Source organism: Dromiciops gliroides, chromosome 1, assembly GCF_019393635.1.
Source record: "Dromiciops gliroides isolate mDroGli1 chromosome 1, mDroGli1.pri, whole genome shotgun sequence".
Classification (NCBI taxonomy): Eukaryota; Metazoa; Chordata; class Mammalia; order Microbiotheria; family Microbiotheriidae; genus Dromiciops; species Dromiciops gliroides.
In genome coordinates this window covers 579,823,282-580,384,150 of record NC_057861.1, presented here as the reverse complement: position 1 = coordinate 580,384,150, position 560,869 = coordinate 579,823,282, and the positions used below count along the sequence as shown (strand labels likewise).

General features: G+C 39.0%; 3 protein-coding genes and 1 long non-coding RNA gene across 4 annotated transcripts; 1 reads left to right on the top strand and 3 right to left on the bottom strand.

Annotated features, from left to right (window-relative positions):
• Positions 1-149,369: 149,369 nt before the first annotated feature.
• Positions 149,370-159,871, bottom strand: KCNV2 (potassium voltage-gated channel modifier subfamily V member 2). Its single transcript, XM_043978535.1, has 2 exons — positions 158,471-159,871; positions 149,370-149,651 (listed from the first exon to the last, which is right to left on the bottom strand). The coding sequence occupies exons 1-2, from the start codon at positions 159,869-159,871 to the stop codon at positions 149,370-149,372; spliced, it is 1,683 nt and encodes a 560-aa protein (XP_043834470.1).
• Positions 159,872-234,120: 74,249 nt separating this feature from the next.
• LOC122751986 (60S ribosomal protein L21-like) lies at positions 234,121-245,203 on the bottom strand. The gene is made up of 2 exons (XM_043999256.1): positions 245,083-245,203; positions 234,121-234,611 (listed from the first exon to the last, which is right to left on the bottom strand). Exons 1-2 carry the CDS (start codon positions 245,201-245,203, stop codon positions 234,121-234,123), a joined length of 612 nt encoding a protein of 203 aa, XP_043855191.1.
• An 817-nt stretch (positions 245,204-246,020) lies between these two features.
• VLDLR (very low density lipoprotein receptor) lies at positions 246,021-292,967 on the bottom strand. The gene is given in 21 exon segments (XM_043975297.1): positions 246,021-252,160; positions 252,804-252,973; positions 253,575-253,655; positions 255,765-255,911; positions 256,253-256,394; positions 256,888-257,027; positions 257,615-257,733; positions 259,011-259,235; positions 260,204-260,375; positions 261,126-261,251; positions 261,353-261,472; positions 262,689-262,811; positions 262,904-263,026; positions 263,156-263,527; positions 266,873-266,995; positions 269,301-269,423; positions 273,529-273,648; positions 291,949-292,090; positions 292,285-292,527; positions 292,529-292,810; positions 292,812-292,967. Coding segments are annotated over 21 exon segments (3,219 nt in total). The 5' UTR covers positions 292,902-292,967; the 3' UTR covers positions 246,021-252,124.
• On the top strand, positions 292,954-506,477 carry LOC122734460. The gene is made up of 3 exons (XR_006354065.1): positions 292,954-293,075; positions 392,437-392,579; positions 506,145-506,477. It is a non-coding gene; the product is annotated as an uncharacterized LOC122734460 (long non-coding RNA).
• The last annotated feature ends 54,392 nt before the right edge of the window (positions 506,478-560,869 follow it).

The following is a 560,869-nucleotide window of genomic DNA, read 5'->3' as shown; positions in this document are numbered from 1 at the left end:
TGCTTGCCACACATTAGGCACCTAATATACATTTACCAAGGCTCTAATGCTACCGATGGTCTCTTAACTGTCAAACCTAATGGCTTTTTCTTTTTCTTTTTTTTTTGGCGGGGCAATGGGGGTTAAGTGAATTGCCCAGAGTCACACAGCTAGTAAGTGTCAAGTGTCTGAGGCCAGATTTGAACTCAGGTACTCCTGAATTCAGGGCCTGTGCTCCATCCACTGAGCCACCTAGCCGCCCCGCCTAATGGCTTTTTCTTAATCCACCTCCATCTTGACCCTTCTGCAACTGTTGACACTATTCATTAACATCCTATAGTGTATGCTCTCTAGGTTTTCATGACATTGTTATGCAAGGATGTTAAATTTTTTTTTTTTTTGGTGGGGCAATGAGGGTTAAGTGACTTGCCCAGGATCACATAGCTAGTAAGTGTCTGAGGCCGGGTAACTCAGGTCTTCCAGGGCCAGTGCTTTATCTACCGCGCCACCTAGGTTCCCCCTAAAAACTCTTTTTTATACTTTTAAAATTTTATTTTATTTTTGGTGAGGCAATTGGGGCTAAGTGACTTGCCCAGGGTCACACAGCTAGTAAGTGTTAAGTGTCTGAGGCCAAATTTGAACTCAGGTCCTCCTGACTCCAGGGCCGGTGCTCTATCCACTGCGCCACCTAGCTGCCCCAGAATATGATAAATTAATTAAAAATATTTCTGGGATACTTGTGCCTAAAACTCAGAGTTTTATCAGTACTGCTACTTTTTTTTTCTTCAACACTATTCTATTCTGGTTCTCTTAGCAGTCTGAAACTTCTTATTCTCCTTTGCTAGATTTGTATTTACGTCACACTTATTAACTGGGTGTTCCCTAAAGTTTTCTCCTGGGCCCTCTTCTCTCCTCTATACTATCTCACTTGGTAATCACATCAGTTCCCATGGGTTCAATTATAATCTCCATGCAGGTGAAGCATATATACACATACATACACACATACATACATATATATATGTACACCTCACTCCTGCCCTACCCCCAATCTTCTGAGCTAGTTTCACATGAACTACCTTTTTGAATATATCGAACCAGATATTCCAGGATCATCCGAAGTTCAACATGTCCATACCTTCCGGGGCTCTCTCCCAAATTGTCCTACTACTTTGAAGGGCATGACTATCCTATTCACTGAGGCTCGCAACCCTGATATCATTTTCACTTCCACTAATGCTTACCCCACAAATCAAATTTATTTTCAGATTTTGTTGATGATATCTTCACCACATCTCCCACTCTCCTCTCCACTCAGGGATGGAACCATCCTCAACATTTCACACCTGGACTACAATAATAGCCTGCTCTGGGGCAGCTAGGTGGCGCAGTGGATAGAGCACCGGCCCTGGAGTCAGGAGTACCTGAGTTCAAATCCGGCCACAGACACTTAACACCTTACTAGCTGTGTGACCCTGGGCAAGTCACTTAACCCCAATTGCCTCACTTATAAATAAATAAATAAATAATAGCCTGCTCTTTGGTTTCCTTGCCTCAAGTCTCTCCCCACTCCAAGACATCCTTCACACAGCTGCCAAAATATTTTCCTAAAGGACAAGTCTTACCATGTCCCCCCTCCCCCCCACAACTCTAATGATTCCTTAATTACTCCAGGATCAAATATAAAATACTGCCTGCCTTTAAAACTCTTCCCAAGGTGGTCCCTCCCTACCTTTCCAGTCTTCTTACACTTCATTCCCCTCCATATACTTCACGAACCAACTAAACTTACTTACTTTTCCTCATCGTATGAAGATCCATTCCTAGACTATGTGCCTTTTCTTTTTTTTTTTTTTTAGGGCAATGAGGGTTAAGTGACTTGCCCAGGGTCACACAGCTAGTAAGTGTTAAGTGTCCGAGGTCGGATTTGAACTCAGGTACTCCTGAATCCAGGGTCAGTTCTTTATCCATTGTGCCACCTAGGTGCCCCGACTTTGTGCCTTTTCAATGGATATTCCCTATATCTGGCCTTTTCTCCCTCCTTACTTCTGCCTCCTGGCTTCCTCTAAGACTCAGCTGAGATCCCACCTTCTTGAGAAGGTCTTTCCTATTCCCCTCCCTATCATCTCTTTTAGTGTCTTAACTCTGGAGATGATCTTCTATTTTCACCATATATATCCTGTTTATAAATAGTTGCTTGTATGTTGTTTTCCCCATTATGTGAACTCCACAGTAAGAATTATTTTTTCTGCCTTTCTTTGTATTTTGTTTTAGCATAATGCCTGGGATTTGGTAGTGCTAAATGTTTTTTGACTGACTGATCTTTAGGAGCCAGGTTCTCCTAGGGCTTAACTGCATCCCAGAAGCTGAAGAGCTCCTTAGAGGAAGAGGGTACTCTGCAGTCTCTTTAGACCAACTGCATATTTTGTTGCATATACAAAAGGAACACAAAGGAGTTTTGGAAGGAGGAGCACTAGTGACTAGGGAGGAAATCAATAAATGTTTCATGTAGAAGGTGACACTCGAGCACCAGAGATTCCAAGAGAAGGAAGGTGAGAAGGAAGTATGTTCAAGGCCTGGAAGACTGCCGACATAAAAGATATGGAGATGGGAAATGGCTGGAAAATAAAATACATGGAGGCTAGTAATATGTAATTAGACTAGAAAAGTAGGAAGGAACTAGTTTATGAAAAACCAAATGCAAAACAGAGAATTTATATTTGATTCTAAAGGCAATAGGGAACCCCCTTCCCCCTATGCTCCCCATACCCACACACGCTACAGTCCTCAGCAGAAGTGGCTTTTCTGTACTATTTTTAGGGCCTCCTTTTTTTTCCTTCTTAAAAAATTAAGTAATTTTTTTTTAGTGAAAATCCACCTTTTCGTGGATAGAGCACCAGCCCTGGATTCAGGAGGACCTGAGTTCAAATCTGGAATCAGACACTTGACACTTACTAGCTGTGTGACCCTGGGCAAGTCACTTAACCCCAATTGCCTCACACAAAAAAACAAAAACCAAAACAAAACAAAAAAAGAAAATTCACCTTTTCTCCCTCCCTTCTCCTCCCCACAAAGAAAAATAACCCTTGTACCAAATATGCATAGAAAAGCAAAACAAATTCCTGCACTGGCCATGTTCGATGAAATGTACCCTGTGTACATCACCTCTCTGTCAAAAGGTGGGAAGCATGTTTCATCATGAGTACTCTGAAATTGGGATTGGTCATAGAATAATCAGAGTTCCCAAGTCTTTAAAAATAATTTGTCCTGGCAATATTGTTATTATATACATTCTCTTGGTTCTGCTCACTTCAACTCTTCATCAATTCATAAGGTCTTCCCAGGTTTCTCTTAAACTGCTTCTTTCTTAATTTCTTATAGAAAGATGCATTTTATCACATTCATATAACATAATTTGTTCAGCCAGTCCTCAATTGATGAGCACCCCATTTCTTTGCTACCACAGAAAAAAAAAGCTGCTACAAATATTTGTTTATAAGGGTTCTTTTCCTTTTTTTTTGTCTCTTGGGATATAGACCTTCCAGTGGTATTGCTGCGTCAACCTCCAATGATGTCTTGTATCACCTGGTTTGGGCTATAAGTAAATATCTCTCCTGATGGGGACAGCTAAAGTTCTCTGTCAGAACTTCCACTCAATAGCTATGAAGTTCTTCCCTTTACCTAAGCTGCTCACAGAAAGCAGCAAATGCCCAGGCTAAGATTACATTGGCATTCTGGATGCTTTTGTCTTTTGCTGTTTCCTCTCAGTTCATCTCTCATTTCAGTTCTGATCAGACCCCACAGATGAAGCAAATATTCCCAGGATTTTACTTCCCCAGATATAAAAGGAGTTAGGTGTAACTGTGGTAAGGAAACTTGCTTTCACCATTCTGGTTCTTTTTCCCACTATAATTCTCTGAAATTCTATGCAAATCACAAGGACTGAGTTGGCTAAAGATTAATGAAAGGTTCATGCCTTCACCTTAGTTTCCCTAGCAATAAATTACAGCCTGTCTTTGTGTTTTTTTTTTTTTTAACATCAATCCTTTTTTTTCACAAAAACGTTTTAAAAAATAAGGTCAGCAACTCAAGAACTTTTTGAACCATTACTTTGATCCATTTTATTAAGTGATCTTTCTTTGACTAGTCATAAATTAAACCAATAATTAAACCAGTAGTTACGCTCTTAAAGAATGGAGCAGGCTTGGTCCAGGCAAAAAATGTGAAATGGGCAAAATGTATCTTTGGCATCACTTCTCACTGTCTTTTTTTTTTTGGGTCACTTTCAGCTTTATTGATGTTTTATTTTTATATTACATACATTTACAGATTTCTCCCCCTTCATGGGAGATCACTTCTAACAAAGTAAAATGGGTAGGGAAAGCTAATAATATGGTGACCTCATCTGAAAGTGCATCAATATTTTATATCTGTAGCACTCTCCAACCTATATTTTTTTCTCTCTCCAACCTGTTTTTTAATTTAATTTTATTTGTTTTTGCAGGGCAACGGGGGCTAGGTGACTTGCCCAGGGTCACACAGCTAGTGTCAAGTGTCTGAGGCCAAATTTGAACTCAGGTACTCCTGAATCCAGGGCCAGTGCTTTATCAACTGCGCCACCTAGCCGCCCCCAACCTATTTTTAAAAAATGAACATAAATCTATTTTCTCTGCTTCCTAATCCATATCCCATTGGGAAAAATCAAAGAAAAACCCTAATTTCTTGTAACAAATACACAGAGTTAACAAAGCTAATTTCTCAATGGCTGAAGGCAAAAAAAGTTATTCTGCATTTTCTCTGTAATGGATAGCATCATATCATGGATCCTCAGGAATCTTAAAAGTACCATTGCATTGATTATAATTTTTATGGCTTTCAAAATTGTTGGGATTTTTTAAAATAGTGTTGCTGGCTTTGTTTAAATTTTTCTCCTGGCTCTGCTCATTTCATTTTTTCATTTATAAAAAATTCCCCAAATTGTTCATTTTTATATTGATGTTATAGTATGAATTGATTTTTTTGGTTTCCACTCACTTAATTTTGTATCAGTTGATATGTCTTTCCATGTCTTTTTGAAATCATCTATTTCCTCATTTCTTACAGTACAATAGTACTCCATTACATTTACGTACCGCAATTTATTCAGGCATTCCTCAACTTTTGGCCTCATTTCCAGTTTCTTAGCACCACAAAAAGAGCTGCTATATTTTTTTGTTTATTTGTTTGTTTATAAATATTTTTGTACATAAAGGACCTTTTCTTCATTTGATCTTTTTTCTGGAGGTCCATCAATTACAGCCTGCTTGGTCTTTTTTTGTTTTTTGGTGGTTTTTTTTGGTGAGGCAATTGGGGTTAAGTGACTTGCCCAGGGTCACACAGCTAGTAAGTTTTATGTGTCTGAGGCCGTATTTTAACCCAGGTCCTCCTGAATCCAGGGCCAGTGCTTTATCCACTGCGCCACCTAGCTGCCCCTGCTTGGTCTTTTTAAACAAAGAAAATCAGTTCTTCAAAATAAACCATTCCAACAACTGCATCTGATAATGTATACAACTTACACCTGTAGCCTACCTTCCTTTTGTTGAAAGAAAATGGATTTTATTATAAGTCTTCTGGAACGACGATCAATCATTGAATTTTATGAGAATTCCAATTTTTTTTTCATTTACATTGTGGCCATTATGAAAATTGTCATTGTTCTGTTTTCTTCTAATGTGTCTCTGAATTCTTCAAAGGGATTTTTCATAAAACAACATCAGCTCATTACATTTACTTACCAAAATTTGTTCAACCAAGTCCCTATTGATAGGTACCCATTTTGTTTCTGAGGGTTTTTCCCCACTACTATTAAAAAAAAAACCCGCTATGAATATTTTGATATACATGGGACCTTCCTGTCTTTGAACTTCTCAGGATATATGCCTAAAGATTAAGGAGTATGAAGAATTCAATAACTGTTCTTTCATGTTCTAAATTATCTTTTACAGAACAGTTGAAACAATTCACAGCTCCAGCAAAAGCATTAATGGACCTATCTTCCCATAGCTTCTCCAATATTATTATTTTGTTTTTGTTTTGTTTTTTTGATGGGGCAATAAGGATTAAGTGACTTGCCCAAGGTCACACAGCTAGTTAAGTGTCAAGTGTCTGAGGCTGGATTTGAACTCAGGTCCTCTTGAATCCAAGGCCGGTGCTTTATCCACTGCACCACCTAGCTGCCCCCCCCAATATTATTTTTTATCTTTGCTAATTTAGTGTATATGAGATAAAACCTCAGGTTTGTTTTAAGTTAATGCTCCTAATGATCCTGAGCATTTTTTCATGTGGTTGTAGGTCATTTCCTCAAAAGTCCTAAGATATACCTTTGGTTCCTCCTTTTTTCTAACCCAAAGCTGGAAAATCAGGCGGGGCTAGAATTCAGAAGGTTGTTATTTGGTCAATTCAATCATGTCTGACTCTTCATGACCCCATTTGGGGTTTTCTTGTCAAAGATACTGGAATGGTTTATCATTTCCTTCTCCAGCTCATTTCATAGATGAGGAAACTGAGGCAACCAAGGTTAAGTGATTTGTTCAGAATTACACAGCTAGTGTGTAAGGCCAGATCTGAACTCAGGCCTGACTCCAGGCTCAGTGCTCTAGCCACTGAGCCACCTAGCTGCCCTAATTCAGAAGGAGGTTAAGTGAAATCATTACATGGTTGAATGAGGGGAGTGTGACTCTGTTGGGCCATCCTACCTTCAACTGCTGCCTTCTCTCTTAGGAGTTCTTATTTATCGGATTACCACTGCTGGGGGTTCAGAGTACGATCAGGGTGTTGGTCCCATACCAACACTTAGCTCCCTACCCAAGCCCTGACTAACCTTGGGCTCAAGATGCAGCCAGTGCTTCAACCTCCTGATATCTGGTTTCTTGCCCACATGGTCCTGTCTGCTCCTCTAGAGCTATATATGTACAGGTGGTACTGTTCTGTGTAAAATGCCCTTGGGGATTTAGGTAAAAATTAGAGCTTGGGGGAAGAAAGAGAAAGGCAAGAAATAGGGTGTTTAGGAAGAAGAGAGGAGGTGTTGGAAATGGGCAGGGTTGGGGATTAAAACTGGACAAGGCTGAGCACAGGAAAAGGGTTAGGATCTTAGAGCTGGCTGGGTCCTTGAAGTCATCTAGTTCAACTCTCATCTGATAGATGAAGAAGCTGAGATTCAAGGAGATGAAGTTGTCAAGGTCAGAAGGCAGCAAATGGCAGAGGCTGTATTCAAACTCTGGTCTTTTGAGGATAGAAGAAAAAGATGGAAGGGAAAAGAGGTGATGGAGAATAAGAGGAGAGAGAAAAAGTAGTCAAGTGATTGATAAGTATTCCTCTTTTTCTACCTTTATAGACTAGAGATTGTGTGTATATCTGATTCTGGCCCACAGTCTACTCTCATCACATCTTTCATTATGAGCCAGGGACCCAGAATTTCTTCAATGCAAACAATACTGCTGGGGGCCACTAGGTGGCAGCAACCCCAAAGATGCACCAACCACTATTGGGATTATAGAAGGCACAAGTGACAGCACAAGTTAGGTGTTCTCTAGGTCTCTTGACATTACATGGGAAACAATGCAGGATAAAGGAGATCTATTGGCTACCTCTAGCTCTTGCTACTATGATAAATCATGATCAACTCCTTTCTAATAACGTATCTCTTAAATGATATCTTTTATGCTGTCTCGGGTGTAATCCTCCAATGGTAATATGCTAGTTTGTTTATGCTCACTGTGTCTCTTTTGGGCCAAATTTGGTTTTGATTGATTTTTATTGTTTTGTAACTGTGGCATTCTGATTTCTAGTCAGAAATCTTTAACAGAAGGATATTAATATTAATAAAATGGGTATCTGAGGAAGAATCTTGAGGTTGGACTTAGTGGACTCTAAGGTCCCTTTCAGCTCTTTTATCTATGATCCTATGAAAAGCACTTCCTATTATCTAAAATTCAATACAGTCTGTTTTCTTTCATTCAATTCTAGGTCCAGTTCACGATTTGTCATATCAATATGTAAAATATATTTATATGGGGGATAAAGGTCTTGCTATGACAGTGGGGATCTTGGTAGAGAAAATCATGTTGTTGCCTTTTTTTTCTTTACCTAAAGCCCCCAAATTAGTACTTTCCTGACTCTTTGCTAATGCTCAGGAAAATTTACATACCCATACACTAGTTCACAGTGAAGGAATGACTGAAATGGAAAGGAGCAAACCAAGAGGGGTAAATGGGTTTGCTTCTAGCCTCAGAAGAAAGCAGCAGGAAGGAGATTAAGAAATTGAAAGGGATTGTTCTTCCTGTAATCTGGGTTAGAGAAGAGAAGCCAAAATGCACTTGTTTGAGCCCAGCTGGATTCTATCACTGGAGACCTCTACCCCACCCCACCTTGAGGGAGATGAACAAAACAGGAAAGAAAAAAAAAAAGGCAAATAGGATGATGCAGAAGAGAGTTTAGGCACTGTCTGAGCAGGTACTTTTGGTACCATTCAATGAAACATGTACAAAGAACATCTTAACTACAGCTACATGGCACACAACCTAGGCAGAATCTGAGAGAATTCTAAAAGTGCATTCACAGTAGTCCTCCAAACATGCACCTAGGGCTCAAAGTTTTGTTGTTGTGTACTTACCCAAAGCAGACACAAGGAAAGCACCCTTACATGGCAACAGAGATGACTAAAATGGCAGCAGGGATGGCTAAAGAGACAGATTCAGTGAGTGACGGCAGAAAGGTGGTTGGATGATGAGCACTGTGGAGGTGCAACTATTTGTGACTGACTGGTAGAAGAAAAGTAACTGATAGCTGGAAAATGGAACCAGCTGTGACTAAGTGGGTGGGGCTTGCCTTCACCAAGTCACAACTGAAGAGGATAGTAGTTATCAAATTCAGGTAGTCCTACTTCTAGTTGGCACAGAAAAGCGATTTAAAAGGCAAGGCACTTCCTAGAGTTGTTCAGACAGCAACCTAGCAAGCCTTTCCTCTCCTGTCTCCTATCTTCTGCCACAGGGTACCCCAACCCTGATCTTCACCCCCAATCCTAAAAAGGTTGTTTTCTTTTTCCACACCAGTACAGAAATAAGTGTGTGTTTGGACAACAGGGGAAAGGAGTTAGTTTTGTTACCACTGGCTCATGAGGGGTAAGAAAATGTTTACAGCATAAGTTTTCCATACTTTTGTTAGTTCAACTAAATGATTATTTGATTCCTAGTGCTCGCTGAGTAGAGAATGCAGTAGATGGAAATTCAAGGCAAATGTTATTTCACTTTCTCCACGTGGACCTCAGTGGAGAGGAACAACCCTCCACCTCATTACATTTCTGTGGAGGCTTATGTGAGGTCAGGGCCAAGTTCGAATAAGAGCACAGACAGGCAGACCAGAATGAAGTAGGTCCCAATAATATCTCTCCTGAATATTCCTCCTGGGGCTCACTTGGGTTTGTGTTGGATCAAGCTACATCAATCTACAATGGCACTTCAGAGGCCAGCTGTGGGAGGAAGAGGGAGAAGAGAATGTTTTTCTCCCCTTAAAATATAGGTAAGGGGCAGCTAGGTGGTGCAGTAGAGCAGTGGTCCTGGATTCACAAGTTCAAATCCGGCCTCAGACACTTGACACTTGTTAGCTGTGTGACCTTGGGCAAGTAATTTAATCCTCATTGCCCTAGCACACCCCCCCCCCCCAAATCTAGGCTATGCTTTGACAGCAAGTTTTTAGTTATCTTTTTCTTTTCTTTCTTTTTGGTGGGGCAATGAGGGTTAAATGACTTGCCCAGGGTCCTCTTGAATCCAGGTCCCATGCTTTATCCACTGCACCACCTAGCTGTACTCAAGTTGTTTTTTTCTACACTGTAAGTCTTATTAGGGTTAGTTAGGTGGTACAGTATGTAGTGCACTGGACCTGGAGTTAGGAGGACCTGAGTTCAAATCCAGCTTTAGACACTAGCTGTGTGACCCTGGCAAGTCACTTGACCCAGATTACCTCAAACGTCTGGAGCCATCTCCAGTAATCCTGATATGTATCTTGCCACTGGACAAAGATGGCTTTGGAGGAGAGAGGCTGGTGATTTTTGCCCAGCCCTCCCTCACTTAAATCGCCTCTCGATGTCATACTGATCAGATCTATGGGTTGCCCATCCAACTGCACATCATGGCTTAAACAAAAGACATTGTTCATCTATTTGGGTTTTCCTATGTGGACTGTTAGGCCAAAAACTTTATTATGGACCTTATTTAGGAATTTCTACAATGTTCTAGGCATGACAAAATGGGCAGTGTCATCGGCAAACAGGAGCATCTATAGGATTACATCTATTGGAATCCTTCCATTTGGGCTCTGAATTTGGATACTTTCTATGATGATGGCAAACATTTTTAGTGAGCATATCTGATTCATGCCTCACTTCATATGAATAATCAGAAGATGATACGTTATTTTTTAATCTTTCAAGGAACCTAATTTTTTTTTTAACATGGATGAAAGATACCTAGTTGAAGAACCTTTCAAGTGACATTTGCTCTACTAAATCAACTACTTTTTAAAAACAGTCAACCCAGGCATAGAGAGATCTTGTATTCTCTGTACCTTTCAGTTAATGGTATGGCAATAAAAATGTGACTTTCTTTAGAATGCCACTTTTGAGGTACCATCTCATACCTATTAGATTGACTCGTTTTTCTTTCTTTCTTTTTTTTTTTTTGGTGGGGCAATGAGGGTTAAGTGACTTGCCCAAGATCACATATTAAGTGTGAAGTATTTGAGGCTGGATTTGAACTTGGGTCCTCCTGAACCCAGGGCCAGTGCTTTATCCACTGTGCCACCTAGAATGCCACTTTTGGAAGCCTTGCCTGCTCCCTTTTCACAAATTCATCAAGGATGCCTTTAATACAAACATAGATTTTTTTTCTAATAAAGATGGGAAAGTAGGCATATGGGTTAGTAGTTACTAGTTTTTCTTTTTTGTAGTAATGTCTATCATTTTCTTCCCAAGTGTTTGCTAGTCCCTCTTTCATACATCTTGAAGAATGATGTGACTTTCCACCTAGGGTCAACATACTACACTTGGATACAAGCTAATTTCAAGATTGTGAGAGGGTACTAAAAGAAATAGGAAAGGACTTGTGCAGGTAATAGCATTTTGTCTGTGCTTTGAAGGAAGCTATGGATTCTAGGAAGTGGAGATGAAAAACACATGTGTGAAGGGGAATAACATGAAATATGACTGGAAAACGCAGGAATCATGCCTTAAAATGACAAGTTGGGAAATGTTTGCCTTGCCTCCTGGTTCTTCTACATGACAATCTTCAAATGTTTTAAATAAGCATCACACCTCTCCTCTCTGGGCTTCCTAATATTAATTATATTCGTGTTGGACTTGAAAAGATGAGGTCTACCGCAAAGAAAAGGTTAGAGGGCATTTCAGGAAGAGTTCATAAGTATAGCAAAGATTATTATGTTTTGAGGGATAAGGTGCATACAGGGTGAGTAGTCTAGTTTTGATGAAGTGTAAGAATGTGCTGGAATCAGCTCAAACTTGTTCAGAACTGATGGCTAAATTTCTTAGCAGGAGCACCAACACCCCAGAAGCTAGCAAATACTACAAATTGGCTTGATTTGTTATTCTGTTGATTGTCTAGACTTAAGAACACGATGGAGAAGTTAATAATGCAGATTAATCGAAAAACAAAAATGTCCCCTCCCACCCCAAACCCCTAGTTGCACATTTATCAACACACTCCCAGGAAAGCCCATGGTGGGGAATGTTGCAGATGTGAGGTGTCTGGGTTAAACTCCTGAATGCCAGAAAAAAGTGTGTGCATTTAATCTGCCGGGCATTTGGGAGCCATTAAAGGTGTTTGAACACTGAAGTGACACGATCAGGTTAAAGAAAAAAAAAGCCCCATAAACATCTATTTAGAAGTAATAATTCAACACCTAACTATACCATCATCCATCTCACATGTCTTCATTTTATCCAGTAAGTGAACAGTAAAGTTTTGGCTTCCCACCAACCTTTCCATGTCCCTCGTCAGTTTAAAACTCTTTCAGGCTTCCGTACCTATCAGGGACCGCCAACCCCATTTTTAGTCTGTGTTCTCAGGGTACACTCTATAAGGAATCCCCTCCTCTATGATCCGGCTTCAAACTGAGATTTTGGAGTTGGGAGTAGCGATCTCATCTACCCCCTGATTTTTTCTGTGACTCGCTGAAGCGAATTATTTCTGACACCTAGAGGAACAATTCTCGAAATTTTTAACAGTGTCACGGCAAGGCGGAAGGACTCTCTACCCTGGCGGAGCTATCTCTATGATCTCCATACCTCTGATCTCTATGGTTCCTATTGCGCGAAGGGTGCGCGTCCTCTCTATGCTCTGTTTACCTTCTGTACGTCGGCGGACCTCTTCTCTATAGTTTCCCCAAATTAAATGGTGGTGAAGGGCGCAGTTTTTAAAAATTTACATTTTTAAGCAGTTTTTCTGTTCTTAATTATACTCAACGATAAGGATGAGCGGTTGTTCTCGGCTCTGGACTATTCTCTGCGATCGGCCTGAGCATGTCTATTTTCGTTGTGGGGGTTGGGAACATACATACGTCACACACGGGGGAACGGGGCGGGGGTGGAAGCCGGCCAACTTCGCTTCCTGGCCCCTCTATCCTCCGGCGGATTATATCTCTATGCTCGGGGAGGGGAGGGGGACGGAAGTGGGAGGTCTTTCCTCCGTCTTATTGTCTGGCGGACCTATTCTTTGTGTTCTGTTTGTGAATCGGAAGCAGTTTGTGGGGCTTCTCGGCCGATGCCAAGATTCATCCCGTGATGAGGGGTGATCTCTGCCCGCCCTTCCACCTTCTCCCCATCCGAGACTTTAAAAGTGCCCAAGGCCACGGAGATAGTAAGTGGCTCCGAGTCCAGTGCTGCGGCTCTCCGAGTACTTTACCTTCCCGTTGCTGCTCCCTCAAAACCCACCCCCCTTAGTATTCTCTAAGTCCTATCCCTCCCCATACTTGGAACTTCCGAAAGCCACATGACGACTCCGCCCCACTACTCTTCGCTCTCTTCGTGACGGCTCTCGAGATGGGCCATGCGCAGTAAATGCTGTTGAATAAGGCGCGTGCGCTAACAGCCTTACGCCACAGACTGGGTTTAGAGAGCATGCTCATGCGGTGCTAACTGCGCATGTTTATCCAACGCAAGACGTTAAGTGAGCGCCTTCATATTACAGATGCAGGCATTTTTTTTTTTTAACCGAACCACGGTTTTTATTGTATCAGTTCTCCCTTCAGTAAGGTAAACACCGCCTGTTTGAAGATTTTGTTGATGGGACTCTGCACCTAGAAAATAAATAGATGAGGGGGAGGAGGGGAAATCATCTTTCACTGACTAACCCCATCCCCACACCTCCAAACCCTACCTCCCCGCCCCTTTTCTCTACGCATTAAAACCGCAGACAGACTTCTCAGCCTGGCATGTAAAGTCTCCTTACAATTTATATTTCCAGTCATTTCACATCACTCCTCTTCAGCCACTATACTTTCCAGACACACGAGATCACTAGGTTGTTGTGAGGATCAGGTGAGATAATATTTGTAAAGCGTTTAGTCCAGTCCCTGGCATTCATTAGGCGTTTGATAAATGCTTGTTCCCTTACCCCCCATGAACTCATTTTTTACATTTCCTGGCATGGATTATTTGAACATCATACCCCCACGCCCAACCCCATAAACTTTACTCTTTCCTGATCTCTGATCAGAATCCTTATATTATTTCAACCATGACGTCCTTGTGGAATTCCCACTAGTTACCAGTCCTTGGTGTTTTTATCTATGCACATAATTATTAGTAGTAATACCCCATAGCATGTAAGTTAAATGAGAGCAGGCACTGTTTCTTTTTGTCTTTGTCTCCAGCCCCTAGCACAATGTGGTAAACGCCTAAATATTTGTTGAATTGAATTTAGCAACCCTGTGACCTTAGGACATAAATGTAAATATTATTCCCGTTTCACAGAGGAGCCCCAAGAATAATAGTAACAATAATACATGTTACTTTTAAGGTTTGATTCTCACAACAACCTTGGTGTGTTGTCCACATTAATAACTGAAGAAAAAGTCCTATTTCAATTAGAGGTTAGTGGCGATAAAGATTTGTTTTTTGCATTTTATTTTCCCTCTACTACATGTAAAAACAATTTTTAACATCTATATTTTTTGTGTGTAACATTTTTTATTTTTTTCATAACAGTATTTTATTATTTTCTAGTTACAATAGAGATAGTTTTCAACATTAGTTTTTATAAGATTTCTAGTTTCAAATTAATTTTTCTCCATCCCCCTCCCTCCTCCCCAAGACAGCAAGCAATCTGATATAGGTTATATATGTACAATCACATTAAATGTATTTCTGCATTAGTAATGCTGTGTAAGAAGAATCAGAGCAAAAAGGAAAAACCTCAAAAAAAGAAAAACAAAAACCAGAAATAGTATGGTTCAATCTGCATCTAGATTCCATACTTCTTTTTTTCTGGATTTGGAGAGCATTTTCCATAATGAGTCCTTTGGAACTATTTTGGACTACATCTATACTGCTGAGAAAAATCAAGTCTATCACAATTGATCAACATGCAATGTTGTTAATACTGTGTACAATGTTCTCCTGGTTTTGCTCGTCTCTCTCAGCATCAGTTTAACATCCATTTTTAAATCTTTGTGTTCTAAATTCTCTCCCTCCCACCCCACTTTGAGAAGCAAGCATTTCAATATGTTATACATGTGTAGTGATGCAAAACACTTGTGAAAGAAGACAAACCAAAAAAAAAAAACCTCAAGAAAAATAAAGTAAAAAAAAAAGTATGCTTCAATTTGTATTCAAACACCATCAGTTCTTTCTCTGGAGATGGATAGTATTTTTCATAACTCCTTCAGAGGATCATTGAAGAGCTACGTCATTCACAACTGTCTTACAATACTACTATTACTTTGTATACAGTACATTTCACTTTGTATCAGCTCATATACATGATCTCTTGCTCTAGAATAACATCCTCATTTTAGAGACAGGGAAACTGATGTCCAAGTGAATGGTCACTTGTTCAAGGTCAAAGAGATAATAAGTAGCAAAATGGAGATTTAAACTCAAATCCCCTGACAAATCCTGTGGTTTTCCCCACCATCCTATATTCTCTCCTCGATCCTTTGGCTGGAATCAAAGTCAGGAATGTGGGAGAAACATTTGGCCACTTTGTCTACTGGAGTTGATGAAAGGATGGATAGCAGTGGTTCTCATGAGTGTTCTATGTATGGTATTATCTCTGTATCATAGTTGTGCCGTGGTATTCTGTACCATCAGAATATGTTTTTTTGGGTGATCTATGTCCATCTCCTTGTAGTCTCCATTTCCTTTCTACTTCATCTGATCCTTAAAGTTTTGCTTGGTCAGGATAGGTGGGAATATATGTACGTCAGAAGGTGGTCCCAACTCCCCTGTTTTTGACCACTTTCACTAGAACCTTTGATCACTTTGTTTTATTTTTAGTGGTAGATAATAGGAAGACAGATTTAGGGATGAAATCATTGAAGGCCAGTGTTGAATAAAAAATTTGACCTCCAAATACAAGACTCGAGAGAAACATAAATAGGTAAAAAAGAAACAAGGAAGAAAAACTGTAAGAAATTTAACAAGGTTAAACTGTTTCTAGTTCTATATAATATGATAATATTTGTAAGTCTTAATCACTTTATTATAAGAGCAATTATTAGAGCAATTAGGAGTAAATTAGGATATCGTCATAAAGTAATGTTGAAAGCATGATAATATTTGTAAGTCTTAATAATTTCACTATAAGAATAATTAGAAGGAGTATATGTAGACAGAAGGTGTGGTCATAAGATGACATTGATGGAACAACACCCCAGAAAACAAAATAAAGGTGTAAAAAGAAATTGTGTGGAAGAAGAAGGAGGGGAGAAATTGAATGGGATGGATTGTTCCCTTGCCCCATACATACATACACACACAAGCATAAAAGAACTATCATATTGGAGGGGAAGACAGGGGGCATGGGAAAAGATTAAACCTTACTCTCATCAAAGTTGGCTCAAAGAGGGAATAACAAACACATTGAGTTGAATATAGAAATCTGTTTTACCCTATAAGGAAGTTTAAAAAGGGATAATGATAATAGAAGGGAGGAGATATTGGGGAAGGTGGTGATCACAAGTAAAACACTTGTGAGAAGGGAGAGGGTGGGGGGTCAGAGTGGGGAGAATAAACAGATGAAAAATAGGATGGAGAGAAATAAGCAGTCATCTATAAATGTGAATGGGATGAACTCATCCATTAAACAGAAGTGAATAGCAGAATGGATTAAAAACCCAAATCTTCCAATATGTTGTTTGGCTTTTCAAGCTGTTGACTTTTTTCTCATGTCTTTCCTGTATCTCCCTCATTTCTCTTTCCACCTTTTCCTCTACCTCTCTGACTTCATCATCAAAGTCCTCTTTGAGCATCTCTATGGCCTGATACCAATTCGTATTTTTCTTGGAAGCTTTAGATATAGTGGCCCTCATGTTGCCATCCTCTTCTGAGGGTGCACCTCAATCTTCCTCGTCACTAAAGTAGCTTTCTATGGTTTGCAACTTTCTCTGCCTGCTCATCCTGCTCATCCTGCCCATCTTTCACTTGACTTTTAACTCCTTCTTAGTGTGGGGTCTTCCAGGATATACTATCCCAAGCTTCAGGGGGCCCCAGGTGTTATGATTTAATAAGGGGCAGTTGCTTCATTATCCTGGCCCTTTCTCTGGTCTCTAGATAACCCCAGGCCAACTTGCCAATCAACCAGGCAGCAAGACTTTATGTGCTGTGGTTTCTAGCTTCAACAGCCGGCACCCCTACCTCACCTGGGTCGCCACGCTCAAGGTTTCTTCCTGGTTCCCTGCTGGGGTAGGACAGCCAAATCTCTCCTTAGCTCCTGTGTATAGCCCCATAGATTCCCCTACCCCCCCCCCCCGCCCCCCGCCCCGGCCAGCCTTGAAGCCCTCTCACTAGACCATGAGCTTAGTTCCAGAAGACTCCAGCACTACAGGGGATTTAGAAGCTTCATTTGTTTGGGGTTTTTTTGAATAAAAGTATTTTATTATTTTCCAATTACATGTAGAGATAGTTTTCAACATTTGTTTTTATAAGATTTCCAATTTCAAATTTTTCTCCCTCCCTCCCTTCCCTACCCCCTTCCACTAGACAGCAGGTAATCTGATATAGATTTTACACACACACACACACACACACATATATATATATATATATATATATATATATATATATATATATATATATATATGTTTGGTTTTTTAAGAAACACGTTTAAAACAGTGAGATACACACAGGGTACATGTAAGGGGCTAGAACAGAATCTATTATGCTTCAGCTGAAGCAAAGAAAGCAGGGGTAGCAATCATGATTTCTGACAAAGCAAAAGCAAGAATAGATCTAGTTAAAAGATATAAAGAAGGAAACTATATCTTGCTGAAAGGTACCATAGGCACCAAATGGTATAGAATCTAAATATTTAAAGAAGTTGGATGCCATAACTGCTTACATCAATAAAATAGAGAAAAAACAGATAAATGATTTGGGCATGCAACTAAAAAAAACTAGAAAATGAACAAATTAAAAATCCCTAACTAAACACCAAATTAGAAATCCTGAAAATCAAAGGAGAGATTAACAAAATTGAAAGTAAGAAAACCATTGAATTAATAAAACTAGAAGCTGGTTTTATGGGAAAAAAACCACAATAAAATAGATAAAACATTGGTTAATTTGATTTAAAAAAGGGAAGAAAACCAAATTGCTAGTATCAAAAACGAAAGGGGTAAACTCACCACCAATGAAGAGGAAATTAAGACAATTATTAGGAACTATTTTGCCCAATTACATGCCAATAAATTTGACAATCTAAATGAAATGGATGAATATCTACAAAAATATAAATTACCCAGATTAGCAGAAGAAGAAATAAAATATTTAAATAACCCAATTTTATTTATTTATTTTATTTTTTGGTGAGGCAATTAGGGTTAAGTGACTTGCCCAGGGTCACACAGCTAGTAAGTGTTAAGTGTCTGAGACCAGATTTGTTAACTCAATTTTAGAAAAAGAAATTGAACAAGCCATCAATGGACTTCCTAAGAAAAAATTCCCAGGACCAGATGGATTTACCAGTGAGTTTTACAAAACATTTAAAGAACAATTAATCCCAATACTATATAAAGTATTTGAAAAAATAAGTGAGGGGCAGCTAGGTGGCGCAGTGGATAGAGCACCGGCCCTGGATTCAGGAGGACCTGAGTTCAAATCTGGCCTCAGACATTTGACACCTACTAGCTGTGTAACCCTGGGCAAGTCACAACTCCAATTGCTTCACCAAAAACAACAACAACAAAAAAGAAAATGACATCCAGGGGTCAGCTAAGTGGCTCAGTGGATAAAGCACTGGCCCTGGACTCAGGAGTACCTGAGTTCAAATCTAACCTCAGACACTTGACACTTGACACTTACTAGCTGTGTGACTCTGGGCAAGTCACTTAACCCTCATTGACCTGCAAAAGAAAAATGACATCTGATTTGGAGAAAACAGCATATAAAGAGGAGCTAAAAAAAACCCCAAGAAGATGGGAAAGCAAGGAGGTGGTGGAAAAGTCTTGAGAGTGAAGAGTAGATCTGGGAATTAATTCAGTGTATTCTAGTGGTCTAGGCCAGAGATTCACCAATCAAAAGAGAGGGCTACTGAAATCCAGAGAGTGAGGAGGGGAGCCAGGAGTGGTCTTACAAAGCACCTAGTACAATCTTGTCATTTTACAAATGAGGAAACTGATGACCAAAGATGAAAAATAACTTGCCTGTGGTTACACGGATTGTAAGGACCAGAGCAAGATCTGAATCCAGGTCTTCATTTTTGCCATAGCAATAATAATTCCTGTAAAAACCTGCCTTACAGCATTGTTTTGGGGCTCAAACTAGGTGAAATATACATGGAGTCCCCAAGAGTCCAAATGTAGTTTAAAGCTTTGAAAGCTTTTGGGACACCCTGTCTTTGAAAGTGCTACTATAGGAAAATTCTTCAAAGACTATTTGTTATTTTACACATAATTCTAAGAGACTTCATTACCTGGTTTCCTAGCCCACAGAAATTGGTAGAGGGACCCAGAAGAAGGCAGACTGAGAGAAGCAAGCCAACAGATAGCGATCTAGTTGGAAAAAACTATAAAAACCTGACCTGAGAATTCTATAAGTACATAGTCTGAACCTACCTGATATGGGGGCAAAGAATCTTAAGACACCTTAACAGTTTTTATGGACACCATTAGATACATGATAAAATGATCCTGGTTCATCAAGGAAAGGCTAAATGGTTATTAGTCCATTCTCTTGAAAAAGGCAGGGAAGTATGTAATATATTTTGACACAATTTTCACACACATAAATGGTTATAAAGAAAAGGCATTCATTTGGCACAATGCAATCCCTGAAGATGTTAGATAAATTAGATATTACGCTAACAACATTTAACAAAGGACTATAGTTTAATGAAAAATGAAAAACTTTGTTCTTTCCATTTCTTTTCTTTTGTCAAACTTAAATTAACAGGTCAAAGGCAGGTACTAGGCTTATCTTACTAGTAGTAGTAGGAGCTATGGAATGATACAAAATAAGGCATCTAAGGGTACAAAATAAGTCTCTGTCCTTGAAGACATTCCTCTCTATAACTGGGGAGAGAAGATATATAGAAATGAAAAAAGTGAATAATTATTAAGCAACTATGAGTAATCTTCGATTTGCTAACACATGATAATGCAACAGTTTGTAAATAAATTGTTTAGAATTAAAAATACTTTTGCCCACAGAAATAATGTGGTAGTCACAGGCAAGTATATAAAAGTTTAGTTAATCTCTAATATACCTGATGTATCTAATACTAGTCCTGCTGCAAAACCTAATTGCCATTGACAAAAAGGTCTTTATGGAGAAATATTGAGTTGAGAATACAGGAAGATGGACTTCCAGGGTGAAGCCAAGATGGAGGAGGAAAGGCAGTGAGTTCTCTAACTCATGACATGATCACTCTAAAAAAACATCCAAATAATGTCATAGGACAATTCCTGGAGCAGCAAAACCCACAGAAGAATGTGCTGAAATCATCTTCCAAACAAGTACGGCTTGGAAGGTCAGAAGGAGGTTGCTGCTGTGCTGAGACAGGAGTGGAGCCCAACCCCACAGTCACCCTAACACAGATTCAGTCCCAGGAAGGCCTCACCAGAGAAGGAGACCCCCAGAGCTGAAGCGCCAGTGTTGTCTGGAACTAAGCTCACAGTCTGGTGTGAGGGCCAAATTTAATATATGGAGAGTTAATTGGGTGGCTTGCCGAAATACTGGGGTCCTGGAAATAATGAGGGACCTCTAGGTTTAAAGCTCCCTCCCCTCCGAACTGCCTTTTTAGATATTTCTCCCAGACCAATAAGAAAGGAGCCTAACAGCCTCTGTTCCACAAATGAATCAGGTTTTGTTAATGAGAATAAAGTAAATAGCAAAAGTGAAATTAATAAAATCAAAGACAAGGGAATAGGGGAAAAAAAAATACTGATAATCCTTCCAGCTCTAACGTAAGTCTATTCAAAAGAGCAGAGTTCATATTTTAACTCACTGCCTGGGGCTTGTAGCTTCAATGGAAAGAACAGCTTACAGCCAGGCCGGAAGGATTCGTCTGCCACTGCTGCTGCTGTTCACACCCCTGGGAGGAGAAGATAACTCCACAAGTGCTGCAAGCTCCCCTCAGTGAGCGTTTAATCTTCCTCTCCCAAAAGGGGAGGTCCTTCAAAAACTGCCTATGGAGAGTGGTTTCTCCTTCTGACCTCAGCAGCATATGTCACTTCAGGGCAGGCCAGGTGTAGCCTCTCCCAATGAGTCAGCCAAATTCCAATAATCTTAGCACACTGGTGAGAGGGCTGAGTCCTGGGCAGGGGGGGGGGGAGACTACAGGGGTCTATGCTGGTGCTGAGGCAGAACTTGAGTTTTTCACCCCTGCTGGGAACCAGGAGATAGGCTTGAGCAGCAGTGGCCCAGGTCGGGGAGGAGCTGACAACCACAACACACAAAGCTGGTTGATTAGCTAGTTGGTCTGGGGTCATCTACAGACCAGGAAACAGGCCAGGTGAGTGAAGAACCTGATACTCCTTAAATCATACCACCTGGGACTTCTTGAAGCTTGGGATACTGCAGCCTGGAAACACTGCCCCACTTTAAGGAGGTAAAAGTCAAGTAAAAGAAAGGCAAGATGAGCAGACAGAGAAAGGTGGGGACCACAGAAAGTTTCTTCACTAACAAGGAAGATTGAGGTACACCCTCAGAGGAAGATGTCAACATCAGGGCCCCTGTATCTAAAGCTTACAAGAAAAATATGAATTGGTCTCAGGCCATAGAGGCACTCAAAAAAGACTTTGAAGATAAAGTTAGAGAGGTAGAGGAAAAAATGGAAAGAGAAATGAGGGAGATACAGGAAAGACATGAGACAAAAGTCAACAGCATGAAAGGCCAAATGGAAAAGCTCTCTGATAAAAATAATTGCCTAAGAATTCGGATTGAACAAATGGAAGCCAGTGACTTTATGAGAAACCAAGATACAATAAAGCAAATCCAAATGAATAAAAAAATAGAGGGCAATGTGAAATATCTTCTGGGAAAAACTGCTGACCTGGATAATAGGTTCAGGAGAGATAATTTGAAAATTATTGGTCTACCTGAAAACCATGATCAAGGAAAGAACTTAGACATCATCATGACCTAACTTCCTATCTACCCCATAGAAAGAACTGATAAAAAGAGCACTTGTGGATTGTACATATATAACCTGGTTGCTGTCTTGTGGAGGGGGGAGGAAAGGGAGAGAGGGAGGGAGAAAAATTTGGAACTCTAAATCTTATGAAAATGAATGTTGAAAACTACCCTTACATGTAACTGGAAAAAATAAAATAAATGTAAGGTTGCTAAAATTTTTTAAAAATAGTGATTTAGAGTTCCAATTCCATATCTGATCCTATCATCATCTCTGTTATACATATGAGGATATGGAGGTGCAGAGAGGTTAAATGATTTACTAATTATCACACAAATAATAAATATCAGAAGTAGAATTTTGAATCCAGATTTTCTTGACTTCAATACTCTATCCAGAATGCTATCTATGCTCCTTCTCTCTGTATTATAATCTTTTAGCTTTTATAAGTTTGTGAGCTATAATTTAGTGATTTTGGGACCTAAATTTCACCCATTAAGAGGCTTTTTTGTTGGTAATCCTAATACTAATAATACATCCTAATACTCAGCTATTTTCTGTTGAGTCATGGTTGTGCTCCAGAGCTCTGGGCAAGTGAGGTGTTATTACTATTCCTTAATAGTCAGTAGTATCAGTATTCAACTTAATTTAAAGTATACAACACTCAAATTTTAAGATAAAGATTATAAATAGTAATTTAATGACACCAAATTATGAGACTGGGATGAATATTATGAAATGAATTTAAAGTTGGAAATTTTGACCAGCTTTTTCTTTACATATTAATATATCTGGTTCTTGTGGTACAGATGATAAATTGGAAGTGGGAGTGGAAGTAGAAGATAGATTAAAGGAACAGAGCTGAAAAAATTATTTTCTAAATGATGCAGAAAGCATTTTTGTACGTGTTATTTTTTGGAAAAATGTTATATATTTATTTCAATTACATGTAAAAATAATTTTTAACATTTATTTTTTTTTTTGAGTTTCAAATTCTCTCCCACTGGCTCTCCTTTTTCCTCTCCTTGAGAAGGCAAGCAATTTGATTAGATTGTTTGTGTATAGTCATGCAAAAAATATTTCCATATTAGTCATGTTGTGAAAGAAAACATAGACCAAAAAAAAATATAGAAAGTTAAAAAATGTATGAGTCTATCTGCATTCAGACTCCATCACTTCTTTCTCTGGATAGCATTTTTCGTCATAAGTCCTTCAGAATTATCTTGGATCACTGTATTGCTTAGAAGAGTAAGTCATTCATGGTTGATCATTGTACAATATTGCAGTTACTGTGTATGATGTTTCCCTGGTTCTGTTCACTTTACTTTTCATCAGTTTACATAAGTCTTCCCAAGTTTTTCTGAAACCATCCTACTCATCATTTCTTATTAGCACAATAGTATTCCATCACAATCACAACTTGTTCAGCCATTTCCCAATTGATGGGCATCCCTAAATATCCAATTCCTTGTCAACACAAAAAAGCTGCTATAAATGTTTTTGTACACATAGGCTCTTTTCCTTTTTTAAAAAAAAATCTATTTGGGATACACTAGTAGTGGTATTGCTGGGTCAGAGGGTATGCACAGTTTTATAGCCCTTTGGCCATAGTTCCAAATTGTTCTCCAGAATGGTTGGATCAGTTCACAATTCCACCAACAGTGCTTTAATGTCCCAATTTTTTCACATCCATTCCAACATCTGTCATTTTAATTTTGTCATATCAGCCAATCTGATAGGCATGGAATGGTACCTCAAAGTTGTTTTAATTTGCATTTCTCTAATCAAAAGTAATTTAGAGTATTTTCCATGTGACTACATATTCTATCTATCTATCATCTATCATCTTTGACTTCTTCAGAAAACTTCCTGTTTATACCCTTTGACCATTTATCAATTTAGGAATGACTTATATTCTTATAAATTTGGCTCAGTTCTCTATATATTTGAGAAAGGAAGCCTTTATCAGAGAAACTTGTGATAAAATTTCCCCCCATTTTCCTGCTTTCTATTTAATCTTGGTTGCATTGGTTTTCTTTGTTTAAAACTTTTAATTTGATGTCATCAAAATTACCTATTTTATATTCCATAATGCTCTTTATCTCTTGTTTCCTCATAAATTCTCTTCTCATTTTTAAAAATGAAGACAGACTAGTTAAAATGTAATGATTTTGATGTTCAGGAAGTACAGTTTTACTTAACAGTTTGAAAAAATATTAAAAATTTTCTATGTTGATTTTGCCATCTTGTTTTACTTTTCAAATTCATGCTATGACTGAAATATCAAGTCTAGTGCTAGTGGATAAGGAATAATATAATTTTTCCTTTCAGCTCGACAGTGTATTCTGACTAGTGACAACTCTGTTGCTATTCTATCATAAACCTATCTCTTTATTTTTTTTTTTTTTGGTGGAGGGGCAATGAAGGTTAAGTGACTTGCCCAGGGTCACACAGCTAGTAACTGTCAAGTGTCTGAGGCTGGATTTGAACTCAGGTACTCCTGAATCCAATGCCAGTGCTTTATCCACTGCGCAACCTAGCTGTCCAACCTATTTATTTTTTGGGAAAATCCCATTTAGGCATATAGTAATTTGGAATTACTTTGTAGTACTTCATATATACTTTGAATTTATTTCTTTGTATGCATGTTATATCCCACCAGTAGTTTGTAAGCTTCTTGAAGACAATTATTAATAGCATTTTGAAAGTAAGTGTTGTTTCATATTGGTCTTTGTATGCCTAGCATCTAACAGTACCTGGCACACAGCAAATGCTTAATAAATGTTTGTTGAACTGATTTGGATTGAAATATTTTACCTTCTGTGAGTGAAAATACATGTGTTATAAATATTTGAATGCAATTTTTATAGTCATCAAAGATAGCAGTCTAGAAACTCAAAGGGAATGACTTCAAAAGGAAAAAGAAAGGAAAAGTGAACAGAGAATTCAGTGATAAAAGCAATTGTGGCATCATTGTTAAGTCAAAATAGATTTGAGGAAGCTTAAGAAGTTAACCCTGTTGTTGTAAGTCCCTTTGAAATGAGGGGAAGTGGTATACTGAGTAAACATCAGAATGTCCTAAAGTCAATAATAGCAGCTGTATAATTTAAGGAGTGCTCACAGCATCCCAGCTGAGGTGTTATTACAGACATTCAGAGAATGATTGCCCTAGTATCCAATCATTAATGATCATTGAAATGTATGAGAGTTCAAAAAGATTTAGCATACTCCTGAAATCCATATTTAAGGGTTTTATATCCTAGGGTTGGTTTATTTTTCTCCATGTTTCTGAAGTTCTGGCTGTTAAGATTTTGATTGATACATAAAATTATATCTGGTGAGATGTGTGGTTGCCTTTGAGAAATTACTTTTCTTCTTTGGAAAGGTAATTTCAAGTGTCTTTAGTCAAGGGTTTATTTCCTTTAAAGAATAAATATGCTGAACTAGGTAAACATACCTGATGTGATCTCCAGTTTATGTATGTTTGTGTGCAGAGCACACTTCCTTATTCAGATTGTGATTTCTTTCTATTTTTGTAATAAAGAAAAAAAACTATGACAAAGAAAAATAATAAAGATAAATGAATTATAGAGGTTGATTCAGGGGAAAAATTAAAAATTTAATTTCTTAAAATTGAAGTTGACACTGTCCCTATGAGGAATAAACAGTAAAGAAGGAAAAAAAATTTAAATTGTTTATGTGTCTTATCTAAACATTTCAGATTCATAACCTTTCAATAAATAGAATTTAATAGAAAGGAACACTAAGGATAGCTTTTGAAAATGCTGCCCAGTCCTTATGTACTGTGGAAAGACTATTAAATTGTTGGTTGTCATTTAAATAACTTAAAATAAGTATTTCAATAAGAAATGGAAACTTAGAAAACACCCATTAATTGGGGAATGGCTTAACAAAATGTGGTTATATGAATGCAATGGAAAAGTTGAACAGCTTTGCTAGTTACATATTGAATATTTTATATATTTTAAAAGAAAAGCAAGCTGTAGTTTTATGTATAATCTTCCTTTTTTTCTTTTGCTTCGCATATGGGGATGCCCATTTTAATTGGTGTTTGTTAAGTTCATAATAAAAATAGACAAGTTTCTTACACAGAACCCCTTTAAGTGGCATATCACTCTATGTTGGTTATCATTCTCAAAATATCCCTTATGTTAGTGTTCCATTGTGAATCACTGCCTTTGGAGATCTATTGGGTAGGATAGTTTTCCTTCTATTTCTTTCTCTACAGTAGCTATTCAAAACTTTATCTTCTTTCTTCAAGTCCTCACGTCACCCTCTTTTCCCTTCCTCTTTGAAGAGTACCTCACCTCATACTTTTCTGAGAAAACAGAGGCCATTCACTATGTGCTGCTCCTTCTCAACTATTCTATGTTTCACAAGCTCATGACATTAATTCTCATTCTTTCCTCTTCTACTGCAGTCTCTGATGAAGAGGTGGTTCATAACCTCTACTTACATTCTTGATCCTATTGTTTCTGTCTCGTCCTGTAGCTTGCTTCCAACAATCATCAATTCTCTTCCAATCTTCAGTCTCTTTTTTGGCTCCTTCCCTGCTGCCTGTAAACATGTCCACTCTAAATATATTCTCCCTTGTTCCTGCCATCTTATATCTCTCTTCTTCATAGCCAAAGTCCATGAAAAATTTGTCGAAACTTGTTACCTTTATTTCTTGTCCTGTCAGTATCTTGCAATATGGCTTCTAACCTCATCAGTCAACTGAAACTGCTTTCATTAATGTTAAAAAGGATCTTTGAATTGCCAAATCCAACTGGCTTTAAAAAATACTCATTTTTGGCCTCTTTAGTATTTGATGCTGTTGACCACTGTCTGCTCCTTAACATTCTCTCTCATCTGGGTTTTTGTGACACTGCTTTGTTATGATCTTCTCTTAACTGTCTAGCCACTTATTCTCAACTTCCTTTGCTGGAACAACATCTATGTTAATTATCATCTCTGTGCAGATGACTCCTAGATTTCTATAGCTAGAGTTTGTCTTCTGAGATCCACTCCCAAGGTCACTAACAATTGAATATTTACAGTTGGATGTTCTGTAAGTTCTTAAACACAGTATGTCCCCAATTGAACTTGTTAACTTTTCCCTAAAACCTCCTCCTTATAACTTCCCTGTATTTGTTGGCATTGGGCAGTTAGGTGGTGCAGTGCATAGAGTGCTAGAGTCAGGAAGACATGAGTTCAAATCGTTTCCAGTAATGATGAAGAGTTTTGCACGCCTGAAAAGTGACTCAACAACAATTTGTTGGCATTACCTTCCTAGTCACCTGTTTGACATCATTTTAGACTCTCCACCTTCACTTATTTCCCTATATCCAAATATTTGCCAAGCTTTGTCAATTCTACTTTCACATAATTTCTTGCAATCCTTCTCTGTGCCCACCTAGCCATCACCCTAATTCAGACCCTCAGCAACTCTTACCTTGAACTATTGATATAGACTAAAAATTGGTCTGTCTCCATGCTTTCAGTCTCTCCTTACCCCAATCCATATTTACATAGTTGCCAAGATGATATTCCTAAAGCATAGGTCTCACCAGGTCACTTCTCCATTCAAAAATCTCTTTTGGGTAGCTCATCTCAAATATAAATTTCTCTAACACTTAAAGCCCTTTACAATCTTCCTTCAGCCTACTTTCCTAAGATTATTACACATTACTCGTCCATCCCTTCTTTTCATAGGATAATAGAGATATATCAGGAAGGAGGCTTAAAGGTCATCTCACACAACCCCTTCACCCATTTTTACATATGAGGAAACAGATTTGATGAAGCAAAGTGACTTCCCCAAAATTACAAGAATGGGTGGGATTTGAACTTGGGTCCTGTGACTCCAAGTTCAGTCCTCTTTCCATTGTTCCACATTAGCTTTCCCATCAACTGCTCTACATTCTAGACAAAATGACCTGTTTCCTGTCTATCATATCTAACATTTCATGTTCTATCTCCATCATCTCTCAGCATTCCTGGAAAGTATCATCTGCTAACCTCTGCGTTTTAGAATTCCTAGCTCCCTTCAAAGCACAGGTTAAATGGCACCTACACAAAATCTTTCCTGACATCCCCAGTTGCTAGTGTCCCCTGAAATTACTTTGCATGTATTTTGCACTTACCTAATAGAATCATTTCCCCTAAAAGAGTCTTTGAATGAAGGAAACAAACATTGTTTTTTTGGTGACTTGCCCAGGGTCACACTGCTGGTAAGTGTCAAGCGTCTGAGGCTGGACTTGAACTCAGGTCCTCCTGTATCCAGGGCCGATGCATTATCCACTGTGCCACCTAGCTGCCCCTTTGTTTTATTTAAGATGAATCTCTTATATATATTTCATGTATATCCTAAGTTATGCAGTGCAGCACGCATTTTTACCATCAAATTGTCTTTGGTGAAATTAATACGAGATTTATGATTTATGGAAACTTACCATTTCAGAGACTAATTGCTCTTACAATGAGCTTAATGGAGATGGTTCAACTCCACATTTCAGGCCCTGGAGAGAATATATGTACAACAGGAAGAGAGACAGGTACATGTAAGATACCCTGATAGAGGCTGAGAGAACAGCCAAATACATTCAGGAAGTCCATAGTTTGCTTATGAGAGCAGCTATGTAGAGCACAATTGCTGGACATAGTTCAGTTTCTTCCTCTCTCACTTCAAAAATGTTCTGGTGTCATGTTAGCCCTAATGCATGCACCTGGTTTAACTTAACTTGGCTTCTTCACTCAATCTGGTGGCATGGTCAGAATCGATCCACCTGAGGCCTAGCACAATTATTAGACGTCTATGTACCACGAGATGTGGTATGGTAACCTTTCCATAACATTTTCAGGTGTCATCATGGACACATAACTAAATTTGGCCTTGATCCACACATATAGTGGTAAAAAGTGCTAGTAATGTCATAACTGTCTCAATTTTGTATTGCATATGGATATGAGTATCCTCCAAAGGGGGGACTCCAATATGCTGTATATATGTCAAGTTTAAACTTGTTTTGTATATTTTGAAGAACTTTCATTGTTTAATTTGAACATTTTTGGACAATGCTATGCTAAAGATTAATGAAAATCCAGCAGTTCCAGAGACAACCAGAATCCAGAGACAGCCAGAATCCAGACCAGAGTCCAGTTCCCCCGATGACATCTCAACCCTCCTTCGAAGACAAGATTTTAAGGACTTTAAATGGAATTTTTGTTTTTCCTTCTGTTACTATATACATCATCTGTAATATATATTTTCCCTTTCCTATATTGTTATTAGTATATTGTTTGTTAGCATTGGTTATAATATTCTGTTTTTTTTTTTTTATTTATTTATTGTTTATTGTTCCATCAAGGAAACACCCCGTGTTTCTTGACAAAACAAAGGGGGGAATGTAAAGAGTAAATTGTTATTTGAGGTTTTTATGCCTCAGTGCACACTGGCCTGGGGCTCTGCAGGCCGCATGGTGCTCCACCCACTGGTTGTAGCCATTGCCAGGGCTCTGGCACCTCACATCATCACCACTTGCCAACACCTACATGGGCCTAGCAAAATTATAATGATTGGAAGCCTAGTGAGGGCAGTCATGTGACTGTCAGAGTAGCCATCCCATTGACTGGGATTGTGTGGGGTTTTTCGAGGTTTGGGGGAGGAGAATTGGGCATTCTAGGTAGAAGCTGGAAAGCGACAGGCGTTCTGCTGCGTATTTTCAGCTGATTCCTGGGTGGTGGTATTTTTCAGGTATTATAATTTCCCTTTCCCCATTTTTATTTCCTTTCCCTTGATCCTACTAATCCTGTTTGTGTTTTTTTTTAAGTTCGTTCTTGTTAAAATAAATCTTGTTCTGTTTTTTTTTTGGGGGGGGCAATTGGGGTTAAGTGACTTGTCCAGGGTCACACAGCTAGTAAGTGTTAAGTGTCTGAGGCCAGATTTGAACTCAGGTACTTCTGAATCCAGGGCCGGTGCTCTATCCACTGCGCCACCTAGCTGCCCCAATCTTGTTCTGTTTTGAGGGAGGCTGCTGGTTTCCTTCCTTGCCCCAATATTACAGTGAGCTTCTTAGCTAGCACTCCCCAATTAAAAATTGGTCCCCACACCCTTAATATGCTTTCATCATTATCTTTCCTCTTCCCCACCTTTTCCCCTTTCCTCATGTTTCCCTGTTCAGAGAAATGTATCTGTGTGTACATCTCTGAGTATTCTCTCCTTTGATTAGTTCAGATGAGAGTAAGGGTCACTTCTCTCCTTCCTCTTTATTTGTATAGACTTCTACTTGTGCACCCCAATTATGTGAGATGTTTTTCTCCATCCTTCCTCTGCCCTTCCCACCCCAGTATATTAATCTTCTCCTTTTTCGAGTCTTCTTTTAAGATTATCAAAATATACTAGAAACTTCTGTCTAATTGGACTCTTTGAACCCTCATGAAATATATATATCCTCTCCCCATACTAGAATATAAAGAGTTTATTTATGGTTGCTTGCCCGTGGTAAATGCTAGTTATTCTTATTTTTATGTTTCTTTATGTTTCTCTTGACTCCTATGTTTTTATCTTGTGTCATTTGAAAATATTGGGGGGAAGCCTATCTCTGTTCTAAGTTATTGGGGAAGTTATCTGGGGTTTCTAATATATTACTACTTATAAATTAGAGACTATTGCACCATTTTTGACAGCCGACATTCATTATTAATTTGACTGCATGTAAAGCCAGCATGGAATCAATCCCAGGAAGAAGGGGCTGGGATGAGCCAGACCTGGGGTAAGGTTGGTCAGTCTCAGGGAGAGGCATGGCAAGAAGAGGAGAGAGAGCAACCCCCTTCTCCCCAAGGATTTTTATCCTTTCTCAGGTAGAGGCTGGTCACTGCACATTGATCCAAGTTAACTGACCAGTAACATTCAATTCCCTTGATTGACATGATTTGAGGGGTTGCCACAGTGAGTTTACTTCCTTTAGGAAGGCAGGAAGGTCCCTTTGTTGAGCTGCAGGCTTTTCCCAAGCTGGTGGAGGTGGGAGAGAGCAGCTTCTGGATTTCTCCTGGAAATCCATTATTAATAATTATTTTCTCAAAGTTTCTACTTAACTCAGGTCTTTTCATCAGGAATGCTTGGAAGTCCTCTATGTTATTAAACATCTACATTTTCCCCTAGAGAATTATATTCAGTTTTGCTGGGTAAATTATTTTTGATTGTAAGTCTATATCTTTTGCCTTTCTGGAATACCATATATATACATATATACATATACATATATATACATGTACATATGAATATATATCAGAAGCCATTTAGTCCTTTCTCTTTCCTTTATAGATGAGGAAACTGGGGCTAAGGTCTCTCTAAAGAGAACTGTCAGAATCTCCCCAAAGGAGCATGTTTGACTTTTGTAATTGCAATTAAAATGTACTTTCACATTCTGGTTTTTGTAGTAAAAATAAGGCAAGAATAAGATAAGACTTTGGACACTATGCATGCAATGATATTGAATCACTGAATAGTTTCAAATTGTGTGTAGTTGCTCACTTTTGATACCATTTAGAAAGCTTTATGTTGTATAATGTATAGGTAGTGTTTATAGTTCATTAACAATATTATTTGATGTCATTGCAATAAACAGTTAAGCATAGGCTTTTTTTTTTTTTTTTGCGGGGCATTGAGGGTTAAGTGACTTGCCCAGGGTCACACAGCCAGTAAGTTTCAAGTATCTAAGGCTGGATTTGAACTCAGGAACTCCTGAATCCAGGGCCGGTGCTCTATCCACTGCACCACCTAGCCGCCCCTGAGCATAGGCTCTTGATCAAGAACCTAAACTTCTTAGAATATAAATTCCTCGAAGGTATGATCATTTTTCATTTTTCATCTTTGTATGACTAGCTCCTAGACTAGTGTCTTTCACAACATTGACTTTTAATGAATATGCATTGAATTGAATTATAACACGCGTGAGCAGTTGAAATTTATATTTGACTTTCTTCATTTGTACTTACTAAATCTCTAGGGAATCTAACCTTTTGTAAGTGTGAGGGCAAAAGTGTGTTATATTTAATTGCTCACTTTGTATTCCCTCTTTAAGGAGGGAATTGCATATAGTCTTTTTGCTGTAATTAGGCATCATCATGTCATTCATGTGTCTCTGAGCACTGTTTGGTAAAGATGTGACTCAGTACCGAAATGGAAAATCATGAGGTTCATTAAAAAAGTCTTGGCATCTTGCAAAGTGGTTAGCTCCAACAACTTTAAAATTGAAATATAGTTAGTAGCAATGCAAATTGCTGGTTCTATACAGAACTATAAAAACCAAAAGATCATCCCTTCCCTAGGAATTACTCTCTCAACTTGATTTTATCCTTACAGACCGGGCTTACATTCTTAGCAAAGTGTTTATAATGTTGCAGAAGCCAATATACAGAAAATTAACAGTCAACAAGTATTTACTAAGCACTTACTATGTGCTAATCATTGTGCTAATTCACTGGATATATAAAGAAAGACAAATGAAAGTTCCTTCCCTGGGGGTAGCCAGGTGGAGCAGTGGATAAAGCACCAGCCCTGGATTCTGGAGGACCTGGCTTCAAATCTGGCCTCAGACACTTGACACTAGCTATGAGACCCTGGTCAAGTCACTGAACCCTCATTGCCTGGGGGAGGAAGCGGGGAGGTGGGGGGGGGGCGGGGAAAAAGTTCCTGCTGTCGAGGAGGGTATTTTTTTTTTTTGCTATTGCCTTATAAAAATGTTTACTGTGAACATTCACTTTTACATTTCTTTTAATTCAGATAAAAATGTTTTATGTATTCTTGCCACTGTTTATTTCACCTTTATCACTTGAATTATTCTCTTACAAGGAGCATATAAGGACAGGCTACAGTTCGGGTTTTCTACAAACTCCATGTTGGGGTAGGGATGGAGGATGGAAGGTGGCCTATATTTGAACCAATATGGTATTTTCTGACTGTCCAGCAGGTCCAGCTATTCAATTCTATTGAACAAATTCTTTATTAAGTCCCTGCTACTCTAAAAGCACCATACTAGGTAGTGGGAAGGTCACAATTTTTTTAAGCTTTTTTTTTTAAGACTTCTGCTTTTTAAATCAGAATCGGTCATATCCCAATATCACACACACACACACACACACACACACACACACACATACTCACTCTCCTTTTAACAAAGAAATTAAGTAAATATAGCATTTGTCTACATATGCAATACTATTCCCATAATCTCCCAACTCTCTACTCAAAGACAAATAAAGTATATTTCACATTCCATACTCTGGGACCAAAATTAGTCATTGCAATTAAAGTGATGCAAATTTAGGTAATACCAGCCCTGCCCTCCTAGAGTTTACAATCTCATAGGTTCCAAAGGTTTCAAACACATCCCAAGGAGGGTATATTTTTAATAAGGGAGAAAACAAGTAGATAAGTAGGAACATAGAAGATATATACATCCAAACATTGGAGAGATAGAAATGGACAAAGACAGAGAGACAGAAACTGGGAGAGAAGAAGAGTGTAATCTCAAAGGGGAAGACAAAAAGGGACAATATGAATTAATTTGGAAGTTATGGCAACAAAACTTTTTTTTCCCCTTATGGAGTGGGTGTTCACATGATTCAATTCATGTTAGCCATTGTTAAATTTCATGTGTTCATGGTGAACAAAAAATGATATTTGAAGAATTCAAAGATATTTGTTAATGTGATATATTCAAGTTGACTATTTCTTGTGATCATCTGACAAAACCAAATTTCTTTCTTCTACATTCTTGTCCTAAAGAATATTCTACAAAATTCTACATAGGTAATGAGAGTGTAACCTTTACAGTATGCTTTCTAATATATCATATTTTCTTTTGTTTTACTGGACAGGAGGAATAAATGAGGTTATAATTTTTTGTTGAATCCCTAAGTCTATGACCTGATTATTGTATTTTCTTTTTTTTTAAATAAGAAATTAAATTTAAAAACCAGTAAGTTATAATTTATTCTTCCTAATTTAAAGTTAAGTATTTTGGAAAAGGAGTCATTTTATTGGTTTTCTAAAATAGCAAATTTGCATTATGTACAAATTGTCACTAAAATAATATCATCAAGCAACTGTTGGTGGTATTCCATTTGAAGGGAGTATAATAATAATAGAAAGTATTTTTATTGCACCTTAAGATTTACATTTATCATCTCATTTGTTTTGTTTTGCAGGGCAATGAGGGTTAAGTGACTTGCCCAAGATCACACAGCTAGTAAGTGTCAAGTTCCTGAGGTTGGATTTGAACTCAGGTCCTCCACCAGGGCCAGTGCTTTATCCACTGGGCCACCTAGCTGCCCCGGGAGTATAATAATAACAGCATGTGTTTATTTATACAGTACTTTAAAGCTAGCAAAGCATTTACATATATTGCCTAACTTGAGCCTCATAGTAATTCTGTGAGATAGATACTTACAGGTATTGTATATTCATCAAAATATGGTATAGTAATTATGTATTAATACATGAGGTATTATAACATTATATATTAATGAATAACTATATACTAATATATAAATATGATATATCAACCCTATTTTCCATATGAAGAAATAAACAGAGAGGACATGATGTATTCATAGTAAAAAACTATTGAGTATCAGAGATAGGATTTGAAGCCAGCTCTTACTGACTCCAAATCCAGAAGGCTAATTACTATGTGATATTACCTTTCATAATCAAAAGAGTACATGAAAATAAATCCTAGAATTAATGAAACATTCTGGTGCTCCCTCTATATTTCTGGAGGGTGTTATAATATGTGCCACAAAAGCTAAAATAGAGAATTGGAGTGATTCCTTTGTGAAGTATTTAGACCATTGTTGATTTCTCCAACCTCTCCTTCAAATTCAGAAATATTTGCATTTAGGGAATATGCAAGGAATAGATATCCACCAGGTCTTTTATCAGTTCTCATCTTTCTTGACCTCTGTTGCTTTTAACCTTGTTGATCTTTTCCTTCTCCTAGCTACTCTATTTTCTCTTTTGTCTTTTGTTGATACTGTTTTCTCCTAGTTTTCCTCTTTGAATTCTAGTTTTCCTTTTCAATTACTTTTGTCAGGGTGTCATTTTTGGACTTGTTGCCTATCCATAGATGACTCTAAAACTCTGCCCCAGGGTCTCTTTTCTCTCTATATCCTGAGTTTAGTCCTAAGGGTTCCTGACCACATAGAAAAAAACATTCATTTTGATACATTCTTTGTTTTGCATTAACCACCCAGCAGAAATAGTAAACTGTGTCTATATGGTCATTGGAGCACTAGATTGGTTAGACAACTGAGCCAGCACCTTGGGACTCCTAGTTGCCATTTGCACTTTGTGTTAACTTTCTTCAGTGTAGGTAGGTATCTGTAGAGCCACGCTAAGATGGATGCATCCAGGCTTGGGAACAACATTTTGAATTGAAGAGGTTGGTGGAGATCCTGGGACCTTCTGTTGGAGCTAAGTGGTGGGAGGGAAATTTTTGCTCTTGCAGAAGATGATCACCAAACAGAGGATAAGCTTGATTTCTGCCTGGTTTGCCATCAGGAGTGCAGTACAAATCAAGATTAAATATGGGGGCAGCTAGATGGCTCAGTGGATAGAGCACTGGCCCTGGATTCAGGAGGACCTGAGTTCAAATCCGGCCTCAGACACTTACTAGCTGTGTGACCCTGGGCAAGTCACTTAACTGCAATTGCCTCACCCCCCCAAAAAAGATTAAATATGAAAATTCTTATTTAGCAGTCTTATTAGATTTGGTTCAGCCTTTTAGCCTGTTGAAATCTTTTGGGATCCTGACATTGTGATCTAACATGTTAAGATTTTCTTCCAAAATAAGTATATAATCTATGACTTTATCTATTATTGCTATTATTTAGTCATTTTCAGTTGTGTCCGATTCTTCATGAACCCGTTTTGAGTTTTCTTGGCAAAGTACTGGAAAAGTTTGCCATTTCCTTCTCCAGCTCATTTTACAGATGAGGAAACTGAGGCAAACAGGGTCAAGTGATTTGCCTAGAGTCACATAGCTAGTAAGTGTCTGAGGCCAGATTTGAACTCAAGAAGATGAGTTTTCCTGACACCAGGCCTGGCACTCCATCCATTATGCCACCCAGTTGCCAAGAGTCATTGAAATCTAAGTTGATTATTATCTAAGTACTGATAAAAATGTCAACACAAGACCAAACACACATCCTTGGCACATATCACAAGACACCTCTCCAAATGACGCTGAACCATTAATGACTGTTTTTTGGCCCAATAATTCAAGCACTTTCAAATCCACTTAACTGCGTGATTGCTAATTTGAATCTCTCCGTCTCTTACCAGTAGTTCGATTTTTTAAAATCAATCAATCAGTGAGTGAGATGAGCAGAACCAGAACATTGTACACAGTATCATCAACATTGTATGTTGATCTACTGTGATGGACTAGATTCTTTTCACCAATGCAATGGTATAGAAGAGTTCCAGGGGACTCATGATGGAAGAGGATCTCCAAATCCAGGAAAAAAAAAAACTGTGGAGTATAGATGCTGATTGAACCATGCTATTTCTTTTGTTTTTGGTGCTATTGTTTTTCTATTTTGAGGTTTTTCCTCATTGCTCTGATTTTTCTCTTATAACATGACTAATGCAGAAATATGTTTAATGTTATTTTATATATATATAAAACCTATATCAGATTGCCTGCTGTCTAGGGGAGGGGGGAGGGAGGGGAGGGAGGGAGAAAAATCTGAAATTGGAAAACTTGTATAAACAAAAGTTGAGAACTATCTTTACATGTAACTGGAAAAAATTAAAATGCTTTTATCAATCAATCAGTAAACATTCATTAAGTGTTTTCTATGTGCCAAGTACTGTGCTAGAAACCCATCATTAGACAGTGGAATTAGGACACTTGGGCCCTAGATTTATTTTTTTTCTTTAGCTATTATCTTACATTCCATAGCCTCCCAAAGTGAAATTGTCCCCAGAATTGCTGTATTTAAATGTACTATGTGAATTTACCAAGTTGTTTTGATGAGAGAAACTGAGCTCTAGAACTGCTATTCTTTCTATTTTTCTACTTTTAAAAAAATTTCCCTTAGTGTGCTAGATATTTTTGTTCCACCAAGTAAATTTTCTTATTATTTTGTCTATCTCCGTAAAGGATCACTTTGCTAGATTGATTGGTATAGTCCTAAGTCTGTAGATTAATTTTAGTAGAATTATTTTTATTATATCATCATGGTCTAGCCATGAATGCTGAATATCCCTCCAGTAATTTGTTATTTTTTAATTTCTTTAATAAGTATTTAGCAATTGTACCTCTGTAGGTATTGAGTATGCTTTAAAAGATTGACTCCCAGATATTTTATGTATTTTTGTAGTTATTTTTGCAGGGTTCTGCAATGACTTTATTGCCTACTAATTTTTGTTGTTATTTTATAGAAGCATTATTGATTTTTTTTTTTTAGTGAGGCAATTGGGGTTAAGTGACTTGCCCAGGGTCACACAGCTAGTAAGAGTTAAGTGTCTGAGGCCAGATTTGAACTCAGGTACTCTTGACTCCAGGGCCCGTGCTCTATCCACTGCGCCACCTAGCTGCCCCCCATTATTGATTTCAGTGAGTTTTATTTTGTAACTTGCAACTTTTCTGAAACTATCAATTGTCTCAAGTAGGGTTGGGTTTTTTTTCTGAATTCTTAGGAATTTCTAGATCCATGCCATCTGCAGATAGGGATAGTGCAATAGGTGATACAATGGTTAGAGTGCTTGATCTCAAGTCTAGAAGACCTGAGTTCAAATCCAGCCTCAAAGACATACTGTGTAACCCTCCTATATAATGGATCCTCATAGATAATAATAATAGAACCTACCTCTGAGGTAGGAATAATTTGTGAGGAACAAATGAGGAAATAGTTGTAAAGTGCCTAGCATAATATCTAGTACATAAAAAGTGCTATAAAAATGTGAGCTATGCTATTGTTACTATTATCTTCTTTGTCCATATTTTATGCCTTCAATTTCTTTCTCTAGCCTTATTGTTAGAATTTCTAGTTCAAACTCTATGATTATAAAATTGTGCTGTGATTTCATATTCATCCTCCATTATTTTCCCTGGATTCCATCTTTTATACATATTTTTTTTGGTGAGGTTAAGTGACTTTCCTAGGGTCATACAGCTAGTAAGTGTTAAGTGTCTGAGGTTGGATTTGAACTCAGGTCCTCCTGACTCCAGGGCTGGTGCTCTATCTACTGAGCCACCTAACTGCTCCCTATACATTTGTTAAAAAAAAACCCCAAACCAAAAACAGCAAACAACCTAGGTTGGTTTAGGAGTTCTGTGTGCGTCCATATTTGTATTGTTAGACAACTCCTCTTTTTCTTCATTGTCAGAATTGTTCCAATTTGTGTCTTCTGAGTTTCAATTTTGAGTGCTTTCTATCATTCTTTCCCAGGCTGACTTCCTCAACAGAATTTTAGTCTGTGGGACCCTAACCACCACTTTGAAATACAAAATTATAAATCTAGGATGTAAGTTAGACTATTCCTATATTTCCTATCATTCTCTAGCATATATTTCAAGATGGATTTATCACTCTTCTTTAATGTTTCTATCATTTCTATTCCCAGCAATAGTTCCTTCTTGTTGATGAGAATCAGGTCTAGAATATAATTTCTTCCAACTTTTGAAAAACAAATTATCAAGGGGAAAAGGACCTATTTGTACAAAAATATTTAGAGCAGCTCTTTTTGTGGTACCAAGGAATTGGAAATTGATGGGATGCCCATCAATTGGGGCATGGCTGAATAAGTGACCTATGATTATAATGGAATACTATTGTGCTATAAAGAAGGATGAATAGAATGAACGATTTCAGAAAAAGCTGGAAAGACTTATATGAACTGAAGCTGATAGTAAGAGCAACATTGTATAGTGATCAGCTATGAATGACTTAGTTATTCTCAGCAATGCAATGATCCAAGTCAATTCCAAAGGACTCATGATGGAAAAAAATTATCTACCTCCAGAGAAGGAACTGAGTCTGAATGCAAATTGAAGCATACTATTTTTCACTTTATATTTTGTTTGTGTTTTTTTCTTAGCCTGTATATTTTCACTATATGATTAATATGGAAATATGTTTAGTATGATTGCACATGTATAACTAATATCAGATTGCTTACCATTTCAGGGAGGGAGGAGGGGAGGGAGAGAATTTAGAACTTAAAACTTAAAAAAAATGACATTGTTTTTATATGTATTTGGGAGTAAAAATTAAAATATTATTTATAATAAAAAAGAAAAAGAAAATGACCATTAAAGAAATCGAATAAATTATTAACTGTTTTGTCTTTGGCAAACACATAGAGCCCTCAAATGCCTCGATAATTGAAATCTCCCATAACTATTATATTATGACTCCACTTGTGATGAGTTTGGTGAACTCATCTGCTTTCCTTTCCAACCAATAGGTCTAGAGCATATTCTGATGACAATATGACACAAACCATGTTCTCAAGGAGTTTATACTCAAAACGTGGGCATGTTTGGACATGTATGGAAATAACTGACAGAGTAAATGAAGAAATATAAAGAACAAGGTTTAACAGAAATGGGAAATAATGAAAAATCTGCAATCTTTTTTTTTTGTTTTGTTTTTGTTTTTTGCGGGGCAATGGGGGTTAAGTGACTTGCCCAGGGTCACACAGCTAGTAAGTGTCAAGTGTCTGAGGCTGGATTTGAACTCAGGTACTCCTGAATCCAAGGCCGATGCTTTATCCACTGCGCCACCTAGCTGCCCCAAAAATCTGCAATCTTAAATTGACAGATTATTAACATATAGCTTCAAGGATTCCAAGATAAGATAAGGGTGTTGCAAACACAGAAAGGCAAATAAGCTATTGGAAACAAAGCACAATTGGATTTGGTCATATTCTGAAGATTGTTAGTAACTTCTGATATATTGAAGCATATGCTAGCATTGGTATAGAGGTCATTCATTTTATAATTAACATCAATTGGTTTAAGTTAGTAACCTAGTAGTTCTTCTGACCAAGATAGCTTCCTGAAAGGAGGAAGACAGTTTACCTCCCACATACTTTCTCTAGCAAATTGCTGAAAATTACATTATGAAATCTAATAAGAAACACTAGTGATTTCTTTCACTAGAACCACACAAAACATCAGTCAGAAGTCCACAGTTAATAGGAAAAAGGATGACCAGCTGTGCTAATGCCAGCACAGGCAAACAAGCCGTCAGGCTCTCTGCTCAAGCAAAAGCAGTCCAGATACAAGTATTGCCAGCAAGTCTATGTCTGGAAGCAGCTAGAGTGAAGAGACTCCAGGAGAAAGCCCAAAAGGAGATCTTGAAAACCAACAGGAGCAGAAGTGATCAGTAGAGCTCAGACCCACAGAGAGGGGGTAGCTCAGAGCTCTGAGATCCCTAGTCTCTGTTCTGAGATGCCAAAGAGGGCTCTGAAGATCCAGAATTCTCAACCTCAAATATCTGGGGAACCTAATCCCAGAAGATGGATAACCTGGGCTGAGGAGGAGACAAAGCAACGCCAAACACCCTACCCCAAAGCACAGCAGGGTAAGAGCATAAAGCTCAAATTCAGGAACTAAAGAATGAATCCTTACACTTGACTCCCTCTGCCCCAGGAATGCAAGCCTCAGGTGCACCATGCGCCAGACACACAAGCCTCAGTCATGCCCCAGTATGCACAGTGGACCTGAGCGCTGACTTGCTCCGCCAAGCAAGGGTGCGCGTGGAGTCCCTGTGCCCTAGCCAGCCTTTGGCACCACCCCTGGGGGTGCCAACGAATTAGCTTGAGGGGCATGGGTGGTCAGCCCCAGGTTTCCTGGGAGAGAAGGGTTTTTTAAGGATGAAATGTAAAGCAGCTGGGGTGGGGTGGGGTTGGTAGTCAGAAGAAAGAGGAGATGACAGGATGGTAGAGAAGAGGGTGCGAGTGAGTGAAAGGGACGTAGAGGAGACTGAGAAAGAAGACTGCTGAAAAAACAGAGATGCTACAGAGAAAGGAGATAGGAGATGGGATGGTAGATGAGATGGGGAGCGACTGGTAGAGAGGAAGCATAAGCGGTGGCATTGCCAGCCACACCCACAGGCGAGAGGAAGCACAGGGGGGATAGGAAGCATCCTAGTTCATTGGCCGAGTTCACAGGTCATATATCTTTGTCCTTTTTTCTAAGTTTATTCTTATCAATAAACCCTGTTTTTTGCTTTAATTGAAAGGAGGCTTTTTAATATTGTTTCTTGTTGGTCTGGGAGAAGCAGTTGGGGATGGGGAAGGCCCTTACAGATTGGCCCACATGGGGCTTAACGAAACTGGGGGATTTTTTAAACCTCCCTCACAGATTGTAAGCTCCAGCCAGCCAGGAATTTATAGACTGGTGAGGCAGATAAAAGCTCACACTGACAAAGAATTTTCTTCACAATAGTCCAGCAAAGTAAGTACTATCATCCTAATCCTCATTTTACATTGTTCTTGCCTCTGCTTCAAATTTTTTCCCCAGTTACTATTGCTAACTGTTTTTGCCTCCATCCTATTTGCTCCCCATGATATTTGCTCTATTTTCTATCTTCTTTTACCCTATCCCTCCTCAAAAGTGTTTTGCTTCTGACTGCCCCTCTGCCAATCTTCCCTCCCTTCCTTCACCCCTCCCCCTTAATCCCCTTTCCCTCCCACTTCCCCTCAGGGCAAGATATATTACTATACCTACTTGAGTGTGTATGTTATTCCTTCTTTGAGCCAATTCTGATGAGAGTAAGGCTCACTCACTCCCTGCTCCCCTCTATCTTCCCTTCCACTCCATTAGCTTTTTCTTGCTTCTTTTATGTGAGATACTTTACTCCATTCAACCTCTCCCTTTCCCTTTCTCCCAGTGTGATTCTCTCACCCCTTAATTTTATTTTAAAGATGTCATCATGGGGCAGCTAGGTGACATAGTGGACAAAGCACCAGCCCTGGACCCAAGAGGATCTGAGCCCAAATCTGGCCTTAGACACAAGCCAGTCACCAGCTACTTGACCCTAGACATGCCACTCCACCCTGACTGCCCCATGATAAAGCTAACATTCTAGCTAGTCTGTCTAAAATATCTAATGAGTGGTCACCAATAAATTATAAGCTTTAGCAAGAGTTAGGCTTTTAAGCATTTATTAAGGAGAATAAGAATTTGGTAAAGAGAGAGAGAGAAAGGCCTACATTCATCTATCTATTAAGGGGAGAGCTCATTTCTAGCTCCCTTCTCTACCGGAGTTCTCAGGAAAAAGCCCCAGTCAGAGCGCCAGGCTCCTCCTTCTTCCTCCCACAAGCAAACGTCACTTCCTGACGCCATAGAAAAGACGCATGGTCTTGCCCTCAGAGACGTTCACCTCATTTCTATAGTAAGTCTCCAGCAGGTGGTGTCATTCCAATCGTTACACCCACAAAAAAAAATAAACAAAAAATAAATGCTTTACATATATAATCCCTTCATAATCAATTGCCATCTGTGCCCTCTGTCTAAATTTATCCCTTTCAGCTTCCCTAATACTGAGAAAGTTCTTATGAGTTAGAAATATCATCTTCCTATGTAGGATTGTAAACAGTTTAACCTTTTAACCTCCCTCGTGATTTCTTTTTCCTGTTTACCTTTTTAGGCTTCTCTATGGTCTTGTATTTGAAAGTCAAATTTTCTATTCAGTTCAGGTCTTTTCATCATGAATGCCTGAAAGTCCTCTTTTTCATTGAAGTCCCATTGTTTCCCCCTGAAAGATTATACTCAGTTTTTCTGGGTTGGTGATTTTTGGTTATAATCCCAATTTTTTTGCCCTCTGGAATATCATATTCCATGCCCTCCAATCCCTTAATGTAGAAGCTGACAGATCTTGTGTTATCCTGACTGTGGCTCCACAGTACTTGAATTGTTTTTTTTCTGGCTGCTTGCAATATTTTCTCCTTGACCTGGGAGTTCTGCAATTTGGCTATAATGTTCCTGGAGGTTTTCATTTTGGGATCTCTTTCAGGAGGTGATTGGTGGATTCTTTCAATTTCTATTTTACCTTCTGCTTCTAGAATATCAGGGCAATTTTCCCTGACAATCTCTTGGAAGATGATGTCTTTTTTTTGATCATGGTTTGCCGGTAGTCCAATGATTTTCAAGTTATCCCTCTTGGATCTATTTTCCAGGTCAGCTGTTTTTCCAAGGAGATATTTCACATTGCCCTCTATTTTTTTTATTCATTTAGATTTGCTTTATTGTGTCTTGATTTCTCATTAAGTCATTACTTCCATTTGTTCAATCCTAATTCTTAAGTAATTATTTTCTTCAGAGAGCTTTTCCATTTGACTTTTCAAGCTGTTGACCTTTTTTTCTTGACTTTCCTGCATCATTCTCATTTCTCTTTCCATTTTTTCCTCTACCTCTCTTACTTTTTCCTCTATCTTTCTTACTTTAACTTCAAAGTCCTTTTTGAGTACTTTTATGGCCTGAGACCAATTCATATTTTTCTTGGAAGCTTTGGATGTAGGAGCTTTGACTTTGTTATCTACTTCTGAGGGTGTATTTTGATCTTCCTTGTCACTGAAGAAACTTTCTATGGTCTGCATCCTTTTCTGTCTGTTCATTGTGCTAGCCTATATCTTGACTTTTAACTCCTTTCTAAAGTGGGGCACTGCTTTCAGGGCACATTATCCCAAGCTTCAGGTGGTCCCAGGTGGTACGATTTAATAAGAGGCACATTCTGCACTCATCTGGCCTGTGCTGTGGTCTGTAAATAACCCCAGGCCTACTTGCTCTTTAACTTGGAAATAAAAAATCTGTTTTGCTGTGTTTGCTAGCTCTGGTGAGCCTGCACCCCTCTCCCACCTGGGCTGCCACTCGAGATTGCTTCCTGATTCCCAGTATGGGCAAAACAACTGAGTTCCACCTCAGAGCCAGCAGAGACCCCTGTAATCTCCCTGAGCCATCCACTCAGCCCTCTCACCAGACTGTGAGTTTAGTTCCAGAAGAGGCTCTGAGCATCTGTTTCTCTGGTGTGGCTTGCCTGGGGCTGCATCTGTGTCAGGCAGCTACAGGCTTGGACTCCACTCTCACCCTGGTACAACAGACCATTCCTGCTGACCTTCTAAGCTGTCTTTGGCAGTAAAATGATCTCACACTGTCCTTTTGTGGGTTCTGCTGCTCTAGGAATTGCCTTATGGCATTATTTGGAGGTTTTTTTCATGATTGTGTGGGTAGCTCTGAGAAGTTACTGCCTTTCTTTCACCATCTTGGCTCTGCCCCCCAGGATCAGCATAAAGTCTTTTTTGTTGTTGTTGCTGTTTTGTTTTTTGTTTTTTTGGGGCAAAGAGGGTTAAGTGACTTGCCCAAGGTCACACAGCTAGTAAGTGTCAAGTATCAAAGACCGGATTTGAACTCAGATCCTCCTGAATCCAGGGCCAGTGCTTTATCCACTGTGCACCTAGCTGCCCCTAGCATAAAGTCTTACAAACAGAAATAACTTACACATCCAGCTGAATATAATCCTTTGGTGGTGGAGTGGGGTGGTGTATAGACCTTTTTTTTTTTGTTTTGTTTTTTTGCGGGGCAGTGGGGGTTAAGTGACTTGTCTAGGGTCACATAGCTAGTAAGTGTCAAGTGTCTGAGGCCGAATTTGAACTCAGGTCCTTCTGAATCCAGGTCCATTTCTCTATCCACTGTGTCACCTAGCTGCCCCCCATGGGGTATAGACCTTTAAAGGAAAAGAGGATTTTCAAGTATTTCTTATGAAATGACCAGATTTCAGTAAGAACTTCGAAATACAAACAAACAAAGGTAAAGGGAAGGCCAGAAAGGTAATTAAAAAAAAAAAAATTGAGCAGGACCGTATGATGATGCAGTGTTAACATTCTGATAAGGGAAAAATAAACAAGTACCCCTTCAGAACCATAATTAAAAGGGCATTGAGTTATTTAAATAAAAAAGCAAAAGACTTGGGCTGGGTGGATTAGTTCTGTGTTGAGAGCTTGAAGAGAGGAAAGAACAGCTAAGGCTAGCATTTTTCTGATGCACCTTCCTTCATCTCTAGCTTGCTTGATAGTCTCAGCTTCTTTCCTCCATTCCTCTCCCCACCCCCAATCCCATGTATCTTGATAGACCCTAACTCTTCTGATGCAGCTTCGTGCTTCAGCCATATGTAGTCATTGACTCTCAGACCTAATAGGTACCTGAGACCAAGCTGGTCACCATACCCTGATGACTGACTAGAAGGCTTTCAAGACAGATATGAGGGGCACACCCAAAGAAATTAAGAACCACTGTGTCCTTGTTGCATATTCTTCTATGTTAGGGCAAAGTAAACCTCTTCCTTTGTTAAATATTTAGTGATATCTGAGTGCCTCATTTCATCCTAATATGCATCAAATATGAACTAAGAGGGGCAGCTAGGTGGTGCAGTGTATAGAGCACCAGCCATGGTGTTTGACTATGTTTATTTGTTAGGAGAGGTTTGTTTTTTCCTCTCTGTTGTTTGTTGTTGTTGTTGTTGTTTTGGTGAAGCAATTGGGGTTAAGTGACTTGCCCAGGGTCACACAGCTAGTAAGTGTTAAGTGTCTGAGGTCGGATTTGAACTCGGGTCCTCCTGAATCCAGAGCTGGTGCTCTATCCACTGTGCCACCTAGCTGCCCCCTCCCTTCTGTTGTTAATTGGGTAGGGGTGGGAAAGTAACATGGAAGGGGGAGGTGATATTATATAATATAGATACCAAAAAGAGGGAGGCAGTGAATAATTTTTTTTTTAAATGCACAGAAGAGAACAGAAAGAAGTTCAGAAGGAAGCTCAGGTAAGTGGGATGATTTTGAAGGCAAAATATGGAATTTGTTCTGTTTTTTGAAAAATGGAGATTCAAGATTTCAAGTGCAATCCTCTTTTTGTATTTTGCTACATATATAGATTGGCTCTTTTGTGTGTGTGTAGATGTTTAAATTTTTTTAGAAATCAAAAAGAAAATTTTAAAAGTAAATGAGAGGGGGCGGCTAGGTGGCGCAGTGGATAGAGCACCGGTCCTGGAGTCAGGAGTACCTGAGTTCAAATCCGGCCTCAAACACTTAACACTTACTAGCTGTGTGACCCCAGGGTCACTTAACCCCAATTGCCTCACTAAAAAAAAAAAAGTAAATGAGAAATAATACTCTATTAAAAAACTTAGTAACCTTTTCAAACTCTACTGCAGAGAAAGCAACTCCAGTGGCCTGTCCATGTTGTTTGAAAGCCAAACATACATTTGCCTAAAAGATTATTTTACTGAAAACTCACATTTTGGACAACAACTAGCATTAAGGGCTCTTAATTTTAGTTTTTCTATAGGTAAATCCTATGAGAATTTTGAGGAGGGAAAGTTAATTTTCATCTGATGGAAGGGTCATAGAAAGCTTTGTGGAAGGAGCAGTAGCAAAGAGAGATGAGCAGAGACATTTTTGTCTTGTCTATTTACCAGACTATTTAGTATTGCTGTTTAAATACTTTTAAATCCTTTTTAAATTAAACCAATTTAGTTATTCCTCGTTGGAGTTCAATATGTATTGCATCAATTCTGTTGTTTGTACAGTTGGTCAGAGGTAAGACTCTCAGAATTATGTCTACTTAACTAACATCAAAAGCAGCTGTGTCTAAAGTGATTTTGAAACTGCACTGCCACAGGGGAGTTTCTTTGACCTGATGACATTCATCTCAGTTTTAGTCAGAATACAAAAAAATCCAGCCTTGGGTTCAATGCATGTACCGACACTGAGAAAAGCCAGGGAAGACTAGGCAAAGTAAAAAAAAAATGAGGATCAGTGACAAACCTTGGAATATAGGAAAACATTAGTTTGAAGAGACCTAGTTGCTTATTCACCAGGGTTGCTTCTTTAAGAGTCAGTTCCTGAGTTGAATTTCATACTTCAGCTTTAATTTTTTTTCTTTATTGTTTCACTCTTAAGACCAACTAAGAAGGCCTTCTCCTATTTTCCCCATTAAAACTTCAAAGATAAGCACTCGGGGCAGCTAGGTGGTACAGTGGATAAAGCCTGGCCCTGGATTCAGGAGGACCTGAGTTCAAATCTAGCCTCAGAAACTTGACACTTAGTAGCTGTGTGACCTTGGGCAAGTCACTTACCCCTCATTGCCTTGCAAAAAAAAAAAAAGATAAACACTCATCTGGGGTCAGGTGGCCCATAGCACTTAGCATCATAGGTAAGACCCTCCACATCCTTCTTTTTAGCTAAGCTTTAGTAAAATAGGGAATATTCCAGTCCCATATTCTCATCCCTCTCAGCAGGTTACTGTGCCAGATAACACCTTTCTCCCCACCAGTCACCATCCTGTGCTTACTAAAAAGGACCAAGAACCTCTAACACTCTTCAGAGATGGAACTTTTTTTTTTTTTAGTGAGGCAATTGGGGTTAAGTGACTTGCCCAGGGTCACACAGCTAGTTAAGTATTAAGTGTCTGAGGTCGGATTTGAACTCAGGTACTCCTGACTCCAGGGCCAGTGCTCTATCTACTGCACCATCTAGCTGCCCTTAGAGATGGAACTTTTGCTGAACTAAAAGGAAAAGCAGGAAAGGCATTCTTTTGACCTGCCGTATCATACTATTCTGGGGAACTGACACATTTTTCCCCCAATCTAGAAATAGATTTGGTATCCCACACCTGTCTTCAGGTAGTTGTAAAGAATATCCCTTAACAAATCTAGTTGGGACATTTAAATCTTGTTCATTTGTTTCTTCCTCTTTCTCATTAGTATGGACCATGGATTATCACATAATTACTCATTTGGAGAGGCATTTGTTGATATGAAGGAATTCAAACAGGTAGGATGAACTGATCAAGTCTCTTCTTCATTTTTAAATTCCTTGAATTCAGAAAGTACTCATTTCAAAGGTGTGTTTTCACCATCTTGATGTACTAAAATGTTTTTGTGGGTGCTTGTGCTCATGATGAAATCAGTTCTTTATTCTTTCATTCTCATCTCCAAAGTGAACTCGTGAGCCACACTTAGATTTAGCCATAACTTCTTTATGTCTCCTGGTTTCATTTACAGGGAGAATATTAGACCAGTTTCTGACTATCTACAAAAGGAAATGAATAAAAGTAAAGATGTTGACTGATTATTACTTGTGCTTAGAGATGTTTAGGCATGGTAAAACAGCACAGTAAGGAGGCCAAAGGAATCCAATAATTGTCTCATTCTCACACAAAAAGCCACAACAAAACATTTAACCTCCTTGCCAGATGTACAGGCAAGAAAAGCACTGTTTTAGAGTACAAACATAATTGAAAAACATTGGGAGGAAGATGGCGGAAAATAAGCAATATTGCCTCAAAAAATTCAGAAGACAGTTGAAGAGAAAACAGATATACATGAAGCTTGGCTTGAGACTCAGTTAAGCCAGATCATCCTATTTACAGATTAAACTGGCAGGACAAATTCTACGTGAAAAGGAACACACTCCCTTGCATTTCTATTGCAATATATTTTCATCAGTAATCACAATGAAACCACCACATCTTGACTCTTTTCTTTCTTTCTTTTTTTTTGTTTGTTTTTTGGGATCAATGAGGGTTAAGTGACTTGCCCAGAGTCACACAGCTAGTAAGTTGACTCTTCCTTTTCAATAAATTTTGCTATATGAGGAAGATGAAATGTTACTTGAGAAAATGAAGTCAGGGAGTATACTTGAACTTTAATTCGTCTTGGGGGCAAGACAGTTGCATTGGTACTTGAGAATTGATTTGCAAAATTGCTCAGAGGGGAAGATTCCAAAAGAATGGAAAAGATCATGGATAGTTTTATTATCAAAAGCAAAGAAAAGGGTGATTGAGAAGTCATTGGTGGCTACCAATTGGTTAGCCTATTTTCTCATTTCTATAAATATTCATGAGAATAGTCAATGCAAATATTGAATGTCCTCAATGAAAACATTACAAGGTAGATTTTCACAATTTTATTCCAAAAGCAATATCATGCCACTCATGCAATTGATCAATAGGTATAGAGAATATAATATGTAGAGGTATAGGTATAGAGAAATAATATGTATCTACTATCTGTTTTTTTAAAGCATATCTTGACTTGGTAGAGAAAAAGAAAGGATTAAGGTTTCTCCCATGCATGTATTAAGATAATGGAATAAGGGGCAACGAAGTGGCGCAGTGGATAGAGCACTGGCCTTGGATTCAGGAGGACCTGAATTCAAATCTGGCCTCAGACACTTGACACTTACTAGCTATGTGACCCTGGGCAAGTCACTTAACCCTCATTGCCCTGACCCCCTCCCAAAAAAAGATAATAGAATATTCCTTGACAGTTGCAACCACAGAGATAACTTTGTTTAATGATGTTCTAATTATCAATATCAAGTTAAACACAAAACAGACATATGCACCCAAAGGTCACAGACGATGTTTTGTACCTACTTTGCTGGGCTTTTATGTAGAAAAATCTCTGTCAAGCTTAAGGTACTATATATAGGTTATGATGAACAAGATACTACCAGAAAAACCTGGAAAGACCTACATGAACTGAAGCAGAGTGAAATGTACTGTCTACAAAATAACAGCAATAGTGGGGGATGATCTGCTGGGAAGCATGTGGTTATTTTCAGCAAGGCAATGATCTGATATAACCCTGAAGGACTTATGAAGATTGCAGCCCATCTGCAGAGAAAGAACTGATAGTATCTAAAAACAGATGGAATCACATTAAAATTTTTTTTTTCTTTTCCTCTTTGACAGTTTCTTAATCTGAAGTTTTGGGGTTTTTTGGACTATTTTCTCTCACAACTAGCTAATATGGGAATTTTTCCATGACTACTCATGTATAACTTATTTTGAATTGCTTGATTTCTTGTGGGTGGGGGGGGTGGGAATGGAGGGAGGAAGAGAAGTTGGAACACAAAGTTTTAAAAAATTGATGTTAAAATTTGTTGACATATATTTTGGAAAATAAAATTCTATTCAAAGCCAAAAAAACAAAACAAAAAAAAAAACAAAGTTCAAGCAGGAGTTCCTAGGATGGAAACATTAAACAAACCTGCATTGGTCACATATAACACTCTGGAGTGGGACCCAAACGAGTTTAAAATGTAATTGGGAGGGGGCAGCTAGGTGGTGCAGTGCACCGGCCCTGGATTCAGTATTAAAAAAAGTTGAGAACTATCTTTACATGTAACTGGAAAAAAATACTTTATTAAAAAAAACAATTGTAAAAATTCACTCCATCTCTTGGCTCTGGGCACTCTCTCTGGCTGACCCTCATGCCTGAACTGCTCTTCTTTCTCCACTCCGACTACTGACCTCCCTGCCTTCCTTTAATTCCCATCTAAAAGACCAACTTCTATAGGAAGCCTTCCCCAACCCTTCTTTTTATTTATTTATTTATTTATTTATCTATCTATCTATCTATCTATTTATTTATTTATTTATTTATTTTTTTAGTGAGGCAATTGGGGTTAAGTGACTTGCCCAGGGTCACACAGCTAGTAAGTGTCAAGTGTCTGAGACCGGATTTGAACTCAGGTACTCCTGACTCCAGGGCCGGTGCTTTATCCACTGCGCCACCTAGCTGCCCCTTCCCCAACCCTTCTTAATTCCACTGCCTTCCCTCTGTTAATTATTTCCTATTTATCTTGTATATATGCTTTGTATATATTTGTGTAAAAAGATTAACTAATCTGTGGTCTAGCTGCACAAGTTGGTGAAGTCAAGAGTATGGCAGAAGAATCAGAAACACAAGGATGTTCCCTGAATTCAAAGACTCAGTGGGGCTTGCCAACACAAGGGAAAGTATATTGCTCAGCTGGGTGTTTCTCCCAGATGTGAGAAAAAGGACTAGAACTGATTTACCATAATTCTCTATGGAGGATTCAAGATAGTGGCTCATTTGAACAGTACAAGAAAGAGTTCACAGATCTTCCTGCATCATCCCTATAAATCATGTTAACCTTTTGGGGCTTCAGCAATCATATAGGGGAAAAAGGCATTAGACTAATAGAGATTTATTTTTATCTATAAAACTCTCTTTGGGGGCAGCTAGGTGGCACAGTGGATAAAGCACTGGCCCTGGATTCAAGAAGACCTGAGTTCAAATCCGGCCTCAGACACTTAACACTTACTAGCTGTGTGACCCTGGGCAAGTCACTTAACCCTCATTGCCCCATTAAAAAAACAACAACCAAGGGGCAGCTAAGTGGCATAGTGGATAAAGAACTGACCCTGGATTCAGGAGTACCTGAGTTCAAACCCAGCCTCAAACACTTGACACTTACTAGCTGTGTGACCTTGGGTAAGTCACTTAACCCTCATTGCCCTGCAAAAAAAACAAAAATAAAAACAAAAAAGCCAACCAAACAAAAAACAACAAAAAAAACCAAACCCAAACAAACAAAACTCCTCTCTTAGGAATTGGTTCAATTTGGGCCAGATTAGTGAGCTGTTCTTTAGGGAAAGAGGGTGAATGATTATTTTTGGTTGGAGAAAAGCAGAACTTCTTTGAAAAATGAGTAGAATTGATCAGCAAGTAAGGATAATCCCAGTCTTCTAGAGGAGAGCCAAACCATGAAGAGTGGCAAGCAGAGCAGGTGGATAAAGGTGAGCAACTACAGGAGGTTTGTTGGACTATGGTGAAGGGGGAGGAAATCTAAGCAAGGAGGTGTGGAAGAATCACCGTGGTGGTGTTTTACTATAGGGAGCAATGAAGTGGATCTGGACAATAGGATGCCAAGAGGAGGACATCCACAGTGCTAAGAGCACCAACACTATCCAATAGGAGCACATAAGAGTTAGAGTAGATACCCCAGAGTGGAACCCTAATGGGGAGCAATGACTGGAGGAAGGCTACAAGACATGGGACATGGCAGAGTAGCTGTGCAAAGGATGTTCTATTTTGTGAAACCAATTGTAACTTCTTTAAAGTGAAACCCCACACAAGGCAGTATTGAAAGTCTTAGAGACTATATAAGTTTCTGGGAGAGGATTGCTACTGGATAGATTGACTCCCTAAGGGCTCAGCTGTCAATACTATCTTTTTCTTTAACTTATAGACAAAATTGTTCATGCTTTGGGTCTTATGCTTGTAAAAAAAAAAAAAAAGCTGGTAGTCACTTTCAGGCAAGTGTAAGAGATTGACATTCTCAAGATATCTACATGTTCACAATGAACAACAGAATAGTCTTACTCATGCCAAAGTATACTCACATCATTTATATGAGGGGGGAGCCTTTAGCACAAGGGTTATATGCATGTGGGGGAGGACTAAGGTAAAGGAGAAACTAATTAAACAGTGTGCTACCATGACCTGTTAGTTGGGGAGTGCAGGAATGATTTGATTGCTATTTATTATTTCTCTTATGAATCTTTTAGAGCCATATTAACTATGAATTTGGATCATGGGAGTAATAGCTGGATCTCTGAGTAAGGAGGTTGAAACCTAATGGGGAGAAAGAATGATGAGAATGCACAGAAAACTCATCAACCAATATAGAATTTTAAAAGATGTGGACAAAAGATGGAAGCAAGGGTGAATAGAGGGTAGATGTGTGACAGGATGTTTTAATACCAAGCATGCTAAAACTGATGTGAGGCTGGCAATAAAGCTAAAGCCAACACAAAGGGTTTTTTGAATTATAGTTAAGGAAAAGAAAGAACTAAAAAAGGATAGGATTGCTGCTTGGGGCAGATGGGATGATAACAGACAGAAGGCAGGGCTCTTGATTATTTGACTTCGGTTTTCTCAGTTGAGGAGAATTATCTTTGGAAAATATAGAACAAAACTTATTAACTGAGAATTGAAACTCAAGATAAGTAGGGAGACACTAAGAGAACACTAAGCTGTCCTTGATGAGTTTAGCCAGATAAGTACAACCCAGGATACTAAAATAACTGTTAGTTGTGATTGTTGTTCCACTTTTAGTGATTGGAGAATGGGAAAGGTAGAGAAAGGAGAAGGGCAAAGAGAGAAAGGAAAAGAAGTGCTTGACTTTGATTCCTGGCAATATGTGTTATTAAAGGGATGGCTAGTGAATATCCAGAAAACTAAGCGAAATGTTACTTATTATGTATATGTGCATTATGAAAAATAATAAGTCTATATTATCTATAATTATTATGTGTAATATGTAATAGAGTTCCATCCTGGGCTCTCTTCTCCCTCTATACTCTGTCACTTGGGGATCTCATCAGTTCCTATGGACTTAATTACCATCTCTATGCTAATGAATCTTTTTTTTTTTTTTTTTGGTGGGGCAATGAGGGTTAAGTGACTTGCCCAGGGTCACACAGCTAGTAAGTGTCAAATGTCTGAGACCGGATTTGAACTCAGGTCCTCCTGACTCCAGGGCCTGTGCTCTATCCACTGTGTCACCTAGCTGCCCCCTATGATTCTTAAATTTATTCTTCCCTAACCTCTTTAATGACCTCCAATCTCACCTGTCCAACTACCTTTCAGATATCTTGAACTGGATGTCCAATGATCAACTTAAACTCAACATGTCCAAAACTGAACTCACTAGCTTTCCCCTTGAACCTTTTCCAACCTTCTGTCTCCCCTGCCTATTATTGTAGAGGGCAAACCTAGGGTAATCCTTGACTTCTCCCTAACTCTCACCCCCCTTCCCTACATCCAATCTGTTGTAACATCTCTCAAATACACCTCCTTCTCTCCTCTGACACTGTCACCACTCCACTGCAGGCCCTCATTACCTCCCTCCTGGATTATTGCAATAGCCTGCTGGTGGGTCTGCCTGTCTCAAGGCTCTCCCTCTTCTAATCTATCCTTTGTTTAGTAACTGTAGACATTTTCCTAAATTTAAGGTTCATCCATGTTATCCTTCCTGGCATTCAATAGATTCCAGTAGTTCTCTATCATCTCTAGGATCAAATACAAAATCCTTTGGCAGTCAAAGCCTTTTACCACCTATCTCGCTAAGACCCTTCCACTCTTAAAACTTATTCCCTCCACAATAACACTGGCCTCTTTGCTATTCCACAAATAAAACACTCCATTTCTGAGCTCCGGGCATCTTTTTTTTTTTTTTTTGGCAGGGCAATGAGGGTTAAGTGACTTGCCCAGGGTCACACAGCTAGTAAGTGTCAAGTGTCTGAGGCCAGATTTGAACTCAGGTACTCCTGACTCCAGGGTCGGTGCTTTATGCACTGCGCCACCTAGCTGCCCCGCCTCCAGGCATCTTTTCTATCTGTCCCCTATGCCTGGAATCTTCTCTTCTTATTTCTTCTTCCTGGCTTCCATTAAGTTCCAAGTACACTTTCATTCTCTTCAGGAAGCCTTTCCCAATCTTCCTTAATCCTTGTGCCTTTCTGCTTCTAACTATTTCATATTTATCCTATAAATAGTTTTGTACATAGCTGTTTGCTTGTTTTCTCCTACGTTGGATTGTGAGTTTCTTGGGGGCAGGGGGAAGGGGACAGGGACTGTCCTTTGCTTATTTTCGTATTCATAGTTCTTAACACATTGTCTGGCAGGTTGTTGTTGTTGTTCAGTCATGAACCCTGTGGACATGACAATGTTGTCCGTGGGGTTTTCTTGGTGAAGATACTAGAGTAGTTTGCTATTTCCTTCTCTGGTGGATTAAGGAAAACAGTGTTAAGTGACTTGCCCAGGGTCACACAGCTAGTAGTATGAGGCCACATTTGAACTCAGGTCTTCCTGACTCCAGGCCCAATGCTCTATCCACTGAGCTGTCCAAGTTGCCTGGCAGGTAGTAAACACTTAATAACTGCTTCTTGACTAATTGACTAAGCATTCATCACAAAGGGTTAGCATAACTTCATTTTTTAATTTTAATTTTTTTAGAGTCATGGGGACAGGCAGAAACTACCAGGGGCTTAGGAGTTGGCATTGGGTCCCTTCTTCTTGACAAAAGTGGGCACTATGTAGACAAAGCATCGGTTGCACTGCATCCTCCTCTTGGCCCTCCCAATCTTCTTCTTCTTTTTCTTCTTTTCTTCTTCTTGTTCTTGTTCTTTTCCTCCGTCTTCTTCTCCTTCTCCTCCTCCTCCTCCTCCTCCTGCTTGGCCACCTTGGGAGTCTGACCCCTCACTTTCCCAGCTCAGGCCAGAGAACCATGGACTTTACCTCCTAGCATTTGACCAGCCACTTCCAGAATGGACAGCAGCTCCAACCCACACTGCCCCAGGATGGTTTCATCCTCCATCGGGAGCCACCTAGAAGCAGGACCTGATTCTCAGGAGTGATAGCATAACTTTATAAGAGCAATAGTTAGCATTTGTGAAATGTTTTAAGGTTTGTAAACTACTCTGCATGTTATCTCATTTATTCCTCATAAAAATTGTGAGGATGCTAATATCCCCATTTTACGGAGAAAAAAAAGAAGTTGAGGAATTTTGTTCTGGCATCTCTTGCAGTTTCCTCAACATCTTTGTCTTCTGTTCTTTGCCTTTGGGAGAAAATACGATCTTTTGAGATATGGGCAAGGATTAAGATCTTCCTTAAGGTATCCTTTGTCCACACAGGAAACCAAACCAAGAATATAAAAGTTAGAAGATATTAACTTGCTGTTCTTAGGAAAATTTCTGAAAAGCAATTCTATTTCAAAGGTGACTCTCCATAAAAGTAAGAAGTCATCAAAACAATAAATATCAGTAAACATTTCTCTTAAAAATAATTTGTTAAAAAAAGATAGTCCTTTGTTTCAGGAAGAAATTTAGGGTCATTAAAAGAATTTCATGATTTCTCCAAGGCAACCTGGGGGAAAAAGTAAGAAATATTTGCCACCCATTCTTTGTCATAACTTTACACTGACCCTTAAAGGACAAAAAACCATCACCAATAGTCAAGGGTAACTAGTATGAAGCAAATAGAATGTCGACGTCTTTTTTTTTTCTCTGGGAAATAATTGAAGCACTTGGAGGTGCTATACCTGACACATACACAAGATGGAGGTAGAGAAGCCATGTGTCTCTCAAGCCCAACTCACCAAAGGTTCTGTTACTGGAGAGTAGGCTGTTAGCATGTTGCATTGATCTGTAATCTCGATGTTGATTCTTAATGAGGTTTTCAGACCCTTTTGATTGTTGCCCTAATGTGTATAGACAATACTATCTTTCCAAAGTTCCCTCCCCAACCCCAGAATTCACACACACACACACACACACACACACACACACACACACACACACACACACACACACACACATATATACTGACCTTTACATATAGCCTCTGTGTTAATACAAGATTTTTGTTTTCATTGAAATGTTTTATGGGGCCTGCTGAAATGTACCAATCTTGATGGTTGTAAGCAGAGAGAAGCAATGTGGTATAGTGGAAAGCGGTATGTGTGGTCAGGAGAGAATTAGCTTTAAATCCTACTTCTAGAACTTACTGGTATTTTTTTTTAATTATAAAAATATTTTATTATTTTCCAGTTACATGTAGAGATAGTTTTCAACATTTGTTTTTATAAGATTTCTAGTTTCAAATTTTTCTCCCTTCCTCCTTCCCAAGACAGCAAGTAATCTGATATAGGTTTTTATGTACAATCACATTAAACATATTTCTGCATTAGTCTTGCTGTGAAAGAAGAATCAGAGCAAAAATGAAATACCTCAAAAAAGAAAAACAACAGCACCAAAACCAAAAGAAATAGTATGGTTCAATCTGCATCCATATTCCACAGTTCTTTTTTTTTTTTTTCTGGATTTGCAGAGCATTTTCCATCATGAGTCTTTTGGAACTATCTTGTATCATTGTATTGCTGAGAAGAATCAAATCTATCACAGTTGATCAACACATAATGTTGATGATACTGTGTACAATGTTCTCCTGGTTCTGCTCATCTCACTCATCATCAGTTCATGCAAGTCCTTCTAGGTTTCTCTGAAATCCGCCTTCTAGCACTTACTGGGAAGACTATGGGTACATCATTGAACTTCTCTGAGTCCCAGTTTCATCATTTGTAGAATGGGTGTAACGCCTATAATGCTTCCCTATGTTGTGAAAAATCAAATGAGTAAATATATATAAAGTGCTCTTTAGTGGGTAACATATTATATGAATGTCAGCCTTGGTTTTTAATTTATTTTGTTTAATGAACAACAATTTTTTTTTCTTCCCACTTCTCCCTCAATTGAAAACAAAAGAAAAACAAAACCCTTGTAATAAATATTTAGCTACTGATAATAAAAAGGAATCATTAACTGCCATGCCACCTCTCCCAATAAATATTCTTGGGTACTCAAGTTCTTTAAGAACCATCTTTATTTAATACTTCATAGTATTACGAATGTATTGGGAGGGGAGAATGAGGAAAAAGAATTTGGTAGTAAGGATCCTAATTATAATATAGCATAAGGGGAAAGGAATTATGACTTTGTAATAGATCCATGTAATATTTTCCTTCCAGAAAATTATATAAGAATAGTCATTATCTTGCCTTGATTCAAAGAGCACTGCTTTAAAAAGACAATTGCAGGGCAGCTAGGTGGTGCAGTGTATAAAGCACCAACCCTGGATTCAGGAGGACCTGAGTTCAAATCCAGCCTCAGACACTTGACACTTACTAGCTGTGTGACCCTGGGCAAGTCACTTAACCTTCATTGCCCCTCAAAAACAAACAAACAAATAAACGAATAAATAGACAATTGAGTTTTGTCCACTGATTTGTTTCCCACTATAAATTCATAATTAATGCATTAATTGATTGATTCATTCAAAGAAGCATTTTGATAGAGGAAAAATGGTTGGATTTGAACTTGGGGTAATCTGGGTTTAATTGCACCTTTGACACTAGCTTCATAACAATGGATAAGTCCCTTAGCCTCCTTTGAGCCTCAATTTCCTTTTCAGTAAAAATAGGGATAATATTATCTGCTGTGTCATTACAAGATTGTTGAGAGGATCAAAAGTAAGAATGTATATAATACTTTTTAAACTGCAAAACACTATGTAAAATCAGCAAGTATTTTTTCAAGCAATATATTTAGTGCCAACCATATGCTTGGCATAGAGGGAGATACACAAATGAATAATCAATAGCCCTTCTCATCATGAGAGGCAGAGGAGAATAATGTGTAGACAGCCAGCCTCAAGCCACAAAGACCAGGAATGAAGTCATGCCTCTAGCACATTCTGGTTGTGTGATTTGAACAAAGTTTGTGACTTGACCTGTCAAAGTTCTAGATAATGCAGTAAAATTTGAAGGCTCCAACCTGCATTGCTAGTGGGAGTTTCCTCACCGGGAAGTTCTCTGTACCCAAGACCATAGATTCAGGCTCTGTCTCAATTCCTTGTAATCATGTAGAGGAGAGGAGATAAGATTCATATATAAATGATTATAATACAAGGCAAAATGTGATTAACTGCCTTTAATATGCTCGATATTACAGATAATTGGACTTTGTTTATACTATACTTTGATATTTTGGTGTTAGTACTGTGTCTAGTGATACAAATTACAATCCATCCATGCTTGTGTTATTCTTCTCCATGTACTCCTATAAAGGAGGTCCACCCAACATGTCAGGAGCCTTCCTCTAAATGAGGAATTCTTTTTTGTTTGTTTGTTTTTTGTTTGTTTGTGTTTTTTTGCCGGGCAATTGGGGTTAAGTGACTTGTCCAAGGTCACACAGCTAGTAAGTGTCAAGTGTCTGAGGCCGGATTTGAACTCAGGAACTCCTGAGTCCAGGGCCCGTGCTTTATCCACTGTGCCACCTAGCCAAATGAGGAATTCTTAACCCTTTTTATGTCACAGACTGCTTTGGCCACCTGGTGAAGCCTATGGATCCCTTCTCAGAAGGTTTTTTTTTATTACTACAATTATTTTTTTTAATTATTTTATTTTTAATTTATTGAATAAAACAAACATTTCCATAACATAATATAATAAAAAAGATGATTGCACACAAAACTGCAAGTCTATTATGTACAACTTGCTATTCCTTTTAAATACATGATAAAGTTATCATGTAAATTTTTCTTTTCTTTTTTTTCCTCCTCCGCTTCCTATGGTTCCTACTCCCTACCCCCCTGCCCTAGATGATATGATATTTTTGGAAAATCCCAAAGATTCAAACTAAAAAGTTAGTTGAAACAATAATTTTAGCAAAGTATTAGAATGCCTTTAGGTAACTGAAGGAAATGCTAAATTTCAGTTTGAGATCAGTGAAAATAAACAAGTTCATATGTCCCCTGAAATCTATGTACAGATTCCTTGAGGGTCCTTGGCCTTGAAGTCCATGGACCTCCAACTAATTAATAATTTCCGTTAGTTAATAACTAAGAGGTAGGTGATAGAGAACACAAAACAAATTTTCCTAGTCTTCATGTTTTCATTCAACTAACAAATTATATAGGCAGGACTAAACTTTTGCCTATCCCTAATCCTCATAAGAGGTCCTTTGGGCTACATCTAGAAGCCCTACTCTCTGTAACCTTCAAGTTAGATATGACTAGCTGCCTAAGATTTACACACACACATACACACACAGTAGAGGAAAATGACGCTCCTATTTCATAACTTTGGTACTAAAAATAACCCAAGGATGGGGGTGGAAGGTTGGGTATAGAAGAGGAAGATGAGATGTAGGGGCAAAAGGGAGTTGAAAATGGGGCCTTCTAGCTCCAAGTTTGTGATCCCAAGGAATAGTACCAGGCCTTACTGAAAGTTGACATCCTTTCTCATCAATAAAGACTCATGGATAAGGCTTACTTGGTGACCCAAGAAATTGCCCTGGTAACTGTGGAAGCAAGCTTGGTAGTTTGCTCCTTTAATCTAGGCTTGGCCTATATTCCTCCTGTGATACTATAGAGGTATTTTTTTTTTAGCCTTTGGATCTTGGAAGCTTGTTTGGGCTAGTCTCAGAGAAAGTAGGTGAACAGCTTGAATATATATAGTTAGTCCTGGACCCTCTGTCCATTTTCTTTCTTTTCTTTTTTTTTTTTTTTTTGCAGGGCAGTGAGGGTTAAGTGATTTTCCCAGGTTCACACAGCTAGTAAGTGTCAAGTATCTGAGGTCGGATTTGAACTCAGGTCCTCCTGACTCCAGGGCCAGTGCTCTATCTACTGTGCTACCTAACACATACAAATTTTAGTAAAACTCTGGAAGAAGGGTTGAATTGCAGAGATAATTCCCAAAATGGCTAGGATAATAGGGATACTCTCCTGTTCTTGAGAATTTTAGCTTTATAATTCTGGATTTCAACATATACATACATATATTATACAATACGTACTTATATATTTATGTATGTACATATATATAACGTGTGTCTATGTATGTATATGATCAATATAGAGGTAAGATTTCTACTCATTAAGAATATTCTACTCAAATGAAAAAATTAATATGCATATCTTTTTTTTTTAAACAACAAACATTTATTTTATTTTTTCTAGTTACATGTAACAGTAGTTTTCAACATTTATTTTCATAAGATTTAGAGTTCCAAATTTTTCTCCCTCCCTCCCTCCCTTTCCTCCCCTCTCCACAAGATCACAACCAGGTTATATATGTACAATCCAAAAGTGTTCTTTTTATCAGTTCTTTCTATGGAGGTGCATAGTAAGCTTCCTCATTAGTTCCTTGGGATTGTCTTGGATCATTGCATTGCTAAGAGTAGTTAAGTCGTTCACAATTGCTCATTGAACAATACTGCTGTCACTATGCACAATGTCCTCCCAACTCAGCTCACTTCACTATACATCGATGTTCATTAGTCTTTCCAGGTTTTTCTGGAATCATCCTGTTTGTCATTTCCTGTAGCACAAGACCATTCCACTACAATCATATAGCACAGCTTTTTCCATCATTCCTCAATTGATGGACATAGACTTGATTCTCAATTCTTAGCCTCCACCAAGAGTTGCTATAAATATTTTTTGTACAATTTTCCCCCTTTTCTCTTTTTCATGATTACTATTGTTAACTGTTTCCCTTCCATTATTCCCTTCCCCATGATATTTATTCTATTATCCATCTTCTTTCATCCTATCACTCTTCAAAAGGAATTTGTGGGGGCAGCTAGGTGGCACAGTGGATAAAGCACTGGCCCTGGAGTCAGGAGGACCTGAGTTCAAATTCTGACTCAGACACTTGACACTTACTAGCTGTTTGGCCCTGGGCAAGTCACTTAACCCTCATTGCCCCGCAAACAAACAAACAAAAAAGGGATTTGCTTCTGTCTATCCCCTCCCCAACTCTGCCCTTCCTTCTTTTGCCCCTCTCTCTTTATCCCCTTCCCCTCCTATTTTCCTGCAGGGTTAGAGAGATTACCCCACCCAAATGAGTGTGTACATCATTCCCTCCTTGAGCCAATTCTAATGAGGTTGAGGTCTTTGAGCCAGTTCTGATGAGTGTTAGGGTCATTTACTGCCCAGATTAAATAGATTACTCCACCCAGTTGGGTGTGTGTGTTAGTTCCTCCTTGAGGCAGCTCTGATGACTTTAAGGTCTTTGAGCCTTTTCTGATGGGTGTAAAATTTATTTATTGCCCTGCTTCTCTCCCATCTCTTCCCCCACTCCATAAACCTTTTCCTGCTTCTTTCATGTAGGATTTCACCTCTGCCCTTCCCCCTCCCCCTGTGCATTCCCTTCACCCCTCAATTTAACCCTAAAGATGTCATCACCTAGCTAGGTGACACAGTGGACAAATCATCACCCCTGGACCCAGGGGGATCCCAGCCGAAACCCAGCCTCAGACACAAGACAGTTGCCCACTGCACAACCCCAGGTATGTCCCCCAGCTCCAATTTTTTTATGGTTCTCTAGGGTCTTATATTTGAAAGTCAAATTTGCCATTCAGTTCAGGTCGTTTCATCACAAATATCTGAAAGTCTTCTTTTTCATTAAAGTCCCATTTTTTCCGCTGAAAGATTATGCTGAGTTTTGCTGGGTAGGTGATTCTTGGTTGTAATCCCATTTCCTTTGCCCTCTTGAATATCATATTCCATGTCCTGCGGTCCTTTAATGTAGAAGCTGCTAGATCTTGTGCTATCCTGACTGGGACTCCACAGTACTTGAATTCTTTCTTTTTGGCAGCTTGCAATATTTTCTCCTTGACCTGAGAGCTCTGGAATTTGGCTATAATATTCCCAGGAGCTTTCCTTTTGGGAGCTCTTTCTGGAGGTGATCAGTGGATTCTTTCAATTTCTATTTTAGCTTCTTCTTCTAGAGTTTCAGGGCAATTTCCCCTGAGAATATCTTGGAAGATGATGTCTAAGCTCTTTCCTTGATCATGGTTTTCAGGTAGACCAATAATTTTCAAATGATCTCTCCTGGACCTATTTTCTAGGTCAGCAGTTTTTCCCAGAAGATATTTCACATTGCCCTCTATTTTTTTTATTCATTTGTATTTGCTTTATTGTGTCTTGGTTTCTCATAAAGTCACTGGCTTCCATTTGTTCAATACTAATTCTTAGGCAATTATTTTCATCAGAGAGCTTTTGTACCTCCTTTTCCATTTGGCCAATTTGACTTTTCAAGCTGTTGACTTTTTTCTCATGTCTTTCCTGCATCTCCCTCATTTCTCTTTCAATTTTCCCTCTACCTCTCTAACTTTATCTTCAAAGTCCTTTTTGAGCACCTCTATAGCCTGAGACCAATTCATGTTCTTCTTGTAAGCTTTAGATATAGGGGCCCTGATGTTGACATCTTCCTTTGAGGGTGCACCTCGATCTTCCTTGTTACTGAAGGAACTTTCTTTTCTTATATTTGGTGTTACTTGTATTTGAAAACCCAATGCCTAGAAAACTACACACATGGTAAGTGCTTAGCAAACACTCTATCTATATCTCTATCACTTTATCCACTATCATCCCTCAAATCAATTCCACATAGAGTATCTCTTAAAACTCTGTTGGGGGTGGGAGGAGACAAAAGATTCATCTAAGGTTTCTTTTCTATGTATGCACCTTTTCCCCAAAGTAAGTAGTAAATCTAGGCTCATTAAAGCATGTAGTAAATCTAGTCTCATATCAGTTCAGAATAAGTATGTGTCTCTGCATAAAGTTTAACAACTGAGACTCTCTGCAAGCACACATAGCAATCTGAAATTTGCAAACATGATGTTGCATACACTTGCTACTTTTTCAACATAAATCTTACTTTATTTTTACAACCTATTCGTCTTATTTAAAAAATCCTTAGTGAATTTACAAATCAAGTACATTTAAGAGGGTCATATTGGAATAATATATAGAAAACCAGCCTCCAAGACAAGAAGATCTGGGCTCTAGTCCCTTCCACACAGTAATCAGGGGTTCTTTTAGGAAATTAATGCGTGTGCTAACATAACAGAAAATGAAATAAAATATCTAGTTAAATTGTTTCAGTGGGGGTGAGGATTTACAATTTTAAGCCTTATTTAATAATGATCATAACTCAATGAAAACCAATAATTTTATTGAGGCAATAAGAATCAGTACTGTAGAAGATTATTATTATGGAGGATTAAAAAAAAACAAACAGAAAATAGAGATCTAGGGAATAATTCAAGGTACTATGATCTTATTTAAGGATTTAGTTATATAAAAATTAAAATGTATATCCGGATTGTTGACAAATGAACCATAGGAATGGCCAGAATATATATAAGGAAATTGATAGGAACAACTTTGTTAAATTGTAAAAATTATAGAATCCTAGAGTTGGAAAGGATCTTAGAGATTAGTTAGTCCAATCTCTTTATTATACAAATGATAAAATTAAAGCTCAGAGGATGGAAAACAACTTATCCAAGATCATATTGTGAGTTAGTGGTAGAACTAAGAGTAGAAACTACTTGTCTCGCATCTTGATTCCCATCTCTTGACTCCCATCCCCATTTTCTTTCCAATACTCTACTCTGAAGAACTACATCTTTTTGTAACCCAGTGAAATTTACTATTGTAGGATGTCATATGAGGTTTACATGGAATACAGACTGGTAAGGGATTTGTCATTATATTGGTATAGGGAACTCCCATGTGAAGAAACTCCTCCCAACACAGGTTGACACATCTTTCATGATTTGTTGTCTTAGAGAATTGTCTATATCACTGAGAGGTTAAATGACTTGCCCTGAGATACTTAGCCAGTATGTGACAGAGGCAGGATAGCCTATGGTGACAGAGAATGTTTCCAAACCATTACCCATTTTACTTTTATTTGATGAATATTTGTATTATGGAAGTAGAATGGGGAATCTAACCTTGGGCTCTGTTATATTTCTTCTGCTTCTTTCCATCCTACAATTCTGATTTGATTTCCATGATTCCAATTCCATGGTAGTAGGGGAGTGTGAAAAGCCTTGGTGGGGGGGTAAGGGAAGGAAGATAGAGATAGATAGATAGATGAAAGAAAGAAAGGAAGAAGAAAGGAAGGAAGGAAGGAAGGAAGAAAAAAGAACTTACTATGCGCCGGGTACTGTGCTAAGATTCAGGGATAGAAAGTAAGCAAGATAGTATCTACTTTCAAGGAGTTTACATTTTTAATGGTGGAAGACCATATATAAAATAGAAGGGTACACATGTCCATAATGGCATACAGACATGATATGGACATGACAAGGAAGTGGCATGGAGGGCTGGTTCCCAGCCAGAAAAGACAAAAGGTCACCTTTTAGAGCCAGGGATAGAGTCCAAGTTTTCTAGGTGAGGGAGGAGGAGGAGATAGTAGGTAGCAGTATGGTGTGGAGATGTCTGGGAGTGGTGTGGAAGCCTGGTTTCCTGTAAAATAAAGTGAAAGCTCACCTATCAGCCTAGAGACCCAGGGCTGGAATCCAAGGTTAAGGTGAGAGGAGGGCATAAGGTAAAGTTGATGCCTGTCATGGAGATAGTGTGGTGAGGAGATGAAAGGTGTCTTCCTTGAAGGACTGTTGTATGAAGGATTAGCCTTATTCTCCTTGTCTCTAGAGGGAAGAACTAGGAACAATGGGTAGAAGTTGAAGAGACTTGGATTTTGGCTGGAGGTGAGACTAATCTTAAAAACTAGTTATGGGGGCAGCTAGATGGCACAGTGGATAGAGCATGGGCCCTGGAGTCAGGAGTACCTGAGTTCAAATCCGGCCTCAGACACTTAACACTTACTAGCTCTGTGACCCTGGGCAAGTCACTTAACCCCCATTGCCTCACTAAAAAAACAAACAAACAAACAAACAAACAAAAAAAACCCCCTAGTTATTGGGGCAGCTAGGTGGTGCAGTGGATAAAGACAACTGTCTTTAAATATTTGAATGCCTGTTATGTGGAAGAGGATTTGGCCCCAGAATGAGGAGCCATGGTTAGGAGTTGCAAAGAAGCAGATATAGGCTTGGTGTGAGGAAAAAGTTTCCCAACAATTGGAGTTGTCCAAAGGTAGAATGGGCTGCCTAAAAAGGTGGTGGATTTGACTTCTTTGGAGGACTTCAAGGAGAGCCTGAATGACCATTTGTTGGGTATGTTAGAGTGGGATTTCTTTTTGTATGTGGGTTGGACTAGATGGTCACTGAGGTCCCTGGCAACTCTCAAATTTTAGGGACATTAGATTACGTGGAACTGTTGGCATGTATAGTAAATGGTCCCTGACTTCTATTTGCTTTGACTACTATGTGATTTTGGGTTTCTGTCTCCTCATTCTCTGCCAACTATCATTGTTCATTGATGTTAGTACTCCTGCCGGATTTGAACTCAGGTCCTCCTGAATCCAGGACTGGTGCTTTATCTACTGAGCCACCTAGCTGTGCTCCCTGCATAGCCTCTTTTTTTTTTTGTTTTGTTTTGCAGGGCAATGAGGGTTAAGTGACTTACCCAGGGTCACACAGTTAGTAAGTGTCAAGTGTCTGCGGCTGGATTTGAACTCAGGTACTCCTGAATTCAGGGCTGGTGCTTTATCCACTATGCCACTTAGCTGCCCTCTCATTTATTTTTACTGGTTAAATTAATAAACATCACTACAAATGTGAAGCAGATAGTCATTTTTTGTTATCGTTCAATCATGTCCAACTTTTTGTGACCTCATTTGGGGTTTTCTTGGCAAAGATATGGAATAGTTTGCCATTTCCTTCTCCAAATCATTTTACAGATGAGGAAACTCAGGCAAATAGGGTTAAATGACTTGCCCAGGGTCACACAGCTAGTAAGTATCTGAGGCCAGATTTGATTTTAGGTCTTCCTGACTCCTACATCACCTAGCTGCCCTCAGAAAGTATCTATCTATCTATCTATCTATCTATCTATCTATCTATCTATCTATCTATCTATCTATCTATCTTTCTTTCTTTCTTTCTTTCTTTCTTTCTTTCTTTCTATCTATCTATCTATCTATCTATCTATCTATCTATCTATCTATCTATCTATCTATCTATCTATCTATCTATCTATCTATCTGTATGTGTATATATGTGTGTGTGTGTGTGTGTGTGTGTGTGTGTGTGTGTGTGTGTGTGTGTATAATTGAGAATCCCTTGAAGGTAGCAGTATATTGTAATCTATAACTATATATCTATATCTATCTTTATACCTATACCCATACCTATACCCAAAGCCATACCCATACCCCTACCCATACCCATATCTAATATCTCTGTCTCTTTCTCTTTGTGTCTGTCTCTCTCTATCTCTATACCTGTACCTATATCTATATGTACATATACATGCATTCACATACACAGATTCTTTGAGCCCTAAAAGTACTTTTTAGACAAAGCTGCCTAAATGTCTTTTAATAATGTAATTCAGTCTAAGTAATTTTAAATAATTTCAGGGGCAGCTAAGTGGCATAGTGGATTAAGCACTGGCCCTGGATTCAGGAGGACTTGAGTTCAAATCTGGCCTCAGACACTTGACACTTACTAGCTGTGTGACCCTGGGCAAGTCACTTAACGCTCATTGCCCTGCCTCCCCCCCCCCAAAATAATAATTTCAGAAACTTTTAAAAACTTTAAAAAAATAATGCCCATTAAGGCACTCTTGGTGGGACTATGATTTGGTTCAACCATTCTGGACAGCAATTTGAAATTATGTAAAGAAAGTGACAAAAATGTTCAAAACTTTAATTCTAAGAGTCTACTGCTAGACATATAGCCTAATGATAAAAGGAAAGACACAATATATAACTATATATATATATAAAAAAATGGTATTTTTTGAAGTAGCAAGAAAACTGGAAAAAATGAATACCCATTATTAGAGAATGACTAAAGTGTGGAACATGAGAACATGAATGTACTGGAATATTACTGTATTATAAAAAGTGATGAATATAATGACTCAAAAGGAATATGAAATATATATGTATATTTATTTGTTTGTGTTTGTGTTTTTTTTTGGTGGGGCAACGAGGGTTAAGTGACTTGCCCAAGGCCACACAGCTAGTAAGTGTCAAGTTTTTGAGGTCAGATTTGAACTCAGGTCCTCCTGAATCCAGGGCCTGTGCTTTATTCACTGCATCACCTAACTGCCCCATATAAAAATATTTATATAAACTCATGCAAAATGAAGTGAGCAGGAACTTCTGGCTAAGGAGTATGGCAGCTAGATGGTGCTGTGGTTAGAACATTGGACCTGGATTAAGTAAGACCTGAGATCAAATCCAGTTTCAGACATTTACTAGTGATATGACCCTGGGCAAGTCACTTAACATCTATTTGTCTTGGTTTCCTCATCTATAAAATGGCAATTATAATAGTACCTACCTCCTAGGGATGTTATGAGGATAAAAAGAGATAATATTTATAAAGAGCTTTGTAATCCTTAAAACTTTATATAAATTCTAGTTACTAAAATGGCTGATTGCTAGAGAGCAGAACAGCTTAGCTCTCTCACTACCACTCCAGCAAGGATAAAACAAGAATACTGGACTGAGCAATGATCAAGAAATACAAGTAGAAACTACCATAAGTGCATTTTTCCAGTCCAGTTTCATATAAAGAAATATGCAGAAGACTATAGGATCAGGGAAAGTGATCTAGCCAGAAAATCCATCCCTGGAAGCATAACCCAAGAAAGCCTTGTATTGTGTGAACTTGCTCTGTGAAAGACACAGTACTCAAGTACTCTGAGGAAGTATTTGTAGGACCACAAATTACACAGATCAGGAGCAGACATGGATCCACCACTCCTTCCAGAAGTGCACAGATCCTGGCCCTGGCACAAAGTCCCAATTTAGGAAATTAGACTGGAAAAATAAGTAAACTGAAGAAGAAAACAATGATAAAGACATATTATGGGTCCAGAGTTATCCAAGACACAAACAAAGAAAAATAATACTCCACAACAACTACAAGAAAACACTCAAGCAAAAACACAGTCTTGCCCCAATGTCTATGAGAATTCCTGGAAGAAATGAATCAAGTAAAAAAAAATGAAATGAGAACTCACTAAGAAAGAATTACAAATGAAATGAGAGCTATAGAGGGAGGGATTAGAAAGAAAATAAGTAGCTTTAGTGGATGCAGTGTAAAACTTTACTCAAGTAAGAGACTATTTGAATATTAAAATGGACTAATCAGAAATTAATGACTATGAATAACAAGAAATGCAAGAAAAACTACAAAACAAAAGAAAATATAGTATATCACATCAAAAAACAATTAACTTGGAAAATAGGACAATGAAAGATAAGTATTATCAGACTACTTGAAAATTATGACGAAAAGAAACCTCAACATCATATTAAAAAATCAACAACAATGAAAACTCCCCTGACCTATTAGAACAAGAGGACAAAGTAAAAATAAAAAGAATTCAGCGGTAACTTTTTGAAGAAGCATCAAAATGAAAATTCCTAGAAATGCCATACCATGATCCAGAGCTTCCAGGTTAAAGAAAAAATACTTCAAGGGACCAAGGAGGTAGAGTCAGCCACCAAGCAACCATGGTCACCAACACACAAGACTTGATAGCTACTACTTCAAAAGAAAGGAGAGCTTTGAATAATATATTCCAAAAAGCAAAAAATAAGGGCTTATTAACAAAAATAATTTACTTGGCAAAGAACTGTAAACTGTGCCCATGGAGTGATGGCCTGGGAAAGAACAGAGCAATTAGAGGAAAGGTGTGGATTAGAAGTCAAGGTGAGGGAGGAAAAAAAGAAGTCAAGGTATGGTTAACTCAGGGTTAGGGCGTTCTAAGGCAGAGAAAAAGATGAAATGATAAAAGGTTATAATCAGATAAAGGAATTTCAGAGTTCACAAACATGGAAGTGGATATTAAGAGTGGGATATCTCTTTGTTTAGCTGAGGTGCTGAGGTAGGGTGAAGGAGTTGGGAGCAAATTGGGGAATATAGAGTTTATGTTATTTGAGAGAATTTCTATATATGTTGAAGTTCCATTGTATGAGGGAAGGAGCTAGAGAGAAGAAAAAAACTGTGAACCAGGCAGTGAACTCCTTGAGGAAAGAAGGAGTGTTCTGGGGGTTGGTAGATAATAGCTATTGGAATCTTCATTGGATGATAAATATGGATTGAGAACCTCAAAGGAAGATAGGTCATTGAATAATTATGGTAGTGGGAAAGTCTATTCAACAACAACCCTCCCCCATGGCTTCCAGTGAGTGGGGGTGGGGCAGGTAGGAATAAAAGTGCAACCAGTTCTAGAAAGGGGTGACCAGGGATACTGTGTCATCAGGGGGTAGCCAGGTCTTAGTGAGTACAAGAAGATGGAAGGAATGAAAAAAGAAAAGGTTTAAAGATGAAAGTCAATTTCCTAATTATGGAATAGGCATTTCAGAGAGCACAGTAAAAAGAGTGGGTAGTTCTAGAGTGGGACATGGGGAGCAAGTCAGGGAGAGGGGGATGAAAGTAAAGAGGGCTAAGGGATGGAGTTTGTCTCATGACAACAGAAGTTCAAAATCACTGGGATGGAGAAAGTATGATGGCATGGGAGTATGATAACCATTGAGGAATGAGCTCAGGTAGATTATCAGTGACTAGAAAGACATTTATTGAAGGAGGAAGGTGATTAGACTATTCAAGGTCCTCACTCCGTATCCAACCTTGTAGCAGGTTTTGATGATGAGTCATGTGAGTCCCAGGAAGCCATACTCACAGCATACCAAAGCAGACAAAGGTACAGCCCAGGAGAGTCCAGACAGGTGGTAGGAGTTGCAAATCAAGGTGAACCTGGTCTGGGAATGACCTCTGGAGCACTTTTAGATAGTCCTGAGGTGAAGACAGAGGACAGAGGCTTGAGGCCTGGATTTGGCACTGACGAAGGGCTGGTTGGGAAGAGTTGGAAGCAAGATGGCTATAAGCAAGCAGGTTGGATTGAACTAATGCAGGAGCCAAGCCAGAGGGTGCAGGGGACAAGATGAGCTCCTCATGAAGTCCCGGGGGTAGAGGCAGAGGCCATTGGCTAGTCAGGGCTGGATCCAAGGGGGGCCACACTCTCTGAGAATCCTAGAATGAAAAACTCAAGCAGTGGGGGAGGGAGAGTTGGGTCAAGGTAAAGTTTTGGGACGTCCCAGAAGCCAAAACAGAGGAAGTGCTGGCTGGATCCAGGTGAAGCACTACCGAGGCATAGAATTGTGGGAATGGAACATGGCATACAATGTCAGACTTTTTCAATACTTTCATTAGTTTTACTGAACTTCCTTTTTCTCCCTTTAAAAAATTTTATTATAGGGTCAGCTAGGTGGTGCAGTGGATAGAACACCGGCCCTGGAGTCAGGAGTACCTGAGTTCAAATCCAGCCTCAGACACTTAACATTTCCTAGCTATGTGACCCTGGGCAAGTCACTTAACCCCAATTGCCTCACTTAAAAAAAAATTATTATAAGGTATTTATGACTCAGCGATGGGGAGGAGAGAGGTACATGTTGAGAATTGTAAGTGATATAAAAACAAAATCTATCAATAAAAATATATTTGAAATAAATGAACTTCCTTTTGTTCCTAAACATGAGCAAATTACAATGGTCACAAAATACACATTTTTATGCTATATGGGAAGCATTTGAGAAACATATCAGAGCAGCACAGTATATTGCAGAGATTGTCACAACTAGGCCACTTACTACAAGTGTGACTTTAGGCAAGTCGCTAGGGCCTCAGTTTCCTTACTATTAAAAAAAGATTCCTTATTTTTCAAATGAGAAATTTGAACTAGATGACTCTTGAGGTGTTTTTTTTTTCCAGTTTTCAATCTATGATCCATTAGCTAAACCACTTTTAGTTCTACATGATTTTATTCAATTTATTTTGGGGGCAGCTACGTGGTGCAGTGGCTAGATCTCTGTGCCTCATCTTCCTGAGTTCAAATCTGGCCTTAGATACTTACTAGCTGTGTGACCCTGGGCAAGTCACTTAACCCTGTTTGCCTCAGTTTCTTTATCTGTCAAATGAGCCGGAGAAGGAAATGTCAAACCACTGTAGCATATCTGCCAAGAAAACTCCAAATAGAGTCACAAAGAGTTGGACACAACTGAAAAATGGATGAACATTATCTGTCTTGTTGATTATCTATGGCTCTTGTCACTCCTCCCTTCAGATGCCTACCTTTGGGCCGTCCCCATTCTCATCACATCCATTACAGATGTCAGGCAGGGGGAAAGAAATGTGGTGCTCAGCTTAATAAGTTTTCATACTTTTAAACAGCTTTTAATAAAAATTTTGTTGAAACAGGATGTTGAAAGTGATTGCAAAAATAAGGATTTTAGATTTTAAATCTCAGTGCTCCTATTCTATTGATAGTCAAGAGTTGATTGCAGTCCATTTAACTCTAAAAGTGCCTGCATGTAGATTCAACAGTCCCCTTGAAGGAACAAAAATGCTAACATAAGAAGGCTTTCCAAACCCTGCCACATTTTTAGATCCCCTTCATGGACATTTCCATTTTTCTGTCTCAGTATTTCTCCTTTCTCTTCCCTCCTTATTACTGCACTTAAAAAAAAATAATAGACTATCTGGGTCAGTGGTATTCCAGTTTTTCAGGGTTTTTTTGGTGAGGTAATTGGGGTTAAGTGACTTGCCCAGGGTCACACAGCTAGTAAGTGCCAAGTGTCTGAGGCCGGATTTGAACTCAGGTCGTCCTGAATCTAGGGCCATTACTTTATTCACTGTACCACCTAGCTGCCCCTGGGTCAGTGGTATTGAAAGAAAAAAAAACCCGAGGAAAATTGTATTTGAAAAATTGTCTTATGATACACAGCAGACTCTGTATACAAATCACCTGAAAGTAAGATGTAACCTTCTCATTCAACTAATAGTAATAGTTGACATTTACATAGTACTCTAAAGTTTGAAGAGTGCTTTATATAATCCTCTAATTTGTTCCCCATAACAGTCCTGGGTGTTAAATGTTGCAGGTAGTATTATTTTAGTTTCATAGGCAAGGAAGTCAAAGCTCAGAGAGTTCAAGAGACTTGCCCGGGGTCACTGAAGTGCCTGTCAGCCATTTGAGCCCAGGTCTTTCTTCTATGCTGCCCTGCCCTTCACTGGCACTTGGAAAACTCAGTAGGGAACACCACTCGTAAATCACTGGACAAGTTGCATGGATATGGATGATATAGAAAGGAAAACTGAAATTTGTCAGCTTGTGCTAGCTGACTTCACCTTGCAGGTATTGTTTCTCTTACTCCTTCTCTTTGTTAATAATAACTGGCATGTGGGCAGCTAGGTGGCGCTGGGGCAGCTAGGTGGCACAGTGGATAGAGCACCGGCTCTGGAGTCAGGAGTACCTGAGTTCAAATCCGGCCTCAGACACTTAACACTTACTAGCTGTGTGACCCTGGGCAAGTCACTTAACCCCAATTGCCTCACTTAAAAAAAAATAATAACTGGCATGGCATGCAAAAAATGTTGGCCTTGCTAAGCACATGGTTGGTCATAAAAAATTCTGGTTGCTGGTGGAGAAGGAAGGAAGATGAGCATTCTAATGGCTACAGTGAGGTACCTATCATTTGTTTCAGTATACATGAATTTGGATGCCCTTGCCTGTATCATTTTCCTAACCTTAGCCTCTTCCTGTTTTTGACTATGATGGCTTTTGTTGGGATAGAATGGTAGGAATAAAATTTTGTAATGCTTTTTACTGGCCTTCCCTTCTTCTGCACCAATTAAACAATTTTTAAAATTTGTTCTGTGAAATGTTGGCCAAAAAGCAACAAGGATTTTTTTTTTCCCCTTCAGCTCCTGGGGAATAAATGTGAGGCCATTGAAATGACTCATGAATAAAATTATTGTTTCATGAATATCAAGTTCAATTCAACAAACATTTCTCAAGTGACTACTATTCACAAAGCACTATGCTGAGCACTAAAGGAGATACAAAGATGAATAGGTCCCTGCTTATTCATTCACAGTGTCTGTTCTACAAGGACTTAGAGTCGTGTGTGTGTGGGAGAAGTGGTGGGGGCATAAAACATGTTCAAAAATAAATATAATACAAAGGAAATGTGAACACAAGTGAGTGTGGTAAGAAATGTCTGTTGGTTTGTTTTTTTTTTTTTTTTGGTGAGGCAATTGGGGTTAGGTGACTTGCCCAGGGTCACACAGCTAGCGTCAAGTATCTGAAGCTGGATTTGAACTCAGGTCCTCCTGACTCCAGGGCCGGTGCTCTATGCCCTGGGCCACCTAGCTGCCCCAAGAAATGTCAAAGAACATATAGGAATCCATTTTGTTAGTAGCAGAAGTGACATTTGAGATGGACCTTGAAGGATAGTTGGCCTGCCATGGGAGAGTTTAGAAAAAAACATTCTAGATATAGGATATAGCACAAGGAAGAACATAAAAGCAAAAAAAAATGACCAACTATTTAAATCTTTCCCTTCCTTTCTGTTCTCCCCCTTCCGTTCCTCTTTCCACCTTTCCCTTATACTTTCTATTTTTTTCCCTCTGCTCCTCCTTCCCCCTTCTCCTCTTGATGTCTCTTGGCATCTCAACCTGATCATTTCCAAAAGACATCTTTTTATCATAAAAGTATTTTATTATTTTCCAGTTACATGAAAAAATAGTTTTCAACATTTATTTTCTTTTTTTCTGTTTAGAATTTTATTTTCCCAATTACATGTAAAAACAAATTTTGACATCAATTTTTCAAAACTTTGTGTTTTGACTTTTCTTCCTCCCTCCCTTCCTACCCCCACCCCTAAGAACTCAAGCAATTCAATATAAGTTATACATGAGTAGTCATCGAAAACACCTCCACATTAGCTTAGTTGTGAGAGAAAACAGATAAAAACAAAACTTCAGATTAAGGAGCTGTCAAAAAAATTACACTTCAATCTGTTTTCAGATACCATCAGTTCTTTCTCTGTAGATGGATTGTAATTTTTGTAAGTCCTTCAGAGTTGTATTGGATCATTGCATTGCTGAAAATAACCATGTGCTTCCCAGCAGATCATCTGACACTATTGCTGTTATTTTGTATACAGTACATTTCACTCTGCTTCGGTTCATATAGGTCTTTCCAGGTTTTTCTGATAGCATCCTGTTCATCATAACTTTTATATAGTACCTTAAACTGGACAAAGAATTTTCTTCACAATAGCCCAGCCAAGTACATACCATACGTTTTGCCATTATAATTAATCATCATAACTGTTTCCCTCAATCCTATTCCCTTCCCATGGTATTTACTCTATTTTCTATCTTCTTTTATCCTATTCCTCTTCAAAAGTGTTTTGCTTCTGACTATGCCTTCCTCTGCTCTGTCCTCCCTTCTTATCCTCTTCCATTCCTACTTTCCTGTAGTGTTAGATAGATTACTCCTCCCAAATGGGTGTGTATGTTATTCCCTCCTTAAGCCACTTCTGATGAGATTAAGGTCTTTGAGCTAATTCTATGTTCTAAATTTTCTTCCTCCCTCCCTCCTCAACCTTCCCTATGAAATCAAGCAATTCCTTGTTTTTTGTGGGGCAGGCAGGGTGGTGTGCAGTTATGCAAAACATCTTCACCTTCCTCAAAAGTGTTTTGTTTTTTATTGCTCCCTCTCCCAATCTGCCCTTCCTTCCCCTCTTTTCTGCCCCCCCCCCTTATCTCCTTCCCCTCCCACTTTCCCTCAGGGCAAAAAATATTATTATACCCACTTGAGTATGTATGCTATTTCCCTCTTTGAGCCAATTCTAGTGATAGTAGGGTTCATTCACTTCCCCCTCTTCCCTCCCCTCCATAAGCTTTTTCATGTTTCTTTTATGTGAGCTACTTTTCCCCAGTTTACCTCTCCCTTTTGCTTTCTTCCAGTGCATTCTTCTTATCCCTTAACTTTATTTTAAAGATGTCATCATGGGTTAGCTAGGTGGCACAATGGACAAAGCACCAGCTCTGAACCTAGGAGGCCCTGAGTTCAAATCTGGCTCCAGACATAAGCCACCCCACCCTGCCTGCCCCACAAAAAACAAGGATAAACAAAAAAAATGCTTTACAGATATTATCCTTTCATATTCAGTTCAGACCTGTGTCCTCTGTCTAAGTGTATTCCTTTCAGCTGCCCTAATACCGAGAAAGTTCTTATGAGTTAGAAGTATTATCTTCCCATGTAGGAATGAAAACAGTTTAATATTTTAATATCCCTCATGATTTCTTTTTCCTGTTTACCTTTTAATGCTTCTCTAGGGTCTTGTATCTGAAAGTCAAATTTAGGTCTTTTCATCACAAATTCCTGAAAGTCCTCTTTTTTATTGAAGTCCCATTTTTTCCTCTGAAAGATTACACTGTTTTGCTGGGTAGGTGATTCTTGGCTGTAGTCCCAGTTCCTTTGCCCTTTGGAATATCATATTCAATGCCTTCTGGTTCTTTAATGTAGATGCTGCTAGATCTTGTTTTAGCCTTATTGTATCTCTACAGTATTTGAATTCCTTTTTTCTAGCTGCTTGCAATATTTTCTCCTTGACCTGGGAGCTATGGAATTTGGCTATAATATTCTGGGAAGTTTTCCTTTTCGGATCTCTTTCAGGAGGTGATTGGTGGATTCTTTCAATTTCTATTTTACCTTATGCTTCTAGAATATCAGGGCAATTTTCCCAGACAATTTCTTGGAAGATGCTGTCTAAACTCTTATTTTGGTCATGGTTTTCAGGTAGTCCAATGATTTTCAAATTATCTCTCCTGGGTCTGTTTTCTAGGTCAGCTGTTTTTCCAAGGAGACATTTCATATTGCCCTCTATTTTTTATTCATTTGGATGTGCTTTACTGTTTCTTGGTTTCTCAGAAAGTCACTAGCTTCCATTTGTTCAATCCTAATTCTTAGGTAATTATTTTCTTCTGAGAGCTTTTGTATCCCCTTTTCCATTTGGCTTTTCAAGCTTTGACTTTTTTCTCATGACTCTCCTGCATTGATCTCATTTCTCTTTCCATTCTTTCCTCTACCTCTCTAAATCTTCCTTCTATCTCTCCCACTTTCTCTTCAAAGTCCCTTTTGAGTGCTTCCATGGCCTGAGACCAATTCATATTTTTCTTAGGAAGCTTTGGATGTAGGGACCCTGAGGTTGTTATCCTCTTCTGAGGGTTCACCTCAATCTTCCTTGTTGCTAAAGAAACTTTCTATAGTTCTCAACTTTCTTTGCTTGCTCATCTTGCCATCTTTTACATGACTTTTAACTCCCTCTTACAGTGGGGTCCTACTGCCAAGCTACACTGTCCCCAGCTTCAGAGGGTCCCATGTGTTTTGGTTTGAATGAGGGCAGGTTTTTCTCTCACTTGGCCTGTTCTCTGGTCTGAAGATAACCTCCAGCCAACTTGCTAATTAACTAGCCAGCAGAACTTTATGTGCTGTGGTTCTTAGCTCTGATGAGCCTGTGCCCCTCCCCCACCAGGACCTCCTGCCTCTCAAGATTTCTTCCTGGTTCCCTGCTGGGGTGGGATAGCTGAATTCCTCCTTAGGTCCCACAGACACTCCTGCAGTCTTCCTGCCTCCTGTCCAGTCATTCAGCCCTCTCACCCAACTATAGGCTTAATTCCAGAAGATGCTGGTGCTGCAGCTGATTTGGAGGCTCAGGTGTAAGTTTATCTGGTGCAGTCTGCCTGGGGACTGTGTTGGCACAATCGAGGGGTTGGACTCTTCTTGCAGCTCAGCAGGGACCCCTCTGAGCTGTCTTTGGCTGGAAAATAATCTCAGCCCATCATTTTGTGGGTTTTGCTGTTCCAGGGGTTGTTTTATTGCTGTTTTGGGGGTAATTGTATCAGGAACTCTGTGTGTTTAATGTCTTTCTTCTGCCATCTTGGCTCTGCCCAACATTTATTTTCATAATATTTTTAGTTCCAAATTTTTCTCTTTCCATCCCTTCCCTCCCCCGCCACCAAGAAGAAAGCAATCTGATATAGTTTATATATGTACAATCACATTAAACATATTTCTGTATTAGTCATGTTGTGAAAGAAGAATCATAACACAAGGGAAAAACCTAAAAAAAACAAAAAACCACAGCCAAAAAAGTAGAAACAGTATGGTTCAATCTGCATTCAGAATCCACAGTTCTTTTTTCTGGGTGTGGAGAACATTTTTTATCATGAATTCTTTGGAATTGTCTTGGATCATTGCACTGCTGAGAAGAGACAAGTCTATCACAATTGATCATCACACAATGTTGCTGTTACTGTGTACAATGTTCTCCTCGTTCTGCTCACTTCACCCTGCATCACTCCATTTAAGTCTTTCCAGGTTTTTCTGAAATCTGCCTGCTCATCATTTCTTACAGCACAACAGTATTTCATTACATTCATATACCACAACTTGTTCAGCCATTCCCCAGTTGATGGGCATTCTCTCGATTTCCAATTCTTTGCCACCACAAAGAGAGATGATATAAATATTTTTGTACCTGTGGGTCCTTTTCTGTTTTCTATGATCTCTTTGAGATACAGACCTAGTAGTGGTATTACTGGGTCAAAAGGCATACACAGGCCCATAGCCTTTTGGGCATAGTTCCAAATTGCTCTCCAGAGTGGTTGGATCAGTTTGCAACTCTACCAACAATGTATCAATATTCCAATTTTCCCACAGCTTCTCCAACATTTATTATTTTCCTTTTTTGTCACATTAGTCAATCTGATAGGTGTGAGGTTGTTTTAGTTTGCATTTCTTTAATCAATAGTGATTTATTTATTTATTTATTTTTTGCTGGGCAATGAGGGTTAAGTGACTTGCCCAGAGTCACACAGCTAGTGTCAAGTTTTTGAGGTCAGATTTGAACTCTTGGTCCTCCTGAATCCAGGACTGGTGCTTTATCCACTGTGCCACCTAGCTGCCCCTAATCAATAGTGATTTAGAATATGTTTTTCTTTTAGCTCATTTAGGGCTTTTTTTTCTTCATCTGAAAACTGCAAAGGACATTTTTCCTCTTAAACCCACCCCATTCTTAACTTTCCTATTTTTGTCACGGTATCACCATTCTTTGAGTCATTCAGATTTACAACATAGAAATCATCTTCAACTTTTCTTTCTTCTCATTGTCCTCCCATATCCAATAAGTTGCACAATCTTGTTGATTCCACCCTTTCAACCAGTCTCACATCCATTTCCTCCTTTCTATCCACACTACAACAACCTAGTCCAAGTTCATATCACTTTTTTTTTTTTGGTGAGGCAATTGGGGTTAAGTGACTTGCCCAGGGTCACACAGCTAGTAAGTGTCAAGTGTCTAAGGCCGGATTTGAACTTGGGTCCTCCTGACTCCAGGGCTGATGCTCTATCCACTGTGCCACCTAGCTGCCCCTCTTATAACTTTTTTTTTTTTTTTTAGTGAGGCAATTGGGGTTAAGTGACTTGCCCAGGGTCACACAGCTAGTAAGTGTCAGGTGTCTGAGACCGAATTTGAACTCAGGTCCTCCTGAATCCAGGGCCAGTGCTTTAACCATTGTACCAACTAACTGCCCCCCCCCTGCATAGCCTCGTTTTTTTGTTGTTTTGTTTTGTTGTTGCTTTGTTTTTGGCGGGGCAATGAGGGTTAAGTGAGTTGTCCAGGGTCACACAGCTAGTAAGTGTCAAGTGTCTGAGGCCAGATCTGAACTCAGGTCCTCCTGAATCCAGGGCTGGTGCTTTTATCCACTGAGCCACCTAGCTACCCACCCTGCATAGCCTCTTAATCATTCTCCTTATATCCAATGTTTTTTCCCTCCATTACCATTTCTACAATTGCCAAATTGATATTCCTGAAGTACAAATCAGGCAGCTAGGTGGTGCAGTAGATAGAGTGCCAGGTCTGGGATCAGGAAGATCTGAATTCGCGTTCAGACATTCAGACACTAGCTGTTTGACCTTGGGCAAGTCATTTAACCCTGTTGGCCTCAGTTTCCTCATCTGTCAAATACTCCAGTATCTTTGCTGAGAAAATCCCAAATGGGGTCACAGAGTCAGACATTACTGAACAACAAGAAAGTACATATCAGACTATGTTTCCCACCCCCACACCTCCAGTCAAGAAATGTCAGTGGCTTCATGTTCCCTCAAGGATCAAATACCAACTCTTCTGTTTGGCATTGAAAGCCCTTCAAAATTTGGTTACAACCTATCTTTCCAGACTGCATATCACTCTCTATTACACAGTTGATATTGTCACCAAACTATCTTGTTTGGCGTGCTGCAGTGCACATACACTTAACATACACTGTTCCCTGTTCCTAGAATCTTCTTCCCTTCGAATCCCTAGTTCCTTTCACAATTCCATTCAAGTTTCACGCTTTTCAAAAGGAATTTCTTGATTCTACCAGTTTTTATGGCCCCTTCAGAGAATATGTTATTATTCCCTAAGTAGAATGTAATTTCCTTGAAAAGACTGCCTTGATTTTTTATTTCTAGCCCCACAGTCGAATGTGGTACTTTGCATGTAGTAGGCCATTGATTGAAGCCTATTTGAGTGTTTGTTGATCAGTTGAACAATTGATTGAAAGATAGTCTGTTTATTTGTTGATCGAAACAGGCTCTCCCTCTACAGTGGCTTACCTAGGTTGGTAATATCATGGAGGATTCCTGGATTTATTTAAGTATTTTATTGTATTCACATGGTTAAGGTAGGGAAAAAAAGCTTGCTGGGGATCTACAATTCAAGTTTTCTTTTCCTTTGTAATACTTTTATGTCCTCATGATGAGGCTCACAGGTGTTACTCTTTTCTTCCTCTTCCTCAAATGTTACTTAAACATAGATCCCAGATGTATCTTATATTGTTTTACTTCATTATACTTTCATTGATATAGTTCAGCACATATCTGGCCCAAATTTCCATGGAGAGGGTTTCCTTAGTTGCCCTGGTAACACTTGTACTATATCTCTGTGAGAACTCATTTCATTCTCTGATTATCTTGACTTAGTCTCTGCTATTTTTTCCTTCCTGAGGTCTACATGTGAATAGCTTTCTCTTGTTAATGTCATGCAAACATGCAGGTGTCAGCCCCTAATCCAAAGTCTCATCCTTCCTGCTTTCTATCCTGACTTCCTCACATAACATGCTGATATCATAATAAAATCAAACATCTAACAAAGTTCTTTTCCATCATTGGGCCTGGGCCATTGCTTGTCTTTAGGCAATTTTAACTATTTAGCCACCATAAGAATGATTCATTCAATTTGGGTGGAACACAGGGGAATGACTTGAGATAAGGCTGGGAAGATAGCTTAGATCCAGATTATAAAAGGGCTTTGAATATCACACCAAAGAGCCAGTATTTACTTCAGTAGTCAGTAGGGTTTTTTTTGTTTGTTTGGGTTTTTTTAGTGAGGCAATTGGGGTTAAGTGACTTGCCCAGGGTCACACAGCTAGTAAATGTTATGTGTCTGAGGCCAGATCTGAACTCAGGTACTCCTGACTCCAGGGCCGGTGCTCCATCCCCTGCGCCACCTAGCTGCCCCAGTAGTCAGTAGTTTTTAAAGGGTATTACTGACTGATTAGATCTCTCTCTTCTCCAATTTTCCTATAGCATTTTGACTAATTAGTTTATCCATTTATTCCCATTATACCTTACCTTGTATATTTTTTAGAATGATCACAATTTTATTATTATGCATACCAATCTTAAATGTTAAACATAAAATTAAAATGTTGTGACATACATGCATATCTATAACTTCTAAAAATAGTCATAATAATATTGTGTTGGGTGGACTTAATTTTTGGTGCAACCTTTCTCAAAATGCCTTACATTGTATTGTTATTATCTGCATATGTGTTATTTCCCTCTTTCTTCAATAGAATATACTATAAACTCTTTGAGGGCATGGGAAGATGCAATGTTAATGTAAATGATCATTGACTACATACTGTAATGATTGGAATGACGCCACCTGCTGGAGACTTACTGTAGGAAAGCTCCACCATGAGGAGAAGGTCTCTGAGGGCAAGACCATGCGTCTTTTCTTTGACATCAGGAAGTGATATTTGCTTGTAGGAGGAAGAAGGGGGAGGCTGGCGCTCTGACTCTCTTTCCTGAGGACTCCGGTGGAGAAGGGAGCTAGAAATGCACTCTCCCTTTAATAGACAGATAAATCTAGGCCTTTTTCTCTCTTTTTACCAAATTCTTATTCTCCTTAATAAATGCTTAAAATTCTAACTCTTGCTAAAGCTTATAATTTATTGATGACCACTCATTAGATATTTTAGACAGTATAGCTAGAATTTTAGCCCCTTACAATATTCATGTTTCAGAAATACTCTATGGTCCCTTTTCAGTGCCTAGCTCAGTCCCTTACACATAGTAGGCACTTAATAGACTTTGTCGAATTTGACTTTGTGATAAAGAAAGAACCTGGTGAAAGTACAGTAGTAGAAGCCAAGGAGGAGAGAAGGTCAGGTTTACCCAGGATATTGTGACAGTTGTGTCAAAAGATTGGTGGCTGTCAGCAAGAACATTTTTGAAATAACTCTCAAGTCCATTGCTGTGGAAGGGGCATTGGCATGTGTTCATTGGTTGATGCTACCATACAATACCATTGCAATATTTGTACTATGCAAACATTGTTGATTGAGTTCTACAATACAAATGTATATTTAATAAGAGGATCTCTTGGGAGAAAATGTATATGATATACTTTTCAGCTTATTCTAAATTATTATTTTCTCCATTACTTCCTTAAGTCTGTACAAATAGCAAAACACTAAATCAAGCCCTCAATTTGTAGCATTTGACAATTAGTTGTGGGTTTTTTTTGCAAGGAAATGAGGGTTAAGTGACTTTCCCAGGGTCACACAGCTAGTAAGTATCAAGTGTCTGAGTGTGAATTTGAACTCAGGTCCTCCAGAACCCAGGGCCTGTGCTTTATCTACTTTGCCACTTAGCTGCCCCCATTTGACAATTTCTGAGGTGTAAATCTTCATATTAAAATTTAACAATTGGCTCTGTTGAGCTAGTACAAGTAGACTTCAGCATATCCCTGGGTTTAAATTTGATTGGATGAAAAGTGAAGCCTAAAGAAAGCACAAGGGTTAGAAAATCATGTGATCATTAATGTCAAGAGATTGGGAGTCATATTGAGAGTGAAGCAGATGCAGGAGTAAGGGCAGAGTAGATGGAAGGATTAACAGTTGTAGTCAGAGGAAAATTTTGAGTTCTTGAAAAATAAGGCTCTTAATTTCCTTTTCTGAATTGTCCCAAATGTATTTGATATATTTCATTGGATTTAGAGTTGGAACAAACATTAGAGATTATCTAATGCCATTGCCTCATTTTAAAGATGAGGGATAACGAGATCCAGAGATAACAGAATAAATAGCAGAACTGGGATTTGAACCCAGCTTTCTCTGACTCCAAGTCTAGCATTCTTTCCACTATATCCCAATCAATGCATTAAGAATTTGGCTCCATTCTTTGGTAGATAAGATTTCTTACAAAGATTTATCATGTCACTGTTAGAGCTGTTTTATATTTTTGGACATTGATATGTTTATCAGTTTGAGTTGTACAATTGTTTACTCCACATTCCTGCTTATTTCTTGTACTCGGAGCAAACTTCTTCGAATCTGCTTTGCTGAATTCTGCCTACTTCAGGAGAAAAGCCCAATAAGTTCTTTGTATCTTTAAATGCAGCAGCTCATGATATAATTCTGGAATGTTAATTGCTCTTGTGTTTTCCCACCTAACTGCAAGACCTTTTACAGCAAAGAGTGTTTTTAAAAATAGCCAAGCTTAGTGTTGCTAAGTATTCTGTTCAAGGGAGCTCGAGTCCCTGAAATGTCAGATGCAAAACTCAGCATGGTCATCTCTCAGAGGTGGATACATTGACTGCCAACAAATTTACTTTCTAAAATAAACAAGTCTATAAACCTTACTCATGAGCTACTTTATCCCAAGGCACTGGCAGCCCCAGCTATAAATGTGGTAACATTTGACTCAGCAACAATGTCATTCAAAGCCTATGACAGTAAATAAATACACAAACACTAGCCATTTGCTATGAAGGGGGTATTGGTGTGCATGCTTTGATTGATGCTACCATACAAATATTGACGCCTTAGACACTTACTAGCTGGACTTACCCTGGACAAGTCACTTAACCCCATTGCCTCAGTTCCTCATCTGTAAAATGAGCTGGAGAAGGAAATGGCAAACCACTTCAGTATCTCTGCCAAGAAAACCCCAGAGTCATGAAGAGTCAGACATGACTCAAAAGACTCAACAATAATAACTGGTACATAATAGATGTTTACTAAATGCTTCTTTCCTTCCACTTCGATAAGGAAGCTCTGTTTTACTCACCTTCCACATTAGCTATTCAACAAATGTTTGCTGATTTTGACTTTACATTTGTCCCTCATATGCATATATATTTTGGGTGTGCTTTATACATGTATATTAATCCATGCCTTTTATTTTAAAGTTTTGTGGTTATCTTTTGTTTTTGCATCAGCTCTTGCAAACTGAAGAAGTTAATAAAATTTAATTATTTTAGCTTTTTTTGTTGTTTCTTTTATTAGTGTTTTGTTTTTTAAAGCCACCCCCATTATTCTACTTTTTTTTTTTGGTACACTATGTCTGTGAGGAATTTAGCATTGTCACGTCCCTTCATGTACTGCTAATAATTTGAAGATTATGCAAATGTGAGGTCTTAATTTTTTTTCTCTATTTCCCCTTAATTCAAAGTAAAGGAAACATTGATTCTTTGTGTTCCACCTTGACTTGTTCTGAGAGTTGTGACTCAGCTCTCCCTCTACCCCTTGGCTTCCTTTCAAGCTCCAATTTCTACAAAAAGCCTTAACCACTCCCCCTTCAAATTAGTGCCTTGCAACTGAGATTACCTCCAAGTTGTCCTTTATTTAACTTCATTGCATATTGTTTCTGCTCCCTCCCCCCTCACCCCCCATTAGAATGTGACCTCCTTGAGGGCCAGGATTTTCTTTTCTTTGTATTACCAGTATTTAGCACAGTGCCTGGCACAAAGTAAACATTTAATAAATGCTTCTTAACTTGAATTCAATTTATCATATAGTATACAACAAATTTGCTATACTCAATTTCTGATACTTGCACGCTCATTTTCTTCTCTTCAGTAATACATACATTTTCTGTTGATTTGAAGGAGGCCTTTTCCCAAAACAAATTTTAGTAATTTTATATTTTTATTTGAAATCTTTTTTTTTATTCACAGTGCAGAGTGGCTAATACCATTTTTTCAAACCTGAAGTAAAGGGAGTTTAGATATTAAAACATTAGTAGCAAACTGAAATTCTGTTCCATTTCATGGGTTTTGAGAATCATTATATACTCTTCCTATTCATTTGAGCACTATATCTTTCAGATTTTGTACATTTTGAAGTCATAATTTTTCTTCATCAAGGTGAAAAGCATTCTAGCCAGCAAGAAATATACATATATGTACACATATATACATACATATGTGTATACACATATATGTACTTATATGTTCTTATCAATCCTTAAGGGCGATGCCTATAAAGAAATGGTATTAAATAATCTAATTCTAGGTTAATGCTTTGAATATCTGTGTGGTCTCTTTTGAACACAATGCCCATTTTTTTCAGCTGACAAGCCAAAATGTCACACTGCATTGAAAAATTCACATCAGGCGTAAAGGACAGGAACCTCCTTCTGCACCTCCACACACCAAGAAAATGAAATGCTCATTTAGAAAGCTGTTTACACTTCTTTACTTTATCTCTTACTAGCTATTGCCATAAGAATTTTTCTCTCATGAAAACAAGGGATTTAGAGGGATTAAAATCCAGAAAGGTTATTTAGGAAGAACAGCATGGGCTTTTTTAGAATCTATGCAAGTTGACTCAAGCTTTCTCCCTTTTCTTCTAGCCAATTATAAAATGCCAGGGCTTGGATCCCCCTTTCCCATGAATTAGTTAAAACTCTATTGGAAAAATCCTCCAATACTCATTGTCAACTACAAAAGGCTCTTCAGGACCTAAAAGAAACCCATAATCGAGGCACTGAACACATACCCTGTCATTAGCTAAAACACTTATTGGACACCTGCTACTGATAGGATGTATATGAGACCCTTGTAGGGTGTTAGAAATGGTCCTTTCCCTAGAGAAGCTTATGATTTTATTTAATTGTTCCATCAAAGAATAGTATGGCTTGGTAAAACATTTAAACAGATGGCAAAGGATGAACAAGTGCGTCTGTGATGGTGACATCCACTCTCCTGGGTTTAACTTATCTTTGAGAAATTCATGTGGAGAGGATTAATTTGGACTTGACTTTTCTTCATGATTGGAGATATTATAACTGACATTCTCAGTGCAATTGAATCTATTTCTTTGAGGGTGGGCTGAATCTTTCTTGCCATTGAACTTTGAAAACATGAAGACAGAATACAAAGAACTTCAAACAATACCCTTAAGGTGATCCTAAGGCAGATAGATGCACGTTATTTTGAATATCCTTTCATAGAAAGAGAGTTTGTGCTAGGTTTTAAAAAAACCAACTTGTATAATAATGATGAAAGTGGCAGTGGTAGCTGATATTAACATAGCACTGTAAGTTTTGCAAAATGCTTTACACATACAATCTTATTATTTGATCCTTGAGGTAACCCTTAGGAAGGAGGGTGAGATAGGATTTATTATTCTCCTTATTTTATAGATGAGGAAACTGAAATTCAGTGATGTTAGGACACAGTGACTAGAACCACATTCTATATCATGATATTTTGGTGAGTAAGTTTAGCTCTGCATGCTTGTTTTGTGTTTTTAAATTAACCTTATTTTGTTAGCAGAAAGTTTGCTATTTTTTTATGGAGGGGGACAAATTAGAAGAGGCAAATTGGAGATTTTGAGGCTTTATTATAGGAAATAATGTAAAAAAACCCAAACAAATTTCAAACCCAAAAGGTATATATTCCAAAAGAAGACTAAATCATGTCAAAAAGTTAAGTTTTCTGTGGGAGTTCTTTTTCATCCTTGAAAACCTGACCATATTTTCGAGGGAGTTTAACTGAGCTTAAGAGGACAATGTAGAATGCTTATTGCCTTTGTCATTTATTATTTTTTAGAAATCTATTTATTTATTTATTGTCATTTATTCTTACTCAGCTAAAAAAGGAGGTGATTATTGTGGGGAGGTTGACAGTGTCATGGGGCAGCATTAGTCAATGCTCAGTGGAGTTTGACTAACTTTGTTCTCTTTCTCTCTCTCATTTTTCTTCCAATGGCAATAGATTTCATTTGCATGAACAAATATTCAACTTTGAGAGCTTTCATCCTCTTATTCTTTGCAACACAGAGTTCCTTTATATCCCTACATCTCTGGTGGCCAGATTATAGGAGGAATATTCTCTATTCCCAAGTGCTGCATTTAAACACAACTGCAAATTAACCATATCTGATCAGTGACCTCAGCATTCAGTGTTCCCAGTTATTGTGGCATAAGAAACTTTGGTCACAGTGAGTGAGCATGCTGCTTTTAATTTTAAAAGGTCTTGGTTTGGTCAGGAAATTGCAAGTGGATTGTTTAGGAATACTCTCAACATAGGGATTCGTTCTTGATTTTGAATGTACATTTATTTGCAAGACAATTTCAGATTTTATTAATGTATGGAGACGGGCGCCCAAGAGCACATTTATAGCTGGCATGATGAAGAAATAAAATGTTACTTATTCCTAGTTCTTTGTAAAGTGCTGCATCCTGTTCCTGCCTACCATATGCTTTTCGTTTACCCTTTGGGTGACCTTCAGTTTCAATTCTTTGGGCACTAGTGTTTACATGATACAATCAACAAAAGATTATTATTTTTTAGGTTCCAGGTCAAACTTAAGAACTCTAATCAACACAATAACCAACCACAGTTCCAAAAGGTTCAGGATGAAACATGCTACTTATCTGCTTATAGAAAGGTGATGGATTATTTTTGGACAAAGACAATATGGGAATTATTTTTGCTTGACTATGCATATTTGTTACCAAGGGTTTGTTTTGCTTTTTTGCTCTTTTCCCCCTAATGGGATAGGAATGGGAGGCAAAGAAAATAGAATAATTTAGAGCATAGAACAGTCCAGGGCTTAGCACAGTATCTCTCACTTAGTAGGTATTTAATAAGTACAAATTGACTGGCGAGTTGACTGCACAGTGGTCTCAAAATATTTTTCATTCATTTATTAAACATTTATTAAGTGTTCACTATGTGCTAGGCACTGTGCTAAGTTCTGGTGGGGGGTACAAAAAGAGGCAAAAGACAGTCCAGTTCCTCAAGGAACTTACTATATGTAATTTTACTTATTTGTTACATAGAGGTTCTACCATACTAATAAATAGAGACATGATAAAATCTCAAAAAATAGAAATGAAATAAGGTTGAGATAAAAGTAAAATATATTTTATCCTACAGTGAATAGAAATCCACTGGTACTTACTGAGTAGGGAGATGACATGGTCAAACCTGTGCTTAGGACAATCACTTTGGCAGCTGTGTGGAGGATGGATTGTACAGGGGGGATACTTGTATTAGGAGGTGTATTGCAATAGTTGAGGTGAAGGTGATGAGTCCCCAAGTTAGGGTGGTAGCTGTACAAGCATAGACAAAGGAGGTAGATGCAAGAGATGTGGTGGTGGTAGAAAGGACAAGGTCTGGCAACTAATTAGGGATGTGGAATTCAGAAAAGTGAGGGGTCAAGGATAATGCCAAGGTTGAGAATTTGGGTACTTAGAATGATGTTGCTATACTTGACAGAAATTTGGAAGTGTTCTATCTGGCTTCATGGCTTGGGTTAGAGCAAGGACCCAGGTTTGAATAGTAACAGAAAATCGGTACTCAGGAAGTTAATACAGACATGAGCTTTTTTTTTATGTGGTAGAGTATGCAGGCAAAAAGATAAAGAACCCCTACCCAGCACACTATTTGGTAAGACAGTCAGAAATTTGGTCATGAAGGGCCAGGGTCACTCACATGAGGGAGATGTATATGCTGGGAATGGAATTTGAACAAGGAAGTTTTATGCCTTCAAGATAGGCTTGTTTGACAACAGGTAATCAGTACCAGATATGGGAGGAACATTCCTCATTAGACTTAGATGAGGTGGGGAAATTCTCCCCCACCGCACCCCACCCCCTGATCATTTATGTATACTATACTCAGGAGTGAGAGTTTCCCAAGTGGGACCCAAAATTGAGCAAGGATCTGAATCCATCATTGGGGAATTCCAGAAATGGGTGTCAGCTTATAGCCATTGCAGCCAGTCAGAAACCTTCTCAGATCAGGAGCTGTAGTCCTTTACATGCTTGACATAGGGTCAGAAAGAGAAAAGACAGTGAAATAGTATAGCCTGTCTGTCATTGTTTATGTGTTTATGGTCATTCTGGGGCAGCTAGCTGGTTCAGTAGATAAAACACTGGCCCAGGGGTCAGGAAGACCTGAGTTCAAATCTCACCTCAGATGCTTACTAGCTATGTGACCCTGGGCAAGTCACAACCCCAGTTGCCTTAAAACATCTAGGGCCATCTCCAGTCATCCTGATGTATATCTTGCCACTGGACCCAGATGGCCCTGGAGGAGAGAGTGAGGCTGGTGACCTTGTACAGCCCTCCCCCACTTAAGTCCAATTCACTGCAAGTCATGACATCACCCCAGTGACACAGTCCTCTTCAAGAACAAAGGACAAACAACAACAATGGTCATTCAGACTGCTTAACCTAAGTGATTCCATATTGGAGTCCTACCACTTAAAACTACAACACCAAATAATATATTTTTAAGTACAAGCATACCTTGTTTTTGTGTGTTTCACTTCACATATATTGCTTTTTTTAATTTTTAACAAATTGAAGGGTGGTAGCAACTGTGAATTGAACAAGTCCCATCAGTGCCATTTTTCCAAGAGCAAGTGCTCAAATACTGTCTTTGTGTCACATTTTGGTAATTCTTGTAATATTTCAAACTTTTTCATTATTATTGTATTGGTTATGGTGATCTGTGATCAATGGTCTTTTTTTTAGGGGGGGCAATGAGGGTTAAGTGACTTGCCCAGGGTCACACAGCTGGTAAGTGTCAAGTGTCTGAGGCTGCATTTGAATCCAGGGCCAGTATTTGATCCAATGTCCCACCTAGCTGCCCAATCAATGGTATTTGATGTTACTATTGTAATTGTTGGGGGGTAGGGAATAGACAAACCTAGCCCATATAAGATGGTGAATGTAATTTATAAATATTCTGTGTGTTCTGATTGCTCCACCAACCTGCTGTTCCCCCATCTTTCTCCCTCTCCTCAGATTTCCCGATTCCCAAAGACACAACAATATTGAGATTAGGCCAATTAATAACCCTATAATGGCTTCTAAGTGTTCAAATGAAAGGAAGAGTCACTGGATGGGGCAAACTTCATAGTTGTTTTAAGAAATTGCTACAACCACCCCAACCTTCAGCAACTACCAGCCTGATCAGTCAGCAACCATCAACATTGAGACAAGACCCTCCACCAGCAAAAAGATTACAACCTGCTGAAGGTTCAGATGATGTTTAGCATTTTTTAATCAATAAGGCATTTTTTTGTAGGGCAATGAGGGTTAAGTGACTTGCCCAGGGTCACACAGCTAGTAAGTGTCAAGTGTCTGAGGCCAGATTTGAACTCAGATTCTCCTGAATCAAGGGCTGGTGCTTTATCCACTGTGCCACCTAGCTGCCCCTGCAATAAGGCATTTTTAAATTAAGGTACATACATTTTTTTTACATAATACTATTGTACACTTAATAGATTACAGTAAACACAATTTTTCTATGTAGTGGGAAACCAGAAAATTCACTTTATTTTTATTTTTTTGATCTGGAACCAAACCTGCAATATCTCTGAGGTATGCCTGTATCACAATTATCATAGGAAATTTGCAAGTGTGGACAGTGTGTGGAACCTTGGGTTAAGCAACTTGCCCAGGGTCACACAGCTAGTAAGTGTTAAGTGTCTGAGGCCGGATTTGAACTCAGGTACTCCTGACTCCAGGACCAGTGCTCTATCCACTGCGCCACCTAGCTGCCCCAGTTGAACTTATTTTTAGCAACTAGGACCCATCTTCATATGTGTGTCCCCAAAATGTTGCTCCAGGTTTAAGGCATATTTGGAATATATATATATGTATGTATATACAAGTACATACATATATACATACATACACACATATACATATATATACATACATATACATACATATATACACATATATAAACATAAAACGAGCCAACTAGAAGAATCATTAGTTCAAAGCTAACGACATTACACTAAACAAGATAGCAATATAAATAACAAGAGAAATTTCCCCTCTCCCTTCCATTCATCACCCAGGAGCAAACTTTCCAGAGCTTTAAGTCAAGAATTTGGCATAATATTGTCATCCCCAAATATAAAGGCAGTGAGAAAGTATTGGATGTGGAGACAGAGGACCTGGGTTCAAATCCTACATCCATTGCTTCCTTTGGGATGGTGTGTGACCTCAGGAATTCTCTTAAGCTTTCTGAGCCTCAGTTTGTTTCCTCTGTAAAATGAGTGAATCGAACCAAATAGCATCTCTTTCTTCTTTTTCTTTTCTTTTCTTTCTTTTTTTTTGCAGGGCAATGAGGGTTAAGTGACTTGCTCAGGGTCACACAGCTAGTAAGTGTCAAGTATCTGAGGCCGGATTTGAACTCAGGTCCTCTCTAATCCAGGGCCGGTGCTTTATCCACTGTGCCACCTAGCTGTCCCAAATAGCCTCTCAAGTCCTTTTCAGCTCTGAATCTAAGATTCCATGAAGGGTTCTATGGATAAATACCGTAAAATCTTTATTAAACATCATTACATATTTATGTCCTAAGGGTGATGTACAATGAGCTGTATGCCAAGTCCTAGATGAAAATAACTTTTTGAGTTGACATCTCATCAAAGCTTCCCATTGAAGAACATTCAATAAATCAGCTAGTTCTGAAATGGTTAACATTGTGAGATGAAAAGTCAAAAGAAAATGTAAGAAAAATGAGCTTGTGAAGTGTGACCTTTTCTTAGATATTATAAGAAATTCCAGCTATTTCTTGTAGCCCTGAACTTTAAACTGGTAATGTGAATTCCAATGAAAGTGTGTTGTATATTTGAAAGTATGTATTCAAAGAAGAGGGGAAATGAGAAACAGTAAAGTCTTTTATTATTTTTTTTCCTAGAATTCCCCAGTACTTTTTCAAGTCAACTTCTCTATCACACTTCAACCTCCAATCATATTAAAAATACATATAAATTGGAGCAGCTAGGTGGTGCCGTGGATAAAGCACCAGCCCTGAATTCAGGATGACCTGAGTTCAAATCTGACCTCAGACACTTGACACTAACTGTGTGACCCTGGGCAAGTCACTTAACCCTCATTGCCCTGCAAAACAAAACTACATATAAATCTTTTATGCTTTAAAATATTGATGCCATATTTTCCCCTCCCCCATGTCCTCATAGAACTCTCAATTGTCTAACACCATGGCTATCCAGAGACACTAGGCTGAGGTCATAAGGCCTGGTGACCTTCACCAGTTCCTGTTCTTTACTTTCACTCAACTTTGCCCTGGGATTATTGCTCTGGGCTTGTCTGTCTCTTCAACAAGTGAACTGGGGTTCCAATGTGTCAATTCCACTCTTGCCCTTAGATTCCTAAGGAACAGTTCTATTTTTGGCTCTAATGTAAGGCATCTTCCAACAGGGGGCAAGGTGAGGGAGAAGAATTAGAAGGCACCTTGAATCAAGTATGGAAGAGGCAAGTTTATTCACACATACAGAAAAGGGAATATATAATCAAAGAATGCTGATAATGTGTTGAGAGACCGATATTCAAGTCTCATTTCAACATTTGCAATAGGACTGCTCATTATCTATTTACATTTTCATTATCACGAGGCCATTCACTATGAACTCCCTTTTCTTCCCACTTCATCACAAATCATTCATATTCCTTCTGCTACTAGTTTTTCCTGCACCCTTGGCTTACATGAAGAGGTAGCTTTACTCCTTACCAAGGCTAATTCCTCTACCTGCTGCTTCTGTCATCCTTACTCTATCACTTATCTTGTCTCTTCCTGTCCACTGACTTCTTTCCTATTGGCTGTAGAAATGCCTATTTCTCCCCCAGTCCTCAAAAACATCAACTGTCCCTCCTAATTATTATCCTACATCTCTTCTGCCCTTTGTGGCTAAACTCCTTGAAAAGGCCATCTACATTAGGTGCTTCTACTTTCTCTCCTTTTACTCTCTTCTTAACCCCTTACAATCTGACTTCTTACCTTATCATTCCATGGAAACTGCTATCTCCAGAATTACCAATGATTTCTTAATTGCCAAATGCATTGGACTTTTTTCAGTTTTCATTTTCCTTGATGTCTCTGCAGTTTTTGATATGTTGATCACCATCTTTTTTTTCAGGGCATTGAGGGCATTGAAATTTGAACTCAGGTCCTCCTGAATCCAGGGCCGGTGCTTTATCTATACTGCACCATCTAGCTGCCCCTGATCACCATGTTTTTCTGGATACTCTTTTCTCTCTAGGTTCTTGGAATATAACTCTGGTTCTCCTCATATCTGTCAGATCACCCCTTTTCCTCCTTTGCTGGGTTCTCCTTTCCCAGGTCATAACCCCTATGCGGGTTATATTATCTTCCTTTTCCTTTGTGAACCAATTCAATTCTACAATGTCTTTTTCTCGAGTCCCTTGCCTCTTAATCTTATTGAAGATTTTGTCCTTCCAAACCTAGTCTTGGATTAATCCCATCTTCAGTCTACTCACATGCTACTGAATGAAGCTGGAGAAAATCAGGAAGCCATGCTGACTGGATTCACTACAATTTTTTTTTTACATAAAAACTCTACTTGGAGGCAGCTAAGTGGTGCAGTGGATAAAGCACCAGCCCTGGATTCAAGAGGACCTGAGTTCAAATCCGACCTCAGATACTTGACACTTACTAGCTGTGTGACCCTGGGCAAGTCACATTGCCCTGCAAAAAATAAAACAAAAACAAAAACATAAAAACTCAACTGGACTCTCACTGTGGCAATGCAATCTTTTTACATTTCCTTGACTGATTTACTATCTTGCCATAGTGACTTTTCCAAACATTCTCATCCTTCTTTAAGCCTCTCACAGCTCCCTCTCCCCTACCCTTTCAGCTGAGAACTTTGCCTCATATTTTATTGAAAAAAAAAATTGAGGCTATTTTGCAATGAGCTCTCTCAATGAGAGGGGTTAACTCAGCTTCATTAAGAGAGTCCCAGGGGGCAGCTAGGTGGCACAGTGGATAAAGCACTGGCCCTGGATTCAGGAGTACCTGAGTTCAAATCTGACCTCAGACACTTGACACTTACTAGCTGTGTGACCCTGGGCAAGTCACTTAACCCCCATTGCCCTGCAAAAAAAAAAAAAAAAGAGAGTCCCAGATCTCAAAGGGGAAATTCCCTAAAGTCAGTCATGTAGCAAGCTGGGGATGGGAATATGATAGAGACTGTTTCTATACATGCCAGCTTCTTCCCAGAGTCTTTTTCTTACTTCATGGACCTAAAGAGAGGTTGGAATCATACATACATTTCTCTTAACAATAGAAGCCAGGAGAGTCCAGATTACCGGGTCCCATAAAATTGGCCCTTTGATCTAAGGGTTGTATAATGGATTTTTGTCAATCTTCATTCTTTATTTATTAATTTTTTTTTTTAGGCAATTGGGGTTAAGCGACTTGCCCAGGGTCACACAGCTAGTAAGTGTCAAGTGTCTGAGGCAGGATTTGAACTCAGGTCCTCCTGAATCCAGGGCCGGTGCTCTATCCACTGTGCCACCTAGCTGCCCCCAATCCTCATTCTTACTGACCTCTCTCCAGCCTTTGATACTATCACCTTCATACTGTCTTCTCACTAGTTTGACCGTGCTCTCTCTTGGTTCTCCTCCTATCTTTCTGAACACTACTTTGCTGGACCTTCATCCACATCATGCCTGCTCTGTCCTGGGTCCTTTTCTCTTCTTCCTACACAGATTTTATGAGCCCCCATAATTTGAATTATTATCTTTAGATAGATGACTCCTAGATTTACTTGTCCAGATCTAATCTCTCTGCTGACTTCCAGCCTCATATCTCCAACTGCTTATTAGACAGCTCAACTAGATGTCCTGCAGACATCTTAAATTCAAAATGTCCAAAACCAAATTCATCTTTTCTGCCAACCACCCACCTCTTCCTAACTTCACTATCACTGTTTAGGCTATCACTGCCCTCCCTGCTGCCCAGGCTCTCAACCTAGATGTTATCCTCAACTCCCATCTTCTCTCACCTCCCTACCATTTCTCCTATGTGTTCCCTTCACTCTCCTAACCACTCTGGTACAGGCTCTTATCACCTTATGCCTAGACAGACTATTGTAATAGCCTGCTTAGTTAGGTCTCACTTTGTTCTTCTGAATCAGATAAATGGAGTTCCACTGAAGTTTGCAGTTGGTATTATGAATAGTATATGAAAAGACCAAGCTCTATTAACTCTCTTCTCACCTAAAAACTTATAAAGATGTTTTCCTCAACATAGTAGGCATTAATAAAAGTTTGTCAAATTTAATTAAATTGTATTTAAAGCAGAATTATTTTCTTTTCTTACTATTGTCCCTGTCCCCAGGATTCTTTCTCTATCCCTGGAGCAGTTTGAATTTCTGGTATTTGAAGGAAGCCCTCTAGAATGGAGATGAAAAATATAGAAATACAGGTGGAACATTAGAAGTTCAAACGTATAAAGTAATTTCAGTAAGGAGCTTACAACTAAATGTTCATTGTTTACTAGTTTGGCATACTGACTGTACTAGAGGCAGTGGCTGGGTAGGCATTCCTCAATAAAGACATAATACTTAATTTTAACTAAACAGAAATTGGTGCCGTCAAACATTCACTTTCTGAACAGCTCTCGGGACTAGGTTAAATCATTAAATAGTACAAAGAATTGCAAACATACCCTTGTATCAACGCTACTCTGTCTTTATTGCTTCTAAACATTGCTTGGAATTTGAACCACATAAAACAAAAGGATTAGCTGTATTGAGTGGTCATTATTTTGAGAGTGAGTAGGGATTTTCAGTGGAGAAACAAGCGGCAAAGTGCTTTTTTGTTTTAGTTGCACATTGTTAAGCCATCAGAACTTCAGACAGTATCAGAAGTTTTTGTTTGTTCATTTCTTTGGTTCTACTTTGTTAGAATGTACAGAGTAACATTTAGGGTTTTAGGTACGATTTCTTTCCTTGTTTTACATATTAATTGATTCATTTCTGTTGAGGTTTTGCTTATAATTTAAAAAACCATAGCTTCAAAGTTTAAATATATTTGTGTATGTGCACATACACGTGTGCATACACATATACATCAGTCACTGTTTCTGGCTGTTTACACACAACACAATTAGAGTATGTTGGTGTCAGGAATCTAAAGTTTTGGGCTGCTATAAATCAGGGTGCACTTGTTCATTGTTCAGTTGGGTCTTTAAAGCTGAACCGTTGCTATCCTAGACAGATTGCCTTTCATGCGAACAATATAAGAAGGAATGCTGGACTTCCCTCATCTTCATGTATGTCTTGTAATGTTTGTTTTTAATTATGTTGTTACTAAACCGAAACCCTCACAAGGACAGGCCAAATCTTTGTTCCTGGTACTCAGCCTCTAGTGGCTCCCTCAAGCATTAATGATCTTTACAAGTATGCTAGAAATTAGAAAACAAACAAGGCTTCTCTTCTCCCCTTCTTTGGCCCACTCACCCCTCCTCCACTCCTCCTTGTCCTTTTAAGGGATTTCAGTGAAGGCAATAGTGCATAGTAGACTGAGTACTGGACCCAAAGTTAAGAAGCCCTGAGTTCAAATTCTGCCTTTGACACTTAATAGCTGGATTCACTGTGGGCAAGGCAGTCTCACTGGACCTCAGTTAATTCATCCTAAAAAGAAGATAATAATATCTGTAGCAATTACCTCCATGCATTCTTTGTTTTGTTTTGTTTTGCTGGGCAATGAGGGTTAAATGACTTGCCCAGGGTCACAAAGTTAGTGTCAAGTGTCTGAGTGTCAGGTCCTCCTGAATTCAGGGCTGGTGCTCTCCATGCATTCTTATGAGTTTAGAATGAGATAATGTATGAAAAGGGCTTGGCAAACTTAAAAAGTACCAAATGTCAGTTATTTTTATAATTTGCAGTAGTGTTTTCCAATTGTATATGGATTTTAGCCATCTGTCAACTTTAGCACATACATGCAGCTATTCTTTTGACCCATTGTGACCAGTACACTTCATTTAGGTCCACTCTAATAAAAAATGAGTTAATTTTCATTTGCTTTTGAACAATTAGAATTTCTTAAAATTTATATGTTTTATATGCCTTCTTCAATCACTTGATTAAGAAGACGGTTTATCTTTATTTAAATGAGGCTAGATAATCAATTTGCCAGGATTATTAACCAGTATTCCTTTATTATAAATATACAGAGAGATGAATTAGAATATTTTAGATTATATATGCATATATATGTATACAAATACATATATGTATATACAATTTTAGGGGAATCTAAATAGCTAGTGGCTTTGTCAATTTTCCTGTCATTTGAAAAAACATAACTAAAACAGAAATTGGTTCAATAGCAAATACATGTGTAGCAAACACATTTCGCTAGGGTCTATCATTAAGAATTATAAGCATACCAAACTTCTATGAGGCAAATAAGGCTCTGATACACAAACCAGGGAAAGTGAATCAGAGAAAGAAGATGTAGACAAAATTTACGATTAAATATTGATGGTACAATGCTAAATAAAATATCAACAAAAAGAATATAGCAGAGTATATTAAAATTATTCACTATGACAAGGTTAGATTTCTACCAAAAATACAAAATTTTTTCCACTATTGTTGTTATTATTTATCCTTTGGTTTCCAAAAGGACCAGTAACATCACAGATGATGTCTTGACTTTTGCATGAATTGGATTTAAGTGAGGCAGAGTTGCATAAAGTTGTTAAGCCTTACTCTTCTTTCCTGAGTCATTGAAGTCCAGTGGCAGGACAAAAGTCAAGACTACCATTAATGAGCTTAGTGTCTTGGATGCCTGATCAAGCTCTAAGTGCTTCACAGTGCATGTTTTGGTTGGTTTCATGGCTCTTATTTCATGGTTTGGGGGGTAGACATCCCCCTAACTCATCATCAGGTTTGAGGCCTGTCAGTTACCCTCAACCAGGTTTAGGCCTTCCACCAAGATAGTTTACTGGGGTGTGACCACTGAGCATGCTACAGCTTCTTGGAGCCACAGGTGAGAGTAGGGTGAAGGTGGACACCAAAGGTGGATAAGCAGCCTTGAAAAGGACTTGATAAGCCATTACAACAGAGGTGCTAGTCCTCCCTGAACACCCCAACTGTAGAAAAATAATAAATATATAATAAATCATATTAATATGAAGTCACAAGATTATATTGAGATGTAGAAATCTAGTATTAATTTATGTTAATAACCCTAAAAATGTTGGAGTAAAAAAGGCCTTTTTTTATATAATCAGAAGTATCTATCTAAAAACAAAAATTAGCATGAGTTGTCATGGAGAAACATTAGAAACTTTCTCAGGAAGATCAGGAGTAAAGCAAGGAAGCTTATTGTCTCCTCCATTATTTGTTACATACTGGAAATAATAGCTATAGCAATAAGATAATAAAAATAAATTTTGGGAATTAGCAGAGGCTAAGAGGAACCAAAATTATCTCTATTTGTAGATGCTATAATGGCTTACTTAGGAAGTCCCAGAGGATGAAAAAAATAATCAATATAATTAATAATATCAGTAAAGTAAAGAGATATAAAATAAATCCACAAAAATAATTAGTATTAAAAATCTGGTAATTAGAACACATAGGACTTATAGAATTACAACCACAAAACAATATTTAATACAATGGTCAATATTAGCAATGTACTACTATAATTAAAATATACTGCTAATGGACAATCTGCTTCTTTTTTCTTCTTCAAGGAATGTACTTTGTAAAGGGTTTTGTTTGGATAGCTTTACGGGATACATCTGTTGGGTGAAAATAAAATGTGTTAATTTTTAAAAATACATAAAGGATATTTAAAAATTAAAGAGTATATTAGTGCTATTAAAAACTTTTCAACTATTCGAGTTAAGTAAAGGGAACAGAATCAAATAAGTGTTAAAAATGGATACTGCAAAAATATTTGGATTAGATGTAGAACGGTGCACACGACTTTTGGCACATTTGTTTTCCTATTAATAATTTGGTTAAATTAAAATGGATTTGTATTTCCCAAGGGGAGATCTGTGCTTGGAAAATACAAATTCATTTTAATTTAACCAAATTGTAAATAGGAAAACAAAGGGAGAAGTAGCTTAGAAATTTGCTTAGTGTTGGGGGAATAATATCCAGGGACTATTCTACAATGAAATTTAAGTCAAATATGGAGAGTAATAATAGAATTTAGAAATGTTGGTGATTTTTTCTCTCCTCAAGATAATAGAAACAATGCAAGTTACAAGTAAAGCTCTTTAGGTGTTTTTTTTCCCTTTTATGTTCTAGTGGTGCTTTAAATAAATTATTGCTGTCATGTCCCAATAACTAATCTTTTCTCAATAGAACCTTCCTAGTAACAAGGAAGTACAATCACAAAACAAGTTGACATACTGATCATTTCTTTTCTTTTTTTTTTTTAAGATTTATTTATTTATTTGGTGAGGCAATTGGGGTTAAGTGACTTGCCCAGGGTCACACAGCTAGTCAGTGTCAAGTGTCTAAGGCCAGATTTGAACTTAGCTCCTCTGGAATCCAAGGCCAGTGCTTTATCCACTTTACCACCTAGCTGCCCCCTGATCATTTCTAACAAACAAATGTTTCATCCTGGACCTATACAATATCTGCCAAGTGGATCAAGGTATTCTGAATCATTAGGCATCTAAATTTATTGTAGATTGCTGAATTTGGAGTTCTACTGTATTTTAGAATTTTCCTTAACACTGTTGTGTCTATTATGTGTGTTGTTTTCTCAATTCTGCTAATTTTGTACTTCATCAATTAATAAGTCTTTCTTAATTTCTCTGAATTCTTGATTTCTTATGGCACAAATTTTTACATTCCATTAGTTAATAAACCACAATTTGTTCCATCATTACCCTAGTCTCCTTTTCTCACATATCTCCCCTACCAGCATATTGCTTGTCATTCAGTCTCTAGGTATCATTTGTATGCAGTAAGCCATGCTAGGATGGTCTTAGCTTTGTGGCCACATTTTCCATGTTGACTTAAATACAATTGATCAAACATTTATTAAGCACTTTGTGCAACTGGGTATTGGGCATATTAAGACAATAGCAAAACAATCCCTGTCCTTATGGAATATCCTATTTGAGCCATTATGATTCAATTTTGATTTTTTTTTGGCTTTCCAGCTTATTTGTAACTATTTTCTACATCCTGAATTCCATGATTAACGACTTAACAGCTTTATCATGCCTTCTAGTTAATAATTCTCCCACCCTTCCTGAGGAATCTAAACATAGGCTACATTCCATAGCTATTACATATTCCAGAAATATGCAAGGTTATCCTGTTGTTGGTTTTTTTTTTTCCTTTCTGAAATGATTGGTCAATTGTTATTGGGAAGAACAGCTTTGTAAAATAATGGGTAATACTGACAGTTCATCTGGGCTACTTATTTTCGGGTTTTGGGGTGAGTTGTGTAGGGGATGGAAGGTGGAAATAGAACTGTGATTTCATCACTGGGAGTTCCCAGTGTTTTAGGGTCCCGCCATGTATGCAGATCATCTGGCCACTCTTCTGTAACTTAGAGCCTTAGAGAGTTAGGGCAATGTGAAATTGGCTAAGTGACTTGTCTAATACTGCTAGTGTGTGTCTGTGCTATGATTTAAACTCAAGTTTTCCTAATTCCAAATCTGGCCCTCTATTCCCTATGCCATCATCATGCTTTAGAATTCTTAAAAAATGCTTAAAATTCATGATGCTTAAAAATAGAGTGGATTTATGGAAAACATAAGCAGTTTGATATTGTTATAATTTCATATTATCATAAGTAGAGCAAGTTCAGGAAACTTATTTGCTATGTTATGTTGATCTGGCACCATTTAACCTCTGCCTGCAGGGAGATAGATCTATGATCACCAATTAATAGGATGCTTATGACTTCTGCTCTGTCTTTCAAATGCAGCCAACACACTTCAGAAAGCATAGATCATGGCTATTTTGTAGTAGTTATTGTTCAGTATTTATTATGCACATTATTTGTCTAATGTTTTGGCCCCCTTACTTGCTTTCATAAATATTTGTTGATTTCATTCATTCATTCATTTGGTTATTCTTTCATTTGTTTCATTTATTCATTCGTTCATTTGTTCTTTTATTCTTTCATTCATTGACCCCCTCAAAATATATAACTACTTTGTGCACAACACCAAACTGGGCACAATCTGGTATGAAACACATGGAAGATAGGGTACCTGCCTTTCAGTTGAAAATCTATGACAAAATCTGAAGTGACTAGCAAATTATTATAAAGAAATAAAGATTTAAAAAATGCTTTATTGATGGATTCTGGCCTTTTTATATCACAATCACTTCTCAATATTGACAATATTACAAAGCGCTCCATTATTTAAAAAAAAAATCCACCAACAACAGGTAAGCAAAATGGTCCAATACAGTAACTTCAGCTGAAAGTATATGTAAGATCCATATCTGTAGTCCACCACCTCCTGTCTACCAACAGAAAGATAGTAGTTTTGAAGCCTTGAGAACCAATATTGAGACAAAATATGTTTGGACAAATTATGTATCTAAGTGCTTATGGATAAAACCCATGGAAGCCAATTCCTTCTAATAATGCCTCTGCTTGAATACATTTACAAAAAAAATCTCAAAGATCGGTAGAGGATTTTAGAACTTTTGGGTGCTAATTCATTTGTATTTCATTTTTGTAACTTTAATGAATAAATTACTTCCTAAATAAGAAGTGGATTGTCAGAATATCTAGCTATCCTAAAAGTCAGATGGTTTTCTTCATTCTGTAAGAATGGGCAGTATTGTTGCTTGACCTAGGAAGGGTTATTTGACATTTAATTTGTTTGTACCTCTCTCCCTCTTTGGTTTACTTTGAAGTGCCGTCCACAAGTGGCAAATACAGCAAAAGCTGGACTGAAAAGTTTTTACTTCACATTGAAACAAAAAAATTAAACCTCAGCAAATAGAGAAGCATATAGATTTAGGGTAAAATAATAATGAATGATGAGATTGAATCACTTTTCTTTTTTTTTGTGGGGCAAAGAGGGATAAGTGACTTCCCCAGGGTCACACAGCTAGTAAGTGTCAAGTGTCTGAGGCTGGGTTTGAACTTAGGTCCTCCTGAATCCAAGGCCGGTGCTCTATCCACTGCAAAACCTACCTGCCCCGAATCACTTTTCTTATAGCTACACTACTCTTATTCCAATCTAAGGGTACAGGTAAAGGCAAAGAATGATACCACCCAGTTGGGATCTTGGAGGAAGATATGTATGTATATCTGTATTTGCACATATATGTATATATGTAAGGTTATCTATGTACATATATACATATGTGTTCTTTGTAAAAATTTCTATTTATGTTAGTTCTCTCTAAAATATAAATTATTTTCTTTCTGAATTCTAATAGTTTCCTGTACCACAATGAATTTTCTTAGCTCTAGGGAAACATTAGTATCAGTAGTTGTTTATTCAAGTCAACCTCATTTGGCTGTGATGGAGTGGAAAGGATATTGGAATTGGAGTAAAAGGGCTTGGTTTGAATGCTGTTTCTGTGATTTAGTATTTGTGTGACCTTGGGTAAGTCACAACTTTTCTGGTCCTTGGTTTTCTCATCTGTAGAATAAAGGAGTTGGACTAGATGTTCTCTAAGGTCCCTTCCAGCTCTTAATCTATGATCCCAAATATTTACTAACTGTACACTATGTACATAACATTTAGCTAGGTGGTCTGGATATATACTTGGGCAGCTAGGTAGTGCAGTGGATTGAGTGCTGAGCTTGGAATCAGGAAGACTCATCTTCATGAGTTCAAATCCAGCCTCAGATACTTACTAGCTGTGTGACCCTGGGCAAATCATTTGCCTCTGTTTGCCTTGGTTTCCTCATCTGTCAAATGAGCTGGGAAAGGAAATGGCAAACCACTACAGTATCTTTGCCAAGAAAATCCCAAATGGAGTTATGAAGAGTCAGACACAACTGAAATGACTGAACATTTTACTCAGTATATATGAAATACATAACCTTGGAAGTAACAGATTAGTTGGAAAGAATATCTACTTCTGGAGAAAATTCAGTAAACAGTATAACAGCAATGAGGCAGTATGATACAGTGGATAGAGAATTAGCCTCAAAGTCAGGAAGACCTGTGTAACGATTGGAATGACACCACCTGCTGGAGACTTACTGTAGAAGAGTTCCACCCATGAAGCGAAGGTCTTTGAGGGCAAGACCAGGAGTCTTTTCTTTGGCATCAGGAAGTGACGTTGGGTAGTGGGAGGAAGAAGGAAGAGACTGGCGCTCTGTCTCGGGCTCTCTTTCCTTTGGACTCTGGTGGAGAGCGGAGCTAGAAATGTGCTCTCCCTTTAATAGATAGGAATCTAGGCCTTTCTCTCTCTCTTTACCAAATTCTTGTTTTCCTTAATAAATGCTTAAAAGCCTAACTCTTGCTAAAGCTTATAATTTATTGGCGACCACTCATTAGATATTTTAGACAGACTAGCTAGAATTTTAGCCCTTAACACCTGGATTCCAGTCCCACCTCTAAGAAATATTGGTTGTATGACCCTGGGCAAGTAACTTAATTTCTCAGTGTTCTAGGCAATTCTCTAAGAATGTAAGTTGCAAAGAAGGCACTGACTTGCATTGGCAAAGGAAGTTTCTTCCCCTGGAAATTCTCAGTGGCAACGAAATCACAGAGTTGCAGTCTCTTTCCCTATAAGACAACAATTAACGGATCATAGGATTTTAGGCTGGAATGGACCTTAGAAAAGATCTCATTTTACAGATGGGAAGATTGAAACTCAGTGAGTGACTTGCCCAACATCTTACAAGTTATTAGTCACAAAGCCAAGATTGAAACCCATATCCTCAGACACTGAACCCAGTGTTTTTTTCCATCATATCACAAGATAGAGTATGTTCAAGGCTCAGCAAAATACATGTGAATATAATAAATGTTTAATAAATGTTTGTTGATGTGAATTTTTAATTGAATATTTAAGCATCAAAGGAGTGGAAAATAAAATGAAGTTTCTGAAGAGAGAGAACCCTAGGTTACAATAGTCAGACTTGAATCCTAGGATGAGGTAGGATTTTTAATGTGGGACAGTTAGGTGGTATATTGCGTAGAGCATTGGACCTAGAGTCAGGAAGGTTCCTCTTCCTGAGTTCAAATTGAGCTTCAGACACTTACTAGCTGTGTTATCCTGGGTAAGTAACCCTGTTTGCCTCAGTTTCTTCATCTGGAAAATGAGCTGGAGAAGGAAAAGGCAAAACACTCTAGTATCTGCCAAGAAAACCCCAAATAGGGTCACAAAGAGTCAGTCACAATTGAAATGATCGAACAATAGCAATAACAAGGATTTTAATAAGTGAAGAAGTAGAAGTCAGATGGGAGAAATCTAAGCAAGTTTGGAAGCTTCCAGGTAGTTGTATTGATTCAATTCACTCAAACTTTTACTAAATACTTACTACATAGTGGGGATTAAACCAGACAATAGGGATACAAAGAAAAAAAATGAAATGTTCCTGCCCTCAAGGAGTTTATATTCTAATAATGGTAATAATGGTAAAGCTCTTAGTACAGTGCCTAGCACATAGAAAGTGCTGTATAAAGGTTAGTTATTATTGTTATTACTGTGGAACAACATACACACAGATTAGTGTATATGTACATGATTACAATGAAGGTGAAAATGGTATTTATCTGAAGAAAACAATGTGGATAAACAGACACCTCACCATCCAACATAAATTTAATAAAAGAAATGTTACAAAAGATGAAAGCAAGGCTAAGAATAACAGCTGAATTCAAGAGCATGGCAAGTCCTGTAAAAGTTGTGTTAGGAATGCTAAAGCTTAGGATGACCTGAGACTGGTGAGCTCAAGACAACAGAAAGGGGGTTTTGTTTATTTTTTAGCCATATTAAGAGAAAAAGGAGGCTCAGTGAAGAGATAGGACCTTTTCTGGGAGTGGATGAGACAGTGATATCTGAAAATGGAAAGAAGGCAGAGCAGCTAAATTCCTTATTTTGATTTTTATTTCTCTGCCTGTGAGAACTACCTTTGTATTGTAAATAACAGAACAAAAGTGACTAATAGAGTTGATGTCCAAGATAAGAAAGGAGAGAATAAAAGAGCACCTAGCTGTCCTTGTTGAATTCGCCTGACCCAGGTGAACTACATCATAGGATACTGAAAGAGCCAACAGATGTGATTGATGAATTACTGTCAATGAGATTTGAAAGGTCATGGGAAATGAGAGGAGGACCACAAGAAAAGATAAGGGCATAAGTCCCAGTTTTCAAAAAAGAGAACAGTATATGTAAACTATACACCAGTCTCTGAGAGTTTGACTGCTTCCTGGGAAAATTCTAGAATAGGTGTAATAGATGCTTGGGAAATATTAGAGCCCTGGGCCTGGAGTCAGGAAGACCTGAGTTCAGACACTTATTAGCTGTGTATCTCCTGAGCAAGTCACTTAAGCTATTTGCTTCAGTTTCCTTATGTACAGTTTCGTCATTCCTAATCTGTAAAATGAGAATTGTTGAGAGGATGAAATGAGATAATAATTATAAAGCCCAGTGTCTGGCACATAGAATGTGCAATATAAATGTTAGGTACTATTATTAAATAGGGAAGCTAGGTGGAGCAGTGGATAGAGTCGGGGTCTGGAGTCAGGGAGATCTGAGTTCACATCTGGCCTCAGACACTTATTAGCCATGTGACTTTGAGCGAGTCACTTAACCCTATTTGCCTCAGTTTCCTCATCTGTAAAATGAGCTAAAAAAGGAAATGCAAACTACTCCATTATCTTTGCCAAGAAAACCCCAAATGAGGTCATGAAGAGTTGGACACAACTAATGGACAAAAGAGTCAGAGCAAATATCTACAAAGGATTTTGAGGATTACAAAGAACCCACGTGGCTTAATCAAGAAGAGGTCATGTCAGGCTAGTTCCTTTCCTTGTATGACAGAACTGCTAACTTAGTCAGTGCTCTATAGATATAATTTACCTCAATTTTAGCAAATGTTTTGTCAAAGTATCTTATATTATTATTGTTGTGGGGAAGGTGGAGAAATAGGAACTAAACCACAAAACAGATAGATGGATTCAGATCAGACTAGGGATTTGAACTCCGTGATCAGTCGTTAATGGTTCAATATCAGTGTAGCAGCAGATCTCCAACAAAGCACTTCAGGGAATTGTACTTTTCCTGTGACATTAAACATCTTAATCAATGACTTTGATAAGGGCTTCCATGGCATGCTAATCAAATTTGTGAACAACACAAAGCAAGGAAGAATAATCAGTACAGTGTATGACAAAGTTAGGATCTTAAAGGCTCTTCATAGGCTAAAGCAGTGAGCAGAATCTAATAAGATGAAAGTCAGTAGGGATAAATACAAAGTCTTACACTTGAGTGCAATAAAAGAAAAGGGAGGGGCAGCTAGGTGGCACAGTGGATAAAGCACTGGCCCTGGATTCAGGAGGACCTGAGTTCAAATCCGACCTCAGACACTTGACACTTATTAGCTGTGTGACCCTGGGCAAGTCACTTAACCCCCATTGCCCTAAATAAATAAATAAAAAGAAAAGAAAAGGGAACAAGCATTTATATAGTACCTATTATGTGTCAACAAGATAAGTGCTTTACAAATATATCACATTTGATCCTCACAATTCTGTTAGATAGGTGTTCTGGTTATGCCTAATTTATAGGTGAGGAAACTGAGTCATGCAACAGTTAAGTGACTCACCCAAGGATTACACTGCTAGTGTCTAAATCTGGATTTGAACTGAAGTCTTCTTTACTGTATAATGCCCCTTGGCTGACTCAAAAAATCAATTTTACGGAAAGAAGATGGGAAAGGCATAGTTATACAGCAGTTCTGGAAAAGATCTGAGGGTTTTAGTGGACTTCAATCTCAATATGAATATGATGTGGCAGCCAAAAAGGTCAATGTCATCCTGGACTGCATTCCTTAGGAATAGAGAGGTCATGTTAGGCTTCTTTTGGAGTACTGCATTCAGTTCTGGGCACTACAGTTTAAGAAGGATGTGGGAGGCAACATGGTACTATGGCAAGGGCATTGTCCCTAAAGTCAGGAGACCTGGGACAAAATCCTACCTCTGACACTGACTACTTGTATGACGATAGTTAAGTCACTTAACCTCTCAGCCTCAGTTTCCATATGTCAAAAGAGAGAGGTGGGGGCGGCTAGGTGGTGCAGTGGATAAGCACCGGCCCTGGATTCAGGAGTACCTGAGTTCAAATCCGGCCTCAGACACTTGACAATTACTAGCTGTGTGACCCTGGGCAAGTCACTTAACCCCCATTGCCCCGCCAAAAAACAAAAAAAACAAAAACAAAAACAAAAAGAGAGAGGTGGACTTAATGGCCTCTGAGGTTTGTTCTAGCTCTAAATCTATGGTCCTATAATAAGTTGGAAAGAGCGCAGAGGAGGGCAACTGTGATAGCGAAGGGTCTTGAGTCTATATCATAATGAGGATTAGTTGATAGAACTAGAGATGTTCAGTCTGAGGAAAGGAAGGCTTGGAGAGAATGATAGTTGTCTTTAAGTTTTTGAAGGGTTGCCAAATTAAAGAGGAGTCAAATTTCTTCTGTTTTTTTCCCAGAAAGAAGTTGAAAAGAGGCAAATTTAGGCTAGTTGTCAGGGGAAATTTCCTAATATTTGCTAATTAGAGCTGACTAAAAGTGGAGTGGGGGTATCTACATGGTGCAGTGGATAGAGCACTGAATATGGAATCAGGAGGACAGGAGTTCAAATCTAGCCTCAAACACTTATTAGCTGTGCAATCCTGGGCAAGTCACTTAACCCTGTTTCCCTCAGTTTCTTCATCTGTAAAATGAATTGTAGAAGGAAATGGCAAACCAGAAAACTCCAAAATGGGGTCATTGAGAGTCAGACATGACTGAACAGCAAAGAGTGGAATGAGCTGCCTCTTGAAGTGGTGGGTTTGCTCTCCTTGGAAGTCTTTGAGCAGAGACTGGACAAGCATTTGTTGAATAGATGATACTATAGGTTCCTTTAGTGTTTGATTCTGACTGATTGGCCCCCAGGGAGCTTTCCAACTCGCAAGTTCTTTTGATTCTGTAAAGTACAACTCTCCCCCCTCCCACTAAAAAAAAACAACAAAAAACCAAAGTATTTACTTAAATAAATAAATTATATACATATATATGCATATATATATGTATATATATGCATATATATGTGTGTGTGTATATATATATATATATGATATTTTGGGAGGCATGGAGTATCACAGCTGGAAGATGTGATTGTGGTTGAAAGTGACACTGTGACACTTGAACTGAGTCTTGAAGACAGTTTAGGATTTCAGGAGTTTTAGGTGATGAGAGAAAGCATTTTAAGTATGGGGGACAGACAGTCCTATGCAAAGGCATGAAGTGGGGAAAGAGATTATCATGTATGGGAAATGCAAGTAGACTAGTCTGGCTGGAGCGGAAAACACATGAGGGAGAGGCATATGAAATCAGGCTGGGAAGATCCAGTAGAGCCAGGATGTTAAACAATTATTGCAAGTCAATAAGCATTTATTAAATACTTACTATGTTGCAGGTGCTACACTAAGCACACTTAGAAGCAGGTAGGTAGTCCAATGGTTAGAAAGCTGGGACTGGAATCAGGAAGACCTGAATTAAAAACCTTACACACTTCATACTTGTGTGACCCTGAGGAAGTCACTTAACAGGCAATGGCCTGCCTTAATTTCTTTAACTGTAAAAATGGGGATAATAATAGCATCTACCTCACTTAACACTGTGTGACTCTGGGCAAGTCACTTAACCCCAACTGCTTCACTAAAAAAAAAATAATAATAATAGCATCTACCTCCCAGGGTTAATAATTGTAAAGTGCTTAACCTGACACTGGTAGGTACTTAAAAATGCCTGTTTCTTTTCTTTGTTACTAAGCACTAGGGTTACAAAGAAAGGCCAAAAAAAAAAAAAAAGGAAAAAAAAAAAGAAAAACCCAAACCAAAAAAAAGAAACAGTCCTTGCTCTCAAGAAATGTACATTCTAATGGGGGAGACAGTGTGTAAATATCTAGGTACACACAAGATGTATGCATGCATGTGTGTGCATGCACGCATGCACTACAGACACATATATGTACACGCACACGTGGGCAATGCATAAACACATATATGCATGCATACACATACAAACATGTGCGTGTACATATATGTATGTATATAGATGTATACATGCATATACTTATATGTACATATGTATGTGAATGAAAGCAGGGGAAGCACCAAAAAAGGCTTCCTGCCAAAGGTGAGATTTGAGCTGAATCTTGAAGGAAGTCAGGAAAACTCACAGATTGTTGTTTGTCCTTCATTCTCTCTTCTTCTTCTTCTTCTTCTTCTTCTTCTTCTTCTTCTTCTTCTTCTTCTTCTTCTTCTTCTTCTTCTTCTTCTTCTTCTTCTTCTTCTTCTTCTTCTTCTTCTTCTTCTTCTTCTTCTTCTTCTTCTTCTTCTTCCGGAGCAATGTGGGTTAAGCGACTTGCCCAGGGTCACACAGTTAATAAGGGTCAAGTGTCTGAGACCAAATTTGAACTAAGGTCCTCCTGAATCCAGGGCTGGTGCTTTATCCACTGTACCACCTAGCTGCCCCCTATCCTTCATTCTCGAAGAATGAAGTGATGTCTGGGCTAGCAAGTGAATTGGATTTAAGTGAGGCAGGGCTGTGCAAAGTCAACAGCCTCGCTCCATTTGGGTCCAGTGGCAAGACATGGATCAGGACGACTGGAGATGGAGGTAAGGAGGGAGAATATTCCAGGCATTGAAGAAATGGCCATGAGAGATGGAGGGCCATGTTTAAGAAACTGTAAGTCAGTCAATGTGGCTGTATTATAGAGTAAGGTGTGAGAATGCTGGAAAGGTCATAAGGGACTGTGTTATAAAGAGCTTTGAATGCTAAACAGAGGTGTTTACGTTTCCTCCTGGAAGTGAATGGTAGCCACTAAAGAAAGCTTCTTTGTCAGGGGTGGGGTGGGGGTGGGTTGTATGTGACATTAGATCTATTTAGAAAAATCACCTTGGCAGTTAAGTAAAGAATGGCTTGGAGTGGAGAGAAGAATTTGTATCTCTTGGAGGTGACAGGGAACTACTGGAGCTTTTTAAGTAAGAGAAGGATGTAATCAGAACTATGCTTTAGAAGTGTCTAGCAGTTGTATGGAGAATGGATTGGAGAGAAGAGAGACTTTCAGTGGGAGACCAATTAGGAGTCAATTATAATAGTTTAGGAGAGAGGTGATGAGGCTCTGTGTTAAAGTGGTGGCCAATTAAATGGAGAAAAAGAGTTGAGTCAGAAATGTTTCAGAGGTGACTAATAGCCTGGTTGGAAAGGAGGATTTACATCCCAAAGAAGAGTTGACTGTATTTGTAGATGTGCTCAATACTCATATATAAATGCTGGCTGTCATTCCAGTAGAACTACCTTAAAGTTCTTATTGTTAACACAGCCAAATCATACATTTGCATTTAGCACACATAGCACCCAGGGATGATTATAATAGGAATAACTCCCATCTCTATAGTTCTTTAAGATTCACAAAGCAATTTCCTTCCAACCGTCCTGTGAAGTTAGGAGGGGTGTGAAATCACCTAGAGAAATACGGATTGTCCTTTCATTTCTAGCCATCTGCAACCCAGGAAAGGGATCACAAAGGATATCACATCATCATATCACCCATCTGCCAGTCCACAAAACTGACTGTGAAAAGAATATAAAATGGAACTGCAAGAGATTCTGCAAAATTTTTGCTTGCACTTAAATAATGAAAACATTACCTCTTAAGGAGAATAAAATACCAATTAAATAAACCTTCAACAAGACAAGTTGGTGTTATTAGGGCAATGGGACTGAAAGCCTCCAAAAGTCTTGGCTGATCTCCACTGAGCAGCTAATGTGGAGCTAGTCCTCACAAGCTATTTCTGGACATTTAAATATAAAACAACTTCTTAGCTGCCATTTCAAGTTCCTTTCTCTCACTTAAATAAAATTGTAAATTTAAAACTGGATTTTTGAAAAGAGAGACATTTAACTTCCCTATGATAGACTTAAAAAAATGTATCCCAAACTCTACTTCTCTAGTCTTTTCCCCAGAAGTAATCATATGATTTGCACATGAACAGCCCTAATTGGAAGTAGACCAGTGAACACAATGCTGCAGCATGCTGTTAGGGCTATCTGAGTGACCTTTTTTATATCTGAATGGCTATGATTATCTGCATTCTAAAAGTGTGTAGACAGAGGATCTCCTGATCATGCACACATACAAGTATTTATGCCTGCAGAAAATTGCATTCTCAATCAATTAATTCGTTGCCTTGGAAAATTTTGCTTATTATGCCCCCACCCCCAACTCCCCGCTTCCCCTGTTGCTTTAGCTGAGTAGGTCTCAACATATTCTTTCATCAAAGTAATAACTTCTTATCTGATTATTTCTTGTCCCTGGATGGATGCCCTTTGCTGAATGCAAGTGAGGAACAAATCTGATAACGGCAACATGGGAATGACTTTTGGAAACTGAGCTCTAGGGGTTGGCTTCTGCTCATGAGCAGTGAATTCCTGAGCTCTTAGAGAGCTAATTACGTCTTGAAAAAATGTACAGCTACTTCGAGTGCCCAGGAATCTGGAAAGGTTATGAGAAATGAAAGACTTCACACTCATGATGACTACAAATTAAGCATAATGGGATATTCTAAATGATTTCCAGCTGTTTGAGTCTCTCTTCAGATGGAAATTGTCTTGGAGATTTAACTCTTGCTTCTGTTTGCAAGCTTTCCTACCTGCCTGGCATTTTTGATTCAATGCTACTTATGTCACCTAACATTATTAGAACCATTAGAACATCAGCTCGTTGAGGGCAGAGCAGTTTATTGTTTTGTCTTTGTATTCCCCCAGTAACTAGCACAGTGGCTGGTACATAATATTAATATGTAAATAATATTTAATTAAATGGAATGGTAGAGGAAACAAGGTGGTTCTTAAAAAATTTAGAAAATTATAACTTGCAGGTGGAGTAAAGGCAAGGGTTTGCCTGAGCTTTCCCAAATTCTCCTGTAAAAAAATTATAAGGAAAGCAAAAACCAGAATTTTTGTAACAAGTATCTCTGATTAAAGGCCATCTTTCTCAACTATATGGAGGACTGAGTCAAATTTAAGAAAATACTAGTCATTTCCCAACTGATAGTCAATGGATATGAACAGGCAGTTTTTTTGTTTTTGTTTTTGTTTTTGTTTTTTGCGGGGCAATGGGGGTTAAGTGACTTGCCCAGGGTCACACAGCTAGTAAGTGTCAAGTGTCTGAGGCTGGATTTGAACTCAGGTATTCCTGAATCCAGGGCCAGTGCTTTATCCACTGTGCCACCTAGCTGCCCCCCGAACAGGCAGTTGTTTTTTTTTGTTTTTTGCTGGGCAACTGGGGTTAAGTGACTTGCCCAGGGTCACACAGCTAGCAAGTGTTAAGTGCCTGAGGCCAGATCTGAACCCAGGTCCTCCTGAATCCAGGGCCAGCGCTCCATCCACTGTGCCACCTAGCTGCCCCCCGAACAGGCAGTTTTTAGACAAAGAAATCAAAGCTATCTGTAGTCATATGAATAAATGCTCTAAATCTAAATATATTGATATTTTATGCATTTTGTAGTTATTTTGAATAGTTCCTTTTAATTGTGCTCTCAAAATTTGTTATTATATAGAAATATGCTTGATTTGCATAGTTATATTTTGTAGCCTGCCACTTGGTTTAAGTTATTAATTATCTCAATTTTCTAAATTATCTGTCATTATATCATCAATAAAGGTACTGACCCATGGCAAACAGACAAACAAATCATTATTGATCAGAGAAATGCAAGTGAAAACAATTCTGAGGTTCCATCTCACACTTATCAGAATGGCTAATATGATTAAGAAGGAAAATGTTGGATGTTGGAGGAGATGTGAGAAAATTGGAATGCTAATCCACTTTTGGTAGAGTTGTGATCTGATCTAACCATTCTGGAGAGCAATTTGAAACTATGCCCAAAGGGCTATAGAACTACTATGCATACCCTTTGATCCAGCAATATCACTAAGGCTTATATCCCAAATACATCCAAAAAAGAAGAAAGGGCCTATTTTTACAAAAATATTTATAGCAACTCTTTTTGTGATTTATAGCAACTCTTTGTGTGTAAGAATTGGAAATCAAAGGAACGCCCATCAATTGGGGAATGGCTAAACAATCTGTGGTATATGATTGTGATGTATTATATCATTGTACTTTAGCAAATGACAAGCAGGATGATTTCAGAAAAACCTGGAAAGACTTATATGAACTGATGTATAGTGAACAGAACCAGGAGAATGTTGTACACAGTGACAGCAATATTGTTTGATGAAGAACTGTGAATGACTTAGCTATTCTCAGCAATACAATGATCCAAGACAATCCTAAAGGACTAATGATGAAGCATATTATCCGCCTCCAGAGAAAGAATGGATATTGGTTGAATACAGACTGAAGCATACTATATTTCATTTTCTTTCATTTTTCTCTTATTAGAGTTTTCTTATATAAAATGCCTAATATGGTAATGTTTTATGTAACTGCACATACATAACCTATATCTAATTACTGCCTCAGGAAGGGGGGAGGAGGTGAGGGAAGGAGGGATAGAATTTGGAACTCAAAACTTTAAATAAAAATATTTCTTATAAATTATTTTTTAAAAACTGTAAAATAATGCCTCAAAATGAATTCTGAAGTGGCAGAAACAACAAAAGGAAAAGATGAAACAATTTTCTAGCCCAAGACAACTTAGCTGGAAATATCTGTCTCACTGGGGTGAATGTGAAGTACAATACAGCAGAGGCCTCACCCTAGCAGGTCAGCAGTAGGCCTTGGGGTAACTGCAAAGGGGGTCAGACAATTGGTCAGAAGAAGATTACAGGGGACCTTTTTATGGCACTGGGTCTAGCACTCTGTTGCATTGTCCATGTGGGGTCCAGGATGAGGAAGGCACTATCAAACCAGACCATATGGCTACAAGGGAGCAGGGATCCTGGTGACAGTTCCAGGGAGGAAAAGAGTGCTTGAGATCACTCACAGACCAGACCACAGACCAGAAGAGCTGTGCAGATCATACCTCCTTGGAAGAACTAAAAACTTGCAGACCCCCAGAATTAGCTCTGAAAATAGAAGAATGAAAAACCTGAAGCCTGGGATGGTGTTCCCTCCATCCAAAGAACAGAGCCCAACTTTAACCAAAAGTTAAAAGAAAAAAAAATAGAATGAAACAATGAGCAAACAACAAAGAAAAAAGAACCTGACTATAGAAAGTTACTATGGTAACAGGGAAGATCAAAATACAAAGTCAAGGGGGCAGCTAGGTGGCACAGTGGCTAGACCACTGGCCCTGGATTCAGGAGGACCTGAGTTCAGATCTGGCCTCAGACACTTAACACTTACTAGCTGTGTGACTCTGGACAAGTCACTTAACCCCAATTGCCTCACCAAAAAAAAAAAAAAATACAAAGTCAAAACTGATACATCTAAAGCCTCAAAGAAAAATGTAAAATGGTAGACCTAAAAAGAATCCCCAGAATAACTCCAAAAGGGTTTTTAAAATAAAATAAATAGAGGGGGGACAGCTAGGTGGCACAGTAGATAAAGCATGGCCCTGGATTCAGGAGGACCTGAGTTCAAATCCAGCCTCAGATACTTGACATTTACTAGCTATATGACCCTGGGCAAGTCACTTAACCCTTATTGCCCCACAAGAGAGAGAGAGAGAGAGAGAGAGAGAGAGAGAGAGAGAGAGAGAAAAGAAGAAGAAGAAGAAGAAGAAGAAGAAGAAGAAGAAGAAGGAGGAGGAGGAGGAGGAGGAGGAGGAGGAGAAAAATTGGAAAAGAAAATTATAGTGATGCAAGAAAATGACAAAAAAAGAGGCAGCAGCTTGGTAAAGGAGGCACAAAAGCTGAAAGAAAAATAATACTTTTATTTTAATTTTTCCCCTGTGGGGATTTGAGGCAGCTGGTGGCTCAGTAGATAGAATACTGGGCATAGAGTCAGGAAGACCTGAGTTCAAATCTAGCCTTAGACATTCCTAACTGTGTGACCCTGAGGAAGTCACCTAACCTCTGATTGCCTGACAAAACTGGAGAAGGAAAAGGCAAACCACTTCAGTATCTTTAGGTCACAAAAACCCAAAATGGGGTCATGAGGGGTTCAGATATGACCTAAGAACAATGACAAAACTATCAGGATTTGTGGTTTTATGGAGAAATTACAATATGAAATTGCTTCAACTCTTGTGAATTGTTCCTATTTTGGAGAGGTTTGAGAGGTCATGAGAAAGTGTCTAGTCTTCCATCTTATTGGTCACATGATTCAGAAGTCCTCTGTAAGGATTTAGGCACAGAGTGAAAAGGTTGATAAAGATCCTATGCCAATGAAATAATGGATATACCAAAATATCCTTTGGATTAAACCAAGGTGGCTATAGATTACTTCTTTTGAAATGATAATATTGCCATGTATGTACCACTGTGTGTGCATTGCTGTACATTAAGCTGTTTCAGCCATTAACTTTTCTGTGTGAACTAGTCTATTAAAAAAATTGTCCTCAGCAACAGTGTGGCATTCTGGATAGTGTATTGTATTTTGAATCAGGAAGTTCTGTGTTCAAATTCTGCTTCAGATATTTACTAGCTGTGTGGTTCTTGGCATAGCACAACCTTTCTGGGACTCAGTTTCCCCATCTCTAAAACGGAAGGGCTGAATTTAATGACCCCCCCCCCTTTCAGCTTTGTGATCCTGTGATCAGAGAAGAGAGGAATAATTAGAGAGGGCATGTTTGTCCTTCTCAAGTCCTGCAGCAATGATAATAACTGACATTTACATGGCACTTAAGAGGTTGTAAAGCTTTATCTCATTGGAGATAAACCGGTCTGAGGAAGGCTCTACAGGAACCCCACTGTAAAGATGAGAAAACTGAGCCCCCCCAAAGGTAAAGTAACCGACTTCACTATGGTCACACACTATTTATTGGTCAAGGTCAACACTGTCCATCTGGTCATGCTGCAATCTAGAGAGAAACAAATAAAACTGGATAACTCTCCACTTCACCCCACCAAAAAAAAAAAAATTGACTTGACACTTGTATGGAGCTCAGGTCACTTGAGCTACTTATAACCAGCGCATGCAAAAGAATAGTGAATAAAATAAGGGAGGTTGCAATCCTGGCATGGTTTGTATGTGTGAAGGTAAGTAGACTTAAAATATTAGACTAGGAGATTCTCTAGTCCAGCTTCCTATTTATAAAAATATCAGTTCACATTTCTATGGTGCTTTAAAAAGTTCACACAGTACTTTATTCACAATAAATCTTTGAGGTATAGAGTACATTACTATCCCTATTAAACAGATAACGAAACCCAGGTGAGAGGAACTGACTTGCTCACAGTCACACAGGGTCAAAGCTAGTTCTTCTTCCTATGTGTCTAGAAATCTTTCCATTATACCGTGCTCACTTTTGCAGATCAGGAAACTGAGACTCAGGTTAAATAGCTTACTTGGGTCCCCCAAACTAGTTAGTAGCAGAATAAGGACCCAGGTCTCCCTACTCCCAGTCTGCTGCTCATCCACTGACAGCTCAGTCTTGTGAGGTCTACCTAAGCTGATGATTGACAGTGCCTGCTTAAAGGTTAATCCCCATTAGACTTAATTGTAAGCAACATAAAATGTCTGTACTTGTAAACACACATTCACTTCCAACTCCCTTACAGAAAGACTGTTGCAGCTCGTCAGTTTCTCTAACAAGGTTTTCCTTGGTGACAGTGAAACAGATCATTTTAATTAGCGTTAGATAATGAATTTAAACTGCATTGAAGTGTTTCCAAAATCTTGCTCAACTGCTCTAAATAACACCATACTGGAGCTGGTCTAGCGGGATTGATCTCTGAGTTTAGGCTGTTGAAGGACAAGGCTAAAGAAGGAGCCCCTTTCATAGGCTGATTTTTTCCCATTTGATTTTGTTTGGGATGAATACTTCTGCTGTTTGACCTCAGAAAGAGGGAACTAAGATAATGATGCTTTGTACTGGAATGACTCCCCCCTCTTCCCCCCCCCCCCTTTTTAGGAGCTGAAAGAACATTTACAAGTAGCATATCCACATAAGTATTTCTGTGAAAGAGTTCACATGAATTTTTATCCACTTTTCCCAGGATGGAATGGGAGGAGGGTGGAAAAGAAGGAGGCACAGAAAATTCTTCCCTTTCTCCATTCTCTCCAAATGAACTGGGTATAGAAATCCACGCAACTGCTTCTTGGTTTTGATTTTTCATTACCAACTTAGGCCACCAGAAAATGGAAATACTTGCATTGGAGGGCTGTGGAGATAAGCAGATGAAAAATGGAGACATATTTGTCCAATTTCAGATATAACTTGTATTTGGCAATGGAATGGAGAATCTTGGCTTGGGAAATTGAGAGATGTGGCTTCTTTTCCAAATTCTGATATAACTTTGCTTTGAACACCTCACTTTATTGCAAAGCCTCATTTTCTATATTGATTAAAAGTAGAGAGTTCCTGCTGCCCCACTGCAAAAATAGTGAACCAAGAAGCTTTGAATGAATCTACGGAACAAACAAATGATACTATTATCTTCAACATGGAATAGGTTGCAGGAGGAAGGTTAATATAGATCTTGAAGAATATTTAGTATTGAGATGCCAGTGACTTTACTGGTCTCTCCTTAATCCTGATTTCTTTGAGGACAAGAATCATGCCTCCTGTTTCCTTTGTCACTCCCCAGAGAGTGTGGACATATAGTAAGTATTTAAATGTCAGCAAATAACATTTTAATCAAATGTAGTAAGGATTCCTCAATTCAAAATTACCTAAATCTTGTAAATGCCTTGAAAGGAAAGAGCTTTATGTAGAAATACTAGAACAGTTATGATTCCTTGCCTTTATCATAGGTGTTAATGAAAGTGTTAATGTAACCTGGAATACTGCTATGAAATAACAGAATTTTTTTTTGTATTACAAATTTATTTTATTTTCAATTCACAGAACAAAGCAAGCATTTCCATAACACAGTACAATAAAAAGGATGATTGCACATGAAATGGCAAATCTACCATGTACAACTTGTTATTTCCTCCAAATATACAACAAAGTTATTATGTAAATTTCTTTTTTCCCTTTTTTCTTCCCCCTCAGAGATGGCTACCATTAGACATAAATATATGTATACACTCACACACACATATATGTGACATGGGGGTCCTGACATATCGAGGAATTAAGGGACTATTAAAGATTGGCCTGACCAACTAGATATCAGGAGCAACACACCTAAGAAGTTAGGGGAGATTAAATTCTATAGCAGGAAAGTCAGTTAGGCATGGCTGCTACCTGAGGTAGGAGACAGCGAACTCCAGAGGTCAAGACTATCATTCCAAAAGAAAATCCCCCTGACTCTCAGGAATCTTTCCCCACCCCACCCCTAAAAGGAACTTTTTATGGTCAGGTGGTCACCCTATCTCTCCTTTATAAAAGCTTTGGCCTTTCTTCCATTTGAGGGGAAAGATGTCTCTAAGCCATTTCCTCCCCTCCAGGCAAAGTCTTGGACTTCTCTCTAGATCACTTTCTCCAGCACCCAAATAAAACACCATTTTATTCTAATTGGACTGTGTGTGAGAGAGTTGTAATTCTTTAAAGAGGAATACCTAAGGACCCCCCACCACCTATTTTCCCATGACATATGTAAAATTGTTCTATACATCTATTTATCAGTTCTTTCTCTGGATGCAGATAAGTGCCTTTCTTAATATGTCCTTTATTTCTAATTTGTATATTTATAATAATCAAAATGACTTAGTTGCTCAATCATTTTTATTCTTATTTTTTTTTTGTAAGTCAATTGGGGTTAAGTGACTTGCCCAGGGTCACACAGCTAATAAGTATCAAGTATCTGAGGCCAGATTTGAACTCAGGTCCTCCTGAATTCAGGGCCAATGCTTTATCCACTCTGCCACCTAGCTGCCCCCTCAGTCATTCTTTTTTTTTTTTTTTTTGTGAGGCAATTAGGGTTAAGTGACTTGCCCACGGTCACACAGCTAGTAAGTGTTAAGTGTCTAAGGCCGGATTTGAACTCAGGTACTCCTGACTCCAGGGCCGGTGCTCTATCCACTGCACCACCTAGCTGCCCCCCTCAGTCATTCTTAAAACAATATTGTTGTTACTGTCACCACACACTGTTCTCTTAGATCTACTCACTTCACTCTTCATCATTTCGTGCAAGTCTTTCCGTGTCTAAGATTATTGAGCTTATCATTTCCTTTTATTTATTTATTTGGTGGGGCAATGAGAGTTAAGTAACTTGCCCAGGGTCACACAGCTAGTAAGTGTCAAGTGTCTGAGGCTGGGTTTGAACTCAGGTCCTCCTGAATTCAGGGCTGGTGCTTTATCCACTTCACCACCCTGAGCTCATCATTTCTTATAGCCCAGTAGTATTCCATCACAACCATACATCACAACTTATTCAACCATTCCCCAATTGATGCAGATCTTCACAATTTCCAGTTCTTTGCTACCACAAAGAGAGCTCCTATAAACATCTCATTCCCAAAGTTATAATTACTATTTGTGATTTTCTCTCCACCTTATTTTTACTCATTATTTTCTTTCTCAGCTTCTCTTTTTATCTTCTCCCCCACATTGTCCCACTTCCCCCACTTCGCCCACCCCTCCAAGAGTCCCCCCCCCCCCCCATACCCTCGCCCCACAGAATAGTAAAAGTTGAAAGGGAACTACCAGATCATAGAACCCATAGAAATTTCCTCAATAGGGGCAGCTAGTTGGTACAGTGGATAAAGCACTGGCCCTGGATTCAGGAGGACCTGAGTTCAAACCCAGCCTCAGACACTTGACACTTACTAGCTGTGTGACCCTGGGTAAGTCACTTAACCCTCATTGCCCCACAAAAATAAAAAATTCCTCCATAGTACCCAACAGCTATATATACGTGTGTGTCTAATGCTTTATAGTTTACAAAATTCCTAAACGAACTAATTCAATCCCTAGAACAACCATGAAAGGTAAGTAGTAGAACTATTGTAATCCCTATTTCACAAGTGAGGAAACTGAGACTGAGGGAAACTAAGTAATTAGCAGATAGTTAATACATATTGTAAGATATGATTCATCTGATCTCTTCTTGGGGGGGGGGACACTCTTTCGTCAGTACAAGTGATGGCACTCACTATTTTCAAAGAAAGCCCATTCTGTTGTTAGAATGTTCTTTCTAAAACTGAACAAAAAAGTGCCTCCCAATTACTTCCACACATTGGTCCTAATCCTTCCCTTTTGAGAAACAGAATAAATCCAAGACATCTCAAGGACATTGTTTCCAGATTCCTTCTTTGTAAGGGACATGCTGCCACTTGTCAGGAGCCCATTTTTTTGGTCCCTTAAGGCCCAGCTCAGAAACAAAAATCCTATTCTTCAACCCCATGGATACAGACAACTGCACATTTCCCTTAGTCTCTTCTTTCTATTCAGTTCTCAATCTTCAACTACATGTAGAGATAAAAAGATGACCTAAGCCTCCAATCCCTAAAGTTTTCTACCCTAGATTTTAAGTCATTTTACATATTCTCTAGGTTTTTTTTTCACATGGGGAATGTAAATGTAAAATACAAGACTTGAAACTTGTTGTAATTTTATACATAGCATTTATTCCCAAGAAGGACATATTCCTTACAGGATTAGCTTTAACTAAAGAAGTGAAAACAGGATTCTAACGAATTTGGTGAAAATGGTCATTTTCCTTCCAAACTTAGCTGAAATGTATGCGCATCTGTTTATCAACCAAGCCCAGATAAAAACAAACATTGGGGCTAGAAGCTTTATTTTTACTTTTAAACAAATAGAAATAAAAAGATATCCATTGATAAGAGTAACAGCCTGCAACCTTGATTTCGGTTTAAATTTAAACACATTCCAGCTGCTGACCTACCCAGCTTGGGAGAGGGAAAAATACTCCACCAAAATGCTGTAAAAAATGTTTGTTTGAATTCTGTATTTGAATATTGATAACTCACAACTGATAAAGTTAATTGCTACTCTTATCAATGGGTAGTTAAATGGGTTTGTTTGGAATACAGTGGCATGTCTACCTTTCTAGTTCTTAAAGTGGGGGAAAATTCTAGTCACTGGGGAAAAGATAGCCAGATTTGCTTTCTGTCTTCTATTAAACCTCACCCATTTTATTTTATTATTTTTTTTAAGTGAGGCAATTGGGGTTAAGTGACTTGCCCAGGGTCACACAGCTAGTAAGTGTTAAGTGTCTGAGGCCGGATTTGAACTCAGGTACTCCTGACTCCAGGGCCAGTGCTCTATCCACTGCGCCACCTAGCTGCCTCTAAACCTCACCCATTTTAAAACAAAAGAGAGGGAATGGGGCTCTGTGCAAATCAGTGAAATGTCTGAATTTTTAGCTTTATTATTTTTCAGTATTTAATAAATCAAAGATGAAGATATATGATTACTAGGTAAGAAAATGGGATCTTGATGAAAAAAAAATACAATTCAAGGGTGCAATTTAGCAGTACCAGCCTCAGTGACATAGTGGGTCTTCCAGACATCATGTTATCTCCTTACCTCCTAGATCACTCTCAGGTATGCAATTGAAAGGATGCAAAAGAAAGCTTTTATATGGCTTGACATTCAAAGGACTTGCTCTTCCCTCTGTCTGGAATACGCTAGACCCAACTTCACTCTCACATCTTCCCTGATGTGACCAACTTGAAATTGATCTCCCTTCTCTGATTTCCTATAGTGATGTTTTATACTGTATATGTTATATAGTGATATAGTGATTCAGTACCACTCATTTCACTCTTATAGCCTACTTTGTAGCATCTTTTGTCTTTTATTGTGATCTCATTCTTGTTAATTATTATTCCTCTACCAAATCCCTCCTTTGATGTTAGCTTTTATTAGCACCATAATGGCATGGAGATGAGCTCATTGTCAGTATTATTATCAATAATAATGGTGGAAATTAAAACAGCATGAAGCCTTTCCTGACCCATGCCTCAAACCCCTCCTCCCATAACCACCTTGTATTTGTTATGTATACATACATATACACATATATAATATAATTTTATGCATACATGTTATCTCTCCATTAGAGTATAAACTCTTTGAAATCAGGGACTGTTTCATTTCTATCTTTGTATTCCCAGTCCTTAGTACAATGTTTGGTACAGAATAAGTGCTTAATAAATGCTGATTGATTCATTTAAGGTTTGCTATGCCATTTTACATATATTATCTCATTTGAGGCTCATATGCTTATAATCACCATACACCTCTCCATTGCCCTTTGAGTGACCCACTTTTAAAATTATTTAGTGACTGTTGTTTTATGAATCATTGTCATACAACATCACTGGAAGAAAATTAATGTTAAATAGATAGGTTTTTGTTTCAGGGGGATTAGGGTCCTTTAAAGTACTGTGCCCCAAAGCAAAGCCAAACCAGTTCTTTTCTTTCTGTTTGAGTCTGGGCCCAGTTCATTATCTATCTATAGTGTCTCTCCAGTTTAGAGTATAAATATGTATGTATACTTTGTCTCTCTATATATGTATAAACATGTATATACACACATGCATAAATACATTCTGATGGACCAACTTTATGGATTATATATCTAACTGTCAATCTTAGATTGGGCAATAGGTATTCTTCATCCATTTGGTCTTTGCTGTGTGGATGGGCTAAACTGTTTTGAATGATTATGAATTTCTAAAAGGAAGTTATACAATTTGATTGAATAAACACAATGTTAGCCCCCCCCCACTTTGCTTTTCTTTGTATCTTTAGTTCTCAGAATAGTACCTGCAACATAATGTTTCTCATAAATGTTTGTTGATTGATGAAGAAAATGGGTGTTTAATTGATTTGCCCATTGTAAATGTTAGAAGCCATATTTGAACGCACACTTTGATTCTAAGACCAGTCCTCCATTCCAAGACAACTCCACATGCCATGCTGTATATTTCACAATCACAGTTTAAGGGGCTAAAATTCTAGCTATTCTGTCTAAAATATCTAATGAGTGGTCGCCAATAAATTATAAGCTTTAGCAAGAGTTAGACTTTTAAGCATTTATTAAAGAGAATAAGAATTTGGTGAAGAAAGAAAGACCTAGATTCATCTATCTATCAAAGGGAGAGCGCATTTTTAGCTCCACTCTCCACCAGAGTCCTCATGAAAGAGAGTGAGAGAGCCAGCCTCACCCCCTCTTCCTCCCACCAGGTCACTTCCTGATGCCAAAGAAAAGCCCAATGGCTTGCCCTCAGGCGCCTTCTCCTCAAGGCGGAGCTTTCCTACAGCAAGTCTCCAGCAGGTGGTGTCATTCCAATCATTACAACAGGGAGTTAAAATGTTAAAGTTTTTAATTGTAATTGTTAATAATGTTATATTTAAAAATTACTTCTAAGGCTAAAAAAGGTTCTTGAGAGTTCTATGAGAGAGAGGTAATGTAAGTATAAGGTAGCTAGGTGATGCAGTGGATAAAGTACCAAGCCTGGAGTCAGGAAGACCTGAGTTCAAATCTAGCTTCCTTGTTGTTGTTGTTCATCCTTCATTTCCGAAGAGGACCATGACAAATGTCATGACTTGCAATGAATTGGATTTAAGTGAGGGGGGCCTGCAAAAAGTCACCAGCCTCACTCTCTCTGGAGCCATCTGGATCCATTGGAAAGATATTTTATCAGGATAACTAGAGAAAACCCCAGATGCAGGAAAAGCAAAGTCAGCCTCAGACAGTTACTAGACCCTGGGCAAGTCACTTAGCCCTGTTTGTCTTTGTTTCCTCATCTGTAAAATGAGTTGGAGAAGGAAATGCCAAGAATACCTCAAATGAGGTCACAAAGAATTGGACATGACTAAAAAAAGACTGAACAGCAACAAATGTAAGTATTATTTATATTTTACAGATAATAAAACTGATGCTCAGGGATCACTTGCCCAAGATCACACAAATAAGAAATAGCAGAATTAGTTCTTATCCCATTTCTTCTGACTCCAAGTACTACGAACTTTTCATTATACTCGACTTCAACTTTTTACCTCTGAAATGGTTGATCCTCTGAGTCAAGGACTCTATACCATGTTCTTTCTGTCCCTTACCAGACTAAATATAGTAGATGCTCATCTTTTAATGGTCCATGATGCCTACTGATGAAGGGGATGTTCTCATGTAGCTGAAAAGACCTATCTTCCTTCTAAACCAACATTTCTCATCTTCTTATCTCATTTGCTTCTCCATGTCACTCAAAGCCTGTCTGGCCAAAAGAATCCTGTTTCCATCATTCTTCTGATTGATTTGTATTTGATAAATACCAGTGAACTAAACTAAGTCATCTCAACAGTATCTAAGGATCTAAATAGAAGAAGGACTACAAAGAGAAGAAAAATGGAAAAGATTTTCAATAAGAATTTCAACAAACTATTTTCTCCGTCAAACAAACAATGGGACTCCCCCCATACTGATCCCGGAATACCATTGATTTGGATGTAATTATAGAGGAAGTAGAAATGCCATTAAAGAAAACAAAGACTTGAAATGCAGTCAGGTTGGGTGAAGTATACAGAGGAGATCTCTGCTGGAAGTGATATAATTGTGATGCCAGTGAGGGACCTATATACAAGATATCTGAAGGAGGGGAAGACACCACCTCTCAGAGTTCCTGTCTTTCTTCAAGACAGAGCTTAAAGTGCTACTGTCTGTATGAAGTATTTCCTGAGTATTTTTGTTGTTGTTCAGTCATTTTTCAGTCATGTCTGACTCTTTGTGACCCCTTTTGGGGTTTTCTTGGCAGAGATACTACAGTAGTTTGCCATTTCCTTCTCCAGCTCTTTTTCCAGATGAAGAACTGAGGTAAACGGGGTTAAGTGATTTACCCAGGGTCATACTGCTAGTAAGTGTCTGAGGCCCAATTTGAACTCAAGAAGATGAGTCTTCTCAACTCCAGACCCAGCACTCTATCCACTATAGTGCCACCTAGCTGCCCTTGAATATAGGTAGGAGCTTAATAATTGATTAATTGATACCATGGACACGGGGAAAAATCTCAGATTTTTTAATACCAAGAAGATTTAAATGAGAGAACATTAATAACTACTGAGCTTTATGCATTCTATCATGACTATAAAAATCATTATGAGAATCATTTATGCATGAATTAAGGTCATCCTCAGTGAGAGTATTAGTAGGGAACAAGCAGGCTTTCAACAATGGACCACATCTTTATTATTTCACAAAGTGAAAGATATAGAGAATCTAAATTTCCATAGTATTTATTGTTTGTTGATTCCCTCCCCACTTCTTTGGAAAAAAAAGAAAAGTTGATTTGGTAGAAAAAACCCCACCATCTTAGAGGTTCTTTTCCCTCATCCATCCATCCATCCATCCATCCATCCATCCATCCATCCATCCATCCATCCATCCATCCATCCATCCATCCAAACCATACGAGAGTCTTTAGAAGATATAAAAATAACACTGGTCTACTATTTTTTTGTTTTGTTTTGTTTTGTTTTGTTTTTGTGGGGCAATGAGGGTTAAGTGACTTGCCCAGGGTCACACAGCTAGTAAGTGTCAAGTGTCTGAGGCCAGATTTGAACTCAGGTTCTCCTGAATTCAGGGCCAGTGCTTTATCCACTGCGCCACCTAGCTGTCCCCCTTGACTACTTTTTGATAATTAATATCAGGCTAAGTATAAAACAAGGAGATATATGCCAACCAAAGCTGTTCACTGTTTTGATGGAGATCAGCTAACAATGGAGGTTTAAAAGTGATTCCCTGTGACTGGTGTGGTCCTCCAGCTATTCCTATTTGTGAATGGCATTGTTCTGATTATATCAAACCTTAGAAAGTTGCATGGGTTCCTGGAAGGGGCAGCTAGGTAGCACAGTGGAAAGAGCAGTGGCCCTGAAGCTAGGAGGACATGAGTTCAAATCTCACCTCAGACACTTACTATCTGTGTGACCCTGAGCAAGTCACTTAACTCCAATTGCCTTAACTGGCCATCTCCAGTCATCCTGATATATATCTTGCCACTGGACCAGATGGCTTTGGAGGAGAGAGTGAGGTTGGTGATCTTGCACAGCTCTCCCTCACTTAAATCCAATGTCATCATTGCATCCCGATGTCATGGTTCTCTTTGAGAATGAAGGACAAACAACAACAATTGGTTCCTGGTAGAGATCTGTAATCACTCAAAGGGGTTTGTCTTGTCTTTCCATATAGGAATAAGCAGGTGGATGAAGGATTGCCCAGATTTCAACATGTATTTATATGGACACCTTATAGAACTCGTCCAAACAGTATGTGTACCTGGGACAGACAGTACAAATGGACACGAGCTGGACCTACAGGTGAAAAGGAGGAGGAGGGGGAGAGTATCCTGGATTATTTTCAGGAGATTGCAGAGCTCCTTTACTGAACCCAAGCTTTCCATGATAGTAAGGACTTGGCTTTTCAATTCTGTCATTCTACTGTTGGAACCTTCATTTAAAGGAAAGTCCTCAGGTCAGCCATGTCTTTGTTCAGTCTCTAGTCCTGACTCTCCTGACTTTCTCTGCTTCTTATATTAGGTATGTAACCATAGCAAACTGCTTCATTCAAGGTCTCCTCCCCCCTCTCCTCCTCCTTTTTAGTTTTCTTTTATGTGTGGCCTTCCCCCATTGGAATGTAAATGCCTTGCGGGCAGGCAGGGACTGTGTTTCTTTGCATGAATTTGTATTCCCAGCACATAGCATAGTACTTAATAAATGCTTCTTGTTGTTACCAATGTTGCTTATATGCCATTGAATCATGGAATGTCTCTGAAGAAGATATTAAATTAAATTTAACAACTCAAAATTAATATCACACAGAGGACAATGGAACAGACAGACACATGGTGGGTGTGAACAGGCTGCGGACATATATCCAGCAATTAAGTAAAGGACATAATCAAGGAATTATATGATAGGAGAAGATGAGCTGGCCATGTGGCAAGAATGAAGGATGACAAGGGCACAGCCAGAGTGTTACACTGGTACCCTTACAATGTCAGGAAAAATCAGGGAAGGTCTCCAGCACATTGCATAGATCTTTGGGAGGATGTGGACAAGAGCCACACAGGATTAGCAGGTGTGGATGGATTCATTTTACATCATTGGAGGGAACTAACTCCCAGATCGATGAGGTCATAAATTTGTGTATCATGGCTGTAGTCTCTTGAGAGTTGGCTCTTTTTTTCTTGACTGTTTTAAGAAAAGCAACATTTTCTAAGTAAATGTGTAACAAATGGCTATATTATAATCTTAATTTAAAATAATAGTTAACAATTATATAGCATTTTTTTGTTGTTTTTTTTATATAGCATTTTTATGTTCGCTAATCACATTATATATATTATCTCATTTTATTCCCCAAGAACCCTAGGAATTGTTAAAGAGGGCAGCTGGGTGACACAGTGCCTAGGACCTGGAGTCAGGAAGACTCATCTTCCTGAGTTCCAATCTGGCATTAGACACTTACTATCTGGCCCCGGGCAAGCCACTTAACCCTCTTTGCCTCAGTTTCCTTATATGTAAAATGAGCTGGAAAAGGAAATGGCAAATCATTCCGGTATCTTTGCCAAGAAAACCAAGAAAAATGAAGAGTTGAACACAAAAACGACTGAACAACCACAGTAGTTAAATTGAGGATAAGAGAAGTTAAATGATTCCCCCAGGGTCACACAGCTAGTGAGTGTCTGTGGCAGGATTTTAACTCAGATCTAACTGATTCCAAATCCAGTGCACCGTATATTTGGGATGGCCTTGTAAGACTTGTATCTTGACAGTATGTAGTCATATCTTAGCGTTCATCTAGACTCTAGCTTCTTAGACTGTGGGTTGTGACCTGATATGGAGTTCTGTAACTGAATGTGGGGGTCATGAAAAATTTGGCAACAGTAAAAATTTATGTAAACCTATTTTATATACCTATATAACTGGGGTCATGTAAAAAAATAATTGAAGAAGCCCTGATCTAGACAAACTTTCTTATCTGGTTTTGAGCAGCTTTGGTTAATAGAAAGCAGCACTTTCTCCTAGCCCCTATAGTGAAAGCAACTGAGAGTGGGCTAATAAGATGCCTGGGGGGTGGGGAGCTAAGTGTCAGGGAGTAGAAACTGGTGTTAATTTTGCCATTTAGCAGTTGTTGTGCTGCTGAGAGCATCTTTAGTCTAGGGGCTGACCTATACAATGATGTAGGTCAAAGCCTGAATTTTCTACGCAGAAAAATCCAAGTCAAACTCTATGTCCAGTTAATTTCTACATTATTTCAAGGGAGCCTATCTCTCTCTCTCTCCCTTCTCACATCTTTTCTACTGAAACTCCATAGTGTTAGGATCTTCAGTTTTCCATTTTCTGATTTAGGATCAGAATGACGAGGGCTCAAGGAATCACAGTGACTTGCAAAAAAAAGATCAAGTGTCTCTACCTCTGATGTATTTGATCTTGAATGAGGAATACCTAGGTACCAATTCTACCTCTGACACTTATTTAACTATGTGAGCAAGAGCAAGTCTTTTAACCTTTCTATGTTTCAATTTCTTCATCTTTAAAATGCAGATGAAATGCCTGAAGTATCTGCAAACTTTAAAATTCTATATGATTCTTTACTATTGATTTTGGAAGCATAGAGAACTAGTTTCCTGAGCTAATGTCAGGTATTCCTTGATCCATGGAGAAAGGTGTTATCTTGTATCTGTTTTCAGTGGTTTTAGTATTGCCAGGAATATTTGATTTTTACATCTGTTGGGAATATGAAGTCCCTGCCCTGCTTTATTGGTTGAGTTCCTGTTCATATTTTTATTGCTGATTATAGTAATCAGAAAGGATTATTGGATTATTTTCTTATGCAAAGTGTGACTTCTGTTTTATTTAATGATCTGGGCAAAAAGAGTTAGATGAAGGGCATATGTGCAGCGTTTATCTGTTTTCTGTTAATCCTTCTCACAACTGCTATGTTCCATGTGTAGTTGCTATTATTACACATTCTGCAATATCTCCTGAGGAGGTGTGGCAACTTGTACCTGTGTCTGTAGAATCCCTAAATGTCTAGACAATGAGGTCATCTAATTCAGGTCTTTACTGCCAGACAAGACTGCATATGAAAGAAGGAGGCTTCTAGCTTTTAGTCTAACATCTTGCACGTAGCAGTAAATGATTAATACATGTTTGCTCAATTTAACAATATTTAAGTGCCAACTGATTACTGGGTACAGTGCTGAGTGCTGGGCAAAATAAAGATGAGAATTCCCTGCCCTCAATGTGTATATATCTAGTAGGGAAGAAAGCACAGGTACATATAACTATAATAAGAATTGTGGTTTGTCCTTCATTTTCAAAGAGGACCATGACATCAGGGTGATATAATGACTTGCACTGAATTGGATTTAAGTGAAAGAGGGCTGTGTAAGGTCACCAACCTCACTCTCTTCTCCAGAGCCATCTGAGTCCAATGACAAGATATATATCTTGCTGGCTAGAGATGATCCTGGATGTTTTTAAGGCAATTGGGGTTAAGTAATTTGTCCAAGGTCACACAGCTAGTAAGTGTCTGAGGTGAGATTTGAACTCAGGTTCTCCCAGTATTAGGGCCAGTGCTCCATCCACTGTGCCACCTAGCTGCCAATAACAACAACAATAAATAATAATAATAAATTACAGTCAAGTATATTAGAGGTATGAAACAAATATGAAACTTAAGACATTTAATAAGGGAAGGAATTCAGATTTAAACTAGACCCAATTAATAGCTCAAATCACAGTATTTTATAAAGGATAGCTCCTTAGTGTTTGCTGAACTCTATTTAATTAATAACTATATCCTTTTCCTAGACTCATAGAATGTTAAATCTTGAAATAATTTTAGAGATTATATAGTCTGATTCATCATTTTACAAATAAGGAAAACTAGGAGGCCCAGAAATATGTACTGGTTCATCTATATTCATACTACCTATTTGTTGAAGTTCCCTCTCCCAGAACTGGTCTGGTTATATCTGCCTTTTGAAAGCTTCTAGGGTACCCTGAGGAGTTGGGGAGAAGGGAAGGGAATAAGCATTTATATGGTACCTACTGTGTACTAGGCAGTGTGTTAAGTGCTCTACAAATATTTATTTAATTTGATCATTGCAACAACCTTGGGAGGTAAGTGCTGTTATTATCCCATTTTATAGTTGAGGAAACTGAGGCAAACAGAAGTTAAATGATTTGTCCAGGGCCATAGATCTAGTAATTATCTGAGGCAGATTTGAACTCAAGTCTTCCTGACTCTAATCCCAGCAGTGATCTATCCACTGAACCATCTAGATGCCTTATCTCTTCCTCTACCACCATTGCCTTGAGTTCCTATTGGCTGAGATAGGGGCCTGTGACTACAATTCCACTTAACTGCTTAACAGGGAGCAGCTCTTATAAAGGAATATTTACTTCAAAGATATAATAAGAATAATACCTTGGGTGGGGATGGGTAGGTACTTTTTCCATACCATGTCTATTTGGTCATGGTAGGGGGACCACTAGACTGACTGGACTCAAAAGTTAGCTCAGTTCCCATGTGGCCTTGGTCCCACCAAATTCCTAATTAAAGGTGGTATCCCCAATGGATGAATTTTTGTCTCAGCTACGTCTGACATGGGGTTTTCTTTGTTCCTGGGGCCATTGATGCTGTGCCGTCTGTAAAACCAAACTCTACAATGCCAAGATGCCGAGGTACTCTCCAGACCTTTCTAACTCACAGGGTTGTAGCTTCTCTTCCCTTTACTGTTGACATAAGCAAAGAAATCACTGAGCTCCCTCAGTGTGTGCTGGGGCAAAGAGGAAATGGTCGAAGCTGACAGACCTCTTTGAATTCCTCCACAGGGTATTGAGAAGTTTTCTCTTCACCATGTCATTAGCCAACTAGAATCAGGCACAGAATCTCCAGAGTCTTTCCAAGCTACTGCCATTTCATGTCATCACAACTCTCCGGGAAGCAAGAAGCAGACTCTTCAGAAGCTCCACATGGGGAGAGACCATTAGAAGCACTGCACACATCCTGGTCCATTACCCCTACCTCTGAGAAGTATTCATTGTCAGCTTAGTCTGGGACACCACTAGGTCCATTTCATTAATTAGAATATAGTGTTAACAAACTCAAGGAAATAGATTTGAACTCATATGGGTCAAGTAGTTTTTCTTTTTATTCAAAAACAGTTTTAGGGTTGTTCTTTCTTTATTAACATTACTGTCACTTCCCAGAGGCAGCTAGATGGCACAGAGCTGGGCCTGAAAGGAAGGTCTGAGTTCAAATCCAATGTGAGATACTTAGCTATGTAACCTGGGCAAGTAACTTACTTTTGTCTGCCTCGGTTTCCTCAACTGTAAAATGAGGATCATAATTGCATTTACCTTACAGGGTTGTTGTGAGGATCAAATGGGATAATATTTATAAAGTGCTTAGAATAGCACCTGGCACATAGGAGGAGTTTAATAAATGCTTTTATCCTTCCCTTCCCTTCCCTTCCCTTCCCTTCCCTTCCCTTCCCTTCCCTTCCCTTCCCTTCCCTTCCCTTCCCTTCCCTTCCCTTCCCTTCCCTTCCCTTCCCTTCCCTTCCCTTCCCTTCCCTTCCCTTCCCTTCCCTTCCCTTCCCTTCCCTTCCCTTCCCTTCCCTTCCCTTCCCTTCCCTTCCCCTTCCTTCCCTGCCCTGCCCTGCCCTGCCCTTGCCCTTGCCCTGCCCTTGCCCTTTTCCTCCCAAATCCCAATAGGACTTTTCCTTTAATAAAGAATTAGAATTAAGTAAAACAAATCAATGCACTGGCCATATCTGCAACATAAGGTTCATTCTGTATCCTTGATCCACCTCTTCTTCACTGTCAATCCTTTGAAGGCACTACATTGATCAGAATTCTGATGTCATTCAGGGCTCTTTCCTTTACATTTTAGTGATCTCTGTATAGAGAATTCTCTTGGTTCTGCTTCCATTGCTGTGCATCAGGTCTTACACATCTTCCCAAGCTTCCCAAAATTCATATACATCATTTTTATGGAACAACAAATAAAATTTCATTGCATTCATATGCTACATTTTTTACCCATTCCCCACATGAACAACACCCACTCTGTGTCCAGTTTCACACACAAAAAAATGCTGCTATAAAAACATTTGGGACCTTTCGTTCAGCCTTTGAGCTCCTTAGGATATATGCCTACTGGTGAGATCACTGGGGATGTAGAATTTAGTAGCTTTTCTCAATTTTAACCTAAATTGTCTTCCAGAGTTTTTAGAACCACTTTCTAGCCCTCTCACAAGTGCTTGTGTTCCCAAAGTTCTTCCAACATTAACATTTTTTACTTTTGTCATCTTTGCCAAGCAGATGAGTATGAAGCAAAATTCCATGGATTTTAAGTTTGTATTACTCTTACTCACTACATAATTTGGAACATTCTTTCAGATTGTTGTTAATGGCTTATACTTGTGAAAATACCTGTTTATATGCTTTGACTTCTTAAATATTGGGGATTGGCCTTTGTTCACATGAATATTTTTATCAATTCCTTACATACTTTGAATGCCATTCTTTTATAAGGTCTACTTGCTGCAAAGACCTCCCCCCTCACCCCAAGTGTTTCCCTTCTTATTCTAGCTATATCAATTTTATTTGTGCAAAAAGCTTTTACTCTCTTTTTTTTTTTTTGGTACTTGAAATGTTCTATTTTATCTTTTATGATTACCTCCATCTTGTGCTTGGTAATCGTTCTCCCCATCCATAGCTATTTGAAGTACTTCTTTCCAATCTCTTCTAATTGTTTAATAATATTACCTTTTATATTTAGTCAAGTATCAGTTTGAAGTTCACTGTGGTATGTGGTGTAAGATGTTGATTTAAATATGATTTCTGCTTAAGTGTTTTCCAGGCTTCTGCTTAGTGAATCCTTATCCTAGTAAATTGTATTCTGCCCCTTATTAAATACTAGGTTACTATATTTCATTCCTTCTTGGTTTTGGCCAGACAGATATACATTGTATACAGAACTATAACCCTAGGATTAGCTAATCATTTTGAAAATATATGCCATTGTTCATAAAATAATTATTTAAGCTATCCCTACTAAGAAAAAAATCAAAGAGTGCCTGAGGCCAGATTTGAACATCAGTCTTCCAGTTTCAGGGAATATATCAATAAGTACTCCAACTCTTGTTAGAATACTGTCATCCTTTAAAATCCAATTTAGATGACACCTTCATGAACTCTTTCTAGTTCCACTGGGACCTTTCCCTCTTTGGAAATTTATTTCTTTCTAATATAGTTATTAGGGGCAACTAAGTGGTGAAGTAGATAGAGTGTTGGTCTTGAAGGCAAGAAGATGTGACTTCAAATTCAGGCTCAGACACTTGCCAGCTGTATGACTCTGGTTAAGTCACTCAACCCATTTGTCCAAAAAAACCCCCCAAACCCTCCTGGATCATTGCTTTATCATGGCAGAGGGTCTTGCATGGCTCAAAGAAACTATGAGTTATGCCGTGCAGGGTCATCTAAGACAGACAGGTCATAGTGTGGAGTTCTGACCAAAAAAAAAGTGATCCACTAGAGAAGGAAATGACAAACTACTCCAGTTTTACAAGAAAACCCCATGAAAAAATAGCCCATGGGGTCATGAAGAGTTGGAAACAACTGAACAACCAGTTATTGTGTTGTCTCAATCTATTGCATTAGTTTTGGGGCACTTAAGAATTTTTTGCAAAAGAGTCAGGCTGACCAGTAATGCTAAAAGCAATAGGCCTTTATTATTAATATATTTTAATCCACACAAAGGAAGGCCTGAAATTTAAGGAGATACCTGAGAATGGGAGCACAGGTGTGTGTCTGAGAGGGGCAGCAGGAGCAGTAAGAGAAAGGATAAAACCAGGGTGCCCATCAGACCTTAGGCTCAGTAATCTCAAGGGCCCAGAAGAGAGTTATAGTTATGATTCTGTGAAGAAGTGACTGGTTCTCTGCTCACTCTTATTTGGTGTATTTGCCATCTCCTCCACATCAAGGCATTTTGCCAACCCTAAAACTAGGGCCAAAAGACAATACCTAAAAAGTAGGGCTGTGGGCCCACACAACACCAGGACGGCCTGGGGTAGGGCATACCCTGGTACTGAGGCAGGTTGAGGTCATGGGTCTTATAGGAAGGGGAAAGGTCTCACTCAGGGACACCTGCTAGGTTTCCCATCTACAATATCACAGGCAGGTAGGTACCAAGGATTAGCGAATCAATAGCATGCATCATGGAATTTTTTAACATGAGAAATTCTAGACATAGTTCCAGAAAGAGGTCATGATGGTGCAAAAAAGGGGGCATGTCCAGAACAATCTATAGTAATCAATACTTATAGATTTCAAAGAGGCCTAAAATTCTTTTTCATTTTTACTTGCAATATTTGAATTGCAATGATTTGTTTCCCTGATACCCTGACCTATCCCCAGGTGCTCAGTTTCCTCCCAATGACACTCCTGCATTCCCAAGAAAAGCTAACCCTGTGGAAAATGTGCACCCAGCAGAATCTGGTTCACAATACAAAGGGCCAAAAGTTCAGAAGGATTTTTAAGAACTTCCTGTCACAGTGTTCTTATTTATTTTGTACTATAGCTATTAATGTACAAGTTTAGACTATAAGTTCCTTGAGGATGGCCACTGTGTTACTGTGTCTCTCCCTCAGCATTTAGTAGATGCCTTGCATAGATTAAGCACTTAATATTTATTGAACAATATTAGTAATACTTTTCATTTGCATGGGGCTTTTTTGCTTTTAAGGCATTTTCACATATATTAATTTATTGGATTCTCACAACTCTGTCAGATAGGTTAGAAAGTATATTTTCAATTTTTTTTGATGGAAAACACAGAGATGAAAATTAGAAAGATTAAACAATTTGCTCAGGGACACACATTGGGTTGGAGGTATTTTCTAGTACACATTTTGTAGCATATTTTCTAGATTGTAAACTCCTTGAGGACGGTCACTGGTTTTTCTTATTTTTGTGTCTTGCTCAGCACTTAATGCAATGCCCTACACAGAGGAAACTCCTGTTATTCTTTAGCCAGGAAAATAATTCAGGTTTCATAAACTTCCCATTCAATACTTTTATAAATTGCAAATTACTTTCACATACATTATAACACCTGAGATAAAACAACACTGTGTGAGAGAGAGGACGAAGATGATGCTGATAATTCCTCGGGCTTCATTCTAGGCTCAGCTCAAATCTTAATTCAGGGGCCCTTTCCTGTCTCTTTCCCTCCTCCCCTCCTCCCCTCCTTTCCTCCTTTATGTTGTTGTTGTTCAGTTGTGTCTCATTTTTGAGATGCGTAGCGATTTGCCCAAGGTTACAGGGGTAACTTTAGGTTCAGGGATCCCCTGATCAGTCCTAGAACCCAGGTCTCTTCATTCCTATGTTAGTGTGCTCTTTCCACTTGCCTTCCTCGCTATGCCACAGGTAGAACACCTGTGGCCTTCAGCTTTTTTTTTCCTTTTTTTTTGTGGGGCAATGGGGGTTAAGTGACTTGCCCAGGGTCACACAGCTAGTGAGTGTCAAGTGTCTGAGGCCGGATTTGAACTCAGGAACTCCTGAATCCAGGGCCGGTGCTTTATCCACTGCGCCACCTAGCTGCCCCACCTTCAGCTTTGATAGTAATTCATTGATACAGTCCAGTCTCTGGACTGATGGCCTCATTTTAACTCTTGTTATCTTTAAGGGGGAGAAAACACCATCCCTCTGAGGGCATATAGTGTTAATCCCAGAGATTAAAAAAAAAAAAGATTTAATTCACTGGTTTAGTCTCCTCCTGGCTGCAGAGGGATAAATGGGGCATTTGTCTTTCTTTCTGTGTCCTTTTTTTTTTTTAACTTTTTTTTAAACTTCCTTTTCCATATCTCTCTATCAGTCCTTCAAACTGAGCCAGGTTTCTAAGAACACTGTGACAGAAGTTGTTAAAATCCTTCCGACCTTTTGGCCCTTTGTATTGTGAACCAGATTCTGTTGGGTGTACATTTTCCACGGGGTTAGCCTTTCTTGGGAATGCAGGAGTGTCATTGGGAGGAAACTGAGCACCTGGGGATAGGTCAGGGTGTCAGGGAAATAAATCATTACAATTCAAGTGCATAAAATCATCACTCTAGAGTTGAAAGTGACCATTGAGTCCAGCTTCCTCATTTTACAGATGAAGAAACTGAGGCTGAAAGAGGCATTTACACTGGATAGATCTTGTATATACATAGTAATTTGCATGTTGTTTCCACTATTGGAGTGTATGATCCTTGAAGACAAGGACTGTGCGTTTGCCTTTCTCTGTATACTCAGGGCTTAGCACAATGCCTGCCAAATAGTAAATATTCCTTAAAATATTTCCTTATTGACAGGGTCCTGAAGATTCTAATCTTTCTTGTACCTATGTCATTCTACCTAAGGTAAATCCTAGGCAAAATTAGGAAGGAGGGTTTCAAAATTAGGAAGGAGCTGGCTGCTCTCTTGTCCAATGAAACTTATTTCTAATTAAATTCAAATATAACAGGTACCTGCTCTGTACAGGAAACGGGGGTTGTATTCTAGGAGTGCAAAGACGAAAAGTAACCCAATTCCTGCCTTCAAGTTTATGACATGTACACAACTGAGTATGACACAAGAAATAGCGTGAGGGGGTAAAGGAGAGTTATAGGAAATTTGGGCAGGGGGTAGAGAGACCTTGTAGCCAGCAAAAGGAATGGCAGAAGGCATCATGAAGGAGATGGCACCTGAGCTGGGTCTAAAAGGGAGAATGGGATTGTTTTTGTTTGTTTGTTTGTTTTTTTGGTGAGGCAATTGGGGTTAAGTGACTTGCCCAGGGTCACACAGCTAGTAAGTGTCAAGTGTCTGAGGTCAAATTTGAACTCAGGTCCTCCTGAATCCAGGGCTGGTGCTTGAGAATAGGATTTTAAGAGGCTAAAGCATGGTTAGAATGCACTCTAGACCTGCCTTGAGGTACTGAAGTCATTGTTTTCTCAGTCATGTCTAACTCTTTGTCACCCCATTTGGGGTTTTCTTGGCAGAAATACTGGAGAGGTTTGTCATTTCCTTCTCCAGATGAGGAAACTGAGACAAACAGGGTTAAGTGACTTGTCCAGGGTCACATAGCTAGTAAGTCTCTGAGGCTGGATTTGAGCTCAGGTCTTCCTGACTCCAGGCCACACACTCTACCCACTGGGTCACCTAGCTGCCTTAGGTGCAGAGGTAGGAGAAGGTAAACAAAGATGAGGAAACAACTAGCAAATGTTTGGTTGAAAGGTAGGGTGCATAGAGGGCATTCCTTTGGTCCCATGTTCCCAATGCTTTCCAAGGTGACAGCTCATCTGAAAAACTGATTTAAGCTGGTATTTTACTTAGAGAGGGCTAGGTCAGACAGTCCCATATATGCTTTCTGAGTAACGAGCAATATTACATAGAAAGTATTTTGTGAAACTTATATGGATCGATACATGTTGTTGTTTTTGTTATTATACAATAAGTTTCTGGATAGCTTGTCTTTGCTTTTGCTGCATAGCCTAGAGGAAAAGCTTTTTGTTGAGAATTTCTGGGTGGGTTAGAAAGGATATAGGATCATATATTTACTGCTGGAATGGCCCTTAGGGGTCATTTAGTGCAACCCCATCATTTTTTTTTTTTTGGTAGGGCAATGAGGGTTAAGTGACTTGCCCAGGGTCACACACCTAGTGTCAAGTGTCTGAGGCTGGATTTGAACTCAGGTCCTCCTGAATCCAAAGTCAGTGCGCCACTGTGTCACCTAGCTGTCCTCCAACCCCATCATTTTAAAATGAGAAAATGGGAGTTTCAGAAAAGTTCAGTGACTTCTTAAAAGCCAAACTGGTGGTAAGCGGCAAAGCTAGAGTTAGGATTTAAACCCAGGTCCTTGGACTCCTAACTACTGTCCTTTATTATTATTATTTTTCTACTGCAGTACCAGCATGATGTAGTAGGGAACCGGCAGGGTGTGGTCTGTACTTGAAATTGGAGGACCCAGGTTCAAATTCTGATTCTATTACATTATACCTGTGTGACTGAATTTATAATAATAATAATAATAATTATTATTATTATTATTTTGGTGAGGCAATGAGGGTTAAGTGACTTGCCCAGGGTCACACAGCTAGTAATTGTCAAGTGTCTGAGGTCAGATTTGAACTCAGGTCCTCCTGAATCCAGGGTCTGTGCTTTATCCACTGCACCATCTAGCTGCCCCTGAATTACTTACTTAATCTTTTAGATTTCTCATCTATAAAATAATTATGGGAGTTGAACTAGGAGATCCCTAAGGGCAGGGGCCTTTCCATCTCTAGGTCTTATGAGTAGAGCAGACCTAAATAGCAATCTTGCCCTGAGGATCAGGGAAGATTTGGGAGAAAGAATATCCTAAAGATCAGGTCTTCAGAAATGTGAAAGATTTGACAATTCTCAGAGCCAGGGAACAAAATCAAGCATGTCTGTCCAAGCTTTTGCCATCTGTTAGGTTGTAGCAATTTGAAATGGGAGGAGTTAGTTTTAAGAACACTTGGTGAATATACCCAGAGGTTGATGTTTTTAAAATTTTATTAATAATAAATTCCCCATCAATAACATTTAAATAGGTCTGGTGCCAAAATATGATCAGAATTATCATATAAAAATTATTATTTACATATTCTCAAACCTTATATAATTTCTTATAATTATATAATGATAATTATTGCTATTAATGCGATTTTGCTAAGTGAATAATAATAATGCTGATGATACTTTTCATTCAAATGCATGCACATGTCTTACCTCAGGTACCCCAACACTTAAGTATGAAGTACTGATAAAAATATATTTTTAGAAACTCTTTTTTGCTCATGTCACTTTCCTAGATGAGTCTGAAGAAGAAAAAGAAAATAAGCAGGTAACCATTACTTCAAAGGAGATTAAACTTTTTTTCTTAGAAAAGTGAATCCATCTGTAACCTTCAGTTTGTGTCAAGCCAAGATAAAGCTCTTGGTTGTGACATTTCTACACTGCAGAGTAGAAAGTCAATAAAGGTTATGTAAACACCTGATGAAATTACCCCACTAGGTGCTGCAGGGAGATTATGGAAAAAGCAGAGAAGCCTAGAGAGAGATGCTTTTTCAGAAAAAAACAAATGAGTCCTTGAAAGCAAATGAGCAAAAGGGGGGGGGGCTTTTTTTCTTTTTTTTCCTCTTTTCTCTTTCCAACCCATTTATGGTAGTTCTTTTCTGGAAGTCTCAGCCTTTTAAAAAAACCACAGCCTTCTCCCCCTCCCCACAAACCAAAGATTTGTGATTTCATCCAAGAAACGCAAAGCTATTCTGAAAAGTTTAGAATTGACTGCATGCATGTAGATGCTCTGAAGCACTGTTGTCATCCCCTGTGTTTCTACATTAGAAGAACCAACTAAGCGCCTTAACTCAGTTTGATGTTCTTTTTCCCAAAGGGGGAAGGGAGCAAGCATTTATTAAGCACTTACTATATTCCAGACACCATGCTAAGCAATTTGCAAATATCCTCATGACCCCGGGGAGGCAGGTGCTGTTATTTATCCTCATCTTACAGTTGAGGAAACTGAGGCAGACAGAGGTTAAATGACTTGCCCAGGGTCACACAGCTAGCAAGTATATGAGGCTTGATTTAAACTTAGGTTTTTCTGCTTTCTTCATCTTGAGTTCTTTTCCTCCAGTTGATCACCATTTAGGCACTTGTGGGGGAAAGATGCCACATCTTTAAGCTTTGATCATCATTATGATGCCTTACATTTTTACAGTGGTTTTTTTTAATTTTCAAAGAACGTTTCATATATTACTTCACTTGTTACGTAACTTTTTTGACTGTCATGAGAGTCAGTGTGGTACAATGGAAAGAGAACTCTTTCTGAAATCAGGGGACCTGGGTTCAAGTACAAACTGATGATTGCTACCTATTTGACTTCCATAAAATCACTTAACTTTCCTGAGCCTCAGTTTCTTCAGCTGCTCCTCTGAGGTTCCTTCCAATTCTTACTTCCCCAACTAGATTATCCCCTGTTTGAGGGTGGGGGAACCCTTTTTAAAGAAACTTTTTTATATCCTCTCTAAGGAACAGCATAAATACAAATTTAGAGGATTCGATCTTCATAGAAATATTTTGGTTTTTAAATTTAAAAATTTTTTTGCAGGGCAATGGGGGTTAAATGACTTGCCCAGGGTCACACAGTTAGTAAGTGTCAAGTGTCTGATGCTGGATTTGAACTCAGGTACTCCTGAATCCAGGGCTGATGCTTTATCCGCTGTACCACCTAGCTGCCCCTTCGTAGAAATATTTTGAAGCAATTAAAATCATTTTCATTTGATGGGTGAAGCCACTGAAATAGAGAAGTCTAGCAAATGGTCCAAGGTCATATAACCAGTCAGCAACAGAACAGAGGTTAGAGAAACATGCCTTAGGAATACCAATTCAGGGTAATTTCCATTCCATCATCCTTTTTATTTGCTGGACTTAGTGTGTATGAACGTCCTTGAGAGTCCTAATGGGAGGTGGTAGCCTTGGCAGACTAAAACTGGAAAATTGTGGGGGCAAGATAAGGTAGGTGAAGGACAGTGCATGAGAGGGGGTGGCAGGAATGGTCATGTCCATAGTCATTTTCCTCTTGTTTTGATCCCCACATTCCAGAAGGTCTGAAAAGTTCAGCCATCACTACTTTCCTTTGAATTGCTAAGGTCCTCCCCTGGGCAGAGACTTAGATTCCCAGGCTGTCTGATTGAATCCCAAATAGGCTGCAGGATTACTGTCACACCCAGGGTTGACAAGGAAAAACTAATACTTCATCGCTTTATTTCATTGGTTCTTCTCAGATAGTAGGTGTGCCATTTCTTTTAGGGTAAAAAGTGGAATGACTGAAGGGAAAACCATTCCAATTTTCTCACTCTCTTGTCATTTTCTCCCCCTCCCACCCCCCAATTATTATTGGTTGAGGCATAATAGTATAAGGGGCTACAATTCTAGCTAGAATGTCTAAAAATATAATGAGTGGTTGCCTTAAATTAGAAGCTTTAGCAAGAGTTTAGACTTTTAAGCATTTATTAAGGTGCATTAGAATCTAGTGATCAGAGAGAAAGAGGCCAAGATTCTTTCATCTATCTATCTAAGGGAGCAGCATCTCTGCCCCAGCCAAGCCGAGGTCCTGGGCGAAAAAGACCCTGCTCGCTCCTTCCTCCTCCCAGAAACCTCAGAAAACAGGGCTGTCCACACACAGAGCTCCAAGCTAATTGGCTGGTAGCTCTGATTGACACATCCCACAGGTGGTTCTACAGATGTAAGTTCTGGATGCCAGACTGACCTTTGAAACCCCAGAAAAAGGTCACTTCCGGATGCTAAAGTCACATGGCTTCTAAATCACATGCTTTCTCCTCATGGTGGAGCTTCCTTGCAATCTCTTTCCCAGCATGGGGTGCCATTCCAATTCTCACAATAGTGTAATAGACTGGACACGGAGTCATGAAGACCTGGGTTCAAATCTAGCCTCAGACACTGTGTGACCCTGGGAAAATTACTAAACTCTTTATTTAGTTACTTAAACTTTAGAATTAAACTCTTAAACTCAGTTTCCTCATCTGTAAAATGAGAGATTTGGAAGCTGTGGCCTTTAAGACACCCTCCATTTCAAGATTTGTGACCCTGTGATTCAGTGAACAGGCTGTGATAATATGTAGGTCTCAGGAAGTCTCATTGGGAATCATGCAGAAGTGGTATAAAGCAGGGCTTCTTAACCTTTTTCCGCATGACCCCTTTTTGCCTGAGAAATTTTTACACAACCCCAGGTATATAGTTATATAAATAGACATACATAATCTTTTACTGTTGCCAATTTTTTTGTGACCCCCCTAGATTCAATTACATGACCCCATTTGGGGTTGCAACTCACAGTTTAAGAAGGTAGGGTATAAAGGATGTCATTAGAAAAATGTAGGACCAGGAAACAGGATGACCCTAGCATATATGGAGAGAGAGAAAAATGATTGATTGGTAACTAAGCAATATGAAAAGAACCTAAGGAAGGCTCCTGGCATGTTGATTTGACCTTCTGTAGTAAATTTGTTGAAGGACATAAGACAAGTCTCACATAGTGAGCAGACCTAGGAGGTCTGTGGGTTGAATCACTGGAGAGAATACCCACCCCAGGGAAATCATGGTTCTATTGGATTATTGGAGTATTTAAGAAATGAAAGCCAATGTTGATATTTCCAAAAGTAAGATGGAGTCTGACTTTAACATGTTAATATGAGGGATATGATTTTTTGAAAAGACATGATCAGAAGATAGAAACATTAACAGGAAATGGAGGATGAATACAAAAGCAGAATGATACTGGAACATGGTGTCATTATCAATAAAGTGACAAATAAACTGAGGATGTTGAAGAAAGCTAGGGACAATGAAAAAAGATTCTTAAATGTTCGGAGGCAAAAATAAGAGCCTCAAAGCATCCAGCTCAGGCTGAATGGGATGATTTTCATTTTCACATCCCATCCAGCCATTCATCCAGGCAACCTCACCAACTGCTTCCTGCTGTTGACCTGCTCTTTCCCACATGAACCAGAACTCCCTGAACCAGACTTATAACTTTGATCTCCATACCAGGTCTTCCAATGTCTAGTCTCCAGACCCTGAGGGAATTAATTCATTAAATTGACAAAACGACAGCCAATCTTATATTCTAAGTTTAGAGCAAAGACAGAGGGGATGAGTGTGTTAAGGAAGAAATTTTTAGTTACAAAGGATGGAAGATGCTTTTGGAAATTATGGAGAGACCTTGCAACTGATGACCTCAATCTTTTCAATAGAGTAGGATGAGGTCACTTGCTGAGAGAGAGGAGTTAGGGGTAGAGTTGCAGATCTTGGGGAGAGAGAAGGTTTGGAAAAGGCACTCTGGGAAGGATGTTAAGTCAGAGAAGAAGAAAAGGAATGCTTTGTAGCAGTTATGATCCAGTTGAGGTTAGAGAGCATGAATTTGTCAGCATAGTTCATTATCTTCCCTTGGCAGCTCAGGGCTGAGAGTAGATAAGGCAGATTGGGGGAATGCCAACAGTTGGTTATTAGCAGAGCAAGATGAGAGTAAAGATGAGAAAGAAAGCTAATCAAAGAGGAAGTACAACCCCTTATTGAAATGTCCAACTTTACCCATGGCCAAAACCATGAAGGGAGCAAAGAGAAAGGAGAACACAGATGATGAGGATGAGGAGAACATGGAGAGTACAAAAGATGGGAGGTTGGGAGAACAAAGACAAGGAGGGTGGAGGCAATATCAGAGATGGACAGATAGGCTGTTCTGATCAAAGAGAGAATTCAGGATCTTGGAGATGGAACAATTTCAATTGATAGTGTAACTAGCCTTGTTTGCAGCTGAGGTAAAGTGGAGATGGAGCTCATGGTGGGCAATGGGGGGAGGTAAGACAGGTGATGAACTTGGAGGTTAGAATGCATGTTAGAAATGTTAGAAATTGAAGTCACCAAGCATGAAGCACGAAAAGGAAGAACCAAGTTTAAAAGTTTTTGAAGAAGGTGGAAGAATGGCCTGGAGGCTGGCAGATGACGATGACTAGAACTCATATAGGATAATGCAATCAGATGGTGCTACCTTCCAAGGAGAAGCTATGGAGTGATGGTGGTAGAGGTTCAGGAGGGGGCAGTGAAGTAAGCTGAATTGCCTTTCTGGTCCAATGAGGGGAAAATGAGGCAAATGAACAATATGTTGGAGAGGGTAGCAGGACTTAGGATTGGAATCCATGTCTTCTGACTCCAGATCCTAAATTCTTTCCACTGAACTTCTAAGTAGCCCTAGCCTGGAAGCTTCTTCCACTCTCTTTCTTGTCCAGAGAACTCACTGTCTACTTCCTGCAGATCCTTCTGAAAGGGCACTCCAAAGTCAGGGTCTTTGCAGGGGAACCTGTGTGGAAGCTGCTAAGAGGCTACCTTGGCCTTGACTGACCGCCCTTGCTGCTTTGTCCTCCTGCCCTCTCTTCTCCTGCTCCCCCCGCCACATCTTCCTCTCCTCCACCTCCAAACAAGGCCCTGAATTTTGAGCTGAGTGAAAATCCTAGCTCTGCCACTTACCACCCTTGGGAGACCTCGAACTAATTCTTTAACCCTCCCAAGCCTCAGTATCCTCATCTGTAAAATGAAGGGTTTGGGTTAGATGATGTTGAAGATCCCTTGCATTCTAAGTTTAATCCTATGAATAAGATGTCTGTATAGGAAACGTCAGTAAGACAATGGTAAGGCTGTATATCCTTCCTCACTTTCACTTTTCCCTATTTCCTTTCTTCCTTTCCTCTGCTTTTGTCTTTCTCCCTTCATTGCTCCCTCCCTAATTCTTATTTCCATCTGTAGTTCTTTTTCTGCTCTGTATTTTCTCCATGTTTCCCCTGCTTCCCCGCCTCTGTCTCTTTTACTCCTCCATGAATAACTCTCTTCTTTCCGTAACTGCTTCAAAGAGCAAAGCAATTTATTTTCAGAAAAGACTTTTAATTTCCAAAGGGTGTAAAAAATGAGATCGGTCCCTCCCTCCTAAAGATCCCATGAGCACCCTTATGTTTTAATGAGATAAATGGCCTGGAGGAAATGGTGGTAAGAAGGGGGTCAGGTTATGGGACTTTAAGTGTTTGGGCTTTTTTCCCCTTCCCTTGTAGGTCTGAGCAGCGACCTGGGAGACTGATGCTGCAGACCCCAGTCCTGGTTCCACACTCTCACCCAGTGCTAGTTATGAAAACAGAAAGAAGTGACAGATGGGCTCAAAGCTTTTGGAGGAGATGAGGGAGAACCTCTCTCTCTCTCCTGTTTTCTGTCCTTCCCCCAACCTCCACCACCCCCCTACACCAGGTTGTGAACCAATTCATCTTTCAGAAGATAGAAAAACATAATCCTCTTCCTCTAACAGCAAGTTTTAATTTCTATAGTTAAGGTGTCCTCAAGGTGTTTAGCTCTCCTCACTGAATGAGAGCAATAGCCTAAGGATCATGGCATCGAAATTATGCGATTCCTGAGTGACATCAGAAGGACATCTCACTTCTAGAGAGAGCTAAAAGAAAAATGTTCTTAAATGTTTACTATGTGCCAGGCACTGTGCTAAGTGCTCAGGATACAAATGCAAAAGTCAGAGTCCCTTCCCTAAAAGGGAATTACGTTATATCAGTGGGAGAAAACCATACAAAAGGGGTGGTGGCTAGGAAGGGTGTTTTCGTCTGGGAAGCCACAGAGATGGTAATTGGAGCCATTGAGTGATGAGTTTATATGTTCCTTCCAGAAGAAATGGTTGAATTAATTTGATAACTATTCCCAAGGCAGAAAGCCAGAAAGGGGAGAAGGTTAAAGCATGGATGGGTGTAGAGGACTCTCACCAATGAGTACAGCTCAGTCTTAGGACAAGAGTGTCAAAGAGGGGTTAGCCCCTCTAAAATACGGTCTCTGGACTTCTGGTAAGCAATAGCAGCAGAGTAGCATGGTCAGAGTGAAGCAAACAGAAGGGAAGAGAGATGGCTTCTAATCCCTAAGCCACAACTTATTACAAGTGATATGCCCTTGAATACAAGATCTTTCTGGGCTCTAGTTGTCTCTGGGAAAAGAAGATATTTGAAGAATTGGTGTGGGTTCAGGTGATATGTTAAAAGTTCCTTCCAGAGACAGGATCAATCATCCTTTGATTGGATGAGTCATCATGGAACCTCCCAGTTTCTGGGTCAGGGCCAGGATCATAGGTAGGCATTATTTCTCTAACTCCTCAAGGATAGCTGAAGAGGGTGTCATCACCAACCCCATCCTGCTTGAGTAAATGGATTGGCAATGCAGAGTCACTGTGAGGGGACAGCAGCTAATTCTGGACTGTCACACCAATTATTTTTTGTTTGTTTGTTTTTGTTTTGCGGGGCGATGAGGATTAAATGACTTGCCCAGGGTCACACAGCTAGTAAATGAAAAGTGTCTGAGGCTGGATTTGAACTCAGGTCCTCCTGAATCCAGGACCAGTGCTTTATCCAACTGAGCCACCTAGCTGCCCTACCTCACACCACTTCTTATATGGGAGACAGTTCATGTTTTATAAGTCTGTTGCAGGAACCTAGCTAGGTGATATAAGCTAGGTTTGTCTGGTGTCATTATTGACAACAGAGTAGAACATAGATTATTGATTTTAGAGTAAAAGGAACTTTAGAAATAACCTAATGGGGGTGGCTAGGTGTTGCAGTGGATAGAGCACCGGCCCTGGATTCAGGAGTACCTGAGTTCAAATCCGGCCTCAGACACTTGACACTTACTAGCTGTGTGACCCTGGGCAAGTCACTTAACCCTCATTGCCCCACAAAAAAAAAACATGTAGCATTTGCACTTTAGAAATGAGTAAGCTGAGGCCCAAAGACATGAAGTACCTGCATCACACAGCTAGTGAGTGGCAGAAGCTGAATCCAGGGCAATTTACTCCAAATGCAGTGCTTGCCCCACTATAACAGACTTTTGGGGAAGGTTTTTAGATTATCATGGGCCATTGGAATGAGGTAACTACAGAATGCATTGGACTAATTGTTTATTAGACAGCTTCTTCAGTGGTTTGGAAAAATGTATGCTTCTGAAAAAAAATCCACTTTCTCAGTCCCCACCCAATTTAATCCCAGAGAAAGGTCTGGTTGATACTATCTCTAACTAAGAAAGAGAGTGGTTGTGACTGATAATGAGCCAAAGCCTATGAGTCTGGTCCTCACCATTTTCCATCCCTTGTTTCACTTTACAATCCCAGCTAGCACTTAATAAAAATGTTTATCCTTCTCAGAGAATTCATTAAAGGAAGGTTAGTAGCCTGAAGGGTGGATGGGGGGGGAGGAGGGGGAGGACTGTGTATATATACAAATATATATATATACATACACACACACATATATATATATACATACATGCACATATATCTTGAATATTTCTGGAAGGACTAGTTCCTGTGCCAGCAATTCTGTGAGCTTTGCTGTAGTCCTCTACAATAATGACTATCATTTTTTATGATCACATCTGGCATGGGATCAGATTCAAATCCACAAGATGATTGCTTGGTAATAGTAGAGACAAGTCCCCAAAGGCCAAATATACCTATGGCTTTATTTGGGTTTTAAAACTCTATCGTGGGGGCAGCTAGGTGGTGTAGTGGATAAAGCACCAACCCTGGATTCAGGAGGACCTGAGTTCAAATCCGGACTCAGACATTTGACACTTACAAGCTGTGTGACCCTGGCAAGTCACTTAACCCTCATTGCCCACAAAAACAAAACAAAAAAAACTCTATCGTAACATCTGCTCATATGTGAATCTTAGAGAGAAATAGCTGCTGGTTCCATGCAGGACTCAGGTGCTATAAAAATTAGCTTGCACTGGAAATGAAGCAAATGGGTCTGGTATTAATATAAAAGAAAGGCAAGTGCAGTCTATCTGGCAAATTGTACCCTCAGATTATAGTGATCAAAACTGAGCAGTAGGGGCAGCTAGATGGCACAGTGGATAAAGCACCGGCCCTGGATTTGGGAGTACCTGAGTTCAAATCCAGCCTCAGACCCTTAACACACTAGCTGTGTGACCCTGGGCAAGTCACTTAACCCCAATTGCCTCACCAAAAATAAATAAATAAATAAACTGAGCAGTAGTGCTAAGTGGTAAGTGAATCCTTTTATTCAGCAAATATTTATTACATGCCTACATATATCAGGTATCCCTAGGTGGTAGGGATACAAAAAACCATTTTCTTCCCCTAAGAAGCTTATATTCTATTGGACTCTATATTGTACATGTAGAATTGTGAATTCTACATGTAGCTGGACCTCAGGTAAGCAAGATGGAGACCATACATGGGGCTAATTTGTTTTGTTTTGGGTTTTTTTTGGTAAGGCAGTTGGGGTTAAGTGATTTGCCCAGGGTCACACAGCTAGTATGTGTCAAGTATCTGAGGCTGGATTCAAACTCAGGTCTTCCTGACTCCAGGGCCAGTGCTCTATCCACTACACTACCTAGTTGCCCCATGGGGCTACTTTTTAATGTTACTTTTTATGTAGGCATCTATTTTTATTGAGAGACAGAATAATGTAGTGGATAGAGTGCTAGATGAAAGACCTGGGTTCAAATCTAGGTTCTGATGCTGACTAGCTGTCACTAACTCTAGGCAAGTCACTTCATATCAGCCAGCTCTCTAAGTCTCTAAATCAGGGGTTCATCAATGGATTTGAGGAAAGTCTCTGAATTTGGATGGGAAAAATTTAGATCTTTATTTTCACTAACCTATAATTAAAACTAGTCATTTCCTTCAGTTATTATTTAAAAAACAAATAAACATTATTCTGTGGAATCCATTGTCTTTACCAGGCTGCCAAAGAGGTACATCTCTCTCTCTCTCTCTCTCTCTCTCTCTCTCACACACACACACACACACACACACACACACACACACACACACACACACACACACACACACACACACTATATTAAGAATCCCTGCTCTAAGTTAAAAATGGGTTTTGGCTTGCTCTCTGATCCATTTGGGTATTTTGGTGCAGAAAGTTGATTTCATTGGTATAGGAAATGCCTGTTGAGGAAACCCCATCTCTGCTTGCTCCCACTCAGTGACTTAGTCTTCTATAGTTGCCTGGGACCCCATGAGAGTAAGTAACAGGCTCAGGATTTCATAGCTAGTATATATGTCAGAGGTAGTACTCAGGTTTTCCTGATTCTAAGATCAATTTTTTATCCACTATGGAATAGAATTTCTCAGGTATGTTGTTATTTTGTGAAAATTCAAGGCAGATGTGTTATAGCAAAGATTCAAAGAAGAATAGTCACACACAGAGATCATAACGTAGAAATGCAGGGGAGACCGAACTCTGAAGCTTGACTAGGACATTGTCTGTGTTGGGTATCTTAATTATTAGCAAAGCAAGCACACCATCCAAATAAATATTCTCTCTATTTGACCCAAATAAATTTAGCCTTGATTTCTGAGGGATGGGTTAGGAGCAAGGGGAGCAGTTAAGAGGACCCTGCTCTTCTATATCAATACTTATTTGGAGAAGGATAGGAAGGAATCATATTAGAAAAAGAAAGCCTCTCCATCATGCTAAGCCCTCTCCGTTTTCCTCCTTTTCCATCCTTGATGAGAAGATGGGCTTTATGTGAAAAAAATTATTTGAGACTGGCTTAACTCCTTTGGTATAAGTCTTGACTTGTTGCCCATGATGATTCTGTGGTTCAGTTCAAGTCTAAAGAGGAAGAGGATGATTTTAGTGATGAGTATAGGTTAGGAAATATAGAGTTCTAGAAAAAGAATCTTTGGAAGAATGACCCTCAGGGTCCTCTCCAATTCTATACACTTACACCTTGTATTGAGAGACCCAGGTGACATAAAGCCTATTCAAAGAATGAGCCCCAAAGATTAGCGACGACTTTTTCTTAGAATAAAATTAATCTCCTAAATTCCATTCCACAAATATTTATTGACCATCTACTTTGTGCCTAAGCTAGATACTGGGGGGGGGGTGACAAGAAAAAACAAATCAAACAAAGGTTAGTTGTAAAGGGGATTCTAGAGATGATTCAGTGCCATTGGTTGATAGAGCTGGAAGGGACAATGAGACCGAAATGAGTTCAGAATGTTTAGGACATTGCATTTTCTGAAACAGATTTCCCGGTTCCTTTTAGTGGTCTCCTTGGGGCTTTTCATATGGTGACTTAAAAAAAATAAAGTCCATGGGGGTAGCAGAAATATCCCCTAGAGAATTCTAACTCCCTTGCCTTGGAATCTGATGGGTGAGGCTTCTGGTTAGACATTCGGATATTTTCTTCATGGCTCTTTTGGTGAAATCAACCTTTCCTCTTTCCCTCCTTACAGCAGTGTACTCATAGGCCTTCAGTTTGCTATAGTAATCAGAGAACTTGTTGTAGAGAATTGAGATGGGCATCCCATTGAGGATGATTCCAAAGGCAATGCAGAGGAAAGCAAAAAGCCTTCCTAGGTGAGTTTCTGGATACATGTCTCCATAGCCCACTGTGGATATGCTCACCTAGAGGAAAAATAAAGGGAGAAGCAAGGTTATGAACTACAAAGATGTGTGTCTGGAATAGAGATTTATAGGAGAAAGGGAACCACGGTAGTCATGTAGTCTAAGCCTTTTTGTTTTACAAATGAAGAAACTGAAATCTAGACAGATGGAATTGTTTGCCCAAGGTCACATAATTATTAAGAAGCAGAGGAAGGAGTGGGATCTGGATTCTATGATGCTCTCTCTGTATAACAAAATGCTTTGAAAACCTTAAAATTCTACATAAATGCCCAATATCATGATTATTATTAATTATTTAGAAGCCTGAGGTAGGAAAGAAAAGGACAGGGACATGTAAGTAGTCTTTTTTTTTTAAGCAATCAGGGTTAGTGACTTGCTCAGGGTTACACAGTTAGTACATGTCTGATGTTTGATTTGAACTCAGGTCCTCCTAACTCCTGGTCCCTCATTCACAGTATTACCTAGCTTCTTCTGTAACTAGTCTTTCTGTTTGCATTTGGGATGAAAAAAATAGTATTGTTGTTCAGTTGTGTCTGATACTTCATGACCCTACAGTATCAGGTCAATACTGTCCACGGGGTTTTCTTAGCAAAGATACGGGATTGGTTTGCCATTTCCTTCTCCAGTGGAGTAAGGCAAACAGAGGTTAAATGACTTGCCCAGGGTTACATAGCTAGTAAATATCTAAAAGCTGGATTTGAACTCAGGTCCTTCTGGCTTCAGGCCTAGCACTCTATCCACTGAACCACCCAGCTATCTCTTATCAGATGGTATAGCTCTCATCAGATCTATCTTTCCTCAAAAGCTGATTTTGCCTACCTGCCAAATTAGTATTTAATGTCTATGGTAGAGTCCTTTCTAGTTTCATTCATGGTCTCATTTTACAGAGGACTAGAGTAGGTAATGCATGAGAACTATTTAATAATTAATTCATAATCCTTCACTTTATTTATGTATAGTCTACATTTTCCATATAATCAGATGCCATCTTAAGATGATGATATTATCAGCTTCTTCACTTTAATTAGGCTCAGATTTTCTTGGTCATGCATAATTTCTTTTTCCACTTTCCACAGAACAAATGCTTCCTCTGGTGAGTGATCCAATATGATTCTCACCAAGGTTGAAATTTAGAAAACAAAGGCTCAGGGCTGGCTCCAAATGGTTCCACAGGGTGAATTCTTGTCTAAGCAGGGGCTGGGCCTGGGATTTGGGCCAACATTTCTGAGATCCATTCTAAGACCCTAAGAAAACTGGCTGCCTCTTCCAGATAGCAGCTAAATCACCCTATAAAGTAGGAATTCATGATTTTGTTTAAAATTCACATATTTTCCCTATCTTATTTGTCCCACAAGTAGAAACGTAACCTTCCTCTGGCATTTTTCCAGATGTTCATAAGAAAGTAAGTTCTAGCCAGTTGAACACTATGCACCAGACAAAAATCCAATTTAAGGTAGCCAAAATCAGAGTTCTTGTACAATAAAAGTAAAACAATTTTTGTTTTTCTAAATAGTCCTGAGTCAAAGATAAGCTACTTTCTGAGGGTTGATGGCTCATTTCTTTGATGAGCACGTTCACTGCTCAGTCACCTGAGGACCATTTATAAATACAAGTAGTGACACTGTTTATTTGTGTTTGAATTTTTAGAATATACCAGGCCTTAAACATGTAAATGGCTGTTGTCTCCTTCAAAGTAGTCACCTTGAGACACTATAAACTTACTTTCATGATGCTGTCATTCACTGCTAAGAACATTTTTGGAACTGCCTTGGAGGACATTTTATGAGCTTATACACCCATAAATCCATATTTTTATAGTTATACATCTCTTTTTCCTTAACTTCGAATGGTATTGCCCAACTTTATCACCCACTCAATTTATTTTTAATAATTGATTTATTGATGGATCATTAAAGATAAGTTTTACCGATGTCTTTCTTACATGGGTCACCCAAATTGATTCTTGCTAAGATTAGGACTTAGAAATGAAGCCCCAGAAATGAACTATGATCATTTCTGGACATTACATCCACATTCCAGAAATTTCTTTGGCCATTTCCATCAACCAAATACATCCTCCAACCATAATGGTCTGCCATCACTGGCTGTGCCCTAGGATATGGTCAATTCTCCATGCCTAATGGAATAAATATATGGCTTCCTAATGTGATTATTCTGAAGGAAAGGATACTCATTCCCATGTCATAAATTCTAGTATGTTTGTTAAAATATAAATGTCATTTCCTTATAGCATGGGTTCTTAGCCAAGGAGTCCTTAGATAAATTTTATGGCATCTGTGAACTTGGATGCAAAAAAAAAATATCTTTGTTTTCACTAACCTCTAAATGAAAGTTAGCATTTCCTTCAGTTATAAATGTTGGCAACAAAATATTATTCTAAGGTTCAGTTGGCTTTGCTGGATTGCTAAAAGGGTCCATGATACACAAGAAAGGGTTAAAAACTTCTGCCTTATAGTCACATCACATGTATCCTGGAAGAGATCATGTATTCCCCAAAGGGCAGGAGGACTAGGCTACTTCCTGACAGGAGGCAATGCAAGGGCTGACGTGATATCCAGAATAGTGCAGTGGAGAGAGTGCTAGTTTTGGAGTCAGGGGATTTGGGTCCAGTCACACCTCAGTACCCTTTTCTGGCAAATGAGGGAGTTGAATACAATAACCTCCAAAGTTCCTTCCATCTCTAAATCTATGATCCAACAATCTACAAGTGCCACATTGGAATCTTAGGGCCCATTAAGGAATAAAGCATTTTAAAATGATGCCTTCATTATCCTCCCAACTTCCTCCATCTCTGCCACCTGGTTATTACCCTAGCTGTCTGGAGAAGCAAATTTCAAACAAATAATGCTCCTTCCAAAGGAGCCAGAGCACACATAATGATGGAGACAGATTTGTTCCATTTGAGGGTTTTGTTGTTATTGGTTTTCAGTCTCTGCCCCTCCAACCTTGCCAGGTTAGAGAAAGGGATGGTAAATGGGTGGGATGAGGGCAGAGGGGATAACTCCTGGGGAGGAAGATATTTTAAAGCTTTCCGAAGGGTATTTTTCAATAAAAGAATAACAAGAGGAGCAGCTATATTAATGAGCAAATCAGCATTATTCATTCTATAGAGCATCAGAATATGCTTTTAAAAAACATGGAGAAAGGGCACACCATAGTCTTTGGGAACATCCTTTGCTCACTGCCCAGATATGAGGAATTTGGCAAGGAAAGGGTCATAAATATAACATGGTCACATTCAGTTTGCTCTGCTAGGCCCTAAGGAAAAAATGTTTGCTGTGTGGCCCTATTGTCTTTTTCTTTTTTTCTTTTTGTGGAGCAGAGGGTTAAGCGACTTGCCCAAGGTCACACAGCTAGTAAGTGTCAAGTGTCTGAGGCTGGATTTGAACTCAGGTCCTCCTGAATCCAAGGTCAGTGCTTTATCCACTGGGCCACCTAGCTGCCTCCCTATTGTCTTTTAAAAATGTTATTAATTATTTTTTAGAAAAAATATCACAGTTACTTCCCAATTACTCCTCCCTGTAGAGCTACCTCTTATAACAAAGAACAATTGAGCAAAATCAGATAATACTTCAACCAAGTCTAATGCCACATCCCACAAACACAGTCCACTGCCCCTCAATCCAGAGGGGTGTTTTCTCAATGTACCATTATGTTAAAAAAAATAATAAAATGACCAAACAAAATGTCTCCTAGGATAAAACCACACACTTAGAGAAGACTTAGATTTAAAGCTTTACTGTGTGTGTATATATATATATATATATATATATATATATATATATATGTAACATTCTTCTTTTTTTGTTTTTTTTTTAGTGAGGCAATTGGGATTAAGTGACTTGCCCAGGGTCACACAGCTAATAAGTGTTAAGTGTCTGAGACTGGATTTTAACTCAGGTACTCCTGACTCCAGGGCCGGTGCTCTATCCACTGCGCCACCTAGCTACCTCCATTCTTTAAAAAACAAACAAATAAAAACTATGTCATATATCTATGCCACCCAAAGATCACAAGAATTCTGGAGTGGTTCCAAAACACACCTAATTTTTCTGGAACCTCAGTAAGTCCAATGAGGGGGATGGAAAGAGGAAGGGAGAAAAGGGGACACCATTGTGCTTTCAGATCTCTTCCTTCTTGGTGAAAGACTCAACTCCTTCCATTTTAGTTTTGGTGGATGTTATTATTTGATTTATGTAAGTAAAACAGGGATACAGATTAGGTCTGTGATTTCATTGATAAAGAGAACTCCTAAGTGAGAAAACTCTCTTTGTCAATGCATGGAGACATCTCTGCAACTTCTAGGTTTAGAACATTGCCCAGAGCTCTGAGACTTTAAATGAATTATCCAGAATCACACAGCCAGTATGGATCAGTGGTAGGACCTGAAACCCAGTCTTCTCAATCTAGGTCAGCTCTCTATTTACTGTGCCTCAGAGCCTCTAAGTACGTTCAATAAAATAAAATACATAAATAGATTTATTTCTTTCCCCTCTAGATGAATTCATATGGAACAAGTGCAACCCTGGGGAAATATGTTTGTGAGTACATGATATGGTTTTTCATTCCCAGGGTAAGGTAGTAGGAGAAAGGAACATTACATTTGGTAGTTTTTTCTTAATGCCTGAGGCCAGCACCCCAACACTGCCGTCATCTTTAAAATGAGGACCAGAAGGTCTTTAAGGCCCCTTCCAAGCATAATATTCTAAGAATCTGTGATTTCATTATCGTCCCATATCTATCTCTAGCATACAGTGGTAGAAGTGCCTACTTGTTTGGGACAACAGTTTTCTGAGTTTCAGTGTTTATAATGTTTTCAGTTATGGGAGGGGAGAGTTCCCTTAGTCTTATTCTCACATAAAGAGCTTGTCCTAATCAGGCAGCTTCCATTTGGAATGCCTATGTGTTGGTGACCCATTGAGTCCACCTGTAAAAACAGAATGACTCAGAGTACTCTCAGATCCTGAGTCCTACAATAGACCTGAACTAGGAATATTTAGCATAGTGATTAATATAAATGACTCATCCAGTTTAATTGTGATGTCACTTCTAACAAATGAGAAGGAACAGTACCTTTGAATGCACTGCATTTCAAGGTGAACTTGGTACATCCTGCTGAAGAAGGGGAAATGAAATCATCAGGACTGATTGTTAACAATGCTTATTGACTTTTATATGGGTAATGAAGACTCAGTCTTTAATAGCCATGAGATGAATTATCTTTATTACCTGAGAGAAGATTCTGTCTTCTATTCCACTGTGTCAATGTATATACATTTGTATATCCACACACACGAAGGATTAAGCTCATTTGTGTAGGAGACTTTCTTAGAAAGAGAGGGAATTGCTCTTATCCTTTTGGAATGAGTTACCAAGGGATCTAATGAAATCTATTGGAGAGGGGAAATGATCTGGGATCAGCTTATCCATTTAAGTGTGGTTCTCAGAAAATTATTTGTTGATGAATGAATTGTTCTACCATCATAAGGATGAATTAGATGACATCTTAAGGGTCCTCTCCCATATGATCTTATTGTTTGGTTCTTATATGTACCTACATGAAGTATGACCATCAAGTCAAGAGGCTAACCTTGGTGTAGAATTAGAAGACTGACAGGAGAATGAATGAACAAAATGTGCTATTTATGGAATATTATCATGCAGTAATAATCAATAAAGTTAAAGAATTCTGAGAAACATGAGAAAACTTGTATGAATGAGTGAAGTTTGAAGAACTAAGAAGACTATATACACAATGACAACGTCAATGAAAAGAACACTAAAAAGAAAACAAACTTTCAAGTAATTAATTGTTAATGACCGATATTAGTCTTGAATAACAGACTATGAAACATACTTTCTTATCTCTTGGATGAGGGACTTAAAGTGGAGAACCTTTCAGAAACTTGCTTGGTTTTGCTTAACCATTTTTATTTTCTTATTACAGGGAGGATTCATTATGATGAGTTGGGGGTACTATATGTGGAAATGACTGTGGCATAAAGGTAGAAGATATCAAATTTTTAAAAAGTAATTTAAAAAAATGATGGGACTGATTTTTATATGTCACTTGTGGGGTCCATTACAAATCTAAAGATATTTATGGAAAGTCATGAACAATAATCAAGAAGGATTAAAAGGCATGGGGAGAGGAGGAAAGGAGTCTGGCTATATAGGCATAGGGAGTATCCATCTATATATTTATTTTCATCAGTGGAATCAGTATCATGACTTTATATTTTGCATGTATGCACCATGCCTCCAAAGTTGAGTTTTATTTTAAAGGTGACATTTTACTTGTTTTGAGGAATGGAATCTTTGCTCTCACCTAGCATCACATAACTGGATGAGACTTTTTTCTCTTCCTTCCTCATATCTCCCTAAAGTAAATGATATTTGGGAAGGGTTGAGTCATAGTGCACGAGTTCAATTTGTATAGTTTATCTCCTATAGTGAAGACTTTTGATTATTTGGCATGAAATGATCACAGCCCTAGAGAAGTATAGATGTGACTGCGTGTTATGGATCAGTGAAAATACATTTGTTTAGAGTCAGATAGCTTAGCAACACTGTACCCCTGCTTTGGTGGGGGAGTGGCAAAAAACCCAGCCTCCCAGTTAAGGTGCTTCACAAGCCATGATTTCTCTGTCTTTAGTGGTGGCTATTAAGGAAGAAGAAAGGCAATATAGCATAATGGATATAGGGCTGCGCTTGAAGTAAGGAAGCCCTGGGTTCAAGACTTGACTCTGACACATTTTAGCTGTGTGACTAAGGGCAAGTCACTTAACCTTTTAGTGCCTCCAAGCAACTCTTAAGATAAAAGAGGAGCTGCTAGAGTAGGTCAGGGAAGAGTATTTCCACACCAGGAGCTCATTATGCTCAAAGGAAACAGGAGGTGTGGACCAAAAATTAGTTAAAGCATTATGTGTTAAAATACTAAGCAATAAATCTAGATATGAGGACAAGGACAGAATCGGAGAGGCATCTTGATACAGTGGGGAGAGCATTGGATTTGGATAGAGCTGGAAGGCCTGGGTTTGAATCCCAGCTCTGTCATTTAGTACCTGTGTGACTTTGGTCAAGTCATTTACTGGCCCTTGGTTTTAGTTTCCTCATTTATAAAATGAGGCCCCTAAGGTTACTTCCAGATCTAGATCTATGATCCTATCATCATAAAACCCAACCCATATCCAATAACTGGAATTGGAGTCTTAGAATCTCAGATTTGGAAGGGATTCCAGAAGTCCAGATATCAAACCTGTACCTGAACAGGTCCTATTTACACCATGACAAGCGATCTAGCTTCTGCCTGATGTCCTCTAGTGATAGAGACCCAATGACTTCTACATAAGTGGATCCATTCAACTTTTGGACCAATTGTAAGTTTTTTCCTTTAGAGGCAACTAGGCCTGGAGTCAGGAATATGAGTTCAAAGATGAGACACTTACCAGTTTGGGACCTTGGTCAAATCACTTAACTGCCGCTTGCCTCAGTTTCCCCATATGTAAAATGGGATAATAATAGCACAGGTTGTTATGAGGATTAAATGAGGCAGTATTGTAAAAGTGCTGAACACAGAGTCTGGTACGTAGTTGGCAGTTAATAAATGCTTATTTTCTTGTTTATTTCCTTCCTTCACCTTGAGCTGAAATCTGTCTCTATAACCTCCAGCCTCAGTTCTTCATTTTATTCTCCAAGATCAATTAGTTTAATGCCTCTTTCCTATGATAACCTTTCAAATATTTTTTTTTCGGGGCAATGAGGGTTAATTGACTTGCCTAGGGTCACACAGCTAGTAAGTGTCAAGTGTCTGAGGCAGAATTTGAACTCAGGTCCTCCTGAATCCAGGGCCAGTGCTTTATCCACTGCGCCACCTAGCTGCCTTCCCTTCGAATACTTTAAGGAAGATATATGCTGTCCCCCTTCTCTTTCAAACTAAATATCCTCAGTTCAGACAGCCAGGTGGCACAGAGGGCAGAGTGCTGGGCCTCGAGTCAAGAAGACTTCTTGAGTTTAAATCTGGCCTTAGACAGTAACTAGCTGTGTGACTCTGGGCAAGGTACTCAACCCTGTTTGCCTCAGTTTCTTGATTTGTAAAATGACCAGTAGAAGGAAATGGCAAACCATTCTAGTATCTTTGCCAAGAAAACCCTCAAAAGGGGTCATTAAGAGTAGGTCAGGACTGAACAACAACAACAAAGCCTTAGAGCTAAGAGAATCTCAGTTCCTTCAGATAATCTTTATATGACGTGATTTTAGAGGTCTCTGTCACCTTGGTCACCCTTCTCTGGATATTCAACGATTTCCTAAAAACTAGCTTCCAGAATTTGAAAGAACACTGCAGATATGGTCCAGACTCTACTTGACTCGGACAAAAACCTGAAAGCCAAGTGCTAGAACAGCAAGGCACGGAAAGACGGGAGAGCCCCAGAAAGGGAGTGGGGTAGGCTTCTGGTTGAAGAAAAGTGCTACAGAGGTTGATGAAGAGCAGACGAAGTGATGGATAACAACTGAAGGGAGAATAGCAATGTGGCGTGGAGACTTGGAGCCAGGAAGTCAGGGTTCAAACCCTGCCTCTTGCCCTTACTAGCTATGTGTTAAGGACTGAACCCCTCTTCTTGGGTTGGTGATCCTAGACAAGTCCCTTAACTTCTGAGCCTCCTCTTGCCTATTTGTAAAATCGGGTTAGGGGAAGGGCAGATTAAAGTCCCTTTCATGTTTCTCGATGCCATGAATAAAGGAGAGGAGAAGGGTGATGGAGGAAATAAGCCCCATGGAGAACAAGGGTAACTACTTACAGCGGCCCACCACCACGCATGGGGGATACTGGTGAAGTTGGTGCCGGGGACGTCGTGCTCCACCGAGTAGACGGCGGCCGAGAAGGCAAAGATGCCCATGGCGATGAAGAGCAAGAGGCAGCCCACCTGCTGGTAGCACTGGCGCAGCGTGAAGCCGAAGGCCCGCAGCCCCGTGGAGTGGCGGGCCAACTTGAGGATTCGGAAAATGCGCATGAGGCGCATGATGCGCAGCACCTGGCCCACCTTGCCCACGCAGCCCACGGTCTCAATGTCGTGCTCGCGGGGTGAGCCCTTGCCCCCGGCCTGGGCCTCGCCCAGAAAGCTCTCCAGCAGCAGCTGCAGGTAGAGGGGCAGGATGGCGATGAGGTCCACCAGGTTGAGCGCGCTGCGGGCGAAGCGGCGCAGGTCGGGTGTGGAGGCCAGGCGCAACAGGTACTCCAGGGTGAAGAAGGCGATGCAAAGCGTCTCCACGTGCTCCAGGATAGGCCGCGGGTCCCCGCCGCCCGCGCCCTGTTCCGTCTGCTGCTGCATCTCCTCAACGGTGTTGAGGGCCATCGCCACGACGGAGATGAGGACGAAGAAGCTGGAGGCGACGCCGATGGCCTTGGCCGCCACGGAGGAGAAGGGCTTCTCCATGAGGTTCCAGAGGCGGCGGCGCAGCGGCCCGTAGTAGCGCATGCCGCGGAAGAGCTCCTCTGCCTCCTCCACCTGAGCCTGAGCGCGCAGCTCCCGCTGTATCTTGAGCTGCTCGCTCAGCTCGTCCCGCCGCTCCTCGAAGCAGATGCGGCAGCAGCGCGGGGTGTATTTGAGCCGGACGCCCCAGTAGCCCAGCTCCTCCAGGAAGCTGCGCGGGCACAGCTCGTCCCGCACCATCAGCACCCCGGACGAGTAGAAGTTGTAAACCAGTTGGAAGACGGCGGGGTCTCGGTCGAAGAAGTACTCGTCGTCCTGGGCCACGTAGTCGTCGCAGAGGCCTAGCTGGCGGCTGCGGCTGGTGGATGTGGCCAGGCGGCCCAGCCGTGTCTTGGGGTAGCAGAGCAGTCCCCGATAGTCCAGGCGGTAGCTCTGGCCCCCCACGTTGACATTCAGCGTGGAGGAGGTACCCGGGGCGCTGGGAGCCTCTTGGGTTACTTCGGTGGCCTCTGCCAAGTTTTCTTCTGGGAGCTCCTTCTCCCATTCCTCCAACTCCTCTCCCTCCTCATCCTCAATGTAGTAGTTATAGTTGCCCTCGATCCATGGAGGAAGGCTGACCTGAGAAATCGCACCCACCGAGCAGACACTTTTCCGGTGTTGTCCCGCTCCTGCTTGGCTCTCTTCTTTGGGAGACTCCTGAGGATTGATCTCTGCTGCGTCCCAGGATTTGCTGCTCCAGGACCCTTTCCTTTGACTCTGTTTCCACATGATGCTGGGGGTTTCTCCCCTTGCCTTCTTTGCTTTCCCTAGCTGGGCCGTGGGCCTCAGTGGGCCCACTGCCAAAGGAAGGAACTACTTAATGTCACTTACCTCTCCTCTAGGTCAACCCATATGCCCACAAGCCAAGGTAGCCCCAACTACTCTCCCTTCATTAGGAAGCTCTGAGGACAGGCACCGGAGCAGCTCTCCAGGGAGCCCGGACACATGTTAATAACAGAGGCTGACTGCTCTAATCTTGCTGACAAGTGCTGCCAGTGGATACAGGAAGGGATTTACAGGTTATTATCCTGTTTCCACTAGCGGCTCCCCCCCCCCCTTCTGTGACGTGAATGATTATGCTTCCTTAAATCTGTTTCAGATAATCAGGAGAAAAAGGCACAGCTTATTGCTAATAAAAACAGAAGTTACCCCTCAGGCCTCTTAAGAGATTCAATTTGCTAAAAAAAAATAAAAAATAAATAAAATTTTAAAATGGGTGTTTGATAGTGTATTGGGTTGCTTGGGTGGGTTATCTTTTAGTTTGGGTGGGTATATCTTTTACATAAAGGATTTTATAAAATCCTAAAGTGTCAGCTATTATTATTATTGTTATCGGATTAAGTGGCATTAGCTATTCCCATACCAGTAATAACACATTTATAAACTGGTTTTATATTTAACCAATTTCCATTTCGGGCAAAGAGCCTTATGCCTGGGCAGTTTATAAAGGAGGTTTCATTCTATTCTCTGCCAGATTTTTTAATCATAGATCATATTAGACTTGATGTGGCTGCCTTGACTCTACTTACTGTGTAATGCCTAAACTAAGAGATTCCACTGAGCATTTTTGGTTTCTGACTTCCAGTCAAAACGAAATTATAATGGGAAGATATTTTGTTTGATTTACAACTCTATTTTTGTCTTCTCATCCAGAAGGCATATCTCCTGATCCTCGGGGTCATTCTGAGGCAGGATTTTGAAACTAGGGCTATGTTACGTCATCCCAAAGCCCCTCCATTTCCTAACTTTTTTTCTTTTGCAGGCACCACCATTCTCTCACACTCAGGTTTGCAGACTTGTTTTTTCCTTGCTAACAACTCCCATGCTTGGGATGCTCTTCCTTCTCACATCTGCCCTATGAATTCCTAGCCTCCTTCAAGGATCAGCTGAAGTGTCACCACTTACATATCCTTTTCCTGATTTCCCCAAGGCTGCTAGTTCCCTCCCCAAATTTTTCTATATTTGTCTTGTATATATTTGCATTTAGTCATCTGAGTTGATGTTATTTACTCACCCCATCCTAAATAAAGAATATATGTTTCTTGAGGAAAGGGCCTGGGTTTTTTGCTTGTTTTTTTTTTGTCTCTGCATTCTCAATACATAACTGAGTGTCTACTACATAGTTGGTACTTAATGAATCCTTGTTGAATGAATTAATATCTGAGGATAGAAAAAAATTGGACTTTTTTTCTTTCATGGAAGGCAAAAGCAGGTTTAAGTGTAATATTCAAGAGTCATTTAAAGTTGTTTTTCAAGGCTTTAGTAATTCTTTAGCTCCTGCACTGGGACTGAGATAGAGAAGGTGGACATATTTAGAAAAGTATGTTCATTTTTACACAGGAGTATTCTAAATGATAGAGACAGGACTGTATAGTGGATGGAAAACCAGACTCAGGGCTAGGATGCCCTGGGTTCAAGATCCAACCTTGATAGAAAATGTCTTTGTGATTTTGTGCAAGCAAACTCTCACTTCCATTGGCAACTCTGAATTTAAGTTGAAGAACAACTGTTGATCTGCATTGGTGAAGGGAGTTTCCTCACTGGGAGTTCCTTCCACAATGAAATTACTGCTTTGAAACTATACACACAAACATGCACAGATACATATTTTAAATGAGATAATATAATAAATATAGAGAATAATATAGAATATATAAAACACATATGATAACAAATGTAATATAATGCATAACAATAGTTACATATAATATTAAACACTTAATTATTGTCACATTAATATGACATAAAACAATAATTAATAATGTAATTATAAGTAACATAGTATATAATAATAAATATGCTTAGCATATAGTAGGAACTTAATAAATGCTTACTCTATCCTCTCTCCTGCCCTTTCTCCTTTCTTCCCTTATTTACTTCTTTGTTCCCTCCCAGTTTTAGAGACCTGCATGGAACCAATGAAACCATAGCCCTCCCCCCAATGCTAAATCACAGGTGGAAGTTATATTCTTATTTCTGGCCAAGAAATGGATGTTTAAAGAGTGGGATGATCTCATTTCCACTGAGAGCAGAGAAAGAGGGAATGAGCAGGAAGGATGGATAACTATTTGTCAAGGATTTGAAGGGCTATCTTGTGGGAGGAGAGATTGACCTTGTTCTGCCTGACCCCAGAGAGTTGAACTAAGAAATGGGGCAGAGGTTGCAGCAACAGATTTTAATGCCATAGATGGAAAACCTGACTAACACTTAGAACTGACCCAAAGTGGAATGTGTCAGATTCTCCCCACAGGAACAGGACTCAGACATTGGTGGTTAGGGATAATTAGCAGGGCTTGATGATGACAATTCTCTTTGGATAATGGGGCATAGTCCAAGTGGGGATTATGTTCCTCCTGGGCATAAACAAATCCAGAAGATGAGTCAGGAGTAATTAAGAATGTCACAGCAGTGGAGCTGATGAGAGGTCAGCCCAGAGCTGGTGGATTTGTATTTTGTCTCATATAATATCATTTTTATGGCAATGACATGCTAGTCCACTTTAGTTTATTGACTCAGACTGTGCACCTAAATGTAATTGGCTGCTTCAATAGGTAGTGAGTCACTGCTTATTTCCCAATGAAGGCTGGATGACCATTTGTCATGAATGGGGATGAATGAATAGTGGATTCCTGTTCAGGTACATTTGAGACTAAATGCCTTCTAAGGTCCCTTCTATCCCCCAGTATTCTGTGCTTCTGTGAAGTTCTGTGAAGTGGCATTATAGTTAAACACTAGTCAATAACATCCATTCATTTGACAAATATTTTTAAAGTGTTTATTGTATACAGACCCCAGGGGATTTGAGTGGTGGGTCATATAGCAGACTAATTTGGGTACAGAATGATGAGCTAGGTAACATATTTTATAGTCTTGGAGCCAACCAGTTTGTGCTGGATTGAAGTCTTTTCAGTTATACTTTTGATTTTTTAAAAATGAGAGTAGAGGTGGGAAGGGGGTTGCAGACCTGTGTGTATGTGGGAAACTTCTGATTGGGAAACTACTTCCTCTGTTCCCACCCTATCACAGAGAAATGTGTGGGGACCCTGAGGTAAAGCAATTCACCCATTCAGGTAGTAAGTGGCCTCGTATTCATTTTAAAAGTCTGCCTTTCGTAATGAATTCTTATTTTTAAATCACCCATCAAATCTGGAGTAAGCAAACTTATATACTAGGAACATTACAAGATAGAATTCTTCTATGATAGACTTAAATAAGTTCTAGGCAGTTTCTTGAGAAACATGGAAGTTTGGGTCACATAGCTAGTCAGTGTCAGAGTCAGGATTAGAAATTGAGTGTTTTTGACTCCAATTCCAGCTCTTTAATCCATTATACCATAATACTACCACATTTTTGATGAACTGAAACATATTACTGATAGAATAAGAAAAATGTTGTTATGATGATGATAACTAAGATTTATATAGCACTTATGTGCCAGGCACTGTGCTAAGCACTTTATGATTATTTTCTCATTTGATCCTCACAACAATCCTGAGAAGTAGATGCTATTATTATTATTCCTATTTTATAGATGAGGAAACTGAGGCAAACAGAGATTAAATGACTTACTCAGGGTCAAATAGCTAGTATGCCTCCTACATTCTTTCTTTGTGAAAGTGTGCTGGGGGAGAGGTGGCTATAGACATGTAATGTCATACCTTCAGACAGAGAAGATTTATTTTTTTGGTTTTGTTGAGCTGCTTTCAGGTCTTTAAGTTGGGGAATGGGAAGGAACATTTAGAAATGAAGGTGATATTGAAACAAAAGATATTAATAAAACAAGATTTAAAAATTAATGAAAAGGAATGCCCTAGGAAAAATACTTTGGTGGTCTAGAGCAGGGCTTCTTAAACCTTTCCCACTCGGGACCCCTTTTCACTGGAGAAATTTTTATACCACCCTAGATATATAGGTATATAAAACAGGTATATGACCTTTTACTGCTGCCAAATTTTTCTCAAGCCCCACATTCAGTTACTTGACCCCATATGGGGTTGCAACCCAAAGTTTAAGAAGCTTTAGTTGTAGAACCGTGGCACCAAGTATTGAGACAGTGAATGTTTTTGTTTGTTGTTGTTTTTTTGGTGAGGCAATTGGGGTTAAGTGACTTGCCCAGGGTCACACAGCCAGTAAGTGTTTAGTGTGTGAGGCCAGATTTGAACTCAGGTACTCCTGATTCCAGGGCCAATGCTCTATCCACTTCACCATCTAGCTGCCCCAAGACAGTGAATGTTTTAAGGGCTTGAGGCCTGATGTTGTAAATAGAATAGCTAAATTACTGAAATTTTTGCCTCAATTCTTACCTAGTCTTTAATCACTGGAATGGGTGTTACCTCAGACAAACTGAGACTTGAGAAAGATGTTAGCTTAAAAAGAACAAGGTCTCCATGGCATCTGGGGCTATTGCCAGTCATCCTGATCTATGTTTTGCCACTGGACTCTGATGATTCTGGAGGAGAGGGAGGCTATTGACGTTGCACAGCTCCTGATGTCATTGGTCCTCTTGGAGAAAGAAGGAAAAACAACAACAATGACACTGCCACCAAACTGAGAAAGTCAGGTCACTCAGCTGCTGGACTCTTCCCAGGTTGTGGTTTCTCCATCCACATTTAGTGATGCTTAGAGGGCAGCAGCAATCTTTAGTATCCCCAGCCTCTGGTTCAGCTGGGTGATACTATGTTCTGTCCAGCTTGTTGTTGTTGTTGTTTGTCTTTCATTCTCAAAGAAGATCATGACATTGGGGTGATATTATGACTTGAAGTTAATTGGATTTAATTGAGTGAGGGCTGTGCAAAGTCACCAGCCTCACTCTCTTCCAGAGCTATCAGGGTCCAGTGGCAAGATATATATAAGGATGGCTGGAGATGGCTCTGGATGTTTAAGGCAATTGGAGTTAAGTGACTTGCCCAGGGTCCCAAAACTAGTAAGTGCCTGAGGTGAAATTTGAACTTAAGTCCTCTTGACTCCAAGCTCTATCCACTATACCACCTACCTGCCCCCTGTTCAACCTAAGATTGGCAGAAACCTCACCTCTTTGCTTCCCTTAGAATCTTGCTCTGAAGTTTGTCACCTTAAAGTCAGGAGATTGGAGAAGTCTACCCTCTCCTGGTTGAAAATTCTTCCTTGTTCAGAATAGGTTGTCAATGGGATACCCTCAATGATGTTGATCAGCCAGTGATAGTTCCCAGATTCCTGTTGGTATCTTATATGATGAGTGGCTGGGGACAAACATATAGAGATATTCTGAGCCCTAGTGGCTTAGAATTAATAGGCTCTGCCAAGCTTTTTACATATAGTCCTTCTATTAGATCCTCAGACCCTTTTTAAGGTGTGGCACATCTCATTTACATTTCTAGATGAGCAAACTGAGGCAGACAAAGGTTAAGTCACTTGTGCAGGGTCATGAAGCTGGTGATGTACGAGGCAGGATTCAAACTCAACTCTTCCTGACTCTAACTCCAGCCCTTTATCTATTGTACCACCTAATCTCATCTTCACCATAACCAAGTGAGGTAGGTAGAGTGAAAAGGGAACATTGTTATCATGGCTTGCATGTCTCAGATATAAAGACACTCAGTTCCTTTACATGAGGGAAAAGAGGTTGTCATTTTCAACATCTTTTCCATTTTATTACTTGAACTATTTAGTGTTTCTTGCATTCTTTCTGCCTTCTCTTTCTTCTTTCTTGGGTAGAAGAGCTTCTAATTTATACCTCTTGACTGGCCCTCTGGATTTGTGAACCCAGGCAGTGAGCCCTTTAGTTTCATCCTATAATGTATCCTGGTTACCCATTCAGACCTCTTGGACTATACTTTTATACCCTTCCTCTACCTGGTGGGAACATACAATCTGTTTAGGAAACAAAACAAAACATTGACATTATTGTCAAAAAAGGTGATGGAGACACCATGACTGTGAACCCATATAACTATTTCTAGTCTCTATATAATCTTTATTAAAATAATATGTATACATTTCAAGGGCATCTTCGATGAAGATGTGGGAACATATAGGCTTTCACAAACAATATCTTACAGCAAACCACATATTTATTGTCTGAATTGTACAGAGAACACGAGATCCCACTGTGCCTATTGTTTGTTCACTATAAAGACATTTTGATTCAGTTGATAGTGGAGCAAAAAGCTGCCTCAAAGGTTCTTCTACAAAACATCTATGGTGCTCATGCTACAGTCATACAAGATTATTTGAAAGATGCACTATTTCTTATTATTAACATAAAGCAAGGCATAAAGGAGATATATGTATGATTGCTAAACAGATGTATGTCACTCCCATAGACTATCTGTCCACAAAAGTATCCAAACTAAATAAGGATTGCCTATGCATGATGACATTGTCTCTGAGTTTTTGTGACATGACTCTTTTGGTTTACCTTTGACCATTACTCAGTCTCCTTTGTTGGCTCATTATACACATCACGCCAACTAAACTGTGGGTTTTCTCCAAGGTTATATCCTAGGTTTTCTCTTTTTCCTCTATACTCTCTAGGTAACTTCACTAGATTCCATGGGTTTAAGCATCATATCCATACAAATGACATACACATACATGCATACACACATACATATATACATACATAAATATACCTTTCTGTACAGGCAGCAGTGGATAGAGCACTGGGCTTGGAATTAAGAAGACATTTTCATGAGCTCAAATTTGGCCACAGATACTTACAAGTTGTGTGACCCTAGGCAAGTCACTTAACCCTGTTTGTCTCAGTTCCTCATTTGTAAGATGCACTGGGGAAGAAATGACAAACTCTTCCAGTGTCTTTGCCAAGAAAACCCCAAATGGGATCCTGAAGAGTTAGACATGACTTAAATGACTGAACAGCAAATCTAGCTATCTAGCTATCTTCAGTCTTTCCATTGAGCTTCAGGCCTGCATCACCAATTACCTAACCAATTTAAAACTGGATGTCCTAGAGATTCTTTTAATTTGTATCTAAAGCTGAACTCATCTTTACTCCTAAACCCTCTCCTCTGCCAAACTTCTCTATTTTTATTAAAGATACTACTATCCTTCCACTGGCTTAGGTTGAAAATATTGGCATTATCCAGGATTCTTCACTTGGGAGAGGGATCACCCCACAGTGGCTAAATGTTGCCATTATTCACTTCACATCTCATGCATCTGGCCCCTTCCCACTATTCACACAACTATTACTTTAGTTCAGGCTCTTAACATCTTTTGGCTAGATTATTGCAACAGCTTTATAATTGGTCCACTGGCCTCATGTCTCTTAGAACTACAGTATAGTCCACAGCTGCCAAAGTAATTTCTATTAAGTGCAGACCATGTGATTCCCCTACTCACCCAACTTTAGTGGTTTTCTGTTGCCTCTGTGATATAGTATGAACTTTTCTGTTTAGTTTTTAAAGCTTTATACAACCTCACCCCAACCTCTTTTTTCAGCTTCACTGGACATTACTCCCTCTCTGTCAGTCTGTAATACAGCCAAACTGACCTCTCTGTTCCTTAGTCACAGCATTCTTTTTCCCACTGCCATTCCTTTGCACTGACCATCCTTCATGCCTACAATTCACTCCCTCCTTCCACCTCGTAGAGTCCTCTCCTCAATATGTAGGCAGCTCAGGCATGATCTGCATTAAGCCTTTCTTTATTCCCCCAGTGTTTAGCACTCTGCCTGGCACATAGTAGATGCTTAATAAATGCTTGTTGACCAACTCACTGCTAGTTCCTTTGCTCCCCAAACCACCTTGTATATATTTTACTTTAACTTTATATTTATTCATATATATTTAATTATTTAAATTGGGGGGGCAGGGCAAAGAGGGTTAAGTGACTTGCCCAGGGTCACACAGCTAGTGTCAAGTGTCTGAGGCTAAATTTGAACTCAGGTCCTCCTGAATCCAAGGCTGGTGCTTTATCCACTGTGCCACCTAGCTGCTCCCATATATATATGTATATATTTTTAAATTATTTTTATTTAATTAAATTATTATTATTATTATTATTTTTTTTTTTTTGCGGGGCATTTGGGGTCAAGCGACTTGCCCAGGGTCACACAGCTAGTAAGTGTTTAAGTGTCTGAGGCCGGATTTGAACTCAGGTCCTCCTGAATCTAGGGCCAGTGTTCTATCCACTGCGCCTTCCAGCTACCCCTTTATATATACATTTTAATATGCTTGTTGTCTCTCCTATTTGAAGGTAAACGCAAGAATTGTTTCATTCTTTGTTCTTCTTTCTCCAGTGCTTAACACAGTACCTAGCACATAGTAGGCACATGAATTAATACATTCTTGACTGATTCTTGTTATGTTTGTAGATAACATTGTATTGATTGCATTAAGCCCAGAAGCACTGAAGTCTCCTGATATCTACAACCACTCAAAAGAATTTGGTCTATCAACATTGGAAAAACCAAGTATATAAAGAATGCCTATTATCCAGACTATGTTATACAGTTTAATGAATAACCTATAGAATTGGTCCATCAATATATATACCCTGAACAGACACTGTGTATGGACAGTGAACCAAGCCTATAACTGAACAAGAGGAGGAGAATGGACTGTGTTATTCTTTTAATGACCCCAAGCTTCTCCTGGTAACAAAGGCTGGATTTTTTACATTGATGTTCTTCCAGTGATGCTGTATAGTTATGAATCATGGGAAAACAGCTTTTTCAAAGCACTAAAGCTGTCATTTAACCAAAGCACAATGGAGAGGTTCATAATAAACATGATTAGGCTGCAGCATATGACCAATGAACTGAACAGAACTGCAATGAAGGACAAGTTCCTTCACATCACAGAGATGTATGACTAGGAAAGGAGAGTAGGATATGTAGTGAAGGGCTACTGATGATCAGCCTGAATCCTCTGTAGTGATCTACAAGATGCCAAGAGATCTAGAGGAAAGCTACCAATAGACTGGGTAGATGCCCTGTAAAGAATTCACTGGAGGGGGCAGCTAGGTGGCGCAATGGATAGAGCACCAGCCCTGGAGTCAGGAGTACCTGAGTTCAAATCTGGCCTCAGACACTTAACACTTACTAGCTGTGTGATCCTGGGCAAGTCACTTAACCCCAATTGCCTCACTAAAAAAAAAAAAATAAAATAAAAAAAAATTCACTGGAGGGGCAGCTAGGTGGCACAGTGGATAGAGCACCGGCCCTGGAGTCAGGAATACCTGAGTTCAGCTGTGTGACTCTGGGCAAGTCACTTGACCCCAACTGCCTCACTAAAAAAAAAGAAAAAAGAATTCACTGGAGGGCATAGTAACAGTTGTGTGGAATGACAAGTATGTGAATTGGGTTGTAATCCATGGATCATTTGGAGGGAATACCAATATTCTCCGTCAATAAGGTCACAGGTCCATCAAAGTATCTGGTCTATTAGTTGCTCTTAGAGATCAATACAGGGATATTGTTTGTGATCAGTGGATGAGGAAATTGAGTCTTTGAGAAGCAAAGTGAGTTGTATGAGATCACCTGAATGATTGATATAAATCAGAATCCAAATCTCTTGGGTTAGTCTTCCTCTTTTCATTAGGGCATGATAGAGTTTGTGAGTAGCTAATAACAGGTATTTATATAGTGCTTTCAGGTTTATAAAGTACTTTACATGTTATCTTACTTGATGTACTTAAGGTAGGTGGCTATAGGAACTATTATTATCATCCTATACTGAGGCTAAGGGATATTAGGTAACCTGCCTACCATCACACAGCTTATGTCTGAGATAGAATTCAAATTCAGGTCTTCCTGACTCCTAAGTCTGTCTATCTGTTCCAGCATCTAGCTTTATTTTCTCAAATGAGGGGGATAATTATTTCTTCTTGCATTTGTAAATCTCTAGTGAATTTGTTTCAATTTGGTCTTTTTTGTGTGTGTGTGTGTGAGGCAATTGGGATTAAGTGACTTGCCTAGGGTCACACAGCCAGTAAGTGTTAAGTGTCTGAAGTCGGATTTGAACTCAGGTACTCCTGACTCCAGGGCCAGTGCTCTATCCACTGCGCCACCTAGCTGCCCCCTCAATTTGATCATGTATGATCTAAGCTCCCTTTTCAAGAGTTCCTCCCAAGCATTCCCTCACTCATTTTCATTTCAGTTTCTTTAGCATGGCCATACACAGCTATTGCAACTGGCCGTGTGTATCATAAGCCTTTAGTTCAGGTCTCTTATTTTATACATGAGCAGACTGAGCCCAGAGTAATTAAATGACTTGCCCAAATTCCTAGAGTTAGTTTTGGAATGAGACTGTAATCAAAAGGCAAAGGGCATATGGAGATAAAGCCTCGTGGAAGTTTACACCAAAATACCCTTATACGAATTCTTTACATCTTCCTATAAAAAGTATCCTACACACATCAGCCTCTTATCCTAGTTTCCTAATCCTGAAGCAGCTGTGATGTGCTGGAAAGAGTGCTGAATTTCTCTGATACTTCTCTATCTCCTTTGTTACTTTCTCCTCTTCCTAACCCTTTAATATGAATGTTTCCTTGGGGCCAATCATTGACCTTCTCTTCCCTTTTTTACACTCTCTATCTTGGCAATCTCATTTTGCACAATTTCAACTTTCACCTCTATGAAGATGATTCTTAGGTCTGTTTCTATAGTCCTGACCTTTTCTGAGTTCTGGATCCACATCTCTGTTTGCATGACATATCCCTGCTACCTCGAATCCATCATGTCCAAAACTCAGTTCGTTGTTCTTTCCCCTAAAAATGATGTTCTATTTGACTATATTATTTTAATTTCTCTTGTTTGTAATCTTGAAGTTCTTTGACTGTTCTATATATATTACTGTAAAAAAATTAATTATTAATAACTATAACTAACATGGAAAATTATAATAACTGGACTTATGAAAAATTATGATTATATGAAAATGATAAATTTAGAAAAATTATAATTGGGCCATAAGTCCCTTCGTAGTCACCATTCAAATGTGGAAATATTTTATTAACTAGGGCTAATTTGGGGGGACTAAACTGACTGGAGGACTAAACTGGGACTTTTGACTATTTGGCTATCTGACTACGTTAATTTAATGTGGGCCATTTATAAAGTTCCACCACACTGCTCCCAAACTGATAGACTAAAGATTAAGAAGCCTCTTAACCAAATAATCAAAGCAGAGTTTATTTATGAGATACTATTTAAAATTAAGAATACAGGGAAATAAAATGTACAACCTGACTGCTTTCCACAGTCTCTTTCCACTGCATCTCTTTCCCACCTGCTGCAATTTGAATTTCTTGAATACAATAAGGGCCTTAGCTGCCTCCGGCCTCAGGGCCCTTTACACTTTCCCTGGTTTGTATTAAGGCCTGTAACCTTGTCAGCCCTGTCTCCTTTTCCAAACCTAACTCTCCTCCGTTCTTGTCCGCTCCCCTCTAGTCTTTCTAGTCCATCCTCCTCTAGTCAGCCCCTCTCCTTAATCTTGTCTCTCTATCTAGTCCGTCCTTGCTCCTTCTTTTTCTAGTCTGTCTTCCCCCTCCTGTCTCACTCCCAGGTCTATATATACCTTTTCTTCTCTCCACTCAAATCTCGGGGCTTCCTTCGCCCCCACAGACCAAGCTAATACACCAGCCAGAGCTGCAGGTGGTGGGGTGGGGGGGGTGAGGGGGGCCGATATGCTCTCGAGCCTTATGCCTCAGCACAGGCTATCTTTCAGATAGCTCCGCTCAGGTCGGAGGGAACTGGGGGCTTTTTTTCCCCCCCAGCTGTCTGACCTGGCGTCTTGTATAGCCCACGGGGCTTTTTTCGCTCAGCTAAAGCTGAGGAGGAGGGGGAGAGACCTTGAGGGCCTAAGGCTTTCTAATCTCAGCCTAAAGGTAGGGTCCCCAAATCAAAATAAATGTCCACGTTACCTTCTATGTTCTATCAGTTGCCAAGTTCTGTTCGTCCTATCTCTAAAACATCTCTCGAATTTATCTTTCCCTATGCATTCCCACTGCAACTACCATAGTCCAGGCCCTAAGAACCATCTGCTTGGATTATACCAGGAACTTTCTAATAGGTTCCTGCCCCTGCTTCTATTCAATAATCTTTTACTAATCTATTCATTTTAGCTCTGCCTAAATAATCTGTCTTATGCATAAATATATATAGTCATGACACTGCTCAAATATCTTCAGGGCTCCCTATGGTCCTTAATTAGAGTTCAAACTTTGTCTGGCATTCAAGGACCTCAAACATCTTAACTTTCCAGCCTTATCTCATCTTGCTTCAGTCCAACTAGGCATATAGATGTTTAGGGACAAAGACTAGGTTCTCATGCTTTCATATCTTTGCCAAGCCTATTCCCTTCACCTGGAATATCTTTCCCTCCTCCTCTTCTTTTATGTCATATTCCTATGTACCTTTAAAGTATAACTTGAGGATTACCTACTCTGATCATTCTGGGTTGGTAATGAGCTTCCTTCTTAGACCCCACATAACACTTTACTTATCCTATATATTTATCAGGTAATGTTGTGTAGTATATCTACGTCTGCTGCTGTCTTGTCCTATCATTAGAATCCCCATGCCAGCATCACCCCTTTCTTTTCACTCCTTTCCTGACTCTAGATTCAGTGTTTTTTTGGTGATACCCCACTATCCTTAATCTAAACCACCTTTACTAACAGCATATTTACCATTCAGACCTGTGGAAATTCATTTTGATTTGGGGACTCTTCCTTTAGGCTGAGATTAGAAAGCCTTAGGCCCTCAGGGTCTCTTCCCCTCCCCCTCTGCTTCAGCTGAGCCCCAAAGCCCCGTGGGCTGTACAAGACACCAGGTCAGACAGCTGGGGGAAAAAAAGCCCCCAGATCCCTCCGACCTGAGAGGAGCTATCCAAAAGATCCCAGATAGCCTGTGCTGAGGCACGTGAGGCTGGAGAGCAGCCTCCCCCCCACCACCAGCTGCAGCCCTGGCTGGCAGATTAGCTTGGTCTGTGTGGGCGCAAGAAGCCCCGAGATTTGAGTGGAGAGAAGAAAAGGTATATACAGACCTGGGAGTTAGACAGCAAGGGTTTGTTCAGAGGAACAAGACGAGGGGGAGAAGAGGTCAAGTGGCAGCTGACGAGATTAGAAAGGTTGGAGCCCGGCAGACTAGAGATGGGGCTACCAGGAAGCAGCAGAGAGCACAGAAGCAGTCAGCACAGGGTACAGGTTGGAGAAAGTGAAGATTAAGAGGAGTTAGAAGAAAGCAGCTGAGCAGGGAAAGTATTACGTGCCCTGAGGCAGGAGGCAGGAGGCAGCTAAGGCCCTTATTGTATTAAAAAAATTCGAGGCACAGCAGGTGGGAAAGAGATGCAGTGGAAAGAGACTCACCGCAATGCAGTCAGGTTGTACATTTTATTTCCCTGTATTCTTAATTTTAAATAGTATCTCATAAATAAACTCTGCTTTGACTAGTTAAGAGGCTTCTTAATATTTTGCTTATCAATTTGGGAGTAGAGCAGTGTGGTGGAACTTTATAAACGGCCCACATTAAATTAATAGCAGTCAGCCAAACAGTCAAAAGTCCCCAGATTAGTCATCCACAGATTAGGCCCCCCCAAATTAGCCCTAGTCATTTAAAAATATTCTACATTTGAATGGAGACCGCGGCAGGACTTACAGCCCAATTATAATTTTTCTAAACCTATAATTTTTCATATAATTATAATTTTTCATAAGTCCAATTATATATAATTTTCCAGGTTAGTTAATTTATTAATAATTAATTTTTTGTACAGAACATATGTGTGGGATGAGTAAGATGGAAATTTTGAGAGTATTTCCTAAGTAATTCAGACTCTATATCCTAGTATTTGAGAAAAAAATCTAGGTTAGTTTAAATTATTTGGATTAATTAGTTACAGTTATGAAATTCAGTAAAAAGTTCCATTTTATGTGTAGACAGATACAGACACAGAGATATTTCCTTTTTGCCACCCTTTCTAAAGCCTAAAATAGTTTTCTTCTTTTTTACCTAGAAGCATCTGAACTCTGTTCACTTTTCCCTCCTCAAATAATCTATGCTGCTGACTCACTCTTGCCGATATAATCTTCTGAATGTATGCTACTTCCTTGTCCCCTTTCAGAATTTTAATCTTTTGTAATTTTTCCCTTAGTACTACTTTCACAAAGACTACCGGACAGACTAAGAGTTGATGTTTGCCCAATGTCTCTTTACATTTGATTTTGAAAATAATAAGGAATCACTGGAGTGGCTAGAATGATCAAATCAAGTGTGAATTTTTAAAGGTTGAGGAAGACATAAGTGTGTTTATAGTCAAGAGGGAAGAAGCAAGTTAGAGATCAAAGATTTGAGAGAGTGGGGATAGTCTTCTTGAGAAGATGGGAGGAGATAGGATCAAAGGTTGGCTTTTGCAAGGACAAGAGCCCCCCTCTTTTTATAATGCAGTAGTGAAGGAGTCACTGTAGAAGTGCTTAGAGCCTGGTCAGACATTGAATATGCCAAGGTCATCTTGGTGCATCAGCATTCATCCTGACTTTTCTTGCCATTGGACTTGGATGACCCTGGAAAAGAGAGTGAGGCTGATGACTTTGCACAATTCTGCCCCATTTAAATCTAATTCACAAATAAGTCAAGACATGATGTCATTGGTCCACTTCAAAAATGAAGGATGAACAATAACAACAGTGAAGGAGGAAATAGGAAAGATGTCTGAGTGATATGAGGTAAGGAAGAAAGGAGAAGAAAGAGCACTTGGCAAATGGTCTCACTCAGTATTTTGGGTACAGTATGTATGGCACAGTGCTGAACCTGAAGTCAGGAAGACTAAACTCCTGAGTTCAAATATGACCTCAAACAATTACTAGCTGTATGACCCTGGGCAACTCACTTAATCCTGTTTGCCTCAGTTTTCTCATCTGTAAAATTAGCTGGAGAAGGAAATGGCAAAGCACTCCAGTATTTTTGCCAAGAAAATCCCAAATGTGGTCATGAAGAGTTGGACACAATTGAAAAAATGACTGAGTAACAAAATGAGTTGAGGTCTTCAGTAGAGAGGGTAAGGATGGGCTGCCTTGGGGGGATAGTTGAAGGGAGATGAAAAAGTTTTAAACTGTTGTTTTGTAGATTAGATATCAAATTGAGTTGGGGGGTGGGTGGGAGAGGGAAGTAGAATGATTGCCTTGCTACAGTGAGGGCTCAATTGAGATTAGATAGCATACATCTGTAGTGGATCCAATCAGCATGGGTCTTGATTCCCTCCAGTGCTATTCAATAGAACATGAATAGGAACAAATGTGGCAGATGGTGACAGTAATCCAGAGAAGCATGTTGTGGTAAGTGTGTGTCCCTAGATTAGCCTCTTTTTGTACCAAATCCAAACAAAAAGGCATGAATGATTAGATAGTGTTGAGTCTGCATATTCTGAAAGAACCAGATGGCAAATAAAAAGGTTGGTGCCAGACCACTACACCAAGGCTTTCATCTTTTACATATCTAGTACATTCCTATGCCATTCATCCTTCTAGCAAGGCTTAGCCTGGAGGCCTTGGAGGTGGTGTGCCTAAGTTATTAAATCCCTTGAGAGTTGTCTTTTTCTCCATTGTAGGAGGAAAGGAAGCTAATAGGAGATCAGAACTGGATGGTAGGAGTTTACCCAATACTGCTGGAATTTTAAGGATCTCTTGAGGGAGAGGAGAGAAGAGATGTAGAGAGAAGGGAAGTAGAAGGGCTTTCAAACAGGGCACTTGTTCACAAACTTTTCATGTTTTATAACTGTATTTCTAGGGGCAGAATTACTTGGGGCCCTTTAAGTCTGCCTCATCAGACCACAAGCCTAAAGTAGTGACCCCCCAGCTTTACAGTGTAAATTGAGAACTTCTGAATCCCCAAAGAAAGTATATTTTATTTTATTCCATTCTACTTCTCTAAAACCTGGATGGACAGCCTGATGAGTGGCTCTAAATTAAACATATTCCATAAATTTAAAATAAAAAATAAAATAAATAATAAAAGTAGTAAAAATTAATAAACAATTAAAATTAAGTATTAAATAAAAATTACAAAATCCCACATATTAGAAAGTAAAAACACCCCCCCCCAATTCCGATCCAAATCAAAACAAAAAACAACAAATTTAACCCACTCAGGTTCATCACTTTTTTCCACTACATCCAGAAGTCATTATTAGAAGTATGTCACTGCTAACTGCTGGACAGTGGGGGTAGGTATATTTCTTCAGTAGATCTGTGATTTTGCCCCATTCCTCCTTTTCTTCACTGATACATATAGTATCCCTTCTATGCTAATGGTCATCAAGGTCTCTTCCAGGTCCAGATCTATGTCAAACTTAGTAAGTTATCTAGGTTGGCTGCTCCTTGGTTAACAAATGGGCTATCCTTAGGATGATATTCAAAATCTTTCTAATAGGGCAAGATCTGTCAGAATGTGAGCTCCCTTAGAATAACCTTTGAGAACTGGAGATCTCATGCTTGGCACTATGAGGTATTAGAGAGAGATATATGTAGGATTGAAATCTGGTGAAATCTCAAACTGGATTTTATTTTAAAACTCTAATATGTAGCATTGAGGAAAATATGCTTAATTTGGGATCAGATTTGCCTCTGTTACTTATTATCTTATAATATTGTGCAGCTAGGTGGCTCAATGGATAGAGTGCTGGACCTGGAGTCAGGAAGAACTGAGGTGAAATCCAGCCTCAGATACTTACTAGCTGTGTGACCTTGGGCAAATCACTTAACCTCTTTTTGCCTTAATCTACTGGTGTAGGAAATGAAACATCTTTTCCAAGAAAACCCCATGGACATCATGGTCCACAGGGTCATGAAGAGTGGGACAAGACTGAACAACAAATATTGGGCAAGTCACTACACATTGGATCTCATTGTCCTCTGTAATGATTGGAATGACGCCACCTACTGGAGACTTACTATAGGAAAGCTCCACCATGAGGAGAATGCCTCAGAGGGCAAGGCCATGCGGCTTTTCCTTGGCGTGAGGAAGTGATGTTTGCTCATGGGTACTTTCTATCAAGGCTACCAGCCAATCAACTTGAGGAGCCTCCCATTTTCTACGAGGGAACAGGAAGGAGGAAGGAGGGCCTGCGCGGAGAGCTCTGTGGCTTTTTGGGTTCCTGACTTCACCGTCGTGGTGGTGGCTGTGGCAGAGGACTTCACAGGAAAATTGAGGAAAGATAGGAATGCCAGGCAGTTGGAATTCTGTTCTCAATTTTTCTCTATCTTTCAATAAACGCTTAAAAACCTAAACTCATTTTATCAGTGATTTTAGTCAGTTTCCCCCAAAACTGGGGGAACAGATTAGAACCCACATTTAGAATTTTAAATCACACACCTCATATGTTAAAAAATAGGGATTTAACTAGATCAATTCAACAAAGGATTATTCAGTGCCTACTATGTGCAAGGAAGGCAATGTGCAAGGTGCTGAGGGTACAATGATAAACTTCCTTGACCTCAAAGAGTTTACATTTTACTGGGTGGAAGAAGATGAGACATGTAAATAAGTAAGTAAATAGAAAATATATTCCACATAATACACAGTAATTTTAAGGGTACGAGGGGGGTTACTAGTATTTTTTTTCTAATAGTTTTTTGTTTTTGGTGGAGGAAGCCTGGAAAGGGGAGGGCATCAGAAAAGGCCATGTGGAAGGAGGTGACACCTGAGCGATTTCTACCACCCCCTTTCATTGCAAATTTCACCATTGGGATTATTTTTTTGTTTTTGTTTTTCATTTTTTTTTGGAAAATGGAAAGAAATATGCAATAATGGAAGAGCCCAAGATGAGGTGCCATGGGACCTCTGTTCCATCCCTAGCCCTTCAAATAAGTTGCTAAGTTACATTAAACAAGTTAATTACTATCTCAACTTCTCCTATAAAGTGGGGATCATAACTTCTCAGGGTTGTTATGAAGACAAGACTTAATGATAGTTGTGAAAATAAACAAGTGTGAGCACTGCTAAAATCCATGGGACTATTAAATGTATCCTCTATTGGTGAAAGGGGTGAGAGGAATTCTATAGTGCCATTGTCCTCTGAAAATCCTGTGCATACTCCAAATGTGTTAAGGGCCGGATCTGAAGGAGTTTAACTGCGACCCGCTTCTCCTACTGTGCACAGTATAGTTTGGAGCTCTTTCTTTCTCACAACATGTGTCTCCAAAAAAAATGGCATGCACTGGGTCCCATTGCAATAAATAGAACACAGTGGCATTAGGTTATTAAGAGGCTTTGATACAAGCTGAAGCAGCTGCTTCACAGCCTCTCTCTGCCGATCCCAGATCCCCAAAGCACCAAACCAGAGCCTATGCCATGCAGGGAGAGAGGCCACCGCCATGTTACAGAACAAATTAGCATCTGAATACAGCAGTGGGCACGTTTCAGCTTTGAAAAGGGACCGAGACTCTTTAGTTAACAGATTGTGTTCAATGTTGAGAAAGAGATTAGGCAGTTAAGCGGTCAGTCCAATCAATCTCAGGGCAACCCGTCTGAGCAATGGAAACAATTCTCCTTCTTTATTTCCTCTTTGGGATAGAACAGCTACAGCCTTCTATTGTTTGACTTTCCCTTGGTAATCAGCAGCAGCAGCAGCAGCGGTCTCTTCAGTGGGGAATCTCTGGAGGAATCAGAGCAAGTCAAGAGGTGTGAACAGTGGTCACATTTCTTTTCAGGACACAGAATTTAATGAAACATAGCTCACATATCTTGAATTGGATCGATGTAATGTAATGGAAATAATTATAGTTGACATTTATATACTATTTTAAAGTTTGCAAAGGACTTTGCAAACATTATCCTATTTGGGCATCACAACAAGGTTGAAATAGGCTTTACAAGTTTGTTTTTTTTACTTTTTTTAAAGATAAGAAAACCGAGGCTAAAAGAGTTTAAGGTACATAAGTATGAAATCATATAGCTAATAAGTGAAAGAGTTGGGATTTGACCCTTGATCTTCAGGACTCCAGGTCTAGCACTCTAACAGTGCTCTGTGTCTTTGGAAGATTCAGGTAGAATGGCATAATGAAAAGAGCACTGACCTTGGTGCTGGAATAAGGGTGCTTAACCTTTTTTGTCCTTGGCCATCTTATGAAGCCTGTGGATCCTTTCTCATAATGATGTAATTATTCAGAATGAAAACAAATACATATGGGGACAGCTAGGGGGCACAGTGGATAAAGCACCAACTCTGGATTCAGGAGGACCTGAGTTCAAATCTGGACTCAGACACTTGACACTTACTTGGCTGTGTGACCCTGGGCAAGTCACTTAAGCCTCATTGCCCTGAGGGGAAAAAAGGGGGAAAAACCCACGTAAAATAAAATTCACAGGATCACAAAAATAAACCAACTATAATGAAATAGTTATCAAAATATTTTTAAAAGATGTTCACAGACACTTGGTTAAGAACCCTTGAGTTAGAAGGTGAATGATGGTGGTGGTGGTGATGATGATAATGATAATCAAGACAGCATGGTGAACAAATAAAGAGCTTACCTTGAAGCCAGGAAGACTTGAGTTCAGGTTCCTCCTCTGATAGCTGTGTGACACTGGGCAAGTTATTTAACATCTCTGTGTTCCCAGGCAACTCTCTTAGGACTATAAATTGAGGAGCAGGTACCTATTTGCATGGGTAGAGTTACCTCACTTGGGAGTTTTCCATAGCAATAATGTCACAGATTCTGTTCCTATCCCTCATTCTGCATAATAATAATAATAATAACTAAAATTTTGGGTTTGAAAAGTGCTTTAACAAGATATGTAATCCTAAGCAATCATTTAACTTGTAAGCCTCATTTTATTTTGACATAAAATGAGGATAAGAATACTTGCACTGGGATGCAATGAAGAAAAGGTCTTGTAACATCATGATTAATATTAATGCTAACAGTTATAATTTACAAGAAGGAGATATTGGGAATAAAAGAAAATCTTAAATTTTTTCCTTAAAAACCTACAACTCTTTGCTGGGGTGATGAGAGCCAGATGATGTTCCTAAGGAGACCCATTGATTTTTAAAACTGGCATATGTGAAAATCTCATAAGCATATAAGGAATGGAATTGAACAGATGGTGTACAAAGAACATTGGAATATAGTCATTCTCTAAAAGAAAGTGTAAGGATTAATAAATAAGTGGGGACAGGAGCAGGTTTGAAACTAGTGATGAGACTCCAGATTAATTTCTTAAGGATTCATGCCTATTTTTCCCCAAGAGCAGTTTATACATTTGTTTTGGTTTAAAGAATAGCCTGTGGGAAAATACTAATGCCTGTTCCAGACTGTATAGACTCTATGTTGAAGTAGCTAGACATAAAGGGAGGAAGAATGGTGGAGAGTAGTGGCTCTCAAACTTTTTGGTCTCAGGATCCCCATTATACTCTTAAAATGATTGAGGACCCTACCCCAAGAGCTTTTGTCTACATGGGTTGTATTTATTGATACAGGGTAGGCCAAAAGTCACAAAGTCACAAAGGGGTTTCAATATTTAATAACTCCTTTATTTTTTGTTTTTAATTTATATTACCATAGCATCATACATAGCATATATAGGAAAAAATATGTATATATAGGAAACAAAGAAAAAATAATTTTCAAAAAATTATTAAAATATCAGATCCCTTTGTAACTTTTGCCCTACCCTATATTTACCATATCAAAAATGAAAATGTCAGAATTATTATTATTATTATTTTAGTGTGGCAATTGGGGTTAAGTGACTTGCCTAGGGTCACACAGCTAGTAAGTGTTAAGTGTCTGAGGCCAGATTTGAACTCAGGTACTCCTGACTCCAGGGCTGGTGCTCTATCCACTGCATCACCTAGCTGCACGAAAATGTCAGAATTATTATGAAAATATTTTGGCTTCTACTGGAGTCTTGGATCACATCTGGAGACATAATGGTTTAGAGGAAAAATCATGAGTCAATATGAGGAGACCTGGGTTACAGGATCATAGCTCTAGAACTGAAAGTGATCTTGGAGGCTATTAACCTTTCTTATTTTATAGATAAGGAAACCAAAGCCCAGGAATAGTAAGTGATTTATCCAAGGTCATGTAGGTAGTTTCAGAGGTAGAATTTGAATTTCAGGGCCTGTGCTTTTTCCATTGTACCACATCACAGTATTCCAGTCCCTAGCTCTTCCAGGAGCTTGTTATGTAACCCTGGTCACATCACTTAAATGCTACCTCAGGCACATACTGGCTATTTGTGCAGGCAAGTTATTTAACCTCTCAGTATCTCCAGGCAATTCTCTTAAGACTATAAGTTGCAGAGAAGGTACCTATTTGCATTGGTAAAGGGAGTTACCTCACTTGGGATTTCTTAGGGGATTGTATTAGATCTTGGGTTTTTAGCCTGGGGCCCTTGGATGACCAAGGGCTCCCTGAATAAATTTCAGGGTTACTTGTGAACTTTAATGGAAAAAATACCTTTTCATTTCACTAACCTTTAAATGAAATTTAGCATTTTCTTCAGTTATGAATGTTGGCAACAAACAACAATAGCGCAATAGCTGGGACTTTGTAACTGGTAGAAATCACAGACATTTTCATGTTAAATTATGTAGTTACTGCTGACGTCTTGAATGTCATTTATAATAATCATTAGTTTAAAATTACTATTCTTATTAGACCCACCAGTAGATATATTACTATATTGCAATTAAAAAATATATCTGTATTTCAATATAATTTGCTTCCTTTGTAATTTATGCATATACATTATTTTATGTATTTGACAATATTATTCTGCGAAGGGGTCCATAGGTTTAATCAGACTGACAAAAGGTTACAGGACATAAAAAGAGATAAGAACCCCTGGAAGAGATAATCTACAAGGTCTATCAAAACTCTGGGAATAGCTATGGGAACTGAGTTTGTGATTTCATTGGCATCTGGAACTCCTGAATGAGGAAATGTTTCTCAAACAATGTAGTGCAAGTGCCTGGAATATAGCAGATAGTTAATAAATTCCTGTTGACTAACTCACTGTCTCCTCTTCAAATGACAGTTTTAGAGTTACCTGGCTGCAATGAGTGACTTGCCCAATGAAATAGATGATTGGACCCCTATTTTACCCCAATCAATATTAATCAGCTAGTAATTTTATAGAGATAGTCATTGTTAGTTATTATCCATATACACCTACTATCAATATACATTTAGTCAATCAATCAAATTAGTCAATCAATATATCATACCTGCCATCAATACACATTTCATCTTAGTCAATCAATTAATATATAATACCTGCTATCAATATACCTGTAGTTAACCAATGAGAATATTATACTTATCAATATATATATTTAGTTAACCAATTAACAAGGAATTATCAAATAGGATAGATGTTTCTTATAAAGGGCTCCAGAATCTTATAAAAAGCTTCAAACCTTTTATGATAATCAAAAGGTCACCCACTAAAACGGATGCTTGACTAATAATAGGAAGCTAACTAGAGGACATCCACACTTCATTTCTTTTCTTCCTTCCTTCCTTCCTTCCTTCCTTCCTTCCTTCCTTCCTTCCTTCCTTCCTTCCTTCCTTCCTTCCTTCCTTCCTTCCTTCCTTCCTTCCTTCCTTCCTTCCTTCCTTCCTTCTTTCCTTCCTTCCATGAGGCAATTGGGGTTAAGTGACTTGCCCAGGGTCACACAGCTTGTAAGTGTCAAGTGTCTGATGCTGAATTTGAACTCAGGTCCTCCTGAATCCAGGGCCAGTGCTCTATCCACTGTGCCACCTAGCGCACTTCATTATCTCCTTATTGCTCAACATAAAGAGATGCCTACAAGTATGTGGCCAATGAGTGACCCTGGTTGCTGGACTATGGCCTGCTCTTCTACCAACCTGTCAACCCATGTAAATGTTTTGACATCCACTCATCAGCCCAAATTCATGAGCCTGCTCATCAACTTTGGTAGGAAGGTCAAGATAGGTCTGTTAAAGTCTGCTTACTAGCCCGTTTGTCAATGTGGGATTCTGTATTTTGTATAGTGTCAAGGGTAAGGGCAATCCACCAATCAGACTCTGTATTTTTGTCCTGTTCCACTTATATTATCTGGGTACCAAGTACTATCAAATTAAGGCCCTGGAGGAAGGGGACATCTCAGACCATAAGGAAGGTCTGAGGTCCTATTCATTAAAGAGAGCCAGTCCTCTTTAATAAATCATGGCTCAGAGTTCTGCCTCAGTGGTTTTTCTTGCAGATTGGGTGGGGGTTTTTTTGGGCCACACCAGGGTCATATAACCAGTTGTTGTCAGAAATGGGACTTGAACCCAAATCTTCTTGGACCTGAGACCTGGTCTCTATCCATTATACCATAAATTAAGATGTCTAAAACCAAAGTGGAAGCATGGTATGCTAAAAAAGAATCAGAGAAATTAAACGTGTATCAGAAGACTTGGATTCTAGATCCATTTCCTCAATACGACCTTGGGAAAGTGATTAAACCTTTCAGTTCTAGTTTCTGCAGACGTAAAATAGGAATAATCTGAGGATAAAAGAAGAGTAGCAGGAAATAGCAGAAAGATCTCTTTAGTTGGAATCAGAAGACCCAGGTTATTTAATCCTTAATTTTCTATGATCTATCTAGAATGTTCATTTGTTGTTGTCCAGGCATTTTCAATTATGTCTGACTCTTTGTGACCCCATTTGGGGTTTTCTTGGCAAAGCTCCTGGAGTGGTTTGCCATTTCCTTCTGCAGCTCATTTTATAGATAAGAACACTGAGTCAAAAAGGGTTAAGTGACTTGCCCAGGGCCACATAATTTTATTTTCTTATCTTTTTTTTTTTTTTGGTGAGGCAATTGGGGTTAAGTGACTTGTCCAGGATCACACTGCTAGTAAGGGTCGTGTGTCTGAGGCCAAATTTGAACTCAGGTCCTCCTGACTCCAGGGCCAGTGCTCTATCCACTGTACCACCTAGTTGCCCCCAGGGCCACATAGTTAATAAGTATCTGAGGCCAGGTTCAAACTCAGAAAGGTGAGTCTTCCTGATTGTAGGCCAGGTACTCTATCCACTGCACCACCTAGTACTGTGTGTGTGTGTGTATACTTGTATATATGTGTATATCTATTAGTCAGGTAGGATGATGAAGGAAGACCATTTAGATAAGTAATCCAAAGTAGCAGATAATCCTAAAGTTATTTGTTTGGCTTTGAATGATATTGTGCACTGAAGATGGTATAATGTAAAGAACACTGCATTTCAGGTCAGAAGTACTTGGGTTCCAGTCCCTGTTCTCCACTTTACTACTTGTATGGCCTTGGAAAAATTACTTAGTTTTTTTAGTTCTCAGTTTCCTCATTTATTAAAGGAAGATGTTAGACTAGCGCATTTCTAAGCTCTTTTTGATTTCTAAATACTGTAATCCTGTTCAATAAGCATTTATTATATGCCTACTACATACTGGGCACTGTGCTAAATGCTTGACACATAACACTTGCTGACCCCTGTTTCTGTTGACTTCCTTTGTCCCTTGGATTATTTGTCAGTGTACTTTCTGCTATGGTCTGCATGTCCTTTTTCTTGGACTCATCATGAGAGGCATCATCACATCTATAGAGCTTGATTTAGGGAAATCTTGATAAAAGGTCAGTGAGACCAAAGGTGTTAATACCTTTAGAGATTCTGGTCTTGTCCAATGCCCAGGTCCCTATATATGTTTATATTATAGATTATGGATAGCATTTCCCAGTTGTGCTAGGAAGAATTGTGATACCTGGAATTTTCCCATTGTCTTTAGAATGAAATCCAAATATATCAGCTGGAATTCTAGACCTCCAGACTATCTGGTCCCCATCCTACTTTTCTCCTCCCCCTTTCACTCCCAGGGAAGCATAGAGAAGCAATTCCAAGATGGGGAGGAGAAGAAAGGACAGGAGCAAAAGCAGAAGGAGCAGACCACCTCCTTTTCTCTGGAAATTCTGAGGAAGCTATGGGTTTCCATTAGAGGATGGGAGGAAACCAAGGGGCCCAGCCCTTCCATTTTCCCTTGATGATTTTCTTGTTTTGCTTAACTCTGGCAGGCAAGACTAGGAGTAAGGAATATGTAGAAATCACTAAAAGGCAGATGTCAGCTCTATGTGAGTGCAAAGGGGAGGGGGTGGTGGGAAAAGAATGGTCAGTGGGCAGCACTGGCACATGCTTTGAGTTTCCACTGACCCCATTCTATTAGGAAATACTCTGTAATAATCAAATCTGTCCCAAAATGAAAAGGACTACATCCAAAGAGAGTGGGTTGTCTATCCCTGAAAATCTTCAAACAGAGCAGGACGGGGAATGCAACAAGCAGTTATTGAGTGCCTTTTTGTTGTTGTTTGGTCATTATCAGTCATGTCTGACTCTTTGCCACCATGTCAGGTTTTCTTGGCAAATATACTGGAGTAATTTGCCATTTTCTTTTCCAGCTCATTTTACAGAGGAGGAAACTGAGGCAAACAGGGTTAAGTGACTTGCCCAGGGTCACGTAGCTAGTAAGTATCTGAGGCCAGATTTGAATTCAGGAAGATGAGGCTTCATTTTTCCACCTCAGTTTACTCACCAATCCCTTTATACATTAAACCCAAGTAATATTACAGTTTCAGCATCACATTTCTAGCTCAAGATACTTGTTCCTATGTTCCAAGATAGAAATATGGCCTTGGAATAAGAAAGATGTGCATTCAGTCCACGCCTCTGACACACACTAACTGCACGAACCCAGGTAATTATTTAATCTTTTAATTCTCCAGGGTATTGCACAGTCATAGATGATCTGCTTTAATGGAGGGAGTTCTCATACCAGGAATTCCTTAAGCTAAAGAAGTCACAGGGCTGCTCAAAGTAAAATGAGAGAATTGGACTGGATAGACTCTGAAATCCCACCCAGCTTTTGTTCTGTGAGCCTATAGGGGAAAAGTGAGACTTTGAATTTTTGCTAGATCACTTGCAGAGGGGGGGGGGAGGGAGGGAGGGAAGGAGGGGAAAAGTCATATTAAAAAGTGTTTCATTGTACAAACCCCTCCCTAGGATGTTACTCCCTAGGTGGCCATCTACCTTGTCTACACCCAGTTCAATGTTGATGCTCATCATACATTTCCTCATTATTCTTTCCTCTCTGCTGATATTAGCCAGAGTTTGGTCCCTGGCTGGGATCATTCTTAGAGAGAAGGAAAAGAGTGACACTCTTTAGAAAACAGGAATTGCTTTCAGTAGCTGCCTTATAGGAATGTAATATTCACTGTCAGTCACAAAACTCTTCTCCATATTGAGTTCTAGCATACAAATTGAAATATTATGCCACAAAATTATTAGCGTTTCCTTGCACAGGAAGGATGTTAAGGATAAACAAGCTACTCATGGGACATTTTGTGAGAAAATGAATAGTATTAAAGAGCTCATGCTGTGTAAGATGAGACTTCAGACCTCCCAGAAACATTTCAATCAGGAAGGCGCTTTAATTTAAATTGCAGAAAGGTTTTTCTTAGGGAAAATGAGATTGTGTGCAAGGTGATGGGGTTATGTATTTGAGCATATGCTAGTATAAAAACAGATGAGATTCTTCAAGCTGAGTATCTAAGTACCGGGAGTATAAGACATTTTTTTTTTTAAACTTTACCACCTAAAATCTGTTCTCAGAATTTTTATCCAGGCAATTGCTATGAACCATTTCTAATTCCCATGTTTCACCTGGCTTCTTGTTACCCATTTAATTAATTTACAAGTGGATGATTTTAGGAAACTATTTGCAATATTTTTTTTAACTTCCACTGCCTGCTCTCACTGTGTATCATTGTTTGATTTATATTTAATGATACCATTTCGGTGATAAAAGTTCAATATTTAGCTCTCCACCTCTCTGCATTCTTAGTGTAACTGATAGAATACCTAACTCCTTCTGAGTGCTCTCAAATAGCAGATCTCTTGCCTAGTAACCTAGAAGGAAAAGATATCAGTGATGCATGTGACTGGACAGAGAGAAATAGCCTGTTTTCTGCATTGTCTGAAAAATTGCAGTGCCCTGAGAATGGGTTTAGAAGTTGAAGGAGAAAAATGAGCATGGCAGGTGATGAAAAAAGCTTGACATTTAGAGTCCATAATGGTTGCTAAGAGAGGGAGAAAGCAGATGGAAATCTGGGACTTAGACCCTAAGATAAAAAGCTGCAGATTAGTGATCTGCAAAACAATAAAATAAATAAAACATCTGATGAAACTATAGAGTAACAGGAGGCGCATTTAAGAAGGATGCCTGCCAACTCCTATATAAATTAAATCCAAATAATATATTATAATGGCAATGTGACATTTCCAGCTCAAGATCCTTACTATGTTCCTACACAGAGAGATGGCCTTGGAATAAGAAAGGTATAGGTTCAAGTCTTGCCTCTGACAAATACTGACTGCATGAACCTAGAAAATTATTTACTCTTTCAGTTCCCCAGGGACCTCTTGAAGACTCTTAAGTTGCAGAGTTGTGGATGATCTGCACTGATAGAGTTCTTGTGGCGGGAGCTTCCTATGCTAATGAAGTCACAGGTCTGCTTAAAAAAGTGCTACAGTAAAATTCATTTAAAATGTGCTAAAATATTTTCAAATGTTGGAAAGTGTAGTTCAAGGGCCCATAAACTGCACAGAAACTTTCTATCTATATATGAACAATTGAGGGTTACTAGAAATGGTGACTACCAAATGACATCACAAAAAAACCAAACCTGGTTATATTTTAAGTCAGAAGGTGTTTTTTTTTAATTGATATAGGAGTCACTCTTGAATCAACTGTCTACTATGAGAATATCAGCTTGCTAGAGCAAAGATCAAAATTAATACAAATCTAGAATAATAAAAATGAGAAAAAAGATATATGCATTTGAGACAACTCCAACCTGGCCTATTTAAACATTTTTTAATTCAAACAAATTTTTATTTTTGGTACCAAAAAATGGGAAATGGGTGGAGAAACAGTCATTGATATAGATTATTACCATTTTATCAAGTAACTTGAGACAAATCACCATCATGAGACCTAAAGAGCCTAGAAACTAATTCAGTCAGTCAATATAATCTCCCTGCCACATAGGGTTGCTAAGGGAAATAAACCAACCTGCCAGTAGACATTTATTAAGTGTCTTTTCTCATTTAGAATATAAATTTATTTTCAAAATATTTACTGATGGAAGATTATGAGTAGTATCTCCCTATAAATTTTGTTGTTGTTCAGTCGACATACAACTCTCCGTGACCCCATTTGGGGTTTTCTTAGCAAAAGTACAGAAGTGGTTTGTCATTTCCTTCTCCAACTCATTTTGCAGATCAGGAATTGAGGCAATCAGGGTTTAGTGACTGCACAAAACCTAGTAAGTATCTGAGGACAGATTTGAACTCAGAAAGATGAATTTTCCTGATTCCAGGCTTGGGGCTCTGTTCACTGTGCCAGCTAACCTTCCAATGAATAGTGAGCAGCAATGGAATGAAATAATAAAAATAAGTTTAAAGAAATCTTGGTAAAAGACTAAGCAAAAAACTAAGCAAAGTTATCCTGTAGGCATTTAACAATCAAACTGGAAAGATAACAGATGAAAAAGTAGAAAAATACTAAAAATATTTTTATAACAAACTCTTTTTGTCATCACTGACATTGGAGTCCTTTCATTTGGATTCAATCTCACTCACAGCCTTGATGCAGTGGAAATGGATAAAAAAAAAAAACCAGAAACAAAAAGATGGAGGAAGCTACTAGGCTACACCAAGTATCCACAGAAAAAGGTCCACATTGGAGGTAAAATGATTTTGAGAGTTTTGAGGGACTGATTATCAAGTTGTCTGAGAAAAGAGACTGACAACCAACTTCATCCTTCATTCTTGGGACCTCCCCACCAGTAGCATTCTTAACCTGGTGATGCCTCCACCCTTTAAACATCTCTTCTGATTATTGAGTCTCCAGCCTATATCACAATTTCATGAAGCATCCTAGCCATGCTCATTTCTTTCATAGCTCCATTTCTTACTCCCTGGACTTCTTCATCTCTCTGCCAGCAGCCACCCTGTCCCCACCCCCTTCTAGTTTCATTCTTATGTGTTGTATTCCCCCTTTAGAAGGTAAGGTCCTTGGGAGTAGGAATTATCAGTTTTATTTACTTATATTTATATTCTTTTTTTTTTTTTTCAGTGAGGCACTTGGGGTTAAGCAACTTGCCCAGGGTCACACAGCTAGTAGGTGTTAAGTGTCTGAGGCCGGATTTGAACTCAGGTATTCCTGAATCCAGGGTCGGTGCTCTGTATTTGTATTCTTAATACAGTGTCTGGCACATAGTAAAATGCTTAACAATGGTTGTATCTATCTATCTATTTACATAGAAAAATAAGATGTTTTTATAAAAGGGAGAGAGAGAAAAAGAAAGAAGAAAGGAAGGAAAGAAGGAAGGAAGAAAGAGAAGTAGGAAGGCAGGGATATGAGTAAGAAAGAAGGAAGGATTTATAAAGCATTTAATAAGTGCTTTTTGATATTTGATGTAGCACCTGGGGCATTCCTTCTTGCATGTGAGACCCACAAATAAGCTACCCTTATTTAAAGTACTCTATGGCTTCATATATATTCAAAACCATAGCTCATGAGCCCCCATTGATGTGTTTGCTTTTATTGGTCAGCCAGTCAATGGAATTAATTCAAAATAAAGGGATTTAACAAAATAGAAAAGTAGCAATACAACATTTCCCCCTTCCCCCATAAACCTGGGGCACATTCTATCACAAATACTTATTATAAGTAGGAAGAGTGAACACATCTGGAAATCATGTATGGGGATTTGTGTGGGGAACATATATGGCAAGCATGCGTGCATGAAGGTATAATTTATGTCTCTATTTCAATTTTGCCAATGCATTTTGGTGATGTTATCTCACTGATCTGCTATGCCTACTCATCACTGGGTATCGAGTTATATCTCTTTGGCTCCACAATAGAGCTCTCTCTTCCTGATGAAATATTCTTGTAGTTTCTATCTATTGGGTCACAAATGTAGTCTTCAACTGTGATTCTTTTTCTTCTTTATAATAAAAGGAGCAGTTCTGCAATCTCTTTTTAGAGAAGAGAGGGCTTATATCCCAGAAGTTGTTTCAGCTCCTTTACTGGAAAAGGTAGGCCCTCACATATCTAGTCTTTCAATTAGGTGTGTATGCAGTATTTAAGAGGGACTAGTGCCCCCTAGAATAAATGAATTCTATTTCCATTACTCTTCTGATTGATTTGTATTTGACCAATGGGGTTTAATAGGGGTGTTTAGGGAAGACTAGGGCATCTGGTATAAAAGCTGCTGAGCCCTTTTTAGGACTGCTTTCCACTTTTGGTGTCCACTTGATTCATCCAAATCTCACTTGTGGCTTCAGGAAACTTTATAATGCACCTGAGCCACAACCTGGTAAACCATTTTGGCAGACAGGCTAAACCAGGTTGAGTGTAACTGATGGTCTCAAACCATTGGTGAGTTAGGGGGGTTTCTACCCCAAGCATATGAAGACTTGCCCCATCAGAATGGGGGGATGAGGACAATTTTTTCCAACAGCCAAGAAGGTGAGTGAAACAGGCACTGTGGAATGCTTATAGCTTGGTCAGACATCAAAGATAGGGCCAGTTTTTTCTTGCTACTGGACTTTGACTCTGGGGGTGAGCATGAGGCTTATGACTTTGTGCAACTCTGCCTCACTTAAGTCCAATTCACACAAAAGTCAAGATATTACCTGTGATATCATTGATTCTCTTCAAAAATGAAGGACAAACAACAATTAGGGGAAACTCTCCATAAAGAGGAAAATTTGTTATTGTCAACAATCTTAGCCCTAAGTTAAAGCTTTCTGGGGACATGGACCAGGCAGTATACTAATTAGAGTCCTCAGGTCTGTCTTTTGAACTGATTTCCTCTTGCCAAAAGGATTAAAATCTCTGTTCTAAGACTCTGTTTGACTTAAGGTTAGCAAGTCCCATTTAACTCCAATACATTCCTGATTTTCAACCTGGATTTCCTCTCAAGTCATTTTGGGGGACTACATTACAACAAGCTTTAAAGGACTATATGGGTCTGAGGCACCTTGACTTCCCACCATCCTCTGAAATCCTCCAATACCAACCATGCAAATGTGCAAGTGGAAAAAGCAGAAGGAGCCACTGTGAGGCTGTCTTTTGTCAAATAAAAATGTTTATTCTGAATTCATGTCTTTTACATATCAGAGATTTAGAGGCCAGAGAATCCAACTCTCTCATTTTACAGGTGAGGAATGTTTGGTGCAGTGGGGGAAAAAACTGGAGTGGGAATCAGATGTGTTTGTTTGTTTTTTGTTTATGTGGGGCAATGAGGGTTAAGTGACTTGCCCAGGGTCACATAGCTAGTAAGTGTCAAGTATCTGAGGCTGGATTTGAACTCAGGTCCTCCTGAATTCAGGGCCAGTTCTTTATCCACTGTGCCACCTAGCTGCCCCTGAGACCTGCATTTTAATCCATTACTAAGTCACTTTGTGGCCTTGGGCAAATCACTGAAACTGTTTGTGCCTATGGCACAGTTGTCCAGATGATTGCTAAGGCTCTAAATTATCTTATTGCATAGAATTTATTCCTTGAAAACACTCCTGCAGCATGTATTTACTATGTTTGTTATTTAAATGTTTATTGATATATCTTTTGCTTTTACATCAGCTTCATTACCCAATGTCTCCCTCCCTTCGCATTCCCAAAGTTATCCCTTATAACAAAAAATAAAAATGAGAGGGAAAAACCCAGTTCAGCAAAATGAACAGGCACATCAAAAATATGTTTATTAAGCATTGTATAATGCACCACACTCGGTGCTGGAAGACATACAAAGAAAAGTAAAACATAGCTCTGGCTAACAAGGTACTACCAAGGGTAGTAATATTACTTTGGCCGATAGTACAGCCAAAGATGAATTTTCCCTTTGCTGGGTTGCTGTACCAATCTCAACCAAAGCAAAGCCACCTAAATTTCAAAGAGAGGAGCAGGTTGCAGTCAATCAGTTCATAACATTTATTAATTATCTCCAATTTCTCCTGTGGTTGTTTGTATGTTGTCTCCCCCTTTAGACTGAAATCTCCATGAGGGCTATTTCTTTGGGTCCCTGGGGTTTAGTAAAGTACCTGACTGGCACAGAGTAGGTACTTAATAATTACTAGTTATCTGACTAACCAATAAAATTTCAAGGGGTGTGATGAGTTTACTAATATCCTGACTTCAACCATCATTGTTTCTTTCTCTTCTCCCTTTCTCTGTGACTGAAGGATCAAAGGACAAGAGATTTAAAACTGGAAGAGATCTTAGAAGCCTCTTGATTTCATCCTACTCCTCCTTCCTTTTTTCTGCTCCTGACTTTTTAAAAAAATTATTATAATAGATTTGAAGCTTTTAAGCATTTATGAGGTCAAATTTTGTGGTTCTAGGTCTTGATTTTTTAAAAGCAGCTTAGCTTATACAATTACATTTGTTCATAGTGATCAGTATCAGGCATTGTGCTAAATTAATACTTCATTTGATCTTCACAACAATCCTGGGAGGTAGGTGCTATTATTATCCTTATTTTTCAGATGAGGAAACTGAGGCAAACAGAGGTTAAGGGACTTGCCCAGGGTCACACGGCTAGTTAAGTGTCTGAGACTAGATTTGAACTTCCTGCCTCCAGGCCCAGTACTTTGTCCACTGTGCCCTCCTCTGCTTTCATATGACTCAAAATAAAGAGAAATATTTAAATAACACCTATTTTAACTTTTCAGTTGTACATGGTTACCATATCTTAGAAAATGGGGGATTCAATTAATTATGTCCTAGGAATCTGCTTTCAGTACACAGTACTGTGTATTGGCACATTTCTATTCTGCTACCAAACATCTATCCCCCATGGGTTCCAGTAGTTAAGAGACAGCTTATATTGCTCATAAAAGTCATCCCTTTTAAATGTCCTAAAACTGGAGGGGAAAATGAAAACAACCACAAAACGTAGTGGTTCATAAGCAACAAACATTTTTTATTGCTCTTACCTCGTAAGCAGCACACATTTAATAGCCACCGTCACATAGCAGAAGAGACTCTAGTGCAGAGAATAAGAAGCCATTTTGATTTCTCACATATACATTATCTGCTTTGTGGATTATTCATGACTATAGGAAGTGAAATGGTGTTATGGAAAGAACACTGCATTTGAAAGCAAAGGACCTGAATTCCAACCCCAGCTCTGCTACTTATGATCTGGTTGACCTCTGTCAAGGCACTGAACTCCTCTGGGCCTCAGTTTCTCTATCTGTTCCTCAAGAACTAGATGATCTCTTAGATAGATCCCTTTTAGCTCTGTGTCTATGATCTGATTTTTTTTTAAATGCCAGAGTTCTTCAGCCTTAACAAGGTTCTACCCAGAGAATACTAACTGATTTAAATATTAGCTTATGAAAAGCATACACATGAAGGCAAACCATGGGGGTGGGAATAGAATCATAAGGCCTTGTAAAGCTAAATTGAATCAACATTAGGAATTATCTTGATCACAGATGATCTATATTAGTCCATATAAATCAAAATTCAATGCATTCCAAAGGGAGCAACAGACACAAATATAGATTATTGGTTTTCATTTCAACAGGCATCTATCTAGCATCTACCAGTCAGCATGATAAGCCCTGGGAATGTGAAGATAAAAACTCCCCAAATAATCACTGCCCACAAAAAGGCTACATTTTATTCAAGCTTATAGTTTAATGTTAATAATCACTCAGTCACAATACCTGATGGATGTTGTGGGCAAATTTTGAAGCCCTATGTCTGATCAAGTTGTTAAGAAGATGAAATGAAAGGTCTGGAAAGAGCCTGGAGGTCACAGTGTACCTAAGCTTCATCGTTTGGCACCTAATATCTTAGACTGAGGCCCTCTGGAATGGTCTTGTGCCACAGCAGAGTGATAGACAAAGGGCTAAGGCCAAAACTCAAGTTATCAGCTCAGGGCTCATTGATCAAGACCTCAGAAGCCATCTAACACAACCACCTCATATCACAGAGGAGGAAACTGATGCCTAGTTTCAGTTTGGCTTACCTAAGTTAACACTGGTAGTATGTGTCCAGCGTGTGATTTGAATTCAGGCCATCATGTGTCTGGGGCTAGTATACTTTCCACTGTATCTTGCTGCTTTCCTTATTTGCATCAGTCTTATATGATGAGGAGGAGGAAAAGGAAGATTGTAAGACCTATATAGCATATTGGAGCTTACAAAATACTTCTTTTATGCTAAGCTACTTAATACAAGAATTATTTCACAGATGAGGAAAGTAAAATCTGCAGAGGTTACATAGCTAGATAATATATTATAGATAATTTCAGGACTTGAACTCATGTCTTCTGACTCTGAATTCAATCTTTATTTTCAATGATGTTTCTTTTTCATCATTTAAATTTGTAGTGATATATTTTGCTTTTGCATTTTAAAATATATGACTCCCTTCCACCTTCCAGAATGCCATCCATTATACCATTGTCATTCTTTGTTCATCCTTCATCCTCAAAGAGGATCATGCCATCAGGAGGGTGATGTCTTGACTTGCAAGCGAATTGGATTTAAGCAAGTACAAAGTCATCAGCCACACTCTCTCCTCCAGAGTCATTAGAATCCATGTCCATTATAACAAAAAAAATCAAATTGAGAAAAAAACAGTTAAACAAAACTAACCAATACAGCCAAATCTGACATGATTTTCAGTGTATCATATCTATATTCTGTCACTTCTGCGACAAAGGGAGGTAGATGCATTCTTATATATGTTCTTTCAGGTCAAGGTTGTGGAATGTGGAAATTTATTTTGACTTGGGGACCCTACCTTTAGGCTGAGATCAGAAAGCCTTAGGCCCTCAGGGTCTCTTCTGTGTGGGAGGTGCTGATGTCCTTCCCCTTCCTCTTCGGCTGAACCAAAAGGCCCCGTGGGCTGTACAAGAGGCCAGGTCAGACTCCTCCGACCTGAGTGGAGGTATCTGAGAGATACTGGGCTCTGGGGTAACCTGTGCTGAGGCACCCCGCGCCCCCCCCCCCCCAGCCACAGCCCTGGCTGGCTGATTACCTTGGTCTGTGGGGGCGCAGGAAGCCCTGAGATTTGAGTGGAGAAAAGAAAGATACATATAGACCTGGGGGTTAGACTCAGGGGGAAGGACAAGATGAGGCAGAGAAGAGGTCAGGAGGTGGCTGATGAGATTAGAAAGTTTGGAGCGAGGCAGACTAGAGACTGGGCTACAAGGACGCAGGAGAAGATGAGAAGGACTAGGAGCAGGGAAAAGAGAGGCCAGAGGGCAGACTGATGGAGCAGACAGACAGAAGGTCAGTGAGAGAGAAACACAGGGGTTCAGCGTGGCAGTAAGGAGAGGAAAGTTAGAAGCAGGGGGATTTACAAAGTGAAAGGGGCTCAGAGTTAGAATAAAGGACCTGAGTGCCCTAAGGCAAGAGGCGGCTAAGGCCCTTATTGTATTAAAGAAGTTCGAGGCACAGCAGGTGGAAAGAGAAGCACTGCAATACAGTCAGGCTGTACATTTTATTTCCCTGTATTCTTAATTTTAAATAGTATCTCATAAATAAACTCTGCTTTGATTATTTAGTTAAGAGGCTTCTTTATCCTTTGATTATCAATTTTGTAAGTGGAGCAGTGTGGTGGAACTTTATAAACTGCCCCTATTAAATTAATAGGCAGTCAGATAGATAGTCAGATAGTCAGATAGTCAGATAGTCAAAGTCCTCGAATTAGTCCTCCAGTCAGATTAGCCCCCAAATCAGGCAAATCATTTAAAATATTTCTACAGGAAATTATATCATACCATTCAGTTTTTATTTTGGGTAGTTCCTTTCATTTACATTGTTGTTGTCATTAGGCATTTTCTGGTTTTGCTTATTTAATTTTGCAACAGTTCATATAACTCTCATATTTCTTTGTATTCTTCATATTCATTGTTTCATGGAGTAGAGTTAAATTCCATTCCATTTCTGTGACACTGTTTATCCATTCCTCAATAGATGAACATTTACAGTGTTTCCTGTTCTTTGCTACCATAAAAAGTGCCACTATAAATATTTTGGTATATATGGGAACATTCTTTTTGTCATTGACTCTTTTCAGGTATATGCTCAGCAGTGGAATCTCTGGGTTTTGACATTTTAGTCACTTTCCTTGCATGATTCCAAATTGTTTTACATAGCTATTAGACCAATTCACAGATCCACAAAGTATATTAGTGTGCCTGTCTTTCCACAATCTTTCCAACATAGATTATCCCCATAATTCTGAAGATTATTCTATCATATTTGCAAATTAAATTAACCTCCGTCTTAATATTTATTAGTGACAATTCAAATAAGCAAGTCTCCTCTCCTGGTTCTTAAAAACTTTCTTACCAGGGCTTCAAGGCTTCTTGTGAAGTATGCAGAGAGAGAAAAGCCCTTGGGCATTTCTTCTCTTGTGGGAGTAGAAATATGGGAACTAATTCACCTTATAGAGAAAGAACTTTTGCTCCTCTTTATAGCTTTGAAAAGACAGACTATTACGGAAAGTTAAGGGTCAGACTAGCCCAGTATTCAGAGTCTACTATATGCAATGGACTAAGTTTACAGCAAAACTGAGAGAAGACATGACATTTGTCCAAAAGACTTCCTCATCAGAGCCCTCCCTCCATTGAACTGGTTGTATTTTCTGTCTGTAGCATTTATTGGGAATTAATCAACCTTTGCCTTGTGACAACTTGAACTATCATATAACATCTTTATCTAGGCACATCTTCTTCTCCCAGATTAGACCATCATGAAAGTGATTGAAGTTTATATAGTGTTGGTAGCCTTGCATGCACTCTCCCCACAACGATTGAGAATAAGCAAGGCAGTGACAGTGTTGTTATCCCCACTTTACAGAAGGAGGAAGCTCAGATGTAATGACTTGGTCATTAGAACCAAGCTCCCCTGATTCCAAATCCTGGGCTCTTTTTCTACACTACTCTTTCTCCTTGAGGACAAGACTCTATTGTAGGCTTCTGACATATCCCCTGTGACACGACTCAATTTAGGGGCCCTTTGAAAATAGTGGTTGTCTGAATGAGTGAATGATGAAAAACCTAGTTGCCAGTTAGACAAGTTCTTCCTTTATGCTTGTAACCCAGGTGTGTGACACTGCGCAAATGCCTCATTTGTAAAATGGAGGAAATGATAGCACCTGCCTCACAGGGTTTTTAGAGATCAAATGACACAACAGAGGTTGTCCCGAAGGGTTTAGTTCATTTTTTGTTTTTTGTTTTTGTTTGTTTTCTTTTTCTTTTTTTGTGGGGTGATGGGAGTTAAGTGACTTGCCCAGGGTCACACAGCTAGTAAATGTCAAGTGTCTGAAGCCGGATTTGAACTCAGGTCCTCCTGAATCCAGGGCCAGTGCTTTATCCACTGCGCCACCTAGCCGTCCCCTTTTAGTTCATTTTTTTTTTTTGGCTGGGCAATGGGGTTAAGTGACTTGCCCAGGGTCACACAGCTAGTAAGTGTCAAGTGTTTGAGGCCATATTTGAACTCAGGTCCTCCTGAATCCAAGGCTGGTGCTTTATCCATTGTGCCACCTAGCTGCCTGTAGTTCATTTTTTAAATGAATCATTTAAAACCGAATTTGTCGTACCCTGTGTTTATAAAGTACTTTTCAACCTTAAAGCACTATAGAAATGCTAGTCTCAGTCCAAATCCTTCTTTTTTTTTAGGCAATGGGGGTTAAGTGACTTGCCCAAGGTCACACAGCTAGTAAGTGTCAAGTGTCTGAGGCCGGATTTGAACTCAGGTACTCCTGAATCCATGGCCGGTGCTTTAACCACTGCGCCATCTAGCTGCCCCCAGTCCAAATCCTTCTTAAGGCTAGTACCTTCCTTCTATTGATTATCTCCAAATTATTCTAAACATAGTTTGTTTGTATGTAGTTGTTTTCATGTTGTCTCCACCATCAGACTTGAGAGCTCCTTGGGAGCAGGAAGTATCCTTTTGCCTTTCTCTGTATCTCCATGTTTATCAACTGACTCTCCCTAGGACATCATGCCCTTGGCATTTCACCACTAGCCTCAACTGCTACCATATCTAGTGCCATATGATCCCATCATCTCCTAGGGCCGAATGCTTACCTTCTTTAGGAACTTTACTATTCTGCCACCTGCCTCTGCACTACTGCCATCTTTGGGTGGGGCTAATGGATTCCTAGGGAGTGCACAGATTTATAAGCTTCAATCCTAGTTGATTTGAAACCACTTTGCATGTGTGTGTGTGCTCAGCTCAATTGTACTCCTGTTATTAAATCGATCTTGCTAGGTCTAGCTGTTCCTTTGTTATAGGCCTGAATCCAAAGATTTAGCTCAGTAGACTCCACCCAATCACTTAACCTCAGTTTGGATATCATATCGACATATTCCACAGGGAGATGTTTTCAAAGGCAGAACAAATGCTACATCCATTAACATTATCTATATGGCCAGGCTACTTGTTCATGTTTCATTAAGAAGAGATCATCAATTATTCTCAGTGGGGAAATACACACCTGATATAGGTAAATAAATGTCTTTAGGATACTACTGGTCATACATACCCTGTACATTATTGTATAATTTCCTAAAAATGATGAGTACATTCTTTTGTTTTTCAATATTTTCTATAAGAACAATGACCCTGAATTTCCTTCTTTTCTTTCACATCCATCACTTTCATCAATAATACTTCCCAATCCTTTTGTACTTGAGTTATTTTTGTTTTGACTCTGTTTTCCACAAATCTCTCTTTTAACATATTAATTCTGCTTTTAATGATTTTCATCAATTAAAAATACTCATTGAAGCTGATTTCTGAACTGCTGAGCTTCCAGTTACCAGATGAGGAAATGTAGGTGTAGGATGGTGAAATAACATAACTACTCACTGAATTACAGGACTGAGGCTCAAACCCAGATCTTTTGACTTTAAATATGGTACTCTCAGGGCAGCTAGGTGGCACAGCAGATAGAGCACCGGCCCTGGATTCAGGAGTACCTGAGTTTGAATCCGGCCTCAGACACTTAACACTTACTAGCCAGGCTACTTGTTACACAGACCCTGATAAAGCCAGGGTCACACAGACCCTGGGCAAGTCACTTAACCCCAATTGCCTCACTAAACAAAAACAAAAAAGAAAAAAAAATATGGTACTCTCATCACTCACTGAAGTCCCCTCATTTTCCTTGATTTCCCATGGAAACCATCTTTTTCCACCATCATCAACCAGAGTCAACTCCTCCATGAAAAAGAATGCTCTCTCTTACCATATGGCGAGGGAGACCTGAGCAAATGTTTCATGTCTCACAATTACTATGTAACAGCATGGCTACTTAATGCATATTGAATTAAATTGAGTTTTTCAGTAGATGAGTGTGATCAATGCTGGGAATCTTTGAAGAAGAAATTAGATAGAGTGAGGGGGAACAATATAACTAAAGCCATAACTTTTTTATTTTAATCAAAGAAGGCAGTGCTTCAAATAGACTTTGAAAAGGGAGTGTAGAAGATGTGCAGTGGACATGTATTTCAAAGCATATGGAAAAGCATTGAAAGAGATTTTAGAATGGAACTTCTTGAGGGCAGTGGCTTTTGTCATTCTTATCTTTGCATGGTGTCTCACATATAAGAGGCACTTAATAAATTCTTATTGATTGATTAGCTTTGCATCCCTAGCACAGTTTCTGGCATATAGTAGAGGCTTAATAAATATCTCTGAAATTAAAATTTTTACCAGATTTGTGGTGGAAGAAGAGACAAGTGAACTGTCCATATTGGTGCTAATGGTAAATATAAGGGACTATGGACCTATAAAAAGAAACCTGAAGTATGAATATGGAAACCTTCTCAATTCAGTTAAGGAGAAACAAACACATATGCCCAAAGCAATTTTGTATCTGCAGTAGGGCAAATATTGTTTATTTAAAAACAAACACATGACTGATTCTGTTCTAGAAGGAAAGAACTATTAGAGTTTTAAGAGTTTGAAATGCAGTGTAAGAATTTGCCTGGGAGAAAGTACATAAAACAGAACCAAATGCAAAGATGAATCAAAGCTACTTTGGATTGGAATTGACAAATCCTGACCCAGTGACAACCTAAGCTATCTCTAAATTAAAAGCAGCCAACCCTTCCACCAAACCACAGGGACTGACAGTCTCCTCTGTCATGGGTGTCTTGGGAAATTAAAGATGTAGTTGAAAAATGCACTGGCCCAGGGTTTCATAAAACCAGTGAGCTGAGCATGAGTAGTCTCTGATGTAACACATGGTTCTGCAGTGGAATCCCTCCTTCAGATACAGTCTTCCCCAAAGGACAATAGCTTGACTATTTATTGGTAGTTGGGGACAGTAAGGCAGGTGAAAAGGATAATTATAGATGTGTCCCAGGTTCACTTATTTTCATCAGATAGGCAGTGTTGCAGACTTTTATTTTTTACATAGATTTCTAAAAGTTGTTTATTCACATCAGCTAGGGTAATAACACTAAATCAGGGGCCCTAAATCAGTAAAGTGCACCAGGTGGTGTTGCTGAACTCTTCTAATGACTACACAAATCATTTTCATTTATATGGTCAGGATCAAAGAGGGCATATGTCACAGAATCAAAGAATGGTTGAGGTGGTGAAAGGACTCCTGAAGCCATCAAGTTCAACCCAGAGGCTCCTTTTCACCCTTCTTGAGAAGTGGCCATATAGCCTTTGTTTGTACATCCCAGGTGAGGGGGGACTTACTATCCACAACCCCTCCTTGTTGTCAATTAGTTGTCTCCGACTCTTCATGACTCCATATGTTTTTTTGTTTTGTTTTGGCTAAAATATTAGCGTGTTTTCTTTCTCCAACTTATTTTACAGATGAGGAAACTGAGGCAAACAGGGTTAAGTGACTTGCCTAGGGTCACATAGCTAGTTAAGTGTTTGAGGCCAGATTTTAGTTCAGGTACTCCTGACTCCAGGACCAGCACTATAACCACTCCACCACTTAGCTACCCCAGTATCTCGAGAGGTATCTCCCGTTAGGGTAGCTCTGATAGGAAAGATTTCCTTACATGAAGCCTGGATTTGTCTTTCAACAACTTCTACCCATCGCTCCTAGTTAAATCCTCTGGGGTCAAGCAGAATAATTCTAATCTTTCTTCCACATAATGGTCCTTTAAAGACAAATCATGTTTCCCCTCCACCTCCAAGAGTTTTTTCTTCAGGCTAAACACTTGTAGTTCTTTCAAATGTATCTTCATATGGCACAATCTCAGTGTTCTTCATCATTCTGGTTACCCTCTTCTCTAGTTTTATTAATGTACTTCCTAAAATATGGCCCTCAGAACTGAACACAGCACTTTAAATGTGCCTTGATCAGGGCAGAATGCAATGGCACTATCTCCTCCCTAGTGCTGGACATTGTGCTTGTCTGCATATCCTCATGTCTTCTCTTTGCATTTTTCAGATACACTGGTGTCTACACATTCCTTTATAATTTTGCACTTGTGAAATTGACTTTTTATCCCCAAGGGCAAGACTTTACATTTATTCTGTTAAATTTCATCTTCTTATATTTGGCTTAATGTTCTAGTCTTTGAACCCTCTCGGATCTTTGCTTTACCATCCAACATATTATCTATATCACAAGCTTTATGTCACCTACAAATCTGATAAGCCTGACACCTATGTATCCAAATTAGTGGTAAAAAATGATAAATAGTATAGGTCCAGGCACAGATCCTTGGGGCATTCCTCTGAAGACTTCCTTCCAAACTGACATTGGAAGGAGGCATAATTATTGACCTGTTAATAAATCTTTCAATAAGTCTGTTCTGCTAAGATTTATTCTAGAATTTGTGTTGAAGCCAAGAAATTGTATGTTGCTAGTGAATGTTGGAGTGTTTTTGTGTTGATCCACAGCAATTTATGCATGAATCTGGGTGTAGTTCTCCCGGTGGCTAGGTCAATATTTATTTAGGGTTCTCAAGGAGAGAGAAAATGGAGTCAGCTTTCAGAGGCCGGTGCCCTGGTCTGTGCAGCTAGCCAGTGAGATTGAGCATATGCTGCTCTTAGCACCTCCCCACAGTAATTATAGCATGTGGGCACAATGATGACTCGCTCTGATTGATAATCTGGCATTATGAGTACCCAGGAGTCTCTTTCAAGTACTGAGAGTAGCTGGCAGGCACATGTAGACCCAGAACCAGTGTGAGGATGAAATGATTCATATCAGTCCAGCTCAAAGCCCACCTCCTTCATCAAAACTTTTGAGATAATACCTAACTTCCAGGAGTCTCCTCTAAATCCCTAGCACTTCCTTAGAGTCTGCTATACCACTGGGAACTTTTTTACAAATTGACTTTAATTTTTCTTTATTTTTTTTCTTATGTGATAATCTTATTTTTCACAGAGGGATTTTTAGCTATTCCAGGTAAGGGACAATGTCTTTATACTTGTTTTATATACTGTATAGTTATATAGTTGGCATACTATTGGACTCAGCAGTGCCTCACTAAAAAAATTCACACAAAATGTTTAGAATATGCACACATACACACAATCCTTAAAAACAGAAACAAAATTGGACCTGTGATTTCATTGATGGAAGGAATTTCCAAGAAAAAACTTCCTCTGCCAGTGGAAATTGACATTTACTCTGCCACGCAGCTGCTTGGGACACCAAGAGGTCACACAGCTTGTACCTGACTCTGAGACCAAATCTATCCACTAAACCATGATTGTTTCTTCTTTCTCCTCTCTCTCTCTCTCTCTCTCTCTCTCTCTCTCTCTCTCTCTCTCTCTCTCTCTCTCTCTCTCTCTCTCTCTCTCTCTCTCTCTCTCTCTCTCTCTCTCTCTCTTCCTTTCTCTCTTTATCTTTCTGTATTCTCCATTATCTTATATATGGATATGATGTATGTATATATAATTAAATAACATCAATTTTGAAGAAAGTAACAGCATCTCTGCCACCTGGCTCCTTTAAGTCCTTGCTAAAATCCCAGCTCCTATAAGAAGTTTTCTGATTCCCTCTTTTTTTTTTTTGCAGGGTAATGAGGGTTAAGTGACTTGCCCAGGGTCACACAGTTAGTAAGTGTCAAGTGTCTGAGGCCGGATTTGAACTCAGGAACTACTGAATCCAGGACCCATGCTTTATCCACTGCTCCACCTAGGTGCCCCCCATGATTCCCACTTAATGTTAGTGACTTCCCTCTGTGGATTATCTTTAATTTATCCTATATATATCTTGTTTATACATAGTTGTTTGCATGTAATCTTCCTCATAAGACTGTGAGCTACTTGAAAATAGGAATTGTTTTCACCTTTTTTTTTTCTGTGCCTGTCACTTTGCACAGTGTCTGGCATATAGTAGGCACTTACTAAATGTTTATTGACTCTTAGTTTTGATGATGATATTAAAGAATGACTTTTAAATGAAATAATTACCTAAGAGGTATAATTCTATATTTCAGAACTTCTTTTCCTTAATATTCCTTCTTTAGCTCACTTTTAATTTCAGGTTGTAGTCAAAAGTCCTTTTCGGGAATGTGTGTGTGTGTGTGAGTGCAGAAGATCGTGTCAATGTTTAAATATTTGGCCATGGTTAGGAGCAGTTAGGTTCAGTAGAAAGACCACTGGATTAGTAATTAGAGGACCTTGGTACCTATCCAGGCTCCACCACTTACTACCTATGTGACCTTGGGCAAGTTATTCAACCTTTCCGGGCTTCAGTTTCCCCATCTGTAAAAAAGGGTGGATGTAGACAATGTGATTTCTGAGGTCCCTTCTAAATCTTATACTAAAGAATGGGCCAAAAGTCACGATGTTTTAGTAATTTTTTGAAAATTATTTTTTCTTTTTTTTCACCATTTATGAGATTTGACTTTTCACATTCATTTTCTATATCTATATGTTGTATATGATGCTATGGTATTGTAAATTAAAAACAAAAAAATAAAGCACTTATTAAATATTGAAACCCCTTCATGACTTTTGGCCCACCCTGTATAAACCTTTGATATTGTACGACTAAGGCATCTGAGAATCATAAATAATGGGATTATAGATTCAAATCTAAAAGGAACCTTAGTCAAACCCCTTAATTTTTCATGTGAGGAAACCGAGGTTAAGCAGCTGGTCAGAGCTCATAGGTGGGAGGGGCCAGGGGCATATTCAACTTCAGGACCTTGGACTTCAACTCTCCCATTCTTTCCATTGTACCATTTTGCTATAGTGTAGGAGACACACATACATTGATGAAATCATGGATCTCCCTAAATAATTCCCCTTGACGTGCTTGACTACTTTTTCTTCCATTTTTTTTTTACCAATTCATCTAACTCCTTGAAGTATCCAGAGAGGCAGCATGTCATAGTGGAAGGGTCAGGAAGACCTGAGTTCAAATGCTGCCTTTGGCACACATTTTCAATATGATCACTGGCAAATCACTTAATTTTTCAGTGGCCTTGGCAGCTTCCTAAGACCATAATTTAAAGATAAGTTGCTGGATCAACGGAAGGTGTTTTAATACCACAATTTCCTCACACAGATGCAATTACAAGGATAGAACCCATCCCTTCCACCCATTCTCTTCTCCTCTCCAGGAAAAAAAAAATCATATCTTATAGATTTAGAAGAGGGCAGCAAATCTAATCCCTCTTGTTTTAAAAATGAAGAAACTGATGCCAAGAGAAGTTAAGTGACTTACTCAGGGTTTTACCTTTAGTCAGTAATAGAGACAGGATTTGAACTCAAGTTTTCCTGATTTTAAGAATAAAACTCCAAGACTAACACTTAGCACTTTGATATTGATTTTAAAAATATTTTGGTTGGTATTATGCTAAATCTCTTGGGATTGTTTAGTAATTGCTGTTGCTTATAGCTTTGTAGTTTATAAATGTCTTACATATATTATCTCATTTGATCTTTAACACCAACCTGGTAAGGTAGGTGCTACAGATTTTATTATCCCCTTTTTGCAAGTAAGAGAACTGAAGCTAAAAGGTTAAATTACCTGCCTATGGCTATGTAGCTAATAAATGTTAGGAACAAGATTCAAACCCAGGTCTCTCTTGATTTCAAGTCTAGAATTCTTTTCCCTAAAACATACTGCTTTGAATATATATATATATATATATATACACAAACACATATATATACATATATATACACACACATATATACATATATATATAATGTCTTAAGATTTGCAAAGCACTTTACAAATACTGTCTAATTTTATCTTCACAATAAGCTTTGGAGGTAGGTAATATTATTAAACTCATTTTACATATAGGGAAACAGAGGCAGATAAAAGTTAAGTGACTGATAAGTATCTGAGGTAAAATTTGAACTCAGGTCTTCCTGACTCTAGGTCTAGTATTCTCTCTACTGCATCATATGGTTGGATAGGAAGCTCATTAAATTACTTCATTAATACATGTATCTTTGACAGAACATAACCAATGAGCCAGGTCCTGAATTAAGTAGGAGGGAAGGATTAGGTGAGATCCTAATTGGAAAATAGCAATTTTAATCATTCCAGGCTGCTTGAAACTGAGAAAGCCCTTTTCTTTCAAATAACTCCATAATTGTATAAAAACCTGTTGTAATAATAAAAAAATTCACTGTAGAGGTTATTTTCATTCACAGATCACAGAAAACTTTCCTGGTGTTGCACTTTGCAAATGGCTGTGAAGGAAATGAAAGTGATACCTTTAGGTCCTACTTGAGAATCTGTAGTAGTAGTAGATATAGTGTATGTGTATGTGTGTTTCTATTCTGCTCTAGAGTTATACTGTAGCAGGAAGTAGGAATGACAGGTAGAAGGGAACTACTATTGGCAAATGTAGACTGGTCCACTGTGGATTTTACAAGTCAAGCAGAATTTCTGCCGACCTAAGGAGTTTCCACAGAGATTCCCATGGGTGAGTTTTGTTGAAAATTTCCTGCTTCAAAGTGGGCAGCATTCCAGCAAGTTACAGAATCTAGTTGGATTTTTTTTTAAACCTCATGAGGTAGAGTAATTCCTTCAAGATAATAGGTGAACTCATTGTCTGCAAGGATTAGGTTTGGACATTAACTGGACCAATGCTAATATGGGTAGAGCACCCACAGCTGTGTAACTACCATTATAATAAAGAAAGTCCCCAGATTATTTGTTCATTACTCCACCCACAGCTGGAATTATAAAACTGATGCAAGCTTGCTATAAATTTAAGCCACTAGATGATTAACCCTAGTACTATGGGAATAAATGATAGGATTAACTGAGGATAAGCTATTATTAGGTCTGTCAATATTTGTTAATTGCTGGACAAAACTATTTCATACATTTTGCTTTTCCTCCCTTCTCCTCTCCTCTCTGACCCTGTCTCTCGTTTTTGATGTCTGTCCTCCTCCCACTCTCTTTTCTTCCTTTCCCTTCCCTTTTCTCAGTCTATACTCCGCTCCTTTTGACCATGCAGTATTGGAAGCAAAGAGAAGACCCTGCAAATGTGATTTGTGGTTGGTAAAATTCTCATTAGAGCCCTGTGGTCTTACAATCCTGTGGTTTTCCTTTAGGGAAATTATTTACTGATACATTCATATAGAAGGGAGCAGTCCCAAAGATATCTGTATGAATCTGTTCCAGAAATACTGCATGTGGCTTACTTTAGGACTGCTCCCATCCATATGTATCTATCAGTCAACAATGCCCTAAAGGAAAACCACAGGACTGCAAGACCACAGGGCTCTAATGAGAATCCCACCCACTGCAACTAAAAAAAAATACATTGAATGGCAAATTCTACATGTGAAGTGAAAGAGGAGACATTAAACTATATAATTATGACATTCTCAGTCATGTATAATGTGAGGAACTTATATTGTTCTCTCCTAATTTACTTCATGCCTCCACTATACTTTTTTTTTTGACCTCTCAGTTTTACCCAGTCATCCTCCCTCTTCCTAAATGATTGATGAGGGAGGTTGACAATCTCCAACACAAAAGAAGACAGTGATCTCTTCACTTCTATCCAGAATCAGGGAATAATCCATAGCCAAAACCATTGTAAGGAGATGTAGCGTGTTCTTACTCAGATCTGATATTCCTTTCATTGTGGGGGAAAGTATTGAAGCTTGAAACTGAGAAAGCCCTTTTCTTTAAAATAACTCCATAATTGTATAAAAACCTGTTGTAATAATAAAAAATTCACTGTAGAGGTTATTTTCATTCACAGATCACATCTGAATTATTAAAAAAACTTGAAGTATTAATATTCATAATTTGATTCTGTCTTCTTAGAAGGATATAATCTTAGAGACAAAGCAAAGAAATATCATGCAGCTAACAACATCTAGGAAAATGAAAAAAATATATATATATATTTTGGGGGGCAGGGCAATGAGGGTTAAGTGACTTGCCCAGGGTCACACAGCTAGTAAGTGTCAAGTGTCTGAGGCCGGATTTGAACTCAGGTCCTCCTGAATCCAGAGCTGGTGCTTTATTCTCTGTGCCACCTGGCTGCCCCCTACTCTATTGGCTTCTAACCACAGCCAATCCAGCCCAAGTAGATCTTTTGAATAAGAACACGTTTAACAAATGGTACCTGAGGGCAATATGACAGGATCCATGTTAATTCATAAGACTCACATTTCAGCCCTTTAACATCCTACTTCAAGGTTCCCCTACCTGAAAATAGTATACCCAGCAATTGTCTAAGAGGCTCCAGTTTTCAAAGTCCTTTCACAACCATTATTCTCTTTGATCCCTACAGTATCCCTATGACACTCCGAGTCAAGCATTATCCCTGTCTTACAGAGGAAGGAACTGAGATTCAGACAAGGGAAGTGACTTGCCTGTCTTCAAACAGCTTATTAATGGCAGCACTGGGACTAAACTCACTTTCCCCTCTGCTATGCTACCTCTTTTGACGGCTAGTGCATGGTTCCTTAACTGTAATTGGTGTCCTGCCTTGGGCATTATGACTGTCCAAGAAAAAAGTACAACTTGAAAATCTTGCTGACAAATAACTTCCTGAGTCCCACCTGGCTTTTCTAATTAATTTGTAGAGCAATTAGGGATATTCACTGGACTGGAATCATTACACGGTCTAGCTACAAGAAAAGAAGATACCTGGGGCAGCTAATCAGGCTAGAGACAATTATCATTTCGTTTAGGAAAAATAAAGTCTGTCTGTGGGAAGATAGTAAGGAAAATTAAAGTATCCCTCAGGAATAATTCCCCTTTGTGCATACAGCTTGACCCTGGGGTAATGTCATGACTTGCAATGAATTGGATTTAAGTGAGGGAGGGCTGTGTAAGGTCACCAACTTCACTCTCTCCTCTAGAGCCATCTGGGTCCAGTGGCAAGACATATATCACGATGACTGGAGATGGCTTTGGATGTTTAAGGGAAATGGGGTTAAGTGACTTGTCCAGGGTCACAAAACTAGTAAGATCTGAGGTGAGATTTGAACTCAGGTCCTCTTGACTCCAGGGACAATGCTCTCTCCACTGTGCCACCTTGCTGCTCCCTGAGCTTGCAGCTTAGAATATCTACATCTATACCAGTGTGAGTGTGTGTGTGTGTGTGTGTGTGTGTGTGCGCGCGCGCGTGTACGCATGCTTGAAAGAATGCATGTGTGTGTATCTAAGTTTATATATGTATGTATGTATGTGTATTTCATTACCTATAGCTATACCTATATATCATCTTTATATATGGTTGTATAAAGATATACTTAGTTAAGATTGAAATGAACATAGGATTCCAGCTGTTACCAGCTAGAAAGATGATCATAGTGATATGTTATCATTTAACATTTATTAAATACCTGCTGTCTTTGAGAGCCTGTGGTTAAGGCTCTGGATACACAACATCTAGACTCTGAAGGAGCTTATTGTAATAGGAGGAAAGAGCTGTGTCCAAATGACTATGATGCAAAGAAGAGTGATAAATGCAAAAGGGAAGTCTAGGCAATTAATTCAATTCAACAAGGATCTTCCAACGACTATGGGGAAGGCACTGTGCCTGGGCTTGAGACTGGGAGACAAAAATAGAGCCGTGCCTGCCCTCAAGGATCTTAGGTGATAATTACAAATGCACCGCAGCTCACAAATTCAGAGAAATAGAACCCTTTACATGGAGTAGATTCCTGTGAGCAGTTAAATAAATGCAAGATAATTTGAGGAGGAAAGAGTACTCACAAACAAGTGGTAGAGGTGGCTATGGGGAGACAAAAAAGGGCTTCCAGGTAGGAAGCAGCAAGCACTCGAAGTGAGCCTTGAAAGAAGCTAGATATTCTAGGAGGTGGACTCGAGAAAAAGCACATTCCAGGTACTAGGGACAGCTTTTGCAAATGTATGAAGGTAGGAGATAGAATGCCAAATGAGAGGAGTACTATGCAGGCTAATTTGACTGGAGTGTAAAGTGTGAGAAAGGGAATGATCCAGATTGTGAAGGGTTTTAAATTTGGGGCTGATGGGTTTTGTTTTTTTAATCACAAAGTTACTCAGGAGCCATAGGCAAAATACTATGAGAAATCCGAGAAAGGAATTACTTTCATCTGAGAAGGGGCAGTGTCTGGATTCACAAAGGATATCACCCAAGTTGTACCTTAAAAGAAAGGGAAGAGTTTAAGAGATAGAAATAACTGGGAGGAGAAATCCATTCCAAGCATTAGGGATGGTGTCAGTCAAAGCTCAGGTACAAATAAGAAAAAGTAATGAAACAAGGGCAGGACAAGAATGTGACGTGAAATCGTCCAGTTTGTCTGGAACATTGAATCTATTTCCCCAAGGAATGTGCCGAAGTGCTGGGGCAGCACAGGGAGAACCAGGGAACTTTGGGTGGTGTTGGGTAGTATATCTCTATAGGTGGGTAGGGTTGCCACTTTCCCCCTTTCATTGTATGTTTGTTTGTTTTGCAGGGCAATGAGGTTTAAGTGACTTGCCCAAGGTCACACAGCTAGTAAGTGTCTAGTGTCTGAGGCTGGATTTGAACTCAGGTACTCCTGAATCCAGGGCTGGTGCCTTATCCACTGCGCCACCTAGCTGCCCCCTCCCCCTTTCATTGTAGACAGCAACTAAAATGTTTCTGAAATCTCTGTGGTGTAGAATGCTGATGACTAGATGAATTTTACAATCTCAGCCTTCTCTGACTATGACCATAGATAGAAACAGCCACTGTCTCTTGACAGAGCCAAGTTAAAAACATAACACACTTCTGAGAGTTTACATATTCAGCAAAGTGATATAAATGGACACATGCTGGTTACTTGACCCTGGCAAGTGACCTAACCTCTTAGTGCTCTTTCTGTTATTCAGTCATTTCATACTTTTCATGACTCTGGCATGGGTGGGGGGGAAGAGGGGTTGTGGTGGTTCTTAGGTATTCCTCAATAAAAATTACACTCTCACAAACAGTCCAGTGAAAAATTAAAGTGGTCTTTTATTTGGGGCTAGAGAAAGTGACTGAGGGGTAAGTCAAAGATTTCACCCCTCGGGGAGGAGGGCTTAGAAACATTCTCCTCCTCCTCCTAAAACACAGGGAAGGCAAAAACTTTTATAGAGGATAGATGGAGTGTCCACTTGAAAACTGGAAAGTTCCCTTTTAGGGTGGGGTGGGGAAAGTTTGGATGCTTGTCATATTCCTGAGAGTCGAGGGGAATTTTTTTGAAATGATGGTCTTGACCTTTGGGGTTATCTTTATCTCCTAGCTCTGGTCAGATTGTAGCCATGACTAATTGACTTTCCTGCTATAGAATTTTATTTCCCCTTACTCTTAGGTGTGTCTGTTCTGATATATAGTTGGTCAATACAAACTTTAATAGTCCCTTGATTCCTCGATATGTCTGTCCTGTTATCTGGTCATCTTTGGTTTTGTTTCTCATAGGAGAAACTTCTTCTGATTTATCCTAAGCCCCATGTCAACCCCATTTAGGGTTTTCTTGGCAAAGATACTGGAGTGGTTTGCCATCTCCTTCTTGAGCTCATTTTACAGATGAGGAAACTGAGGCAAATAGGGTTAAGTGACTCACCCAGGATGACACAGCTAGTAAGTGTTTGAGGCTGGATTTGAATTCAGGTCCTCTAAACTCCAGGCCTGGTGCTGTAACCATTTCACCACCTAGCCATTCTCTCAGTGCTCTAGGCCATGGCTTCTTAAATGTTTTCCACTAGTGACCCCTTTTTGCCAGAGGAATTTTTGTGCGACCTGTTATATAGGTATATAAAATAGATATACATAACCTTTTACTGTGGCCAAATTTTTCACAAGTCCCACATTCAGTTATATGGGGTCTCAACCCATAGTTGAATCAAGGCTCTACTTAGGCTACTCTTAAGATTAGTATCTAGGGGCAGCTCGGTGGTGCAGTGGATAAAGCACCGGCCCTGGATTCAGGAGTACCTGAGTTCAAATCCGGCCTCAGACACTTGACACTTACTAGCTGTGTGACCCTGGGCAAGTCACTTAACCCCCATTGCCCCGCCAAAAAACAAACAAAGAAACAAACAAACAAAAGATTAGTAGCTGCTGAGAAGGTGCTAAGCATTGTTAGAGAGTTTCCTTATCCACCAAGTTCCTTATATCAATGAAATCACAAGTCCAGTACCAGAGCCAGTCACTGTCCCTTCCCTTTCTTCCCTCTTCAAACCCCCAAATAAAAAAACAAAAACCTTTCCTAAAAATGTAGGCTATTTTCTTATCAGCTATACAGAAAGATTTCAAACCCAGCTGAGCTAGTATGCTATAGCTGAGAGAGGATTGTGTTTAGAGACAGTAGACCTGAATTCAAATCCAGATTTGTTTTGTATAACCATGGGGAAGTTATTTCATCTCTGAAGCTTGTTTGCCTCATCTGTAAAATGAAGAGTGGAGAGATAGTAGATGATCTAGGAAGTGCTTTCTGGCCTTGCACATAAGCTCCTAAGCGGAGGATTTTTAACTTGTCAGACTCAAGATTCCCTTTGGTGATCACAATTGACATTGAGTCTAACAAAGTAACTGAAAAGGGGACAGTAATCCCACTTATCAATTCTATACCTTCCTGGTCAATAAATGATTTTTTGCAAGGCAGGCACTGTATTAAGCACCAGGGTAGGGAGGGGGTTGATGAGAACAGTGTTGTGGAAGGGAAGATACAAAGACAAATAAAGCACAATCCCTGCCCTTGAGATATCAGGTAAGTTATTCAGGAAAATCAGTGAGAAGTCAGAGCCCTTGGCTATTGTGAAACAAGACAGGGACATCCTTGTCAGTGTAACGATTGGAATGACACCAGGTGCTGGAGACTTACTGTAGAAGAGTTCCGCCCATGAAGCAAAGGTCTTTGAGGGCAAGACAAAAGACAAAAGTCTTTTCTTTAGTGTCAGGAAGTGACATTGGCTAGTGGGAGGAAAAAGGAAGAGACTGGCGCTCTGTCTTGCTCTCTTTCCTGAGGACTCTGGTGGAGAAGGGAGCTAGAAATGTGCTCTCCCTTTAATAGATAGATGAATGTAGGCCTTTCTCTCTTGCTCTCAGCACACACACGCTGACTCAGGTTTGACGGCGTGTTCGGGTGATCGGCCCTGGACCTCGGTGGCAGCATGTGCTTGACGCTGTTCTCAGCCTGAGAGGTAGCTTTGGGATTCGGTGACTTTTATAAAAGAATATAGACTAAGCTTAGATCTAAGACTATTCATTTGTATTTCTACTTTCCTATTTCTCTAATCAACATCACCTGTTTGTTGGCTAATTAATTCCCAAACAGTAAAAGCTAAGTAATCCATCTCTAATTAAAGCTCAGAGGTTTCTTTCTCTTACTGGTCTGGGAGATATATAAGGTAAAGGTTAAAGGGGAGTTTAACACTCTTATATCCAATTTTAAATCTCACATCAGTCAGTGGCACTAACATTTTATTCAGTACCTACTGTATGGCAGGTACTATGCTAAGCAATGGTGACTAAAAAAAAAAAGGGAAAAGACAGTCCCTGTTCTCAAGGATCTTAGTCTAATGGATGACAGGTACACAATAGATGCATGAAAAGAATTATGTAGAAATTATATATATATGTATGTACATATATATATATATATATAATTTATATACACACACAGGAGAAATGGAAGATAATAGAGGGAAGGCACTAAGACTGAGGACTAGGAATGTCTTCTTTCAGAAACTGGTACATTAGCTGAGACTTGAAGGAAAAAGCCAGAGAAACCAGGAGGTGGAGAGTTTTAAGCATGGACCACAGCTAGTGCAAATATCCAGAGTTGGGAAATAAAGTGTCTGAGAAATAGCAAGGCCAGTGACTCTGAACTGAAGAATATGGGGTGGGGGGGGGAGTATAAAGGTGTAAGAAGATTGGAAAGGTAGGAGAGGGCCAAGTTATATAGAAGGTTCTACAAGCCCAGCAGAGACTTTTATATAAAGCCAACCACAGTACATATTACTACAGTGTATTATTTTTCTCATTTTTGCAAATGATAACATTGAGGCTAAGAGAGATTTGGTCATGAAAATAGTAAATGGTGGGCAGGACTGGTATGTCTTTTAACTTTAGGTACAATGTTCTTTCCTATGATGCACTATTTCTAAAAGCTAATATACCTATCTCAGAACAGCCAAGGATAAATATTAAGAGAATAATCTGAGAAGGATGCTGTGTTTTAGGAACTTCAGTATATTATTTCCTAAATAAATCTTAGGAGAGGTAGGTAATTGCCTAAGGTTAGAGTTTTTGGAAATTTAAAACAATATTTTATTTCTTCCTTCCACCCATTTTATTATTTATTTAAGTCATTAAAATTTGGTTTTTAAGATCTGAATTCTCTCTCTCCCACCCCTCCCCACCCATTGTGAAGGCAAGAAATGTGAAATCAATTATACATGTGAAATCATGCAAAACGTATTTCAATATTAGCAAGAAAAGTAAAGTGAAAAAGTATGCTTCAATCTGTATTCAGACTCTAATCAGTTCTTTCTCTGGAGGTGCTTTGGATGCATTTTTTATCATAAATATTTTGGAATTGCCTTAGATCATTGTGTTGCTGAGAATAACTAAGTCATTCACAGTTGATCAATACACAGTATTACTCTTATTGTGTGCACTGTTCTCCTGGTTCTGCTCACTTCATTTTGCAACAGTTCATATAAGTTTTTCCAGGTTTTTCTGAAACCAAAGAGTGTAGATCTTGGCTTAAGGTCAGGAAAAAGAAGATAATATTAAGCAGAACAATTAATCTATTGATTGACTCAGTACATATTTTTAAAACATCCCATGTTAAATGTTTGTATAATAAAGAAATCAAAGGGAAGTAATTTGTAAAATTGGTAACCAGCAATATTTCCATTGGAATACCTTCTCACTAATGCCATCTAATGAGAAATACCTGCTTCATTGGGAGTCTCCATGGGATTTTTTTACTTCTTTTTTCTTTGACTTCATGTAAACTACCTTGCTTAGAACCAAACCGTAATTCTTAAATTTTACTGAATTTAGAGGATCAAGTCCTGTCTCTGGCCACTTACTGTTTGCCTTTTGGCAAATTATTTTACCCTTCTAGGCCTCAGTTTTCTCATATATGAAATAAGGATGTTGGACTAGATAATACTTAAGGTCCTGGTGGTGCAGTAGAGTGCTAGCACTCCTGGAGTCAGGAGGCCTGAGTTCAAATCCAGTCTTAGACACTTACCAGCTGTATGACCCTGGGTAAGTCACTTTACCTAGATTTGCTTTAGCTTTCTCAACTATAAAATGGAGTTCATAATAGTACCTACCTCCCAGGGTTCTTGTGAGAATCAAGTGAAATATTTGTAGACACACTTTGCACAGCAACTGGCTCATAGAAGGCTCTATATAATTGTTCAATCTCCTCCCCCAACTCACTGTTGGGTCTAACTCTATGATCCTGGGATTCTTGAAAAATATTATTGGTTTATTTTGTTTTGATACAACAAATGTTTCCCAGCAACTTTACAATATGCATTTACCCTGAAACCAATTGTTAACGGAAGGGAAGGATGTGTCCTTAATTTCAACAGTATGGTACTAACATTGGCCATTTTAATTGATCAGAGTTTTGTTGCCTTTACATGTTGAATTTCTTTACATTGTCGTAGTTATTATAAATAAAAATTCATACCTAGTATATGGTAAGCCTTGAGATTTATATAAGAACAGATTGTAAGGGATCTTAGGAGTCATCTGATCTAATTTCTTTCAGTTTATAGAAGAATTTGAATGAACCCAATGGTCTTAACCAAAAATTAGATATAGTTTTTCGAGATGAGTTCAAATGGATGATTTTTAAAACTAGTGAGCCCTTGTTAGACTTTTGACCCCATCTCCCTATAGAGGATGGACGCCTTGTTGCGAAGACTAAAGACATCTGATGAAGACTCAGTAACTGGGTCTGTCCTCAGGATGAATTAAGAATTTGGCCTATTACTTGGGACTTCCTTGGCCATTAAGATAAATTGGTTGGCATGGACTCTTGGGAGTACAGCTGCTAGCATGCTTCTCTTGTCAAAGGAGCCACCCCTTTCCACTATCCCATTAAAGGGGTCTTCCTCAGAGACTCGGTTGCTATTTTTTTTTTTTTAGTGAGGCAATTGGGGTCAAGTGACTTGCCCAGGGTCACACAGCCAGCAAATGTCAAGTGTCTGAGGCCGGATTTGAACTCAGGTACTCCCGACTCCAGGGCCGGCACTCTATCCACTGTGCCATCCAGCTGCCCCTCGGTTGCTATTTTAAACTGCTCTCTTCCTGAATTTCTTCTGGAGAGATCCTGAGAGTGGAATAAATGCAATGTGTTTCTTTCCCTTTGGAGGAGTCACCAATAGGGGATTTGTCAAGACATATAACAGAATTAGACATATGCTTACCCATGTGTCCAAGAGACGAGTTCCTGTATGTTGCTGTTCCTAAACCTCACCTCCTTTATTTATAGAAGTAACAGGTTAAGGGAATTCTCTGGGAGACTTGATCACAGGATCTGGCCTGCAAGCCAGCGAAGGTAGATTTCCGTGGGTAATGCCAGCTTTGTCATGGATAATCTCAAATCTAAGACTTTGAGAATCTGTCCTACTCATAAAAAGGAAATTTAATGAACCACATACGTCTTTGGCAGAGAAGGGGATCACCCGTGTATCTCCACCCTTATACCATACCACAGACTGAGGAGCATCAAAGGATCAGAACCACAACATGGGAGAAGAAGAGACCCAAACTTCACTCTCTGCTCTGAGTTTTTCAGGGGAAGGCGGTTGGTTAACTGTCTGGCAATCCCCAAATGGGTTTCCTTTCTGGGGGGAAGGGAAATTCAAATTATGATGTACTGCTAAGTTGGAAGATTTTGTGATCCTGCAGTAAAGTGGGACTCACCAGAGAAGGAGAACTGTGTTGATTGTTTATGAGCTATTGTGAGCCCTTTGTGTGTTTGCTATATTTGTTTATGAGTTCCTGTGAGACCTTTAAGTTTTCTGCATTTTCTCTAAGGTGAAATAAATCTGTTACTATTGTTATATTCGGTGCTTGTATGAGATCTGGGGGGACCCTTATACCAACATCTGTGGAGACCCAGACATGAGCTGTATGCTGATGTTTTCTCAGATTAAACTCTTGGGTGGGTGGTTTTTGAGCCAAACAGAGAATGATTTGGGGGAGAAATCTTCAATATTAGACCCAGTCTGCATAAACTTGGGACATAGCAGTACTGGCAGGTAGGTTACATGAGTGCATATACATACATATATGTGAGTGTACATATATACACATATGCACACACATGTATTTCTATATGAACTCTAAGTGATAAAAGTTTTTCATTAACTTTGATTTTTCAGTATTCAGGGTTCAGGAGATCAATTGGTAACAGAAACAAGGTCAGAATGGCAGTCTTTGTAATCCAAAATGATATGTTTTCTCATGTAAAGTCCAGAAAGCTTGGGTTTGGTGATATTTCTGCTGCCGGGAATTTGAGATGATATGGACTGGAGAGGCCTGACTTTTCTCTTCAGGGCAAACCTACAGATATTCTCTAATTGTTTCTGGCCCACTTGCTGCGTAGTGAAGAGTAGCAGGGGTGTGTTGGCCTTCTTTTAGGCCACTAAATGAAAAGACAGCTCTCAAAAGGGTCTCTAGAGGGTCAGTTGTGGGGATTTCCAGCTACCCCATGTCCAGTGAGTGCACAGCCTCCTAGACAAGCCTGTGCCTGGGATAGAAGTAATCTCTTGTTTTCATCTTCTTTCCTTTGTTACAGAGCCTTATTTCCTTGTCCATTCCCCACCCCCTTCCTATACCTTGTGATCTGCAGGAAGGAAAGAGAGCAAGTTTCTTTTCTGGGGACATTTTTATGTACTCTCAGTTCTAGCTCAGCAACCAAACAAAAACCATTTTCTTTACTAGGAAGCAAATAGACTAGAAATAGAGAATGGATACATGTACATTATCTGACGTGGGGAGGCAGTCCTTTCTATCCCACATCATCATGACTTTCCAGAAGCTCACCAAACTCGCATGCTCCCAGGACTTGGGTCTTATTGGCAGATTCCCCCATTAGATTCAATAACTTGATTCCTTGCCATAAAGATATGTCTTTTCTTGCTGACTTAGTGATTTTTAATTTATGATACACCAAACTTGTGAGCCTAGTTTAGAGATGAAATTAATAAGAATAGAGAAATGAGTTGGAGACCCAGTCACAGACCCCATGGCATGCTGATAGAGGAAAATCACATTCATCAAGACTCCATGGAGGCAATTCTAGGTCCTTAGATCCAAGAGAAGACAATATAAAAATATAGAAGGACAGAACAGAAAAAAGTTTCTTTTTTAAGATCTTTAGTATTTTTATTTTCCCCCAATTCCATGTAAAAACAATTTTCAGCATTTAAAAAAAATTCAGTTCCAATTTTCCTCCTTCCCCACCGCTCTCATTGAGAAGGCAAGCAATTTTATATAGGTCATACATGTATAGTCATATCAGTCATGTTGTAAAAGAAAACAGACCAAAATCCCAGACTCTCCAATAAAGAAAGGTTTTTTTAAAACTATACTTCAATCTGTATTCAGACTCCATCAGTTCTTTCTCTGGGATTGTAGAGCAGTTTTCATCATAAGTCCTTCAAAGTCATCTTGGAATAATCTCATTTTGCATCACTTCATGTAAATCTTTCCAGGTTTTTCTAAGAGCATCTTGCTCATCATTTCTTATAGCACAATATACCACAACTTGTTCAGCCATTTCCCAATTGATCCCTCAATTTCCATTTCTTTGCTACCAGAAAAGAACTGCTATAAATATTTTTGTACATATAGATCCTAGGAAAAAAGTTTCAAAGAATGTCTTCCATTGTTTGGAGAGTAGTAGAGGAAAGTTAGATTATCATTTGATGAAAATCTGCATGTTTTCTTGAGCTATATTTTCCCATTACTTTTGAGCACGACACTATTATGTCCTTGTAGTCTGAATTGAGAGACATTCCTAAGCATCTAACTTATTTCTAGGGAGTGAGAATACAGATGAGAACAGGACCTTGAGAAGAATATGCCATAGAACCTCTTCTATAGTAGTAGGGACTTATTAAAATTCTGTTTGTTTTTTGGTTAATTAATTCAATTTAATGTGATCTTAGGCTAAATAAATAGAAGTTTAGAATGAACAAAGTGATAAACCCACTATATTCTGTCTTGTCAGAGCATATCTGGAATATTATGTCCAATTCTGGGCATCACATTTTAGGAAGGACATTGATAAGCTGAAGAGTGGCCAGAGGAAGGCAACCAAGAGGATAAGTGACCTTGAGAGAGGATGTGACAGAAAGATTACTTGAAGGGACTGTGGGCATTTTTAGCCTGGAGAGGAGAAGATTGAGGGGTTGGGTAGGGTTCTTTCTTTAGGGATTACTTGTCAAGTTATTTGTGATCCTATGATCTAGTTCCACATTGTTAGCACCTTTCCTCAACTATTTATTAAGTACCTACTTTGAACAGAACACTGTGCTTACAAATTGCTAAGGGAAACACAAAATTTAGATAAGACAGAATCTTTGTCCCCTTGGAACTCACACAGATAGCTTTAGTATATGAGTAAGTATAATACACTAGAGAAAAGATTAAGAGATGTAAAAAATTTTATTTGAGGCTTGTGTGTATGTGTGTGTGTGTGTGTGTGTGAGAGAGAGAGAGAGAGAAAGAAAGAGAGAGAGAGAGAGAGAGAGAGAGAGAGAGAGAGAGAGAGAGAGAGAGAGAGAGAGAGAATTATTGATTTGGGTAACATAAAAGGCTCTATGACATATTCATTTTCAATTAGTATCAGCATCACCAAGGAAAATACCTTATTTGGCACATAGTAGATATTTAATAAGTGTAGGAAGGAAGGGAGGGAGCAAGAAAAGTTTGGGTTGTCTATTTAATGTTTTCCACATGACTGTAGTAACAAATCCCAATTCTTAATATCTTCCCAGACAAGATTTCTGTGGTGTCCATGATATGGTTTTCTTCCTTCCTTCCTTCCTTGGCAATGAGGGTTAAGTGATTTGTCCAAGGTCACACAGTTAGTGTCAAGTGTCTGAGGCTGGATTTGAACTCAGGTCCTCCTGAATCCAGGGTTGGTGTTTTATCTACTATGCCATCTAGCTGCCTCTGATGTGTCTTCTTTTACCACAATACCACTGATACCATCATTTTGCTCCATCATGATCTCCCTCAATTTAACTTGATGTTGAAAGATCCCTCCAGATAGTTTCCTCTCTTCTGAATTTCTTCACGGTTTGAAAAACATCCAGTCACCCCTAATCCTTTCCCTGAATTATTAATTCATCTTCCAAACTGAGATGTCACCTTGCCAACAAAGGTCTGAATAGTCAAAGCTCTGGTTTTTCCAGTGTATGGCTGTGGGAGTTGGATTATAAGGAAAGCTGAGCACTGCAGAGTCAAAGTTTTCCAATTGTGGTGTTAAAGAAGACTCTTGAGAGTCTCTTTGACAGCCAGGAGATCAAATTAAAGAAATTAATTCAGGCTGTTCAATGGAAAGTCAAATACTGAAGCTGAAGCTTAAATACTTTGGCTACATAATAAAAAGATGGAACTTTATTGGAAAAGACCCTGATGTTAGGAAAGACTGAAGACAAAAAACAGATAATGTCATGGAAACAACAAACATAAACTTGGACAGACTTTGAGAGATAGTGAAGGATAGAAAGGCTTGGTATGCTATGGTCCATGGGTGCACGAAGATTCAGATATGACTGAATGACTGAACAACAACCACAAAAGTTTTTTTTGTTTTTTTTTTTGTTTTTTTGGTAAGGCAATTGGGGTTAAGTGACTTGCCCAGGGTCACATAGCTAGTAAGTGTTAAGTGTCTGAGGCTGGATTTGAACTCAGGTCCCTTTGAATACAGAGCCGGTGCTCTATCCACTGTTCCACCAGCTGCCGCAATCACAAAGGATTTGACCCCAGACCCTCTGACTGCCCAGATCCAGATGCCTTTCCACTACTCCACTATGACATCATTCTTTAATACTACATATATTTATAGAGCAATAGATTGAACCAATGCCTCCCCTCACCCACTCTCGAGTACACATACTGAAAAACAATTGATACATAGTGACAAATATGTCAAAAACCACATCTAACTGCATTGTATGTGAATTCTTATAACAAAAAGTTCATCCATGTAGCATCCTTTTCTTGAGGTTGTTAAAAAATGTCTCCCTCTTCACCAATTCCTTGTGTAAGGAGGTAGGTACAAATCAGTAATCAATTCAACTTTAGTAATATGATGATGTAATATAAAGCAATTTGGTAATATATTGTGGATTATAAGTTTGTAGTTTTGCTCAGTTCTGTGTTTTAACTACTATCATATATTTAAACATTATGATGTATAAAATAATACATCCCGTCTCATCTTGAGCTCCCTTAGGAGCTGAAATAAATTAACAACAACAGCAAGCTCCCAAACCTTAAACCTGCTGATTTCTTCCATTTTTTAGGGTTTTCATGAGCATACTGGAATTTGGAAGTGTGTTGGCTCTAGATATAATTATAGAAAATATGTTAACTAAGGAGAATTTTCATTTTTAATAGACATTATCTCATAGATGCGCTTCAGATGGTAGACAGCTAGGTGCCATAGTGGATAGACTGCCTGTAGTCGGGAAGATCTTAGTTCAAATCTGGCCTCAGTCATGTATTAGATATGTGACCCTAGGCAAGTCATTTAACCTCTGTTTGCCTCAGTTTCCTGCTATGTAAAATGAGGGTAATATTAGCACCTACCTCCTAGGGTTGTTGTGAGGATCAAATGAGATAATAATTGTCAAGTGTTTAGTACACTGCCTTGTTCATTATTCAGTTGTGTCCAACTCTTTGTGACCCCATTTGGGATTTTCTTGGCAGAGGTACTGAATTGGTTTGCCATTTCCTTCTCCAGCTCATTTTACAGATGAAGAACCAAGGCGGCAGGGGTAAGTGACTTTCCCAAGGTCACACAACTATTAAGTGTCTAAGGCCAGATTTGAACTCAGGAAGATGAGTCTTCCTGACTCTAGGCCTAGCACTCTATCCACTGTGCTATCCACTGCCTGTTACATAGTAAACACTATGTAAATGTTAGCTATTATTATATACAGTATGTCTAGTACATAATCACATTATTCTGTCTGAATATGTAATTCAGAATCTTAGCTTCTAAGAGATCAAGTTGTCAACATTTCTGTCCCTCCTGAAATAAATTTTTGTAAAGCTATGCTTCAGTCCCCTTTGGCTGTGGATCTACCCCACCTTTTATGTCAGAAATTTTGCATAGAGTCCAGGCATGAATAATAGAGTCAGGACCTTGGACTTGAAATCTAAGGATCCTGGCGCCATCTTTCTGAAGTATAATAAACCTAATGTAGTAGCCCTGGAAAGCTTGTCATCCAATCAATCAAGTGATTATTTATTGAGTGCCCAAATGTCCCTGGCACCAAGTGAGTGTGACCCAGCCTTTCAGTGGGTGACTGAGATTCAGAAGAGTAATTAATCTGGAGAACAGCAAAACAGAGTCTCCCCATGAATTACCAAATCAAACTTTTAAAAGAATTCTTGAGAACAGGGTTCTCATAGCAACATGACTCATCATCTACTGTCCAAAATATTGGGGAATCATCTTTTCTATTCTTAGCTAAACTGTTCCTCAGAAAGGAAACACAGTCTGGTACTGGGTCAACATCTGAACACTTTCTGTTTTGGTAGATCTTTACATAGCTTAAGCTCTGTTGGCGAAGCCTTAGAAAACCTTGGGTCACCTCTGTGCTGTGATAGGGCTTCTTCCACAGAGGAGGACTTTTGTGAAAGATCTATCTGTGGAAGATTAATGGGATCATACAGTGTGAAAAGATGTAATGTGCACTGCTGGAGGAGATACCTTTAAGTGACTTTATGGATCTATGAGATTGTGGCTTCCTTTATGTATATGTTTTCACATTTATGCACATAGGCAGTAACAGCAGAACAATTATACTATAACATTGATATTATAAAAATGAACAATGTTGAGGGCTTTTATAAACTGATGAATGAAATGAAGAACAATTTTATAACAATATTGTGAAAATAAATAGCTTTGAAAACTTTAAGAACGATGGTCCAAACAATGATCATTATATAATATATGTAATATTATATACAATGTGTATACACATGTGTATATATTTCCATACACATAGATTACATACAAATATATATAACATAACACAATATAATATAGCATATATTGTGTGTTCACATATGTTTATGTGTGTATATAAGCACACACATACATATACATGCTTTTCTAGGGGCAGCCCTTAGGGGAATTTATTTTGCTTGACTATGCATATTTATTACAAGAAATTTTGGGTGTAGGGTATGTTCAGGGAAGACTAGTATCTCTGGTTAAACATCAAAAACACCAAGATCATCCATTGCATTCCAAGCCATTATCAGTTTTCTTGACTTTCCTGCAACTGAATTGTGTCGACTTTGGAAGATAGAGTGAGGCCAACAACTTTGTCCAAATCTGGCTCACTTAAATACAGTTTATGCATGAATCAAAAGACATCACCTCTACCATTTTACCATTTTTACCTATCTCAAAGTCCTGTGGTGACAAGCAAGTGATGAAGCAGCTGGCACAGATATAATGGGAGCTGTAGTAATAGCCTTGCTCATAGGCAGCCCAGGACTTAGAGTCATTTCATTGGAAGCAGCAGTAGGATTCAGCAGCCCCATGGGTCTCTGAACAGCCTTGTAAGGATTGCACCACTCACTTTCTGGTGTGAGGAAGTGGCTAAAAAGGTGCCCTAAAAATTGTCTGTTTTACCTAACGCTGGCCTGTTTACCATGGCATGCAGTGGAAACACCAAAAAATATACAAAAACTTTTGCAAAGATGATTCCACTCACCACTGGTATGTGGAATGTACTCACATTTATGGACAACATGAAATCCAGTAGACCTGTAAGATGAACAGCTCTTGCTGAGAGAGAAATCAGCAGGTATTGCATCCAAATAGCATCCCTGAGTGAAACAAAGCTGGCAAATGAAGGCCAGCTTACCAAAGTCAGAGCTGGATATGTGTTTTTTTTTCTGGAGTGTTCACAGTGTAAGGGAGTGCCATGATACTGGTGTAGGTTTTGCAACCAGAACTAATCTAGTCCACAAGCTTGTATGCACTGAAAGGAGTGACAATGTGATTGCCACTTGCAGGAAAGTTCCATGCCATCATCATCACTGTCTATGCTCCCACCATGACAAACTCTGATGAGGTCAAGGAAGAATTTTATGAAGACCTGGAGGCCCTCATCATCAGTGTACCAAAAGAGGACAAGCTTATAATTCTGGGTGATTTTAATGCTAGACTAGGCACAGACTATGAGACATGGCAGACAGTCCTTGGAGGGAATGGAGTCAGAACTAGCAATAGTAATGGTCACTTACTACTGAAGACTTGTACATCTCATGATGTTCTCATCACCAACACTGTCTTCCTTTTACTTAAATTCAATTAAATTTTGTGGATGCACCCTCACAAGGAAACATTGGCATTTAAAAGACTATGTGATTACCTGATTGCTTATCACCTCAGGGAAGAAGGAGGGAAAGGAGGGAAGGCGGAATAAAAATTGGAACCTGAAACTATAAATAAAAATATTTATTACATTTAAAAAGACTATGTGATTGTAAGGAGAAGAGACAGATGTGATATGAGAGTGTTGAAGGCAATGTGTGGTTCAGAGTGCTGGACTGATCACAGACTTGTCCTCTCCCAGCAAAATATTCACATTCAACAAAAGTGGAGGCCCCAAAGCAAGATGACTACCAGAAGACTTAATGTCAATGGATTAGATCACTTCTCTGAGTGTGAATATATTGTTGCTAACTTGGAGGAAAAGCTGAGCCAACACATGGTTGGCAACAGTGGAGTAGAAAAGGAGTGGACAGCTTTCAGAGATTTAGTGTACAGCACTGCATTTATTCATCTGGGTTAGAACACTCACAAGTGTTCTAACTTGTTCAAGACTGTTTTGACAAAAATGATGGGGAAATTCAGAAGTTGCTAAATAAAAAATGAAAACTCCACAGGTTTACCAGCAGTATTGTTCATCCATCTGTAAACAGGCAGCATTTAACTCCATCAAAAGTAAAGTACAAGTGAAGCTTAGTGGGATGTAGGATTCTTGGCTCAGTAAAAAGGCAGATGAAATTCAGTCTTACATTGATAGTAACAATCCAAAGCACTTTTCTGATGCCCTGAGGACTATTTATAGGCCAAAGATGTGTGGTACATCTCAACTACTCAGTGCTGCTGGAACCATATTAATTAATGATAAGGACATGATCCTAGAGAGATGGGCTGAACACTTCCAGAGTGTTCTCAACAGACCATCATAATTGATGCAGGAGTCATTGACTATTTACTTCAGGTTGAAATCAATCCCTCTCTAGCCAAATTTCCAACTGAAGAAGAGGAACCATTAGGTTTCTCTCCTATGGCAAAGCACCTGATGCTGATTCCAGCTGAGATTTACATTACTCATACAAAAGTTGACTGAAATTTGCCAGTTTATATGGCAAGAGGAGGTTATTCTTTAGGAGTTCAAGGACTCCATTGTCCTTCTCTATGAAGGGAAAGGGAATAGTTTATCCTGTGATGATCATGAGATGGGGAAGTAGTCTTTTTCTTAGTCATTGCTGGCAAGATTCTTGCCAGAGTGCTCCTTAATAAGCTGATATTTCACCTAGGAGATGGTCATCTACCTGTGAGCCAGTGTGCCTTCAGAAAGGGCTGGAGAATGGTCAATATGGTGTTTGTTGCCTGAAAACTCCAGGATAAATGCTGGGAGCAGAACAGAAGTCTGTACACAATGTTTATTGATCTGTCCAAAGCCTTTGATACTATCAGTTTTGGGGGTTTATGGAAAATTATGTCAAAATTTGGTTGCCCAGAAAAGTCCTTCAGTATTGCATATCAGTTTCATGATGGCATGCTTGCCCAGGTTCTGTACGATGCTCTCGCACATTCCCAGTCACCAATGGAGTGAAAAAAGGTTGCTCACTCCCATGCATTTTAACATGACGTTTTAGCAATATTATCAGATATCTTCAATAAGGACAAACACAGACAGCATCAAGGTCAGCTACTACACTGATAGTAAATTATTTAACTTGAAAAGGCTATAAGCCCAGACTAAAGTGGAGGGAGAATTGGTGCATGTTTTTTTTTTTTTTGTTTGCAGTCTCTGAAACTGAGATGCAACAAAGTATGGGTCAAATCTCTGTGCTTATGATGATTTTGACCTAACAATTAATATCAAGAAAACACAGGTGCTCCACAAGCCACAACCACACCATCCTTATGTGGAGCCATTGGCTACAGCAAATGGAGAAGTTTTGAATACTGTGGATAAGTTCACTTACCTTGGCAGTATACTTTCCAGGAATGTACACATTGATAATGAGTTTGATACATGCACTACCAGAGCAAGCTCAGTGTTTGGGAGGCTCTGAAAGAAACTATGGGAGAGAAGAGGTGCTAACCTTATTATTATATGCCTGTGAAACCTGGAGAGTCTACCAGAGCCATGCCAGGAAACGGAATCACTTCCTTTTGAATTGTCTTAGGAAAATTCTGAAGATCACCTGGCAGGATAAGATACCAGACACTAAACTTCCAAGCATTCAAACTCTGCTGCAGAGAGCACAACTCTGATGGGCTGGCCATGTTGTTTGAATACCAAATGTACATTAGCCTAAAAGACTATTTTATGGAGAACTCACACAAGGAAAATGCTCACACAGAGCTCAGAAGTAGAGATACAAGGACACTCTCAGGGTCTCTCTGAAGAACTTTAGAATTGTGTGACATCAGAGACTCTGGCAAAGGACTACCTTGCATGGCATACCCACATCAAAGAAAGTGCTGGATGAGCAAGGTAAAGAATCCACCACAAATGTTCATCTGGGCTATTTGTGCCTAAGCTGTGGCCAAGCATTCTGAGCTCAAATTGGTGTGATCTGCTATAGTCAGACACATTGTAACTTGATTCTAACATAGTGATGTTATTTTGGTCCTCTGTGAGAATGAAGGATAACAACCAATTACAAGAAATTTGTTGTTTTTTTCCCATTTTGTTTTTCCCCAGTGGAATGGGGGAGGGTGGGAGAGTGGGAAGGAGAAAAAATGGATTTTTGTTCATTTCTTAAAATAGAAGGGAGGGTGGAAAGTGCTACAAATATGGAATGTGGCCTTCAGTTTCAGATGAGGCCACTGTATTATTAGTTTCATTTAAGTGTTACTTTGTTACAAGAGAATTCTCACAAAGTGGGAGTAATCTGTAAATGCTTTTAATGTAAAAATGAAAGACATCAACAAAGCTGGAAGTGTAAAAACAGAGGAAAAATAAAGAACAACTCAAGGCCATTCTCCTGGCACTTGTCAGATAATTGGCATGTATCCCATGAAGAATTAATTGTCTTTTTCTGTCTGCTTCCACCAGAATAAAAATATCCTCCTCTTTTCCCAATAATAACCTCATAGATAAAGTGTTTATCTGAACTCATTCAACACCATGCACCAGACATCATAGAGAAAACCCTCTGAATCTCCTATTCATTAACCTTGAGTAAACTAGGGAACATCCCACTTCCATAATCTCACTCCCCTCAAATCAAGAAGCAGCTAGATGGTGTACTATGTAGAATGCTTGACCTTAAGTGAAGAAGTTGTTGTTGTTCTTGTCGCTGAGTTGTTTCAGTTGTGTCTGACTCTTCATGACCCTATTTGGGATGTTCTTATCAGAGATACTGGAGTGGTTTGCTATTTCCTTCTCCAGCTCCTTTTATAGATGGGGCAAACAGGGTTAAGTGACTTGTCCAGGGTCATGCAGCTAGTAAGGGTCTGAGAATGGATTTGAACTAAGGAAGATGAGTCTTCCTGACTGGAGGCCTGGTGGTTTATCCACTGTACCATCTAGCCGCCCAGAGTCAGGAAGACCTGAATTAAAATTTAGACTGATTAACTGTGTGACCCATGGCAAGTCATTTCACTTTTGTTTGGCTTAATTTCCTAAACTGTAAAATGGAGGTAATAGTAGCACTTATATCCCAGGGTTGCTGTGAGGATCAAATGGAATAATATTTGTAAAGTGCTTAGCACAATGCCTGGCACAAAGTAGTACTGTATAAATGCTATAGTTGTTGTTATTGTTATTATTATAAACAAGTTACTGTGCTCATGGATTCCCAAAGAATAGTTAGAAATAGAAATAATAGATAACACCTTGCTCCTCCCCAAACCAAAAAATGCAGAAACATTCATAACACATGTCTTAGATGGGAATTTTGTTATGTAAATAGGGACAGCTAGGTAGCTATTTTCAGAGTTGCCCTATCACCCCTATTTAGACGCAAATTTGGAGGTCCATAGAATCCTACTTCTGTCTCTATCCAGCTGTAAAACCTATGCTTTAATAAATCTCCTTTGCACATGTAAGTTTTGTTCACGGGTTTCCTTTTCTCTTCTCTAGTTTAGAGAGTTATCATATAATCACTCATTTGGTGTGTCATCCACCAATAAATGAAAAAATGGAAGTGGTGAGGAAAAATTGATAGTCTCCTCAGTTTTCAATTCCTAAAACTCAAGTGAATGACCCCCCCCCTTGATGCAGTGGAAAGCCCTAATTTATCCACCTGTGGAGCTGATCTTTTAAGAAAAGAGTCTTAACAGTGCCAATGGGTGGCAGCGACAGAGGCCATAGTAGCCAGAGAGAAGGAACAGAATCAGAAAGAGGGGAATGTAAGCAAATGATGCTGGGGCACCTTTATGTATTCCCTTCTGACTGCTGGGTATGATTAGGAAACTTGTGTCCATCATGACTAGGGGGACCTGCATCCACACTCGGTACTATAAAGACAGACCCTAAGTAGAGCAAAAGTAGCTACTCTTTGTGAGTCTATAAATGCAAGTTCTTATTCTGGATGTGGCTTGAGAAGATTTTATACACTAAGCACAAGTCAGATCTAACTCTTGATCAGCGCCCATGCTTACTCCCTGCAGAAGCAGTCAGTGTTTGGGAATGCCTCTTCCACTTGGGTGGTTTCAGCATTTATGCTTACAAAGAACAGCTCTCCTCTTTATGACTTCACTTTACACCAGCTTTGTATATATAATACATGTATATATAATATATATTATAGATGCCATAGATATGTTATATGATATTATAGACATAGATCTCACCCATTTATGGCCTTGCCACCCTGCTCAAAGATACATTTCAGTGAAGATGTGGCACGGAGCTATCTTCTCTCCCTTCACTGATACAGCATTGACTAGCACAGTTACAAGGTACCACACTTTAGGCCTTCAGATACACACTTCAACTTGCATGGGAACAAATGTTGAATGTCCAGTGATCATCCAAGAGAAATATGACCAACCTGGGAGAATGGTGAGGACAAATATTAATTAGGGCTTCCCTGGAGCATGGTGAGCACATTGTAGGAGTTGGACATTTGACATCCAAAGGAGGGAAGGTATAGTCAGGGACTGGTTGAAAAGGAGAGGTAATAAAAACACTTCAATTTTCAGCTCTCTTTTATATTTTGTCTTCCCCCATTAGAATGTAAGCTTCTTGAGGGCAGGAACTGCTTTTCTTTTTGCTTCTATTTGTATCCTTAGCACTTAGCACAGGTCTTATGCCAGTCCTCTGGCAAAAGGAAGTCCCTCCTTAGAGGACAGAGGCTCCCCTTTTGATTCTTGCTTTCTAGGATCGGGCTCAGAATGCTCAAGCCCCCACTGGAGGTATGATTGTCAGAAGGGAAAGTCTATCTGGAGATCAGGTTTATGTCTAAGGAAAGGCCCCTGGGCCAGCCAAAGATGTCAAGAACACAAGCCACTTAATGAGTTCAATTGCCTTGGATAATTTGTCATAACAACAGGGGTCAGTTCAATTTTCATGTTTTATTGACAAATAATAGAGAAGCGTGAGAGAAGAGGGAGAAGGGAGGAGGGGGAGAGGGGGACCCAATATGCAAGTCAGACACATACATATTAACATAGGATACAACTCAGGTAAGAGTGGCATTGCATTGGGAAGCAGAGGAGCATGGGTCCATGCAGGTGGGAAGGCTTGGCCCCATGGGAGTAGCATGCTTCCAGGGAGGGGAGATACACTCCACAATACCCTTCTGAGAGTGGGATGCTTGAACCTTGACCTTGGTGGCCACCTGGAGCTGGCCAATTTACATATCAAGGTTTAGGGCATGTAGGGGATTTTTGAGGTATGGGGGGAAGGCAAACTGATAGTTGACAAGATATTACTTTTGGATGTACAGCTGTATTTTCCTTGTCTAATCTTATAGCACTATAGATTCAATGAACTACAGCCTTTATTAATGGGAGACTGTCATGGTGGTCACAAGACCACTAGACTTTTTCTTACAACCACACAGTATCTGTAACATTGTAAATGCTTAATAAATGCTTGTGGACATGTTGTTTTGGTGATCTTAATTTGTCCCTTCATGTTTAGTAGGATTTATAGCCGGCACCATGACCCTGGTGTGGCAGATTCCTGTTTCAGGGCTGCACAGGAAGTTAAAAAGCACCATTCCTCTATAGACCTTTAGTTTGGCCTGGAATTCAAGGCTACTTTGCTGCCACATTCTGTCAGTTTCCTAAAAATACTTTTTAGATTTTTTTTAAATTCAATTTTCTGGGTCTCCAACTGGTAGATCAGGATTTATTATGATAGATTTCAAAGGTGGTTGCCATGGTAGAGCCTAGTAGTCTAGGATTTACCTGGTAGATCTCCAAGCTGGTTGCCATGACCATCTCCCACTCTCTATAATGTTTCCCTCTCTGTGGTTTACTTACATTTCTAACAGAAAAGAGTGTATTCCCTCCACTATTCTTAGGGAGGCCTTTGAGAGCATTAACACATTTCCCATTGTTTGTGTGCTTCATCGTAAACACTCCAGTCCCTATGTCCCCAGCTTTGAGTCATCTCCTCTTCTTCCTCTCCTTAGATAATCTTAGAAAATTAATTTTTTTCTTTCCAGAAATGTTGGGAACCCATACTCTATTATTACATCATTGGTAGAGAGTATTACATAGTGGAAAGAGCCATGGATTTGAATTCAGATTACTCGAGTTTGAGCTCTGGCAGTGCCATTTTTGAACTGTGACTTTGGATTTACTTTATTGTGTCTTGGTTTCTCATAAAGTCACTAGCTTCCATTTGTTTAAACCTAATTCTTAGGCAGTTATTTGTGTCAGAGAGCTTTTCCATTAAGAAATCATCAATAGAAACTCATTGATGCTAGTTATTTATTAATCCATGGAGTTAGTTCATCTGAGCCTAGTGACATGAGCTTATAAGGGCTTTTTATTTTGGGGACTAACTCTCATCTATTTTTAAATTCTACCCTTTTCATTCTAAAAATTATTCTATCTGACCAGTCAAACAATAGAAAAATCAGTTATCAGGCAGTTCAATAGTATCTTCATCATTGGTAATCATCACCCCAATTATGCAAAGTAATTATTAGTACTGCGTCAATACTTCAAGATGTCTGATTTTATGGTGTGGATGCTCCTGCTATGAACACAGATTTTCATAGACAATTAAATGATTTGCAGAGAGGTAAGAAAGATCACTTGATGATTAACTTTCATCACCAAAGAGTGATAAGTCTTCCTGAACTCAGATAGGTTGGTCTTCCAGAAATAGATTGTTACTGGGCCAATTCTCTAAGCCTTTACAGTGTGGTGATCAGTGAACTCAGCCACACATAAGTTTTAGGAACTTGTTACTTGGGCCACTCTTTTTTTTTTTTTTTTTTTTTTGCGGGGCAATGGGGGTTAAGTGACTTGCCCAGGGTCACACAGCTAGTAAGTGTCAAGTGTCTGAAGCCGGATTTGAACTCAGGTCCTCCTGAATCCAGGGCCAGTGCTTTATCCACTGTGCCACCTAGCTGCCCTTGGGCCACTCTCACAACCCCTTTTCTCCACTCTGGAATTATGACCTGGAATTGGATAATGAGTGACAGACCTTGCAGCTATCACCCATTCCTGCTCCCACTACGAGTTTACAGGTCTCCTTTCTACCTCGGTGTTTCCTCCTTTGGAGTTCAGTTGAAGCCCCATTATGATTCTTAGGTGCTACAATGCTCCCTATCTCATTACCACTGCCATTGCACCACCCTCCTGCTAGTCCCCACCCTATCTCAAACCTCTCTGTCTTCTAAAGCTGCCAAGGTGGGCTGAAAAAAAATTCCCTGTGATTTTTTTCTTGGCTTTCCTGACCAGGATTCTGTCTGTCACACTTTCCAGTTGTAGAAGAGTGTGCTGGGTAAGCTGAAAAAAACCAAAACAAAACAAAATAAAAATTGTCACTCCACCATCATGGTTATCAATTTTTCTGTGATTGGAAACCTGAGTGAGGATAATGCCTTTGTGTAACTGCCTCATTTAAATCCAATTCATACGGGTCAAGATGTCACCCTGTAAAGTCACTGGTCCTCTTCAAAAATGAAGGATAAACATCAGCAAGAATGTAAATTGATCTCTTGATGCAGATTTACACAAAGTCATTAACCTCCCTCTTTCTTCCAGAGTCATTAAAGTCCAGTGGTAAGACAAAAGTCAAGATGATTGGCAATGGCCTGGGATGTAGTGGAACAAATTGCTATTATCTGCCCATTCCACTGAGGAAGTCTTTACGTGATTGGGATAGACACCACATTAATTCACTGACAGATTTGTTGGTTACCCTCAACCTGGTTTATAAGGTGTGCTAAGACAGTTTACCAGTGTATAACTCCTACATGCTGTAGCTTCTTGGAGCCACAGGTGAGAGTACACAGTGCAGATCTGTGATTTCATTAGTTCCCGGAATTGGGAGACAACGTGGTTCAGTAGAAAACAAACAAACAACAAAAAAGTGGCTCTGGAGTCAAAAGGCCTGTGTTCAAATTCTCCCCGTGTGATCCTAGGAAAGTCTCTTCAACACCTCAGAACCTCACTTTCCTCAACTGCAGAATGAGGGAGTTAGAGTAGATGACCTTTGGGGTCTCTTCTAGCTTTGAGTCTGTAATCCCATGATCTCAGTATGGAAACTCCCTACACTAATGCAGACTGACAACTCCTTTGTACTAAAGTCACAGAGAGTTACCAGAGGGTCCTGAAGGGTTAAATGATGTGTCTATCCATGGTCACAAAGTTAGTTGGTATCAGAGATAGAATTTGAACCTACTGGGTCTTTCTGACACTGAGGTTAGCTTCCTATCCACTATGATATGTTATAATTAAATTATAGGTAGGCAGTCACCTTTGTTGGTCAGTTTCTTTTTTATGTTAAATATGTCTAATCTGGTTTGACATTTATTTAATGAAATGCTAGCCTGGGAGTTGGTTTAGAGTAGGAGTTCTTAACCTAGGATCAATTAATTTTCTTTATAATTCCATGTATTTTATATTGTATATTTTAAACTTTATTCTGAGAAAGGGTCGAGAGACTTCACCAGACTGCCAAAGGTCTTCATGACACAAAAAAGTTAAGAACCCTTACTTTGGGACATTACCTATAAGAGTCAAAATTAAGGGGAAAAACGGATTGAGGGCAGAGGAAATAACTGATTGTTCTTTCCTTCATAGGTTGAAAAAGTCATAGTGACAAATCTGAGTGGCACTATAAAACAGCACCACAGAATCTCCCTTAAGACAAGCACCCTCCCCAGTTTTCTGTAAATAAAAAATTAAACACTATACTTTCCTTGAAATTTGATCCCGCTGATTCAATGGTAGTTTTCCAGCACTTTCACCTGATTGCATCAGCCCCTGTGATAGGACAGATGACCACCAAACCACAAGTAAAAGAGCTTCAACTGCTAAAAATCAGTTCAAGAGGGCCTCAGTTTTCTCACCTGTAAAATGAAGGGCCTTTCCAGCACTCAATGTATGATCCTGTGAGCCTGTGAATTTGTTCCAACACCCCAGAATCTGTGTTAGAGACTCTACAATAGTAAGTATTGCCCTTAAAAATCTTTCTCCCATTTAGCAGACTTCCCCTTCTGCACAGGGACTCTAGTAATGCTGCCCAGAGAGCAGGCACAGTTTTACAATGCAATCAACCACTTTTGGGAAATGTAAATAGTATCTATGGCAAAGAAAAAGGGGTTGGGGGAGGAGGGAGGAAGAAGGGATGACATTTCACTTGGCATTTGTATGAATGCCTTGGCACTGTCAAGTTCTGCTGTGTGATTTTAAACAGAGAACATTCTGCATAGTGATTTTCATTGTAAAACAAACGCCCATGACGTCAATCTTCCAAAATCGTTTTCTAGGAAGTGAACTTGCAACTCTCCTCCTGTTCCTGCAGTAGCGGTACCAGTTCTCTTTTGTATGGCTTATTAGGGATGGCTTAAATATGTGAAGGTGGTAGAATCTTTTTTTTTCACAATCCAAGAATCTTTTTATTATGTTTTTTAGTCATTTATGCCATGAATTTGTAAGGGATTGGTTCCAACAGCTCAGGTTCCTTGCCATTGGTCCTCACAAGGTGTGCTTCTCTGGGTGGAGCAGGCTGACATTTCAGTTGAACCCAGGTGCCTTTTTCTTTGCCTTCCTTCTTCTTCTGGTCATTTTCTTTTACCCTCTTCAGGAAGCTATCTATGCTCTTAGAATGCTTAATATGCTCAATACGCACATTAATTCTCTTGGCTAGAATCTTGCCCTTAACCTGGTTGTTTACAACAATGCCTACAGCATGTTGAGTAACATTATAGACCCGTCCAGTCTTGCCATGGTAACATTTGTGGGGCATTCCTTGCTGAACTGTGCCCATACTCTTGATATCTACAATATCACCTTTCTTGTATATTTGCATATACGTAGCCAAAGGGAAAACACCATGTTTTCTAAAGGGCCTAGAAAACATGTAACGTGTCCCTCTCCTTTCTCCTTTTGTGTTCGTTATTTTGGCAACTCACTGGAATATGGCGGAGCTGGCGGGAAGCATAGAATCTTATTATTAATAATACAGCCCATTATATTCTAGGTTTACACATCTCATAGAGTCATGAGAACAAGATTGGGAGACAGAAGACCCGGCATCAAATCCCACTTTTACCATGTGTGATGTTAGGTAACCTCTCTGTGTCTCAATTTCTCCATTTGTAAAAGGAGAAGGTTAGGTTACAGTAGGTAGCCTCTAAGATCCCTCCCAGCTCTAAATTTGTGATTCTATGAAAGCCTGATATAACATAATTTGTCTATAAGAAGGATGTCAGTCCTTTCCATTAACACCATGGTAATGAAGGTATGCCCAACATGTTTAACTTCTCTGTAGCAACACTGTTGAACACTCTCTCCTCCCAGATCCTCTCCTTTTGGATTGTTTTTGGAGCACTGATCTCTCTTGTTTCTCCTCCTACCTATCTGATCCTTTTCAGTCTCCCTAGGTTGTGAATCCATTTCATACCCTCTAACCTTCTCTTCTCTTTCTACACTCTCTTACTTGATGATTTCATTTGATCCCATGGGTTTAATTATCAGTTCTATGCAGATATCTCTGAAATCTATATACCCAGCCCCATTTTCTCTCCTTAGCTTCAGTAATGCATATCTCCAAGGACCAAGGGAACATTTCAAGTCCCACTGGCACCCCAGACTCATACCATACAAGGCAGAACTCATTATCTTTTCCCCAAAACACATCTAGCTTCTGAACTTCCCTATTTGTCAAGGGCACCACCATCTTTTCAGTTACCTAAGTTCACAATCAAGTCATTATCCTTGATACATCACTCTCTCTCACTCTGAGTATCCAATTGATGGTCAAATCTTAGCTTTTATACTTTCATAACATTGTTTACATTTGTCCCCTTCTCTACCAGTCTAGTTCAGTTACTCATAGCCTCCTACCTGGGCTATTTTAATACTCTTCTAATTGATCTCCCTGCCTCAAATCTCTCCCCTCTCCAACCCATCTTCTACATAGTAATTTTCCTAAAGTGCAAGTTCATCCTTGGCATTCCCCTAATTAATGAACTCCAATGCCAAGCTGACCGAAAATGGAAAATGGAAAATGTTGGAAGTTCTGTGGGAAAAACAGGCATATTGATGCACTGTTGGTGGAACTGCGAATAGGCCCAATCATATTGGAAAACAATTTGGAACAATGCTCCACCAATTATTAAATTATGAATATTCTTTAATCCAGTGATACATGTACTTGGCCTATTCACAGATTTAAAAAAGAGAAAAAGGACCTACTCATAACATCCCTTTTGAAGTGGCAAAAGAAACCCCAAGCCTTGAAACTAAAGAAGCATCTTATCAATCTGAGAATGGTGGAACAAATTAAAGCATATGAACATAATGGACTAATATTGTGCCGTTAGAAATGACAAAAGGGACAGTTTCAGAGAAACTTGGGAACACTTGAATTAGTTCCAAATGAAGTGAGGAGAACCAGGAAAACAATTTGTACAATAATAACAATATTGTATAGACAAACAACTTTGAAAGACTTAAGAACTCTGATCAACACAATGACCAACCACAATTTCAGAGGACCAGTTAATGAAACATACCACTGACCTCTTGACAGAGAGTCAATGGATTCAATATGTAGAATGAAACATATATTTTGGGATATGGCCAATGTGGGAGTTTGGTTTTCTTGACTAAGTATATTTCTTTTCTTTTCTTTTTTTAATTTTGGTGAGGCAATTGGGGTTAAGTGACTTGCCCAGGGTCACACAGCTGGTAAGTGTTAAGTGTCTGAGGCCTGATTTGAACTCAGGTCCTCCTGAATCCAGGGCCAGTACTCTATCCACTGTGCCACCTAGCTGCCCCAACTAAGTATATTTCTTTTATTTTTTTAAAGTATATTTCTTACACAAGTTTTTTCTTTCTTTTTTTCAATGAGTGTTTGTTGGAGGGAGAGAACATAGTTAATTTAAATTGTTAGTAATTAACAATTTAGAATGTTAATATTTTAAAAGAGGTCTAGGTGACTCTACATTAGTTGGCCTTCCTCTGATGAAGTAGTATCTCCCTAGACAACACTATGTGCTTATGGACAATGTATGGGACAGTTCCTCCAGCAAGTGGAAAAAAACAACAACTGAGAACCACAACCAAAGAGACTAGATGTCAATAACTCAAGGAATCAATCCTTATTCAGTTGCTACATGGAAAATGCTTCTGCAGGTATTGTAGCCCCTGCTGCTTCAGTGACCACTGCTAGTGAAGACCCAGAAAAATAATTGCTGGGTTCTCCAGTCAGGCAACCAGTATGGATAATTGGTACCTTACTTTCAAGTTGGGTAAGACAGGCCTTGGAAGCATATCATTGACTGGTTGGTTAAAAACATACTAGTGAAGACAGGAAGAGAGGAGAACAGTAATGATCACTTAAAAGAACTAAAACTAGCAACAGTATCAAGGTTGTCTGGAGGCTGGTGAGATACCATGTTAGGATTCAATTACCTGGTGATATAGACAACTTAGACATATGCAAACAAGCATTGTTTTGAAGGCTGGCTCTGCTACTTTCTATAATAATAAAGAAATGAGAGTGTGTCCTAGGATCATGGAATTAAGAAGGTACAGTTGAAAGTGAAATGACAGACTTACTGTATAGGTGACAATTTATGAATAAACACAAGATAGAGAGCAGAGTGAGGTGTAAAATGGATCATTTTGATTACATGAAATTAAAATTTTTTGTGCAAATAAAACAAATGTAGCCAAGATCAGAAGGGAAGCAGAAAATTGGGGGGAAATTTATAGATAGTTTCTCATATAAAGGTCTCATCTCTCAAATATATAAAGAACTTTGTAAAATAAATAAGAATATGAGTCATTCCCCAATTGATAAATGGCCAAAGGACATGGACAGACAGTTTTCCAATGAAGAAATAAAAATGATTTCTAGTCATATGAGAAAGATGCTCTAAATCATTATTGATTAGAGAAATGCAAATTAAAACAACTTTGAGATATTTTATACCCATTAGATTGGCTAAAACGGTTGAAGAGGAAAGTGACAAATGGAGGGGATGTGGAAAAATTGGGACACTAATTCATTGTTGGTAGAATTGTGAACTGATATAACCATTTTGGAGAGCAGTCTGGAATTATGTCCAAAGAGTTATTAAAATGCCTATAGCTTTTGACCCAGCAATACCACTACTAGGTCTGTTTGCAAAGATGACTGGGGAAAAAGGAAAAGAACTTATATGTTCTACAATATTTATAGCAGCTTTCTTTGTGGTAGCAAGGAACTGGAAATTATGAGAATGCCTATCAATTGGAGAAGTGCTGAACAAATTATGGTGTATTATTCTGATGAAATACTACTCTGCTATAAGAAATGATGAGCTCTATTATCTTAGAAAAACATCGATAGACTTTCATGAAATAACGACGAGTGAAATAAGCAGAACCAAGAGAACACTGTATAAAGTAACATCTTTGAATGACAATCATTCTGAATACTATAAATATCCAAATTAACTATAAAGGACTTATGAAGGAAGATGTGAGAAAGAACTGATAAATAGAAGTATGTATAGAATGATTTTACATATGTATGTGTGTATATATATGTAAACACATATACATTATATACATGCATTCATATATATCTGTGTGTACATGTGTGTATGTGTGTATATATATATATATATATATATATATATATAGTGTCTAATGGTAGCCATCTCTGGGGGGGGGGAGGAAAGAACAAAAAAAGGAAAAAATTTACATGATAACTTTATTATATATTTAAAAGGAATAGCAAGTTATACATAATAGATTTGCAGTTTCACATAAAAATCAATTTTATACTATTGTTGAATTGCTTCTTTTATTCCATAAATTAAAAATAAAATTAATAAAGACACAAACAAACAAAAAGAACAGGGCTCACATTCAACCTTAATTACTTCCTAACTTTGTGGTATTGGATACTTCATTTCTGGGTCTCAGTTTCAGGATATGTACAATAAAGACGATGGATTGTAAGGCCTTGAGAGGTTATTTAGTTCAACCTGCTCATTTTGCTTCTAGGAACTTTTCCCCCTTTATTTTATTTTTATTCTGAATTTAAATACCAAATAAAATGAGTATTACCACATATGTTGTAGAATAGGAGAGAATTGTACATGAAAATGTAGCTCTCTATTGTGTAGAGTTTTAGTTCGAAAGGTTTTTTTTTTAAGAGTTTGGAGGGAGAACCAACAATGTTTATAGTTAGTGGAGAAGGAGTGACTAGTCAGTAAGAGATCAAAGATGAAAGAGAGAGAATGATGGATGAAATAAGCTTCTCAAAGACACAGGAGGGGCAGCTAGGCGGCGCAGTGGATAGAGCACTGGCCCTGGAGTCAGGAGGACCTGAGTTCAAATCCAGCCTCAGACACAACACTTACTAGCTGTGTGACCCTAGGCAAGTCACAACCCCAATTGCCTCACAAAAAAAAGAAAGAAAAAAAAGACACAGAAAAGGAATGAATAGGGGGCTTGAGTAGAAGGCTTAGCCTTGGTAAAGAGATGAGTCCTCTCACTCAGAGATATGAGAAAAGGAAGAGGGAATAATCAGATCATAAAAGATCCTAGATTTAGAGCTAGAAGGCACTTTATAGATGATTTAATTCAACCCTCTGAACCTCCCATTTTACAAATGAGGAAACTGAGGCCCAGAAAGGGTAAACTATATTTGAGGTATTTAATCTGTATTTGAGCTATATTTGTATTGACCAGGGTAGGTGCTGAAGAAATTCACAAAGGGAATGACTTTGACTTTGTTTTTTTTAAAGCTAAGTTGGAGATGAAGTTATTTGCTTAGTGAAGTTATTTTTCTTGGTGAAAGGGCTAAGAAGATGCTGTTAGGGGCCTAGGGTAGAGGTTGGCCATTAAAAGGAACATGATGGGTAATCAATCAGTGAAGAATGAAAGGATTATTTGTAGTGGACCCAACCTGAATAGTTGCAGGATTTTCTCCAGGGACTTTCAGCAACACAAAAGTAGGAGCAAAATGGGTCTCAGTTTTGAGTGATATCTCAAGTATGGCCACCTCTCAACATGGAAGTTGAGGAGGTTGATGAATTGGGAGGCCAAGGTGTTAAAGAGGACATTAAGATGTGAGGCAGAGGGGGCAGCTAGGTGGCACAGTGGATAAAGCACTGGTCTTGGATTCAGGAGTACCTGAGTTCAAATCCGGCCTCAGACACTTGACACTTACTAGCTGTGTGACCCTGGGCGAGTCACTTAACCCTCATTGCACTGCAAAAAAAAAAAAAAAAGATGTGAGGTAGAGAGGAAGACTGTGAGACAAGTACTGAACTCCTTGAGAAAGACAGACCACATCTAAATAGTGACATGGCTGCTCATGCAAATTGGAAGTCACCAACTACAGACCTTTCGGTGATGAGGCATTACCCTCTGTCCTGATGCTATGCTCTCCACACAGCTGACTTGCCAATGCTCCCCCCCACAAAGGACCAGGCATTTCCATTGGCCCTTTTCTTCTATTTGAATCTCCAGGGCTTAACACAGCGCTAAGTGCTTAATCAATGGTTTTTATTCATTTCTTTATTGCCCATGGAGGTGGAGAAATGAGTATAATGAGGATCTAGACAGGATGATACAGACTGGTGGAGCGAAAGACAAAGTTTCTGAATAACGGCATCAGAGGGAAGATCTGAAAATGGCAATAGAAATTGAGTATCAGGCCAACTCTTCTTCCTGGTCCAGTGTGGAAGTGGGTATGAGAGGAGAAGCACTTATATGTAGAGTGGTCAAGGATGAGCTGACTTTTAGTGGGAATCCGGCTTCTGTGGGGGTAGAAAGATGAAAGGATATAAGATGATGCCAAGAGAAGTTTGTTTGTTTTTTTTACCTTGTGGACTCTGAATAATAGGGACTGGAGTGGGGTAGAAAGTAGGAGTTTGCTATCCAGAAGAAAGGGGAAGTACCATTTCATCAAGCCCCTCACTTACTGGGGGCCTGTGTAGGATCCAGGTGGAGCCCATGTTTGGACAAGAGTCCACAGTATGTCCTTTCTCCAAATATAAGGACCCAGGGACTGGATAAGGCAGGGAGTCGGGAGAAGGTGTTTGGGTTAGTAGATACCTGAGGGATGGGACCAGGCAATCATAGGCCAGGTTGCTCTGGGTTTTTATCATCATTTTGGCAGTGAGCATAGACATAGGCTGAGGGGAATTTCCATGGATGCTATAGTCTCCTGAGCTATGGGGTGAAGACAACCCAGGCAGCTCACAGTTTTTCTTTCTTTCTTTCTTTCTTTCTTTCTTTCTTTCTTTCTTTCTTTCTTTCTTTCTTTCTTTCTTTCTTTCTTTCTTTCTTTCTTTCTTTCTTTCTTTCTTTCTTTCTTTCTTTCGTGAGGCAATTGGGGTTATGTGACTTGCCCAGGGTCACACAGCTAGTAAGTGTTAAGTGTCTGAGGCCAGATTTGAACTCAGGTACTCCTGACTCCAGGGCCACTGCTCTATCCACTGTGCCACCTAGCTGCCCCTACAGTTATGCTTTCTTTTTCCTCAAATTAGGGGTGGGGCATCACTTATTCTTGTGACAGTGTGTGTGTGCATGCTTGTATGCTTTGGCATTAGGGAAGCAGTTTGGGGCCTATAAGAAAGTCTCTCTGATTATTTTAAGTCATGCCTCAATAGTATCCCTGGCTAGCTTGGTCATCCACCTTAGAGACTTGACATGGTTCTCAATGAGTTTTGGGTAATTCCCAAAATGAAAAGTAACCTCAAAAGAATCGGTGAATTTCATAGTTGAGAGGGGCCTCAAAGTTTATTGAGTCCAACCCATATTCCAAAAAGACCCTCCTCCATCATCCAGACTTTGCTTGAAGCTCTGCAGGGAGGAAGAACCCATCAACTCTCAAGGATGCCCATTCTACTTTTTTTTTTTTGGTGGGGCAATGGGGGTTAAGTGACTTGCCCAGGGTCACACAGCTAGTAAGTGTCAAGTGTCTGAGGCCGGATTTGAACTCAGGTATTCCTGAATCCAGGGCCGGTGCTTTATCCACTGCACCACCTAGCCGCCCCTGCCCATTCTACTTTGAGATTACTGTTAAGAGACTTTTCCCTTATTCCAGGCCCAAATTTGCTTCTTTCTCTTTTTTATTCATTGTGCCCAGGTCTGCCCTCTGTAGGCCAAACAGAATAAGCCTAATAGCTCTTCCACATGCTAAGTATTCAAGTGTTCAAAACAGTTATCATGCCCTCATGCCCCAGTTCTTTTATCTACTAAAGATGTGCTGCCATTCAGAACTCTTAAAGAAATGTGCCACCACGACTGGCTACTCTTAAACAAATAGCCCTCATCTGAATTTATAAGTTTCATCAAGTTTGGTGAAAAAAATCAGTCACTTGATAGTCATGTGCTTCATGACGGGCAAAAAAGTCTTTGATCCCTCTGGTTCCTAGAACTAGATCTTAATTTTTTTTTGCACCAAGGGCAAATAGCAGAAAACAGTCCCTCAAATTAGGGACATGCATGTGATAGACACTCCGAGATACTGTGGGGCCACTGAGTGTGGGGAACACAGTGGGAAGGGTGAGGAAGTAGCAAGTGGGAGGAGGAAACTGTCATCTGGTAGCTTCCTATTTTTATTAAATATTCTAACTGACTAGGTGTTAATATCCTTTCTCCATGAGTCAACCAAACTTTATTAAACACTTACTTAAAAGAGCCAGGCACTGAAAAGAGAAAGACAGAAATGACGGTCCCAGCCCTCAAAGGGCTTATGTTGCATTAGTTGCTTCAATGACAGTGAAGGACTAAAAAACAATGTATCCCTCAAACTTTCTGAGTTTTCATAGCCTTACTTTAGCATCTAGCTGATGTTGAGTAACACATGATGTCATATAGTCATTCTCAGTAGTATCCTTCTCTCCTTGACCCTTTTTTGGTGTTTTCTTGGCAAAGGTACTGGAGTGTTTTGCTATTTCCTTTACCAGCTCATTTTCCAGCTAGTGAGTTTCTGAGGCTGGATTTGAACTCAGGATAATGAGTCTATATAACTCTAGGCATGGTGCTTTACCCACTAAATCACCCAGCACCTGTTAGGTATTTGCTAAAGCACTAAGCAAAAAACACATCTCAGGGAAAGCACGCATGATCCTACCTCATGAATCTAACAATGTACTGAATTTTTGTTAAGCCTTGAGAACCTCTGGGGTCCTTTGTGCTTCAATGACCTGAATAGTAAGCTACTTTTGATTAACTGGCATTGTAGGATAAAGCCACTGAAATCTTATCTGTCTCATTAGGAAGGCAGTTCACAGAGTGCCAAGAACACAGTGTCTGCCATGGGGGAGGAAGACGTGAGGGAGAATGGCACGTAGACTCTTCATTCCAAGCTGATCTTTCTTAGGACTCTGCTAACAGCAATTGAGTATTTCAGCTTGTGTTGACTAAAATACTGAGATATAGGTAGCTTCATCTTTCATTGCCTGGAAGCCCAGGCTTGAGGGAGCTTCTGAACCTCTGTTTTATTGATCACTCCTTAATAGTCCACTTCTGTTGTAAAGGATGCTGATGGAAAGGATAGTTGGAATAGTTTCTTCACTTCTTGTCAAGCTAAAGAGGCAAGGTGGTGTAAAGGAGAAAGCTTTGGCTTTGGAGTCAGAGGGCCTGGGTTCAAAGCCTGCCTTTGGCATGGAAAGCCTTTCTGATCTGGGAAAAGGGAACTTTGCTTCAGTAGTGCCATCTGTAAAATGAGGGTGGGGGTGGGGGAGGACTAAATGACCTCTGAGGTGCCTTTCACTTCATCTATGTTTTGGTTTTTTAAAAATTTTTTGGTGAGGCAATTGGGGTTAAGTGACTTGCCCAGGGTCACACAGCTAGTAAATGTTAAGTGTCTGAGGCCAAATTTGAACTCAGGTCCTCCTGAATCCAGGGCCAGTGCTCTATCCACTGTGCCACCTAGCTGCCCCTTTCATCTATGTTCTTATATTTATGAGAATGACATCTGGGTGAGGGAGTTCCTACTGAACCATGTTCAAGTGAAATCTGCTGCTTTTTGTATTAAATAGTATGGTGTTGAGGACACAACAGTGAACTTCAACTCCAGAGACCTGGGCTTGAATCAGAGCTCTGATGCTCCACCTATATGACCTTTGGTAGCAATTATTCTACCATTCTCAGTTTCCTAATCTGTTAAATGGGGATAATACCTTCATTACTCAAATCGCATCCCTGTGAGGAAAGTTTTTTGGTAGACCTTAAGGTAATTATCTTTAACTCCTCACTAGTCTCTTACACCTTGCTCACATTGACATGAGGTGCTGTTTGGTGAGCCAATTAGAACATCAGCTTGCCAGGTTGAGTTTTCTTTTGCTCACACTAATGTTTATCTGGGCAGATTCATTGGATATGGACAAGTTGCCTTGTGAAAACATGGAGTCTTTTTTGCGATGAGAAATACCTTCTTTACATGATCTTTCACTGGGTTTTCCTTATTATGCTGGAGTGGAGAGACTCTCCAAAGTCTATTCATTTAGTTCACTGGTTTTTAACTTAGGGCCCATGAACTTAAAAAGAAATTGATAACTATTTTGATTATAATTGGTTTCCTTTGTGGTTCCATTTATTTTATTTTGTGTATTTGCAAGCATTCTTCTGAGCAGGATTCTATAGCAGTGCAGAAAAGATTTGAGAACTTTATGATCTAGAGAGATCAACTTGAGACAGCTCAATAAATAGATCCCTGGACCTGGGGTCAGGAAAACCTGAGCTCAGTTCTAGCCTCAGGCACTTATTAGCTGGGTGAACCTGGGTAATTCACTTAACCTTTGTCTGCCTCAGTTTTCTCAACTATGAAATGGGGATAATAATAGCACCTACCTCACCTAGGTGTTATGAAGATCAAATGAGATATTTATAAAACACTTAGCACAGTGTAGATGCTTAACAAATGCTTGTTTTCTTCCTTCCTTCTTACTTTTTTAGGGTGTCCTTAACTATAGGGAATGCCTATACAGCCTTCTTTTGGTTCTACCACTGATGCTAGGCTTCCATTATAACCCTTATGGTCAGGTAACCAGGTAATCCCATTAATAGTGGGCTGGTAAAGACCATTAGATATGGAGGTAAGCTGTCCACCTGAGAACAATGCCTCCACTTTAGGGGATATGTATCCTTATTTGACAAAAATGAGTTGCTAATGTTAGTAAGTTGTAAGGCAGGAGAAGAATCCCACTTCAAAATCTAATAAAAGAAAACAGCTTAAGAGAAAATGTCAAAAAAGGCGGGGGCAGCCAGGTGGCACAGTGGATTCTGGCCCTGGATTCAGGAGGACCTGAGTTCAAATCTGACCTCAGACCCTTGACACTTACTAGCTGTGTGACCCTGGGAAAATCACTTAACACTCATTGACCCGTTTCCCCCCCCCCCCCCCAAGAGAAAATGTCACCTGGTTCATGAGGGGACTGGAAACCAGGTAACTTGAAGAGGAATTGCAGGAACTGTGGATACTCAACCTGAAAAGAGAAGGCTTGGTTGGGTGTGGGCAGTGTGGAGGGAGAGGGAGGCATCTCCAAGTATTTGAAGAGCTGTAAGGGTAAAACAGGGAATAGATTTTGTTCTACTTGGCTTCAGAGACTAAATTTACAAACAATGGGGGTGGGGTGGGGAAGAGGGTAAATGGTAAGTTATAAAGAGGTAAATTTGGACTTGAGATAAAGAAAAACTCTTATAATTTGAACTGTTTTAAGTGGAATGGGCTGAAAGTTAGTGGGTCCCTTCTCGCTGGAACCCTTCAATAGAAGTACCTCTTGTCAAGTATACTTTTGAACAGAGCTCAGTACAGTGCCTGGAACATAGTAGGTTCTTTTTGACTGAGGAGATTTTTGTTTTTGTTCAGGACAAAAGAGAATACCTCTGAGATCTTTTCTAACTCTTAGATTCTAAGGTTCTATATATCCTCTATACCCTTTCTCCTTAACTTCTCCATGGTTTCTAGAAGATTTTCCTACATAGTTATCTTGAACTCCGGTCCTTCTGAATCCAGGGCTGGTGCTTTATCCACTGCCCCATCTAGCTGCCCCCTTGGGAGACTCTTAAAATTGTTTTATACCCACATTACAAGTAAAGAGAGATGTAACACCCTAATTTATATTGGCAATCTCAGTGAAGCATGTGCACTTCAAAGCTTGGCAGTGAGCATAAAGCCTCACTTCTTACCTGTTGGGTAGAATGGCCCTGGTTGTTCCCTAGATGTGTGTGGATGATTGAGTAGTATTCAATGAATGAATGATTCAGCCAAGAAAAAAAAAGGGTAAGGTAGAAGTGTTTCTGTTTCTACACCCCTATCTTCAGAATCAGCAATAAAGGGAGAGGCTTATGACAAGGTTTTTGAAAAATAGATTTTTATTTAATCATAAGGGTGATTAAAAGGGTTAGAGGCTAAAAGCTCTTATCTACAGATCAGCAGCACTGTACATTTCCCAAGTGGGGCTATCTAAAGGTCCCAATGTGTGACAATGTGATTTTCCCAGACTGGACTCAGTTTTCAAAAAGTATTATAAGATTCAGATATCCTATAGTATATTCAAGGGACTAAAAGCAGGCATTCTTAACATGAAGTCCATGAGTGTTTTGATAACTGTATTCCAACATAATCGGTTAACTTTGTAATCCTATGTATTTTATACACTTAAAGAGATTCTTCTGAGAAGGGGGCCATATGCTTCACCAGACTGACAAAGGGGTCCCTGACACAAAAAAAGCTTACAAACCCCTTGACTAAGAGGGCTTCAAACTAGGACATGATTTCTCTTCTGCAGGTATAGATTTGCACACATCCACAGATGCCATGGCTGACTTTCCATACAAGAATATGCAGATCAGGGTCAATTCTGAATCATCACATCTGTTATACCAGAACACAATAGCTCCTGCTTGGCTCTGTTGTCTATTACTGCTTTCCTGCAAAGTCCCCCTCCCCTGCCCCCAAACTCCCAGACCTGTACGCCAGATGGTTAGTATTTTTATGATTAATTCCTGTGGTAAAGACATGAGTAAACATACAAGACAGAACTTTATAGCTGGATGGGACCTCAGAGATCATCTAATCATCCCTCAAAATTTACCTTTGGGGGAACTTTGTTTTTAAATTTTTCGTCTAATAACTTGCTTATGCTACACAGAATCCCCACAATAACCAGCTAAAACATCCTCCAGGTGTGAAACAGTGCTAGCTCAGCAAAAAAAGCTAAACAAAAGTGAATATGTCAGTCCGTGTTATAGAGTACTGGAATGTTGCCATGTTTGGGAATAAACCTAGAGACAGGCGTTCTCTTGCTTGGGCACTAAACATGAAACGTCCTAACAAAACAGTATAAATCTACAACATATCCCCAATGAAAGAAGGCATAAAGCAGAGCTCAACAGATATTTGGTACTGATCTGATTAGTCAGCACCCCCAAATCAGTGTCATTATTCACAACTTGTTAGGTTTTATGTTTATTTGTAGCAAAGTTAATTATCTCTGAGCCAACCTGGGCTACAGGTGCTTTATACCTTGGCTATTCGGGTACCACTAAGTAGGTACTGTCTGTGGCCAAAGATTTAGCCAGTGGTCCCCACAGCCCCTTCTGTCCTCAACTTGACCCTTTCTAGACACAGCAGAACTGCTACTTAATACTTTGAAAAGTTTTGACAAACAGATGCAAACTAGGGTCAAAGCACTTTAATTTATTCTAGCAGTCCCCCCAGTTGTGACCTTTATATATACCTATTCTCCCCCCACAAAAACCCTAAATTCCACTGTTCAGCTTCTGACCTTTCCTGTAACAAGATTCTAAAGAGAGAATGGGTCTTTGAAATTGATATCCCATTCTCATTTTACCAAAGACCCAAAGAGGCAAGTTAACTCGCCCAAGGTCACGTTGCTAGTCAGTGCCAACATCAGAACCCAGGTTTCCAGACTCCCCAGTTCAATGCTCTTTCAAACAGCGGTTTAAAAGTCCTGTTTGTGATGTGTACTTAGAAATTGAACATCACCTCATTAAAAGAAGAATTTGGTACCAGCGTACCAGTAGTATGTGTTTGATTGCATCATCTCTTGCGCCTGAAGCAGGCATCAAACAGAAAATGCAAACCAACCCAGCTAGCATGCTTCAGATAGGAGCTCTAGGTTAGGTCTGTCCATGGCTTTCATTATTGCTTCCTGCTGTGAGTGGGCTCTAGAATAGCATGAGCCAAGGTCATGGACTTGGAAACATGCATACCCTACTCACTAGCCTGAGGGGAGAAAGACCTGAAGTTTTGCCATTACCCAGATTTTAATGGTCCTTCTGACTCACTGTATTGGACAGGTTGATTCAAGATATAACAATCCTCCTCTTCTCATCTAACTCAGTTATATGAGTGCTGGGACAGTTGGCTACCACTCACTTTATCTGCAGGAACCGCAGGGTGACTGACCAGAGGAACCCTCCACTGCAGAACAGAGGAAAATAGTTTGCTCCAAACTCTATTCTACCTCCATGCCCCAAAGTGACCCCTTTTCTCTATGATATCAATATATACTTCCATGAGACACCTTATATACTAGGGATATCTAAAGTTGGAAGAAAAAGCTGAAATAAATAATGTATTTGTAAGGATGATACTGAACAGAAAGCAAGAAACCAGTGTCTTAGAACAATAAGTTGGCCTTCTTCCAACTTGGAGGATCATCACAGCCATTGGAATCAATCTGTTTGTGTGTGTGTGTGTGTATGTGTGTGTGTGTGTGTGTGTGTGTGTATGTATGGGGATATATGGAGATAGATACACACACACACACACACACACACACACACAAAATATGAGATACCCTAGTGCTATACTAAGACATTCAGGCTTCTTTTAGCTTCAGAATAAGATGAAGTTATTATATAGAGTTTCATTGATAGCTTTTCAAGTTAATCCTGTTTTCCTGCTTTTTAACACTCTGGAAGGCATCATTACCTAATATGTTCCTTCTGGCTGTTTAGTAGAGTGAAAGGTACTAAACTGATCTCCCGACTTCACATTCTTCTCCTAAAGGCTTTCCCGTGTTTTGGTTTTTAAATGTTGTTTAAACATTTAATGGCATACTTTTGCTGACTAGTTCTTAAAATTTGCTGTTTCTGATAATTATTGAAAAGACATTAAAAAAACTATATATAGACTTTCCATAAGCCCAGAGAATGATAACTTGACAACTAGAGTTAGTAAAGAATAGTCATTTAAATGCTTTAAAATTTTCAGAGCACAAAACAATTCAGGTAAGCTGGTGGAAGAGAAGAGATCTAAAGCAATAATTTTTAGAATAAGCTTTAAAATATCAGCCCCTTAAGGCAGGGGACAAAGAAAATCCAGACCACTCTTGTTGTTATATGGCCCACAGCTAAAAATGTTATTTTTTACATTTTTGAAATAGTTTTTATTGTATTGAAAAATGTAAAAGCCATTCTTGGCTGCATTGAGGAACTTGATCCTTGATCAGGTCGTTCTTACTCATTTACTCAATATATTATGAGAAGCTCCTGCTATTTATTTTGAGTGTGAACTTGAATGAACAAAGAACTTTAGCATTATAAAAACTCGATGTGTGGTATATTGTAATTCAAGTAACTTAGGTTTCCAGTTAGAAAAAAACCCTTTAGAAAGGCTAAATGGTTTCATATAACTTGGAAAGCTACTTATTATTATAAAGTGTACTCAGTTTTATCTTCTTGATACTTCTATACGACCTTCCGACCACCTGCTATGCTTATATGCAGATACAATTACTTTTAAGATTCATCTTTAAGGTAAGACTTGAAATAAATTTACAATGCAATCTAAAGTAAAATATAAATTGTTTTGGATTAATGCTAATGTCCATTTCCATTAAATGTGGATAATGGAGAGTTTGACTACCTCTTTTGGTGTATGCCAGCAAGGGTTCAACATGGAACATTTGGAAGGCTTTGTAGAACATTCCTCTCCCTATTTATCTTAAAATTTTAAAATATATATGCTATGGCCAAGGCCCAGTTTACCTACCTTCCTTTTCAGCTATGAGGCACATCCAGCAATAAAAACTAGAAATACTAAAATACGGCCACTTCAATCATTTAAAATAACCCACAGGTTGAGCAGGAATGAATGTAATGTATTGTCTAGAGTTAGTTGTCCAGTGTCAATCCTTCTCATTAGGTAGGCAACAACAGTGATTTACTCCACTTTCTTACTCTTTAATAATCTGGTAACAAATGAGGTATTTAGTATATTGTAACAGATAAAAGGGGAGCTAGTAAAACTTCTTATTCACTCATGCCCATGGTTACAAAACCACATTTATTCTTGAAGCTTTTGGGGAAGTTTATAAGTTACCCAAGTTTAATAAGTAACTTGTCATTTTTAGTTCCAGCTCTTGCTAGGGAAATGGTCATGCTTACATCCTACTTGAAAGCCAAGACATTAATGGGATCTTGGTTACCTATAAAGGTAAGAGTTTTAGAAGCTAAACCTAATTCTTCATTTTCTTCTCAGTGTTTAAGCATTCTTAAGTCATGACCCTTAAAGAGCTCAACTGGTTAATTACTACATTTTTTATCTTTATACATTTGACAAATTTTCTGACAATTTCATCTCCATTTCCTTATTATTAGTGTCATATTGTCAAATCAATAAAGGCATTTTGTGTCAACAAGATGTTTCTCTCCTCTTCCTTGTTATATCAAGAAAAGCTAATAAATTCAGGCTTAGATCCTTCTCTGCCCTGGACTCCCAAGATCTGATCATTTCTTGGTTTTTAGCCTATTCTGGATTTCTCCAATACCATATACATTGAGAGTCCATTAAAAAAAATTACCCACTGTAGTTCTTTTTCCTGCCTATATCTCTGGTCCATGATTTTTATTCTGCCCTGACTCTAGAAAGAATCTACTGCTCCCATGGATAGTCTATGCATGGATTCCATGCAAAACTAATTGTATATTTGAAGCTTAGCCTCTTAGTGTAAAGCAGAACATTATGTGTAAATAAAGACAGGAGACTTCGTGTTGCAAATTCAAGCAAATTTTCACCACTTGTCTTTCGTGAGCTAGAGAATGGAAGGGGCTTTCACTTCTGTTCTGCTGACCTCATTTCTCCCAACCATATCTTTGAGAAAACCCTCTCTATTCTACCATCCTGATCAGTAGTGGTTCCCTAACTAGTCACTGTCAAAATTAAATCCTCCTTCTATAAAACTTCAGAAAGCAGACTATGTTCACCTTGTCCAAGTTGGTCAAGTAATTTCTGTAATTTTTGCCTGGTGAATGAAGTAATTCCCTCACCCCAATGCAAAACATCCTTCATTTTGACTCCTTTGAGTCTTTAAGCATGTGGAGAAATATAGCCATTCCTAGGAAAGAAGCATGGATTTGTTCAGGTATCATTAATGAAAAATACACTAAAGCAGGGACATTCTCCAGAAAGGGTGCTAACAAAAATGGGTAGCTGGTAGTATAAAGAACTCATTTTTTGGTACCATACATAAACTTTGAAGCCAAATTCCCTGGTACTAGAATGGTAATTAGGACAATGTTAATTCTTCCAAGAAGAATTTGATAGGATTTTTGGTAATCTAACTTCTACTCCTCTTCCTAGTCTACCATTCCCAAGATTTTTTTTAAATAAAAGTGTTAAGCTAACAGGATTCAGACCAGGGCCATAAGACATCAAAATCTATAGGCTACTGCATCTCATAGTAACTAAACCTTAAAGCTTTGTTTATGCTTTGCCGAACAGACTAAGCCCAAGTAATGTCACTTGGGGTGCTGATACACGAAATACACTCCCACCCTATAGGAATAGGCACAAGCCATTGTTAAGCTGCTTGGTTTAATTTTAGCACTTAGAAAAAAATTGTACAGTGGTTTGCTGAACACTCACCCTCTGCAAGCCTCCATGGAGGCTACAAAGATTTCACTCACACATACAAAATTAGTTTACAAATTTTTTTTGGCAATTTCATCTTAGTAACCCGTTTTCTCCTATTGCCATTGCCCCAACCATTGAAAAAAAGTTTACAATAATTTACATAGAAATATTTTCAAAGTGCTTAAGAATAGTGATTGTTCTTCGGGATATTTACAGATGGCCTATACAAGTTATGTACAGGTTGTATACTATATAGAACAAGTTTCATTGCTGGAATATGGCTTTCTATGGAAAGTGCATATTTGGCCATTGGTGGCAATACTGTCTAAAAAAATTCAAGGGTTACAGATATTTGGTAACCACATCCAGAGCTGAACTAAACTGTGGACAAGAATATTTACAAAAAAGTGGAATATAAAAAAGTTGAGTACACAAGCTTGTTCCACACAAATAATATGATCATATTCTTCCAGATGGTAGGAAGAGAACTGTTTTTCAGCCACTGGTTTGGTTACCATCCAAAAAAAGTTTAGGACTTAGTGTAGATTGAAAGGTCTGTCTCTTGTCCAGATATTCAAGCTAGGTCATCATCTGTGCTTACAACTGATATCTGAAAGGAAAGACAGAAAAAAGGTTACTATTGGGTATCACAGTAAGTTGCTATATTATAGACATCATTTTGTTTGTTAAAAACTTGCTCCCTCCTTTCTCCCAATGAAGAATAAAGCAGAGAAGGAACAGATAAAACTAGCAAGTATTTAAAAGTAGCCTAGGGCACCTGAGGCAAATTCTAAGCATTACCATGAAATAACAAGTTAACTGTAGTTTCTAATAGATATGAAACATAAAAACTTGGTCAGTCAAACTAATGCTAACTCTTTGTTACCTATGTGGTGACTTATAGTCATAAAAGAACATATGGTAATTAATTATGTCATGCTAGAACCCTTCACTAAGACAGTTATTTTGAAGGGTGGATCAGATTGACCACATTTAAGTTTTGTTTATGTGTGTGTGTGTACATATATACACACAGGTCTTAATATATATACGTATGTTGAAATACTTACAAAATGTGACTTGTCCTCACTTTCCAAGAGCACTGAGAGAATATTGCTATATACACATGTGCGTGTGCACACACACATGTGCACACATGTGTATGTATGGAGGGAGGCAGAGAAGCATGGAGAGCTCACTTTGTGAGCTATAGCTTTTAAAGACATTTAGGAAATAGCTTTAAGTTTACTCACTGCTGGATAAGTGTGTCCAACAGAAGTACTATGTCTTCCAATATCTATTGTGAGATCTTCTTCCGTGGTTTTCAGGTAGACAGGATTGTCAAAATTCATGCTTTTCATGTTCTTGTGTTGCCAGTTCCTCCACATAAAGTAACCTCCAGCTGCAGCCATGGCCAAGAGCACTAGAAACCCAATGGTAGTTTAGTAAGCACACAGTAGGGAAGGAAATACACATTTATATAGTACCTACTATGTCTCAGGCATTGTGCTGAGCTATATACACATGTGCATATATAAATACACACACACACACTTTAATTCTATACACTTTATAACCTGAAGATCGGGCGCAGCTAGGTAGCTCAGTGGATAAAGCACTGGCCCTGGATTCAGGAGGACCTGAGTTCAAATCTGACCTCAGACGTTTGACACCTACTAGCTGTGTGACCCTGGGCAAGTCACTTAACCCTCATTGCCCCCCCCCCCAAACAAACAACATAACCTGAAGATCAAGGCACATGTTCTGTGTTAGTGAAAAAACAGAAGTTTATGGAGAACTGGGCAATGGCTAATGTGCTTTATATATACACATGCTTATTTGTTTAAAGTTACATTAGACCACAAAAAGCAAGTTAATAAGTTATAGAAATTAACAGTTCAGTGGCATTTCCGATACAAAAGCACTAATTGCAGAACAATTTGAAGAGTTCTAACTGGTCTCCAATCTTTTAAAATACTCAATTTGTACTTTTTATTGCAGGATATGCTGGTCATGTTACTTACAGACAGGAAGGATGGCCCAGGCAGCTGAAGTTCCTCCTGGAGAAGGATTTACTTCTGATATTGCAGTAGTCACATTGATTCCTACAGAAGGAAATAATGCTTATGATGCTATTATGTCATTTCAGATGATTTGAAACTTGTGCACTAAATTGAAGGTAATTCAGAGACTGATTTGAGAATTAAAAACAATTGAGGTAACTGTGTCTATCATTATTTGTTACATAAAGGAAGCATTAAAGCTTTACTATCCCAAATGTCAGTCAAATACTTATTAAGCACCTCTTATTTGCCAGGCACCCTGATAAGTTCTGGGATATAAAGAGAGGCAAAAGATAATCCTCGATTTCAAGGAGCTCACAACCTAAAGATATCTAATATACTCTTTGCTACAGACCAGTGATTTTATTCAGGACTCTCAAGAGCCTCAAGGTCTTGAATGTACCAGGGTCTAGAAGTACCAAAAAATCTTTCTCCTCTATGCCTTGCCAATCAATTTTTAGTGAATATTTGTCAAACAATTTTAAGATGAAGTTTATATACATATATATTACATGTTATACATATATTATATAATATATAATTAGGCTTTCTGCAAAGGTTTATAGCCGTTGTCCACTAACATAGAAGAAAGGTGGCTTTTTAATCACTGGGCAATAGTAATTCCTTAATACTCTTGTAAAGGAAGACTAGTAAGAAAAAGTCATACTTTGTAGGTATTTCTACATATCTTAGAATTAGGATCAAGTTGAGTTCTTCAGCTCAAAACTTGGAAGAATCAGTGTACCAGCTGGTAACTTATGTTGCACTGAGCATCTTTGGTCTCATTCTATTTCATAGTTCTTCAAAGTCATGAAAAACCTGGTTAACCCAGTTAAAATGATTTAATGTTGGACAAGCAATACAAACGATTTTTTCCCCACTTTTTGGGCATGAATTCCAGCTTACTTCTGGAGGAGAAGGTTATAACAATCTAAGTCACACATAATAATACAATAACACAATAGTCATTCATTGTTTAAAAGGGACTGTATATAGACTATTAAGCCAGGACAAAGTCTAAAACACCCAAGAGAGTTCACTAAGAGGAAGGAAAGCCTATTATCAGACAAGTTCAAGAAGTTAAGGCTTTTCCCAATACTCTAAATTGTTTTAGAACTTCCAGGAATTTGTGGTTAAATGAAGTATGAACATACTTTATATTCCACTGGAGGTCATATCCTCTAAAGCAAAGATCCTCAGATCACACTTTATGTCTTACGAAAATTTGGCACTGTACTCTTTGATTCTACTTATTGACCAAAAGGGATCACTGTGACTAGGTCATAAGGAACTCTTTTTTTTGTTTGTTTTTTGTGGGGCAATGGGGGTTAAGTGACTTACCCAGGGTCACACAGCTAGTAAGTGTCAAGTGTCTGAGGCCAGATTTGAACTCAGGTCGTCCTGAATCCAGGGCCGGTGCTTTATCCACTGTACCACCTAGCTGCCCCCCATAAGGAACTCTTTGACAAATGAAGATTTAAAGAGTGTTTCAAGGTGAGCTTGTCAATCTATGGAATGGTCCAGGCATCAGCCATAATGAATTGCTAGGTCTTTGCTTAAGCAAATGTAGTAAAATGGTCATCTTAATATTACACATTTCTCTAACAACAATCTTAGTTGGAGATAAGGTCATTCACTGAAATATCAATATGGCTGTTAAGAATTTAGGTGAATCAGGACAAGACCAGTTCTTTCTTTGTTAGATCATATATCCTTAACCATTTTGTTTAGAAACCTGGAGGTTAGAAAATTTTCATACAATTATGATTTACCAAAATGGTGAATTTAAAGACATTGGATACTTGAGGCTGATTTCGATTTCAGAGCCACACTCTCCTAATAGATCCTAATGGATTTTTATATAGGGCTCTTACTGTTTGCAAAACGCTAAATGTATATTCTCATGTGAACCTCATACAATAGGCTTCTATGTAAAGACAAAAGCTCTTAAATATTGTGTACTTTAAAAAATTATTTTGGGTTTTCTTTTACCACAGCCCACAAATTCCTTAAAAACTTGAACATTATGGGAAGCTTTTTGTTGTTGTTTTTGGTGGTTTGGGGGTGGGGCAGGAAGAGGATGAACAGGACAGTCACGTCAAGTGTTCACCTGAGCAGGAACACCAATTTTCAAAGAAAGGGAAAACTCACTTCTACATGCCCTGCCGTCACCTTCCAGATTATATCCATTGGGACAGGAACAGGCATATTTTGGAGAGTGATCATTGATCTGTGGTGCTGGTAGACATAGATACTCACACCCTCCATTTTCAATGTCTTCTTCACACCAGTTTTTGCCTGTTGGAATACAAGATAATCCTTTCAAGTTGTTATTTCTAAGAAATTTTCCAGTTTAATTTTTGAATCTCAATCTATCAACAGTTTAGAGTCATTTAAGCCACACCTTAAAATGACTACATTAATAGGTACTGTTAAGTGTACTTCCTGGAAAAATGCTTCAGATTTATCAGAATATTAATTTTTGTGTGGTGCAAAGGCAATATAGCAGAAGCAGACTGCATAGAAAGTCTATTTGGATGATAATAAAATTTGTAGACAAAACTTCTGTTCTAAGTTATCAAATTATCCTAAAACTGGTTTTATGGTGGTTATTTAAAGACTACATATTTAGAGGTTACCTGCTGGTTGTACAAGTTCATGGTATACAATTATATCTTGAGCATCATTGAGGTTGTTAACAAGAGTAGCCAGTTCTGACCCTGTGAATTTGTTGGCACCATAGACTGCTTCATTCTCACCATCTATCCAATAGACACGGTCCTGGAATAGGATTAGAAAATTTGGTATTATCTGTAGGACTTGTTGCATAGAATAATTAAAAATTTAAGAGCTTGGGGAGGAGTAGAACTTAACCTTATTCACAGTCAGAAATGACCCAAGGCTTTCATAAGAGTAGAGCTATAGAAGAAATAACGTTTTCTACATTATATGGTGGCACGTTTGTACGACTGAAATAGCCACTAATTCAAGAAATGACCAGACTTTGTATGAAAACTAAAATCCTGTAATTCTTTGGGCATATATCATATTCAGTTCAATTCTGATAAAGATTAGATAAAATATTAATATGTGTTTGAATTAAAGTTGACTCTTATGGAAGATTCCAAAGAAGAAATCAAGAAAAAAATAAAATCTCAAATCCAAGAAACCATACTCCCAAGGCCCCCTAACATCATTTAGAACAGGGATAAAAACAGTAATAACTTGCGAGTCTACACCCTTGAGCTAAGAGTTAAAATACTTTGACTCTTACCTCAAATATTGTGACAGCAAGAGGATGAGCTAGGAACTCAAGAGACTTGAGTACTATCCTACGATCTTGACCATTCAAATCCACACTGGACAGCATGTGCAGTTTAGAATCGAGCCAATATAGACGGCTTTTTACAAGGTCTAGGTAGGAAAATTGAGTTACATTGTTAGCTAATGCATTCAACATAAGATGAGCCTAGAGTACCTGTGGTGGTTTAATGTAACCTATACCAAAGGACATTCATCAGAAGTTTACATAGATTTAAATGGTTTCTTCTACAATTTTTTTTTTACAATTTTGAAGAAAACAACAAAAAAAAACCCTATTAAATGAAATAATTTATTTTGCCATTTGTATAGAAAAGTATAATATCGACATACTAAAACTGCTATGCTTCTGTTCCTAGTATTGCTTACTTTCACTCTAAAATCTAGAATGAATGAAGGTACACAAAGATTTTGAGTTTATACAATTGCCAACATTCTATCCCTGAAAAGACTATGCCAAAAACTAGCAGGACACCAATATGATTATGGCAACTCTTCTCAGGTCAAATTTCTTTGTCTTAAACCTGAAAGTTTTAGTTTTAGTCCAAATTTGATAGAGAAAAACATATATTTATTTATTTTTTGGAAAAACATATATTTATAATGATAGATCTGTTTTGGTGTGCTGTACCTTAGTTTTAGTACCTTAAATCAAAGAGTTAAAAACTCAAGAGGCATACCAAGTGTAATTCCATTAGGCCATTGAATGTCTACAGTCACCAGTGGCCGTCTGTCAAGTCCATTCATTCCTGCTTTTTCTATTTTAGCTGGTTCGCCCCAGTCTGACCAGTAAACAAAGCTGTAAAGAAAATGTTAACCAAAAACATCACTGGTTTAGTAAGCAAAATTTATGATACCACCCCTATAAAGCATCAGCTATCAGTTTCATGTATTATAAGTTAGATTAATTCTTGAAAAGTTGACTGTTTAATTTCAGTGAATAATTCTCGATTTCCCTAATATGATTGGTGACACATTTACATTATGTATTTGGGGATCGAAGGCACAATGAAATGTAAGATTTTTAAAAATTTATAAATGGTTAACATTAATTGCCTAGATATTATATTAAGACTCATCAAGGTTAAATATAAGGGAGATATAGGTGAAATATAATCTTTCAGATCATGTATTCCCTTTAAAAACACAAATAACATGTGGATAAGCCTTTCATAATTAATTGTGTATTTTAAGGGAAAAAAACCTGGTTTAAGATGTCATCAGCTATGTGATCCCTGAAAAAAGTCACTTCTTTGGCCCTCTGTTCTTTCTATAGGCAGAAGCTTATCTATAGGAAGGGGCAAATATCACATACTATGAAGGTGGCTTGCCATTTGTTTCCACAAGTCTAAAGATAAAAATTCTAACTCCAAAAACTCTTTGGAATAAAAGTTATACAGGTGGATAGTTGTACATTATTAATGCTACAAAATGGCAAGAGCTAAACTTCTATGGGAAATTATCTTAAGAGTTTACATTCTACTATTATGACAAGACTTAGGCTGGTACTTTAAGTTTACATATGAAACAAGTATGGGTCATTAATGGGTTATGATAAATTAATCATCTTTCATCTATGAGATATGCTCTAGGGATAAATTTCATGCTTTCAAAAGGCTGAATTTTGAAGTATAAGAGGTGTTTAATTTGGGAAATTATGGCTTTCAGTTGCTAGGAAAAGTAGGAGACACTTTTAACATGCTTCAATGAAAGGAACCAAAGAGTAATAAGTGGCTCAAGCCATGGTTTTAAAACTAAGTTGTTGATGGGCACCTGAAGGAAACCACTTGCTAAGAATTAATAGCACCGACTCAGCTTTGTTATAACAAATGTGAGCCAAAAGTCCTGGCACACTTCCAGCCAATATTAGTTTATCAACTGCCCGCTTAGTTGAGTGCCTTTCCTGGGTTACCTTTGAAGATATTGTAATATTTGCTATTAAACTCATTGGGAACCAACTGATTGTGAGCTACATAGGCCCATGGATAGAAGAATCATGGAGCTGTTGGTTGTCACCATACTTTACTTTTACATTATAGCTTCCAGGTAACTTAACAAAGATGCCTAGAAACTAACCCAGACAACGGGTCCACAGCTATGGAGGCAGGCTCTCGCAAATCAGAATTAAATAGGATCTTCCTCTTGGTTCCATCTAAAGTAGCCACTGAAATTGTCTTGGAAGCCACATCAGTCCAGTAGATATTCTTGTACACCCAGTCAACAGCAATGGCTGCAGGATTATAGACATTGTCGATCATTTTAACATGTCTACCAACTTTGTCACGAACATCAATTGGGGCACTGAAACAGAACAGGGTCACATGAGATTTGAGAATTTGACAGGGCATTTATGCCTTCAGATGGTTAAAAGCTTCATACTAGGTCTTTGCCTGAAATTGACTATATCACCATGTTGTAGTTCAGATTTTGGCATCAGAACATCTGTTGCTAGAAGCTATCACTGGGTCATTGACAAGCCACCTATGACTAATTAGTAAGAGTCTGAATCAAATTTTTTGATGCAAATTTCAGATAACGGCTGAAAAGGGGTTATTGGAAACTTAATACCATAAATACAAGAAATTGTAGCACTGCTATTGCTGTATACTTTTAGAGTGGTTAGCAAGGGTAAGAAATATAAGTTAGACTGATATTCTGACCCTTATTGACAATGGTATGCTGGTAAATGTTAAAACTGACTCTCCAGGAAAAAAGTGCATATACATACTTTTTTTTTTTTGTGAGGCAACTGGGGTTAAGTGACTTGCCCAGGGTTACACAGCTAGTAAGTGTCAAGGGTCTGAGGCTGGATTTGAACTCAGGTCCTCCTGAATCCAGGGCTGGTGCTCTATCCACTGTGCCACCTAGCTGCCCCCATATACATACTTTAAAGTGTAATCTACATTATTAGCACTTTCTCAAGTCTGGACAATGAATAAAACAGTATATCAAGCCCTGATATATAGCATTTGCCAATTTCTGAGGCATAAATGCTCACACTGAAAAGTTTACTATTGGCTCTCAAGCCAGTTTGAGCTGGTTCCAGCACATTCCTACTTATGGGTCATTTTAAACTAGTTATCTTTCCTGCTCCTATTCTATGCAATCAAAATGGCATCCTGGTTTAGAACCAAACATTGTACAACATCATGTGAATGCTAAAACATTTTAAAATCAATTTTTTTACTTGGAGTTATCTTACCAACAATCCCAACAGTGATAGAACCCAGTTATTCCAATATGGCCAAATGACCCACAGGGCAAGTTACCTGAAGATTGCTTTTTGGCTTAGATCAGCCCAAAATAACTTCTGGGCAGCTATGTCAGCATCTAGTGCTATGGTATTTCTTAGTTGCTCTACAAGTTGAATGTATTCTTTCCTTTCCAGGCCAATTTTTCTGATGTCCCTTCGATTAGTGAAGATTAAGCTTGGTTCCTTTCCTGAAAGTAGAAAGTTAGGCTTTAGCCTCACTGTAAGAATCTCTTTCCCACAGGGCTATACTAAGCCAAAATAAAATTGAAGACTTTAAGTACCACCTTTTACTTCAATTCAGCCTTCAGTTCCAAGTACTTCCTATTTATTTATTTTAAGAACACAAGCACTTATGATTTTCCCATTTTAGTTGAATAGAATGTTGACTAATCAAGAACAAACCTTTAATTCTTCCTTCAATTCAAACTAACTGAATCAAGATTCACACCAACAAAAGCAAACACAGAAAGATACCTGGAAGAAGAATAACTGTTAAGGCTTCTTTCGAAACAGCCCACCATATTTGTATATGATGGGAACACATTCTTGAGTTGCCGTGGCCAAAAAAAAAAAAAAGACTCAAAACCAAAACATTCTCCAGCTTACTGGTGAGGAGATTCTCCACATTCTTGTACTCCAGGACCCTTCTATAAATCCTTCCATGTTAGTGAAATATGATGAAGTTTACACTTTGCTGGCATAGCCTGGAAAAATCCAGGGTCACCTCCATGCTATGATGAAAATGTCATGCTATTTTTATAGTAGGACCTTAGTTTATGACCCCCCTGCCATTTGAACCTACTAGCTTACTGCTTTCAAATAAGATTGCAGTCAAAGCAAAATGTCAAGCTAGGACTTATATATGCTAATCATACCTTTTGTAAGCACTTGCTTACAAAGGTAATCTATATTAAAACACTACTTCGAATTTCATTTACCTACTGCCTTGCACACTCCAGTGGCAAGATCCATTTGATAGCCACGACTACATTCACACTTGTAACCGCCTTTTAAGTTGATACAAATTTGACTGCAGATTCCAGGATTTTGGCATTCATCAATATCTAGGAGGGAAATTTAGAATTAGTCTTGCTGTTCCTACTCCTTACTACTTATACCTTGTCTTTTTCAAGCCCCTTGAAAAGGTAGATTTTGGGAATCTTACCACCGCATGTCTTCCTATCTATCAGTTCAAACCCAGCAGCGCAGTCACATTCATAACCTATAATGAGGTCTTTGCAGATATGCGAGCATCCACCATTGTTAACCAAACATTCATTTACATCTGGAGGGAAAAACAAACAAGAATTTGGGCTATACCTTTTTGTTGGTATTGTTCAGTTAACCATTGGTCCAGGCAATTATTTTCAAAATCAAATTTTTCCTAATGATCAATCTGAATTTCTTCATGCAAGTATTTGAGTGGCTGCTTCGAGAGCCATTTGAGATTTTAAGCACGTTTAAGGGCAGAGATTTCTTTCTTTTATTTCTTTTTTTTTTGGTTGGGCAATGAGGGTTAAGTGACTTGCCCAAGGTCACACAGCTAGTAAGTGTCAAGTGTCTGAGGCTGGATTTGAACTCAGGTACTCCTGAATCCAGGGCCAGTGCTCTATCCACTGCGCCACCTAGCTGTCCCCAGAGAGTGCTTTTTTAAGTAAGTTCACTGAGGGTAAGGCTATAGATAAGATGTGTATAGTTGCACACATACACACACACACACACACACCTATATCTTATTGGTTACCATCTCAAGCAGGGCAGGGGGGTGGAGAGGAGGGAGGAATAGAATTTTAAACTCAAAACTTTGAATAAAAAAAATTTTTTTTTTTTAAAGAGAGAGGGGCAGTTAGGTGGCTCAGTGGATAGAGAACCAGCCCTGGAGTCAGGAGGACTGGAGTTCAAATCCAGCCTCAGACACTTGACACTTACTAGCTGTGTGACCCTGGGCAAGTCACTTAACCCCAATTGCCTCACCAAAAAAAAATCAAAAGCGGGGTGGGGGGGAGAGGGAGAGAAGATGTATACATTAGAATATGAAAGTGCTACAAGTAAAAATGGTAAGGGTATTGGACAGGAGAGAAGTCTTCATTTCTCCTTGTAATTTGCCCCTACGATTACATCTTACTTTATAGGAATATGTATTTTTTGATGAAAAATTGTGTCCTCATGTGTTCCATAGCAAATAGTGGTAGCCAAGAGGTATTTCTAGCAAAGGGAGAATGGAAAGGGAAAGGAGAAGAAACCAGGAATTTGATCCCTCCTTTACATAAGATCCATGAAAACCAGCTGTTGGCTAACAACCAAGAATTTACTAACCTAGTTCATAAGTGGTATTTTTACCAGACACTAGGGAAAGTATAATTTAGAGCCAAACAGCAGCAATAAAAGTAAATCGTTATGGGTCCCCCCTGAGATATTTCAGAAAGACTTGCTCCATCAAAGCTAATCAACTTTAAAGTTTCTCTGCACTTCCATCTAGCTCCTTGAACACTTTCACTTACTGCATTCCTTCAGGGGTTCATCACTCCAGTCCTTGCAGTCTTGTTGCTGGTTGCACACTTTGCTGATGTCTATGCATTCCCCACTTCTACACTTGAATTTTCCAGGTCCAGAACACTGATTGGCTACATGTAATCCAAATAGACAGAAGAGAATACCCATTAGAAAGCTCCATTACCATTTCACCTGGCTGTGAAGAGAGCATCATGATGCTTACCATTTTTGCAATTGATTTCATCTGTGCCATCTATACAGTCTCTGACCCCATTGCACTGTCTGCTGCCATGAATACAGTTGCCATCTTCACATTCAAACTGGTCAGGTCGGCATGTTCGAGAAGCTAGGAAAAAGGAAAGAAATGCCTTTAGTTGACAAGGTATCCCATCAGGATAGCTAGTGAAGTGTGCTCCATCAAGTTTGGTTTTAAGGTGGACCTGTTGAGAGCCAAGATAACAATGAAACTACTTACGACAGTTTATCTCATCACTTCCATCTTTGCAGTCAGGGTCCCCATCACAGCGCCACTTCATATGGATACACTCCCCTGAACCACACTGGATCTCACTGGCTGGACACTTTTCATGAGGCACTGGCTGGCGTCCACACTGCTCAAGGGACTCATCAGACTGGTCAGAGCAATCAGCATCATCATCACATACCCAACTGATGGGGATACAGGAAGAAGTGCTGCACTGGAACTCATGGGCACCACATGTAGGAGGAGCACAGTCTAATTCATCACTGCCATCACTACAATCATCCTGACCATTGCAGACAAAGTTTTTAGAGATGCAACGACCACTGGAACAAGTAAATTCTTCTGGACTACAAGTTACATTGCCTAAGAGAAAAATGGAATGATCCCAAATCAACATTTAAATGACTTTATTATCCCCTCCAGAAAAATTATAAACATCAAGATCTAGAGTCACATCAGAATTCAAAAGCTAGAATAATTTCTGTTTATTACTATAAGTAATATTCAGTCAAGTTTCTATAGTACTAGTCAACAGGGATAAGTGTTAGGAAAGCTTCTAGGAAAGTGGATGAAATGAGAAAAGAACTGTGGAAAGATGGAAGGACATAGACCTGTTCTCTTTAGAATAAACCCATGTATTATTATGAACTGCCATTTTCTTTCTAAGATAAGGCAAGCATTAAGTTGTTAGAATTTAGAGGTTTAACAATGAGGGTAGGGGCAGCTATGTGGTGCAGTGGAAAAGCACCGGCCTTGGATTCAGGAGGACCTGAGTTCAAATCCAACCTCAGACACCTGACACTTACTAGCTGTGTGACCCTGGGCAAATCACTTAACCCTCACTGCCCTGCAAAAACAAAAACAAAACCACAATGAGGGTGTATGCAGGTTTACTTCCATGAGTAGGTCTTCTCGTCATAGTCAACTCCTTATATAATCATGAATTCCATGTGCCTGTAGTACCAATGCTTTTAGGAAAAAAAAGTTTCTCCAAAATAACTCCCTTAAACTCATCAGATTGTCAAAGACAAAAAATGGAAAATGACAGTTGCTTGGAGTTGTAAGAAAACAGGCACAGTAATTCACCACTGGTGGAACTATGAATTGTTGTAGCCATTGTGGAAAGCATGTTGTTGGAGCTATGCCTCAAAGTCACTAATTGGGCATAGTCTTTGACCCCTCAATAACATTCCTTAATCTATATCACAGAAAAAAGATCAAAGAAAGACTAGAAGAACCCATATTTACGGAAATATTTATAGTAGGTCTTTATCATAGCAAAGAACTGGAAACTAATGGGATACCCATCATTTACGGAATGGAAGAACAACCTAAGACACATGAATACAATAGAATATTATTGTGCTATAAGAAATGACAAAATGGATGGTTTCAGAAAAACCTGGGACTGAACTGATGCAGAGTGAAGTGAGGAAAAAATTTTATTCATTCAACAATCATCCATTCAACATTATGAATAAAAAAACAACCTTGAAAGCCTTAAGAATTCTGATCAATTACAATTCTAGGGGACTGACCAACTTGACAAAATGAGATATATTATTGGACATGGCCGATGTAGGCATTTTCTCTTTTTGACTTTGCGTATTTGGTATAAAGTATTTCTCTTTTGTTTTATTTGGAGGAGTGAAATAAAATAAATGTTTAATCGGAAAAGAGATAATATAAAAATTAATTTATCTGCATTGTGGTGTAGCTTTTAGAGTTAGATAGAAATAACAAAGTGTCAGATATGACATTCAAATTTGTGTGATTGAGGCAAGTCACCTAACTGGGCCTCAGTTGCCTATAAAATGAGCAGGTTAGACTAGATGGTCTCTGAGGTCCCTTGCAGTTCCAAATCTATGAATCTAAACAATGGTAACAATGAGCAGTATGGTATCAAAGGGCATTGGAATTAGGAGTGAGAGAAATGGGGGCAGCTAGGTGGAGCAGTGGATAAAGCACCGGCCCTGGATTCAGGAGGACCTGAGTTCAAATCGGACCTCAGACACTTGACACTTACTAGCTGTGTGACCCTGGGCAAGTCACTTAACCCCCATTGCCCCACAAAAAAACAAAACAACAAAAAAATCCCACAAAAGCAAAAACAAAAGAGTGAGAGAAATGGGTTAGTTTCAGCACTGATGTTTACAATCTATGTAGAGAGGCAGGTCGATTTGACCTCTTAGTCTTTGTGCCATCTTCTATCAAATAAGAATACTTGTACTACTGCAACATGGAGATATTGAGAATAAAAACACTCAGAAAAGCGAAATGCTATACAGATGGGATTATTTGTCCAATCTTCTCTTACCTAATGGAGGAGAAAGTATAGAGTGGATGGCCACTCATACTCCCTTTCTAATCTCTAAATCTTATTATTAGGCCAGGAAGCAAGTACTAACATATAACCCTCTCAATTTTTAGAAAGCCAACATTAGCAGAATCCAGGACTGCATTATCATCCTTAGGCCTAAAAAAAGCATGTTAATCCTGGTTATAAGACTAGTTCATTTTTCAGGAACTTAAGCCAGATAAAAATGCAAGTGCTTATAGGCTACAGCTTTATATAGTTATAAGAAATAGTGTGGAAACCACAGCTCTCTTGGGAAGCAAAGTCCTTTTTTTTTTTTTTCAAAAGGGAAACATCTGGTAGCTATGTGACTTTCTAACATAAGTTCACAATGAAGCATTAAACTTGACTCCAGGAATGAATTGGAGAACAAACTCATTGGACTAGGTGCAGTTGCTTTAACCCCAGAAGCCTTCTAATCTACTTGTAAAAAAGATTGGTATTCCTATTACTAATGCCTAGCACTTGTTTACCTTCAGCCAGAATGAAAAAGACCTCTTAGATTTGTTGTACGGTCGAAGAGCTTGGGATCCTCCTTAAAGAGGGAATCAAAGTTGATTAAGACAATGTTTATACAACCTAAAGTTTCCCTCACAACCTCACCTTTAACATATAGCATGTCACTACACATTTTCAGAGGCAGAAGGGTGAAAGAGGAAGAGAAGCTAGGCAAATGAATGAGAATTCATTGGAAAGCCTCAGGGAAAGGGAACCTGAAGAGGTGGTGGCCAGGGGCCTAGAAGAGAAGACACTGTCAAAGTTAGTTTGCTTTGGTCGCCTGCCATCAAGGAAACAGGTTTACCACCATACTCTGTGCCAGGCAAGCGAGAGAGAAGAAGTCAGAGACTGAGATTCTCCTAGAAAAAAGAGAAACTAAGGCCAAGTTGGCAAATTTTAAGTCACAGTCAGGTTCAAAGAGGTGGAAATTTTTGTATTTGGAATAGGAAAGAACTGTTGGTTGCCCAACCCCCAATTCTGGCTTGACTGGGTTTAGGTTAGGAGTACATAGGTGTTGACAATAGAGCAGGCAAGGCAGTTTTCATTTCCAACTTGGTAGTGGTCCACCTCAGATCTATTTCTTTCCCCATCATCCTCTGACTCTAGGAGCATTGGGGATGTATTAGTTGATAGATCTAGGGGCATTCTTAATAGTAATAAAAAAACCTCAAAGAGCTTTTAAAAAGGGGGTGTTAAAATTGCTCATCAGAAAATCTGCATTCTTACTCTTACATCAACAGCCAAGAGTGAGTCACTGAAGTGAGTCAAGCTGTTTCAGTCACAGCTTTTTGTCCCTTCAGCAAAGAATCCTTAGGAGGAGCCATTCAACGGATTCACTACTTGTATCTTCTTACCACAGTTTTCTTCATCTTCTCCACTGTCACAGTCGTTTTCACCGTCACACTTCCAGGACACTGGGATACACTGAGTTGATCGGACACCGCAGCTGATCTCATTTATTCGGCAGGTTCTCATATCTGTTGAGGACACACAGTCTCAAAGGAACCTCAGAACTGTGATAAGTGATACAAGGTGCTGAGGAAGATTATTCTGAGTTGCTTGGGACTGGTGATGTTCACGATCCAGCCATCGGAAGAACATGCTTATGAAACTGACTGTTCCATCTGAGGTCTGGGGGCTTATTCCCAGTGTTATTCCTTGGGACCCTGATACATTTGATGACCAAGGCCAAAAGGCTTACTTCAAACCCTTCAAGTAATTTCTAGATGACTGATAGCTTCAAGGCCTATTAATTCAAACTACTTGCTTCCTGTTATTTCCTTGTCTCATGGGGAAGTAATATGATATAGTAGAGATTTCTGAATTTGGGGTCAAGTTTTGGGTTCTAATCTCTATATGACACTGGGCAGGTAATTTTCCCTCACTCTTTCCCTAAGTAGATCAGAAGAATAAAGTACTTTATAGTTTTAAAATAAACAACAACAATAGTAAGCATTTATATAGCACTTTAAGGTTTGTAAAGTGCTTTACAAATCTAATTTCACTTCATCTTCTCAATCTCAAGGGTTAGGTGATGCTATTATTCCCATTTTACAGAGGAAGAAATTAAGGCAGGCAGAAGTCATGATCTAACCAAATAGATGTTATACCCTCTATCAGTGTTCTTTGTTAGTCTATTTCTTATAAGTTTCCAAGATTTTGCATTCTGACCCCAAAATTTCTCTAAGCAAAGTTCTTCAGACTAATCCCCATTTCCCCTACCTTTCCATATAAAGAATTATGATTTTTCTTTTAGAAGCATTCCTGCCCCCCTCTATTAAAATTGGGGGAGGAAAGAAGGGAAGAGAAGACTCATTTTTAAATTCCTTACAGAACTTAGTCAAATTTCAACTGTTAGAATGTGATCTGAAAGGTACTCTCTGAACCAATGGAAGGAAATAACATTGGGCATTCTAAGATTTTAGATTTCTAGATTATGCATTACAATCGGAATAAATGGGTTTTGCTCAATTTAGTTTGTTTCTTGAACACAGCAGACAAAGAGTGGAAGGTAAACCAGGATTTAAAATTAAGAAATAATTCACAAGTCAATTGTATGTTTGAAAGTGGCAACTCACATCATTAATACTTGCTTAAACAAGTTAATTTTATTTCTATGTTTTCTCTGTCCCTGACAAATAATTTAAACACCATTTAAATTATGGCCCCTTCATTAAAGTAAATGAAATATCAGACTTAGAGTTGCTCCTCTTATTAATATGTATATATACACATATATGTATATATAATATTTGTAAGTTTACCTTTAGCTATAGTATTTTAGTTTTCACTCATTTGCAAGTTGTCTTGCAAGTCATGTTTCTTCATCTAGAGAGATACTTAGAAAGACAAGGAACACAGGTCCTCAATTTTTTAAATATACTTTTAAGGAATGCCTACTACTTCACTTTGTTCACTGTAGGATATGGAATGTTGAAAGCTTTCAGGATTAAGTACCATTTTTATAGAGTAATCATGATCAAGACCATGTGGGCAATTTATGCACCTAGTCAATGAGTTCTCAATAGGCTCAAAGGGCTTGAGGCAGCAATTGGAATATTCAACACTACATATAACTACCCAAGAGAACTTTAGTTTAGCCAGAGGCTCACAAATTGAAGTGGGGGAAAAATTGTCAAATTACTTGTATTGAGATTAATCAATGACCTATGTCAATAACTGCTTCCTGGATAATGAAGATCCTTAAAGATCTTGTCAGTGGGAGGTTGGTTTGTGAAACAGAGGGAGAAAGGATTACACCAAACACTAAATCTCAGAAGCAAAACTTAACTCTACCATGACAAAGTAGAAAGAACTTTCCTAGTCAATGCAGTCCCCAAGTTGAAAGCACACCACACAATGGAAGTTATCCTTCCAGTGTTAGAAGAAACTTCAGAGCCATCTAATTTAACCCATAACTGACTGAAGTTTCCTTTAACATTCCCAATAAGGTCATCCAGTCTTTGCTTGGAAGCCTTCAACAAGATAGCAGCCTTTACTTCCTGAGGCAATCCATTCCATTCCATTCTTTGTGGGGAGGGTATGGCTAAGGCTTTCAAGCAAGCTTTTTCTTACATCCAGCCACAAATAAAATCTCTGTATTATTTCTAGTTCTGCCTTCTTAGGGCGAATGAAAAAGCCTAATCCCTATTATGTGACAGCCCTTCAAGTACTTGAAGATAGCTATAGTATACTCCCTTAATCTTCATTTATAAGCTCTAAATAGTGGTCATAAGAACATTGTCACCTTGGCAAGTTAGCCAACCAAGTAACAACACTTACTGCATTGCTCTGGCCTTTCATCAGATCCATCTTCACAGTCTGGGTCCCCATCACACTGCCATCTGTTCGGTACACACTGGCCATTATTGCACACAAAGTCAGACTCAGCACATGTCTTCTTCACTACAAATAACATTTTATATTCAGTTACAGGGTTTGTGTCAAACTTATCCAATATTTCATTTGTTTGCTCAAGTACAAGTAGCCTCACTGGAAAACTATATTTTAATCTCTTTAATGCCAAGGTTTCCAAGTCAGCCAAATAAATCCGTATTGTGGCTACATGTTGTTCTAAACTGGTAAGTGCCAATATTCAAGGGTCACTCTTATCTTTGGGTATAGCAGGTGTTATTCCTAACAATGTTTGGTCCTGTGGAAAATTGCCACATGAAGATATTGGAAACCAAACCTCCCCAGAAGAGGAAAAGAGAGAAAATATCTCCAGTGAGGCTCTAATATAAGAGATTCTCCTATGAGTTGGAGAATTAGAACATCCATTGCTAAAAAAATCAATTTATAATTGGTCACAAATCATCCCAAGATATTATAGTATAGCAAATTGTTTATGTTATGTTTTGTTTTTTTAAAGGGGAGATCTACAGAGCATAGAAAATCCTCAAGATGAATGGGTCACATCAGATGAGGCTAAAAATTACTTCCACTTTTTTTATGTGAAATAATAAATTAGGCATTTTTTGATTTAAACAGAAGGGCCCTGGCCAGATTGCTACAAATCATAATTTGACCCAGGAAAGGAGGGGAAAAAAATCCCAGTGTTTTGGCCAACACTTCCCAAATACCCAAAGTACATTTCTCTAAAACAGCCAAATCCAAGAGAATGATTGTGACCAATGTTCTATTTCCATAGTTGAATGACTCTTAAAAGGATGGAAATGTGCTTTAACTTTAATAGCATGATTATATTGGACTGGAATTTATATTTTCTTATTGTTTTACCTATGATTTCAGTCTATCTAGTGTTAGATACCACTTCCAATAAAGATCAGCAATTCATCTCAACTTCTAGTTTTTTGAAAACTCCTTAGAGAAGGAAGTTCAAGGTTATGTATATTTTGCCCAGATCCACAAACTATATATGATGGGCAGAACTTCAACCTGGGTCTTGGTGACACCAAAGCCACCTCTATATTATGCCATGCTAACTTTTGCTTCTGGTGAGAATTATTTTGTTTACATTCATATTGCCACCATTTTAATTGTATTTTATAAGCATGCCTTTATCCAAATAGTTTCTAAAAACCACTGGCTTCAGAAACTAGATAAGGCAGTTAATACTATGGGGTTTTTCCAGCTATTAATATCCTTTAGTGGAGCCAAGGAAAACAGATAATGGGACTTGTGGTTATTCCCCAGTCAGGGCTTTCTCATCTATTATTTCCTTTCCCACCCTTAAGTCTAAATCCCCCATGATTTATCTACAGATAGAATTCTCATTAAACTTCTCCTCTTCTTGGTAAGTGGTCCTTCTCCTCTCAATACTACTGATGTACTTGTAACTGTCTGAGGGCACATATCAGCACATACCACTACAGTATAAAGCAGACTTTTTTTTGGTGAGGCAATAAGGGTTAAGTGACTTGCCCAGGGTCACACAGCTAGTAAGTGTCAAGTGTCTGAGGCCAGATTTGAACTCAGGTCCTCTTGAATCCAGGGCCAGTGCTTTATCCACTGTGCCACCTAGCTGCCTCCATAAAGCAGACTCTTAACAGACCTCCACCAACTTAATTCCTTCAGAGCTAATCTTAGATGTGGCCATACAAGGAACTCAAGTTTGAATAAAGTGAATTCATCTGGAGGAGAGGACAATTGGTACTTCTATGACAAAATATCAAATGAAGAGTTTAGGAATGCTGTTGCCTAGGTACATTAAGAGGAGTTAAGTTGGTCCTTGAATGATAGGATTTAGATGGTGAGAGAGGAAAGAGTCTTTTTATTCTGGTTTAACAGATTTTAGAAATGGTGCACCAATCTTATCTAGATCAATTATTTTGTAGTTTGTGGGTAACAGTACCAAGGCAGTTTATTTTTTAGAATCAAAACTGTATTCTAGAAATTCTATTCTAATTCAACCCTTGAGCTTTTTAAGTAAGAGGACATAAATACTGAAGTTTTATCATTAAACTACATATGAGTTCCTTTTCTAAACTACCTAAAGCCTGTCCCTCAAGGCCAATGTTAAGTTCTACCACCATAAACCTTCCCATATAACTGATCTTAATAAAACCTTCCTGACCTCCTATGGGTAGTCCAGGCAAGAAGATTTTGGATCTTGACCAAATCCAGGCTTTTTATTCTTTGAGAGAGAGAAGACACATTTTAGATAAGCTCTTTGAACAGTAGGGGCATATCTACCATATTCTACCTACAATAGTTCTGTGTAAATATAGAAAGGGCTCACATTATGTAAATTGAGCTGCTTAATGGATAAATTGTTGTTGTGTATGCATTCTACATGGATGAACAAAGGGACTTCAGTTTTTCAGTTTAGGGTTGAATTGAGATCATTTATGGCTCTATCTCCACAAGAGTAAAAAAAATATGCCAGTGACTTTCACTCACAGGGACAGTGACTTTTCTTCCAGATAACAACCTGCTACAGAACTAATAGACAGAAGTGGAATTCCTTTAAGCCACAGTATAGTCAAACTGAGAAATGAGAACTAAAGTTGCTCCAAGATGGATTTCTTTGGATGGCAAGGAATTTTTAAAATTTCATATCACTATCTAATTACCTTTGGGCAATTGGAGGTCATGTAGCAGACCTGTGAGTAGTCACCTCTCTGAAATGAAATATTAGAACTGGATTCGTGTGCTTCCTCACTCCTATTTTATAACTAAGGAGATTAAAGGATTTGTCAAGGTCATACAAACCCATTCCAGATAGGGATAAGGTTAATGTCAAGTGAATAATGTGGCTGTGGAATATTACCTTGGAGTATATTGATCATGGGAGTTGCTAGTAACAAAGGATAAGCAGAAGGAATATTAGAACAGTCTTCCCTATTTTCTCCCCCACCCCAACCAGTAATGATCTTTCCCTCTTCCAAACTCATAATATTTCTTATGAGGATTATAAACAGAAGAATAAGACTAACTGGAACTATGGGTATAAGAGCCCAGACCACCATACCTAATCTTACTCTCACCAAGCAAAGTATATTGGATATGGATGATGAGTATTTGTTAAAATGTGAAGAACTGTTATTTCTCATTCCATTTTATATACTTCTAATTCATTAGCTTCCTCCAATTATTATTTGGAGCCAAGTTATTATAACTATATTTATAGCTGTCAAAAGGTAAAGTTTGGAATTCTGCAGGCTCTCCTGTCTCACAAAGGAAGTGGCTACAAAATCTGACTTCGCTCAGGGAATGGGACTTGTTACCAAGGGAGATTATGATGACAGAAGATGCTTCTTTAAGTTAACATGTAAAAATTCTACCTTTCTCGGGATTTAGAGACTGATAGAAGGCTAAGGACTAATCTAGGGATTGAGAGAAGTTTGAGAACTAGTTTAATGAGACTGTGTCTTCTTCATAAGTAGAATAGTAAAGTGGAAAGAGAACTGGCCTTGGAGCTGAGAACCTGGGATAAAATTCTGTTTCTGTCACTACTTGTGTGACCTTGAGTAAGTCATTTAACCTCTCTATGCCTCAGTTTCTTCATTTGTAAAAAATGAATTCAACTAGTTGGCTTCTAAATCTATAATCTGTAGTTCTTTTCTAACTCTACTCATAGCCTGTGGATTAGACATTATTATGACATTGATTTTCTATGGTAGGAGCTGAGGGCAAATCAAAGTCATAGTCCAGACTAGAGTGTTTCCCTGAACACATTTCCTATAATAGATACTTATAAACTAGAGGATTAATGTGAAGTTAGGGAGAAAGGGAAGAAGCATATCTGAGAGGAGTCATGCCCTTCATTTTTGATCAAAAGTTTATCTTTTACCTTCTTACTCAAAGTATGCTAATCTCAATTGATTTTAAGACAACTTCTGGGGACATTTATCTACCATTAGTAATTCCAATAATTGTTTATCTTTTAATATAAGTTTTAAGCTCAAGGAAAGTCCTAAAATATCCTGGTCTAATGGCTTTAGTAATCTTATAAAACAAACAGTCAGGAAATGATTTTTCAGTGAAATATCAAGTTTCAGTGATTTGAAAAGGAGGAAAGCATTCAGCAGATTCTGAAACTACTTACCACATGAACTCTCATCACTGCCATCGCTACAGTCTTCGTCACCATCACATTTCCACAATAAAGTAATACAGCGGCCATTACTGCACTGGAACTGAGATGACTCACATTTTGTTCTTGTCCCTAAGGTCAGAAAGACCTTAGTTAAATCAGTATTTTTTGAAAATGAAGATAAGAAAGGATGGCTTGTTACCTTGAAAATAGAGACTCAGGCTACCCCTATGTTCTTAGAGAAAGGGGCTATGGTAGCATCAGACTTATTTAGCAGCAGCAACCCATCTTTAAGTACTTGCAGTGGGCCTATCAAGTGCCATTTCTTAGCTACTATTTTGGAAAATTAGTACCCTTTGAGACTCTTCCTCTGAATTTTCCTTTCTTTTATTGAAGGTTAACCTTTTTTCCAATCTTCTAAGTTCATATCGTTGTCATCAGGCATTTCCCTCACTCTTCCTGCCTTATCCCATCAGTTGACACGTTACTACTTCAGTAACTCTTACACTTGATCCCTTCTCTTAACCCCCACTGATACTACCTCCTTCAGATCTCATGACACCTTTTCTGGGCTCCTATAATAGCCATCTAATTTGCTTCCCTGATTCTTAGTCTCTCTTTTCCAATTCACCTTTCACACAGCTTCTAGTTTGATCCTGATACTTCCCTGATTAAGAAACTTTAGTGAACATCTAGGATAAAATGCAAGATTTTAAGCCTGACATTTAAAGTCCTTCCAATTTGGGCTCCATCCTTTCTTACTAGGAATATTTCATATAATTCCCTCTTCCAGACTCTACAATCCAACCTGACAGCATTTCATAAGTCCTTATATTCTTGTACAAAGTATTACCCTATACTTGTAATACTCTCTTCACCTTTACTACCTAAAATTCTTAGCTTTCTTCAAGGTTTTTACCCAGGTGCCCCTCCACCTTTTCTATTTCCCCTCGTTGTTACTGTTCTCTTCAGTGGTATGTTGGTAAATGTCTAATAACCAGTTCTCTGGGGGTTGGGGGTGGGGTGGGAACCAATTCTGCATGCGTGACACTTTTAATTTTAATCTGCATTTTTAACATTTTTTCTATCACATGGCTAGGCAGTAAAAAACCAAAACCAAAACCGAACAATGCCCCGATTTGTAGCATTTACCAATTTCTGAGGTATAAATGCTTACACTGAAAATTTAACAATTGGTCCCCAGAGCCTATTAGAACTAGTTCCAGCACACTTTGACTTTCTCACCTCAGATTATTTTATATTTATTTTTATCAATGAACATTAAGCACCTGTTATGTGCCAGGGACTCAACTAAGCAATGGAGATAGGAAGATAGATAAGAAACAATCCCTGCCCTCAAGGCTTACAATCTAATGGGGGTGGGGGACAATATTCAAACAAATATATACAAGGCGAGCTATATGCAGGATAAATAAGAAATAACAGAAGGAAGGCACTAAAATTAAAGTTGGGAAAACTTTCCTGCAAAAAAAGCGATTTTGGTTGAGACCTAAAGGAAGTCATCCAAGTCAGCAGGCAGAGTTGAGGAGGGAGAAGTTCCAGGCATGGGGGATAGTCAGAGAAAATGCCCAGAGCAGAGCAATAAGAGTGTCTTGCTAGTGAAACAGCCAGGAGACGACCCCTGTCATTGGATCACAGAGGAGGTTGTGAGTAATAAGAAATAAGAAGACTGGAAAATAGGAGGGGGCTAGGATATGAAGGACTGTGGATGCCAAACAGAGCATTTTATATTTGATCCTAGAGGAGATAAGACACCACTGGTGTTTACTGAGTTGGGGAGTGACACGATCAGATCTGCTCTTTAGGTAGTGGCTGAATGGAAGATGATGCATTGGAGCAGGGAGAGACTTGAAATGGGCAGACCAACCAGCAGGTTACTGCAAAAGTGCAGGTGTGAGGTGATGAGGTCCTGAACTAGAGGAGAGATGGAGGTTTATAATAATAGTTATAATAATTATGAAATTATTATTACATGAGATGTTGCAAAGGTGAAATTGACAGGTTCTGGTAACAGATTAGATATGAAAGGCGAGCCATAGCGAGGAGTCAAGGATGACTCCAAGATTTCAAGCCTGAGGGATTGGGAGGATGGTGTTGTCCTCTATAGTAACAGGAAAGGCAGGAGGTGGAAGGACTTAGGGGAAAAGATGATGAGTTCAATTTTGGACATGTTGAGTTTAAGATTTCTACTGGACAGGGGCAGCTAAGTGGTACAGTGGATAAAGCACCAGCCCTGGATTCAGGAGGACCTGAGTTCAAATCTGACCTTAGACACTTGGCATTTACTAGCTGTGTGACCCTGGGCAAGTCACTTAACCCTCACTTCCCTGGAAAAAAAAAAGATGTCTCCGGGACAACCAATTTGAGATGTCTCACAGGCAGTTGGAGATGCAAGACTGAAAAGTCAGCAAAGAGATTATCTGGTTTCATGTTGTAAATTTCTGGGGGACAGAGTTTTTCCTTTGGCCTCTCTATCCCCAAGCACCTTGTAGGCCTTTAACTGAGATCAGAACTCTATAACTTGAAGTTGCTTAAATTTGAGCAAGTGTTAATAACTTATTTGTACAATGCTTTAAGGCAGGGGTTCTTAACCTTTCTTCCATGGCACAGCACACATCTGTCAGGCCGCAAAAGCCTGTCTAACTCATTTTCAGAATAATGTTGTGTGTTTCTTTTAAATGAAGACAAGATTACAAGTGAAACCAATGAAAATATAGTTAAATATTTTTTAAGGAGTTTACACACCTCAGGTTGAGAACCCCTGCTTTAAGGCTTATCAGTATTCTTCACAGCACCCACATCAGCTGGATGGTACAAGTATCCCTACAGGAAGGGTTTACTAAGCACCTGTTATGTGCCAGGAACTAAACTAAGCAATGGAAATACAAAGATAGATAAGAAACAATCCCTGCCCTCAAGGAGCTTACATTCTAAAGATTGTAATATTTTATAGATGAGAGAACTGAGGTAGACTTGAAGTGATTTGCCCAAGGTCTCAGAGATGACAAGTGTAAGTACTAGCTCAGGTACTAAATAAATTCATCTACTACTTTACTATATCAGACTCTCCTCTTATTTTCCAAGGTCTCATACTGAGGTTATAAACACAATGTGTCAACATTCACCTTTTGGCCTTAATATACAATCTGGTGGGGCAGCTAGGTGGCACAGTGGATAGAGCACCAGCCCTGGATTCAGGGGGATCTGAGTTCAAATCTGGCCTTAGACACTTGACACTTACTAGCTGTGTGACTCTGGGCAAGTCACTTAACCCCAATCGCCTCACCAACACATACACACACACATACACACACACACACACACAATCTGGTATCAGAGATTTCAAACTCAAAAAGAAAAGCATCCCTGCAATACATAGTGACTTAGAATACCACAAATTAACATTAGCTATGTTGTATTCTATTTTTGTTTTAATAAATATTTCTGAATTACATTTTAACATGGTTCAGGCTCACTTAGGAGTTTTGTAGCTCAAGGAAGTCCTTCCTTGGGGATAGCTCCCTCAGTGCATGCCATCTGTATATCTTGCTGTTTTTACCTTCAAACCTTCAGCTTACTTTTGTTAGTAAGTTACAGGAATATAAAAGACTTGTAGGAAAGCTGCCAAACAGAGATATTTTTCCACAAAGTCTAATCTGTAACTGTTCAGCAGCTGTGGTACATTTGTGAGAACAGATAGAACGGTGACAGGCACACACTGTTACTTACGTTGATGCACCGATCAACAATAATTGGGATGCTGTTAGTAAAAGCTATGTATGCTGCTCAACAACAGAGAATTTTTCTATTTACGAACTTGGCATTTACAAGCTTTATACATCTGAAATGGGCAAGACTTTTTCCTCACAGGAAAAGTCCACTGCTAGAAAGTTATTCTAAACAAGCGTGAGATTTTCTTTTTTTTTTTTTTTTTTGGGGGGGTGGGGTGTAAGTTATTTCTGTTAAACACACTACGCTAAGACTAAAGATACTACCAAAAATTAACATTCTTTAACTGTAGTCCCCCTTCCTCTCAAACAAGAGGGAGATATGGTTCATTCTGTCTTCTATGAAACAGAGACTGCGTACTATAATCACCTGTAGTTTTGCTTGTCCTTTCTTAAAATGTTACAGAATTGTAGAAATTGTTCTGAATGAGGAAGTCCAGCCCCTTAAGACCACCTTCTTCCATCATCCCCCAGCTTCCCTCCCAATACACACACACACACACACACACACACACACACACACACACACACACGCCTATGTCTCTGTTCTCTCTGGTAAAGTAAATGTTCTCTGAAGTCTCTGGGACATGAGTCAGTTAAAGCAGAGTATAATGTGCACTGCTGTTTTTCAAAGGCAAACTTGTGCACTGATGTGTAAATTCAATGTCCTTGTTACAGATTGAACAAATGTTTATTTTGAAGATAAAAAAATATTACTGTAGCAATAATAAAGCTCCATTTCTATAGCAATTTGTGCAGGCTGTTAAATTCTCTTTCTTTAATATACTGTACTCTTTACCTACTCATAAAGTAGGGAAAGAACAGTGGCACTCAGGTCTGGAAGTTTTAATACTAATTTATTCTCAGATCCTTTATCTGAGAAATAAGATTGGACTAGAGCAAGTTGTATGTCATGGACCCCCCTGGCAGTCTGATGAAGCCTATGGCTCCACCTCCGAATAATGTTTTTAAAGGCATCAAATAAAATACACAGGATTACAAAGGCAACCAATTATATTGAAATACAGTTAACAAAATGGTTGTTGTTGGTTTTTTTTTTAAAGTTCATGAACCCCTGGCTAAGAAGTCCTAGAGTAGATAGATGGTTCTTTCTACCTCTGTAGTCTTTAAATCAAATGGGCACCTCCCTTCTGTGCTTTTACTTGGACGATAATAAGCTCTAGTCCTGAATACCAATGTTATACTTGGAAAGAAAGTCAGAAGCTGTTTTAATCAAGAATCTTGGAAAGATTTACATAATCAAAAGTCAATATCCTTGAAATGGTATATTCTGAAGATCAAGATAGTTAGATCATCATTTTATTCCCAGTTCTGCCAGAGGACACCAATCACAGTTTAAGGATATAACAAGAATAAACAATTTAAAATTGTCACTACTTTACACATCTTAGTGATGTACATAAAATGCTAATAGATTAATTTTGGAATGAATTTGCTTGCTCTTACTCTTTCGATAGCTACAAAATCATATTCTGATCTTAAGATTGCTATGAGTTTAAGTAAAGGAAGTTATCTTCCTTCACGATTGATACAATAAAATTAGTGGTGGAATATCAGTTTTCCAATACACTACCCATTTAATGACCATCACCTTAATCCGTGACCATTCACCTGAAATAAGTTGTTGTTTTTTTAAACAATATCCCAACTAACATATTAGGTCAACCCTGCTTCAGAAACGGAGCTCTTTTTTTTTTTTTTAATCCCAAGCATCATTTACAGGAGCATGTAGCAGAGTATTTTCAGTCTGCATAAGCAAATTGCTACAGAAATGGAGCTTCTTAATACTGAAGCTTTTGCATACACCTTTAGGGTTGAGTCTCTTACTCATGGGTTGGATTACCTACCACCATAGCCATGGCAGTGAGGACATTCTGCATTAGGGTTTTTAACTTGGAGGTCCATGGATAGATTTCAGAAGGCCCATTAACTTAGATGGAAAAAATTACACTTTTATTTTCACTAATCTCTAGCTGAAATTTAGCATTTCTTTAATTTTAAGAAAAAATCTTCTAAGATGGACTCCATGAAATTCACCAGACCACCAAAGAGGTTGAGACACAAAAAGGGATAAGAATTCCTTTTCTAGGTTACGTCTTGTCAGCCACAGTTAAGGCCTGCTTTATTAAAGTTACAGAATATGCCACTTAATCATCCTTTACATTTTAGCAAAATCTAATATTCCTATACCAGATGAATTATAAGGGAAATCACTGGATTAAGTTGAGAGAAGAAAAGGGGAGAATCAATTTAAAGAGAGTACATCCAGAAAATACAAGACCTTTGGCTGCACATCTTAGTTTTAGAATTTGTTTCTGTTTGTCTGGCGTACATATATGCCCTTTTCTTCTATTTCCTTAGACCTAGCTAGAGTGGGAGGAGTATGCTGAGCAAAGCTAGAACCCAAATGTTAAACTGGCTTTCCTGCATTGGATTTTTACAGTCTCAAATACTAACATTCACCTCCTTTGGATCATTACAGGCATTTTATCAAACAGCAGGCGTTTTATAGCTAAAAGCTGCTCACCCAGGAATCCTTCACAGAATAGATTACATAGGAAGCTGCTGTCACTTGACCAAGTAAGCAGCAGCTAGATGGCATGGAATAAGTAGATAGTGCACTAGACCTGGAGTCAGGAGTACCAGATTTCAGCTCTGACTTTGAATCCTTAACTAGCTGTACTGCAAGAGTCAATTAACACCTCTTAGCCTCAGTTGCCCTACATGTAAAATGAGGATAATAATAGCACCTACCTCCCAGGGTTGTTGTGAAGGTAAAATATGAATATGAGAAGAGGTTTACAAATCTTAAAGCGATATAAAAAGCATTTGATGATTTTGATGGTGCCTTTTCACTTCTTAGTTTGGAATGGTCAAGTAGGTACCTTCAATTCAACTAAATTCTCATTGCATGTTTTAGTAATTCAGAACTGCTGGAAATGCTTTTCCATCAGACTCACTTTACAAGTTAAAACACCACATGCTTAAAGGGAAAAAAAGAACCACAAATACAAGTCAGGCTTACTTTGAACATATTTACTTTGCCTAGTTTTTTTTAATTGATTAATTCAGAAAAAAAGAAAAGAAAAAAAAAGAAAAATTAAGGCATGATAAAAATTATACCAAAGGTCCCTAAATCCTTAGGTGATAGCCACAAAGTCCTTAGACATGATGAACCTTAGGGATTCACTTTCACTCAATGTGTGTGTGTGTGTGTGTGTGTGTGTGTGTGTGTGTGTGTGTGTGTGTGTATATATATATATTTTAGTGAGGCAATTGGGGGTTAAGTGACTTGGCAGGGTCACACAGCTAGTGAGTGTAAAGAATCTGAGGCCATATTTGAACTCAGGTCCTCCTAACTCCAGGGCTGGTGCTCTATCCACTGCGCCACCTAGCTGCCCGAGCTCAATGCATATTTGATTAACATCTGATTAGGAATCTCCACACCATATTCTTAACTAACAGAGGACAGATTTTTATTTTCTCCCTCTCCCTCTCTATGGTGTCTCCACAGGCATGTGTCCCCCTATGACAGAGCAGTTTTTCCACTTTTTTTGTTTTTTTCCTGGGCAATGAGGGTTAAGTGACTTGCCCAGGGTCACACAGTAAGTGTCAAGTGTATGAGGCAGGATTTGAACTCAGGTCCTCCTGAACCTAGGGCCGGTGCTTTATCCACTGGGCCATCTAGCTCCCCCTAGTTTTTGCCCTTAAAGGAGTTTCAACTGCAGACCTAGTAAAATTTAGGGGGTATAGTAAGATTAAGTCCTAACTGCTTGGAATCAGACAGCTGTCCTGTCCCCCTGTTCTATGGCTGAGTTGAAGCACTATAACACAATGTGGCTGCTTAGACTCATATCCCATGTTAACAATTCATGGGCTTCAAGAACCATGTTGATGTAGGCAAACATTGCATGAGACTGTTTCTTTTATTGACTCTTGCAAGTGCTGCTTGGGAAAATTAAGTCCACGGTCTAAATGTTAGGAGGAGGAAAAAATGGCTGATCATCCACGTCTAAGTCATCAAAGTTTCATAAAGGTGAACCAAGTGCTTTATTTAATACAGGAGTGTCTCAAGTCTTTGATAACCTTAGTTTATTAGGGGCCATCCATGGTGATATGTAGACCAGTTAGCTTATATGGTCTGAGGACTAATTCAGTAAAATGATAGGAGAGGCTACCTTGGTACTATTTTAAAATCAAGTGTGTTACTCTTATCCTAGAAATTCTATTCTGGGCCAGCTCCTTATCTAACCACTTGAGCTTTGGGGTGAGAAAATAAGTAGAGTTATAAAAATTGAGGCTTTATCATTTAAAAAAAAACACAGTGTAACTTTATTCTATCAGATGTTGACATTTATTATATTAGAATAGTCTGAGATTTGCTGGACTAAAACAATGCTTATGTTTTTATATATTTATACATATGGCTCACAATATATGTAAATCTTGTCTATATATCACATAATATATATGTAAATGACATAATTGTCTACAATAACAATATATTATTACATATATTGAAAATAACTGGTTTCAGTATCCTAGAAGTTGTGGGTTTCGGCAATAACTAAGTTTAAATATAAAGTAAAAACTCCTTATTAAAGGACAGGCAAGCCTAGTGGGAACACCATAGCCAAGCATCAACTTTTCCCGTCTCCTCATTGCTTGAGCCTACTACAATTCTCTACTGGAAACACTCAATTTATTTTGGCACTTCTAAGACAGCCAAGGGCATTTATTTTAAGCCCTGTTCATTCCCACTGCTTGCTCTCACTCCAATCTTTCTACACAGGCTGAAATGTAGATTAGGATTCCTAATGCCTGAGCTAGCATGTCAAAGCAGAAAAATAGCTTTTAATAAGGGGTGGTGGAAGAACAAAAAGATTTGAGGGAAGGGGCGAAGTTAAGGGACAAATGCCAAGACTGTGAAAAACTACTTTATATTCTAGTTCTAAGTCAGGTGTTCTGGAAAAAGACTGCACAAGGGTCATTTTCATACTGGCCAGTATGAAAAGAAGGCATAGCAAACCTGGTCAAGAAAGTTGACTCTTCTTATCCAAGTTCCCATGAAAACTCCTAGTGTGTTCCCCTAAATCACTGTCAAAATAAATGCTGAATATCTTTTTGAGGGGTCTGGTAGAAGTTGGTGACCCCTCAATGCTGCCAATTAGAGCAGGATTTCTTCTTCTTTTTTTTTGGGTGGGGCAATGGGGGTTAAGTGATCTGCCTAGGGTCACACACCTAGTAAGTGTCAAGCGTGTGAGGTTGGATTTGAACTCAGGTCCTCCTAAATCCATGGCCAGTGCTTTATCCACTGTGCCACCTAGCTGCCTTGAGGCTTTCTTCTTAAAGGAGTTTCAACTGCTGACCTGGTGAATTTTAGGAGGTATAGTAAAGCTAAGTGGATGAGGGATCACCTCATCCCAACTCCCATGCACTGCCATTTCTTTCTTTTGCTTGTGAAAAGAGAATTTGGATATAGCAAAGCCTCTTTAAATTCAGAAGCCACTAGTTAAAAAGGCAATCTTTAAAAGGTGATTTTAGAAATATGTGGCTATCAGTGGATAGAGCACCGGGCCTGGAGTCAGGAGTACCTGAGTTCAAATCCGGCCTCAGACACTTAACACTTATTAGCTGTGTGACCCTGGGCAAGTCGCTTAACCCCAACTGCCTCACTAAAAAAAAAAAAAAAAGAAATATGTGGCTATACAGAGACCACATATTTTGAGGTTGGCCATCAAATAACAAGGTTAAATCAAAAGGATTCCAATGAAAAAAGCGTGATTTTACTAAGCAAAAAGGGCAAGTTTTAGCTTGTCTTATAACTAAATGTATATAAAAGATGGGGGTGGGGGCAGAAAGACATTTAACCTACTTAAAAGAAACTGCTCACAAATAGAACTCTCCTTATCTATACTTTCCATAGACAGGAGGGTGCTGGAGTCAGTTCTAACAGATTATAAGCATTTACACCTGGTAAATCAGCAAAAGCTACACATCAAGGCTTATTTTTTCCAATCGATTATCTAGACTCAGGAAAGTGATGAAGAAAATGTTAACACAGAATAAGCTTAAAATATATATATCCTGCATATGTTTCTTCCCCTCCCCCAAATAATTGTTAAATACTTTACTATAGCATCATAAGTCTAGTAGGTCTTCCATTTAGCACTACTCTGAGCCAGATCACCATGCTAATGAGATCTTGCTGGGTGAATTTTGAATAAGGACAGTTATCACTGCTCTAGGGACACAAACAGGATTAGTGAGCCTTTTTAGTCCTGGATCACAAGAACCTGGAGAGATCAAAGCCCTTACAACCATGGCTAAAAGATAAAAGGTATGTCCTTACATTGGACAATCACATCTTTATGTCAAAGCAAAGTATTTGTCTCCAAATATTAATAAGTTTAGATATTTCTCTCAGGGACTTTTTCTATTAAACTATGGCTGGGGACAAAAGGCCCAAATGGCAGACTCTGAGTTTTCTTTGTAATATTATTAGAATTAAGTCTGGATACCCAGATAACAAACTAATTAGGATGATTTAAAAATAAATCATAGGGGCAGCTAGGTGGCGCAGTGGATAGAGCACCGGCCCTGGAGTCAGGAGTACCTGAGTTCAAATCCCGCCTCAGACACTTAACACTTGCTAGCTGTGTGACCCTGGGCAAGTCACTTAACCCCAATTGCCTCACTAAAAAAAAAAAAAAACCCACAAAAATAAATCATAGTTCAGATGAATTGCAAGGGAAGACTAGTCAAAACATTGCAATATCATGAGGATAGATAGTATTTGTAAGTTGTAGGGAGTATTACATAGGGGTGGTGTGTCTTACTTCAGTCAGAAAGACCTGCCTTTAAGTCATGCTTGACACATGCTGGCTATGTGACCCCAGGAAGTTTATTTAACCTCTCACTGCTCCAGAAAATGACAGGATTGTTGTACAACAGTTATTGATCTGCATTGATAGAAGGAATCACCTCAACCAAAGAAAGTACAGGTACAAACAAAAAAACCACATACTTTATTGTCAGATCTTAAGCTGGTATAAGTCTACAACTGGCAAGTTCCACATCAGCTTTGTATTCTATCTAACCACCATACATAGCACATGCTTTGTATATTAGTTGCTTAATGGCTGTTGAATGTAACCAACAGGCTAGTAGAAGAAACATCCTAGTGCCCTTTATTTTAAAATAGATTTGCTAAGTTTCCTAAATGAAGTGATTTGGTGGTTTGAAGCAGTTGTGTGGACTTGGTGCTTCAGTATGTAAGACAACTTTAAAGTCCTATGACAGTGACTAGCTATATCAATCATTACGGAGAGTAGGCATGAATCTTGGAGTCAGAAGAGCTGAGTCCGAGTCCTAGTTTCACTGCTAATTGTAAATGCTTGGAAAAAGTCATGTAACATCTGTGAGACACTGTCTCTGAATGTTAGAAACAGGGATAATTGTACGATCAACTTTAGGCATGAGGATCAAATGAAATCATGTGTATGAAATTCTTTAGAAGCCAAAACACTAGAAACCAATTATACAAGATTTCCTCAGAATGACAGAACGTGCATTTGAATCTCTAGAATCTATCTGCAATCTACCTTTTCAACTAAGTCTACTGGCTACACGACTATTCTATGAGTTCTTCACTCAAGTGAAGTAGATTAGCCAGTTGAACCCTAGGCATTTCCAACACCACGTCCTTACATGCTGCTTGCTTCAGGTCTTTTTCTTGTTTTTTTTGTTTGTTTGTTTTTAATTTTTTGTAGGGCAATGGGGGTTAAGTGACTTGCCCAGGGTCACACAGCTAGTAAGTGCCAAGTGTCTGAGGCTGGATTTGAACTCAGGTACTCCTGACTCCAGGGCCGGTGCTCTATCCACTGCGCCACCTAGCTGCCCCTAGTTCTTTTTCTTACTCCACTCCATCTTCTACTTACAGCCAGGGATTTTCTTAAAGCATAGGCCACATCATTCTCCTACTCCACCTCCAGGGACTTCCTTTTACATCTAGTACTTCTATGTTTAGCATTTAAAGCTATTCACAACCTGCCCCCACCCTACAGTTCTAGCCTTGTAATAAATCATTCCTTCATGTGGCCTATGACACAGCAATACTGGCCTTCTTGCTGTTCCTTGCACAAGACCCTCCATCGTTCATTTCTGGACATTTGCACTGGCTGTACCCCAGGCGACCCCCTTCTTTTATCTGCCTTTTAAATTCCCTAGTTTCTTTCAAGCTCATTTTGAAAACCACCTTCTACATGAAGTCTTCCTAATGCCTCTGAAGTCTGCTCTCCCCCAGTCCCCAAATTACCTCATATATCATGTTGTTGTTGTTTTTTTGTCCTTCGTTCTCAAAGAGAACCATGACATCAGGATGTCATGACTTGCAGTGAATTGGATATAGGTGAGGGGGAACTGTGCAAGGTTATCAACCTCACTCTCTCCTCCAGAGTTATCTGTGTCTAGTGGCAAGATACATATCAGGAATGACTAGAGATGGCCCCTGATGTTTAAGTCAATTGGGGTTAAGTGACTTGCTCAGGCTCACATAGCTATTAAGTGTCTGAGGTAAGATTTGAACTCACATCCTCCTGACTCCAGAGCCAGTGCTTTATCCATTGCTCTACCTAGCATACCATCTCCCTCCTCATAGACTGTAAGGTACTGGAGGACAGGGATTGTAATTTCTCTTCATATCCTTTATGCTTAGCAGAGTGTTTAGCAAGTGGGAGATAAGTATTTGTTGATAACCTTTTTCCATTCTGAAAGATTAAATACCTAAAATATAAAAAAATTCTTAAAAATGGAACCGGGGATGAAGAGTAGTAGTGCTTGTCCTCTGTGTAGAAGTAGTGCTAGTCCTTGTTTATACTCTAATTGGAAGTTGGAGAGGAGGTAGGGGGATGAAACATGTATACAAAGAGGTAATTGGATTGATTAAGAAAAGTTTAAAATTTTTAAAGTACTATAAGACATTAGTGAGATCAAAGAGAGAGTGGGGATGGGAAATCCATCTAAATTAGGACATGAGAAGGTTTTTAATTGTCAGAAATATGGAAGCAATACCTTTAGTGGTGTGGGAAAAGGTCTGTGTGAATTCCCAGAGGTGAAGGAAGAACAAGAATAGGGAATAGCCTACACTTTGGTTAGAAACCAGAATGATGGAGGGCAGCATGGGGTAGAATAATTAGTCAACAGAGTAGCTGAGTCTAAATCTTGCCTATGACCCTGTGAACCCTTGGGGTTCATGTCACTCAGCCAGTGCCATAGTTTCTTCATTCATAAAAGAAGTACTTTAAAAAAATGCCTGCATCACAGTCATTTGAGGAAAACCCCTTGTAAGCCTTTACACACTCCTTAAGTGTGGGTCATTACTGATAAAAGCTGGAAGAGTTGGTAGGTATCAGCTCATGAAAGACCTTAAATGCCAGGCTAAAGGCTTTGTATTTCCTCCTGTAGACAATGGGGAGCCATTGGAAATTTGAGCAAAGGAGTAACACGGTCAGATTATAGCCATTAAAATCTTTGGCGGCTGTGTGACGAGGGAAGAGATCAAAGAGACTTACTTGATGGCTCCGGCAAGGTCCAGGCCATTGGGGAAGAAGGGCAAGAACTAGGGTGGTGGCAGTGTGAGTAGAGATTTTGGAGATTTGGGAGATTTGGGGGAACACTCTTCCTTTTCCCCCAGAATCAATGTAAATTCTACTGACCTATTTAGATGCAGTCCTAGTTCCACCTTTTAAAAGCTTGCTGACAACTCTAGCCATTAGTGACTTCCATCTCCTTTCCACTCCTATAAGTATCACCTCTCACAGCTAGAAAGCAACTTTATGGGGAGGAACAGTTTTTCAGAGAAATATTTTAGCATTTGAAGTGTGTAAACACTAAACTTGCTAATCATATAGCACTTAGCACACATCCATCTGTGGGCTGATTACCAGAGTGGTAGTGGTAGTCAGAGTCAAAACGCAAATATCCTAGCAAATGACCTATTTTATATCCTACAGCAGAAATTCTTAACCTGCTTTGCATTATGGACCCTTTTTCAGAGAAAAGTTTTTTAAATACATTAAATACTTAGGATCACAAAGGAAACTGATCATCAAAACAGTAAAAAGACAAATTCACAGACTCCTTGAAATCTATCCAGAGTTAACACTTATTCAGGAGTTATTAAACCTTATTCAGGGCTTACTAACCCTTGTCCTAGAAGGGTTGAGGTACAGCTTGCCATCACCTGCTACTTTATTCCCAATGCAAAACTTAAATAGTTAAAAGGATCACAAATTTAGAGCCAAACGGGACCTTGAGAGGCCACCAAATCCAACTTCCCTTATCTTACCTATGAGGACCAGAAAAGTCAAATGATTTGTCCAAGGTGGTAGAGGAATAATTCTAAACTGGATCCTCCAATTTCAAAGCCAGTGTTCTTTGTACTGCAATATTGGTATCTAATGCCTATATTAGTGCAATGGTAAAGGAAGAATTTAGGAAAAAGGAAACCACTTGAAGAGGTAATCCCAAAAGCCAAAAGCATGAAGACAATATTTGTAACAAAAAAGAACATCAGATTCTTCCCTGTAGTTAAGCTATACTCAGGTCACAAATCAGGCACCCTAGCTTTCAGCCCAAAACGGCAGCTACCTGACACTTGTCTGTGGGTTACTACAACAGCCTCTTCCTTTCTGATACTTTATAAGTTCCTGGTCTTGGAGTTTTTGCCTGGGTAAATAACTAAGACATTTTCACTACTGATGTGAATTTAAGACAACTACAACTGTATGTATTTTGACATTTAAATTCACCTACCAAATGTCTGGAACACTGATTCCCAAGTGCCAGTCTGAAAAACTTTTAAATATCAAAGAAGGCCTTATTTCTTTAAAAAAATAAAACAAAAACACCTTACTCTTTCTTCTCTCTGCATCTTCATTCTCCCATCTGCCTCTTTTGTCCCAACTCATTTTTTCCTACCTATGGGTTACCTAGTTGTGGCTACAGAGGAACAAGTTTTATGGTTACTAATTTAGCCTTTAATTGTTGGTCGAATAATTTTTCCTGGCAAAGTAGTCCAGCAAACTTTTGTCATTCAGGCTAGATCTACCAACTTTATACAAAAACAAAACCACGAACCAATAAAAAGCACCAACCTTTGATGATTTTTTTTAATATTAGCAATTTCTGGATACTCTCCTACACCCCCATGGTCTACTTAGTCGTAACTTTTGTCTTGCTATGGGACTTTAGATGACTCCAGAAGAGAGAGCAAGGCTGAAGACTTTGTGTAACTCTGCCTCACTGAAATTTAACTTGTGAACAAATCAAGATATCATTCTGAGATCTCATTGGTCCTTTTAGAAATGAAGGAGGACCACCACCACCTGGTTTAAAACCAAAGACCAAGTCTTTTACAGAGTATGCAATATTTTGTACCCATGATTCCCACCTATCTAAGGAAAGGAGGGATGGGTTTCCTCATCCTCATCTCTTCTCTGAGGCCAAGATCAATCATGATCAAGGTTCAGCTTCTACAAGTCCCATTTTAAAAAAATTTTGGTGAGGCAATTGTGGTTAAGTGACTTGTACAGGGTCACACAACTAGTAAGTGTTAAGTGTCTGAGGCCAGATTTGAACTCAGGTCCTCCTGAATCCAGGGCCAGTGCTCTATCCACTGTGACACCTAGCTGCCCCTCTACAAGCCCCATTTTGAGAATAATTTTACAGACTTCCTTTCATTATAGCAGCAATGAAATAACTACTTAGGTACTGTTAAGAGGTCATTACCATCATGATTTGTGACAACTGATTTCCTATAAAGCATAATCCCTAAAGTTCGATGATTATGTTTATTGAAAGGGAGAGAAAGAGATATCTAAAGCAGGACTATAATTCTTTTTCCTGAAATTGTTAAAAGTCAATTTTCTTTGTCCTTATGATGTTTAGGCTCCCCCACCCTCCTTTTTTTTTGGGGGGGGGGTAAGTCTTCATTGGTTGTTCTTTTCTTCTTTCTTCTCCCTCATGAAGATTTTAGTGGTTGCAAAACTAACATTCAGATTAAGACTACAGGGAGAACCCATAGCCCATGCTACTTAGGTCACTGTGTTCCCACTCATAGGTATTCAGTTGCTTTTGACCAAATGAATTCCCTAGTTTGATACATTTTTGTTAACCCTAGGATTCCTAGAACCAGTCTCCAGGCAGGAACGGGGCACAAGTTTTAATGTTTATTATTGTTCCGAGAAATCAAACCTTTATATTTAGTATCATGAGCTTGTCACTATTTGATATGATGTGGAGGCTATTATCCTTCCCCCAATGCTTTAGGGGGAAAGAAGTTGAAGATGTATGTCCCCTTCCCACATAAGACCGCTGTTTTATAGTGCTCTTGTTACAATTACTTCAGCATTTACATTTTAGGTTTCTTTCTTACAAAATACACAGTAGTTTGTTCTCTTTCAAGGGAGAAATATAGAACTGAGGACAACAAATTGGTCATCTTCAAACACAGGGTTTCTTAACCTGCAGTCATGGAACTTTTTGAAAACTATTTCAATATTAATTTCCTTTGTAATTCAATGCATTTTATGATCTTAAGAACATCCCAAAAAGTGGTCCACAGACTTTACCAGAATGCCAAAGGGGCCCAAAACACACAAAAAGGTTAAGAATCCCTGCTCTAGCAGTTTATAATGGGTTAATATTACTTGTACAGAAAATTGTTAAGCAAGTCTCATGTGTAAAAAAACAAACAGTTAATAATAACTAATTCGTATAGCACTTTAGAATTTGCAAAGTGTTTTAATACATTTACTCATTTTATCTTTTTAACAATCCTATGGAGTAACAAACTAATCATTTCTTCTTTTACAGTGTGCATTGGTGAGTAGTCAACAGAAAGCTAAGTTCTGAGGGGGTTTAAAATTAGATGCAGGGTTAGAGGGGCAGGGAAAGTAGTTTTTAAAAAATGACCAGGCTGACATGTCAACCTTACCCCCCCCCTCCCTCCAAAGGCCCTCTTAAGAAGTTTTGAAGATGATAGGACCTTCACACAAGCCTTTTACAACATTTCACGGTAAAATAGTTCAAATTATTACTTCAAAAAGTTACAAGATGCAACCACACTGAAAAAAATTTGATAACAGTAAACCAATCTCAGAAGGCAGAGGGAAGGGACCTGTCAAAATACAGGAAGCACACTGCTTACAACACTCTTTAGTGACCAAGAGTGGACAGTTTTGAAGATGTAAGGTACACAGTTCAGTATTTTTGGTCTTTAGATTTTAAGTTGTTTCCCATTAAAACCCAAGCCCTAATTCACACGTGGCTGATGGCCGATAGTTCTGTCCTCCTGCCTCTATGGCAATACAGTGTGGAACCCTGAGCCTGGGATTCGGACAACCGCCTTCCCCTACTCCAACTCTACTGCTAATAAATGAGCAACTTAGCGCCTCTTCAGTGTTGTTGGTTTTTTTTTTTTCCCCCAATCTCTTTGCCAGAAGCTCCTCGGGTCCTTCTAAGGACAGAGATTTCCATAGCAGAGGCAAGAGATAGCATCGGTCAACCAAAGTGTGAAGAGTAGTCCATAAAACCTCAGTCCCCAGGACAGGACAAGAGACGCGTATCACCTTCCTCCTCCACCCCTCGCTCCAAAAGAAGCCTATCTACCTCATAACTCCGTGCTGTTTCCTTTTGCTCTATTGTTTGGAGAGAGTGCTAATTACAGTCACTCCATTTCGGACTCTCTTCCTGCCAGGGAAAGCCTCCTAAGAAAGCTGCAGGGCGATCAGAATTGAATTAAGTCCCGCATCTTCCACTTCCCCCCTCCCCGGCAATACGTATAGGAGGCCAAAGAAGAGCATTTTTACGGGGGGGGGGGGGGGAGCGAGGGGGAAGAGAAGAGAAAGGAGGTGAGGATGGAGCCATGAGAGAGGACCTCCCTAAAGCCTCTGCTCGCACCCCACATCCCAGGGAGCGACCCGCCCCAGAACGCGACTACTCGAGCCTAGCAGAAAGCACAATTCACACAGTTCCCTCCCTTACATTAGCAGAGAGAGAGAGAGAGAGAGAGAGAGATACTCCGAACGTGCGCCGGCTCACGGCAGCTGTAGTACTACCCACTGGGCTGGGTACGACTTCACCACCAACACCCACTCCCTAAGCCCCTCGCCGGCCGGTCCTCCCCCAAGCTCTGGCAGCTTCCGAGGATCTCCAAGAGGCATTCGCCCCGGGCTCAGACTGGCCTTGCCCTTTACCTCCTTTCTTCCTCTTACTCCTTGGGGAGGAGAGAAAAACCATTGTTGCAAACGTTCAGAAGCTCACGTTCAAGGAGTCCCCGAAGGGGGTTGATCAAGGAGAATACGGTTTCTTTAGACCTTCTTGAATTTGAGAATGGTGGGGATTTTTTTTGGGGGGGGGGCAGTCAAAGTGAGATTTTCAAGTCAGATCAGCACCGCATCATTCCTACTGTCGACCACCTCCTTTTCTCTCTTCCCACCCCCATGGTACTGACAGGCAGAGGGGGCTCTGGGGCGCCGCCAGGGTGGGCAGGGAGAAGACGGGAGGCGAAGGGGTGGCGAGTGGAGATGAGGAAAGGGAAATCACACCTAGGCTTATTTCTCCAGGGCCAGCAAACTCGGGGTGCCCCATTCTCACTTACCCTCCACAGTGCTGCGCTCCCCAGACAAACACCACATCGCGACTAGGAGCCAGAGTCCCCAGAGCGAGGACGTGCCCATGGTGCCCAGCTCCTGCTGCTGCTCCTGGGCTGCTGCTGCTGGAGGTGGTGCCGACACCGCTCTCTGGCACAAGTTAGCAACCCTTAGGAAAGGGGGAAGGGGACAGGGCCTGAGGGTGGGGGGGGGGAGGGAAAGGGGGAGGGGAAGGAGAAGGTAAGGGAGTTACGAGGGAAAGTGGGGGAGGGAAGAAAAGAGGACGTCCCCCTCCCCTACAACTTGCACAATATCCCGCCCCCCCTCCCCACTAACCAACCCACCTCCCCCTCGCAGCTGTGCAAAACCAAGCCTGCTAAACGAAAATAACGCAGGCGATGCAGAGGAGGGGAAGGAAAGGGTGAGGGGGTGGGGAAGGGAACCGTGAAGAGAGCCGGAGCCAGGAGCCAAGCACAGAGGCGACTGGAGAGGGGGGGAAAAGGAGGGAGAAGGAGTGAGAGTGGGGGAGCGGGAGGAGTGGTCAAGGAGGAGGAACAGACGCCGGCAGACTTCCCCCCCTCCCCCCAACGCCCGGCTCTTCTTATACACGCCAACCGGGTGCCTAAGCCCTGTGTGTCCGTGTGCGCACGTATGGATGAGTGTGTGGAGGAGTGTGTGCGTGTGTGCATGCGTGTCCGCGGTGGCTGCTGCTCCAGCTGCCGGCCCGGGGCTGCTCCCCTCGGCCGCTCGTGACTCACTGGGGCCCTGGGTGGCTGCTGGTTGGCTCGCGCGCCGCTCGCGCCTCCAATCCCCCGTGCCTGCCCTAATTTCCTGATCCAGGGAACCTGCCGCTGCTGCTGCCGCCGCGCCGCGCCGCCGCCGCAGCTGCTGTGCGCTCCATACAGTAATTACTGTACCCTCCTGCCTGCTCAGACGTGCGGTGGCCAAGCCAGCCGCCCATAGTAACTACAGTGGGCTGACCACCAGCACTATCACCTTGGCCGGGCTTCCGTACAGGTGACTGCTGAGCTTTACCTGCCGTTTTATGGGTCAGCAACCGTCCCTCTACCTTCCTTTCCTTCATCTTCCAGGCGCTCCCCCCCTGACCCCAAGAGTGCTTAGTACAAGGAGTATGGTAGGTAGCCTCCTAGTGCCCCCACCTCTTGGGTGATGGAGAAGACGGGAACAGTCCGTTTGGGCTAATCTTGCATGGGGAAGGGGATGCCTGTTAAAAGTGCACTTTGGAATAGCAATTTGCTAAAAATAAATGTGTTTGAATGTTTCTGCGAGCATGTAAGCTTGTTCTCTGTAATAGAAAAAGACTAAAATAACCCAGGCTGGTGTGGAGGAAGGAAATTGCTAACTATGCATTCTCTCATCAAGGATTTTAGTTAATTGCTAATTGCACAAAATGATAGTTGGAGGTGCTGTAATTAAAAACTTAACCTTTTATTGAAAGAGGGAGCAGATAGATTTGTGCCTTGATACACTTTATACATTCAATTACAAGGCTTTAGAAACAAAATGAGAAGATAAAGGTAAGAGCCCTATTAAAATTTTTATTTTGCTCTTGGACATGCCATATACTTCTAATTTTCATATTATTCTCTTCTGATTTCCCTTAACTTCTTTCTTCCATGTGACTTATCCTGCTTAGTTGTTCACAAGCGAAGTATTAGTGTCTTAGGGGATAGCACATCATGCAAACTCTCATAGAAAAGAGATTCTAATAGCAAGACAACCTTTAAAAGTTTAAAAACAATTGAGCGATTCTTACTAGCTGTTCTGAGTTCTTTGAAATAAGTGATAGTTGGAACTCTTAGAAACAAACATTTATATGGTGCTTGTAGAATGTCTTTTTTGTCATGTCAGGAATGGGGTATTATGAGTAATATGTCTAACTGTCCAGGAGACACTGAGAGAACATTTACTATTAATAGGGCTAGAATATGCTTTTGCCTACTGATGAAGATGAGGAGGATTTAGTATCAGATCCTCACAAATTCTTGCTTAAACTAAATGTGGATATTATTTCTTCTTCCCATGTGTTCATTTGTCTGGCACTAACGGCTCCTTTTGCATTATAATCTTGTGCCTTCCCCCCCTCCCAATTAAAAAAAAGCCACATGTAAGATGTGATTTAAAATATTTTAATATTGCTAGATTTTGTAATATACAGTAAAAAAAAAATCAGTTTTGAGTTGAAGACAGAGCATAATATGTGAGTGGGAGGAGGAGTTAAAATCATTGAATCAACTGCTTTTAAAGCCATTCTGTGACTGATAGGGGTCAGATAGGGTTTGATATGAGTTAGATTTTTTTGCAACTCTTTCAAGGGGAAAAGGTGCCAAGGAAAGGCACAATTTTGAGAATTATTCCAGAAATAGTTGTATTGCAGGCTTTTAGTATTTTACTTAGATTTAAATATGTATAGATTGAAACCTGATAATTATGACCTCCCCCCCCAAAAAAAGTTTCTGACTAAAAGGTTTCATTTGTTATAGAATTCTAAAGATGTTAAAGCTCAGGTAATACTTTAATTTAAATCGCTTTTCTTTGTAACCAAGTCAAAAAGAAACATTTTCATCTCTGCCACTCATTTGCTATGTAACCTTGGGAAGTCATTTTATCTTTTGGAAATTCAGTTTTTCTCAGGTGTAAGTTGAAAACAATACTCCTGCCCCAAAGCCCACCCACAAGGATGTACTAACCATTTCCAAGATAATGGCAACAAAGAGGTTTTCAACCTCCGTGGTAATATATAACTAAGCTGCTATTGGACCAGATCAGAGACAGGTAAAGGTTTCAATTTAAAAAACATGGGAAAAGGGTGGAGATTTTATTGCCTTGGAGTTTGACTTTGAGTGAGTTTGACTTTGAATCCTAGCCAAATTCAAGAACACTTTATTAAAGAGATGATAAATTAACATTTCAAAAGGGAAGCAGTGATTGGGTCATGGCAACCTAGCATAATTTTCCTTTTTTGACCAAGTTACCAGACTGGTCGATATATAGACATAGTATACTTGAGTTTCAGTAAGAAACCACAGTCTCCCATGCTATCCTTGTGAATAAGATAGGACAGCTAAGGTTGATTCAGAACTCAACCCTGTAAGGAGTGATGCCAACTTGGACCATCCTGGGTATGTAGCAATCTTTGGCCCTGTGGAAGTCAACATTTTTATGAATGACTTAGATAGAATGTTTATCAAATTTGCAGATGGCATGAAGCTTGGAGGGATGTTGAAGACACCAGAAGACAGGATCAAAAAAGATCTTGATGAACTAGATTGATGAACAGAATCCAATAAGACAAAGTTCAATTGGGTTAAATGTTGACAATCCTATTTATGAATTCAGAAAATGAACTGCACAAGGACAGAATGGAGGAGACCTGGCCAGAAAATGGTTCTTGCACAAGAGATTTTTAGGAGTTAAGTGTGGCATACAACAACAACAGCTAAGGTGATTTTTAGGCTATGTTAAGACATGGTTTTCAGAACAAAGGAAGTAAAACTCTCCCATTGGATTTTGTCCTGGGTAGGCCACATCTAGATGATGGTATTCAGTTGCGGGTAAGACATTTTATTAAGGATATATTAATCAAATGAAACAAGGGACCAAGATAGAGGATTAGGGGCTATGCCATAGTAAAATCAATAAGAAGGGGGAATATTTGGCTTGAAGAAAGGAACTGCATTCAAATATTTGAATGGTCTTTATATAAGAGAGATTGGATTATTCTTCCTGATCCCAGAGGGCATAGCTAGGGCCAATAGTTGGAAAGTGCAGAAAGGCATAGTTAATTCAATGTAACTGACACTTATTAAGCACCTGTATTCGAGACTGAGGCTACAAAGACAAAAAGGGAAAAAAAAAAGTGATTGCTTTCAAGCAGTTCATATATAAATGAATCTAAGGTAACTTTAAGAGAAACAAAAGACTAACAACTGGGGTGATTATGGAAGGTGTCTTGGAGGTGGTAGCAACTGAATTGAAGTGTGAGGATGGTTAAAAGATTCAGAGGCAGAGTTGAGGAAGGCAATATGTTCCAAGCATGGAATTGGGAGGAAAGAGGGGAAAACTTGTACAAATTCACAGATGAGGAGATGGAATGTTGAATTTGGGGAGTAGCTAGCTCAGTATGGTTGAAACCTAGAGAGCAAGACTGGGATTAGGATGGAATGAATATGAAAAGGGAAGTTGGGAGGGAAGTAACATGCTCAAACCTATGCTTTAGGAGGATAGTTTTCCCAACTATACAGAGGATGGATTGGAGAGGAAGAGATAATGGAAGCAGGGAAACCAATTAGAAGGTTATGACAATAGTCCAAGTGAGAAATGGCAAAAGTATAGAGTAGAGAGAAGGTGATAGATATGAGAGAGGGTTTAGAGGTAGAATTGGTACTATATGATAGTTGATTGGCTATCAGAGAGTCAAGCATGGTGCTGAGGTCATGAAACTAGGTGACTAAGATGGTGGTGCCTTTCATAGAAATATGGAAGCTTGGAGGAGGGAGGAGTAAGTTGTGGGGAGAAAAGTTCCCTTTTCAACATTATTTAGAGTTGAAGATGCCTAGGGGACACATTTGCCTAGCTAACAGTTCTCAATGTGGGAATAAAATTGTAGCAAGAGATTGAGACTGTATATATAATTGTTGGAGCCACTTCATGGACATAATTGAATCAATGAGAGTTCTTGGCGGTTACCAAAGGGGATTGTAAAGAGAAGAGTGGAATGAAAATGGAGCATTGGAAACTTTGAGGACAGGAGATGGGTGATTAAGCAATGAAGACTGAGAAGAGAGGAGGACTACAAGAGAATAGAATCATGGAAGTTAAGGGAGGAAAATGCGGAAGGGGTTACTATCAAGGGCACAAGCTGCAGAGAGGTCAAGGAGTATAAGGACAAAGAAATGGTCATGGGATTTAGCACTTAAGAAAATGTTGGTAGCATTTTGAGAGGTCAATTTCAATAGAGTAGTGGTATCAAGATAATTGCAAGGGGTTTGTGGTGAGGAAATAGAATTAGGGAGTGGAAGTAGCTTAGGGTGTTGGAAGGGTATTCAGAAGAGAGAAAAAAACAATAAAATAGCCTTGAGAGGGGAGCATTATAGGGAATAAATCAGCTGGCCAAATGTAGAATGGGCTTCCTGGAATAGTGTTCTCTTCACAAGGTATTTTCCAAGTTGAGGCTGGATGACCATTTGCCAGGGATATTGTAAAGAAGATTCAACTTCAGGTAGGCTTGGACCAGATGACTTCCAAGATCCTGTACAGTGCTTTGATTCTGAGAACATTAATCAGAATGAGTGCATTCAATTACTATACTAAGTAAGTAAATGGTATAAAATATCAATTTGTCCCAGTGGAGATGGGTATAAATGACCAGGTCTTGGAATAATGAACTCTGTGCTACCTGACTATTTAAATATGAGTTATTTAGCAGAATTTACTTGAGCCAATTCCTAAATGCATATTACATATTCATCCTTCTTTTCAACCCATGCCCAGAGGCTGCTGAGATGAGGAGCAAATAAGTAATTTGTAGTTTCAGGAAGGGAAATATTGGTAAAGAATATGCTATTTACAGAGTGTTGATAATGAATAATCATGTCCCTGTAATCCAAAATATTGTCATCTCTTCCCAACCCCCATCATCCCCAACCAAAATAAACAGAGTATAGCTAAGAGGTGTTTCCAGTATGTATATGGGTTAGGATCTAATGAAAAATACTCTGGGTAAATCTTGTCACAAACTAATGGACATAATTTGTGTATATTATTTGACCAGCAAAAGCAAGTTGTCTTTAAAAAAAAAATGTTTTCTAAGTAAACTGCACCTAGGGAGAAATAAACTAAGGTGCCCATTATTTAAATGAGCATTCTTGAAGTATATGGAATGTTTACTGTAAAAAATAAACAACAGTAGCATGATTTTAATGGGATGCAGACTTTGTTACACTAAGGAAAGTTAAAATTCTTTGGGGAAATCTGAGGTTTCTTTGAAGTAGTTATAAGTACTGTTCCTAATGACTTTTTTTTTTTTTTTTTGCTTTTTCCTTCCCCCATACCCATCTTTTACAATCTGGACTTGAATTGTTTTGTTTTGTTTTAAATTTTGGTGATGAGAAGGGGACATTCCAGAACTGTGATTTCACCCTTGTATGGAGATCGTAGTGAAGAAGCCCATGCAGATCAACAGCTGTTATACAACTTAATAGTTGTAGAGAATTTTTTTGGGGGGGAAGGAGCACTAATGGGTAAACTGAGCTACTCAGGGTCACATGAACAGTACATATCAAAAATGGGACTTAAACCCAGATATTCCTGACTCATAGATCCAGTTCTCTATTGGACCCGGTGACCTCCTCTAAAAATTGTATTAATATCTTTTGTTTTTATATTACTTTCATATCTAAATATATACTGCCCCCTCACTCACCCAAAGAGCCATTCTCAAAACTAAGAATAAAAAATGGGATGGGACAATTCAGCAAAACTAACCAACACATCAATCACAACTGACAGTATATGCATTATTCCATACTCACAGTGCCTGGCTATGAGATGGAAGTATCTCTTCTCCTTGGCCAACCTTGGCCATTATAATTACAAAGTGTGCAGTTGGTTTTTATTGTCATTTTTTTCTTTTACATTGCCATCTGTAGATAATTGTTTGCCTTGTCTTGCTTTCTTCACTTTGTATCAGTTGATATATTTCCTTGTGTTTATCTGCATTCTTCATATTCAGCATTTCTTATGGTTCGGTATAACATCACCTTTATGTGCCACATTTTAACTATTCCCCAATTAATGGGAATCGACTGTTTCCAGTTGGCAGCTACTATAAAAAGTGTTGCTTTAAGTATTTACTACTCTATAAGGCTCTACTTGGAGCTTTTCTTTCTATCTTTCGCCTCCTTGGGTTAAATGTCAAGGATCTCTGGGTCAAAGAATAGGGACATGTTTTTTTCCTTTTTTAAGAATAATTCAAAATTATTTTCCAGAACAGTTAGAGATATATAACCCTTTTAAAAATGAAATTGGCACAGAAATTCACTCTTTTTTGGGTGATGTCTGTTCATTGTCATTCTAGCCTTAGCTTTCTAACATAGAGAATTCTGGTCTGAATGAAATTAAGTCCAGGGAGTAAACTGGCACTAAAGTGAGACATCTTAGAAAACAGGAAGAAAAAAAGGTTTATTGGACTTGTGTTGATGGTGAAGGGCTAGAAAGCAAAATTTTCCCTGGACTCTGAAATGGGTGGAGTGTCATAGAAGATTTATGTGGAGGGACTGGTTATATTTCTTTGGAATGCATGAGTGATAGTGTTTTTTGAGGGGGGAAGGGAAGATTTGAAAGATACTTGGGACTTGGTTATGTTGTCATGAACAGATTTCATTTCTCTTTGATGAGGAAAAAATGTGAATTGTTTTACTTCAAATGATGACTAATGTGATCTTGGTAACAGAATATACAGTACAGAGATTTACAGACCTGGGAAATGAATGCAACTATGTTTCATCTAAACCATAAATGAAAATATATCAAGATTGTGAGCCTAGATTTAAGAACTAGTCTTTTCCATATGTTATCGACATTTTGCTGCCTTTTGGGGGTGGTGGTGAAGGGATTGATTCTCTGGGAATCAAGTAATTGCGTCAAATGAAGTCTTTTTTCAAGATACAAATTTTAATGATTACATTCTGTGATCTGGGTTCAAACTGCATTACCCTTTTTTGGTAAATAATTTATGTGAAACAGGATTTTAAAAATATAGTTCTGAAAAAAATCTTATGCAAATGAGCTGGCATGAAGAACTGTGACTTTATGTGGCCTCTGGAGCTAATTTTGATACCATAGAAGCAATTAAGTATGTTATCTTTGTTTATGTAGATAAGAATCATATGTAAGTTATGGGTAATAGAGCAAGTTTTTCAAGTGTTTAGCTATGGTATTTCTAAACTTTTAATTCCTTTATGGAAGCAGACAGTTGACATTCCTAATATGTGTTCATTCTCTCTCTCTCTCTCTCTGCTAAGACTTGCTTCAATATACATTAGTACATTCTTCTTCAATTGGCTTTTTTCCTAAGGAAATTTGTAATGTACTTAATTTCAGTCATGTTTCTTTTTTTCTGTTTAGAATTTTATTTTCCAAATTACATGTAAAAACAAATTTTGACAACAATTTTTAAAAACTTTGTGTTCCAACTTCTATTCCTCCCTCCCTTCCCACCCCCCACCCCAAGAACTAAAGCAATTCAATATAAATTATACATGAGTGGTCATTTAAAACATCTACAGATTAGCTAGGGTGTGAGAGAAAACAGATAAAAACAAAACTTCAGATTAAGTAACTCTCAAAAAGATGCTTCAATCTGTTTTCAGATACAACTAGTTCTTTCTCTGTTGACGGACTGCAATTTTCATAAGTCCTTCAGAGTTATATTGAATCATTGCATTGCTGAAAATAACCATGAGCTTTCCAGCAGATCATCTTACACTATTGCTGTTCTTTTGTATACAGTTCATTTCACTCTGCTTCAGTTCATGTAGGTCTTTCCAGGTTTTTCTGATAGCATCCTGTTCATCATAACTTTTATATAGTATCCTAAACTTGACAAAGAATTTTCTTCACAATAACCCAGAAAAGTAGGTACTATATGCTTTGCCATTATAATCAGTCATCATAACTATTTCCCTCCATCCTATTCCCTTTCCATGATATTTACTCTATTTTCTATCTTCTTTTACCCTATTCCTCCTCAAAAGTGTTTTGCTTCTGACTGCCCCCTCCCCTGCTCTGCCCTCCCTTCTTTCACCCTTCCCTCCTTATCTGCTTCTCCTCCTACTTTCCTGTAGGGTTAAATAGATCACTCCTCCCAATTGGGTGTAAATGTCATTCCCTCCTTGAGCCAACTCTGATGAGATTAAGGTCTTTGAGATAATTCTGTGTTCTAAATTTTCTTTCTCCCTCTCTCCTTAACACTCCCTGTGAAATCAAGCAATTCAATGTAAGTCATACATGTGCAGTTATGCAGAACATCTTCACCTTCCTCAAAAGTGTTTTGCTTTTTACTGCTCCCTCTCCCAATCTGTTCTTCCTTCCTTCCCCTCTTCTCTGCCCCGCCTTATCTCCTTCCCCTCCCACTTTCCCTAAGGTAAAAATATATTATTATACCCACTAGAGTATGTATATTATTCCCTCTTTGAGTCAATTCTGATGATAGTAAGGTTCACTCCCTCCCTCACTCCTTCCCCCTCGTCCCCTCCCCTCCATGAGTTTTTCTTGTTTCTTTTATGTGAGCTACTTTTCCTCAGTCTGCCTCTCCCTTTTGCTTTCTTCCAGTGCATTCCTCTTACCCCTTAACTTTATTTTAAAGGTGTCATCATGGGTTAACTAAGTGGCACAGTGGACAGAGCACCAGTCCTGGACCCAGGAGGCCCTGAGCCCAAATCCAGCAACAGACATAAGCCACCCCAACAAAAAACAAGGATAAACAAAAAATAAATGCTTTACAGATACCATCCCTTCATATTCAGTTCAGACTTGTGTCTTCTAAGTGTATTCCTTTCAGTTATCCTAATACTGAGAAAGTTCTTATAAGTTACAAGTATTATCTTTTCATGTAGGAATGTAAACAGTTTAATCTTTTAATATTCCTCACAATTTCTTTTTCCTGTTTACCTTTTTATGCTTTCTTTAGGGTCTTGTATTTGAAAGTCAGATTTTCTATTCAGTTTAGGTCTTTTCATCACAAATGCCTGAAAGTCCTCTTTTTCATCGAAGTCCCATTTTTTCCTCTGAAAGATTATAACAGTTTTGATGGGTAGGTGATTCTTGGCTATAGTCCCAGCTCCTTTGCCCTCTGGAATATCATATTCCATGCCCTCTAATCGTTTAATATAGAAGCTGCTAGATCTTGTTTTATCCTTATTGTAGCTCCACAGTATTTGAATTCCATTTTTTTCTAGCTGCTTGCAATATTTTCTCCTTGACCTGGGAGCTCTGGAATTTGGCTATAATCTTCCTGGAGGTTTTCCTTTTGGGGTCTCTTTCGGGAGGTGATTGGTGCATTCTTTCAATTTCTGTTTTACCTTCTGCTTCTAGAATCTCAGGGCAATTTTCCCTGACAATCTCTTGGAAGATGCTGTCTAAACTCTTATTTTCATCATGGTTTTCAGGTAGTCCAATGATTTTCAAAATATCTCTCCTGGGGTCAGCTAGGTGGTGCAGTGGATAGAGCACTGGCCCTGCATTCAGGAGTACCTGAGTTCAAATCCAGCCTCAGACACTTGATACTTACTAGCTGTGTGACCCTGGGCAAGTCACTTAACCCCAATTGCCTCACCCAAAAAAAAAAATCTTTCCTGGATCTACTTTCCAGGTCATCTGTTTTTCCAAAGATATATTTTATATTGCCCTCTATTTTAAAAAATTCATTTGGATTTGCTTTACTGTGTCTTGGTTTCTTATAAAGTCACTAGCTTCCATTTGTTTAATCCTAATTCTTAGGCAACAATTTTCTTCAGAGAGCTTTTCTATCTCCTTTTCCATTTGGCTTTTCAAGCTGGGCCTCCGGCCACTCAAGATTTCTTCCTGGTTCCCTGCTGGGGTGGGATAGCTGAATTCCTCCTTAGGTCCCGCAGACACCCCTGTATTCACCCCCCTCCCCCAGCCAGCCATTCAGCCCTCTCACCCAACCACAAGCTCAGTTCCAGAAGATAGTGGTGCTGCAGCTGATTTGGAGGCTCAGGGGTAAATTCCTCTGGCACAGTGTGCCTGGGGTCTGTGTTGGCATGATTACGGGGTTAGACTCTACTGGCAGCCCAGCACGGCCCCCTCTAATCTGTCTTTGGCTGGAAAATAATCTCAGCCCATCTTTTTGTGGGTTTTGCTGCTCCAGGGGTTGTTTTATTGCTGTTTTGGGGGTAACTGTGTCAGGAGCTCTGTGTGTTTAATGTCTTTCTGCCACCATCTTGGTTCCATTGTCTTCTCTTCTCATTCATGTTTCTTAATGTGTTTTGTTTCATTTCAAATTTACTTAAAAAGATCTGTGATTTCCATGGCCATTTTTTCCTCTGAGACAAATCATAAGCCTTCTGTACTTTAGTAGTTAGTTCCATGGTTTAATGTGGCCAAGAAAAAAGTTAATGTGTGTCTGTGTCACTTTAGCAGTAAATCTTCTGGTGATGAGTCTTTCCAAATTTAGTAGGAATAATGGAAAGAACACTGGACTTGGAGTAAAGAGGCCTGTTTTCAAATCCCTACTCTGACTTATTCTGCGTGAGTATAGACAAATCACTTAACTTCTCTGTTTCAGGTTCCTCACCTGTTGAAATAGGTATAATGAATAATAATATGACCTATATCATAAAGGTGAGCTAGTATCTGGTATTGGACAACAGCAATACAATGCATTTCTGAGCCTACATCTGGAGTCTTTCCAGTTTGGTCAGACCTGCTAGAGCTCATTGTGCCAGCATACTTTGGAAAATTGACTATTGTATTCATGCTACAATGAGGTATTATAGTAGGTCTTTAGGTAGAAGCACATTATGAGATTGTTTTCAATATAAAGTTTCATAGGGACCCGCTAGGTGGCACAGTGGATAAAACCCCAGCCCTGAATTCAGGAGGACTTGAGTTCAAATACGACCTCAGACACTTAACACGTACTAACTGTGTGACCCTGGGCAAGTCACTTAACCCTCATTGCCCCACAAAAAAAGAGAAAGAAAAGAAAAGAAAAAAGTTTCATATTCATAGTCTTGCTGTTACTTAAAACTATAATGCTGAGTACAGCTCAGGTCATAGGTTCATCTTTGGAATTCCTTATATGTGGAGATATATTGGGTAAGGTATTAGGTATATGGTAGGTAGGGGTGTGTGTGTGTGTGTGCATTTGTGTAGGGTAAGGAGATTTTGTCAGTCTTAGGAGTGCCTTTAAGAGTAATAATGGGGACAGTTAGGTGGCTCAATGGATAAAGCACTGGCCCTGGATTCAGGAGGACCTGAGTTCAAATCTGGCCTCAGATACTTGACAGTTACTAGCTGTGTGACCCTGGGAAAGTCACTTAACCCTCATTACCGCCCCGCCCCCCCCCCCTCTCCCGCCAAAAGAGTAATAACATGGACAAATGGATGAAGCTTATGGACTTAATCCTGCAAAGTTTTAGAGAAAAATCTCTGACTTGAAATTACAGAAGAAAATAGTTTAAGCTAGACCTCTTGAAATCAGCCATTGTCTCCTGGTGTTGGGACTTCACATTCAAATTAATCCTACATGTCCCAGCAAGAATACCCTCTGCAACTTTCCCAACAAGTGATTATACAGCTTCTACTTAAAGATCTCTAGTGATGAGGAAATAATTACTTATTAAGACAGACCACTGACTTTTGAATGGTTCTAATTGTTAGGAAGATTTTTCCTTAATATACAAAACCACAATCTGCCCTCTCCTTCTCTCTCTCCTCCCCCCTCTCTCTTTCTCCCTCTCTCCCTCTCTCCCCCCTCCCTCCCTCCTTCCCTCCCCTCTCACTCCCTCTCTCCCTCACACTCACTCACTCACTCACGTTTGCACTAAAGAACCCTTTTAACCCTCTTCTCTGCAAGACGTTTCCTACCTCAAGCAGCTTATGTTCTAATAGGAAAAGACACTTAAAGGGCATATAAAATGTGAGGTGGGGGAAAGGAGAGAGTTGTGAGTCAAGTGGAGAATGGCTGGAAGATACTTATGAAATAGGAAAGTTTTTCAAATACTTCAAATGCCTATTATTTTTCCCTTTTCTCCACCCTAGTATCTCACCAAGAATTACCTTTTCCAGTCTAAAATCTTTATTTTGGAAACTCAGAGCTGGAACAGACCTTAGAAGCCATCAAATCCAACCCTCTCATTTTATAGATGAGGAAACTGAGGTACAAAGAGGTTAAAGAGCCTGTCCTGAGTTATACAACCGGTGTCCGAAGAACTTAAACCAAGATTTTTTCGGATTCCGAGTCCAGAACCCTGTCAATTACAATACACGGCATTTCCAATGTGTATCCTTTCATTGATTTTGATGAGCCATCGATAGAATTTTGAGTCTTCCTTAATATACAGGTATCTCTTCCTCTGGATAGTTTCTTAGTATATTTCCTAAAACATAGTGCTGTAATTGAACCACCTACTCCAAAGGAGATCTGATCAGGGCTGATTAAAACAGGGCGATCAACTCCCTTATCCATAACATCAAATGTCTGTTAATGAAGTCCAAGATCACATTAGATTTTTTTTAACTGCCACCATTGACTAATAGGATGTTGTGATTTAGACCTGGAGAGGACCATAGAGATCATTTTGCCAATCTCCATCATTTTACAGAAGAAGAAAAGAATGCTCAGAAAGGTAAAATGATTTGCATAGGTCACGCAGCTAGTAAGTGGGAAATAATAGATTTGAACCCAGGCTCTCAAACCCCAAATCTGATAGTGTTTTCCCCCTCCTCTTATATCATGTTGCTGCATGTTTACTTGTCCACTAAAAACTCCACATTTTTTCAAGAAGACTTGTGGAATCATGCCTCTCTCATGCAGTTCTTGTGAGGCTGGTTTTTCTTGAACCTGTGTAGGGTTTCATTTTTATCAATCTTATTTGATTCAGCCTACTGCTCTAGCAGTAATTGTCTTTCTGGATCTTGATTCTGTCATTAAACATATTGGCTATCCCTTTCATCCCCTCAACCTCTCACTCCAAGTTGTCATCAGATTTGGTAAGTATGCACATATGATTTAACCTAAAACATTGATAAAAATATCGAATGCTAAAGGGGCAAGGGCAGACCCCTGTGGTAACCCATAAGAGATGTCCTCCTACACTGACCTTAGTTTTATTAATCAACACTCACTAACTGCTATGGTTCAACTAGCTTTAAATCCAATGTACTACTCATATCTTTCCATCTTTTTCATAAATAGAATTTGTCAAATGCTTATGGCAAGAGACTTAGCTTCTTAGTGCTCTGGACAATGCTAGAAGTCTATGAGTTGCAGAAAACCTGCATTGGTAGAGGGAGTTTCCTCACCTGGGAGTTCCCTGTTGTTATTGTTTAGTAGTTCAGTCATGTTTGACTCTTTGTGACCCCATGGACCATAACATGCCAAGTCCTTCTATCCCTCACAGTATCTCAAAGTCTGTCCAAATTCATGTGCATTGTTTTCATGACAGTATCTATCCATTTTATCTTCTGCCATCCCCTTTTCCTTTTTCCTTCCATCTTTCCTAACATCTGGGTTTTTTCCAATGAGTCCCATCTTCTCATTACATAGCCAAAATACTTAAGTTTCAGCATTTGACCATCCAGTGAATAGCATGAATTAGTTTCTTTAAGTATTGGTGAATTTTACCTCCTTCCTGTCCAATGAATTGTCAAAATCTTCTTCAGCACCACAAATTAAAAGCGTTGATTCTATGGTGCTCATGTTTCCTAACAGTCCAACTCTCACAGCTACACATTGCTACTGGAGAGTCCCCTATACCAATGTAATTGTATATTCAGTCCCTGTCCTCATCCTTTTGAAATTTGGGATGACATTTGCCTCTTTCATTTTGCGTATTTTTCTATGATTTTTCAAATACCTGGACAAAGCAGATCAGCAATCACAATGGCAAATTCTTTTACTGCTCTACTGTGTGTGGTATAAGTTGGTTCCTCACCAACTGATATCTCCCCAAGCCCAGCTGTGGTAGCTGTGGAAGGGGGAAGATAAGGGATATTGAGATGCTAAATGAATAACAAAGAAATGTCTGTCCTACCATGCCTTTTCAAAAGGTTAAGAAGTATCCCTTTTTGGAAAGTGGGGCAGGCAGAAATGGAAGGGCAATTTGCCTTTGGTGGTTAAAGACTGGCCACACACTGGTAGCCTGGAGAAGCTTAGATTGCTAGCCATGAGAGAGCAAGATTGAGAGCAATAGAGAATATAAAGTGAGACAGTTGAAGAAAAAAATGGAATATGACCCCTTGACCTCTAGCAGAGTGCTGTAAGGGGAGAGGGGAAAGAGTATTACTTTTTCCTCCAACCTTTAATAAGCCATGGTGTCTTGCTGGATTGCAAGTAGGAGACACTGCATCTAGGATCTAGTGAGAGGGAGAACTGAGGTTGAGGCAGAAAGCAATTTCAAGGAATATGGTCCTAGGCAGCAGAGAATAGAGTCAACTGTGGATTCAAAGGAAAATTATCCCTGGTATGTGGGATTTGAGCTATGGAGATAAGTAATCTCAAGTAGTAAGGAGGACATGAGTTCAAATCCAGCCTTTACATTTACAAGCTGTGTGACCGTGGGCAAGTCACAACCCCAGTTGCTTCAAACATCTGGAGCCATCTCCAGTTGCCACTGGATCCAGATGGCTCCTGGAGGAGAGAGTGAAGCTAGTCACTTTGAACAGCCCTCCCTCACTTAAATCCAATTTACTGTAAGCCATGACATCACTTCCTGATCTCACGGTCCTCTTCGAGAATGAAGGACAAACAACAATGTGACTGACTTACCTATCAGAGACACTCAGCCCCACAATGTAAGAATACCACAAAAAGAGAGAATATCTGGACTATGGCTCTGTTGTTTAGTCAGTTATGTTCAACTCTTTGTGACCCCATTTGGGCTTTCCTTGGCAAAGATGCTGGAGTGGTTTGTCATTTCCTTCTCCAGCTCATTTGACAGATGAGGAAACTCAGTCAAAAAGGGTGAAGTGACTTGCCTAGGGTCACACAGCTAGTAAGTGTCTGAGGCCAGATTTCAAATCAAGAAGATGAATCATCCTGACTTCAAGCCTGGCACTCTATCCACTATACCACCTAGCTGCCCTGTAGTGCTGTAGGCTTTATTTTCTTTGGCCACATGTGTTCCCTATGTGTGTACCTCACTATTGGTATTCTCTAAGTTTGTACCCACTCCTTCCATTTATGTTTCGTGTATTTGTGTGACAGGGTGCTTAGTTTTAGGGGGGTGGTGTTTTGTAGCTGTTATTCTTATTATGTGACCTTAATAAAGGCCATCTCTTTAAACTAATTGTGGCTACTGGCTGACTATTAAAGGTAAGCATACTGGTGAAGCATCCTGAGATATAGCTTTAAGATTGTGGATTCATAGAATACCTTTGTTGAACTGGAGATTGTGGTTGTCTTCGTGGAGACCCAACATGCAACTTCTGAGTGTTAAGGTGGGGAAGGCATCTTACTAGAGGTACTACACTAATATATAGGTCAACTGGACTTGGTTACTTGAGTTTGCTCGGTGCAGCTAAGTGCACTCTTTTCTGCTTATCCTAAATTTCAGCTTCCCCATTAATCATTTTTGTTCCATCCTTCCCAGTCAGAATATCATCATCTTTGGTAGAGGAAAAAAAAAAGAATAAAAATGGAAGTTGAGGTATTCTGCTTCATTCTATCCTTTATTATTATTCTTGTCCCCTCAAATGGCATTCCTATCTTTGATCTTCTCTTGTAGCCAACATAACTTAAAATTCTATTTTATTGTCTTTAGTATTTATTGCCAATCTCAATTTATTATAGTCTTTGGTTTCCCTGACATTCTGATAGGACTGTCTTATTCTTTTGTACCTTTGCTCAGTTACTTTCCCTTTACTTTTGTTAATATGAATATATGGATCACCTGGATTTGATGGCGGTACCTTATTATCCAAATGAATTTTATGAGACCCTGGAAAATGCCCTTTGGCTAAAACTTCAGGCTGAACCCAAATAGCTAGTAGAAAAGTCCCTATTTACTAACTTCTCTCTCCAAAAGAGTAAACAAATCAAAATGCCCCTTTTGACTAAACTTCAACTGAGTCCCCATTCACTGTATTCTTTCCCCCAAAGAGTAAATACAGCAAATATCTAGACATCCTTGTCCTTCGTAAACCCTTCCTGTGTCTTTAAGCTGCCCGTTATAGTATTTGCTTTAGGTTAATTTGTGTCATGCTAATAAAACTGACATCACCCTGTAACCAGTAAACCTTAAAAACCTTTAGAAAGAAGGGGAGCTTTGAGCTTCTCTCTTAGGAGGGAAGTCTCCATGTGATCATGTGTTATTTCTTCTTGGGACAAAATATTAAATTGATATTATGTTTTTTTCTGTCTGTCTCTGATCTGGTTTTGTCTCATAGGAGATATTAAATTCTATGATATGGTTCTTAACCATGTTCTCTGATCTGTTATTATATTTTGTAGGAGGACAGGTATGGGAACAAATTGTAGGAGATATAAGATATTATAATTTCTCTGATATGTTTATTGATTCTGTTTGTAGGAGACATGAAGATGCAAAAGCTATATTTTATTATCTAACACTTTCATCATATGTCTTATTTTTTTAATAATAAACATTTTATTTATAATTTTGAGTTTCAGATTTTATCCTTCCTTCCCTTCCTCCCCTCCCATTTCCTGAGGCAGTAAGCAGATATGACTTATACCTGTGCAATCATGTATAATCATGTAATTTTGTACAAGAAAACTTGAATAAAAGAAAAAAATGAAAGAAAGTGAAAAATACCATCCTTCAGTCTGTGTTCAATCAATATCAGTTCTTTCTTTGGAGATGGATAGTATGTTTCATCATTAGTCCTTTTGGATTGTCTTGGATCATTGTATTGCTGAGAATGGTTAAGTAATTCACAGTTCTTCATCAAACACTATTGCTGTCTCTGTGCACAATGTTCTCTTGGTTCTGCTCACTTCACTATACATCAGTTAATACAGGTCTTTCCAGGCTTTTCTGAAATCATCCTAATTGTCATTTCTTATAGCATAACATTCCATCCCCTTCATACACCACAGCTTGTTTAGCCATTCCCCAATTGATAGGCATTCCTTTGATTTCCAATTCTTAGCCATGACAAAAAATAATTGCTATAAATATTTTTGTACAAATAGGTCTTTTTCTCTTTTTGGGGGATGTCTTTGGTATTGTCTAGCAGTGGTATTGCTAGATCAGAGGGCATGCACAGTTCGATTTGGGCATAGCTCCAAATTGCTCTCCAGAATGCTTGGATCTTTTCCAACTCCACCAACAGTGGATTAGCATCCCAGTTTTCTCACATCACCTCAAACATCCAATATTTTCCTCTTTTGTTATATTTGCCACTCTGATAGGTGTGAGGTATTACTTTAAAGTTGTTTTAATTTGCATTTCTCTGGTCAATAGTGATCTAGAGTATTTTTCATATTATTACAGATAGCTTTGATTTCTTTGTCTGAAAACTGCCTGTTCATATTCTTCTACCATTTATCAATTGTGGTATGTCATCATATGTCTTTTAAAAAATGCAGTTGGCAAATCAGATTCCACTGTAGCCATATAGCTGTCATTATTATTTTGCATCCTCCTACCTTTTCTTCCTTAATGGAATAATTTGTGCTTTTGTCTTCAGAATTTCAATTTGCAGAGTGTCACATCTTTTTTGAACCAACTTCCCTTATAGAGTGTTTGGCTATGAGCTCTACCTATGCTTTCCCAGAATTCTGAAAATATGCATTTCCATGTGCACGTCCAATATTCAGCATATCTATAAAGCTCTAAAATGAAGTGGACAGTTTCCCAAAATTTCCATAATTTTTGCCTGGATAACCAGTTTCTTTTTATTTGTCACAATTAGTCTTAGACTGCCACATGCTCTCACCATTTCCTCTATACTTTGAAAGATGGGTAAGATATGGGAGGAAGGAATAACAGGGATAAACAACTACCTTTTTCCACCTTTAAACTCAAATGACACTTATTTTTAAAACTCATTGGTCACTTATACTATTCTGCATTGTCAGTTAAATTTTCATTTGTATGGGCTTATTTTGTACTGCCTTTCTAATCTCCCAATTAGACCATAAACTCCTTGAGGTCAGTTATCAGTAACTATACATTTCTATGTCTTCTACTCAACTTGTTATAATGCTGTAGAACAGCCAAAAATACTACAGAAGGGTTCATTATTTTCATTATGAACATCATCCTCAAAGATTACCTTTTCATAGGTTTAACTATTTTCCAACTTTAAATGTGCCAAAGATCCTCAGAAGGTGAAAGCTAGCCACAGCCAGACTGTTAGGTCTGGTGACTGCCTGACAGGTGGGAAGCCATATTACTAACCTTATTTCTTTAGAATTAGCCAAGTACTTTTTTTTTTGACTATTTAACATGTGCCCAACACTCTTTTTGGTAGCTGGAGTCCATCTCAGCAAAATGACTGGTATTGAGTATGTGTTAATTTCTTTTTTGCTATTTTTATATAGAAGTCAAACCTCTGCTTGCTGAGTAGTGAATGACAGTTTCTTTCTGTCAAGGAAATTTCTTTTGCATCCTCTACCAGTAATTTGTCTATTGCATTTCACCATCGAATTCATTTGTAAAATGTTTAATCTATTGTTAGTTTCTAGTATATACAATATTGGAGGAAGTGGAACCATTAATAATTTTATATATATATATATACACATACATACATACATACACACACAAAATGACTAGGTCAAGAAGGAAAGTTAAGTGGATAAGAATTTGATTTGGAAATGCATGGTTTATTATGGACAACTTATTTGACATGCACTGTTTTGAAATTAATTGCTTAAGTGTCATCCTAAGTCTTTTTACTACAATTGAAGTTAACTTGGTAACTTTTATGTAAGTTCATTTGTGCTCATCTTCTTATAAAGGTATTCTGTAACCTAAGTTTTATGTGAGTATTAGAGCTTAAACAATTGAGTAAGAATTTTCGAAGAAATAAGGTCGAATTGATATATGTGTAATTTGGAAATATTTAAGAGTTCTGCTTTCTGTGGTATCTTGAAATATTTAAGTAATAGTCTGCAGATATCAAGGTAGTGGTAACCTTTGGCCTGTTGTTAATAATGTTTGTTAAAGATAGAATTGGATAAAGCTGTAAACAATATGGGGGGCACTCATGTTATAAATTCTTTAAGGTTCAGGTAAACTATGAGACCTTGATTTTGATATTCCTCTTATTGTTAGTAAGATCAGAACCATAAGATTTGAGGTAGCTTTTACCGAATGGAACAGTTTTGGGGGGAGTAGAATTTGAGCAACTGTACCAATTTGTATTGAGATCTGTATTGTATTGAGATTTTAATAGGAACATCTGAGGAGTCTCTACACACAATTTGAAACCTGAGAAGTAAGTCTACTGAAGATGTGCCCTGGAGACAAGACATCTTCCAAACTGTCCCAAGAAAAGTAGTTCCAGAGACCGGACATCTGAGATCCACAATGAAATTGTTAACTGAATGGACACTGGGAGTATGTTACTGAAATTACAAAAAGACTTGATATTAGCTAATGCTGTTAACTATGCTTGATGTTGTAGTTTTAGTAGTCACTGAGAATTGTTCCTTGTGTTATACCTGGGGGTTGTTACCGAAAACACGATGAGGATAGAATTTTCCAAGGAACAAAACCAGTCTTGAAGGGACGCTTTACAGGGTATTTCTGAACAACTGGCTGTAACTAGCAAAATGGCTTGGGAAAACAGGATGGCCCTTGATAAGATGTTCGCAGAAAACCCTGGGGTTGATACTACTTTGATGGTTTGGGAAATGGAAAGGTTTCACTGCCTCTATCACAACCAGTCCCATCATAGTGGCAGGGGTTTTAACAGTGATAGGATGCTGTATGATCTCCTTCCTTCCAGGACTAATTCAGAGGCAGAGGATGTATTCAATAAATGGAATGAGAGGAGTCCAGTAGTCTAAAATAAAGAGGAGGGATTGTGAGGAAATGGATAATTGTCTCCTCTCAGTGAGAGTTAATTCAGATAGAGAAATTTTCCCTGGGAAAGTCGAGACAAAGGGTTGAGAATACTTCAGTCTGATTAGCTAGCTCTTGATTTTAGATTGTAACCCTTGAATAATCTGAGCAGTGATGAAAAAGGGGAGGGGCCATTCACATGAGGGACTAGGGGATAAAATGGGACCTTCAAGCCTCCATTCTTGGCACCCACAGTGGCACACTGGGTGGCTCATTCTTGAGAGAATGACAATAAACAAGCCTTTGTCACATCGCTGCTGAGTTCAGAGAATTATTGAGCAGGAGTTGTTTTTCTCACAAGACAAAAAGAATGACACACTGATTCTACCTTGTTCTGACCTCTTATCCACAACCTCTGTTCTGATAGGTGGGAGGCATACTTCATCATCAAGTCCTTTGACGTTTATAATTGGTCATTTTTTCAAGCACAAACATTTTTCATTGGCTTCATATACCATAATTTGTTCAGCTCTTTGAGCACCCATATTTCATCTAGGTTTTTGCTATTACAAAAAGTGCTGTTATAAATATTTTTGTATATATGGAATAATTTCCTCTGTCTTTGACTTCCTGAGCATATTTATTCAGTTGTGGTATCAATGGGTTAAAAGTAATGTATGGGGGGCTGCTAGGTGGTGCAGTGGATAGAGCACTGGCCCTGGAGTCAGGAGTACCTGAGTTCAAATCCGGTCTCAGACACTTAGCAAGTCACTTAACCCCAATTGCCTCACTAAAATTAAAAAAAAAATTTAAAAAGTAATGTATGGTTTAGTAATTTTTATTTTAGTATAACTCCAAATGATTTTCCAGAATGCTTGGATGAATTTCAGGTCTTCTAGTACTTATTATTGTCTTTTGGCATCTGCCAATCTAATGGATTTGTAGTAAAATCTGAGTTCTTTTAATTTGCATTCATCATCAGTGATTTGGTGCATTCTTTCACATAGCTGTTAATTGTTTGCATTTCATCTTTTGAAAACTTCCTGTCCATATCCTTTGACCACTTATCCCTTAGGGAGTGGCTTTTGTTTTTGTATTTAAATTTATTCACTTATAACTTAGACATTAGATCTTTATTGGAGATTAGTTACAAAAACAGTTCTCTCCCCCCCTCCCCCAACAGCTTATCTTTGATCCAGCTGCTTGTTCAAGCAAAAAAACTTTTCAATTTTATGCAAGCAAAATTGTCCATTTATATGGTTATCTCTTTTCTTTGGTTGGTTAAAAAGTCTTCCCCTAGCCATAGTTGTGGCTTCTCTGCTTTTCCCAAGTGAATTGAATAGAGAATTAAGAGCTTCGTTTATGTATTTGAAGGAAACAATGTCATCAAATGAAACTTTGCTTATGTGTTGGTTTGAATATAGCTTGGGAAGAGATGATTCATCAGTGCCTTAGATGAGGAAATAGAATCTAAAGGCAAAAAGGAAGGAGGGTTAGGTGGGAGGGAAGGAATCTGATGTTATAATCATATCTTTTTTTTCTCATATATATTTTTTTTTTTTGCGAGGCAATGAGCGTTAAGTGACTTGTCCAATGTCACATAGCTAGTAAATGTCAAGTGTCTGAAGCTGCATTTGAACTCAGGACTGGTGCTTTAGCCACTGTGCCACCTAGCTTCTCCCTCTCCTACATATTTTTTTCTCTTTTTTTCTCTCTTTCTCTCAATTGCTCCTCATCCCCATCAACATTTCTCATTAATCAAGGCTTAGCTCACATTTTAGTTTGATGAAAGCAATAGGTTTATACCATGACAGGGTTTTCAAAAGAAGAATTTGATAATCCCAATCTCCAATTTGTTGAATATTTGGGAAAGGTTTTTTTAATCTTTTTTTTTTTTTGGTGAGGGTTTAAGTGACTTGCCCAGGGTCACACAGCTAGTAATTGTGTCTGAGGTCACATTTGAACTCAGGTCCTCCTGACTCAAGGGCTGGTGCTCTATCCACTGAGTCACCTAGCTGCCCCTTGGGAAAGTTTTTTTTTTTTTTTAAAGTGAGTCTTCTGGTACTCATTGCCTATTCCAGAAACCTTTGCACTCCCATCTCAAACCATTCTTGAGGAGAATTGTTTGGATAGTAATGGCTACATGCTATTTAAAAAATCACTTAATAGCAGGCACTCCTCCCATCTCTCCTTTCTCACTTTAGAAAGTAACTTGACATTCCAGAGACTCAATAAAATAAAAGACTTGTTTCTGGGGAAGAAAATGTGGGCTAACACACCAAACTGATATGGTGGGGAATGGGGTACGGGGTTGGGGAGGGAAGGGTGGGGGGAGGGAAACCATGAAAGAAATCCTTGGACTTTTCATGGGGAGATTTGGCATAAAGCACATGGCTCAGAGGTACCAAATCTCCTCGGACAGGAGACTGGAAGGTACTTTTATAAAGGACTGATGGGGGTGGACCATCTGCCCGTGAAAAGTTCTTTTAGTGAGAGAGGACCATCCCCCACTGGTGGTAGCTGGGAGAATTGGGTGAGGAGTGGAGGACCATCCCCCACTGGTAGTGACTAGAGGAATTGGGTGAGGGGTGGCTACGGATCCCTCTTCAGAACACAAAGGCCGAAGCCACACCCAAATTTATCTCCCCAGGGTAAGGGAGACCAGAATGGAGGGTAGGAATCGGAAGCTAGGTCAGTCCGATTTGGTTCAGCTTATCTCTCTAGGCGTTATCTGTCTTCTGGTTTAGTTTCTCAAGGAGAAGTTTCCTTGATGTGCCCCAGAGAACTTCTAGGGTGCTCTGCACCGCATGACAAAACCAAATAGTTCCAGTTGTCAATAGGTAATTTTCCAATATGGAGGACCTTAAATTGCTAGCAGTTCTTAGTGGCAATGCTTCCATGGAGCCTTCATGTCTAGAGAGAAAACATTCAAGAATCTAAAAAAAATTATGTTTATTACATAATGAGAAAAAAATCCTGAATTTGCATGTTGGCTTTCTTCTGAGAAAGCTCAAAATATTCTGCAAAGATGACCTCATTAATCCTAGGGAGGAAACTAGAATGGCTATGAGAATAATCAATAATCTGGGGAGGAACTGAAGCAGACTAGTAACCTTGTCACCAAATTCATGGGAAATGCCACAAATGAGTGGAATTGTCATCCAAAGTTGGGATTGGTGGTAAGGAGGTGTTTACACTAAACCCCTTTGTTTGTGTGTGTGTGTGTGTGTGTGTGTGTTAGTATGGCTGTTAGCTTTGTAAAGTTTATGTCTTTAAATTAAAAAGATAAGTTAGTTACAAAATCTTTTTTTTCCTAATGGAAATGTATATAACACACCCTTTACAGGTTAAAACAAGTTACACTTAGAATTTGTGTTTTTAATTTTGGCTTTTTCTAATGAAAGCGACATGGTACAGAGGGGAAAAATGTACTTTCCTCATCTGTAAAATGAGGGTATTGTACTAGATGACCTCTAACATCCTTTCCTTTTCCAAATTTATGATCCAGTTAAGGCCTCTGGAGAATGTTGGGGAAAATACCATTCGTAGTATCACGTGTAGGATTTAGAACTGAAGGGACCTCAGAAAATAGCTAGTCTAAAATTTTCTTCTTAGAGATGAGAAGCCCAAGACCACCTAGAGTTGAAGTGATTTATCTGAGGCTCTGGGTCTACAATCCCAACCTGCACTTAAACTGGAAGGTTGGGTTGCCATGGAAGGTAAGTCCCCTTGAGCTTCCAGGAGTACTCCTGAGGTGTTAAAATGGTGGTGTTCTAGCACTACACCTTTTGAGCCCCTACTGGTGTGCTGGCTTCCATGATTATCAGTCAGCCATTAGACAGACAATTAACTTTTAGAAAGGAGTATTTGTGAAAGTGATATTTAAGGATGGTTGATATAAACTCCCCATCTTCCCCAAAGTCTGTAGCTCACTTTACCATCAGTACATGCAGAATCCAGGGTAAGGTGGGCTCAAGCTTAGAGAGGACATGCGGCACAAGGGTCATTCACAGCTTCTGATTTGGAGAAGTCCTTTTTTTCCTTTTTTAAGGGGGTCGTTATGAAGTTCCCCTTAAACTCTCCCTTGGAGAGTCGTAAAGCTGCCTTTCTTCAATGTTTAGTTTATTCCTGCCTCTTGATACAGACATTATTGCCAGTTACTGTTGCTCTGGGGATACTGTTGGGATGCTGATGGCAAGTTCCAAATCTTCTAGTCCTCTAAAAGATAAAAAGTCTTCATTGGCCAACGTGAGGAAGGAGAAGGTCAAGGCTGAGGCTTTTCTCAAGACCATTTAAATCTCACACACTAAAAATCCGCATCCTGTATCCTGGACTTAGAATTAAATATAATCCTTAAACTACTTCCCTTCACCCCAGAAATTCTTTCCTAGGGGTTTAGGATTGCTTCCTTCAACAAGTTACCAGATGCTTAAAGGATGTCTTATTTTGAACTGGTTTTATTTAGAAACTGCAGGGTGTGACTGAATTCCTTGATTAATCAGAATACACTTCCTGTCACACAGTTGTGAATGGTTGATTTAGTGGAGATATTTAGGCAATGCTCACACCTAATTCATACTTCTGAATCATTTGACATGTATTCTCAGCTGATCAAAGTATCAGGGCATTTCAGTCCTGGCTGACTCTTTGTGACCCCACTTGGGGTTTTCTTGACAAAGATACTGGAGTAGTTTGCCATTTCCTTTTCCAGCTCATTTTACAGATGAAGAAACTGAGGCAAACAGGGTTAAGTGACTTGCCCAGGGTTACACAACTAGTAAGTACCTGAGGCCGGATTTGAACTCAGGAAAATGTCCTCCTAACTTTAGGCCTGGTCCTCTATCCACTGTGACATCTAGCTGCCCCAAAGTGTAGCACGTTATTATTTCAGCTGGGGTAGGAACAATAGTAGAGCTTAGATTCAAACCCAGGGTATCTGATTCCAAATGCAGTGTTCTTTCCATAAAACCACGCTGTCTTTTCTTTCTACACCATTACTATTAGGAATAGTAGAAAGAGGCAAATTCTGTAGTACAGAATTTGTTAACGTGTTTTTTTTTTAATCTGCAATGAAGAGAGACAAAATTTCTTATTTTTGGTTTCTGTCTTCACTAGTATCGGAGTTACATGCAAACAAACTGCTTGTCCCCCTTTTTTTTTGGTCCCTGAATACTGCTTGCTTGCCTGAATTTCCTTAAATTCCCACAGACACTGAGCATTGACAAATACTCAGAAAAGGAAGCTCTGACCTGCAGATTTCTTCATTATAATTTTCTTAGAATTCAGTCAATTTCATATGAAATTTTGCTGGAAAAATTTTTGGAAATTATGACAAAATGGAAGCAGGAGGTACTTGCCAGGTCAGAGTCTATTCCCAGTTCTCTATCATTTCAACTGACTTTTTAGAGACAGCTGTTTTCACTATGTTCACATCTGTTTGAATACCCTATCTAGCAGATTAGCTGGTTGATCAGAATTATTATTTTCCTAACCACTGAAGAATCTGGAACAGCTACAAATTCTTATTCCGTATCTGGATTTAGTGTTAAATTGAATTCCTAAACTATCAAAGTGTTTAATTGATTGCACCTTATTTTGTTAAATTATCTCTAATTGGATTCTTCCTCTCTCCGTATCCCCCATTCAAAACTGTAACATTTGTTTCCCTCTTAAAGTACCCCTTTGTTTCTCATGTTTTATATGCATGGTGGTACTGTGAGAGACTTTGCTTACTTGGAGTTGAGGAAGAGGCTGCAATATTTATTACCACTGCTTCACTCTTTCCCCTAATCCATAGGATACCCTGCTGCCATATCAATCTTCTTAAAACATTCAAGACTATCCAAAGCTTAGCTCCTGCTTCCTTATCCAACATTTTTACTGCCATTCACCTTAGTTAACCCTCTGGTACAACTATACACTGGTCCACCAAGCATGCCTTATTTTCCAAACATGTCTAGAGTAACTGTGCCTTTATTCACCAGCTGCTCTTCTCACCTCTCTTCATCTTCATTTGTATCTGTGCAAACTTTCCCTTCTTCAAGTTTAGTCCACATCCCACATTTTCTGTTTGGCCATCCCCTACCAATCTTGGCCTAAAGTGATCATTTTCTCCTCCTAATCCTGGTTCTCTTCTTGTCTTTTTATTGTTGTTGTTGTTTTGTTTTTCGGGGTAGTGAGGGTTAAGTGACTTGCCCAGGGTCACACAGCTAGTAAGTGTCTGAGGTCGAATTTGAACTCAGGTCCTCCTGAATCCAGGGCCTGTGCTTTATCTACTGCGCCACCTAGATGGCCCCCTCTTGTTGTCTGTATGATTCATTCATTTGACACAGCATTTGCTGCGTTTTATTTATATTTACTTTTTATGTATATTCCTATCGTTATGGGAGGCAGGTGACCCCAAACTCTTAGGCCAGGTCAAAAGAAAACAAGTGATGGTAAGACTGATCAGGTTGGAAAAGCTTCAGCTATAACACCAATAATCTTGTGAAGACCAGTATCATGGTCTTTTGGGAGGCACTGGGGCTTAATGAAAGGTTTACATCCTGTAGACTTGGGAGAATTGGGTTTGAATGTTGAAGGGAGCCTGATATTCTACTTACTTGGCAGTGGACAAGTCATTTAACTCTCAGGACCTTGTTATTTTTCATCTATAAAAAGGGGGCAATACTTGTATAACCTCCCTCTCTGGGTTGTTCTAAAGAAGTTACTTTTTAAACCTTAAAATGAAAAATGAACATGTGCTGCTATTATATTTTAGCAGAAACAAGTACAGTATGAAAATAAACTTGGGGTCTAGCCTCTTATACTTGCCTCTGGAATTAAGGCTTCTTAAGTTTTATAAACCTCAGTTTCCTCATCTATATTACCCAGCTTACTGCTCATTGGGATAGGGACTAGAGCCTGTGATTTCACTGTTGTAACTCCTGGATAAATAAAGACACGCCCTCTACCAATCAGAGTTGTCACCTTCTCTGTAGCCTAGTCTTAGAGAGTAGCATAGAGGACTGAAGGTTAGGGGTCTTATTCAGAGTCACCCAGCTTGTATGTGTTAGAGATAACACTTAAATTCCAGATTCCCTGACTTCAAGGCTAGCACTCTGTCCACTACACCACACTGCCTCAGCAGATTTGATGTGAAGAGTGAATGAGATAAAATACATACAGATCTCAGGAATGCAGACAAAGGCTTATCACATAAGAATTAACCACTAAGTTGTTATTTTTCATGTCATTTTTGCTCTTTTTTCCCCCCACAGAAATTCATGATTGACTATTTACTAAGGCAGATAATCAGTGCAGGAAATATCCACATTGATAAAAATCATGGACCTTGTGTAATTTGGCTTTCATCAATCCCAGAGCATTTTGCAAGATACATTTGATGAAAGTTGTTGTTTGTCCTTCATTCTTGAAGAGGACCATGACATCAGGATATGATGTCATGCCTTACACTGAGGGAAGGCTGTGCAAGGCCACCAACTTCACTTTCTCCTCCAGAACCATCTGGGTCCAGTGGCAAGATATAGACTAGGACAACTGGAGATAGCCCCAGATAGTTTAAAGCAATCAGGGTTAAGTGACTTGCCCAGGGTCATGCAACTAATGAGTATCTGAGATAAGATTTGAACTCAGGTCCTAGACTCCAGGGCCAGCATTCTATCCAGTGTGCCACCTAGCCACCCCTAGAGAGAAAGTAAGTCCTGACTGGTGGAGAGAAGTAGTGCTTGACCCATGTGACGGTTGAGGTTGGTGCAAGAGCCATGTGTAGTTCCAGATATTCTTTTCTTTTGTTTTCTTTTGCAGGGGCAATGAGGGTTAAATGACTTGCCCAGGGTCACACAGTGGCAAGTGTCTGAGGCTGGATTTGAACTCAGGTCCTCCTGAATCCAGGGCTGGTGCTTTATATACTGCACCACCTAGCGACCCTGGTTCCAGACATTCTTAAGAATAGACTCCAGGGAAGAAAGAAAAACTTTGGAAATTGTAGACACATCAGGGACACAGATTGCTTAGTGTGTCCCTGATTGCTGTCTTGCCTCCCTAGAGTCTCAGGAGATTTTGCCTCGAGTGAGACCTGACTCTCTAATTTTAGCTGAGCTGAGGTCTCATCTTGCTTCTGTTTTGTACATTGTCTGGTATGATCCAATCTGTAATACTTCTAATTTGTTGTTTGCTTGAATTAATGGCAACTTGGATATTGGCTATTGGATATTTGTGATGTTCTTTTTTATAACCAGCATTTGCTGGGGAAGGCCAAAGATGTAAGCTAAGGGCTAGCAACCAGGGAAGGAGAATTTGTTCTGAACCAAAATGGTACCCCTAGATCAGCAATACCTTAGGGGATCAAGGGGATCTTCTGATACCCTGCTTGAATCTGGGCAAGGGAGGGAGCACTCACCCAGGACCCTTTTCTTACTCCCTCAAGGACAGTCTCCTTTGGAAAGGGGAGGGTGAGTTTCTAGACATCTCTATCAATGTTAGATACGAGCCTCACATCTATATATTGAGACAACCCATATGGACACAAACACTTCTTACATATGCATGTACCCTTTCCTTTCAGTTAGTGTGTAAGCCCCTTGCAGAGTGCCTAACACAAAGTAAGAACTTAATAATTGATGATTGTAAATACCCAAACTGTGCTGGTGCCTGTAACACTCTCTGAAAGACATGTTTTCTTGTATGGCACAAGTGTCCTTTATTCTCCGTGCCTGTTCAGCAAACTTTCAAAGGTAGGAAGTTCAGAAAGTAGACTACAATGGTCATCTATAGTGAGCTGAAGGAGACAAGTGTTCCATTCATTTCTAGTCTCCTTGCTCCTTCCCAGTCACTCTCATTGTATTTTCTTTAAATGACAAAAATTAAAAACCAAAACCAAAATCTAGATTAGTTGGAACACAGTTCCTCTCAGATAAAAACCCAAACCAAATTAGACTAAAGCTTTGATTTCTATATGGACTGTCTTTATAAGAAATTTTTGGGTGATTCCATAACCAAATGCTTTGGGAAGAATATATAATAAACTTGACATCAATTTCTGCTTCAATGTGTTTTTTCCTCACCGACTGCATCTAAAGTGACTCCATTGTATCAGTGGCTCTGTGACCTCGTTGATGGAGTTGTTATCTTAAAGATCACAACTACTGCCCATTCTGTACCTAGACATTTAAACCACAGAAATGATTGTCTTGGAATGTAAGCTCCCATAGGGAAGGGATTATGTAATTGACTATGCCAGAATGCTGGGGACACTTTGCTTTTGTGAGAGCAAAGTGTCCATTCTGAGCCCATGAAAAACAATCTTGTGATGTTACCACCAATGAAGTGGAAATTAAATCAATAATTAGGAATTATTTTGCCCAACTGTATGCCAATAAATTTGACAATCTAAATGAAATGGATGAATATTTACAAAAATACAAACTGCCCAGGTTAACTGAAGAGGAAATAAAATCCTTAAATAAACCCATATTAGAAAAAGAAATTGAACAAGCTGTTAATGAACTCCCTAAGAAAAAATCCCCAGAGCCAGATGGGTTTACGGGTGAATTTTACCAAACATTTAAAGAACAATGAATTCCAATATTATACAAATTATTTGGAAAAATAGGTGAAGAAGGAGTTCTACCAAATTCGTTTTATGACACAAATATGGTGGTGATACCAAAACCAGGCAAAGCAAAAACAGAGAAAGAAAATTATAGACCAATTTCCCTAATGAATATTGATGCTAAAATCTTAAATAAGATATTAGCAAGGAGATTACAGCAAGTGATCACCAGGATAATACACTATGACCAGGTGGGATTTATACCAGGAATGCAGGGCTGGTTCAACATTAGGAAAACTATTAACATAATCAACCACATTAATAAGAAAACCAACCAAAATCATATGATTATCTCAATAGATGCAGAGAAAGCTTTTGACAAAGTACAGCACCCATTCCTAATAAAAACACTAGAGAGTTTAGGAATAGGAGGAGCTTTCCTTAAAATAATAAACAGTATCTACCTAAAGCCATCAGCAAGTATTATATGCAATGGAGATAAATTAGAGGCCTTCCCAATAAGATCAGGGGTGAAACAGGGATGTCCATTATCACCCCTATTATTTAATATTGTCCTAGAAATGTTAGCTTTAGCAATCAGAGAAGAGAAAGGAATTAAAGGAATTAGAATAGGCAAGGAGGAAACAAAACTATCACTCTTTGCAGATGATATGATGGTATACTTAAGGAATCCTCGAGAATCAAGTCAAAAATTACTTGAAACAATTAACAACTTTAGCAAAGTAGCAGGATATAAAATAAATCCACATAAATCATCAGCATTTCTATACATGACCAACAAAGTCCAGCAGCAAGAGATAGAAAGAGAAATTCCATTTAAAGTAACGGTAGATAATATAAAATACTTGGGAGTCTACTTGCCAAGACAAACCCAGGAACTCTATGAACACAACTACCAAACACTCTTCACACAAATCAAATCAGATCTAAATAATTGGAAAGATATCAATTGCTCATGGATAGGCAGAGCTAATATAGTAAAAATGACAGTACTGCCTAAATTAATTTACTTATTCAGTGCCATACCAATCAGACTACCTAAAAATTATTTTATACAGCTAGAAAAAATAATAACAAAATTCATCTGGAAAAACAAAAAATCAAGAATATCCAGGGAAATAATGAAAAAAAATTCACAGGAAGGTGGGTTAGTGGTACCAAACCTGGAGCTTTACTATAAAGTGGCAGTCATCAAAACTATCTGGTACTGGCTAAAAAATAGAGTGGTAGATCAATGGAATAGGCTAGGCTCAGGAAATGCAGTAGGAAATGACACTAGTAATGTAGTGTTTGATAAACCCAAAGACTCCAGCTTCTGGGATAGGAACTCAGTATTTGACAAAAACTGCTGGGAAAACTGGAAGATAGTATGGCAGAAATTAGGCATAGACCAACATCTTACACCTTATACTAAAATAAGGTCAAAATGGATACATGATTTAGACATAAGAGGTGATACCATAGCTAAATTAGGAGAGAAAGGAATAGTGTACCTATCAGATCTTTGGAAAGGAAAACAGTTTTTGACCAAACAAGAGATAGAGTATAGTATAAAATGCAAAATGGATGATTTTGATTATATTAAATTAAAAAAATTTTGTACAAACAGAAGCAATGCATCCAAAATTAGAAGGGAGGCAGAAAGCTGGGAAACAATTTTTGAGGCCAGTGCTTCTGATAAAGGCCTCATCTCTAAAATATATAGGGAATTAAATCAAATTTATAAGAATCCAAGTCATTCCCCAATTGAGAAATGGTCAAAGGATATGAACAGGCAGTTTTCTGATGAAGAAACCAAAGCTATCTATTCCCATATGAAAAAATGCTCTAAATCTCTAATGATTAGAGAGATGCAAATTAAAACAACTCTGAGGTACCACCTGACACCTATCAGATTGGCTAAAATGACAAAAAAGGAAGATAATAAATGTTGGAGAGGCTGTGGGAAAATTGGAACACTAATGCATTGTTGGTGGAGCTGTGAGCTGATCCAACCATTCTGGAGAGCAATTTGGAATTATGCCCAAAGGGCGATAAAGCTGTGCATACCCTTTGACCCAGCAATCCCACTTTTAGGTCTTTTGCCCAAAGAAATCATGGAAGGGGGAAAGGGACCCACATGTACAAAAATATTTATAGCTGCTCTTTACGTGGTAGCAAGGAATTGGAAGTTGAGGGGGTGCCCATCAATTGGGGAATGGCTGGACAAGTTGTGGTATATGAATGCAATGGAATACTATTGTGCTGTAAGAAATGATGAGCAGGAAGAGTTCAGAGAAACCTGGAGGGTCTTACGTGAGCTGATGATGAGTGAGATGAGCAGAACCAGAAGAACATTGTACACAGTATCATCAACATTGAGTGTTGACCTACTGTGATGGACTATATTCTTCTCACCAATGCAATGGTACAGAAGAGTTCCAGGGAACTCATGATAGAAGAGGATCTCCAAATCCAAAAAAAAAAAAGAAAGAAAGAACTGTGGAGTATAGATGCTGATTGAACCATATTATTTCTTTTGTTTTGGGTGCTGTTGTTTTTTTCTATTTTGAGGTTTTGCATCACTGCTCTGATTCTTTCTCTTGTAACAGGATTAATGCAGAAATAGGATTATTGTTATTATGTGTATATACATATGTGTGTGTGTATATATATATATGTATATGTATAGAGATATATAGATATAACCTATATCAGATTACCTGCTGTCTAGGGGAGGGGGGAGGGGGGGGAGGGAGGGGAGGGAGGGAGAAAAATCTGAAATTGTAAAGCATGTATAAACAAAAGTTGAGAACTATCTTTACATGTAACGGAAAAAATAAAATACCTCATACATTAAAAAAAAAAAAGAAGAAAAACAATCTTACTTCTCCTGGGGGTTAGCTAGCTTTTTGCCCCAACCAGGAACCTGGATGCAACTTCCCCTTTGAACCCCCCCCCCGAAAAAACAAACAAAAAACCCCAGAAAAAACAAAATCCTTAGACTTGGAGTGGTTTTAGGGAATAGTCACAAAAATGGCTCAAGGCTATCTGAGAGTCAGGTAAACCATAAAAGCATCTTCCTCCCTACCTTTTACTATAAATATTAGTCTCCAAGCTCCAGAGGATCCCTGTCGATAGAAATGTATAATTAAATAAGAATTTTATTGATGCCTTTTGTTTTTGCATTGCATTCATTTCTTGATATATTATACCTTCTCCATCCAAGAGAAAACAAAGGGTTTGGGAAACCCAACCCGCCTATTTACTCATCAAAATGTTAATACAACATTCTACATCCATAGCCTCTCACTTCTCCAGCAAAAAGAAGGTGGCCATAGGACCATAAATTTAGGGCTGGAAGGAACCTGAGAGGTCATCTAGTTCATAAGCCCTCACCTCATTTTACAGGTGAGGAAACTGATGTCTATAAAGATTAAATAAATTGCTCAAGATCACACAGGTAGTTAAGTAGTAAAGGTGAGACTTGAACCTGGGTCCTCAGATTCCAAATCCATCATTCTTCTCAGTGTATCATGCTGCCTCTCCCAGAGTCAAGTTTGGTTGTTATAATTATATGATGTTCAATTTTTTTTCTATTTACATTGTTGTAGTCATATATATTATTTTACTGGTTCTTCTTACTTTACTTTGCATCAGTTCATATGTCATTCCATATTTATCTAAATTCTTCTCATTCATTGTTTCCATTACATTCATATTCCACAATTTGTTTAGCTATTCCCTAATCAATGGTTACTTTATTTCCAATGATTTGCTTCCCCCCTCACAAAACTCCTATAAATATTTTGGTACGTATGGGATCCTTTTTGATTTTGACATCTCTGGGGGGTAGTTACCTGATAGTGAGATCTCTTGGTCAAAGAGTATAGATCTTTTAGAAACATTTTTCCCCTTGCAAAAGTCTAAAACTGTTTTTCCAGAATGGATCAATTAATAGCTCTATCAACAGTATTGTTAGTGTGCCTGGCTTTCCATAGCTCCTCCAACATTGACTTTTGCCATTGTCAGTTTTCTGGATGAAACATTAGATTTGTTTTGCATTTTTCTTAGTTATTTGAAGCAATTTTCAAATGGTTGTTAATAATTTGTAATTCTTCTAAGAACTATTGTTTCCCTTATCCTTGGAATACTTATCTGTTCAATAATGGCTCTGGGTCTTAGTTTCATTGGTAAAGAATGTTTTAACATTTCATATAATCAAAATTGTCTTATTTTTCATGATCTCCATCTTCTTTTGTTTAAAAATTCTACTCCTAATCATAATTATAAAGGAAGGAAGAAAGGAAACAAGCATTTATTGAGCACCTACTATATGCCAGACATTGTGCCAATTGCTTTACAAATACTATCTCATTTGATCCTACACAACAACCCTATGAATTAGGTGGTATTATTATCTTCATCATTTAGAGTTAGGAAACAGTCTGTCAGAGGATGAGTGACTTTCCCAGGGTAACACAGCTAGTATGTGTCTGAGGCTAGAGGACCAGCACTCTACCACACTGTGCTACTTGGCAGCCTCTAAAGGTACATCTATCAGTTTTCCTCCGCTCATAACCGTAAATATATTTACCTTTTATTTATAAGTTGAATATCCATTTGAGACATTATGATATAAAATGTTTAATCCTATTTATTTTTCAGTGATTTTATGGGGGAGGGGCCCTTCTATCATGTTCTTCAGTAGTTCAGTAGTTGAAAGCTATTCTTAGGTTTCTCAGTTTGTTTCATTATTTCTGATTCATGCTTATCTAGTTCCTTTTACTAACCAATTTTTCATCTTGTCCCAAAGTGGTTTTTTTTATTGGGTTATTTTGGTGAGGCAGTTGGGGTTAAGTGACTTGCCCAGGGTCACCCAGCTAGTAAGTGTCAAGTGTCTGAGGCCAGATTTGAACTCAGGTCCTCCTGAATCCAGGGCCAGTGCTCTATCTACTGTGCCACCTAGCTGCCCCCCAAAGTGTTTTTTTAAAAATATTTTTGCTTTATAATATAATTTGAATTCCAGTAATCCTAAATTCCTACTCTCCCTGCCCCCCATTATTTCTCTTTAAATTAGAAACCTGGGGGCAGCTAGGTGGCCCCTCCAAAAAATAAATATTATAAAAAAATAGAAACCCTTTGTTACCCTTCATGAATTATTTTACTTCGTGTTTGTATATCTAACTCTATAAAGATTAATATAGTACAAAGTTTGCTAATTAATTTAGGTAGCAGTATTACTTTTGTTGTAATGGCATGGCTGGGCTTAACTATGAGCAATGAATATCTCATCAATTGTTTGTCTTCCTTGTTTATATAAACGGTTTTATTATTGTACTTATATAAGTTATGAGCATGCCTTGGGAGATTGAGAGATATTTTCTGACTTTGCAGTTAGTTTAACCATGCTTTCACATTCCATCATTCCTCCCAGTTGTGTCATTGTTATGCAAAATGTTTGTCTTTATGGATTTGTTGTATTGTATAGCTTTATTATTTATTTAACTGAAGTTATTAATTATTTCACTTAGTTTCTTTACTAATTCTTTGGGGTTTTCCAAATAAACAATTAGGACCTAAACAAATGGGGATAATTTCATTTCTTTTGCTGATGTTTATGCCTTTAATTTCTTTCTTATTATTTCAACTACTGGAGTAAGGACTTATTATTTGATGAAAACTGCTGGGAAAACTGAAAAGCAATGTATAGATTGACATCTTACATCTATAAGTATAGAACAACATCTCAGACCAAGATACCTTTCAAATGAATGTGTGATAGAGTAAAAAATAATCACATGTAAATAAATCAAAGGAACAAGGAAGATATTTCTTTTCATATCTAAGGATAGGGGAAGAGTTTATGATCAAACAAGGGATATAGAAGATCACAGAATCTAAAATGGACAATTTTGATTAGATAAAATTCAAAAGGTTTTGTACAATTAAACCAATGAAAATAAAATTGGAAGGGAAACAGTTAAATGGAAAAAATATTTACAGCAAGTTTCTCTAAGAGTTTCATTTCCAAATTATATGTGGAACTGATTCAAATTTATAAAAGGGAGCTTATTTCCCAATAGTTAACTGATGAATCCAAGCTATCAGCCATATGAAAAAAACCATAATAATTAGAGAAATGCAAATTAAAGTTACTGAGATGCCACTTCATACCCATTATATTGGCAAATGTTGGAAAGGCTGTGGAAGAGGAAGACTTTATTATAATAGACTATTGATGAAGCTGTGAATTAGTCTAACCATTGTGAGGACCCCTGCCCCAAACAATTTGGCACTCTTCCTCAAAAGTCAATAAAACTCACCCCCCATGATGAGAGATATCACTACTAAGCCAATATGCAAGAGAAATCAAAGAAAGATTATGAGGACCTATATGTTTTAAGGAACTCTTGTGTGTATAGGTGGGTGTCAAAAAACTGGAAACTAAGGGTATGCCCATCATTTGGGGAAATACTGAACCAATTATGATATAATGAGTTATTTTTGTGCTATAAGAAATGATGGACAGTTTCATAGACAGGAAGAATGCAGGGCAGATTCAGGAGAACATTTTATACACCAATGACATATCATTACAAAATTAAAAAATTTCAGAACTCTGATTACAGTGACCAACTATGATTCTAGTGGTCAGTGATGAAGCATGTTACTGATTTTCTGACAGAGATACGATTGACTGAAGATGCAGAATGAGACATGATCGATGTGTGAGTTTGTTTTGCCTTATTTTGTATATTTATCATGAGTTTCTTTTTCTTTTCTTTTTTTAACCTGGGATGAATAGGAAGAGTTGCAAAAGAAAAAAGAACAGAATCGAAGGCCAGAAGAAATCACAGACAAGAACTGCTTTGAATCTACATTTTTGAATTGATTACACACTGCAAAATACAAGCAAGCTGTACATAATAGAGATTCTCAGTCTCCTGCACAGTCTTTTCCTTCTGTTCTACAATGTTTATGGAAATCATAATTTTTTGTGGTTTGTAAATTTCAGAAAAATAATGTCTTTCTCTTATCTTACTGCTACCATTAGCATTTCTAGAACTATGCCAAATAGCAATGGGTAGAAAATACATCCTTGTTTTACCCTTCTCCTTACTAGAAATTTTTCTAGTGTTCTTGCATTGCAAATACTTCTAGTTTTTTATTTTAGATATATACCTAAAAATAGTAATAGCTTTTATATGCCTATGTTTTGTAGGGTTTGGGGCATAAATAAGAATTGCATTTTTGCGAAAATTTCTTTATCTGTTGAAGAGGTGATGTAGTTTGGGCTGGGTTTTTTGTTTTTGTTTTTTGTTTTTTGTTTTGTTGGTTTATTAATTTTTTTGTGGGACGATGGGGGTTAAGTGACTTGCCCAGGGTCACACAGCTAGTAAGTGTTAAGTGTCTGAGGCTGGATTTGAACTCAGGTACTCCTGAATCCAGGGCCGGTGCTTTATCCACTGCGCCACCTAGCTGCCCCGGGTTTGTTTTTAATATGATTATTTTGTGTTGTTAATAGTGAACTCTTTTTGCAAACCCCGATAAGAATTCATCTTGGTTGTAATGGATATTTCTTTCTGCCAGTTATCTTTTAACTAGGATTTTTTTGATATATTTATATTCATAATCATTAAGGATATTGAGTTCTAGTTCTTTTTATGCTCTGTGGCTTAGGTATTAAGACCACATTCCTCCAATAAAAGGAATTTGGTAGAATGTTTTCTGAATTATTGAGAATAATTTGTGATGCATAAGCTTATTAAACATTTTACAGAGTACATCTCTAAATCCTTATAGACCAGGGTTAGTTTTTTGATGCCCTTTTGTACTTAGTTTATGATATTTTCCAGTTTCACTTTCTGAGACAGAGTTTTTTTTTAATTCTATTTTATATTCTATTATTTTAGATATTTTGTATTTTTGTAGGTAATTCATTTCCTCTAAATTCTTGGATTTTCCAACATATTGCTGTTCTTATTAATAGATTCTGATAATTTGTTTTAGAAATACAATTTTCATGTCTTTAAAGTTCTGTTTTGGTTAATAGTTTTAAAGAACCAGCTTTTAGTTGTGTTCATTATTGCTGTAATCTAGTTTTTTGCATTTCTTCTTTTGTACTTTTGTGTTTCTCTCTATTTTTCTTTATTTAAAAAAATTATACAGAGTTTATTATTTTTTTTGTTAATATGTTTTCAGAGATATATTTTTTCCTTTAAGGGATGATTTAGCTGAATCCCCTAAAATGTTACTATGTTGTAACAACATTATCATTCTTTTACATTGTTGTTAATTTTTCTATGATTTATTCTTTGAGAAGCTCATTATTCAGTATGTCATTATTACATCTCCTTTGTCGGTCTATATCTTTTATGCCTACTGTATTAATTACTTTTATTGTGTTTTTGTCTGTAAAGGAAGTCTTTAATATTTCTGCCTTTTTACATTTATAATTTTGTGTTCTAGCACTTGGTCTGTTTTTTTAAGGGACCATATGGTACTGAGAAATATGAATATTCTTTAATGTGTCTACTGAATAACAACAAAAATTTCAGATCTAACTTCTTCAACAAGTCACTTTATAGTTTTATCTTTGTTTATATTTCTCTTAGATTTCTCTGGCACTAAGAGGACATCAAAGTATTATGTAATTATTGCATTACTAGGGGGCAGCTAGGTGGCTCAGTGGATAAAGCACAGGCCCTGGATTCAGGAGGACCTGAGTTCAAATCTGGCATCAGACACTTGACACCTACTAGCTGTGTGACTCTGGGCAAGTCACTTAACCCTCATTGTCCTGCAAAACAAAACAAACAAACAAACAAAAATTATTGCATTACTATCTATGCCTTTTTCCAATTTAGGTAGCATTTCCTTTATGGCTTTGGATGCTCTGCCATTCATGCATATGCATTTAGCATTGATTTTGTTTTGTTGTCTATGAAATGTTTAAACATCATGTAATTTTCCTGTTTATCTCTTTTAACTCTGTGAAATTTCATCTTTGCTTTGTCTGATATGATTGTAACACTTTTCTTGGAATCATCTTATAAATGGTAAGTCATGGCCAAAATTTTTATTTTTATTCTGCCTTCATTTTTAGATGGGTTTTATAGATATCAAATTGTTAAATTCTGTTTCCTTATCCATTCTTTCTTTTTTGTTTTGTTGGGTTGTCTAATCCATTATCATTTAAGCCTATGTTTATTAGACTTGTATTTTTCTCCATTTCTTTCTTTTTCATTTCCCCTCTTAACCGTACTTTTAAATCAGCACTTTGTCCCTGTAAATGGTTTTTCTTTCGCTACTTTGATGATAGTCTATTCAAAAAAATCTCTTTTATTTATTTACCTGCTCCATTCCAAGTCTTTTGGATTTACTTAAATTATTAATTTCCTTATTTATGTAGTTTCCCTTACCCCATTCCCAAATATTTTGGCCTTTCCGTTCCCCCTTATAGGTATATAATTTTCAGGGCTCTCCGCACAGGAGTTTGTAAAATTCCAATTAGTGTTCCAGTTATAGGCAGAACCCCCTAGGCTTGCTCTTCCTCTTTAGTAAATGATTAAAAATGTCTGGGGCAGCTAGGTGGCACAGTGGATAAAGCACCGGCCCTGGATTCAGGAGTACTTGAGTTCAAATCCAACCTCAGACACGTGACACTTACTAACTGTGTTACCCTGCGCAAGTCACTTAAGCCTCATTGCCTAGCCCCCCCCCCCAAATAATAATAAATGTCTTGAATGATGATAGAACCCATTTTCCCCTTCTATCTACTCCACTTATGGCCTAGGGAGAAAGACCCAGGGGTCAGATGAACCCTTGGTGTTTCTGTGACCTTCTTAGTGACAAGTCACTGACCTCTCTAGCACTCAATTTCCTTTGTAAAATGAATGGGGGTGGACTATATGACCTTGAATGTCCCTTCCAGTTCTGAATCTACAATTACATATTCAAAAAACCCCTATTCTGTTCAGGTGCTATTCAGACATAAGGAACTATCGAGGTTCCTTACCTGAAACCCTTGGGGAGATCAATAGACTCTTGAATAAAAGATGTCAAACTTTATGTTTGGCTGAACTCTCCCAACTCAAAAAGGGAAAAAAATGGCCAAAGGTTGAACTGTTCAAAATTTCTTCAAAATATTCCAATATAAATATTCTACCAGGTTATACTTTTGTCTCCAGGCACTGCAATTTTATGCTGAACTAAGGAGTCGTAGGGATAGTCATCCAGAATCACTCTTCTTCTTTCAGGTAGCTGAAGACAGCCTTCTAATGAAAATTTAAAGAGCCTACCTATATTCCATTATTTAACTAGCAACTGAATGAGTATATGGCTTTCTGCAAAGGTTGGTATTGGGAACAAGTTTATAGTAAAACTGTCAAGTATAAAATAATATCTGCTATGCTTGTCAGCAGGGTGGCTTCATTCATCTTGCTCTATAAAGTCAGAATGACTTTTAGGGGAGCTGGTAGTGGCAAGTGACTGGAGAAGCAACATGGAGAGAGTGATGGACTTGGAATCACAAAGACTAATCCTGCCTCACACATTTATTAGTTTTGTGTTGCTGTGCAAGTCACTTAAACTTTGCCTCAGTTTCCACATCAGAAAAATGGGGATAATGACACCTGTATTTCTTACCTCACAAGGATGTTTTTGAGGACCACATGCACTAATTCATCTAAAGTGGTTTATGAAACTTTAAATGGCTATTTTAATATGTTCTTGATAAAAAAAGGAAGAAAATGAAAAAAATGCTACTATATCAATGGGACCTATTCATTCGACTCTAGCACTTGGGAAAACCTAGTAAGACAGGATTCCTTAGAAGGTTCTGATTATCTTAACAGGAAAAACCAACATTCTGGAAAAACCTATTGATGCTATAAGGGAGGCAGTGTGGCATAATGGAAAGGGAGCTAGCCTTGAAGACAAGACACCTTGGATTCCTGTTCAGCCTCTGGCACATACTGGCTGTCTGATCCTGGGCAAGTCATTTAGCTTCTCAGTGTCCCAGGTGACTCTTTAAAACTTTAAGTTAAGGAGAAGGTCTTGACCTGCATTGGTGGAGTAAGTTTCTCACCCACAGTTCCCTGTGTCTGTGAGATCACAGATCTTGACCCTAATGATGTTTCAAGAATATCTCTTTTCCTCCCTTAGTCTTAACTTCCTGAAGAAAAAGCTTTCTTCTTTTAAAGTGAGTGGGGAAAGAGTGACTAATCACACTCTCTTGGTATTTTATAGGCTTTTGACAAATAGATGTGGGGCCAATCAGCCCCAATTCTCAGTTGCACACACAGTTGTCTTCCCTTGTTGAATGGCCCCTGCTTGCAGTTTGGATGAGGTAGGGCCTGTCCTTGCCAGGTGTTTAGAATTAGTGTGTGTTCTTCAAACATCTGCTACATCCTGCTTCCAGGGTGGCTCAGGGCCAATGTGAGGCTAAATAAGTTTGTAGAGGAAAAAAGTGAGTTGGTCTTAAGATGCTAGAATCACTACTTGATTAACAACCTGATTAGGGAAGTATTTTTGGATGAATTGTAGAAAAATTCTCATTCTTAAGCTTTTTCTTCTCTTTGATAGAGAGAACAGAAAGAAACTTGGAATTCTTACGGATCTTTCCTGAAACTAAGGAAACAGTTGTACTAGGTGGAACAATTGTTTCAGTGTGTGCATGTGTTTTACGTCATGCTTTCGCATCCAGCAATTGATGGAGTCTTCCAGTAGTTCATTCTAAACAGTAGTATGCATCAGTGCTTGTGTAATATCTATGTCTTGGCTGTCAAAGGGCATTTGAAAATTTGATAGGCCACATCATAAAATTTGGAATTGAAAGGGTTATAAAACAGCTACCTAATCCAACTCCTCCTGATACATAGATTCTCTTGCTAACATCCCTGAGAAGTAATCACGCGATCTATGCTTGAATATCTCCAGTGATGGAAAAATAACTATCTTTTCTGGTCGCCCATTACATTTTTTAGAAACTTTGTCCTTCCTTCCCCTCACCAATCCTGAGCCCAGATCTTCTATCCATTATACCTACAATGCTTCCTCAGTCTGAATATCTCTAGTTCTGGTATGATGTAGCCTCTAGTGTTTTTGCCATCCCATATGTCCTTACATTTGTCATTCAATGTCCTTTTAAAAATGTATTGACCAGAACTAGACACAGTATTACAGAAGTGGTACAATGATATGAGAATACAGTACAGTAGAACACTATTTGATTCAGTAAGCATTTATTAGGTCTCTACTATACTGGGATATTAAAAAAAGACTAAAATGAAATGATCTCTAGCCTCAAGAAAGTTATTTTACTTGGGGTAGGTGGAAGGAGTAGATAAAAAAATTTATAGATAAGTAAACAGATACAAAAGAAATATAAAATAATTTCTTAGGTGTGTGCCAACAAATGAGGGAATCAGAAAGTCTCCAAAGGTGAACCTTGAGTCCAAAGAAGTGGAGGGAAGCCAGTGGTTTTTCTTTGTTTTTTTTTTTTAACCAAAGCAGAGAATTCAGAAAATGGTCACAGAGTCTCTTGTCCCATCATCAGGTACCCCCAAATGTCACTTCTATGTCAGGATTTTAATCTGCATATTTCTGAGGTGTTCTCACTCTTCCCCTCAGTCCCCCTCCAAGGAAGAAGACTAGAAGGGCGTGATTAAGGGAAGAAATATTAAGTTGGGAAGTAGGAGAGATGTATCTATAACATCTTCTACTTCTTCACCAATGGTCACAGTCTTGTTCCTCACACCTCATACATGGCCCTGAAAGAATTATGGCAGGGAGGCAGATAGGTGGTGAAGTGGATAAAGCACTGGCCCTGGATTCAGGAGGACCTGAATTTAAATTCAGCCTCAGACACTTGACACTTACTATCTGTGTGACCCTGGGCAAGTCACTTAACCCTCAGTGCCCCGAAAAAAACCAAACCAACGAACAAAAAAAGAATTATAGGGAACCATTTAGAAGACATTGGTATTTTCCCCCTTCATTTGCTGGAGAGGGGGGGTGGGAAGAACCCTCTTTTAATATAGGAAAGGCACACTCATATGGGGAGTAGGCAATGTGTTATTATACTTCTGATGTAGCATTGAAACACTGAGAGGCAATGTGTCATAATGGATAAAAAGCCATCTTCAGTCAGGAAGTCCTGGATTTGTGCAGCAGTGGCAACTACAGGGAATTCACTTAACCTCACAGTGTACTAGGAAATTCCCTAAGAATATAAATTGCAGAGTACATGCTGGTCTTCCTTGGTAAAGTTTCTTTACTGGGAATTCCTTATGGCAATGAAACCACAGGTCTGATCCAAAACAAATAACATTTGAAAAGATCCTGAGTTTGAAATCTAGGTCTAGTTAGCTGCATTCTAGTCATATCTTCTCACTCCTTAACTTGCATTTAAAGAAAAAAAAAGATCAGATATACCAGTGTAGGACTTTATGTGTTAATCCCAACTGTACTTCCACTTGATGGGCTTGTCCCATTGTTCCAAACAGTCTAGTTTTGTTTATGGATGCAAATTTATTAGCTATTGATCCCAGCTTTATGCCACATATAAATCTGCTAAGCCTACTATCTACATCTTCATCTAAGTCATTGATAAAAATCTTGACAGGAATAGGACCAATGACAGTTTTGTGGAGTTCCATTAGAGACCTCCCTGATGGCCAAAACTGATCATTACTTTGAGGGGAGGGGTGTCTGGTAAATTAATCAACTAACTCTTGCCACTTATCTCTTCCAGTCTACAAGGATATCATGAGGATATCAAATATTCCACTGAATCCAGGTATCTTTAATGTCTATAAGTGAAAAACCTTAGCCTGATAGGACTTGATCTTAATGAATCCATACTGGTTCATAATGATTGCCATTTCTTTTTCTAGATGCTTAAGAGTCATCCCTTCCATGGCTTTGATTTCCATTCTGTTGTTTTATTTTTTTCTAGGTATAGACATACAACTGACTAGACTCTTCCTTCTTTCTTTTATGGGGGAGAAGGGATCAGGGTAACATTTGCCTGTGTCCATTTTTATAGTACTCCTTTCATTATCCATGATGCTTCAAATATTGCAGATGGTGTTTCCACAGTCTCATTTGCAAGTTTTTAAAGTATCTTGTTGCCTGTCCATGCCAAGGTACTTAAGATTATCAGGGACTGTTAGCTATTCTAATGCCTCATTTTCACTTACCTTGATGATCAACTGTAGTAGTGTTGGTATTAGATGTTGTATTTGTTTTTTCCAAAGGGTGTGTGTCTTCACAGGTCAAAAAAACAGCTTGGCAGAAAACAAACTAGAGAATATGGGTGGAGACTGGTGTTTTAATACGATCCCTGTAAGAAAACAGTTTATGAGAACATGTTGTTCATAATGTTTATGTTACCTTTTTGAGGGTGGGGCACCAATTTTTCTATATGAATTTTTCTATATTGTCAGAAGAACCAATTAAGGCAATTAATCGATCTCCCTTTCCAGCTAATTGGTGAAGTAGATAAAGTGCCTGGAGTCAGGAACACTTATCTTTTTGATTTTAAATCTGGCCTCAGAGCTAACTAACTGTGTGACCCTGGGCAAGTCACTTAACCCTTTTTGCCTGTTTGCCTCAGTTTCGTCTCCTGTAAAATGAGCTGGAGAAGGAAAGGGCAGATCATTCCAGTATCTTTGCCAAGAAAACCTCAGATGGAATCACAAAGAGTCAGATGTGACTGAAACAATGACTGAACAACTACCTTCCACTGGAACAATGGATGAATGAGTTGACCAATATTGTTCTAAATTGAGGAGGAAAGTGGCTCAGGGGGCAGCTAGGTGGCACAGTGGATAGAGCACCAACCCTGGATTCAGGAGAACCTGAGCTCAAATCCAGCCTCAGACACTTAACACTTACTAGCTGTGTGATCCTGGGCAAGTCACTTAACCCCAATTGCCTCACCAAAAAAAAAAAAAAAAAAAAAAAAAAGAAAGAAAGAAAGAAAGAGAAGGAAAGAAAGAAAGGCAGGCTCAGGATTTCCCAAGAGGAAGTCAGTCAATGAATAGTATTAACCCTTGCTTTTTCTGGAAGAACTTTTCAAAAGTGGAAACCAGGGCTATCTTTCAATAAGACTGCAGTCTTTTCAAGTAGGTGAGGAAGTGCATAAAATATTTTGCCACCTTGAAATATAAAGAATTTTTCCTGTAGAAACTTCCAGATTCCAAAAGCCTTCACTACAACTCACAATATGTACATGAGTGTACAACATATAAACATTTGCATGAACCCACAAACATAGATTTTTTTTTGGTGTGTGTGGTTTAAGCTTCAATAATTCTTTTATTTGAATGATTAAAGATAGTCATCATTTTTTCCCTTTTTGTTCTTATAGATAATTTTCAGGTGTAGTTAAATACATATGAAAATCAAGACAGTGGCCTCAATTCAATACTTGATGAGTGACATGATAATAAGGGGACAAGTGAATTCCTTTCAAATGTAGGGGAGGCCTACCTGTGCAAATACATCGAGATGAGAGATATAATGCTGTTTATAAGGAATAACTGGTAGGCAAATTGCTCTAAATAGAGTTGATGAAGAGAGTAATATAAAATAAGATTGCAAAGTAGGTGGGATAAATATTGCAGATGGCTTTACAGGGAGACCAGTCAGGAGGCTATTGCCTGAAATAGGGCGGTGGTAGCTTTGTAACTATAGAGGAGAAGACAGAAGTGATGAGAGTTGATGAGACCTGGCAACTGTTTTGATGGTGAAAGTGAGTGAAGACCTGAGAATGATACTGAGGTCATTTATCTGAACGACTATATGGTGATCCCAGCAACAGAAATGGGACATTTTTTTTTTTTTTTTTGCAGAGCAGTGGGGGTTAAGTGACTTGCCCAGGGTCACACAGCTAGTAAGTGTCAAGTGTCTGAAGCCGGATTTGAACTCAGGCACTCCTGAATCCAAGGCTGGTGCTTTATCCACTGTGCCACCTAGCTGCCCCAGAAATGGGACATTTTGGATGAGGAATGGACTTGGAGAAAAGGCAAGCTCTGTTTTTGGCGTTGTTGAGTTTGAGATTTGGTCATCATAGTAGTTTGTTCCTAGACAAGATAGCTTGTTCCTAGAAAGAAGCTATTATACAATTTGCTGCTTGCTTTAATTTGGGAGGTATAGCTGTTAGATACCACCACCACCACCACCACCACCACCACCACTATACTATGACAAACAATAGTTCGCATTTATATAGTATTTTAATATTTGCAAAACACTTTATGTATATTATCTTATTTGTTCCTTACAACAACTTTGGGGGGTAGGTGTTATTATTATCTCCATTTTGCAGATGAGGAAACTGAATCAGACAGGTTAAATGAATTTGCACAGAGACACACCTTGGGATTTAAATTCAGGTCTTCATGATTCCAAGACCAACTTTCTGTACTCTGTGCCACCAGTTGCCAAAAAACCAATACTTGATGTTCATGTAGCTTATGGAGTTCATAACAATTGGCAGAGGAAGAGATTTGTCAGTAAATTTAATGTTATAATGGTTCTGAGTTGATTGAATAAATCAATCAAATAGTCTCCAGTACAGTTAAAATGATAAGCTATAGTGGCTTGATACATTTGAAGGTGAGAACACATCTCCCTTGTTCACTAAATTTAAATAAAGCCTGGACACCTCCCTAAGTATCTCTTTGGATTGGATTGAGGGAATTGGTAATTTCCTCTGGAATACTGGTCATTTTCTGCATGAATAAAATCATTGAGATCCTAGGAATTCAAATCAAGTATGGAATCAAAGTGGAGGAGAGGGCTCCACCTAAATCTGAGATGGGTAGAGAGACTTTGGCATCATCCTTGGTCTTTTCTCCCTATACTGCCCATGTTGACTTGAGTAGCCTAGTGAACTTACAGGAGAACTTTTACTTTGTCCTCCATGACCTAGAAGTGTCTGCTGAATAGCTGTGTTATAATCTAGAACGCAGACCAGACTCAATGCAGCAATGAAAATAGATTCAGAGTTCTACTAAGAGCTACAGTATGATTAAAGGGAATGTCCTGAGTAACCCACAAAGTGGACTATTTTCTCTTGGTTTCTATGTGGTGAGAGAATTTGTTGCAGAAAGTTTGAGTCAACTGTACCAACTATACACCTACTTAAAAGCTAATTACGGGGGCAGCTAGATGGCGTGGTGGATAAAGTATAGGCCCTTGATTCAGGAGGACCTGAGTTCAAATTTGACCTCACACACTTGACACTTATTAGCTGTGTGACCTTGGACAAGTCACAACCCTCATTGCCCTAGGAAAAAAATCTAATTAGATCTGGCCAACTAATTCTTAGCTGATAATAGGGTAAGGGAAAAGATTCTTCAGTAGAGCTTGTAAGCTATATAACATCAGAAAGACATCTCCATGACAAAATACCAAGGAAGATGTTCATGTAGTTTATGTCAATCAAGCTCATTACTACAATGATCATACTTCTTATAATTATGTTCTAACCCTCAGTGCCTGGCACTTGACTATTGGCAACCCCAACCACTCAGCACTATCCTTAGAGCCCTTGAGGGATGGAGTGGCCATGTTCTGGGATAATGGTCCTCCAGAGACTATGTGTGTTGCATTGAAGAAAAAATGGTATATGAGATACTCTTGGTTTCCCCTCCCCACTGAAAAAAGCATCTTTAAAATTCAGGGAATGTGGGGGGTAACAACACCAAACTAACCCAACCTCCTTGATAAATGTACTTAAGTATTTGAAAGGACACAATGAAATTAGAAACCTTCAATTGATTTAATTAAGCAACTGAAATTAATGAGTAGATGCATGTTGCCTGCAGTTAGAGACTACACATTTAACAGCTGAGGAAGGTAAACAATCAATAAGCTTTTGGGATTAGTTTTCTTTTTCTCCCCAGCATTGGAATTTGTACATAAACAACTAGTCTTATCAGGGGATGTTCAATTTTACAAGAAAGAAATCTATTTAAATTAGTAAAGTGGATTGGATTTTCAGAGTTCTACTGAGGATGAGCTATTGCCAGGCAGGAGTGATCCTTTCAGAAACAGAAAGGGTAAACATAATACAGTGCAGAAATTTAGAGTTACAAGGGACCTTGTTCAGTCCTGTCTCCTGTTTTTCTGTTATCATAAGCTTTGAAAAAATTTTGATCATATATTGCTACTCTTATTAAGTACCAAAGTGATGATATAATGGATGCGAGGGACTATTAGGAACTAGTAGATGGGTGCTTATATTATGAATCACACGTAATTGTTAGTAGATTTTGTTTTCTTGGCCTTCTCTTAGCTTCTGGTATTAATCATGGTTTAGTAATGTTTTTAAATAATTGAGATCAGGATTTGTCAATCCTTTAAGGATAGTTTACTAATTCATATAATAGAACTTGACAACTTAATGGTACCTGAAAAGTCATCTAACCCAACTACCTCATTTTACAGATGAAGAAACTGAGTCACAGAATAGGGAAATGAGTTGCACGAAGTCATACTAGAACCTGGGTCTATACTCTTTCTACTACATCACATTTTCTTATTTGCTGCTGTGGGGAAAGTGGATGGAGGAATGAGAAGAAAATCCATAAGATTACCCCTAGGAGAAATCACTGTATTGTACACTGCTAGTGGAATGTTTCCTGCATTAACAGCAAAACTATTATCTAGTACTATTCTCCTTCATGGACCCTCCATTCCAAATAAACTGCCATTACATTTTATCTCTTATTTATTATCATTTCCTTTTCCCATGCTATGCTTTTGTTCAAGCAGAATGGATTGCCACAATCTCTGTAGAAGTCCCTCCTTTTAAGTCCTTCCAATCAGGTGCTACTTTGACCATGTCCTATCACCTTTCCATAAAAAAAATTCTTCTTTACAGCTAACACAAATTGCTATGATTACTTAGAAATCATAACAGTGGGTCAGGGTCAAAATGGTGGCCATTCTGTTTCTGATCTGTAGGTATCGTATGCCCAAATTTCATGACCTTTGACTGGTGGAGTAAATTTTGAATTTTAGGACCTCAAGCAGAATATCAAGCAAGGCCCTTTTACTTACTTTATATTTGTTTGTTTATTTACTCATTTATTTATTTATTTGTCTTTTTATTTTATGGATTGCCCCATGTTTGTGGGAGGAGGGGCTTCTTCCTTTCTTGTACCCTTACTCCTAGTCTGGCTATAGAAGTTGCTTGTAAAGTATCTACATCTCCAACTCATTTATTTGCATGCCAGTGTGACATTGAGACTATCGTGTCTTTCTCTTCATTCTGATTATACTCTAGGGATTCTGTCCTCATTTTACCCGAACCCAGTACAGCTTGTGGACACTAAATGAAATGGTTTAAATTACAGGGTTATTCAGGCCATTACCCTAAGTCATCAAAACAGCAATTAACTCATCAGCCATGATATTAGACCAGCTGTTTGTCTGAGCGACACTATATTAGAACCCAAGCTACAGTATGTTTTGTCCTGCCTAAGAATGAGCTTTCATGAGGCAGAACTAAATGATGATCGGGTCTGACCATAAGGAGAAAAGTAATGAAAGAGAGTTTTTTGTTTGATGGAAAGGAGGTAAAAAGGGAAGACCTTAGGGCTTAAATTTAGGGGTATCACTTATAGATGAACACCCATTGTGTTGGTGGGGGTCTATAATGTGGAACATTGCATATAACATCAGTGTTTTTTGATATACTCCTTAAAATTTGATATTTTTTCTCTTATCACTCTTTAAAAAACAAAATTTCTTTATTAGGTATAGATCCCTAGAAGGGTAGGGGCCAGGAGTTAGGAAAATCCAGCTGACATGAAAATCAAAGATACCAATAAAATGATTTTTAAAAAATCCATTGTGTTTTTGCTACTTTGATCTTACTGTGTAGTAGATATAGAATTAAGGGTTTTTTCTGGTTCAGTATTTTCAAGGATAAAGTTATCCTTTTTGATTACAAAAGTATAGAATTTTGGCACACCTTCCTTTCCCTGAGTATTTTCAGGTGTACTTTCTCTCATGCAATAACTACATTCCTAAAAAGTTGTGTGGAAATTTAATTTTCATAGCCACAATCATTTTCTAGATTAAAAGGTACTCTTGCAGTTCCATGAAAGCAGTTATAGGTGTCATCTAAATTTTTCATCTCATGGTGCTTTGACCACAGAAAGTATTTACTAAGTATTTGCGGAGCTGGTAGAGTCCATGTGATGAAACAGCTGGACTTGGCGATAGGAAAACCTGGCTTTAAATTTCACCTCTGACACAGACTGGTTGTGTGACCCTGGGAACATCACTTAACCTTTCAGTGCCCCAGGCAGCTCTCCAAAAAAATGAGAAGGTGCTGGCTGCATTCAGAGTCAATATTTCCTCATCTAGGAAGCTCCTTATACCAATGACAGATTCAATCCTTATTTCCTTTGTTGAAATGATAAAAGATCTGTGGAATTGCATTTTAATTTATTTAGAATTTTATTTTCCAAGTTACATGTAAAAACAAATGTTGACATCAATTTTTTAAAACTTTGTGTTCCAACTTCTCTTCCTCCCTCCCTCTCCCCTACCCCGCACAAACTCAAGCGATTCAATATAAGTTATACATGAGTAGTCATGTAAAAGATCTCCACATTAGCCAGGTTGTGAAAGAAAATAGACAAAAACAAAATTTCAGATTAAAGAACTAACAAAAAAAATTATGCTTCAATCTGTTTTCAGATACCACCAGTTTTTTCTCTATAGATGGATAAATCCTTCAGAGTTATCTTGGATCATTTCATTGCTGAAAATAACCAAGTTATTCACAGCAGATCATCTCACAATATTAGTGTTATTTTGTATACAGTACATTTCACTTTGCATCGGCTCGTGTAGGTCCCTCCAGGTCTTTCTGATAGCATTCTGCTCATCATTTTTAAAAAATAGTAAACTACATTTATATACTATTTTTTTTTTTGTGGGACAGTTGGGGTTAAGTGACTTGTCCAGGGTCACACAGCTAGTAAGTGTCAAGTGTCTGAGACTGGATTTGAACTCAGGTCCTCCTGAATCCAGGGCCTGTGCTTTATCTACTGCGCCACCTAGCTGCCCCAATATAATACTTTAAAGAGAGGTTTCCTTACAATAAACCCATGATATTGACTATTGCAACAACAGTAATAGATAACATTTATATAGTACCTTAAACTTGACAAGAATTTTCTTCACAATAGCCCAGAAAAGTAAGTACCATACCTTTTGCCATCATCATTATCAATTAACCATCATTCATCAATCTTCATCATCATTGTCAGTCAATCCTCAATCCTCATATTCTTCATTCAATCTTCACCATCATCATCATCATCATCAATCTTCATCACCTTACATTATGCTTGTCTCTGCTTTGAAATTTTTTCACAATTACTATTGTTAACTGTTTCCCTCCATCCTATTCCCTTCCCATGATACTTACTCTATTTTCTATCTTCTTTTATCCTATCCCTCCTCAAAAGTGTTTTGCTTCTGACTGCCCACCCCAGTCTGCCCCCACTTCTTTCACCCCTCCCTCCTTATCACCTTCCTCTCCTCCCCTCCTGCAGGGTTAGATAGATTACCCCACCCAATTGAGTGTGTATGTTATTTCCCTCCTTGAGCCAACTCTGATGAGATTAAAGTCTTTGAGCTAATTCTGATGAGTGTAAGGCTCATTCATTGCCCTGATCCTCCCCCATCTCTCCCCCAACTCCATAAGCCCTTTCCTGTTTCTTTCATGTGACATTTCACCCCATTCTATCTCTCCCCTTTTCCCTCCCCCAGTGCAATCCTCTCCCCCCTCAACTTTACCCTAAAGATGTCATTATGGGGCAGCTAGGTGACACAGTGGACAAAGTACCCGTCCTGGACCCAGGAGGACCTGAGCCCAGATCCGGCCTCAGACATAAGACACTCACCAACCCTGCGACACCAGGCATGCCATTCAACCCCGACTGCCCCGCAAAAAAAGATAAAAATAAATGCTTTACAGATATCCCTTAATAATCAATTCCTACCTGTGCCCTCTGTCTAAATTTATTCCTTTTAGCTGCCCTAATACTGAGAAAGCTCTTATGATTTAAACATATCATCTTCCCATGTAGGAATGTAAACAGTTTAACCTTTTAACATCCCTCATGATTTATTTGTCCTATTTAGCTTTTTATGCTTCTCTAAGGTCTTGCATTTGAAAGTAAAATTTTCTATTCAGTTCATGTCTTTTCATCATGAATATCTGAAAGTCCTCTTTTTCATTGGAATCCAATTTTCCCCCCTGAAAGGTTATACTCAGTTTTGCTGGGTAGGTGATTTTTGGTTGTAATCTCAATTCTTTTGCCCTTTGGAATATCATATTCTATGCCCTCTGTGAGAATTGGAATGACACTCCCTGCTGGGAGGGACATTGTGAGCTCTGGCCTAAAAAAGAAATTATGTGACTTTAGCATCCAGAAGTGACATTTGCTGCCCCATGGGTCCTGTCAATCAGAGCTACCAACCAATTAGGTTAGAGCTGGTGTGTGTGTATGTATGTGTATGGCCCTGTTTCCTATTTCACAGGAGGCTTCTGGGAGGAGAAAAGCCTTTTCGTGGCTGGACAGGGCTTGGCAGCAGAGACAGACAGGATAGGGAGAGCAGGCAAATTTCTTACTTTATCCATGTGTTTCTCTTTACTAACCCCTAATATACTTTAATAAATACTTAATGCCCAAAGATTGGTGCTATACATTTTCTAATTTAAGGTGACCACTCATTAGATTGTAGACATCACAGCTAGAATTTTAGGCCCTTACACCTCCTATCCTTTGATGTAGAAGCTGCTAGATCCTGTGCTATCCTGACTGTGGCTCCACCACTCAAGATTTCTTCCTGGTTCCCTGCTGGGGTAGAACAACTGAATTTCCCCTCAGCTCCCACAAAAACCCCTGTAGACTCCCTGCTCCCTCTCCCCCCCCCCACCCCAAACCGCTCAGGCCTCTCAGCAGATCACGAGCTTAGTTCCAGAAAATTCAGGTGCTGCAACTGATTGGTAGGTTCAGGGGTAAATTTCTCTGGTGCAGCCTGCCTGGGGCTAGATCTGTGTTCACATGATTGCGAGATTGGATTCCACTCCTATCCTAGCTTTCTTTGGCTAGAAAATTATCTCAGCTCATCTTTTTGTGGGTTCTGCTGCTCAAGGAGTTGTCTTATGGCTGTTTGGAGTTTTTTGGAGTAATTGTGTCAGGAGTTCTGAGCGTTTACTGCCTTTCCTCTGCCATCTTGGCTCTGCCCTTGAATAACATTTTAAAATTATGATTAAATACCTGATTTATTAGCTTGATAAATTTGGGTTTCCACTGTTCATGTTTTTTATTTTTATTATATTTCTGGGGAGGCAATTGGGGTTGTCAGCATGTCTGAGTCCAGATTTGAACTCAGGCCCTCATTACTCCAGGCCCAGTACTCTATTCACTGTACCACCTAGCTGCCCCTCATTAAAGCAGGGAACTCTTGTTCTTGGCTAATGGAGATTCAAAGGTCAGAAAAACACATATTTAAATAAGTAGAGAAATACTAAAAAGTAAAGAATGGGGTACAATTGATGCATAGCATTTAGAATGCAGTGTATTATTAATTTCAAAATCTATTATGCTATTACTGTAGTTTTGGAAAATCAAAGTATTTCTCTCCCCTCCCAACATCTGGAAATTCACATGGGGCCCAGTAACTTAGCTCTTGTACCATAAAAGTTTAGAGTTCTCCACTTCATACAAAGCAAAACATTTTAAGATAATTTTAGCTGTTTTCTTTAAAAAATGCTAAGCCTATATGATCAAAGTAATTTGTAATGATGCATCTGATGTTTAACATCTCCCTTTGAAAATATGCTGATAGTTTTTTTAATCATTTTTGTTTGTTTCTCTCTTGTTCTTGTTGTTCAGTCATGTCTGACTCTTTGTGACTCCATTTGGGGTTTTCTTGGCAAAGATGCTGGAGTGGTTTGCCATTTCCTTCTCCAGCTCACTTTGCAGATGAAGAAACTGTGGCCAATAGGGTTAAGTGACTTGCCTGAAGTCACACAGTTAGTAAGTGACTGAGGTCACATTTGAACTCATGTCTTTCCGATTCTAGGCTCACTGCTCTATCCTCCATGACACCTTCGCTGCCTGCATTTTTCATAGTTATTTCCAAATCTCTGCAAAACTTATAGGCTCGGGGGCAGCTAGGTGGGTCAGTGGATAAAGCACCAGCCCTGAATTCAGGAGGACCTGAGTTCAAATGTGGCCTCAGACACTTAACACTTACCAGCTGTGTGACCCTGGGCAAGTCACTTAACCCCAATTGCCCCTCAAAAACAACCACAACAACAAAAAACAAATTTACAGGCTCATAGACTTAGAGTTACCAAACCCCTTGTTTGTATGAGAAAACTGTAACTTGGAAAGGCCAAGTAATTTTCATAAGGATACACAGGTAGAAAGGGGGCAGACCTGTAATTTGAACCCAAGTTCTTGGACACAATCCAGTGCTATTTCCTCTTTCTAAATGTATGCTTGTAGAATCATTTCCTTTTCTAGTTCACTGCCTAGTAGAAAAAAATAATTAGGAATTAACTGTAGAAAGAACAGTTTTAATCTTAAATGTTTGATTCAAGCCTCCTTTGAATCCTTCCTATCTTTCTGGCAATCACTCAGATGAAGCCCATTTCTTTCACCACTAAGATACTTTATTAAATGTGGGAAACAAAACCAGAAGGGTTTTTTTTACACCTGTGAGTAAATCCACCTTGGTCTTATATTTGAGACCTATCCTTTCCATGGTAACTAAACCGGCTAATTTTATAGTGCAACAAACTGTTATTAGTTGCCTACTTTGTACATAAGATCATGTTGGGTGCTGGAAGCTGAGGAGAAGGAATACGACATTTAGATAAAACATAAATCATGGTATCATGGCCCTAGAGCTGTAAGGCTTGTCAGAGACCATTTAAAAATATCTTTGTCCGGGGCGGCTAGGTGGCGCAGTGGATAAAGCACCGGCCCTGGATTCAGGAGTACCTGAGTTCAAATCCGGCCTCAGACACTTGACACTTACTAGCTGTGTGACCCTGGGCAAGTCACTTAACCCCCATTGCCCCGCAAAAAAATATATATATATATCTTTGTCCCATTAATTTGTGGATGAGAAAGTGACACACCCAAGGTCACACAGGTAGTCAGCATCAGAAGGAAGATTTGAACCTGGGTTCTCAGAATCCAGAGCCTCTATTAGGGTGACAAGACAGCAACACAGATGGCAATGATGTACAATATTACATGATAATGGCATTGGAGAGGAAATATGGTAGGATGGATAGAGGGCTGGACTCAAGTTACAACGATGTAAATTTGTAGCTTAGTTTGGGAACATATTGGCCTATATAATCCTAAAGAAGTTATTCAACCTCTTAATGCCTCAGGCAACTTTCCAAGTCTATAAGTTATTAAACAGTTGCCAATCTCCTTTACAGAGGCCTTTTTTTTTTTTTTAAATCTGGAAACACTATACTAATGAAATTATAGGTCTAGACTCTTCTCTTCTACCTTCTCCCACCCCCCAAAAGGAAAGTAGAGTTACAAGAACTTCTGCCTAGGATTTGAGGGAATTCTCTTCCTACCTGTGGGACCATTCCTTGTTATTTTTTCCCACTAGATCATCATCTTTGACATGGCCACTTAATCTGAGTGTCCATAAACGCTGTTCTTCCTCACTTTTTTCTTTTTGCTTCTCTGCTTTATTTTTGGTGATCTCATCTATTACTATGGCTTTAGTTATGTTTATACAGATGAATCCTAGATCTGTTTATCTTGTTCTGTGCTCTCTTCCCATACTGCTATTTGCTTGTTGTTCATTTCTAGATAGGTATTCCATAGGTACCTCAAATTTAGTACTGCAAGCTTGATTTAATTATCTTTCCCATTAAACTTACCCTGCTTGGAAATTTCTGTTGAGGATACCACTATCCTTCTAGATTCATGTTCTCAACCTTAGTGTCTGTCCTTCATGTCTTCTCTCCCACACCCCATTTTCTACCAGTTGTCCTTTCTGCCTCTACAACATCTCTTAAATCCATTTCCTTCTTTCTCTTTAATACGGCCACTATCTTAGTTCAGTCTCCCATCCCCTCTTACCTGGATGACAGTTCAGTAATAGGATGCTTGGTTTTTAGATTTCCTCTTCTCCAATCTACCCTTCACACAGCCATCAAGATAATCTTAGTAAAGCACAAGGCTGACCAAATTATTCCTGTGTTCAAGAGACTTCAGAAATACAGACTCCTCAGCTGGGCATTTTAAAGACCTTTCAAATTCAAATGAATTTTACCATTCCAGGCTTAGTTCATATTATTAACCTTTAACCCTTTATATTCCAGCCAAAAAAGTCCTACTTGCTTGTTCTCTGAACTTAGTATTCAATTTCCCAACTCCCTCTGCTTTTGTATAGGCTTTCCCCAATGCCTGGAATGAATTTTCTCCTCAATTGCACCTCTTAGAATTCTTGGCTACTCTAGAGGTTTTACTTATGTGCCACTTCCAGTGGGAAGCCTTTCCTGATCAGCTTAATCCTTGGAGTACTTTCTCATTCCTCAAGTCATCATGCAAGTATTTAGGTTTATATGTCTGTTTTCTTTCCCCTTGAAGAATGTAAGCTCCTTGAGGGAAGGCTCTGTTTCTTTTCTTTCTTTTTTAATTTTTTGCCCATGAATTCATACCCAGAACCAGCACTGTGCTATGTAAATATCGTCAATCCTCAATTTTTGAGAGGCAAATGTTTAGAAAACATGAATGTTGATACAATAACCCATGGGAAAAAGGGAGTTAGGTTTCTGCAACCACCCAAAACTGTAATCTTTCCTCCTTTTTGAGGAAATTATGGATTTGTTAACATCAAACTCATGGAAGACAGCTGCTGCAGACATTCCAGCATGAAGTTTATCTGACACTTTTATTTTCTTACTAAACTGCATCACTGACTTTGCATGCTTAGGCTTAGAGTCCAAAGTACTTGTATTGTGATTTGGGGGCATAATAGCAACAACAAACAATGAAAACAGGCAAGAGATTCATAGGGAGCTCCTTACACTGGTAGGACGAACAAGACTAGTGAAGCACCTAGTATAATAGCAGCCACTCCACAAACATTCATATGTTGCTCCTCTCATTTTTTTTTTTCTTTTGGTGAGGCAATTGGGGTTAAGGGACTTGCCCAGGATCACACAGCTGGTAAATAAACGTTAAGTGTCCGAGGCCGGAGTTGTACTCAGGTCCTCCTGACTCCTGGGCCGGTGCTCTCTCCACTGAGCCACTGAGCCACTGCGCCACTCATTTTTTTTTTTAACTCTACTGCACATAATTCAGAATATGTGGGGTTGGCAACAGGAAAGTGTAAATGAAGTTCCTGATAAAATCCTTTAAATACTTGAAGTCACAAAAATTAAATGCATGAAGGTTGAGGATCGACTATACTAGGTCTTTAAGAAATGCTTTTTTGGATTGAACTGGAAGTTTTTTTTATAAACCAGTCACATCAGAGAAGGCTTCATGGCATTTGAGCTGGGCTTTAAAGAATAGAGAGGAATTCAACTTGTAATGAGAAGGAAAGAACTCATTCTAGGCATAAGAAGCAAGCTGAGCAAACACACAGAAGTGAACATAATGCAAAAACTAGTCTTGATTGGCTCATGTAAGGCAGGGATATGAGACTGTGGTGATAGCAAGGTTGGCCTTGATTGACAGACAGGAAAGTTCAAATTTATTGATGAATTGTTTAATGAAGAATTGTTAGCTTTGGAGTGACATTACTAGACTTATGAGTAAGAAAGATTATTTTGGCACTAGCATGAAGAATGGAAGAGAATACAAGCAGGAAATAGATGTAGAGCTAGGAAGCTCTGATGATAGTCTTAGGTCAGTGATGAAGAAGACCATGGATATAGATCTCTTCCTAGAAATCAGTTTGAGAGTTGTTGCAATGATGGAATTGACAGGACATGGCAACTGAATGGCTATGTTGTTATTATTTTTCCTTCCTTCTGGAAGAGGACCATGACATTAGGGTGATAGCATAACTTGTGGTGAATTAGATTTAAGTTAGGGCCAGAGCCATCTGGGTCCAGAGGCAAGATATAAATCAGGATGATTGGGGATGACCCCAGATATTTAAGGCAATTGGGGTTAAGTGACTTGCCCAGGGTCACTCAGCTAACAAGTGTCTGGTATACCACTGACAAATAGTAAAGCCATGAAGATGAACATGTTAGAAGGAAAAATAATGAGCTCAGTTTTGGGCATGTTCAGTTTGAGGTGCTACTGGAATGTTTAGGCAGCTAGGTCACTCAATGGATACAGTGCAGGGCTTGGATTAGGGAAAACCTGGATTCAAGTCTTGCCTCAGATACTATACTATATGACCCTGAGCAAGTCACTTAAACCTCTATCTGATTTAATTTCTTCATCTCTAAAATGAGGATAATGATAGCACTCTCAGGTTTTTGTGAGCCTAAAGCGGAATAATAGTTGTATAGAACTTTTTCAATTTAAAACACTTTGTAAATGCAAATGGTGGTGGTGATGATGGTGGTGATGATGGAGTTGTCCAAAGGACATTGGAGATGTGATCCTGGCACTTAGATGAGAAAAGCTGGGAATAAAAATTTCAGAGTTAGCTATATACAGGTAGTAGTTAAAACCAGAGGACAAAATGAGATTATAAAGGGAAAGAGCTTAAAAAGAGAAGGCTAGGAATATGCACTTGCAGAACATCCATACGAAGGGATCAGGAAGAGGATTAGAAACCAAAAAAGCAGATAAAGGAGCAGTTAGAGAGTTTAGGAACACCATCAGTGCAGTATCTTTGAACCTGAGGGAAGAGAGATTATTCAGCAGGAGAGGATGGACAACAATGTCCCAAATTACAGAGAGGTGAGGGGGAGTATAAGAACTGAAAAAAAAAAAGCCATTCAATTAGACATGAAAAGGTCAGTGATAACCTTAGAGCAGGTTATAAATAGAGTGATGGTTTGAGAAGCCCCTTTTGTTGAAAGCTAATGCTTGTGTTTTTAAATTGGTTATGTTAGAAGCTAGAAGTCTTAGTTATATAAAGCAATTTTAAAAAGAAAGCCTTTGACATTTTAACAATCATTAAAATATCAGCTATATGTTGTTACTTATGCAGTAATATATGTATATGTGTATATATATATGCATGTATATTTGTATGTATGTCAGGAAATATAATTTGTGCAAGAACAATGATACAGCCAAGAAAATGTAACATAGCAATAGTATTTATTAAATTACTTAGGGAAGGATGGAGCAAATGGGCATAGTGGCTAGAACACTGGAACTCAGGAAAACCTGAGTTTAAATCTAGCCTCTGACACTGTGTGACCTTGGGCAAGTCACTTAAGCTCTGTTTGCCTCAGTTTTATCAGGTGTAAAATGGGGATCTATCTGACAGGGTGGTTTTGAGGATTAAATGAGATAGTAATTGTAAACCACTTAGCATATAGGCCCTATAAAAATGTTAGCCATGGCTGCCACCACCACCATCACTCCCACCATCATGATGTAATGAAGTTAAACAAATATTTATTACATATCTACCCTCTTTCCAGCCACTGTTAGTGGCCGGAAATACAAAGAAAAAATGGAAATGTTCTCTTCCCTTAAGGAGCTTAATTTCTACTAGTGAGATACTAAATATACTTAGATGAATCAATACAAGGTTAATTGAGGAGGGAGAAAGCATGAAAATGTAGGGGTAGAGATCAAGAGAATGCTTAGTGGGAAAGGCCACACCTGAACTAAGCCTTGAAGGCAGATAAGAATTTTGAGAGCTAGAGATAAATTCCAGAAGTAAGTCCATGCCAGGAATGGAGGCTTGTGGAAATGTGTAGGGAAGTAGAAGATGATGGATTGTTGAACTTGAAGATTAGCTCATAGTCAACTGTGGTTGGAATAGAGCGTGCTTGGAAGGAGGTAATATGAAATGATGCTGGAAAGGTAAATTGGAGTGAAATTGTTGAGAGGTTGAAGAGTTTGTATTTTATCCAGGAGGAAAGAGTGGGTCACTGAGAGAACGGAGCTAGAACTTGACATAAAACTGTGCGTTAGGCAGCTGGGAGGATGAAGATTGATTCTTAATTGGAAGAAACTGAGAATTTTTGTGGTAATACAAACAACAACAAATGGCTTGAACTAGGGTGACAAGTCAATGAGCATTTATTAAGTGCTTACTATGTGCCCATGCTAAATAGTGCTGGAAATACAAATATAAGCAGAAAGAAAGAGCTTAATTTGAATGGGCAGGGTGGGGGTGGGGATGGGAATTAACACATAAAAGGAAACTGAAAAAGGATTGGGAAGCTGGGTGTGGTGAGAAAACTGCCTAACGTTAGAGAAAGTCCATAGAATTTGGAAAGCCTGGAAAGGAATGAAGACAGGGCTGGCTGTTAAATGGATGTTCTGGGACCAGCCAGCCAATAAAAAGAAAGGCTATAGGGGTAGAAAGTACTTTTAGGGTAAGAAGTCCAGGGGGGTGGAGTGAGTTTTCATGGTGAGGAGACTTTTGTGCCAGGTAAAGTCTGGATAGTCCCAGGAATGCAACCTAGAGAGAAATAGTGCCCAGAGATGCTGGAGAAGTTGTGATAGAATTGAGGAGCTAGGGCAACCACCTGATTATGGAGGTGGGGAGGAAGAGGAAAGAGTGAAGAAGGATAATTCTCATGTTGCAAGCCTAGGTGTTTGGAAGATGATTGTGCCCTCAACAGAAATAGGGAAATTTGGAGGAGTAAGTTAGTTTAGGAAGGGAAATCATAAGATCAGAGATTTAGAACAGATAGAAATCTGAGGTCCTTGAGTCCAACTCTTTCATTTTACACATGAAGAAACTGAGGCACAGAAAGGTTAAGTGACTTACCCAGGGTCACACAGCTGGTTAAGTCTCTGAAGCAGGACTTGTTCTTCCTGAATCTGGGTCTAGAACCTTACACATTTTATCATGCTGCTTTGGCAATTGAGTTTGAGATGCCTATGGGACATCCAAGTTGAAATGCCCAGTAGCCAGTATGGACAAATACCTGTAAATGGATCCAGTATTTTTATGCAAAATAGCTTCCTATCCTACACAACAATAATGAGATTTTTCTATTTAAACATTTAAATGTGTGGTTTTATTTTTACATAGTTGTAAGTATGGCTTGTTTTCTAACTGGAAAAGAATATTCTGTATTACTAAATATGTATCAAAATTTATAGCCTAGATCAGTTTTGGGCTATTACATATTGCTTAGATCCCACCAAGTCTGAATTGAATTGGAAAAATTGCAAATTATGCTGTACAGTTTGAGGTTTAAAATGTAGAAACCACGACTGAGCTTGCTTGTAACTGAAACAACTAAAATGCCCTTTTTTCCCCAGAAGTAGTTGGTTTACTGGGCCATGAATACATAGATGCTGAAGACATCATCTTAGATAATAGGCTGTAAGCTTCTGCCTAATGTTTTCACTTTGACTACAGAAGGACTTGCGTTGCATAATCTTTATGCAGTTGTCCAGGATTTTATATGTTTCCTGCTGAAACCTGGGCAAGAACTTGAGAATATAAATGGTGGGAGGATGGGAGCGCAAATAGGAAGGGAGTATTTCACATATGCTTCCTAGGGATGATCTGCCTCCTTCCTTTGCTTTGGAATAGAATCAGAAATTTGGAGGTGACACTGGAAGACAAGATCAGCTATACCAGCTTGAATACAAAATAAGTAATGCTATTCTTTCTCAACACTATAATTATTGGCTAATCTCAAAGCCCTGGGGAAATAGATGGGTAATAGTTATCTCTCATACTTTACAGATGGAGAAGCTGGCAAAAATAATTAAATTTCTCTGCTTCAAAGGCTCTTATTTAATCCACACTTCAACTTTTTTTCCTTCTTAATACAAGCTTCTTGCCTTTGGCAGTATCTGAGTGTCTGGTCCTCTAACTTTCATCTATTACTTCTGGTCGTGCCCTTTGGGGACATTCAGGACAAGCCTAATTCCATTCCCACAGGACATCCCTTCAAATACCAGAAGACAATGATCATGTATTTTCCAATTCTTTGTATCACATTTAAAATCCTCTCACCATACTGGTCATCCTCCTTTGGAGGGATCCCAGTTTATTAACATTCTTCGTGTGTTGTGATGTAAAGCACAGAATACAAGACTTCAGTTATGTGGTCTGACCAGGGGGCAGAATACACTGAAATTATAACCTTCCTTGCTCTAGATATTATCATGAGTTAGTGTAGTCTAAGATTACATTCCCCTTTTTATTTGCTTTATTGAACTTAGGTTTTACTGACATACCCTCAATTTCTCTCTCACAAACTTGCTTAGACATGCCTTCCCCATCTTATACTTATAATAGCTCTGGTGTAATGGAACTGAGAATGTAATTTGGAGTCAGAATACTTGGGTTCTAGGTCTGATTTTGACAACTCTGTAAACTTGGGCAATTTATTTTCCCCATCTGAGTCTGTTTCCTCATTTAACAATTCCATTAAACATTGCCAAAATGAAGGTAGTTAAATATATAATCTCTGATATCCCTTTCCAAATCCTATTAATTTTTTTAACCCAAATGTAGGACTGTGAATTTATCCGCATTAAACTATTTAAAATATCCATCTTATACAGTTCAGTACCATGGTATTTTTTGAATGCTTACTTTGTTACCCAGTGAATGAGCCATCTTAAACAGTTTTGTGCTGTCTGAAAAATCAATGTGTGTTATCTATGCCTGTATCCTACTCATTAGTAAAAATATTGAATATCATAGAGCCAAAGAAAGATCCCTGGGGATCCTTCTTTCAAGTTAAAAATCAATTCATTCATTACTACTCTTTGGGTTCAGTTATTCAACCAGTGCTAAATCCATTCAACTGTGATATAATCTAGTCTGGTTCTCTCCATTTCTTTCTACAAGTATAGCATGAGAGACTTTTTCAAATACTAAAACCCAGAAATACTGTCTGTGATATTTCTGTGATCCACTAATCTAATATTACTGTATAGGATGGGATGAGATTAATCTTGTATGTCCTATTGTTAAGTTATGCTGGCTACTAATGATTATTGATTACTTTTTAAAGTGCCCACAAACCATCCCTTTCCAACACTGTTCGAATTTATCATTTCCTTCTTGTGTAACTTGCTGTTAAATTTGTTAACCTCTGAAAGAGCGATGTTTGTAACCCAATAGGGGAGAGTGTATTGGAATATCTGGCTTCATATTCTGTTTCTGGCACTTATTAGTTATGTAGCCAAGAGCTTAACCTCCCTCAAATTTGATTTCCTCCTCTGTAAATCAGAGATATGATTACCCATATTATTATAGAACACAGTTAATTTTAAAACAAATATCAGTGTAACCGGCATATGCCATTTATCTTGAACTCCTACAACTTCTAGTATAAGGCTTTACATACTAATGCTTCTTCATAAGATCCTTTGTATAAGGTTATCCTGGGAAATAAAGTAACTAGAAAAATACTAGTTAGATAATAAGGTAAAATCATGCTATTACTTTTCCATTCAAAACTTCTGAGGTATTTAAAATCCCTCATCACCCAAGGAAGGATGGGTTGTTCACAGATGGTTTGTGTCCACTTCAACCAGCATACTAGAAAGAACAGGAAACAAGGTCCCATGAGTTCCTATGCTAAGACCTTTTTCATTATCTTTCAGGGAGCTTCTGAGTGGCTAAGTTACTCTACATACTATTGCAATAAATCTATAATAATCAATAACCTTCTAGAGTAAACTCAAAGATGATTAATGTATATATAACTGATTTATAGGATAAACAAATACCTAGCATCACAAGAATTTTGCGACAACCAAATGAGATGCTGTCTATAAAGCACTTTGTAAATCTTAAAATACTATATAAACATAATCATTTTTTAAATTGCAGGCATCCTTTTCTCTGAGAATTTGGTGCATATATATTTAATATTATTGTATTATTTCATTGTTTCATCTTTGATAATATAGTTCTCTGTTCCTCTCTAATGCTTCTAGTTTTAAGAGAAAAAAAAGACTCCAATATTATTGAAGAAATTTTAAAAAATCATCATAGTGAATGTGCTTAGTTTTTCAGGATAGACAATTATTCTGTACAAATCAGTTAATTTCCTTGTTTTAGGTCTATTGTATTTTGGCTTCTTTTTTCATTTATAGTTCCTGTTGAGTAATCTTGTATAATTCAAATCAATGCTTTAAAAATATTCACATTTTTAACTAATATGGAAATGTTTTACATGATTACACATGTATAACCTATATCTGATTGCTTACTATCTCAGGGAAGGAGGAGTGTGGGAAGGAGGGATAGAATGTAGAACTGAAAACTTCAAAAAAATGTTAGAAATTGTTTTAACATGTAATTCAAGGAAAAATAAAATATCTCTATAAAAATATTTGCATTTTTTCCCTGCTTGCTTATAAAAGTTTTTCTGAAAAACTAGTTCTAGAATTTGTAAACCACATCTCTGCTGAGATAATGTTGGAGTTCTTCAATGTCAACATCTTATATATTTTATTGACATTTCAATTGACAGGCTTATCTGTGATCTGCTGTCCATTTCCACTACTTCCTGGAAGTTATCTTGCATGATTCCCTGAAATGTTGTGTTCATGATTTGTTGATTTTTTTTCCTGGAAGACCAATAATTCTCATAGTGAGTTCTCTACTCCACATCTCACATTTTGATTTATAGATATTTGAAGTAGTCTTCTAGCTGTGATGTTTTATTTTATTTGTTCTGACATAGCTCCATTTTAATGTTTCATTCCCCTTCTTTATTCTCAGACTTCATTGTGCTATTTTTTTGTTCTAAGTTGTTGAGTCTTATGTTTGTGTTTTTTTAAATTTTCCTTCAAAAGAACTCATTTTCATCCTTATAAATGCTAGGTCTTCCTTTATATTTCTTTTTAATTTCTAAAGCATTTTGGAGATTCTTGTGTTCAGCTCTTCTGGGGAGGGTGGTTTATTTTTTATTGTTGCAGTGTTGTTGGTTTTTTTCTTCTGGAGATTTCTCCTTGTATTGTTTTGCCATCATTGTGTCCCCATTTTCTTCTTTTTTAAATATCAGGACCTCTTTGTTGTTAAATCATTTCTTCATTTTTAGTTTCTCTTGGCAGGGTGCTATTTTTTAATTTCTTTGATAAATTTGTTGCAAATTTCAGGTGATGAAAACAAGCTGAGCTAATTTGTAACCACTTGGCCATCTTAATGAAATTCCTATTCTCTCTGACTTTTCAAGATCATATATAGAGCTAAATCTACCAATTCATTCAATATTTAAAATAATCAGACTTGATAATTGGAATTCTAGTTTGTGTCTAGTTGCCCTCTTATCTCATCTTCTTTATTTTTGTTTTCAATTCCTTGTCATAATTTTTTTTATAACAATTTAAGGTTTATAAAGTACTTTACCTAAATTATCTCATTTGATCCTACAACAACCCTTTGAGATAGGTGCTATTATTGTCTTCAGTTTACAAATAAGGCACCAAGAAGTTGTGATTTGTCCAAGGTCACCTTGTCTGTAAGTGCATAAGGCAGGATTTGAACTCAGGTCTTTTTGACTCCAAGTCTAGCACTCCACAATGCCACATTGCAGCTTAGCTTATTCATTTTTGTTTTTTGATCCCCAGGCCTAAGATGATGCTCCTTGATGAAGAAAGCAGAAACAAAATAAGAATTGAGTAGCAAAGCATCAGCTATGGTTCTGGCCTTAACCCACAGGGATCATTTTCTTCTCATCTGTTTGTACCCGTACTTGTCAATTTGCAGCACAGAGAGATAATCCCCAGGGTAATAAAACTCAATATAAACATCCACATCCACTCCAACAATGGGGGAGAGGAGCAAAATTGCTGACACTGAAACTAATTGTGTGTTGTTTTAATTAATTGTTCCAATTAGTCTCTCTCTCTTTTTTCAGTTATGCCTTTCCATAACAATGTCAGCTGGGATGTGTCTGGAAATAGAAATTACTCTAACAGTCAGGTAGTCTTTGATTAAAACTCTTATTATTTGTCATTAGTTTTCCCCCCACAATTTCATTGTGACCCTGGGATGCATTTTAAGTAGTGTAGCTGAGGTCTGGTTCTCATTTAAAAAAAGTTCTCAGCACTTGTATCCATATACTTTATTTGCTAAAATTATTTGGTTTAAATAGAAAATAGGAATAAGGACGAGACCTGTGATTTCATTAGTATAACAAACTTCCAGATGTGAAAACTACTTCTGCAAGTGAACCTTTTACTAGCTACTTTTAGTCCTAAAGAGTTGCTTAAACCAGAGGTGTCAGAATGCCTAAATGCAGCCTAACCCAGTATAATTGAGAAGTGTTTCTCAAAATAAATAAAAATACAGTAGAACATAGATAATGTTAACTTGTGGTTTTCTAAGTCAATATGGACCCACAGGGAGCCATTTCTATTTGAGTTTGACACTGCTGGCCTACAGCACTAATTGTTTAAGTGACTTAGCCTGGGTCACACAGCCACTATGTATGTATCAGAGGCTGGCTTCAAGGTTGGTTCTCTATCCACTATTTCTGCTGCCACTACCAATAGAAAATAAGATCTTCTAATGAAACTTCATTAATTTGTATTCCCTTCAATAGAAAATTGTTCTGAGTATGAGGTACTTTTTTACTCTCTTTGAAGAAGGTTTACTAAACAAATGAATACTGTAAACACCAGTAGAGGGGAAATATTTAAAGTGCCTGAAGAGTCTGAGAGGCATTCACTTATATCGTATTCAAATTCTGATTGTATGTTATTATTTATCTATTAAAGCAGGTCTCTATAGGGACACTTCTGGACAATATGTTCATAGGATCATTGATTTAGAATTCTACAGGACCTTAGAGGCTATTGAGTTCAACTGCCTCATTTTACAGATGAGGAAACTGAGTCACAGAGCTATTAAGTGACTTGCTCATGGCTAAGTAGCTAGTTAGTTCCATAGGTAGAATTTGAAGTTGTGCTTTCCTGGTTGCAAGTCACCACTCAATCCATTCTGCCACCTAGATCTCCCAGATTGTTATTTTAGTTCTAGGTACCATGTATACTAGACACTCATGCATTTTTTTCTTTAAAAATTATTCAGATGGGGCAGCTAGGTGGTGCAGTGGATAAAGTACCCGCCCTGGATTCAGGAGGACCTGAGTTCAAATCTGGCCTCAGACACTTGACACTTACTAGCTGTGTGACCCTGGGCAAGTCATTTAACCCTCATTGCCCTACAAAAACAAAAGAAAACAACAACAGCAACAAAAAACCTATTCAGATGACTAACCTTAACTTGATGAATTTGTGCAACTACTTTGATAGTAAAGAGGATCTTGTGATCTCATTGATGTGGATACTACATTCAGCAGTGAAGAACTTTAAAAAAAAAGTATTTTGTTAAAGGAATGGCCATCAATTGGGAAATGAGTAAACAAGCTGTGGTATATGATGGTGATGGAATATTGTTGTGCTATAAGAAATGATAAACAAAAGAAAAGAAATGATAAGCAGGATGATTTCAGAAAGGCTTTGAAAGACTTGTATGAACTGATGTATAGTGAAGTGAGCAGAACCAAAAATGATGAAGAACTATGAAAGACTGAACTATTCTCAATAATATAGCAATCCAAGACAATCCCAAAGGACTATCTATGAAACATACTATCCACCTCCAAAGAACTGATATTGATGGAACACAGACTGAAGCATGCTATTTTTCACTTTCATTTTTTCTTTTATTCAAATTTTCATATACAAAATGACTAATATGGTAATGTTTTACATAATTGGACATTTATAACCTATATCTGATTGCTTACTGCCTCAGGGAAGGGAGCGGGAAGGGTGGGAAGGAGGGATAAAAATTGGAACCCCAAACTTTAAAAAAATGTTTATTCCTTAAAAAAAAGTATTTTGTTGCTCAGTTATTTCAGTCATGTCCCTCTCTTTTCTGACCTTCTTCATCTTTTTTTTGTGACCCCATTTGAGGTTTTCTTGGCAAAGATACTGGAGTGGTTTGCCATTTCCTTCTCCAAGAATAGTATGCCCCACAAATTTGCTCTCACACAGAAGTGATGTGGAATAATTTATCTCGTGATCATTGTTCATTTAACATATGCTTCTTATTACTGTGTGAAGCATTAAAGAATAGAATTGTATTATAATGGAATTCTAACAATAACTTGGACTGGTGTGATGTTTATGAACTAACAGGAGTTTTTTTTTTTTTTTTTGCTGGGCAATGGGGGGTTAAGTGACTTGCCCAGGGTCACACAGCTAGTAAGTCAAGTGCCTGAGGCCGGATTTGAACTCAGGTCCTCCTGAATCCAAGGCCGGTTCTTTATCCACTGTGCCACCAAGCCGCCCCACTAACAGGAGTTTTTGAGCATCTACACTATGAAATGTATTTTACTAAGTATTGTGAATGGGATAAAAGTTCAAGATAATCCTTGAATTCAAGGGTGTTGCCATCTTCCTATAGGCTTAACTTACATATGTGAAACAATTAAAGAGTGACACCATAAGCTGTACTACATGACTTGGCCCTTAGGACAAAAGGAGTCCAGAGAAACCAGAGGTTATGGGTACCAGGCACAAAAGCTTCACGGAGGTGGTAAGGCATGGGTTGACCTGCAGAGAAGAAGACATTCCAATTAGGTGACACGGAATGAACAAATAGTGGGAAAAGGACACATTCTTGAAAAAAAAATGCTCGTTGTCCCACAGTTTAACCTAAGAATGGTTTGAGAATTCTTCTAAAATTCAACACAACAGCACAAGCAGGTGTCAAGTTCAAGAAGTGCTTCTCCGTGTGTTTAAAGCTACCTTTAAAGCCATTTGATTTAGTGGTATTTTATATAGCACTTTACTCATTTGCTGTGGCTGGCTTATAAACTAGAACTGTGTAAAGATGACCCCGTCACTCACTGTGAACAGGCTTTCTTCTTGTTCCACCTGTCATGAGTCAAACGAAAGCTGTCCAGAAAATGACAGTCAAAAAATGTATGTGAGCAGATAATGTCTATCAAAAAATGCTACAGAAACACGGCAGATGTATTCACTGAGCAAGGATATCACTGTGTGAAGGGGTTGATGGTATGATCTGAAACAAGTCAAATCTGTGCCATGGTCCAGATATTTCCTAGGTCTGTATATAGTAAAACCCATCTTTTGGACACTGGTACCTATACAATCTCTGTTCATTTGACAGGTGTTTATGAAGTGTCTACAGGGTAGACAATGGGTCTAGGCATTGGGATTTAAAATAAAATAAGATACAGTGCTTCTCCCCTAACAGTTTGTATTCCAGGAGAGGAAGTGATGCAAAGGATTTTCATACACATTAGGATGTGATGAGTACATAAAGGAGATGCAAAGAAAACATTACAAGATATATGAGGAGGGAAAGAGTGCTTCCAACTTGGGAACATGAATGGATGGGTGGACCTGAACTGGGTCTGAAAGAAAAGATTGCATTTCACTAGGTGAAGATGAATGGCTAGGGGAAATAGAGGGAGCAGGTAAGGCCTAGTGACTATGAACAGAGGCATGCAGATAAGAAGGATTAGATCTGAGAACAGGAGACAGAGGATTTCATAGGATTTAAGGAAGGAATTTAGAGATCATGGAGATTTTTCATTGTGTGTGTGTGTGGGGGGGGACCCTTTTGGCAGTCCGATGAAGCTTATGGAGCCCTTCTCAGAATAATATCTTTATTGCATGGAATTTAAGAAAAACAAACTGTGAGAATTGGAATGATACCCCCTACTGGGAGGGACATTATGAGCTCTGGCTTGAAAGGAAACCATGTGACTTTGGTGTCTGGAAGTGATATCTGCTGCCCGTGGGTCCTGTCAATCAGTGCTATCAACCAAATAGCTTGGAGCTGTGTGTGAGGACGGCCCTGTTTCCTGTTTCACAGGAGGCTTCTGGGAGAAGCCTCAGGGGAGTGAGGGCCCTTTCGGTTCTGGACTGCGGCTTGGTGGGAGGTTGGAGGCTGACTCTCTTAGATACTTAAAAGTCTAAACTCTTGCTTAAGCTTCTAATTTAAGGTGACCACTCATTAGATTTTAGACATCACAGCTAGAATTTTAGGCCCTTACAAAACCCAAAGGATTACAAAGGAAGTAAATTATGTTGAAAAAGTAATCCACATTTAAAAAAAACAACAGTAAATTCACAGATCCTCAGAAATTAAGAACCTTTCATTGTATTCTAACCTCATCTTATAGATGAAGAAATCAAGATCCAAGAGTTTAAATGACTTGTCCAAAATCACATACCCATAAGTACTAGATTTAAGATCCAGATCTTGCAACTCCAAATTCAGGGATATTCTGAACTGTTTCACGTCCAGAGTGGTTGGGACACAGAGTGGATGAGGATGTGGAACCAAATTTTGGAAGCCCTTTACTGTCATCCCAGGAGTTTGTACTTTATTTGACAGGCAGTTGGGAGTTACTGAAGTTTTTTGTTTATTTTTTTAGTAGGGGAATGACAGAAGTAGGACAATTAGAAGAAGGGAATAACAATGGAAATATTAGTTAAGATGCTTTTACATGTACTGAAGGAAAGAGTAATAAAGACTTGAAATAGGAAAAAGCATACAGATGCAATAGAGATTGCAGAAGGAAAGTGACAATTCCTGGGACCTAAGAAATTATTTGACACACAGGGGGTGAAAGAGGGAAGAGTCAAGTGTGATGTTGAGTTTTTAAGACAATGGTGCTGTTAATAACAGAAATTTTATTTAAGTTAGGAGGAAGGTTGAATTTGAGGGAGAGAGTGATCAGAAATCTCCTTGTCACCAGAGTACCTCATATTGTCTGAATAAACTACATCCTATGGTACTAAAAGCAGATATGATTGCTAAGCCTCTGTTGAACTATAGTAGATCTTAGCAGATTCTAGAGCATACTTATTAAAAGGATAGTTTGTGAGGGAAACAGTAACCATTAAAAGCCAGCATGTCTTCATCAAGAACAACAGTTCATGGGGCAGCTAGGTGGTGCAGTGGATAAGCACAGGCCCTGAATTCAGGAGGACCTGAGTTCAAATCCTGCCTCAGACACCTCACACTAGCTGTGTGACCCTGGGCAAGTCACTTAACCCTTATTGTCCTGCAAAACAAACAAACAAGAACAACAGTTCATGCCAAATTAATCTTATTTCCTTCATTGATGAGATAAATGGAGTGTAAATTGATGGGGAAGAAAGGAGTATTGTAGATTTAAAGAAAGCAATGGGTAAAGTACATCATGCTAGCCCTGTGGACAAAATAGAGAAATGCAGGCTAGATGCTCATACAGTTAGATGGTTTCAGAGCTGATTGCATGACTGAGCCCAAAGAACAGGAATTAGGGGAACAGAGATCTTTAGTAGAGAGCTCCAGGGATATGTTCTTGGCTTTGTGTAGTCCAACATTTTTGTCAGTGACCTGAATCAGAGCCAAGATGAGATACCTGTCAGATTGTAGATGATATGAAATTGGAGGGAAGAGCTAACACACTGGATGAAAGAGCCATGGAAAGATCTTGACAGGTTACAATGATAGACTGAATCCAAAAACATGAAATGGTGTTAATAGGGGTAGACATAAAATTCTACATTTGTGGGGTAGATTTTTCTCAATCCAATTCAGGAAGGAAGAGCATTTGTTAGGTAACAGTTTTTGTGGGGGGAAACGTATTTATGGGTTTTACTAGAGAACAAGCTTGATATGAGCTAAGAATGAGATATGGCAACAGAGAGAAAGAAGAGAGAGAGAGGAAGAGGGAGAGGGAGAGGGAGACGTGGGAGGGAGAGAGGTAATGCACTTCTGTGAGGCGTGGTATCCAGAATGGATGGGAGAGGGGCAGCTAGGTGGCGCAGTGGATAGAGCACCGGCCCTGGAGTCAGGAGTACCTGGGTTCAAATCCGGCCTCAGACACTTAACACTTACTAGCTGTGTGACCCTGGGCAAGTCACTTAACCCCAATTGCTTCACTAAAAAACAAAACAAAATAAAACAAAAAAAACAGAATGGACGGGAGAGTTCTGTTGTACTCTGCCCTGGGCTGCTATATTCAGATGTAGATGTTAAGTTTTAGAAAGAACATAGAGTAGCTGGAGTACATTCAAAAGAAGGCAATCAGGATAGAAAAAGACCTGGAAAATAGGATACAAGGAATGAACGGTTAGGGGAACTAGATAGAGATTATGTTTAGCCTGGAGAACACAAGGCTCAGGGCCAGTGGGGAAACATGATTTGAAGGTTTGTTATGGAGAGGAAAGATTAGACTTACTTTGTTTCGGTAATAATTGCTAACATTTATACAGGGTGCTTTAAAATGCACTAAGACTTTTGGGACACCCTATATAATGCTTTACTGTTCACAAAGTGCTTTATATGCATTGTTCCATTTGATCCTGACAAAAAACCTGTGCTGCAGGTGCTATTATTATCCCCAATTTATGGATGAGGAAACTAAGTCCTAAGATATATATATGTGTGTGTGTGTATGTATGTATGTGGGGCAAATATATATGTATATATGTGGGGCAATGAAGGTTAAGTGACTTGCCCAGGGTCACACAGCTAGTAAATGTCTGAGGCCAGATTTGAACCCAGGTCCTCCTGAATCCAGTGCTTTATCCACTGCGCTACCCTGGACTCAAATATTTCTAACTTGAGCTCCCTCTGTCACCTAGGTACTCCCAGTTGACAGAATGAGGAGCAGTGGCCAGGTATTGTAGGGACACAGATTTAGTCTCTCTATGTGTGTGTGTGTGTGTGTGTGTGTGTGTGTGTGTGTATGTAAAACATATTGACAATTTGAGCTGCCCAAATATAGAATGTACTGCATTTGGGAGATGGTAGGTTTCACCTCACCGGAACCACGCAAGGACAGAATTGTCCACTTGGTGCGAATGTTGCAGCAGGCATTCTTGTTCAGGCATAGGTTAGACTCAGTGGAATTGAGGTCTCTTCCAGCTCTGAAATTCTGTGTTCCTGAGGTGCTGTTTGCAATTGAATTCATATTAAATGTGTAATATAGGCCTAAAGCAGACAGGAGTAGGTCACTGACACCACATGCCAACTACTATGTGCCAGGGCAGTGGATGGAGTGCTGGCCCTGGAATCAGGAGGACCCGAGTTCAAATCTAGCCTCAAATACATAGTAGCTGTGTGATCCTGGGCAAGTCACTTAGCTCTGTTTGCCTCAGTTTGCTCATCTGTAAAATGAGCTAGAAAGAGAGAAAGCAAATCACTGCAGTATCTCTGCCAAGAAAACCCCGAATGGGGTCACAAAGAATTGAACACAACTGCAATGAATGAACAACAACTATGTGCCAGGTACTGCATTAAGCACTGGGGTTACAAAAGAGACCCTTAGCTCACAATGTGATGGAATCAAGAAGGAAAGAGGCAGCAATGTCACATTCTATGATGAGGGCAAAGGGTCAGTGGAGTAAAAGAAGCCATAGAGTTTTGTGAGAAGGAAGCAGCAAGAAACAATCTTGGAAAAAGTGGTAGCAATTGAAGTCAGATGGCAAAAAGCAGAGAAATGAGTGAGTACTGAGGCCAGCAAGGACAGATCATAATTCACATATAAATATATGCAGCTCATAGTTCACTACTTGTAGAAGTGAGCTAGTGATGGGATCAGAGATTTAGAGTTAGAAGGGATATTAGAGGTTATCAAGTTCAAACCCTCATTTCATTTCTTTATTTATTTTGGGGGGGGCAATTGGGGTTAAGTAACTTGCTCAGGGTCACACAAGTATTAAGTGTCTGTGGTCAAATTTGAACTCAGGTCCTCATGACTTCAGGTCTGGTGCACTATCCACTGTGCCACCTAGCTCCCCCTCAAACCCTCATTTAGAGCTCAGATTAAGCAACTTGCTTAGGGTCATAGCTAATAAGTAATAGTTAATAAGAGAGGAAGTCAAGATTTGAAACCAGGTCTTCCTGGGTTCAAGCCCAGTACTCTATTCACTATCTGACTATGAATAGAGTTGAAACAGTAGTTTCAGGGAGTACATGAGCTGTGGGAAGGCTGATTTATATTTTAGGTACATGAAGTTCAGAGTGCGTGTGTGTGTGTGTGTGTGTGTGTGTGTGTGTGTGTAAAATAAATTAATTCATTTGTTTTTCAGCTGTGTCTGACTTTTTGTGATCCCATTTGAGGTTTTCTTGGGGAAAGATACTGAAACAGTTTGCCATTTCCTTCTCCACCTCATTTTATAAATGAGGAAACTGAGATAAACAAGGTGAAGTGACTTGTCCAGTCACACAGCTAGTAAGTGTCTGGGGCTGGATTTGAACTCAAAAAGCTGAGTCTTCCTGACCCCAGGCCTAGCACACTAGCCACTTTGCCACCTAGCTGCCCCTGTCATTGAAAAATTACACCATATTTTAGATGTCAGTCAACTAGCATTTAAGTGCCTACTAAGTGCCAACCACTGTGCTAAGCCCTGGGAATACAAAGAAAGGCAAAAGATAGTCCCTACCCTAGAAGAGATCATAGTCTAATGGGATAGACGATATACAAACAACTATGGACAAACAAAATATGGACAGGATAAATAGGAAATAACCAGCAGAGGGAAGACACTAGAATCAATGGCAGTTGGGAAAGGCTTCTTGTAGAAGGTGGAATTCAAGGTGGGGCTTGAAGGAAGCCAGAGAAACAAGGAGATGAGGATGAAGAGGGAGAGTGTTCCAAGCATGGAGGGCAGTGTTGTGTGTGTCAGGATTAGCAAGGAAGCCAGTGTCCCAGCTTAGCGGACTAGCTGCAGGAGAATAAGGTGTTGGAAGACAGGGAAGGCAGGGAGGGGACAGGTTTGAAAGAAAAGCCAAACAGAGGATTTTATACTTGAACCTGGAATAACAGCGCTACTAGAGCTTATTCAACCGGAGGGGGACATGGCCAGACCTGTGCTTTAGGAAGATCAATTTGACAGCTAAGTGGATGAGGGTCCCGATATGAGGTGAGGAGGGGATGCACTTTGGTGGTGACTGTGTCTGAGGAGAAAAGGGGGTCTATAGGGGAAATATTATGCTTTATTCGCTGAGATTAGAAGGAAGGATGAGAAGTTTTAATGAAGAAATAGAATTGTCCTTTGCCTCTGGGGAGAGGATCAAAAGAAACAAGAAAGCTTATGTCAGTTTTACCTTCCTAAAATGTGTCAGGCATGTCACCTGATGATGCTTATGACCATGTCATTCCCGAGGCCCACCCCCCCCCCCCACTGCCTCCTACCCATTCAGTACATCCCAGTGGCTCCCTATCACCTCTAATATAAAAATCCCTCATTTGATGTTCAAAGCCCTTCATAACCTGTTGCCCCTCTCCAACCTGTCCATCTCATACTCTCCTACATATATGATCTAGTGATACTGCCTGCTTGCTCTTTGCATTCACAAGCATGTGTGTGCACACACACGCACACACACAAACACACCATTTTTCATTTTTCCATTTTCCAACTCTGAACATTTTTATTATCCCATATGCCTGGAATTCTTTCCTTGTCTCTATCTCCTGCCTTCCCCAGCTAAAATCTTACCTTCTTTGTGAAGCCTCCCCTGATTTCTCCTAAGTTTAGCACCTTCACTCTGTTGGTTATTTCCATTTTATCCTGCCCATATCTTGTTTGTATATAGTTGTTTGTATGTTGTCTCTGCCATGAGACTGTGATCCTTGGGAGCAGGGAATGTCTCCTACCTTTTTTTATATACCCAGCACTTAGTATAGTGTTTGGCTTACAGTAGGTGTTAAATAAATACTTATTGACTGACTGAAGAGGGTGTGGTGGAGTTAGGTGTTTAAAGTGAGTAGATTTAGACTAGCAGTTGTAGGAAATATGATAGAGAATCAATCAAAAAATTCTTCAATTTAATTAAATTCAACAAATATTTTTATTAAGTTCTTACTGTGGGCAGAACCGAGCACTATCTTAGGTTTTGAAGGAAATATCTAAACTTTGTAAGACAAAGTTCTCAGCCTCATGGAGCTTACTGATTAATAAGGAAATATGACACCAACACAAAATGCCATAAAATACTATGTATTGTCGTTAAATGCATTAGAGAAGCATAGAACAAAGTTCTTTGTCATGTGCAAGGAGACATGTGTGACAGGTAGGGGAGATCATGGAAGACATCGTGAAGGGAGTAGCATTTTAGTTGGGCTCTAAGGGATGAGTAGAAATTCCATAGCTGAATAAAAGTAGTGACACGTATGACAGGTGCAAGGAATGAGCAAAGGCATGCACTTGGGAAGAGCACAGGGTGTGTTTGGATAAGTAGAGGGGAGCCCACTTTGCTAAAGTATAGAGTGCATGGAAATAACATGAGATAAGGCTAGAAAGTTGAGTGTGGGAGTGCCAGATCTTTGAGAGCCTTGAAAGCTAGCCAATGGACTTTGGCCTTAACTCAGTAGAAATTAAGGAGGCACTGAGGATTTTTGAGCAAAAACTTGGTATGGCAGGATCTGTGCATAAGGAAGATTATTTCTACAGAATGAATGGAATAAGCAATTATTAAGTGCCTACTATGTGCCAGGCATTGTTCCAGACACTTTACAAATATTAGCTCATCTGATCCTCATGAAAATCCTTGGAGTTAGGTGCTATTATTATCCTCATTTTACAGAGAAGGAAATTGAGGCAGAGGTTAAATGACTTGCACAGGGTCACACAGCTAGCTAAATGTTTGAGGCTGGATTTGAATTCAGGGCTTCCTGACTACAGGCTCAGTGCTCTAGCTACTATACCACCTAGCTGGGTCAGATTAGAAACTATAGTTAGAAAGAACTACTAAGAGCTTATTTCAGTAGTTCAGCCAGGTGACAATGAGGACCTGTAGGAGGGTCAAGATGGGGGGATATATTATGATAACCAGGTCAAACCAGAAGATTGATTCAAAGACAATCCAAAGTTATTAAAACAGGACAAAGGGAGACTGATATTGCCATGAAAATGAGTAAGAGGAAGAACAAGGTCTGGAGGAACTATGTTAACTTCAGTTTAATAAATGTTTTGTTTAGATGGTGGTATACATGGGTGAAATAGGTCATAAGGGAGCACATTGCTGAGATATGGATTTGAGAGGCATAGAGGTAGCAGCTGAAATCACAGGAGAGTCTGATGTCAGAAATGTTGCCATGCTGAAATAAAGGTGTGGTTGGATTTAGATAGCATGGTGCTAAATGTGGCATAAACATATATAGACTGTGATAAATTACCTCTCAAGAGATATTTGTTTTTCCAAAGACATAATTAACACTAGATATCTGGCCATTTTTATCTTTTTTTTTTTTTTTTGCTGTTTCATCAGGTATCCCCATTCTGTTAACTATTCTAACCACTAATCATAACACCATCTGCTGAAAGTCATAGAAAAACAGCATGGTGTCATTCTAAGAGATTTTGGCTTCCTCTATCAGGAATGAATGTTAAAATTAGGCAAGGTACAGTATTTACTTTAAGGCCAACAAACGTTATCACTTCATGCTTTTCTCAGCACAGAATATTATAAATATCTTCTTAATTATCAAAGTGATTAGTACATGTAAGGTTCTGTGTGAGGGTTTAATAGGGGATACAAAGGTGAAACAAGCTAAAGTTCCGGCCTTTTTTCCAAAGGCTTTTTTCTAAGAGCCAGAAGTAGGCATCTTTTGCATGTGAGACTAGAAGGCTTTAAGAAAGAAGCCCTTATGGGAGCAGGGGGCAGAAAATGAGAGAGATACTCAGGGATACTGGTACAAGGTGGGGAAAGATAATCACCTTGCTGTTTCCAATCATAACCTGGCCTATGTCTACTTCTCAGTCTTTTTACACATTATTCTCCACACATTCTACCATCCAGGCTGATTGTCCTTCTTGCTGTTCCTCACATGTGACGTCCCATTCCCCAGTTCAGTACTTTTGCACTGCCTGTTCTCCCTCTCCCTCTGCCCTTCCCCAAGCCTGGCATGCCTTGCCAACTCACCTCTGTCCTCTAAATTCTCCTGGCTTCCTTTAGGACTGGGCTCAACTTTCCACTCCCCACTACTACCAGTGGTAATTCCTCTCCCACAGTATGTACCGAGTAATTTACATATTCTCTCCCCCATTAGAAGGTGAGCTCCTTGAAGGCAGGGACTGTTTTTAATGATTCTTTATATCCCTACTGTTAACTGCCCAGCACATAGTAGGTGCTTAATAAATGTGCATCAATTGACTTGGGGGAGCAAGGTTCGAGGAAGGGGTAAGATAGGCAAACAGATAAGGACTTACACAATAATGTGAAGTTCTGTGAGTTCATCATTATGAGAACCGCCAACACTTATGGTTTCTCCATACATTAGTAGCTTGTGAGGTTTAATTTTTGTTTGTTTTTGGTTTCGTTTGACCAAACCTCATTTGCTGGGTACCTTTTTGACAATGAGCATTTCTGAATCTCATTTAGCTGGTACTTACATAAAAGACATTTAAGGTCCCCCTGGTATGTTCTCGGAGAACTCAAGATCATTTGCACCTCGTGAGATATTGGAATAGGAAGGAGCTAAGGAACTGAGAGGAAGAGGTTTACCATTAAATCCCTTGCCATTAATACTCCCTACTCCCCTCCCCCTTCCCCCCTTAGTTCCCAGGTAATCTTTCTGACTATGCATGTTCTCATTTTTGCTCACTTCAGCAACTCTAAAGAGTTCTCTTATTTTGCCAGCTCTTGCATTACTTTTACCCCCAAGTGATTAAGTATGGATTTCCAAATAATCCATTATGACACAAAGGAGAAATGACTTGTAATAAGTTCTATGCAATGAAACTTCTCAGGAACTCATTCTGAGAACATGTCATGACACAACTGACCAGCTTAACTCTGACCTAAAACCATAGAAATGGCTTAAATCTGTTCAGAATGAAGGAAATACTTGGATGAGAACTCTTCCTCTGTATTTAAAGCCCTGGCTTTTGGCCAGGTTTGGTCACCATGACCACATATACACAGACTCAAACACTATGCAGCTGCACAATTTTTTTTCTTTCCCTACCACAACTCATAAAAGAACAGAACATTAGAAATGCTCACCTCCCACATCAGTCTACATAATACAGTGTCATCAGCACTACTACTGCAATAATTCAAAGATTGATGATAGGATCAGAGATTTAGACCTCGAAGGGATCTTAGATGAGTCCAACCTGCTCATCTTGTAATTAAGAACTGAGGCTAGAGATATTAAGTAACTCATCCAGGTTCACATAGCTAGTGTCTGAGGCTGGATTTGAATCCAGGTCTTCCTGACTCCAAGTTTATCTTTTGGAACTTATGCTTCAGTTTCATTGCTTTTGAGACATTCAAGTAAGACTAGATTATTTAAAACACAGCAGGTAGTCTACAGTGGGCAAATCTGCATTGGTTGAAGAAGTTTCCTGACTGGAAACTCCTGACATAGTGGATAGGGCATTGACCTTGGAACCAGAAAGACATATGCTCAGATCTTCCCTAACATATTTACCAGCTATATGACTCTGGATAGGTCATTTAATCTCTCTGTACCTCAGTTTCCTCATCTGTTAAATGAGGGGATTGGGCTTGCAGGCCTTTTATGGTCCCCAGTTCTAACTCTATGAATTTATAATCTCTAAACCAATGAAATCACAAGTCTGACTGAAAAAAATGCTTTGGTTTTATTCATACTGACGATAGGGGAAGGAATAAAGAATGTCACCACAGATAACTGAATTTTGCAGAAACTGTTCACATGTAATATTAGCCAAGTGTCAAACACTTTTCCCATTTCTACTATGAAGGTGGTCAGTAAGAAACTAATTGTTGCTTTTCTCTTTATTTCTTTTGTGCATCCATTGATAAGCTATTAACTTTTTAGCTGGAAGAAGAATTTCTCATCATCATTCAGTTTCAAAATCATTTATTAAAGCCTTGTTAGTTATTGGGAAATACAAAGGCAGAAATGAAACAGCTCCTATTTTCAAGGAGTTTTTATTCTAATGAGGATTAGAGCACATATACTAAGTAAACCCCAGAGTCCAGAGGCCCACAGGATCATAGATCTAGGACAGGAAGAGGGCTTAGGGGTCATCTATTCCAACCCCTTCATTTTACAGACTAGGAAATTGTAGCCCCAGGGAAGTTAAATCGCTTGCCCAACATCACCTGGGTAAGACATCAGTGATCATATTTGAACCCACTTCCTTTGGCTCTAGAGCTATTTCTCTTTCCACTGAACTGTACGTTTTTTGACTCTTTCCTCTCTGATCTCATCCCCCTTCATTCACCCCTCCCTTGCCACATCTCTTAATTTTGTCTCTACAGTATCTCTGGCATCTGTCCTTTCTTTTCCACTCAAATTATCATTATCCTGGTTTGTGCCCTCATTATCTCACATCTAAATTATTGTAATCTCCTAACTGGTTTCCCTGCCACTGTGCAATATTGAATGCTGTTCACTCTGCTTGCAACACATTCCCTGCATACTTCTACATACTAAAATCCTTTATTTCCTTTAGACTCATCCAGCAATTACAGGAAACCTTTCCCAGTTCCTTCAAGCTAGAAGTCATTCCTCCTTCCTCAAGTCTCTCATGTTTTTCTGTTTGACATCTCCTCTACGCTTATCACCATCTAAACTATACTGTAGTTTTTTGTGTACAGGTCTTTCCCTCTTACTAAATTTTATGGGTAGAAAATTTAATTTCTCAACTTTTCATCTTGATTTTTTTTTCACCAAATGGGGCATGAACCCTTTTGGCCATCTGGCGAAACCTATGGGATCTCTTCACCAAGTTCAAGTCAAAGGCAGTAAGCATTTATTAAGCATCTACCATTGTGTGAAGCACTGAGGATTAAAAAAAAAGAGAGACCTTGTTCTTACAGAGCTCCCAATTTAATGGAGGAGAAAACATGCAAGCAACTATATATAAATGAGCTTTATACAGGATAAATTGGAGTTAATCTCTGAAGGATTGCACTAGAATGAAGAGGAACTAAGAAAATCTTTTTTGTAGAAGCTAGAATTTTAGCTGAGACTTGAAGGAAGACAAAAGACCAGGATGAGGAGGGAGAAAATTCCAGGCATGTGGGACAGCCTGTGAAAATACACAGAAACAGGAGACGGAGTGCTCTGTGTGAAGAATAGTTAAGAGGCCTGTGTCATTGGATCATAAAGGACACGGAGGAAGCAAGGTGTAAGAAGGTTGGAAAGGTCAAAAGGGGATGAAGGGCTTTAGAAGTCAAGCAGATGATTTTATATTTGATCCTGGAACTAATAGGAAGCCACTGGAGTTCATTGAATGAGGAGAGGGGTCATATGGTCTGACCTGTGCTTTAGAAAGATCACTTTGATAGTTGTGTGGAGGATGGACAAAGTGGGGAGAGATGAGACAGAGAGACCAAATGTGTAATGCAGAATACGTAGTATTACCAATGATATCAAAATACACCTTTCAAAAATATTCTTAAAATTCAAGAACAAGACCCCAGATTAAGAACCCCCGACTTAGGAGTTTGTTTTAGTTACTAGGAGACAGTTCTTACACATGCCAATAGTTAATGAAAATGTAATGTGAGAGAGAACTATAGTAATAAAAAATAAACTAGTTTGATTTGACGTACAAAACATGAATGGAAAGTTTCTTGTCTAATCTCTCCTTCGGATTCTTATCTCTTTCCAGTGCCACTCCTCAGTATTTCAAAACTAAGTAGAGATAATCATTAACCTGTTATAAACATGGGAAAAGAGCCATATAGAAGTGTTAATCAGAGGCATGAAAAGACTTCTTCCCATATCTGGTAATTAACTAGCAGTGATAGCATCTTTTGAGGTGTTTATATAATTAAAAATTTTTTATGACAAGAATCTTATTGACTATACTCAACCCTAAACTCTTCACCCTTCATTCCTAAGCCATCCCTAAGTTTTCTCTCTAGATTCACTTTAGTTTTTCATACTCTTTTATTTTACTTTCACCATCTGTATAATTTGCCATCCCTTCATACCTCCCCTTGCATGATTCTTTTTCATGTCTTTCTATAAAATCTCCATTAAAAAGCCACTCATTATGTTCAAGGACATGCTCTGATTCCAGTGTGCCATTCCGTTTGTCCATCTGTTCCTTCTCTTATTTTTATTGACCAATGTCCCTCCCTCCTTGTCATACACATCCTTGATGATGTCATTTATGCAAATCATTGTTGGCACTACACTACAAAGGACCTATACCTAGTGTATATCTTTCTAACTGCCCTTCAGGTGAATGTTTAATATTTATTCTTCTGAGATCCTGGTGTTGCATGATTTGCTCTGTTCTGATTCTGCCTCGTGGTATGTGGGTGAAGGTAACTTCTTAAAGGCTACATCTGTAGAACACAAATTCTTTCAGAGTCTACTAATCCAGAAAGGCTTTAGGTGGGGGAATATTGAGGGAATTATCACCAGGGAGCTGACTTGCAGGTGATTTTTTAAAAAATATATTACTTTATGGTTGCAAGATCTTTTTTATGGTCTTTTAAAAAAATACACTTTGAAATTGACAAAATATGTGGAATGAAGCAAGACAGATCCTTTCTAATGGTTAGAGTATTGTGTTTGGAGTCAGGAACACCCGAGTTCAAATCCTAATTTAGGCACTTAACAGATTGGCACATCACTTACTCATAGTCTTAGTTTTTTCATCTGTAAAATGGGAATGATAATAATAGCAAATACGTGACAGGATTATCATGAGGATCAAGGGAGTTAAATTATCTAAAGCACTTTCCAAACTTTAAAGTACTATAAAAACACCAAAGTATTGTTATTTCTAATGACAGATGAAAGATATATTTAGATCCACAGTGGTATGTTCAGTTCAGTCATTTTTCAGTCATGTCTGACTTTTTGAAAACCCATTTGGGGTTTTCTTGACAGAGATACTAGAATGGTTTGCCATTTTCTTTTCCAGCTCATTTTATAGATGAAGAAACTGAGATCAAGGGGATTAAGTGACTTGCCCAGGGTCACACAGCCAGTAAGTGTCAGAAGCCAGATTTGAACTGATGATGAGTCTTTCTGACTCCAGGTCCCACAATGGAATATGCAAGGACTTTAAATCTGGAAGATTTTAACACTCAACTTAGCTTTATTTTAGATAAGATCTTAAATGCTATGCTCACATTACTGCCTTCCTCCTCATAACATCTCTGTTGTTATTTTTATTTCAATTTTGACCAGAGATGAACTGATCCATTAAAGAAGTACACTATGAAGCAACTCAGTTGATCTGGCATCCAGGGCTGCAATTGAGACTGAACATAGGGAGGTAGAACCCAACAGGTCACATTTCCAGATTGGGTTAACTCAGCCTGTCTAAGGGATATCTAGAAGATATTTATTTGAATTAGATATGGGGGGGAGGCGGCCAGTGAGAGAAAGCAGAGTCAAGTGATACTTAGGCTTTTTTATTCCAAATGAATAATATCTATCTTGTGTACAAATAGTGGGAAAATAGTGAGTTAATTGACAATTAGATTACCTGATGGGTTGTGTGTGTGTGTGTGTGTGATATGACTAGAACATTTACTGAATTACTTATAAATGATAAAATAGAAGAAAAGATGTGACTTCTGGCCACTTCCCTAAACACGAGGCAGCAGCTTCTCCCTTTAAACACAGAGAAGTTTTAAAAACACTGAATCTTTGATTTGAGAGCTACAGGCGATCTTCATGGCCAAACCCCCAAAAGAAACTCCACTACAACATAGCTAACAAATGGTTATCCAGACTCACCTTGAAGATGTCCAATCAGAAGGGGCAGAGAGTAGGCACTGCCTTCTGAGCCAGCCCACTTATGGATAGCTCTAATTGTTAGGAAACTTCTTGGCATCAAGCATGAATTAGCCTCTTTACAACTTCCCCTCATTCCTCCTAGTTCTACCCTTTGAAGCCAAACAAAACAAGCTTAATCTTTCTTCCATATGAATAGATCTTCTATATTTAATGATAGTGATTCTGTTTGCCCTGAGCCTTTTCTTCTGGGCAGCAAATATCTTTTGTGCTATCAATTGATTCTCACGACTTGGACTCAAGGCCTCTGCTGCCTTGGTTAAACTGTCTAGCTTACTAATGTCCATTCTAAATGGGGGATCCCAGAATGAAAAATAATGTTTTTCATGGGGTCTGCCCAGGAAAGAGTATAGCGTAATGATGGGCCATTTCCTTATTTCTGGAATCTAGACCGATTTGTACAGCTCAGGATTGCCTGAGCTCATATTATGCTGACTAATATTGAGCATGTGTTCCACTAAAGCTCCCAGATTTTCTTCAAATTGCTAGTTAGCAATGTCTTTCTCATCTTGTAGTTATGAAATTGGTCTTTTATACTTAACTTTAAGACTTCACATGAATATTTTCTTTCTATATTTAGCATATGCCCTTAATCTGTCAAGATCTTTTGGAATTCTGATTTTGTCATCCAGTATGTTAGCCTTCCTGCCCGTATTTGAATCATCCACAAATTTGATGAATATGCCCCTTATTCCCTTATTCAAGTTACTGGTAAAAATATCAAGCAACACAGGGCCAAGTGCAAATCCCTGTGGCACTCCACTAGAAACTTCCTGGCAAGTTGATGTTGAACTCTGAATGGCCACTCTTTGAATCTGACCATTTCTCCAGTTGCAGATCATCTAATTGCATTATTGTTGAATAGACACATATTTCCTCTATCTTTTCCACAAGACTTGAGGCAAGTAGGTGGTACAGTATAGGAAAAAGGTTGGTAGACTCTCAGCTCTACTGACTGTAGCTGCCTTGATATCTTCCTAGTTCAGGTGTTCTGCCTTCTTTGTTGGTGTTGATATGTGCATTTATTATAGTCATATAAATTCAGATATACTAAGTTAATATATTTTTTGTTATTGTTCAGTTGCTTTTCAGTCATGTCCAACTCTTTGTGACTCCACTTGGGGTTTTCTTGGAAAAGATACTGGAGTGGTTTTCCATTTGCTTCTCCAGATCATTTTACAGATCAGGAAACTGAGGCAAACAGAGTTAAATGATTCCAACCAAACCTGTGGATTCCACTCACCTCCACTCTTCAGCTTCCTTTTATGTGCTGCATTCCCTCATTAGAGTAGAGGGACTGGGGGCAGCTAGGTGGGGCAATGGATAAAGCACTGGCCCTGGATTCAGTATGACCTGAGTTCAAATCTGGCCTCAGACACTTGACACTTACTAGCTGTGTGACCCTCAGCAAGTCACTTAACCCTCGTTGCCCTGCCCCCCCCCCCAAAAAAAAAAAGACTAGAGGGACTGTTGCAACAACTTTTGTTGTTGTTTGGCTTGTAGTTGTATTCTAATGAAGGTTTGTTGATTTTACTGCTCCAACATAGACTGTTCCCATCTTTTATTATGTTTGCCAACTTGCTGCCCACCTCCTTGCTTTACAGATGATGAAACTGAGGCCCGGAGAGATCAAGTGATTTGCCCCAAGTCAAATAATTTCTGTAAGAGGCAGCATTTGAAGAGTGGAGGTGAATGGAATCCACAGGTTTGGTTGGAAGAAGGTATGGGGCACGGTAGGGAAAGAATAGTCAGAAGTGGAGCCCAGAGAGGAATGAAGACATGGCTAGATTGGGCCCTTGGAATGGCAGTTTCATCTTTGTGTCTAGAGAGGCACATTCATGTACTGTTGGTAGTACTGTGAATTGGTCCAACCATTCTGGAAGGCAATTGGGAATTATGCTAAGTGTGAGATTTAAAATTGGATATTAGATCATAAATCTCCCCTACTTAACCTTTCCCTTAATTTATCTCCCAAACTAGTAAATGGAAGAAGCTTTTGGTTTTCTAGATAGACCTTTTTATTTATAGTTACGATAGTCACAAGGTGATGTTGATTAGAAGGATAGGAAAGTAGAAACACAATACAAATCGTCTTAAGTCTAAGCTTAGTCTATATTCCTTATAAAAACTCACCAAACCGAAAAGGCCACCTTTGGAGAGAGAGAGTCTGTGCCGCGCCGTCAGGAGTCCCGCCAAGCAGGCAAAAGGGCCTACTCTCGTTCTCTCCACCCCGGAAGTCAAAAACCCGGCAGGCAGTCTGACATGCGCAGCAGGCGGACTGTTCATCTCCTCCCCAAAAGGGTGGTCCTTGAAAAACTGGCATCTTTCAGTTATCCTAACCGACTGTTAAAAACTTTCATATTTTACCACATTTCCCCCCTTTGCTTCCTCAAGAAACGGAATGTTTCCTTGATGGAACAGTAAAAAGAATATAATAACTTTTGCTGACTAATAATATGCGAACAACAATACAGAAAAAGAAGAGAGGAAAGTTTTGTCCAGAGGGGCGATTTTTTTTCTTTCCTCATGAACCGACGCTTTGACATTAGTCTAAAGGGACTAAAATATCAACATTCTTTGATATAGACACATAACCCAGCAAAGTCAATGATGAGAGAATATACACCCAAATACAGCACTTTATCTAGTCACAAAGGCTTGTAAACAAAGTAGATTCTAATTGGATGGTGGAGCAATTAAAAAAAAAAAGTTGTGGTATAGAAAAGTAATAGAATAGTACACTTATGTAAGAGATGATGAATATGATGACAGAACCAATGGAAGATATATATGAACTTATGCAAAGTATGCAGAACCAGGAATACAATATGCAAAATGACTACAACAATATAAATGGAAAGAAAACCAAAACAGTCAAAACTAAGTATTGTTGGCATCAAAGAAGAGCTATGAGAAGACACTTCCCTCTACCCCCCACTTCTTTGCAGATATAGGGTATTGCTGTGGGTTTGGAATACAACATAGAATGTCAGATTTCTTCAGTGTATGAGTTAATTTTTCTGATCTTCCTTTCTCTGCTTTTATTTATTTTTTAAAAATAAGGCTTGATTCTCAAGGAGAGGTAGTTTGGGGTTGGAAAAGGGATGACATATTTGGATATTATAGGTAATGTAAAATATAATTAGGCTAGATGATTTCTCAGGTCCTATTTAGCTCTAGATTTGTGATACTTGGGATATAACTAACTCACTGTTAGTCTTTTTGTTCTCTCCTGTCTAGAGCAAAGGTCATTCTCCTGGACAAAGAAAATACTAACTAAAGAATTGTGTAGCTCTTCTTTCTTTCTGTTGTCAAATAGCAAGAAATCCTATATGTAGATGGACAATGCATTTCTTCATGAGTATGGAATTTCTTAGGAAGTTATGCCACTATGAATTTAATAAGTAACAGACCAAATTGAAATAGAAAGAGCATGTACATTTCCTGGAAACAGACCCCCCCCCCAAAAAAAAACTAAAACAAAACAAAAAACCACCAACAAAAAACTAGGCAGTGCAGCTAAAAAAGATTATCTAGGGTTCCTTTCCTATTTTTAGTGAACCAAAGCCCCTTATGTCTGAAGGAACATTAAAATGCTGAAATGCAGGGGGAAAATCATATAGGAAATTGAAAGGGAGAGAGATGAAAGCTCACCATCTATAAAGGTGGTTAATCTGAATGTGAACGTAATGCAGAAAGAAAACATAAAAGAAGAAGGAAATAGCACTGACTGAGGAAGCTGAAGGAATTTACATTGTTAGCTGTTCTTTGCACTGGTGAAAGCTCCCATACAATTGCATGGTATTTTTCTGATTTGTTTGGATATGGGCAGTGTGGAGGGGGAAAGCAACAATATAAATTTGCGAGACAAGAAGGAAATAATGAATTTGTGTAGTAGATAGCTCTTCCACAAATCTAAAAACCAAGCATAGACCACAGAGTTGTGGAATCATGAGATTAAAAGGGATTTAAAATTCTTACCTGGCTTATCTGCTTCCCCTACTGCCCTTCACTGGACCACACCTGAAATCCTATATCTTAGTAGTAACAATCTAGCTCCTATTTTTTTTTTTAAGTTTGATTTTTCTCCAACATTTATTTATTAAAAAAAAAACAAAATACTCTGTTCTTTTTTGTCTCCTTTCCTTTGCTAATGCTATTCTTTGTGTCTAAAAACTTGCTCCTTGGGGCAGCTAGGTGATGCAGTGGATAGAGCACTGGCCCTGGATTCAGGAGGACCTGAGTTCAAATCCAGCCTCAGACACTTGACACTTACTAGCTGTGTGATCCTGGGCAAGTCACTTAACCCCAATTGCCTCACACACACAAAAAACAAAACAAAACAAAAAACTTGTTCCTCATCTGTGATATGAAGGTTTGGGCCAGATGAATCCCAAGGTCCCCTTCATTTCTAAATTGTATAATAACACAGTATTTCTTCTCCATGAAACCTTCTGGTATCACCTCAACTCAATATTCTAATTGCTGTACAATATCAGGAGACTAAAATATGGCACCTTTACTATGTTAGATTCTTTTCTGGTTATTTGTGTATACATCTCATCCCCTCCAAAATATCATAAACTCCTGAAATACAAGGTTTGGTCACAGGTCTTTACCATCTCGACATATCTTGCCAAGATATGTGATCAAGAAATACCTCTTGGATGAAGAGGGAGAGTTAGAGAAAGGAAGGGAATATGTGAGGGAAAACAATCCTCTTCTCAATTCTCAGGAACTCAGCAGCGATGTGACAAAGGCTCTTTTATTTCCTTCTAGTGAGAAGGAGGCACCCTAGTGTGCAGCTAGTGGGTGCAAAGAAAGGGGGCTTGCAGGCCTTGTTCCCTAACACAAATGGATCCTCTCCTTTTTCATCATTTGTCAGATTACTCAAGGGTTACAATCTATACACAAAAACTAGCTAATCAGAATGCAGTATTCCCATCCCTAACCAGTTCTTCTTTATATGGGCATAACTCTGGAGTGGACCTCATTGAGACTAGGGTTCCTTGAACCACATGATTTTGTTAGCCAGAGGGGGAGGAGGGGATCTGAGACCTTTGTCCTAAAAACAGGTCAGGAAGAGTATGATTGACTATTATAGCCTCATTGAGAGGAGACAACTACCCATTTTCTCACAGAATACATATTTATATAGCACCTACTACGTGTCACAAAGAGTTGAACACAACTGAAAAATGACTGAACAACTATGTGCTAAGTTCATTGCAAATATTTTCTTATTTGGTCTTTGCAACAACTCTGGGAAATAGGTGCTTTTATTATTCACATTTTGCAGTCGAAATAGAAGCAAACAGGTTTCCAGGATCACACAGTCACAGTAAGTGACTGGGGCCATTTTTAAACTATATTTGAATAGGGTTCCCAACCTTCTAATTGTCATGTTCTTTGATCTTGGAAAAGATAAGTTGCATACCTAACAGATACCCAGACACCCACATGACAAAATCATTTTCAGAAATAATCATGAAATTAAATTACTAACAATAATGGCCAGAAAAGAAACAGTGAAAATTTTCTTTTATTGAATAACTAAAACTAAAATATTATTGTACAAAAAAGTAAAAAAATATTTTAATCACATTATTTTTTAAAAGGGGAAAAAACGTATACCCACATATTGATTTGTTGCAGTAATGAGTAATAACATTACATTTTCCATTTTTGAACCTTAACTTCTGCAAGTTTGTCAATGGCTTCCTCAAAATTGATCTTCACATATTCATGTTTAGTAGAGAGTATAAACCAGAATTATCAATCTGTGTTTGCTTAGAATTGACTGAAGAACACAATAAAGTATTAAATAAAGTGTTAAAATTAATAAAACTTTTCATTTTAAAAAGTTTCTTTCACCATGCTATTTCTCCTTTTTTGTTTTTGTTTTGTTTTTTGAGGTTTTCTCCTTTTGTTCTGATTCTTCTTTCACAACATGACTAATGCAGAAATATGTTTAATGTGATTATACATAGATAACCTATATAAGATTGCTTTCTGTCTTGAAGAGGGGGAAGGAATGGAGGGATGGAGAAAGATTTGGAACTCAAAATCTTATAAAAAAACCCAAATCTTTACATGTAACTGGAAAATAATAAAATACATTTACAATAAAAACGTTTCTTTGCCACAAAGCAACATATATACAACTAGTTGGGAAACGTCTTAAACATAAATATATTTAGTAGAGATTAATTTTTAAAAACCTCTCTTCACAGATGTGGCAAGTAAAACTATATGTGGTCGCCTTATTTCTGTCCCAAGTTTAGGGAAAATTAGCGGGGGATTACCATATATTTCTTACTTAGAAATTAGAGGCTACTGCACCAGTTTTGGGGCATTAAGCATTTATTAAGGTATATTAAATATTAGTAAAGAGAGTGCACATGGCTCTGAAAGATAGGAAAGCCTAGCTAGCAAAGAGAAGAGAGAGAAAAGAGGAAAATGGAGAACCCTAGTGGGGCGTTGCATCTGCTCTCACCAAGTTCCCCAGCCAAAAAGAGTGAGTATATAAGCTTGCTGCAGGCAGGAGAAGAGCCCGCCCATACACATTCCTCAATGCTAATTGGCTAGCATCATTCAAATCTATTGGTTCACTGGATTTGAGAATGGTTCGGTGCAGTCCTGCTGAGATCAGAGCCCAGAGAACAGATCCTCTGAAACAAGGCTTTCGGGTGGGTGTGGTTTTGAGTGAGGTAACTTCCTGATTCTGGGCTGGCTCTCCCAGTGGGGACCTCTGGGAGTCCCCAAACACACAGGTGAATTTTAGTAAAACCAAAATGTCTATAAGAGGTATAATTTAGGCAACTAGTAAATCCTGCCACTGATGTCACATTTCATTTGCTTGATTCTTCACTTTAAAAACAATTAATAAAAAGATAAATGTCTACTTTAAAGATATTGTTCAAATTTAATAAAATATTTCATATCTGAACTAAAATTTCCACTTACAAAAAATTACATTCCCCAGATCATATTCTAATTTGCTGTTTAAATTTAAAATATGAACAAAAACTCGCAAGTAGTCACACAGAATGACAAATGAAGTCATGGAAGTTCTGCTTTTGTCTTTACAATCACTGTGCTATCATTGTTTGTTTTGACTCTACTGTTTAAACATAGGAATATGTTGTACCACAGGAGTTGGAGGCACGAACTGTGCCCTTAAAACCAGCTTGAACAATTCTATGCTGTTCTGAATTTTCCCTTGAAACAAATATGCATCCTTTGAGTCCATGTTATTTAGAATTGAGTTCAACAAAATATATTTATTTTGGGGAGGGAGGAGTATTTTATCACTGACATCCTTTAGACTTGCCAGTATGTGGTGATGATAAAAAATAGATTGATAATAAAAAAGTAGGCTTTATTATTGTTTCTAAATTTTCTATAGACAATGTACCCCCTTATTGCCTACATCTGGGTCTGACTGCCCAGCCCTTGGTACACTGGAGGAAAAGACACCCTATCTTTGACTCTGTTCCTTCAATTGTAAACATAAGTAAAATGTAATCATCTTCAGGGGAAGAAACGATTTTGTCTTTGAATCCACATTTCTTAGCACTGTGGTGGTCATTCAATAAATATTTTTGAATTGAACTGCAGAAATGAATGTTGTCCCAGACGGGTGCGAAATTGAAAGATGAATGGAGGTCAGCTATCTTGAATATTGCTCAGAAGGGGAATTTCTGCATGACCCATATACTGTAGGGATGTCTATCTTGAATATATCTCTGAATATTAGGTCAGGAAAGCACCTAAGAAATCATCTAAAACCCAGGTGTTCATAACTTGAGGTCCATGAACTCTTTTTATTTTTTTAATTGAAAGATGTTTCAACATAATTGGCTTCCTTTGTAATTCTCTGTATTGTCTTTTGTACATTTAAAAATTATTATTTTAAGAAGGGATCCATAGGCTTCATATGCCAGTCAAGTGGGTTCATGACACAAAAAAACTCTAAGAACCTCTGATCTAATTGAACTGACTCTTTGGATAAGTGAAGAAATCAAGGTTTAGGGACTCACTCAAAGTTCCATTTCTGGTTAAGAGGCACTACTGGGATTAGAACCCAGATCTCTTGACTGCAAGCCTATTCTTCCTATTCATTGTAGCTCAGTCAACAAGTGGTTATTGAGCACCTAATCTGTGCCAGGTACTGGGGAGACAAAGACAAATTGGAAATGGTCCCTGCCACCCAAAGATTCCCATTTTATTGAGAGAGACATGTCTATATAAAGGTATGTACAAAATGAAAACATAATAGGGGTATAGGGAGGAGGTTTACTAGCAGTTGCAAGTATAAGATAAAGGCTTCACATAGAAGGTGGCACTTGAGCTGAGCTCTCAAGGAAACTAGAGGCAAATGTGAGAAGGGAATTCATAGCAGGAATGGGGAATAGTCAATGCACAGGCACAGAGATGGGAGAGGGTAGAACCTTTCATTTGACAGGCTCTCCTAATTCTTCCCCTCCTCTCATTCCTCTTAAGTGGCAATGAGTCCAGATACAAGCCTTTTTCAACAGTACAAACTGGCAGTTAAGGTCTATTCACCATTCATGCCTGAATACTTAGGTTAAAATTTATTTTTGTTAGGCAACAAACAAGAAGAATGGAATGTCCTAATGCTAAAGCATATTTGACCTCAAAAGATGTCTCTAGGACTTGATATGAAATCCTTGACCAGATCATAGTTCTGTATGGGTACCCCTTATTAAAAAAAAATTCCATGGGTAAAGGGTATATGTGTGTGGAATGTAGGAAATCCAGGAACCAGAGTTGGAAAGTATGCAGATAATTGGGAGGGCTGATAAAGAAGAGAAGCAGAAATAATTTGGTCATCAGAGTATACAACAGAACTACTAGATAGAGGAAATAAATGAGGAGCTAGGGAAAGAGTTCACAAGCCTAGCATATTGTGGTGATGAGGGACTTCACTTATTCAAATATCTTTGGGGGTTTTCTCTCTGCCCAAAGCAAAGCAACTGATGATTTCTTGACTTGCCTTAGTGATAATTTCATCATTCAAAAAGTGGAGGAATCAAAAAGAGACGATTCTATTCTGGGTATGATTTGTGCTATCCAAGATGATCTGATTGCTAGGGAGGGAATCATGGGAACCCTGGGGGAGAGTGATGACTCTCCTAGAAATCATGATAGAGAAAGAAAGGAAATCTAGAATAGTCTGATATGTACCCTAGGTTTTGGGAATACAGATTTCAGAGGGTTCATAGAAAGATAGGTAAAATCCCATGGACTATCAGTCCAGAAGGAATAGGAGGTGTTCAAGAATGAAAATTTAAAGAAACAGAGAAGGAATTCCAATGGGAAAAAAAAGGGGTATTTTTCTGAAGAAATGGTTATGAATACAAACCAATTTGGTTTTTAAGAAATAATACAGAATGTGGAAAGAAACTCCAGGTGCAGAGGATAAATATAACAGCATGGTACAAGTCTCAAGAACGAAAAGAACTCAGAATGAAGGGATGTTGAGAACAACAATAAAAAAAAAATGTCTTGGGGCAGCTAGATGGCGCAGTGGTTAAAGCACTGGCCCTGGATTCAGGAGTACCTGAGTTCAAATCCAGCCTCAGACACTTAACACTTACTAGCTGTGTGACCCTGGGCAAGTCACTTAACCCCCATTGCCCCGCAAAAAAAAAAAAATGTCTTGATATCAGGAGAAAAAGGAGAATCAAAGAAGAGATGGGACTTTTGTTTGGGGTAGATAGAATTGTGATAACTGAAAACAGAAAGAAGAGATAGTTGATATTTACCTTTTGTTTTCTATGCCAAAGAGTTTTTACATTGGAAATGACCAAACAAAAATGACTAACAGATAGGATGAAGTCAAATTATCTGGCTCAGATGAACTGTATCCTCAGATACTGAAAGAATGGGCAGATGTGATTGCCAAAACACTGTCAGTGATAATTCAAAAGATCATGGAAAATGGGAAAGGGTACAACAAGATAAGGGAAAATATTTTCCCGATTTTTAAAAAAGGGGTAGAAAAACAAAAACTGCAAACTATAGACTAGTGAATTTTTATTCCTGGGAAATTTCTACATCATATCATTGAAGAGATAGTTGACAAATTCCCAGGAAGTGATTACAATAACCAGCTTGGCTTCATCAATACAGGTCACGTAGTATTAACTTAATTTTATTTTTTGATAGGATTACTTAACTAGTAGATAAGGGAAATATTGTGAGTATACTTTACTTAGATTTTAGAAAAGCCTATTTTCATACCATTCTTATGGAGAAGATAAATTAGATAAGGATAGGAGAATGATAAAATTATATTTAGAACTAGTTGTAGGATGTCAGCATTCAAAAATAATAGCTAATGGTTTAACATCAACATAGCAAGTAGACTCCAGTAAAATACCCTTTCTATCTGAGCTTGGTCTTGTGCTGCTTAACATATTTACCAATGACTTTAAGAAAGTCATAGATGATATACTCATATGATTTTCAGATGACACAAAGATGCGAGGGATACCTAACACTTTGAACGACAGAAACAGGTTCCAAAAGGATCCTGATGAGCTAGAGAATTGGATTGACTCTAATAAGATGGAATAAAAAAGGGATGAATGTAAAGACTTAAACTTTGGTACAAAAAATCAATTTCACAAATAGAAAATGAGAGGGGAAGAAGGGTTAAACAGAAATTGTTCTGAAAAAAAAAAGATCCAAGTTTTTCAATATGGAAGTGACCAAGGAGTTTATGATGGATCTTATTAGCATTCCAGTCAAGAAGGAGTTGACATGTGAATGTTTGACATAAATGTGGAATGAAAGATTTGGAAGTAGATATCTTACATGATTTATTTGAAATATGTACTATTACCTGCTGACGGAGGGAATGGCTGACTGATAAAATGCATGTTCATGTCTTTACTAGCTCTGCAATGCATGGATACATGGGCCAAAAAGATTGTGATATAATCATGAGGGAGTTTCACCCAAGCTCTAGTTGGGTTCTTAACACCGCTGACCTACTGGCTAGAGGCATTGATATGAAGCAAGTATCTTTAGTTATTAAATATGATCTCACCAACCGAGAGAATGATATTCATAGAGTTGGACATGGAGGATGCTTTGATCACAAGGGTATCCATCAACATGATGACAGAAGAGGTCAAGAAGACCCTTTGAAAAATTGAGACATTCTATAAGATCTTCATTGATAAGATACCTCACAATGTGGCTCATATTATCTGAAGTCTACCCCAACTGATTTTACCCAAGGGCCTGATTTCTGAAATCGAAGGAAAGAGACCTGGATGGAAGGAAGGGAATAAAGGATGAATACTTTGACATTTTTTCCCTTTTTTGATTTTGAATAAATCACTTTTTGAGGCAAAAGAAAAAAAAGTTCAATATATCAACAATCTGATGTATTAAAACAAAATAGTAATGTTATCTTGGGCTAAATTAAGAGAACGTTAGCTTCTGGTAATGGGGCAACCATACTCTGCCCTTGGCAGCCTGAAGTATCATGTTCAGTTCTGAATACTACAGATTAAGAAGGACACTGATAAGCACGAATGTGTCTAGAGAAGGACAACTAGAATAGTGAAGAGCCTGGAGAATGTACTTGGTATCAGGAAAAACCTGACAATCAGAGCTGTCCAAAAGTGGCGTGGGCTGCCTCAAGGAGTAATGTGCTCCCTCTCCTTAAATGCCTTCACACTAAGACTGGACAACCACTTGTCAGGTATGTTATGGTGGTCATTTTTTATGTATAGGTTGAATCAGATGGCCAATGACATTCCTTCCAACTTTTAAGTTTTGGAATTCTGCAGTTGCCAATGGGACTGAGGCTGGGAAGGAGACTGTTGTAGACTGAGCAGTTCCTGTGATAGGGATCTGGCTGTTGAGGAATGAATAGCTTTACAAGGCATAGTATATTTTACTGTTAATGGTGTACAGGCAGAGGCAACATAACCCCTGCTTTGATTTCACTTTGGGTCAACGTACTTTTTCCAAACTGGAATCAGCAGGAATAAGTTCTCAGCCTCCATTTCCCACAAAGAATTGACCATAGCACTTGATGTACAAATCCACTGTAACCTAGGGGTGTGGAAGTTTATTTTGATTTTGGGATCCTGCCTTTGGGCTGAGAACTAAAAGCCTTAGACTCTCAGAGGTTTTTTCTGTGTGAGGGGCTGGTGCCCCTCCCCCTCTACTTCAGCAGAGCCAAAAAAGCCCTGTGGGCTTTTCAGGACACCAGGTCAGATGGCTGGGGGGAAAAAAAAGAAGCCCCAGCTCCCTACGCCCTGAGGGGAGGTGCCCTGTGCCCTGAGATCCCAGGCTTGTCCTGCCAGGCCCTAGCATGACCTGCCCAGGTGGAGGTCCCAGGTGCACAGCAGGGGGCACGGGCCCCTTGAGCACCACTGGGCACAGCCCTAGTGAGGCCGGTGGATTAGCTTGGTGTGTGCGGGGGCACAGAGAGCCCGAGGTTTGAGGGGAGAGAAGGAACATATATACAGGGGAGCTAGGGAGAGAGTGAAGCGGGGATGCCAGAGGACTAGGAGGATGCAAGAGGCTGGAAGCTTAAGAAGACAGTAAGAGAGGAGACAGGCAGAGGAAGGAGTGGTATGGAGGAAGGAGCTTTTCAGGGGTTCATCCCTATGGTAGTGAGAGAGAAGTTAGAGTGAAGCAGGGGGCTATTCAGTGCAGGGGAGGGGGGCCACAGAGGACCGGGATGGTACAAAGAGGTTGGAGAAAGCTGGAGCATACCCTAAGGCAAGAGGTTGCAAAGGCCCTAATTAAAAGCAGACAGGTAATATAATGCAGACAGGTAATATAATTTGCATTTCTTAACCCTTATCATTTACATTGATTTTTATAAATAAATTCTGCTTTGATTATTTAATTAAGAGGCTTCTTAACCTTTTGCTTACCATTTTGGGAGTGGAGCAGTGTGGAGGAATTTTTAAATGGCCCATACTAAATTAATAGCAGTCAGATAGCCAGTGAGTCAAACATCCCCAGATTAATCCCCGGTCAGATTAGTCCCCCCAAATTAGACCAAGTAGTTAATAAAATATTTTCACATTTGAATGGAGACCATGGCAGGACTTATGGCCCAATTATAATTTTTCTAAACTTATAATTTTTCATATAACTACAGTTCTATAATTTTTAAGACTAGATTAGCTAGTTAAATTCATTTTTTTTTTTACAGGGGAAGAGATGTGAGTCTAGTAGGTCAAGGTAGAGCTAACTAGCTTCCTCCTTTCCCTGAGGGTAGTCATTAGAATGACAGGACATGCTTTGCCAGAGAGAGAAGAGTTATTGGCAAATATGATTCTTATCTATGCCCTGAGTTTAGAAGCCATGAGAAAAAACAAGAGGAGAGAAGAGGAAAGGAAGTGTCAGAAATGAGCAGCATTCTTCTACTCACAGAGTTCTGAAAGTACAAAGAGACGAAAGAGTTATTAGAGTGCTCTTTAATACATCCCTGTGGAAGAGGGATGGAAATGAAAGCCTTAGGGGAAAAAAGGAGGTTCTAGAATACAGGTCTTTCATGAAGGTCTTGAGATATGCAGAGTAGCAGACACAGGAGAAAACAGCTGACCAGCAGCTTGTTGTCATCAGTTTAGATAGATCAATCAAGCGAGTCTTTATTAAGTGCTTACCATGTGATGAATACTGTACTAAGCACCAGGGACAGAAATACAAGAAAACAAAATAGCCTACTCTCAGTGAGCTTACATTCTAATAAAGTAAGACAAAACATAAAGAGGAGTGGGAAAGAGGGGTTAGGGAGATCAAGAAAGGATAGCAGGGGCAAGGTTGCTGGCAAGGAGGTGGAGCAGTGAGGAGGGTGAGATTAAACCTTTTTATGTTGAAGTTTCAGCAGTAGTATAGCAACTGGTATACCACATGATATTTCAGCATTGAGAGGGAGGGTGACTATCTTTGCAGGCAATAGTGTTATTTCTCTTGCTTTCCCTCCTCCCCCCCTCCCCCCACCCCTGCAAAGAGACATATAGAGAAAAGAGGTTACCCTCTGTCCCTGAGGAGAAGGGGAGAGGATAAGCCTTAAGTGAGGAAGTCATACATACCATCACCATCATTAGTATCACCACCATCATCATCAATGTTTATTGTTATTAGCTAGCATTTGTATAGTACTTTAAGGTTTTCAAAGTACTTTATAAATATTATCTCATTTCATTCTCACAATATCCCTAGGAGGTAGGAACTATTATTATCTACATTGTTTCGATGAAGAAACTGAGGCAGGCAGAGATTAAGTGACTTGTTCAGGGTGGCACAGCTAGTATTTGAGACTAGATTTGAACTTGGGTCTTCCTGACTCCCAGTCTGGGGCTCTATCCACTTTATCACCTAGCTACCTAATATAACACATTATATATAACTTCCTGAACTAGGAAGATTGCAAGACAGAAGCTGTGGTCAGTAGCACTGAGGGTCAACCAGACCTCCTACAGCAGATATAAAAACAAGGTGAAGTTCATTTTAGCCACAGTTTTAAGAAATACACTGTCTACCTTAACTCAAAATAACTTTAAATCAGTTTATATTCTCAACTGATGTTATCCTTAAAGATAACATCTCTTCCCCTGGCAGGGAGATGAAGTATTTTCCAGCTAAAGTGATTTTTAGGCTCTTTCAGTTTCTACATTGTGAATGGTTAAACTTCCTGAGGAAACAGGGTAATCTATGTTGGCATCTTCTCTTTTATCTATTTCCCAGTTTTCATTATCAATGTTTTTTTTTTCCAGTAGGTCATGTTGGGAGAGTTGTTTGATATGCATGTCATATTATCTTCCCATTTTTATTCTTCTAATTCAGTATTCATTACTATCTTTGTTCTAACAAGTAAATGGTCTGAATTGCACATAGAGATGATTCTGAAATGATTCCTGCATTGTTAGATGATTATTTCCTTCCTGTTAAAATTAATTTCATTTTTGGTGATATTTGGTGCTCTCCCTGTCTTCTAGCATTAATGATGGCTTCTGAAAGGCTATTAATATAGCTAAAGGCTATCAGTCTTTTCTTTTCCTATTCCTGAGTCATGTTTTTCACTGCCCTCCCGTATATCTGTGTTTTCATTGACGTCATTAAGTAACAAAATATATGCTGATGTAATTCAGAAGGTCTTACTGAGAGCTTTATAGAATATTTCTATCTCTTTATTGTCTACTATAGATGTTGATGCACAAGCTGTAGCTATCTTCACAGCTACCTTTTTAGAAATATTTATCACATGTGCTTTGTTTACATGCTAAATACCAACCTCTCCAATCTCCTTTGTTTTCCTCCCTAATTTAAATAATTTCATTTTGTCTTCTGGTTTCATTCATAGTGAAAATGTCAATATTAATATGATTCCATTCCTCCAATAACATTGGTCATAGAATAAGGATCTCAATATTTATAGTATCAACAATTAAATTACTTCTTATACATCAATTAGTTAACAAGTATTAAGCATTTACTCTGCACCAGGAGAGCTGTCCTGGGAAGCAAGACTTGGGTTTATGTCTCACCTTTGACTTTTACTGGCTGCGTGATCCTGAGCAAATCATGTAACCTTTCATTCCCCAACCAACTCTAACACCATCAGTTGCAGTAAAGATTCCATCCTGCATAGGTAGAGGGATTTTCCTCCTGAAGAAATTCATTACATCAATGAAATCATAGGTTCAGTCCCTATCCCTCTGCAGCAGTTCTGAAAATTGGGTGATTCTTGACCTCCTCTCTGCTGCAAAACATGTATAAGATGGATTTAACATCATGTAGAACCTCACAAATTTACAAATAACGAAATAAAGAAAATGATTTTGTTTATAATTAACAACAATAACAGCTCACATTTATGTAAACAATGTCTTAAGGTTTAAGAATTGGCTCACAGGGGCAGCTAGGTGGCGCACTGGCCCTGGAGTCAGGAGTACCTGAGTTCAAATCCGGCCTCAGACACTTAACACACACTTACTAGCTGTGTGACCCTGGGCAAGTCACTTAACCCCAATTGCCTCACTAAAAAAAAAAAAAAAGAATTGACTCACATGTATTATCTTATTTGATCCTCACTACAACCCTGGGAGGTGCTACAGGTATTATTGCCCCCATTTACAGATGTGACTCAGAGAAGAGTTAAGTGAAACATATAGGAGGTATATGAAGAGGGATTTGAAAAAAGGGAATCTGTGCCTAGCCACCCTACCACACTGCTACTCTTTTGCCCTTTGTCCTCTTCCAGGTTCATCTGAAGTTCTACCAAGATGAAAGCCAATAGAAATAAATGTAGAGTTCTAGCTGGGTTTAAGAAAAACAAAATCCAGTATGATATGTTCAGACAACAACCCCTGTGATAAAGATCTGGGAGTTTTAAGGTACAGCAAGGTATGTATGAATTAGTGGTATCACATAATTACATTAATAGTCATGGTGTTCAAAATAAGCACAATGATAACAAAAATTATCTGGGTTTTCCTCGATAGTCAGAATATCCTTTTCATTCTGGGTACCATATTTTAGGAAAACATTAACAAAACAGAAAGTGACCGGAAAAGAACAAGATGAGAAGGGTATCTAGGTGATGTAGTGGATAGAGGGCTGGGCCTAGGGTTAGGAAGACTTGAATTCAAATGTGTTCTTAACTTATGTTTGCTTCAGCTTCCACATCTGTAAAATGGGGGTAATAGCATCTACCTCCCAGGATTGTTGTGAGGATCAAATGAGATAATTTAAAAACATTTAGCATAGTGCCTGCTACATAGTAAATGCTATATAATAAATGTTAACTATTATTATTATTAATCATGGTATACAAGGATCAGTTGAAGAGATAGAGGCTGGGAAAAAAAGAAGATTGAGGGTTGACATAATAGTGTTTTTAAAAATCTATCATATATAAGATATGAATCCCACGGTCTCTTTGACACTATATAACAGAACCAGGACTGTTAGATCTGCACCCAAAAGTTGCCAAGAAGCAGAAGAAACTTCCTATCAAAGCTGTAGAAGGAAATGGGTCTTTAAGTGGAAGTTGGATAACCACTTGTTGGGGATGTTTTGGAGGGGATCACTCAATTCAAAATCAATGTCTTTTGAAGTCTTTTCCAGCTCTGAGGTCCTGTGGTTCAGGAAGAATTGTTCAACTGAATTGTCTCAAGGGAAATGGGCCAACCAAGCAAATTAAAATGAGGGAATTCTATTTCCAGCTCCCAAGCCCCAGTCCCCAAGATGACAGGGATATCCACTGAAATACAACTGGCAAAATTGCTTTATTGTTCTTTTTTAGCAGCTTAGAAAGCTTTTTTAGGTCAGGGATCCCAAGGCTACTACCATTGACTGCTAGCTAGAGTGTATGTCACTAATCAGGCCTCTGCGCAATTCTCAGATATAATGGATTACTTGCTAGCTCTTTTCAGAGAAATCCGCTCTGTATTGTTGTGTGGGGAATAGTGTCCCTTTCTCTGCTGCCCAGTGTCTCTTCCTCGGATTTTTCTCCCTATCTTACAATAGCAGACATGTAAATAGGCTGTATAATTTTTGAGATTTTTTTTGTAAGTGATTGATGGAGGCCTGAAAGGTTTTGTTGTCATTGTCATTGTTTTGTTTTTGTTTGTTTGTTTCATATATGCCTTTGAACCCCATATGACTTTTCCATGTTTAAAGCCATTAGCCTTCAGCACCTATATATAATGATAGCATACATTATTTCATAGTGGGCTCATCATGCTGTGCATAGCCCATAATGAATATATAAAAGTATTTATGCAAAACTATCAGAACTTTCACTTGAATAAATAGTTGTTAACTTGTGGAAAAAAACAGGGGGAAAAAGGAAAAAATGGGAAGGTAGTTATTAAATTTTTTTTTGTCCTTTGTTTTTCAAAAAGGACCAGCGACGGTCATGGGGTAATGTCTTGACTTGTTCATGAACTGGATCTAAGTGAGGTAGAGCTGTGCAAAGTCATCAGCCTCACTCTCTCTTCCTGAGTTATCGAAGTCCAGTGGCAAGACAAAAGTCAAGATGACTTTGGAGTCTTCAATGTCTCAATGTCTGACTAAGTTCTAGGCATGCCTATTTCAGCTTCCTTCATGGCCATTGAAACCAATTGTTCTCATCCATCTCATTCCACTAGGGGAGGAGGGCTTTACATGCTTGGGGTAGACATCCCTCTAACTCACTGACAAATTCGAGGCCTGGATGTTTCCTTCAATCTGGTTTAGCCCGCCTGCCAAGATGAAGTTACCAGGGTGTGGCCGATGTTCATGTTATTGCTTCTTGGAGCCACAGGTGAGAGTTAGATTGAAGGTGGACACCAAATGTGTACGAGCAGCCCTGAAAAGGACTTAGCGGGCCCTCACACCAGAGGTGCTAGTCCTCCCTGAATATCCCCTACATCCCAGATATTAAATAAAATGTTATCCAATCATTCTCAGGTCTGATGATCCAATTTGCACATTTGGCCATCCTAGTTTTTTGTTTTAAAATTTTCTAATGGTTTATTAGGAAGGTCATTCTCTGATATGTTCCATTTTCAGCTTCCTTATTTTATAGATGAAGAAATCAAGACCCATGAGAATTAAATGACTTGGCCAAAGTCACAGGGTTTTCAATTTTTAAGCTGGGATTCAAACCCAGGTGCTTTTACTCCAAATTCTGCTAATAACACACTGCTTCTTATTTGTTGTTGTTTTTTTTTTCCAGGCAATGGGGGTTAAGTGACTTGCTCAGGGCCACACAACTAGTGTTAAGAGTGTCTGAGGCCGGATTTGAACTCCGGTCCTCCTGAATCCAGGGCCAGTGCTTTATCCACTGTGCCATCTAGCTGCCACCACTGCTTCTTATTTAATTGAAGAATACTGCTGCTGGGGGCAGCTAGGTGGCACAGTGGATAAAGCACTGGCCCTGGATTCAGGAGGACCGGAGTTCAAATCCGGCCTCAGACACTCTTAACACTAGTTGTGTGGCCCTGAGCAAGTCACTTAACCCCCATTGCCCCACAAAAAAACAAAACAAAACAAAAAATACTGCTGCTTCCTTGCCCAATTCTACATTCCTAAGCCATGTGATTATTTATATGCAATGATTTCTTTCTGAAGGCAAGGAAATCATTTTGAATTGTGCCAAAGCACAGCTTCTAGTATTATTGGCTTTGGGATGTCTTTCAGATCTAGAAGAAGAATATACCAGAGACATAAGGGGCCTCTCTGTTTTGTAGCATTCTCTTATTCTTTTCGGTGAGGCAATTGGGGTTAAGTGACTTGCCTAGGGTCACACAGCTAGTAAGTGTCAAGCGTCTGAGGCTGGATTTGAACTCAGGTCCTCATGACTCTAGGGCCGGTACTCTATCCACTGTGCCACTTAGCTGCCCCTAGCATTCTCTTATTCTTGCCCCGCGGCTTGAGTGGTATGGCTGCTGTGGAGCTCATGGTGATCTCAGCTGTGATAGAACAGCTATATTATAAACACCTGGGCACATTTAAAGCCCCACGGGCCCGACTGCAACACTCTCCACCATTAGGGGTTTTTACTCCAACAACATGGGTACCCAATGTACTATGTGAGGTAATGGCAAATGTACTTAAGAAATCTAAGTCAAGAAGGCTAAATAGTCCTAATCGAATTTAGAAAGGAGAAATACATTCTAAGGGTTACTCGGTTTTAAAGGCAGTCACTGTGTCATAACAAGGAGTAAGTCCATGTGTCATAACAAGGAGTAAGATTCAGAAAAGCATAGAAAAGATTTGCTGATAACAAAATTACCGAAAAAAGCAATTGATGAGATTAGTAACTGCTGATACATAAGCTTGCCACCTCATTTCCAGAAAATCTTTATGAGAATTGTCTATGTATACATGGAGGATATCCTTGATTTAAAAAATAAATAAATGAAAGGAACAATCTGAATTTTTCAGATTATTTCTCTAGCTAATCACATACCTCATACTTGACTGGCAGAGGTAGATGGAGATAACAAACTCTTACTGTCCATTGTTAGTTGATTAAAGTAAAACAAAACAACGATTTGACTCTCTAACCCTTATGTCAGAGGTTCTTACAACAAGAAAGTCCTTTGTTCTTTTTATAGAATTTTTTACTTCTTTGGCTCTTAGCCTCATATGGAAAATCAGTACTTGACATCATCTAGTATGCTGAGGAGGAAGACAAGAGAAAATTCTCAAATTGTAGGTCTGTGGGTTTCTAACAGATATAACCTTGAACAAATCACATAACCTGCCTGGGACTCAGTTTTCTCACCTGTAAAAAAAAAAAGGGGGTTCACCTGGATGCCCTCCAAAGCTCCTTTTAGCTTTAAATCTTAAGTCTTATTGGGGGCAGCTAGTTGGCGCAGTGGATAGAGCATTGGCCCTGGATTCAGGAAGACCTGAGTTCAAAACCCATCCCCAGACACTTGACACTTACTAGCTGTGTGACTCTGGGCAAGTCACTTAACCCTCATTGCCCTGAAAAAAAAAAAAGAATCTTAGGTCATATGATCTTAATGTGCCACCCTCTAATAAGAGAGCCTATCCTAAATATCCTAAAGATTTATGCAAATTCTCAGGCAGTCAGGGTATGAAATAGGCAGGTTATTTTCCCTCTGGAACTTACTACTGTTCTCAGTAGCTGTAACCAAGCATTGCTCTCCACCCTAGTACTGGCCCTGAAATGCCTCTTTCTTTTTTTTTTTTTTAATTTAATTTTTTTGCGGGGCAATGACAGTTAAATGACTTGCCCAGGGTCACACAGCTAGTAAGTGTCAAGTGTCTGAAGCTGGATTTGAACTCAGGTCCTCCTGAATACAGGGCTTTATCCACTGCACCACCTAGCTGCCCCCTGGAATGCCTCTTTCTTCCAAGAGATGATATAATAGAATTATATTCCACTGTGGTCATCCAGCTCTTCAAAACCCCAAGTAAGTATCACCAGAGGTTGCTCTCTAACATGGCACAGTTCATTACACCATCCATTGTGTGACAAGGGCAACTCTCCAGTATAGCCAGCTCCTTCTGTTCTTTTCCATGACTCCCAGTAGGTGTTGGCCAGGCACAGTTCTCTATCCTAATCTCTTGCAATTCTGCACTGCTCCCTATAGTCATCACTAGCCTTTGCTTTAAATTGCAGCCTTTTGGTGGTTTCTTGCTGTTGTTATTGAGTCATTTCAGTTGCGTCTGACTCTTTGTGACATCATTTGGGTTTTCTTGTCAAGAATACTGGAGTGACTTGTTATTTCCTTCTCCCATTCATTTTACAGATGAGGAAACTAAGACACATAGGGTTAAGTGACTTGCCTAGGGTCACACATCTAGTAAGTGTCTGAGGCCATATCTGAACTCAGAAAGATGAGTGTTCCTGGTTCCAAGCCCAGTGCTCTTTCCACTGCACTGCCTAGCTATGGTCCCCTTGGCTTCTCTCAATCAACTCACGTTTATTAAGAGCTAGGCATGGGGGCAGCTAGGTGGCACACTGACCTCGGATTCAGGAGGACCTGAGTTCTAATTCGGCCTCAGACACTTGATACTTACTAGCTGTGTGACCCTGAGCAAGTCACTTAATCCCAATTGCCTCACCCAAAAAAAAAAAAAAAAAGCTAGGCATTGTACTAGCCACTAGAAGGGGCAGAAGTACTGAAGAGAAGGAAAGGAACAAGCATATATTAAGCACCTTTAGTGTGCAAAGCACTGTTAGATTCCTTATAAAACTATCTCATTTGATCCTCACAACAACCCTGAGAAGTAGATACTATCATTATCCCCAGTATACATTTGAGAAAATTAAGATAGAGATTAAGTAACTTGCCCAGAGTCACAGAGCTGGTAAGTGTCCAAGGCTGGATTTGATCTCAGTTCTTCCTGACTCTATCCACTGCACCACTTTGCTTCTGGAGACACAGAAATAAAAAATATTCCCTGCCCTAAAGTATCTTAGCAGATTGGGGAGGTGACACATACATATATGACTATATATAGTATATCTATCTATATCTCAATCAGTAAACATTCATTAAGCACCTACTATGTTCCAGGCACTGTACAAAGTTCCTGGGATACAATGACAGTCCCTGCCCTCAAGGAACTTACAGTCCAATGGGGAGACAATATGCAAAGAAGTATATTCAAACTACATACAGCATAAATAGGAAATAATTAATATAGGGAATGCACTGGAATTGATAAGTTTGAGGAAGGCTTCTTGTAGAAGGTGGGGTTTTAGTTGGGACTGGAAGAAGGAGAGTTTTTCAGGCATGTGAGACAGACAGAGAGAATGCCTGGACCTAAGAAATGAACTCTCTCGTCTGTGGGAAGCCAAGAGGCTATAATTTCAGGTAATTTCCGAAGGTCAAGCTAATAGCTGAAGGGTTCCGGAAACATCTCATTGGTAAGTCTTTTTGACTTAATAAAAAGTTTTTAACTTGCCTAACTAATATTTCCCTGTTGTTGGGTACAGTCTTCATCACCACCAAAAGAAATTTTCTAAGGTTTCCCCTTTCTGGAATGTATTCCCCCTGTCTTGCAAGTCTAGTGATGTGGAACCAGAGGAGTGACTTCTCTCTAAGGCCTTTTCTCCCTTTTGTTACCTATTAGTCCTGCCAAATTCTGACCTCACAAAAGCTTGTTCTGAGAGGTTTTTCTAGGTTCAAGAGAATCCTTGTCATCAAATCTTGGTTCAAATACTATGATTATCTATCTTCAAGTCAGTGAAAAAAAAAGAAGTTCAGAAGGAAGTACAAACAGGTTAGTTTTATTAAAATTAATATACACTTGAAAAAACAAACCGTGTGAGTGTACAGTTTCATATGCAATCCTCTTTTTTGTTGCTTGTTTATTGGAATGTGGTTGATTATTACATTCATAATAAAAAAGAAAAATTTTAAATCTTCATTCTTTCTCTACTACCTAAATAATATATGCAAAGTTCTTTGCAAATCTCAAAGGTCTATATGGATATTAGTTATTGTTTTTATTATTATTAAATTCCTTCTTTTTGGACAAACACTTTTGACTTGTTCAGAGCTGATAAAACATCCTAATTTCTCTCATGTCAAAGAATCTCTCCTAAGCATCTGTGTGGGATTATTCAGATTATCTGAAGTTGTCAGCAGTCCTGATAGTAATCGTTCCTACTTTGGGATATGGAAAAAACTGTATATTCTCCAAAATGCATTTCTTCAAAGGACACCCTTCATTTTTGATCGTACAAAAGCCTAACATGCAATTTAGATCCAAAGAATGAATTGCAGCCTTCAAGGCTCTCTTCAAACAATATGTCTCAGATGCAGACATTGAGATACATAAAATTCCATGACAGACATAACCTAGGTAGCTTTTTCTTTCACATTTATTTTATCAATATTTTTTTGTTTTATATATGATATATTTCCCCCTGTATCCTTGTCTCTTCCCCCTCTCAGAGAGCCATCCCTTTTAACAAGAACAAAATTAAAAGATAAAGAGGAGGAAGACAAACAAAAACCCCCAGCAAAGCTGTGATCAATATCTCAAAGAAACCTGAAGTTGTATTTAATATTCCACTCCTATGGACCTCTCCCCCATATTTGGAAAGGAATAGGGAAGGCCTTTTCTCATATCTCTTCTTTTGGGCCAAACTTGGGTTTTTATAATTTTGTAGCCTTCATTTTATATTATTTTTGTGGCTGTTGTTATTTCCACTTACTTTGTTGCAGTCACTATAAATATTGTTGTTTTTTCTAGTTCTATTCATTTTGCTTTTCATCAGTTAATGTACATCTCTATGTTTCTCTGTATTATGTTCGCAATTACAGCACAGTATTATTCTATTACATTCAGAAGATACCTTTCTAACTGCACCACTGAGTATTAACATCAGAGAAGGTATCAAACGTGTTTGCCAGTGTGACAGAATATGCCCTGAACAATGACCAAATGGAAGAGATTTTCAATCATTATCAAGGTTCTCCAGATTTTCCTGTTTGTAGATGACACTGTGATGATGGCATCAAACTTCACAACACTACAGAACCATTCCAAAGAGCTCATCACTTAAACAAGATCAGCTTAGTCATCTACACAATATTTTTTTTAAGTCAACAACAAGGTGAATACAGAAAGATTGCCCATGCAATTGGAAACAACCCATTGAGTTAGTCACCTAAGTCTTAGGCAGGGAGTTTTAAAAAGCTGTTCAATAAGCTGGATACAGAAATGAATGAATAGGAGAAAGAATGTTATCAAATCAAATTTAGAAAATTTGGGAGGGTTTTTGATGATTCCAAGTTATTTGTTGTTATAAGAACCCATATCTTTCACACATTCTTCTAGTGATGCCACATGGCATCAGATAATGGAGCACCATGATCTGGAAAGAATCATAATTGTAGGTGATGGAGAGAATGATGGAAAGTCATCCTCAGCTCTTTACAGTCACCTCCCCCTCCATCTTCAATCTACTACCAATTTCCTGTTGAGTCTATCTTTGCAAAATATTTTACATGTACTTGCTCTTCTCTATTCCCATTCCCACTCAGACCTCTTGCTTGAATTATTACTATAACTTGCCATCTGGCCTCCTTCCTTCTATCTAGTCTCTCCTTTCCAAGCTACCCTGTACCCAGCCTCCAAAGTGGTATTCCTAAAGTACAAGTATGACTAGATCTTGTATGACCGTGCTCTAAAAGCTTCCATGGCTCCCTATTGCATCTAGGATAAAACACAAGTTCCTCAGCTCGGCATTTGAAACTCTTCACAATCTACTTCCAATGTGCCTTTCTAGGTATATCATATCTTGCTCCTCTACTTGGCAGCCAAATCAGTCTCCTTGTTTGTCATATGTTGGCACTCCACTTCCTGTCTGTGCGCCTTGTTATAGGTTGTTCCTCATCCCAGAATGCATTTCCAGTGGTGTGCTGGTAATTGTTTAACAACTATCTCTACTCTCTCAACCCCCACCCCAAATGTACTCATAATAAATTTTTACATTTCATCTGCATTATTAACATTTCTCCATCACTTTGAACAATTAACAAAACAATAAGTAAAGTCCTAATTTATGGCATTTGTCTATGTCTGATGTGTAAATGCTCCCACTGAAAATTTAACAGTCAGCTTTTCAGTGGGTTCAAGCTGATTCCAGCAAACCCTTGTCACTCCTTCCCCTCCCCCCAATTTCTATCAAAGCTCAGCTCAAGCACCACTTTTAACAGGAGTTCTTTCCTGATTCTCTATTCCTTCCAAGCTGCTAGTGTTCCCGCCAAAATCGTTTTTACATATTTGGTAGTTAGCATAGTTCTGGGCACATAGTAATCACTTAATAAATGGAATAAATAGAAAATATCTTGTGTGTGATTTTAAAAAATGCATACACATTGTCTCCCCTAATAGAATAAGAACTTCTTGGGGGGCAGGTACTATAGCACAGAAATAAAGATGAAGCATTTATTAAGCACTTAGTATATTCCAGGTATGAAAGATAGTCCCTACCCTCAAGGAATTCACATTCCAATGGGGGATGGGAAGGGGCAACAAGAAACCACACAAAAGGGAACTGAACAGGAGGTGGGGCAAAGTGGGAAAGTAGTCCATCGAGTAAGGACCTGAGTAGGATTGGAAGGAAAATCAGCACCAAGTTGAGAAGATGTCCATAATAGTGCAATTGTGAAGCCATGAGTATAGAATTATACCAAGATTTAAGTGACTTGTCTGTCATGGATCAGAAAATTGGCTTGAAAATAGGAAACAGAGGGTCAGGATGAGAAGGTATTTCTCTGAATAAAGCAAGATTCCTCAAAGGGCACTCCTAGGATTAGATATTCTTTTTTTTTTTTTTTTTTAGTGAGGCAATTGGGGTTAAGTGACTTGCCCAGGGTCACACAGCTAGTAAGTATTAAGTGTCTGAGGCCAGATTTGAACTCAGGTACTCCTGACTCCACGGCCGGTGCTCTATCCACTGCGCCACCTAGCTGCCCCTAGATATTCTTAAACATCTTTATAAATTATCAAGAAGATGGAAATCAGGGTGAATCTCCTCCATGTTTGTGGATGAGAGTAGACTTTTGGGGAGGGGATCACAAAAAACTAACCCAGCAGGAGTAAACTATAGGAATTTTTTATGTATTTCTATATAGACAAAGGCAAAGTGGTACATTTAAGGATACCAGTCATAGGTATAAATGAAAGGCTCTTAGCTATTTCTTATAGCTAAACAATAGGACCTCAATTGCCTGGTTTGGTCTTTTGTCCTCAAAGAATAGTATATTCTTTAGTATGATCCAGAAGGTATTGAAAAACAAATTATTTTGAGTTGTTTTTTGTTTTTGAAAACCAGATGTGATCTCACAGATATAGGGAGTTTCCCATGTGGAAACTGTCTACCAATGCAGTTTTGCCTCTACTCTGCCCTTTTTATAGTCTTAGAGACTGTTACAGAGGGGACTGAGGCCATTGAGAAATGAGGTGACTTATTCAAGGTCACCTGGACAGTATGTTTCAGAGGTGGGATTTGAACCCAGGTCATCCCTCTAGGCATTGTATTGTACTGCCTTTAACTTTGTTTTCCCATTATATAAAGCCTTGTTATGTCATACCTCGATGATTGTGTGTAGTTCATGTACTTCCAAACAACTATGACACTGTTACAGAAAGCCCCTAGAAAGGCAACTAACTAGAGAATAAATAGGGATAGAGGAGTTGCCTTGTGAGGATACACTGAAAAGATAAAGAAATCTTTGGGTTACCTTGAGATACAATACCATCAAAATCTGGAAAACTAAGAATGGCATCAATGGATGGACTTGTTTAATAAATCTTGAAATATCAAGACAAAAAGATGAGAAACCTGTAAACATGGGTGAGGTAAATTAATGACAAATACATGGAAGCACTAGGTGGCATAGTGGATAGAGTGCTGGGCCTGGAGTAAATTTGGCCTCAGACACCTAGTAGCTATGTGACCCTGGATATATCACTTAACCCTATTTGCCTCAGTTTTTCCATCTTTACAGATTTTACAATAAGTTAGTGAAAGAAATAGCAAACCACTCTAGTATCTTTGCCAAGAAAATTCCAAATGGGGTTATGAAGAGTCAAACACTACTGAAAAACGACAATAAACTTCTCACAATAGGTAATGCACTTGTGGAATTCATATCCAGAACAACTGGTGCAGTCAGGAAACATAAATAAATAGATTCCAAAAGCTTTTTGTCTTACAACGGGTAGATGCCTAACAGATGCAATTCATTTAAATTCATTTAATTGGATTTGACAATTTTATAAAAGACAGATTGGCTTCTAATTAAGTTGGACTAACACAAGAGACAAACTGGTGGATAATTTGAGTTTGGGAACTCTGGGTTCAGGGGCTAACGCTGATGGGAGGCCTTTACTGAATCCTGCACCAATATGGCAGGCATTTGGAAGGAGGGGGCCACGAGGATATCTATGGAGATGCAAGCTGACACAGGTCAGAAACAGAACAGTTCAAAACTTCTATGCCAGTGAGGGTTAAGTGACTTGCCCAGTACTGGAATCAGACCCTTAAATGGCTATTGCATTTCCAGTCTGGGAGAGATAGTGAAACCCAATGGAAGAAAGGAAGAGAAAAAAGAGAATGAAGGGAAAGGAGGGAAGGGAAGGGAAAAATGAAGGAAGTTGGACTATAATACCGACATCAGAGAGGACAGCCATGACCATCCACAATATATTGCTTAGAACCACTGTTAGTAGTGTAATGTTGGATTTGTTAGACCATGAAAAATCTGGTATAGAGACTTTTTATTTTCCTATGTAGACTTTGCAAACATAATACCAAATGATTGAAAACAACCTAAAATTTATAATTGCTAAAGAGACATTTTGGTGTCTTTGGTGTCATTCTCCTGCTAGATTTTAGAAGTAAAGATCCTTGGGGGTAAGCATGGTGTCTTATACTTCTTTGCATCCTGCCAATGCCTACTCTTGTATGTAGTAGGTACTTGTTATATATTTGTGGGGTTTTGTTTTGCTTTGGTTAAGAATAAGGTGAAATAGATTGCCCATGATATTTTTTTACACCTGTTAACAGCATCTGGTTAGACAAGCCAAGGGACCTAAAAACCAACTTAGGCCAATATCAAAGAATGAATAGGGTATTTGCTAATCAGGTAAATATTATTGCCATAAGTGAAACATGATTGAGGCAGTTTATCAGACAGAAATTTTAACAGCCTTCAGAAAATGTCAGGTTTTTAACATAAGCAGCTAATTAGGCATCATCTTCAAGCTTGTGAGAAGTCCCAGGGCAGTAACCAAATCAAATATCACCAGCTGTTGAGGGAAATTAAAGGTAAAGTGTATTGATTAACTAGGGGAGTATTAAGCATTACAGAGGTAGGGGTTCAGGGATGGGAAAACCTGGGGTTAAACTTGAGTTTGAGGTTCTAATAGTTAAAGAGAGAATTGCCCTTCTGGTCATGGGTGAGGGAGGCTATGAGAAAGGATTATTTTTAATGACTATGCTGTTTGTAACCATATGAAATTGCATTGGGGAAATGGTAACTCTGAGGATTTAGGCTCAAATCCCAAATCTACTATTTATTTTCTTCCTTCCTTCTTTCCTTTCTTCTTTCTTCTTCTTCCTCTTTTTTTTTGGTGGGGCAATGAGGGTCAAGTGACTTACCCAGGATCACACAGCTAGTAAATGTCAGGTGTCTGAGGTCGGATTTGAACTCAGGTCCTCCTGAATCCAGGGCTAGTGCTTTATTCAGAGCTGCCCCCATACTATTTCCTTTCTGTATAACTTTGGGCAAACCATTTAAGTTCTATGAGCCTAAGTTAGACCAGATAAGCTCAGGTATACTTTCTATCTCAAAATCCTATACTGATTGATCAAACACACTGAGCTCTGTGTTGAGAGATACTAAGTCAATAATTCAGAACCTTCTATATGCCAGGCATTGTGCCAAGCACTAAGGATACAAAAAGAAGCAAAAGACAGTTCCTGCTCTCAAGGAGCTCATAATCAAATAGGGAATTCAACAAGCAAACAGATGTGCACAAACAAGCCATATATAGGAAATAATGAAGAGCAAAGCACTAGAATTAAGAGGGATTGGGACAGTTCCTATAGAATATAGGATTTCAGTTGGACTTAAAGGAAGCCAAAGAAGCTAGGAGGAGATGAAGAGGGACCACATTCTAGGTATGGGGGACAACCAGAGAAAATGCTTAGAGCCGAAAGATGGGTTTGATTGAGGTGTGTAAATTCAATTGAGATTATAGTAAAAATAAAAAGAGGTGTAGGTATAGGAAGAGCCCTGCTGAAGGTGGGGAGAGCAGGATAGCCCCCATAGGTGTTGTCCTATTGGGTTATGATTCTCCCATTCCAAATGGTATTCTTCATCTGCTGCAGGGAGTAATGATGGGCATGAGGTGTTGCATTCTTACATATCTTTGATACTACTGCTGTCTAGGCTGCCATTTTAGTAGCAGTAGCAGGAGGATTTTAGAGAGGCAGTATGACATAATGTAAACTGTGTTGGTCTTGGGATAAGGAAGACCCAAGTTCAAATCCCATCTCTGATATTTCCTAGCTTTGTAACTGTGAGCAAGTCATATTTCTCACATCTTTAAAATGGGGGTAATGATACCTTAGGACTTATCTCTCAGGAATTTTATAAGGCTCAAACAAGTCTTTCGTAAAGTATTTTGTGAATTTTAAAATACATTTATAAAGCTACAGCATGGGATAAGAAGAGCCAACTTTGTCATTGGGAAACCTGGGTTTAAGTCCTGGCATGCACATGCACACACACACACACACACACACACACACACACACACACACACCACACACAAGCTATGCAAGTCTGGGAAAGTCATTTAATTTCTTAATCCTCCAAGAACTTCTCTAAGACAATAAATTGCAGAGAATTTCCCATGGTGAAATGGTATTTAGAGGGTGAGTAAGAATCCACCAGGTAAAGAAATGGAAAAAGCATTCTCCAGGTATATTAATCTATTAAAAACCATTTATTAATGCCAGGTACTGGAGATACAAAAAACAAAAATCTAACAGTCCCTGACCACAAGGAGCTTGCAGTCTATGAAGGATGGGAGGGTGGGGAAGTATTTATTATACATATAAGTGAATACAAAATATTTACAAAGAAAATTAAATGTAATTTTATAGGGAAGATAATAATAACTTGGGATAGGGAGATCAAGAATGACCTAATGTAGATAATGGTTCTTGAGCTGAGCATTGAAAGAAAGGATTTCTTTTTTTTTTTTTTTTTTGCGGGGCAATGGGGGTTAAGTGACTTGCCCAGGGTCACACAGCTAGTAAGTGTCAAGTGTCTGAGGCCGGATTTGAACTCAGGTATTCCTGAATCCAGGGCCGGTGCTTTATCCACTGCGCCACCTAGCTGTCCCCGAAAGAAAGGATTTCTAAGAACCAGAGGTGCAATCCAAACTTAGAGGACAACCTGGGCATAGTTACAGAGATGAAATGTGGACTCTTGTTGTTTGTCCTTCATTCTTTTTTTTTTTTTGGTGAGGCAATTGGGGTTAAGTGACTTGTCCAGGGTCACACAGCTAGTAAGTGTTAAGTGTCTGAGGCCAGGTTTGAACTCAGGTCCTCCCGAATCCAGGGCCAGTGCTCTATCCACTGTGCCACCTAGCTGCCCCTTGTCCTTCATTCTTAAAGAGGACCATGACATCGGGAGGTGATGTCATGACTTGCACCAGGGGGCCCAGTGGCAAGATATATATCAGGATGACTGGAGATGACCCCAGATGTTTGAGGCAATTGGAGTTAAGTGGTTTGCCACGTGTCACAAAGCTAGTAAGTGTTTGAGGTGAGATTTGAACTCAGATCTTCCTAACTTCAGGGCCAGTGCTCTATCCATTGTACCACCTGAAACATGACTATCACATAGAAGGGCTAGCTAGACGGTTAGTTTGAAGGAATGTGCAGTGAAAGGAAAGGGCATGTAGTAAGGCTGGATTTAAATTGTGAAGGGGTTTAAATGCCAGACAGAGAAGTTCATATACTATTGGGGGGGGCAGTACAGAGCACCTACGAGTTGATCAGGGATCGATATGGTCAGAACTGTGCCTTATTGGAGGCTGTGTGTTGAATTGGAAAGGAGAAAGACCAGAGACAAGGAGGTCAATTAACAATTGCAATAGATCAGGAAAGAGCATGTTCTACATTGTTGGTTATTTGTGGAGATAGAATTGACAATACTTGGAAATTAAGTGGGTATTTGGGCCAAAGGAAAATGGGCATTAAGGATGACATGGAAGTTGTAAACCTAGGTAACTGGAAGGATGGTATGACCAAGGTAAAGAGAAGTAGAAGGGTGAAATATATTTTTAGAGATTGGACAGAGTACCAGTTTGAGTGAAACATGGAGTATGGAGGAGGAGTAACAGGAGAAAACATTTGGAAAGATAGAGAGATTAAAACCTATACAGGGGGGCAACTAGGTGGCACAGTGGATAAAGCACTGGCCCTGGATTCAGGAGGACCTGAGTTCAAATCTGGCCTCAAATCATTTAACCCTAATTGCCCCCAGAAAAAAACCCCAACAAAACTATACAGGGCCTTGAATGTCAACCAAAGAAGTTCATAAGTAGTAGTGAGCCATAGATGCTTTTTTGGAGGATTGGTGACAACATCTATGGGTAAGAAGGGATCATAATAACAGCTAACATTGATGTTGCTCTTTAAAGTTTGTAAATATGTTATCTCCTGAGTCTCACAACAACCCTATGAAATAGGAACCAAAGGAAGAATATCCTAGCAACTGTATAAAACAGTATGATTAGAGAGGAACATGAGTAGGGATTGGGGACTGGACCTGTTATTTCATTGGCATATTGAAATCATGCAAAGGCACCTTCCTGCCATTTATAATCTCAGAGAATTGCCTGGACCACTGAGAGATTAAATGACTTTCCCAGAGTCATATAGCAAATATAAATGTCGGAGGTGGGAACGCAGATATCTTTCTGGCTCCCAAGACAGCTCTTTACTCATTATACCACAGTGCCTCTCATAGGAGGGAAGTGGATGACAAAATTAGCAAAGGGGTTCCTGCAGCTATTTGGGTGGGGTGATCAGGAGGTATTAGTGTGGTGGCAGTGGAAATAGAAAGGAAACATATGAGAATATGTGTGGATAGAATATACAAGACCTGGTCAGTGGTTGGATGTGAGACATGAAGAAGGACCAATAAGATAAGCAATATCAACATTGTGATTGTGGCACACTGGTCTTACCAGGCAATCACAACTTCATGAAATTTACATTAAAACTAGGTTGATTACAAGAGAAATGAACATGCATGTGGAACCCAAAGAGCTCATAACTCATACATAAGTTTGCATATTTGTGACAGTTCAACAAAGGAAGCAAGAGATAACAGAAATATCTACCTAAAGGGGTGTGGCATGGGAGGGGAGAAAGTGTAGTAAAGGTGGGAAAAGGACAAAACCCCTCTCCTCCAGAAGGGGAGGAGCAAGGCCATGGCAAAAGCCTCATTCTTTTCTCTTGGGAACTGCTAGACTATGAAGATAGGATGGTCCACTTATCCACATGGGTCCCAGCTGCACAAGCAGTTTCTCAGCCTAGTGCAGATTGATGGGCACCTGTCTTGACTCCCAAGGTCACACAGGAAGTCTATTTTGGGATGCAAACAGCAAATTATGTGAACGGGGGTAGGGGGGAGTGGGAGGGGGGCCTTATCCTTTACACATTCAGGGTCTCTTGCATACTCTGGGTCCAATGTTTCTGGAAAATATGGCAACTCAAAAACACATTCCTTAACACTGGATAATCAGTGGACAGAAATAGCGAAAGCAGAAGATGGCAAGAGTTCATAGGGAAGAAAAAGAAGCTTAGCTTTAGAGGTGTTGAATGTTTGAGGTAGGGTATTTAGTTAGAGAGGGACCTTTGGGCAGGAAGAGTTGTGGGTCCAGAGATCAGAAGCAGTCAGTGCTGAATAACTAAAATTGGGAGTCATCTGTGTCAAGATGGAAATTGAACCCACAGGAGTGCACAATATGGCCAAAACAAAGAGTTAAAAAAGAGGGAGATTAGGGACAAACTCTCAGGAAACCCTCGAATTATAAAGTAAGAAAAATGTCGAGAAGCCACAAAGGAGAGAAAGAAGGAAAGAGGTTAGAGGACAAAGTAGAGAAAGTGGTATCTACAAAACCATATTACAGAAAGCCTAAAAACAGAGGGGTCATGAAAAAGGAAGAGTGAAGAAAAGACATTTGATGTGACCATTATGCAGTCATTCATATTTGAGGAAGCAATTTCATTTGAATGCTGGGGGATTGGAAACCAAATTTCAAGGTGTTGAAAAGACTGTGGGTAATGAAGAAGTGGAGGTATCAGGTGTAAACATCCCCCCCCCCCCGAGAAATTTAGGAGTTGGAAAGCAAAGTAGAACAGTAGCTGGGTAGGCTAGAATGCTCAAGGGAAGAAGGGAAGGCTTGCTTACTTTATTTGTTTAAAACTAAAAAGTCTAAAGTCATATGCATATACCTTAGGGAAGAAGACAATGGAGAAAGAAACTGAAGCTGCTTAGGAGTGAGGGGATGATTTTGGGAACAAGGCATGAGGAAATGAGATCAAGGGCACACAGGTAAAGGGAATCACTTTAGTGAGAAGTAGGAATAGCTCCTTTTTCCCTAGAAGTAAAGAGAAGATGATGCTGAAATTTCAGTAATGGGAGGGGGCTGAGGAAGCTCACATCAGATGGCTTCAGTATTCTCAGGGAAGTAGGAATCTAGGTCATGTGCTGTAAGCGAGGAGGTGGGTGGGATAGGGTGAGAAAAAAAGAGGTTTAGAACTAGTGCTGAGGGAAATGGGGCAGAGACAAAATAAGGGTAGACTTTGGTAATTTAGTAAAAGCAAGGGCAAAGCTGTTTATACAACATAAACTAGTAATGGAAGAAATCAGCCAACTTTCATGATTTTCTTCTTTGACACTCTAGAAGCCCTGAAGCAGAGGTAGAAAAAAAATCAGATTGATGGAGTTGCTAAAAGATGAATATTTACATGTTAGAAACATTAGAGGATTAGGGATCTCAGAAAATAGCTTCTGAAACATTAGAGTGGCAGGCCATGTGGGAAGGTTGGGGATGGAGGTATGTGGATCCAGTACGAGTGAGATGGACTAGGAGAATGTGGAATGGGTTAAGGGATCACCAGAGCTTGAGGTAAGAACAAAAAATAGCTTTAGGGTTGATTGAAAAAAAAAAAGATGAGACAGGTGGAAAGATAGAAGGTTGTGGCCAAAAAAGTAGAATTTCAACATCGTGGATATTGGAGGTGGTTCAACTCCAACAAAAAGTATTTCTAATATGTGACCATGCTGATGAGTGGCTGAGTTGGGGGGGTAGGTAGTAGTAGTAGTAGGCCTCCACCAGTCTTGGACGACCATGGATCAGCGCCTTGAAGAGCCACAGGCCACAGTGTGGCTGTGTAGTCCCATACGGGAGCTGCAGCTCCTGAGTGACTTATAACCAGTAACTGCCGAATCCCATGTTGTATCTACCCCATGAGGAGTAGCTGGAGTGTCCTCTCCAGGGCACTGGCCTGGGCGGATCAATATGGAAAACAAACTGTTGCCTATACAGCAGGTTTTCCCTTTCCTTGACATTGGTGGATCCAAAGGAGAGGCAAAGCCAATACAGTTTGGCACCAGTGCCACCACAGGAGTTGCCAGAGGGATGTGATGTCCAACATCCAACTGCCTGAGACTCCGACTCCTGATTTTTCCTCGGGGTTAACTCCCGAGTAGGTAGACAACATAATACAAGGGAAGGAACAGTAAGTTTGGAGTTAGAAGAATTGAATTCAAATCCTGCCTTTGATTCTTACTATCTGTGTGTCTTTGGGGAAGTCACATACTTGAATTTCCTCATTTGTAAAATGAGAGAAGCTGGAACCAGATGGCCTCTGAGGTCCCTCCCAGTTCTAGATCTATGATCTCTGTCTAAAAAGAGGCTTTTGAAATTAAGGAAGCAAAAGAATTGAGAATTATTAGAGAGGTGGCATGGTATAGTAGAGTGTTGGGGCCAGAGTCAGAAAGAACTGGGTTCAAATCCCATTTCTGACATTTACTGGTCATGTGTCTCTGGACAAGTTACTGAACCTCTGCTCCCACATCTGTAAAATGGGTATAGTAATACCTACGATACCTACTTCGAAGCTTTGTTGGGAGAATTAAATAAGATAATGTATGTAAAGTGATTGCAAACATCAAAGACATATATGTGCATACGTATATAATATGCCAATTATGATTATTGTTCAAATGATTATTACTATGGTTATTGAGATCCCCCAAGGAAGGGGGGGAGGGACAGAGGGAGAGAGAGAGAGAGAGAAGAAGAAGGAGGAGGAGGAGGAGAAGAAGGAGGGGGAGAAGGAGGAAGAGAAGGAAGAGGAGGAGGAGGAGAAGAAGAAGGAGGAGGAGGAGGAGAAGAAGGAAGAGGAGGAGGAAGAGAAGAAGGAGGAGGAGGAGGAAGAGAAGAAGGAGGAGGAGGAGGAAGAGAAGAAGGAGGAGGAGGAGGAGGATCCACCCATAACCCTGGGATTTGGGGGAATGAGAGAAGGCACAGCTTCCAGTGAAGATTTATAAGGGAAGTGGCCTTTTAGGGTAGAGCTAGATTTCATCGAAAGTAAGGGCATGGGGGGCAGCTAGGTGGTACAGTGGAAAAAGCATTGGACTTGGATTCAAGAGGACCTGAGTTCAAATCCAGTCTCAGACACTTGACATGTGCTAGCTGTGTGACCCTGGGCAAGTCACTTAACCCCAATTGTCTCACTAAAAAAAAGGGAGGGGCATGAAAGCGGACATTAGTAAAAATGTTCATGGATGTAAAGGAGTCTGTTGATATTAAGGGGGTAGTTTTAGAAGGAATGTTGGAATGTGCTATAGAATGGACAGATTAGGTCAGAGTAGGGTTAAGGAGGAATGCAGATTAGAAGAAGGAAAGAGGCATTCAGGGTACTCAGCTTTAGACCTGCTGAAATGGGAAAGAACAAGGATTTGTAGTTAGATACCAAGAGTTCAACTCTGAGCTTCAATACTTACTACCTGAATAACCTTGAGCAAATAACTTCTTTGGGTTTCCTCATCCTGTATGAAGAAGATTGGATTAGATGACCTCTAAGGTTCCTCTCAGCTCTATGAAGCTGAAGGTAGAAAAATTAAGTGACTGGGATTTTGGAGTCAGTACAATAAGAAGTAAGCTGGTGTGACATGCTCTATAGACAAGCACCCCAGAATTTGAAAGAGAACTAACTTTGAGCATTAGTGTGTTGGTGTTACCCTCTGAATTTTTGTTTCCTGGTATACTGCTGCTATTTTTCCTTAATTGTGGGAATGAGTCTTCTGATTGGAAACAGTGCTATTTTAACTTGAGTCATTTGCATTGATTTCCTCTTACATCAATACCACCATTCCCCTAGGAGGTCAGATATCCAGCAGCCTCATGTACCCAGAACAAGACTGAAGCTGAAAGTCTGTTATTGCTGTTGTTTTCCTTAACAACACCTCTGGTAGCAAAGCAACAGTCCCTGAACAGCCAATAGAAATAAAAACAGCCTAGAGGATGTGAAAATTCATTCCCACTACTCTTACGCTGTGATTGGCCAGTCAATAGACCATTAGGAAAGGAATGCTTTCATTTGACCGGTTTGGCTACTAAAGAGTCAGCTGTTCAGTGTGAAAGGGTAGGAAAAGCAACAGGATAAAGAAATAAGAAAGAAAGGGGGAAAAGTGATATGAAAAAAAAAAGCAAATAGCAGAGGTGGAAATGGCAACGGAACATTGCAACAGTAGTGAGTAATAGAGGCTCTGTTAGGAGAGAAGAAAGCCAGCTACAAAAAGACAAAAAAAAAAAAATGAATAGCTCCACAGGCAAGGGGGCCAATAAACTGAGGCACTTAGAGGTAGCTCCTAAGGATACACCTGTGTCATGCAAAAGGCACATCAGCCTGTTCTCCTGTGTATGTCTGAAGGGGGGAGGTAAATGGGAACAAATGGTAGGAATGTAGGGCAAACTTTTTTTTTTAGGGCAAACTTTTAATGAAAGAACAAAATCAATCCTATTTACATTCAATGTATGACATCGCTGTGTTTAGATATGCTATGCTGAAACCCTGCCCTCCCACTCCCAAAATAGCACAGCTCCTCAGTCCCTGGAGAGTCATCCTGCTACACTGGTAAGCTGAGCCATAATACAATGGTATATTTACAAGCACCATAAGAGGCAGCCTTGGTATAGTAAATAAAGTGCTGGCCAGTTTTATATAAATCTGAATGCTTCCACACATTTTCATCAATTTGAAAAAATATTTATTGACAGATGAGTTGCTGATCTGCATTGGTGGACAAAATTCACTCGCCATGGAATCACAGATGCAAAAAAAAAAAAGTGCAAGGAAAAGAAAGAGTCATTCTATATTATAAATTCCATTTTTTTTAAAAAAAAGATTGTGTAAAAGATCTTATTACCTCTCCTTTATGCTAATTGTAAAGGCAAAAGATTTTTACAAGCAAATACAGTTGAATGAGGTATGTGTACAGGTAATGTTGGCTTTGGCATTTCATATTGGAGACATAACATGAGGATGAGAGATATAGTTCATAGAAAAATTAGTTTCATGCTACAGTGGATACAATCAGAAAATTTTCAAAAAGAGGGAACAGATATGTTAATAATCATTTTTTAAAAATCCTCAAGTAGGGGCAGCTAGGTTGTACAGTGGATAAAACATGCTCCCTGGATTCAGGAGGATCTGAGTTCAAATCGGACCTCAGACACTTGATACTTACTAGCTGTGTGACCCTGGGCAAGTCACTTAACCCTCATTGCCCTGCAAAAAACAAACAAAGAAAAAAAAGACTCAACCTCACTAATACCCATGGAGATGCAAATTAAAACAACTTTGAGGTATTCCCTCACACTCATCAAATTACTAAAATTAAGTACAACCTGTGCCTCAACCCCTTCCCTCCTCAAGAATTTCTGGGCTCTCATGTGGAATGGATCCAGTCTTGGGGCTGACTCTCAAGAGGGTCAGTTGCTTTCTTTTGTTCTTTGTCCCCATGTGGAGTTTTTGTTCTTTTTGAAGTTTTATCAAGGTGTTTTGTTTTTACATTACAATCATTTTTAGTTTACTTAAGAGATCTCTTGTAGCAAAGTAAAACAATTAAGCAAAACTAAAAATGGTTATCTGACCTGAAAGTGCATGCAACATCCCATGTCTGCAGTACTTTTCCAACCTTAAAAAAATTGTTTTAATGAACAGAAATCTATTTTCACTCCCTCACAACCTCTATCCCACTGGGAAAAAAAGAGAAAAGATAAACATTCCTTATTATAACAAATATTCATAGTGAAGAAAAGCAAATTTTCTCATTGGCTACATATACACACACACATATATATGCACACACATACAACACATATACATACATACAAATATACACGCATACACAGATATACACATATGCATGCATACATGTGCACACACATATATACACATACATACATATACACACATATACACATACACATAAATATATAATTTTGCCCCTTAAACCTTTGGTCTGCAACAGTTCCAGCTTATCACCTCTTTTTGTATGCTGGGGACCTGAGAATGTTTTTTCTTTTTTTTTTTTTTGGAGGGGCAATGGGGGTTAAGTGACTTGCCCAGGGTCACACAGCTAGTGTCAAGTGTCTGAGGCTGGATTTGAACTCAGGTACTCCTGAATCCAGAGCCAGTGCTTTATCCACTGCGCCGCCTAGCTGCCCCCTGAGAATGTTTTTTACATTTTAAAATACAATAAAACTTTAGTTTAAAATGTAAGGCCAGCAGGATTTGATCTGTGGCATGAAATCTGTCAATCCCTGAGCTAAATGTATCACCTCCGTCAGGGGATAGATAATGTTATAGGCCTAGCGTACCCAAGAAATTCTCTGGGGTACATCAAAGAACCTTCTCCTGGAGAAACTAAACCAAAGGACAGACACACCTAAAGAGGTAAGTGGCACCAGATAGGGAGTGAGCTTGCTCCAGGACCACCATCCTTCATTCCAGTCTCCCCCACCCCCGGGGAGATAACATTAGGTGTGGCTTCTGCCTTTGTGTAATGAGAATGAGAGAGATGGCTTCAGAGATCCGCAGCCACCCTCTCACCTAATTCCCCTCAGCCACCACCAGTGGGGGATGGTCTTCCCCAATAAGGGAACTTTCCACAGATCACCCCCATTAGTCCCCTATAAATGTATCTGCCTGTCTCCTGCTTGAGGAGATAGGTATCTCAGAACCATGCCTCTGTGCCATGCCTTTTCCCCATGAGAAGTACAAGGATTTCTCTCTTGGTTTCCTTTCCCTAGCCCCTAAATAAACTATTATTTTATTCTAATTAGATTTGTATGCAAGAGGGTATAATTCTTTAAAGAGGAATTCCTAAGAACCCCTATCTCAAACCCCTTTCCCAAACCCCCACTCTATTTCCCCATAACAATAGTATATTTAATCACCTTTCCTCTAGAATCATCCTCTTTCCATTGTTGTTTTTGTATAAATTGTTCTCTTGGTTCTCATTTCATTCTTTAGCAGTTTATAAAATTGTTCCAAAAGTGTTCATTTTTATAATTTATGTTACAGTATAAATTGTTCTGGATCTGCTTACCTCTGCATCAGTTCATAATTTCTTTGATGTCTCTCTGTGAATTCATCTATTTCCTAATTTCTTACAGTGCAATAGTATTCCATCATATTAACATACCACAACTTATTTAGCTATTCCTCAATTGGTGAGCATCTCTTTAGATTCCAGTTGCTTTTTTTTTTTTTACCATTACAAGAAGAATAGCTATAAATCTTTTTCTGCACAAAGGACCTTTTCCTATTTTTTGTTTTCTTATGGGCATAGACTTAGCAGTGACATAACCGGGTCAAATGGCATGCATTATTATCTATAATTCCACATTGCTCTCCAGAATGGAAATTGCTTTCTAAAATGGCTCCATTAACAGGTCCAACAAGTTCATCAATGTGCCCATTTTTCCACAGATCCTTCAACATTTCTTTTTTTTTCTTTTTTGCATCATCTTTGCCAATCTGATAGGTTTGAGGGAGAATCTCAGAATTGCTTTCATTTTAATCTTTCTAAGTATTTGGAGCATTTTGAGAACATAATGATTTGGAGCATTTTCCCCCCAGAGCTTGTTTCTTCCCTTGAGAATTTCTTGTTCATATCCTTAGATCATTTATTGATTGGGGAATAGCTCTTTTTCTTATAATTTTGAATCAGTTCCTTGTCCCTATCTAGAGTTTTGGGGTTTTTAAAAGTTTTATCAGGGTGTTTTGTTTTTACATTACAAACATTTTTAGTTTACTGCCACTTCTTAAGAGATCTTTTGTAGCAAAGTAAAACAAGCAAATGTATCTTGGAACTTTATCAGAGAAAGTTGCTACAAAGGTTTTTTCCAGTTAACTTTCCCATTTAATTTAATTTTATTATATTCATTTGTACAAAAAAACTTTAAAATTTTATGTAATCAATATTATCCATTTTATTTTCTGTTATCCCCTCTATCCCTTGTTTGGCTATGAATTTTTATCCTAGGTAATTATGATAGGTAATCCCCGCTCCCCCCTCCATGTTTCTCCAATTTCTGTGTGTGTGTGTGTGTGTGTGTGTGTGTGTGTGTGTGTAAACTTTATATCTATGTAAGAACGATTGTTGTTACTGGACAAATTTACAAGGATCAAGTTGGAGGGTGGGAGGGTAGACCTTAGGGACAGTTAATCAATGAGTGATCTGGTCTGCCCATCTCCTTATTGAGGAGAATTTAAGATTAGGAAAGTTTGCTAACCTTTTATACCTGGATTAAATGAAGTTTGCTGAACTGGTTATCAGTGAATAGAGTGCTAGGTCTAGGAGTAAGGAAGACTCAGCTTCCTGAGTTCAAATCTGACCCCAGATACCTTCTAGCTCTGTGACCCTGGGAGAGTCACGTAACCCTCTTTCCTCATTTGTAAAATGAACTGGAGGAGGAAATGGCAAACCACTCCAGCATCTCTGCCTAGAAAACCCCAAATGGGGTCACAAAGAGTCAGACATGATGGAAATGACTGAACAATGACACCAACAAACTGATTTTTATCAGGATAGTCTTGCATTCATTTCTTTTCTTTTCTTTCTTTCTTTTTTTTTTTGTGGGGCAATGAGGGTTAAGTGACTTGCCCAGGGTCACACAACTAGTAAGTGTCAAGTCTGAGGCCAGATTTGAATTCAGGTCCTCCTGAATCCAGGGCCAGTGCTTTATCCACTGTGCCACCTAGCTGCCCCTTTGCATTCATTTCTTGATAAGTAGGTGGGTCAATCAGTGGTCAAACATGAAGTCTTTATTGTCAGCTAGGGCCTAGCAAAAGGACCTATCATGTTGGTACTGGATGATATTTTCAGGGTTGCTATGACTTCAAAGATATGATTTGGCATTCTGTCCAAAGTCAACTGTCCAGAAGAGTATGGGGAAAATTGTAGATTGGCATCATGTTTGCTTTCTTCTTGAAAGTGATGAATTTGTAGGCTCTGGAGCAAGTACTTCCCCCAAACATCTCAGCACATATTCTTACAGCAGTGAAGAATGTGTTTTTCTCACTCATACCTCATCAAAAGCCATTCTGAGTCAGACAAAAGAGGGAGTGCAGGCCGACAGGGAGGCAGCTGCCTGTGGTCCTTTGTTAATAAAGCAGAAATCCTGGATAAGGTTTTGAATGGTGCTGACAAGTCAGACGACATTGATGATAGCAACGAGGAAAAAAAAGGAGATTTTTCTTGAGGAGCAGGAAATCACTTGGGAGAACGTTGATTTGGCCTTTGATTCAATAATTAATTTTGCAGAAAGGCATCCGTGTTATGCTACTCAGGAGGTCATGCAGCTGTACACCCTTCACTTAATCTTCATGAGAAAGATGCAAATGACCAAAAAGCAACTGACGTCAGTGGCTTTTTCAAGAAAGCAGGCTTCCCAAGTGTTCTGGGGTCATTACCCATGGAGCCCTATGATCCATACCATCTGCTTCAAGAGTTGTTGGCCCATCGCAGCCGAGTCACAGAATTACAGAATTTGAGCTGAGAGCTGAAAGGGGACTTAGATCTTTTTCATTTTAGATGTGAAGAATCTGAAGCTTAGAAAGGTTTTCCCCCAAATCACAGGAGTGATCAGAGGCAGAGCTAAGAGCATAACTTAGGTCTACAGATCCCTAGTTTAGGGTTCTTCCTACTATACAACCCTGCCTTTAATTGCTGGTGTTTCTGGGATGATCATGAATCATCAAGAAAAGAAGAAGAACAATTATACTCAACAAACTCTACTTAAGAAGGCAGGGAAGAATTGTAATCATTTTAGAAAAATTTCCCTAAAAATAGTTCACATTTTTCTAAAGGGGGAGATTATGGTTTTTTTAAGAATTAAATTTTAGTCACCTGGAAAATTCACTTATCCATTAGAACCCTGTTTATGGCTTTCATTTTTTTTTTTTTTTAGTGAGGCAATTGGGGTTAAGTGACTTGCCCAGGGTCACACAGCTAGTAAGTGTTAAGTGTCTGAGGCCGGATTTGAACTCAGGTACTCCTGACTCCAGGGCCGGTGCTCTATCCACTTCGCTACCTAGCTGCCCCAGCTTTCATGGGTTATTAAAGTTGAAAGTGACTTTTAAGATAATCTTATCCAACTCCTTCATTTTACAGATGAGGAAACCGAGTCCCAGAGACATTAATTTGTCCAAGGTCACGGCAATAAGTAACAGAGACCACAGTCAAAGCTAAGTCCTCTGAATCCACCTGCACTAAAACATATTTTCTCTCTTCAGCTAGAAAATTGAAGAGTTATTCTGTTTTAGGAAGGATTTAGATTCTGCTCAGTTCTTTTAAGATAAATAAGGTTTCCCATTTAAAGGGTTCTTTCTCGCCACTTCAGTAATATTCAGAACAAGCCCCTGTATCTGACTGAGCTAAGCAACCCATGGCCCACAGATGCTGGAACTCACTGCTCTAAGATTAAAGTACTGAATACTAGAACCTCTGGAATGGCCATTACTAATGTGCAACGACAGGGGAAAGAAAAGCACATAACTTCTAACTTTCCTCTCCCTGGTAAAAGGAAGACAAATTTACTGCCATATCCCCAGAGAAGGAAATGACAGGTTAGCTGCTAGTTTAGGGGGAGGGGAGGAGCTTCGAATCAGTTTTTAGCAGCAGTGCTATTTCTAGCCACCGAATCCAACAAAGTAATCTGTTGTAGTTCCCACACATAACTTGATGGAGAATGGCTTTCTTGTGTTTGCAGCTTGAGTATTTGTATTGTTTCATATCCAGTGATACTGTGAATTGCACAATAGTGGTCTCTGAGTTCAGTTTTCTATTTGCTTTAGTGTGCATCTTAGTCATGTCTCCTGAGGGAGTGAGGAGGAATGTACCAAAATACCTGTTCCAAGGGAAACTGAATATCAGATTTTAATTGAGGCTGACAGCCATTGCTGTTGACTAGTTCTGACCACCTGACACCTTGGTTTCTATGAGCTGTGTGAAATAGATTTATACTGAAGGACTTAGGTCTAGATGGGTAAATGTTTGCAACAAATCGGCAGGCACATCCATAGCTAATTTGGTTCTTCCATGAACAGAATGTGTATATTTTGATAAAAGTTTTCATACCTTGATGCCCATTGTAGGGGACCTTTTGGAAACAAACTGAGTGTCTATGGGAATTTACTGCTGACTTCTGGAGAGCAAGAATTATGAAGCTCTCTGACTTGTGAAAGGGAACACACTCTCATCCTTCCAAGGGACTTGTCTGTGTTCTGACAGAAATGAAAACTTAAAAACATTCATTAACATATTCAGTCTAATAGGGATGTCTCTAACAGGACAAGTATTCCATTCTGTTTTAAATAACTTTTAAAAGGGGAATCTTTGTAATAGTAAAAAAAATCTGTTAATAAAGGAGATGACCATCAGTTGAAGGATGGCTAAAAAATTGTGATACATCCATGTAATGGAATATTACTATGCCTTAAGAGACAATGCATATGAAGAATTTGGGGAAGCATAGGAAAATTCATATAAATTTATACAAAGTGAAGTCAATAGAATCAGGAAAACAATCAAAACAATGACTACAACAATGCAAATGAAAAAAGGCAATAAACTACAAAACAGAATGTGATTTGATTGTAATGATCAAACTTGGCCCTGAAGAAGAAATGGGAAATGGTACCTCTCCCTCCCTTTTTTGAAGATGTGGGGGGGGTGGTGGGGAGGGAGAGATGAGAGAGACTAAACATAGAATGTTACATATACTTCCAGACTGTTCATGTGTTGGTCAGCTTTATTCAACAGTCCCCTTCTTCCTCCATTTATTCTTTGTAACAAAAGAATGGATTTTTTTTTTAATTAAAGGAAGAGAGTTCATAGAACTTAGAGATGGAAAGGACTTTGTAGATTACCTTAGAAATCATCTGGACAGTAGCAGAGATGTAAGAACACTGGATTTGGAGTCAGAAGACTTGAGTTTGAATCCTGCTTCTGATCCTTGCTTACCTCTGTGATATTGGACAAGTGCTTACGCCTTTCTGGGCCTCAGTTGATCAATCTGTAAACTGAAGTAGTTGGACTAGGTTATCTCCCTTCCTACTTTACATTCTGTAAACATCCTCACTTTATAAATGAAGAAACTTCGAGGTCTAGAGAGAGAAGATGCCTTAAGCTCTCATGACTGGCTCCTGACAATTCCTCCGTGTTACCTCTGAATCTTTTTTTTTTTTTTAAAGCTATTTCATGCTGCCCAGAGACTTAAATTATCTAATAGATACCAATCCTTAGAACGTTAGCAAAGTCCAGTTATTTGCTTTTCTCCCCACTTTAGTCACCCTTTCAGGATTATGAAGTCAGTTTTGCTTGCACCTCTTCTCTGCTGTTCTCCTCCCTCTTAACACCTTCCTTATTTGCTTCCCTATTGAGCCGGATGTATTTCTACACAAAACTCTGTGTGAGTGTGAGTGTGTGTGTGTGTGTGTGTGTGTGTGTGTGTGTGTGTGTGTGTGAGAGAGAGAGAGAGAGAGAGAGAGAGAGAGAGAGAGAGAGAGAGAGAGAGATCCTCTTTTGTCTCAGATAAGAGTGAATGAAGTCCCCCAACTCCTTCCTCCAGGGTACTATTCTGTTCTCATGAATCTCAATAATGAGAAACAGCAAGTTCTATTCCCTTTTCCTCCTTTTTCTACTAGTATATTCCTTTTATTTGCCTATCTCTTTCTCCCTTTTAAATCCTCAGAGTAGAATCAATCCGGTCCCCTTGTTTTCTCCCTAACCCTAACTCCCTCAGTACTTTTTGAAGACATTTAGGTTCTGAAGGGATGTTTGTTTCTTTTTTTGCATATTGGAATATTATCATCACACCATCAATAGTACATCATCCAAGTACCTTCTAATTGTTCGAATAGATCTACCTTTTTAGAATTATCTAGACCTTTGTGTTTGTATTTTAAAGTTCCTACTTTTGGGACTTTTCGTTGACATGTTAATCTTCTATTCCATTTAGTTTCCATTTTTCTCCCTGTAGGGTGATATTTAGCCTTGCAGAGGAAATTATTCTTAGTTGCATGATCATATCTTTTGACTTTTGGATTATTGTGTTCCTAGAACTCTTCCTGATTTTAGCAGAAGTTGTCAGGTGTTTGTTCCTGATGGTGTTTTCTTGATAATTCAACTGCTTTTTTCTGGATATTTGAATTTTTTTTCTTTGAAGTGGGAACTCTGGACTTTAGCTATGATAGTCCTGAGACTTTTCCTTTTGGGGTTTTTCTTTCTTTTTTTTGGGGGGGGGGCTGGGCAATGGGGGTTAAGTGACTTGCCCAGGGTCACACAGCTAGTAAGTGTCAAGTGTCTGAGGCCGGATTTGAACTCAGGTCCTCCTGAATCCAGGGCTGGTGCTTTATCCACTGTGCCACCTAGCTGCCCCTGGGGTTTTTCTTTAAGGAAATGATCAATGAATTCTTCTCCCCCCAACCCCATCCTCATTATGCTTCCTGGTTCCAATAGATCTGGGCAGTTTTCATTTTTTATTTCTTGAAATAAAGTATCCAGGACTTTAAAAAAATCATAGTTTTCAGGGAGTCCAGTGATTCTTAGATATCTCTCCTTGATCTGTTTTCCAGGTCAGTTCTGATTATCAGATAACTTACATGTTCTTCTATTTTAAAAAAAATCTTTTGATTTTTCTTCTACTATTTCTTCAGAGTTATAGATTTTTGTTTAGCTTCTGTTCTAGTTTTCAAGGAGTTCATTACTTGAGTAAAGTTTGCTACTTTTTCTGCTAATTCTTTCCATGAGAGCTTTTATTTCATCTCTTGCTTCATTTCTTCTAGGTATTCATGTAGTCCTTACATAAAATCATTATTCTTCCTTTGAGTCTATGCCAACAGTTATTTCACTTTCAAAGTAACCGAAAGAATTATTCACTTCTTTTTGGGGATCTCTAGATCTACAAAAAAAAAATTATAATGCTGGTTTGTGTTTTCTTTTGGCTTATTTATACCTTCACCTTTAGTTCCTGAATTCAGACTTTGTGCCAGGATCATACTCTGTTGTACTTTTAGGTGCTGACTTAGTTGGTGACCCCGTTTTTCTTTGGGCTTCTAGCTAACTTTGGTGGGGCAGTTCTTGTTCTTACAACCTTTCCTCCCTAATTTTCTTGATCCTTATTTGACCTAGTATGAATTTCAGGGGTTTTTAGATACAATGTTCAACCCCACTTGGTCTTGTCCTAGGTCTCCTGAGTTCCCATGTTAACTTCTGCCAGCGAGGGACTCCCTAGATCTTTGGGGGTTAGCTAGATGGTGCAGTGGATAGTGCAACTGGCCCTGAAGTTGGGAGGACCTGAGTTCAAAATCTCACCTCAGACACTGGTTATGTTACTTAACCCTAATTGCCTCAAACATCTGGGACCTTCTCCAGTCATCCTGATATATATCTTGCCACTGGACCCAGATGGCTCTGTAGGAAAGAGTGAGGTCGGTGACCTTGTGCATCCCTCCCTCATTTAAATCCAATTCAGTGTAAGTCATGACATCATATCCCCGATGTCATAGTTCTTTTCAAGGATGAAAGACAAACAACAACAGATCTTTGAGGTTCGGATTATTGGATCTTCAGAGACAAAGAGAGTGCTAGGGACTTGGGAAGCCTGTGGGTGCTTATCTGAGTATTCTTCTTCTTCTTCTTCTTCTTCTTCCTTCTTCTTCCTTTTTCTTCCTTCTTCTTTTTTTAGTGAGGCAATTGGGGTTAAGTGACTTGCCCAGGGTCACATAGTTAGTAAGTGTTAAGTGTCTGAGGCTAGATTTGAACTCAGGTACTCTTGACTGCAGGGCCGGTGCTTTATCCACTGTGCCACCTAGCTGCCCCTGAGTATTCTTCTTAATAAACATTTTTGATTTAAAAAAAGGATGATGGTAGGTTGGTATGTTTAAAGAAGTGTCTTACTATATTCCTTATAGGCTAACACTGCTGTCTCTGTTCTATATCCATCCTATTGTTCACCACCCTCCCCCACACTCTCACCCAAGCCCTCCAAACAGTAGTATTTTACCTGGCTATAATTGACATTCGTTTGGGGCCCCTCCCTTTCCTGAATCTAACTCCTCTCTGAGTCACTCCCTGCAATACCACAGCAGTAACTCCTTTTGTCTCAATGTAAGCAGCCGATTTCCTTTCCAGGCTAAATACTGGATCTACAAGCCACTCTGTAAAAACAATTGTCTCCAGAGAGGTGTTTCACAGCTTTGAAAGCGAAATTACGGTTAAAGTGAGGTGCACAGTCCCTGCGAAGGCAAAGGGTAGCCCCCCAGAAGGAAACCCTTCTTCCTTCACCTCTGCATGGACAGCTGGCAGGATGAACCCAGAGACCGGAACATTTCATACTGAACAAGATGACTCAAAAACTTGTCAAATCCATAACCAGGTTTGAGTAAACAGAGAACAAATGGCCTGATGGTGCTAACTCATATTGTCTGAATGGAAAACAGCTTTTGGTCATTTTTCTATGGAAATGTCTGTAATTCCATTGTGTTTGTTTTAACACAGGTAATCAGAGGCCAGAACTCTCCAACATTCTGCATCCTGAGGATGGGACTTCAAGTAATAGACCTTTGTGCTCTAGGTTTAATTGCGATGAACACTTTGAAGGGGTTAACATTGGTAGCAAATAGACCAGACAGGGCTGAGGAGCTTTGAACTCAGCCCAGCCCTCTATTTTTCTTGTCCAGGGAACCTTGACGCAGGTGTTCAGATGGATCATATCTTTGCACTTGAGATAATTACCCTCCCCCACCCCTTACCGACTCACCCAATCAGTGAGTGAAGAGCCCTTCACTCAGCTCGTCATGCTGGAGGAACCGAAGGGTGCCACCATGAAGAACAGTGTCTGCTTACAGACCATTGAGAAATGTTTTTAATCATATTCCACCCCAGTACTTATTTCTGAAGTGCTTACTTCACTTCAAACTCATGCCTGCAATTTCTTCATTAGGCTCATGGTCATTATTTATGTCTGGAGACGTGCTATACCAATAAACAATTATTTTTCTATAATCTAAAATTGCTCCTTAGATGCCTCTTTGCGGGGGCAGAGGGTTCTTAAAGACTAAGCCAGGGAAGTACAGGTCCTGAGAGCTTTTACTGAATTGGAAAAGCTTTGAGACTGGGGCTAATGCTTTGCGTCTGAGTCAAGGATGTGCTAATAAATATTTAGCAACTATCTACTCCCCAAAAGGTACTCACTACACACTTTTACTTTTTTTTTTTTTGCAGGAGCAATGGGGGTTAAGTGACTTGCCCAGGGTCACACAGCTAGGAAGTGTCATGGTCTGAGGCCAGATTTGAACTCGGGTCCTCCTGAATCCAGGGCTGGTGCTTTATCCACTGTACCACCTAGCTGCCCCTAAATGATTAATTCTATAAGGGTGATTCTCAAATCTTTTTATGCAGCCCAAGCCTCTCTGCTGACCTCTAGTCTCACATATCCAACTGCCTGTTGGACATCCAGAACTTGATGACTCACAGGCATCTCAAACTCAAGATGTCTAAAACGAAATTCATTTTCTTTCCACCTAAATCCTGCCCTCATCCCAGGCTTGAAATTTATTTTTTCACTTCTCCTATAAAAAGATATGTTGCTATGTCCAAATAATTTTACCTTCATAACATCTCTCTGATATGTTCCCTTCTCTCCTCTGACACACGGTCACCTTACTGGTGCAGACTCTCATGACCTCACACCTAGATTATTGCAAAAGCTGGATGATTGATCGGCCTGCAACAAATCTCTCTTCACCTGACCATGTCACCCCTCCCCTTGTCCCCTCCCCCATTCAATAAACTGTAGTGGTTCCCTATTGCCTTGAAGATCAAATATAAAACCCACGGATAGTGTAAGCCCTTCCTATTCTGCCCCCTGCCTCCATCTGTTCAGTCTTCTTAGGCCTTATTCTCATGGGCTCTGCTATCCAGGGACACTCACATCACACAAGACACTCCATCTCCTGATTCTGCACATTTTCACTAGCTGTTCCTCAGGCTTTATATTCTCTCTCTTCCTCATCTCCATCTCCTAGTTTTGCCAGCTTCTTTCCAGTCTCAGCTAATATCCTACATCCTTCCCAAATCCTTTTACTTCTAGTTCCTTCCCTCTTTGATTATTTCCAATTTATCATGTCCATAACTTGTTTGTATATGACTGTCAGTATCACCTCAGATAAGCCCCCATCTCTCCTCAGACACTGCAACCATTCTAGCAGGCCTCATCACCTCATACCTGGATTTTTGCAATAGCCTGGTGGTGGGTCTGCCCACTTCAACTCTCCCTACTCCATTACCTGAAATCACTTTGTATTTATTTTGTATATGCTGGTATATGTATATGTTGTCTTCCCTGATAGACTATAAGCTCCTTGAGGGCAGGAACTGGTCCATGCATTGAAGAGAATGCTGGACCTGGAGTCAGGTGGACCTGAGTTCAAATACAGCTCTAGATGTGAGTCCCTGGGCAAGTCATTTAACTTCTATTTGCTTTAGTTTCTTCATCTGTAAAACGGGAATAATGATAGCACCTTCTTCAAAGGATTGTTGTGAAAATCAAATGAAACAATATTTCTGGAACATGATTGGCACATGGTGAGCACAATATAAATCTTAGTTGTTATAACTATTATTTTTTCTTTGTATCCTTGGTGCCCAGTACAATGCCTGGCACGTATCATTGAGTCATTTTTTCAGTCATATCCAACTCTTTATTGACCCTTTGTGGGGTTTTCTTGGCAAAGATACTGAAATGTTTTGCCATTTCCTTCTTCTGCTCATTTTACAGGTAAGGAAACTGAGGTAAGCGGGGGTAAGTGACTTGTCTAGGCTCACACAGCTAGTAAGTATCTGAGGAAAGGTTTGAACTCACAGAGGGGACTCTTCCTGACTCCAGAGCTGGTACTCTTTCCACTGTGCCACTTGGCTGCCCATGCCTGGGATATAGACATTTAGTAAATACTTGTTGATTGTTTGAATTAGCAAAGGGTGGTGAGGGAAGTACTAAGATGAAGAAAAGCTCTGTTACAAAGTAATGAACAATAAGGTGGAAAAGATAGGACTTTGAAAGCAGGACAAAAACGTTTAAATTTGTTGCAGTGGGTGATTTCAAGAAAGTCATAGTGATAGGGAACAGCTAGGTGGCGCAGTGGATAAAGCACCAGCCCTGGATTCAGGAAGACCTGAGTTCAGATCCAGCCTCGGACATTTGACACTTACTAGCTGTGTGATCCTGGGTAAGTCACTTAACACTCATTGCCCTGCCAAAAAAAAAAAAAAAGTCATAGTAAGTTCTTGAGTGAGTGTTGAACTGACTGTATCAAAAGTTATTAGATGAGAGGGTACTGTGATATCAGGGAGACGATCCAGGAAGCTTATCAGGAAATTAAATGTGCTGAAGTAATTTTTAAAGTGTACAGAATAAAATATATTGAATGTGCTAGGGGTTTAGTTATTCTCTAATATGGAGCAAATTCAATTGAAATGAAGTGTAGGTAGCATGATAGGAGCAAAAGAAGTGGAAGAATGACAGCTAAGGACAAACAGATAGCCCAGACATTCAGCTAACCAACTTCTCCATGTTCAGAGGATTCTAAGCATGTTGGCAGTTGCCAACTAAGTACCTTCCTGGCCATCCCAGTGCACTATTCTCTCTCTAGCTCACCTGCCCTGCTCTATCCTGGGCCCCTGCCTTCCACTGAAAAGTGTTAAGGACTGTTAAGGGGTCCCTGAACTTGTCTTTTTGAGGTGTCATATTTTCCAGAAATACTGAACATGTAGGAAGTCCTGGATGTGTCAAGGACAGGACCCCTACACACACACACACACACACACACACACACACACACACACACACACACACACACACCCTGCCCTGCCCCCAGCTGACATAATGTGTTGTTTGTATCTCAGACTGGACTCCCTGTGTGCCCTTGGGAGGCAAGCCAGGCACCAGTCAGTCCACACAAGGCTGAGGAACTGTTTGAGCAGGTGGGACCCTTATAGATGGACATGCCATCAAATCTTCAGTTTAGCAATTCCCAAGGGAAAAAAAATGCAGCTTTTGCCATCCCCTTTCCTCCTCCCCTTTAGGAGGGGTTTTGTCCTTTCCCCACCTTTATGGCTCCTTTCCTCTTCCTATGCCATGCCCCTTTAGGTGGAGATTTGGGGTACCTTATCCTTCCTTTGTTCTGCTGTGATAAAAATGCAAACTTGTGTATGGATTGTGATCTCTTTGGGTTCCATATGTATGTTTATTTCTCTTATAATAAACCTAGTTTTCATGTAAATTTCATGAAATTGTGATAGCCTATTGACAAAATAATGGGGCTAAATTTGGGTAGGGTGATATTAGGCTAGGCGACCTAATAGGCTTCAGAGTAGGAAGGGATGTTAGACACCACTGTCTTCATGAAGAAATTGAGTCCTCCAGAGGGAAAGTGACTTGCCCAAGGTCACATTACTAGTTAGCAGCAAAGCTGAGATGAGAACTCAGGTATTGACTTCCATCTAGGTGTTCTTTCTACCTGGGGCAGCAACTGTGATCTGAAACTCCAGAAAGAGTTGTTGATGTTGTAGCGATCTTCACCAAGGTTGATGCAGAAGGTAGACCAGTAAATTGCAGAAAACTAGAATGAGGCACCACCTCTTCAAGCATTATAAAATAATACAATCTTGGAGCTGAAAAAGACCCCAGAGACTACTTTATCCATATCTGAAATATGAATCTCTTCTATACTAGCCCCCAAAGTGATCATCTAGCCTCTGCTTGAATACCTTCAATGGCAAAAAACTTCTTACTTGTAAGCCTGTCTATATTTTCAAGGTCCTTAATAAATTTAGCGTTTTTTCAAAACTTGAGTTCACATATTGCTTTCAAAATCATTAGCCTAAATTATGTTGTTGTTCAGTTGTTTCATTTGTGTACAACTCTTTGTGACCCCATTTGGGGTTTTCTTGGCAAGAGATATTGGAGAGCTTTGCCATTTCCTTCTCCAGCTCATTTTACAGATGAAGAAACTGAGGTCAACACGATTAAGTGACTTGTCCAAGGTCATACATATAGTAAATGTATGAAGCCTGATTTGAATTCAGGTGTTATTATTCCAGGCTCAGTGTTCTATTCATTGTGCCATCTAAGAATTAATGAGCCAAAACATAAATGTTAGAAGTGATAGGGTAGGCAAAAGAGCCTTCCATTTGGATTCAGAGTATCTAGGTTCAAATTTCAGTTCTAGTATTTACTTCCTGTATGATTTTGCTCAAATCAGCTGACTTATCTGGGCCTCCTTTTCCTCATCTAAAAAATTAAAGGGTTCGACCTGATGATGTCTAAGTTTCCTTACAATTCTAGATCTATAATCTCACAACTCCTTGAGTTGGTCTGTTCCATTCTTGAACAACTGTAATATATACAAAATATATTATATGCAAAATATACCCCCTACCTTCTGCCCACTGGTCTTAATTCTGCCCATGTACCTAATGGAGAATTTTGCAAATATGTATTTAAAAGGGAGTAGTGTTGTTCCAAATAAAATGATTAGGGAGCACATAGTGAATGGTGAAAATACATGTAGCTTACTCTCTCTAGTGGTTATATAAGCTAGGAAAAGAAATGAATGAGTTTTAAAAAATGGTTTAGATAACACCCCTTGATGATAGATATGTGATATTAGGCTACCGGGGGCAAGATTGGGATGTCCAAAGTATGTCTCTACCTACTGAGGTCATGACTAGCCACCATCAGTGCTTTTTTTCAGCATTCTTTGGTGCCACTATGAGAAATCAAACACTGAGCCAAAAAGACCCTGCTCCTAACTGAGTTCGACTTTTCTTAACATTTGAGGTAACTGAGTATGGGGAATTTATGAATGACTGTATTTTGGCTTTGGTCACCTCGTGTAAGACCCAAAAAACAATAAGACGAGTTAGACTCTGGCTCCTCTGAATGATCTGTCTGTGATTTTTGTCCTCTATCTGTAATGGGGGTTGTAACAATTAGAATGACGCCACCTGCTGGAGACTTACTGTAGAAGAGTTCTGCCCATGAAGCGAAGGTCTTTGAGGGCAAGACCAGGAGTCAGGAAGTGACGCGGGCGAGTGGGAGGAGGAAGGAAGAGACTGGCGCTCAGTCTCGCTCTCTTTCCTTTGGACTCTGGTGGAGAGCGGAGCTAGAAATGTGCTCTCCTTTTAATAGATAGGAATCTAGGCCTTTTTCTCTCTCTTTACCAAATTCTTATTCTCCTTAATAAATGCTTAAAAGTCTAACTCTTGCTAAAGCTTATAATTTATTGGCGACCACTCATTAGATATTTTAGACAGTTTAGCTAGAATTTTAGCCCTTAAGAGGGTGTTATAATACACCTCACCATCTAGCTCTCTCTCACTAGGTACTTATGATACTACCCAGCAGGAATCCATTCCCCCATGAGAACTTAATAAATACTATCTGATGGTAATGAGGGAACTTAATAATTACTTTCTGATGGTAATGAGGGAACTTAATAAATACTATCTGATGGTAATAAGGGAACTTAATTACTATCTGATGGTAATGAGGATGAGATGTTGTAAGAATTGATAGGATAATATCTACGAAGGGTTTGGATGTTTTCAGAAGAAGCAAATTGTGACCCTTCTAAGGACAGTATTGTTATTGAGGGAGGTGTGAGCACTGAATCACAAGTAAGAGGACTTGGATTCAAACCCTGTCTTTGTTAATATTTGTATGATTTCCCCCTCAATTTCCTCACCTGTAAAATGGGGGAGTTGGACTAAATGATCTTCTTTTGAGCCAAACCAATACCATTAAAAGTTATGTAAAACAGGCAGAGAGCCTCATTGCAACAGTGTTGCTTATTACATGACCATTCATTCATTCAACAAACATGTGTTGTCTACATTGTGGCAAATACATTGCTAAGTGCAGTAGATACCCCCCCCCCCAAAAAAAAAGAACAATCCCTTACCCTCAAGGAGTTTACATTCTGATGTGCATGCTGCACATGTACAAAGAGAATTAAATACAAATCATACACAAAATTGGGGCAAAGTAATTTTGGGGTTAGGGTATAGCCTTTCTGTAACAGGATATAGCAAATGAACCTTAAAGTAAGACAGGGATTCAGTGTGTTGGAGGTGAGAAATAAGGGCATTCCAGCCATGGAGTGGCTATGGAAAAATTAATAGTCTATGGAAAGGCATAGCGACGAGAAATAGAATATCTTGTAGGAGGAACAGCAAAAGTAGGAAAGGGAAGTCACATGTCATAAACTTGAAAAGGTAATCATTTTGAAATACTTAAAAATTTTTTAATCATAAAAGTATTTTATTATTTTCCAGTTACATGTAAAGATAATTTTCAACTTTTGGTGTTTTTTTTTGTTTGTTTGTTTTTTGTGGGGCAGTGAGGGTTAAGTGACTTGCCCAGGGTCACACAGCTAGTAAGCATCAAGTGTCTGAGGCTGGATTTGAACTCAGGTCCTCCTGAATCCAGGGCTGGTGTTTTATCTACTGCGCTAGTGAGCAGTCCCATAACATTTTTTTAAAATAAGATTTTGAGTTCCAAATTTTCTCTTTCCCTCCCTTCTCTCCCCATCTCCAAGACAGAGAACAATCTGATATAGGTTATTTCTGAAAAGGTATTCGTTCTTGAATCAGACTGTGAAGAGCTTTAAAAGCCAAAGTCGTTTGTATTTTATCACAGAAGCAAGAAGGGAGTCACTAGAGTTTCTTAATCAGAGAAAGGCGGGGTGAAGTCTGTGCTTTAGGAATATCACTATGGTGGCTCTGTAGAGAATGGATTAGAAAAAGGAGAGACTCAAGGAAGGAAATTAATTAGAGGGAGAGTGGGGCTATTGTAATAGTCCAGGCCAGAAGTGATGAGGGTCTGAACCAGGGCAGTGGTTGTGTGAATGGAGAAAAGAATGACTCTGAGATAACATTATGGGGGGCAGCTAGATGGCGCAGTGGATAGAGCACCGGCCCTGGAGTCAGGAGTACCTGAGTTCAAATCCGGCCTCAGACACTTAACACTTACTAGCTGTGTGACCCTGGGCAAGTCACTTAACCCCAATTGCCTCACTGAAAAAAAAAAAAAAAAAGAAAAGAGATAACATTATGAAGGTTGAATCAATAAAGCTTGGCCAACATTTACGTATGAGGGGTGAGACAGGAGGAGGAATCAAGGTTGAATCCAAGGTCGAAGATCTAGCTGACTAGAGAGATGGTGATATCCTCAAAAGAAACAGGGAAATTAGGGATAGGAAAAGATTTGGGGGTTTTGAACACCACATAGTTCAAGATGCTTCATTTAATTCTGTTCCTCTTCAGAGAAGAAGGAGAAAAACCAGGATTTCCACTATTGTCTCAGATAGAGTCAATCAACAATGAATAGAGCATGAATTCCAGTAGAATGTGTCAGGATAGGGACTGTTTGATTTGTGTCTTTTTGTTCTGTAGCAAATAGCCAAATGCTCTGCACAGAGCAGGCATTTAGGAAATATTTGTTCAATTGGATAATATTGGGTAGGTAGTAATTGCGAGGTATACATAGACTGGGGTCATCTAATGGATCCTTATTTTTCAGATGAGGAAACTGAGGCCTAAGTGAGGTTAAGTGATCTGTCCAAGATCAGTTGATCAAACAATAAACACTTATCAAGCACCTACTATGTGCCAAGCACTGTGCTAAGTGCTGGGAACACAAAAAGAGGCAAAAAGTCCCTGGTTTAAAAGAACTTTCAATCTAAAATGGGGGGGGGGGACAACATTCAAACAAATATATAGAAAGCATGTTATATACAGGATAAACAGGAAATAATTATAAGAGGAAAAGTACTGGAATTAAGAGGGGTTAGGGAGGGCTTCCTGTAGAAGGTGGGATTTTAGTTGACTTAAAGGAAGACAGGAAGGTCAGTACTCAGAACATGTTCTAGGCATGCAGGAAAGCCAGAGAAAATGCCCAGAGCCAAGAAATGGAGTAGTAAGTGTCAGAGATGGGATTTTAGTCCAAATCCTCTCTTTCCTCAACACCACACTGCCTCCACTGGTGCTAAGGGAAGCCCCACTCCTCTGTTGTTACTACATTGCACAACCCAGTGTGATGATGAAACTTCAGATTAACATGGTGGCCCAGTGGGGAAGGAATAGCAGGCTCTGTCTGCCACAAGGGTCAGTACTTGATGGAGCCCAGGAGGGAGGGTTGAGTGACTATCTTTGTAAGAAACCAATCAGAAGGACTGTTTTCCTTCTCTTCTTTACTTTAGGGGATTGTTTCAATCATTTTTTAACATCGGCCAGAGGCTCTCACTTCTCTCTGGATAGGATTTGTTTTGATTTTAAGGGAAGTAGACACCACAAAACTGACATATCTCCTCCATCCCAGATGAATCACAGTTGTCTCTCTTAGAGATTCACTTTGTGGAGATCTACCCAAATAGTGTGAGCTAACAGGGGGTTTCTCTGACATAGGGAAATCCTTAATGAGGAAACTCTAGTGATAACACATGAGCACCTTCTTGTAACTTACAGCCTTGGACACTGAGAGTTTAAGGGACTGCTTCAGTCATACTGCCAGTATATGTCAAAGGTAGAATTTAACTCAAGTCTATCCTGACTCCAAGGCCAGCTCTCTCCCCAAAATGCCACGGGGGCTACTAAAATCCAGGATATTGACTCATGCAAGGCTATGGAAAAGTCATGACAGCTGTTTTCTTTCTTTAAAAAAAAATTAATAGCTTTTGTTTTTATATCACCTTTATTTCCAAATATATTTCTCCCCAGAGTGAGGCTAATGACTTTGTACAACTCTGCCTTGTTTACATCTAATTCATGCACAAGTCAAGATATCAATCATGATGTCATTGGTCCTCTTTGAAAATGAAGCGTGAACAACAATTCCCCACCCTCCTACCCAGGGAATCATTCTCGGTGATAAGAATTTGAAAAGAAAAAAAGAACAGAAAGTAGATCTGCAAAACTAACCAAAATATCAACTGTGAGAGTGAAGGGCCCAAATTCAATATGAGAGAGTTCCTTCAAGTTGTGTGGCTGAGACTGGTCCTCTGTTGATGACGCAGTCCACAGCCTCTGAGGACACTCCCTCTCAGGGTCGGCCAAGTTTAAACTAGGTTTAACAGAACTAGCCAGGTATGGCTAAAAATCTAATCATCTTAAGTGGGTAATCAGTAGTTTCTCATTCACACCCAATTCAAACACTATTAAATCAATCAGGTCAGACTCCTGGGTGTCTGCCAAATTCCATTATTTTACCACAGAGAGTATATGTAACATTTAACACCCAGAGTTCTCCAATGAAAAGTTTATTTTCTTATCTCTTCTTCAGAGTCAGTGTTGGTCATTTCAATGACAAAACATTCATTTCCCCTCTCTCTACTTACATTATTGTAGTTATCTATATTATTTTTTACTAGTTTTGCTTACTTCATTTTACATTAGCTCATCTCTTCCCATACTTCTATATATTCTTCATATTCATTGTTTCTTCCAAAGTAGTAAAATTCTATTACAATAATGAGCTACATTTTGTTTAGCCATTCACCAATCAATGGATACCTTTCACTTTGAGTTCTTTGCTACTAGAAAAAACTATTGCTCTAAATATTGGTGTGTGTGATACACACACATCCATACACACATATATGTAGACATAATATATATATATATATGTATAATAGTTTTGTTTACATATGGATATATGTCTAGTTATATGCACATGGTGGACTTTCCTTTCTATCTTTTCTATTTTTCTATCTTCCTTCATGCCCTTCACTTTGACTTTTGTGCTCTTGACTTTCTGGACTTCAACACAATACCCTGAGGTCAGGTAAGGCCCTTGAGGGCATGAACTGTCTTTCTTTTTGCTTGTATTTATACAGGCAGCACTTGTTACAGTGCCTGACACATAGTAAATGCTTAATTTTACTTTTGACACCCTTGGGGCATATGCCTACCCTGGAGACATTTTATGACTGACAGTTTCAAATAAATACACATCCATTGAATATCCTGATGCATATAGCTCCCACTAAAGTCCTGCCCATAGGTTTCATCATGGCAAGGGGAACAATAAATTCTTAAAGCTATGCCAGTGGAGTGAATAAATAACTAAAAAGTATGTAGTTCTTTAGGACTTGAAAAGCACTTTAAATATACTATTTCATTTTATCTTCACAGTAACTATTTGCAGTAGGTACTATTTTTATTCTAATTTTACAATGAGGAAACTGAGGCTAAGAGGGGTCAAATGACTTGCCCAGAGTCATATGGTCAGTAATCGACTAGGGCAGGATTTGACTCAGGTCTCCTTTTCTTTCTTTTTTTTTCAGTGTGTGTGTGTGTGTGTGTGTGTGTGTGTGTGTGCGCGCACACGTGAGCAGGGCAATGAGGGTTAAGTGACTTGCCCAGGATCACACTGCTAGTAAGTGTCAAGTGTCTGAGGCTGGATTTGAACTCGGGTCCTCCTGAATCCAAACTCAGGTCTTCTTGACTCTTGATCTAGCCCTTTCACTTAGTACATATGGAAGAAGAGGCAGAAGTTTACTTCCTCCTGAAACCTACCCTTTTACTTACACCCAGAGAAAAGACAAAGCTCTCTGCTCTACCACACTAAAAAAGGCTTTGATAATGTCTGATAATGAACTGCATGCCTGTCACCTAAAGGCCAGCCTAGGTAAATGCAGAGAGGCTCATTGCCAAAAGTTTCTCCAGAAGGTAAGACCATTTTTAAGGTATAGAGGGTTTGCATTTTAAAAATATCCCAAGTGGGGACAGCTAGGTGGCGCAGTGGATAGAGCACCGGCCCTGGAGTCAGGAGTACCTGAGTTCAAATCCAGCCTCAGACACTTGACACTTACTAGCTGTGTGACCTTGGGCAAGTCACTTAACCCCAATTGCCTCACTAAAAAAAAAAAAGAAGAATAAAAGCTGACCTCTGACCTTTACTACTTGTATGACCTTAGGCAAATACCTTAACATCTCTGGGCCTCAATTTCCCCATCTGTAAAACAAGGGCATTGGGCTAGATGGCCTCAGGTATCTGAGCTCTAAACCTGAGCCAATAAGGGGTGCCTAGCCCCATGGTAAGGACTTTGCTCAATTCTTCCCAGTGCAAGATGCCAGACATTATGCAAAGCAAGTTCTCTAAAGTGCTTCCTTGTATGTCTTAAAAACAACAAGCCAAAAATATTAACAGGGCAGAGTTAAAGAAGCAGCCCAGGAATATGGTGGTTAATATGATATTTCTGACTTTGTCCACACTGCCACCTTTTCGGCTCTGGGGCTTTGAGGTTCATTTTCTTATATATGAAGTGGAAACAGTGAAGACTGTACTATCATGTTTTCTTTCTGTTCTACTGTGTTATGGAAATGCTTGTTTTCTTTCTGAAGTACAGACTAAAATCAATTAAATTTTAAAAATACTATTATAAATCTCATAGTTTTGCAGATCAAATGAAAAAGTGCTTTTATAACTACAAAGTACAATGTAATGGTAAACTCTTGTTATTATAACATTAACAAGGCAACATGGACTCTGTTAAGTACGGTCTTAATTATTAATAATCGATTTCTTGGGGGATCCAAGGATCAGTCCTTTCTCCCTCCTACTCCAGAAAGTCCAATTCTCTTTGAGAGCTTTTCATCAAATCTCATCAGATTGCTGAAGGATTTATGGGATTAAACCATGCCTAGATAATGGACTTTGCCCCAAGTAACTTGAGTGAGGGGTTTCACATTTCTTTCCCTGATGCCATCCTTAGAGTTCCTTTCAATATAGACCACCTTCAAGTCCTATCAACCTGAATAATGCTAACCAATTAGATTTGTTTGATGTATAATGACCCAATTAACTTTGATCAATGCATACTGACCCAGCTCTATCAAAAGAGGATAAAGACCTTTGGAAGACACCATGCAGAGGCTCCTGGAGCATCTTCTGGTCTCTCTTGGCTCTCTGGGAGACCACATGGGTCTCTTGGGAGCTTTTATCCTGCTCTAGCTAACTGGCTGAAGCTCTTTCCCTGACTCTGCTTTCAAGAGGCCTGGGTCCAGGAAAAATCAGGAAGACATGTGGTCAATCCTTTACTGGTATAATATTGACAAATTAACATATGCTTACCCAAAACTGGTGTCTATAGTAATTATTCAAAGGCAACAGTGTCTTACCACCCTCCCATCCCCAACATCAGGGGTTCATAAGTAATATACTTTGGGGACATCACCAAAACATCTGCCTTCTTCTGTCTCCACACCCTTAATGATATTGTGACTAAAAGATATCTTTCACCAATCTATTATTTCCAGCACAAAGTGGGGATTAGGATCAAAGGATCATAAATTTTATAGTGGGAAGGGTGCCTCAGAAATCATCAAGTCCACCCGCCTCTCATTTTATAGATGAGGAAACAGATGCTCGGAAGATGTGAAATGATTTGGCCAAGGTCACAAAGATTGAAAATAACAGTGACTGAGGTACCACCTGACACCTATCAGATTGGCTAAAATGACAAAAAAGGAAAATAATAAATGTTGGAGAAGCTGTGGGAAAATTGGAACACTAATGCATTGTTGGTGGAGCTGTGAACTGATCCAACCATTCTGAAGAGCAATTTGGAGTTATGCCCAAAGGGCGATAAAGCTGTCCATACCCTTTGACCCAGCAATACCACTTTTGGGTCTTTTTCCCAAAGAAATCATGGAAAGGGGAAAGGGACCCACATGTACAAAGATATTTATAGCTGCTCTTTATGTGGTGGCAAGGAATTGGAAGTTGAGGGAGTGCCCATCAATTGGGGAATGGCTGGACAAGTTGTGGTATATGAATACAATGGAATACTATTGTGCTGTAAGAAATGATGAGCAGGAGGAGTTCAGAGAAACCTGGAGGGTCTTGCATGGGCTGATGATGAGTGAGATGAGCAGAACCAGAAGAACATTGTACAAAGTATCATCAACATTGAGTGTTGATCTACTGTGATGGACTATATTCTTCTCACCAATGCAATGGTACAGAAGAGCTCCAGGGAACTCATGATAGAAGAGGATCTCCAAATCCAAGAAAAAAAAAAAAAGAACTGTGGAGTATAGATGCTGAATGAACCATACTATTTCTTTTGTTTTTGGTGCTGTTGTTTTTTCTATTTTGAGGTTTTTCATCATTGCTCTGATTTTTCTCTTATAACATGACTAATGCAGAAATACGATTAATGTTACTATGTGTATATATATATATATATATATATATATATATATATATATATATATAACCTATATCAGATTACCTGCTGTCTAGGGGAGGGGGGAGGGAGGGGAGGGAGGGAGAAAAATCTGAAATTGGAAAGCTTGTATAAACAAAAGTTGAGAACTATCTTTACATGTAACGGGAAAAAAATACAATACTTTATTAATTAAAAAAAAAGAAAATAACAGAGTGAGATTCGAACCCAAGACTCCAGAATCTTTCACTGTTTCCATTGGACCACTAGGATAACTCAGGAGCTCTAGAGTAAGGATTAGCTGACAGATATCTAAAAGGAATGATTGACACTGAGTGTTAGCATATAAAAGAAGTCAGGGCAGCTGAGCTGTGGGGGTCATTGAGCTGCTGCCTTTTTTTCCCCAGCAACCCTGAGGATAACAGCTTAGATCATCTGGGGGAATTCTTAAAAGGCAAGAAAGACAGAACCTTTGGACTGCTGTTTGAGGCTGACCATTGACCTTGCTATTTACACTGGTGTTCTTGACTCTGTGTGTGTGTGTGTAAAAGTAATGAGTACAGGCTTTGGTCACTTTGGTCAAGATTCTATGCCCAAAGTTCCCCAAAGGGTGAGTGGTGATGACTCTGATGTTACTTAGTTGGTGACAGCTACATCTCTGACCACTTTCTAGGTCTCATCGAATTGCTTTTGTCCACAAGAACAAACCCCGTGGTCTAAAATAGTTTTAGAAAGAAATGTATTAGGTCATTTGGCAGAGAGAGCAAACCAGAAAGAAGGGGTGGCTCCCTCCCCCATGTTCTGGAGGGGTTGACAAAGGTCACACAAGTCACACACGAATCACATGAAGGGAACACAAAACATGAGTCCTTGGTGTGGGGACCTAAAACAAGAATGCTTTGTGTGAATCTAGGACCTGGGGGAACCCAAAATACCTTGGGGCCATCTCCAGCATTCCTACAGTCAGATGACATTCTGATAATTTTTCCAAACGATATAATGGAGCATTCTTTCCACATCTCTTTGAGTTTTTGCAAGGCCCTGACACTGGGCCCTGTAAGTTGCCACCTCATAAATGCAAGTGTTATGTTTATCTTGTCAGTCTTGCCACCTTTAACACCAGAAAGCTCAGGATTTAACTACCTGCAGCTGCTTTGTGGGTTATTTTCAAATATCTGGAGTGAGAGAAGAAAGGGAAATATCAGCCTTTTATGTAGTGGGGAGGGAGCAAAGGTCTTTGAGATAAAAGCCACTGCCCCAAGTCACATAGGAAAGAAAAGCACTACTAATCTTTCCTTAAGACACTCAAAATCCTGCCCAAAGTGTCACATTAGGTCCAGTGGATTCGTTGTTAGGATGTAATTGATTATTGAGGACCTCCCCACCTCCAGCTTATATTTGACTATAAAATACATATTTTAATTATCTTTATTAATTTTTTTAAACAGTAATATGGACCTTTGATTTCATCTATGCAGGGAATTCTTAGTGAGAAAACTATCAATTCAGATAGGTAATTGATTAGCCTATCATCTTAGTGAATTGCCTAAGGCACTGAGAATTCAAATGACTTGACGAGGGCCATATAATCAGGTACTGGAGGCAGGATTTGCTCCCAGGACTTTCTGACTTCAAGGCTTACTCTCTGTTTATTATACTATATTACATTGTCTCTATAAAATTATAATTTTGAAGATTCTGTTAGCTGATGTTTATATAACTTTAACGGTTGCCAGATACTTTGCAAACATTTCAATCTATCCCCACAACAACCCTGTAAAGTAATTCTAGTTGCTAATATGCCCATTTTATAGATGCAGAAACTGAGGCTCACAGAGGCTAAATGACCGGCCTTCCATCCTCTGGTAAGTGTTGGAGATGGGTTTTGAGACCAAATCTCTCCCAATTCCAAGTCCAGTGTTACTCATATTGCTCTCCTAAAACAACTTCTGTGTTTTTCAGCAATATTTTGAGTTTGGTTTAATCACTTCCAGAGATCTTTTCATTCATTCACAGATGGTGGTACCCTCAATAGGAACTGGTAAATTGGGAAATGGATGGATTTGTGGGAAAGATGATAGGTTTCTCATTTGGATATGTTAAGTTTGAGAGGTTTGTGGGACATTCAGGTGGAGCTAGCCAACCAACAGTTGGTGTTGTGTTACCAGAGCTCAAAAGAGAAATTGCGGCTGGGTACACAGATGTGGAAGTAATGTGCAGAGATGGCTGAGTCTAAGTTTCCTAGACTCTGGTGGAGGTCAGGGTGGGGTGTGGGGTAGAGAGCCAATTTTGACTGCTTGGGGAGACCAGAATGTGGTGGTTCTTCTCCTTCTTTATTACCCTCTTTTCAGGGAATGTTGCCACTACCCTGGTGGCCTGTGGATTCAATAGGCACTTTTTTAACTTCAGCCTGCCTGGATTAAACAACCTCCCCAACTCCCTAGGAACTCTGCTTCTAACCTATCATTTCTCCAGATCCAGTCTGTAATATACTCTTCCGAAATTTAAGATAAAGGTTAAAGTATGTCTGATTTGCCTCTGAAATCTACAAGAGTGCTCATTTTCCCAAGGTTCCTATTTTTTTTCCTCCTTCAATAACCAACTACTTTTGGTTGGTCACAATCCATCCTCAAATAGCAGTTCTCTTGTCATTTACTCTATTTTTTGAAGAACAAGATTATCTTTAGAGAAGGTCAAGAATTCATCAGTTACTTTATTTTTTAGTAGAGAAAAGTTCCAGTTGAAATCCAAAGATGAACCCTCTACCTCCATCACTACTATATTATATATCAATTATAGGTTTCTGATCAATTTATTGAATTCATCTTCAAGTTCAACTTTCTGTCTTGGTAGTCTATGGTATACCAGCACCACAGTATACCTTCTGTTTATTTATCCATTGATCCTCACCCAATTTCTCTTCACTATGCTTCCTCTTTCTCATTTATTAATTTCCTAACTTGAGTACTATCCCATCACAACTTTTTGTCTTCTGAGCTTTTCTTTCTTGCACCATTTCTGTATAGCTGGGATCTCGTTAGTTAGTTCCCAGTGTGTTCTTTGTGATATCAGAGGTAGAAAATGAATTAAACTTATTTGCATGAACAAGAATTCACCCCTTCCTAATAAAACCCATGGACCTTCACCTTGACAGTTGAGTAGTTTTTGTGTGGAGATGATAAAGGACTCAGACATCCTGTAGATTGACCAAGACAAGTTTCAAGAGCTTGATGAAATTGATGTATTCCAGGACTGAGGACTGCTTCTTGTAGGATCCTCTTTGCTTCTGTCAAAGTCTGTAAACATGCAATGCCTGATAATAGGTTTCTTTTGGTAACAGAAAACTAGAAACAGAAACCCTTCTCTCTCCAGGTAACAATGACTAAGGGGTATCCTTTCCTATGAACCCCACCTTGCATTGCCCTTGTTTCCCTGTACCCTTGCTCTGGGTAGTTTCATGTTAGGTTAAAAACTTTGCTTTATATAAACAAAAGTTGAGAACTAAAAAAAAAAATAAATAAAATAAAATAACTGTAAAAAACCCAAAACTTTGCTTTAGATAAATTAAAATTCCTCTAATAAAGGCCTAATGCTTAAAGTATTGATTCTTTTGTGAAAATTTCCTTATGTCCCCAAATCATGTGAAAAGACTTGGACAATCAGATTCACAAGTGTGCAGCAAATATGTTTTCATTCATCCTCATAAAATATAATATGCCCCTGATCAAAAGCCTATCATTCTTATATCTTAAGGAAATGACTAGGAAGCCAAATCCTGCCCTTCTATACCATCTTGACCAGCTAGCTATTCCTTTCCTAAATATAGCTTTATTTCTGGAAATCCCTACCTTCAATGAGCAGCTGCAATGAAACCACAATCTATGCCCTTAAGGTCTTTTGTTTCTTTCCTGAAACTTCATAATCCCAAGCTAATGAACCCAGCTAATATACTTTGTGTTTGGCCAGGTTAGAAGGGTATAGCTACCATGATCTTTCAGGGAAGAATAAATCATTAAGATTAGGAACAAAAAGCAAGCAACCCTTTCTTTTTCTTTTTTTTTTTTCAACGAGGCAATTGGGGTTAAGTGACTTGCCCAGGGTCACACAGCTATTAAGTGTTAAGTGTCTGAGGTCGGATTTGAACTCAGGTACTCCTGACTCCAGGGCCGGTGCTCCATCCACTGCGCCACCTAGCTGCCCCAAGCAACCCTTTCAATTAATCCTTTATGGACTTGGAGGAGTTGATATTGTGGGGAGAAAAGTGGATTAGAAATGGGATGGAGGTGTGTGTGTGATGGAGTCACTGCCTTGATTTGTGGCCTTGGGCAAATCTTTCTTTCAGTTCTCTGGAATTCAGAATTCTCATCTACAAAATGAAGGAATGTTTTTAATATATGTAACAATATATATAGTTTATATATAATACAACATAATTGTAAATATATTTTATATGCATACACATACATGTATGTATATACATATGTGTATATGTGTATGTATAATATGTATATGTGTATGTGTATGTCCCTTTCATCTCTAAAGTCCTATGGGGAGAAGAGGGGAAAGACTTAGTCTGGGGGACAGGATGAAGCTAAAATTAAAGCTAATGAAATAAGGACAATTTTCTACTCCTTAGATCTTTTAATCTTGTATGGATTCATCTAAGAAGATTTTCAAAATCTCAGGTAAGGTGATCGATAGTAGGAACTCTTCTTGATTCTTAAGTTCCATTGCTATGTGGTCACTTTAACCATATTTTATTATTTTTTTCTTGCTGTTTTGTTGTATATACTGTATTTTCAGAAAGTGCAGGTACCCAGTACTAGTTTTCCTGATATTGTACTTCTACCTGACAAGCTATTAGCCACTACCATTGTAAAGCTCATTTGCACAGCAGGGTGCAGGTACAGTTAAACAATCATGCTTGCAGGGGTGAAATTTCATTATCATATTAATGAAAGTAATCAGCTTCTTGCAGGCTTTAAAAAAAAAAAAAACTTTCCCAAATAGGGAGAACCTAAAAAGAGGTAGTCAGTAAATCTTTAGCAGGATAATAGGAGATCATTGGATTGTTAATTAGATAGAACTCTACAAAATCACTGGTCCCTTCCTGTATATATTTTCATGCTTTCTTCACATATCTCATACTTAGATTATTGCACCAGCAATCTAGGGCCCAGCTGACTCAACCTCTCCTTTCAGCTCCATCCTGCATCCTGCTTAATCTTAAGTATAGCTATCTCAAGTTTAAAAACCTTTAACAGTTCGGTATTTCCTATTTTTAACATTCATTTAAAAATTTTAAGTTCTAAATTCTCTCTATCCCTCCAGCCCCTCTCCCACACATTGAGAAGGCAAACAATATGATACCCATTATACATGGGAAGTCATGCAAAACATATTTCAATATTAGCCATGTTGCAAAAAATACAATAAAAATAAAGGGGAAAATATGCTTTCAGAGTTCATCAATTCTCTCTCTAGAAGTGGATAGCATTTTTATCATGAGTCCTTTGGAATGCTGTGGATCATTGTATTGATCAGAATAGCTAAGTCTTTCACAGTTGGCTATCATTAAAATATTGCTATTATTTTGTACAATGTTCTCCTGGTTCTGCTCACTTTACTTTGTATCAGTTCAGATAAGTCTTCCTAGGATTTTCTGAAACTACCCCCTTCATTTTTTTCTTCTAGCACAATAGTATCCCATCACAATCACATACCACAAGTTCTTCAGACATTCCCCAATTGATGGACATCCCCTCACATGTCTAATTCTTTGCTGCTATCAATATTTTTGTACATATTTCCTTTTATCTCTTTGGTATACAGACCTACTAGGTATACATAGTTTTATAACTGTTAAGGCATAGTTCCAAATTGTTCTCTAGAATGGTTAGACAAATTCACAGCTCCACCAGCAGTGGAGCTATTTTTCTATATCCCCTCCAGCAAGTGTCATGTTAGCCAATATGATAGGTATGAAGTAATACCTGATTTGTTTTAATTTGCATTTCTCTAACCAATTTAGTGATTTGAACTTTTTTTTCCAAATGACTAGTGATAGCTTTGCTTTCTTCTTCTCAAAATTGTCTGTTTTTATTTTTTAATCATTTATCAGTTGAGGAATGGCTCTTATTCTTTTTAAATAAATTTAGCTCAGTTCCCTATATAATTGAGAAATGAGACCTCTATTAGAGAAACTTGCTGTAATTCTCCACTTCTCCCAGTTTCCTGTTTTCCTTCAAATTTTGACTACATTGGTTTTATTTGGGTAACCCTTTTTAATTTAATGTAATCAAAATTATCCATTTTACCTCCTGTGGTCCTCTCTGTCTCTTGTTTTTTTTTCCCCATAAAGTTATCCATAGATCTGATATGTATTTTTTCCCCAATACTTCCTTAATTTGTTTACGGCTAAATCATGTACCCATTTTGACCTTCTCTTGGTTTATGATATAATGCTGGTTTATGCCCTACAAATGTTTCTTCATTCTGGTTTTTACAGCTCTCCAAAATTCTAAATAATTAGCTGGCTAATTAATGATTACTTATTTCTCACTATTCTCTAGAATATATCTTCCTTTCTAGTTAAGTGCAATATTTACACTGTCTTATAATCTAGCAATCAATGAAATCATTAATAATTTTTAAAAAATCATTATTTATTTATTTGTTTGTTTATTTTTGTTTGTTTGTTTTGGGGGGGGGGTTGTGAGGCAATTGGGGTTAAGTGACTTGCCCAGGGTCACACAGCTAGTAAGTGTCAAGTGTCTGAGGCCAGGTTTGAACTCAGGTCCTCCTGGCTCCAGGGCCAGTGCTCTATCCTCTATGCCACCTAGCTGCCCCTGTTTATTTATTTTAATGCAATAATTTATTAAGCCCCTACTATGTCCCCAGCACACAGGTTCTGGGAATGCAAAACCAAAAATAAAATATTTCCTGCTGTCAAGAATTTTATATTCTCTTGAGGTAGATAGCGTGGACATATGGATACACCATGTTTATTTCTGACCATTTTCCTTACTCATGTTGCTTTCCTATACCCATTGGGCAGCTAGGTGGTACAATGTATATATCACTGGCCCTGAAGTTAAGAGGACCTGAGTTCAAATCTCACCTCAGACACTTACTAGCTGTGTGACCCTGGTCAAGTCACTTAACCCCAATTGCCTTAAACATCTGGGGTCATCTGGCTCTGGAGGAGAGAGTGAGGTTGGTGACTTTTCACAGCTCTTCCTCACTTAAATCCAATTCAGTACTAGTCATGACATCACCCTGATGTCATAGTCCTCTTAGAGAATGAAGGAGAAACAACAACAACAGTTTCCCACACCCAGAATGTCTTCCATTTAGATCCTACCCATCCTTTAGGGTTCACTTCAAGTCTTATCTCATCCATGAAGCTTTACTTGACAACTTCTTCTCCTCTGAATTTCCATATCATTTATGTTATGTACCATTTCTTTTGGCACTAAGTTATTGTCCATTTTGTGTGGTTACATGATATTTCCTGTATTTTAGTCTTTTCTCTCAAATTAGATGATAAGTAGGACCATGTCATTTCTACTTTATGTCACATAGCACCAGGCTTGGAAATGATGTACGAATCAATCTATAAATATGTATTAAAGTCCAACTATATGACAAGAATGCTACTGGGTTCTAGGAATACAAGTACAAGAAATGAAATAGACCCTAATCTCAAAAAGCTTGTATTCTGACAAGGAGAGCACTGGGTACATGAATATGTATGGAATAAACATAAAGGGAAGACAAGGAAGTTAGGGAGCAAAGGCACTAGCTATACTTCATGTAGAAGGTGGTGCCTAAGTTATATCTTGAAGGAAGAAAGGAATTCTATAAGGCAGAGATAAGGAGGGAATGTATTCTGAACAGACCAGATGGTCAAAACAAAGGCGCTGGGACTGGATGCAGAGTGCTATTTGTAAAGAACAGAAGAACATTTTGGTTTAATTACAGAATATGAGAGGGTAAGTAATATACAACGAGAATGGAAAGATAGGTTGAGACCAGGTTGTGAAGGTTCTAAAAAGCTAAACAAAAGAGTTCTTGTTTTTTTTTTTTTTCCCTAGAGGCAATAGTGAACCACTAGAGTTTTTTTTTTTTTTTTTTTTTTTTTTTTTTTTTTTTTGGCGAGGCAATTGGGGTTAAGTGACTTGCCTAGGGTCACACAGCTAGTAAGTGCTAAGTGTCTGAGGCCGGATTTGAACTCAGGTACTCCTGACTCCAGGGCTGGTGCTCCATCCACTGCGCCACCTAGCTGCCCCGAACCACTAGAGTTTATAGGATAGGGGTACTTAAGAAAAATCACCTTTGTAGCTAGTTGGAAATGAGCCTGGAAAAGATTAGAGGCAAGACCAATTAGAAGGCCATTACAATAAATTAGGTGAGAGGGAATGAAGGTCGGAAATTTTTGGCTGTGTGAGTATAGAGGAGTCTGATTCAAGAGATGTTGGAGCAGTTAAAAAAGCAAGATTTGGAGATTGATTTCATATATAGAGTGAGGAAGCATGAGGAATAGCACTAAGGTTAAGAATCTGAGAGACTGGAAGAATAGTGGTACCTTTGACAGAAATAGGGAAGTTTTGAAGAGGTTAGGGCTTAAAGGAAATAATACTCCAAGTTTAGTTTTGTTGAACTCTAAGTTCAGGCATGTTGAGTATAAGATTTCTCTAAGAGATCCAGTTTGAAATGTTTAGTAGGTAATCGGTGACATGGGACTAAAACTCAGAAGAGAGATTAGGGCTGTATATTTGAATTTGTGGGTCATTTGTACAGAAATGATGATGAAACCCATGGAAATATGATAAGGTCATCAAGACAGACAGTATAGAGAGACCCAGAAGAGATATTTAGGGAACACCTGTAATTAGCAAAGTATGAGAATGAAAAACCAAAAAAGGAGACCAATAAGAAGCATTCTGACAGGTAGGAGGAGAACCAAGAAAAATTAGTTGACATGAGATAGCAGAGAAGAGAGGGTATCCAGGGGGCAGCTAGGTGGCACAGTGGATAAGGCACTGGCCCTGGATTCAGGAGGACCTGAGTTCAAATCTGACCTCAGACACTTGATACTTACTAGGTATGTGACACTGAGTAAGTCACTTAACCCTGAGGAAGAGGAAGAAGAAGATGAAGAAGACAAAGAGGAAGAAGACAAAGAGGAAGACGACGACGAAGAAGAAGACGAAGACGAAGACGAAGAAGAAGATGAAGACGAAGACGAAGAAGAAGAAAGAAGAAGAAGAAAGAAGAAAGGGTATCCAGGACAAAGGAGTGGTCAAGAGTGTCAAATGCAGCAGAGAGGTCAAGAAGGATGAAGACTGAGAAAAAACATCAGCTCTGGCAATTAAAAAATCATTGGTTACTTTGGAGAGAGTTGTAGTAGTTGCTTAAAATATTTATTGATTGACTGGCAGAAGGGTTTTTTTTTAATTATAAAAGTATTTTATTATTTTCCAATTATATGTAGAGAAAGTTTTCAACATATGTTTTTATAAGATTTCCAATTTCAAATTTTTCTCCCTCTCCCCTCCCCAGACAGCTAGCAATCTGATATAGGTTATATATGTACAATCACACCAAACATATTTCTGCATTAGTCATACTGTGAAAGAAGAATCAGAGCAAAAATGAAAAACTTCAAAAAAGAAAAACAACAGCACCAAAAACAAAAGAAACAGTAGGGTTCAATGTGCATCCATATTCCACAGTTCTTTTTTCCCCCTGGATTTGGAGACCACCTTCCATCATGAGTCCTTTGGAACTACCTTGTACTGTTGTATTGCTGAGAAGAATCAAGTCTATCACAGTTGACCAACAAATAATGTTGATGATACTGTGTACAATGTTCTCCTGGTTCTGCTCATCTCACTCATCATCAGTTCATGCAAATCCTTCCAGGTTTCTCTGAAATCCGCCTGCTCATCGTTTCTTGCAGTACAATAGTATTCCATTACATTCATATACTACAACTTGTTCAGCCATTCCCCAATTGATGGGTAACCCCTCAATTTCCAACTCCTTGCCACCATAAAAAGAGCAGCTACAAATATTTTTGTACATGTGGGTCCTTTTCCCTTTTTTATGATCTTTTTGGGAAAAAGACTTAATAGTGGTATTGCTGGGTCAAAAGGTATGCACAGCTTTATAGCCCTTTGGGCATAATTCCAAATTGCTCTCCAGAATGGTTGGATCAGTTCACAGCTCCATCAACAATGTGTTCCAATTTTTCCACAGCTTCTCCAACATTTATTATTTTCCTTTTTTGTCATATTAACCAATCTTATAGGTGTGAGGTTGTACCTCAGAGTTGTTTTAATTTGCATTTCTCTAATCAATAGTGATTTAGAGTATTTTTTCATGGGGCAATAGATAGCTTTGATTTCTTCAACAGAAAACTGCCTGTTCATAGTCTTTAAAAATTTCTCAATTGGGGAATGACTTGGATTCTTAAAATTTTATTTCGTTCCTGATACATTTTAGAAATGAAGCCTTTATGAGAAGTACTGGCTATAAAATTGTTTCCCAGCTTTCTGCCTCCCTTCTAATTTTGGATGCATTGCTTCTGTTTGTACAAAAACCTCTTAATTTAATGTAATCAAAATCATCCATTTCGCATTTCATAATATTCTCTATCTCTTGTTTGGTCATAAACTGTTCTCCTTTCCAAAGATCTGAGAGGTAAACTATTCCTTCCTCTCCTAATTTACCTGTAGTATCACCTTTAATGTCTAAATAGTGTACCCATTTTGACCTTATTTTAGTATAAGGTGTAAGATGCTGGTCTATGCCTAGTTTCTGCCATACTATCTTCCATCTTTCCCAGCAGTTTTTGTCAAATACTGAGTTCCTATCCCAGAAGCTGGAATCTTTGGATTTATCAAACAGTACATTACTAAAGTCATTTATTACTGTGTCTCCTGGACTGGCAGAAGTTTTGCTGATGAAATTTAAAATGAAGATATTTCCTTAAATTTTTAGCAGTCTCCATGAATTATATTGGCTATACCTGAATTTATGGACTGGAAGCAGGGATTCAAGTTAACACCAATGCCCTCTTTCATAGGACATATCTGGGATGCATACAAAAGAAGGACTGTGTTTCCATCTATAAGAGAGAACATATGGACCAAAAGGAGAGATGAAAATGTTCAGCTATTCAGAGAATACAATGAGAGTCCTTGTATATACAAGCATTTGGTGCTGGATGAAGACACCGAAATGACAACAGAGCCATAAAAAGGAGATGCAAACCTGTATGCCTTGCACTTGGTAGTGGTAGAGAGATTAATGCAGAAAGGAACTATGTGCCCTTAGGAGCAACACAGACATATCTTTTTGCTGGTACTGTGATTCATGTAGATTTTATAAGTCTGCAAGTAAGATACCTGGTAGAGGGGAAGATTGAATGATACTCTTTGGAAATGGGAAGAACATTCTTGTGAGAGTCAAATGGACTTGAGTAGGAGCCTGTTTTATGCTTTTGGGAAGCTTAAACAATATGTTTTCTATATTTGAAGTCTTCTTAGCCCGAGTGCTTTTTGAGGAGCCTGTTGTTTTTGGGAGAGCAAGACAAACCATAGTTGAAAATCCTCATGGCTTCCTGGGGAAGAAAGGGAGAAAAGGATATGAATCAGAGAGACTTTATGAGAAACTTACCAAAACTAAACATGTGTCTACCTAGTCAAGACCAGGGGCCCAGTTGTCACATAGGTTACACACCAACCAATCAATAAGTATTTTGAATGCTTTTTGAGTCCACTCATGCTCCTTCTAGTCACATCTGCTTTCTCCTTAGTGAAATAAGACAACATGAGTCTCTGACAGTAGATATTTGAATACTCATCAATACTCACATTAATCCAGTCAGGATTCCCCCAACCCCAGCTCTCCATTGTTCCCCTTGCACACAGCACAATCATTTTGGGCTCTATGTCTTCACCCATGTTATTGTCCCATCAGTCAGATAGATAGATAGATAGATGGATGGATAAATAGATAGCTATATAGATAGATAAATACTCATGCAATATATACATAGTTATATGCATATACACATATATCATATATCTGTTTATATGTATATGTTGAGTTGAATTAAACTATATAATGATAGCTATATTTAGATTGACTTCTGAGGAAAGGTAAAATTTGGGGAAAATACCTATCATTCTTCCAAGTAGTAGGGAATTCTTCCTGTAGAAGGTAGAATTTTAGGATTGAAGGATGTAATTTGAAATAATGATATCAAAGAAGCATATTACTCACAGAATAGAAAAAGACTTGCAGGTGGGAATCAAGGTATTAAATGGGGGTGATGTACTCTGAACTGTGAGACAGAAGATGTAGTCTTAGTATCAGCTTCATCACTTAAAAGCTATGTGACCTTGGGCAAGTCACTTATTCTCTTAGCTTTAGTGTATGGATATATGTATAAATACACACACATGCATATAAATGCACATGTGTATGGACATATGTGTGTATGTGTATTCTGCTTATCCTTTGTGTACTATCTCATATTCTCAATGTGAGCTTATGCCTTGCTAGTATAATGCTGAAGAATAGGGAAAAACATGATGATGATGAAGAAGATGATGATCATATTTATATAGTTCCTATGATTTGCCAGGTACTACACTAGACTTTTTTTTTTTACATATACCATCTTAAGTGATACTTGCTACAACCCTGAAAGGTAGATGCTCTTACTATACCTATTTTATATATGAGGAAATCAAGGCAAACAGAGGTTAAGTGATCTACCCAAGGCCTCCTTGAGAGACCATTTCTGAGTTCTGTAGCATTGTGCCAGCAAGGCATAAGCTCTCTGGCCACTTTTTCTAAGACCTTTTCCCAGAATACTTTAGCCCTCATTGATCGCCATCTTTCTCAGAATGGGTTATTGTCTATATAACAGAATTTAGAATCTTACTATATACTGGTCTCATGTTATTTACTATTGTTTCATAATCATCTTAACTCCTTGGCTTGATTCTGAAATCCTCAAGGACAGGCTCTATGTCTTATACAGGAAACTAAGGCTAAGAGAGGACAAGTGATTTGTCCAAGGTCACATGCCTTTTAAGTGATGAAGCCCACACTAGAACTACACCTTTTGGGGCAGCTAGGTGGCATAGTGGATAGAGCACCGGCTCTGGATTCAGGAGTACCTGAGTTCAAATCCGACCTCAGACGCTTAACACTTACTAGCTGTGTGACCCTGGGCAAGTCACTTAACCCCAATTGCCTCACTAAGGAAAAAAAACAAAAAACTACACCTTTCGTCTCACAGTTCAGAGCTCCCTTTCCCCCATTTAATTCTCTGATTCCTACCTGCAAGCCTTCTTCCATTCTATGACTATCATGTTTCCCTGCTACCATTGTCTCAAGTTACATCCTTCACAAAGCTCCTGAAATTCTACCTTTTCCAAGAAGACTTCCTCACTATTTGGAAGAATGATGGGTATTTTCTCCCCAAATTTGTCTTAATCAGTAACCACTTTAAATATATCAACCATTATGAAATTTAATTTAACTTAACATTTTTTAATGTGCCCACTGTGTATAACACTCTGCATTGGATTCATACTTGATTCCAGTGATCCACTGCGCCCTGATTCAATGAACTGTCTGTCATTCTTGAAAACAGAAAAACCAGGGAGCAATGAATTATTTCACTTTATCAGATGAGATTAATGTAAGGGCATCATCTGTCCAATGTATTATGCATGAATTGTCCTTTTTGCTACATTAGTAGCCAAGCAAGCACAATCCATCATTGGTAGGTAACATGGGGATCAGGAGGAGTAGGGTGCATTAAGAGATTAGAAAGGCCGTAAGAGACTAGACAGTGTCTGAAATTCCCAAAGAAGGTGGTCCCAAATGACATGGTCACCATCTTCAGCTTTGTAGTCCTGGAATTTTTCTCCAATAATTCTTTGATTTCATTCTCTGCTTGTTTAATCAAATGTGAATGACAAAGCCTATATGGATTTCTTTGGATCTTCCCTTTCTATCCTTTGTATTTCAGGAATCCCAATGAAGATAGATAGCTACTATGTTTCAATTGAATACCTGGACTGATGGGGAAAGAAAAACTCTTGCCACTCATGAAAATTCCTTAGGGTTATAACTCATGTTTTGGAAATAGAAAATCATCAGGTATCCCATCTCCAATCATAGTCATAGATGTGCATAGAGCAGGGGTGCCAGCATGTGCAGTCGCACACTTTCTACTCTCTCTCTGTGCACGCCTATTTTGAGGCTGAGAAATTATGTTACTTTCTCTACTAAATGTTGCTCTGGTCCTTCATCATCTTGTGCCATGACCCTGAGTCACACCCCAACCCCATTCAAAAATTGATGCCTTTCAGGTTTTTAAAAAATACCACAATTATTTCCTGGTGTATTCTCAATGGGTATTGAGTGTGTCCTTATAACAAAGAAAAAAAAACATTTAAAAACTTACTGACAAAGCAACTTTGTCTGAATGTACACAACATTCCACATATACAGTTGCCTGCCTTTCTACCAAACGGTAGAACCAAGATTGCTCATGCATTTAATGAGTGGAGTTATGCTTTAGTGTTATTTTCATTTATATTATTAGAGTTGATGTGCATATTGTTTTCTTGGTTCTGCTTTCTTCCCTCCACCTTATTTCACCTTCCCATATTCCTCTGAATTCTTGATATCTGCCATTATTAGTGGAATGGTAATATTCCATTATGTCAGATTCTTCAGCCATTCTCCAAATGATGGATACCTACTTTGATTTCAAGTTTTGCTTACTGTATAATACTGTTATGGTTATTTCTTTTTCTTTTCTTTTCTTTTTTTTTGCACTGGGCAATGAGGGTTAAATGACTTGCCCAGAGTCACACAGCTAGTGTCAAGTGTCTGAGGTTGGATCTGAACTCAGGTCCTCCTGAATCCAGGGCCAATGCTTTATCCACTGTTCCACCTAACTGCCCCCATGGTTATTTCTTCATGCTCAACATCTGTGATTTCCTTGACTGAATGAACTCCCAAGTGAGGGAACTCCATACATCACTGCATATTAGCAACTGTTATGCAACTTATGATCTTATGTAGTTGCCTAGAGGCACTGAGAAATTATAATCTGTCCAAAGTCACACATCCAGTGTGTGTCAAAGGCAATAAACCTTTGTAGGTAAGCCTGGAGTCAGGAAGAGAGACCTGAGTTCAAATCCACCCTCAACACTTACTAGTTTTGTAACCTCTAGTTGCATTAGTTTCTTCAACTATAAAATAGGGATAATAAAGGGGTTGTGGCAAAAATCAACTAAGATAATATATGTAATAGTAGGTACTACATAAATACAATCATCTTCATCAATTTCATCCTCCTCCTCCTCATGATGCTTTTAGTATATTGTTATATATGTAAGGGTTTGGTTTTTGCCCTGTAAATTGCCTTCTTGGGAGGTTCTTTATGAGTTCTTCAGCATTATGCCTGCAAGACATAAGACTTCTAAAATAGACCTTAGTATGATCTGTATGTCTATTTTTGAAGATCAGCTTAAAGCAAATTCCAGAGATGCTCATAACCAGAAGGCTATCCTCCAGGTAGTGAGTTGTTTGGCCACAGCAACTCATGCAATTGTTTGAGTCTCAATCAACAACAGTAAAGAAAATCTACACTGATGAGGTATAGAAGTAAGTATATTACTTATAGTAGTCTAATTATAACTTCAGGGTAGAAAGAGTGCTGACTCTGCAGTCAGAGATTGTTGTTGTTTTTAAGTCATGTCTGATTCTCTGTGGCCCCATTTGGGATTTTCTTGGCAAGGACATTGGAGTGGTTTACCATTTCCTTCTCCAGCTCATTATATATATGAGGAAACTGAGGCAAGCAAGGTTAAGTAACCTGTTGAGTGTCACACAGCTGGTATTTGAACTCAGGAAGATAAGTCTTCCTGACTCCAGGCCCAGCACTCTATGCACTATGCTGCCCCTTGAAGTCAATGGACAATGGTTCAAATCCCACCTTGGATACTTACTACCTGTGTGACCTTGGGCAAATCACTAACTAATCTCTCTAGACCTTAGTTTACTCATCTGCTAAATGAAGGAGTTAAACTATATGGCCTGTGAGGTCCCTTCCAGATCTCGATCTATGACCCTGTAACCTAAAAGCTGTGATTAGAAATTTTACCTAGAATTTATTTTAATTAAAAGAATGTGACCAATGTGTTCATTTCTTCTTGTTCTTGTTGTTTGTTGTCATTGTTTGTCCTTCATTCTCAAAGAGAACATAACATTGGGTGATGTCATGACTTGTAGAAAATTGGATTTAAGTGAGGGAGGGCTGTGCAAGGTCACCAACCTCACTCTCTCTTCCAGAGCCATCTGCTCCAGTAGCAAGATATACATACATACATACATACATATATATACACATATACATATACATATACACACACACACATATATACATATATACATATATATATATATACACACACATATATATCAGGACAACTGGAGATGGCCCTGGATTTTTTTTGTTTGTTTGTTTGTTTTTTTTGTTTTTGTTTTTGCGGGGCAATGGGAGTTAAGTGACTTGCCCAGGGTCACACAGCTAGTAAATGTCAAGTGTCTGAGGCCGGATTTGAACTCAGGTACTCCTGAATCCAGGGCCGGTGCTTAATCCACTGCGCTACCTAGCTGCCCCCGGCCCTGGATGTTTAAAGCAATTGGGGTTAAGTGACTTGCCCAGGGTCACATAGCTAGTAAGTGTCTGAGGTGAGATTTGAACTCAGGTCCTCTTGACTCCAGGGCTAAGCTCTGTGCTCTACAACACCTAGCTGCCCTGTTCATTTCTTAAAATAGAAATGGAAGGGAGGACTGTGCCTTAGTGAACTGAGTGCTAGACTTGGGTTCAGTAATACATATGGATTCATATCTTGCAGCTTATACTTGCCAGTTTTGTGACCTCATCACTTAATTTGTCTGAGTCTTAGTTTTCTCATCCATAAAATGGAAGTGGTAATACCTCTGCAAAGCTACCTTGCAATGTTCTCTTGAGGTTCCAATAAGATAATGCATAGTAAGTGTTCTACAAACTAGAGAAGAACTATAGGAGGCAGCTAGGTGGTGCAGTGGATAAAGCAACAGCCCTGGATTCAGAAAGACCTGAGTTCAAGTCCGGCCTCAGACACTTGACACTTACTAGCTGTGTGACCCTGGGCAAGTCATTTAACCCTCATTGCCCAGCAAAAAAGAGAACTATGTAAATATTAGTCATTATTATTTATTTCTTTAAATCATCAGGGATGCTTAGCTTGGGTGGTCCAAGAATTTTTAAAAAATGATCATTGCATTTCAATAAAATTGGTTTTCTTTGTAATCCTCTATTTTTTATTTTATGCATTTGAGATTTATGCATTTAAGATATTTTGAGAAAGGGTCCATATGCTTCACCAGATTGACCAGTCTGAAACACATACAAAAAGTTAAGACTCCCTGCTTTAAAGGAAGAATGTCAAAGAAACACTCTGGTCTTCACACAATGTCTAATCTAACAGAGAATTATTCTGGGAATAGGAAGGTTAATTGAAGAGAGATGTCTATGCCAGGAAACCTTTGCATATTAAAAAGAGGTTGAATTTAGAGGGGTAGGGAGTGGCTCACAGTCATCCATCAACCTATAAAATACCCCATCAATCCTGCAGATTACCTATCAGTATCAGAATTGAAGATATCTCCTTGTCAGTGAAGAGGAAAGGTTAAAGAAGAACTATACCAGTGTTTAACTGCAAATTGTAATCAATCATGCAATAAGTAAGGGCAAAATCATGCAATTTATTGACCACCTTCTAGGGATAGCTAGGTGGTGCAGTGGATAGAGTGCCAGGCCTGGACTCAGGAAGATGAGTTCAAATATGGCCTCAGATTCTTACTAGCTGGGCAAGTCACTTAATTCTGTTTGGCTCAGTTTCCTCATCTGTAAAATAGTCTAGAGAAGCCAATGGTAAACCACTCTGATATCTTTCCCAAGAAAACCCCAAATAGGGTCATGAAGAGTTGAATACGACTGAAGTGACTCAGCAACAACAAGCGTCTACTTTGTGCTAGGCACAAAGGTTCTGGGCCTAGAGAGACAAAAATAATAGTCACTGTCCTTCAGGAACTTACATTTTATCAAGAAGGAAATGTTTGTAAATATAGTGTATATATTAAGTAAATAGAAGAATATTTCCTGGGGTGTTAGAACATTAGAACCTGAGGAGGGTAGTATTTGAGCTGAACTTGGAAGGAAACCAGGGATATTCTAATTATGCGACCCTCAGTTTCCCAATATGTAAAATGGGAAAATAATAGCATCTCTCTCATAGAGTTGTTGGAAGGTTCAAATAAGGTAAGGGAGTCATCAGGGGATTTCTAAGGCTCGAATAAGATAATGGATATAAAATACTTTGCAAAGTATAACACCCTGTGTAAATTCCAATCGTCATGACCACCATCATCATCAGTAGTCTACAGTCGCCAGGCCTCTACTCCAGTAATACCTTCATTCTCTGAGCACTTCTATAGAGCTCAAGCAACACCCAGTTGGTTTTTTGGCGGGGAGAGGGAAAGTATGCACACACTTTAAAATTTGATCTTCATCATTAGCACTTTCATAAGACATCATCATCATAACAATAATTAATAATAATAATAATAACTACAACCATAACAATAATAATAGACAAAACAATAAATAAAGCCCTGATTTGTAGCAATTGGAGATTTCTGGGGTGTAAATGAACACACTGAAACTCTAACCAGCAGCTCTCTAAGATCAGCGTTGGCTCCAGCACACCTCTGGGAGTAATGTATAATAATCCTAGGATAGTTATTTAATATTTGAAATTTTAGTTACTCACCACCTGATTTCTTACTTGCCTGGCTTGATTTCTTTCAGGCCTCCAGAATTCATGTGGCTCTTGATTTGCATTGTAGGTTTTGGAATGTATGGGACAGCTAGGTGGTGCAGTGTATATATAGAGTGTAAGGTCTAGAAACAGGAAGGCCTGAGCTGTGTGACTGTGGGCAAGACCCAAATTCTGTTTATCTCAGTTTCCTCATATGTAAAATGGGGATAATAATATCTCCCACGGTTGTTGTGAGGGTCAAAAGAAATAATACTCATAATGTGCTTAGTACAATATCTGGCACATTGTTGTTCAGTTGTTATCAGTTGTGTCTAGCTGTTCATGTCCCATTTAGGGTTTTCTTGGCAAAGATAATGAAGATTTCCTTCTCCAGCTCATTTTGCAGATGTGGTAAAAATTATTTATGGTAAAGATTAATATAGAAAATTTTAACTGAATCATTTGGGAGGGGCCACACCTGGCTCACCCTGAGACTGCACATGCTACTAAACAGCTTTTGAAGGACCTCCCCTTTTGGGGAGGAAAAATGCCAGACCTCCCCTTTTGTGGGAGGAAAACTCCACCAGAAGGCAAGACAACTTTCAGTGGGCAGGGCATTCAAAAGGTCGAGCTCTTTCGGCCTAGAGAGGAATCTCTGGTGGTGCTCGGCTCATGGTAGCAGTTCAGAAGCACATGCTTCATGCTTGGTCTTGGGCGTGCTGGTTCTTGGCCTGGCGGCAGTTTGGAATTTAGTGAGTTTTATAAAGGAAAATCCTAAATTCCTTCGAACTAGCTTAATCTCTGGGATCGCATAGACTAAGTTTAGAGTTAAGACTATTTATCTATATTTCTACTACTTTATTTCCCTAATTGTTTTCACCTTTGTGGTCTAATTAATTCCCAAACAATAAAACCTGATCCTTTATGAACTAAAGCTCAGAAGCTCCTTTTCTTATTGGCCTGGGAGGTATATATAAAAGGGAAAGTTTAAAGGGGGAGATTAATACTCCATATATCCAATTTTGGCCCTCACACAGACGAGGAAACTGAGGCAAACAGGGTTACATGACTTGCCCAGGGTCACACAGCTAGTAAGTGTCTGAGGCCAGATTTGAGCTCAGGAAGATGGGTCTTCCCGATTCTAAGCCTGGCTCTGTATCCACTGAGCCACCTAGCTGCCCAGGTGCTACATAAAATGTTAGCTATTATTAGCTCTTATTATCATAGAGATAGAATTCACTTACATTAGTAAATTTCAAGACTTGATTTGCTATCATTTTAAATGTGACATCTTTGCACATGATCCATTATGTTTAAAGATAGTAAGAACCATCAACAGTAGCATCTGTGTGGGAAAATGACTTTGAAAAGGCCAATTCAATTCAGCTCCTTCTTTATGTGCATTTATACAGCACCTGTCTTCCAGTCAATATCCCTCATTCCTTTTGCCCAACTAGATTCTTGCTGAAGAGAGGCCTCTCTCAGTGTGGCTCAGTCAGGTAGCAAAAAAAGTTGTTTGTACTGTTTCCAACAGTTTAAATTCAGTTTGACACCATTTGCTTAATGTGTGACATACTTTTGTGGTTCAATAAGCTTCATTTCCACGTGCTGTTTCAACTGCATCATTTACTCAGGCAATATAGAGATAATAATGTAATTACTGAAACAAACAGAGTGTGTCTCTGAAAATACAAAGAAGGGAAGTCTTTTAGAAGTGGGGTAACTTTCATACTATCAATATGAAGTGCTGATGGGAGTTTTATAACACTGGAACTGGGTACAGTTTGGGCCCTAGCCTGGAGCATAGGGAACTGCATCCTGGGACAGCTCTGCAAGCCTTCATATCATTTGCTCTTGAAGTTGAACTTCTTACAGAAGTGAAACACAACTACAAATAGAAAGTATTATCTTTTTATAGGGGTTCTTAACCCTTTTCTGTGTGATATACCCCTTTGGCACTTTGATAAAGTCTAGGGACTCTACTTTAGGATTAACTGCATGAAATAAAGCATAGGATTACAAAGGAAACTAGTTATATTGAAATAGATTTATAAAAAAAAATTCTAAAAAGTTTACAGACTCGGGGCAGCTAGGTGGCGCAGTGGATGAAGTACCGGTCCTGGATTCAGGAGTACCTGAGTTCAAATCTGGCCTCAGACACTTGACACTTAATAGCTGTGTGACCCTGGGCAAGTCACTTAACCCCCCATTGCCCCACAAAAAAAGAACAACAACAACAACAAAAAGTTTACAGACTCAGGTTAAGAACCCCTGATTAGGGGAAAGAAGAAATGAAGGAAGGAAGGAAGGAGAGGGGGAAAGGGGAAGGAGAGAGGAAAGAAAGATGGAGAGACAGAAAGGAAGGATAGAAAGAAAAGAGGAGAAGAAATAAAAAAGATGAGAAAGGAAAAAGAATGCAAGTGGATGAGACAGTAAGAGGGAGAAGAAGGGGGAAGAAAGAGGGAAGAAGGCAAGGAGGGAGGAAGGAAGAAAGGAAACAAGGGGGAAGGAAGAGAAGAAAGGAAGGAAGGGAAAGGAAAAGAAGGAAGAGAAGGAAGGAAGCAAGAAAAGAAGAAAAACAGAAGAAAGAGAAGAGAGAGAAAAGATAAAACAAAAGATGAACAGACAGAAAAGAAGGGAAGAAAGAAGGGAGGGAAAGAAAAAAAGAGTAAAAAAGAACATGAGAAAAGGGAAAAGGAATGTGAGGGGAGGAGAAAGTGAAAGGGAGAGGAGGAAGGGAAAAAGGGAACTAGGAAGGGAAAGAAAGAAGTAAGAAAAGAAAGGAGGAAACATAGTTAATATGGAAATTTGAACATAGAAATGTTTTTCATAAATTCATATTATAATAGTAAATACACACACACACATGTGTAGATAAACCTAGGAAGGGTTCAATTGGAGTGGGACTGGGAGCACAGATTTCCAGAATGGAATGCAATGTAAAACAAAAGCCATCAGCACAACTGAAAAATAAAGGAGAGGAAAAGAAAGGAAGTAGGAAGTGTGGACAGAAAGGTAATGGAGTGGGAGAGAGAGAGAGAGAGAGAGAGAGAGAGAGAGAGAGAGAGAGAGAGAGAGAGAGAGAGAGAGAGAATGAACACGATCTGAATTCATATTGTAAAGGTTGGACCTCACATTTTTGTGGATAACTAGTGATCAAGTACATACAATGAAGTATACCAGGCCCTACAAGATCCAAATAGTTCAAATGTCACATAGTGTTGTCAAAACATGGAAGGGGATGTCTTGAGATTACTATGAAATTCCTTCTCCTGATTCACTGTCTTATAATGCTGGTAGATAACAACTGAGCTACAGTAGATGGTTCTTTTTCTTTCTCTTTTCATCAGCCCAATATTTGCAGAAAATCAGAGCAAATTATCTCCTCCTTTCATCTGCCACAGCTGGATCCTCCCCAGTAGAGTACTGTAACTTCAGATGTAGGAAACCTTTCAGTTCAGAATTCTCTCTCTCCCTCTTCCCCTTCCCCCACCTATTGAGAGGCAAGAAAAACAAAACTATTATGAATAACAAATTTCTACATTAGCCATGGGCTGAAAGAAAGGAAGGAAGGAAGGAAGGAAGGAAGGAAGGAAGGAAGGAAGGAAGGAAGGAAGGAAGGAAGGAAGGAAAGAAGGAAGAAGGAAGGAAGGAAGAAAGAAAGAAAGAAAGAAAGAAAGAAAGAAAGAAAGAAAGAAAGAAAGAAAGAAAGAAAGAAAGAAAGAAAGAAAGAAAGAAAGAAAGAAAGAAAGGAAAATATGCTTCTACTTACACTCTGAGTCCCTCACCTCCCTATCCAGAGATGGATAGCTTGTTTCATCATGAGCCCTTAGGAATTGTGGTTGGTCATAGACAGGAAACATTAATGCTACATATTAGTTGTGAATTCTTATCTGGCAAAAGACAAAAATTTTTTAGTGTCATTTATTCCTTAGCAACTATAAGTCATATCCCTTTGCCTTCATAGCATTTAATACAAATTACATAAGATGCTGGTAAATTTATCTTCATATACAAAGGATACCTTTGAATATATTTGACTCACTAAATTCTGAATGACAAATGATGTCTGTTTTGTTTTTGTTTTTGTTTTTAATTCCACCTCTCAAACCAAAGGTAGTAAAGAGCAGGGCCAAGGGAAAAGATAACATTTTTGGACATAACTGTTCTACTCTGAATTTCAAATACCTTTCCCTTTCTTAAATATGGAATTGTGTATTCTTATTTACCCAGCTGGTCATGCCCTGTAATAAGCTTAGATCAAATTTGCCACATACCATGAAGATTTCATGAATTTCTCTCACTGTCTGTTTGTTAGCTAAGGGTTTAAACCAACCCATTTGCATTTCTATCTGATGGACAGAGCTCCAGCTGGGGCCATATAAGTAAGCTAAGAACTCATCATCGAGTAAGTAGGGACCAAGAATTTATTGAATACCTACTGTGCATAGCAGCATTTCTAAAAGATGTCAGTTTCACCATAAAATGCTTTTAGACTTGAAATATATTACAGGAACCAATAAATGCTGATCTGAGAAGGCTGTGGATATAGACAACACTGAGAATAAATGGATGCTCACTAAATTTTGAAGTATAATGGAGGAAATTAAGTCTTTCAAGAAAAATATATTTCATACATATTGTTTATGATCTATGTGTGTACTTATATTATTTCACAATTGATATTCAGATTCTGTCTCTAACACATACCATCTCTGTAACAATAGGAAAGTCACTTAACTGCTCTAACCCTTAGTTTACTCATCTGTAAAGTAGAAATAATGTCTATAGCATTCTCAGGGTTATGGTGAAGCTCAAGTGAGATGATGTATGTAAATGCTTTTGAAAATTTTAAAGTGCTATTTAACTCTCAGGTAACGTCCTTTTTTCTTGTTCACATTTGTATGAATGAAGTTCATATAGAAGCAATCAAAAAGCCACTATTCTATTCTATTGATTACATTTATATATTCAATTTATTATAATTATACATATATTCTGCTATTATATCTTATATTTTATAGACTATCATACAAATGGGTAAAATAACTGCTTTTATGATTGAATAAAAGTACTTGGATATAAATTCATCTTCTAAAAGCATTTTTTGTGTGTGTGAGGCAATTGGGTTCAAGTGACTTGCCTAGGGTCACACAGCTAGTAAATGTTGTGTCTGAGGCTGGATTTGAACTCAGGTCTTCCTGAATCCAGGGCCGGTGCTTTATCCACTGTGCCATCTAGCTGCCCCTTAAAAGAATTTTTAAGATAATTCCAATGGACAAAGGGTATGATATGGGCCCCAGTCTGCATCTATGTTTCCTTTTATTCCAGTAGGTCTATATGTTTTAAAGCTTTTAATTGTGGGGGCAGCTAGGTGGCACAGTGGAAAAAGCACCGGCCCTGGATTCATGAGAATCTGAGTTCAAATCTGTTCTCAGACACTTAACACTTACTAGCTGTGTGACCCTGGGCAAGTCACTTAACTCTCACTGCCCTGCCGCCCCCCCCCCCAAAGCTTTCAATTCTGTGTATCTGGGAGATTATGAATATCTAGTGTAATGACATCTGTGAAATAATATCCTTAAATTGTTATGATTACATATTAAATCCAGGTGATTATGGGCAAAAGTTTTATCTGTAACAAAATAGTATAGTTACAGTACTGTTTGTTTAATTCTCAGATGCTCTGAGATTTATATTTGTATCACGGGGTCTGTTAACTGTTTATAAAAGATAGAAGGATCCACATGCATAATTCTTGCTACCAAGTTGCATCTTGCTAAATATTTGGTAGATGCTAAAATTTAACAACCTGTGATGATGTTACATAGCTTCTTCTGCTTCCTTGCATAAATACACATTCATCAATAAGTCCAGGATCCATAAGAATAACCCTTCTGTAATTTCTGGTGGCAATGACTGGATCGTGAATTGCCATCATAAACCTCTCCATTTCAGTAAACAAATTTACCCATCTCGGCCATTTGTTCAATGTTTCTTTATCAATGTAATGTTGATTGAATTTATCTATATGTTTCCCATGGAGAACTTTTTTTATTCTGCCCTTGAATCTTAGCCATTTCATATAGTCAGACCATCACCATCAACATTACCATCATCATTATCTCATCCTCCTTTTCTTTCTCTTCTACCTCATCATTTTGTAGGGAAAAATATGACAGGCAGCAAAATTTCTTGTGGAATTTTCCCTCACATTATGTAGCACACCAGGGATTTTCAGAACACAGTCTGGTAATGCTAGGGTAGGGGATAAAATAAAGTCAGAAAGGATCTCATTCATTAATTAAGTTGGGGTTAAAGCTCTTAGTGTGATTTGTGAATTCAAAAAAGTCATAAATTGGATAAATAGAATTCTGGTTTTTCAGGGCATTTTAAGACTTTTAGTTTCTAAGAATGCATTAAAGGCTCACTATTCATTAAAGAATGAAGCCAGAACATAGCTGAAATGTTTATGTTAAGTTGTTTTGTTGGTTGCTGAAATGTAAAGAAAAAAGTTGCCTTTTTTCATTGTTTGAAAACTAGCTTTTATTCATGGTTGGATAACTCAGTCAAGTGAAACTTTAATGAATTTTTGATGAAAAAATGTTTTCTCTCTTATACTCAAGATGGACATGAGATTGTTCATAAATTTATAGAAGTTCACTACAGGTTTGTCTTTTTTTTTTTTTTTACAAATTTAAACAATAACCATTACTAAAATACATTCAGAGACAAACATTTTTTAAATGACCACATAGCAAATTGTTAGCTCCATTATTTATGATTTTTAAAAATGAGCTCATTAACTTTTTTGTCTTTACTTGTTTATTTATTTTTTAATAATAACTTTATTTAGAAATTTCTCCAAGTTATATGTAAAAACAAATTTTCACATTGATTTAAAAAAAACTTTATGTTCCAAAATTATCTTCCTCCCTCCTTTCCCACCCCTCCCTAAGAGGTAAAGCATTCAATATGAGTTATACATGTACAGTCATGCAAAACATCTCCACATTAGTCAGGTTGTGAAAGAAAACAGACAAAATAACTTTAGAAAGAGGAACCAACAAAAAAATTATGCTTCAATCTGTATTCAGATAAAAGAATTCTTTCTCTGTAGATAGATTCCATTTTTCATAAGTCCTTCTGATAGCATCATTTCTTTAGTTACTATTGCTAACTGTATTATCCTCTATCCTATTCCCTCCCCTTGATATTTACTTTATTTTCTATCTTCTTTTACCCTATCCCTCCTTCAAAAGTGTTTTGCTTTTTACTGCCCCCTCCCCCAATCTTCCTTCCCTTCCTTCACCTCTTCCTTCTTATCCCTTTTCCCTCCCACTTCCCCACAGGGCAAGATGTATTACTATACCAATTTGCGTGTGTATGTTATTCCCTCTTTGAGCCAATTCTAATGAGAGTAAGGCTCACTCACTCCCCTGCTCCTTCCCCATCTTTCTCTCCACTCCATAAGCTTTTTCTTATTTCTTTTATGTGAGCTACTTTACCTCATTCCAGCTCTCCCTTTCCCTTTCTTCCAGTGCATTCCTCTCACCCCTTAATTTTATTTTAAAGAAGTCATCATGGGGCATCTGGGTGACACAGTGGACAAAGCACCAGCCCTGGACCTAGGAGGACCCAAGCCCAAATCCAGCCCCAGACACAAGCCACTCCACCCTGCCTGTCCCACAAAAAAAAGAGATAAAAATAAATGCTATACAGATACCATCCCTTCATATTCAATTCACACATGTTCCCTCTGTCTTTCAGCTGCCCTAATGCTGAGAAAGTTGTTATGAGTTAGAAGTATCATCTTCTATGTAGGAATATAAACAGTTTAAACTTTTAACATCCCTCATTATTTCTTTTTCCTGTTTACCTTTTTATGCTTCTATAGGGTCTTTTTTGTGGAGCAATGAGGGTTAAGTGACTTGCCCAGGGTCACAAAGCTAGTAAGTGTCAAGTGGCTGAGGCCAGATTTGAGCTCAGGTCCTCCTGAATCCAAGGCTGGTGCTTTATCCACTGTACCACCTAGCTGCCCCCCTCTAGGGTCTTATATTTGAAAGTCAATTTTTTATTCAGTTCAGGTCTTTTCATCACGAATGTCTGCAAGTTCTCTTTTTCATCGAAGTCCCATTTTTCCCCCTGAACTATTACAATCAGTTTTGCTGGGTAGGTGATTCTTGGTTGTAATCCCAGTTCCTTTGCCCTCTGGAATATCAAATTCCAAGCCCTCCAATCCTTTACTGTAGAAGCTTCTAGATCTTGTGTTATCCTGACTATAGCTCCATAGTACTTGAATTATTTCTTTCTAGCTGCTTGCAATATTTTCTCCCTGACCCGGGAGCTCTGGAATTTGGCTATAATATTCCTGGAAGTTTTCATTTTGGGATCTCATTCAGGAGGTAATAAGTGGATTCTTTCAATTTCTATTTTACCTTATGCTTCTGGAACATTAGGGCAATTTTCCCTGACAATCTCTTGGAAGATGATGTCTAAGCTCTTTTTTTGATGATGGTTTTCAGGTAGTCCAATAATTTTCAAGGCATCTCTCCTGGATCTATTTTCCAGGTTAGCTCTTTTTCCAAGGAGATATTTCACATTGACCTCTATTTTTTTTATTCATTTGGATTTGCTTTATTGTGTTTTGATTTTTCATAAAGTAATTAGTTTCTATTTGCTCAATCCTAATTCTTAAGCAATGATTTTCTTCAGAGAGCTTTTATATCTCCTTTTCCATTTGGCCAATTTGGCTTTTCAAGCTGTTAACTTTTTTTTCATGACCCTCCTTCATCACTCTCATTTCTCTTTCCATCTTTCCCTCTACCTCTCTTACTTTTCCCTCTACCTCTCTTAGTTTATCTACAAAGTCCTTTTTGATCGCTTCTGTGACCTGAAACCAAATCACATTTTTCTTGGAAGCTTTGGATATAGGAGCTTTGACTTTGCCATCTTCTTCTAAGGGTGTATTTTGATCTACCTTGTCACCAAAGAAACTTTTGATGGTCTGAGTCTTTTTCTGCCTGCTCATTATCCCAGCCTATCTCATGGCCCTTAACTCCTTCTTAAAGTGGGGCACTGTTTCCAGGATGCACTATCCCAAGCTTCAGGGTGTCCCAGGTGGTATGAGTTAAGGAGAGGTTTGTTCTCAGCTTGCCTGGCCTGCTTGCTCTTTAACCTGGAAGCAGAAATCTGATTCTCTGTGGTCACAAACTTTGTGTGCCTGTGCCCCTCCCCCACCAGGCTGCTGCAACTCTAGTTGGTTTCCTGGGCAACACAACAGTGCTCCACCTCAGCTCTGGCAGAGATCCCTGCTATCTCCCCCCCCCCACCGGGTAACCATTGGACCCCCTCACCGGTCTGTGAGCTGAGTTCTAGAAGTAACTGTTGGTGCTGATAGTTCAGAGGCTCTGGAGGTGTGGTCTGCCTGGGGCTGAATCTGCATGGCACAGATGTTCTCCCTTCTCAGCCTGGTACAGCAGACCTTCCCTGCCACACTTTTAAGCTGTTCTTGGCTGGAAAAAGAACTCTGTTCTTTTGTGGGTTCTGCTGCTCCAGGAATTGTCTTATAGCTGACCTCTGTTCATACCCTTTGACCCAGTGGTACCACTGCTAGGTCTGTATCCCAAAGAGACCATAGAAAAGGGAAAAGGACCCACATGTACAAAAATATTTATAGCAGCTCTCTTTGTGGTGGCAAAGAATTGGAAATTGAGGGAATGCCCATCCAAAGGGGAATGGCTAAACAAGTTGTGGTACATGAATGTAATGGAATACTATTGTACTGTAAGAAATGATGAGCAGGAGGAGTTCAGAGGAACCTGGAAAGACTTACAGGAACTGATGCTGACTGAGAGGAGCAGAGCCAGGAGAATATTGTACACAGTAAGAGCAATATTGTGTGATGAACAATGGTGATAGACTTGGCTCTTCTCAGCAGTGCAACGATCCAAAACAGTTTCAAAGAACTCATGATAGAAAATGTTCTCAACATCCAGAAAAAAGAACTGTGAATTATGAATGCAGATTGAACCATACTGTTGCTACTTTTGGACTGTTTTTTTTTCTTTTTTGAGGTTTTTCCCTTGTGTTATGATTCTTCTTTCACAAGATGACTAATGTAGAAATATATTTAATGTGATTGTACATATAGAACCCATATCAGACTGCTTTCTATCTTGGGGAGGAGGGAGGGAAGGGAGGGTGGGAGAAAAAAAATTGGAACTAAAAATCCTGTGAAAACAAATGTGGAAAACTATCCTTATATGTAACTGGGAAATAATAATATACTTTTTTAAAAAGTATGTATAGCAAAGACTTTTAATAATTATTCTTTTCTGTTTATTTTGAATAGATTATTTTCTGCAAACCTATCTAATCAAGTTAATCTATTTTTCCTCTTAATTTTCTTTTATTATTTGTTTAATACTTGTACTCCAAAACATTAAGAATCTGTTATATTGTTGGTATCATCATAGCTCATCTAGGACTTAGTAATCTGTTTTGAACAGTTGCTTTGGTAAAAAACAAAAATCCATCACCCTGTGGCTACCTTAATGATGACTTGACTTGACACTATGGTGTGGGGATAGTCTTGGGTTTTTGAAGATTATACCCATGCGGCACAGGCTCTGTCAGTTCTATCCAGCTGGCAAGGCTTCAAGTAGAGTTCCAGGAACAGACAAATTCTATTGGTTAAGGATCAGCCTAGTTAAATATAGATAGCCATCAGCAAGTTGGCTAATCAAAAGTTTAGCCTCTATATGGTTATTTGTTCAAGGTGACCTAGTGTAAAGAATTAATTGTTATTTGATGTTTTTATGCCTCGGTGCGCACTGGCCTGGGGCTCTGCAAACTGCACGGTGCTCCACCCACTGGTTGTAGCTGTTGCCATGGCGCTGGCACCTCACGTCATCACCACTTGCCGACACCTACGTGGGCCTGGCAAAATTATAATGATTGGAAGCCTAGTGAGAGCAGTCATGTGAGGGCTGGAAGCTGGAAGGCACTGGAAGAGGCTGTGGTGTATTCTCAGTAGATTCTTGAGTGGTGGTGTTTTTTTCAGGTTGTATAATTTCCCTTTCCCCATTTTATTTCCTTTCCCTTGATCCTACTGATCCTGTTTGTGTTTTGTTTTGTTTTTCATTAAGTTCGTTCTTGTTAAAATAAATCCTGTTCTGTTTTGAGGAAGGCTGTCGGTCTCCTTCCTTGCCCCAATATTGCGGCAAGCCGCTTAGCTAACACTCCCCAATTAAAAATTGGTCCCCACAGTTTTTTGGTGAGCCAGCCAGGATTTGATTAACCTAGTGAATTTCTTTACACTAGGAAATAGATAAAATTATGAAATAATTTGCAGTGTCATATGGCACCATTTGACTTTCATGGATAATGCTACCAGAGTGGTAAAAAGGAGGCAGGGAATGCCAAGAATCACAATTTTTTTTTTGCACTATCTACAATCATTAATTTGACTGTTGCCTTTCTTAATGGGAGATCTTTGTCCATTATTAATGAGTTGATACACAATTGAAGGAACAGAGCTAAATCTATATTGACATTCTTATTATTTAGAAGCTATAAAGAAGATTTAGTAAATTGAAGAATGTCCTGCTGTTACTGGTTAGATGTGCAAATAAAAGAATGTTTCATCATGTAACACTGAGTAACCATAACAATAGCTTACTTATTTGTGTAGTGTTTTGAAGGTTGTAGTCAAGCCAATCAGCTTTATTAAGTGCTTACCATGTGCCAGGTACTGTGCTAAGTGTCTGGAGATATAAAGCAAAGTGAACACAGTCCTCCAAGTGCTCACAATCGAATAAACAACTATGTAAAGACAAGATACAGACAGGGCAAATTGGAGGTAACTAGCATTGAAGTGGACAGGGAAAGGCACCTTGCAGAAGGTGGATTTTGAATTAGCACTTGAAAGAAGCCAGGGAAACTAGGCAGAAGAGAAGAGGGAGAGCATTCTAGGCAATTTGAGATCAGGAAACTTGAAATCCACTTTACATTGCATTTGATCTTCATGACTGTTCTATGAGGTAATTGCTTATTGTTGTTGTTTGATTGTTTCAGTCACATTCAAGTCCTGGTGACCCCATTTGGGGGTTTTCTTGGCAAAGATACTTGAGTGGTTTGTCATTTCCTTCTGTAGCTCATTTTGCAGATGAAAAAACTAAGAAAAACAGGGTTAAACAACTTGTCCAGGGTCACAGGACTAATAAGGGTTTGAGGCTGGTTTTGAATTCAGGTCTTCTTGACTCCAAGTCCTACATTCTATCCACTGTGCTACCTAGTTGTCCTATGCAACTACTGGTTTATCCATTTTACAGATGAGGAGAAGTAGGCTTTGAGAAGTTAAATTATTTCCTCAGGGTTACACAGCTAATAAATAGCTAAGGCAGAATTTTAATTCGGGTCTTCCTAAAGCAACAGGACACCCTGAGGGAGAAAAAAGAGGAAGCATGTGCCACTTAAATCAAACCACCACCATCACTACCTAGACCATCTTCTCCCCTCAGGCCCTGATGGAGATCATCAAGGACTCTGAGCCCAAGTATTGGGAATAGAAACATAACCCAGACCACCTAATTTTAATAATATTTTAAAATAATTTTAATAATATTGCTTATAGCCTAGCCTCCACAGCCTTCGTTGAAGGGAGAAATCATTGTAGAAAATGGGTTCACTTTCCTAGTGGCAACTAGTAACAGCTGCTGACTAAATTGCAAGATTTAATCACAAGAGACCTGAGAGTGGAAGTATCCATAAGACTTCTGGTCCTAACATCTCTCCCAGCTCTCATAGACATTACCAGGGGAAACAACTCCAATGGAAAAGTGTGGCCAGCCATCCCACCAACTGCCACCCACAGAGCAGGCAAGCCAGTCCAGCTGAAGTAGTAGGGTACCCTCAGACCCTTGTGGAGACAGCTCAGGATTTTAAACCCAGAGCCTTGGGCACATCAATGCTTCCAGCCTAGTGTCTGAAGCTATCACACTTGGAGGCAACATCTATGGAGGGGAAACCTGTCTGTTGCTACTACAACCCCATCTATTGAAGACCCAGAAAAGGAAGTTCTTGCCGCTGCTGTCCTTGGCAATGCAAAATGGTTCAACATCAGAAGCTGATATTATTTTTCAGTAAAAATCACATAAAAGAAGGGGCCTTGCCATCTGCTCTGTCGTTGTGCCCTGAGGAACACAGAACCTTTCCATCTGACTTGCAGTTGAAACCTTCTATGCGTGTTATCTCCCCCCATTAGAATGTGAGCTCCTTGAGAGCAAGGGCTGTCTATCTTTTCTATTTGTATTCACAGCACTTGGCACTTGTTGTTGTTGTTCTGTTGTTTGAGATGTAATCTACTCTTTGTGACCCCTTCTCACTAGAAGGCCTTTAGCCTTTGCTCCTAGCCAAGTCAAGACAACTCCCTTTTGCTCTTCCTTCCCTCGGAATGTAGGAAGCATACTTCTCACATGGTCAACACCTCTTACTCAATCTTTTTGAGGCGGGCAATAAACAGTTAAAATAAACAAATAACATTTTACTTACTTTTCCAATTTCCCCCCTCCCCCCCACTAGTTCCATGCCACATAAATTGCCTTAACATGCAAATAAAGCCTAAAAAGGACATTTGAAACATTAGATGGAGAGGGAACAAAAAGTGTCACACCCAGTCTGCATTCTTGCTGTAATGGAAAATCCCATTGGTTTCTTACATAAACAAAATGATGAATCTAATGAAAAGTAGAATTGTATAACTTAAAGGAAGGTTGGAACAAAACCAAACTTTAAACATTGTTTATCTGGAGGAAAGATTTAGTAGGAATCCTGAAAAAATCAACCATCCTCAAGGAGTGATCAAGGAGGAAAAAAATGAACAATGATTGATCTTCCTGAAAACCATGAAGAAAAGGATTTTGCCATTGTTTCAAGAAATTGTGCAAGAAAAAAAGTTGTAATTCACATGGGCTCTTAAATACTACTTGGAGATATTTGAACAATTCAAAGTCATGGCATGTGCATTTAAAAAAAGTCCTGACTGGTTAGATCTCAGTAAGTTGGCGGAGAGTTGAGAAACATGTCTCAGTAATAAAAAACATTCGGTGTGACTTGACCGTCACACAGTCACGCATGAAAAGAGTCTGTGGTTTTGAGTAGATTATTCTCACATTTTCTCTATAATCATGAAAAATATGATGATTTTAGCTGCTAAATATTTTTTGTGGTTCTTCCTTTGTTTCTTCAAACTTATGAAATAAGCAGAGTCATTTAAAAATCTTTCCTCTGTCTAGATTTCTCCCTTATATGTATCATCTATACTTAATAGAATGTAAGTCTCATGTGGGCAGGAACTCTCTTTGATTTTGCATTTATGTTCCTAATATTTAGCACAGTGTTTGGCACAGAGGGATAGAGAATTTATGTGTTATTTCATTGGTACTTGGAATTCTTGGTTAATGAAACTCCCTCTACCCATGCAGATTGTTACCATTTCTGCAACTCATGGCCTTAGAAGAGTTCTCTAGTCTAAAGTGTTGAGAAGTTCTTGCTTAGGGTCACATAGTTAGTAGGACTTGAGTCCAGGTGTTCCTGGCTCTAAGGAGTGTTCCTTAATGACTCTGCCACTTTTTTCATTCGTTCATTCATTCATTCACTTCATTCACTCACTCACTCATTCTACTCTCCCTTGTCTTAGAAGTGGCTCCTTGTTCTTAAATGACTGATCTTTCTGGAAGGAGATCCAACTACTTCTTTGTGATCCTCTTTATCTCCACGCCAGGTATGTAGTGGCCCTCTGCTTGCCATTTTGGGGAAGTTTCCTATTTTTCCTCTGCCCTAGACTTTGGAGTTAGAATGCAGTGGTAGTAGCCACATGTGTTTGCTTTTGGTCATGGCATGCGCTGTGTAATGAGTCTCTTAACTTTGTTCCATTTTAGCAAGACAGAGTAGGGGAAATCCTACTTAAAATTTCATGTGGGCTCTGAGCCCAAATTAAATTTCTGCCACCCAAGTTAATAAATGACAGAAGACTACTATGCTGTAAGAAAAACATGGAAAGACCTGAATGACTTAATGAAGAGTAAAATAAGTAAAACCAAGAGAACAACAATATTATTGGAAGAACAATTGCAGATGACAAAGTTATTCTGAGTATTATAAATACTCAAATAATCTACAAAGAACCTTTGAAGGAAAATGCTATCTACCTCCAGAGAAAGAGGTGATCACTAGAAGTATGCACAGTATGGTTTTATGTGTATTTATAAATCTGTGTTAAATGGTGACTTTCTCTAATACTGGGTGGGCAGGGTGGGAGGAAAACAGTTCAAAACTTAAAATGTAACCAAAAAAATAAATTAAATTAAATTGAGAGAGGGAGAGAAGGAGGAAGGGAAGGAGGGAGGGAGAGAGAGGGAGAGAGAGGGGGAAAGAGGGGAGAGGAGGGGAGAGAGGGGAGAGGAGAGAGAGAGAGAGAGAGAGAGAGAGAGAGAGAGAGAGAGAGAGAGAGAGAGAGAGAGAGAGAGATCATGTCTCATGTCCAGGAGGAAAAACCCTCTCTACCTATATAGCTTGGCAATTGTTCTACTGTTCTCCAAGAGTTGTTGCCTGGGGAGTACTGAGAGGTTAAGTGATTTGCTCAAAATCACATAACTGGTAATGTGTCAGGAGCAGGACTTGATGGAGGTTATTCTGACTCTGAGGGCAGGCCCTCTATCTAGTATACTAAGCTGCCCTCAAATTCAGGGTGGACCTATCTATTCATTCTTCCCTGATGGATTATAACCTTGCAGCTGGTATTTGTGATGATGCCTTATGAGATTTACTTTACCAAGATAATAGGATACTTCTGAGAATGTGTTAACACTAGACAATTTCATGAGTAAATTAAAAGAGCAAAGGTGAATGCTTATAGCTGAAAGTCATCTAGCTTCTTAACCTTGGATACATCTTTGAGTCTTCCCATTCCCTCTCTCCTTCCCACTTCTGTGACCATGCACCACCACATATCCAAATAGTTGTGGAATCCTGTTGTTTCTAGCTCTTAAATGTTTTCTGTGTTCTGCATCTGCTTTTCATCTTTATTGTCCCTACCCTCTGTTGGTTCTTCTAGCTTAGACTACATGTATATGCGTATATGTATTTGTATTTTATATATATATATATATATGTGTGTGTGTGTGTGTGTGTGTGCATGTGTATGTGTATGAGTGTGTATGTGTATGCATATATGTGTATGTATATGTATGTGTATGTGCGTGATAGCCTTCAGTTACTCTTCCTGCCAGTCTGTCCCCTAAAGAATCCATCCTTTATACCATAACCTGATTAATATTCCTTATATACTGTTTTGATCTTGTCATTCCTATACCCCAAAACTTTCAGTAGCTCCCTATTACCTAGAAGATAAGCTTCTCATTCTGTCATTAGGGCTGCCCACAAGCTAACCTTGATTTAATGTTCTAGCTTTATCTCATGGTACTCCTCAGTCCAACTGGACCGTATACCCTCTCCCTTTCTTCTTCTGTCCATCCTTGCTTCTGTGCCTGTTCTCACGGCCTCCCCCATACATGGGATGAGCTCCTGTCTCTACTACATTTCTTTTACTCAGTGTCAAAATTAAGTGTCACATCTTCCAGGAGACCATCTTTGATTCATTCAGGGGAAAGTGAACCCTCCTCCTGAGATTTTTCTCAAGAGTTTTCCTGGAGCTCTCTTTCACTCATTTGAGAACAGGGCCTGTTTAGGACATTAGTAGATGTTTATTCAATTTCATTGAATGGCTTCACCTGAAAACATATGGTAGAGGTAGAGGGCAGTTGTAATCCTTGTTAGGGAAAAGGCTTTAATTTTTGCAAGTCATTCCTCTGGAAAGCTGAACTTAGTGCTCCTAACTGATTGTTACAAGCACTGGAACTCATGGGACATCTGAGCCATGCCTGTCTACCCAGAATACCTACAGACAAAGAGCTTTACTGTCTTTAAAAAAAATTCTGCTTCTTTCTCTCTCTCCTTGCTTTCTGAAGTCTTTCCAATTCACTTGCATACACATGGGATTTAATTTTAGGGTAGCAGTTATTTCTTTCTGTGGCCCAAAAAGAAATCACAAGAAGCTGGCTCTTACAGACACTTTTACCTGGCTGGAAATGTAATTGCTCTGTTGCCTGCTACAGAGAGAGCTTGGCCTTTCTTCGAATTGGTGGCAGCAACCATAACAAGTGTTGCCAAGGGACCACACAAAGCATGCCCCTTCACAGCCCTAACTCCCAGAGCAGCTGTTGCTGAAGCAAGACAGTTGAAAATCCAGTTCCTTAACTAAGCTCCAAACATATCTGTTCCCCAAAGCAGCAAAAACCCCTTTCATGTGTGTTAATTGTGTTAGGTGGTTTTATTTATTTATTTTTTTAAGCACATCCTGTCCAGAATGGATTCTTAGGTGTTCTAACCCATTCAGAAGCTAAGTACCATGAAGAGATCAAGCCTTAAATATGGAAAACTTACACCCAGCTAGAAATGACTAAGGGAGAAAAATGCCAGCCAGTAACATATCCTTGGAGATCATGGGCTGGGGTTCATGGCTTGGGCTTCTGAAGCACGGATAAGCTGAGCAATCATTTTTGATTTAGACACAATTTAGCTCTTCATAAGGCCTCCCTCTGATTTCTCCAGCTGTTCATTGGCCATGCATCATTTTCATCAATTTAATTTCAGGGCCAAGCAGGGATAATTTCCTCCTTCCTTTGTGTTTCAGTCAGGGTAATACAGAGTCCCCACAGTGAGACCCTACAGAGAGTTTGTCTGCTGCGGGAGGAAGAATATCAGATGCTCATGATGGACATTTCCTTTCAGACCAAAATGAAAAAGCAGACCTTGTCTTGGACCCAAAGCTCAGACCGTGTTCTAAGTCTCAAGAGTCCCCTAAAACATAGTCGTATGGTGTTTTTTTTTTCTTTTCTCCTCAGGGTATTGAATTTCAGCTTGCCTTTCTGTTGCTTTTATCTGGATAAAAATGAAACTGTCCAGATATGATGGAAAAGCCTCTTCAAACCTGTTTGATAGGACGTCTGAAAATAGGGAAGGCCCCTAGAGATGTCCCTTTCTATGACATTAGCCCAATTCTGCTGGACTCCAAATAGCTGAATGATTCAGTTAAAATGTCAAGAATTTTAGGTCCTGGGCAGTAACATAAATTATAGAACCATGGGGATGAATAGTTGAAGTCTCAGTATCCCTAAATAAGATTACCAGGGTTAGGGGTGTGTGTGTGTGTGTGTGTGTGTGTGTGTGTGTTAGGATCATACATTTAAAACTGGAAGGGACTTTAAGAGACCACTAAGTGCAAGTTCCTCATTTTATTTTATTTTATTTTATTTTATTATTTTTTTTTGCGGGACAATGGGGGTTAAGTGACTTGCCCAGGGTCACGCAGCTAGTAAGTGTCAAGTGTCTGAGGCTGGATTTGAACTCAGGTCCTCCTGAATCCAGGGCCGGTGCTTTATCCACTGCACCACCTAGCTGCCCCCAAGTTCCTCATTTTATACATGAGAAAACTGGGGCACAGAGAGATTAAGTGACTTGCTCAGGGTTACACAGCTACTATCTGGGGTAGAATTTGAATCTAGTCTTCCTGACTCCAAGTCAACTGCCTTTATCCACTCTACTGTGCTGTCCCTTCCTCAACCCCGCCTCCTTGTCACTCTAGCTCTCTCTGTCTCCACCTATCTCTGTCTGTATTTTATACACAGTGCTTGGCTCATGGTACCATTGCTTAAAAATGCTTGTTGATTGATTGACTGCTTCCTAGCACCAAGGCGGGCTCTCTCCTCACTATGGAACCCTGCTTCCAAAATATGCACTTAAAGAAGTAGACATCTCCAGACACTCTGCTGATTTGTTCAAGTTCTCGCTGTCCTGTCACATGGGCTCTCTTCCCCAAACCTGAAAGCTCAGGTTGTGTTGAATGCCATCTCCCCCATCATTATGACCTTACTGCTAATTTAACTTGTCCTTGTCTATGAAAGAGGAATAATAATAACCACCTTCCCCACCTGCCTCTCTGTGAGATGTGGTAAGAATGCTAGATCATCTTAATTAAGTAGGTTATATACCTTTAAGCTAGGGAGCAAAGAGGTGGCACTTAGAGTCACCAAATGAAGTTGCCTCAGAAGCAGTATATTACAGCTGGTGAAGTGAATACACTGGAATTGAAATCAGACGACCTGGACTCACATCCTACCTCTGCTACCTGTGTGACCTTGGCTAAGTCACTTGTCTTCAGTTTCCTCTTTTGTAAAATGAGTTTTAAAAAGAACCTCTAAGTTCCTTTGCAACTCTAATCTGGGGTCCAATTATTATCATCAGTCTTTTATGATACGATAACAATATGGAAATTAGCTAAAAGTAATAGAGCTATAATTGCTGCTGAGATAAAATCCTTTTGATTATAAGATAGCCAATTTAAAAAAAATCTTAACTGACACCAGCTTATCACAAATGCCTTCATTTTTTTTTTTTTTGGTTTTGTTTTGTTTTTGTTTTTTTGGTGAGGCAATTGGGGTTAAGTGACTTGCCTAGGGTCTCACAGCTAGTAAGTGTAAAGCGTCTGAGGCCCCATTTGAACTCAGGTCCTCCTGAATCCAGGGCTGGTGCTTTATCCACTGTGCCACCTAGCTGCCCCCAAAGCCTTCATTTTTACATTTTTACATTTTATTTTTTAATAATAGTGCTTTTTAAAGGTTGACAAGGTTCTTGTTCTCATTCTCTGTCTCTGTCTGTCTCTGTGTATCTCTCTCTCTGTCTCCTGTCTCTTTGTCTCTCCATCTCTCTGTTTTCTTTCTTTCTCTCTCTCTCCAGGGAGAAGGGACAACTAGGTGATACAGTAGATAGAGCACTGGACTTATTTATAGTCAGGGACACCTGAGTTCAAATCCCGTTTCAGATACTTACTAGCTGTGTCATTCTAGGGAAGGCACTTCTCGGTTTCAGTTTACTCATCTGCAAAACAGTGATAATAATAGCACCTACCTCACAGGGTTGCTGTAAGAATCAAATTATACACACACACACACCATATGTATGTATGTATGTATATATACACAGTTATTATTATAAATATTTAATACCATGTAAAACATTTAACATTATATAATATATAAATTTAATAATATATGTAACATATTGTATATATATAACATTTAATAATATATAATTATATGTATATATAATTATATATACATATATTTTTTTTATCCTCACAACAACTTTGTGAAGTAGGTGCTATTATTAGGCCTATTTTACAGATGAGGAATCTGAGGGTACCTTGACTAGAGTCACACAGCTGGTAAGTGCTGGAAATGGGATTTGAACTCCTGTCTCGCTGACCATAAGTCTAATGTTTTATCCGCTGCACCACCTAGCTGTCCTCCTTCCACCCACCTACCCACCCATGCTCTTCATTTAAAAAGATGATGGAATGAGGTTCAGAGAAATGAAGTAACTTGCTCAAGGTTAATCAGGTATCTAGTAGCGGAGATGCAATTTGAAGTTAGAGTCAATAAATATTCTTTTCATAGCCCTCCACAAAATGTTTGAGCTGAAAGGAATCTTTGAGATCAGGTGTCTTTTTTTTTTTCCAAGTTCTTGTACCCATTGACTTTTAGTAAGTCTTTCTCTACCACCTCCCCCCTTTTTTGTGAGGAAATTGGGGTTAAGTGACTTGCAACTAGTAAGTGTCAAGTGTTTGAACTCAGGTCCCTCTAATTCCAGGGCTGCTGCTCTATCCACTCCACCACCTAGTTGCCTATACCCCCCCATATAAAAAATAAATAAATTCTAGGGTTTACCATGTATAAGCACAGAAGAAATCAAATTAAGAGATTAATTTTAAAAGGAAAATACTTTATTTAGCACAAACATTATTAACATCATAAAGCTTTTCAATTTTATCAATTTATCTAATCCCTAGATATTTTCATAAAACCGTACAACTTTGGGAATACTTCAATCAAATGATAACAATTATTTATTAAATATTTTCTGTTTGTTGTTGAATGATTTGAGTCATATCCAACTCTTCATTACTCCATTTGGAGTTTTCTTGGCAAAGATACTGGAATGGTTTGCCATTTCCTTTTCCACCTCGTTTTATAGATAAGGAAGTAGAGCAAACAGGGTTAAGTGACTTGCCCAAGGTCACACAGCTAGTGTCTGGTGCCAAATTTGAACTCAGGAAGATGAGTCTTTCTAATTCCAAGTCTAGTGCTCTATACACTGTGCCACCTAGCTGCTCTGTATTCCCTCTGATAAACTTTTCATACCCTGTGAAGGTACAAATACCCCAGTCCAATACCTCCATTTTACAGATGAGGAAAATGGGGTCGAGAAAGGTTAAATGATTTAACTAAGGAAAGAAGATACCCACATCTATTAGGAATAGGGACTAGAGTTGTAATTTTACTGGTATAAATGAATTCCCTGGTGAGGACCAATTCAGGTCAGCCCCTTCTTTGCAACCTAAAGTCTTACTGAATTGTTTAGAACACTGGAAACTTAAATGACTTGCCTGAGTCTCAAGGTCAGTGTGTGTCAAAGGCAGAACATGAACCCAGGTCTTCCTGTCTCTAAGGCCAGCCCTATCATGTCAGATTGCCTCTCGTTTAAGAAAAAAAAATTATTTTCTTATTCCCAGTTTATTTACTGTTACTGTGAATCCTGATCTGTCTCAGAGCACATATTTTCCAGTATACTCTTGGGTTCATGCTTATAGCTTAGTGTCAGTTTAATCTCCTTATTAATTCACATTTAAGGCTGTAGGTTTAAACATTTATATGCAATCTTTTCTACTTTATTGTGTCTTTTGGTGAAATGCTTTGAAGTCAATTACACATTCCATTGTCTCAGCTGTCTGCTGGTCCCATAAGACAATTTCCCTTGTGTTTTAGTTAGCTACACCAAGGCTTTATCATGATGTGGAGGTGACCCTGGTTTCCTGAAGCCTATGCCTTGGGAATGAATTATCTCACAGGTCCTACTAAGCTGGAGAAATACCAAGTCTGTGGTCCAGCCATAGATGATATGTTTGCCATCTAGGGACCAGTCTAGCTCAGTTCAGAGAAGCTTCTCACTAGGCTGCCTACAGGGTGACACATTTTTCAACCTCAGCTGTTCTCCAAGACAATAGACTCTGCTGAATCATTCAATCTGGATTTAGTGCCTGGGTTCAAATACCAGCTCAGCCACTTGCTACCTGTGTGTTCTTGGGCAAGTGAGTTAACTTTTCTGGGCTTCAGTTCTTCAACTATAAAATGAGTAGTTAGGGCTAGATGACTTCAAATACTTAAGGACATGGAAGCTTTCATTTTTGTTTTTGATTCCCGGTCCTAGCACCATGCCTGAAATATTGTAAGTGCTTAACCAATGTTTGATTGATTGATTTGTCCCATATAAGAGGATTTTCAATATGTATTAGTGATGGGTAAACCCACACTAATAAAATCACTGTTTTAAAAAACATATTTATTGATGCATCATTATCTGTTTGTCTTGGGGCAAGTCATTCCATTTCTGTGGGCCTTAGTCTCCTTATCTACAAAATAAAGCCACCAGACTAGATAATCTCTAAGGTTTCTTACAGCCCTAATAATCCATGATCCTATGGACTTTGATAACATTTAGTAGCAGTTCTCTTTTCATGGTTCTATGCAAGAAAACCCTTCAATCTTTCCAGAGAGCAGTCTTTCCTCATTCATAGTATGGCTTGGTATAAAATCTATACTTACTGTGGCCATTGTAATTTTATTACTTCCTTTAACCATTTATTATGTTATTACAATATGGCTATCAGTATTCAATGATACTACAAAGAAGTTTCTGCTGTATATAATACAATCAAATATTTATTAAATTTTGTTGCTGCTATTTAGTTGTTTCAATTGTGTCCGACTTTGTGAACCTATTTAGGGTTTTTTTTGTGAGGGGCAATGAGGTCACACAGCTAGTAAGTGTCAAGTGTCTGAGGCTGGATTTGAACTCAGGTCCTCCTGAATCAGGGGCCAGTGCTTTATCCACTAAGCCACCTAGCTGCCCCCTATTTACAGTTTTTGTGGCAAAAATAATGGAGTGTTTTGCCATTTCCTTCTCTAACTCATTTTACAGATGAGAAAACTGAGGAAAATAGGGTTAAGTGACTTACCAAGGGCCACACAGCTAGTAAGTGTCTGAGGCAAGATTTGAACTCAAGAAGATAAGTCTTTCTTCCTTCCTTCCTTCCTTCCTTCCTTCCTTCCTTCCTTCCTTCCTTCCTTCCTTCCTTCCTTCCTTCCTTCCTTCCTTCCTTCCTTCCTTCCTTCCTTTCTTTCTTTCTTCCTTTCTTTTTCTTTCATTCTTGATTTCTTTCTTTCTTTTTTTTTTTTGGGGGGGGAACACGGCAATGAGGGTTAAATGACTTGCCCAGGGTCACAAAGCTAGTGAATGTCAAGTATCTGATTTGAACTCAGATTCTCCTAAATCCAGGGCTGGTGCTCTATTCACTGGGCCACCTAGCTGTCCCCAAGATGAGCCTAACTCCAGGCCTGGCACTCTATCCATTGTGCCACCTGGATTCCCTATTTATTAAAAACTAATTTATCAAGTACTACTTATTGCCAGTCATTGTGGACCTGAGAATACAAAGACCAAAATGAAACAGACCCTATCTTCAAGGAGTGTATCATTTATGGGGAGAAACACTATGCAAATATATATATTTATGCAAAATTTATATTTATAAAATACATATGAAATGAATGCAAGATTGTTTAGGGCAGGCATGGGGAGTACTAGCAATAGAGAAGCAGATAAAGAAAGGCCCCTTGTAGGAAGAGCCATATGAGCTGTGCTTTGAAAGAAATGTGGAATTGCAGGAGAAAGAGATGAGGAAGAGAACAGTCTGTACACAAAGACACAGAGGTGAAAGGAAGGATGTTAAGTGTGAGGAAAGGCAAGAAGGCCTGTCTGGCTTTAGAGAAGAAGCCAGTATGTGAAGGCCTTTAAATATCAAGCATAGGAGTTTGTATGTAATCTTAGAGATAGCAGGGAAGGAACAGAGTCTTGGTGACTGGATGGAGAGCAGATTTGAAAGGGGAGTAACTTTAAGCAGGAAGATCAATTAGGAAGCTATTGGTATAGGCCAGGTATGGTGGAAGCAATTTCTTGACTCTATTACCATGGTGCCAATTAGGCTAATTTTTTCCTTAAAAATATTAAAAAATAGGGGGTGGCTAGGTGGCGCAGTGGATAAAGCACAGGCCCTGGATTCAGGAGTACCTGAGTTCAAATCCGGCCTCAGACACTTGACACTTACTAGCTGTGTGACCCTGGGCAAGTCACTTAACCCCCATTGCCCTGCAAAAAAACCCCCAAAAAACCAAAAAAAAACCCCCCAAAAAAAATTAAAAATGAGGAAGCTAGGTGGCGCAGTGGATAGAGCACCGGCCCTGGAATCAGGAGTACCTGAATTCAAATCCAGCCTCAGACACTTAACACTTACTAGCTGTGTGACCCTGGGCAAGTCACTTAACCCCAATTGCCTCACCAAAAAATAAAAAAAATTAAAATCATCTTTAGTAGCTCAGGCTACTGAGATCACTTCCTGGTTGCCTAATTATAAATTAGAGAGCCACAAGATGCTCCAGGCCTGATTTGACCCTCAGGTGGTATACCACAATGGGCAACTCAGGCAAAGAAAACTTCTTCACTTGGCTGGATCCTGGTGGAATGGCATTCTCCTGCTCTGGCTAAGTAAATCTTTTGTTTATTGTTGAGTGACTCACAAATGTCTCATTTCAGTCCAATATCAAACATAAACTATCACAGGGTAGTAGCCTGAGTCAAACTCAGTCAGAACACCAGAAGAGAAGTGCTGAGGCCCTGAATAAAATAGGGTAGTGGGTTGTGTGGGTGGAATAAAACAGATGAATGCAAGGAATTTTGAGGAGGTAGAATTGACAAGACTTGGCAAGTGATATGACAACATTTATAGATGTGATAGAGTGATTTAAAATCTATGTGTGTATCCCTTCCCCAGACACTGAAATAGCCGGTGTTCTTTTACAGAGCTATTACTACAAATTTTAGCATCTGGAACAAACAACATGAAACATGTCTTCAACTCAATTTTTTTTATTTAATTTTTTTCTTCAGAATTTAATAAAAACCAAAAAAAAAGAAGACGTCCATATACAAAGTAGAACCAATAATGTGTGAAACTGCATATTTCTGTTATACATGTATGTATATGCACCCATAATATATGTACATATACATGTATATACATATTTATAGGTATATATAAATTTACATGTATATAACAGCAACTTTCCTTTTATATACACGTATATTTACATATATGCATGTATATTATATGTATGGCAAAGTTGAGCATGTTATTTTTAAAGCTATCCTGTTTGAATTGCCTTCTGAAGTTTCATCTATTCATTGAAATCTAAAAAAATGCTTCAATGACCCTCCTTTCCTGTCCCCTCCCCCACCTTTGGCATTACTTCTCTCCCCCACAAATCCCTTTGTGCCAAAGTTAAAAGTAAAGGAAAAATAGAATCTTTATAACAATTAAGTCTCATCAAGCAAAATGAATTCACATATTTGCCATTTCTAAAAATATATGTCTCATTCTTTATCCCATCCATCTTTTAGAGCCATGGTTAGTCATCATATTGAACATAATCAAGTTGTACTACTGGTTCTGCTCACTTCATTTTTCATCAGTTCATGTAAGACTTCTAATAGTTCTCTGAAATTGTTCTTTTTTTGTTTTGGTGAGGCAATTGGGGTTAAGTGACTTGCCCAGGGTCACACAGCTAGTAAGTATAAAGTGTCTGAGGCCAGATTTGAGCTCAGGTCCTCCTGAATCCAGGGCCGGTGCTCTATCCACTGCGCCACCTAGCTGCCCCGAAATTGTTCTTTTTTAAAAAAAAATAAGTTCTTATAGTTGAATAATATTCTAGCACATTCATATAGTATCATTTGTTCATCCATTCCCCAGTAGTTGAGTACCCCCTTAGTTTCTAATTCTTGTCTATAATAAAAAAAAAGCTGCTCAAATGTTTGTACTTTGGGGTTCTTTCCTTTTTTTCTTTTATCTCCTTGGGGCATAGCCCTAGTACTAGTAACAAAGGGTCAAAAAGTATGCATAGTTGGATGATTTGGGGATGATTATTAGACTAATTAGTCTCGTAGTCCTGCCAACAAGAAACCAGTGTGCCAATAACCTTGGGACCCCTGCAACAATTGTAATTTTCCTTTTTCATCATCTTTGATAATCTAATATGTGTACTCACATATTAGACCTCACATTAAAACCTCAGAGTCGCTTTAATTTGCATTTCTCTTATTATTAATGATTTGGAGCACTTTTTTCATTTGATTGTTGATCACTTAATTTTCTACTTTTGAAAAATGACTTATCTGATCACTCATCAATTGGGGAAATGACTTTTATTCTTATAATATTGAATCGATTCTTTATATATTCTAGACATGGGACCTTTATCAGGAAAACTTGATACAACATTCCAGTTAACTGCTTCCCTTCTAATTTTTAAAAAAATTATTTTATTTTTAATTTATGGAATAAAACAAGCATTTCCACAGCATAGTATAATAAACAAGGAGTCTAGAGAGAAAAACCCTGCCCACTGCTCTTGACAAGCCTTCCAGCTAACATCTATATAGCACTTAATAGATGCCAGGCACTATGCTAAATGCTTTATAATTATTATTTCATTCGACCCTCATAACAGCTCTAGAAGGCAAGTACTATTTATTATTTAGTGAGGAAACTGGGGTTAAGTGACTTGCCCAGGGTCATACAGCTAGTACGTGTTAAGTGTCTGAGGCCGGATTTGAACTCAGGTACTCCTGACTCCAGGGCCGGTGCTCTATCCACTGCACCACCTAGCTGCCCCAGTATTATTTATTATTACCCTCATTGTACAGATGAAGAAACTGAGGCAAACAGAAGGTAAGTGACTTGCCCAGGGTCACCCAGCTGGCAAGGGTCTAAGACTGGATTTGAACACAGGTTTTCTTGACTCCATGCCAGGTGCTGTATCAACTGTGCCACCTAGCTGCTCAGGATAAGATAGTGAAGTCTAGCTCCTAAAAGTAGAGCAGTAGGGAGATAAGGAACCCAAATGATTAGGGTGTATTCAAGTCTGTCTAGACTCCTTCTCTAATGTCTACAGGACTCCAGTTATCTCTTCGTAGGGACTCAGGCAGCCAGTATGTTTTTTAGTATTGTTTTTCTTTGGACTTCTTTATCATCATTTGTTCTGGTGCACTTTTTCTTCTCCTAAAAGGAGCAGGTGTGGGAGAGCTGGTCAGTTCTACTTCTATCTACTTTGTCATCTTGAGAAGAATCTCCTTCAGTGAACTCTTAAAAGACAAATTCGCTTGCTGTAGGGGACACAGGAACACGAGGTCTTATGGAAGTGAGGGTAAGATCTTGAGGCTTCACTAGACTACTGCTAAAGTTCTCATTATAAAAGGAAGGAAAGAGAGGCCAGGGAAGATATCACACCAAGTGTGACTGACTACTGGCCAGAGAAGAGGAAAGAAAGCAAATTATGGGACAGCTTCCCTTGTAACTAATTATTCTTACTAACTACATGCTAATCTCAATTGTTTCTATCCCTCTGAAGAATAGATGCCCCACCCCCCAAGACATTCCCCTTCTTTCCTCAATGAATTTAATGCTTGGCTCACAGTTTGTTTGGTTTTTTTTTTCAACTCTTGCCTTCATACCAGGGAAATTTTTCTTCCTTCCTTCCTCTCTTTCTTTCTTTCCTTCTTTCCATATATTCTTCCATCTATTTTCTATCTATCTATCTATCTATCTATCTATCTATCTATCTATCTATCTATCTATCTATCTATATCTATCTGTCTATCTATTTATCTATCTTCTATCTATTTATTTATTTTTGACTAGGTAAAAGAGGCTTTTCTTTGCCTCATTTCTTACCTAGCCTTAATCATTGAATGGGTGATGCTTCAGGCAAACTGAGACTTGGGAAAGGCTTTAACATCAATCTACCTATCCTCCCTCAAACATCCTAACTTTCCTATTCCTAAACTTATTTATTTCATACAACCTACTCCTCACCCCTCTTCAGCTACACAAAAAGATGGTCATATTCTAGAATTTGCTATCACCCACAAATATACCACTTCTGTGTTTGTGAACTCTGAAATTCCCTTATCTGATCACAATATATTTTCATTCTACCTCTCCCTTTACCTTGTAGTGCGGAAAAACCCTGTTCTTTGTTCACACCATGACTTCTAATCCTTCAACCTTCATTTCTTTCTCAGGTCATCACTCCTACAATAGATATACTATTCTTCCTTTACTCTTTGGTGAACCACTTCAACTTTAACCTGAATTCTTCTCTTTAGTCTCTTGCCCCCTTATCACATCACTGACCTTGCTCTGACTAGTCTTAGCCCTGTATCACTCACACCATCTACTGTCTTAACTCCTACCTATCTTCTGCTGAATGAAAGTAGAGAAGATCACAAAAGTATATTAATTGAGTCCACCACAAATTTATGTTACACAGCTGTTCATAACTTTTATATTCCTCTTCAAAAATCTCATGCTTTTCCTGTTCCCACTTTCTCAAGCTGAGAGTCTTGATTTATATTTTATGGAAAAAAAATTGAAGCCCTTCATGAAGAGCCACCTCTTCTCCCCTCTTCCTTATCTCATATCACTTGGCACAGTCAATGGAGCACTAGGCTTGGAGTCAGGAAGACTTGAATTCAAGTCTATCCTTAGATACTTACTAGCTGTAGAAGTCACTCAACCTCTGCCTCATTTCCTAAAAATGAAGGTAATAGGGGCAGCTAAATGGCGCAGTGGATAGAGCACCGGCCCTGGAGTCAGGAGTACCTGAGTTCAAATCTGGCCTCAGACACTTAACACTTGCTAGCTGTGTGGCCCTGGGCAAGTCACTTAACCCCCATTTCCTGCAAAAAAAAAAAAGGTGAAGGTAATAATAGTACCTATTTCATAGGGTTGAGAATCAAATGACATAATATTTGTAAAAGACAAAAAACTAGTCTCCCTTCCCTTTGCCTGTATATAAAATGACTTGCAAACATTACCCAGATGCCTTTTGCCATTATCTCCTCCATCGCTGTCTCATATCTTTAGGTGGTTCTTCTTGCCAAGGAAAACTACTCTACGTGCACAAGTGATCCTGTTCTATCCTGTCTTCTCCAATAATTGTCCCTTATATCATTCCCTGCTCTCACTTCTGAAATGATAAATCTTTCCCTGTCTACTAGCTGCTCCGCTACTACTTATAAACATGCCCATGTTTCCTCCTTCCTCAAAAACCCCTAACTTGCTCACTAGCTATCATTCCATATCTTTCCTCCCCCTTATGGCTCATTTCCTTTCCTCTAACTCTCTATAGTCTGGCTTCTGGCCTCAATATTTAATCAAAAATACTCCCTCCAAAGCTACTAAAGCTCTCTTAATTGCCAATATGATTGCTTTTCTTCTGTGATCTCTCTACAGCCATTGATACTGTGAATAAGCACCTTCTCTTTGATATTTTTTCTCTCTAGGTTTCCAGGATATCATTCTCTTCTGGTTCTTCTCCTACCTTTCTGGCCTCTCCTCAGTTTTTTTTTAGCCAGATCATCATCCAGATCCTGCTTCCTAGCTATACTGTCCTGGATCCTCTTCTCTTCTTCTATATTATTTCACTTGGTGATCTCTTCAGCTTCCCTGGTTCAATGGTTATTTCTATGTCAAAGTGTCTCAAGCCTTTTTATCCAGGCCTGTCCACTTGCCTATTGGACATCTCAAAATGGATGTTCTGTAGATAATGTGAAATCAGCTTGTTCAAACATAAACTATGTTTCCCCTCATGCCCTCCCCATCTTCCTAACTTCCCTATTACTATTCAAGGTACCTACCAGTTACTCAGGCTAGCAACCTTGGTGTCTTTCTCAGCACCTCCCTCTCTTTCACCCTTCATCTCCGATCTATTGCCAAGTTCTGTTGATTTTACTTTTGTAACTGTATAACTGTGACCTCCTCTTTCCTCTGACACCGCCACCACCCTGGCTCAGGTCCTCATCACCCGAACTATTGCAATAGTCTGCTGGGTCATCTCTCTACCACAAGACTCTTCCTGATTCCAGTCCATCCCCCACTCAGCTGTTAAAGTGATCTTCCTAAAGTGCAGGTCTGACCATGTCATCGAATTCCTGTGGCTTCCCATGACCTCCAGAATCAAATATCAAGTCCTTTGTTTGGTTTTCAAAGGCCTTCATGATCTGTCTTCCCTACCTTTCCAGTCTTCTTAGACCTTACACCTCCTCCACCCCACCCCACGGTCTCTGTGATCTGGCTCCACAGGCTTCCTTATTGTTCCTTGAATAAGACCCTTCATCTTCTTGACTCTAGGCATTTTCATTTGCTATTCACCACCCATTCCTAGAATTCTCTCCCTCTTCATATCTGGCTTCCTTCAAGTACCAGCTAAAATCCCAGCATTTATAAGAAGTCTTTCACCATCCCCCTTAATTTTAGTGCTTTCCCTCTGTTGATTATCTTAACTCTATTTTGTCTATAGCTTGTTTGCATGTTATCTCCCCTACTAGACTGTGAGCAACTTGAAAGGTTAGCCCATCCATTGCCTTTCTTTGTATCCCCAGCACTACACACTTAAGTGCTCAACAAATATTTACTGACTGACTACTTGCTACTTATGCCTCTCTTCTATTAGACATAATCTGTATAGTTATGGGGTGTCTCTGGTAGCAGCTCCCTTTCCCCCATTACTGTTTAACTACTGCCATTTTTTCTATCATTTAGAATCTTGGCTGAACAGTTCACAAAATAGTCTGAGATCCTGGTCAATAGGCAGTCATTGACCTCTCCCGTTACACTCCCTGCTGTTTTAGAAGAGTTATCAGCAGTCTGTCCACCTTGGCTCCGCAGGAATTCTGGCCTGTCGTTCATATTGGCTTCCAACACAACCAGCCACGAAATCTTTTTCTTTTTGTAAGCTGTTGCCTATTACATCCCCAAAGAGAAATGAACTACACAGAGAAGTCAGGCTTCCCAACTCTTACATCTTGAGAAATACAAGTACTGTTTTCATTTCAATTTCTGGTTTTGGGGGATGAAGACTTTTCCCTTCTAATAGTGAGTGAGTAATAATAATAATAATAATACTTATGATAATTTATAAGATTATTTTGCATTTGTATAACATGTTTCCATTTGCAAAGAGCACTTCATATCTTCAAAAGGAGAAAGAGCACTGGTTCTGGAAATAGAGTTCAAATCCTGTCTCTGACACTACCAGAGCAAGTCATTTAACTTCCCTGGACCTCAGTTCCCTCACCTGTCAAATGAGGGGATTGAGCTAGATGACCCTCCAGGTCACTTCCAGCTTCAGAGGTATGATCCTAATTCTCATGACAGCTCTATCCATACCCCCATGCCTCAGTTAGAGAAATTGTTGTTCTATTCATCTTATAGATGAAGAGATTGAGGTTCAGAGTGGCTTTCTCAAGCAAATCCAGGGTGACAATCCAGATCTTCAGGCTCAGTTTAGTGAAAGGAAGGGGAGGGGGTTCTGTGAAATATTTCTGAGGTATCAATGGTCACATTGAAAATTTAACAACTAGCTCTCACTGGCTCCAACTGGCAGCTTTAGAGAGTCTTGCTACTCGATAGTCTTCTTCACTGAGGATAGACTGAGGAGACTGGTTTAAGTTGAAGTAAGAAGTATACAGATTAGATATAAGGAAATTGTTTCTAATCATGAGGATTCCAAAACACAGATATAATTGACTGAGAAAGAGTGTGGGATCTCTTCCCTTACAGACTAGCTTTTTAAACAGTAGATTGTAACTGAATGTGGGGGGAGGGGTCGCAAAAAATTTGGCAACAGTAAAAGGTTATGTATACCTATTTTATATACCTATATACTTGAGGTCACGTAAAAATTTCTCAAGTGAAAAGGGGCCACAAGTGGAAAAAATTTAAGAAGCCCCGGGCTAAAAAACCTAGCATAACTTAGCAATGGTGCTGGAATGAACACATGGAGGGGCAGTTAGATGGTACAGTGATGAGAGCGCTAGCCCTACAGTTGTGTAGACCTGAGTTCAAATCTGACTTCAAACATTTAATAGCTGTGTGACTGGGCAAGACACAACCTCTGTCTGCCTTAACTTTCTCAATTATAAAATGGGGATAATAATAACACCTGCCTCCTAAGGTTGTTATGAAGATCAAGTGAGATAAAGTTTGTAAAGTACCTGGCACATAGAAGATGCTATATAAATGTTAGCTATAATCACACACACACATACATGCATGCATGCATGCATATGTTATTTAATATTGTGTTGTTTTATATTATATATTATACATGTACATATAACATAATTTAATTGTATAATCCATCAAATTATATGTATATAATTATATATTATATTATAGCTAGATCATATTGTAATCATGTTATATGTATAATTATATATCATAAATGACATAATGATAATTATTATTATATTCCTAGAGAATTTTAAGACTCAGCTAAAGAACTGGCATGACTTAGCAAGACTACTGCCTAATTGTACCAGAAGGATCAAAATGTATAGCACAGTGCAAATGAGAACAAGGGATTCCAACCAGAAGACTAGAATCCACCAATGGATTCTAAGACCATAACTGGACTCCTAGCTAGTTCTTTCTGCCATTGCTGCTTCCTCTCTCTGTCATCACATCCCTCCTTGAAATTCCCAGGAGGGAGGGGAGCACAACTGGCAGGGACACCCATTCAGGGGCTTTACAGTTAGTTCCCTGTGTCCTTTCCTTCTTAACACTTTCACTGTCAGCATCTTATGCCCCCTTCCCATCTCAATCCCTATCTTCACCCAACCTTAGTGCTGTGGAGAAATGGAAAGTATATCATCCATATATAAAAAAAGCCCAGAGAGTTCAGTGATAGAAGATGTTAATAAAGGCTCAAGAGGCAGTGTGATACAGAGGAAGATACACTGGAATTGAAGTCAGGAGACCCAGGTTCTGATCCTGGTTCTGCTATTTGCCACCTCTATGACCTCAGTTAAATCTCTCTGCTTCAGTTATATCATCTGCAAAATGAACAGATCAGACCCCTAAGGATCCAGGCTCCATCTGTCTCTAAACTTATGAACTTGCAGTGGCCGCTTGAGTTAGTAGGAAGTGCTGAGTTTTATTCTTTGCTTATATCTGGGGTTCACTTCTTAGTATTTATATATATATATATATATATATGTATGTATGTATGTGTGTATATATGTGTATATATATATACATATATATATTTAAATTCTCAAATGCATAGCACCATGAATGTATAATAACTGTTTGCCTTAAAGCCAAGAAATACCCAAGGCCTAGCCTTCTTGGTGTGGTACATGCAAGATTCATTTGAATCCTCCTTATCCCAGTGTGTGCTTTCCATCTATGTCACTATCTCCCAAGGAGTCTTTGAGAGTTCCAAGAAGTGTTCTGTCTCTCTCTTCATTTGTATTTCCACTTCCTCTCTTCTTCTGGGGAAACTGGATTGGATTATGAAAATTAGCCAGGCTCCACTTCCTTCTAGAAAACAGTGGAAAAGTAAGGTGTGTGTGTGTGTGTGTGTGTGTGTATGTGTGGTGTCTATCTATAGAGGGTAGTGGGGATATGTGTGGTTATTGCTATTGTTTCAATTGTGTCCAACTCTTGTAATCCCATTTGGGGTATTCTTGGTAGAGAAAATAGAGTAGTTTTAGATTTCCTTCTCCAGCTCATTTGACAGATGAGGAAATTGAGGCAAACAGGGTTAAGTGGCTTGCCCAGGGTCACACACCTAGTAAGTGTCTGAGGCCGGATTTGAACCCAGGAAGATGAGTCTTCCTGATTCTAGGCCCAGCTCACTATCTACTGCACCACCTAGCTGCCCATGAGATGGAGGGAAGAGGGAAAAATCCATCTTTTCCTTGTGCTTGAGCCTGTATTCAAGGGAGAAGAGTTTGCACAGAGGAAAAAAAGAGATTTTAATAGTTCCTACTCTCTTGATTTAAAATAGCTTTAATTATTAAGAAATGCATTCTACTTTTCAACTTCCAACCCATTCTGGAATCAGTCTGGGCAAGCCTAATTCCTGTTCCAAGTGACATCCCTACAAATGGCTGAAGGATACTATCATGCCTCACTAAATTTTCTCTTCTCTAGGCTACACATCCCATTTCCTTCAACCCATCCTCATATGTCAAGGTCTCCAGTGCCTTTACTATCCTAGTTTCCCTGGATGTATTCCAGGTTAACAATGTCCTTCTTGAAAAATGATGACCAGAATGTCAGCCAAGGCAATTCACTTCCTTGGTCTCAGTTTCTTCATCTGTAAAATTAGGCAATTGGAGTAGATATCCTCAGAGGTCATCTTTCATTTCTGAATCTGTGATCCTATGAACTACAGAAAATGGCCCTGAGTAAAGACACCTATGTTGAATAAAAATGTATAATATTCCCAATGGGCTCTTTGTTTCAGTTAAATACTAGGTCACTTTTTCACATTCCCAAGGCAGTTTTAAATAGCGGAAGATGAGAACTCCCAATTCCTAAGTTTCTTCCAGTATCTCCCTGTTCATCACACCCTTTCCTCTCTCTAGACTGGAAGAGGATATTCGCTCTCCTTCCCTCCCAACATCCACTTCACGGGGTTTGCTATTTGGCTTCAACTCCTCACAATATGCTTTGTCTTTCTGCTTCCAAGCAAAGAGGCATCTTTGCCTACACCAGGCCAGATGCCAGGTGGCTGCCTGCTAGCTCCCAAAAGCTTTACACATGAATTAATGTAAGTTTTTTTTTCTTTTTCATATTGAGACTTGGCATTCATAGGTTCATACATTCCAACAGAACCCATCCAGACTCCTCTGCTCTGACAGTGGGCCAGGCACCAGGCTTATTTCAGAGAACCACCCAGTCCCATCTGCTAGGACTACTCACCCTCCCTCCTCCTCACAACGAGACTCTCCAAGTTGCTACAGTTGTTGTCCTAGCGTATCTTGCCTCCATGGCATCTACAGACAGGAATGGAGATGATAGAAACCCACCACTTGAATTTCTGGTACATTGCTCCTTTTCTTACATTAAAAAGCTAGCTAAGGGGCAGCTAGGTGGTGCAGTAGATAGAGCACCGGCCCTGGATTCAGGAGTACGTGAGTTCAAATCCGGCCTCAGACATTTAACACTTACTAGCTGTGTGATTCTGGGCAAGTCACTTAACCCCAATTGCCTCAACCAAAAAAAAAAAAAAGCTAGCGCATGTTATGAACAGAGATCAGAGAAAGAGAAGGAAATGGGGAAAGAGGAAAGAAGAAGAAAATAAAAATAATTCTTTTTAAAAGGTTTGTAAAAAAAATGTTTGTGCTAATAATAGATGCACTGGTGGGCAATATTTACATGGTTTGGCTGTGGCAGGAGCCCTCAGTGAGCGGGGAAATGAAGATGACAAGTAAATTGTGAAATCCAAGCTGAGCAAATATATTTGCCTGATCATTTCATCCACATTCTTTTATTAGACTGTATATCCGTCATATCTCCCATATCCCCATTGATGCACATTTCATGCTGCAGTTAATTTTGTAAATGCTGCACTGATATACACGCATTAAATCCATCAACTATAATACCTTAGTTTGGGGACAGGGAGGTAAAGGAACATTTTCAAGGTGGTAAATCAATCCCGGTGTGTGATATATTTTTCCATGTTTGTTTTCTTTTTGTAAGAAGGGTATATCTGCAGAAAGGGCCCAGAATCCTCTGATTCATATATAACCATCTTGGTTACTGTTTTCTGTAGCTTGCCCTTTGGAGTGGATCCAGGGTTAACTGAGGGAAATCACTGGATTTTGTTCTAGTTTCATAATAGAGGGCTTTCTCTATCTCTGCAGATGGGAATTCTGCTGCCACCTTCTCGTTTCAAATTTCCTGATTTTGATTTCCTAAGCACTCTCCTCCCAAAAACTGAATCAGGTTTCTTGAGCCCAGGTGTAGGAATTCATGGTGGGGAGGGAAGCAATTTCCTTCTCCGTTGTTTGGGAGAGAGGATCAGGAAGGAAACTGCTATGGTTTTTCAGTGAAGGCATCTATAGGAAAAGAATGATGAATGAATCTTACTTAGGTTCACAGGTCTAGAGGTGGAAAAAAAATATTTAGGCTAATTCTCTCACTTTACAGATGAGGAAAGTGAGGTCCAGAAAATTATTTGCTGCCTAAGGTCACAAAGGTAGTATTCAGAGGAAGGACTTGAAGCCAGTTTTGCTGATTCCAAAACTGGCGCTCTTTCCACTATATCAGATTGCCTCTATCTTTCAGAAAATAATTTGGAAGCAAACCCTAGACCACAATACCGAGCATCAAAGGAACACAGATAGATTCAGAACTGGAAGGGACCCCCTCCCACCTTTTCTTGAGCACAAATCCAAGATCACTGATTCAAGAGAAGACCTTCTGGATATTAATTATAACAGCAATGGAGTATCAAGAATTCCTGGAGAGAAAGTGACAGAGACCAACATACTCTCAAGTACACAGGAGCTTTAAAGAGGGTAGCCTAGATAAGATGATCCCAGAATCAGTCAGAGAAGGAGAATTTCTTGGGCAGTGCGGGCCTCAGGGTTTGCCTTATGAGGAAGTCTAGGTACAAAAGTTTGAGTATCTGGCCTTCTGTAAATAGAAAGGGAATTTCCTGAGCAGCATGTCTATTGGAAAGGGACCATTTCATACTTAGCTCCTGTTGTCAGAAGGAGCATCAGCAGAGGACTAAAGCTATGGCATGATGGGAGCAAAGGATCTAGACCTTGTCAAATTCGATTACTGTTATTCAGATGTTGTGGTTCAGATGGTAATGGTGGCTGCCACTCCATACCTTTCTGGAAAAAATCCAAACCACAGGGTGATGCCATCAGTTGGGCAAGGGCATGGAATGACTACATGAATCCCTGTGGAAAAGCACTCACTAGAATGTCAGGTTCTATCTAGCAACCCTGATTGTATTTCCCTTTGGGGGAAGTCCAAGCCCTCAGTCTCTGTATTAAAATAGGATTCACTGGAATGTTGCATTATTGACTGCTCAGAAGCCCCAGACTATTTCCTTTTCAAGGGGCCTCCAAACTACAGAGCAGCATGAGTCTAGGCAGATAATTACATGAATACCTGTGTAAAGTGAGACTCCCTGGCATGTAGGGAGGTTATTCCCTACTGGTATACCAAGTCTATTTCTCTTCTGGAGAGAGTTCACACCATGAGTAGCACTGAAACTTTAGGACTTTGGAATAAAATAGGACTCATTAGTGAAAAAGATTTATTATAATGATTGCTTATGAACTCCTTTATGTGTTTTCTGTTTTTGTTTATGGCTCCTGTGAGTCCTTTAAATTTTCTGCATTTCTTTGGAGTGAAAGAAAAGCTATGCTATACTCAGTAAACATATTGTTATCTTTAGTACTTACACATTATCTGTGAGGAACATTCTACCCACTTCTGTGAAGACCTAGAAATGAGTTACATTTTGAGATTTTCTAGGATAAATGCTAGTTGGGGCAAGATGAGTCAAAGATTTCATATATACCATATATGTGCATCATATGTGAATATATACATAGATTACTGTTCAGTATTTTAAAGAAGCATCTTTTAAATACCTATTATGTTCCAGGCACTGTGCTAAGTGTTTTACAAGTCATTCCTCCTTTCTGCTTCAGTGAAACTTTTATATAAATCCAAAGATTAGTACTTTTTTTTTTTTTGCAGGGCAATGAGGGTTAAGTGACTTGCCCAGGGTCACACAGCCAGTAAGTGTCAAATGTCTGAGGCTGGATTTGAACTCAGGTCCTCCTGAATCCAGAGCTAGTGCTTTATCCACTGTGCCACCTAGCTGCTCCCAAGATTAGTACTTTTTAACCACTGATTACATAATGGTTAGAATGTTATCCCTCATATTGAACCCAAATCCACATCCCTGAAACTTTCTCTCATCCCTACTAGTTTCTACCCCTGTAGCCAAGCAGAACAGGTATAAGTCCTCTTCACATGACAATCCATTAACGTGTCATCATGTCTAGTCTAAAGCTTATCTCTTTCAAAGTAAATTTTACTAGTTCCTTCAGTGTATCCATCTAGGTCATTGCATTGAATCTCTCTTGACTCCTGGTTATATTCTATTACACATACTTCAGTTTGCAAATGTTCTAAAAATGTGGCCTCTAGAATTGGACATATTTCAGATGTTATTTGATCCAGGGTAGAGTCCGGGGGAACTATAACCTATCTTGCTCTGAACAAAAATTCATATGAATTTGTTGTTGTTGTTGTTGCCATGTCACACTGTTGATTTATATTGAGCTTGTGCTCCATTAAAATTTCCAGATCTTTTCATATTCATGCTATCTAATAGCATCTCCCTCATCCATTTGATTTTTTAAAAAGTTAAGTGGAGGATATAAATGTTCAATTTAATCATTAGATTTAGCCAGAGGCAGGCTAATAAATAAACGTTTAACAATTACCTCTCCAAAAATGTAAGCACAACATACTTTAAGCTAAATTTCCATTATTAATTTTTTCCATCACTTTCTTAAGTCTAGACAACCAATAAAATAGTAAACCAAGCACCCATCTGTAGCATCTGTCCATTTCTAAGCCGCAAATGCACACTGAAAATTTAACAGTTGGCTCTCACAAGCCAGTATGAGTGGGACCACACCCCTGGATTTGGGTCAGCATTCCAGCCTGTACTCATCTTTATGGATCCTATTCTTCCATTCAGTGTATTAGCTATCCCTCTCAGCTTCATGTTTATTCATTCAGCATCTCTCTACTGCAACATCATTAACTTTCTACAACATATGTAAAATTAACTGTAAAGCGCTTTAAAAATATAAGCTGTTATGACCTTCCCAGCCAAATTATAAACTCCCTGAAGGAAAAGACTGTGTCTTATACCCATATAACATCTAACATCATGCATGTCCATGGCACATGGATGTTCAATGAATATGTATTAACTGATTAACTAATAGAACTTGGGATATCTGGGGCCACTGGGACAAAATCTAATGAGAAGAAATTTAATAGAGATGTCAGGTCATACACTTGGGTTAAAAAAAAAACAATGAATTCACAAGTACAAGGTAAGGGAGGAAAATTTAAATAGCAGTTTGTCTGAAAATGATCTGGTGGGTTCAGTGGACTATGAACATAATAGGAATGAGTAATACCATATATAGTAGTTAAAATAGCTAATGGGATCAAAGATGCTGTAAAAGAAGCATTGTGACAGTCCCACTGTTATCTGGTTGGCCTCCATCTGAAGTTTCGCACTTAGTCTTAGGTGACACAATTTTAGAAAGACATTGATAAATTTCAGAGTACCCAGAGGAAGGTTCCCAGAGTGGTCAATGGTCTCAGCATCATGCTGTATTTAGATCAATTGGAGGAACTGGGAGATTTATGTTAAAGAGAATACTTAGGGTGAACATGAGAACTGTTTTCAAGTACTTGAAGGACTGTTGCATGAAAAGACTTATTCTGCTTGACCTAACAGTTCAGGTCAGGATGAGAAGTTGGAAATCATTGAATTTAGGTTTAATATAAGGAAAAACTTTCCAAACAATTTAAACTACCCCCAAATTGGAATGGGTAGTCTAAGAATACAGTGAGTCTTCCGGATAGCTAGGTTGCTCAGTGGATAGAGCACTGGCCCTGGAGTCAGGAGGACCTCAGTTCAAATCCAGCTTCAGACACTTACTAGCTGTGTGACACTGGGCAAGTCAATTACCTCAAAAAATATAGTGAGTTATCCCTTCCTAGAGCTCTTTTTCAGGTATATTGGGTGAGTGGGGAATTGTGTGGGATAGACTCTATGGCCTCCAGAGTCCCTTCTGTATGGGATGCTACGTGAGTGATTCAGGAATTATAATTCCACTGCTGAGGAGAAAGTGTTTCTGACTTCATTTCAGTAAAAAAGTCAAGATACATTAGGTGAATAGATCACTTAAACATGGAATTGTGAACTGCACTACATACATACACATACACACTCACACATATATGATACATAACAAATTCCATTCTACAAATATCCATTACACATCTACTGTGTATTGTACTATGTCCTGGAGAAGATTCAAAGTTTAGATAAGACTCACTCATACCAGAAACTAAGCAGTCACATCTCAAGGCTTTATACTTATGCCAAAGTGGCTGTTACTACACAAAGCATTTTGAACATCTTCTTTGGACTCATGGGATATTCTTAGGGACTCATGGATTTTCTTTTGATTAGTCTCAGTGATGATACACCTTAAACTTTGGTGAACAGACCCGATTTTTGGAAGCAGACAAAGTTGTTAACGGGCAACTAGATAGCACGGTGGATAAGGTGCCAAGCCTGGAGTCAAAAGGACTTGTCTTCCTGAGTTCAAATCTGGCTTCAGACACTTACTAGCTGTGTAGTCCTGGGCAAGTCACTTAGCCCTGTTTGCCTCAGTTTCCTCATCTGTAAAATGAGCTGGAAAAGGAAATGGCAAACTGCTCCAGTATCTCTGCCAAGAAAACCCCAAATGGGGTCACAAAGAGTTGGACACAAATGAACCAACCAACAAAACAACCAAGCAACAAAAATGTTAAAAGCTGTATTGAATTTTAAAACATAAAAAAATTCTTAGCTCACCAGCCACACCAAAACAGACAGTGTCCCTAGATTTGACCCTGGGAGGTAAGCAAGGATTCTTGTTTATCAACCCCTGAACAAGAGAATTGTAATGGATGAGAACATGTTTTATTCAAACTCAAAGCAACACTCTCCCCTAACTTGTTACTATAAATGTGTCACTATAAACACCCCTTAAAGGGTGTAAATAATAAGTAAGAGTATGATTTCCTGGATTGGATCTTGCTCTGACTACACTTCCAAAAAGGAGTTCCAAAAATATTTTGAGTAATGACAGCACAGCTAGAATAGATCTCAATATACACTGAATGTGTGTCCCCTCAAGATCTCTCACCTTGAGTAGAGATGACACTTCTTTGACTTTATGAGGACCAGTGTGTTTGTTTAAAGTAAAATACCCGTGTGTTTGAAATTCATAGTTTTCCAGTGTTTTGATGACACCTACCTATGATGTCATCATCAATTAGAAACAGCTGGACTACAGGGATGGCCTTGCAGTTTCTAGGGTGCTTTTGATGGCAGTGGCAGAATTATTCATGTCTAAACCCTGACTTGGTAACATTTGCCTATAATTTGGTTTTTGCATTTTCCAAGTAAGTGAGATAATCAAGGTCCTGAGCAGATTAGTTTTTCTCTACTTCACGCCCTTCACTGTGGAAGGCACTGTATTCTCTTAGAATAGCTGTTCACTGGTGTGTTCTAGCTTCACGATGGCTTGCATTTCGACATCGGATGAAGTGACACATTCACATGCTAAATATAGTTCTGCAACGTCCCTTGGCATGACAGATGTTACATAAACACAAGACACTTGGAATAAATAGCAGTAGTCAAGTGCAGCCTGCTTGCTTCCCTTCCAATTGAAAAAAAAAAATGCTGAGTTAGAATAACAGCTCAGGGAGATTAGCTGAATTAAAAAAAAAAAAAACACCACCATCTCAGATTATAGAAAGGGATGATACTGTAAATCATCCACACAAGCAATTCAGTGAATATAAACATAAACAATTGTGGTAGAGTGGAAAGAACACTGACACTCTAGATTTCAGTGGATCCGAGTCAATCCCACCACTGATACTTAAAGCCCGGGGGACTTGGAGATATTTACTTAGACCTCAGTTTTCTCATCTATTGAAATGAAACCGTTGGACTAGAGATCCTCTGAGATCCCTTCTGGCTCTGGATCAATTCTCCCTACCTGCACAAGATTAAATGCTCCAAAGAACAACTGAGGATTCACTTAGTGTGCTATGGAATAATCTATGGAATTTTCTGACTTTGGAGGGGAGAGAAACAATCCCTAAAAACTCCAGCTAGAGGGTGATAGTTCTACCAGCCTGTTTTCTTATGTAAAATGCTGATTTTAATCCAAACTTGTGATTTCATTGGCATAAGGAATGACCTGAAAGGAAATTCTCTCTACCACTGCAAATCAACAACTTCTCTGCACTTTATAATTTTAAGGAATTGCCTGGCACACTGAGGCCAGCTAAGTAGCTCCATAATGCATAGAGTGCTGGACCTGGAATCAGGAAGATTCATCTTCCTGAGTTCAAATCTGGCCTCAGACACTTACTAGCTGTGTGACCCTGGACAAGTCATTTAATTCTATTTGCCTCATTTTCTTCTTCTGTAATATGAGCTAGAGAAAGGAGCGGCAAGCCACTCTAATATCTTTGCCAAGAAAACCCCAAATGGGGTTCAATCATTTCAACTGAAATGATTGAACAAACAACAAGGACACTGAAAAAATTATTTGCTCAGGGTCATGTGGCCAATTTGTAATGGAGTCTGGATTTGAACCCTGAGGATGCCAACTCTCTATCTACTCCAGTCTAGTCCAAGTTGTCACAAAACTCCTGAGTGCTGCCTGAACCAGATTAAAATGCACTTGGAAAATGTTAACAAGATAAACCTAAGTACAATACAACACAGATGATATTTCTCTGTGGTTTTCTAATAGGCTGGCCAGGGATCCATTTCTACTTGAGTCTGAAGCCATTGCATTACAATATGCTACCTTTGTTAACATAGAATATATAAAGGAAATGCAGGATTAGGTGGAGGGTACCTAGTATGTTGTTCTGTAGCCAGCCTTGGACCAGCTGGTAAGGGCCAATAGTTAAATTTTCATTGTGAACATTTACGCCTCAGAAATGGGCAAATGGTACAAGTTGGGGCTTGATTTATTGTTTTGTTGCTCTCCCTTCTTTACTCCACATCCTGACCTCCCTGACTTCCTTTACATCCCCACTAAAATCCCCTTTTTTTACAGGAAGCCTTCTTCAACCCCTTTTAATTCCAGCGTTTTCCCTCTTTTATTTATTTTTTTATTCTGTATATAGCTTACATTGAATGTTTGTCTACATGTTGTCTCCCCCATTAGATTGCAGTCTCCTTGAGGACAGAGACTACCTTTTGCCTCTTTTTGTATCCCCAGCACTTTACGTGGTGACTGGAATATAGTGGGCATTCAATAAATGGTTATTGGGGCAGCTAGGTGGCGAAGTGGATAAAGCACCACTGGCCCTGGATTCAGGACCTGAGTTCAAATCCAGCCTCAGACACTTGACACTTACCAGCTGTGTGACCCTGGGCAAGTCACTTAACCCCTAATGACCCTCAAAATAAATGGTTACTGACTGGCTGACTGTTAATTGTCTAGACTTAAGAAAATGATGGGGAAAATGTTAACAATGACATATTAAGTCCAAATCCGGCCTTAGAGACTTGACACTTACTAGCTGTGTGACCCTGGGCAAGTCACTTAACCCTCATTGCCCTGGAAAAAAAACAAACAAAAACCAATGATATGTTAAACTTAAAAGTGTGTCATCGTCCCACTCCCCGCCCTGCCCAAAGTTGTTTATTAAACATTTATCAGCACATCCCTGCTGAGGAGGTAGGGTCCCTTGTATAAAAATCTATATAAGAATGTGTGTAAGACATGGGATGAAAAAGTGTGGATGAGCTGTAATCTGCACCACTGGAAGCATCCAAGTAAGGAGATCCTGGTTCTAGAGCTAGAAGGGACCCCAGAAGCCTTTTGGTCCCAACCTCTCCTTTTATGAAAGAGGAAATTGAGATCCAAGGCAACCGAATGATTTCCACCAAGGTCACACAGGTGGGATTTGAACTCATGCCTGCTGATTCCAGAGTGCTCTTTCCACTGTACTATGCACCAATTTATCAATACATCAAAATGTAACTGGAGAAGGAGGTAGGTCAAGTCATATAATAAGGATGAAAGCCAGTAGTCAGACAGCTTGAGTGCTATGCCCTGCTACCATCAGGCTATCAAAAGAACAAAAAGGAGGCCTTGCGGTTTACTCAATTGATCTTCTATGAAGAGCATATCAGGCAACATAGATGAAAATTGCAGAGGTTAGGAAGGTGGATCCGTGTTCTGATATATACAGTGTGGGGAGTGCCCACCAAGATGAAATCACTGAGAAATCAAAGCACCTACACTTTGTGGGGGATAGTCTGATCCCAGAGCTATAAAGAGGATTTTTAAATTGGTGAAATGAGGATAAAGTAGACCAGGCTAGAGCCACTTCTAAGGTATGCGAATTAGGGCCAATGCTCTGCTTCCCACTATGTTGGAGCAGGGGAGGGAGGTGTATGCGTGCCAGTTATGGGTTAATGTTTTTCCTTTTCTTTTTTGGTCTATTTTACATGCTTCAAACTGAATCTTAATCTGTATGAGTATCATGACCAAGCTTGGCCCCTGGAAAAGATTTTTAAAAAATACTTCCTCCTTTCCCTGCAGAAGTCTAGAATTAGCAGTATGAGATATTACATGCATTGTCAGATGTAGTCAATGTCTTGGCTGATTTTGCTGAACTGGGTTTTTTTTCCCTCTTTTAAAATTTTTGTATGAGAAAAGGTCTACTGTGTAGAGAAGTAGAAGGGTCATATATTTAAAAAAGAATGTGATGTAAAATTTTTTTAAAAATCAATTTATGGGGCAGCTAGGTAGCACAATGGATAGAACACCAGACCTGGAGTCAGGAGAACCCTAGTTCAAATCTGGCCTCAGACACTTGACACTAACTGTGTGATCCTGGGCAAGCCATTTAACCCCCAGTTGCCTCCCCCCCCCCAAAAAAAGGTGAAAAATTAATTTTAAATTAAAAATAAATCGGAATACAATTTCAGCATTATACAAAGATCATGTGTCTGTTTGTCAAGGTCTAACATTTTCCCAGGAAAACTAACTTTAAAAAATTCACCAAAAAAATAATTGTTTTTACCTGGTACTTTTGATTGAGAATTTATTCTCAGCTTTCCAACTCCTAATTTTTCACAGAGACTTGTCAATTTATTCTGAGGATTTCATTTTACATTATACTCAGGACTGAGAAAGCCTAGCTAATTTGGAGGGATTTTTCTGGACTGCATTTCCCAAGGGAACATAGGTAAGCCTGATAGGTGAGAACTGTGATATGTGGGGAGTATTCTACAAAATAGGAGCTTTAAAAACCATGGTCAAAATACATTTTTGGACATAGCTAATGTGGAAATTTGCTTTTGCCGTACTGTGCATATTTGTTCCCGTGGTTTTACTTTGCTTTTGCTTTTTAAATTGTTCAATGAGGAGGTGAGGGAGGAGGTAGAGCTAATAAATGCTTACAGACATGGCAGCAGAGGAAACTGTGGAACTCTAATAGTAGTAGTGAGGTCATATAGTTCAGCAATAGTATCTCCCCCATGCCCCTACCTCTCCCTACCCTGGGACTTAATGCTGAACTAGAGACAAAGCCGAGTGTCATCCATCTTCCAGTCTCCTGCCAGAGACTTCTGGGAAAGAAATTCCAGGAAGCAGATGACTCTACACTCTAAAGTTTACCAGTGGGCCTATGAGTCTAATGTGATCCTTCTAACATATGGAAGAATCAGAGGGATTAAAAGGGAATTTGATTATGCCTCCCTGGAAATTTAGAAAATTGAACCCCTTTGGATATGGATGCAGAGAATGCCTTATTTTGTTATTTCTTTCCTTATTATTTCTTTGTAATTTTGTTTGCATGCTGTCTCCCCAATTAGACTGTTTTAAAAAAACATTATTTTATTTTAGTTTTTAGTTTTAGTTTTGAATTATCTCTCTCTCCCACACCTCCCCCCACCCATTGAGAAAGCAAAAAATATCATGCCTATTGTACATAGGAAGTCATGCAAAATGCATTTCCACTCCTCCATTAGATTATATAAGAGCCTGTCTTTTGCTTCTTTTTGTATCCCTAGTGCTTGTCAGTGTCAAGCGTAGTGGGTGCTTGACAAATGTTTATTTGTTATTTGATTTGCATTATCTCACATTTTAATTAAATGCCTTTGCAAGAGATAGGGGGCTCAGGCCATGAGCTGAATAGTTGATTAGCCAAAACAGTACTTATGTACCTACACATAGTAATAAGGAGGCCTTGGGGTTATTGGACTGATCCTCATAGTAGTAGTTGCTACATCACAGTACAATAGAATATTTACTATGATATACATGTAAGGCATAGTGGTCCTCACAAATTACATGACACTGTAATGTTCCTCTCATACCATATCCTCTCTGGAGTGCACTAGTAGAAGAGGAGATAAAATAAAAAGTTCTTGGCTGGGGTGGATTTTTATGATAATGGAATTGACTGGGAATGAAGGCAAGGCTTGGAATCGAAATATGTTTGTAGATGGATTTCTAACATTTACAACTGTGGAGACTTAAACTTGTTGAGAAATAGCAGCATCATTTTTTCCCATTTGGTCATAATTTTTATTTTGAAAAAGGAACATTTTCCTATGTCTTATTAAATAAAACTTTTGTTTGTTTTTAGTGAGGCAATTGGGGTTAAGTGACTTGCCCAGGGTCACACAGCTAAGTGTTAAGTGTCTGAGGCCAGATTTGAACTCCGGTCCTCCTGACTCCAGGGCCAGTGCTCTATCCACTGCACCATCTAGCTGCCCCTCTGTTTGTTTTCAAGAAAGATCTATAATGACTCAAAGTGATGGGGTAAGAGGAGGCAATGACATTACAATAAATACAAGGTTTTATATGTAATTCTTTCTACCCTCATTCTCACCAAAGTAAAGCAGACAGTTGTTTCTCTTCTTCCAGATCTATGGCCACAATCTTTCACTACCTTTATTTTAATATCTCACAAATATTAAAATATTGTGGAGGGAGTAAGGTAGGGGAACTCATAACTTCAAGAGATGATTGAAGTAGCAGCAGCAGCAGCAGAGGAAGAGGAAGAAGAAGGAGGAGGAGGAGGAATAGGAGGAGGAGGAGGAAGAGGAGGGGGAAGAGGAGGAAGAAGATGATGATGAAGAAAAAATTCTTTCTTGAGGAATCACTATGAATATAGTAGGAATTGCCCACACAATGAATTTAAAGAGAGGATGGGGGCAGCTAGGTGACACTGGCCCTGGATTCAGGAGGACTTGAGTTCAAACATGGCCTTAGACACTTGACACTAAACTGTGTGACCCTGGGCAAGTCACTTAACCCTCACTGCCCCAAAAGAAAGGAAGGAAGGAAGAAAGCACAGATGGCTAGGGACCAAATTGCCTGAGGGAAATGGTACAGTGTTCTTAATGATGTCAAGCTTCTTTCTGAATTAAAAGCCCATCCACTTTTTAAAACACCAGTATTCTTCTTGTGATGCTATATGGCTACAAGTCATGAAATACCACTATTTAGTTATTGCCAAAGAATTAAGGCAAGTATTCTCCAAAGGGCAATGGAGGGGCTTCTGGTGGAAAGGAGGAGGCTCTGACACATGACTGACCAATAACTGATAAAATAATGGGCTCCCAGATCAGCTGAAATAATCAGTTCAGTGGAGAACCTTGTGAAAAAACTATAGTATATCCATTAAAACTTTTTTTCTGTCCAACCTAAAAGTATTTGGAAAAAACAAAACAAAACTATAGGCTCAGAAGAAAAAGAAGCTCACTAATTTAGTTACTGTGTAATTTTAAGTGATTCGATGTAAAGTGATTTTCATCCAAAGTTGACTTCAAAGGGCCAGAAATTAAACATATAAGAGAGGAAAAAATCATAACTAAAAAGAGGATGTTATGCAGATTCAGGTAAGGCCTGCTGGTTCAAGGAAGTTTAGAGCAATGGGAACTTTGTCTCTACTGAGACTACGCCATGGATAGATCAGGTCTACTCCCCCCCAGGTCCTATTAGCATACTTACCTGCCTCCATTTTGGAAATTGCAGCTAGAACCATTTGTTAGGGGCTAATGTTAGAAACTAGAACAATGAAAAGAGAAGGGATAGTATTACTACCCCTGGAAACTGGTCCTAGGTAGGGGACTGATCCTCTATATCTTTATAGTTATATATACTTTGTAGTTGCACCTAGTATGCAATAGTCCTAATTCTGCTGAGAGGAGGGTAGATAGAGGAGGCAAATGAGAATAATGTCTGTTTAGGCTCTATTCGAGCCAGACCTTCTTGCATGTCCCTACAGCAATCTTACATTTTTTAATAGTAGAGTTGTTGACACATTTGTAGATTCAAGCATTATTAGAGAGTGGTTCGAGCCAGAAAGGGCTGGGATGAGTCAAAAGATCGCCAGAGCATACTGGAATTCATTCTCCTGCCATGTGGTACAGAAGTTCTGGTTAAAACTATCCTAGACGGGGGCAGCTAGGTGGCACAGTGGATAAAGCACCGGCCCTGGATTCAGGAGGACCTGAGTTCAAATTCAGCCTCAGACACTTGACACTTACTAGCTGTGTGACCCTGGGCAAGCCACTTAACCCCCATTGCCTCGCAAAAAAAACCAAAACAAACAAACAAACAAACAAAAACTATCCCAGACAATACTTGGAAAGGAATAGTCTTAAGCAACAGAAATTTCCTGATCCTGAAGGTGGGATTAAAAAGGAAATAAAATCAAAGTGCTAGAAGCAAAGGGGTTGCCCATCAATTGGGGAATGATTGAACAAACTGTGGTATATGAATGGAATGGAATATCATTACAAAGATGACTGCAGAGAATCCTGGGTATTATGGTACAGAACCAGGAGAACCATTAATATAAGGACAACAATATTATAAAGAAATTGGGGGACAGTCACCAAGGTGATCTGTTCCCTGGCCATGTTTCTCTCTCCTAATAAATCTCTTTTTATTTTACAAAAAAAAAAAAAAGAAAGAAATTGAACTTGGGAAGATTTAAGATTTATGATCAATGCAATGTCTCCAGAGGAATTGTGGTAAAACATCTTACCCATTTTCAAAAAGACGTAATGAACTTATGGTGTAAAAATGAAACATATATTTTTATATATGGCCACTCAGTGGATTCATTTTGCTTGATTATACTGATTTGTTACAAGGACTTTTTTCTTTCTCTCCATTTTCTAGTTGGGAAGGAACTAGAAGGAGGATGGTTAGCAATACTACAGTCAAAAAAAACAAAAGGAGGACCACTGAAATGTGAAAAAAAAAATCCACAGAAGAGAACAGAAGGAGATTCAGAAGGAAGCACAGAAAAGCAAGACAGTTTTGAAAACGTGTGGAACTTATTATATACTTATGAAATACAGTTTCAAGGTTTTGTATACAATTTCTTTTTGTGTTTTGCTGGATATATGGGATGCTCTTTTTTTGGTGTTTAAATTCAAAGTAAAAAGAAAAAAAACTATTCCAGATGGAATAAAGTTTTAATTGGAGGGCATCTCACTAGTCGAAATAAGATATTTTAATCAATGCTGTTTGAAAGTCAAATTAAAATATAAGGAAATACAGAAGTCAAAGCTAAAGATGAATGTTAATTTCTTGTTTCACATATTCTAGATAAAAGGTTTTATTAAAGAAAATTGATAGTTGAATTTCAATATAATTGTTTTCCTTTACAATCCTATGTATTTCATTTTATGCATTTAAAAATATTATTCTGAAACAAGTTCCAGAGGTTTCATCCAACTGCCAAAAGGGTTCATAATACAAAAAGGTGAATAATTCCTTCTCTATCTGTTAAACCCCACTCCAAATCCACATTTTATCAACTGACCTTGGGATCTACAGGCCATGTCTGCAAAACACAAGCTCCTTTGAGTGGGGTTTCAAGCCAAATATGGTCCCAGAAACTGACTGAATCTGCTTCTCAAGTACCAGTCAAGCTCTCAACAGTGAGCTAACCACTGGGTCATGAATTTTTGGTCATGGCAATGCATGAAAACAAACAAACAAACAAACAAATAAATAAATAGATGTGTGTGTGTGTGTGTGTATATACACACACCCATATACATACATATATGAAATGACCTCCAGTCCTCTTTGATGCCATCCCACTTTTACAGTGAGGGTGACAGAATAGCAAAAAAGAGAAAGTTCAAGGAGAGGGAGTTATAGCTTTTAGACTGTCTATACTTATAAACTTAACTATTGATACTCTAAATGTGAGGTTCTTGTCCAGTGGGCAAACTATTGGGAGATCTGATTCATACCAATCCTGAAATTCTCACTTTAAAGATAATCAAAACACAGAAGGAATTTGCTACTGAATAGAAGGATGGCCAATAGGTTCACAATGGTGAAGCAAATAAAGAAGTTAAAAGAGTTGGTTTTATTATGCATTGAGGGCAATACCATTTTGTGGGACTTCTGGTCATCTCATGTTACACAGTGTTCATGATAATATATGCAAAAAGACTGCCCCCCAAATAATTGTAGCTAATGTCCCAACGTCCTGTAAGAGGAGAGATAGAGAAATTCCAAGAAGATTTCGATGAGATTCTCCTAATTGTCATATACTATCATATTTGGTGAATTCAAAGCAAATGTGGAATTAAGTGACAAGAACAATATATATATTTGAAAATATGGACCAACAATAAGAAATGAAAGAGGCAAATGGCCCATGAATACATCCTCTGAGAAAAAAAAAGTCATAAGATTCTAGACATAATAATTTTTTTTTCAGAAAAAAGAAATAAGTTTAACAAACAGGTAATAACTCATTACTGATGTATGAGTCATTTGTGAATCACCCGTCTGTCTGGCCAAAGTCTTGTTAGAGCAAAGAAAAAAAAAGATTACTACAAAGCTAGGAGAATGAAATGAATAAAAACATAACACGTATTTAAAACAATTCTATCCTGACCTCTTTAAATAAGCTATTGATGACAAAAAGAGAATTTGGGTCAAAGAAAGGATATACCCAGAAACGATGACAATTTCATACATAAATTTAGCTGACATAAATCAATTGCTATAACAAAGAAACTGATAAGAGGTGGGAAAAAACAACTTGGTCGCCAAACTCCTGATTATTTGCCAACCAGAGAGATGTGTCATCCACATACAACACCAATTTAGAATGTTAACTCATTTAAAAAAATTTTGTAGGGATCAATGATGGGAGTTATGTGTAATATCATAGAAGCCATAAAGAATAAAACCATTTAAAAGAAAACTTGGCATGACACTCAACCAAGCAGTCATCTTAAAGGTATTTATTTCTTAGAATGGAAGGAACCAACAAGAAAATGGAGAAAACCTCTAAAAATCTGTATAGCAAACTTGACAATCAAGGATAATAGCACCTCCCCCTTTGGACTTATATCCCAGGACTTAAAGTAGAGGTAGAAACTGTATAAAAGAAAACATGATAAGAAAGGTAGTTGTATCAGACCAAGTGGACATAGAGATTTATGGTAGAGTCAGGATGAGCAACTACCAACCTATATGTCTACTTTCCTAACTTTATAAAATCTATATGAGAATCATAAGGCCATCAACATCAAGGGCATCAACAATCAAATTATTTATAAAGAAGAGGTAGACTTTCATAAGCAATATTCCATAGTAGACTATATCTTTACCATCACACAATTGACTAAAAGATGTAGAAGATATGGGATCATAGGGTCATAAATTTAGAGACCAAAAAAACTTTAAAAGTCAATTAGTCCGGGGCAGCTAGATGGCACAGTGGATAGAGCACTGGCCCTGGAGTCAGGAGTACCTGAGTTCAAATCCGGCCTCAGACACTTACTAGCTGTGTCACCCTGGGCAAATCACTTAACCCCAATTGCCTCACTAAAAAAAAAAAAAAAAAAGGTCAATTAGTCCAACCCCCTCATTAACAGGGTTAAGTACTTGTCCAAAGTCACACAGGTAGTAGGTAGTGGAGTCTGGATTTGAACTGAGGTTGTCTGATGCAAAATCCAGCAATCTTTTCACTGAATATTGTGCTTTTTGGACATTATAGCCATAAGGTCTGTGAAAAATCCACTGGGCAAAAATGACTTGTGAAGAGGAAAGGACATGGATGGTTGATATTCAAGGCCAGCTGGGCCTCAGTATTGACAAATGGATGACAATTATGAGTGCTGAGCTGCCTTACAGCATACCAGTCCAATTCCATGATTTTGAAAAGGAATTTGGAGACTGCCCATGAAAATGGTATTGTCCAAGTCAAGAGAAAATGCAAACTGGAGTATAATTATTTTAGTGAATGTTTGCATAGGCAGAAAATGATAGGATACTTGGGGAAAATCATGAAACACGAGGAGAAACTAATGAAGGAAGGGAAGGATATCCCTCCAAATAACTGATACTCAGACAAGGAACAGGGGAAAACTTGAGCAGCCATTGATGACACTAGACAGTTTCACTCTTTATGCTGAGATTAAAATATAGTATGTTGTTCCTTTAAACATTTTTCTTCTCAAAACAGAAACCTCTTTCCAAAAGTCTAAAAATAGATCACATATCGATCTTGCTTTCCCTTTTGCTCTTTATACTTGGCCATAAAAAACCACTAGGTGGCACAGTCTATAGAATATAAAATGGGGGACACTGGCCAGCTTTGTGACCCTGGGCAAGTCCCTTAACCGCCACCTCAATTTCCTCAACTTTAAAATGGGGACAATGATACATCTACCTCACATGATTGTTGTGAGAACCAAATGAGCAAATATTTATAAAAGCTCTTAGCATAGTGCCCAACACATATTACACACCATATACATACACACACATACACACATATTTTATTTAAAATAGCATTTGAATTGGTAGGGCAATAAAACACTTCCTTCAAGGCTGTCTTCCCACAAGATGTCTCTAATCTATACACAAAGCACATTCAAGATTTCTTGAAAGATATTGTAACAGAAGTAATCTTGTTGGAAGACCTTCTGATTATGAATATCCGGACAGGCATAAAACATGGAATTTATATTTGTTCAAGGTGTTCTCCTCAGATATAGACAATATCCAGACCAGAATTCAAGTTGTAGAGGGATTTCCTATGAATGATCAAGTCCTCCAGATGCTACTGTTTGCAGAAATGTCATGATGGTTTCATTAAATGCTGGAACATTACAGATTCTCCTAGAAGAGGTCTGTAATCACTCAAAATAACTTGGTCTAACCATCCACAGATGCAAAACCTAGTGGAAGAAGAATGTTTATTGTACAGATTATGAGGGACAACCTGTAAAACTCATCTATCAGGTTATGTTTCTTGGACAGACAATGCAAATGGACAAATTGGATCCAGGGTTTTTTAAAAAAAGGAAAATAGGGGACGGCTAGGTGGCACAGTGGATTAAGCACCAGCCCTGGATTCAGGAGTACCTGAGTTCAAATCCGGCTTCAGACACTTGATACATACTAGCTGTGTGACCCTGGGCAAGTCACTTAACCCCCCATTGCCCCGCAAAAAAAAAAAAAAAAAAGGAAAATATTTGTCTGGATTGTCTTTAGTCAACTGTATAATTCCTTTAATGAATACAAATTTTTCCAAGAATCCAAGTCTCCCATAGATCCATCCATCCCTTATAACAATAAGTTTTTGAAAAGGGAAAAACATAAGAGAAAAAAATTGACTAAACCTATTAATGCATGAGAAAAATCTGATGCTATATTTTCCATACCTCCACATATCCCACCACATACCATTCACACATCGACACCCATGTTCCACAGCCGTGCAGTCTGCCACCTCTCAAAAAAATAGGGTTAGGTGGGGAAATGTCTTCTCTTATATCATCAATGGGGCCAAGCTTGTTCTTTATAATTTTGCAACCTTTTCCTTCAATTGTTTTGTGGTTGTTTCATCCATCTTTTATACCAAATAGCAGCCAATGGTATTATTATGTGGCTGCAGGTCATGCAACATTAAAGTCTCAATGGTATTGAAATACCAAGAGGTCAGTGGAGAGATGCACAATGGATGTAATTAGGCTGCAACTCATAATGAATAATGAATTAAGAAGAAATGGAGTAAAGATTTGTCACTTTATGACGTTAATCATTCGATGAAAACAAGGGAGCAAGGGATAACCCATGGATAGCCCAGTCATTCCACTAGTGTTCTCTTTTATGTCAAGAGAAAATGAGGAAGATTCCCAACATATTAGGTGGTGCTCCTATAGTAAACTATGGTAAGACAGGAACAAGATTTGCACAGAATGAAAAGGCATAGATGGAAGATCTGCATAGTTGGAGGCAAGAGCTATATCAATGATATCATTTATTCATCTGAGTACATTTAGTCACCCCCTGCTGTTACCTGTGTGAATATAGGGAAATGGATATTGCTGTTAAACTGTTGTTTGTCCTTTCCAGATGCAAATTGTGTAGCAATCTTACTGTGGGCTTTGCCAGTGTTTTCACATTTAGTCAATGTATCTTTAACCCAATAGTATCCACATGGGGTGAGATAGGTAGGGCTAAGTCCAGGTATAGCATGAGTATAGTTCTCTAAAGAAACAGAAACATGGCTTCTCTACCCTACTTGGAACTGTAGAACCTTGCAATTAGAAGGGAGGCCATCTATCTTAGCCTTAGCTGACCAGGAAATAACTTCTATGGTGGAAAGAGCTGGGTTCAGATATCCCACCCCTAGATGACCTTAGGCAAGTCATCTCCCCAGGCCTGTTTTCTGTAAAGTAAGCAGGTTGGAATATGGCCTCTGAGGTTCTATATCTATGACTGCATTCATATACAGCACTATATTTATGACACCATTATCTTGGAAAATAGATCATCTAGTCTCTGCTGAATAACCCACAGTGAAGGAAAGTCACTAGCTTCCAAGACAGTCTATTATACTTCAGACAGCTCTTATTGGTAGAAAATGTTTCCTTGCATTGAAAATATGCCAAAATATTGTAAAAAAAGCTTTCAACAGATTTGCCCATCAAGGGTGATGGAATCACCACATCTGGACCCAAATATTACAGTCTCTGAGATCTTTGCAGAGTAAATAGAAATGGCACTAAAGAAGAGAGTGAGCATTTATTAAGTGATGTGCATTGTGATATGCACTGTACAAATATTATCTCATTTGATCCTCAGTCTTGTGAAGTAGGTGCTATTATACCCATTGTTGAAGAAACTGAGGCACACAAAGGTTAAGTGATTTACCCAGGATTACACATCTAATCAATATCTGAGGCCATATCTGAACTCAGATCTTCCTGATTACAAGCCCTGTGCTCCAGCTACTGTCCCACTTTGCTGCCTCTAAAGAGAAGAAATATAGGGAAATCAGTTGGATTGGATCAAGTAATTATAGAGAGGAGATAAATACTGGAGGCAATATGATTGTGAGGGCAGTAAGAGACCAAAATACAAGATATTGGGTGGACAGGAAGATACCAAGGGCATGGAAAAAAAAAGTCTCAAACTTTGTTAATATCTCTAAAAAGGTAACCAAGAAAATAGCAGTAACTACAGATGCATATGCATACTTTTCCACATATACAAAATTTTTATGAAGCCATCTATACACACATTGATGGTATTCTCAATGAGATTATTATTAGGAAGCAAACAGACTTTCATAAGGGATATTTAACAATGTACTACATTTTTACTATCTCAGAATTGACTGAAAGCTATAAAGAATGGAACATCTCATCCTATTTTTTTATTTATTGATTGCAAAAAAAGCATCCAACTCAAAATAAAACACCCTCTTATGGGCTTTTTTACAACAAGGTTATTTCCCATCCACACATCAAGATTATTAATGATTCTTTGGAAGATGTAACAACAGCAATAACCCTGGTCAGTGATCCTTTAATAATAAATACCAGACAAAGCATAAAACATGGAGAAGGGTACTCATCACACTTAGAAGCTTTTGGTGTAGAGGAGAATTAGTGCAGAATCCAAGTTGATGAGGATTCCTCATGGATGGTGAGGTTCTCTAATCGCTCCTGTTTCCAGATGACATTATGTTGATTATCTCAAACCCCCAGACATTGAAGAGCCTCCTGGGAGGGATCTGTAATCACTCAAGAGTCTGGTCTATCTAGCCAGATAGGAAAGGCCAAATGGATAAAGAATGACTAGTGCCCAGATTTCAACATGAATGTGAATGGACATTTCATAGACCTTATCCAATAGTGTGCATATCTAGGGCAGACAGTCCAGATGAACAATAAGATGGGCCCAGAGTTGAAAAGGAGTCGGCTGGATTGCTTTCAGGAAGTTGCAAAGTACTTTTACTGACCCCCAGACTTTCCATAATAGCAAAAAAAAAAAAAAGAAAAGAAACATTTTCTGATGTAAATGTTTTACTGGTGTTGGTATATGGGAGCAAAATCTATGCTGCCACTTCTCCCAAACAAACAAAAAACAATCTAGCATCATATAGAGAAGAGCAGAATGTCCATAGTGTGATCAGGCTGCAACATATGACTCATTAAAAATTTCAAAAAAGGACAGAGGTAAAGAATGTCTTCAAGGAATCGTATGCCAGAGAAGATGAGAAGATCATATGATTAAATTGAAGAATGACAGGGAGACAGTCAGAATGCTAAAAGGTCCGATCATGATGTGGACAGAAAATAATGAAGACCTCCAGCATCTTTGTTGTACCTCCTATGGCCAACTTTCAGGAGGGTCTAGATAAGACCCACATAGGGTGGGTAGGAGCCGATAGGTTATGATCTGCATCATGAGCTGGAACTCCTCAATCAATGAGATCCCAGATCCATTCAAATATTGAACCAAAATATACCCTTATTCAACTTTTACCCTCTGTTCCTGGTTTTGCCCTGTGGGGCCCGTTAAAATAACTCTAATCCCTTTTACATATGATAATCCTTCAAATACTTTAAGACAGTAATTATATGCCTCCCAATTCTCTTTAAACTAAAAATTTCAAGAATTTTTCATATGACATGAATCACAGTCCATTCACTATCTTGATCATGTTAATTTTAGTATTTTCCAGTGTCAATGGCCTTAATAAATAATAATTTATTAATAAATAAAATTTAGTGTCCTGACAATGATACAGATTTGACTTAACCTCAGTAAAGAAAATACTTTCCTGGTTCTGGATACCATTCTTTTATTAATGCAGTCTCCAGTAACCTTGACTTCTTTGGCCACCAGGTCACAAGATTCATTCATATTGAACTTGTGTTCCATTAAAATATCCTGGATTTTTTGCATAAAGAACTGTCTAATTATGCCTCTCTTGTTCTACATTTTTAGGGCATCTCCTAAAAAGTGGACCTTTAGAAAAGCTACCCAAGATTCTTTTTTATTGGCATGCAAAGAATCTAGATGAAGCAATTGGGGTTCACATTCATGCCTATATATTGTGTATATGGAGCAGCTAGGTGGTTCAGTAGATAGAGCATTGGGCTGGCATCAGGAAGACTCATCTTTCTAAATTCAAATCTGGCCTCAGATACTTACTAGCTGTGCAACCCTGGGAAAGTCACTTAGCCCTGTTTGTCTCTGTAAGATGAGCTGGAGAAGAAAATGACAAAGTACTCCAGTATCTTGGCCAAGAAAACCTCAAATGGGGTCACAAAGAGTTGGACACAATTGAAATGACTTGGGGCAGCGAGGTGGCACAACAGATAGAGTGCTGGGCCTGGAGTCAGGAAAACTCATCTTTCTGAGTTCAGATCTGAACTCAGATACTAGCCATGTGACCCTGGGCAAGTCATTTAATCTTGTTTGCCTTAGTTTTCTTATCTGTGAAAATAAGCTTGAGAAGGAAATGGCAAACCACTCCAGTATCTTTGCCAAGGAAATCCCAAATGGGGTCACAAAAAGTTAGACACAACTGAAAAGAAAATTGTGTATGTCCATCTGAAAAAAAACAAAACAACAAAAAACTTTTGACGATTTTGCACAGTATTTTAGTCAGCACTTAGTCTCACTGATCTTCCTACAGGTATATGTCTGATGTTAAATTTCATATTTTTAGAATTGACTGATCTTATAGAATCCTGATTCTTGGAATTGTCAGATGTAGAAGGGTCTTTAACACTATGTAGCATAGCAATTTATTATATAGAAGTAGAAAAATAAATTCCAGAAAGGAAAATGATTTCTCTAATATATAATAATTCTCTAATAATAACTAATGAATAGTAAAGTTGAGACTTGAACCCAAGTTATCTGAATCTCATTCCAATGCTTTTCCTAATATGCCAAACTTTGGTTTCTAACACGACAGCTTACCCTGTGTCATCTTTACAATTGAAAACCCATCTGTGTTTGAGTCTGATTTCCTCTTTGGGATGCTGGTATATAGCAGCCTTTCAAGGTTCCAATAATACTTGTGGTGATTTATATTATTTACTTAGTATAAACACATGGTTAGTCCTCAAGAAATTATTGTACATTGACAGAGACGGCTAGATGGTACAGTGGATAGAACACTGGCCCTGAAGTTGGGAGGATCTGAATTCAAATCTCACCTCAGACACTTAGTAGCTGTGTGACCCTAGACAAGTCGTTTAACCCCAATTGCCTTTAAAAATTTGGGACCAACTCCAGTTGTCTTGATAATATATCTTGACACTGGACCCAGATTGCTCCAGAAGAGAAAGTGAAGGCTGGTGACTTCGCAGAACTCTTCCTCACTTAAAATGGAATTCATTGCAAGTCATGACATCTGTCATGGTTCTCTTCAAGAACAAAGGACAAACAACAACAAACTGTAGATTGACAAATTCCTTGGTGATTTGATACTGCATCAAAAATAGCAGCATAATAATTGTAAGCCCTATAGATTTTTCTTTTTCTTTTTTTAAAAATTTGTGAAACATGCAATATGGCTTATGTCTCAGATCTACCTTTTTCTTATCAAATATCATCTTTTACACCAAGATTTCTGAAACGTTTTCTTTGACTCTCTGCTTCATGTTATCTTAGTAAGGCCATATGCAGAACTTCATGACCAAAAGAATGATCTTCCTTGAAATCTTTAGGTGCACATACAGTCAGAGGTAAAAAGAGAAATCTATTTTCTTCCTTGTCCAACATCCAGGTTGCTACTCATGTGCCTTTAAGTGAACATGTATGATTGCTGCACTGGGTAATGGGAATGAACAAAGCTTGTCCTCTAAAATGACAGCCACTTAACCCTTCATCAGTTCCTAGTCTTCTGTCTTAATAGCATTTTTGATATGTATGAGAGTGAAGTACTTGTCATTTCTGTGTTATTTGTATCTGTAATAAGAAAAAATTACAGATCTACATTTCAGGCTTAGATTGACATTCTCTTGCCTGTTAAAGGAAATAGATTATGACCCTTCAAAGCCCTGAGCAGCTACTTACTGTCCCATTTTCTCCTCATTCATTTGGAACATCACATCAAGCAAATGTCATTGGAAAGCTCAACATTGGAATTTCAAAGTGACACCCAGTAAATTTTGGCATTCCAAGAGAATTAGAAGAAAGTACAAGTTAATCATGTGGAGGATTAAAAAAAAATTCTGGTTTGCATTTCACAAGTAAGAAGTGAAGAATGCATTGGGAGTTCCTGTTTTAAGTTTCCTAAATACCAAATGAATCTTTTGTATCTACAAAGGAAGCTTGTTTTGTTTTACCTCCATGCAATGACTAAATGAGCAAGACTCATACCCTGAAATCCACTGGAGAGTCATAAATACATGGTACACTCTGCCCCAACTCTCTAGAACAAGGATTCTTTGCCTTTTTTGTATCATTAAACCCTTTAGAATATTTGTGAAGCTGATAGACTCGTTCTGAGAATATTTTTAAATTTACAAAACAGACGGGCTTACAAAGAAAATAAATTACATTGAAATAAAGTTATCATTGCCCTCCCTAAAACTAGTTAATGGACACCAGATTACAAACCACTGATCGGGCAGTAAGGTGGTGCAGTGGATGAAGCACTGGCCCTGGATTCAGGAGGACCTGAGTTCAAATCCAGCCTCAGACACGACACTCACTAGCTGTGTGACCCTGGGCAAGTCACTTAACCCTCATTGCCCCACAAAAAAATAAAATAAAATAAAATAAAATAAAAAACACTAATTGTGGGGCAGCTAGGTGGCTCAGTGGATAGAGCACTGGCCCTGGAGTCAGGAGTACCTGAGTTCAAATCCGGCCTCAGACACTTAACACTTACTAGCTGTGTGACCCTAGGCAAGTCACTTAACGCCAATTGCCTCACTAAAACAACAACAACAAACAACAAAAAACAAAAAACCACTGATCGAGAAGCCCACAACCACAGAAAGAAAAGAAAAACAGGCCCAAACATTATTTGATTCTGTAGCCATCTCTAGTTACTACCACCTTTCTGTCCTTTGTGTCTCTGTCAAACTTTTGGAATGACGGTGCCCCATCTGCTGCCTCTCCTCTCTCAACACCTACTCCCTCTGTTCAATGGGAACTGGCTTCTGACTCCAGAATCCTATTGAAAATGCTCTCCCAAAGGCATCCCCAGTGATTTCTCCTAGTCTCCATTTTTATTACCCTTCTTGCCTGCATTCAAGCCATCATCCTCTTGGGTTCTGATAGGTGCAAGTCAGCCTCACTTTGTGTGAAGCCAAGCTTGCCCTGCATCATTTCCTTTTTCCTCACCATGTTGCCTGCACTGTGGCCATCATCCTCATCTATTTCCCACCAGAATCTTTAACTCTACCTTGGGAAGCCTGGTTCTGATAGGTGAGCTTTCATCTCCTCTTGACCCAAAATATCCTTCCACTTCCTAGTCATTTTCATACCATGCTGCATCCAGTCTACCCTGAACTTTTTCCAAACCCTTATATGGGTTATTTTTCCTCATTAGAATGTAAGCTGCTTGAGGTCAGGGACTACTTTGTTTGCTTGTATTTGGAAGGTACATGTGTACACGGAAGCGTGAGATAAGCTAGGGGAAAAAAGAGAAATCCAGCCTCTAGATTCTAAGACTCAGACAAAATACTCTAGAGCACTTTGAAGAAGAGATAACTTGCTTGTAGATGAGAGGACCAGGAAAACTTTCATGGAAGACATGCTGTCTTTTTTGGAATTTGAAGACTGAGAAGGATTTGCTTATAGACCTAGAGCTGAAAGGGACCTCACAGGTCATTTGGTCCAACCCCTTAATTTTGTTTAACTATGAAGTAACTTTGTTGCAGGAAAGGTTAAATGACTTATCCACCCAAAGTCACACTGGTAGTGAGCATCAGAGGTAGGATTTTAATCCATATCTTCGGACTCAAGAGCCAGTGATCTTTCAACTTAATAAGAGAATTTATATTAATCCAGCTACCTATCTATCTCCTTTGCCCCACATATCCAATTGGTCACCAAGTCCTATGGATTTGTCCTTCACAGTACCTCTTCTGTCCCCTTCTATTTCTATTGTTATCAATCTACTTCAGGCCTTTATTGGCTCATACCCGGGGTACCATAATATTCTGTTCTTTCTCTTCCCATTACAGAGTGTTTTACATAGTAGGTATTCAATAAATGCTCTTGGATTGATTTGTGTTGCCTATTTTTATGATCTAGAAAAGAAGTTTGAAACTTGATAAATACACAAAATAATTTCCAAACTCACAGAACAAATAGTTCAAATAGTTACCACAGATATTTAAATTGTATAAAATATTTATCCATACTGGCTCTGGAGTTTGAGAATTTGGGTTCACACCTCTGCTTTGATGCTTGTTATGTAACCTTGGGCAAGTCACAACTTCTTTGAATGTCAGTTTCCTCATCTGTAAAATGAAGGGATTGAACTGGAGATCACTTCAAGCTCTAAATTCAGTATTTTATGATCTTGTGACCCTAGGTCTTATCCAATACTTAATCCAAAGAGAAATACACTCTTCAGTCTTCTAATGTGGTTCTTCAGTGTTTCATTGCATTTTGATTTGAGAATCTTGGAATTTGAGAAAAATTCAAACCACATTAAATCCAATCATTCTGCATTTTTTCCTGATTAACGATGAATTTCAACTCAAGTGAAGCAAGTACTTCATTAATGAATTATAAATAAGTGTCTCCAAATAATAATTAATGCTAATAACCAAATGTGCTATCATTTCAGGCCAATTACTTTTTTGAATTTCATGTTAATTTATTTCACTCCTACTTATCTGTTGTGTTCTGCCTTAAGTATCATAGAACATGTTCAATTTGTGTTCAATTATCTTGTTAAGCCCACTAGAATAGTCCAGAAATCAGTTCGGGAGACTATAAAGCTTAAGGCTACAAAAGCTCCCACTCCCTCAGGAAAGTTAATGTGACACAACTGAGATTGTTTCCTGCTTCAGGAAACTTAAGAGTATTTGACCCAAACCCTTGTTTAGATATTCTATCCCCCATCTCACTGACTTTGTCCCTGCCAGGAGATTGATTAAGAAGGAAATAAGGAATGAAGGAAGAAGATAAAATTCAATTCAGACAACCTGGAAAGGGTCAGAGGAGGAATGACTAAGAAACATATACATCAGAAAGAGTCAGAGAAGGAAAAAAACAAAGATCACAAATTTAGAGCTGTGGGAAGCTTAGAGACCATCCAATCTTCCCCCATTTCACAGATAAAGAGACTGAGGGGGGAAGCTAGATGGTGTAGTGGATAAAGCACCGGCCCTGGATTCAGGAGGATCTGAGTTCAAATCTGGCATCAGACACTTGACACTTAATAGCTGTGTGACCCTGGGCAAGTCACTTAACCCTCATTGCCCTGCCCCCCCCCCAAAAAAAAGAAAGAAAAGAAAAAGAAAAAGAGACTGAAGAACAGAGAGGTTAAATTGCCTGCCCAGAGTTACATAGCTAGCAAAAGTCTAAGGGTGAGATTTAAACCTAAGTCTTCCTGACTCCAAGACCAGGACCCTGTCTATTACACCATGCTGTTGTTGTTCAGTGGTTCATTCTTTTTTCTTTTTTTAACGAGGCAATGAGGGTTAAGTGACTTGCCCAAGGTCACACAGCTATTAAGTGTTAAGTGTCTGAGGCTGGATTTGAACTCAGGTCCTCCTGAATCCAGGGCCAGTGCTCTATCCGCTTCAGTCGTTCATTCTTGTCCAATTCTTTGTGACCCTGTGGACCATAGCACTTCAGGCTCTTCTGTCTTCTGTACTGTTCATGGAGTTTTCTTGGCAAAGATACTGGAGTGGTTTGCCATTTCCTTCTCCAATCAATCACCTTTTGTCAGAACTTTCCACTATGACTTGTCTGTCTTGGCTAACCTAGCATAACATAGCTCAGTTTCATTGAGTTACACAAGACCATCCACCATGACAAGGCAGTGATGCAAGAGGCATGCTATCTATAGGATAAGAGCCTGCAAATCTATGGCAAACACTGAAGCATCAGTATCACAGTGTCAACTCTAGGTCTAGCTAACTCAACTACTTTAGCTATTATTCAAACTGGTGGAAAATCGATAACCATCTAATTTGATGAATTTAACAAACGTTTCCTAATTGACCACTATATATAAAGTATCATTCCAAGTGAAGGTTGGAGGAACTCTAGTGACAAGTTCAGTGGGATCTTATATTCTATGTAAACCTTTATGACTGAAAAAGATCGGTCTGCTATGGAACATCATTTGTCAAAACCTGCAAGCCTGTCTTCCTTTCTCATAATGTCATCAAGGATGTTCTTGATATTTGTATATAATTTTCTTAAGGGTGTCTTAGACATGGGGATATGGATCTATAGACATTGTTTATTTAAAATGTTTTTCTCCATCCTTATTTTTAGTAGTAGTAAACATTCTAACATTTGGTATCCTTCCCCTCTTTTAGCTGTTTTAGAAACTGATATTTTGGTATCCCACAAATGATGGTTTCCCTGGCACAGATGGACCTGCTCTGTGTATATTTGATCTAAACTAGCTGTTATTCCCTGGCAATTCTACTTTTTTCATGAAGCATGTCAAATAAACAAACATTTATTAAGCACCTGGGCAAGTCACTTAACCCTGTTTGCCTCCGTTTCTCCATTTATAAAATAAGCTGGAGAAGGAAATGGCAAACCACTCCAGTATCTTTGCCAAGAAAACCCCAAACGGGGTCATGAAGAGTCAGATGTGACTCAAAGGACTGAACATGTGCCGGTACCATGCTAAGCACTTTACCAAAGTATCATTGGATTCTCACAACAACCCCAGGAAATAGGGGCTATTGTGATCCACCATTTTACAATTGAGAAAACTAGGTAGATATATGTTAAGTGACTTACCCAGGGTCACTGTGGGGACCAATTTTTAATTGGGGAGTGTTAGCTAAGCAGCTCATCACAATATTGGGGCAAGGAAGGAGACCAGTAGCCTCCCTCAAAACAGAGCAGGATTTATTTAACAAGAATGAACTTAAAAAAAAAAAAACACAAATAGGATCAATAGGATCAAGGGAAAGGAAATAAAATAGGGAAAGGGACATTATACAACCTGAACTACACCACCACCCAGGAACCAGCTGAGAACACACAGCAGTGTCCTTTCACCTTCCAGCTTCAAGCTAGAATGGCAAATCTCCTCCCTCCTTCCCAGCAGACCCCAAGCTGACCACACATAGCCCCCAGCCAATTGGTTGGCCCCTTTGACAGTCACATGACTGCCCTCACTAGGCTTCCAATCATTATAATTTTGCCAGGCCCTCCTCGAATGGTGATGACATGAGGTGCCAGCTCCATGGCAACTGCTACAACCAGCGGGTGGAGCACCATGCCACTTGTGGAGCCCCAGAAGCCAGTGTGCGTGCCGAGGTTTTTCTTTTTAAATTCTATCCAAAAGATGAGGTCATTAAAAACCTCAAATAACAATTAATTCTTTACAGTCACACAGTATCTGAGGCTAGATGCGCTAGGGATGATCTGGCATAACTGGGCCCTCAGTACGATGCTGCTCATTTTCTCACATCATCCTCTGTAAAGTTTATTCCTAAGTCAGAACTGTTCTTGGATGTTCTATCTCTGCTTGTCCAAGACCAAGGGTTTGGTGGCTAAGGTAGTTTCTAGGCTCTTTTGACTTTCTTATTGTGGCTTTCACGTTATTAAACATCCTTAGGAAATGGTGATGGTCTTCAGCAAAGTCAGTACTTTTATTCATTTCCCATTTTTGTCAGTTGTATTCCCTCCCTCTCCCTCTCCCTCTTCCCTGGTGTTTTCTCTAACAACAAGTCCTTTGTCCTAAGAATTTGATTAGCCTAGGGGGCTAAGGCTCAAAGTAGGCCTCCATTGACTCAGCATCCTGGTGGCCTCCAATAGTATTAACATGGCTTCCTAGTAACCTAAGGGCATAAAAAGTCTGACCTTCATAGACCTAGGACCCTCAAGGTGGAGCAGCAGAGAGAGTGCTGCACCTGGAGTTACAATTTTTCATGAGTTCAAATACAGTTTCAGACACTTACTAGCTGTGTGACCCTGGGTAAATCTTTTAGCCTCTCTCAGCCTAAGTTTCCCCATCTGTAAAATGAGGATAAGAATAGTACCTACCTCACAAGGTTGTTGTGAGAACCAAATGAGATACTATTTGTAAAGCGCTTTATAAACCTTAAAGCATTAAGTGCTAGTTAGCTAGTGTTGAATATCCTTTCTACATTATGGCTAAGTAAACCTTTTGCTAACTGTAGATTAACCTATGAATGTCTCATTTTGTTCTAGTAGCAAATCTAAAATGACAAGAGACTGTCCTGATTTAGGCCTGATGATTACACTCCACCCAAGCAAATCAACCCCTGCTCTGCACCACACAAGTTACCTGGGCCATAGAGAGGTTAATGACTTGCTCAGGATCTTACAGACAGTGTATATAAGTGGCAGGATTAGAAACCAGGAGCCCAACTTCAGTGTCACCCTCAACTCCACTTTTGCCCTTGCTGTATCCCCAGCTCTTAGCACATGAATGAACCAATGGGTGAACTCTCTATTGCACATATCTAAATCTATTACTAAGTCTTGTTTTTTTCTGCCTTGATAACATCTTGCTCATAAGTCCCCTTTTCTCCCCTTGCAGTCACAATCTTTGTCAAGCCCTCATTGCCTCTCCTCAGAATTAGCCTTCTATCTACTCTCCCTGTCTCAAGTTTCCACCCACCCCTAATCCAATCCACCCTCCACTCAGCCGCCAAAAAGATTCTTCTAAAGCTTAAGTCTGACTATGTCAAAGCTCTTTTCAGTGAGCTCCAGTGTCTGCCTCTTATCTTCAGGACCAAATGTTTGCCCTTTAACTCTTCATAACCTGGCCCCTTCTTCCCTTTTCAGTCTTCTTATACTTTACTACCCCCTCTCATCTCCTCTGCAAAGAACTATATGCTCCAATATTGCTGACCTACCTTCAGTATCTTAAACAAGGTATTGCATCCAGCAACACTGCACCTTTACACCAGCTATACCTAGGATGCACTTTGCAGTCCTCACCCTCTCACTCTTACCCCTTTGCCTCTTAGTTACCACAAAATGCAGCTCTCACATTATCTTCCATTTATTTACTTTGTACGTATCCTTTAAGTACATTACTATTTCCGTTGTCTCCTATTAGAAATTAAACTCCCTGAGGGCATATTTGCTTTTCTTTGTATTCTCAGAAATTAACAATGCCTGACACATAGTTATCACTTAATAAATGTTTGTCGACTGACTGCCTGACTCCAAGACCAGTTCAATATCCTCTATGACAATTTACTCCACCTCTTACTGACAATAGCTTATTTAAATGGATTACATTCAAGCTATTTTAATTGAATGACCTACCTATCTTCTCTTACATAGCCTCCTTTATGAAGTAGATTTTTTCAGCAAGATTGACTACAAAGTATATATTTGTAACATGAATCTGAGTCTTATCACCTTCTGTGAAATTACCACCACCTTACAAATTAGCTTAGTAACATTCAAAGTTTGATCATTCTTTCTCAAGTAATGTACTAGCTACCAGGTTAGAATTCCTAATAGCCAGATTTCCTGCAGTCATTATTAACCTGACATGGAGATTAACACATTCTCCCAGTCACTGAATTCTTTATTAAAAAAAAAAATAGCAAAGTACAGAAGTGTCAAGAACATGATACAGTATAGTACAGTGAGGAAAGTCCTGGTTTGAGAGGTAGAGGTAAAGGACAATGGCTTTCCTACTTATTACCTGTGACCCATAAGTAGCTTAACCACTCTGAGCCCTAGTTTCTCATCTTGTAAAATGAAGAGGTTGGACTAGATCACCCCCAGGATACATTAATACTCTAAATCTACTCCCTTCAACTTGCATTCAGACTTGTGGGTGGATCTCCTTGGGGATAACTACTCTCAGATTCTAGGAGTAACTGGTTATTTTTAATACTACAGCCCATGGGGGCGGCTCGGTGGCACAGTGGATAGAGCACTGGCCCTGGAGTCAGGAGTACCTGAGTTCAAAGCCAGCCTCAGACACTTAATACTTACTAGCTGTGTGATCCTGGGCAAGTCACTTAACCCCAATTGCCTCACTAAAAAAAAAAAAATACTATAGCCCATGAGCCCCCACTGGTAGACTTTCCAGTAGACATGGTGTGGGGCAATGGGGGTTAAGTGACTTGCCCAGGGTCACACAACTAGTAAGTGTCAAGTGTCTGAGGCCAGATTTGAACTCAGGTACTCCTGAATCCAGGGCTGGTGCTTTGTCTACTGCGCCACCTAGCCGCCCCCATGAACAACTTTTAGAAAAGGAGTTTATTAAGGTGTCAAAGGAAAAATGCTGACCATGAAACATTCTTACTAAAGCACACAGTATCATTGGGAAGAGGGGCATAAACTTGGAGTATAATGGTAATAAGTCAGCCATTAAGGGAACACATATGTTCAAGGTAACTGATAGTTCCAGAACTTCAGTGCCTTAAAGTCCTTTGCTTTCCTAGAATCCAAGCAAACCTCCCTCTGGGTTGCAAGATCTCTGTTAGGTAGGTAACTCACCTGAGCTCCTCTCTGAAGTTCTACTTTTTGATTGTAAGGGCTATCTTTCTGCTTTCTCCTTCGGTGCCAGGATCCCCTCTTTTAAGACACGAGTTACTGGACTCTCTATCTTCACATTTGATGTAGGGATGGATTTAATTGATCAAATTGATCATTAAGCTTCCCATAGAATTACAAGATTCAGTGACTTGGTTTCCAAAATTTTATTGAAAACTGTGATGACCACAGGGAAAGCACCATGGAGGTGTCTTGAATCGGGGGACGAAAATTGTTATATTTATAGTGAGAAAAAGTAAGTTATGTCCTCATTATCTTAATCTCCTCTTTGTAGGAGGTTCATGGGAGGTCTTATCTTAATTTGGACTTCCTGGGGTCCTAAGACTTCCTTCAAAGGAGGTACCTTTTTTCCCTGAAGGTGTGTTTTTGGGGTTTAAACATCATAAGGTGAACCTAAGGACACATTTGGTCTTTTCTGCACATGTTACTAAAGACATGCTTAAACTTGTCAGAGCCAGAGGGTCTCTATATTTTTGGTATCTCTTTACGTTAAGATCTGGTTTCTAGGTGTCCTGTCATCTAGGAATATTAATGGCTATTAACAGTTAATGATCCCTAGTTACTGTCTCTATTGATGGTGAGGGTTGATAAGGACTTGAACCCTCTTGGTTACTGTAAGAGCACAAACTTTAATTTCTCTGTTAACCCTTTTAGGTACTATTGTTAACCTTTTTAGCCTCCTCTATCAATATCTGTCTGACTCTCCAACTAGGGGAAGCTAGGTGGTGCAGTGGATAGAGCATTGGCCTTGAAGTTTGGAGGACCTGATTTCAAATCTTGTTCACTTAGACCCATTAGCCTTAAACATCCTGATTGATCTCCAGTCGTCCTGATATGTGTGTGTGTGTGTGTGTGTGTGTGTGTGTGTGTGTGTGTGTGTGTGTATCTTGCCACTGGACCAAGATGGCTCTGGCAAGGGAGTGAGGTTGGTGAGGTTGGTGACCTTCCACAGTCTTCCCTCAATTAAATGAAATGCAGTTCAAGGCATGACATCACCCTGATCTCATGGTCCTCTTCAAGAACAAAGGATAAACAAGGACTCTCCAACTGCTAGATGAAATGTTTATTTAGGTACCAGTAGTTCTACTGCTGGATGTCATATCTGAAGGAGGGATAGGAAGAAAATATCCTCTCCTTCCTCCCTGCCCTCCCCTACAACTCCCAGGCCCCCTTTCCCTTCTTTCACCAGTAGCCCTTGGACTACACTCACCTAAATTCCTGAATCATCTTATCGATAATTAATTTATTATTTTTTGTGAGGCAATTGACTTGCCCAGGGTCACACAGCTAGTAAGTGTCAAGAATCTGAGGCCGGATTTGAACTCAGGTACTCCTGACTCCAGGGCCAATGCTCTACCCACTGCGCCACCTAGCTGCCCCTAATTTTTTTATTATTATTTGTTTGTTTTGTTTTTGCAGGGCAATGGGGGTTAAGTGACCTGCCCAGGGTCACACAGCTAGTAAGTGTCAAATGTCTGAATCCAGATTTGAACTCAGATCCTCCTGAATCCAGGGCCGGTACTTTATCCACTGTGCCACCTAGCTGCCCTCTTAGATAATTAATTAACTAAGGGTACTCATGTTCAGCCTAGTCAATCACAGGTGCCTCTTCTTATTCACTCAGAGAAGGACATTCACATTTTGAAAAGGGATCATCTGTTATTAACTACCTGTTAACATATTCACTTCTCTTTGCTTCTATTACCTACTTTTGCTTTCTTGACTAAATCAACTTTGGGGAGAGGCAGCAAATCCTCTCCTTTCTATATAGACAGAAAGATACATTTAAAAAAAATGATTTCACACCTTTCTCACTAAATACCTAAATGGGAAATACTGCTTAGCTCACCCTTAGTTTTGAGTTCCCCTTCCCCTAACTCTTTTCCTACACATATTACATTCTTATGAAGACTCTTTTTGGAGGGGGTTGTACACTGGCTTTAGGACTTTAGGCCAATTTGGCATTAAAAATCTTTGGGTTGATTTCCTTTTTTGTTGTTGTTGTAACCTCCAGCAGAATATTTTTTTTTCCTTCTTGGATTGCTCTCTAGACCTTTGGCCAGAAGAACTAAAATCCTGCCTTGATCCTGCTTAAGTGTTAGGGAGAACAATTTCCTCTGGCTCCTTTGCTCTCTTTCCTTCAAATGGCATAACAGAAAACAGGAATTTATAGGCACTTAAGTGTATCTCCAATCAGCCAAAAGGAAACTGTATACATTAAAAAAAAAAAATCAGACGATTTCTCTCTACTTGAGGTCCTTTCCAAAGGGGAAAATCATCATCCTACTCAATAGTAGTTTAATTGATTGCTATTGGTTTTATTAGCAATTCATATGCAAATTTCCTTTAGGAAGCCACTTTCTACCAACCAAAGATACTCAAACAACAACAGCAACAACACAACTGTTTCCTTAAAGAATCATAAAATTTCAGAGTTAAAGTAGATATTAGAGGCCATTTAGTCAAACCTGTGCCCCAAAAAGAGTCCCCACAGAAGCAATGGAGAGAGCCTTAGCTCTGAAATCAGTTGACCTGGGATCAAATCTTGCCTCTGATGCTTACTGCCTGGATGACCTTGGGCAAGGTCATTTAACCTTCCTGGGCTTCATTTTTCACTTCTGGAAAAAGAGATTTGAATCAGGTGTCCTCTGACATCCCTACTAGGTCTACAACTTATCATCCTGACCTAACAAATGATCACTGGGTTTCCAGTTGAAGACTTCCACTGAAGAATTCCCTCCCACCCAAGGCAACCCTGCAGAAGATGGGATTCTAGCTATCCATTTTTGGACAGTTCTGGGTCTTCTGAAGTTTTCCCTGACATATTTGCCCAAATTTGCCTCTTTGAAACTTCTCCCCATTTTTTATGGTTTAGTCCTACCCATTCCCCACATTTCCAGTCATCTTACACTTTTTTTAAAACAAACACAAAAAGCTTGCCCCCAGTTAGAGTCCTTGCGTGATCAGTATATGGAGATTTCCCCGGATTCTGGAAGGTTTTGTTGTCTTCATATCAGTTAGGGCAGTTTCTGCTGTTATGGGGGAAATGGTAGGGGTTGGGGGCATGGGGTGTTGAGGTTTGTTAGGAACTCCTCTTTAAAGAATTACACCCTCTTTTTTTTAATAAAGTATTTTATTTTTTTCCTGTTACAGGTAAAGACAGTTCTCAACTTTTGTTTATATAATCTTTCCAACTTCAGATTTTTCTCCCTCCCTCCCCAGAATTACACCCTCTTGTACCCAAATCCAATTAGAATAAAATAACAGTTTATTTGGGTGCTAGGGAAAGGAAACCAAGAGAGAAATTCTTGGACTTCTCATGGGGAGAAGGCATGGCACAGAGGCCTGGCCCTCTGAGATACCTATCTCCTTGAGTAGGAAACAGACAGATACTTTTATAGAGGACCAGTGGTAGAGGTAATCATCTGACTGTGGAAAGTTCCCTTATTGGGGGTGACCACCAGAGGGAGGACCATCACCAGTGGGTGGTGGCTGGGAGAACGGGGCAAGAGGCAGTGATTTCCCAGCACTGTTCAGGTAGCAACAATGCCTAGGCTTATCTCCCCAAGGGGTGGGGGAGACTGGAATGAAGTGTGGTGGTCCTAGAGATAGCTCAGTCCTGATAAGGCTTATCTCTTTAGGTGTGTCTGTCTCACACCTTTAGCTTCTCAAGAAGGTTCCCTGAGTTCCCCCAGAAAACTTCTGAGGTACCCCAGGCCCATAACATTACCAAGTTGGAAAGGCTTCTGCTACAGACATGCTAACAGAGCCATCAAACCTTAATTGACAGGCATCCCTGCAATTTCCAGTTCTTTGCCATTTTAGAACATATAGGTTCTTTTCCTTTTCCCCTAATCATCTTTGGAAATAGACCTAGTAGTGGTATTGCTGGATCAAAAGTTATAGGCAGTTTAGTAACTCTTTGGGCATAATTCCAGATTGTTTTCTAAAATGGTTGATCAGTTCACAATCCCACCAATAATGAATCAGTGTCCCAATTTTTCCACATTTCCTCCAACATTTGCCACTTTCCTCATCAATCATTTTAGCCAATCTCGTAGTTGTAAAATGCTATCTCAAGGCTGTTTTAATTTGTATTTCTCTGATTAATAATGATTTAGAGCATTTTTTTTCATATGACATATTGTTTTGACTTCTTCATCTGTAAACTACCAGTTCATATCCTTTGACCATTTATCAATTGGGGAATGACTTGTAGTCTTATAGATTTTACAAAGTTCTTTATTTCTTTTTTGTTTGTTTGTTTGTTTTCTTTCAGAGCAATGGGGGTTAAATGACTTGCCCAGGGTCACACATCTAGTAAGTGTCAAGTGTCTGAGGCCAGGTTTGAACTCAGGTCCTCCTGAATCCAGGGAGCATGCTTTATCTATCTGCTGCACCACCTAGCTGCCCCCTATATATTTCATGAGTAGCTGAGTTTAGAGAAGCTCATAAACAGAAAAGTGACCATGAATTGATGACTTTTCATTGTTTTTAAAAATTCTTTTTTCACAACAACTCACAAAAACTTTCTGCTGGACAATTTGGAGAGGTTGTGACTGGTAGCAGTGGGGAGAGTATTAACACATGAAATGTTTTCATTATAGCTTCTAGAGAATGTCTAGAGGACAGGAACTGGGAGGGTGTTAGGCTTTGAGTTCCCATGACATATAAGGGTATTTGAAAGTTTTGGGAAGGGTTTAGCCTGGAGGAAAAAAATGGGGGCAGGGGAAGAATATGATAATTATTTTCAAATATTTGAAGGAAGGATTAGACTTTTTTGGGCCTCAGAGGGCAGAGTGAAAAGCAGTGTGTAGAAATTTCAAAGAGGCAGATTTTGGCTTGATTTCAGGGAGGAAAAAACCCAACTGCCTTACAAGTGGAGCTGTCTAAAAGAGAAATGGGTTGCTTTGAGAAGGGGTAGATTCCCTTTCTTTGAAGGTTTTTGAGCAGAGGCTGGATGGCCATATTTGGGTTATGTTGTAGTGGGAATCCCTTTCATGTATGGGTTGGACTAGATGAGCACTGAAGTCTTTTCCAATTCTCAAACTCTTTGCTTCTGTGATTCTATTATAAATTGGATATATTCCCATGGAAAGCATCTTTTAAATGAAAAAAAACTGAAGTGACCAATTCTGGGTATTTTAAGACTTGGACAGATTCAAATAGAATGTATTTAAAAAACTGTGATGTTTAAAATCTAAATTGTGGTCGCCTTAAATTAGAAGCTTCAGCACCAGTCTTTGGGCATTAAACATTTATTAAAGCATACAGGTATTAACATGGAGTTCAGAAAGTTAAGAAAAGGCCTATCTCGAATAGAGTTCGAGCCTGGTTGGGTTCTTCCTCAAGTCCTCCTCTACAAGCCTGCTTTAATCAGGTACTCTCCAGCAAGCTGATTGTGGAAGCTTTTTATAGGTCTAGAACAGAGGCAGTGCTTACACACTGCTTCAAGTTGATTGGTTGGTATCATCCAAATACATTGTTTTTGAAGGTGTTCTCAAATTGAGTTCACAGTCTAGCTTCTGAGAACAATACCTTCTTAAGGGATAGCCAGGTGTGATTACAATCCAATTAACTTGAAGTAGGCTTAATCAGCAGTCAATCACTCTCACTTGATTCAATCAGTATAGATTAATCTCCAGGTGGGTCTTTGAGTATCTGCTAAATCCCATTATTTCATCACAGAACCAAAGATGAGGTGGCACGTCAAAGCCCAAAGTGAGTGATTTTACTCATTAGGACTCAGTCAATCAGTCATCACATGAGGTAAATTCATTGCTGCACTTTAGGCTTCCTCCATTATGCTCCAGGACCTTCTTCAGTCTGGAAGCTCACTTTAGCCCTGGAATTCACTCATTGGAAGTTTAACCTCCTCCCCTTCAGCCTTTCCCTCTAATTTGATGGCTTCTCCCAGAGCCTCTATTTAAGAAAGGTAATCTGACCAACCATGTCTCATTTCTCTTCAGTCTATTCTCAAGACTTTCTCTGTTGTGCCCCTAAGCAAGTTTCCCTGCACATGTTATTGTTGTTTAGCCATTTTCAGTTGTGTCCTACTCTTCATGACCCCTTTTTGTGGTTTTCTTGGCAAAGATACTGGAGTAGTTTGCTATTTCCTTTTCCAGCTCATTTTATAGATGTGGAAACAGAGGCAAACAGCATTGAATGACTTGCCCAGAGTGGCAGTTAGTAAGTGTCTGAGACTGGATTTTAACTCAGGTCTTCCTGACTGCAGGCTGGGTACCACCTATTCACCTCCATATATAACAACATTAATAAATGCTTTTTTGGGGCAGCTAGGTGGTACAGTGGATAAAGCACCAGCCCTGGATTGAGGAGGACCTGAGTTCAAATCCAGCCTCAAACATTTGACACTTACTAGCTGTATGACCCTGGGCAAGTCACTTAACCCTCATTGCCCCACAAATGAATAAATAAATAAATGAATGAATGAATGAACAAATAAATAAATGCTTTTTGACTGGTTTAAGAAAAACAAGACAGAGGAAAACTGGATTAAGGAAAAAAACAAACAAACCCTTCTCTAATAGAGACTTCCTCCACCAATAGAGACTAGCACTTAGTCTTTTTAAAATTTAATATTTTATTTTCTCCCAATTACATGTAAAAATTTAACATATTTTAAAAACTTCTCTTTTTCCTTCCACTCCTCCCCTTACTGAGAAGGAAAGCAATTTGATATAGATTATACATGTGGGGCAGCTAGATGGCAAAAGCACCAGCTCTGGATTCAGGAGGACCTGAGTTCAAATCTGGCCTCAGACACTTCACACTTATTAGCTGTGTGACCCTGGGCAAGTCACTTAACCCTCATTGTCCTGACCCCCCCCCCCAAAAAAAAAAAAGATTATACATATGGCACCAGTTTTAAGGAAGGGTTGGAGAGAATTGCCTAGGTCACTGAGAACTAGATTGACTGTCAGACAATAGGTGTCCAAGGTTGAACCTTTCTGAGTTTGCATTCCTAATCCCTGACACACTCCCTTCTCTTGATTTATGAATAGTATGTGTTTAATTGATGTTTGTCAGATTGGATTAGATTGTAATTACCCAGGGAGAATATTACAACTTTGCATCTTCCTGGTGCTAGTATGACATTAGCAAAATTGGGCGAAATCACTCTGATCACTGGGAGGTTTGTTTTTGGCCAAGATTTGACATAAAGAAAATGAAGCATAAAATGAGTAGTTCAAGTGAAATCTCTGGATCCCAGAGTCCCTGGATCATCCTGGATCCAGGAACTATCTCTTGTGAGAAGAGGACATGCTCACAGATGATCCATAGGTTTCTAGGGCAGGGATCCTTTCCCCATCCCGGCCTCCACTTCCTCTCCTAATCTCCAGTTTAGGACCTTCCAGGATTGAGGGTTAGGGAGTAGGTCTGCACAGTTCATCACCATCCTATTTATGGGTGGGATGTGGGTCTGGGTTGTCAGAAATGATTTACTCACACATCATTGAGAGTTGGCCACTGACCTAATGATGAAAAGTCATCAGTTCTGGGAGCCTATGAAATTCCATCTCCTTTAACTTATAGCTAGAATCTCATCCCAAAGATCTAGAGAATGACCATGGTAACTCATAAGGGAACTACAAAACTTTCATAATTAAGTGTCAGAGGCTTCTCGCATAAATCCAGAGGAGATTGTGAAAAATGGGAAATGGGAGCAGAGAAGGGAAGATAACTAAATGACCTTCCACTTTTAAAATTCTACTCATTTATAATACTGAGATTAATGCAAAAGACTATGTATAGGGGGCAGCTAGGTGGCACAGTGGATAAAGCATCAGCCCTGGATTCAGGAGTACCTGAGTTCAAATCTGGCCACAGACACTTGACACTTATTAGCTTAGCTGTGTGACCCTGGGCAAGTCATTTAACCCTCATTGCCCCGCAAAAAAAAAAAAAAAAGACTATGTATAAAAAGTGCGTCCATGGCTTCTTTTATCTAAGCACAGACCACACGGCACAGGTAAGTGCTTAATAAATGCTTATTCTTTCATTTATTCACATATTTTTTTCTTGACAGATAAACATCTCTAGGAATACTATTCCCTCCTTTGTCCATCTGTACTGTCCTGAGCTCAGAGAGAAAAGAGCTATTTTAATTTTGAAAAATTGCTATGTAGACATTTTGATCTCATCATATACTTAACAACTTCTTAAAAAAATAACTCCTGAGTTCCTTCTCCATCCCATCAGATGTGAGTTTCATTTCTGTTTTTCTATTCCCATTTCTGTCTCCCTACTTTTCCCCTGCTCTCTACCACTCTATGGTGATGAAGAAACCACAGTTATACCTGAATACCAGGCAGGAGACACAATGAAAGAAGGAAGATGATGGCAAAGCACTGGATTATGGGTATATGATGGTACCTGAAAGTAATTAGTTACTCCAGAACTACAATGGATTTGGGAAGTCATTCATCACAGTATTTATATTGTTCTACAAATGTCTCCTTATATCATTCCTTACCCTTGAATTCTCCCTTCTGGTACCTCCTAGCTTTTCTCCCCAACTCACATCTAAGTGAGAGTCACTTATGGTAATGAAAGTGCTTGCTTCTCCTACGGAGTTATGTCTGTATTTTTTGGTCATACCATCCCCCATCTCACCTTACCACCTGCTCCCCTGTGTCTTCCAAGAAAAGAAAGGGCTTGTATCCCTTTTCAACGATCATCTCACACCTCACCTAACTATGCCTTTGGAGGAAGGAAGTCACTTTTGAGTTTGGCTGACCTGATTTTACACTTTCTCCTTCTGCATTCCAAACTCCCACTCACATCAAAAGGGTTTTGAAGTTGGTGAGTATTCTGAAAGTTTAAGGAGGTTATGACAGCATCAGGATAGGGCCCAAGGCCACATCTGACAACTGACTCTCTGCCTCAGAGATAAAGTCATGGTCAGCAGAGAGTTGATGCAAAGGCGGAATTCTCTAGGACTGGGGAGATTATGCTACAAAGGGTGGAAGAGCCTTCCAACTATCTAAAGACCCAGTGGCCCCAAGGTGCCCATGAGCAGTGGGTGTTGTGTTCAAAGTCTAGACATTCAGCTGGAGCTCTAAGATATTTCCTTCTATCCTGAATCCTGATTCCTGGGGTGTTGACCCCATATATAGAAGACAGCTAGGCTTTAGTGTATTAGTATCTAGGGCCTGGAGTCAAAGAAGAACAGGAAATCCTGCCTCAGACATTAGCTGTATGACCCTGGGGAAGGCACTTAAAACTTCTCTTAGACTCAATGCCCTCATCTATGAAACGGAGATAAGAATAGTGTTTAATCTTACAGGGTTGTGAGGATCAAGTGAGATAATATATGTGAAGTGCTTTGCCAACTTTAAGGCCTTCTAAAAATGTCAGCTATCTCATTCTTCCCTTATCCCTCCCAAGTGACTTGATAAAACTGTGCTCAAGGATGAAAGCTCAAGAAGGGGAAGGGAGGGCAGAGGCCATATCCAAATGGATCATTTTGTGGCTGAGGAACTGAGGCCTAGGGAAGTCAGTTACGTGTACTGAGCACCTACTATGTGCCGGGCACTCTGCTAAGCACCGGGAATACAAAGAAGGGCAAAAGACAGCCCCTGCCCTCAAGGAGATTACAATCTAATGGGGGAGATGATGTGCAAACAAAAATATATAGACAGGTTATATACAGGATAAATTTGAGATAATCAACAGAGGGAAGTCACTAGAATGAAGGGGGATCAGAAAGGGATCCTGTAGAAGGTGAAAATATAGCCGGGACTTGAAGGAAGGCAGGGAAAGCAGGAAGCAGAGATGAGAAGGGAATTCCAGTCATGTCCAGAGTCAGGAGATAGAGTGACTTGTTTGAGGACCACCAAGGAGGTCAGTGTCACTACATGAAAGATCACCTGGAGGAATGTAAAATGTAAAAAGGATGGGAAAGGTAGGAGGAAACCAGGTTGTGAAGGGCTTTGAATGCCAAGTCATACATGTAGGTGGTAAGCATTGGAGGCATGATTTGAACCCAGGTCCTCTAAATCCAGAGCTAGGACTCTCAGTTCATTATACCACACTGTTGGATAGAATGGCCAGTTGGCTTTGCTCAAATTTTATTTTCTTACAAAAGAGGATCCTGTTTAGGGCTAGGCATTAGAGGGGACACATGAGGAAAAGGGTCTGATGTAAAAGACATATTGATGTTATTAACTAGAGGAAAGTAAATAAATAATCAAGTAATTAACTAGATAAGCAAATAAATAACCGACCAAATAAACAAACAAATAATCAAATAAATAAATAGATGAATGAATGAATGAACAAATGCATAAATGAATGGCAGTGCTCTTTCCCATCCCTCCAAAAAAAAAACCCTTTAAGAAATCAACAGTAAGGGAAAAGGACCCACATGTTCAAAAATATTTATAACTGCTCTTTTTGTGGTGGCAAAGAATTGGAAAATGAGGGGTTGCCCATCAATTGGGGAATGGCTGAACAAATTGTGGTATATGAATGTAATGGAATTCTATTGTGCTGCAAGAAACGATGAGCAGAAGTTCAGAGAAACTTGGAAGGACTTGCATGAACTAATGATGAGTGAGATGAGCAGAACCAGAAGAACATTATACACAGTATCATCAACATTATGTGTTGATCAACTGTGATAGACTGGATTCTTCTCAGCAATACAATGGTACAAGAGAGTTCCAGGGGACTCATGATGGAAAAGGCTCTCCAAATCCAAAAAAAAAAAAAGAACTGTGGAATATGGATGCTGATTGAACTATACTATTTCTTTTGTTTTTGGTGCTGTTGTTTTTCTATTTTGAGGTTTTTCCTTATTGCTCTGATTCTTCTCTTATGGCATGACTGATGCAGAAATATGTTTAATGTTGTTATGTATATATATATATGTATGTATGTGTGTATATATACTCACATACACATACATACACACACACACACACACACACACACACACATATATATATATATATATATATATATATATATATATATATATATATATATATATATATATATATATATATATATATATATAAAAACACCTATATCAGATAGCCTGCTGTCTGGGGGAGGGGGGAGGGAGGGGAGGGAGGAAGAAAAATTGGAAATTGGAAATCTTACCTAAACAAATGCTGAAAGCTATTTCTACATGTAACTGGAAAATAATAAAATACTTTTATTTTTAAAAAAAGAAAGAAAAGAAATCAACAGTAATTGAATTTAGTTACATTTGGGCCTAATCCTCCTCTGGAGTGTGGTGCTCTTATTGGGCTAAAAAAGTAGGAAGTACGAAAACTCAATCCCTGGGCAATGATGTGATGAAATAATACTCAGGACAGCCTGCAAGGAAGTATAAGGTTCATAGGCCTCTTTTGCTGCTTAAGAGAACTTTCCAAGAATGGACTATAAATGAGTATATTGTTCCACTAAAGATTATGACCTTGGATTTTCCCCCTTTTAACCCTGAAATTCTCCTGTAGAATGCCCCCTACCTACTTTAGTCACTGTTACCCCAGTGTTCTGTTTAACACAGCAAAGAATTTCACCATTGATTACTTAGAACATAAAAATGACTTTGTTACCAGACTTGTAGGTCCTATGGTGTACTTCCTTGGGTGACCTGGACAAATTGTCTGACTTGCCTCAGTTTCCTCATCTGTAAAATGGGGATAATAATAGCACTTATCTCAAGGGTTGTCATGAAAATCAGATGAAGAGTTTAATGTAAACAGTGTGCATGTTGGGGGGCACCTATACTGGTTTCAGATCACAGCATGCAAATTCTCAGAGTTGTAAAAGACCTCACAATCCATTCCAGAAAAGTCTCTTGGTGAATTTCCTATGAATCTATATATATGTATCTTTAGCTAATCCCCCCTTTTCCTCCTCATTGGAATTGGTTTTTTTAGGTATCCTCAAAAATTCCATGCTTCTGTAGACTTGTGATTTAGCTGAGTTTAGCCTTAAAGCCTTCAGCTTTTAGTCTTACTGGGCACTTTGTCTTGGGGGGTTCCCTTTTTAAAAGCTAGTGTTTTACTAACATAGAAAGGCTAAATGTTGCCCTTTAAAATCAAACAATACAAAAGGGGTTATTTGGGCTGGGAATCCCATTGTTGGAACAGTTAAGAGCCTGTTAGGAGTGGGGAACGTAGTACCTAGAATCAGGTTATGCTAGAGTGTAGTGTTTCCAGGAAGTTTTCTTCTGAGTCATATGGTTTGTTTGTCTCCTGATTATTACTTCTAGAGCGGTGGCGGTGCTAATGACTGTAAATTGCTAATTGTTTGTAAGAAGCTAATTGCTGTAAAAGTGTGTCTGTTTTGCCCCTGACTGCTAAGGGGCCCCCAGTCATGGTTAACCATGAATCTAATTAGCATCTCCCTCACTACTTCCTAGTTAGGCAAGAAAAGAGAGAGTGGAGTAAAGAGGACAGTTGTTCTCTTCTTCCAAGAAGTCTGGCCAAATCACCATTTCCCTACTGGTCCAGGGATCCAGGAAGCACTTATGATTGGAAATTAGTAAAACCCAAGACAAACAAACAAAAACTAGGAATTTAGTCAGTGCTTGACATGAGAAAAACAGAAGTAGTGGAAGTGGGGGTGGAGGGTGAATAGACCTTTAGTTGGAGAGGGGAGGAAATAGGCTGTTTTACCAAGGGATGCAATTCTAAACTATGTATACCCTCTGGCCCAGGAATACATCTACTAGGCCTATGCCTGCAAAGAGATTAAAGAAAGAGGAACAAGATCCATATGTACAAATATATTTATAGTCCCTCTTTTTGTAGTGGCTAAGACCTAGAAATTAAGAAGGTCTTCACCAAATGGCCAAACAACTTACAGTATATGAATCTAATGGAATGATTTTGTGCCATAAGAAACAACAGAAGGTTTCAGAGAAACCTGAGGAGAGTTCCTCTAACTGATCCAGTGAAGTGAGCAGAACCAGAAAAACAATCTGTACAACAACAATGTCAAGACAATTGATCTTAAAAGAAATCTGATCAACGCAATGACCAACCATTATCCTGGAAAGCTGCTGATAAACTATCTACATGCTAACGGAAAGACAGGTGAGAAATTCATGGTACATACAGATGTATGTTTTTTACACAGACAATATGGGAATTTGTTATGCTTCACTATGCATACTTTTTACAAAGATTATGGTTTTCCTTATTTCTTTTCAATTGGGGGTGGGTAAGAAGGAGATAAAAAAAAATAATTAATTGAAAAATAAAATTTTTTTTTTAATTGGTACTTTTTTTTTAGGCAAGTCTACCGTAGTATAATGAGACAACTTTAGGTTTTGCCAAAAAGATATGGAATGGCAACTCACCTTCTCTTCCCCCTAAATCTAGTTTAGCTCATTTTAGTCTTTATGAAGGGAAATTATCATAAAGTAAGAGAAGTAATGGCAAATGAGAATGTAGCTCCCTCCCTTTTTTGCAGAGGTCAGAGCCAATGGGTATGAAACACTGCATATCATGTTGAACTTGGCTGATGTATTGATTAGTTTTGCTGGGGTTTTTTCTCTTTCAGAATTTTTTTTCTATCTTTAAAAATTTTTTTTTGTTGGGGGCAGCTAGATGGTACAGTGGATAAAGCATGGACCCTGGATTCAGGAGGACCTGAGTACTGGAGTCAGTGGAAGTGGGTTTAAATCCTGCCTCTTGTATTTCCTACATATGTTACTCCAAGCAAGTTATGACCTCTCTGGGTTTTCTTATGTGTAAAATTAGATGGTTGGACTAGATTGCCCCTGAGGCCCCAGCTACAGAGTCATGATCCTAAGGGAAGTGGATGAGCAAATGTGTGATGACTTGTCTCCCTTTTTAGTCTCTTGGGAAAGTCTACAAATTACTAACTTTTAGCAATTTAAAGTAATTTAGTAATTAAATTTAATTTTAGCAACTTAAAACAGTGGCATAGGCCTGATTAGCACATGTAAGACCCAATTTGACATTAGCTTTAAAAAAAGGCAGCTGACAACTGTGGATAGAGAGCTAGCCTTGAAGTCATGAAGCCTGGGTTCAAGCCTAGCCTCTAACATACCTTTGGGTGAGTCACTTAATCCTTAGCTATCCCTCAGGAAATTCTGCACAGTCATGAGTTGAGAAGGGGCCTTGCTGTATTGATAGGAGTAATTCCTCACCCTATACTAATGGCATTCTAAGTATGTTTTTTTAAACTTATTTATGTAGTTAATAATTTCCTTTTTACAACAAATCCCAACCTACTTTTGCCTATTAGAATGCAAAATTGGCATATATATGAATAAATGAAAGAATGAAAGAATGATCATCTTTTAAGTGCTTATTATGTGCCAAGCACTGTGCTAAGCTCTGAGGATACAAATATAAGAACAGAGACCCTTAAGGAACTCACTCTCTAATTAGAGGAGACAATGCATACATGAAAGTTCATCTACAAGGCACATGGGAAAGCCTAGAAGTCCAAGGGGTGCAACTTTGAGGTGGATGCCAGGCATTATTAGTTTACTTCAGAAGGTCAGATCACAGTCCCAGGGGGTCTATAGCAAATAAAGGCAGGGGATATGCTAAGGCCAGGAGAGCATCAAGGGGGCAGTGTCAGGAAAGATGGTAAGTCCTAATGGTCCTCCATCTCAATAAAAGAAATAGAGTTGGTGGCTCCCATCTCGTTCTGTTTGGGCGGTCAAGAAGACCAAATGCCTTCTGGCTAGCCTGGGCCAGGGATGAACATGAAGGAAAAGTCAGGGGGAAAGGATGTCTGTCTCTCCTCCCCTCTTCCTTCTCATGGTGGTTTGTCTTCCTACCATCTGGCCATCCTTGTCTATGAAGACACTTTTCTGACTCCTTTCCCTCTGCTTTATACAGCCAAATGTGCAAGTCCTGAAACAAAGCCTTCCTTGCAGCCTTTAGCATTCCACCTCTACTTCTCCAAAGGCTCCACAATTAGCCATTCTGCACTAGTGTTTCCAAGTACTCAATCGGGTCATTCTGGGCAGCTTCAGAAAAGCAAAGCAATAGGCGGTGATAGAAACAGACAGGAATAGCTAGGCTGGGAATCCCTGTAGTGATTGTTTGCTCAAGCTTGTCCTACCTGCTATGTCAGAAAACAAAGCAGAAGAGAGAGATCCTTTGGGGAATGAAGCCCTGCTCGAGCCTAACACTGTGAAGGAAACATTGAAAAAAGCTAAGTGGAGCAATTTACAGCTACAGGAGGGGGAAAAGGTGCTTGGACAACCCAGAGGGACCCTACTGGCCTTGCCTGCCCACACTCCCTGTCCTTTTCCCTGCCTCACTGGCTTAACCAGTGGCAGGTAGATTTTCCATTGTGACCATTAATGGGACCAAGTACTGATATTTGTTTTAATGATCAATTTTCAACTAATTGATTCACTAATGAGTTCTGATTCGAAGAGGAAAAAATCAGCAACAGAGGAATTGGTATAATTTCCATCACCCCAGGCAGGGGCACGTGCTTACTTTAGCTGATAAACTCTGACTGACATAATTATTTTAAGTAGATGATTTGTTGCATTAAGACAAGTGGATTGAAATTAAATAACACAAAGAAGAGGAGAGAGTATAGCCCTGAGGTTCCCAGAAAAAGAAATTGGCTGCTCCAGGGAACTGATCTCATCCGCTATAATACACAGTCTCTCCAATCTCTCTTCTGGGACCATTTCCCCCCTGCTAACTCTGAGCACAAAACAGGCCCCAGTCTTGTCTGTTCATCATCAAATGGCCAGGGTGAAATGAGTCATTCGTTTTCTCAGATTCCCCAGATGTTTTCCTGAATGTAGCCTGCTATATTGGGAGAGATATACTATCAGGCCTATCTTATGAGAGGTGTTAATGCCATGTCCCAAACATTTCTCTATCTCCTTATTTAAAATCAAATTCTTAGAAAAATAAAAAGTCAATCATTTGGGCTTATTTTGAACAGGAGCTCCTGCCACACTCCAGAGTTTTCAAACTTGTGTACTGTTGTCATCCTTGCAACAATACTCTGCAAGGCACTTCTCAGCCTTACACTAGATGGACAAATATCCATGCTCTATAGAGCTGGTATAAAGAATGGGCAAATATTTAGCAGATAAAGAGGAGAACATTACAAATAGCCACCAGGAACATCATAACTGATAGTGTAGGGGTGCAGGAGATGCTTTGGGACAAAAGAGTGGTCTCCTGTAAATTGGTCCAGCTATTCTGAATGGCACATAAGAATTGCGTCCCAAAGGCTAGTAAACTATGATTTGATTCAGTTATACCCCTCCAAGACCTAGACTCCAAAAAGATCAAGGAAAGAGGAGGACTCATGTGTACAAACCTATCAATAGCTGCTCTTTTTTGTAGTAGCAAAGAACCAGGAACTAAAGGAGGTGCTCATCTGCTGGGGAATGGCTGAATAAACTATGGTATATAAATGTATTGTAGTGTTATCGCACCATAAGAAATAATGAAAAGAATAGTTTTGGAGACTAACAACATAAAGAAAAGCAACTTTGAAATGCTTGAGAACTTTCATCAATTCAATGATCAACTGATTGATGGTGAAGCATGCTACTGGCCTTTTTGTTAGAGAGGTCATACACTCAAGAGGTAGAAGCAAATATCCATTTTTAAATATAGCCAATGGAGGAAGCTGTTTTTTTGACTCTTCATATTTGTTCTTCTTTCTCATTATATATGTTTGTTTGTTGTTAGTTAGCATGTTTTTGGAGCACAGAATAGACCAATTTGGATGGAAGAAAAGTCTTATGTTGGAGGTTAATCAGACAGTCAATAAACATTTATGAAGCACCTACTATGTGCCAGGCACTGTGTTAAGTCCCAGGGATGCAAAAAGAGGCAAAAGATAGTCCTTACCCTCAAGGAGCTCACAATCATTAGGACAGTACATGGAGGTTAGAAATAGATAAAGCGGGGGAGGTAGTTTTGAACTAGATTGTGGTAGGTCTTGAAGTCCAGGCTAAAGAGTTTGAACATTGTTTTCTGTAGGCACTGGGGAGCCACTTATCACTTTTGAGCAGGGGAGTGGCAGGAGAAAAGTCCTGTTTTCTAAAGAACCAAAGAATTAAATATGGAAAACGGGTGGAAATTACTGAGATATCAATTCCAATATAAGGGGAAAACTCTAACAATTAACATTGTTCAGAAGGGGAACCGGCTACCTTGGGATATAATGAATTCCTTTTTTTAAAAAAAAGATATCTCGGGGCAACTAGATGGCGCAGTGGATAGAGCACCGGCCCTGGATTCAGGAGTACCTGAGTTCAAATCCAACCTCAGACACTTAACACTTACTAGCTGTGTGACCCTGGGCAAGTCACTTAACCCCAATTGCCTTGACAAAAAAAAAAAAAGATATCTCTTTAAAAATCCCCTTCATTTCTGAATATATTCATCCCTTCTTTCCTATCCATCAAGCCATTCCTTGTGACAAAGAATTAAAAAAAAGCAAGAGGAAGAAAAGGAGGGGGTTAGCAAGACTGACATATCAACTGCATTTAAAAGAACACTGCATTCCATACCTGTAATCCCCCTTCCATTTCTCCTGGTCCAAGCTTGGAGTGAGTCCTTTTTCTCTGGAGGGCTTCAAGCTGATCAGAACTATTTGTTGGGGATATTTCAAAGAGGATTCCTGCCCAGAGGAAAGATGACTTCCGGGTTCCCTTACAACTCTGAGTTTCTATGAGTCAATGAGAAAAAGGAAATGTTCAATTCACGACAAGAAGAAATGAATGATGCAGAGCCTGCTTTAGCTTTCAGGGAGCAAGTCTGGGTTTGTGTTTTTGCTGACTTCCTCTCTATCCACACTGTTGTATTGGAGGGCCCTTGCAGTCACTCCTCATATCCAATCTGTTGTCAAACCTGCTTGTTTTTTTACCTACTCAACCACTGCCCCCTTTATATCTACTAACACAGCCACCATCCTGATACAGGCCCTCACTGCCTGTCACTTGAAGTAACCTAATGCACCCCCACCCTCCCTGCCCAATTGGTTCCCTGTTACCTCCAGGATCAAATATAAAATCCTAAGCCTTTCACAACTTCCTGCCTTTCCAGTCTTTTTTTTTTCAGGGCAATGAGGGTTAAGTGACTTGCCCAGAGTCACACAGCTAGTAAATGTCAAGTGTCTGAGGCCGGATTTGAACGCAGGTCCTCCTGACTCCAGGGCTGGTGCCACCCAGTTGCCCCCTTTCCAGTATTTTTTTTTTTACACTTTCTATCCCTCCAAGCACTCTATGATCCAGCTACACAGGACTTCTTTGTGTTCTTCCCACGTCTCCCATCTCTATTTTTGCACTGGCTGGTCCCCATGCCTATAATGCAGTGATTTGCTATCTCCTCCATTAGAATGTGAGCTGCTTAAGGGGTTGTGTTTTTTGCCTTTCTTTGTATCTCCAGGGTTTAGCACGGTGCTTAATAAATACTTATTGGCTGACTAACGGCTCATATGGTAGTGCTGGACCCAAGCAGAAGAGGCAGCTAGGTAGAGCAGTGGATAGGGTGTCAGGCCTGGAGTCAGGAAGACTTTCCTTTTTTTTTTTTTTTTTAGTGAGGCAATTGGGGTTAAATGACTTGCCCAGGGTCACACAGCTAGTAAGTGTCAAGTGTCTGAGGCCGGATTTGAACCCAGGTACTCCTGACTCCAGGGCGGGTGCTCTATCCACTGCGCCACCTAGCTGCCCCTCAGGAAGACTTTCAAATCTGGTATCAGATAGCTGCATGATCCTGGGCAAGTCACTTAAATCAGTTTCCCTCAGTTTCCTCATCTGTAAAATGATCTGGAGATAGAAATGGTAAACCACTCCAATATCCTTACCCAGAAAACCCCCCAAGGGGTCACAAAGACTAAACAACAACAAAATACCCAAGAAGAACCTGGCCTTTAACCTTCTTTTCTATCTCAATCAAAACTCAAGACATTTTGTCCTGTCCCTGGATATGATGCCCTATAGATGCCACTGCTTTGGAGATAGGGCCAAGTGTCTTGATGTGCCCAAAGCCTAATGCCTCAATGAAATCTGTCCCCCAAATCTGGCACTTGATAGGTAGTACACTGTAGTGCAAAGGATACCAGATAGCTGTGTCACCTTGGGCGAGCCTCTCCCTACCTGCAAAATGAACAGGTTGGACTAGCCAATCTATAAGATTGTTTCCAGGTTTTAAGCCTAGGATCCTAAGGTTTAAAGCTGGGGCAGGGCTAGGGTGGCAAGAGGGGGAGTTGTAGCAAACACCAACCTATCCTTTGCCCGAGCCCTGAAGAGCAAAGATTGCCTCTTTATAAATAAATAACAGCACTGGGTTACTCAGGTTTCAGACTTGTTTCTTTATCTGGGAAGTCTGTTGCTAATTTAACATCTACAAATCCCTAAGTTCCTCACCAAGGCCTATGGTCTGCTTTGCAGCCCTGAGGATCAAATGTCTGCCTTGTATGTGAAAGGTAACTGGTTCCCCTCCGGTAAGAACTGCCTTCATTCAGGGTCATTTAAATGGTGTCACCTTAGGTAGTTCGGGGGCACAGCCCTGTTCTGCTAGGAGGAGAGACCAGAAGACCAACTGGCTGAGCTCTCTGCATCTCTAATTCCTGTAATTACAGCTGGGAAGAAAATGGCCCGCATTTGGTTCTTATTCCTGGCATTTAGAGCATGAGGCAGTCTTTTATTAAAATTCCTGGAAGATTACTATATTCGTTCATTTCCCCCTGAAGTAATAAACAAGTAAATATTCACTGTTATGGCTTCCTGGGATCCATTGAGAAATGATGCTACAGCTAAGCTGGGAGCAGACTGAAGGGACTGTGGTTGGCTTTCCTTCACTCCTCTCCAAAATTTCAGAATATTCTTTCCCAGTAATCAGAGAAGGCCTGATAGAGAACAGATGCTAAATGACCTTTCTTTTCATGCTTTTGACCCTATCCCTAAGAAGAGATCACTTTGGGAGCAGAATAGCCGTCCTCTTGTCAGGATGCTCTGGATACTCAGGGAGGGGGAAAGCAAGCCTTCAAAAGGCATTTGGGGGCGGGGGGGAAATGATACTTCATGATGCAATTCCCAATTTCTCTTTCTCAGCTTTTCAGCCTCTCAGACACCTGGAGAGCTATGAAGTCAAGGAAATTAAATTCCATTCGACAAGCATTTATTAGTCACCTACTATGTGCCAGGCTCTAAGTCAGATGCTGGGAATACAATGACAAAGAAATGAAATCATCCCTATCCTCTAAGTACTTATGTTTTTATTGGGAAACACACCACTTGAAGGCTGCAATTCACTTACTTTTTTATTTTATTTTATTTTTTAAAATTTTTTGGTGGGGCAATGAGGGTTAAGTGACTTGCCCAGGGTCACACAGCTAGTAAGTGTCAAGGGTCTGAGGCCGGATTTGAACTCAGGTCCTCCTGAATCCAGGGCTGGTGCTTTATACACTGTGCCATCTAGCTGCCCCCTGCAATTCACTTACATGCCAAGTCACACCCGGAGGGAAAGAGATTCCAAACTATCCCATGCCTCAAGTGGCAATGCATTTACATTATTGCTTCACATTTCTTTGTTCTGCCATCATAGAGGGGGAAACCCACTTTATGGGTAATGGATGGGTAGAACCTTTTCTTGAGATGGGTTAGAGGTGCCTCAGAGGCAGAGGAATTGGCTGAATAAGATTGTTGTTTGTCTTTTATTCTCGAGGAAGACCCTGGCATCAACATCAGAGGTGATATCATAACTTGCATTGAATTGGATTTAAGTGAAGGAGGGCTGTGCAAGGTCACCAGCCTCACTCTCTCCTCCAGAGTCATCTGGGTCCAATGGCAAGATCTACATCAGGATGCATGAAGATGACTCCAGATGTTTAAGGCAATTGGGGTTAAGTGATCTGCTTGGGCTCACACAGTTAGTAAGTGTCTGAAGTGAAATTTGAACTCAGGTCATCCTAACCTCAGGACCAGTGCTCTATCCAGTGTGCCACCTAGCTGCCCTTGATGAATAAGAACATAGGATTGAAGGTGGAGTGAATAGAAAGTTGGAGCCATTCAGTTCAACCTCCTCATTTAGAAGATAAAGAAACTGAGGTCAATGTTCCTTCTACCATCACAGTCCCAGAATCTGGTGCTGCCCAGTCTTCATCTCGGTACCCCTGGACAAGCAGATCCTTGTGTTTTCCTTCTACTCTGCCCTTGCCACATGCCACATTGTGCAGCAGAGAGCAGCCCCCATCTCTGTTGGTAACAGGAGAAGCCTCAGGAAGAGCCCCCCACAGAGATGCAAACGTGTTTGATGGACATGTCTTTTCTTTTCTTTCCTAATGGCCTTTGTTCGGGACAGAATGAGCTACAGGCTTGTGATTCAGTCAGATGCCACTCTCTGTGTCCAGCTGGCAGGATGAAGGAAGAGCTTCCCAGGCCCTGTGCCAAAGCTTACTGACAGCCAAGCATTCGGAGCCTTACTTTATTTTGTGAAAATGACCACAGAGATTGGAAATAAAGGGACCCGCTCAGACTGTGCTTCACAATGTAATAGGTTCTGCTGAACACCTTCTAGAGTTTATATGCCCTGAGAAGTTGAATACTATTTAAGGGATTGTGAGGGGATAATGACAATGAGAACAATCACTTATTAAATATAGAGGCTAATTAGCTGAGGACCGTGCATGAGGCAAATTCAATTAGGGGGAAATGATTGTATGGGGAGGGGTGACCCATGCCCTGGAGGTAGCCAGGGGATAGACCTCTGGAGTGAGACTAAGACCACCTGAGTTCATATTCTGCCTCAGATACTTACTAGCTTTATGACCCTGGGCAAGTCACTGGGATTTGGTTTCCTAGTCTGGGGGATAATAATAGCATCTGTCTCATAGGGTTGTTGTGAGAATCAAATGAGTTAGCACAGATAAAGCACTTTGTAAGCCATCAAGCCCATATAAGTGTTGCTTAGTAGTTGTTTCAGTCATGTCTGACTCTTTGTGACCCCATTTGGGCTTTTCTTGGCAAAGATACCAGAGTGGTTTGTCATTTCCTTCTCAAACTCCTTTTAAGGATAATGAAACTAAGGCAGACAGGGTTAAATGACTTGCCCAGGGTCACATGGGTAGGAAATGTCTGAGGCTGGATTTGAACTTGGGTCTTCCTGACTCCAGGCCGGGTCCTGTGTACACTGAACCCCTAGCTGCCTGAATATAAAGGCTAGTTATAATGAATTTTATAATGATAAATTCTTGGTCTTCACCCTTGAGGGGGAATGCCTGGTCTAGAGGTGGGGTGACCACAGTGAGCAGGTTTCTAGATTTTCTTCCATGGCAGTGTGAAGGAAGTCTGGGAGCTCACCCCCTGGGGAAAAAGTAAGACCTTTTCTTGTGTTGTCTCTCAAGAAAAAAAAGTGCCTCATTTGTCCCATACTGTGATGTGAAGTGAGTATACTGGAAAGAGCGCTGGATTCAAAGTCAGGAAATCTGGGCTGTAGTTCTGGTTTTGCCATGTGACTTTGGCCAAATTGCTGAACCTCTCTGGACTCCAGTTTTCTCATCAGTAAAAATGAATGACCTGAAGGGCCTTCCAGAGCTCCAACAGGCTGTGAGTCATCCCCAAGTACTCATTAAGCACCTATTTGCTTTTGACTCTATATTAGTCACCTTGCAAGTAAGAACAGTTTCATTCATCCTGTTTTTACCTTCCATCTTCCAAGCACAATGGCTAGCACATAGTAGGTGTTTAACATCTACATGCTGATTGATTATTGAGAATTAAAAAAATAAAACAAAACAATGATGATAATCCCTGCCCCTATGTCTTTTCCAAAGAAGCAAATTATAACACTAAGATACTGAGCAGTTTTAGGTGAGCAGCACTTTGATGGGGTGGGAATAGGGGTGGGGGCAGTTAATGGTTGTTGAGAGTCCATACAAAACAGGTTTTGAGATTCAGCACAGTGGGGCAGAAGAAGAAAAGGACCCAGAGTGATACCTTCTTCTGATAGAGATGTCTATCAACTAGGCACCATTTCTTCCTCCCACCTCCACCTACTCCCTTTTCAACTACTACTTTAGACTTTATGAATGGTGAAGTGGAAAGGCTAGAAGAGAGAGGTGGGAGAAATGTCCTGTCTCTCACACCCACTTAGAAGGGGACAAAGGCATCCAATGAAGTGGAACACTTTCCGTCTCTATTCCTCCCTTTCCCCAACAATGGTACTTGGGTGTTGATGCATAAATCTACCAATCAATTGGCAAGCATTTATTAAGCACCTACGAAATATCAGGAGCTAGTCTGAGAATGCAAAAGACAAAAGTGAAACACATTTTGCCCACGAGGAGTTTGCATTATATCTGGGAGAGGGGAAGGTGTGATGATGATTTCTCAAGAGCAGGATTAGGTTGCTCTTGGTTCCAAGTGCCCTCTGGATTCATGCAGAGAGGAAAGTAGTGACAGAGCTCTGGATTTAATCAGGAGACCAGGGTTAGAATCCCAACACTGACATTTGGCTGTTGTGTAACTGTGGGGTGAGCCATTCATCTTCCCTGGGCCTTGATTTTCTCAGCTGCAAAATGAGTGTAATAATATTTGTGCTATCTTTCTCCAGAGCAGTAACTAGGGCTTTATCCTAGGGCAGAAATTTAGACGGTGCTAACAGAATTTACCTTCCAGGAATGTAAGTGAATTGAACATGTACCTTGCAAGAGGCAGTTAAACTCAGAAGATATCAGCCAGGGGTATGCAGAAACCAGCTTCAATGGGCTCTCTTCTAATTGTTAAAATTTTAGGGTGCATATTTATACCTCAGAAATCAGCAAAGGCTACAAACTGGGGTTTGATTTATTGTTCTGTTAATTATTTAGACAACACAATGATGGAAAAATATGATAATAATACAGATTAAACATAAAAGTCTGTCATGTATACATTTTTATTTTTTGGTGAGGCAATTGGGGTTAAGTGACTTGCCCAGGGTCACACAACTATTAAGTGTCAAGTGTCTGAGGCTGGATTTGAACTCAGGTCCTCTTGAATCAGGGCCGGTGCTCTATCCACTGCGCCACCTAACTGCTCCTCATGCATACATTTTGTTTTTTCCTCAGAGAACTGGTTGTTAAACATTTATCAGCGCAGGTGAACTCCTCTCTCCATCCTCAAAAACATCCTCCACACCCCCCCAAGGTGTTTTCTCACCCTTAGGTTACATTAGCCTTGAGGGAACGCACTCTAAATAGATCAAACTACATTTAGAAAAAAGTTATAGTATATCAGTATTTTGGTGCCTACTTTAGGCATAGTTAAATAATTGATGGGAGCTGGGGGAAGGAGAATAGAGCTCTTTCTATATTAAAAAGCAGCCCCAGGGGCAGCTAGGTGGCACAGTGGATAGAGCACCGGCCCTGGAGTCAGGAGGACCTGAGTTCAAATCTGGCCTCAGACACTTGACACTTACTAGCTGTGTGACCCTGGGCAAGTCACTTAACCCCAATTGCCTCACTAAAAAAAAATTTTTTTAAAAAAGCAGCCCCTATTCTTCTAGGTGGGCTTGCAATTTTTAACTGAACTCAAGCCTATCGGTGCTTTGGACTAAGGAATTGATGATTGACGATTCTGAATTGAAGTGGTCATAAGCTAGTCTTCATGACTCCTTTGGTGTGGGGGCAGAGTGTGTGTGTGTGTGTGTGTGTGTGTGTGTGTGTGTGTGTGTGAGAGAGACAGAGACAGAGACAGAGACACACAGAGACAGAGACACAGAGACACAGAGACACACAGAGACACACAGAGAAAGAGAGAGAGAGGGGGAGGAACCAGAATCAGGGTGGTCTGGCTCTACCATATCTTCCAAATTTCCTTTTTTTTTCGTTGCTTGATTTTCTATTCTCTCTCTCTCTCTCTCTCTCTCTCTCTCTCTCTCTCTCTCTCTCTCTCTCTCTCTCTCTCGTTTTTGTTAGCCTGTCTGCTCACCTCAAAATATAAGATCTGTATTCCTAAGGAGAAAAAAGTGCTTGCCTTAGACCTTAGGCTCTCTAGCTGACAATCTCTAAAATTGGGAATAATGTAATGGGGTACTAGCCAATGACAGCTCCATCCTTGTGAACATAAACAGTGTGCTCTGTCTGATGCAATCCCCCAAATGGATTTCAGACCATGCAAAATTATTCTCTAACTGCCTCTTGTCTGCTTACAATGTGGCAAAGAGAGGACTTTTGGATTTGCTGCTAAACTAGAACTGGATATGCACACAAAACCAACTAATCAGCCTGCCAAATCATGCTTTTTTTTTTCTTGGTGGTGATCAAAGCTAGGTCTGCTGAACACCTTCAGGTAGGAAGAAAGCAACAAGCAGGGGCATCTTGCCATTGGCTGCCTACCTCCCCACCCAGGAAAATACATGCCTTTGGATAACTGGCACCTGTGTTCTTTGTCTTTTTATGGTTGAGCTTTCATTTTCTTAAGTCAAGTCTTGGAGATTGCTCTGACCTTGTGAACTTTGAAAGGTTGGATGGAAGAGGTACCAGAGGCTAGGGAATGGAACCCATACTAGTGTTTGCTGTTTAGCTGAACACAGTGAGGAGTACCAAGAGAAGCCATCTTAGCAGTGAATTGGACATGGTAGCCAAGATGCCGTTTTCCAGGGAAGCTTCATCCATTAGTCCACCCCCCCCCTTTGGAAATGAATGTGGGACAAATGCTTTGTAGCAATAACTCTAAGTTTGACCTCACTTCTTCTTCTTCTTTTTTGGTGAGGCAATTGGGGTTAAGTGAGTTGCCTAGGGTCACACAGCTAGTAAGTGTTAAGTGTCTGAGGTCGAATTTGAACTTAGGTCATTCCTGACTTCAGGGCTGGTGCTCTATCCACTGCACCACCTAGTTGCCCCGACCTCTCTTCTTAAGGATGCCAGTGGTATAAAGGAGAGTGTGCCTTCAGTTGTAGATGATGTATTTGAATTTCTGTTCTTGGTATATCTTCTCAATAAATATTGTAAAAACCTAATTGATATCAATTGGTTAAATTAATCACTGGGCTAATCCAATAATATAAGGAAGATACTCATGGTACCTGGTAAGTGATACTGGAAAAAATACATTAGAATGAGGCCTTAAGTCTCTAGCATTAGAAAGATAAACAGCTGTCTCTCAGAAGCCTGATGCAGATACAACTAACTGGCCCTCTGGGGACCTAACTCAGTGCAAGTGGGAGCTGAGATAAGGACCCCCAGAGTTCACATAGGCTACAACAAAATTATATATTTATACACATTTATATATTGCCTTACTTTTCTCACTATCCCCCTTTTGAGTATAAGAATTATTTTCCTTATTTTATTATTATCACCCTCATTTTACAGATGAAGAAACAGACACAGAGGTTAAACAACTTGCCAATGGATGGTCATATCATTGCTGAGAATTAGATGGAAATGAAAGACCAGATTCTCTTACTCCAAGTCTTTGGGGATCTTTCTCTGCTATAAGACCCATGATTTTAAAAAATTATTATTATTTTTTTTTTGATGAGGCAGTTGGGGTTAAGTGACTAGCCCAGGGTCACACAGCTAGTAAGTGTTAAGTATCTGAGGCCGCATTTGGACTCAGGTCCTCCTGAGTGCTCTATCCACTGCGCCATCTAGCTGCCCCAAGACCCATGATTTTATTAGCGATAGCCCAAATGTAGCCAATGGTTTCTTTTTTCTTTTTCTTTTCACAGACACAGATGTCTACATGACCAAGAAGTGACTTCAGCCTGTGGGCTGTGTTGGCTTCATGGAAGTTGCATTTTCTCAGTGACTGCCAAACTCTAAGTTGCATCCTTGAGGAAATAGCTGTTGCTCTCTCATTACTTAGAAGTCAAATGTTTGGGTGCATATTTTTGTTACTGTTCATTCCATTTAAGAAATGGTGAACTTTTCAAAAGACTAATGTTCTATTTTCTCTGTGGATTGTCTCTTTTGTTTCCTCATTTTGCCTTACAATAAATTCTGGAAAGATGCTACTTTCCCAGCTGCAGTGAAGGTCATGGACTCCCTGTGAACTCTACTATCACAGACACCCGTCTGGTTGGATCAACACATTTCCAGGGCCAGGAGGTATTTGTCTGTAGGTTGAAGATAGAGAAGCAAAGATTTTGAGCTGGAAGGAAACCTCTCATCAGTCCAACCCTCCTCATTTTACAGATGAAGGAACTGAGGCACAAGAGACTTCCCCATAGTTGCGCACAGCTGGTGTCTGAGTCAGGATTTGAACTCAGTTCTTCCTGACTCCAAGTCTAGTGCCTTACATACTATATCCCATTCTGCTTCCCTGAGTATTTGTGTTGTGTATTTGTGTTATGAATACTGTATGTGTGGATCAGTATTTGTACTCTGTGGTCCCAGAGGAATATTCTTTCAACTATTATCTGTAGATGACCCATTTTTTACTTTGCCTGGTCTTGAGCTTAAAAGAGAAGTCATTTGGTACTATAGCCCATGGCCAGGAAATCAGTGAAAATTGTAGAATCATAGAATTTCAAATTGGAACAGATCTCAGAAGTCATCTAGGTCAACACGTGTGAAGAGGATTTTTCTCTACAATATCCCCCAAGTAGGATTACACAACCTATTCAGGAAGACCTTGAGTTATGAAGAATTCACTACCTATGGTGGCAGTCTATTTCACTTTTGTAAAATACTAATATTAGAAAGTTTGGATTTTTTGCCTTTACATTGAATTAGGCTACTACTTTTGCAATATCTACCCACTTCTCCTACTTCTTCCCACTAGGGCAAACAGAATGAGTCTCAACCTTCCAATTGAAAGCCCTCCAAATTCTCGAAATCAGACATCAGGCCCCACCTAAGCCTTCTCTTCACCAAGACAAACAACTGCAATTCCTACAGTATACAAATACTAACCCTTGTACATCCTGGTCTTAGTCTCATCAACATCTTGTACAATGTGAAGCTTTATCAGTGACCTTCTTGAAATGGAGTGATTCTCAGAACTATGTACAAATGCTACCCATATGGATAGACCAGGTCATAGTACAATGAGGCTATCAACTCTCTCCCTTTGGATACTGTATTTCAATGTGACTTGACTTGCATTAGATTTCTTTTTGCTGTCATGCTACATCTTTGCCTTATATTGAGTGACAGACTTGGGACATGCATGTGGAACTGAAAAGTTAATGATAATTATAGCTAGCATTTCACATAACACTTTACAAACATTATCTCATTTGATCCTTACAACAACCCTACTGTAGGTGCTGTTATTATTCCCATTTTACAACTGAGAAAACTGAGGTTAAGTGACTTTGCCATGATCACACAGCTAGTAAGTTTCTGCAGCCAGATTTGAATTCAGGTTTTCCAGACTCCATGTCCAGAACTCTATCCACTGTGCCACCTAGGTGCCTCTGAGCATACAAAGGCAGTAATGAGCTTACAGTTAACTAAAACCTCTAAGTCTTTTTCCCATGAGTAATTGTCTAGTTGTGCCACTCCTGTCCTATATTTGTACAGTTGTTTTTTCTTATCCCAGGTGTGAAACTTTTACATTTATCCCATGAAATCTTATTAGATTTGGGCCATCATTCTAGTCTCTTGTGATATTTTTGGATACTGAGTCTGTTGTCCATCCTGTTAGCTATGGGGGGCATCTAGGTAGTGCAGTGGATAAAGCACTGGCTCTGGATTCAGGAGGACCTGAGTTGAAATCCAGCCTCAGACACTTGACATTTACTAGCTGTGTGACCCTGGGCAAGTCACTTAACCCTCACTGCCCTGCAAAACAAACAAAAAACCAAACCAAACCAAACCAAAAAAAACAAACCACAAAGTTTAGCTATATCTCCAACTATGTGGGGATTCAAGAGGAGCCCAGTGAGGTTCTTCTAGCAACTCAGCTTTTTCTCATCTCTGGTTAAAAATAAGTCCTGTAGGCATAAGTTAGATAATGAATAGAATGATTATAGCCTGATGGTTATAAGCAGGAAGCTATACCCTCTATACACCTATCTTCCATGAAAGTTTATGTAGGTGGTTAGAGGTATGATAATAACCAGTCACCACATTGTATTCTGTTTTTCCTTAAATTCATTTTTTAAGGAAAACTTTAATTTGAATCCTACCCCAGACACTTGATGTGTGACCCTGAGTAAGCCTTAATTTCCTCCTCTGGAAAATAGGGGATAATAATAGCACCCACATAGTATCATTGTTTCGAGGATCAAAAGAGAAACTCAAGTGGTTTTCTACTTCCCCTAAGACAAAACTCAGCCTCCCTTGCTTGACATTGAAAGCCCTCCATGTTCAGGAGCCGCATTACTTTTCCAGTTTGATTATAAATTCTTCCCCTCCACATACTCTACATAAAAGTCAAAATGGTCTACTTGGCATTCCTCTTAGATTACTGTTGTATAGCTTGTCTGTGTCAACTGTGATGAAATGCATAATGTCTGACTTGAAATCTCTATGACTCCTTGTTATGTGAATGAGATTATAATTTCCCTTTATGGAAATGCTTAATTGCGACTTCTATCCTTCCTCACTTGGAAGATGTAAATGAATTGGCATTGCTCGCTTAAAGAAAAGATACATATACATATCTATGTATAGGGACACACATACATTCAATATAGGGATAGAGACTGGACCTATGATTTTATAGGAAATTCCCAGAGGAGGAAGCTCCTACCAATCACAAATTATCACCTTTTCCATAACTTGTAGTGTTAGAAGTTTTTGTACAACTGCAGCGCTTGAGTGACTTGCTGAGTGTCATGTAGCTGGTAGGGAAGGGACCAGGCATTTATATAGCATCTACTATGTGTCAGGCATTGTGCTAAGCATTTTACAAATATCATCTCGTTTATAATACAAAACACATTTATTGAATGCTTTTTATGTGCCATTTATTGTGCTAAGGACAGGGGATTTGGATAAGAAAAAGAAAGACAATCCATGCCCTCAAAGAGCTTACAATCTAATAAGGGAAGACACCACATGAAAGGAAGATGGAGAAGGGCAGGGAAAGAACCGCAGGGGTTACTCAGGGCAGGTTCATAGCAACTGGTGTTATGTGTGTGAGGGAGTCAGGATATGCCATCCTTGTACAGGAAGTAGTACTCAAGATGAGCCTCGAAGGAAGCTAAGGATTCTAAGAGGTAGAGGCAAAGAGGAAGGGTATTTCAGGCATGAGGAATAGCCTATGCAAAAGTATGGAAGTGTAAAATATAACAATATTAAAGAATGGAGCTGTAATAATTATTACATTTGGTGACAAAGGCCTCTCTGAATGTGTGGCTGTATCTGCACTAGAGGAAAAGGAAAAGGCCCATACACAAGACTTAGATAACTAATGAAAGATTTTTAAAGGATGATTTATACAACTGATGCAGAAGTAGATTTGGGAAAAGGATGCCACAGTCTACCAAATCTATATCCAAACTGGGGATGTGGCATGACAGCCCCAAAGCTGGCTTTCTTTCTGGTCATCTCAGTCTGAATCATTCAGTTCAGACCAAGCTGAATTGAAGATGGAAAGTGGAATGATACAGAAAGCCAGTGTGGTATTGTTGTTCAGTCATTTCAATCCTGTCCAACTCTTCATGAACCCATTTGGGATTTTCTTGACAGAGATACTGGAGTGGTTTGCCATTTCCTTTTCCAGCCCATTTTACAGATGAGGAAACTGAGGCAAACAGGGTTAAATGACTTGCCCAGGGTCACACAATTAGTAAAGTGTGTGAGGACAGATTTGAACTTAGCATATGAGTCTTCCTGACTCCATACCCAACACTCTCCATTGCACCACCTAGTTGCCTCAAATTTTTCAGTTGTCTTCCTGATACTGCCCTCAATAAAAGAAAGCTTTGACTGGAGTTTACCACTCTACCCACTAGCCTCCAATCAGAAGGGAGAGGAAGCTGAGGGAGTCAAAAATCCATTATCCTCACCTTATAGTGCAGGAAATGAAGATAAACAGGTTAAGTGACTTTGCCCAGAGTCACATGGCTAGTAAGTGTTTGAGGCCAGATTGAACACAGGTCTTCTCTACTTTAAGGCTAGCTCTTTATTCATTATACCATGGATGTCTATCATGCAAACCATATGAATAATGGGGGAGACTGGTTACTGAGGACCCAATTCTTTAAGTATGTACAGTCTGCATGTCTGCTATGAACCGCTGCTGATGCTTGGCCAATTTGCTTTCAGGAAAGTAGTAGAAGCAGGGACCCTGCCCTCTGCTTCAGAGAATAAGCAGGTTTTCTCTGGCTGTTTCCTGGCTGTTTATTGAATGGTGAAGAAAATCCTCATAACTGGCTATTGTTGCCAGTGGTTGTACAAAAAAAGTCACAAATGGGACAAAGTTGGCTTTCTATTCTGGTTGTGACTGAGGCAAGGATGGCTAGAAGAATTTAGGTGGAGTGAAAAGTAGCCCCAGCAGCCTCCCCTCCCCACCTGTGTTGGATTGAAGTCCTGGTTCATATTACTAAGTTGTTTTTCTGTCTCTGTTCTGTTTTGCTCTTTCCTGATTTTAGATGAAGGAGCGTAGCTGAAGAAATAGTCTAACATGATGGAGACAGGAAAAAAACAAACACAAACCCCAAACAGCCAAGCCATGCATTAATGGCTTCACATCTGCCCAATGTCTCTCTTTCTCTGTCTCTCTCTGTCTTTGTCTCTCTGTCTCTTTCTCTGTCTCTGTCTCTGTCTCTCTCTCTCACACACACACACACACACACACACACACACACACACACACACACACCCTGGAGGCTTCCAGCAGTCCTTGCCTCCATCACCCATCAAGAAAAAGGGACAATTTGGGCCTCTGTGCCTTTTTTATATGCCCACTCGGTACCAACAATAATAACAGCTAATTCAAAGGATTTTCTTAACAGTGTCATAAGTAGACAGAAAACAGCCCACAGAATGAATACCTGCAGAAGTAGAAGTCAGGGGAGGGGTCCTCCATTTCACTTTTCTAGAAGCAGGCTCCCCAACCATCTCCGCAGTTTGGCAGCAGGCAGAAGAGATTGCTCTGACTGTATGACTAAACCCTCATTGTCTTTTATCCTCTAGAACAGAGGTTCTTCACTTTTTTTTGGTGGGGGAGTCACAGATTCCTTGGTAGTCTGGTGAAACCTATGGACTGCTCTCAGAAAAATGATTTTAATTGAATAAAACACATACATAGAATTACAAAAGAAACTAAATATATTACAAGTTATATATGCACCTATATGACATATACATATATACATAAATACATACACACATATAACAAATTCATACACCCTAGATTAAGAATTCCTGCTAGGCCAGGCATAGTGGCACTTGCCTACTATCCCCTACCCCTAGGAGCAGCTAGGCATTGCAATGGCTAGAGATTCAAGAAGACTCATCCTCCTGAGTTCAAATCTGGCCTCAGACACTTACTAGCTGTGGGACTCTGGGCAAGTCACTTAACCTTGTTTGCCTCAGTTTCCTCATCTATAAAATGAGCTGGAGAAGGAAATGGCAAATCACTTCAGTATCTTTGCTAAGAAAACCCCAAGTGAGGTCATGAAGAGTTGGATATGATTGAAACAACTGAATAAGAACGGCAACTAGAGTCTGAGACCTGTGAATCACTTGAGTTTTGAGGTGCTGTAGGGCTAAAGTTGATCAGGTGTCTGCCCTATGTCTGACACCAATATGGTGAGTCCCTTGGTGTGAGGGGACACCAGGCTGCCTAAGCTGGGGATAATCAGCTCTCCTTGGAATAGAGTAAGTCAAAACTATAATGAGCAGCAGCAGGATAGGACTAGTCCCTGGGCAAGATAAAGAAACCCAGTCTCAAACAAAACAAAACAAAGAAACCTTGCTAAGTAAGATATAAATCCATATGTACACAATACACACATGTATAGACATGAATGTATACATGCACATGCACAGATGTGTGTGCATATATTACACATGAGTATACATGTATATATACACATATAAACAAAATTTTAAAACCCTGCTATATAAGAGATGTATATCCACATTACATATGTGTGTAAACATGTATATGAATGTGTGAACATATATACACATTTATATATAACAGATTATATTAAAAAGTAAAGCTGTTATCCCTCTTAGGATCTTTGTGTTTTAGAAGTTTGTTCCCCTGCCCTATATAATCTGAGTTAGTCTTTCACATGTAGAATGCCAAAGGGGAAAACAAAATCATAAAGGCTTCTATGCAGCCTTTGATCTCTCATCTAAGAGAATAACCCAAGGCCCTTCTTCTGGTATTTACCAGATAATTTAAGAGCCAGACCTTGGGAAGATTTATGCTCATAGTACTTGGAATATATCCTATTAAGTATTAATTTTCCTTTGCTTTTTTATTTTTGTTTTCTTTTCCCCCTCTAAAACCAGCTGAGGTTTCTCCCTGTCATTTACCTAACAATAACCCCAGAGATAAAGTATCCATCTGGGCCCAGATGACCCCATAGTAATGTGCATTTTAGATAAGACCCTTCATATCCTCCTTGTTAGTCAACCTTGAATAAATCAGGAAACATTCCACTTTCCTCCTCTCTTCCCCCCACAAGCAATTACTGAGCTCAAAGGTTCCAAAGCATAGATCTGAAAGCAAAGTCAGCAAATAACACTCTGCTCCCCATTAATCAACATCTTGGAACCCTTTAAAAGGAGAGAGCATCTACAACACATGCTAGAGATGGGACCTCTTCCTTATATAAAGGGAAGACTGGGAGGCCGGCTTTGGGGCTGCCATACCAAGCCCCTAGTTTGGATGTAGATTTGGTTACACTGCAACATCCTGCTCCCAGATCTACTTCTATATCAGTCTTTTGTTAGTTATCTAAGTGTTCTGCATGGGTCTTTTCCTTCTCTTCCTAGTGCAGATACTGCCACATAATGGCCCATTTGGAGAGGCCTTTGTCACCAAATGTAGTAACTCAGAGGTTACTAAAGTGAGTCCTCAAGTGGTGAATGGACCATAATTATATATTATTGTCTCTACCACCTCCATACTTTTGCATAGGCGGAAATATCCTTCCTCTTCATCTCTACCTCTTGGAATCCTTAGCTTCCTTCAAGGTTCACCTTGAGTACTATCTCCTATAGAAGGATGGCGTATTCTGATTCTCCCCCACACTCATCCCACGTTACTTTGTATTTTTTGTATTTGATTTTCTGTGTCTATTTTACCTTCCACCTCCCTCCTCCCAGAAAATATAAATGCCTTAAGGGCAAAAGTAGTTTTCTTTCTGTCTTTTGTTTTATCAGCATCCAGAACAGCACCTATTATGTAGTAGGCATTACTTAATAAATGCTTCTTGATTGAATAAATCTCTTTGCAAACCTTAAAGCACTATACACATATCATCTATTATCACTATTATTATGACTTATAGAATTAAAGAATCTTAGAGATTTTAAAGGTCATCTATTCTACCCCTTTTACGAGGCAGCCAGTGGAGAGAGTATTGGACTGACATCTTTCCTTGGAGACTGTGTGACCCTGGGCAAGTCAATTCATCTCTACCAGCCTCAATTTCATCATTTTCAAAATGAAGATGATAATAATAGTACCCATGAGAAGGACTATTGTAAGGACCAAATGAAATAATATATATTAATATATGTTAATTTTTAGCTAAGGAAACAAATTTCAGAGAGGGGATGTGATTTGTCAAAGCTGATAGCAATAGAGAAAATTCCCAGTCCTTCCCCACTTTCACAATGGTATTCTGAAGCTTGCCACATTTCTTTTCTTTCTTTCTTTCTTTTTTTTGGTGGGGCACTGGGGGTTAAGTGACTTGCCCAGGGCCACACATTTAGTAAGTGTCAAGTGTCTGAGGGCGGATTTGAAGTCAGATACTCCTGAATCCAGGGCCGGTGCTTTATCCACTGTGCCATCTAGTTGCCCCCAGCTTGCCACATTTCTAGAAGTCTCTACTGGAAGCTCTTGGGTTAGAGACCATCCAGGGCTAATCTCAGCCATCCACTATACTCTGATGGGTATAGACCCAGTCATATACTAAGGTTAAGAGTGGACCAGAGAAGGAGGGAGAAGAATTTCCTTATGTTACTTTTTTTTTTGTGGGGTAATGAGGGTTAAGTGACTTGCCCAGGGTCACACAGCAGGTAAGTGTCAAATGTCTGAGACAGGATTTGAACTCAGGTCCTCCTGAATCCAGGGCTGGTGCTTTATCGACTGTGCCACCTAGCCGCTACCCCCCCATGCTTATTTTAGGGAATGCTTATTAAAACTACATTTACACTGTTAATTAGGGAAATGATAATCAAAACAACTCTTAGGTAACACCTGACACCTATCAGATTGGCTAATATGACAAAAAAGGAAAATAATAAATGTTGGAGAAGCTGTGGAAAAATTGGAACACTAATGAATTGTTGGTGGAGCTGTGAACTGATCCAACCATTCTGGAGAGCAATTTGGAATTATGCCTAAAGCTAAAAAGCTGTGCATACCCTTTGACCCAGCAATACCACTATTAGGTCTTTTTCCCAAAGAGATCATAAAAAAGGGAAAAGACCCACATATACAAAAATATTTATAGCTGCTCTTTTTGTGGTGGCAAGGAATTGGAAATTGAGGGGTTGCCCATCAATTGGGGAATGGCTGAACAAGTTGTGGTATATGAATGTAATGGAATACTATTGTGCTATAAGAAATGATGAGCAGGTAGATTTCAGAGAAACCTGAAAGGACTTCCATGAACTGATGATGAGTGAGATGAACAGAACCAGGAGAACATTGTACACAGTATCATCAACATAGTGTGTTGATCAACTGTGATAGACTTGATTCTTCTCAGCAATACAACAGTACAAGATAGTTCCAAAGGACTCATCATGGAAAATGCTCTCCAAATCCAGAAAAAAAAAAAAGAACTGTGGAATATGGATGCAGATTG

What these genes read in the sequence shown, in the direction of transcription:
- KCNV2 (XM_043978535.1), bottom strand. Translation starts at nt 159,871, where the DNA reads ATGTGGAAACAGAGTCAAAGGAAAGGGTCCTGGAGCAGCAAATCCTGG. An exon ending in ATGCGTGGTGGTGGGCCGCT is followed by an intron (nt 149,652 to 158,470) that starts GTAAGTAGTTAC and finishes TTTTTCCTCTAG; the next exon opens with GTGAGCATATCCACAGTGGG.
- LOC122751986 (XM_043999256.1), bottom strand. Translation starts at nt 245,203, where the DNA reads ATGCCTCCCTCTCCCTCCACACTGCCCACACCCAACCAAGCCTTCTCT. An exon ending in CCAGTCCCCTCATGAACCAG is followed by an intron (nt 234,612 to 245,082) that starts GTGACATTTTCT and finishes TATTCCAGTGAG; the next exon opens with TTGCCAAAATAACGAACACA.